This window comes from Corythoichthys intestinalis, chromosome 3, assembly GCF_030265065.1.
Source record: "Corythoichthys intestinalis isolate RoL2023-P3 chromosome 3, ASM3026506v1, whole genome shotgun sequence".
Classification (NCBI taxonomy): Eukaryota; Metazoa; Chordata; class Actinopteri; order Syngnathiformes; family Syngnathidae; genus Corythoichthys; species Corythoichthys intestinalis.
The window spans coordinates 54,347,943-54,829,731 of record NC_080397.1 but is presented as its reverse complement, the minus strand read 5'-3'; the positions used below and the strand labels follow the sequence as shown (position 1 = coordinate 54,829,731).

General features: G+C 39.7%; 12 protein-coding genes across 20 annotated transcripts; 7 read left to right on the top strand and 5 right to left on the bottom strand.

Annotated features, from left to right (window-relative positions):
• Nucleotides 1–67,317: 67,317 nt before the first annotated feature.
• On the bottom strand, nt 67,318–127,793 carry ddhd2 (DDHD domain containing 2). 4 transcript variants are annotated; one of them, XR_009062701.1, is made up of 21 exons: nt 127,466–127,791; nt 127,006–127,151; nt 115,718–115,910; nt 107,993–108,177; nt 107,820–107,909; nt 103,055–103,175; nt 102,853–102,942; nt 102,641–102,782; nt 102,321–102,529; nt 101,881–101,945; nt 101,690–101,812; nt 100,665–100,760; nt 96,685–96,840; nt 96,566–96,592; nt 89,042–89,197; nt 88,835–88,937; nt 88,577–88,738; nt 81,090–81,182; nt 75,989–76,166; nt 67,873–75,904; nt 67,318–67,680 (listed from the first exon to the last, which is right to left on the bottom strand). XR_009062701.1 is itself a non-coding variant. In XM_057831419.1 (20 exons), the coding sequence occupies exons 2-20, from the start codon at nt 127,123–127,125 to the stop codon at nt 75,823–75,825; spliced, it is 2,391 nt and encodes a 796-aa protein (XP_057687402.1). In that variant the 5' UTR covers nt 127,126–127,148; nt 127,466–127,793; the 3' UTR covers nt 68,833–75,822. The 4 variants fall into 4 exon arrangements, 3 of the variants coding, with proteins under 3 accessions (XP_057687402.1, XP_057687403.1, XP_057687404.1); XM_057831419.1 differs by lacking the exon at nt 67,318–67,680 and having other exon boundaries at nt 68,833–75,904; nt 127,006–127,148; nt 127,466–127,793; XM_057831420.1 differs by lacking the exons at nt 67,318–67,680; nt 96,566–96,592 and having other exon boundaries at nt 68,833–75,904; nt 127,466–127,788.
• Nucleotides 126,890–203,381, top strand: si:ch211-166a6.5 (clustered mitochondria protein homolog). Of its 3 annotated transcripts, none has more exons than XM_057831415.1 (29): nt 126,890–126,977; nt 133,606–133,733; nt 141,400–141,509; nt 141,612–141,783; nt 142,038–142,175; nt 145,956–146,110; nt 146,190–146,344; nt 146,438–146,554; nt 153,167–153,299; nt 153,384–153,476; nt 153,562–153,728; nt 160,601–160,780; nt 166,015–166,425; nt 166,495–166,568; nt 166,653–166,757; nt 166,837–166,937; nt 173,688–173,840; nt 175,901–175,963; nt 176,067–176,299; nt 177,222–177,306; nt 177,416–177,569; nt 182,027–182,166; nt 185,669–185,749; nt 192,584–192,709; nt 192,783–192,892; nt 192,970–193,063; nt 193,136–193,261; nt 197,908–197,981; nt 202,718–203,381. In XM_057831415.1, exons 2-29 carry the CDS (start codon nt 133,679–133,681, stop codon nt 203,256–203,258), a joined length of 4,146 nt encoding a protein of 1,381 aa, XP_057687398.1. In that variant the 5' UTR covers nt 126,890–126,977; nt 133,606–133,678; the 3' UTR covers nt 203,259–203,381. The 3 variants fall into 3 exon arrangements, with proteins under 3 accessions (XP_057687398.1, XP_057687400.1, XP_057687399.1); XM_057831417.1 differs by lacking the exon at nt 126,890–126,977 and adding an exon at nt 127,196–127,268; XM_057831416.1 differs by lacking the exon at nt 126,890–126,977 and adding an exon at nt 127,814–127,832.
• Nucleotides 203,382–215,793: 12,412 nt separating this feature from the next.
• On the bottom strand, nt 215,794–238,548 carry srrd (SRR1 domain containing). 2 transcript variants are annotated; one of them, XM_057832842.1, is made up of 7 exons: nt 238,511–238,548; nt 238,043–238,178; nt 237,911–237,951; nt 237,637–237,824; nt 226,351–226,449; nt 219,225–219,376; nt 215,794–219,143 (listed from the first exon to the last, which is right to left on the bottom strand). In XM_057832842.1, the coding sequence occupies exons 2-7, from the start codon at nt 238,174–238,176 to the stop codon at nt 218,891–218,893; spliced, it is 867 nt and encodes a 288-aa protein (XP_057688825.1). In that variant the 5' UTR covers nt 238,177–238,178; nt 238,511–238,548; the 3' UTR covers nt 215,794–218,890. The 2 variants fall into 2 exon arrangements, with proteins under 2 accessions (XP_057688825.1, XP_057688824.1); XM_057832841.1 differs by having other exon boundaries at nt 215,802–219,143; nt 238,043–238,547.
• Nucleotides 238,549–239,149: 601 nt separating this feature from the next.
• tfip11 (tuftelin interacting protein 11) lies at nt 239,150–264,421 on the top strand. Its single transcript, XM_057832884.1, has 15 exons — nt 239,150–239,249; nt 239,512–239,734; nt 246,944–247,112; nt 247,211–247,367; nt 249,691–249,818; nt 249,911–250,072; nt 250,225–250,410; nt 252,902–253,081; nt 253,171–253,305; nt 253,402–253,505; nt 253,577–253,745; nt 256,715–256,958; nt 257,040–257,182; nt 263,672–263,837; nt 263,952–264,421. Exons 2-15 carry the CDS (start codon nt 239,529–239,531, stop codon nt 264,296–264,298), a joined length of 2,496 nt encoding a protein of 831 aa, XP_057688867.1. The 5' UTR covers nt 239,150–239,249; nt 239,512–239,528; the 3' UTR covers nt 264,299–264,421.
• A 3,034-nt stretch (nt 264,422–267,455) lies between these two features.
• Nucleotides 267,456–304,570, top strand: thoc5 (THO complex 5). Its single transcript, XM_057831962.1, has 20 exons — nt 267,456–267,553; nt 267,777–267,881; nt 271,890–272,033; nt 278,880–278,993; nt 279,074–279,171; nt 284,580–284,726; nt 284,815–284,929; nt 285,027–285,159; nt 285,268–285,345; nt 285,448–285,491; nt 288,727–288,826; nt 290,825–290,933; nt 293,960–294,061; nt 294,135–294,231; nt 297,861–297,972; nt 298,065–298,168; nt 300,008–300,095; nt 300,181–300,296; nt 300,383–300,573; nt 300,655–304,570. The coding sequence occupies exons 2-20, from the start codon at nt 267,783–267,785 to the stop codon at nt 300,716–300,718; spliced, it is 2,055 nt and encodes a 684-aa protein (XP_057687945.1). The 5' UTR covers nt 267,456–267,553; nt 267,777–267,782; the 3' UTR covers nt 300,719–304,570.
• Nucleotides 301,250–322,651, bottom strand: LOC130913381 (neurofilament medium polypeptide-like). The gene is made up of 5 exons (XM_057831963.1): nt 322,022–322,651; nt 315,799–315,919; nt 309,508–309,707; nt 309,297–309,421; nt 301,250–306,584 (listed from the first exon to the last, which is right to left on the bottom strand). The coding sequence occupies exons 1-5, from the start codon at nt 322,649–322,651 to the stop codon at nt 305,621–305,623; spliced, it is 2,040 nt and encodes a 679-aa protein (XP_057687946.1). The 3' UTR covers nt 301,250–305,620.
• Nucleotides 322,652–331,641: 8,990 nt separating this feature from the next.
• LOC130913522 (uncharacterized protein K02A2.6-like) lies at nt 331,642–336,012 on the top strand. The gene has a single exon (XM_057832197.1). The coding sequence runs from the start codon at nt 331,893–331,895 to the stop codon at nt 335,868–335,870; it is 3,978 nt and encodes a 1,325-aa protein (XP_057688180.1). The 5' UTR covers nt 331,642–331,892; the 3' UTR covers nt 335,871–336,012.
• Nucleotides 336,013–344,763: 8,751 nt separating this feature from the next.
• On the top strand, nt 344,764–386,083 carry fancg (FA complementation group G). 3 transcript variants are annotated; one of them, XM_057832986.1, is made up of 14 exons: nt 344,764–344,906; nt 354,153–354,237; nt 354,326–354,451; nt 357,930–358,102; nt 358,171–358,309; nt 363,525–363,655; nt 368,083–368,229; nt 370,545–370,705; nt 372,295–372,358; nt 376,492–376,805; nt 376,872–376,912; nt 376,990–377,163; nt 377,299–377,410; nt 385,812–386,083. In XM_057832986.1, exons 1-14 carry the CDS (start codon nt 344,823–344,825, stop codon nt 385,903–385,905), a joined length of 1,845 nt encoding a protein of 614 aa, XP_057688969.1. In that variant the 5' UTR covers nt 344,764–344,822; the 3' UTR covers nt 385,906–386,083. The 3 variants fall into 3 exon arrangements, with proteins under 3 accessions (XP_057688969.1, XP_057688970.1, XP_057688971.1); XM_057832987.1 differs by lacking the exon at nt 344,764–344,906 and adding an exon at nt 348,802–348,943; XM_057832988.1 differs by lacking the exons at nt 344,764–344,906; nt 354,153–354,237 and having other exon boundaries at nt 358,034–358,102.
• On the top strand, nt 345,090–348,245 carry ect2 (epithelial cell transforming 2). The gene has a single exon (XM_057832985.1). The coding sequence runs from the start codon at nt 345,363–345,365 to the stop codon at nt 348,237–348,239; it is 2,877 nt and encodes a 958-aa protein (XP_057688968.1). The 5' UTR covers nt 345,090–345,362; the 3' UTR covers nt 348,240–348,245.
• Nucleotides 386,084–390,803: 4,720 nt separating the features above from the next.
• On the top strand, nt 390,804–418,073 carry vcp (valosin containing protein). Its single transcript, XM_057832183.1, has 17 exons — nt 390,804–390,968; nt 397,862–397,973; nt 398,053–398,225; nt 398,303–398,445; nt 400,531–400,661; nt 400,735–400,866; nt 405,475–405,577; nt 405,774–405,907; nt 406,062–406,197; nt 406,996–407,108; nt 410,089–410,253; nt 410,332–410,454; nt 410,548–410,760; nt 410,841–411,149; nt 411,226–411,381; nt 411,450–411,604; nt 417,516–418,073. The coding sequence occupies exons 1-17, from the start codon at nt 390,952–390,954 to the stop codon at nt 417,619–417,621; spliced, it is 2,421 nt and encodes an 806-aa protein (XP_057688166.1). The 5' UTR covers nt 390,804–390,951; the 3' UTR covers nt 417,622–418,073.
• Nucleotides 418,074–423,035: 4,962 nt separating this feature from the next.
• Nucleotides 423,036–437,606, bottom strand: akr1a1a (aldo-keto reductase family 1, member A1a (aldehyde reductase)). Its single transcript, XM_057830833.1, has 9 exons — nt 437,330–437,606; nt 434,283–434,370; nt 434,083–434,202; nt 433,682–433,833; nt 433,419–433,614; nt 432,295–432,344; nt 426,467–426,616; nt 424,844–425,003; nt 423,036–424,768 (listed from the first exon to the last, which is right to left on the bottom strand). Exons 2-9 carry the CDS (start codon nt 434,361–434,363, stop codon nt 424,703–424,705), a joined length of 975 nt encoding a protein of 324 aa, XP_057686816.1. The 5' UTR covers nt 434,364–434,370; nt 437,330–437,606; the 3' UTR covers nt 423,036–424,702.
• A 13,843-nt stretch (nt 437,607–451,449) lies between these two features.
• On the bottom strand, nt 451,450–480,550 carry dnajb5 (DnaJ heat shock protein family (Hsp40) member B5). The gene is made up of 5 exons (XM_057832585.1): nt 480,407–480,550; nt 480,186–480,283; nt 479,381–479,633; nt 471,461–472,122; nt 451,450–456,867 (listed from the first exon to the last, which is right to left on the bottom strand). Exons 3-5 carry the CDS (start codon nt 479,589–479,591, stop codon nt 456,634–456,636), a joined length of 1,107 nt encoding a protein of 368 aa, XP_057688568.1. The 5' UTR covers nt 479,592–479,633; nt 480,186–480,283; nt 480,407–480,550; the 3' UTR covers nt 451,450–456,633.
• Between the last annotated feature and the right edge of the window lie 1,239 nt (nt 480,551–481,789).

The window sequence follows — 481,789 nt, the reverse complement described above, 5'->3', positions numbered from 1 at the left end:
CAATGGAGCTAGGGCTTTTAATGTTTATATGGTTTAGCGATAGCACTCTCACTACATACATATATGTATATATATATATATATATATATATATATATATATATATATATATATATATATATAGGGCTGCAGCTATCGAATATTTTGGTAATCGAGTACTCGACTGAAAATTCTATCGAGTAATCGGATAAAACAAATATATTTTTAGGTGAAGAGCAATTATAAATATACAGGACTGTCTCAGATAATTAGAATATTGTGATAAAGTTCTTTACTTTCTGTAATGCAATTAAAAAAACAAAAATGTCATACATTCTGGATTCATGACACATCAACTGAACTATTTCAAGCCTTTTATTATTTTAATATTGCTGAATTTGGCTTACAGCTTAAGAAACCTCAAAAATCCTATATCAAAAAATTAGAATACTTCCTCAGACCAAGTAAAAAAATAATTTTATAACAGCAAAACTAAATCAAACATTTGAAAATGTCCATTGATGCACTCAGTACTTGGTTGGGAATCCTTTTGCACGGATTACTGCATCAATCCGGCGTGGCATGGAGGCAATCAGCCTGTGGCATTGCTGAGGTGTTATTGATGCCCAGGATGCTTTGATAGCGGCCTTCAGCTCATTTGCATTTGTAGGTCTGGTGTCTTTCATCTTCTTCTTAACTATACCCCACAAATTCTCGATGGGGTTCAGGTCAGGGGAATTAGCAGGCCAATCAAGGACAGTGATGCCATGGTCAGTGCACCAGTTACTGGTGGTTTTGGCACTGTGGGCAGGTGCCAGATCATGCTGGAAAATGTACATGAGAAAACAAGACATTTCATCATTTTCAGTCATTCAATGTCTTTATTTTTGATGTATATTGTTGAAAAAAGCCAACAATTGCATCTCAGATGTAACTAGAATAAAAAAAAAAAGACTAATTCCTTGCTTTTCGACCCGCTCTCTTAGCCGTCTCTGCCTGACATCTGCTACCCTGATATCTACAACTATGTTGTCCACACAAAATCAGCCTAGTCTCACAAAAGTTTGAAAAACTTTAAGAGCAGCACTCTAAGCAACATTACCTCGTGTGACTCTTTACTTCCAATTTTCTAAAATGGCGACAATCAATAACAAAAAAAAGTTGACTGCGATGGCCGACGCTTCAAGGATAGGTGGATATTGGACTATTTCTTCAATAAAACATGCAACAACTGTGTCTGCCTCATTTGCAAAGAGACAGTCGCTATTTTCAAAGAGTTTGATGTGACGCGATAATATTACCGAACAAGACACACTGACATGTACAACATTACAGGGAAGATACGCAGTGAGAAATTATAGCAACTAGAAGCTAGTTTAATTTCACAGCAGCAGTATTTCGCAAGAGCCCAAGTGTCGAAAGAGAACGCCACAAAGGCGAGATTGTTGAAATTATGAATTAATGAAAAAAAAATAAAGTAAATGTGACACACAGAGGGGCTTGCTAAAATTTGTTTAAATGTATTGTTCTATGTAAGTCAGCCAAGGTAGCCCCCCTCATTTTTACCACACCAAATCTGGCCCCCTTTGCAAAAGTTTTGGACACCCCTGTTTAACTGATGATCCGTAGACGACGACTTCTTTCACTTGGTACCAGCTAAATATTATTCAAAATGTAATGATGGTGGAAGAAATAAGCATCTTGAATTTGAAACTGTATGTTGTCAGCGATTAGCCTCGCAATGATCTTAATTGTGGTTGTCAGCCCAAAACCCTCTAAATATATATTAAATGCATCTTACCAGATATAACATGACCACTACATAATCCGTGGTGATCGTTTGGAGCCCAGTTTTCTCGTCGAATTGCAGCAGTCCATCTTACTCTCCTCTCCTGGTCTCTCGGAATACGGTAAAACTTCAAGTCTCTCCGTCTATCTTCTCTGTTACTGCAACCAACCGCCACACACGCCTTCACCATTATGATTATTAATGTTAACGAACAGAAAAACACGCCATAATAGGAGGAATTCACGTAGCGGTAATGCGTATACACGACAAGTAGACGGACAACATGGCGCAGAGGCGTTGTTGTGACGTCATGTGAGTAGGGTTTATACTAACTTGGATGTAAATTTGGATTACGTGATACCAAAGGTGTAGGTTTGGTCTCAACATTGTATTGGTACTGCGGTCAAGCCACCCTCCACTCGTTAAAACGAAGTCAAGCTTGCCGCCCCTCATTTGGATCATAGTTTGCATTGTGTGCATTATGGTAACGCAACGCGCTGGCTTCCTAATGGTGCAACTTGCTGGATTCATAATGGAACGCGATGGCTTCACAGCGCAAGTCCTCCGGTGGCTTCACAGCGCAAGTCCCTTTATTGAAAAAAATAAATATGAATAAATAAAAAACGGGAAGCCGTCCAAGAACAGGTCCACTTGAGAGAGGCACTCAAGCACCCCTAGACCCAAACTAAAGTATTATGATATGAAAATAATTTAGGATTTCAGAGTAATACTACTTAGAAAATTTCTAGTTATTTCTGTCTATTACCCTAATTTCAAATATTAATTTTAAAAAATCTAGTACTTTTGAGGTATACTAGACGACCCCAAGACGAGAACTAAAGTACTCTGATAAAATTCTGATGTGTCATTTCAAAATAAAAGTACTTTGACTGCGAACCTACGTAATTTTTTATCCTTGTAAAATAACGCTACAGAGGCAACGGCTGTATGAGCATCTTTTCTGTTGTTGTTGTGTGTTTTCCACCAGCGATCGGGCACTTAGAGCCAGTTGTGTGGTTGTTTGAACGATGCGCTAATGCTAGCGAACGCATGCTAACCGTTTTGTCATGTCATTGCTGTAAAAGCACCTAATTATCATTTATTTACGTCTATACGAACCTGTTTGGTATCGAGGACGAAATTGATTCAGCAAATTTTACGGACGTCCAGCATCGTCATTTGGGAGTTTAGCCCGCTGAATAGCCAGGACCGAGCCGTAGCGTCCTGGTGAGGACAGTATATTCCTATTTCGTTGTTCATGTATCATGTAACATCATACAGTACACTTATTCAGCATGTTGTTCTCTATTGTATATTTTTATATTAAATTGCCTTTCAAGATGACATGTCTGTTCTATGTGTTGGATTTTATCAGGTAAATTTCCCCCAAAAATGCGACTTATAGACAAGTTTCCGAGGCACTTCCAGTTTACTTCCTTATGTCTTCCTACCACTTCCGTTTCCACCTGTTTACCATTGAAGTCAATGGCGGTGGAGTCGAAGTTAGAAGGTCTTTATAGACCCTACTCACATGACATCACAATCACGCCTCCGCGCCATATTGTCCGTCAACTCGTCGTGTTGACGCATAACCACTACGTAAATTCCTCCTATTATGGCGTGTTTTTCTGCTCGTTAACATTAATAATCAAAATAGTGAAGGCGTGTGTGGCGGTTGGTTGCAATAACAGGGAAGATAGACGGAGAGACTTGAAGTTCTACCGTATTCCAAGAGACCCGGAGAGGAGAGCGAGATGGACTGCTGCAATTCGACGAGAAAATTGGGCTCCAAACGATTACCAGATTATGTAGTAGTCATTTTATATCTGGTAAGATGCATTTAACAACCCTCGTGGCATGCGTTTTTTTTAGTGACACAATGCATGTCAGTGTACATTATTTGGACATGAACTTAAAGTGTGATAACTCAGCCATTTATGAATATTTTTTGACTTCCAAGCATTCAAAATGTTCAGTGGCATTAGACCTATCCATACATATATAGTTTTTAATTTATTTATTTATTCCTCCCACCCATTAGGACAGTACAAGTCCTAAAAGTGACTATAAAGAAAACTAACTGAACTGTATATACATATACATAAAATTTCTAGGTGAATATTTCATATGGCCTAATTAGAGCTTTGAATTAGTCAAAAAGTGATGACAATTTTTTTTTCAATACATGCCAATTTTTTTGACAATAGCAGTTTCCCCAAAAACCTCGCACAATTCATGTCAATGTACATTATTTGGACGTGAACTTGAAGTGTAATAACTCAGCCATTTATGAATATTTTTTGACTTCCAATCATTCAAAATGTTCAGTGGCATTCAACCCATCCGTACATATATAGTTTTTAATTAATTTATTTATTTTCCCCACCCCTTAGGACAGTAGAAGTCCTAAAAGTGACTATAAAGAAAACTAACCCAACTGAATATACATATACATAGAATTTCTAGGTGAATATTTCATATGGCCTAATCAGAGCTTTGAATTAGTCAAAAAGTGGTTACAATTTTTTTTTTAATACATGCCATTTTTTTTGACAATAGCAGTTTCCCCAAAAACCTCGCACATTTCATGTCAGTGTACCTTATTTGGACGTGAACTTGAAGTGTAATAACTCAGCCATTTATGAATATTTTTTGACTTCCAAGCATTCAAAATGTTCGGTGGCATTAGATCTATCCATACATATATAGTTTTAAATTTATTTATTTATTCCGCATGGCATTTAGGACAGTACAGTTCCTAAAAGTGACTATAAAGAAAACTAACTGAACTGTATATACATATACATAAAATTTCTAGGTGAATATTTTATATGGCCTAATTAGAGCTTTGAATTAGTCAAAAAGTGGTGAATTTTTTTTTTTCAATTCATGCCAATTTTTTTGACAATAGCAGTTTCCCCAAAAACCTCGCACAGTTCATGTCAGTGTACATTATTTGGACGAGAACTTGAAGTGTAATAACTCAGCCATTTATGAATATTTTTTGACTCTCAATCATTCAAAATGTTCAGTGGCATTCGACCTATCCATACATATATAGTTTTTAATTTATTTATTCACTCCCCCCGCCCGTTAGGACAGTACAAGTCCTAAAAGTGACTATAAAGAAACCTAACTGAACTGTATATACATATACATAAAATTTCTCGGTCAATATTTCATATGGCCTAATTAAAGCCTTGAATTAGTCAAAAAGTGGTAGCAATTTTTTTTTAAATACATGCCAATTTTTTTGACAGTAGCATTTTCCCCAAAAACCTCACATAATTCATGTTAAGTGTACATTATTTGGACATGAACTTGAAGTGTGATAACTCATTCATTTATGAATATTTTTTTTTACTTTCAGTGACTCAAAATGTCCAGTGGCAACAGGTCTATCCATACATATGTAGATTTTAATTTATTTACCCCAAATTCAAAAACCTCCAAGTTCAGCGCGTCGGAGCGACATCACACGCTGCCCACACTTTCAGCCCGTACTTGGCAGGCTTGCTCGGGATGTATTGTTTGAACGAGCAGCGGCCCCGAAACAAGACCAGCTGCTCATCCACGCATATGTCCCTGCCGGGGTAAAACATAATCGGCAAACTGCTTTTCACTTGCTCCACACATCCTCGATCGGTGCGAGCTTGCTCCGATGATGACGTTGTGGCCGGTGCAACTTGTCATCAAAGCGCAGGGCTCTATTGATGAGGCCAAACTTGAAGGCGGACATCGTTGCAGCGAACATTGGACGACCCAGTTCCTTGTCCCACAGGCTCTTTGTAGACTCTTTTTTGGATTTGAACATTCCAGCTAAAATTAGAAGCCCTAAGTATGCACGCAGTTGCTGTGCGGTGATCGTATTCCAGCACATAATTGTTCTCTGCCCTTGTAAATTAGTCATTGCGACTATGTGGTCAATAATTTCGTCGGTCAGAAATAAATTGAATGCGGCGACGGGGCTTCTGATACGGGCAATGGCTATGAAGTTGGCCCGATGTTGTGTAGTGCCGGAGGCACAAAGTGGCCGCCCACTTCATGTGATCTAGACCACGTGATTTTTTTATTTTTAGATCGCGAGATGTTTTGTCCACCCACGTATTCCACATTCTCGTCACCCACTTCCACCTCCATTTCCTCTTCCTCTACATCGTCACCCGGTTCATCGTCGTCAGAATCCTCTTCTGTTTGTCCTAGTGTTGTATCGGTCGCGAACGATTCGTTCTTTTTGAACGAATTGTTTGGGTGAACGAGACCGAACTAATCACCATCTGCACTGATTTGTTCTATGAAGTTGGTGCTTGTTCACTGCGTGGGAGGGCGTTGAGCAAGCGGCAGCGTCTTCTGACATCGCACACGACCAATCAGACGCCAGCCTCATCGCGGGCAGGGGAGGGACCGGAAACAGAATCAGCGCGTATGTCACTCACTTCCACGTGTGGCCAATAAGCAGCCAGCGTGCAGGCAGGGGGGCAAGACTGAGTTTTGTCACTTCCCGTTCAGTGACTCGGTCCTCCGGCTCCTGATCTAGCTTGCTGCTAACTTGACTTTCCAGTAATGACTATGCGGTGAACGAATCAAATAATGAAAGGAAAGGACTTTGTCACATATTTGTTAACGTGGAGCCTATCAAATGCAGCTCTAAAAGACAAAAACACCACACAAATCTAGCGAGCATGGTTTAGTGTACTACTTTTCTCAACAGACTCGGGACTACCTATTACGACATACTATCAAATTTACAGTTATTTAAAACACGGGTAGCTACGAGGCAAGCAAAAGCTGAGCTGCGGTCGCCTGACGGCAATGAAGGAGGCAAAGAACTGTCACTATATGGAGGCTTCATGGCAGCGATATTTACCTCATATGTGCACAGAAAAAAAAGAATATATAGTATGATCACCATAATACTGATTTGCAATTAAACGGTATATACATGTCCATTTTTTCCAAGTGTTTTATTTTTTTTTTCGTGTCAGATGTTGGTTGGTTTGACAAATTATGTCAATCCGTCCATCATGTGCTACTCAAGCGCCCCAAAACAACGCACATGGACACGGGAGATGTCGCAATATGTCTACATTTTTCTTATCAGACTAATGAGAGTAGAAAGGCGATATCGTAAAGAGCAAACAATTTTCTCGTCAGCATTTGACGATCTGAGATGCGGGGACGACAGGGGAGCTGACCGGATTATTTTATTTATTAATACCAGTGCAAAAATTCAATACGATCACCATAATACTGATTTGCAATGAAACTATATACATGTCAATTTTTTCCGAGTGTTTTTTTTTTTTTTTTTTTTCGTGCCAGAGCGTGTCGGTTGGTTTGACAAATTATGTCAATCCGTCCATCATGCGCTACTCAAGCGCCCCAAAACAACGCACGCGGACACGGGAGATGTCGCAATATGTCTACATTTTTCTTAACAGACTAATGAGGGTAGAAAGGCGACATCGTAAAGAGCAAGCAATCATTTCTCGTCAGCATTTGACGATCTGAGATGCGGGGACGACAGGGGAGTTGACCGGATTATTTTATTTATTAATACCAGTGCAAAAATTCAATACGATCATCTTAATACTGATTTGCAATTAAACTGGCAAATATCAAAATGTAGTATTGTCTTTATTTCAGAGCAGCACATTCGACAACTAGCTATTTACACTAATATTTTTAACAATAGTGACTAAAAATAATAGTGATGAGCATAAAAACAAAAATACAACAGAGCGAGATGTAAATATGATGTGTTGGTCGTTCCATATTCAGAAATTAAACTTTCGATTTATTTTTATTTTCGTGACAGCAAGCATGCTGCGTTGGCTGGTAGCAAGCAGCATTGTAAATGTGATCAAGAACATGCTAATGAAAGTCCGTGCGCCCCCGACCCCAACCCCCCACTCCCCCCACAAAAGGAAAATGTTTAACCGTGTCCTCAATCGAAATGCAAGCACGAGCCATGACTTTGAGCCCATAGAACTAGGACAGACGACGCGGAAGTTCTCCCTCGCTTTTGCAGCAGCGGGAGGGCGACGAGGCTGTTTGTGAAAGCAGAATGATATCGCCTTTCACTCATTTCTGAAACTACGACGAGTGGTCAATGTGCAAGAGAGGGAGGGACCAAGCAATGTCACTTCCCGTTCAGTTATAGAGTCTACCCACGCACCACGTGTTCGCTGTAGGGTTCCGCCCACTTGTCCGTCATTTTGACTCTGTATTTGCATTGTTTTCAATTGATGGCGCAATTTAAAATGCATTTCATGGAAGACCCGGTGCTTTCTGATGCCTCAAACTCACTGGATCTGTTGCATAAAAGGCATTATGAGGAAAAGCTTCGTTTTATACAGTTGCCAGATCCATATTTGATGCCCAAATCGATGTTTTTCGACCCACTGTCTTCGCCCTGTCTGCCTGACATCTGCTACGCTGATATTTAAAATGATCTTGTCCACACAAAATCAGCCTATTCTCACGAAAAACTTCAAGAGCTTGGACGCTTATAAATACTTCGTTGCTGGTTGGGTGAAACAGGTCCTCGTTTGGCAGGAATCTATCTTGTGCTTGGAAAGGTGAGTTACGAAATTTTCAATTCGAATTCTTTTGTTATTGCTAACATCCACTGTCAAGTCTAATGTATTTCATGTCGTTTGTCAATGGAGTTAAGGCTTTTAATGTTTATATGGTTTAGCGATAGCACGCACTACATACATACGTGTATGTTGTCGGCGATTAGCCTAGCAATGATCTTAATTGTGGTTATTTGTCAGCCCCGTAGACGAGGCCAGTTTCCCTCACTTGGTACCAGCTAAATATTATTCAAAAAATAACGATGGTGGAAGAAAGGGAAGTCACAAACATCTTGAATTTGAAACTATGTCGTACTACGTCGTATGTTGTCGGCGATTAGCCTAGCAATGATCTTAATTGTGGTTATTTGTCAGCCCCGTAGACGAGGCCAGTTTCTTTTACTTGGTACCAGCTAAATATTATTCAAAAAATATTGATGGTGGAAGATAGGGAAGTAACAAACATCGTGAATTTGAAACTATGTCGTACTACGTCGTATGTTGTCGGCGATTAGCCTAGCAATGATCTTAATTGTGGTTGTCAGGCCAAAACCCTCTAAATATATATTAAATGCATCTTACCGGATATAAAATGACTACTACATAGTCTGTGGTGATTTTTTGGTGTCCAATTTTCACGTCGAATTGCAGCCGTCCATTTCGCTCTTCTATTTGGATCCCTCGGAATACGGTAAAATTTCAAGTCTCTCCTTCCATCTTCTCTGTTAGTGCAACCAACAGCCACACACGCCTTCACCATTTTGATTATTAATGTTAAGGAGCAGAAAAACACGCCGTAAATAGGAGAAATGTACGTAGCCGTAATAGGTTAACACCATGTTTTGACGGACAAGTGGACGGAACCCTACGCGAACACGTGGTACGTGGGTAGACTCTATACTGCGAAGCGGTCTTTGGTGATTCGTTCGGCAACGTCACTTCCCGTTCACTAACCGAACGATTCATTTGGGCGGGGAGGGAGATGAGGGGGGCGAACGATTCGTTGAACGATTCGTTTGAACGAATCTTTTTACTGAACGATCCGGAATGGATTCGTTTACTCAAGTGAACGACAGATCCCGTCACTAGTTTGTCCCACTTCTGCCGAGCAATCAGGGACAAAATCGTCATCGGAATACTCCGAGGTGTCGGAGGAAAAAAAATCCTCCGGTTCGGATATTTCCTCCATAACTAAACGCCGTGCTTCATCGGCTGAGAATTTCCTTTCCATCGTGCACAGGTCAGGGTTGGTAGGAAATGGTTGCTGGGTAGTTGGCCCTTTATATTCATTTAGCCTAAGAGGTCACGATCAGATCCAATCGGATTTTACAATTCAAACAGCCGACCAATAATAGTTGAGAGTCGAACAAGTTTTTATTTGAATTATCCGCCTTTCCGACAGTGGTCAGTCACCTACTTTTCCCACGGCGTTCATTCAGTTCGTTACCTTTGAAGCAGCGCCCGGGTGAACACGCCCACAAGTGCTTTGGCCTTGCCAAGAGGCACACAAGCAAGTTCACGACACTCGATTTTGCAACAGCAAGGTACGTGCGCGACAATTGTTTTTCATTGCAGAAGTTTCTGCAAAGCAATGCAAAACAATTGTAGCACACGTGCATGCGCGTCTACGCGCGCGTGCATGCGCATCCAGTGTACGGTGCACGTTTACAGGCAAAATTATTATTTGGGCTTTGGTGCCACCTGCTGTTGTAGTGGTCTAAGCACTCAACAAAAAATTGTACTTCACATACAATAGACTGCACGGCACTGAAGAGACAGATACCAAAATCCCGGCAAATGCATTGATATACACCAGGTTTATGATATATAAAAGATTATGAATTATAATGGATGTCTATGCGTCCAAATAATGTACATTGCATGCTTTGTGTCAAGTACGTGGGTGGCTCCCAAATGCAATAACATATAAATCACCGCACAATGCCATTTCGAAGATTCACATGTTTTCACAACCTGGGGGAAATTTGAGCTTCCAAGTGTTTACTTTTCAATGCTTTCTCTTTGATTGAAAATACAAAACACATGAAAATGTACATAATATGTACCTGCATGCCACAAGGGTATATATTTAGAGGGTTTTGGGCTGACAACCACAATTAAGATCATTGCGAGGCTAATCGCCGACAACATACAGTTTCAAATTCAAGATGCTTATTTGTCCCACCATCATTACATTTTGAATAATATTTAGCTGGTACCAAGTGAAAGAAGCTAGCCTCATCTACGGATCATCAGTCAAACAGGGGTGTCCAAACTTTTTGCAAAGGGGGCCAGATTTGGTGTGGTAAAAATGCGGGGGGCTACCGTGGCTGATTTACGTAGCACAATATTTAAACAAATTTTAGCAAGCCCTTCTATGTGTCACATTAGCTTTATTATTGTTTTTTAATTCTTAATTTCAACAGTCTTGTCTTTGTGGCGTTCTCTTTCGACACTCGGGCTCTTGCGAAATACTGCTGCTGTGAAATTAAATTAGCTTTAAGTTGCTTAAATTTCTCGCTGCGTATCTTCCCTGTAATGTCGTACATGTCAGCGTGTCTTGTTCGGTAATATCATTATCGCGTCACATCGAACTCTTTGAAAACAGCGACTGTCTCTTTCCAAATAAGTTAGACACAGTTGTTGCGTGTTTTATTGAAGAAATAGTCCAATATTCACCTATCCTTGAAGCGTCGGCCATTGCAGTCAACTTTTTTTTTAATTGATTGTCGCCATTTTAGAAAATTGGAAGAACTTTTTCTGTTAACCAATAATAAAGTCATAAAAGAACCAAACTTCATGAATGTTTTTTGTGTCAAAGAAGTATCTGTCCAATCACTCTATCAGAGAAAAATCTGTTGTAGAAATAACTGGAAACTCAAGAGAGCCATGACATTATGTTCTTCACCAGTGTATGTAAACTTTTGACCACAACTGTATCTACAAGGTTTTAAAACATGGCCCAGCCATCAAAAAAAAAAAAAAAAAAAAATTCTTCTGTTGTATAACATAACATAAGCACTAAAGGTAAAAAAGAAAAGGCAAGGTTTTACTGTTTTACTCATAGGATGAACTGTAACTTTTACTACTGTAATTCAAGTCCTGTATGGAGTTTCTCCAGTTTAATAAACTTCAATGTCCAAAATCAATAACTGTGGTTCTTTTCTGGCTTGAATTATAAGTGGACATAACTCATAACTAATGTGTGTGTGTGTGTGCCAAGAAACTGGTGGTTGCTCTGTTGTACAATTAAAATCTTTAGTGGGGCAAATTGAAACTCCGCTCACCGTTTTGGCGGTGCTCTCTGGCGGTTTGTGGTCCACATTTTCAATCCTTGGTTCTTGCTCAATAGTTGTTGTCGCTTTTGAAAGCTTAGGTTTGAAAAAAAAAAAAAAACGTGTTGCCTCTTCGGTCCTCGTGTGGTTTTTGCTAGGCAAAGCAAATGACCGTCTAAGGCAGGGGTCGCGTTAACCGGATAATTTCCGTCGTTAACCGGTTTTTTAAAATGGTGACGGAAAAAACTGAAGTCCGTCCATCATTTTGACAGGTTGCAATTCACACCCCAGACCACAGGGTGACGAGTGAGCATATTAATTAGCTATTGTCTCTCTTAATGCATGACGTCGTTGGCTATTCTGTCAGAATATTGTAGCATCACCGGGGTCTGGCGGCGGCACCGTGATTGACACATCAACGCGAGGTTCTTATTGGTGCACCCGGTGTGCCAGCGCGTCATCCAGTTGGTGGACAAGATTGCCGCCTGTGTATAGACCCCAATCACATGACGTCACAACTCCGCCCCCCTGACTGGAGCCGCCATATTGTGTGTCAACTAGTCATGTTTACACATTACCGCTACGTACATGCCTCCTATTACAGCGTGTTTTTCTGCTCGTTAACATTAATAATCAAAATGGTGAAGGCGTGTGTGGCGGTTGGTTGCAGTAACAGAGAAGATAGACGGAGAGACTTGAAGTTCTACCGTATTCTGAGAGACACGAAGATGAGAGCGAGATGGACTGCTGTAATTCGACAAGAAATCTGGGCACCAAACGATCACCACAGACTATGTAGTAGTCATTTTATATCTGGTAAGATGCATTTAATATATATTTAGAAGATTTTGGGCTGACAACCACAATTAAGATCATTGTGTGACGTTGGTGATTGGGGTCTATATAGTTGCCTCTTTTTCTTTGGGAGCGGAGTTTTTGTTTTGTCGGTGTTGTTGGCAGTAAGCAGAGTAAAAAGAGGGACTTCCGTGTCTAATTTTTCGCCGCCAAGCAAGCGTTACAATATTAATTAAAAATGAATGAAAACTAAATACTATTGAATATGTCATCATTATCATTTTAAAAATTTAAGTGACGGGTAAAAATAGATTATGACCGGATTTCTATGACCCTGTCAGTCAAAATGACAGACAACGAAAATGTCTAGCGCAACCTCTGGTCTAAGGTGCTAGTTACATTATCAGTTCGAAAAATAATTTCGTGAAGATGTGCGCCCAGTGCAGCTGAAGAAGCGATGCATACACAGCGAGTCCATTTCTCTTATCCAATAGTTTATTTTGGCGGCGTCTTGTAACTTAACTCAAATGCTCTTTATCCAAATAAAAACAAACCAAAAGACTCAAAAATGTATTCACAACGGAACAAACAAAATGAGTACACTGCTTTCGAGCACAATGCACTAAGCCACGGTCAAAAACTGTTTTGCCGTCCTAACTGCCAAACCTTGTGTCATGAAAGGTGGAAAAGCGCTATACAAGTATAACACTGTTTACCATTTCCCATTAGCTGTCATTTTAACTGTACCGGGGCTGACCCCAGGTCAGTGGAAAGAAACGTTTGGCAGCCTCTTGTGGCAAGGAGTGAAATTACAATAACAACACAAATCAGGTACAGTGATACCTCAGCTCACGAACATAATTGGTTCCCAGAAAGTGTGTGTAAGGCGAAAAGTTTGTCTTCTGAACATTTATTTCCCATAAGAAACCATTAAAATGAGAATAATCCGTTCCCAGGTCCCCATAAAACATAATTTTCTACTAAATAAGCCTTAAAACTACACAAAAATATACCTTATTTTATGTATAATAAATGTGCTATTGTAAGTAAAGAAATAAACTGTACTGTATAATAAAGTCGTTTTATTTACCTTTGTGATGGTAGTGGATGGTAGCAATGGTAGACTTAGCGTACTGGTACTGGGACGCTAAGTCACATGAACGCACACCTCGTTCGTGTTTTTCAATGATCTTCTTCTGCTTGATCGTAATTTTCTTTAATTAATGTCTTCTTGGGCTTAACACTAGCCTGTGGTGGGGTCTTTTTCGGTCCCATAATAGCAAAAGTACATTCAATGTGGTCCAAAATGTCTATCAAACACAAACCACGTCCGCACTCAACGAAATGGAGGGGACGAACTGGGACGCCGTGAGCGTGCGTCAGCTTCTCGTGGCGCTGTTTGACCGCGTGGTTTGGTTCGTCCGCCGAAAACTAGTTCGTCAGCAGAGACTATATGCTCACGATTTTAATGTTCTTGAGGCGAAAAGTTCGTGAGCTTAAGCGTTCGTGAGCTGAGGTATCACTGTATATGGCTTATACAAATTTTGACTAATTATTCTTTTTTTGTTCATTTAATTCATTTTTGTTGTTTTTATTGCTTTACAACTTTTAGATACAATTTTTACTTAAACTCAAATTCTAAAATCATATATTGGAATGTCAATTACATGCATTGACACTTTTCGGCCACCAGGGGGGCCTGGCCCCCTCGGCCCCCCTGCAAACTCCGCTTATGGTTATACTCCGGTGCGACTTGTATATGTTTTTTTTTTCTCTTCGTTGGGCATTTTATGGCTGGTGCGACTTCTACTCAGGTGCGACTTGTAATGGCCAATGGCCAAAACCCTTCAAAAGCGTTCAGCACATATTTTGAAAAATCATTCACTTCTCATTCAAGGTCGAAAGAATGCAACACTTGTTTTGGAAGTTTCGACAGGAGGATGACCTTTACCGTGGTGAGTTGAACTTTTTCTGATTCCTGCAAGTAACAAAGATTGGCGAAATAGTGTAAAGCGCTTTGAGCGGCTTAAAAGGTGGAAAAGCGCTATATAAGTATAACACCATTTACACTAGGGCTGAACGATATATCGTTTAAACATCGCCATCGCGATGTGCGCATGCGCAATAGTCCTATCGCAAGGAGGTGCGATAGTTTTTTCATTTCACTTTTTTTAATCCACTAACGTTTGTTTTGAGGAAGGAGCGGGAAGGAGAGCGCACAGCCTCTCATTCCCTCCAGCTCGCAGTCATCGGCTCCTCCCCCTCTCCTTCTACAGCGGAGTGGAGGGAGGAGGGGCCGAACAGCAGAGCGGAGGGAGGAGGGGCCGTTTTCAAAGTGAAAGCAAGCAAGCAACACGTTGAAGCAAGCTAGGGAAGACTGTAGGGCTGTCCCAAACGACTAATTTTCTCCCGATTAGTCAGCCGACTATTTTTACGATTAGTCGACTAATCTATTTAAAAAAAAAAAAAAAAAAAAATTTTTTTTTTTTTTTTTTACTAGTTTAGCAATTAAATTTTTTTGGGACGCTTATCAATTCACAAAAACATATTGGAACACTTAAATTATTTATTAAAGTACAAATAAACACGTAAATAACAATAATAAATCACAAATAAACAATGAGTTCAAATGCTGGTAGAATTAACTAGTGCAAAACAATGGAATGTAAACAGATTCAGAACACTGACTTCGCCTTTCCAACATGATTCAAAACAATTCTTAAAAAAACACTTAGCCTTAATATTATAATATAGTACTATATATAATAGTTTTATAATAATTATAATAATTATTCATTGCCAATCAGATTTTTCATAAAGGTGTCATTTTAAAGGTATTCTTAGTGTAGAATCTAAATTCTGAAGTATGCGGGATTAACTCCTGAAATCGTTATTTATATGACGAACATGAGATGCTTTTATTTTGAAATGTTCACCGGAAGTACGTTCGTTAAACCGCTAACCGGAAGTACGTTCGCTAAACCGCTAACTTCAGCTTTACACTCCGCAAAAAAAGCACTTTTTGTCATTGCATGTGTCAATAATAGATTTTTTTTGCCATTTTTTTCATTTGCAAATGCTGTTAACCAGCGATTTTTCATGTTTGAAATGTCACCTTTTAACCGCAAGTTTGCTTTCACGAGACGACTGCCAATTTTTCATAGCAGGCTAAAGTACCGGTAGGTTGCCTTTTTCCCCCCATTCACCTCAGTGTAGCAATGCTAACGTTACAGTGTTTAATATAGATGTGTTTTCTTATTTTATATGTCTGAACTTTAATTCTACAGCGTGTTGATAAGAGAAAGGAGTCTCACATGCCACCAGCACGCACGCGCGCAGCGATAAAAAGCAGCCGTGAAAATTACCGCCCTCATTTTTATTTGCCTTGCGATAAATGGACTCATTGCATATCGCGACAGGCTTAGCAACTTCAATAAAACATGTCGTTAGTTAGTTAGATGGACTTACAAACTGGGCGACGGCGCTTGAGGTGTTTATTCACGGCCGATGTGCAGCCAAGCTTGGCATTGAAGAGACAAGACAGAAAGAGTACTGTACCTTCCTTTGTTTCTTTGACATAAGTCAATGTTTTGGACACTCTGGTGCGCTTTTTTTCGCTTTGTGCCGCTTTCCCCGCTTGCATACAGAGCGCGTCCGACATTCTGAACTTTCCACGCATATATTTTTTTTTACCCTTTATTAACCGTCGACGGGATGTTGCGCTCGTCGACGGATTTACGTCATCGATGACGTCGACAATGTCGACTAGTCGGGACAGCTCTAGAAGACTGTCTCCAAAAGGAGTTTTGGAAGTATTTTGGCTATCGACAAGAATATAAGGAACAAAAAACAGCCCTGTCGACAGTGCCTCGCCGTGGTTGCCTCAACAAGAAGTAATCCGTCGAACATGTGGGACCATTTAAAACGCAGGTATCTATGTATTCCTGCTGCGAGCTTCCCATCAGAGGCTTTTTAGTACAGGTGGGAACATTGTTACGTGCCAGCGTTCTTGTCTCAAGCCTGCAATGGTGGATAAACTAGTAGTCTTGGCCAAAAACCTATGAGACCCAGTTGAGAATTGCTGAGCAAGGAAGGTGGACGATATGCAGACAAATACATAACACAGCTGCAGGAATGTCTTTTCTTCTTTTTATTCATGTGACAGCTATCAGGAAGGCAGGAAATTTGGGAGTTAAAATGGTTCTGTTATTCATCACAGTTATTTGCAGTTATTCAGTTCAATTATTTACAAGTACAATTGAGTTTCTGTTTCTTTTATATTTAAATTAATTGTAAATTGTATTTTTCAAATAACTATAGGACAGCTGCACATAAAGTTTTGATACTGAATATTTTTGTTTAAATATTTTTATTACTTTGTTGCAGTTTTACAGTTTTATATTGTTATATTTTCTGCAAACAACTCAGGGGATTAATGCACTTGCACTTTTATTTGACAGATTTAATATTTAAGTTCAAATATGTTGACAACTTTATTGTTGTTTTCCTAAGGTTTTTATTTAATGTTATAGTTTGAACAACTCTTATTTGTCATATTTAATATTTTTGTTCAAATATGTTTACAACTTTGTTGTTATTTTACAGACGTTTTTATTGTTATATTTTGTCAAAAACTTGGGGGACGAATGCACCTGCTCTTTTATTTGTCATGTAATATATTTGCTGCTGTTGAAGTGTCAAATATTGTGTTCAATAAATTATCTATTTTGAGCAGACATGGCTTCCTGGATCCCTTCATACAGCAATCTTAATCATGGTGTGTCATGCAAAGTATTTCCAAACAGCTATTCAAGTCATCTAGTGAAAATTTCTTTAAAAAAAATAAATATATATATACATATATATATATATATTTTTTTAATTTATTACTATTGCAATATAATATCGCAATATATTGCACACCTCAAAAAAATCGCAACAATAGTTTTTTCCAATATCGTTCAGGCCTAATTTACACTATGCAAAAGTAACACAAAAATATACCGCCAAAGTACTTCATATTGTGCTGAGACGACAGGAGTGATGTTCAGCTTAGCATGTAGTGATTACTATAAGCCAGACATGTCCAAAGTGCGGCCCGGGGGCCAAATGCGGCCCGTGGTCAAATTTCATCCGGCCCCCAGCCTCTGTCATATGATCAATAACGTCTGGCCCGCACACAGACTAAATAGATTGGTAAGCAGTACTGCTACCAGCATATGAAGTAGCTTACACACTAAATGCTGCTCCTCATATACCCACTAAAAGGCAGCAGCACGCTGAGCAACATTACCCCATGTGATCCTTGACTTCCAATTTTCTTAAATGGCGACAACAACAAAAAAAGTTGACTGAGACGGCTGACGCTTCAAGGATAGGTGGAAATTGGACTATTTCTTTAATAAAATACGCAACAACTGTGTCTTCCTCATTTGCAAAGAGAGAGTCGCTGTTTTTAAAAAATTCAATGTGAGGTGATATTACCAAACAAGATACGCTGACATGTACGTCAAGATTATGGGGAAGATACGCAGCGAGAAATTGAAGCAACTTTTGAAGCTAGTTTAATTTCACAGCAGCAGTATTTCACAAGAGCCAGAGAGTTGAAAGAGAACGCTAGTTGCGAGATTGTTGAAATTATTGATTTAAAAAAGAATAATAAAGCAAATGTGACACACAGAACGGCTTGCTAAAATTTGCTTAAATACATTGTTCTGCGTAAATGACGTCAGCCAATGTCGGCCCCCCACATTTTTACCACACCATATCTGGCCCCCTTTGCAAAAAGTTTGGACACCCCTGCTATAAGCTATTGGTGTACCAGGAATACACAGACATGATTAGGAACACACTTTTAATTATTCCCTGAACAAGGTACAGTGGGTCAAATAAGTATTTAGTCAACCACTAATTGTGCAAGTTCTCCCACTTGAAAATATTAGAGAGGCCTGTAATTGTCAACATGGGTAAACCTCAACCATGAGAGACGGAATGTGGAAAAAAAACAAAACAGAAAATCACATTGTTTGATTTTTAAAGAATTTATTGGCAAATCAAGGTGGAAAATAGGTATTTGGGCAATACCAAAATTTCATCTCAATACTTTGTTATGTTGCCTTTGTTGGCAATAACGGAGGCCAAACGTTTTCTGTGACTCTTCATAAGCTTTTCACACACTGTTGCTGGTATTTTGGCCCATTCCTCCGTGCAGGTCTCCTCTAGAGCAGTGATGTTTTGGGGCTGTTGTTGGCTAACACGGACTTTCAACTCCCTCCACAGATTTTCTATGGGGTTGAGATCTGGAGACTGGCTAGGCCACTCCAGGACCTTGAAATGCTTCCTACGAAGCCACTCCTTTGTTGCCCTGACTGTGTGTTTGGGATCATTGTCATGCTGAAAGACCCAGCCACGTCTCATCTTCAATGCCCTTGCTGATGGAAGGAGATTTTCACTCAAAATGTCTCGATACATGGCCCCATTCATTCTTTCCTTTACACAGATCAGTCGTCCTGGTCCCTTTGCAGAAAAACAGCCCCAAAGCATGATGTTTCCACTCCCATGCTTCACAGTGGGTATGGTGCAATTCAGTATTCTTTTTCCTCCAAACACGAGAACCTGTGTTTCTACCAAAAAGTTCTATTTTGGTTTCATCTGACCATAACACATTCTCCCAGTCCTCTTCTGGATCATCCAAATGCTCTCTAGCGAACAGCAGACGGGCCTGGACGTGTACTTTCTTCAGCAGGGGGACACGTCTGGCAGTGCAGGATTTGAGTCCCTGGCGGCGCATTGTGTTCCTGATAGTAGCCTTTGTTACTGTGGTTCCAGCTCTCTGTAGGTCATTCACTAGGTCCCCCCGTGTGGTTCTGGGATTTTTGCTCACCGTCCTTGTTATCATTTTGACGTCACGGGGTGAGGAGGGAGTTGAAAGTCTGTGTTGCCCAACAACAGCCCCAAAACTTCACTGCTCTAGAGATCTGCATGGCCAAAATACCAGCAACAGTGTGTGAAAAGTTCATGAAGAGTTACAGAAAACATTTAGCCTCCGTTATTGCCAACAAAGGGGACATAACAAAGTACTGAGATGAACTTTTGGTATTGACCAAATACTTATTTTCCACTATTATTTCCAGATAAATTCTTTAAAAATCAAACTGTGATTTTCTGTTTTTTTTTCTCCACATTCTGTCTCTCATGGGTGAGGTTTACCCATGTTGACAATTACAGGCCTAATATTTTCAAGTGGGAGAACTTGCACAATTAGTGGTTGACTAAATACTTATTTGCCCCACTGTATATACTCGCACTTATATACAGTGCCTTGCAAAAGCATTCGGCCCCCTTGAACCTTGCAACCTTTCGCCACATTTCAGGCTTCAAACATAAAGATATAAAATTTTAATTTTTTGTCAAGCATCAACAACAAGTGGGACACAATCATGAAGTGGAACAAAATTCCTTGGATAATTTAAACTTTTTTAACATAAAAAACTGAAAAGTGGGGCGTGCAATATTATTCGGCCCCCTTGCGTTAATACTTTGTAGCGCCACCTTTTGCTCCAATTACAGCTGCAAGTCGCTTGGGGTATGTTTCTATCAGTTTTGCACATCGAGAGACTGACATTCTTGCCCATTCTACCTTGCAAAACAGCTCGAGCTCAGTGAGGTTGGATGGAGAGTGTTTGTGAACAGCAGTCTTCAGCTCTTTCCACAGATTCTCGATTGGATTCAGGTCTGGACTTTGACTTGGCCATTCTAACACCAGGATACGTTTATTTTTTAACCATTCCATTGTAGATTTGGCTTTGTTTTGGATCATTATCCTGTTGGAAGATAAATCTCCGTCCCAGTCTCAGGTCTTGTGCAGATACCAACAGGTTTTCTTCCAGAATGTTCCTGTATTTGGCTGCATCCATCTTCCCATCAATTTTAACCATCTTCCCTGTCCCTGCTGAAGAAAAGCAGGCCCAAACCATGATGCTGCCACCACCATGTTTGACAGTGGGGATGGTGTGTTCAGGGTGATGAGCTGTGTTGCTTTTACGCCAAACATATCGTTTTGCATTGTGGCCAAAAAATTCCATTTTGGTTTCATCTGACCAGAGCACCTTCTTCCACATGTTTGGTGTGTCTCCCAGGTGGCTTGTGGCAAACTTTAAACAAGACTTTTTATGGATATCTTTGAGAAATGGCTTTCTTCTTGCCACTCTTCCATAAAGGCCAGATTTGTGCAGTGTACGACTGATTGTTGTCCTATGGACAGACTCTCCCACCTCAGCTGTAGATCTCTGCAGTTCATCCAGAGTGATCATGGGCCTCTTGGCTGCATCTCTGATCAGTTTTCTCCTTGTTTGAGAAGAGAGTTTGGAAGGACGGCCGGGTCTTGGTGGATTTGCAGTGGTCTGATGCTCCTTCCATTTCAATATGATGGCTTGCACAGTGCTCCTTGAGATGTTTAAAGCTGGGGAAATCTTTTTGTATCCAAATCCGGCTTTAAACTTCTCCACAACAGTATCTCGGACCTGCCTGGTGTGTTCCTTGGTTTTCATAATGCTCTCTGCACTTTAAACAGAACCCTGAGACTATTACAGAGCAGGTGCATTTATACGGAGACTTGATCACACACAGGTGGATTCTATTTATCATCATCGGTCATTTAGGACAACATTGGATCATTCAGAGATCCTCACTGAACTTCTGGAGTGAGTTTGCTGCACTGAAAGTAAAGGGGCCGAATAATATTGCACGCCCCACTTTTCAGTTTTTTATTTGTTAAAAAAGTTTAAATTATCCAATAAATGTTGTTCCACTTGACGATTGTGTCCCACTTGTTTTTGATTCTTGACAAAAAAATTAAATTTCATATCTTTATGTTTGAAGCCTGAAATGTGGCGAGAGGTTGCAAGGTTCAAGGGGGCCGAATACTTTTGCAAGGCACTGTACAGTTCTGACCTGGACGAGTGGGAAATTCGATTCCTCGAGCTGAATAAAATTACTCGGTTCAGATTTTTAACTCAAGTTACTCAAGTTGCTCGAGTATTCATTTCAGCTCTAGTAGATTGTTCTCATTAGAGATGCCTGTGTGGCAGCGTGGCAGTTTTTTTTTCAAACATGGGGTTTTGACAATTGCTGTCATATTTTCGGGATCAAAGCAGCAAATGCCGTAACTGCCATCCGCCTGAAAGATTCGTCCCGGTACGCCGTTCTGCCTTGTTCCGGCTCACTTTCTCCCCTGCATATCACAAAATCACTTGTCTTGTAACAAGTCATTATTTCATTTCCAAAACCCTCTTGAACTGCTTTTCTATAGTGTTGATCCAATTAAATGAATTGAAATCAATTTGTGGTCGGATAAACGAGCTAGATCGTGAGAAGGCTCAGAAATGTATAGTAAACCTCATGGTGAAATGAGACATAAATCAATCCTTGACTGCAAAGACCTTTTAAGCATTACTCCATGTGAATTCCCTTTTGTCAGGGTTCAAAAACCGTCATGCATCAACAACTGAAAGTCTTTCACTGATAAATGCTGAACTCCTAAATCTAGATTGTTGAGTAGTTCTTACTGCTATTCGATCTATAAGATCATTTGAAGCGTCATTATAATCTCCCCCTAGAATTAAATACGCTTTTTCATATTTTACTTAACTCATTCACTCCCAGCCATTTTCACCGGAGCAAGGCCCTTTGCTCCCGGCCGTATTACTGAATTTTGACTGATTTTGCAAGGCCCACAGAAAATTCTTATTTTGCTACATTCTCCCACTTGAAAATATTACAGAGGCCTGTAATTGTCAACATGGGTAAACCTCAACCATGAGGGACAGAATGTGGGAAAAAAACAGAAAATCACATTGCTTGACTATTAAAGAATTTATTTGAAAATCATGGTGGAAAATAAGTATTTGGTCAATACCAAAAGTTCATCTCAATACTTTGTTATGTACCCTTTGTTGGCAATAATGGAGGCCAAACGTTTTCTGTAACTCTTCACAAGCTTTTCACACACTCTTGCTGGTATTTTGGCCCATTCCTCCATGCAGATCTCCTCTAGAGCAGTGATGTTTCGTAGCTGTCGTTGAGCAACACGGACTTTCAACTCCCTCCTCACCCCGTGGCGTCAAAATGATAACAAGAACGGTGAGCAAAAATCCCAGAACCACATGGGGGGACCTAGTGAATGACCTAAAGAGAGCTGGGACCACAGTAACAAAGGCTACTATCAGCAACACAATGCGCCGCTAGGGACTCGAATCCTGCACTGCCAGGCGTGTCCCCCTGCTGAAGCCAGTACATGTCCAGGCCCGTCCGCGGTTCGCTAGACAGCATTTGGATGATCCAGAAGAGGACTGGGAGAATGTGTTAATGTCAGATGAAACCAAAATTGAACTTTTTGGTAGAAACACAGGTTCTCGTGTTTGTGAGGAGAAAGAATACTAAATTGCACCATACCCACTGTGAAGCATGGGAGTGGAAACATCATGCTTTGGGGCTGTTTTTCTGCAAAGGGACCAGGACGACTGATCTGTGGAGGAAAGATTTAAAGGGGCCATATATCGAGAGATTTTGAGTGAAAATCTCCTTCTATCAGCAAGGGCATTGAAGATGTGACGTGGCTGGGTCTTTCAGCATGACAATGATCTCAAACACACAGCCAGGGCAACAAAGGAGTGGCTTCGTAAGAAGCATTTCAAGGTCCTGGAGGGGCCTAGACCGTCTCCAGATCTCAACCCCATAGAAAATCTGTGGAGGGAGTTGAGAGTTGGTGTTGCCCAGCGACAGCCCCAAAACATCACTGCTCTAGAGGAGATCTGCACGGAGGAATGGGCCAAAATACCAGCAAGAGTGTGTGCAAAGCTTGTGAAGAGTTACAGAAAACGTTTGGCCTCCGTTAATGCCAACAAAGGGTACACAACAAAGTATTGAAATGGACTTTAGGTTTTGACCAAATACTTATTTTCCACCATGATTTGCAAATAAATTCTTTAAAAATCAAACTGTGATTTTCTGTTTTTTTTTTCCACATTCTATCTCTTATGGTTGAGGTTTACACATGTCGACAGTTACAGGCCTCTCCAAATTTTCAAGTGGGAGAACTTGCACAATTAGTGGTTGACTAAATACTTATTTACCCCACTGTATATGAACATGGAACCCACCAAAGACTCTCTTCTTTCAGCAGAAAAAAAAGGTAGTTCATATCTTTTTCCATTCTTTATAAATCAGCATTAGAAAATTGCTTAGTTTGAGCAGTTTTCCAATTTCTGATTTAAAAAAAAAAAAAAAAACTGAGAAATTGAGCTTTTTGTGAAAGCATTCATTTCAAATATAACTTTGACTTATACACAGCAATTTTTTGCTTTAGTTACATCTGAATAATGTTTTCCTTTTACAAAATAAGATAAACAACGAGACAAATAGAGCTTTTGATAGGAAAGTAACAATTTATTTACACATAACTAACTGAAAGATGCCGTTCTGGCCGCAACAGCCGGTTAAGCTTTTCCCTCATCGCCGTCCGTCTCATAAAGATGAATGTTTTTGAGTCTCTGCGGGCTCTGCTCGTGAGCAGCACGGACTCAAAGGCATCGTCCGCTGCACAAGTAGTCCCGGTCGTTCTGCTCGGTCGTCCAGCACCTGGCATTCCGGGCGTCCTACCGGTGATCTGCTCGGTTGTCTCCCGCCTGGCCATTTGTTGCCTTACCATTGAATTGGGTTGCGGGTCTTACCAAATGCGCTGCTGCCCTCCAGTGGCCAGTTTTATTGCTTTAAAATGGATTTTCAGCTTTGTGCTTTGTGCTAAATTGAATCAGAACCCAGAAATGTCTTTTTGAGGAAAAAAAAAAACGTAAAAGACGTATATATACGTCTTTGGGACACTGAAACAATTAAAAAACAGAATGTATTTATACGTTTTTGGGAGCAAATGAGTTAAGGAGTTTCCGTCTTTCAGTCAATTGTGAACACATAGTTTTGGCTTGAAATATGCGCGGCTCTATCTTGGACAATGTCTGCCTCGAACTTCTGGTTTAGGAAAAAAACCTCATGAGGTGCGGTTGAAGTTAGTAGTGCGTTGACTAAGTTAAAACTCTGAAATCAAGCCAGAGGAACCCACGGAATCTCCACATATGGATTCAGCACGACGTAGATGAGATTGGATGATCGTTGATCATTCAATCGGTGGAGTATGCTGGCGCGGCGGGGTGTAGCCTGCAGGTGCAAAGAGTGGCCCGGGCGCAAAAAGGAGGCAGGAAAAGGAAACAATCAGGTCAAGCAGTAATGGACAGTTGACACGCTAGCGTATGCTGGAACTAGGCATGTGCCGGTATGAGATTTTGACGGTACGATAACCGTGAGCAAAAATACCGCGGTTTCACGGTATCACGGTATTGCAATTATAGCTCCAAAATGTGTTATTTTGAGATGTATGGGTTTAAAAAAAAAAAAAAAAAAAAAGCTTCTTTCCATTGAACAGGATTTTTTTTTTTTTTTTAGAACATAGTTGCAAATTGGAATATGAATGTATTGTTAAAATATATAAATTATCAATAAAAAAAAAAAACAAATTTTAAATAAAATTAAAATATAACGTAGACTATACCCACAGCCACAGCTCAAGTTGCTCAAGTTTAGAGCAAGAACAAAATAATTTCTATAAAAAAAGTAAAAACTCTTTTGCATAATTTCTTTTGAGGATTGAAAAGCTCAAGTGAAGTTTCGCCATTTTCAGCCACTGTGTCAACTCTAGTCTACATGATCTCATGCCTTTGTGTTAGAAAGAACAAAGAATTCAAAAGTTAATAAGTTAGTTAAAAATGTATAAGTTAGTTAAAATGTAAATATTGTTGTGGAAAGGTTTCATCTTTAAAAAAAAAAATAATAATAATTGGGAGTGAGACCTCTTCTTGATCCAGCGAACGTGGATTTGTGCTTAGGGCAAGATCATCTTTCCTCAATTAACGATCTTTGATGATATGCCTTTTTTCCCCTTCATTCAAGAGAATCATGCTTGTTTTCTCACTCTGCGGCTGTAACACTCGACGAAGTTGCTCTCCCAGCTAAGCCTAGGCTAACATTCGTCTTTTATAAGCTTTTAGTTAGTTTGTATATCGAATTTCAAAGGAAAATATGTGTTTTGTTTTTGGCGAACTCATAGTGCTAATCTGTTTAGCTACTCACACATGGAAAAATACAATTGTACAACGTTTTAAATGTATTCATTCTGTATATTTCACTTACCACGATTTGAGAGCTCAATAAATTGAAGAAAAGAACGCCTTATATTTGGAGTATTTGTTTAGGGTTCTCTGGCTGTTTAGCCGATAATCACTTTCACACGCAGCAACAAACGGGAGGGGGTGAGCGCTGCCGCGCCAGGCCACTTCTGGCTGGATTTTTGACACATGAAAAATGGCGAATACCGTACTACGGTCTGACGGAAAATTTTAGTGGTTTTGAAACCGCGACGTTTTCACACCACGGTAAACCGTGAAACCGGTAACCGGCACATGTCTAGCTGGAACGCTGACGACCTGATACTGAATGCTGTGTGTTCGTGCCTTTTAGGCATGTACCGGTATGAGATTTTGACGGTACGATAACCGTGAGCAAAAATACCGCGGTTTCACGGTATTGCAATTATAGCTCCAAAATTTTGAGATGTATGGGGTTTTTTTTAAAAGAAAAAGGAAAATAATTTTTTTTTTCCATTGAACAAGATTTTTTTTCAAAACATATTTGCAAATTGGAACATGAATATAATGTGAAAATAAATAAATTAACAAAAAATAACAAATATTTTATATAAAATTCAAATAAATAGAACCTAGACTATACCCACAGCCACAGCTCAAGTTGCTCAATATTAGAGCAAGAACAAAATAATTGCTATAAAAAAAAAGTAAAAACACTTCTAAATAAAATTCAAAATATATACTGTATGACTTTTTTTGAGGGGGGGGGGCTCAAGTGAAGTTTTGCCATTTTCAGCCACTGTGTCAACTTTAGTCTACATGATGCCATGCCTTTGTGTTAAAATGAAAAAGAATTCATAAGTTAATAAGTTAGTTAAAAATGTATACGTTAGTTTTATAAATTAGTTAAAATGAATATTGTTGAGGAAAGGTTTCATCTAAAAAAAAAAAAAGTGAGGAGTGAGACCTCCTTTCTCAATTAGCTATCTTTGACGCGATCCTTTTTCTTCCCCCCTTCATTCAAACTTGTTTCTCACTCAGCGGCTGTGAGACATAAAACCTCGACGAAGCTGCTCTCCCAGCTTAGCCTAGGCTAACATTCGTCTTTGTAAGTTTTAGTCAGTTTGTATATTGAATTTGAAAGGAAAATGTGTGTTTTGTTGTTGGCGAACTTTTTAATGATGCTACTGCTATCCTGTTGAACCTAATCACACGTGGAAAAATACAATTGTACGTTTTAAATATATTCATTTGTAAATTTCAGCACGATTTGAGAGCTCAATAAATTGATGAGAAGTACGCCTTGTGTTTGGAGGGTTTGTTTTTGGGTTTGCTGGCTGTTTAGCAGAATAGCGTCACTGACACTCACGGCAACAAACGGGAAGGGTGAGCGCTGCCGCGCCAAGCCACTTCGGCTGCATGTTGGCACATGAAAAATAGCGAATACAGTACTAAGGAAAATTTTGGTTTAGAAACAGCGACGTTTTCACACCACGGTAAACCGTGAAACCGGTAACCGGCACATGTCTAGTGCCTTATATACTGTTCTCAGTTGTTCTTTGTGATATATTAAAGGGTACACAGTAGAGATGTCCCGATCCGATATTTGGATCGGACGCCGATATGGGCAAAAAAATGCGGATCGGTGTCGGATCGGCCGACACGGAAAAATTCCGATCCAGACTTCCGATCGTTTTTTTTTTTTAATCCGGTGCGTGTTTTCCAGCGCACCGATATACATAATCCATTCCAGTTTTTGCTTTGGTTTCCCTAAAATCCGGTCCGCATTTTACGGCACAGCTTCAACACACTACATTACCGTCTCCCAATTTACCGAGAGACTTTATCTGTAAAAATGTCAGCTGTGTGGGATCATTTCACCTTAAAGGACGACAAAGACGAGGCAGAGCGCAACATATGCCACAATAAAGTTAAGCGTGGTGGTAAAGCTGTAAGAAGTTTTAATACAACCAACCTAATCGAGCATTTAGCGACATACACATGCATTGAAAACTAGGTGCGTTAGTAAACAGCCGCTATCTTAAAGCAGGAGACTTCCCTTGTAGGCTGTTGTAGTGAACCTTCCAAGCAAACCTAATTAACTTTTTATCCAAAATACTCCTAAATCGGCAAAACCTCGACTTGAATCTATCTTCAAAACAGTTTTAAAACTTTCACATGTCAATAGTAGACAGAAGGGAAATTATAGAATAACGGGAGCAATTTTAATAATAATAATAATACATTTTATTTGTAGAGCGCTTTTACCAATGCTCAAAGACGCTTTACAGTAGGAACAAAAACAGGAAACAACGTGAACAGAGCAAAACAAAGAAAATAATTTTAAGTTAAAAGCTAGTTTAAAAAGGTGAGTTTTTAACAATTTTTTGAATGTGGGAAGGTCTGAACCAAAGGGAGGGGGCAAACAACTTAAACAGTTGATTCGCAAAATTAAATGAATTGAATGTAGTTCAAAGCTGCTGATACAGAATGGGGACTTGAGTATTTTATTTACCGTTTTAAAATGTTAACTTGATACTGAAATAGTAGTTTATTTAAACCTGAGAGGCTTTATATACAATTTTTTGTAACTAATGCACGAAACATGAAAAGCATCTAATAGCTTGGGGGGTTTGTGGGATTTTCCACTGATAGTTTACAATGTTATTTGCACGGTTTACTGACTGACTATGCCATTTGTTTGTCATTTATAATGTTTTGTGTTTGTCACTAAATAAACAGGTCAGTTTCTTGTTGCCAACCGTTGTGTTATTCAAACTCACCTAATTCATCTGGCTAGTTGTTATCAAGAGTACTAAAACCCTTTTCAATATGAGTCTGACAACTAAGTAAGGAGGCTAAATAACTAAAGATACATGATAATATCGGCTGCCGATAATTATCGGCCGATAATGGCAATTATGACGTCACACAGATAATACAGATAATAAAAAAATCAACCGATAATGCAATCCGATAATTATATACTTGATTTAGCCTCCAAATGTGCGCAACCAAGCAGTTTTCTCCACTTCTTCACTGCCGCCTGCTCAACCCCTCCCCTCTCTGAAGCCCCTGTGGGAGGAGGGGTTTAGGAGTACAGCGTCATAGAGGAGGCGGTGTTACACATCAGTGTTGAGGCGCTCTCACTAGCGTGCGTTGCTTTTCCCGTGTGTGAAATGAAATAAACGACGCTCTCGCCATCTACAAAACAGTTCCTCAAGGCCTAAAGAAAGCGTCCTCATTGAACACCACTAGCACTAACCCAGCAGCCATTTAAAACTGCATCACAATGATTTTTGGAACGAATATGCTGCTGCTAGCACGAATGCTAAAGCCAGTGTTTCCCACTAATGGACGGATGGATGGATGGTTTGGGCCCGCCACAGTCTCGTTTGCGCCCCCTCCACCCCCACCACCCTTCCGAAGAAAAAAAAAAAAGATACTCAGATGCGTCAGTCAGCCGATTACACAGCTGTAGCCCACTCCACTCTGATACTCAGATGCGTCAGTCAGCCGATTACACAGCTGTAGCCCACTCCACTCTACCACCCGCGCGAGCGAGAGCAGCATTTTAGAGTAGTGTTTTATTTATTTATGTAAGAGACGCAAGGGGAACGAGTAGGAAGAATGGGAGAACGAGCGAGATAGCGAGAGATAGGGGTCGCATGTCGTAGCAGCCCGCTGTTATTTTGTTATTGTTTTTCTTTATTATTGTTACCACAATCGAGTGGGTAAGCAAATACAGACTTCTCTCCTTCTTCCCCATATCCGGTGCATTACAATAGTTTGGATCGGACTTTTCGGCGAAAGTGAGCGGTGGACGGCCGTCTTGAACGGAAAGCAAACTTTGATTGAACTTGCGCGGAGAGGCGGGGCCCAAAATAAAGCCTTGCTCTATTTTCAGAGCGTTGGTCACAGTAAAGTATTTATTAGTTCAAGCAGAGTAAAATGATACATATTCACGGTACAAGAACGTCGTTTCCGTGTCCATCGATTGGTAAGAAAAGGCTGTACGAGTGACGTGTGGGCGCTCCCGTCGGGGGGACATTTCGCGTGGAGTGGCTATTTTTCGGCACAACACCGACGCGCCAACTTCAGACAATTATGGCTGACGAAAGTTGGATAAATGCGCCCCCCCACACAATTTCGCGAGCTCTGGGACACTCGAAAAATGACTCTCTTACCTCTCCTTGCTAAGTTAATGGTACCTCGATGTGCGTTTGTGTGGAAATTTAGTTCACGAACAACGGGGAAAAAACTATTTCACCTTCTCACCGAATCAAGAAAAACTCTTTACACGGCCATTAGAATTCCCCCTGTCCTATAAATGGGTCAGTTGACAGAAGGACTGTTATTGTTGTGGTAATGTAGTACTTATGAGGGTCAAATAAAAAGAAAAAAGGAGGGCTACGACGGCGGTCTGAAACCCGCGGCTCTTGGGCCGCATGCGGCTCTTTAGTGCTGCTTCGGAGCTTTTTTTTTTTTTTTAAATGGAAAAAGATGAGGGGGGGGGTATATTTTTTGTTTTAATAGGATTTCTAGGAGGACAAACATAATACAAACATTCTTTCAATTCATTAATATTGTAATGAAGTTAAACTTGTGGTGTCATCGTACAACAGAGTAGTCACGTGGTGCGCTATAGGATCCACTGCAGGGAAAATAAACATTTAATCATGAAGGCTAATTATGTATTTCTAGCCAACTTAGTCATTTTTATAGTAGGCTAATATAGCTAGTATTGATAATTATAAGGCTTGTACAAGGCTTTTAATTTTTTGCTGCTCCAGACATACTGTATCAGGTTTTTTTTTTGGGGGGGGGGGTCAAATATGGCTCTTTCAACAGTTTGGGTTGCCAACCCTGAGTCACTACGAGATGTAAGTCGTACTATTGCTACGAGAAAAAAAGTCGCATTATTACATAGGGTAACGTAGCTGTACTCAGCAACGCATTTTACATACATGTACCGTAGCTGAGAGCTATAACATTAGCCTAGCTAATGGAATATTTCAAATATATCGTTGTTATGGTTCTTCTTGGGGGGAAAAAAATAATGAAAAAAAAAAAAAAATTCGCCGTGGCATGACATGGTGTGGCTGTCCGACTCCGATGCAGCCCACCACCACAGTTTCAAAAAATCCTATGGTCAGAGACCCTCCCACCACAGTCTCCTAAAATCCTGTGGGAAACACTGAAAGCTATTGTTAACAAATAAACTATAAAGGAAGCTACGGGGCTTGTGACGATACAGAGACGCTGCGGTCCTCCCGGAGTCGGGGTGTTTGGGAATGCAGCCCAAAGCGAGTGGTAAACTCCCATCTATGGCGAAACACCTCACGAGATCGATAGTTGACAAGTAGCTGTCTTCCGACGGAGCCCGACGGTCCGGCAGGCCGCCGCCTCACCCTAGGCGGGTAGAGCATGAGAGCAGAGCCATTCACCGAATGCGCCGCAGCGAGCCGGCCGGGGCGGGCGGATATACGGTACGAACTTTGCTGCCGCCGCCACTTCGGTTCAAGACAGAGGCCTGGCGCGGGTGCTAATTTGGCAGCCGGGCGGACTGAAGGGCACAGGCGGGAGGAAATTCCCGAAATGACCCGATAGCCAAACCCCTGGATGAAAAAATAATGCAGTTTATACGACTACGATTCTTCGTGAAAGACATGTCGATCACATCAGTTTTACCACGGACATTTACACAGGTGATGTCAACAAACCATGTTTATCATGACGGCACAGTGGTTAGTTGATAATTGTAACATGCACCAAACGACACAAAGAAGTCATCCAGTCAGTAATGCATTCAGTACGCTTTAAATTTATGACGTCTTAATCAGATCATTCTTCTTAAATCTAGTCAAATAATTTTCCCCATCTTGTTTGAGTGTTGAAGACTAGTTGAATGCGCCAGATTATTCCACTTACTTGAACTAAATATTGCAATTTGTTTTTATTAAGCCCAAACAGCTAAAAAAAATAAGGTCATTTTTCACCTAAATCAAGAAAAAATTGCTTTCAAATAATGTTTTGAACCATACATATTCTTGAATAGAGAACATTTCTGACAAGTTTTTTTTTTTTTTTTTAGGATTATGTATAATAATTTATTGCTTAAAATAAGGCTGTTAATCTTATTTTCAGCTGGCCATTTTTCTTCAAGAAATCTGAGTGAAATATACTTGAAGTGCTGGCAGTTAATTTAACTTATTTCCAATAGGTTTACACTGAAAACAAGGGACTTTAACTAGTCTTAAGGAGCTGTGTTTTTGCTGTGTAGTAATGTTATACTTGAGGAATGGCATACTTTTAAAGCCATTTTTGTGCAACTTATGTATTTACTCTGTAAGTAATTGTTGCCAAAACTTTACCATTACACAATGTCAGACAATGTCTTTATTTAGATGTTGGAATTTACTACTACTACTTGTTCACATTTGATGTTGAAAAAAAAAGAGCAATATTATTTTTGCACAGCAATATTTTCTCTTGTGTATACTTTAAAATTTTACATAAATCTTTAATAAAATTATCGGCTTGACATTATCGGTTATCGGTTGGAACGAGGAGGAAATTATCGGTTATCGGTATCGGCTGAAAAATGCATTATCGTGCATCACTATAAATAACTTTAAACTTTAATACATGCTCAGATAGGCCGGTATCGGCCAGTATCGGATCGGAAGTGCAAAACAATATCGGTATGGGATCGGAAGTGCAAAAACCTGGATCGGGACATCCCTAGTACACAGTCTTTGTGATGCATGAGTGTGGTGCAATATGCTGTTACATTGGTTCATGACAGAACCCCCCTCTCAAGGGACGGCTCCAGAAGTCCAAGAATTGAGCCCACGAAAGGCTACTAATCCACGACCCGCCAGAGTCCACGGCCTCATCCACTGGGGCTTCGGCTCAATCTCCTCCTTGACAGTGGAGGAATCAACTCCCGATGGCACAGGGTCGGGTTCAGAGTCAGATGCAGGCACGGGCTGAGAGCAAGCCGCTCAAAGCAGATCCCGCCGGACGGACGGTTGGTCCGGATGGAGGTGGTGAAAGTCTGATATGAGGGTCCGATCAACAATCCGCCCAGCTGGGACCCACATCCTCTCCTCAGGACCATATCCTTCCCAGTCCACCAGGTATTGGAGGCCCCTGCCCCGGCGGCGTGACTTGAGCAAGCGGCGAACTGTGTAGACAGGACCCCCGTCCACCAGAGAGGTGGTGCTGTGTTCGTGCCTTATATACTGTTCTCAGTTGTTCTTTGTGACATATTAAAGGGTCTTTGTGATGAAAGATTTGTAATGCATGAGTCTAATGCAATATGCTGGTACATTGGTACATGAGAAGGGTCAGTTCGAAGTCAAATTTAATTGATTGTGAAAAATGTTACAAAGATTTGGTCAAGTAAATCACACTAGGTTTTTCTTTTTTCAGTGTACCAAGCATCCATCGTGGAAAATGCTAACGTTTCCACATGTCCAGAAAACATTGATCCTAAATTGCAGATGAAAAGTAAGTGATCTTTTTCTCTTTTGCAATAAAAAATTGACTTGGGCTTTTTTTAACAAGACAGAGTCCCCAGTATTATTCTTTTATTCAAATATATTAAAGAAAAAAAAAAGACCTCCGGACAGCTTCGAGGAAATTCTGGTCCACCATCCGCCGTCTCAGGAGAGGAAAGCAGTGGGGTGCTGCTGACCTCGACTTGGGACGTCGTGAGTCGGTGGGGAGAATACTTCGAAGACCTCCTCAATTCCACCGACACGCCTTCCTTTGAGGAAGCATAGTCTGGGGACTACGAGGTGGGCTGTCCTATCTCTGGGGTCGAAGTCATTGAGGTGTTTGGAAAGCTCCTCGGTGGCAAGTCGCCCGGGGGTGGTGGGTGGATGAGATTCACACGGAGTTCCGAAAGGCTCTGAATGTCGTGGGGATGTCATGGCTGACGCCTGTACAACATTACGTGGACATCGAGCACAGTGCCTCTAGATTGGCAGACCGGAGGGTGTGCTCTAATTATAGAGAGATCACACTCCTCAGCCTCCCTAGTAAAGTCTATTCAGGGGTGCTGGAAAGCATAGGCGGATCTACTATTCAGGCTAAGTAGGTGATCGCCTTAGGCCCCCAACAACTGCTGCTGGTTCCGGTGGCCCAAGCCCTTGCTCGTTGGGGCAAGGGCTTGGGCCACCGTAACCAGCAGCACCCCCAACTATTTGTCATGTATAATTATGTCAGCATACCAAACAAACAAATCACAAAACAAAAAAGAAAGCCATTTGAATGCCGCATTTATATTGTCTCTCCCCCACACACACGCACTACAATGGACTGTTCCACGACGACGGACTGAGTATCAGTCACTTAGCTTCATTTAGCGCCGTTTAGCTTCGCTTAGCTCTGTTTAGCATCGCTTAGCTCCGCTTAGCTGTTCATTAGCTACACTTAGCTCTCCCGCGTTTTTCACGCCACTAAGCTCGCTATTTTTACAGCTCACTTGCTACATTGCACGTCGGCTATCGTTTATTTCGAACACATGAGCGAACATGCTCTCCATGAGAGCCAAAGTGCAGTGAGGGAGAAGTTGAAAACAGGCCGCTAATGCCTATTTTAACTTTCTTCTTCTTTACACCGAACATAAAATACATGACAGCACACCCTGTGGCGAAACAATGCAGTACAGTTCCAATCAGTCATACAATAACACTCAACAGCTGGTTAACAGCATTTGCTAACGAATTTTTTTTTTAAATCTATTCGTGACACCACAAGCAATGACGAAGAATGTTTTTTTCCCAGAGTGTGAAGCTTTCGGTTAGCGGTTTAGCGAATGTACCTCCGGTGAACATTTCAAAATAAAAGCATGTCATGTTCATCATATAAATAACGATTTCTGGAGTTAATCCCACATACTTCAGAATTAATATTATGATATGGTGAGTAAATACTACAGAAAACAGATTCTACACTAAGAATAGTTTTCAAATGACACTCTTTATGACAAATATAATTGGCAATGAATAATTATTATAATTAGTATACTACTATTATACAGTTGTGGTTGATTGGCAATGAATAATTATTATAATTAGTATACTACTATTATACAGTTGTGGTCAAAAGTTTACATACACTTGTGAAGGACATAATGTCATGGCTCTCTTGAGTTTCCAGTTATTTCTACAACTCTTGATTTTTCTCTGATAGAGTGATTGGAACAGATACTTCTTTGTCACAAAAAATATTCATGAAGTTTGGTTCTTTTATGACTTTATTATGGGTTAACAGAAGAAGTGATCAAATCTGCTGTATCTAAAATATGTTGGGTCAAAAATATACATACATGGATCTGAAAAAGCAAATCATTGACTTGAACAAGTCAGGAAAGTCACTTGGAGCCATTTCAAACCAGCTGCAGGTCCCAAGAGCAACAGTGCAAACAATTGTGTGCAAGTATAAAGTGCATGGCACTGTTTTGTCACTGCCACGATCAGGAAGAAAACGCAAGCTATCACCTGCTGCTGAGAGAAAATTGGTCAGGAGGGTAAAGATTCAACCGAGAATCACCGAAAAGCAGATCTGCCAAGAATTAGAAGCTGCTGGAACACAGGTGTCAGTGTCCACAGTCAAGCGTCTTTTGCATCTCCATGGACTGAGAGGCTGCCATGCAAGAAGGAAGCCCTTGCTCCAAAAAGCGGCATCTTAAGGCTCGACTGAAGTTTGCTGCTGATCACATGGACAAAGATAAGACCTTCTGGAGGAAAGTTCTGTGGTCAGACGAAACAAAAATCGAGCTGTTTGGCCACAATGCCCAGCAATATGTTTGGAGGAGAAAAGGTGAGGCCTTTAACCCCAAGTACACTATGCCTACCGTCAAGCACGGTGGTGGTAGTATTATGCTGTGGGGCTGTTTTGCTGCCAATGGAACTGGTGCTTTACAGAGAGTAAATGGGATAATGAAGGAGGAGGATTACCTTCAAATTCTTCAAGATAACCTAACGCCATCAGCCCGAAGATTGGGTCTTGGGCACAGTTGGGTGTTCCATCAGGACAATGACCCCAAACACACATCAAAAGTGGTAATGGAATGGCTAAATCAGGCTAGAATTAAGGTTTTCGAATGGCTTTTCCAAAGTCCTGACTTAAACCCCATTGAGAACTTATGGACAATGCTGAAGAAACAAGTCCATGTCAGAAAGCCATCAAATTTAACTGAACTGCACCAATTCTGTCAAGAGGAATGGTCAAAGATTCAAACACAAGCTTGCCAGAAGCTTGTGGATGCCTACCAAAAGTGCCTAATTGAAGTGAAAATGGCCAAGGAACATGTTACCAAATATTAGCGCTGCTGTATGTATATTTTTGACCCAGCAGATTTGATCACTTTTTTCTGTTCACCCATTATAGTCATAAAAGAACCAAACTTCATGAATGTTTTTTGTGACAAAGAAGTATCTGTTCCAATCACTCTGTCAGAGAAAAGTCAGAGTAGTAGAAATAACTAGAAACTCAAGAGAGCCATGACATTGTTTTTCACAAGTGTATGTAAACTTTTGACCACAACTGTATATAGTAGCATACTACAATGATAATGCTAGAATTTTTTTTTAAGAATTGTTTTGAATAATGTTGGAAAGGCAAAGTCAGTGTTCTGAATCTGTTTACTTTCCATTCTTTTGCACTAGTAAATGCTATCAGCATTTAACCTCATTGTTTATTTGTGATTGTTTTTATTTACATGATTATTTTAGCATTTTCTATTCAAAATGCTCCTCTTACATGACTACAATATTCTTCATTCTACATACGTTATGAGGCAATGAAAAAATAGTAACACAGAGACACTAAGGAAACTAACTTTAATTAGATTACTGGTGTAGAAAAATGAAAGTTAGATTACTGGTTACTGAAGAAAGTAATCAGATTACAGTAACGCGTTACTGACAACACTGGTCCGTTGGGAAGTTGAATCTCGGATTCAGGAGGAGCAGTGGAGTTTTCGTCCCGGCCGTGGAACCGTGGACCAGTACTACACCCTCATTTTTTTTTTGTACATTATGCCTGGATGCATCTAAACGAAACAAGTTGAAAACGCACAGTAGTACTTTGGGTATCAAATTCGCCTCGTGTAGCACGTTTCGCCGATGTAGGACATTTTGGCTGGACATCGGTGCCAGACTTTAGTCCGCATTGCCGACAGTAAGTCGAATTCATTCCCAGTGAGGGTTGGACTCCGCCAAGGCTGCCCTTTGTCACTGATTCTGGTCATAATTTTTATGGACAGAATTTCTAGGCGCAGCCGAAGCGTTGAGGGGGTCCGGTTTGGTGGCCTCAGATGATGTGGTGCTGTTGGCTTCATCAAGCCGTGACTTCCAACTCTGACTGGAGCGGTTCGCAGTCGAGTGTGAAGCAGTTGGGATGAAGATCATTACCTACAGACCGGCTTATTTTTTGGGAGTCCTTGATCAATGACGGCTCACTTTAATTCGCATTTGATTTATGATCAGTACAATGTGCAAACACCGCCTAAGTTTGTGCTCTCGTTGCAGCAGTGCCGTCAGGCAGTTATGTCCAGAGAGCCATCAGTTTTCTGGAACGTCGCCTGGGGACTAGTATCGACGTGATCCTGGGAGCAGTGGTTTTGTCCGCTGGTGTGGTAATATCTAACCTGAGGTGCAAAACAGAAATGCTGCAGCGAGACTTGAGGTGAGTACATACACCAGTTTAAAGTTTATCAAAATAAAACATTTTTTAAAATGTGTGCCACATCCAATACATGGGTCAGAAAATTATTTAACGAATTTCTACAACAATAAAAAACAAGCTCTCTTCATTCTCCAGCTGTGAATTTCAATAAGTTCATCACGAGTAGACATCCAATCCATTTGAAGCGGGAGGGTGGCAGCAAATGACAGCTTAGAAATAAACTTTGCAGCATTTCGGTTCATTTCCTGTCGAATTCGGATCACTTCCTGGAGATTTTGAGTCATCTTTTAGATGTTCATCAATGTGCACTGTCTCTATTTATTTAAAAAAATGTGTATATATATATATATATATATATATATATATATATATATATATATATATTAGGGCTGTCAAACGATTAAAATTTTCAATCGAGTTAATTACATCTTAAAAATTAATTAATCGTAATTAATCGCAATTCAAACCCTCTATAAAATATGCCATATTTTTCTGTAAGTTATTGTTGGAATGGAAAGATAAGACACAAGATCAGGGGTGGGCAATTATTTTTCCCCAGGGGCCAAATGAGAAGCAGAAAATATTGTGGAGGGCCGGACCAAAAGTTTGAAATCTACTCGTTATTAATTTTATTTCTACATTGAAATAAGTAAATTGTATTGTTTACAGAAGCTGGTAAGAGTATGTGTTATTGTTAAATAATGAGAGAGTGAGGTTGTTTTACCAAAAAACAGAATTAATTCAGTGAAAACAGAGGTAAGTTTGCTACATTTTTGACTGTTTTTCAGTCACATTAACACAATGCTTTATTTTGAACTTAACTTTCTATAAAGATCATACCTGTTAAGTTGTAGAAATTGCAAATAAGGAGATTTCTGTTTGCCAACCCCGATGACGCGCGCGCACGCGACAATCGCTAAGACAAAATGCAACCATTTTTTTTTCAAGTTCATTTTGGTCACAACACTTGTGTAAAAATTAACTACACTGTCAAAGAACCTCTTTTTGGTGGCATCAGAGATAGTCTTCAACTTGCTCCATGTATTGTCTGGCATCATGTGATACTGCTATGTTGCCTGTGTCATGCCAGTTCTCCTTGTTCCTGTAATCAACATCTAGGATATCCTCAGCTTTCCTGATCACATCCATTTGCACAAATTTGGACATCAGCTTCCTCAGCAGCCTCTTCATCTCATCAACCATCACTCCAATTAGGGTTTCGTCAGACTAAATCAGCAAGATTAAAAACATTAATTAAATCATTTAGAAAATTAATCATATTTGTTTTTAAAAGTATCTTTGTCATGGCAGTTTTTTAATTGAATTGTAACCTAGAATTGAAACTTTATATTTTTTGTTTCAGCACAGTAATAATGATATAATGTAATAAAGTGTATAGTATACACTTTAGCTTTAGCATAATAGCGAATCTAAATGATTAAACTTCAAGTAAGTAACGATACGCTTTCTCACTTAAATTCATATATTGTGGGGGTAGGACCGCAGTGGTTTAATATTCCATGATGTTTGATCCACGAAAACACAGAGTAAAGCAGCGACTTCTTCCTCGTCATCGTTCTCCCATCATTAGCTCTAATGCTATTAGCATTAGGCTAGTTAGCTATCGCTGGCAGGTAAGACTTACGGCAATTACGTTGACGAACGTTGTTTTTTCCGAATACTGGAGGCCGACCAGGGTCAGCTCCATCTCTTCCTTCCAAAATAAAGACTTGAACCAGTCTAAAAGCCGGTTTATTAGTGCCAGCATCTTGGGAAGTCGGTGGTGCTTCGCCTCTTCCCTCTCTTTTGGCTTTTCCAGCTCTGAAGGGGAGGGAGGGCAGGGAAGTCGGAGACGGCCAGGCTATTCGTTGTTGGTCACTTTCCGAATCGGGCCGAATGGTATCGTTACAAAACGGTGACAAACAAAAACGTAAAAAAAAAAATAAAAAATTGACATTTTTGGAAAATCGGGAGATTTGGCTTTCTAATCGTGAGGCGTGAGCATTGGGGTCAAAATCGGGAGTCTCCCGACCAAATCGTGAAACTTAACAGGTCTGAAAGATACCACAATAATGTAACATAACTCAACATTTTTATCAAACTGCCAAACAGTGCAGAACAAACATGTTTCAGTATTTTTTTCTTCAGTGAGAGAAATCTAGCCTCTGTTGATCTTTAACAAGAGCATCAAGGTCAGGTTGAATGTTTGAGGTGGAGATGTGAAGCACATCTGACAGATGGTCATCAGTCAGAGAGGACCTGTACCTGGATTTGGTCAACTTCATTACTGAGAATGTTTGCTAACATCTATAGGTAGAACCAAAAAGAATCAACATCGTCTGAGCATGTTTCCTCATGTTTGGAAAATTCTCCTTCCTGAGAGATGAATAGAACTCCAGCAGTGAGGCTGACTTAAAGTGCTCTGCCCTGCAAGTCTATGAGCTCCAGCTGGACATCAGTGGGTGCATTATCCACATTGCATGCAAAGGGAGAGGAAATCAGGTGCATTTCATCCTCAGTGTTTTTAAAATCTTCAAATCGTCTTGAAAACTCACTGTACAGGTCAGATTGGGACAACCATCAGTAGTGACTCCAACCAGTTTCTCCCATTTCAGTTCAAGCTTGTCCATGCATGCGTTTACCTCCTTGAACAAATCACTCCCCGCGGTTGTTCCTTTCATTGATCTCACTGCTGCCAGCTCCTCCGTAATCGTGAAATCCTGTGTTCTTCCTCGTAGAAACACGAGTAACTGCGCCGTGTCGCGGACGTCACAGCTCTCGTCCAAAGCCAAGGAGAAAAAGTCAAAACCTGCTACTCCTCTTTTTAGCTGAAGTCGGAGATTCTCCGCGATGTCCTCCACCCTTCTGGTCACCGTTCGCCTGGACAGCGGGACTTTCTCGAATGCTTCTTTCTTTCTCCGGACATATTAGCGCTGCAGAGTCCACCAAGCACTCTTTCACAGACTCTCCCTCCGAAAACGGCTTACAGTTTTTAGCGACTTTATGAGATATCACAAAGCTGGTCTTGGTTGCTGCATCCCGGACTGCATATAGCTTGGTAAATTAGCCTTGTTGTTTTTCTAGCTTCACAAGCAAATCTTCAGATAACCGCGCGCTTCCAGCCTCAGTCAGATGTCCGTATTTTTCTGCATGCTTCGTCTCGTAATGCCGAGTCACGTTGAATTCCTTAAACACGGCGACCTGCTCACCACAAAGTAAACACACGGGTTTACCGCTGACGTCTGTAAATAAATATTTAGTTGTCCATATTTTTTTGAAACCACGACCTTCAGCGTTAGGGATGGGAATCGAAATCCGATTCCAATTCGGAACCGGTTCCGAGTGTTTCGAGGCCTCGACATCATAATGAAATAGCCTTAACGATCCCTTTAACGAGTCCTGAAGACGCATATTGCGTCGTGACTGTCTTGTTGTCCAAACACATCAAACTAGCATGGCACCACGAACCACCCGCTCCAAAGTTTGGCTACACTTCACCAGGAAAGAGGGTGAAAATGAAAGGTTACGATGGTTTAGCACGAGCATTGCAGCCGTAAACATAACAATGACAGCACATAGATTCAAACGATCGAAAGTGTGTCTTCACTTCACGAGGAAAAATTACAACAAAACGACTTGCAATCATTGCATGGTGGAGATAACTACATCGGGAGGGAAGGTAGAGATAACTTTATCGGGAGGGAATAGACAGCACTGTCCTCAGCGAGACACCTATACAGCTAGCTAAACTCTGAAATGACGATACAGAAGACGTTGGTATAATTTGCTGACTTTATTCAACCATCACTTGAAGAGTGAAACTAAAAATAGAAATGAAACAAATAATTTCGTCCCCAGTAACAAACAGGTTTGCATCAACGTAAATCAGCGCTGATTAGCTGTAATAACAAAACAGTTAGCATGCGTTCGCTAGCATTAGCACATTGTTCAAACCACTACACAACTGGATTTAAGTGTCCGATCGTGAGTGGAAACACACAACAACAATAACACAAAAGATGATACATACAGGCGTTGCCTCTGTAGATATTTTACAAGCATTAACAAAGAACATAGGGTCGTAGCAGTGCTTCCTTCTCTCACTAACTCTCTCACGCTTTCTCTCGCGTTCTTCTTCACGTGAGGAAGCGCAAGGCCGCCCCCACTTGAGAGTGAAAGCACCATAAAAACTAAAAGGCATGCACTTCAATATACTGGTAAATAATACTTTAACAGGGGTCCCCAAACTACGGCCCGCGGGCCGAATACGGCCCGCCCCAACATTCCGTCCGGCCCCCTGAACAATACCAGAGAGCATTTTTTTTTTTTTTTTTCTCAATAGTGTTATTTATTTTCTGGCCTTTTTCTGTGAAGAACTCAGAGAGGGTTATTTAGTTATTATCTATTTGATTAATAGTGCTATTATTATTAATTATTATTATATTATTATTTTTATTTTATTTACTTTTGTTCTGTGAAATATCCAGAAAGGGTTATTTGATTGTGGCTTTCTGAAAAACAATAATTGTTTTACATTCAGGCACTCCTCCAATCGTCACACTTTTTCTGTTACAAACTGACCCCGGCCCCTCAGAAAAGGGAAAAGTTATGCAGCCCTCACTGGAAAAAGTTTGGGGACCCCTGCAAGTTTAACACATATTGCTGACGGCAGACCAACTACCTATATGCTAATATATACCAATATTTTTTATTTCTATTAGAAAAATGTTTCAGTAAAATGTTAAACATTCTTGTGCATTTGCCACTTTTTGCCACAGTTAATATTGAGGCTTTGGGCCTCTTTTGACCTTGTTGTGAGTTTTTAAGGTTGTGACTTCTGATTAAACAAACTCAATGCCAATCTAAATGTTTGTGTCCCCCCCCCCCCCCCCAAATTAGAATCGATAAGAGAATCGATAAAGAATCGAATCGTTAAGCAATATCGATAATGGAATCGGAATCGTAAAAATCCTATCAATTCCCATCCCTATTCAGCGTCCACCTTTCTTTTTTTGGCGTGTGCAGACATTTTAGGGTTACCATTGAGTTGCTGCGAGTCACGTGCACTCAGACTTGTTTCAGTACCTGGACGTAAATGACATACGCATGCCGTAAACAGGTTTCAAAGTAAAAGCCCTGCTGTTTTAGTCCACGCATTACACATAATTTTGAAAGTAGGTTTTATTTTCTTAAGTCCAAGCAACCTTTCGCGGCCCGCGGGCCGTAAAATGCCCGGGTCTGCACAAGATGGATATATACATTCAACATACGGTACACAAGGACTGTATTTGTTCATTATAACAATAAATTAACAAGATTGCATTAACATTATTAACATTCTGTTAAAGCGATCCATGGATAGAGGGACTTGTAGTTCTTAACCCTTTAACACCGAACGTGTCGACAGCGACGCGTTTACGCATGTCGTCTTTGAAGCTTCGTCACGCTGTAATTACGTCACCCACGTGCTGCTGGTTGGTCTCGTTTGAAAGTACGGAAGTAGATGTCCACACCAGTTTTTATTTGAAGTCAATCGACCAAGAAAAACTGGAGATAATGTCATTTGAGTTTTATAGTTTTATTGCACTCATAAATATGCATTAAAACGCTGCATGGACCATGTATCTATCTCCATATTTCCATCATTTCTTGTCCTTTTTCACAACCGAAAGCAGCACAAAAGACTACATATATACCAACACCCGTTGTGATGTCAAGAAGGGCGAACCGAATGTGGACATTTTTAATAAATTTCCGAGCGAGGCGCCAACTAAGGAAAAGGAGGCATGCTGAAGCAAGCAATGGCCAGTTTGAGCGAGCGACTTTGAAACGTGCAGAATGAAACTAAAACTAAATTTAGCGCAAGCTAATGCATTATTTCATTAACTCAAGGAAGAAGATGAGCCGTATTTGTCGTTGTTTTCCTGGAATGAGTCGGCGTCTCGGCCAGTAGAAGCGACAGGCTGACAGCAGCGCGCAAACGGCGAAAGAGTAGGCTGTGTGACGTTGTGTGTGACACAGCTCCGTGACCGGTTCATGCAGAAGCTTTATTGAGTTTGCAAAAAAAAAGAAAAAAAAACTTTATTGGGTTGTATGCCAAAAAGTTTTGAATTGAACTGAACTATTTGTCAATATTTTTGAAAAAACTTTTTTTCAATGATATATATATTTTTTCTTCACTATAATCTTTTCAAATTTTATAAAGATGAGTGTTCGAGAAGCTTGGTTGCATGTACTATATACTTTAGATAAGGTGGTGGGTATAATACCTAACTTCACAAAGAGATATCCTCCAAACCCTTTTTGTGTTAGATGATTTTTTTTTTTTTTCTCACTGTTTTGCACTGTGTATAACCCGTTTTGACCTTAGTATGTGTAAAGGCCAAAAACGCCTATGACCATACTTGCTGTTAGTGTTGAATTGTCAAACATAAAACTATTCAATCTTATCAATCCCAAAATCTTTTTTCAAAATTTGTAAAGTTGACGTCCCATTGACAACCAAAAAGCTCGACCAACCGTTTTGAAGCTTGATAATATTTATTCAACTTGTTAGGGTAAACATTCAATAGAAAAAATAAGATTGAATAGTTTTATGTTTGACAATTCAACACAAACAGCAGGTATGGTCATAGGCGTTTTTGGCCTTTACACATACTATGGTCAAAACAGGCTATATAGTGTGCAAAATAGTGAGAAAAAAATGTATATATCATCTAACACAAAAAGGTTTAGGAAGATATCTCTTTGGGAAGTTAGGTGTTGTACCCATCACCTTATCAAAAGTATATACGTACATGCAATCAAGCTTCTCGCACACACATCTACATAAAAATTGAAAAGATTATAGTGAAGAAAAAATATATATAACATAGAAAAAAAGTCTTTAAAAAAATCTTGACAAGTAGTTCAATTTCTTGGATTTTTCAGGCATGCGACCCAATCTTTTTTTTTTTTTTTTTTGCGCACTCAATAAAGCTTCTTCTTGAACAGGTCACGGAGCTGCGTCACACACAACGTCACACAGCCTACTCTTTCGCCGTTTGCGCTCTACTGTCACTTCTACTCGCCGAGACGCCGATTCATCAGAGGAAAACAACAACAAATACGACTCATCTTCTTCCTTGAGTTAATGAAATAATGCATTTGCTTGTGCTAAATGTAGTTTTAGATTCATTCTGCACGTTTCAAAGTCGCTCGCTCAAACCAACCGGTGTTGTGCATTTTTCGGCACGACACCGGCCGCTGCTTGCTTCGCATGCCTCCCTTTCAATAGTTGGCGCCTCGCTCGGAAATGTATTAAAAATGATCACATTCGGTTCGTCCTTCCTGACATCACAACGACTCTTGGGATAAGTATCATTTTGTGCAGCTTTCGCTTTTGAAAAAGGACAAGAAATGATGACAATATGAAGATGGATACATGGTCCATGCAGCGTTTTAATGTATATTTATGAGTGCAATAAAACTATAAAATTCAAATGACATTATCTCCCGTTTTTCATGGCCGATTGACTTCAAATAAAAACTGGCGTGGACATCAACTTCCGCACTTTCAAGCGAGACCAACCAGCAGCATGTGGGTGATGTAATTACAGCGTGACGAAGCTTCAAAGACGATATGCGTAAACGCGTCGCTGCCGATACGTTCGGTGTTAAAGGGTTAAAGGGTTAAAAGAAAAATGTTAGTACAAGTTATAGAAATTTTATATTAAAACCCCTCTTAATGTTTTCGTTTTAATAATATTTGTAAAATTTTCAATCAAAAAATAAACTAGTAGCCCGCCCTTGTTGATGTCAATAATTACTTACACAATGCTCATGGGTGCTGAAGCCTATAAAATCAGTCGCACCCAAGCGCCAGCAGAGGGCAGCAAAACTCCATAAAACACAAGTGAGCGTTTCACTGTACTGTCATTTAAATCTGTCGGAGCGGGACATCTGCGTTAATTGCGTCAAATATTTTAACGTGATTATAAAATTAACGCCCGTTAACGCAATAATTTTGACAGCCCTAATGTATATATATGTGTATATATATATATATATATATACTCACCGGCGTTCCAACACATCCCAAAGATGCTTTATTGGATTAAGATCTGGTGACTGTGGAGGCCATTTGAGTTCAGTGAACTCATTGTCTTGTTCAAGAAACCAGTCTGAGTTGATTCCAGCTTTATGACATGGCACATTATCCTGCTGAAAGTAGCCATCAGAAGTTGGGTACATTGTGGTCATAAAGGGATGGACATGGTTAGCAACAATACTCGGGTAGGCTATGGCGCTCCAACGATGCTCAGTTGGTACCAAGAGTGCCAAGAAAATATTCCCCACACCATTACACCACCACCACCAGACTGAACCGTTGATACAAGGCAGGATGGATCCATGCTTTCATGTTGTTGACGCCAAATTCTGACCATACCATGCGAATGTCGCTGCAGAAATCGAGACTCTATCTTCTATTGTCCAATTTCGATGAGCTCGTGCAAATTGTAGCCTCAGTTTCCTGTTCTTAGCTGAAAGGAGTGGCACCCGGCGTGGTCTTCCGCTGCTGTAGCCCATCTGCCTCAAAGTTCGACGTACTGTGCGTTCAGAGATGCTCTTCTGCGTACCTTGGTTGTAACGGGTGGTTATTTGAGTCACGGTTGCCTTTCTATCAGCACGAACAAGTCTGGCCATTCTTCTCTGACCTCTGGCATCAACAAGGCATTTCCGCCCACAGAACTGCCACACACTGGATATTTTTTCTTTTTCGGACCATTCTCTGTAAACCCTAAAGATGGTTGTGTGTGAAAATCCCAGTAGATCGGTATTTTCTGAAATACTCAGACCAGCCCTTCTGGCACCAACAACCATGCCACGTTCAAAGTCACTCAAATCACCTTTCTTCCCCATACTGGTGCTCGGTTTGAACTGCAGGAGATTGTCTTAAACCATGTCTACATGCCTAAATGCACTGAGTTGCCGCCATGTGATTGGCTGATTAGAAATTAAGGTTTAACGAGCAGTTGGACAGGTGTACCTAATAAAGTGGCCGGTGAGTGTATAGACAGTGGGGAGAACAAGTATTTGATACACTGTGTATCAAATACTTGTTCTCCCCACTGTATATGTGGCAGAAAACACAGACAAGGCTGAAAAAGCAGTTTCTGATCTCGCACCCCTCTATAAAAGAAAATGCTGTATTTTAAGCCAAAAGACCTGTTGTGTCTGAAAGAACAATATGTCTATATAATGCCATAGCAGATTCATGGCGTATTAGGTCCCCCAACTATTTTTAATAAGTTTGTTTTACCTTGAAAACCCCCGTTTACAGACGTCGCGCAACCGCTTTTGTTTCAACCCAGCCATAAAAAGAAGGTAAGTAATTAGGGCCCGAGCACTAGGCGTGCGAAGACCCTATTGTTTTGCAAAGGATTATTATTAGGGCCCGAGCACTAAGCGTGCGAAGGCCCTATTGTTTTGCAAAGGATTATTATTATTATTTTTTTTTTTTAAGGGCAAATGAAAACGGCCAATTTGGAGGCCTGAACATGCACGAAGTCACCAAAATTTGCGCATACGTGCGTAAAATTGTAAATTTCGATAATTTTGCAACGTTGAAAAAAAAATGTAACAAAATGGCTCAGTGGCACCCCCTTGAAATTTTAAATTGGCCTATAACATTAGGGTCTGTCAGCGTAGAGCGATGAAATTTGGGGAGTCTATATCTTGTCCAAAACCGCTCCAAAAAAGCATAGGCACCCATATTCCAAACCCAACAGGAAATCGGTTATTTTGGATCGAATATGAATTTTTTATCGATTTACAGGGTGCACATTTGAGGCCTTTTCGCCGAAGGAGTTAATTGGATCATCTTCAAAATTGGTAAGACTGTTCAGGAGACATATGAGATCTTAAGGTTTTAAAATGGTGCGTTTTCATTCATGGGTCTGACCTGGGCGTGGTGCCAAAGTCAGCCATTTTTTCGGCAAAATGACAAATTCAGTAAATGACTAATAGGTCCTTGACGCAACGTTCAATCTTTTTCATATCGAGTATGTATGTGCGGGATCCCACCCTTAACACGAGTGCATTGAAATATTACCCATTAGGCCTAGCGCTAGTGGGAACAGGAAATGCCTTCTCCTCCAAGGAAAAAAAAATCTATTCACCTCAAACCTGCATCAGGGGAGCCATAAGACATGTTTTCAGGTGACTGATGAAAAATACTGAGGTTTGGTTGAAGCAGAAGGGTCCAACAGGAGAAGTGAACATGAGTGAAGCCATTTCGTCTCACCATAATTTTTGAACAGTCATAACTCGGAAGATCTACAACATATCTGCGCCAAACATCTCGTGCTTGTTGAGTCATACTCTGAACAGTCCTGTAGGGGTCATTTGCATCAACCCTACAGCGCCAACTAGTGGCAATAGAAAATCACTCGTTTTTCCAATACATGTCCAGTTCTTTTCAGGTTGGTCATTGTAGTTTCAAGACCTTTTTGAAATACTTATTTTTCGGCCCATGTCCACATGTCTCTGTCTGTTGCCGTGACGACCCTTTGTTCGCCATTAAAAGGCTTTTTTTTTTTCAGAGACTCAGGCAGCTTATAGAGCCACAGAATTTGGCACACTTGGTTGAATTGGCCCAGTTAGAAGATTCATTTTGGTTTTGAATAAGGGCTTGGCTGCACAGCTCAGTAGAGGCTCCTTTTTTGTAGTACTCTCTCCAATAGGGGTTCTTATCTCTAGGTGTGTGAATGTAAAGAGGCGACTTTTGAGCATGGTCGGTTCTTATGAGATGATTAGAGAGGAGGATCTGCCACCACCCTGACCTGCACACTGTCCGAGTTGAGTGACGTCCGAGTTGCGCTAGATTGCGAGGGCCCGTTCAGTCCTGCTTGCAGGCCTAGTTATATTTATAATTCAAAATGTCTCTAATTTATAGCTTAGACTCATTAATTGATGTTTAATATTTTGTTTAAAAAAAACTACTTAAAAAAAATTATTTACTCGCATATTTTAAAGTTTTAAACAAATTACGTCACAATGAAAAAATTGGCGTCTGTAAAAAAGTCACGGCTATCTACCTCATAACTATGGCTTAGTTGTATTTTTTTCGTTACTGTCGCATTTTCCCAAATATTTTAGATGATAAATAATCGATCCAAGCAAAGAAAAGTTGAAAAAAATGTTTAAGAGGGTAAATATATGAAAATGAAAATCTCGACCACTCCTTGATGTCTGCGATTTCTGCATCGCGACCCTTGTTATATTACCATGTTTCACCCATAAAATCCCGAAAAAATCCATCTGTGACCATTCACATCTGTGTCTTGACACTCGATGATACATGCTATACGGAGTTTTTGGATCGAAACAAGTTAAGTACGCGATAATAATTGGTTAAATTCGTGGCGTCTGTAATTCTGCTCTCGCGTGCTCTCACCTCCAGTTAAGGTTTTGCGGTTTAAAAAATATATGGCGGAAAACACTCTGGTAACTTGTGAAGTTCTACTCTGAATCCCCTAATTTGGCCAACTTTCAAAAATTGTCCGATATGCATGTCTGATACATCATTGGAAAGTTTAAAATCTCAATTTTCTGGGAGAAGAAAAATTTTGAGCAGGAGGGCTTCTTTTTTTTTTTTTTTTTTTTAAATGTTTTTCAAACAGCAAAACCCTATCTGGAGGTGAGAGCACGCGAGAGCAGAATTACAGACGCCACGAATTTAACGAATTATTATCGCGTACTTACCTTGTTTCGATCCAAAAACTCCATGTAGCACAGCTGTGAATGGCCACGGCTGGATTTTTTTTTTATTTTATGGGTGAAACATGCTAATATAACAAGGGTCGCGATGCAGAAATCGCAGACATCAAGGAGTGGTCGAGATGTTCTTTTTCATATTTTACCCTATTAAACTTTTTTTTTTTTCAATCTTTCTTTGTTTGGATCGATAATTTATCATCTAACATATCGGGGAAAATCCGAAAGTAACAAAAAAAATACAATTAACCGATAGTTACGAGGCTAACTAACTAACTGTTGTTTGCGCTTATGCACCGAACAGCAGCTCAGAATGCCCACCCTTTTTAGAGTCCTTGGAGGGTGTGCTAGAGCCCCCTCTGGGGACTCCCTCGTTCTCCTGGGGGACTTCAACGCTCACGTGGGCAATGACAGTGAGACCTGGAGGGGCGTGATTGGGAGGAACGGCCCCCCCCCGATCAGAACCCGAGTGGTGTTCTGTGATTGAACTTCTGTGCTCGTCGCGGTTTGTCTATAACGAACACCATGTCCAAACATAGGGGTGTCCATATGTGCACTTGGCACCAGGACACCCTAGGCCGCAGTTCGATGATCGACTTCGTAATCGTGTCATCAGACTTGCGGCCGCATGTTTTGGACACTTGGGTAAAGAGAGGGGTGGAACTGTCAACTGATCACCACCTGGTGGTGTGTTGGCTCCGATGGCGGGGAAAGATGCTGGCCAGACCTGGCAGGCCCAATCGTATTGTGAGGGTCTGCTGGGAGCGTCTGGCAGAATCCCCTGTCAGAAAAGAGTTTCAACACCCACCTCCGGCAGAACTTCTCCCTTGTTCCGGGGGAGGTGGGGGACATTGAGTCCGAGTGGGTCATGTTCCGCACCTCCATTGTTGAGGCAGCCGATCAGAGCTGTGGCCGTAAGGTGGTTGGTGCCTGTAGTGGCGGCAATCGCTGAACCCGCTGGTGGACAACAGCGGTAAGGGATGTCGTCAAGCTGAAGAAGGAGGCCTATCGGGCCTTTTTGGCCTGTGGGACTCCGGGGGCAGCTGACAGGTACCGGCTGGCCAAGCGGACTGCAGCTTCGGCAGTCGCCGAAGCAAAAACTCAGACATGGGAGGAGTTCGGCAAGGCCATGGAAAACGACTTCTAGACGGCTTCGAGGAAATTCTGGTCCACCATCCGGCGCCTGAGGAGAGGAAAGCAGTGCATCATTAACACTGTGTATAGTGAAGATGGTGTACTGCTGACCTCGACTGTGGACGTTGTGAGCCGGTGGGGAGAATACTTTGAAACCCTCCTCAATTCCACCAACACGCCTTCCTTTGAGGCAGCAGAGTCTGGGGACTCCGGGGTGGGCTCTTTGATCTCTGGGGTAGAAGTCACTGAGGCGGTTGGAAAGCTCCTCGGTGGCAAGGCCCCGGGGGTAGATGAGATCCGCCCGGAGTTCCTAAAGGCTCTGGATTTTGTGGGGGTGTCGTGATTGACACGTCTCTACAACATTGCGTGGACATCGGGGACAGTACCTCTGGATTGGCAGACCGGGGTGGTGGCTGCCCTTTTTAAGAAGGGGGACCGGAGGGTGTGTTCCAATTATAGAGGGATCACACTCCTCAGCCTACCTGTTAAAGTCTATTCAGGAGTGCTGGAGAGAAGGGTCCGTCGGAGAGTCGAATCTCGGATTCAGGAAGAGCAGTGTGGTTTTCGTCCCGGCCGTGGAACAGTGGACCAGCTCTACACCCTCTACAGTGTCCTCGAAGGTGCATGGGAGTTCGCCCAACCAGTCTACATGTGTTTTGTGGATCTGGAGAAGGCGTTCGACCGTGTGCCTCGGGGAGTCCTGTGGGGGTTGCTCCGGGAGTACGGGGTGCCGAGCCCCTTGGTAAAGGCTGTTCGGTCCCTGTACGATCGGTGTCAGAGTTCGGTCCACATTGCCGGCAGTAAGTCGAATTCGTTCCCAGTGAGGGTTGGACTCCGCCAAGGCTGCCCTTTGTCACCGATTTTGTTCATAATATTTATGGACAGACTTTTTAGGCGCAGCCGAAGCGTTGAGGGGGTCCGGTTTGGTGACCTCAGCATTGAATCTCTGCTTTTTGCAGATGATGTAGTGCTGTTGGCTTCATCAAGCCGTGACCTCCAACTCTCACTGGAGCGGTTTGCAGCTGAGTGTGAAGCGGTTGGGCTGAAGATCAGCACCTCCAAATCCGAGACCATGGTCGTCAGTCGGAAAAGGGTGGAGTGCCCTCGCCGGGTCGGGGATGAGATCCTGCCCCAAGTGGAGGAGTTCAAGTATCTCGGGGTCTTGTTCACGAGTGACGGTAGGAGGGAGCGGGAGATCGACAGGCGAATCGGTGCAGCATCTGCAGTAATGCGGACTCTGCACCGGTCCGTAGTGGTGAAGAACTGAGCCGAAAGGCAAAGCTCTCAATTTACCAGTCGATCTACGTTCCTACCCTCACCTATGGTCACGAGCTTTGGGTCGTGACCGAAAGAACAAGATCCCGGATACAAGCAGTCGAAATGAGTTTCCTCCGCAGGGTGTCCGAGCTCTCCCTTAGAAATAGGGTGAGAAGCTCGGTCATCCGGGAGGGACTCTGCGTCGAGCCGCTACTCCTCCTTGAGAGAGGAGCCAGTTGAGGTGGCTCGGGCATCTGGTTTGGATGCCTCCTGGACGCCTCCCTGGAGAGGTGTTCTGGGCACGTCCCACCGGCGGGAGGCCCCGGGGACGACCCAGGACACGCTGGAGAGACTATGTCTCTCGGCTGGCCTGGGAACGCCTTGGGATCCCGCCGGAGGAGCTGGTTGAAGTGGCTGGGGAGAGGGAAGTCTGGGCTTCCCTGTTAAAGCTGCTGCCCCCGCGACCCGACCCCGGAACAAGCGGAAGATAATGGATGGATGGATTTTTTTTTTTTTATTAAACAAAATATTGGACATTGAATAATGATTCTAAGCTAAAAATTACAGACATTTTGAATAATAAATATAATTACTTCTTTTTATGGCTGGGTTGAAACAAAAGCAGTTGCGTGACGTCTGTAAACGGGGGGTTTCTAGGGTAAAACGGTCAAATTAAAAATAGTTCGGGGGCTTAATGGGCCATGAATCTGCTATGGCAGCATACAGAAATATTGTTCTATCAAACACAAAACTTCTTTTGGCTTAAAAAGCAGCAGTTTATTTCATAGAGGGTTGCAAGAGCAGAAACTGCTTTTTCACTCGTCTGTTTTCCCCATACATATTTTTAAAAAGCCCTCCTGTTCAAAATTTGTCTTCCCCCAGAAATTTGAGATTTTAAGCTTTCCAATGATATATCACATGTGCAAATCGGACAATTTTGAAATTTGGACAAATTGGGGGTTTTAGAGCGGAACTTAAATTCACCTGAGTGTTTTCCGCCATATATATGTAAGCTACTTCCTCTGCTTCTTCCTCTGCCGTTCTTCTCACCAGAACTACTTCTGCTCTCTGGTGAGAATTACGGTGCAGGTAGCTACCCAGACATTCAGCAGGCGTGATTGCTATGCTCGCCAGATCCGGCACACTTGGTGTCAGGGTTATCAATTGATTCCATTTATCACAATGCGATTTTGTGTTTTGTCCATTTTTATGGGTTTAGGTTAAAGATTTTGCAGTGTTCATCTCAAAAACAAGAAATTATCTTGTTCAAAACAATTCTAGACTTTTGTAGGGATGAAATCTAACACTTTTCCCTCTGAAAACAGACCCGACAACGACCCGGCACCCGGCCATGTTGTTACCAACGACCCGGTGCCCCACAGAGGAGTGTAACTGGCGGTGCAGGGCCCTGGCCCAGGCTCGTGAGCCTCTTCAGACTGCGGGAGATATTAATCGGCCCCCGGGGAGGGGGAACTACTTTCCGCCTGGTGCGCGTCGTCACCTGGAGGCAGGAGATGGGGATTAGAGTAATTGACGAAAATAAAATCAATCAATAAAATCAATTTTAATCCAAATGACTGACAGCTTCGACTTTCAATATGTTGCATTTAATGCCAGTTCCTACACAAGGCATGTTGACATTCTATTTAATATGCATGTCAAGCATGTAGCAATTCATGAGTTGGTCAAACGTTCCGATTTTTTGGTGTCCGTCTGAGGACTTGTTCGTGATTGCAGCTAACGGATCGATGAACAATACACATACGATCACTCGTTTTTTTTTGTACAAATAATGTGCGTGGCAGTCCTCTTATAACTCTGTGTGCAAAGTAAGGTGTCATTATCATCTCTTGGGCAGAAAATAATACAAATAGCCAGCAATCAAACAATTTAATGCATTCATTCGTTTTCCATGTTGCTAATCTATCTGAAGCCTTTATTTACGGCGTATCATAGACTTCATTACCTACTGACATGACAGTTCATCATTCTTTGCGTTTAACAGTTTTAGCTTTGTGGCATGATGGTCATCTTGGAAAATGACAAACATATTTTCAATTGAAGGGATAAGAAAGCTGTCGAAAATTTCAATGTCAACTTGTGCATTTATTGAGGATTTAACCCCAGTGCATTTGCCTGACATGCAGCCCCGTATCATCCAGGACTGAGGGAATTTTGAGGTTTTCTTCAGGATCTTTGTAAATCTCACTGCAACGGCACCAAACAAAAGTTCCAGCATCACCACCATGCCCAATGCAGATTCTTGACTCATCACTGAAACTAACCTTCATCCAGTCATTCACAGTCCTCGATTACCTCTCCTTATTGCATGCCCATAGCAGTCTTGTTATTTTCCGTTTAAGTTTCAATGTGTGTCAAAATTAAAGCCCACAACATGCTGCCTTGACATCCTTCCTTCAAACTTTTTCAAAACTGTTTATTGCATAGCCCCAGACATACTTCAGATTATAAATACTTCTCTCCAAACAGCAGTTTCTCCATAGACTTTAAAACGGTCGTAATTAAACCTTCTAAAAAAAAAACTTATCTGGATCCCTCAACCATTAGTAATTATAGGCTCATATCAAATCTGACATTCCTGGGGAAAATTATCGAAAGGGTTGTGTTCGAACAGATTCGGGTTTTTATGATGCAAAACAATCTTTTTAACTCATTTCTGTCCAGACTCCGGCCACAACACAGCACCGAGACCGTGCTTATCCTCTGTTCTGCTACTAATGGATCTCAGCGCCGCATTCGACACGGTTGATCACAACATACTACTCAGCACTCAGCAGATTGTAACAGTGGGTAGGGCTTACTGACACTGTTCTTCAGTGGTTCATATTTTTTTTACATGATAGGGATTTCTTTGTGTCAATCGGAAACCATCATTCAGAACGAACCAAATTCACATGTGGAGTCCCTCAAGGGTCAATTCTTGGACCACTCTTATTTAACATCTATATCAGAGGTCACGGAACCGCTGACCTCGGTCCGGTTCCGGACCCCCAAGCCGTCTGGACCGGATCTCAAGCTGTCCGGACTAATACATGTTGCAACAACAAAAATCTTTTTTTTTTTCTGCGGGTTTGCAGAGTGGAGGTGAACAACTGTGACGGGGTAGTCCCATCCAGATCCCACGGGGGAAACTGCGTTCTCAATATAATGCATGAGACACGGGAAACTCTGCGTCTTCAATTCTATTCATTTGACACACACGCGCGTACATTCACACCGTACCTGTTGATTATTTGCCGGTTCCACTTGTTGGGTATCGCGGGGGTCTGGGGTGCACACTAGGCTGCTTCTGCAACATCGTGATGCCATTAATTCGCTTAACAAACATTTTAACTAGTATTCATCCTCCATTCACATGCTGGTCTGTCAAAACCGAGCGCGCATTTACTTCCTGGTTTTATGACGTCAGCGTGTGACGTCACCGTACGGGTTGAGTTTTTGGCCAACGTAAGTTATTTTTTTTTCCAAAGGTTATTTTGGTGCAGTAGTACCTAGGGATGGGAATCGAAATCCGATTCCAATTCGGAACCGGTTCCGAGTGTTTCGAGGCCTCGACATCACAATGAAATAGCCTTAACGATCTCTTAAACGATTCCTAAAGACGCGTATTGCGTCGTGACGTGTCTTGTTGTCCAGACGCATCAAACTAGCATGGCGCCAAGAACCACTCGCTCCAAAGTTTGACTACACTTCACCAGGAAAGAGTGTGAAAATGAAAGGTTACGACGGGTAAGCGCGAGCATTGCAGCCATAAACATAACAATGACAGCACGTAGGTTCAAACGCTCGAAAGTGTGTCTTCACTTCACGAGGAAAAATTACAACAAAGCGACTTGCAGTCATTGCAAGGTGGAGATTTGCTGACTTTATTCAACCATCACTTGAAGAGTGAAACTAAGAATAGAAATGAAACAAATCAATTTCGTCCCCAATAACAGGTTTGCATCAACGTAAATCAGCGATGATGAGCTGCTAATAACAGTATGGTTAGCATTCGTTCGCTAGCATTAGCACATCTTTCAAACCACTACACAACTGGATTTAAGTGTCCGATCGCGAGTGGAAACACAACAACAACAACACAAAAGATGATACATACAGGCGTTCCCTCTGTAGATATTAACATTAATAAAGAACGTTGGCTCGTAGAAGTGTTTCCCTCTCTCACTAACTTGCCCACTCACTTGGATGCGGCATTTCTTCTTTGGGTGTAAGCGCGCTCTTCTTCACGTGAGCGCGTTCTTCTTCAAGTGATGAAGCGCAAGGGCGCCCCCACTTGAGAGTGTAAGTGCCACAAAAACTAAAAGGCATGCAATTCAATGTAATGGTAAAATAATACACGTTAACCCAGGAGTCCCCAAACTGCGGCCCGCGGCCCAAATACGGCCCGCCTCCACATTTGGTCCGGCCATTTTGATTTTTTTTTTTTCTTCTCAATCGTATTATTTATTTTCTGGCCTTTTCCTTGGAAGAATTCAGAGAGGGTTATTTGGTTATTATCTATTTAATTAATAGTGTTGTTATTATTAATTATTATTATAAAGAATCCAGTAAGGGTTATTTGATTGTGGCTTTCTGAAAAACAATATTTTTTTACATTTATGCACTTCTGAAATCGTCACACTTTTTCTGCTACAAACTGACCCCGGCCCCCTCATCAGAGAAGGGAAAAGTTATGTGGCCCTCACAGGAAAAAGTTTGGGGACCCCTGCTTTAACACATATTGCCAAAGGCAGAACAAAAACCTATCTGCCAATATATAGCAATATTTTTTATTTCTATTAGATAAATGTTTCAGTAAAATGTTACACATTCTTGTGTATTTGCCACGTATTGCCACAGTTAACATTGAGGCTTTGGGCCTCTTTTGATCTCGTTGTGAGTTTGTAAGGTTGTGACTTCTGATTAAACAAACTCGATGCCAATCAAAACGTTTGTTCTTCTTTTTCCCCAAATTAGAATCGATAAGAGAATCGATAAAGAATCGAATCGTTAAGCAATATCGATAATGGAATCGGAATCGTAAAAATCCTATCAATTCCCATCCCTAGTAGTACCCAGTATTTTGTTTATTGTATTTTTCTTCAATTTACTATGAAACTAATATTGAACAAACTGGAGTTGTTGAACAGATAACTGAACTTTTTGAGTTAATTGGTTTGAGGGGAGGGGCCAGGAGAAATATAAGGACAGACCTACCTAACCTACCTGTCATTTGGAGTCACGCAGTGGTGCAGATCAGGTAACAGACCTTTTAATTTTATTTGTCATGCAATGAATGTTTTTGTAAATATGGTGAGTTTTGGTTTAACTTTTGTAAATAATCACTTTTGCACTTTGTCACAGAACACTGCTTGTCTAGTTGTTGGAAACGTCAAAAACACTAAAAAACTGTCAAACTGCTACGGTTGCCATTCATTGTGAGCAAGAGCCCCGCCACAGCAACAAACAAAAACCTTAGCCATGACGCGCGTGAGCCACCCAATGGGAGTGGAGCACTTGAAAGTTATTTTTAGAACAGCAAGGGAGTGAAGCACTTGAAAGTTATTTTTAGAACAGAATGTCTCACACTCGCTTTCCAGACTCCGCGGAGTGACAGCCAAAAACTGAGCCGAATGAAGTTGGAGGAAGAGGCGAGAAGGTACGGCAAATGGCGTGGTCAAACTACGCAAGATTGATGCAGAAAACAGTGTTTAAGGAGGAGTGGACTGTGGTATAAACTGCCATGCTTTTATTTTGACATGTAACAGGAAGTGCTGTACCGGATGTCGTGTGTGATATGTGTATGCTTGACAAATATATGTCCGGCTGGTTGCCGAGTTGCTGGTCGTGAATAAAGCCAACGTTCTATTCAAAACCGACTGTATTTAATAACCCATAATACGACATGGACCAACGCATTTTTGTTTATTTTACCTGCTGGCAGCACAAGAACGCTATGCCTCATCTGTTCAGAGACGGTAGCGCTTGTAAAAAGCAGCAATTTGAAAAGGCACTGAGACGAAGCATGCAGCTTTTTTGCAAAGTTTCCACTCTACGTTGTGCACTCTGCCATCCATTCTCAAATAATTGCGGAATTAAGGGCTCAATATGATTGCGCCTTAAGGCTCATGGTTCATGTATTCACTGCACAGCAACGTGCAAATGAATGCTCCCTCAGAATAGTGTGGATATTGGGTCACAACAAAAAGTCAGCGAAGCACCAATTGTCAAAGATTGTATGAGTACATTTGCTGAAACTTTGCTTGATGGGAAGCAAAACATGCTGAATAAGTGTACAGTATGGTAATGTTATATGATGCATGAACAACAAAATGCGAACGTGGCCGGTATGTTAACGTAACTTAGCTATTAAGAGTTATTCAGATAACTATAGTAGAGTATAACTGACTTATGGGCAGCGTGGACTCAAATTTTGACCTGTTTAAAAACATGCTGTCAAAATGAGAAGAAAGTTGAACGTTAATTCACTTGGATATTAGGGCTACGTTCATACTACAGGTCTTAATGCACAAATCCGATTTTTTTCGTGTTTTTCTGACTTGAGTGAGGCATTAACTTGGCGGTCTGAACAGACAAGTCGCATAGAACTGGACTGTCAAGTTCAAAAATAGATCCTTAGGTAGACATTTGTAAAATTACCCAAAAATAAGGAGAAAAGACAGTTTTCTTGGCCAAGGAGAGCAAGGAGGGACTAGACAGTGAAATGCTGGATTACGCTGTTTAGTCACCAAAATTTATCTAAAACTAAACTTGCTCTTTCTTTTATTAGGGGCCTGTCCTAACACAGAAAGGTTCCGCCCTAAAGGTAGGGGGAAAGCAAGCTGGAGAAACCCATGTGATTTTGATTGGCTATGTGTGAGCATGTAGGCAGAACTAACTAAATACACGTGTGTAAGCAAAGGCACTTAGGTAAAGTGGTCAGAATGACCAAGACACTTCAATTATGCAACGCTGCGGCCATGGAAGATGTCCTCGAATGGAAGATGTCCACGAAAATCTAGACGTAAGATGCTGAAGATGTCCCAGAAGGTCTAGTTACGCAATGTTGCGGCCATGAAGCAAGGCAGTTGTCACCCCGACCCTCTTTAACACCTTATAACACTTAAACATAATACTACAACCTAGTATAGCAAGCAATAATCATTTACTGGTTATATCAATAAGATAAAACATGGCAATATGTATTATGTATGTATTAGGTATATATTAGCACAAGCAAATATTAAATCAATCCTCTATAATTAACTCAACATGAACCATTTCAAATCCGATCTGGGTCACTTTCGTATGTGGTTCAAATCCGATCTGGGCCACATTTTTACAGATTGTTGCGGCGGCCTGTACTGTCCAGTCTCTCAAATCGGAGTTCATGCAGCATTAAAAGCGAGAGAGACGCTACGGTAGCGGTGCAGCTGTGCGTTATTAGCGCCTAGCTTGCCTTGAACACGGGTTTTTAGGAAGGGTCGGACTTGACAACAGTCATAAAAAATAAAAATGGGTTGAGGATAAGCCTGAGAATGATCGGTTTTCTGTCTGCTCCATATAAGCAATATTTCAACATTGCTTACACGGCCGAGAGTCGGGGCAAACTGCCCATATGTGTGTGACATGCACAGACAGTGCGTGCATGCTATCGGTCCATATACTTTGAATGTAAGCCTGAATTGGGATTATTTATGTCTGTTATTTGTGTCCTCTTTTTAAAAAGCAAAATATGATATCCCTGGAATGACGGATGACAACCCCAGTATGTGTGGTCTTTTGTTTTGATGCTTCTGCACATGCGGGTCGTCTTGCTCAGCGCGTGTCGGACTGTGAATTAGTGTGCATGTGTAGTACTTGAAAGGTCTCAATGGACAAAGGCAGTCTGAACGGGCATGCCAAAAAAACAGATATGACAAAAAAATCGGATTTGTGTATTAAGACCTGTAGTATAAACCTAGCCTAGGTGAGATAGAGGTATTCCCCAGGGTATGACGGACCCGACTTACGGGTTTTCGACTTTACGACGCCTGTGTCTTGTTTTTTGTTTATTTTTTTAAATGTTGACTTATATTTTTTGCTGCAAGCTTTTATTTTGTAGCAGGAAGCATAGAGCAGGTTGTACTTCCGCACGCGAGACCATTTACACACCCGCCCCCCCAACACACGGCAGGGACGGGGCACGCACAAATGAGGAAGCAGCCGCGTGACAGAGGTGACAGCCTGCGCGCACATTTGTTGCTTATGAAGCATCCAGAAGCGACGGCTGTATATAACCCCTTTTATACTGTTTATTGTGCATTTTAAATTGTGGTTGAATAGTTGGGGGCGAGGTTATGTGATTGTTTTTTTATGCTGTTCGGACGCTAACTGATACATGCTAATCGTTTGTTATCGCTGTATCAGCAGCTACTTGTAAAGCAAATTTGAATTGCTGTTATTGAAGATGAAACTGATTTACCGTAATTTCCCGAATATAATGCGTACCCCCCCCCAAAAATCAACTTGTAAAATCATGGTGCGCATTATAAACGGGTACATGGATGGAGACAGAAATATATATTTGATTTAAAATGTCCTGGTATTTCAAAGCATTCATGATGCCATGCACCCTAACAAGGTTCCCAGGGCCTTTGGAAGCGAAACAGCCCCACAGCATCACTGACCCACCCCCATACTTCACAGTAGGTATGAGGTGCTTGTCAGCATGCGCATCTTTCGTGGCACGCCAGACCCACTTAGTGTTTGTTGCCAAAAAGCTCAATCTTGGTCTCGCACAAAAGGCAAGGCAAATTTATTTATATAGCACAATTTAACACAAGGCAATTCAAAGTGCTTTACATCACATGAAGATGATAAAAATCACATTTAAATCAATACAACGTAAAAACCAAGACAATCAAAATCGGAAATAAAATTATACATAAAAATCGCGTTTGATCACAAAAACCCTTTATTGCCAAATATATCACATTTGATACACCAAAAATTTCATGATTTTGAGACTACTTTAGAATTTTGATATTTCTTCTTGAAAAAAAAAATGATGGACGCAATTCAACATATGCATCTCCAGGTTCCATGAGAAAAAACAAACATGATTTAGCATGGGTTATAGATATTAGAGCGCTTATTACTCATATTCATTTTGACTTTTCTTTTAAAAAAATTTGGAAAAAAAGGTTTCATTAGGACCTTATTTTTCCAGTTTTGGGATTCTCTGACTTCCCATGGGCTCACCACCTGTGGGAGGGGCCAAAGGGGTCGGGTGCGTAGGGAGTTGGGCGGCAGCCAAAAGCGGGGGCCTTGGCGGTCCGACCCCCAGCTGTTGAAGCTAACTCTTGGGACATGGAATGTCACCTCTCTGGCAGGGAAGGAGCCTGAGCTGGTGTGTGAGGCAGAGAACTTCCGACTAGATATAGTCGGACTCTCCTCCACACACAGCTTGGGTTCTGGTCAGGGGTCGCGTTAACCGGAAATTTTCCGTCGTTGACCGGTTTTTTAAAACGGTGACGGAAAAAACTGAAGTCCGTCAGTCATTTTGACAGGTTGCAATTCACACCCCAGACCACAGGGTGGCACATTAATTAGCTATTGTCTCTCTTAATGCATGACGTCGTTGGCTATTCTGTCAGAATATTGTAGCGTAACCGGGGTCTGGCGGCGGCACCGTGATTGACACATCAACGCGAGGTTCTTATTGGTGCACCCGGTGTGCCAGCTTCCTTATGTCTTCCTTCCCCTTCCGTTTCCGCTTGTTTACCATTGAAGTCAATGGCGGTGGAATCGAAGTTGGAAGGTTTTTATACAAGATCCCGGGAATGTTATTTTGATGTAGGCGGGTGGAGAACCAAGCCAAGGCCTCCATGCTTCGTACCATGTCGATTTCCAAACCATGGGTGCTCGTACTCGTCATGAGGAGATGGACAAAACTGACAGCTCCTGCAGTCATGCCCCCGCTGTTATGGAAGGTAATGTGCTCTAAAAATACGAAACCTAAAATTTGGCGCATGAAACGACTTGTTGCCTTTGCTATTGATATTACGATGATGATTGTAATTACGAAGTTTAATCATTTTTACAACAACTAGCTTCTGCTACTGCTGCTAGCCGCCTGTTGCTAATCGTGTTTGAATGCACCGCATATATCCAAGTGTTACAAGTTTTTATTCGTTTGTTTACAGCTGGGAAATGCTGTTATAAAAGAGAAGACAACTTGACTTGTACGTTGATGGACATATATCGAACATATATAGTTTGCGTACCACAATGATGATGACAGCTCGACTCCCGGGAGAGGCCGAGAGAGGCAGGAATTGTGACAGACGGTGGTTCGCCGAGATCGCCGTGATCCAACTACAAACTTGTGAACGGTAGCATTTTTAAATATATGCTATTGGAGCTGGAATTACTGAAGAGGAGAGCGAGATGGACTGCTGTAATTCGACAAGAAATCGGGGCACCAAACGATCACCACAGACTATGTAGTAGTCATTTTATATCTGGTAAGATGCATTTAATATATATTTAGAAGATTTTGGGCTGACAACCACAATTAAGATCATTGTGTGACGTTGGTGATTGGGGTCTATATGGTTGCCTCTTTTTCTTTGGGAGTGGAGTTGTTTTGTTGGTGTTGTTGGCGGTAAGCAGAGTAAAAAGAGGGAGAAGAATACAACTTCAGTGTCTAATTTTTCGCCGCCAAGCAAGCGTTACAATATTAAAAATGAATGAAAACTAAATACTATTGAATATGTCATCATTATCATTTTAAAAATTTCAGTGACTGGTAAAAATAGATTATGACCGGATTTTTATGACCCTGTCAGTCAAAATGACAGACAACGAAAATGTCTAGCGCAACCTCTGGTTCTGGTACCAATCCTCTCGAGAGGGGTTGGACTCTCTTCCACTCTGGAGTTGCCCATGGTGAGAGGCGCCGGGCAGGTGTGGGCATACTTATTGCCCCCCGGCTTGGCGCCTGTACGTTGGGGTTTACCCCGGTAGACGAGAGGGTAGCCTCCCTCCGCCTTCGGGTGGGGGGACGGCTTCTAACTGTTGTTTGCGCTTATGCACCGAACAGCAGTTCAGAATACCCACCCTTTTTGGAGTCCTTGGAGGGTGTGCTAGAGAGCGCCCCCTCTGGGGACTCCCTCGTTCTACTGGGGGACTTCAACGCTCACGTGGGCAATGACAATGAGACCTGGAGGGGCGTGATTGGGAGGAACGGCCCCCCCCCCGATCATAACCCGAGTGGTGTTCTGTTATTGGACTTCTGTGCTCGTCACGGTTTGTCTATAACGAACACCATGTTCAAACATAGGGGTGTCCATATGTGCACTTGGCACCAGGACACCCTTGGCCGCAGTTCAATGATCGACTTCGTAATCGTGTCATCGGACTTGCGGCCGCATGTTTTGGACACTCGGGTGAAGAGAGGGGCGGAGCTGTCAACTGTTCACCACCTGGTGGTGTGTTGGCTCCGATGGCGGGGGAAGATGCTGGCCAGACCTGGCAGGCCCAAACGTATTGTGAGGGTCTGCTGGGAACGTCTGGCAGAATCCCCTGTCAGAAAGAGTTTCAACACCCACCTCTGGCAGAACTTCTCCCTTGTCCCGGGGGAGGTGGGGGACATTGAGTCCGAGTGGGCCATGTTCCGCACCTCCATTGTTGAGGCGGCCGATCAGAGATGTGGCCGTAAGGTGGTTGGTGCCTGTCGTGGCGGCAATCCCCGAACCTGCTGGTGGACACCAGCGGTAAGGGATGCCGTCAAGCTGAAGAAGGAGGCCTATCGGGCCTTTTTGGCCTGTTGGACTCCGGAGGCAGCTGACAGGTACCGGCTGGCCAAGCGGACTGCGGCCTTGGCGGTCACCGAGGCAAAAACTCGGACATGGGAGGAGTTCGGTGAGGCCATGGAAAACGACTTCCGGACGGCTTCGAGGAAATGCTGGTCCACCATCCGGCGTCTGAGGAGAGGAAAGCAGTGCACTATTAACACTGTGTATAGTGAAGATGGTGTACTGCTGACCTCGACTCGGGACGTCGTGAGTCGGTGGAGAGAATATTTCGAAGCCCTCCTCAATTCCACCGACACGCCTTCCTTTGAGGAAGCAGAGTCTGGGGACTCTGAGGTGGGCTCTTCGATCTCTGGGGTTGAAGTCACTGAGGCGGTTGGTAAGCTCCTCGGTGGCTAGGCCCCGGGGGTGGATGATATCCGCCCGGAGTTCCTAAAGGCTCTGGATGTTGTAGGGCTGTCATGGCTGACACGTCTCTACAACATCGCGTGGACATCGGGGACAGTGCCTCTGGATTGGCAGACCGGGGTGGTGGTCCCCCTTTTTAAAAAGGGGGACCGGAGGGTGTGTTCCAATTATAGAGGAATCACACTCCTCAGCCTCCCCGGTAAAGTCTATTCTATTGGGATGAAGATCAGCACCTCCAAATCCGAGACCATGGTCCTCAGTCGAAAAAGGGTGGAGTGCCCTCTCCGGGTCGGGGATGAGATCCTGCCCCAAGTGGAGGAGTTCAAGTATCTTGGGGTCTTGTTCACGAGTGACGGTAGGAGGGAGCGGGAGATCGACAGGCGAATCGGTGCGGCGTCTGCAGTAATGCGGACTCTGCACCGGTCCGTAGTGGTGAAGAAGGAGCTGAGCCGAAAGGCAAAGCTCTCGATTTACTAGTCGATCTACGTTCCTGCCCTCACCTATGGTCACGAGCTTTGGGTCGTGACCGAAAGAACAAGATCCCGGATACAAGCGGCCGAAATGAGTTTCCCCCGCAGGGTGTCCGGGCTCTCCCTTAGAGATAGGGTGAGAAGCTCGGTCATCCGGGAGGGACTCGGCGTCGAGCCGCTACTCCTCCGCGTAGAGAGGAGCCAGCTGAGGTGGCTCGGGCATCTGGTTCGGATGGCTCCCCGACGCCTCCCTGGAGAGGTGTTCCGGGCATGTCCCACCGGCGGGAGGCCCCGGGGACGACCCAGGACACGCTGGAGAGACTATGTCTCTCGGCTGGCCTGGGAACGCCTTGGGATCCCACCGGAGGAGCTGGTTGAAGTGGTTGGGGAGAGGGAAGTCTGGGCTTCCCTGTTAAAGCTGCTGCCCCCGCGACCCGACCCCGGAATAAGCGGAAGATAATGGATGGATGGATGGATGGATGTTTTGGATCATTGTCCTGTTGGAAGATAAATCTCCGTCCCAGTCTCAGGTCTTGTGCAGATACCAACAGGTTTTCTTCCAGAATGTTCCTGTATTTGGCTGCATCCATCTTCCCGTCAATTTTACCCATCTTCCCAAACCATGAAGCTGCCACCACCATGTTTGACAGTGGGGATGGTGTGTTCAGGGTGATGAGCTGTGTTGCTTTTACGCCAAACATATCGTTTTGCATTGTGGCCAAAAAGTTCAATTTTGGTTTCATCTGACCAGAGCACCTTCTTCCACATGTTTGGTGTGTCTTCCAGGTGGCTTGTGGCAAACTTTAAACGAGACTTTTTATGGATATCTTTGAAAAATGGCTTTCTTCTTGCCACTCTTCCATAAAGGCCAGATTTGTGCAGTGTACGACTGATTGCTGTCCTATGGACAGACTCTCACACCTCAGCTGTAGATCTCTGCAGTTCATCCAGAGTGATCATGGGCCTCTTGGCTGCATCTCTGATCAATTTTCTCCTTGTTTGAGAAGAAAGTTTGGAAGGACAGCCGGGTCTTGGTAGATTTGCAGTGGTCTGATGCTCCTTCCATTTCAATATGATGGCTTGCACAGTGCTCCTTGAGATATTTAAAGCTTGGGAAATCTTTTTGTATCCAAATCCGGCTTTAAACTTCTCCACAACAGTTTCTCGGACCTGCCTGGTGTGTTCCTTGGTTTTCATAATGCTCTCTGCACTTTAAACAGAACCCTGAGACTATCACAGAGCAGGTGCATTTATACGGAGACTTGATTACACACAGGTGGATTCTATTTATCATCATCGGTCATTTAGGACAACATTGGATCATTCAGAGATCCTCACTGAACTTCTGGAGTGAGTTTGCTGCACTGAAAGTAAAGGGGCCGAATAATATTGCACGCCGCACTTTTCAGTTTTTTATTTGTTAAAAAAGTTTAAATTATCCAATAAATGTTGTTCCACTTCACAATTGTGTCCCACTTGTTGTTGATTCTTGACACTTGTTAATTGTTTTATGGAGTTTTGCCGCCCTCTGCTGGCGCTTAGATGCGACTGATTTTATAGGCTTCAGCAGCCATGAGCATTGTGTAAGTAATTATTGACATCAACAATGGCGGGCTACTAGTTTGTTTTTTGATTGAAAATTTTAGAAATTTCATTAAAACGAAAACGTTAAGAGGGGTTTTAATTAGGGCTGTCAAACGATTAAAATTTTTAATCGTGTTAATTACAGCTTAAAAATTAATTAATCGTAATTAATCGCAATTAATCGCAATTCAAACCATCTATAAAATATGCCATATTTTTCTGTATATTATTGTTGGAATGGAAAGATAAGACACAAGATGGATATATACATTCAACATACGGTACACAAGTACTGTATTTGTTTACAATAAATCAACAAGATGGCAATAACATTATTACCATTCTGTTAAAGTGATCCATGGATAGAAAGACTCGTAGTTCTTAAAGATGAATATTAGTATAGTATAGTTGTAGAAATTTTATATTAAAACCCCTCTTAATGTTTTCGTTTTAGTAACATTTGTAAAATTTTCAATCCAAAAATAAACTAGTAGCCCGCCATTGTTGATGTCAATAACTACTTACACAATGGTAATGGATGCTGAAGCCTATAAAAGCAGTCGCACCCGAGCGCCAGCAGAGGGCGGAAAAACTCCATAAAACACAATTAACAAGTTGGCCTTTCACTATACTGACATTTAAATCTGTCTGAGCGGGGCTAGTGCGTTAATTGCGTCAAATATTTTAACGTGATTAATTTAAAAAATTAATTACCGCCCGTTAACGCCATAATTTTGACAGCCCTAGTTTTAATATAAAATTTCTATAACTTGTTCTAACATTTATCTTTTAAGAACTACAAGTCTTTCTATCCATGGATCGCTTTAACAATGGTAATGCCATCCTGTTGATTTATTGTTATAATAAACAAATACAGTACTTATGTACCATATGTTGAATGTATATATCCATCTTGTGTCTTATCTTTCCATTCCAACTATAATTTACAGAAAAATATGGCATATTTTATAGATGGTTTGAAATGCGATTAATTGCGAATAATTACGAATAATTAATTTTTAAGCTATAATTAACTCGATTAGAAAATCTAATCATTTGACACCCCATATATATATATATATATATATCGTGTGAGGCTAAGCTCAGGTAAAAAAATTTATGTTCCTTATCCGATTGCTCGAATATTCGAACTAAATAGTTCATCATTAATCGACTACTAAAATAATCGATAGCTGCAGCCTTATTTCGAATGAACGAATGTTTCCAGTCTAAATAGATTGGGCGTCGAGCACTGTCAATGGCAGCCTTAGTTACCTGAGATGCTATTATGGTGGAAGATTTTGTTAGCAACTTGTTGGTCCCTTTTTTTTTTTTTGTTTAAAACATTGCCACCTTTTTAAAACGATATCTCAGTTCTTGGCAGGAGCATATCGATAATCCTTTGGGATACAAAGTATCACGATATATCACTATTTCGAAATATTGTCACACCCCTATTGCACTTCCACTCAGTGGGTAGCAGTGGCGCTCTCATTTTCAGAGTGTGCGCAGAATTTTTGAACCGAACAAGAACGCACAGCTAAGAGCACTGGAAATATGAAGAGCTAAGACGAGGAAATATGACAAAAAGTATATCGCTTTTGGCTTTGACTTTTAATACATTGGGGGACGAGGAAAGACCAATCTGTTTACTGTGTTTAAACATGTTTTTTTCTAAAGAGCAACATTTTATGACACCCTCCCAAATCAAAATAAAATATTACATAATTACCTTGTGCTAGCAATTTTCCTAATGTTCATCTGAATTCAATACAAAAGTTAGAACAGCTATAGAATACAAGACATTGTTTTATTCAAGCACACAAAAAAGAGGTAAGCTTAGTAGAGCCTTAACTCTGTGTGCACCATCACCACATTGAGTGCACGGCATAAGCAGTAGATGTCAAGTGCTTAACATAATATAATATACAATACATCAGGGTTCACTAAATCTGGACCTCGGTGCCACTTTTCCTGTCGTGTTTTCCATGTCTCCCTCCTCCAACACACCTGAATCAAAATAATCAATTTCATTATCAGGCTTCTGGAGAGGTTGCTGATGACATAATCATTTGATTCAGGTGTGTTAGGGGAGAGAGACGTGGAAAACATGACAGGAAAAGTGGCACCGAGGTCCGGATTTCGTGAACCCTGCAATACATAATCAGTGCTTGTTTGGAGAGTGTAGAATGTTGTTTGACACATAAATACTGTATATGGGCCATTCCAGAATTGGAGAACACTTTATAATTTTTGAAAAATATTTAGCCCCGCAAAATTTTATTTTATCTGATATTCAATTTGGTCATTTGAACAGATGCAACAAAAGAAAAATGCCATTTTAGGGGGGATTCCAGACAACAGTATTTGGTATTCATAAAAAAATAAAAATAAAAATCAACATAAGCGGAGTTTAAAGGGGGGCCAGGGGATCCAGGCCCCCCCTGGTGTCCGAAAGTATCATTGCATGTAATTGACTTTCCTATAAACATATTACCGTATTTTTCGGACTATAAGTCGCACCTGAGTATAAGTCGCACCAGCCATAAAATGCCCAACGAAGAGGAAAAAAACATATATAAGTCGCACTGGAGTATAAGTCGCATTTTGGGGGGAAATTTACTTGATAAAATCCAACACATAGAGCAGATATGTCATCTTGAAAGGCAATTTAAAATAAAAATACAATCGAGAACAACATGCTGGATAAATGAACAGTATGATAATGTTACATGATGCATGAACAACAAAATGCGAACGTGGCCGGTATGTTAATGTGACATAGCTATTAAAGTGTTATAGCATAAAGAATATGTTAACAAGTTCACTCCAAAATACCAAAATAACATGTGAAATGATATAATAATGTGTTAATAATTTCACACATAAGTCGCTCCTGAGTATAAGTCGCACCCCCAGTCAAATTATGAAAAAAACTGCGACTTATAGTCCGAAAAATACGGTATATAAAAGTTGTTGAGAAATAAAACAAACAACAAAAATGAAAGAAATGAACAAAAAAAGATTTTTATAATGGGTTAAAAATGATATTTCGAACAGATCATGTGACGAGCACCTTAGACAGTCCTTTGCTTTGCATATTATTTAAAAAAAAAAAAATTAGGGGAAGGCAATTTTATTTTTCAAATGATTTCTTTCTGTTTTTGAAAATATTCTTTTTTTGGCTGAAGCAACTTTTTTGGGGATTGAATGATTTAGACACAAATGTCACACAAAAAGGATTGCTAAAATCAATTTTTTTTTGTATTGAAAAATTAAGTGTTCAAATGCAAGTATTTGAGTCTCAAATATTTTTTCGCATTCAAAAGCTTTTTTCTATGATAGAATTTTTTTTTTTGATTGAAGTTATTTTTATTTTGAAAATATATATTTTTGTTTGAAGAAACTTATTTTTTGATTGAATAACAAAGACACAAATGTCCTAGCCAAAACGCGGCCTAAACACAAAACAACATTACTTCAATCAAAAAAGTTGCTTCAACCAAAAAAATTTGACTTGAATGAAAAAAAAGTAATTAAAAAAAAATATATATATATATATATATATATATATGATGGCTGTCAAAATTATCGCGTTAACGGGCGTTCATTAATTTATTAAATGTTAAAATATTTGACGCAATTAACGCAGATTACCCGCTCAGACAGATTTAAATGACGGTACAGTGAAACACCACTTGTTGTGTTTTATGGAGTTTTGCCGCCCTCTGCTGGCGCTTGGGTGCGACTGATTCAGCCATCCATGAGCATTGTGTAAGTAATTATTAACATCAACAATGGCGGGCTACTAGTCTATTTTTTGATTGAAAATTTTACAAATTTCATTAAAACGAAAACATTAAGAGGGGTTTTAATATAAAATTTCTATAAATTGTACTAAAATTTTTCTTTTAAGAACTACAAGTCTTTCTATCCATGGATCGCTTTAACAGAAATGTTAACTCATTCACTCCCAGCCATTTTCACCGGAGCAAGGCCCTTCGCTCCCGGCCATTTTACTGGATTTTGACTGATTTTGCACGGCCCACAAAAAATTCTGTTCTATTCCTATATAAACATGGAACCCACCAAAAGAAAGATTAGACTCTCTTCTTTCAGCAGAAAAAAAGTAAGTTCATACGTTATTTCATTCTTTAGAAATCAGCATTAGAAAATTGCTTAGTTTGAGCATTTTTCCAATTTCTGATGAAAAAACGGAGAAAATGAGCTTTTTGTAATTTTGACTTTAACACGGCTATTTTTTGCTTCAGTGTCATCCCAAACATCTGAATAATGTTTTCCTTTTACAAAATAACAACCAGCCAAATAGAGTTTTTCATAGCAAAGTAACAATTTATTCACACTTACCTAACTGAGAGATGACGTTTGGTGGCTGCGACAGCGGTTAAACTTTTCCCTCATTGCCGACTGTCTCGTAAAGATGGATTTTTTTAAAAGTCTTTTTTTGTGGTGACCACTGTCTCGTTCACCAGGGGAACTTATGTTCCTGGGGGGGAACTGGTTTGGCCGTGCGCGTTTCCGTGCAGGACCCTCGAGCGTGCGGTGGACATGAGCAGCAACCTGCGGAGGGGCTCTGCTAGCTTCCCTAATAAAGTTGTACTGTTTGAATTGAGTTGTGGGCTCTTAACAAATGCGCTACTGCCCTCCAGTGGCCAGTTTTATTGCTTTAAAATGGGTTTTGAGGGTTGTTTTTTGTTTTGGCGATAGATCGAAAGCTCTAGATGCTTCTTGTACAAAAAAACGCAAAAGACGTATAAATACGTAATCGGGACACTGAAGCATTTGGAAATAGAACGTATTTATACGGTTCCGGGAGCAAATGAGTTAATAATGTTAATGCCATCTTGTTGATTTATTGTTATAAATAAGCAAATACAGTCCTTATGTACCGTATGTTGAATGTATACATCCATCTTGTCTTGTCTTTCCATTCCAAAAATAATTTACAGAAAAATATGCCATATTTTATAAATGGTTTGAATTGCAATTAATTGCGATTATTAATTTTTAAGCTGTAATTAACTCGATTAAAAATTTTAATCGTTTGACAGCCCTAATATATATATATATATATATATATATATATATAGCTTTCAAATTCATTTTTTTGAGTTTCAAATTATTTTTGCTTTCAAACACTTTTTTTGATTGAAGTGACTTTTTTTTAAATTGAAAATATATATTTTGATGTTGTTTTTTTTTTTGATTGAAGCAGCTTTTTTTGGGATCGAATATTGAAGACACAAATCTACCTCCATATGGCTCCGCCCAGGGGATACAATTTTTGACTGGGGTAACTACATTGGCACAACACCAGCGGGAATACCATATTCAATGGATGACGATCTTGGCGAAAAATATAGCTGTCCAAAGCAGCCTGATTTAGAATTCCCCTCAAGAATGATGGGAAACAAAAAAAAAATTCAACTTATTATTATAAATATACTTGTAAGTTTTATTGCTGACACTGCATTTTGGGGTCATCAACATGTTGTGCCCCCCCCTGCCCCAAAAGTCAAACTCCGCCTATGATTTTCAAGCATTATTTTATTTGCATTTGGTCTCAGAATAAGTACATTTACTCGGAAAGTTTTAATATTTTGCATGTGAAGTTTGAAAAGTTGGATGTGAAATGTCTTCCAAACCTGTAATGACCCTATCTGAGGTGCACAAGATTGAGATCAACCTCTCACTAGGTTGAAATATGGTAGCCATCTATAGTAAGCAAGTATGAGGTGAATAAAAAGGACTACTGGATACAAAAAAAAATAGTTGCATTTGATTTTGTATCAATTTGGTTTGAATGTGTTAAGATTTCATCTATGTGAATATGAAAGTGACAGTACTGCTGTACATATGCAAATAGAGAACTCAAACAGAAAGTGTAATAATTTGAGATAATACAACATTGCTATCTGTACATGTGAGACCGAAGGAAGCTAATGGTGCAAACCCCCAATACAAAAAAAAAACAGATGGAAAAAAAAAAATTTTGGCCTTTGACATAATCCAAAGCAAATTCTGCAAACATATCTGCCAGTATACAGTATAATACAGTGATCCCTCATTTTTTGCGGATATTGGGGACCAGAACCCACAAAGATAAGTGAAAAAGCGCAAAGTAGCGCCCACACTAAAAATGTTTCAACCCAGCCATAAAAAGGTAATTATATGCAGTCGGGCAAAAAAGTATTTAGCCAACCACTAAATGTGCAAGTTCTCCCACTTGAAAATATTAGAGAGGCCTGTAATTGTCAACATGGGTAAACCTCAACCATGAGAGACAGAATGTGGGAAAAAAAAAACAGAAAATCACATTATTTGATTTTTAAATAATGTATTTGCAAATCATGGTGGAAAATAAGTATTTGGTCTATCCCAAAAGTTCATCTCAGTACTTTGTTATGTACCCTTTGTTGGCAATAACAGAGGCCAAACGCTTTCTTTAACTCTTCACAATCTTTTCACAAACTGTTGCTGGCATTTTGGCCCATTCCTCCATGCAGATCTCCTCTAGAGCAGTGATGTTTTGGGGCTGTCGTTGGGCAACACAGACTTGCATCTCCCTCCACAGATTTTCCATGGGATTGAGATCTGAGGACTGGCGAGGCCACTCCAGGACCTTGAAATGCTTCTTTCGAAGCCACTCCTTTGTTGCCCTGGCTGGGTGTTTGGGATCATTGTCATGCTGAAAGACCCAGCCACGTCTCATCTTCAATGCCCTTTCTGATGGAAGGAGATTTTCTCTCAAAATCTCTCGATACATGGCCCCATTCATTCTTTCCTTTACACAGATCAGTCTCCCCCTGATCCCTTTGCAGGAAAACAGCCCCAAAGCATGATGTTTTCATCCCCATGCTTCACAGAGGGTATGGCGTCCTTCGGATGCAATTCAGTATTCTTTCTCCTCCAAACACAAGAAACTGTGTTTCTACCAAAAAGTTCTATTTTGTTTTCATCTGACCATAACACATTCTCCCAGTCCTCTTCTGGATCATCCAAATGCTCTCTAGTGAACCGCAGACGGGCCTGGACATGTACTGGCTTCAGCAGGGGGACACATCTGGCAGTGCAGGATTTGAGTCCCTGGTGGTGCATTGTGCAACTTATAGTAGCCTTTGTTACTGTGGTCCCAGCTCTCTGTTAGTCATTCACTAGGTCCCCCCGTGTGGTTCTGGGATTTTTGCTCACCGTTCTTGTTATCATTTTGACGCCATGGGGTGAGATCTTGCATGGAGCCCCAGATCGAGGGAGATTATCAGTGGTCTTGTATGTCTTCCATTTTCTAATAATTGCTCCCACAGTTGATTTCCTTACACCAAACGTTTTACCTATTGCAGATTCAGTCTTCCCAGCCTGGTGCAGGTCTACAATTTTGTCTCTGGTGTCCTACGACAGCTCTTTGGTCTTGGCCATAGTGGAGTTTGGAGTGTGACTGACTGAGGTTGTGGACAGGTGTCTTTTATACCGATAATGAGTTCAGCAGCATTCTTCGTTCTGAAGCGGTTAATAAATGGTTTTTAAGTACTTCAAATGTAATAAACATGTTACTGTCCCACCGAATTATTTTTAAACAAGAACAAAGTAGAAAAATGCTTGCCTTTATTAAATGCTTCATTGAGTGAGTCCACTCAAGCTGCTCACTTACACAAAATGAGTTGGCACAGCAACTGTTTAACAAGTTGAAGAATGATTGACGCGTGCAGCGCTTTGAAGTTTCAGCTTCCAAGCGTCTCCGGCAAGATCAAACCTAAACGTTTGTCAATCATCGTTAACTTATTAGCAACTCCAGTGCACTGCCTGACCAAGAAAAAGCGGCAGGAGCGAGAGTGAGAGATTACGTGATCGGATTGTGACAGCTTTATAAATTACTGCATTTATTCATTTTTGAATTGGGGAAAAAAAATCTGGACTGAGGGCGCAAAGTAGCGAGGGATCACTGTATTCTAACTGCAAACTTCTAAAACGGATAGAATTAAGTGCATCACACACACTTATGAAATATGATGAATGTGAAATAAAATAAGTCAAATAAACCCTTACCTTTGACATTGAAGCAAAATTGCACATTGTAGGAGCAGCAGCTTTTAGTTTCTTTGGATGAACCTTGTACTCAATGAATACACAAAAATACTTCAGTCTACCACAACAAAATTATAAGCCAATAGGATAGAGTTCACACTAGCTCTGTTATAAATTGTGTTTAAGCAATTCGACACATCATGATATTTTTAAACTTCTGTTCATAATGACAAAAATTACACGATATATAGTTACAGTTAGAGATGCCCGGATCGGATCGGACGCCGATATGGGCAAAAAAATGCGCATCGGATCGGCCGACACGGAAAATTTCCGATCCAGACTTCCGATCCAGTTTTTTTGAAAATCCGGTCTAGGTTTTCCAGCGCACCGATATACATAATCAGCTTTGTGGGATCATTTCACCTTAAAGGACGACAAAGACCAAGAGGCAGAGTGCAACATATGCCACAATAAAGTCAAGCGTGGTGGTAAAGCTGTAAGAAGTTTTAATACAACCAACCTAATCAAGCATTTAGCGACATACAACCACAAACAACATAAGGAGTATGTTAAGAAAACCAAGGACAAAAAGAAAAGTCCTACGCAACTAACACTGGCAGAAACTTTTGCTATGCGTGACAAACTGGCACTCGACAGTCCCAAAGCCCAGGGAATAACAAGAGTCATTGCCGAAGAATTCATTCTGGATGACGAGCCATTATCTCTCGTGAGTAAAGACGCACCATCCAACACTTAGAACCACGGTACCACATGCCCAGACGTCATTATATCCTTGAGCGATTCGGCCGTGGAAGATTCGAGAACCATTCACAACCAAATTACGATTATTAAAATATGTCAAGTAAAGCGGAACTAATACACAGCGCAGTCTTCGGGACGCAATGAGAAACGGACCGCATTGCGTCCCGAGAGTAAACATCATGCTTGTCTAATAGATATCATATGTATATAGAACTAGATGCAAAATGACAGACTCGACGGGGTTAGCAACACATGCATTGAAAACTAGGTGCGTTAATGAACAGCCGCCATCTTAAAGCAGAATACTTCCCTTGTAGACTGTTATAGTGAATCTTCCAAACGAACCTAATTAACTTTTTATCTAAAATACTCCTAAATCGGCAAAGTCTTGACTTGACTCTATTTTCAAAACAGTTTTAAAACTTTCACATGTCAAAAGTAGACAGAAGGGAAATTATGGAATAACGGGAAAAATTTTAACAACTGTTGATTCGCAAAATTAAATGAATTGAATGTAGTTTAAAGCTGCTGATACAGAATGGGGACTTGAGTATTTTATTTACTGTTTTAAAATGTTTACTTGATACTGAAATAGTCGTTTCTTTAAACCTGAGAGGCTTTTTATACAATTTTTGTAACTAATGCACGAAACATTAAAAGCATCTAATAGCTTGGGGGGTTTGTGGGATTTTCCACTGACAGTTTACATTATTATTTGCACATTTTACTGACTGACTATGCCAATTCTGTTTGTTATTTATAATGTTTTGTGTTTGTCACTGAATAAACAAGTCAGTTTCTTGTTACCAACCATTGAGTGTTATTCAAACTCACCTAATTCAGCTGGCTAGTTGTTATCAAGAGTACTAAAACCCTTTTCAACATGAGTCTGACAACTAAGGAGGCTCAATAACTTTAAACTTTAATACATGCTCAGATATCGGTATCGGCCCGTATCGGTATCGGATCGGAAGTGCAAAACAATATCGGTATCGGATCGGAAGTGCAAAAACCTGGATCGGGACATCCCTAATTACAGTTGTGTGTACGATATGCTGATATGAACAAAAGTGCATGGTAAGGAAGAACAGATCAGTGCAACACTGGGCAGGATCAATCAGTCGATACCAACCCAACTGTGTGTGATGCCTGAAATATTGACTGACGTGACCAAAGATCACCTGATCACAACTGTCACAGGCAGTAAGGCATTCTGGAGGATGATTTTCCAACCTGTTAATGGTCCTTTGTGTTCCCACTCTCCTGAATTGGAGCTTATCGAGAAATTTTAATTACTGTTGATGCTGTTCCAATGTCACATCCAGTTTGTCGTAGATTTCCTTCAGCAGCAGCAGAGCAGCGTCCTCAGATTCCCTGGCAGACAAGTACAAAATACCAATCTTACAGGAATAGAAAGGATTAAAAAAATAAAAGCTTGAACAGAAGAGTCCTCCTCACCAATAGCAAAGATGAGATTGAATGGCAAACAAATATTCATTGAAGCTCTCGATGGGTTTTTCCTGAAGCACGTAGTCGATGCGTCGCCCTCCATTCAACATTCCCATTTTTATTTCCGCTTTCTCCGCCTGCTGCGGTTCCTCTGTTGATCGTGACGAGTCCACCTCTTCACTTTCGCCTGCGGGAACAAAAGCCTCATTTATTAGATGTCTACTCATGGGTAGAATCTATTTGGTAACGATGTTCAAGACAAAGGAAGTGAAATGAGTAAAGTCAGTGTAATGATAAAAGATGGTTGTTTTTGTGTCTTGTCTCTCAGGGCGGACTGGCATACCGGGGATTTCTGCGGTGGACCGGTGGTCAAATGAGCTGACCATAAAATTTGCATACCCGCCTAATCTAAGCATTAAGGTAAAAGATAGAGATGTCCCGATCAATCTCTGATAACGTCATTTTCAAAGTATCGGAATCGGCAAAAAAATATCGGCCATGCCTTTTTTTAACATATATGTATATTTTAATTAAATCGTTTTCTAATTGTATTTAACGTTACAGACATAATTTGTTACACTTATCCAGAGTCTTTAGTTTAGGCTTAAGGTACGGTTATCAAATTTAGCCCAAAATCAGCGTTAATTTTTTTTTTTTTTTAAATGTATCACGTTAAAATATTTAACGCAATTGATGCATGCGCTGCACAACCCACTCACGAATTGCCGCACTCCATCTGTAATGGCGCCGTTTTGCCTATATAGAGAGCTTAAAGGCAGCGTAAAATGAGTAGAGTGAATTTTGGCAGCCTTTGGAGCACTATTTTATTCGGCTAAAGCCTTACAATCCCTCTCTCTAAGATTAGATATATCTTGGGAAGCAATATGGGGAAGCAAGGTAGCAATTGAGCTTTTTCTTGACACCCTAAGTAAGTTATATCCCATCGCAGAGAAGATATATGAATTGGTAGCACTACGCACAGTCATGGTTCCACTTGTCATGGTTCCACTTCCCATCATGCATTTGGGCATGGCCTTCAGTATCATTTACTGAAAGCTCAACAAATACACTAGATGGCAATATTTAGTCACAATATACAAAGTCACAAGTCTTTCTATCCGTGGATCCCTCTCACAGAAAGAATGTTAATAATGTAAATGCCATCTTGAGGATTTATTGTCATAATAAACAAATACAGTAGTTATGTACTGTATGTTGAATGTATATGTTTGTCCGAGTTTTATTCATTTTTGTCTTAATGCATTGCCAAAATGTATATGATCGGGAAAAATTATCGGGAATGATTGGAATTGAATCGGGAGCAAAAAAAAAGCAATCGGATCGGGAAATATCGGGATCGGCAGATACTCAAACTAAAACGATCGGGATCGGATCGGGAGCAAAAAACCATGACCTGAACAACCCTAGTAAAAGAGAAATGAATTAAAGGTTCTTCATGTATAAAGCAGTACTTTGATCAGGTTAAAGTTCTCATTTTGTGGTACTGTAAATCCACAATTCTAAATAAGTTCTGGACAAGGATGGTGAATATTAGAAGTGGACCTCTCTGACTATTTCCAGACTCAAAACTATGCAGTTTACTGTACCAATATTAAAAAAGGACATTAATGTCATGAAAGCGGACTTTGATGTGGTTCCAGTTATCATTTTTGTGGTACTGTAAATCCACAATTCTTAATAAGTTCTGGCCAAGATTGGTGAATATTAGTAGACCTTTCTGACTACTCTCATACTCAAAACAATGCATTTTTATGATACAAATATATAGAAAAAATTTAATGAAAAGTCCTCCGTGTCGACTTTGATCTTGCTACAGGTTACAGTTCGCATTTTTGTGGTACTGTAAATCCATAAGTCTGACTAAGTTCTGGACAAGGATCATGAATATTAGAAGTGGACCTCTCTGACTACTCCCAGACTCAAAACTAAGTAGTTTTACTGTACCAGTATTTTGAAATTTTAAATTAAATGTCCTAAATGTGGACTTCGATCTGGTTCCAGTTATTGTTTTTGTGGTACTGTAAATCCACAATTCTGAATACGTTCTGGCCAAGGTTGGTGAATATCTGTAGTTGACCTCGCTGATTACTCCCATACTCAAAACAATACGTTTTTATTGTACCAATATTTAGAGAAATGAATTAAAAGTTTTATATGTAAACAGAACTTTGATCAGGTTACAGGTATCATTTTTGAGGCACTGTAAATCCACAATTCCGAATAGGTTTTGGACAAGGATGGTTAATATTAGAAGATCAACTCTCTGACTACTCCCAGACTCAAAACTATGCAGTTTTACTGTACCAATATTGAGAAAATTGGAATTAAATATCCTAAATGTGGACTTTGGTCTGGTTCCAGTTATCATTTTTGTAGTACTGCAAATCCATAGTTCTGAATAAGTTCTGGCCAAGATCGGTGCATATTAGTAGACCTCTCTGACTACCCCCATACTCAAAACTATGCATTTGTATTATACTATTACATAAAAAAATTTGAATTAAAAGTCCTACATGTCAATGTTGATCCAGCTACAGGTTACAGTTCTAATTTTTGTCGTACTGTAAATCCGCAATTTTGAATAAGTTCTGGTCAAGGTTGGTGAACACTAGTAATGGACCTCTCTGACTACACACATATTCAAAACTATGCATTTTTACGGTACCAAAATTCAGAACATTCGAATTAAAAGTCCTACATGCATACTTTGATCAGGTTACAGTTTTCATTTTTGTGGTACTGTAAATAGCTGCATAGCTTCCAACACCAACCATGAAGTGGGCCAGTCTCCCTGGACACCACCCCCAACCCCCAGTCTGCCCCTGCTGGTCTACAAAGTCCTGCCATGAAAATCTCATCTGCCCAAGTCCTTTAGAAAAAGTAACAAATGTTGGCCAATCCAACTAAAACCATCTTTTATGTACCCCGATAAAAATAAAAAAAAAAATCTGTTTATAACTAGCCATTAAAATGATAACAACACTGTGTCACTTTAACCCTTTTATGGACTTCAGATGAACCCAAAGCAATAACAGATGAGCGTTTTTAAAAGGCTAATGATTCAGAATGATACAACTGTTACTGCAATCCTTCAATCAAAATGTATTCAATGATGTCCACCTGTACCTCGAAGATAAGCACTTAGTTTTGTATTTTGCTCTATTACTGTATGGAAAACCAAAGTACATACTGAACTCCTTCAGTTTTTGGTGTACTGTTTCACCCAAAGCAATTAGAAAATTATCATTATGTCATTTTGCACTATGAGGAGAACCACAACTGTGATATGCTTGTAATTCCTCATATAATGTCACGTATGATGATGGATTTACAGTGGGGCAAATATGTATTTAGTCAACCACCAATTGTGCATGTTCTCCTACTTGAAAAGATTAGAAAGGCCTGTAAACCTCAACCATGAGAGACAGAATGTGGAGGGGAAAAAAAACAGAACATCACATTGTTTGATTTTTAAACAATTTATTTCCAAATTAGAGAGGAAAATAAGTATTTGGTCATCAACAAACAAGCTGGCTGTCAAAGAGGTCTACCTTCTTCTAACGAGGCTCCACTCCTATTAATGGCACCTGTTTTAACTCATTATCGGTATAAAAGACACCTGTCCACAACCTCATTTAGTCACACTCCAAACTCCACTATGGCCAAGACCAAAGAACTGTCCCAGGACACCAGAGACAAAATTGTAGACCTGCACCAGGCTGGGAAGACTGAATCTGCAATAGGTAAAACGCTTGGTGTGACGAAATCAACTGTGGGAGCAATTATTAAAAATTGAAAGACATACAAGAACACTGATAAACTCCCTTGATCTGTGGCTCCATGCAAGATCTCACCCCGTGGCGTCAAAATGATAACAAGAACGGTGAGCAAAAATCCCAGAACCACACAGGGGTACCTAGTGAATGACCTACAGAAAGCTGGGACCACAGGAACAAAGGCTACTATCAGTAACACAATGCGCCGCCAGGGACTCAAATCCTGCACTGCCAGACGTTATCCCCCTGCTGAAGAAAGTACACATCCAGGCCCATCTGTGGTTTGCTAGAGAGCATTTGAATGATCCAGAAGAGGACTGGGAGAATGTGTTATGGTCAGATGAAACCAAAATAGAACTTTTTGGTAGAAAAACAGGTTCTCGTATTAGGAGGAGAAAGAATACTGAATTGCATCCGAAGAACACCATACCCACTGTGAAGCATGGGGGTGGAAACATCATGCTTTGGGGCTGTTTTTCTGCAAAGGGACCAGGACGACTGATCTGTGTAAAGGAAAGAATGAATGGGGATATGTATCGAGAGATTTTGAGTGAAAATCTCATTCCATCAGCAAGGGCACTGAAGATGAGACATGGCTAGGTCTTTCAGCATGACAATGATCCCAAAAACACAGCCAGGGCAACAAAGGAGTGGCATCGTAAGAAGCATTTCAAGGTCCTGGGGTGGCCTAGCCAGTCTCCAGATCTCAACCCCATTGAAAATCTGTGGAGGGGGTTGAAAGTCCGTGTTGCTCAACGACAGCCCCAAAACATCACTGCTCTAGAGAAGATCTGCATGGAGGAATGGCCAAAATACCAGCAACAGTGTGTGAAAAGCTTGTGAAGAGTTACAGAAAACGTTTGGCCTCCGTTATTGCCAACAAAGGGTACATAACAAAGTATTGAGATGAACCTTTGGTATTGACCAAATACTTATTTTCCACCATGATTTGCAAATAAATTCTTTAAAAATCAAGCAATGTGATTTTCTTTTTTGTTTTTTTTCCACATTCTGTCTCTCATGGTCAGCATGGTTGAGGTTTACCCATGCTGACAATTACAGGCCTCTCTAATATTTTCAAGTGGGAGAACCTGCACAATTAGTGGTTGACTAAATACCTATTTGCCCCACTGTACTTTGATTTCCAAAACGTTCGGCTGACCTCCAAATGGTAGCATCACTGTAGTTGTCGTTTTATTCATGTAAAAACTATTCAAATCCAGTTTTTCAAATCTATGTTGGCTCTCCCTAAATGTGAAACTGAGTACATACTATACCCTTTTCAAGTTAGCTGTGTTGCTGCCCTAGCTTACCTTGGAAGTGATGCCTATGAAGGGCCCTGGGCCACTCCAATATTTTAGTCCAAAAGTCACCACTTTTTTCCTCCCTCTGAGCAGAGGCACAAACTGCAGCCAACGTGGCGGATCACACGAAAGTGCAAAGGGGCGTGGGAAGCAGGTGTTAGAGACAGTGTTAGAGACAAATAGGGAGGATGTTGGCAAGCAGAGAGTCAGGAGTGCAAAGACAAGGGGGTTAGACAGACATGCAAACACACACAGACTGCATATTTTACATATTTATCTACCATCGCAGAGGCCGGGGGAATTGGTGCCTTTTTTATTTATTGATTTATTTCAATTTGTAGACATAAAACTGCTTAGATATGCTTAAATTTGTTTGTCCATGTTGTTATGCATGTTTGTTAACATACAAACCTTTCACAGCAGTCATTTTTAAATAATAAAATAGAATTAATCCAGTCTGAGAAAATCATTTTCTCTGGCACAAATGACCTCTCACCAGTGACGTGCGGTCAGGGGAGGCAGGTGAGGCAGAGCCTCACCTGTCATCATGACAAAAAAATAATTATAGCATCAAATTTATATTAATATTTGTCCATTGCTCTTTATGTATGACTCATTTCAAACATTTTTTATAGTCAAAATCGCTGAATTTGCCCATTTCCTGTTCAAATAGCGAAATGAAACGAGAGGTGCGGCAGCAACGAGTAAAGCCTCACCTCTGATTGCGCAATCCATAACAAACTGGGTTGATACATGGAATTGGAGCGTACTGGTTGCCGTACATCTGCATGTCGCCATTATAATGTTTCCAGATACGTTTATTTGACCTGATTTTCCACAGTCTGGCTAATGTCTTTAACCCTTAAAGTTTAATTTTTGTTAGCGACATATTTAGTTTTGCTGAAATATGTCCCTGTTTTTATTTTGCGGTTTTACTGCGGTTTCACTAAAACCGCAGTGAAAAGGCACAGCTTGCGGCAGATAGTACTCTGCCGCACTGAAAGGGGACGTACGTGAAACTTGGCTTTCCGTCAAAAGTGGACGCGATTAACAACACCGGAGCTAAAAGGTTTGCTTCAAACTACGGGACAGAAGATAACTCGCGCTTTTCAAACGGACTGGTACACCCGAAAAGACTGGCTATGTGGCTGTCCTTCGAAAAAAATCGGCTTTGCTGCTTTCCCTGCCTTTTTTTCTCAACTTGTGCCAATGTCTGGACTAACACGAGATATTGTGACATTAAAAAACTACCACGAAGCCTCAGCAAACACGAGAGCTCGACCACTCACATTCAAAGCCTGATTGCTTTAAAAACCTTTGGAAGCTCAAGGATCGATTTGGCTTTGACGAACAGCGGAAGCTCAACGGTAGCATCCAGAATGCTAAGGTAAAGAGTTTGAAATACCTCATTAATGCAACCTGCATCCTAGCTAAACAGGAGTTAACATTTCGTGGTAACGATGAGCGTGTAAGCTCTTCTAAACGTGGCATATATGTAGAACGATTACATGGTTTTGCTAAGAAAGATGAAAGGTTAGCTAGACATTTGGACACATCCACTGTGTGTTCTGGCTTGTCAAATAGAACACAGCGATCTAATTGAAGCAATCCTCTCCATTGAGGCGGAGAGATTTTTTTAAGGTAAAGGAAAATAAGGAGGACTTTTACAAAAAGGGCGTAGGTTTGCATAGGGACGGTAGGGACATAACACTACCAACTTTTCAGGATGCTAAAATTGTCCCCACCAACGTTTAAGCAACCTTACCTTTTTTGCATGATATAATGTTCAGTTATATAGAGAATTTAGATCTTTCAATAGTTCCAAATGTTGTAAGGATAGAATTGACCCTACCATTATTGAGTAAATTATTTTCATTATGTTTATGCTAATAAAAACCAGACATTTATTCAGGAAGTTTTCAAAATGTTTCTTTAGTATTTTTTGAAAACAAAGGTTTGAATCGAACAGTGTATCATCTGAACCAATGCACATAAAAGTTATTATCAGTAGATAAGGATTTATTTTGCATTGATCATTTTGCCTATTGATTAACTAGGTTCATATACATGAGAAATGTGGCCCTTTGCCCCCTTCATCCAATCTGTTTGGTCTTATTAATGTCCCGTCCCCAGCAAAAAGTGTACCTACATGCAGGTTATGCTGTTATATCGTCCCTACGAATGTTGAGACCAAACCTATGCTCTTCCAAAGTAACGGCGGTTTTTGTGGTGAAGGACAGGTGCAAGACCACAAACAGTTTTCATTTCAATCTTATAAAAAAATTTTTTTTAAAAGAGCTTAGACTAAGAAAAATACAATAGAATATCTAAAAACTAAATTTTGGCCTTAAATAAAATATTCTTTGTTTTTCTTTTCACACTTTTTGTTTAGCAATCTGTAATAAATTGATTAAAGTATCAGAATTACAAGTTTTAAAAACTGAATATTTCGCTAAAGGTCAGAATTGAATTCTGTGGTTTTGTACACCACTCTTTACTCTCATTTATGTTGCATGAATTATCGCAAATGCATGTTATTGTCTTACTTTTACGTATCGATAATATGTACCGTGTGTGCGTGTTTTGTGAAGAATGCTGATGAGATATGAAATAACCAGTAGCCAATTGAATAAGCTACCCTTTTTGGTTTATATATTTGGAAATCTGACACTAAAGGAGTCAGTGCCTCACCAACCATGAACCTCACCGCACGTCACTGCCTCTCACATAGGGTAAACTGTGCTGGCGTATGTAAATACACTGTATAGCCATCAATTCCACTCCATACGATCTGATTGTTCCTTTATTATTTAAATTAAATGAGATATCTAATGTGACACTATACTTCAACCACTGGACAATAAAAACTGTAAAATATATAATATATTATCGCAACATCATTCAATGATGAATCCACACCATCATGGCTCCAACTGGTAGCTGGCGTCTACGTCTGCAACATCATAAAATAAGCAGAAGAACACATTTGATGTTGACAACGTCGCATAGACCCTACTCACCAACGTCACAAAATGACGTGTCGCTGTATTCGGCCGCCATATTGTCCGTCATTGTTTATCCGTATTCTCAATGGTTTCAATTTGTCATGCAATTAATATTCCAATTCATGGAAGCCCCGGTGCTTTCAGACGCTGTAAACTCATTGGATGCGTTGCATAAAAGGTCGATCCTTTCGCCAGATCCATATTTGATGCCTTAATCTATATTTTTCGGCCCGCTGTCTTCGCCAACTCTGCCTGACATCTGCTACCCTGATATCTACAACTATCTTGTCCACACAAAATCAGCCTATTCTCACGAAAGTATGAAAAACTTTAGGAGCAGCACTCTAAGCAACATTACCCCGTGTGACCCTTTACTTCCAATTTTCTAAAATGGCGACAATCAAAAAAAAAAAGGTTGACTGTGATGGCCGACGCTTCAAGGATAGGTGGATATTGGACTATTTCTTCAATAAAACACGCAACAACTGTGTCTGCCTCATTTGCAAAGAGACAGTCGCTGTTTTCAAAGAGTTCGATGTGACGCGATAATGATATTACCGAACAAGACACACTGACATGTACGACAACATTACAGGGAAGATACGCAGCGAGAAATTAAAGCAACTTGAAGCTAGTTTAATTTCACAGCTGCAGTATTTCGCAAGAGCCCAAGTGTCCAAAGAGAACGCCACAAAGACGAGATTGTTGAAATTATGAATTTAAAAAAATTATAGCGCAAATGTGACACACAGAAGGGCTTGCTAAAATTTGTTTAAATATATTGTTCTATGTAAATCAGCCAAGGTAGCCCCCCCGTATTTTTACCACAACAAATCTGGCCCCCTTTTCAAAAGGTTTGGACACACCTGTTTAACTAATGATCCGTAGACGAGGCCAGCTTTCACTTGGTACCAGCTAAATATTATTCAAAATGTAATGATGGTGGAAGAAATAAGCATATTGAATTTGAAACTGTATGTTGTTGATGATTAGAATCGCAATGATCTTAATTGTGGTTGTCAGCCCACAACCCTCTAAATATATGTTAAATGCATTTTACCAGATATAAAATGACTACTACATAATCTGTGGTAATCGTTTGGAGCCCAGTTTTCTCGTCGAATTGCAGCAGTCCATCTCGCTCTCCTCTCTAGGTCTCTCGGAATACGGTAGAACTTCAAGTCTCTCAGTCTATCTTTTCTGTTATTGCAACTAACCGCCACACACGCCTTCACCATTATGATTGATAATGTTAACGAGCAGAAAAACACGCCATAATAGGAGGAATTTACGTAGCGGTAAAGCGTCAACACGACGAGTAGACGGACAACATGGCGCGGAGGCGTGGTTGTGACGTCATGTGAGTAGGGTCTATAGGTATTCCCCAGGATACGACGGACCCGACTTAGGGGTTTTCGACTTTACGACGCCTGTGTCTTGTTGTTTTGTTTTTTTTAAATGTTGACTTTTATTTTTTGATGCTTTTATATTGGAGCAGGAAGCATAGAGCAGGTTGTACTTCCGCACGCGAGAGCCTTTACACACCCGCCCACCCAACACACGGCAGGGATGGCACACGCACACATGAGGAAGCAGCCGAGTGACAGAGGTGACAGACTGCGCGCACATTTGTTGCTTATGAAGCATCCAGAAGCGACGGCTGTATATAACCCCTTTTATACTGTTTATTGTGCATTTTAAATTGTGGTTGAATAGTTGGGGCGAGGTTATGTGATTGTTTTATATGCTGTTCGGACGCTAACTGATACATGCTAATCGTTTGTTATTGCTGTATCAGCAGCTACTTGTAAACGCAAATTTGAATTGCTGCTATTGAAGATGAAACTGATTTACCGCGATTTCCGGTGTGGGCATTCCGGCTTGGCACCTGTACGTTGGGGTTCACCCAGGTGGACGAGAGGGTATCTTCGGGTGGGGGGACGAGTTCTAACTGTTGTTTGTGCTTATGCACCGAACAGCAGCTCAGAGTACCCACCCTTTTTGGAGTTCTTGGACGGTGTGCTGGAGAGCGCCCCCTCTGGGGACTCCCAGGTTCTCCTGGGGGACTTCAACACTGACGTGGGCAATGACAGTGAGACCTGGAGGGGCGTGATTGGGAAGAACGGCCCCCCCCAATCAGAACCCGAGGGGTGTTCCGTTATTGGACTTCTGTGCTCGTCACGGTTTGTCCATAACAAACACCATGTTCAAACATAAGGGTGTCCATATGTGCACTTGGCACCAGGCCACCCTAGGCCGCAGTTCGATGATCGATTTTGTAATCGTGTCATCGGACTTGCGGCCGCATGTTTCGGACACTCTGGTAAAGAGGGGGCGGAGCTGTCAACTGTCAACTGATTACCACCTAGTGGTGCGTTGGCTCTGATGGCGGGGGAAGATGCTGGCCGGACCTGGCAGGCCCAAACGTGTTGTGAGGGTCTGCTGGGAACGTCTAGCAGAATCCCCTGTCAGAAAGAGTTTCAACACCCACCTCCGACAATACTTCTCCCTTGTTCCGGGGGAGTTGGGGGACATGGAGTCCGAGTGGGCCATGTTCCGCACCTCCATTGTTGAGGCGGCCGAACGGAGCTGTGGCCGTAAGGTGGTTGGTGCCTGTCATGGCAGCAATCCCCAAACCCACTGGTGGACACCAGCGGTAAGGGATGCCGTCAAGCTGAAGAAGGAGGCCTATCAGTACATTCCTACCCTCACCTATGGTCACGAGCTGTGGGTCGTGACCGAAAGAACAAGATCCCGGATACAAGCGGCCGAGATGATTTTCCTTCGCAGGGTGTCCGGGCTCTCCTTTAGAGATAGGGTGAGAAGCTCTGTCATCCGGGAGGGACTCGGCGTTGAGCCGCTACTCCTCCGCGTTGAGAGGAGCCAGTTGAGGTGGCTCGGGCATCTGGTTCGGATGCCTCCTGGACGCCTCCCTAGAGAGGTGTTCCGGGCATGTTCCACCGGCGGGAGGCCCCGGGGACGACCCAGGACACGCTGGAGAGACTATGTCTCTCGGCTGGCCTGGGAACGCCTTGGGATCCCGCCGGAGGAGCTGGTTGAAGTGGCTAGGGAGAGGGAAGTCTGGGCTTCCCTGTTAAAGCTGCTGCCCCCGGGTCGATGATGGATGGACGGACGGACGGACGGATGTTACTGTCGTGTTGACAGCAATGAGCTCTCACAGTTTTCCCACTTACGTTCTCACTTTCATTTTACCGTATCAATCCATGGAAGAAACATTTATTCATCATGATGAAACGAGCAAGTTATACAGCAGCCTTTAAAAGAAAAGTCACATCTGTTTTGTTTTCTCCTAGATTCTGGTAAGTTGGAGAAGTTGTCAAATCATATTATTACCATAAATATTGTCAGTTTATGGTAATGTTTTGAACTACCAATGTGCTATGCTTGTGCTGTGTTTCACCAGTCAGTAAAATGACATCTCTGTATCTGTACACGAGCTCTGTTTTCTTGTATTCTTCTATTTATTGGTGCGAAAATTAGGGTGCGCGTTATAAACGGGTACAATAATTTCCCCTAGATTTTACAAGTAAATTTGGGGTGCGCATTATACACGGGTGCGCCTTATATTCGGGAAATTACGGTAATTTCATTTTTATTTTCGTTTCATTCTGCAAGTGTTGATGTCATGAGCAGCTGAATAAAGTCGGCAAACCACACGGACATCTGTCATCGTAATTTCGGAGCATAGCTTGCTGTCTAGCTAGGACCTAGCTCCAACATCTTGGAGAGGACAGTACAATTACGTGTAATACATGTTTTGGATATATATTTTTTTTAATTCAGAAGGTGTTTTGAGGTATATAAAGGGTTCATTCCAACTTACGCGAAAATCCGGGTTTCATCGTAAGCACAGGAACGGAACACGTTCATAAACCGGGGACTACCTGTATATTTGTTTTGAATTTGATTTGATTATTATTTTATTTATTTATTTATTTTTTAGTCACCTAATTCCAAAGGGTTCGGTCAATGCATATGTGAAACTGGTGGGGTCTCGGAACCGTAAGCAAGGTTAAGAACCACTGCCTAGTATAATTGTACATCCAGCATGTGTAGTCATTTGTTTTGATGCTTCTGCGCATGCTGGTCAGTTTGCTCAGCACGTGTCGGTCTGCGGGTAAGTGCGGTTGCGTACTAGATTGACTCAATGGAAAAAGGCTTTCTGAACGGGCACGACAAAAAAAAAAAACTGATCGGAAGAAAAATCAGATTTGTGCATTAAGACCTGCGGTATGAACCTAGCATATCTTTTGAGCAAGGGCCTCAAATATGGATCAAAAAAGTTAAAATAATTTACTTAGTATCTGCTCTGAAGAACAGAAACAGTAAACAACAACTAATGGATGCATTGTAAAAGAGAAGACAAATGCAAATATTTAAGAAGATTTAACAAAATATACCAAGTCACAAATTACCTCGTAACACTAATTATCCCGGCCTCCACTACATTAAACGACTCCTAAGATCTACCTTGTGTCTCCTGAAGACTTTCCTCTGTTGTACTTTCTCCTTCAGCAACTGGGGGCAGCGCAGCAACAGGTAGTTTGGAAAATGACTGCCAAGCTGTCCGTAATGATCCAAGAACATTATTCTTAAAATCTATGCTCATGCGGGTAAAGCTGTCCTTCAGTTCTAGGAGAAAAAGATAAATTAGCTTTAGGATTTTGACAGAAAAGATCATAACACGACGGTGTTTGACACAGATCGAGAAAAACAAAGAACCCATACCCAAGTGCATCCTTTTACGGCCTTTATGGTGCGGAATTAGCATAGGTTCCAGGTCAACATCTGGAATAATCATGGGTTCAATCCGGTAAGCTACAGGATCAAACTGCACAACAAAAGACAGTGTATGAAATTTCAGCAAAAATAAGAGATTCATTAGACCATAAAAGACTGTCTATAAGAAATGTGTGAATATTTGCTGTTGCACACCGGGTGATAGATGTTATAAAAACTCTTGCAGGTCGGGAAGCTGTAGTTGAGATCGATGCGTTTAAGTCCACGGACAGTTAAGAACATTCCAATAGGCGATCCAAAAGCAAAAAAAGTCTGTGGCTGAAACGCGAGCTGTGGGTAATCGACGGATACCTGGAGAGAGAAAAGCCTTAATCATTTACAGTGGTACCTCTACTTTGGAACGTCTCTACATACAGAATTTCCATGATAAGACACGCCTCAACGGGAAAATATTGCCTCTTGTTACGAAATAAATTTGAAGACACGGAAGGGAAGAATATAGAACTTAAAGCTTCCAGAGTTTACTGAACGTGACATACTTATAGCTGAACTGGCATTGGCTCTTGCTTAGCATTCCTGGCATTCAATTGGCTAAGAGGGGCCTCGACTGTATGTGTATGTGTGTATCCTAGCATCCTCTTCATTCCTCCCTCGTGTTCTGACAGCCTTACATGAGTGCACAGGTAATCCGCGGGTTACAAACGAGTCAGAATTAACTCTAATTACCCCAGAATAACTATCCAAAAGGTGCAAAAGTATTGTATTTTGTTTAATGATGGAGGATACACTGCCCTCTGGTGGCAACTTTGGGTCTTGCTGGACTGTCGCCTTATGACTGAGGAGCAGACTCTTGTCAGACATGGATAAAGGACAGCTGCGCTCTGGTTTGACCCACATAAGGCTGTAAATTGTTTCAGCTAATATATGTTTAGGTATGTATTTGTAATTAAGTTTACAGCTACATTTTGAGGAGTTACATGTGCGCGATTTGCTATGAGAATTGTAAATACGTTAGCATTCATAGGATTTAAGCTATCGGACTTTTGTTAGGCAAATTAGGCTCATCCAATCTACTAATTTTCATATTGAGCAGACTAGATGGACGTTTGAACACTAATTGTCTTGTATTAAGTGTTTTATTGTGAAAATGCGTGTCGTTTTGAACATAAGTGTACATTTGTGTGTTACAGCTTTACAAATGGTCAAAAGTGAAGGAAGTAAAAAGCTCCAAAAAGCACATTTGCCTTGTTTGATGTCTGTCAAGGCAAACAACTTCACGTTTAGTGAGGACAGAACACGTCATATTAATAAAGTCAAAAATAAGATACTGTGGGGTACAATAAGGTATTTTTTGTTTATACGACTAAAAAAAAGTTTTCTAAAAACGACTGGAGACAAAATGCCGGATGAGACTCCAGCGTCATAAAGTCGAAATCGACTAAATCGAGTATGTTGTAACCCGGGGACTATCTGTATTAACTTTTATTCTTTACAGTATTCTTGTTTTTTTATGTTTATTGCGCAATAATCTAATTGGAACATGTATTTGTTACATGTTTTGATGCATTTTTATGCATTAGAAAAGATTTATGTCTGAATTTTGGGGGGCATGGAACGGATTAGGGCATTTACAGTGGGGCAATAAGTATTTAGTCAACCACTAATTGTGCAAGGTCTCCCACTTGAAAATATTAGAGGCCTGTAATTGTCAACATGGGTGAACCTCAACCATGAGAGACAGAATGTGGGGAAAAAAACAGAAAATCACATTGTTTGATTTTTAAAGAATTTATTTGCAAATGATGGTGGAAAATAAGTATTTGGTCGATACCAAAAGTTCATCTCAATACTTCGTTATGTACCCTTTGTTGCCAATAACGGAGGCCAAACGTTTTCTGTAACTCTTCACAAGCTTTTCACACACTGTTGCTGGTATTTTGGCCCATTCCTCCATGCAGATCTCCTTTAGAGCAGTGATGTTTTGGGGCTGTCGTTGGCAGTGTTGTTAATAACGGCGTTACAATATAACGGCGTTACTAACGGCGTTATTTTTTTCAGTAGTGGGTAATCTAATTAATTACTTTTCTCATCTTGGCAACGCCGTTACCGTTACTGAGGACGGAAAGGCATGCGTTACTATGCATTACTATATTGGTCGAAAAGTCTGAGGGAGACGGACTCACCGAGACGACAGAGCGGGGAGGAGGCAAGAAAGTTGTAACGCCGAGCAAACGCGATGCTAGGTAGCTCCAATAATACATGTTGTAGCCGATAGCCGACAAACTACGCCCGCATGTTATGGTAGATATGGTAGACATGGTAGATATCACTTGTACTGTATATAGATATAACTAGATGCAAAACGACAGCCGCCATCTTAAAGCAGTAGGCTTTTTAGGACGGCTCTGTTGTAGAGAACCTTCCTCGCGAACCTAAGTAACTTTTTATCTAAAATACTTCTAAATCGGCAAAATCTTGACTTGAATCTATCTTAAAATGATGAAACAGTTTTAAAACTTTCATATGTCGAAAGTAGAGAGAAGGGAACTAATGCAATAATGGGAGCAATTTTAACAACTTTTAACAGTTGATTCAGGGTAAAGGGTAAATTAGGGTAAAGAATTGGGCTCGGGCCAATTGTACCAAAAACCTCCACAAAAAACTTCACATAGTGTGGCCAATGTTTTTTTTTTTTTTTTTTTTTTTTTTTGGAGGGAAAAAAAAAAAGTAATTATCACCAATTACTTTGCCAAGTAACTAATTACTCTTACATTCAGGTAATTGAGTTAGTAACGCAATTACTTTTTGGGAGAAGTAATTTGTAACTATAATTAATTACTTTTTTTCAGTAAGATTAACAACACTGGTCGTTGGGTAACACAGACTTTCAACTCCCTCCACAGATTTTCTATGGAGTTGAGATCTGGAGACTGGCTAGGCCGCTCCAGAACCTTGAAATGCTTCTGACCAAAAAGCCGCTCCTTTGTTGCCCTGGCTGTGTGTTTGGGATCATTGTCATGCCGAAAGACCCAGCTATGTCTCATATTCAATGCCCTTGCTGATGGAAAGAGATTTTCACTCAAAATCTCTCGATACATGGCCCCATTCATTCTTTCCTTCACACAGATCAGTCGTCCTGATCCCTTTGCAGAAAAACAGCCCCAAAGCATGTTTCCACCCCCATGCTTCACAGTGGGTATGGTGTTCTTCGGATGCAATTCAGTATTCATTCTCCTCCAAACACGAGAACCTGTGTTTCTACCAAAAAGTTCTATTTTGGTTTCATCTGACCATAACACATTCTCCCATTCCTTTTCTGGATCATCCAAATTCTCTCTAGCGAACCGCAGACGGGCCTGGACATGTACTTTCTTCAGCAGGGGGACACGTCTGGTGGTGAAGGATTGAGTCCTTGGCGCCGCATTGTGTTACTGATAGTAGCCTTTGTTACTGTGGTCCCAGCTCTCTGTAGGTCATTCACTAGGTCCCCGCGTGCGCTTCTGGGATTTTTGCCCACCGTTCTTTAAGCCTGAACGATATATCGTTTAAACATTGCCTCACGTTCTGCACGTGCGCGATAGTCCAATCGCAAGCACGTGTGACAGTTTTTTGGTTTTTTTTTTTTAATTCAATATACGCCTTGCTTTCTACTCTGAGCACAGGCTCTCACCCTCCCTCTCCCAGCCCTTTGTTCCTCTCAGTCACTGCGCACTTGCTTATTAAAGTTAACGATGGCTTTGATCTGGCCAAAGAAGCAGACTTCACACGGGCATCTGTCAATCATCGTTTAACTTGTTAAACAGTTTCTTCAAGGAAGCCGCGCTGGAATGAATGTGTGTGTGTGTGGAGACATTGGAGACATATAAATGCCAGAAGTGATCATGAGGAGTTTGACATTTCTACATGTCACTCCAACGGTCACAGCTAAGGTAGATAAAGAGAAGCATTTAATAAAGCCAAGCATTTATCTACTACAGTACTTTATTCTTGTTCAAAAATGATTTGGTTGGACAGTTTTGTTTAAAACTGATCATAATTTTGACATATGAAGTGCTTAAAAAACATTTTATATACACTTTTTAAATCACTTTGGGGGAAAAAGTGAGAAAAAAACATGTCATATATATCTCTTTCCAATGCTAAATCTGAATAAATACATTGAGCACAAAAAACACACACCAAAAAATAAATAAATAAATAAATTGGGGGGGTGCGCTACTTCGCGGTTTTTCACTTATTGCGGCGGGTTCTGGTCCCCATTAACCGCGAAAAACGAGGGATCACTGTACACTGTGGTGATGGTGAGTCATCCAAAGTCTTTTCAAACAGCTATTCAAGTCATCAAGTGAAAATTTCTTTAAAAAAAATATTTTTTAAAATTAATATCGCAATATAATATCGCAAACCCCCAAAAAAGAGCAACAATAGTTTTTTCCAATATCGTTCAGGCCTACTGTTCTTGTTATCATTTTGACGCCACGGGATGTGATCTTGCATGGAGCCCCAGATCGAGGGAGCTTATCAGTGGTCTTGTATGTCTTCCATTTTCTAATAACTGCTCCCACAGTTGATTTCTTTACACCAAACGTTTTAACTATTGCAGATTCAGTCTTCCCAGCCTGGTGCAGGTCTACAATTTTGTCTTTGGTGTCCTTCGACAGCTCTTTGGTCTTGGCCATAGTGGAGTTTGGAGTGTGACTGACTGAGATTGTGGACAGGTGTGTTTTATACAGATAATGAGTTAAAACAGGTGCCATTAATACAAGTAACGAGTGGAGCCTCGTTAGACCTCTTTGACGGCCACAAATCTTGCTTGTTTGTAGGTGACAAAATACTTATTTTCCACTTTAATTTGGAAATAAATTGTTTAAAAATCAAACAATGTGATTTTCTGTTTTTCTTCCACATTCTGTCTCTCATGGTTGAGGTTTACCCATGTTGACAATTACAGGCCTCTCTAATCTTTTCAAGTAGGAGAACTTGCACAATTGGTGGTTGACTAAATACTTATTTGCCCCACTGTACATGGAAAACGCGTCTCTACTTACAGAATTTTCAAGTTAAACTACTTCCAAAACCAATTAATTTCGTAAGTAGCTGTACCGCTGTAGATGAAATTGCTAATAGGAAGATGGTTGACTGTTTAGCAATGCAGACACATGAAACATACACGTAACTTTAAGAAAGAATGAGAGCATGCAAGGGGAAGAGCCGCCACTCATGCAAAGTTGGATGACAACAGAAAGTGAAGGCGGTCTTATGTTTCAAAGTATGTTTTGGCCAATGAAATAAAATTGATCATAAGAAACTTGACCGCTGACCATTTTGAAACAGAGAGCTTCTTCTTGGGTACTGATTAATGCTATAATATCAATATGCAAGACTTTGTTCTTAAAGTGCCTATGACAACAAAAACCACGTTTATTTCATATTTCACGCGGTATTTTATGCTCCTGAATGAAATGGACCGCTCGAATGTGTGTGGAGGCGATCGATATGTTTATTCAATTTTTGGAATCCCACGCCATGAAAATGAGTGACTTCTGGCCAGAGTCTGGATTGAGAAAGAAGGCGAATGTGATGTCAGCGGACTAATCATCTTCACAATACAGCCATTACTGTATTATGCAGAAGGACTGCGGATCCAGCCAATTTTTATTTTTCGCGTCACGCAAGCCCAATGTGGTGCAGGCTTTTGTTGCTGCACCAGGGAAAGGCGTGTGAGCCTTTTTGGGTTTCAAAAAGATCCTGTTCACCGCAAAGAATCGGCAAAACAACTGTGGGACCGTGTCCGTCAACTGTGGATTTGACGGACACGGGAGTGAGTGAACTACACGTTTTATATTATGTCAAATACTAGGATCATGGCACGTTTTAATAAAGAGGTGGCTTGCATTTTGCTCCCTGTCTACCGAAAAGGTGGGAGTGGCCGTCTCCCTCTGCTGATGACCGGCGGCATGTCCCACACCATGGTTGAGCGCCCGTGCTCGGGCAGCCACGCGCTCTCGTCTGTGGTTCTCGATTGTGTGGAGACTTCCACCCCTCTAGGCCCTCTTCGTGTGCTCGCAGAGAGAGCCACCCGCTTCGACGTCGGCCAGTTAGTCCTCCGAGAATACGCCATTTTTGGCCTTCAACGACGAGCCGAAACTTGCTCGCCGCCGGGGGCTGGCCGATCGGTGAAGGCTATCACCCCCGCCGCCGTGTGTGACATGAGTCGGGGTAGTTTTGTGTAATTTTTCCTTTTCGATAGGTGAGGAAGAGACTTGGAAGAGCCGCTCGGTTCGGGTTAGCATGTAGCATAGCTCTCACACTCTTTCCTAGTCTCCGAGTCCTCACTGGGAAATGACAGGAGCCGACTAACTCCGGTGGCATAAAACATCATTCGGGAGGTTTAAGAAGTCGGCACATTTGTCCATTATGCAGTAATTTAGCCCTGTTGTACTGAGTAACTGCATTTTTAATATTTCATATTCCATTCAGCACAAGGCAGTTATTTGTCATGATCATACAATTAATTTAGCAATTGGGGAAAAATACTTTGATTAAAAAGAATACCCTGTAGAAATATTGGAGTATATTTTGCTGCTCTTTGTCGCATTTTCCTCGTTCTGAATCTTTCTCCTCCATTGGGCTGAATTCTAAATCAGCTGAAATCGTTACTCTGTCGACGTCATCACCCAGATGGCAGCGCCAGAGTTCTATAATGACAGGAGTAGCTAACAGCAGATCGAAAGACTCTTTTCTTGTCATCTGCGGTTTGCCAAATTGTCGTAGATATTCGAATCGTCTCAAAATATGATTTAATTCACATAATAATGCTATTTAAGATTTTTTTTATGGTGTCACAGGCACTTTAAATCACCTATTCTGAAATGATTACTTCTTTGACATTTCTAATCAATACATCCAATCAGTGGTGAGGTATTTCTAGAAGGGGCTGCTCATGTGCTCATTGCGGGCTATCTTGTGTAAACAGGGGTGAAAGTGGCAAATATATACAAATTAATTAAAACATTGTTTAAAAATCTTATTATATTTAAGGATCACATCAAGCTTGCACATTTAAGAATAATCAGAATTTTCTGTTCATTATCTCTGGGGTCACGCATTATAGCGTGTAACGTGGAAGATGTTCTAAACCTCCCCATCAGACCAAATAAAATAAGCCTCTTCAACTCCTTCTCTTAAAGATCTGATCAATTTTCCATTGCATTGCCTTTTTTATTGCATTAATTCAAAAAGCTTGTTCTTTTTTTTCTTTTTTTTTTTTTGTCCCAGAAAATATGTGCATTTGAACGAATCAGAGCTAACTATCCATGCTGATCACATGTCAGTATGTCAGCCAATTGAACGGACAACTGGAGTCCTGGGTGGTTTTCTGCGTGCATGCGCACATCAACGCCACTCGGATACGCTGAGCTGCTCAGCAGATATCCTTGAATAAATAATAACAAAATATTGGTTGAAAACAATTTCGCTACACAAGCACTTTAGTAGGCTTAGCTTAACATGAGATGTGTATGTGGCAGCCCGGCAGTTTTTTTTAATTAATACATTTTTTTATATAGAGGTTTGACAGTTGCCGTCATATTTCCGGGATCAAAGCACCGTTCTGCATTTCGCCGACTTTCACCCCTGTGTGTAGGTGAGTTTCATATTGGTGACCCCTGGACAATACTGTGTTTCAAGCCTGTCATGTGGACACCACTTGAGACAAACCTGTCCCTTGGCTATGCCTCCATTGGTCTATCCAGGTAAGCAGGCAGGAGAGAAGCAGGAGGGTGATGCATGAAGGCTGTAAGCAAATCTACTCGTTTCCATGCATGCATTCGTGGTACCTGTCCGATGCCCATGTTGAAATATTCATAATCTACAGCGCTGGTTATGGACTGTGTTCTGAGGAACTGGCCCTTTTCAACAGCAGACTCTGGACCATTGTCCTGACTATGGAGGGAACCTTGTCGCTCCAGACTCAAACGTCCTGCTTTGTAATCCTATGTGAACATCAAAACAGACATTGTTGTATTAAGTCATTTAAAACACAATGAGATAGCCTAAGTTCTGGAGACTCTGGAATTTAGTTTACAGTAAAACTGCAAAGTATTGACCAGTGTTGTTTTTAGCAGCGCTTTTAATTTCCGTCCTAATCTTAGTCTTTTGGATGATTATACTTATTAGTCTAGTCATATTTTAGTCACCTCCAAATGTCTTTGTCTTCGTCTAGTTTATGTTAACGAAAATTCAAGACTCATTTCATTTAGTTTCAGGCAACTTTTACTAAAAATGTTTTTGTCTGTAAAATCAAAAAATGTTACTCCAAAAATAAATACAGGTTTCCAACTATTTCGAATAACCATTGACAAACGAGCCCATATTGTAGCATCTACAAGGACAACGCCAACTTGGTGATGATACACACTCAGCAGGAAAACATCACATTATTTTCAACTAATTATACACACCTGGACGCCACGAAATGGAGGTAAAAAAGTTGTCAAGAGTGTTTAAGAGGATGCTCGCCGTTGGCATTTACCTAATGATAACGCGTAAAGATGTGTGAAATTTCCGAGAACGATTCACAAATATCCATATTCCGATTATTTAAATATGCTAAGTAAAGCGGAACTAAAACACAGTCAGCTCGGTCTTCGGGACGCAATGAGGAACGGACCAAGAGTAAACATCCACAACTTATGCCGCTAGATTAAAAAAAACAAAAAACAATAATACCTGCAAACAACGCCAAATTGCTTCAAACTACGCCTAAATAATGCTACGGTAGATATCACATGTATATAGAACTAGATGTAAAATCACAGACTCGGCGGCGTTAGCACATTTATAGAGAACTAGATGCGAGATGACAAACTCGCTGGCGTTAGTAAACAGCCGCCATTTTAAAGCAGTAGACTTCTCAGGAATGCTCTGTTGTCGCGAACCGTCTGAGGAAACCTGATTAACTTTTCATCTAAAATACTTCTAAATCCGCAAAATCATGACTTGAATGAAACAGTTTTTTAAAATTAATTGAATGTAGTTTAAAGCTGCTGATAAAGAATGGGGCCTTGAGTATTTTATTTACAGTTTTGAACTGTTAACTTGATACTAAAATATAACTTTATTTGAGCCTGAGAGGATTTTTGTAGAGCTGTCCCGACTAGTCGACATAGTCGACGTCATCGATGACGTAAATCCGTCGACGAGCACAACATCCCGTCGACGGTTAATGAAGGGTTAATAAAAAATACATGCGTGGAAAGTTCAGAATGTCGGATGCTCTGTATGCAAGCGGGGAAAGCGGCACAAAGCCAAAAAAAGCGCACCAGAGTGTCCGAAACATTGACTTATTTCAAAGAAACAACGGAGGGTACACTCTTCTGTCCTGTCTGTTCAATGCCAAGCTTGGCTGCTCGTCGGCCGTGAATAAACACCTCAAGCGCCGTCACCGTTTGTAATTTTTTTTTTTGTTGTACACCAGAGGGTGCTGTCGCCTTACTGAATAATAATGTTTCATTGACAATGGGCCTGTAAGTGCTATTAGTATTGTCCTTAATGCTAACTGAAAGGTTTATTTCATGTTATGGTTTATTTTATAGTATAGAAAATTATATAAGGTTAAAAGGTCAAAAATATATACAGTATATACAGTGATTGCACTCAAGGGAGAGATTGTCAATGATAAGGTAATAAATTAAGGTAAAGGCAATTCATTGATCGATAAATAAGGTTTAAAAGGAAAAAGGTGAAAAGTTTTTGCTAATTTCTAATTGTGTTGTTTTATTTGTGTGCACCATAGCTCTTACGGTGTGATTACATCAAGGATGGAATAAAAGTTGTAAACCATCAGTTTAAGAGACCACCTTTTCAATCGGGATGCTATACTAGTTAATTCTATCAGCATTTGAACTCATTGTTTATTTGTGATTTATTATTATTTATGTGTTTATTTGTACTTTAATAAATAATTTAAGTGTTCCAATATGTTTTTTGTGAATTGATAAGTGTCAACAAAAATTTCATTGCTAAATTAGTAAACAAAAAAAATTTTTTTTTTTTTTTTTAATTATTAGATTAGTCGACTAATCGTAAAAATAGTCGGCTGACTAATCGGGAGAAAATTAGTCGTTTGGGACAGCCCTAGATTTTTGTACTATTTTTGTAACTAATGCACAAAACATTAAAAGCAGCTAATAGCTGGGGGGGGGGGTTGTGCAGCAATAATCGATTTATAATCGAATCATCGCTTCTGAATTGTAATTGAATTGTGAGGTGCCCCAAGATTCCCACCTCTAATTAACGCCGAATGCTTTACTAACACTACGAGTCACATTTAGTGTGTGATGAGCACTCATCACAGACATTTAGAGACTAAAGCAACATTGCACTCTGGGCAAGATAGGAAAGTCGCAGCACGTCACATGAGTGACACAGCCAGACACTGCTACGATGCAAGCTAACGACACATAAAATATCACACATTGTGAACATGTGACGGAAACTATGGCACATTTTCATCTGGTTCTCAACTGGCATTCGTCTCATTATGTTTTAGTCTCCCAAAACACGTTTTTAGCTCGTCATTGTCATGAAAATTCATTGACGAAAACAACACTGGTATTGACTAAGCATGTGCCGGTTACTATTTTCAAGGTTTACCGTGGTATGAAAACGTCACGGTTTCAAAACCACTAAATTTATCTGTCATACCATAGTTACGGCATAAGCTATTTTTGAGGTCCCAAAAATGTAGCAAGAAATCTATGGCCTTTGTCCGTCAGTGACACTACACTTGAGCTTTTACCCCCCTCAAAAATAGACAAAGTCTTTAGTATGGGAGTACTTCGGCTACCGAAAAGAAACAGACGGCCGCGGCTTAGAGGAGGAAGGACAGCCGACGTGGAGGCAACACCTCGAACATGATTTCACATTTACGTGATCATCATCCATCACTGATGTGGGAAAATATTACGTGCACATTATAAATGTGACCTAGATGCCCTAACATTAGCTAGAAGGGATTCACACGAGATAACCCATAGTATTCCAACTCTCACGATCTCGGGTGGTGCGTTTTCTTATCAATAAACATCGTCTTTTGAGCAAAAGTGTTTGCCTGTTGCTGACTCACCGCGAACCTAGAAATTTCGGAAAACAATCACTTTACACAAAATTTAAGGTAAGTAAACGCTGTCATGAACGTTTCCCACCAGCTACGAGAGTTCACTCTAACTGGCTTAGTGTGTCTAGCAATGGTAAAATAAATACTATATCGTAAGCTTGTTAACGAGGCAGATAATGTGGCTAGTTACCATGCCAAAACGGCTAACTAGTTTCCTCGTTACCATTAGCCTACTTTTGTCATCTTCCGCCATTGTAAACATCTGCCAATTTTTAAATATGTTGTGAAAATTAAAAAAATCCTCTTCAACGGAAAACAACTTTGTTTTTGTTTTTTAAACTCATACATCTCAAAATAACACAATTTTGAGATATAATTGCAATACCGTGAAACCGCAGTATTTTTGTCTAAGGTTATCATATTGTCAAAATCTCATTCCGGCACATGCCTAGTATTGATAATGCTTCACTTTTTTTCCATTTTTGTCGTTATGGCCTTTTTCCAAAATGGATACCATTAATTTTTATTTAGACCACTACACACAACAGCCAATAATGACATTCTGATTTATTTATTTTTTAAATAAAAAAAAAAAACGACCCAAAACTGACATATTAACAATAATTAATAACGTTTGCTCTGTACCGTCTTTCAGAATACTATAAATTCACTGTATCAATCAGTGTATGTGTGTCTTACCTCTGAAAAATATTTTCTCCTGACATATTTAAGCATCTTCTTCCGGGGCCCAAGAGGAATTCCTAAATCTTTGAGATCATTTTCTTGACAAAGAGCCTAAAGAAATAAAAACGGTATGTTTTAAAAGTTTGCATAATGATTATACAGTAAGTGTAATATCAGAGGTTGGTAGAGGAGCCAAAAATTCAACTCAAATAAGAGTAGCGTTATTTCAAAATAATAATCAACTAATACTACTCCTTACTCTTTTAAAAGTAGCCATCTGAAAAATGTACTCAAGTACAGGTAAAAAGTATTTGGTGGAAAGAATACTCAAGTAATGAGTAATGAGACATTGTGAGTAACTGCTTAAGATGTTTGAATTTTTTTCATAAACAACACTATATTTTCGATATTCATTTTCTATCTGAACTGTCTTATTATACTGTAGTACAACATATTACATAACCACATTAAGCCAAAGAAACGCAACAACAAAAAAACATTGAATTCCGGCGAGAGAAAAAAATCTGTTCGTCCAAAGAGCATGAGTGCCCTCTAGTGGAGAAGCCATATTTCCTATTATGAAACTAAAAGGATCATATCTCCGATTTTCAGTGGTCAATCGGTGTCAAATAAAAGCTGGGAGAAAGATTAAAATATGCGCTTTTGAGTTAAGTTGACGGTGGCACTCTAGGTGAAGAACTTAATTGTTGGTATAATGGAGTCATGTGATTATTATTGCGACGTCTCATTAGTGACTGTTTGCATCACTCTGACAAAAAAAGAAGCAAAACCTTACATGTAGAATTAAAAGGAAAAATGGAACAACCAGTGTAGCCCAAAGTAGAGGAGTAAGAGTAGCCTTTCTTCACAAATCTACTCTAGTAGAAGTAAAACGTATGGCCTAGTAAAACTACTCTTACAAGTACATTTTTCTCAAAAAGTTACTCAAGTAAATTTAACGAAGTAAAGGGTAACACATTACTACCCACCTCTGTGTAATATACAGTATTTTGTTTGTTTTCTGTGTTTCTGTGTGTTACCAGTGATTCAAGGTCCAGGTTTTCTGCCTTTAATATGTCTGTGTATTGCTGCAGGCCCAGTCTGGCGAGAGTCTGCTCTAGAAGTGTATCAGGTTCCAGATGACAGGGGTCATCGGACAGCACCTTCAGCATAGAGCTCTTTTCAGTCCATTTATTGACAAAGTAATCACTGTGAGTAAACACAATTATACCTCTTCTCTTGCAGATTCTGGACCAGTTCTCTGGTTGGTTAGCATGTCAAATAAGATCAACGAACCTATTGAAAAAGAAGTAACTGAGTGTCACTGCTCAAGGCTGACCGTAAAGTCTCAAATTCAGGTAGTCCCCGGTTACAAGTTGGAAAACAGAAATGTTGTTTAATCTACCTGCCGGCTACCGGCAGATTGATTTTTGATTGATTGATTTTACGACGCTGTATGGGTGTGTGCTGGTCCTAATGGGAAACGCAGTCTTCCTTAAGGCAAAACACTGCCGCTTTTGTTCACCCTGGAATCACTAAAATCGACTAAAACCGAAAAGTTACAAAGTGGTGCTTTAACAAACAAAAAAATGACGAGACACAGACGTCTTGAAGTCGAAATCAGTCGGTACGTCGTAACCCAGGGACTACCCATTATGATGCGGCTGTTACCAAGGCTATGACCCACAACAGAAATCTCCCCATTGAACTTGGGGTGTCTCTGTTTAAAGAGTGTGTGTAATCTGTTGATCTCTGATGCGACTGTATCCACTATGGTCTGGCAATAGGTAGGACTATTATAGAAAAACAAGTCCAGTAGGGTGTCGTTGGTGAAATGTCTCAATCTGCTGATGCTGGGCAGCGTGATCCTATGAATATCTCTGGAAATAAGAAAAATATATATATAAATCTGAATAACAGGCTGAAAAATATTTATTTATTTACAATTATTTTTCTTTGTGTGTTCATACTCAGCACTTCAAGAAACTTACTCATCCACACCAGTGGCATCGCCATGTAAAGCGCTATGCCAATTCACAGGGAGGAATTCCACTTTCCCCACCTTTCCTTCTAGCTGAGCAGTCTTATAATGAGAAGCCAACAAGGACAACGACACACTGCGGAAGTCATTCACTGGAAAGAGAACACAAGACTAGGAATGCTGAATGCATCTCCGCACTGCTAGTGAAACTGATAGACTTACCGCACTGAATGATGGATCTGAAGCGTAGATCACATGCAGGACCGATGCCATGGACCATAAATACAAGGTGGTCCACCTTTTCTGGTTCACCTTCAAACAAATAGAATATGAACCACGCCCCCCCAAAAAACGTCAGTTAAGAGGTAATCTAATAAATTAGCTAATGGATAAATGTTACACTCTCATTTTTAAAAAATCATACAATCTGGTATGTCTATAGGGATGTTATTGATGCCACGTTTAACTGTTCTAGGACGAGTATTTTCAGATGGTGAGGAGATCCAGTCTTCCTGCAATCCTATTGGCTGATAGTGCATTATCAACTGAAAAAGGGTCAGAAGAATAAAACATTACCAAAAAATAAAAACAAAAAAAATGAAGAATTTAGCTTTGTAATGTATGTAGTAGGCATGTGCCGGTTTCAAGGTAGACCGTGGTATGAAAACGTCACGGTTTCAAAACCACTAAAATTTTCCGTCATACAGTATTAGCTAGTTTTTATGTCCCAAAAATGCAGCAAGAAATCTGTGCCTTGGAGGGGCAGCGCTAATCCCTCCTTCTCCGGTTGTTGCTCTGTCCTGTGTCTTTCGGTGACACTACACCTGAAACCCCCCCCCCCCCCCCCCCCCAAAAGGACAAAGTTGCTAGTATTGGAGTACTTCGGCTACCGAAAAGAAGCAGACGGCCACGGCTTAGAGGAGGAAGGACAGCCGACAAGATTGTGGAGGGTGGTTGCCAGGGGAAGCAACCCCTCCAACATGATTTCCCTTTTATGTGACCATCATCTATCATTCATCCATTCATTCATTTTCCGTGCCGCTTTTTCCTCACGAGGGTCGCAGAGGTGCTGGAGCCTATCCCAGCTAACTACGGGCAGTAGGCAGGGGACACCCTGAACTGGTTGCCAGCCAATCGCAGGGCACAAGGAGACATACAACCATTCACGCACACACTCATACCTACGGAAAATTTAGAGTGTTCAATCAGCCTACCATGCATGTTTTTGGGAGGAAACCGGAGTTCCCGGAGGAAACCCACGCAGGCACGGGGAGAACATGCAAACTCCACACAGGAAGGCTGAAGCCCGGGATTGAACCCTTGATCTCAGAACCGTGAGGCAGACGTGCTAACCACTCAGCCACCGTGCCGCCACCCATCATCTATCACTTTACACAAAATTTAAGATAAGGTCACACTGTCATGAATGTTTCCCACCAGCTACTAAACTTTACTGCAGCGTGTTTAGTGTCTCTAGCGATGGTAAAACTGATACTATACCGCCCGCCTAGCCCCCGCTCCACCGAAGGCACAAGAGCATAGGAGCGATACTCTGGACAAGGTAAAATTAAGTTAACGAAGCGCTAATAAATAAGATTACTGTTACTGTACCTTGCTAATGTAACGTTAGCCCTGCGGAGGGCTAGGTTTCTATTAATTATGGCTACTGTCGATGCGTGGCTAATGTGTCTTTCATACAGGCTTTATTTAATCAGTAAAAATAGGTTGGCAGGGGGAGCAACACTTCCAACATGATTTCACATTTATGTGACCATCATCCCTCATCTTACACAAAATTTAAGGTAAGTAAGTAAGTGTGTCTAACGATGGTAAAACAAATACTATAATGTAAGCTTGTTAATGAGGCAGATAACCTGGATAGTTAGCATGGCACGACGGCTAACTAGTTTCCTCTCTACCATTAGCCTACTTTTGTAAAGTCTTCCGCTATTGTAAATATCGGTTCAAAATAACATTTTCGTAATACAGCCTGTGGTGCTTTTTCTCTGTGGCGACTTTCTGTGTTGAGAGAGGGTGGGTGACTGGGTGTGTTTGTTTAGTGTTTAAATAATGATACGAGTCATACACGCGCTTCGTCTCTTACTCTCGCTCGCTTTTAATATTCAACTAATTAATATTAGTAGTGGTACGTGTTTTACATAAAATCAATTTGATCATATCTTGTTTAAGTCCAGTTCTCCAGTGCCCTCCATAATTATTGGCACCCCTGAAAAAGATGTGTTTTTTAGCTTCTAATTTTTATTTTATTTTTTTTTTTATTCAAATAATATAGGACCTTAATGGGAAAAAAAGAGGAAAATCCAACCTTCAATACAAGTGCATTCATTCAGTGGGGAAAAAATCCCACATAAAGAAAAAATTATTTGACATCAAATAATGTGTGTCATAATTATTAGCACCCCTGGTATTAATACTTTGTACAACACCCTTTTGCCAACAAAACAAGGTCTGGGGACTGAGGTGGCCATAGGAGGAGCTTGATTTTGTGTCCGGTGAACCATTTCTGTGTTGATTTGGCCATATGTTTAGGGTCATTGTCTTGCTGAAAGACCCAGTGACGACCCATCTTCAGCTTTCGGGCAGAGGGCAACAGATTTTGATTTAAAATGGTCTGGTATTTCAAAGCATTTAAATTTTTTTTTTTTTTTTTAAATGAAATTTTATTGTCATCATCATCGATATCATTGACAATCATTGCAATTACAAAATTATTTGCCCGAAGGAACCGAAGAAGACGACAAAGGCGGACGAGATAAAGCATATGCTTATCAGTTTCCCGTCCCCCATACAACTAAAGACGCACATTCAGGCATGGAACATACATCAAAACTGTAAAATAACACAGTCAACAATCTGGGTTTGGTGCTTCAGAGTGCGTCTGTACGCGTTGGAGGCTGAGCAGCGAAATCATTCAGCGCATTCATGATGCCATGCACCCGAACAAGGTTCCTAGGGCCTTTGGAAGCGAAACAGCCCCACAGCATCACTGACCTTGCCTGGTACACCAGACTCACCGCTGTTCCAGCTATTGAGTCTGGCCACCATTCACGCGGATACAATTTCCAGGGCGGAGCAAGCCACAGCAAACAGACAGCGGAGTGGACCAATCAGCGACAGGCAGACGTGACGTTAGTAAAATGACGAGGGACTTGTGCGCGGAAGTAAACATACGAAGAGAGCAGAGTTTATTCAACATGGCTAGCGCGAGACAGACTGTTGTCAATAGCCACGTTTACATGCTGACTTTTATTCATACCGATTCAAATCATTCCGAATGGAAATTTCACATCAGCTGTTTACATGTCACTTCATCTATTCCGATCTAGCGTTTACATGTGACTGCCTTTATTCCGAAAGGACGTTTGACAACTGCCGTCTGACATGCGCAGATTAATCAAAACAAAGCGTCACGTTGCAAAACATGGAGATCGATCGTCAGATCAGCTGCTGTTTTAACTTTTCGAGTGGAAAAAAAACTTCAGAGTGATACGCTGTTCATTTAAAAAGTTGTGTGGGTGCGCTGTGCGTGTGCTTGGAAGCCATGTTGCAAGTGACGTTACTTACGTCACCGAGTGATGTCACCACGTCAGTACGGAGCATGCGCAGAAAGAACGCAACCAGACACCATTCCGCTTCCCTGTTTACATGATATAATTTTACTTCTAATCGGTTTGGGAAAAGGAATATTCCACCCCTGTGAATCGGAATGAAATTCTTTTCGGTTTGGGCCTGTTCATTCCGAATTAGGTGTTTATATGGAACACATTTATTCGGTTTGAACAAATATTCCGATTGTAATTGGAATATTTGGCTCCATGTAAACGTGGCAATTGACTCGTGTCGATGTGTTTTTGGTACTTTAAAACGGATTTTACCGTGGATTGGAACATATTCTCGGCTCTCCCGTTCACAATCTGTGTTGTGGAGACGACTTTCGACGCGCAAGAGTGACGTTGCTCGTTAAGAACACGTCACGCAAATAAACGAATCTGATTTGTCGATTGATTTTGTACCTGCTCGAGAGGCCGTTAATGGGCTGGTTCCCAGACTATACTCTCAGTGTTTGAGAAATACAGGGAGAATAGTCTGGCAGAGCCAGGCAATGACCCACTCCCATACTTCACAGTGGGTATGAGGTGGTTTTCAGCATGCGCATCTTTCGTGGCACGCCAGACCCACTTAAGAGTGTTTGTTGCCAAAAAGCTCAATCTTGTATTTTTGTGTGAGACCAAGATTGAGCTTTTTGGCAACAAACACTCTAAGTGGGTCTGGCGTGCCATGAAAGATGCGTATGCTGAAAAGCACCTCATACCCACTGTGAAGTATGGGGGTGGGTCAGTGATGCTGTGGGGCTGCTTCGCTTCCAAAGGCCCTGGGAACCTTGTTAGGGTGCATGGCATCATGAATGCTTTGAAATACCAGGACACTTTAAATCAAAATCTGTTGCCCTCTGCCTGAAAGCTGAAGATGAGTCGTCACTGGGTCTTTCAGCAAGACAATGGCCCTAAACATATGGCCAAATCTACACAGAAATGGTTCACCAGACACAAAATCAAGCTCCTCCCATGGCCATCTCAGTCCCCAGACCTTGTTTTGTTGGCAAAAGGGGGTTGTACAAAGTATTAACACCAGGGGTGCTAATAATTGTGACACACATTATTTGATGTCAAATATTTTTTTCTTTATGTGGGATTTTTTCCCCACTGAATGAATGCACTTGTATTGAAGGTTGGATTTTTCTCTTTTTTTTCCATTAAGGTCCTAAATTATTTGAATTTAAAAAAATTATTAGAAGCTAAAAAACACATCTTTTTCAGGGGTGCCAATAATAATGGAGAGCACAGTATATTACCAAGGGTTCTTGTTTTAATGTTGATCAACTTTAGCTTTGACTTTAGTCTATAAGTTCTATATATTTCAATTTTATTTAAAAATACTTCAGTTTTTTTTTTTGTTATTTTAATTATCTATTTTAACATTATATTCATGTTGATGTTCCAATTTGCAAATTTGTTGTGAAAAATTAACCCATACATCTGAAAATAACACATTCAGAGCTATAATTGCAATACCGTGACACTGTGAAACTGCGGTATTTTTGCTTAAGGTTATCATACCGGCACATGCCTAGTATGTATTGATAACGACCATAAAGGTGCAGTGTTCACCTTGGGATTGTGTAAAATAACCGTCTCTCCCGTGGGAAAATCTAGTTTCCTTTTCCACTCATCCAAAGTAACTGCAATCATATAGGCATCCTGGGGAAGTGGAACAGGTTAGCTGTTCTTACTGAGGAACAAGTTATATTTCAAACAGCTTCGCTGGTGAAAGAGAACCCTACCTCCAGACTGTTGCTGAAGTCTTCGGAGTATGGCATGAACCTCATGTCTTTATCTCCTTTGTGGAACCACGTGCAGCGGCGAACTTCAATGGGCGCCTGTTCCCAGTACACGGCGTAGCACTTCCTCTCCTTGACATTTACATCATAGCGTTCACCCTCCACAGCCACCACCACCTCTCCATCGTCTGTTGATAACCCATCCAATGCTAAACTTTAGACCAGGAGTAGGAAAAGTATGGAATGCATTCCACTTAGCTCATTCTTTAATCCGGCTAATTCAATTTGTAGTTCAGTTTTTTTTAAACTTATAAAACTCATTCATAATTAGGTTGATTCTAAGTAACAACGTTTAAAAACAAAAAATAAAAAAGGAGAAAATCCATATTCATTAAACAAAATTTTATTTATAGTGAGGAGCAGAAGTACGTACTTGCGCCTTTGTGATTTTGCAAGTTCACCCACTTAGAAAATGGGTAGAGATTGTGTAGAGATCTGAAATTTCAATCGTAGATGTATTTCCACTTATAGAGACATAACCTAAAAAATACAATCCGTAACTCACATTGTATGATTTTTTTAAAAATATTTTTTTTTGTAATTTACTGGGGTTTGTAAGTATTTGTACACCTGAAAAAATCAGTGCTAATATTTAGTGCTGAAGCCTTTGTTTGCAATTGCAGAGGTCAAACAATTTCTGTAGTTCTTTACTAGGTTTTCACATATGGAAAAAGAGATTTTGGCCCATTCCTTCACACACAGATCTTCTCTAGATCTGTCAGTTTTCGGGGCTGTCTTTGAGTAACACAAAGTTTCAGCTCCATCCAAAGATCTTCTATTGGATTGAGGTCTGGAGACTGGCTAGGCCACGCCCGAACCTGGATATGCTTTTTACGCAGCCACTCCTTGGTCAACTTGGCTGTGTGCTTCGGATCATTTAATGTTGGAAAATCCAGTCACAACTCATCTTCAAGTCTCTGACTGAAAGAAAGAGGTTGTGGCTTAAAATGTGTTGATACATTTCATTCTGCTTCGTACAGTACAGTCGTCATGTCCCCTTTGCTGAAAATTAGCCCCAAATCATGAGGTTTCCATCTCCATACTTCACAGTGGGGATGGTGTTCTTGGGATTGTACTCATCCTTCTTTATCCTCAACACACGATGAGTAAAGTTTTCACTAGAGATGTCCCGATCGATCGGGTCCGATCACGTCAAAGTTCAAAGTATCGGAATCAGCAAAAAAATATCGGACATGTCTTTTTTTAAAATATATATTGTTTTAAATTAAATCGTTTTCTAATTGTATTTAACGTTACAAGCATAATATGTTACACTCATTCAGAGTCTTTAGTTTAGGCTTAAGGTAGGATTATCAAATTTATCACAATAGCGGCAAGAATTCATTTTTTAAAAAATGTATCACATTACTATATTTATCGCAATTAATACACGCGCTGCACAATCCCCACTCTCACATTGTCACGATCAATCTGTAATGGCGCCGTTTTACCCATATCAAGCGATTAAAAGCAGCGTATCACGCGGAAGGTGAATTTTGGCAGCCTTTGGAGCCTTCTTTTATTTGTCTCAAGCTTTACAATCCCTCTCCCCACAATTAGAAATATCATGGGACGAAATGTGGGGAAGCAAGGTAGCAATTGATCTTTGCATTAATCCCTTACTAGTGTTGTATCGCGTTCTTTTTGAACGAATTGTTTGGGTGAACGAGACCGAACTAATCACCATCTGCACTGATTCGTTCTATGGAGTTGGGGCTTGTGCGTTGTGTGGGAGGGCGTTGAGCAAGCGGCAGCGTCTTCTGACATCGCACATGACCAATCAGACGCCAGCCTCATCGCGGGCAGGGGAGGGAGCGGAAACAGAATCAGGGCATCTGTCACTCACTTCCACGTGTGGCCAATAAGCAGCCAGCGTGCAGGCAGGCGGGCAAGACTGAGTTTTGTCACTTCCCGTTCAGTGACTCGGTCCTCCGGTTCCTGACCTAGCTTGCTGCTAACTTGACTTTCCAGTAATGACTATGCGGTGAACGAGTCAAAAAATGAAAGGAAATGACTGTCACATACTTGTTAACGTGGAGCCTATCAAATGCTGCTCAAACAGACAAAAACACCACACAAATCTAGCGAGCATGGTTTAGTCTACTACTTTTCTCAACAGACTCGGGACTGCCTATGACGACATACTATCAAATTTACAGTAATTTAAAACACGGGTAGCTACGAGGCAAGCAAAAGCTGAGCTGCAGTCGCGTGACGGCAGTGAAAGGGGCAGAGAACTGTTACTACATGGAGGCTTCATGGCAGCGATATTAACCTAATATGTGCACAGAAAAAAAGAATATGTAGTATGATCACCATAATACTGATTTGCAATGAAATTATATACATGTCAATTTTTTCCGACTGTTTTATTTTTTTTTCGTGTCAGAGCGTGTCGGGTGTTGGTTGGTTTGACAAATTATGTCAATCCGTCCATTTTGTGCTACTCAAGCGCCCAAAAACAACGCACGCGGACACGGGAGATGTCGCAATATGTCTACATTTTTCTTAACAGACTAATGAGAGAAGAAAGGCGACATCGTAAAGAGCAAACAATTATTTCTCGTCAGCATTTGACGATCTGAGATGAGGGGACGACAGGGGAGCTGACCGGATTATTTTATTTATTAATACCATTGCAAAAATTCAATACGATCATCTTAATACTGATTTGCAATTAAACTGTCAAATATCAAATGTAGTATTGTTTTTATTTCAGAGCAGCACATTTGACAACAAGCTATTTACACTTTAGTTTTAACAATAGTCACCAAAAATAATAGTGATGAGTAGGGCTGGGCGATATGGCCTTAAGTACGTATCACGATAAATTGAGCAGATTTACCTCGATAACGATAAATGACGATAAATTCGCCCAAGCAAACTGTTATATAATTTGAAAATTTGAATCAATGCATGGAATACAAATTAACAGTTTCTCGTTAAATTTATTTACCAGCTTTCAATTTAACAATTGCACATGCAGTCTAAACACTAAGTATTAAAAAAATCTTGTAAACAATAAGAATTCTTGTGTGAACATTTATAACAGCTTGTATGACTTGAAAAATATCATCACTTGAATTTCATTAAATTCATTCCGCATTGTTATACACTAGATAGTGGCATACGTTTAGATATTTAGAATAGATACAAATACGACACATCCACCCGCCCCCCAGAAATTATACTTAATTAAAAAATAAAATGTTTCACAAACCTTTCCTTTCTTTTATTCAGCTCAATTATTTACATCTTATGATTTTGGAAATCCTTACAGTATGCAATAAATAATATTCCTGTTCCCAAGCACTGTGCTTACTGTACTGTAATTTTTACAAAAAATAAACAATACATAGTTACTCCCTGTCATCTAGGACGAGCCACTTACAAGACTAGCACTGTCGTGTATTACAAATACTGCTTTGAACACATCTTCACAGACAAAAGCAATGACACAGGCTTAAAGAGGTCAACTTTCATTGTGTAAATCACACTTAATGACGACACGATCTCCTGGTTGAAATAGACGACATCCACTTACTGGTAATTCTATTGAAGATATGTAATGCTGAGGCAATTTGTCAACTTTACTTTTAAAAAGAAACGTGCACTGTTTATCCAGTAGATGGGGCTCTTGCAGTGTGTCAAACAGTGATTCAATTTAGGGCAATTGTCTTAAAAGTGGTTCATTATTTCAGAAAGCCTCGGTTTTTCCATCCCTATCTGGAACCTGTCAAGAGTTTACTTAATGTCGGGTGAAAGTCTGGCGAAGCTAACTTAAGCCCGACTTCATCCCGTTTACTTGTAGCGTTAGCAGCTAGCGTTAGCCTACCGGGCTTCTGTTTGATTGGCTTCCTGAAAACCATGTGACTCCCAATGTAAGCACACTGTCTGCTTTCTTAAAGGGGACGAACATAGCCGAACAACACAGAGTCAAAGCGGGATGAAAAGACTATATTTTCTTCTTTTATTAAATTACCGAATTTACCGACATGGTCAAAATTACGTCGGTCATCGTGAAGAATTTCGGTAACGGTAAATTTTCGGTTTACCGCCCTGCTCTAGTGATGAGCATAAAAACAAAAATACAACAGAGCGAGAGGTAAATATGATGTGTTGGTCGTTCCATATTTAGAAATTAAACTTTCGATTTATTTTTATTTTCGTGATAGCAAGCATGCTGCGTTGGCTGGTAGCAGCAGCATTGTATATGTGATCAAGATCATGCTAAAGAAAGTCTGTGCGCCCCCGACCCCAAACCCCCACTCCCCCGACCAAAGGAAAATGTTTAACCGTGTCCTAAATCGAAATGCAGGCACGAGCCATGACTTTGAGCCCATAGAACTAGGACAGACGACGCGGAAGTTCTCCCTCGCTTTTGCAGCAGCAGGAGGGAGACAAGGCTGTCTGTGAACGCAGAATGATACCGCCTGTCACTCATTTCTGAAACTACGACGGGCGGTCAATGAGGAGCCTATGTGCAAGAGAGGGAGGGACCAAGCAATGTCACTTCCCATACAGCAGTACTTCTCAAATAGTGGGGCGCGCCCCCCTGGGGGGGCGCAGAGCGATGCCAGGGGGGGCGCATGTGACCTTGGGGAACATGCTTTTTTTTTTTTTTTTTTTTCTTTGCCGTACTGGAATAAAGTGTACTTGCACATCCACTCAGTGGGTGGCAGTGGCGCTCTCATTTTCAGAGTGCGCGCAGTATTTTTGAACTAAGGAAGAGCACTCAGAACACACAGAAAACAGATATGAAGAGCAGTGCGCCGCCGCCGTTTTCGAAAGCCGTTTTCCGACCGGACTCGCGCAGCGACCCACTGTCTTGTCCGGCCGGTTCTCACGTCGCCGCCCAAGAAGTGCCATTTTTGGCTTGGGATCGTCACGACGACCGCCCTCACCTACGGTTCTACCTCGGCCGCCGGGAATGCGCTTTTTTCGTGCCGTTTGTCTTTTAGCTTTGACTTTTAATACAGTGGGTAATGAGGAAAGACCACTGTTTACTGTGTCTAAAAATAATTATAGCGGACAGCCAGAAGCCAAAACAATTAAGACGCCACTTAAAGACATTAGACCCCAATCTCATTGATAAGCTTGATTGTTTTTCAGCGAAAACGGCCAAATATTTCCAACAATCGTCCTGTTTTGTCAGTGTAATATCAGTAAACCAATTAGCATTGTTAGCATGCTCACTGCAAGATAACTCCACACCATTGCAAAGGAGGTACAAAAATAAAAACTGTCCTTCTGTCCAAGGACACTTTTTTTCTTTTTCTTTTATTCAGTTTTGTTTTTTCGATCAAATTTTTTGGCATATTGTCCTCATGAGTGAATGTTTCTAATCAATTTTAATTTGTTATTATTTACTGATTTTATTTTTATTTTTATTTATCAAATGGTCAAAAATGTAACTTGAGTGTATTTTTTAGTTTGGATGGGACTTTTTTTTTTTTTAAATTCAGGCAAATTGATGCGCGTCGTCTTCTCTGTTACAAACAAAACAATGTTAATAAAGTTCTACTTTATTATAAGTTGATCTGTTACTTTTTTTCGTTATTAGGAAAAAAAAGGACACAATGTTAGGCAGATGCGTATTTATAATAGTAATTTTATAGACAAATGATACTATTTACAGTGGTGGCAGAGAGTTTGGGGGGGCGCGAAACATTTACGTCTTCCTTGGGGGGGCGTAACAGAAAATAATTGAGAAGCACTGCCATACAGGTATACTGCAAAGCAGCCTTTGGTGATTCGTTCGGCAACATCACTTCCCGCTTAGTAACCGAACAACTTGTTTGGGCGTGGAGGGAGATGAGGGGGGCGAAAGATTCGTCGAACAATTTGTTTGTACAAATCTATTTACTGAATGAACCAGAATGGACTCATTTACTCAAACGGACGACAGATCCCGTCACTATCCCTTACTTTAATACCCAACGCAGAGAAGATATATCAAATGGTAGCACTACGCACAGTCATGGGTGCACTTCCCATCATGCATTTGGGCAGAATTTAAATGCCTGAATTATCATTTACTGAAAGCTCATAAAAATCCACTAGATGGCAATATTTAGTCACAATATACAAAGTCACATCCGTCCTTTAAGAATTACAATTCTTTCTATCCGCGGATCCCTCTCACAGAAAGAATGTTAATAATGTAAATGCCATCTTGAGGATTTATTGTCATAATAAATAAATACAGTACTTATGTACTGTATGTTAAATGCATATATTCGTCCGAGTTTTATTCATTTTTTTCTTAATGCATTGCCAAAATGTATATGATCAGGAAAAATTATCGGGAATGATTGGAATTGAATCGAGAGCAAAAACAAGCAATCGGATCGGGAAATAATCGGGATCGGCAGATACCCAAACTAAAACAATCGGGATCGGATCGGGAGCAAAAAACATGATCGGAACAACCCTAGTTTTCACCAAAATGTTCTACTTTGGTCTCATCTGACTACATGACTTTCTTCCATGATACCTCTGCATCTTTCAGATGGTCCCTGGCAAACCTCAGACGGGCCTTCACATGTAGTGGCTTCAACAGGGGAACTTTCTGAGCAATGCATGATTTTAAACCACAGTACCGTAGTGTTCTACTGACAGTAGCCTTTGAAACTGTGCATCCAGCTCTCTTCAGGTCATTGACCAGCTCCTGCCGTGCAGTTCTAGGCTGAGCCCTCACTTTTCTCATCATGAGTGATGCCCCACATGGAGAGATTTTACATGGAGCCCCAGTCCGAGGTAGATTTTCAGTCATGTTTAGCCTTTTCCATTTTATAACAATTGCTGCAACTGTTGATTTATTCTCACCTAGCTGCTTTCCAATTGTCCCATAGCCTTTTCCAGCTTTGTGGAGCTAAACATTTTTTTCTCTGGTGTCTTTTGAAAGCTCTCTGGTCTTGCCCATGGTAGCAGTTGGATTATGGCTGACTGTGGGGAGCGCAGGTAACAATAATGAGCTCAAAAGGATGGAGGGTGGGTGGTTACTCTTGGGGTAAAGGTGGGACTTTTTTTTAAGGTAGATCGACAACTCTTTGAGTGTCATAATTGTTGCTGACTCTCAGGGGTACAAATACTTAATGAACCCCAGTAAATTACAAAAAAAATATTTTTTAAAATCACACAATGAAATTTTGGGATTTTATTTTAGATTATGTCTCTGAGTGGAAATGCATCTATGATTGAAATTTTAGACTATTTTCTAAGTGGGTGTGCAAATACTTTTCACGGTACATTTTTGTTTCTTTTTGCAATGATTAAGTATTTCTGGATCATTTTGTTACTTTTCAGCCCCTAAAAACACAAATATATATTTTTTGGAAAATTATAAACCCGATCTTTTTCACCAGATTCTGATCCTCTGAAAAATGGCCCGATTGCCCCAATTTCCGATCACGGGACCGGATCGGGGACGTCACTAAATAATGTGTAGAACTTGAAAAGTAACTTCAGTTACTTTGCTAAGTAACTGTTTACTTTACAATGAGTTTACTGAGTTACTTACTCAATTGCCTTTTGGGAAATAAATTGTAACTCTAACTATTTACTTTTTTAAAAGTAAGATTAACAATTAGTATGACGCTTTTTATTAGTTAAAATTAGTATGTTTTTTCAGGGAACAACGTCTATACTCAGTGATTGCATGTTTACCTGCATTATTGGCATTCTCTAATTTTTCTGAGTCTTCTCTGCTAAAAGGGAGCCAGAGTACATTGTCATCGCTCTGTTTGTAGAAGAACCAGTGAGGCTGCACTTTTTGGTAAGGAGGTGGGACTGGCTCCATGTCGAGCATCTCAAAGGATGAAGTCGAACCAGGAGAGGCTTCATCCACTCCCGGCAACACCTGTAGACAATCACGCAAAGGGCCAAGATGTAAGCAAAAAGTGAACAGATTCACACACACACGATATTCAAATGTTACCTCTGCTTGATCTCGAGTACCTAAAAAGTCTGTGCTCAGTAAGGGAGTTAAAAAAAAAATCGATTATTAGCTGCATCGCGATTCTACACGTGACAATTCGATTACGATTCATAAAGGTTCAAAAACGATGATTTTCCCTAACAGCTTTTATGACAGCCACTTGTAGCGGAACGAAATTCAAGACGCATCTGCCGCCCGGACACCTTTAACGGACGCACGCATAACGTGATGATGGATGCTGCCGGTCACGGAGTGAGAGATTTACTCCTTTTGAAAAGACTGGAAAATAAATTTGTGTATGAGACAGGCGGTCGCACTTCGGCATGCATGTTATTTTTTAGAGCGAGAAGGGAATAGAGATAGTTCGTTGCTCCTTGTCTTTCAGATGTCCAGCAGTAGTTTTAAGTCATGTCAGTTGAAAAATTTCCTGAGTGTGTTGCTAAGACCCGTGTGCGTCTATAAGAGGTGAGTACACTGACCCTCTTGTACTGTTAAGCCTTTATTGTTGTTGTTTATGAGATGTTAACAGTTAGCGCCGAGCGCTAAGCTAATTAGCTAAATCCTTAACGTGTACTGTATTTCATGTGCAGAACGTGTAAAACCACGATTAAGTACAACAACACTACAAACATGCGAAATAGTACACAAATATGTGAAAACAAAGTATATCGGAAGTAGTCTTATTTCTAAAGACACTTTGTTTCCAGAAAATGTGGAATTCATTCCACCTGTGTAAATTTTATTGTATTGTTGAGAAATAAGTTCTGCCTTTAAAATGGTTAATGTTTTTGCACTTTCTTGTAAAAAAAAAAAATGTTTGGCTACTTTGTTAATTAGGAATGTACGATGCATTGATAAACGTGATAATCACGATAACTAGAGATGTCCCGATCCATCGGGATGCCGATCACGTCATTTTCAAAGTATCGGATTTGGCAAAAAAATATCGGCCATGCATTTTTTTAATATATATATATTTTTTAATTAAATCGTTTTCTAATTGTATTTAACGTTACAGACATAATATGTTACACTCATCCAGAGTCTTTAGTTTAGGCTTAAGATAGGGTTATCAAATTTATCCCGATATCGGCGGTAATAAGTTTTTCAAAAAATGTATCACGTTAAAATATTTAATGCTATTAATGCATGTGTTGCACGACCCAGTCACGCATTGTCGCGCTCAATCTGTAATGGCGCTATTTTACCTACATAGAGAGATATAAGGCAGCATAAAATGAGTAGAGTGAATTTTGGCAGCCTTTGGAGCCTTTTTTTAATTGGCTAAAGCCATACAATCCCTCTCCCTACGATTAGTAATATCATGGGAAGCAATGTGGGGAAGTAAGGTAGCAATTGATCTTTTTCTTTACACCTTATTTTATTTCCCAACGCAGAGAAGATATATCAATTGGTAGCACTATGCACAGTCATGGTTCCACTTCCCATCATGCATTGGGGCATGGCTACAGTATCATTTACTGAAAGCTCAACAAATAAACAAGATGGCAATATTTAGTCACAATATACAAAGTCACAAGTCTTTCTATCCGTGGATCTCACAGAAAGAATGTTAATAATGTAAATGCCATCTTGAGGATTTATTGTCATAATAAACAAATACAGTACTTATGTACTGTATGTTGAATGTATATATTCTTCCGAGTTTTATTCATTTTTTTCTTAATGCATTGCCAAAATGTATATGATCTGGGAAAATTATCGGGAATGATTGGAATTGAATCGGGAGCAAAAAAAAAAAAAAACAATCGGATCGGGAAATATCGGGATTGGCAGATACTCAAACTAAAATGACCGGAATCAGATCGGGAGCAAAAAAACATGATCGGAACAACCCTAGTTTTAGTTAAACAGACACTGTTTTTTCATCTGTGTGATTTTGACAAAGATCACATTTGATGGGGATTTTATGCAGAAATGTGAGAAATTCCAAAAGGTTCAGATCCCTTTTCATACGTTTTTCATCGGGAAAAATTATCGGGAATGATTGGAATTGAATCGGGAGCAAAAAAAAGCAATCGGATCGGGAAATATCGGGATCGGCAGATACTCAAACTAAAACGACCGGGATCGGATCGGGAGCAAAATAACATGATCGGAACAACCCTAGCGATAACCGTGATCATCGCCAATAACGTGATCATCGTTCAATAATCGAATCATAGCATCCTTAATCGTAATCGAATCGAATCGAATCGTGGGGTGCGTAAGATGGCACAACCCTAGTGCTCACTTGGGTTTGTTCGATTAAGCTACTACTCAAGAGGGAACTTTAACTCATCTGCCCAAGTAAAAAACAACGGACAGGCAAGGACCGGGCCTCCTTTGTCCTTCTCTTCTCTTGGTCAGGCATATACTCTGTTCTACTCTCCTAATCTGGCTTTCCCTCTCTGTAAGGGTGACGCAAGTACAGCTTGTAAACAGCCCTTTTTTCTTTGAATCTTACACAATTGGAGCCCTCCACTACTTGACACACAATTACACAACTGGAAATTCAGAAACAAGTCAGGAGGGTGTTGACACTTACAGAAAAGTAATAATTTGTCATTCTAAATATGTCAATACCAAGTGCTATTCAAGGTCTTGTTGCAAAACCTTGGAAAGTAGCTTCAAATCCCTGTCACTCAACAAACGTGTGTGGAAGCCATACAGAGGAACAATATGTGACTTCCAAGTATAGTCGAACTGTTTCTTTCGCTGGGCAGTGTCTTCATTATGCCATGCTGTCGCTCAGTGAGTAAAGAATGTAGCAGCTATTTTTGTCCATTAGAACAGGAGCACAAACCAACTCTCGCACTAAGTAAGAATTACTGAGCGCTGAGATTGATGAACACTTGAGGGGTGTGAATTGTGACAATGCTGAGTCAATAGACTATTTCAGTCATGCCTGGCACAGTCTTGGAGTTTTGCAAGGTGTTAGGAGTTGTTGCAGAGAAGCACATTGTGACATACAGTACATCACGCTTTGGACTTCGTCGCGCTTTTCTCGGTCATCTGTAGCTCAGTGGGCGAGAGGGGTGTTATACCACCGGATTATAACTCTTGCGGGTGGGTTTCTTCACTAATTTACATTTCACTAATTGTTGTTTACATACTTTGAACCAGCCACAACTTTGTAATGGTAGGCAACCCATGAACAACCCAACTTGGTAATGAAACATTAATCTGCTTATTTCCAACCATCCATCCTGTATTTTGAATACCAGTTTTCTTGGTTAGATTTGTAGCAATCTGCTTATTTCCAACCATCCATCCTGTATTTTGAATACCAGTTTTCTTGGTTAGATTTGTAGCAATCTATATTGCATACTTTGGGACTAACTAGAAACGGCAATTTCTGGAGAAATTACTCTGGGTCTTTGCTGTGTCGGGATACAGATTTTAGCCCTGCCCAGGTTGGTTTGGGGACATTTCAGGGACAATATCAGGTCACTTCCTGTTGATATGGGGACATTTGGGGGGCGTGTCCTGGTCAAATAAGATCATTAGGGACATTTGGGGGGCGTGTCCTGGTCATATCAGTTCATTAAGGGACATTTGGGGGCATGTCCTAGTCATATCAGGTCATTTGGGGACATTTGGGGGGGCGTGGTTTGTCATACCAGGTCATTTGGGGGACACGTCCTATTGATATCTGGTCATTTCCTTTTGATCTGGGTAAATTTGTTTTTTTGCCATTGAAAATGAATTGGAAATTTGGACGTCAATGGCCGTCAATGGCATCGACTTACATATGCGTCAATGGAGTCTAAGTACATTTGCATCAATAGAATCGAAATACATGGCCGTCAATGGCATCAATGGAATGTAAATTCCATTGGAAATTCCATTGGAATTGAATGGGAAATTTGAACCAACGTTGCATCCCATTAAAAATGAATGGGAAGGTTTTTGGCAAATTTCCAGGGAACTGTAAATTTTTATGCCCCTCACCGTCCCGGAATTTTTGATAACCAAAAATTGTGATTTGGTCAAAAATTGTAGGACTAGATACATTTTGAAAATCTTCCGGTCTTTTCGATATTTGAACGGTGTCGATCGGTCAGACGGTTCGGGGTGCGCGGTGCACCGAAGAAATCCCATTCAAAAAAAAACAAAACAATAACACTATTTGGGTCTTTTTTCAAAGACTCAGATAATTAGCAGCCAATTACAGGGCTGAGCTTGGGCATAATAATGGAAACATCTAACATTTTGGCATCACAATCACTGAACATAATTGTTAAAGAATGGCATGAGGAACATTCTAATGAAGTTGAGCATCTCGTATGGCCGGCACAATCCCCAGACCTCAACATTATTGAGCATTTATGGTCAGTTTTAGTGATTCAAGTAAGACGTCGATTTCCACCGCCATCGTCTCTAAAAGAGTTAGAGGGTATTCTAACTGAAGCATGGCTTAAAATGCCTTTGGAAACAATTCACGAGTTGTATGAATTAGTGCTGCAACGATTAATCGATTAACTCGAGTAATTTGATTAGAAAAAAAAGCTTCGAATCAAATTTTGCTGCTTTGAGGATTCGTTTAATGATTAGAGTAACGTTGCAATGGTCTGTTTAACAGTCTTGCATTTAGTTTTATTGATTTGGGTGTATACACTGCCCTCTCGTGGCAACAGTGAATATGCTGTAACTCGTCTAAAATGGCTGAATCCAGCTGCTCGCTGTAAAGACCAGCATAAGGTTGTAAGTTTTTGTCTAAAGCTAATATGTTAGTTTATGTATTTGTTATTTAGTGTATAGGTGTGTATGTGTTTAAATGATTTGTTAAGAGCATTTACAAAAAAACGTTACCATTTTATAGCCTTTAAGATAGCTGACTTTTGCTATGTAAAATAGTCAGTTGTTCTTTTGTTGTACTTCGATTCTCATTTATTTATAGCTCAGGTTTTTAAATTTATTTTTAATTTAAATTCTGCATCGTTTGAAGAAACACCCATTTTTATTTGGTATTTGAATTTAATGTTCTTTTGAAAGTATAATCAATGCAAGCCAAAATAAATATTATTGCAGGCATAAACACTTATTTCTTTTACATATCTTAAAATTTATTCTGCAACGCATTAAATTGTTGTAATCTGATTACTCGGTTATTCGAACACACTGATCGATAGATTAATCGATTACTTAAATAATCGATAGCTGCAGCCCTAGTATTAATCAATACCTCAGAGAATTGAGGCTGTAATTGCAGCGAAAGGCGGACCTACACCATATTAGTTTTTTTTTTTTTTTTTTTTTTTAAGGTCTTTCCATTATTTTGTTCAACCCGTTTAGATATACAAACATTTACACTTATGGACAATTTAAAGTCTTCATTGAAGAGAGCATATATAGTATTTAGTAGATAAATAGGTTTGTGAGGAAGTCACTTCAACAGCAATGTTATTTTCATTTCTTAATTCAACTATTGTGCAATGATGCACCAGGAACTGTGTGAAGAGTCTCGGTTGGAGGAGCCCCAAAAGTCGGTGCAGTACAGTGCAAAACTGCGAATAGATTGGCAGAAGGAAACTGCTCCCAACTTTGTTGTAACTGAAGAAAAAGTATATTTTCATGTTAGATGTACGGTAATGCATTAAAGCTAGAGATGTCGATCGGGATGCTGATCGATCGGGTCCGATCACGTCATTTTCAAAGTATCGGAATCAGCAAAATAATATCAGACATGCCTTTATATATATATGTGTATATATACACATATATATATGTATTTTTTAATTAAATCGTTTTCTAATTACAACATTTACCGTAATTAACGCATGCGCTGCACGACCCATTCATGCATTGTCGCGTTCAATCTATAATGGCGCCGTTTTACCCATTCAGTATATAGAGCAAAAAGGCAGCGTAAAATGAGTAAAGTGAATTTTGGCAGCCTTTGGAGCCTTTTTTTAAATGGCTAAAGCCTTACAGTCCCTCTCCCAACGATTAGAATCAATCGTGGGAAGCAATGTGGAGAGGAAAGGTAGTGGTTGATCTTTTTCTTAAGACCCTATGTTATTTCCCAACGCAGAGAAGATAAATCAATTGGTACCACGACACACAGTCATGGTTGCACTTCCCATCATGCATTTGGGCAGAAGTTAAATGGCTACAGTATCATTTACTGAAAGCTCAACAAATACACTAGATGGCAATATTTAGTCACAATACACAAAGTCACATTTATCCTTTAAGAATTACAAGTCTTTCTATCCGTGGATCCCTCTCACAGGAAGAATGTTAATAATGTAAATGCCATCTTGAGGATTTATTGTCATAATAAACAAATACTGTACTTATGTACTGTATGTTGAATGTATATATTCGTCCGAGTTTTATTCATTTTTTTCTTAATGCATTACCAAAATGTATATGATCGGGAAAAATTATCGGGAATGATTGGAATTGAATCGGGAGGAACAAAAAGCAATCGGATCGGGAAATATCGGGATCAGCAGATACTCAAACTAAAACGATCGGGATCGGATCGGCAGGAAAAAAACATGATCGGAACAACCCTAATTAAAGCCAATTAATTAATCAAAGCCAGTGGCTGTTCACTCAGTTAACCTTTACTGACTACTAGAGGTCGACTGATACGGGATTTTCAAATGCCGATGCCGATGCCGACCTCAATATCTGAATTTGGTTTTTTTTTAACCAACTGCCGATATCCAAAACCGATTTTGAAAGCAGATATGCTTTTTTTTAAGCACTTATATTATGAAAGGCATTTTTTTAATCGCTTCAACAGCTTCAAATTTACAATGATGACCTGAGACTGAAAAGATTCATTCGGTCTAGTGCAGTGCTTCTCAATTATTTTCTGTTACGCCCCCCCAAGGAAGACGTAAATGTTTCGCGCCCCCCCCCCCCAACTCTCTGCCGCCACTGTAAATAGTATCATTCGTCTATATTACTATTATAAGTACGCCTCAGCCTAACATTGTGTCCTTTTTTTTCTATTAAAGAAAAAAAGTAACATAAATCAACTTATAATAAAGTATAACTTTTTTAACATTGTGTTGCTTGTAACAGAAAAGACTTAACGCGCATCAATTTGCCTGAAGTTAAAAAAAAAATAAAAAAAAGTCACATCCAAACTGTAAAAATACACTCAAGGTACATTTTTGACCATTTGATACTGAAAAATAAAATGTAATAAAATCAGTAAATAATAACAAATTCAAATTGATTAGAAACATTTACTCTTCAGGACAACATGCCAAAAAATTTGACCGAAAAACAAAACTGAATAGAAGGGGGGAAAAAAGTCTTTGGACATAAGGAAAGTTTTTATTTTCGCTGATTCACCACAGTGCTCACTGGTTTACTGATATAACACTGACAAAGCGGGACGATTGTGACAATTGGCAATATTCGGCACATTTTCGCTGAAAAACAATCAAGCGGCTTATCAATGAGATTGAGGTCGAATGTCTTTAAGTGGCGTCTTAACTGATTTGGCTTCTCCGCTATAATCATTTTTAGACTCAGTAAACAGTGGTCTTTCCTCATTTCCCACTATATTAAAAGTCAAAGGCAAACGGCCCGAAAAAAGCGCATTCTCGGCGGCCGAGGTAGAACCGTAGGTGAGGGCGGTGGTCGTGACGATCCCAAGCCGAAAACGGCACTTCTCGGCCGGACACGTGAGAACCGAAGAAGACAGTGGGTCGCTGCGTGAGTCCAGCTCTGCATGAGTCTCTTCCGTGTGCTCTTGCTTACTTCAAAAATACTGCACGCACTTTGAAAATGAGAGCGCCACTGCCACCCACGGAGTGGATGTGCAAGTACACTTTATTCTAGTACGGCAAAAAAAATAAAAAAATAAAAGCATGTTCCCCGAGGTCACTCGCGCCCCCCCTGGCATCGCTCTGCGCCCCCCTGGGGGGCGCGCCCCACCATTTGAGAAGTACTGGTCTAGTGCTACCAAACCAATGAATGCAGCACTTCTTTATATGATATACACAACACTCAACAAAAACAGTACATTATTTTCAAATAATTAAACCCACCACGACGTCACGACGAGATGTAAACGAGTGAGAGTTTAAGAGGATGCTCGTCATGCTAAATCTAATTATAATGCGAATACTACGCCAATGCTACAAGTTACATTTAGAGTGCATTGATGACTCTGAAAAACATTAAGGGCTAAAGCATCTTCTCTCTTGCAAGATAAAAAAAAAAATCTTAAAATATTTGCAAAACAGGCAAGCCTGAAGCTTCTGGTTGCAGCCTGCCTTCACGCTGCTGCAGGGTCCTTCTAAAATCCTACCGTCAGTCAGCGGCGGCCACAGTGGCCCACACAGATGCCTGATCAAAAAATTTTTTGTATCAGCTTTTTGTTGTTGTTATAGTCCATATATCGGCCTGATATATTGCCTTGCCGATTTATCGGTCGACCCCTACTGACTACTACATCTTTTTCTTGGTGACTTTCAGTGTTTCCTGAAAGCCTAAAAGTTGCCGTTTGAAATGAAGTTTTGTGTCTATGATCTATGATTTGCTTTTTTCTACACGCAGATCCCCCCAGCCCCCCACACGCGCACACACAGACACAAAGAGTGACTATCCACTGGGACTGGTAATTCGATAATTTTTATCAGGGGAAGTATTTTGTAGATATTTTGATGGATGGCGGCCTGAACTGAGTGCGGTTGCTAACAATTTAAAGTCAATTTACTGTGAAGCGTGACCATAATTCCAGTTCAAGCAGAGTTGTTTTCGTCAATGATGACGACGATGAAAATATTTTGCCAACGAACACTTTTTTTCATGACGATGAGATGAGACGATAACGACCTACAAACGTGTTTCGGGAGGGTAAAACAAAGTCCGTCAAATCTTACAATAGTTGACATTTTATGTGTAGTTAGCCTGCATCGTAGCATTGTCCATTTGTATGTCTCATGTGACGTGCTGCGTAAGCCTGTCCCAATGTGCAATAATTCCATTTATCGCGCGATAAATAAAAATGAAGGCGGTAATTTTTCCGCTGCGATTTAACGCCTCGCGTGCACGTGCGTGCGCACGTGCGGCAGACGCGCTGTTAAAAGTTCGGATTCCTCGTTACCAACTGCGCAAAATGCATCTTCGTTCCAGGTCCGGCAAAAACTAGCGCCGGAGCCAATCGTTCCCATTATATCCTATTGTTCAACGTATACCGGCCGCGTCAGTCGTCCGGGGTGACTGTAGACCATCTATGGCGCGCCGGTGTTGTTGACGTGTGGGCGCTCCCGTCAGGAGTGACATTTCACGCGGGGCGGCTATTTTTCGGCACAACGCCGGATATTTACAACGAAGTCCGCCAAAACATTGTTACCAACTTGGCTGCTACGAACAACCTCGCTTTGACAACGAACAGCTGCTTCAAACTCGTCCTGTTTATGAAAGTCGATTGACATTTGCTGGTGCTGTGTAGTAATGTGCAGACGTGACTTCAGCGGCGCTTGCTAACTTTCTTAATGCGCGCAGACACTAAATATCATGAAATGGCAAACTAGATGTGCTACGTTCCATGCCATTGGCTACGAGAGCCCAGAGTGATTATGGGACACGTAGTCCATACACTACATCGATGAATTCTAAACTGTCATGACTGAATGGAAGTTAAGAAGGCCAAATCAATCCATACCAGTGACGATAGATAATGTTGCAAATATTGTTAATTCAGTACGTGACACAGATGGATTCGGACCACAAATAGGACGTCTTGCTCATGTAGTAAACCTAGCTACTAAGAGAGCTGTAGCAATCAACAGTGTGCCCTGCCTCACTTTACAAACAGTAAAGATTGTTCTCAGCACTTTCATACAAATTTTTTTCAGATCAGTAAGAAGTCAGCACATAAATATTATGCACTAAAATGCATGTTTATATGATGGCAATTTAATTTTTGCTCGCTCACAAAAAAAAAAAAAACCCACTAAAAAAACGAAACAAAAAATATAATTGTTTTTTTTTTTTTTACAGAGCATTAAATGTATTGAATCGGATCGAAAATCGTGTCCCCCGTATCAAAAATCGTACCGAACCATGACTTAACTGTATCGTTGCATCCCTATGGAACACCATTGCAGAAGCTATGACGATAAAAGTTTTCATTTGCCTAAATGCTTAAGTTATTCAGGTGCATTTTTTTTTTAAACACATTTTATTTATTCTGTGTTTCTGTGTGGTATCAATATTGTTGTTTTTTACCTAAGAGGCATGGTCTATTGTTTTTAGTTGTGATTTCTCAAAAAGTATTTTTGAACTTAAGAGTAAATATTTATCACGTTTAAATGGGTGTACTTCATCTATTAATATATACTGTATTCTCATTGTGTTATTGTAAATTGGTTTGAAAAAAATTGGAGGCACAATAATATCGCATATCGCAATAATTTATGAGAATAATTATCGCACACTAAAGTTTGTTATCGCGACAGGCCTAGTGCTGCGTCACTCCCAGACTCACCAGTATGTCGTCTCTAGTCTCTATGCGGGCTTGCACACACGCTTGTTTTCTTATCTTGGTCAGAGAGAATAAACAATGTTGCTTTAGCTCTGTGCTTAGTGATTATCACACAATAAATGTAACTCATAGTGTTAGCATAGCGTTAACATCGAGTGTCCTCTTAAACTCTGAATTTTTTAATGTTTTTTTTTTTACATACTGTTCGTGGCATCCAGATGGGTATAATGAATTGGAAAAAAGTGTACCATTTTCCTGCCGAGTGTGTATTATCCTGCATTGCATTCCCAATATTTGTATGACTAATTTGAATAGGCTTCAAGTAAAAATGGTGGCAAATTTGCAGTAAACAAGATGATGGGGCGGTCCGCATCTGGCCCGCCACCCTTGCTGAAATCTTCAATCAGTAGGTTCAATTTGAGAGAAGGCTGTTCAGCTGTTGAACATCATCACACGTGTTGAAAACCTCATGCAAACTCCTCCCACCCTAGCGGGACCCTCCTGAAATGTAAACAGCATTCATGGTAGGTTGCATTAAAAGAAAGGTCTCACCTGGTCCACATGTGTGTTATCTCCTGTCACAGTACTGGGCCTCTTCTGCTGGTGGTCCTCGTTTTTAGCAAAAGGGGCAGTCTCAGATAAAGCCCCTTGGTCACCAGAATTGAGGGACATTAGCTCAACCTTATTCCCACCTACTGCTGTGACGGAGTTGGGCAACATAATAACAGTGTCAAACTTTAACTACACAAGTTGTTTACATTCACATGAGCTATCGCTGTATCATCGCGATGGTGGGATAAAGGACAAAATATAACGTGAGCTAATACTATAGCTTCGATCTAACAACGCATGTTACATTATTTAAAACACATTTGAATCATATTCTGTCCGCCTTCGCAGGATGTTATGTGTACATGCTAGCTCGGTTTAGGTTGCGAGAACGAGAGCTGTCTTAATCGTCTCATAGTCATATTTTTAATGATTACAACAGAAAAGCAGGAATAAAACTCACCAACAACCTCCAAAATGCTCTTCTTAGGTTTCGTAGTCGTATTTTTCTAGACCCGATAACTAGCAACATTAGCCAAGGACGGTCTGTCAAATGGTGTTACGTTCAAGTACTATCGGGAATTAAAAGACTAAATATAATTCTGAACTTGTAATCGTTTTATTATTTTCTATATTTCTTCATTGAATGATTTTGCATATAATTTTAGTCTCATATATTAGCTGTAAACAAGTCCTAGAAACATAAATTACAAAACCGTGTAAAGCGTAAAGTGATGTTTGCATTTACGAGGAGCTATCTAGGGCAGCACTACATTGCCCCCTGTCTATACGATTACGTCACGGGTTTGTTGACGTTTTCTGATTCCACGGTAAGTACAGTGTGCTGTGAGCACAGCGGTGTATTTCATCATTGCGGTGCCCATTCTTAATCAGTTTCATCTTATCTGTAGATCTGTAAAAGTAAGCATAGTATTCTTGAGGATTTTGGTCAACTTTACGATCGATATTTGTAACTTTTCTGTCGTTCCTCAGAGTTATTTAATGTTATGTTTATGGAATTCTCGTCAAATTTAGAAGAGCCTGTTGGTCTTGTTTGGCGTAGATGTGTAAATGACATTCACTCACAATATGTGAGTAACCACATCACAAGGACCAGACACACCCAATTGAGGAGAAAAAAAACCGTAGTAGTTTCATTTAAATATGACTCCACTTATTTAGTCATGCATGTCATCTAAGGTCACTGGTTTTTACATACAGAATTTTCAGGTTAAGACACGCCTCAACGGGAAAATATTGCATCTTGTTACGAAAGAAATTTCAGGATACAAAAGGAAAAAAATATAGTATGGCTGCTTGTTTTCCGAAATTTCCAGGCTCGCGGTGAATCAGTAACAGAATAACGATGTTTATGAAATTGTGGAAGTCTGCCAGAGGATTACGTACGGGTTGCTTGGCTGTGTTCCTTTGCCGCTTTGCTGGAGCGTTTGGCTCCCCGCTCATTTGTCACGGTAAGCGCTTTTCATTGTAAAGGAGTATTTTGTTGTGAACGGTAACGCAGGGATTCTGGGATTGACAAACTCAGATCTAGCGTCATCGTTGCCATTTGTTATACTTGTTTGCTTGCTCCTGTGGGACTGTAATCAATAAATCTCATTTATTCTGCATTTTCTAATCAATAAACATTGTCTATTTTGCAAAAGTGTGCCTGTTACTGATTCACCGTGAACCTGGAAATTTCGGAAAACACTGCTACTCGCAGCTACCAGAGTTTACTTAATGTAACATACTTATAGCTGCTCTGCCATTGGCTATTGCCTAGCATTCCTGGCATCTAATTGGCTAAGAGTATGTATTCTGTATGTTTTCTTGTGTATCCCAGCGTCCTCTTTATTCGCCCCTCGTGTTCTGACAGCTTTACATGTGTGTACGGGTATTCACCGTGTTCCGTTCCTACGCTGGCGACAGAACCCGAATTTCCGCGCAAGTCGGAATCAACCCTTTAAGTACCCCATAATAACTATCCAAAAAGTCCAAAAGTATTGTATTTTGTTTAATGATGGAGGATACACTGGCCTCTGGTGGCAGCAGTGACAGTCTGGTTGGACTGTCGCCTTATGACTGAGAAGTAGACTCTCTCTGGTTTGGCCCACATAAGGCTGTAAGTTGTTTCAGCTAATATATGTTTATGTATGCAATAGTAATTAAGTTTGTTTGCTACAATTTGTGGAGTTACGTGTGAGCGATTTGCTATGAAAATTGTAAATACGTTAGCATTTGTAGCATATAAATTAGCGGACTTTTGTTAGGCAAATTAGGCTAATTTAATCAACTAAATTTAGATATTAATCAGACTACATAGACGTTTGAACACCAGTTGTTTTGTGTCAAGGGTTTTATTGTTAAAACGCATGTCGCTTCAGTGTACATATGTGTGTTACAGCTCAAATTGTCAAAAATGAAGGAAGTAAAAAGCTTCAAAAAGCACAATTGTTTGATGTCTGTAAAGCTGAACAACTTCATGTTTAGTGAGGACCGAACATGTCATTTTAATAAAGTAAGTTAAAAAATAAGATACTGTGATGTACAATAAAGTCCTGTTTATGCGACTGGAAAAAAAAAAAAAACGACTGGAGACAAAATGGCGGAGGAGACAAAGTCGTGTAAGTCGAGTATGTCGTAACCCGGGACTACCTGTAGTAACTTTTATTCTTTATTCTTGTTTTTTCTTTTACATTATACACAACTCAGTGATTTTACGTTTATCGTGCAGTAGTCTAATTGTAACATGTATTTGTTACATGTTTTGATGCATTTTATGTATTAGAAAAGATTTATGTCTGAATTTTGGGTGGCTGTGAGTAATTGACGGATACCTGAGAAAAATTTCCTGTTCATTTACGGTGGTACTGCTACTTACGAACGTTTCCACATACAGAATTTTCAGGTTAAGACACGCCTCAATGGGGAAATATTGCCTCTTGTTACAAAAGAAATTTCAGGATACAAAAGGGAAAAATACAGTATGATTGCAACTTGCAGTTTACTTAATGTAACATACTTATAGCTGCTCTGCCATTGGCTATAGCTTAGCATTCCTGGCATCCAATTGGCTAAGAGGGACCTCTACTCAGGGCCATGCCTCTACTGTATGTGTATGTGTGTATCCTAGCCTCCTCTTCATTCGCCCCTCGTGTTCCGACAGCTTTACATGAGCGTATTAACTTTTTTTCTTTATTCTTCTTTTTTTACATAATGCACAACTCAGATTGCATGTTTATTGTTCAATAATCAAATTATAACATTTATTTGTTACATGTTTTGATGCATTTTTATGCATTGTAAAAGATTTATGTCTGAATTTGGAGGGGGGCTTGGAACGGATTAGGGTATTGTTTTCCGAAATTTCCGGGTTCGCGGTGAGTCAGCAACCAGCACACTTTTGCTCAATAGACGATGTTTATTGATTAGAAAATGCAGAATAAATGAGATTTATTGATTACAATCCCACAAGAGCAAGCAACAAGTATCAAACAATTGGTAACGATGACGTTAGATCTAGTTTGTCAATCCCAGAATCCCCACGTTACCGTTACAGGACAACAAAATGTTGCTTAACAATGAAAATCGCTTACCGTTGACAAATAAGCGGGGAACCAAACGCTCCGGCAAAGTGGCGAAGGAACACAGCCAAGCGACTCGTACGTAATCCTCTGGCAGACTTTCAGGGAGTTGGGGGAATCTCCCGACTCTTATAGGCACGTCTGACGCGGGGACAAGGGTGGCCACTCCCTGCCCCCACGAAAACGCACCACCCGAACCCGTGAGACCCCCCCCCCGCAAGGGTATGAGATTCCTGACCCAGTTGAGGCTCCCAGCGGTAAAAGTAGAATGTTTATTTATCTTGTGAGATTCCCTCCTAACTATGGAACTCAAGCACGTACTATGGTGCAAAACAAGTTATCTCGTGAGATTCCCTCCTAACTGTGGGACCCAAGGTGAAAAACAATAATGTGCTAATGTTAAGGCATCACATAATATTTTCCCCCATCAGGTATTTACATGAAAAACGCAACTCTACTTCCAGAATTTTCAAGTTCCGAAACTACTTCCAGAACCAATTCATTGCGTGAGTAGAGGTACCATTGTACAGTGGTATGAAAATATCTGAACCTTTTGGAATTTCTCACATTGATCACAGTGATCTGATCATTATCAAAATCCCACAGATGAAAAACTGTCTGCTTTAATTAAAACCACCCAAACAATAATAGGTTTTCATATTTTAATGAAGATAGTATGCAAACAATGACAAAAGGTGGAAAATAAGTAAGTGAACCATCACATTGAATATTTTTGTGCCCCCCCACCCCCATGGCGGCAATAACGTCAACCAGACACTTCATGTAGTTGCAGATCAGTCTGGCACATCGATCAGGACTAATCTTGGCCAATTCTTCTCTACAAAACTGCTATAGTTCAGTCAGATTCCTGGGATGACTGGCATGAATGTATGTCTTTAGGTTATGGCACAGCATCGCAATGAGGTTCAAGTCTGGGCTTGGCCACTCCAGAACGTGTATTTTGTTCTTCTGAAAACATTCTAAAGTTGATTTACTTCTGTGTTTTTTGATCATTGTCTTGTTGCAGCATCCATCCTCTTTTGAGATTTAACTGTCTGTCAGACGGCTTAAGGTTTTCCTGTAAATCATCCCAACTTTTGTATTCATTCTTCCATTAATGCAGTTATCCAGACCCTGAGGTAGCAAAACAGCCCCAAATCATGATGCTCCCTCCACCATGCTTAATGGTGGGGATGAGGTGCTGATGTTGGTGAGCTGTCCTATTTTTCCTCCACACATGACGTTGTGTGTTACTCCCAAACAATTCAACTTTGGTTTCATCAGTCCACAAAATATTTTACCAGAACCTCTGTGGAGTGTCCAAGTGCCTTTTTGCGAACATTAAACGAGCAACAATGTTTTTTTTTAGACAGCAGTGGCTTCCTCCGTGGAATCCTCCCATGAACACCATTCTTGGCCGTAGTTTTACATATAGTTGATGTGTGCACAGAGATATTGGACTGTGCCAGTGATTTCTGTAAGTCTTTAGCAGACACTTTAGGGTTATTTTTTTACATCTCTGAGTATTCTGCGCTGAACTCTTGGCGTCATCTTTGGTGGACGGCCACTCCTTGAGAGAGAAGCAACAGTGCCAAACTCTCCATTTGTAGTCAACTTCTCTGACAGTCGATTGATGAACATCCAGACTTTTAGAGATGGTTTTGTATCCTTTCCCAGCTTTGCACAAATAAACAATCCTTGATTGCATGTCTTCAGACAGCTCTTTTGACCGTGCCATAATGCACATCAGGCAATGCTTCTCATCAAGACAATTCTTCCCAGGTGTGTGTTTTATAGTGGGCAGGGCAGGTTTAAACCACTCAGCAGTGATTGGGCACATACCTGACTTAAAATGTTTGATAAAAATTGGTTTCAATTGCTCTTTAAGGGCCTTTTACATGGTGACTCTCCGAGAAAACGAAACATTTCATGTTTGAATTTATATGGTTCAGTCTCCATTCCGCATGAAAACGATGTAGTATTCATGCCACTCCCTAGGGGGCAGTGCATATTTACAAGGCGACAGCAAATGATGCACTTTGACCTCCTCAGTCCGGAAGACAACATGCCCACCCACTCCAAGCAATGGCATTTTCTTTTGTTCAAAAAGGCACACAAATGGAAACATTCAACCTATTTAAATTAAAATTTTATAAAAACAGTAAATTAAAGCCGCCATTCTGCCATATTTGCTGTTTTTAATGTTTAGCAGCACCGCTGCGCACGCGCAATGTGACGTGTACGAGTGCTGACGTTATTGGCGCGGGAGCTTTTGATATGCATGCAGAGCAACTCCCTCTCAAGCCCCCGCAATCGAATTCCCCTACTTTGGAGTTAGGATTCCAAGGTTTGCGTCTTTGTCTTCCGTTTTCGCCTACACCATACGAACGCGAGGCCACTCCGCAGCACAGTCATTGCGTCTTCGTGTCGCAGAGTCGCCATGTAAACTGCCCCTAAGTCTCCTCAGGCAGAGGGTTCACTTACTTATTTTTCCCCCATCCGTCATTGTTTGCATACTATCCTCATTAAAATATGAAAACCTATAAATGGTTTTAGTTAAAGCAGACACTGTATTTTCATCTGTGTGATTTTGACAAAGATCAGATTACATTTGATGGTGATTTTATGCAGGAATGTGAGAAATTCCAAAAGGTTCAGATACTTTTTCAGACCACTGTAAATGATTCACGGGCTGACTTTACAGAGCAAAATATATTTACTTCATTTCCACTTCCTAAAGTTTAAAGGGAGTCAAACATGCCAGGGATAGAAAAAATGAGCACAGATAGAATGCGTAGACACACCCAATCTAACAAAGTGTGGGAGACACGCAGAGTAGACTGACTGTGTGGAGCAACAGGAGGGTGGGGCTTTTTTTTTTTTTTTTTTTAACAGAACAGATAAGTTGAGTTTGCAGAACAGAAGGGGCAGGAGTCAGAGTCCTACAGTCATTTACTTTCACTCTTGCCTTACAAGTCATCCAGCTGCACATTTTCAGCTACTCTGTATTGCATTCCAGTCTGAGGCAAGACTAGCAGTTTCCAGCCAAGTGAAGCCAAAACACTAAAGGAAAAAGGAATCGATACGCAGACATGAAGGACAAAGTGAGGAAAGGAGCAGCAGGAAGAGCACAAGCCAAGACGAATGGTGAGAAAGTCAAACAGGCTTGTTTTTCTCTTGTAGTTTTCTCTCCTTCTTTTTCTTTGGTGCCTCCCTGTTGGAGAGTTAGAGGGGGTGGGTGGGACATTCAACATGCTACTGCTGCTTTGAGTATTGTCTGCTTTTTGGTTTTCATAGTGCAAATACTGACAGAGACAAAACCTGATATCCAGGAATAAGGGAGTATTCGTTCTCTTACAACTTTCTTACCTTTGCCACTCCCCTTAGACAGGACGGAGTGGTTACGGTTGAATGTGTGCTGGCCTGTCTGCAGGTGAGCGTGCCCTAAGGCCCTAACTTATGGACATAATGTTCAACAGCTAATGTCACAGCAGAACAACCTCACCACAAAATCATGCAAAGTGACCATTCATTAAATAGCCTTTAACTCTTGGACTATAAACCGCAGGATTCAAAATGAAGAGATATAACTTCCATCATAGACTTCATAACCTATTGACATGACACGGGAACGAGGCCGACTGGACGGGGCCTATTTTCAAAAACTATAAATTAGGGCTGTCAAAATTATCGCGTTAACGGGCGGTAATTAATTTTTTAAATTAATCACGTTAAAATATTTGACGCAATTAACGCACATGCCCCACTCAGATTAAAAAGACAGCAGTGTAATGTCCGCTTGTTACTTGTATTTTGTTGTTTGGCGCCCTCTGCTGGCGCTTGGGTCCAAATGATTTTATGGGTTTGGGTATTGAGCATGGTGTAATGACATCAACAATGTCGAGCTACTAGTTTATTTTTTGATTGGAAATTTTACAAATTTTAATAAAATGAAAACATTAAGAGGGGTTTTAATATAAAATTTCTATAACTCTTCCTAACATTTATCTTTTAAGAACTACAAGTTTTTCTATCCATGGATCGCTTTAAGACAGTGGTGTCCAAACTATTCCACATAGGGCCGCAGTAGGTGCTGGATTTCATTCCTACAAAACAAGATGACATCTTTTCACCAATCTGGTGTCTCACAAGTGTAATCAGTTGATGGTAGTCAGGTGCTGCTTGTTTTAGCACAAAATTAATTGGTTAAACTGTCTGTGCTCGATTGGTAGGAACAAAAACCAGGACCCACAGACGTCCCGATCTATCGGGTCCGATCACGTCATTTTTTAAGTCGGAATCGGCAAAAAAATATCGGACATGCCTTTTTTGATATATATATATATATATATATATATATATATTTTTTTTTTTTTAATTTAAATCGTTTTCTAATTGTATTTAACGTTACAGACAAAATGTCTTACATTCATCCAGAGTCTTTAGTTTTGGCTTAAAGTAGGGCTATCAAATTTATTGCGTTAACGGCGGTAATTAATTATTTTTTAATTAATCCCGTTAAAATATTTAACGCAATTGACGCATGCCCTGCACGACCTACTCACGCTTTGTCACGTTCAATCTATAATGGCGCCGTTTTACCGATATATATATAGAGCTAAAAGGCAGCGTAAAATGAGTAGAGTGAATTTTGGCAGTCTTTGGAGCCTTTTTTTAATTGGCTAAAGCCTAACAATCCCTCCCTCAACAAGTCGAAATATCGTGGGGAAGCAATGTGGGGAAGCAAGGTAGTAGTTGATCTTTTTCTTAACACCCTATGTTACTTCCCAACGCAGAGACGATATATCGCACAGTCATGGTTGCACTTCCCATCATGCATTTGGGCAGAACAGTTAAATGGCTACAGTATCATTTACTGAAAGCTCAACAAATACACTAGATGGCAATATTTAGTCACAATATACAAAGTCACATTTATCGTGTAAGAATTACAAGTCTTTCTATCCGTGGATCCCTCTCACAAAAAAAAAGTTAATAATGTAAATGCCATCTTGAGGATTAATTGTCATAATAAACAAATACAGTACTTATGTACTGTATATTGAATGTATATATTCGTCCGAGTTTTATTCATTTTTTTCTTAATGCATTGCCAAAATGTATATGATCGGGAAAAATTATCGGGAATGATTTGAATTGTATCGGGAGCAAAAAAAAAAGCAGTCGGATCGGGAAATATCGGGATCGGTAGATACACAAACTAAAACAATCGGGATCGGATCGGGAGCAAAAAAACATGATCAGAACAACCCTATTAATAATGTTAATGCCATCTTGTTGATTTATTGTTATAATAAACAAATACAGTATTTATGTACCGTATGTTGAATGTATATATCCGTCTTGTGTCTTATCTTTTCATTCCAACAATAATTTACAGAAAAATATGGCATATTTTATAGATGGTTTGAATTGCGATTAATTACGATTAATTAATTTTTAAGCTGTAATTAACTCGATTAAAAATTTTAATCGTTTGACAGCCCTACTTCAAATATTTACAAAACCAAAGCTGCTAACGACCTAAAACCAAAACAGGCACCTACCTTAGCCATTTATGAGTCTCCTTGAGCAGGGGCATAAAAAAATTCGAAGTCGTTCCCTTATAAAACGCCAATTATTATTTGTTATAAAAGTATAACACAACTTAAAATGGCTATAAAAGTCTAAAAGATTTTACACTAGATGCACAAACATCACCAAATGCAGAGCTAATCACCTATATTTTCAGGATCAATAGCAATTTTTAACATTTAAGTTTTTTTTACCAAACTAGCAACTTAATTTTTTTTTTAATTTACTGCAAGTTTTCACACTAATAAATTACTCAATTTAACATCAGAAACTTGAGGAAAACATGCAGTATCAGTTGTAAATAATATGTTGCCTAAATAGATTATTATTAATGAATTCTATATAGAATCACAATTTATTAGAGAATAGAATAGCCCTTTATTATCATTATACACTTTATACTGTTAGCAAATGAGACTAGCGGCTGCCTGGCGTAAACAGAGCTTTTCTGGCAAAAATTCTTGTGAATAAATGCTTAAATCCTCATAGATATGCATGTAAAACAGTCTCGATTCTTAGTTAAAAGCAAAGAAACCGTGCAGTTAGCGTTTATTTTAAGTGTATTGAGGAAGTACAATGCTACTCTGTTAGCGAATGAGGCCAACGGCCGCCTGACGTAAACAGAGCTTTTCTGGCGAAAATTCTTGTAAATAAATGCTTAAATCCCCGAATTCTTCATAGATACGGACGTAAAACAGTCTCGTTTGTTGGTTAAAAGCAAAGAAAACGTGCAGTTGGTGTTTGTTTTACGTATATTGACGAAGTACAATGCTATTATGTTAGCGAATGAGGTTAGCGGCCGCCTGGCGTAAAAGGAGCTTTTCTGGCGAAAATGTTTGTGAATACATGTTTAATCCCTTCATAGATATGGACGTAAAACAATCTCTATTCTTGGTTAAAAGCAAAGAAACCATGCAGTTAGCGTTAATTTCCGTATATTGACGATGTACAATGCTACTATGTTAGCGAACAAGGCTAGCGGCCGCTTGGTGTAAATAGAGCCTTTGTGGCGAAAACTCTTGTGAATAAATGCTTTAAATCCCCGAATTCTTCAAAGATATGGACGTAAAACAGTCTCGATTATTGGTTAAAAGCAAAGAAACCGTGCAGTTAGTGTTTCTTTTACAAATATTGTTGAAGTACAGTGCTACTATGTTAGCGAATGAGGCTAGCAGCCGCCTGGCGTAAAAGCTTTTCTGGCGAAAATTTTTGTGAATAATTGTTTAATCCCTTCATAGATATGGACGTAAAACAATCTAGATTCTTGGTTAAAAGCAAAGAAACCGTGCAGGTAGCGTTTATTTTACGTATATTGACGATGTACAATGCTACTATGTTAGCGAATGAGGCTAGCGGCCGCCTGGTGTAAATAGAGCTTTTGTGGCGAAAACTCTTTTGAATAAATGCTGAAATCCCCGAATTCTTCATAGATATGGAAGTAAAACAGTCTCGATTCTTGCTTAAAAGCAAAGAAACGGTACAGTTAGCGTTTCTTGAAGCGTTTGTTGAAGTACTGTGCTACTATGTTAGCGAATGAGGCTAGCGGCCGCCTGGCGTAAACAGGTTTAGTGGCGAAAATTCTTGTGAATAAATGCTTAAATCCCTAAATTTTTTATAGATATGGACGCAAAACAGTCTCGATTCTTGGTTAAGAGTAAACTATGAGGCTAGTCAATTACAAAAATTAGCCGCCTCCATGTGTAAACAAAGAAGAAAATTCCTGCGAATAAATGCTTCAATCACGCACGATACATGCATGGTACGAAAAATATAATATTTACCTTGAATCCCCGAACAAGTCACTCCTGAGACAATCCTTCCTGTTTGTATGCGGTATAGCTTTCGTAGTTAAATGTAATATCGTAAGTAAATCCGATCTTAAATCCGACATGAGCGTGTGCCTTCTTCGGCTATTGCTAAATGAAGCTCGGCCCCCTCTGATAAGGCGTCGCGCAAAGAATGAAGAAGTGACGCGTCAATAGTTATGAAGTATATGCTTCCATTTAAACTGTGAGGACTGGCTGTGAACGCTCATATTTCAATACCACTGACGGCGCTAGATGTCCAATTCATTTGGACTGGGAGGAGCGAATGAGCGAAAGTTCACTCATCCCTCGCAGTCTTGATGAATTGGACGTCTACTGCCGTCAAGGGCAGCCAATGAGTTAAATGAGTGCCCTATAAAGGGTTAAAAACATTTAGTCAGGCCACAAAAATATACTTGTCAACTATGCAGGTTGCTGCAGTAGTAAGTCACCTCCAGTCGAGAAGAGGGTGATGGCTGAGTGCCAGAAAAGAGGAGGAAACTTCCTTCAACCAATTGTGAGGGAGAAGCTGTTCTTTGGGTGCTTTCCAATGGTGGACTCCCACGCTGACAGCAAGGCTTTTATTGTAGAAAGGCCACATTCCTCCCAAATGAGTGTGCGAAGTTCTTGGAGAAGGTGTAGTAAGATGCACACGCATTCATGAATCCTTAACTGCAAGGCTAAAGCTGTGTTAGTTTATGTGTGCAGTCTCCGCATGCCACTCCTGGGTGTGGTTGTCCCCTCAACTCCTCATGACATGAAGGCTAATAGGCAAATTCAACAGGTTCAGTCACAATGTAGGTTGTGCATGCTAGGTCCTGCTCTATGTAGGGGGTATGTGTATGCGTTTGTAAAGAATGAAGACACACCCATTTTTTTTTTTTTCATTTGACCGAATTCACTTTCACCTTGCTCGCTACTTCTCAAGTCACATTTATCACTCATTCATTTGTTCATGGACTTACAGTGGGGCAAATAAGTATTTAGTCAACCACTAATTGTGCAAGTTCTCTCACTTGAAAATATTAGAGGGGCCTGTAATTGTCAACATGGGTAAACCTCAACCATGAGAGACAGAATGTGGGGGAAAAAACTCAGAAAATCACATTGTTTGATTTTTAAAGAATTTATTTGCAAATCATGGTGGAAAATGAAAATAAGTATTTGGTCAATACCAAAAGTTCATCTCAATACTTTGTTATTAGAGGTGTGCAAAATTTCCGATTCTTAGATTATTCGCGATTCGGCCGTGCAAGATTCGAGAACGATTCACAAACATCCAAATTCCGATTATTGAAATATGCCAAGTAAAGCGAAAGTACAACAACGGTTGATTCACAACATTAAATTGATTGAATGTAGTTTAAAGCTGCTGATACAGAATGGGGACTGGAGTTTTTTTATTTAATGTTATTTTTGTATATTTGTTTACTGCTATATGTTAACTTGATACTGAAATAGTAGTTTGGTTTAGCCTGAGAGTATTTTTGAACAATTTTGGAACTAATGTACAAAACTTTATTGAAAAAAAAAAAAAAAAGGAGGGGGGTGCATCAATAATCGTTTTATAATCGAATCGGAGCCTCTGAATCGTAATCGTAATCGTAATCGAATCGTTAGGTGCCCAAAGATTCCCAGCTCTATTTGTTATGTACCCTTTGTCGGCAATAATGGATGCCAAACGTTTTCTTCAACTCTTCACAAGCTTTTCACACACTGTTGCTGGTATTTTGGCCCATTCCTCCATGCAGATCTCCTCTAGAACAGTGATGTTTTGTGGCTGTTGTTGGGCAACACGGACTTTCAACTCCCTACACAGATTTTCTATGGGGTTGAGATCTGGAGACTGGTTAGGCCATTCCAGGACCTTGAAATGCTTCTTACGAAGCCACTGCTTTGTTGCCCTGGCTGTGTGTTTGGGATCATTGTCATGCTGAAAGACCTAGCCACGTCTCATCTTCAATGCCCTTGCTGATGGAAGGAGATTTTCACTCAAAATCTCTGGATACATGGCCCCATTCATTCTTTCCTTTACACAGATCAGTCGTCCTGGTCCCTTTGCAGAAAAACAGCCCCAAAGCATGATGTTTCCACCCCAAATACTTCACAGTGGGTATGGTGTTCTTCGGATGCAATTCAGTATTCTTTCTCCTCCAAACGCGAGAACCTGTGTTTCTACCAAGAAGTTCTATTTTGGTTTCATCTGACCATAACACATTCTCCCAGTCCTCTTCTGGATCATACACCTGCACCAGGCTGGGAAGACTGAATCTGCAATAGGTAAAATGCTTGGTGTAAAGAAATCAACAGTGGGAACAATTATTAGAAAATGGAAGACATACAAGACCACTGATAATCTCCCTCGATCTGGGGCTCCATGCAAAATCTCACCCCGTGGCGTCAAAATGATAACAAGAACGGTGAGCAAAAATCCCAGAACCACACGGGGGTGATCTAGTGAATGACCTACAGAGAGCTGGGACCACAGTAACAAAGGCTACTATCAGTAACACAATGTGCGACCAGAGACTCAAATCCTGCACGGCCAGACGTGTCCCCCTGCTGAAGCCATTACACGTCCAGGCCCGTCTGCGGTTCGCTAGAGAGCAGTTGGATGATCCAGAAGAGGACTGGGAGAATGTGTTATGGTCAGATGAAACCAAAATAGAACTTTTTGGTCGAAACATAGGTTCTCGTGTTTGGAGGAGAAAGAATACTGAATTGCATCCGAAGAACACCATACCCACTGTGAAGCATGGGTTTTGTGTTGGTTTTCTCCTAGTGTGACTTGTCCCTGTGATTGCCCATTGATTTCACCTGTTGTGCCTCCTAGTGTATCCTCCAACTTGCATCGTGCTCACCTGGTCCTCATTGTGTCGTTACCCCTTGTTTGTGTGTGTATATATAAGCTCCCAGTTTCTTTTTACTCCTTGTTGCGTCATTGTCTATGTCAATGTAGATGTCGAAGTCCTGTCCAAGCCCTCGTGTATTAGTCCCTCCGATAAAGTAAGTTTTGTTTGAACCTTGCCTTTTTGATCCCCAGTCCTTTTGGTTGTACTTTGTGTTTTATGTTGGTTATGATTAAAACCTTTTTTGAGTTCTCTGCCACCTGTGTTGCATTATTGATTCCCTGCATTTGGGTCCACACAACCTGCCTGCCCACGCATTTCCTGACAGGTTCTCGTGTTTGGAGGAGAAAGAATACTCAGTTGCAGCATACCCACTGTGAAGCATGGGGGTGGAAACGCTTGTGGAAATGCTTTGGGGCTTGCACAATTCGTGGTTGACTAATTACTTATTTACCCCACTGTAAATGTATCATTTTCTCCACTCAATCGTGTAAATGTTTTCAAACTTTCAGCATATAGCAGTATGAAGTCAAAAGTACATATATGGTTTCTCCTGTCAAACAGATGTTATCAGCCTGACTCATGGTAAAGATGCTCCTGCTACCAAGCTAGAAGATGACTCATCATTCCCTGTCAAGATCCAGGGAGCTGGTGTGGAGCCTTTTGAGTTTCAGGTACATAACCGGCCTGGAGCAAATGTTGGGTCTCTCAAGTGTAAAGAGAGTTGTCATTGCAATGTCTATTCCCGATTGCCATTCCTGTGTATTTTTGTGCAGATTTGTGGATTTTGGCAAGTTCAAGATGCGCTAACAACTTTGCTCTCAAGAGATGAGGTCGCCCCACGCTCCAACCTGTACTTGACCTTTGCTGGAACACCTCTCGACCCCCTTGCTGGATTGCAAACCATAAAGGGACTTAAACCTGGAGCTGTCCTGCGCCTGGTTGAAGGTACCACCTATATCTACTGGATGGGTTCTTTTTTTCGTTCAAATATTTTGACTGGTGTGAATTCGTGTATTTTGCTGTAATGAAGTGAATCTGTTAGATTGTGATTAGCCAGTTTATATCAATTATGGTTTCTTTTGACATGCTAACTGAATCGAAGGATGCTTTCAGAAATAAAGGCAGCATAAAGCTTTACTCGATTGCCAATTTCTTGAAGGATAATGTGACTTTTACTCTAACATTGTATGCCTTTCCAGAGCCTTTCACTGCCCGCTCAGCGAGGCACCACTTGGCTCGGGTCCTAGAACTTTTGAGGGCATCAGGACCCCAGGACGCATTGAGAGAAGGACGTTCACCAAGCTTACTGGACACACTTACAAATGCACATGCACCAGGTGGGTGCACATATTTTAATCATTTTTCAGTATAGAGTAGAGGTGCAATATTGAATCGATTAATCGACAGCTAATCGATTAGCAACAACTAACAACTAATTAGCGACAACTAATCGATAACAATTTTAGTAACGAATAAGTAGTTTGGGACCGTCTACACCAGAGGTTGCGCTAGACATTTTCGTTGTCTGTCATTTTGACTGACAGGGTCATAAAAATCCGGTCATAATCTATTTTTACCCGACACTTAAATTTTTAAAATGATAATGATGACATATTCAATAGTATTTAGTTTTCATTCATTTTTAATTAATGTTGTAACGCTTGCTTGGCGGCGAAAAATTAGACACGGAAGTCGTGGTATTTTTCTCCCTCTTTTTACTCTGCTTACCGCCAACAACACCAACAAAACAACAGCTCCGCCCCCAAAGAAAAAGAGGCAACTATATAGACCCCAATCACCAACGTCACACAATGATCTTAATTGTGGTTGTCAGCCCAAAATCTTCTAAATATATATTAAATGCATCTTACCAGATATAAAATGACTACTACATAGTCTGTGGTGATCGTTTGGTGCCCAGATTACTTGTCGAATTACAGCAGTCCATCTCGCTCTCATCTTCGGGTCTCTCCGTCTATCTTCTCTGTTACAGCAACCAACCGCCACACACGCCTTCACCATTTTGATTATTAATGTTAACGAGCAGAAAAACACGCCGTAATAGGAGGCATGTACGTAGCGGTAATGTGTAAACACAGCCGACACACAATATGGCGGCTCCAGTCAGGGGGGGCGGAGTTGTGACGTCATGTGATTGGGGTCTATACACAGTCGGCAATCTAGTCCACCAATTGGATGACGCGCTGGCATACCGGGTGCACCAATAAGAACCTCGCGTTGATGTGTCAATGCCGCCGCCAGACCCCGGTGACGCTACAATATTCTGACAGAATAGCCAACGACGTCATGCATTAAGAGAGACAATAGCTAATTAATATGCTCACTCGCCACCCTGTGGTCTGGGGTGTGAATTGCAACCTGTCAAAATGACGGACGGACTTCAGTTTTTTCCGTCACCGTTTTAAAAAACCGGTCAACGACGGAAAATATTCGGTTAACGCGACCCCTGGTCTACACCGTAAACCTCTCTAAGTTCTGGAAATTATAACATACATATATAGACCCCATCACATGATGTCACAACTCCGCCCCCTGACTGGAGCCGCCATATTGTCCGTCAGCTCGTCGTGTATACACATTATCGCTACGTGCATGCCTCCTATTGCGGCGTGTTTTTCTGCTCGTTAACATTAATAATCAAAATGGTGAAGGCGTGTGCGGCGGTTGGACTTGAAGTTTTACCGTATTCTGGGAGACCCGAAGAGGAGAGCGAGATGGACTGCTGCAATTCGACGAGAAAACTGGGCACCAAATGATCACCACAGACTATGTAGTAGTTATTATATACCTGGTAAGATGCATTTAATATATATTTAGAGGGTTTTGGGCTGACAACCACAATTAAGATCATTGCGAGGCTAATTGCCGACAACATACAGTTTCAAATTCAAGATGTTTATTTCTTCCGCCGTCATTATTTTTTGAATAATATTTTGCTGGTACCAAGTGAAAGAAGCTGGCCTCGTCTATGGATCATCAGTTAAACAGGGGTGTCCAAACTTTTTGCAAAGGGGGCCAGATTTGGTGTGGTAAAAATGTGGGGGGCTACCTTGGCTGATTTACGTAGAACAATATATTTAAACAAATTTTAGCAAGCCCTTCTGTGTGCCACATTTGCTTTATTATTATTTTTTTTTTAATTCATAATTTCAACAATCTCGCCTTTGTGGCGTTCTCTTTCGACACTCGGGCTCTTGCGAAATACTGCTGCTGTGAAAATAAATTAGCTTCAAGTTGCTTTAATTTCTCGCTGCGTATCTTCCCTGTAATGTTGTCGTACATGTCAGCGTGTCTTGTTTGGTAATATCGCGTCACATCGAACTCTTTGAAAACAGCGACTGTCTCTTTGCAAATGAGGCAGACACAGTTGTTGCGTATTTTATTGAAGAAATAGTCCAATATCCACCTATCCTTGAAGCGTCGGCCATCGCAGTTAACTTTTTTTTTTTTTATTATTGTCGCCATTTTAGAAAATTGGAAGGGTCACACGGGGTAATGTTGCTTAGAGTGCTGCTGTTAAAGTTTTTCAAAGTTTTGTGAGAATAGGCTGAGTTTCTGTGGACAAGATAGTTGTAGATATCAGGGTAGCAGAGACGGCGAAGACAGCGGGTCGAAAAATATCGATTTAGGCATCAAATATGGATCTGGCAAATGAATCGACCAAAGCTTTTCCACATAACGCCTTTTATGGAACACATCCAATGAGTTTATAGCATCTGAAAGCACCGGAGCTTCCATGAATTGCACTATAAATTGCACGATAAATTGAGACCATTGAGAATACGGACACACAATGACGGACAATATGAATTCTGGTCCGCATTAACCGCAAAAAACGAGGGATCACTGTACACTGTGGTGATGGTGAGTCATCCAAAGTCTTTCCAAACAGCTATTCAAGTCATCTAGTGAAAATTTCTTTAAAAAATATATATATATATTTTTTTTAATATCGCAATATAATATCGCAATATATCGCAAACCCCCCAAAAATCGCAACAATAGTTTTTTCCAATATCGTTGAGGCCTAGCCCCAACCTATTAACGGTCTTAAATGTAAGAAGGAGGATTTTAAATTTAATTCTAAACTCGACTGGAAGCCAGTGAACGTCCTGGAGCACAGGGGTGATGTGCTCTCTTCTATTAGTTCCTGTTAAAAGTCTTGCTGCTGCGTTTTGGACTAGCTGAAGACCTTTTAGAGAACTTTTAGGACAAGCAGCAAGTAGGGAGTTACAGTAATCCAATCTAGATGTAACGAACGTGTGAATTAATTTTTCTGCATCGTTTTTAGATAAAATATTTCTAAAGAGGTGAGTAAATGAAGCCAATTGCATTGTTTGTATTCTTTGTTGATGACACGTTACTACTTATCACAGAGGGCTAAGCTAGTTAGCGATTAGGCTAATCAGTGTCCTAAGCGTCCGTTTCAATTCAGTTTAAGTTTATTGTCCCCTAGGAAGGGGAAACTTATCTTACACCAGGTAACCATACAGATAACATAACAATAACTCATACAATTGCAATAAATAACAAACTACAATTTAAAAATGCTATAAACAGCTTTGCATCTAAGTGAAAGAATTGTGCAAATTTAGCAACCTAATCGCACTTGGTAAGAAGGAGTTCTTTGTCCTGTTGGACTTAAAACAAAGGACTCTAAATCTCCTGCCTGAAGGAAGGTTTGTTTGTATTGTGTTTCGAAGAAGCATACTATCGCTTGAGTTACTGTATTGTTTGATAGTAATTTGATAGTACGTTTCTTTTCTTTCTAATTTTTTTTTATAAAGAAACCACACATATAAACCCATTGATATAAAAGCTTCGCCTTTGAGTCTCAACACAAACTCCCATTCAAACTGTAAATTGTCATACAAGAGAGTGTGCATTGAACGTGGATTTTGTCTTCACTGTTACTTACAACATGGCTCAAGTTAAACTGTGAAGGTAATAGAAAAAAGTGACATTTTCCGATTAATCGTTTGAGTAATTAGTCGATTATAAATATAAACGTTAGCTGCAGCCCTAGTGTAGAGAATTCATTGCAGCGACACGCCTATAAAATAGTAATAAATAGATAATAGACATTTCTGCTTCAGAAACAAGTTTACCAAATGGAAAAAGCCTGAAACGCTCTGCAAGCAACCCAAAATCCGAAGCACTCAACAATGATGGTGCACCCCCTGAGTACCTCCTGCCTGGTTCCTCTGACAGGCCACTCATGGCCTTACTTCCACACAGCTCCCAGCCAGAAGTAAATACTATACCAATACTTTAAATGTAATTACATGATTCTATACCTCAATTAACGTTTTGAATGTTGGTGTTATCAGATCCCAACCTACCTCAGGGATTTGTCTCTTAGCTCTTGGGACCCTCCTCCAGGAAACAGAAAGTTACAAGGAGACTTTCTGTACATTACTGTGGTGACAACGGAGGGACAAAGATGTGACGTTACATCTTGTCCGAAAGGTTTCTTTGTTAACAGGTAACAGTATATACTGTATATATAAGTACACAAATTTTTATATACTTTTTTTCTCGCAAAGTTTTTAAAATCATCTCTTTTTATTCATCTCAGATCTACACAAGAGGTTTTTGATCCCCGTCCTTCCCAATCATCCCCGGTGTGCCACTGCTTCACTGACCTGCTCTGTCATATTAGCCCTGCCTTCAAACAAGCTTTCACTAAAAGCAGGTAAAACTACAACAACAGTGCGTGGCGTATGCGGCGGGGGAAATAGTTCCAATGAAACTCAAATGGAGATAAAATGGAGTACATTTGTCTATTTGAATTTTGTCCTTAAATGTAATGGTTTCTCTTGCCCAGTTTTGTCAAAGATTACTAAAAAAAGTAATTAAATTACTGAATACACCTCAAAAATGTAATGTAGTTACTTTACTGGTTACTTTATTATCAAAGTAACTGAGTTGCTGTAAAAGTAATTTATCGGTTACATTTTACCATTTTTTTCTCCATTTGCTGCCTCGACATATGAATGACAACAGAAAAATGTCATCATATTTAATTGACTTTTGTCAAGTTCAAAAATAGACCCTTAGGTAGACATTTGTAAAATTACCCAAAAATAAGGAGAGAAGACACTCAGTTTTCTTGGCCAAGGAGAGCAAGGAGGCACTAGAGAGAGAAATGCTAGATTACGCTGTATAGTCACCAAAATTGATCTAAAAAAAAAACAAAACTCCTTGCTCTTTCTTTTATTAGGGGTTTGTCCTAACACAGAAGGGTGCCGCCCTAAAGGGAGGGGGAAAGCAAGCTGGAGACACCCATGTGATTTTGGTTGGCTATGTGTGAGCATGTAGGTGGAACTAACTAAATACAAGTGTGTAAGCAAGGGCACTTAGGTAAAGTGGTCAGAATGACCCAGACACTTCAGTTATGCAACGCTGCGTCCATGGAAGATGTCCTCGAATGGAAGACTGTCCTCGAAAGTCTAGACGAAAGTCCAAACGTAAGATGCTGAAGATCTAGTTACGCAATGTTGCAGCCATGAAGCAAGGCAGTTGTCACCCCGACCCTTTTTAACACTTTGTAACACTTAAACATTATACTACAGCCTAGTATAGCAAGCAATAATCATTTACTGGTTATATCAAATAAGAAAAAATATGGCAATACAGTATGTATTAGGTATATATGAGCACAAGCAAATATTCAATCAATCAAGCAAATATTCAATCAACCCTCGATAATTAACTCAACAACTTTCAGATAATTGAATTTAAAGAGGAAGATCAAAATTTTTCCACATAAGGCTTAATCTTCGAGTTAGTGGGGGGTTTAATTAGTCGATGGAGTTGATTTCAACCACCATTGACTCTCGCTAGCTTATCCATTCAGGAGCCTTGAAACTAACAAATAACTGACAAACTGCATGGAAGTTGTTGAAATCAACTCCACCGACTAATTAAACCCCTGCTAATTCAAAGATGAAGCCTAATGTCAAAAATTCTGAACTTTGGATTTGGGTTTAGGGTTAACAGCATATCAGTGCCAATGTAAAACAATACAAATTGACTGCACAACAATCAAAAACACACAAATGAATTGCAATTAACAGTGTAATAAACACAAAGGTGGGGGCAGGCGCGAATGAGCGCGCACAACTCAGAAGTGCGGCGTACACACACACGCAGTCAATTTGGCCACAAAATGTGGCGGTGTACAGTGGGGCAAATAAGTATTTAGTCAGCCACTAATTGTGCAAGTTGAAAAGATTAGAGAGGCCTGTAATTGTCAACATGGGTAAACCTCAACCATGAGAGACAAAATGTGGTAAAAAAAAAAAAAAACAGAAAATCACATTGTTTGATATTTAAAGAATTTATTTGCAAATCATGGTGGAAAATAAGTATTTGCTCGAGACCAAAAGTTCATCTCAATACTTTGTTATGCACCCTTTGTTGGCAATAACAGAGGCCAAACGTTTTCTGTAACTCTTCACAAGCTTTTTAATCACTGTTAATCACTGTATTTTAGCCCATTCCTCCATGCAGATCTCCTCTAGAGCAGTGATGTTTGGGGCTGTCGTTGGGCAACACAGACTTTCAACTCCCGCCACAGATTTTCTATAGGGTTGAGATCTGGAGACTGGCTAGGCCACTCCAGGACCTTGAAATGCTTCTTACGAAGCCACTCTTTTGTTGCCCTGGCTGTGTGTTTGGGATCATTCGCATGCTGAAAGACCCAGCCACGTATCATCTTCAATGCCCTTGCGGACGGAAGGAGATGTTCACTCAAAATCTCTCGATACATTGCCCAATTCATTCTTTCCTTTCCACAGATCAGTCGTCCTGGTCCCTTTGCAGAAATAACAGCCCCAAAGCATGATGTTTCCACCCACATGCTTCACAGTGGGTATGGTGTTCTTCGGATGCAATTCAGTATTCTTTCTCTTCCAAACACGAGAACCTGTGTTTCTACCAAAAAGTTGTATTTTGGTTTCATCTGACCATAACATATTCTCCCAGTCCTCTTCTGGATCATCCAAATGCGAACCGCAGACGGGCCTGGATGTGTACTTTCTTCAGCAGGGGGACACGTCTGGCAATGCAGGATTTGAGTCCCTGGCGGCGCATTGTGTTACTGATAGTAGCCTTTGTTACTGTGGTCCCAGCTCTCTGTAGGTCATTCACTTGGTCCCCCCGTGTGGTTCTGGGATTTTTTCTCACCGTTCTTGTTATCATTTTGATGCCATGGGAGATCTTGCATGGAGCCCCAGATCGAGGGAGATTATCAGTGGTCTTGTATGTCTTTCATTTTCTAATAATTGCTCCCACAGTTAATTTCTTTATACCTAGCGTTTTACCTATTGCAGATTCAGTCTTCCCAGCCTGGTGCAGGTCTACAATTTTGTCTCTGGTGTCCTTCGACAGCTCTTTGGTCTTGGCCACAGTGGAGTTTGGAGTGTGACTGACTGACTTTGTGGACAGGTGTCTTTTATACCGATAATGAGTTAAAACAGGTGCCATTACTACAGGTAACGAGTGGAGCCTCGTTAGACCTCGTTAGAAGAAGTTAGACCTCTTTGACAGCCAGGAATCTTGCTTGTTTGTAGGTGACCAAATACTTAATTTCCACTCTAATTTGGAAATAAATTCTTTAAAAATGAAACAATGTGATTTTCTGTTTTTTTTCCCACATTCTGTCTCTCATGATTGAGGTTTACCCATGTTGACAATTACAGGCCTCTCGAATCCTTTCAAGTAGGAGAACTTACACAATTGGTGGTTGACTAAATACTTATTTGCCCCACTGTATCTACACTATCCACTTGGGGGGCCTGCGCTTGACAGTGACGTTCTGTTATTCTCCAGGGTCCCCCCAGGATTGATAAATCTAAATTCAAGACTTTTAAGACCTTTTTTAATGCCATTTCAACTGAAAATGTATACTTTTCTCGCACCCATTATTTAGATAATATTGAATCATATTAAAAAAATAAAGCACTGAATATCAAATTTAACCTCAATTACTAAGTGTGTTTGACAAAAGAATGCACATTTATTGAAGATACAATTAAAACACATTTAAATTTAAGGTCTTTCAGAATTTTTTTCCCCAGGATAAAATGGATTTTACACTATTTTTGTAAAGCAACTTCAGAAATTACATTTGCAATACAACAGGTTTCCCTTTTAAGAGGACCTAGTCAAGGTGGTAGGTAGGTGATTGTCAAGTTGGCCACCTTAACTGTAAAGTGCTTGCAATTGGCAGTGAAAGTTTAAAAAACTGCCACTAAATGGCAGTAGTTTACCATTAATTACCACAAAATAAAAAAGCTACACATGACCATTTCCTTTGGTAATTGTTTTTTTCTAATCACATTACAAGAAGTATACAAAACACATGTTAATCCTTTTTTAGCATTGAAGACATTTCTTTTAATCAGATAGAGAAAATCCATACTCTTATTCAATCAAGAAAAACATTTAAATATACCAGGAGGTGTTTTACTATCACATACATTATAATTTTCCTATCACCATGCCATGTTATTCAGATCAACGTTACCCCACACTCGTTGCAATAATAGACAGTGTCAACCGTGTTGTGTATCTGAGAGTGATGGTAAATCTACGACTCCGGTTTATCCATGCTAAGGCTAGTGCACCTGCCAATACCCCATTGAACATGGCTAACTCTTGAGTTAAAACTGCAAAATTCACATTCATTCGAAAGGCAAACCGTGCAGAAATACATTATTGCATCTAACACATTTTAATTGGAGAAATTGGCAACTTTGAAATCTTAAACAGGTCCACTGCCTTCGCATGACCCATAAACTGCGACCCAAAGTATCTGGATGCGACTTGGTTGCCGATCCGATACCTCACATGCTGGTCCAACTGTTTGGACTTGGTTGTCTTGTTGAGGCTTTCGTTGAACATAACTAAGGCATCTGAGCAATTCCTTGCGTTAGCCCACAGTACTGTGCGATTGCCTGCTGTTGTGATGTTGATGCTAATGATGCTAACGGCGCGCACGCACGAGGTGCAGTGCATCGTAAAGATTGTATGCGTCATCTTCGTTATGGATTAAAAACAAAAACAAAAAAAAACTTCGCCACGGATATAATTTAGGTTGCACTGATATGTTCTTGAAAATTAAAACCACGGTGAAAAAATTCCAGACTTACAACACCTAATTTAATACTTTTAATACCTTTAATAATGGAAAACTAAATTCAATGCTTTTTTAATACTTTTAATAACCCGCGGGTACCCTGTTCTCGCTATATGAATGGCCGAAGAGTCGAAATGCTCTCCCATAAAATGCGTGTTTAAAAATGCGTATGTAAAGCGATTTATGATATCACACACATAGAATATTCTTAACAAATGTTGAAGTTATATGAAAGAGCAAACGTGTGCGCACACAAATAGCTGTCCAAAGACACCAGAGACAAAATTGTTCACCTCCACAAGGCTGGAAAGGGCTATAGAGCAATTGCAAAGCAGCTTGGTGAAAAAAAGGTCCACTGTTGAAGCAATCATTAGAAAATGAAACAAGCTAAACATGATTGTCAATATCAATCGAGTGGATATCAACTCGTGGGATTTCAATGATCCTGAGAAAGGTGAGGAATCAGCCCAGAACTACACGACAGGAGTTGGTCAATAACCTGAAAAGAGCTGGGACCACCATGGTTTGAAATTATGCATGGCACAGAAAGTTCCCCTGCTTAAACCAGCACATGCTAAGGCCCGTCTTAAGTTTGCATGTGACCATTTGGATGATGTAGAAGAGTCTTGGGAGCACGTTTTGTGGTCAGATGAGAGTAAAATAGAACTTTTTTGGTCATAATTCCACTAACCATATTTGGAGGAAAAAAAATAATGAGTACTATCTCAAGAACACCATCCCTACTGTGAAGCATGGGGTTGCTAGCATCATCCTTTGGGGTGTTTTTCTGCGCATGGGACAGGACGAATGCACTGTATAAAAGAGAGGATGACTGGGGCCTTGTATTGTGAGATTTTGGGGAACAACCTTTTTCCTTCAGTCAGAGCATTGAAAATGGGTCGTGCCTGGGTCTTCCAACATGACAATGAACCAAAGCACACTGCCAGGAAAACCAAGAAGTGACTCCATAAGAAGTATCACAAGGTTCTAGCATAGCCTTCAGACCTAAACCCAATAGAAAACCTTTGGAGGGAGCTCAAACTCTGTGTTTCTCAGCGACGGCCCAGAAACCTGATTGATGGGTGGGCCAAGATCCCTCCTGCAGTGTGTGCAAACCTGGTGAAAAACTACAGCAAACATTTGATCTCTGTAATTGCAAACAAAGGCTACTGTACCAAATATAAACATTCGTTTTCTCAGGTGTTCAAATACTTATTTGCAGCTGTGTCACTCAAATAAATCGTTAAAAAAATCATACATTGTGATTTCTGGATTTTTCTTTTTAGATTCTCTCTCTCGCAGTGAACATTAACCTACGATTTCAGACCCCTCCATGATTCCTAAGTGGGAGAACTTAAAAAAAATAGCAGGGTGTTCAAATACTTATTTTCTTAACTGTATGTACTGTATGTATATAATAGGGCTGTCAAACGATTAAAATTTTTAATCGAGTTAATCACAGCTTAAAAATTAATTAATCGTAATTAATCGCAATTCAAACTATCTATAAAATATGCCATATTTTTCTGTAAATTATTGTTGGAATAGAAAGATAAGACACAAGACGGATATATACATTCAACATACTGTACATAAGTACTGTATTTGTTTATCATAACAGTAAATCAACAAGATGGCATTAACATTATTAACATTCTGTTAAAGCGATCCATGGATAGAAAGACTTGTACTTCTTAAAAGATAAATGTTAGTACAAGTTATAGAAATTTTATATTAAAACCCCTCTTAATGTTTTCGTTTTAATAAAATTTGTAAAATTTTCAAACGAAAAATAAACTAGTAGCTCGCCATTGTTGGTGTCAATAATTACACAATGTTCATGGATTGTGCTTAACCCCATAAAATCAGTCGCACTCGAGCGCCAGCAGAGGGCGAAAAAACACAAGTAACAAATGGACATGACACTGTCATTTTAATCTGTTTGAGCGGGGCATGTGCGTTAATTGCGTCAAATATTTTAACGTGATGAATCTTAAAAAATTAATTACCGCCTGTTAACGCGATAATTTTGACAGCCCTAGTATATAATATATTATCGACGCATTTTTGAAATATATTGGGTGTTCCCGACCAAGTTATTTTTCTTACAATCGAAAATAGTCTATTGTTTATACTGATATTTTTTTTCTTTTTTTCTTTCAGGCATCAGATATCTGAAGTGGACATGATGCCCACTCCTTACCAAACACTGTGTTGGCTTGGGCCCCCCTGTGCAACTCGCACTCACAAAAACACCTTCAGCAGTCTGGGGGTGGAAGATCAACCAGCAAACCAGGTGATTTCTAACATTGTCAATTCTTGAATTCGATCAACACGCGAACTGGACTGACACCGAATCCTACATTTGCCACTTCTACAGGCTCCAGATTGGAATGAGGAGCTGCAAGTAGCCAAAGATCGGCCGCAAACAACCCTGGAGGAGAGACTGCAGAGGGAACGAGCTCTCCTACAGGTAGCCTACAGTAATAACATGAAATCAGCTGCAATTATTATGTCGTTAGAATTTCCTTATTTAAGTATTAGCAATGCTTTCGCAGGTAAACAGTGCTTTTGTGAGGACTGTTTCCCAGGGGGCGGAAACTGTGATAGAAGGCTTTGCCGAGCCAGTCAATGGGAATCCGGAGGATCCAGCTTTCCTATTTGGTGGCCTTTTTATGAGTCGGGGGGCAGCAAGTAATGTGTTCGGTGGGGAGAGGGGTCGCAGGTAAGGATACTAACACAAGTGACCAAATATTACCTCTGTAAAAGCCATTGATTTAGCTTATTTTATGATTTACACCAGTGTTTTTCAACCTTTTCTGAGTCACGGCGCGTTTTTACATTGGAAAAAATCTCGCGGCACACCACAAACCAAAAATGTTCCAAAATTACCTTCTGTACAGTATACCGTAATTTCCTGACTATAAGGCGCACCTGACTATAAGCCGCCACCCACCAAATTTGACATGAAAACGGCATCTGTTCATAGATAAGCCGCACTGGACTATAAGCCGCAGTTGTCCTCATTGTATTATGGGATATTTACACCAAAAGATGTTAACTGGTAACACTTCATTTGACAATGGCATCATAAGACTGTCATGAGACCAAATGAACCACCATTAAGCTTTGAACCAATTGGGTGCAAAGCGTTATTGTTTCTAAAAGCTTCATTTGGCCATCAGTGCTCCCTTGCTTTCAACACTGTTGTCATCCAACATTCCTCCTAGCATGCATTGCAGCGCTACAGATGTAAATAACAATCATGTTCTGTGCTAATTATTTCTTCAGTTACCGTTCCAGTTGTTTCATTAATTGCTAGTTATGGTATTTGGTAACATTTTCTTGGATATTGGTGCCATAATACTGTCATATGACAGTCATAATTATTACATGACGATAATGTCATAAGCATTAATGAATGCTTATAATAAAGGTCGGTTAGTGTCATCCAGCAAATTATCTCACTTTTGAATGGCCTTAAAAGATCTGAGCTGGACATAAATGGAGTTAGTGAAATAATATGCCACATGACACATATTGACATCTGTCATAAGCATTCAGTAATGCCCATGATAGTGTCATGTCATAATTATGATGTTCTTATGACAGTCTTATGATGCCGCTGTCAAATAAAGTTTTGCCTATTAACCCAAATAAATCATCAAATAAGCCGCCCTGGACTATAAGCCACAGGATTCAAAATGAGGGGAAAAAGTAGCGGCTTATAGTCCGAAAATTAGGGTATTTAAAGGCCAAATGTGAAGTAAGGTTGGCCAACCATGTTTTTGAATAATATCAATGGCTAAACAATTATAAGCATATTTTCGTTATTTTTTTTAACGCAACCCTTCCAGATTCTTTGTTTAACCCATAGCAACGCCCTTGACAACGAAAATGCTTTTCTTCGACAATCTTCGGAAATCTTCGGAATTGACGTCGCACCGAGAACTGCGAGGGAAGTCCGCCATACACACAGTATTGTTGCATTGCTTCTCGGTAAGATGCCACGGCGGTGTGTGGCGATGTATTGTTCTCGATCTAAAGAAAAGTTGTATGAGTGGCTGAAGGATAGCAGGGTACGTAAATGGACATCTTTTGTTCGCACTAAGCGAATGAATTTCACGCCGTCATCGAGTATTGTTCTCTGCTGCAAACACTTCGAAGATCCCTGCTTCCTCAAACGGTCTGCTTATGATCAAGGATTTGCCAAAAAGTAAGTGTGATTTTTGGATAGATGACTGATGACTTTGTCAAAGCAGAGCTGCCAACTGTTGTGGAATGAACAGTAGAAGCTAGTGACGTTAGCCGAAAGCTAACTCGTGGCAATCCCCGATCATAGTTGTTGTTGCTTTCACTAGGTTAATCGTGTTTAAAATGTGCGTCATCTACGATCTTGTCCGAAAGGGTTAATCCTGTGTCAACCGGGAAAGGGGTGTGGATGTGCATATAAGCATGTCGGCGTCGCGGTAATTCACGGTCACGTTGCCGTAAGAGACACACACCGCCGGTGAGTTTGTGCACATTTATTTGTATTTTTATTATGTATTTCCACCTTCATGCTTCAAGCATTGCATTGCTTTTGGACGGTTCGGCATTTCTTTCACGGTGATCGCATGATAGCCTTCTAGTTTGTGTTTTACGAGAGCTGCTGACAGGTGACAGCTGACAACTAGCGTGTTGGTTTAGCGTAGCCATTGAGTCAATCTCGCAGCGAATCAGCGAGCGACGCAGGTCACGCAGTGAATCATGGGAAACGGGACAACACTGAAGTGCTGCTTTATAATTTGTTCGCTTGTGTGAAAAAACTACATTTCCTTACGCCATTAGACACCACTTCTACAGGCTCTATCTATTGCTCCGCACAGCCTGCCGAGAGCCCCAAGCTATGTTCGTACGGTTAGCTCCATGTGTTAATAAAGAAACAAAGTTGTCAGCACGTCGTGTGTTCGATACCTTTGTCACCAAAAAGATCATAACAAGACACTATGCACAATCCGTTTAAGAGACGCTGGGACTGGAGAGCTGTGAGTAGTAGAAGGCGAGGGAGTGAGATGAGCGAGAAGCAAAACTTTGCGGTCAAATGTGGCGGCAGTCCGCTATTATTTTGTTTTCTTATTGTTGCCACTATAAAGTGGAGAAAGCCATTAACGACTCATCTCCTTCTTTGCCCCCGTTTTTATATTATTATTTTATATGCAGGAGAGCTGCCGGATCTGCCAAAATGAACATGAAGTCTGATTATTATTATTTTTTTAAACAGTGTCATCAGATCAGGGGTCGCGTTAACCGAATATTTTCCGACGTTGACCGGTTTTTTAAAACGGTGACGGAAAAAACTGAAGTCCATCCGTCATTTTGACAGGTTGCAATTCACACCCCAGACCACAGGGTGGCGAGTGAGCATATTAATTAGCTATTGTCTCTCTTGATGCATGACGTCATTGGCCTTACTCGGAAAAATGTCAAGGCAACTGAGTGTTTGCCTGGCATGGCCATACTGTTCTCCCTGTATTTTTCAAACATTGAGAGAAAAGTCTGGGACACAGCCTCTCGAGTAGGTACAAAATCAATCGACAAATCAGATTTGTTTATTTGCGTGACGTGTTCTTCACGAGCAACGCCACTCTTGCGCGCCGAAAGTCGTCTCTACAAAAACACGGATGGCGGGAGAGCCGAGCATATGTTCCAATCCGCGGTAAATTCAGTTTTAAATGAGCTAAAACACATCGACACGAGACATTGACAACAGTCTGTCTCGCGCTAGCCATGTTGAATAAACTCCGTTCTCCTCGTTTGTTTACTTCCGCGCGCAAGTCCCTCGTCCTGCCCTCGTCGCTTTGCTAACGGCACGTCTGCCCGTCGCTGATTGGTGCACTCTGCTGTCTGTTTGCCTCTTGTTAAGCTTGTTCGGACAGAATATTAATTAAAAATGAATGAAAACTAAATACTATTGAATATGTCATTATTATCATTTTAAAAATGTAAGTGACTGGTAAAAATAGATTATGACCGGAATTTTATGACACTGTCAGTCAAAATGACAGACAACGAAAAAGTCTAGCGCAACCTCTGCATCAGATAGACAAAAAAATTATGTGCAAATGCCTGCATCTTCAAATCATGAAAATAATAACAGCCTATATCTTACCAATCTTGATTCTCGATTGGGGATTGTCTCCATTCCATGTCAGTCTAGGCACATTCTTTGCATCCTGATTAGCGTCTGGCTAATACATGTTAGGTCCAACATAAAATTCCAACCTCCTCTTCTTCCTCCAACTCTTCAAAAACTTGGATCTCCCCCCTTGCGCTCGATCTATCACTTATATTGCCATTTGAATCATTGTTTGAAGGGCTTTGTATGGCGGCCGTATGTATGGAGCGGCCATCGCTGTTCCCGGTGTGACATATCACTTCCGGGTTCGTCCCCTTTCAGGCTCGAACTTCGGAAACGCGATTATTTTGTCAAATATACAACATATAAATGATTTTTTTCATGCTTTATTTGTTGGGCAATGTTTAATTACTTTAATGGTGACCCTATTTGGCATGTTATGAAATTACTTCACATTTGGTCTTTAATTATAAAATAATTTCTCAGTATTTATACTTAGTGTGAAACTTGAGCCTGTTTAGATGAACACAGAGCCGATATCCTGGCAGGAATCTTGTTCAACAGCTCCTTGTCTCTCAGTTTTAATTTTATTTTTTAAAGGCGGTTAGGCTTGAAAAGTTCAGAATGATCGGACAGTGGGACTTTAGCAATGTCTTTAGCCGCATCATCTCGCTGAAAATGGCTTTGAAGGTAGGTAGTATTACTGTCCCTGCCACAATGTGGGACTTTTTGGATTTAGCAACAAGTTCAGCAACAAGGCTTTGAGGGCTTTCTCATTTACCTTTGTAGTTATTCGCAAAAATGTTGCATGTTTCTCTGTGTTTTCACAAAGGCGAACAAAATAGTCCATAGGTTAAAGCGACGGTTTTTTTCGTTTGGAGATGACGTTTAAGCTTGCTTGACATTGGCACCAAGGGACTGTTGGATAGCTGCTCGTGTCACGTTCAAGAACTGCTCAGATTTCTAGACATCAGCCACCTTTGCTGACCTTGACAATGTGTTGGAATAAAACACAGAGTTGACGGTCGTCACATAGGGATAAAACGGAAAGGACACTTTCGTGTAGGGCTGCACCTATCGAATATTTTAGTGATCAAGTAATCGACTGAAAATTCTATCGATTAATCGAGTAATCGGATAAAACAAATGAATTTTTAGGTGAAGAGCAATTATAAATATACATGAGAAAACAAGACATTTCATCTAATCTTCAACCATTTTCAGTCAATCAATGTCTTTATTTTCGATGTATATTGTTGAAAACAGCCAACAATTGCATCTCAGATGTAACTAGAAAAAAAAAAAAGACTAATTCACTGCTTTCACTCCAAAAACTTTCAGATCTTATTAAAAAAAAAAAAAAAAAGTATATATACCCAAAAATGCCGTTACGATTGATAACACACATCACTTAAAAGTTAGGATTTTTTCCCACGTGTTTCAATTGAATTTCTATTTGTTTCAAGCCATTTTTAAGTTCTAGCTAAGTTTTAAGTTAGTCTAAACTGTAAGTCCTGATAGGATTTTGAGTTTTTGCAGTGTTCAAAATAAATTTATGACACAGGCTGTATTGGAGCACATTAGGGACCAGTGGTGTTTTAGCCAGCAATGACTACTGAGCTAAAATTGATAGTTAGCATTATTAAGTTTTTATTTTACACCCTCATCACTCCACAATGCTATGTTATGTTAAAGCCTGTATGTAAGACACGTTAGCCACGCATCGACAGTGGTCATAATTAGTGTTGTTAATAACGGCGTTACAATATAACGGCGTTACTAACGGCGTTATTTTTTTCAGTAGTGGGTAATCTAATTAATTACTTTTCTCATCTTGGCAACGCCTTTACCGTTACTGAGGACGGAAAGGCATGCGTTACTATGCGTTACTATATTGGTCGAAAAGTCTGAGGGAGACGGACTCACCGAGACGACAGAGCAGAGCAGGAGTAGGGAGGAGGCAAGAAAGTTGTGACGCCGAGCAATCGCGATGCTAGGTAGCTCCAATAATACATGTTGTAGCCGATAGCCTACAAATTACGCCCGCATGTTATAGTAGATATGGTAGACATGGTAGATATCACATGTACTGTACATAGATATAACTAGATGCAAAATGACAGACATGGCACTAAATGAGTTAGTGGACAGCCGCCATCTTAAAGCAGTAGACTTTTTAGGACGGCTCTGTTGTAGAGAACCTTCCTAGCGAACCTAAGTAACTTTTTATCTAAAATACTTCTAAATCGGCAAAATCTTGACTTGAATCTATCTTTAAATGATGAAACAGTTTTAAAACTTTCATAAGTCGAAAGTAGAGCGAAGGGAACTAATGCAATAATGGGAGCAATTTTACCAAATTTTAACAGTTGATTCAGGGTAAAGGGTAAATTAGGGTAAAGAATTGGGCTCGGGCCTATTGTACCAAAAACCTTCACAAAAAACTTCACATAGTGTAGCCAATGTTTTTTTTTTTTTTTTGAGGAAAAAAAAAAAAAAGTAATTATCACCAATTACTTTGCCAAATAACTAATTACTCTTACATTCAGGTAATTGAGTTACTAACGCAATTACTTTTTGGGAGAAGTAATTTGTAACTATAAGTAATTACTTTTTTTCAGTAAGATTAACAACACTGGTCATAATTAATAGAAACCTAGCCCTCCGCAGGGCTAACGTTACGTGAGCTAGTAGTGACAGTAACGTTAATCTTATTTATTAGCGCTTAGCGCTCTACTGCTTTAAGATGGCGGCTGTTTACTAACTCTGCCCAGACGCGGCCGAGTCTGTCATTTTGCGTCTAGTTCAACATACATGTGATTTCTATGAGACGCATCAGACGCTACCTGCTACCAACGAAGCATCGTGCGGGCTAGTATTTAGCAACGTCGGCGTCGTTTGTAGCGGCTGTCGGCTGCAGTAAGTTTTTTTTGTTTTTTTCCTTCTTTCTCTCCGCATGTGACATCAGCGCGTTGTCCCGCATTAAAAGTAGTCTGAGCACAACGTGATGCTTAGAGCTGTCAAAATAAACGATTACTCGAGGTGAATAAAATTACTCGGATCAGTTTTTAAACTCGAGTTACTCTAGTATTCGTTTAAGCTCGACTTTCGTGTATATCGACACTTGACAGGTCTAATAAAATGATGTACAGTAGACGTGCTGGGGTCCACATTGTTGCGAACAGCAAGGTGGCTGATGGCTAGACATCGACTCCACCATCAGATAGTGAAGTGTAGCTATAAGTCGAGCTACAAATCCGAGCAGTTCTTGAACATAACACGAGCGATACCTCGCTCATCTGCACACGACCGAGAACTTTCTATCTACACTTTCCTTCCTACTGCAACTCTGCTCGACGGGGGGGGGGGGAGCAATATTGCATATTTTGTCACGGCACACCGGTTGAAAAACACTGATTTTCACTGCCTTTGTATTCAGGGTTGATTTGATTCAATATTTTAAAATTGTTTGATTGCAGGGCTGCTCAAAGATTGGAGCTTAAAGGAGTGCAGATGTACAGTGATTTACAGGGACTGCAGGGGTTGCACACTCTACCCACAGCCATTGTAGATTACAGAGGAGTGCGCCTATCAGCCCAAGGTTTGGCTCCTGGCTTGGAAGGCACAGAGCAGGAGGAGGGAACCGCCCCTGTCTCACGGTATGCTCTTCTAATCCTATTTCTTGTACAACAGCTTTAAATCAACATGAATTCTTTTGTTAGCTTCGCCCACAGTTTGTTTTCATTAGTGTCTTCAGTTCTTCAGTTAATACAACTTCTTGGCTACTGTTCTTGCATTAGCTTTGATTTTTCTGTTGGTATCAGTCCCGAATCGAATTCAAGTGTTTGGGTTTCTGCCACAAGTGCAGCCTTTTTTATTTTTACCTCTTGCTTTTGTTTTGCCAATTAATGTGCATTTAACAGGGGAAAAAATGGACCGGCACATTCAGCAAGTAAAAGGGGAAAATCTCTTACCGTAATATCCCAAATATAACGCGAACTCAGTCATGGTGCGCATTATAAACGGGTATATGGATGGAGACAGAAATATATATATATATTAGGGGTGTCAAACGATTAAAATTTTTAATCGAGGTAATTACAGCTTAAAAATTAATTAATCGTAATTAATCGCAATTCAAACCTTCTATAAAATATGCCATATTTTTCTGTAAATTATTGTTGGAATGGAAAGATAAGACACAAGATCGATATATATATTCAACATACGGTACGTAAGTACTTTATTTCTTTATTATAACAATAAATCAACAAGATGGCATTACCATTATTAACATTCTGTTAAAGCGATCCATGGATAGAAAGACTTGTAATTCTTAAAAGATAAATGTTAGTACAAGTTATAGAAATTTTATATTAAAACCCCTCTTCCTGTTATCGATTTAATAAAATTTGTAAAATTTTCATAAACTGGTAGCCCACCATTGTTGATGTCAATAATTACTTACACAATGCTCATGGGTGCTGAAGCCTATAAAATCAGTCGCACCCAAGCGCCAGCAGAGGGCGGCAAAACTCCGAAAAACACAACAAGTACACCTTTCAATCTGCTGTCATTTTAATCTGTTTGAGCGGGGCATTTGTGCGTTAATTGCGTCAAATATTTTAACGGGATTAATTTTAAAAAACTAATTACCGCTCGTTAACGCGATGATTTTGACAGCCCTAATATATATATATAAACCGATTTTTTTTTTTTTTTTTATTGACACGGCCACAATGTGTTGAAGAAACGTATGCGGCGACCCGTTGCCGACCATTACGGTACGTGACGTCACCATTTTGTTTCGGTACTTCACTCTAATCAGCCAAATGATTTCGTCTGTGTTAAATTCAGCTTTTTTCACTCTTCATAAAGCACAGAATTCAGTTTCTTGAACACATTTGAGTCAACGTTTATTGCAGCTCCGCAACTCGGACCATAACAAACGTAAGCACACAGACTTCCTGTGTCCGTCAACTATATCAGTCCCTCGGGAAACTCAAACCCAAATAACAATAGTTGCTATCGTTACTGTCGTGTTGACAGCGATGAGCTCTCACGGATTTCCGACTTACGTTCTCACTTTCATTTTACCGTATCAATCCATGGAAGAAACATTTATTCATCATGATGAAACGAGCAAGTTATACAGCAGCCTTTGAAAGAAAAGTCACATCTTTTGTTTTCTCCTAGATTCTGGTAAGTCAGAGAAGTTGTCAAATCATATTATTACCGTAAATATTGTCAGTTTATGGTCATGTTTTGAACTACCAATGTGCTATGCTTGTGCTGTGATTCACCAGTCAGTAAAATAATAAGTATTTGTGGGGCAAATAAGTATTTAGTCAACCACTAATTGTGCAAGTTCTCCCACTTGAAAATATTAGTGAGCCCTGTAATTGTCAACATGGGTAAACCTCAAACATGAGAGACAGAATGTGGAAGAAAATCACATTGTTTGATTTTTAAAGAATGAATTTGCGAACCATGGTGGAAAATAAGTATTTGGTCAATACCAAAAGTTCATCTCAATACTTCGTTATGTACCCTTTGTTGGCAATAATGGAGGCCAAACGCTTTCTGTAACTCTTCACAAGCTTTTCACACACTGTTGCTGGTATTTTGGCCCATTCCTTCGTGCAGATCTCCTCTAGAGCAGTGATGTTTTGGGGCTGTCGATGGACAACACGGACTTTCAACTCCCTCCACAGGCTTTCTATGGGGTTGAGATCTGGAGACTAGCTAGGCCACTCCAGACCCTTGAAATGCTTCTTACGAAGCCACTCCTTTGTCGCCCTAGCTGTGTGTTTGGGATCATTGTCATGCTGAAAGACCCAGCCACGTCTCATCTTCAATGCCCTTGCTGATGGTAGGAGATTTTCATTCAAAGTCTCTCGATACATGGCCCCATTCATTCTTTCCTTTACACAGATCTGTCGTCCTGGTCCCTTTGCAGAAAAACATCCCCATAGCATGATGTTTCCACCCCCATGCTTCACAGTGGGTATGGTGTTCTTCGGATGCAATTCAGTATTCTTTTTTGGTTTTATCTGACCATACCACATTCTCCCAGTCCTTTTCTGGATCATCCAAATGCTCTCTAGGGAACCGCAGACAGGCCTGGACGTGTTCTTTCTTCAGCAGGGGGAAACGTCTGGCAGTGCAGGATTTGAGTCCCTGGCGGCGCATTGTGTTACTGATAGTAGCCTTTGTTACTGTGGTCCCAGCTCTCTGTAGGTCATTCACTAGGTCCCCCAGTGTGGTTCTGGGAGTTTTGCTCACCACTCTTGTTATCATTTTGACGCCACGGGGTGAGAGCTTACATGGAGCCCCAGATCGAGGGAGATGATCAGTGGTCTTGTATGTCTTCCATTTTCTAATAATTGCTCCCACTGTTGATTTCTTTACACCAAGCGTTTTACTTATTGCAGATTCAGTCTTCCCAACCTGGTGCAGGTCTACAATTTTGTCTCGGGTGTCCTTCAACAGCTCTTTGGTCTTGGGCATAGTGGAGTTTGGAGTGTGACTGACTGAGGATGTGGACAGGTGTCTTTTATTCCGATAATGAGTTAAAACAGGTGCCATTAATACAGGTAACGAGTGGAGTCTAGTTAGACCTGGTTAGAAGAAGTTAGACCTCTTTGACAGCCAGAAATCTTGCTTGTTTGTAGGTGACTAAATACTTATTTTACACTGTAATTTGGAAATAAATTCTTTAAAAATCAAACAATGTGATTTTCAGTTTTTTTTTCCACATTCTGTCTCTCATGATTGAGGTTTACCCATGTTGACAATTACAGGCCTCTCTAATCTTTTCAAGTAAGAGAACTTGCACAATTGGCGGTTGACTAAATACTTATTTGCACTGTATGTACAGAGATATATATGTTATAAAGGTGAGTGGACACAGGCGTTCTTTGGACCGCGCCGTTTATTGGCATAAGCTTCGGCAACTCCTTCACAACAAACATAAGTATCATTTAGTGAAAGCACAACAAAAATAATATTCCTATCCCTCAAAAAAAAGTAATGTTCACAAAGAAAAGCACTTCAGTCTGTAGTAATGAGGACCTATTCTCACACAGTTAAACAACAATGCAAAGTGAACTGGCATGAACTGCCAACTTACTCAGACTTGGGTAACTCTATTCTCATTATTGTTATTTTTATTCTTGTTATTATTATATTAACTCTACTTTTGATTGAAAATTTTACAAATTTTATTAAACGAAAACATGAAGAGGGGTTTTAATATAAAATTACTATAACTTGTAACTATAACATTTATCTTTTAAGAACTACGAGTCTTTCTATCCGTGGATCACTTTAACAGAAAGAATGTTAATAATGCCATTTGTGGATTTATTGTTATAATAAACAAATACAGTACTTATGTACAGTATGTTGAATGTATATATCCATCTTGTGTTTTATCTTTCCATTCGAACAATAATTTACAGAAAAACATGGCATATTTTAGAGATGGTTTGAATTGCGATTATTTTTTAAACTGTAATTAACTCGATTAAAAATTTTAATCGTTTGACCACCCTAATTTTTACATTTAGGCACTCCTGCAATCGTCACACCTTTTCAATTACAAACTGACTCCTGCCCCTCATTAGAGAAGGGAAAAGTTATGTAGCCCTCACAGGAAAAACCTTGGGGACCCCTGCTGTAAGCCATAAGTCTGAATAGGGCTGCAACTAATGATTTTTATAATCGATTAATCGGATAAATGTCACTTTTTTCCAATTACCTTCACAATTGAAGTTGTTTAGGCATTTTGTACTATGTACTATAACTTGTAACTATAACATTTATCTTTTAAGAACTACAAGTCTTTCTATCCGTGGATCACTTTAACAGAAAGAATGTTAATAATGCCATTTGTGGATTTATTGTTATAATAAACAAATACAGTACTTATGTACCGTATGTTGTATGTATATATCCGTCTTGTGTCTTATCTATCCATTCCAACAATAATTTGCAGATAAATATGGCATATTTTAGAGATGGTTTGAATTGTGATTAATTACGATTGATTGATTGATTGATTGATTGATTGATTGATTGATTGATTGATTGATTGATTGATTGAATTTATTTCGAAAACATGCATCACATTATGGATATACAAGAATACAAAGAAAACATAAGATTCGAAAAGGAGTAGGAAGAAGTAAAAACTTCTAATTACGATTAATTAATTTTTAAGCTATGATTAACTCGATTAAAAATTTTAATCGTTTGACAGCCCTAATAATATAATATAATATAATGTAATATAATATAACACTATTAATTATACACAATTTGGTCCGGTCCCCTGAACAGTACCAGAGAACATTTGGATTTTTTTTTTTTTTTTGTCTTTCAATAGTGTTATTTATTTCCTGGCTTTTTTCTTTGAAGAACCCAGAGAGGGTTATTTGGTTCTTATCTATTGAATTAATAGTGTTATTATTGGTATTATTATTATTTAATAGATATACTATTTAATTAATAGTGTTATTATTATTAAATAGATAATAACCAAATCACCGAGATATTATTATTATTATTTAATAGATATACGATTTAATTAATAGTGTTATTATTATTAAATAGATAATAACCAAATAACCCTCTCTGGGTTCTTCACAGAAAAAAGCCAGGAAATAAATAACACTATTGAAAGAAAAAAAAATAATCAAAATGTTCTCTGGTACTGTTCAGGGGGCCTGACCAAATGTGGAGGCGGGCCATAGTTTGGGGACCTCTGGTGTAGTGTCTCAACACAAACTCTCATTCAAACTATAAATTGTCATACAAGAGGGTGTGCTTTGAAATCTTCTTGAAATTCTTCTCTTAAATTCAACTAAAAGTGAATGTATGCTTGTTTTAGGGGTTTGCTTTACGGAGTAAACGCTGGATTGCAAGAGTCTCCGAATCGCAGACGCATACTGGAACTCCTGGCTCACGCTGCAAAAGCTCTTTCTCTGCAGAGACATGTTGTTTTAGCACCCAACGGTCACCGGGTACCACTCTTCACATCAGTGGATACACAGGGTCTGCTGGGGGCAGACGGCCGATTCTACATACTGGATGTGTTCAGGACTTTACCGGCTGATGCTAATTACTGTCCAGAGCCAAGTGAAGTAGAGCAGTATAAAGAAAGCTGTAACGGATCTGACGAGACGGCTTTACGCGAAGGCTGGCCGCAGAATTATCAGAAAGATCTCGGCCTTCCAAAGAGTTTTCCTCACAGCCTGTGTAGACTGAGGCCGGAGTTGATGCAAACCTTCATCCAGCACAAGTGAGTTAAACTTGATTTCATTTGGAATGTTAGCCTGTTTTTTTCATTGCTATACCGTGCTTATTTTAGACACTCCCAGTTTACACAGCTTGTCAGGGAGAAGTTGGAAAACAACGGAGGCTTTGAAGAGTGTGCGACAGCCTGTAAGAAGTGTAACTAATTGAATAACAAATTGGTGTTTGTTATGTGCAGCTGAGATATTTTACGTACAGATTTATCTTTTGTAGGTGATTCTCGAGCCACTGAAGCAGTGCGGGCTGCTTGTCAAGAAGTGGGTTCTCTTAGTGACGTCATCTTTGAGATGCGATTTTGCCCCAATATCTTCTCTCCAGGTACCAAGAGAAACAAGAGTCTAAAAAAATGAAAACAAGCATAATATCACAGTCTGTTTTTCTTGTTTTGCATATTCAGGAGTGTCTTTCCCCATCAATGAAAGTGCATCTGTACACATCCATGAAAAGTTACTGCGTGAAGCGGCAGCTTTCATTATAACTCACCAGATACCGGCCTTTGTATGTACATGCATTATTAAAGGGAACCTCAGACTTAAAGACTTGTAGGCGCTAATAAGCCACGATTGTTCTCTTTTACCAAAATATGTTATTAGAAACATAAAATATTGCCATTGATTTAAAAATCTATCATATTTAGCCTACGGAGGGCGCCATGTTTTATGAACGCTCAGGGTGATGACGTGGTTTGTCATTGTCACTAGACGAAAACTACCGGTGTTCTGCAATTCCTTTCTACGCGGCGAGACGACCAACATATGCGCACATCGGTTAAAAGCGTCAAGTACTTAGTAATAGAGGTGTGCATCGGCACTGCCCTCACGATTCAATTTGATTACGATTCGGAGGGCCACGATTGGATTCGGTTCAGATGGTCATGATTCAATTCGGTACCATTCGGCAATGCATCGCGATGCCTTAAAGCTTGGGATGCATTAAAATTCTAAAGCAAAGCATATTTTTCGTGAATCATGAGGCAACACAAGCGGTCAGACATTAAACAACTTTTTATTGGCTCTTGTGTCACTCCTGGTTGAAGTCAAATGAAAATACTTTCAGATATACAGTTGTGGTCAAAAGTTTACATACACTGGTGAAAAACATAATGTCATGGCTCTCTTGAGTTTCCAGTTATTTCTACAACTCTGATTTTTCTCTGATAGAGTGATTGGAACAGATACTTCTTTGTCACAAAAAACATTCATGAAGTTTGGTTCTTTTATGACTTTATTATGGTTGAACAGAAAAAAGTGATCAAATCTGCTGGGTCAAAAATATACATACAGCAGCGCTAATATTTGGTAACATGTCCCTTCGCCATTTTCACTTCAATTAGGCGCTTTTGGTAGCCATCCACAAGCTTCTGGTTGAATCTTTGACTACTCCTCTTGACAGAATTGGTGCAGTTCAGTTAAATTTGATGGCTTTCTGACATGGACTTGTTTCTTCAGCATTGTCCACAAGTTCTCAATGGGTTTTAAGTCAGGACTTTGGGAAGGCCATTCGAAAACCTTAAATCTAGCCTGATTTTGCCATTCCATTACCACTTTTGAAGTGTGTTTGGGGTCATTGTCCTGTTGGAACACCCAACTGCGCCCAAGACCCAATCTTCCGGTTGATGACTTTAGGTTATCTTGAAGAATTTGAAGGTAATCCTCCTTCTTCATTATCCCATTTACTCTCTGTAAAACACCAGTTCCATTGGCAGCAAAACAGCCCCACAGCATAATACTACCACCACCGTGCTTGACGGTAGGCATGGTGTACTTGGGGTTAAAGGCCTCACCTTTTCTCCTCCAAACATATTGCTGGCCATTGTGGCCAAACAGCTCGATTTTTGATTCATCTGACCACAGAACTTTCATCCAGAAGGTCTTATCTTTGTCCATGTGATCAGCAGCAAACTTCAGTCGAGCCTTAAGGTGCCGCTTTTGGAGCAAGTGCTTCCTTCTTGCACGGCAGCCTCTCAGTCCATGGAGATGCAAAACACGCTTGACTGTGGACACTGAGACCTGTGTTCCAGCAGCTTCTAATTCTTGGCAGATCTGCTTTTTGGTGATTCTCAGTTGAATCTTCACCCTCCTGACCAATTTTCTCTCAGCAGCAGGTGATAGCTTGCGTTTTCTTCCTGATCGTGGCAGTGACAAAACGGTGCCATGCACTTTATACTTACAAACAATTGTTTGCACTGTTGCTCTTGGGACCTGCAGCTGCTTTGAAATGACTCCAAGTGACTTTCCTGACTTGTTCAAGTCAATGATTCGCTTTTTCAGATCCATGTTGAGCTCCTTTGACTTTCCCATTGTAGCGTTTGTGGGCATTTGCATCCAAAGAGCCTTATTTAAATGGCCTCAGAGAAGTCAAAATTGCTAATTTGTGTTGCTGTATGTATATTTTTGACCCAGCAGATTTGATCACTTTTTCTGTTAACCCATAATAAAGTCATAAAAGAACCAAACTTCATGAATGTTTTTTGTGACAAAGAAGTATCTGTTCCAATCACTCTATCGGAGAAAAATCAGAGTTGTAGTAATAATTGGAAACTCAAGAGAGCCATGACATTATGTTCTTCACAAGTGTTTGTAAACTTTTGACCACAAATGTATATATTTAAAAAAACAGATCACAGCATTTAATTAGTACTTTGATGAGACCAGGGCTTTCTCTATTTTTTACACACAGTAGCAGCCTTTCACACAGTGCAACATCTGAACTCCTGTGCAAAATCAGTAATAACAGTCACTGTATTTTAGTCACAACGACCCATCAATAAAAATATTCAAGTAAATATTAAAGAAAACGACAAAGAAAATATTGTAGTGCAGCAGCATCTTTTTCGCAATATCAATCCAGGGATCAATTCAGTTGCAAACAAAACATCAACTAAATTGCAATGTCGAACAAAAGTAAAATGTAGGCCTAGCCCACTATATATGTGCAATCAACTTAGAAATGCAATCAGTAACTACCACATAACAATAAAAAGTGCAGCAGCATTTTAGCAGCCATGCCAATGTTTCAACATGAGGAAATATCCGTTTTTTGCAATTGAGAGAGCAGAGAGATAGTAGAGGTTAGATCGGGCCTAAAAAATCCAGCCCGACCCGACACGGCCCGCTGGTATTGAAGCCCGACCCGGCTTGGAGTGACGCGGAAAAAAAAACAAAAACGCAGCAGCAGCAATTTATTTTCATTTCTTCAACTTGGCAGAAAAAACGTTTGAAATCTTACAAAAAATAAAACACGTAAAAGGTGAATTTTTGTTTTTATATTGACGCAGAAATGTCTAAATTAATACTTTTTTTGCCGAAAAACAGGCAGTTGGCCAAAAATTACCTGACGATTTGAATGTAAAGTTACGCTACTGTGTATGGATACAACATGGCGGACAAGCTTTTTAAGTTGAAAACTCTTGTAAATAAATGCGTTCATCCCGGAATTTTTATACATATGAACATAAAAGAGTCTAGATTCTTGGTTAAAAGCAAAAAAACTGGGCAGTTATCATTCATTTTACATAGGTAAAACTACGCTATTGTGTAATCCAACGTGGCGGCCATCACAAAACAAAGAGCTTTCGAAGTTTAAAATGGCATGCGTGATGCTCTTTTATATAATTACCTTGAATCCTCGACCAAATGGCTCTTGAGACACTCCTGCGTGCTTGTATGTAGTAAAACATTCGTCCTGTTTCCACCTGCCTTTGAACGCAGCGTGTGTTTGAGTGAACTCTCCTCTGCCTGGGTCGGCACCCAACAGGAAGGCGTGGCGCACTGTTTGTTGGAGTCGTCTTGTCAACTGATGGTGAAGTCTATGTGTAACGGGTGCACGCAAGTCCATGTGGAGCGTGGAAACCTCCCTGCCGATTCCTTCATGTAAGGACGCTAGCGGCTGTGCCGTTGGCTCGAGCTTATTGGTGCAGTGGTTACCGATCTTGCCTGCCGAGTGGAAGCGTCGTTGGCACGCGGGTTCGTGTCCTGGCCTAGTCAGAGGTGGGAGCGGAACGCGGGGCGGCGCAGACACAGGGGTTACATATGAACCACCCTTATTTGATATTACAATTTTTAAAGGGTATGAAAACGCAAAGGGGGTGTGAGACATCAATAGAACCGTTATGTGCCAAGATAACAAATATTGATAAAGTTAACAAAAAATCAATCACATTAATGAGCAATTATCGAAAATAGATCGAAAATGACAAACATTTCCGAAAGTGTTCCGGAAACAGCCGAATGGGGTGGAGACGTCATAACAAGGAAACAAAAGGTCGAGGCAGGTGCCATCGTTGTTTATCGACGACAGAGTCGCGTTCGTGTTTTATCAAAAAATCGCTGAAATGGTTCAAACCTGTCATGCTATGTGGTTTACAAATAGCCATTTGTCGCAATGTAGTACCCATGAGTTCCCGAACCCGAGAAAAAGAGCTGGACTACGCAGACAATGAGTAAAGTTCGTCAGTGCTAAGAGGGCTAATTTAGCAATTTTACAGGGAAACGGGTTGCTGACGAGCCAGAAGATGTGCCTACAACCTCAAAGAAAACAAAATTTATGCTACTTCCCAATCACTAAAGACCCACGAACTGCGAAGGAGTGAATTTGTGACCCGTATGTGAATAAATCGAGTGATTCGAGCATGTCTGTGGAACAGGAATATCAGCTTGTAGAGATCGCAAATCACGGCGACTTAAACGTACATTTGAGACAACAACTCTACCGAATTTCTGGATTAAAGTCATTTCGGAATATCCCGACATCGCTAGGAGCGCGCTGAAAACTGTGCTACAATTTCCAACATCGCTAGCTTGATGCTAGCTTCTCTCACTCTCCCATCTCGTCTCAACGAAACAAACTCAGCCCTCCCACTGATTCCGCGGGTGAGTTGTATTTTTTCCCTGCACTTAACACGACGGGGCTAAAAACAAATGCTATTTTATATTTGCTGTATTTTTCTGCCGCACATTGCTGGTGTTCTGACAAAGTTGGCATGCGCGTAACGTTAAAAAGGACCGCGAATGCAGCGATTCCTAAGTACACACTACAAACTTTCTTTAAAGAAAGGAATATTAACTTACGTTTGCCATGTTTAGCGCACACAACAACTGCACGTAGCCCTCTCACTTAACGACTTTGGCGTGTCGTTAAGCGTTAATTTACGCCATTTCCGTGTTGCACATGTATGTTTGTGATGTAAATAGTTTTTTAGCACCACTGGATAACATTGAGAGTCCAACTGAATATAAAAGAGGGACACCGGTCCGTGAAAAAAAGACCCAAATCACACCGGTCCGTGGTGCAAAAAAGGTTGGGGACCCCTGCTCTAATCCCATTCATATTTGTGTCGGTTGGCAGAGCGAAACCGATGATAGCATATTAAATGATAATTATTCTATACATTACTTTATTTTGCGGTCACGGTGTATCAGCTTCACAAAAAGAAATGCAAAACAAACCATTCGGTGATTCTGTTGTCGCCGGTGTTTCATCAGTGTGATTGCTCCCCTCAATGATCCTTTCATTAGGCTGCATTAGCTTTCGTTTGGGCTCAAATTGATAACCCAAAACACCAAAGAAAGGTTCATAACTCTCCTCGTCACCATTAGAAGAATGTTCGTTACGTCGGATTCGTCGCTGCAAATAGAAACAAAACTGTCCGCCATCATCGCCGCCATTCAGTACTAAGCACCAGTGTTGTTAATCTTACTGAAAAAAAGTAATTAATTATAGTTACAAATCACTTCTCCCAAAAAGTAATTGCGTTAGTAACTCAATTACCTGAATGTAAGAGTAATTAGTTACTTGGCAAAGTAATTGGTGATAATTCCTTTTTTTTTTTTTCCCCCTCAAAAAAACAAAAAAAACATTGGCCACACCAGCCACACTATTTTGTTTTTTGTGAAGGTTGTTGGTACAATTGGCCCGAGCCCAATTCTTTACCCTAATTTACCCTTTACCCTGAATCAACTGTTAAAAGTTGTTAAAATTGCTCCCGTTATTGCATTAGTTCCCTTCTCTCTACTTTTGACATATGAAAATTTTAAAACTGTTTCATCATTTAAAGATAGATTCAAGTCAAGATTTTGCCGATTTAGAAGTATTTTAGATAAAAAGTTACTTAGGTTCGCTAGGAAGGTTCTCTACAACAGAGCCGTCCTAAAAAGTCTACTGCTTTAAGATGGCGGCTGTCTACTAACTCATTTAGTGCCATGTCTGTCATTTTGCATCTAGTTAGATCTATGTACAGTACATGTGATATCTACCATATCTACCATAACATGCGGGCGTAGTTTGTACTAGCTATCAGCTACAACATGTATTATTGGAGCTACTTAGCATCGCGTTTGCTCGGCGTCACAACTTTCTTGCCTCCTCCCTACTCCTGCTCTGCTCTGTCGTCTTGGTGAGTCCGTCTCCCTCAGACTTTTCGACCAATATAGTAATGCATGCCTTTCCGTCCTCAGTAACGGTAACGGCGTTGCCAAGATGAGAAAAGTAATTAATTAGATTACCCACTACTGAAAAAAATTACGCCGTTTGTAACGCCGTTATATTGTAACGCCGTTATTAACAACACTGCTAAGCACTGAGCCGGCTGTTTCCTGAAAGTGACGTCACGCACACAATATGCTAGATTTCCGGCATCTCGGGGGCGGGTCCTTTTAGCTTGACAATCGACCTAATTTCTATCATTTTCTAGGTGTTGCGATGTGTGTAATTACACGAAGTGGCATGATATGAATTCAAAAGGCATGCGTTGATGGATAAATGATGGACTATTAGCATTTCCCCAGGTGTTGTCATACCCTTTAACTATTTTTTAAGGCATTTTTAGTATGTTGTGTCTGTATGCATCTAAACAAAACAAGCTAAAAGCACAAAGTAGTACTTTGGGTGTCAAATTCGCCTCTTTTAGGACGTTTCGCAGCATATTTTGGCAAAACACCGGTTTTGTCCGACTCTCGCCTCGGCTCATCCTGTCTTTCCTGTTTATTTTGCTTTTGCCGCTCGTTTTGTGACATATCAACAGTGCTGTCATACTCATTAATGTTCCTTTCGGGTTCAAATTGAAAGGGCCGAAGAGGGGTTTTAATCAAATTATTTTAACTTATAACAACGTTTATCTTTTAAGAACTACATGTCTTTCTATCCGTGGTTCCCTTTAAGTGAATATAAATTGTAAACCTTCATTGTTAAATGGGTACAGATTGCAACTAATAATGCAACTAAATTGTTTGCATTTGCGGACATTTGCAGGTGGAGCACTGTCTACAAAGCAATGAGACCCCAATGGATGGCGCTTCTCTAAAAGAGGCGCTACACGAAAGAGGCATCAACTTACGGTATCTGGGCTATGTTCTCAAAACCATCAACCAATCAAAACATAAAGAGCGCCTGAGACATATAACGGTGGGTTTAGCAAACAAAATCTACGTGAACTCACCATGAAAATACAGGTAGTCCCCGGGTTACTGATTACTACTACTACTGAGTGCTGATTGCGCCTCAAAAAAGTAATCTAGTTAGTTCACTGATTACGTTCTTTATTTTCAAAGAAACTAAGTTACTTTAAATTTTAAAAGTAATTAATCAGTTATTATTTTACCAATTTTCCAAATGTTTTTGCCGCTTCAACATAAGATTATTGCATTTAAAGGGAATTAAAGATCAGAATTTTTCACATAAGGCTTGATCTTTACGTTAGCGGAGGTTTAATTAGTCAATGGAGTTGATTTCAACCACCATTTACTCACACTAGCTTAGCCACTCCGGAGTCCTGAAACTAACAAATACTGGACAAACTGCATGAAATTTGTTGAAATTGAAGGAATTCGGCCTCCCAGCCAAGCCACCAGAACAGCGACAGCCGAACCAGAAGGCGTCCCGCCGGCGCAGCCCCAGCAAGTCGGCGGGGAAGGCCAAATCCCGCGCGTTCACTCCAGTGCTAACCCCTTCTGTTAACCCCTGACTCCATTTTGAACGGTTTAAAGAAGGCTCACCGAAAACAGGTTGACAATTTATTCGTCGACAATGGTCAAAAAACAAGGCAAAACAGACGACGGAGAGGCAATGCTGGATCCAAGGTCTGCAAAACAACGGATATATCGAAATATTCCCGAGAAGTGAACGTTGTTCGCTAAAATGTTCAGTCTTATGAAAGCTGCGGTGGAGTGGGCCGGGTGGAAGGCGTGCCTGGGTGTTGTCTTGGGATCATCCTTCTGTGGCAGGTTTGAGCGGTCAAGTTAATGTGTCATCTTTCGTGGCTGGGTCGTGGTTGTCAAGGCAACCAACACGTCTTGACGTCCAATGCGCCGCGCCATCAAGTTGTTGTCTTGTTGGGCGAGAGCGTTCTGACGTTCTGACTGAGTTGTTGACGTCCTTTCCTTCGCTTATCAGGCGAGGGCTGATAATTCGGTCAACTTTACTGTGTCAAATGGCATGTAGTAACATCTCCCTAAATGCTTTACTATAATTAATGTGTTAGACTAATGTAGACAGTTACATGGTGTCTGCGAGAATGGTAACTATCCCCTTCAAAAATCAACTCCACCGACTTAAAGCCCGCTCCCTTCAATATTAAGCTTAATGTCAAAAATTCGAAATTTCGGGTTAGGGAATAGGGGTTAGGGTGGCTGGCTGGGTGGGGGCCGTGGCCCTGAGCTGGCTTCTCTGCTCATTTGTGTGTTTGGTGGAGCTCACGTGCTGCTGGATGTGATTGGGTGCACCCGGGTGGGGGTTCCCAGTGCCGAGATTGGCAGTGGGGCGGCGTAGGGTCGGTTGCCAACGGGCTTATATTCACAAGGGATTACACGATTACTGGGTTCTAGATCACAGAGTTGATTTGTGTACACTCAACGCCTCTCAATCACATAGCTTTGAGACTTCCCCACCCCCTTCCCCTTCTTTCCCTGGTTAGGGTCTGTTGCCAACGGGCTTACATTCACAAGGGATTCACACGATTACTGGGTTCTAGATCACAGAGTTGATTTGTGTACACTCTACGCCTCTCAATCACATAGCTTTGAGACTTCCCCACCCCCCTCCCCTTCTTTCCCTGGTTAACAGACCCCCCCACAAGGTGTCAACCGGAAATACATCTAGTAGACGATAGCACTAACATATTAATAGTTAGTGTAGGCCTTCAATGTATTCCTTGTTGTTGTCTGTGTTTCTTTTCTTCTGTCCCCCCCATACCCTCTTTCTGTTCGCTGCTTCGTCATAATAAGCAGTGTCAAACAGCTGAACAGGACAGGTTTAAAAAAAAAAAGAGAGAGGGATCACTGTACATGTTTATGGATAGTCATTTTGAGATTTGGAGGGTCTTTAGGGGTACTTAAAGAGTTCATTCTGACTTACATGGAAATTCAGGTTATTTCGCCAGTGTAGGAACGAACTCATTTGTAACCCAGGGACTACCTGTACCTAGTGTTCCTAAACATATTGGTAAAAATTCCCTATGTGTTCACCAGAGAATAGTTGTGGGGGAAATTTTAATGCGTTCAACAAGGAGAGTCTTCAACAGTTTCCTCCAGGTATTTTCTTTTTTTTTTTTTTTTAATTGGTGTTTCATGTAATCACACATTTGTTTTGCATCATTAAATAAATAACTTCAGCATTCAACTTTAATCTATGCAGGGATTGGACATGCCTTGTCTAGCGACAGCGGTCAGTCACTTCCTGTGCTGCCTACTCGTCCCTCACTTCACAGCCTCCACCGTGGGAGAGGACACAAAAAAGAAATCAAGACGCCGTGGTCGAGGCCCTGGGGCCTCTGAGGGCACGACATGGAGCACGCTCACTGCGAATGAGCTGTGGAACCAGGTCTGCCAGGATGCCGTTCAAACATACAATGTCTCTGACAGCCTTGGGTAAGACCTTACTGGAGCTTTTGGTTTGTGCTATCTTGGTCTGTTTGTAATGTAAGTTCATTGTTAGTCTAATAACTAGGGTTGTCAAACGGTTAAAATTTTTAATTGAGTTAATAACAGCTTAAAAATTAATTAATTGTAATTAATCGCAATACAAACCATCTCTAAAATATGCCACATTTTTCTGTAAATTATTGTTGCAATGGAAAGATAAGACACAAGACGGACATAAACATTCAACATAGTGTACATAAGTACTGTATTTGTTTATTATAACAATAAATCCACAGGATGGCTTTAACATTATTAACATTAAAGGGATCCACGGATAGAAAGACTTGTAGTTCTTAAAAGATAAATTTGAGTACAAGTTATATTAATTTTATGTTAAGAAAAAGAATGTCTCCTGCTCCGCCCAAATGCATGATGGGCAACGACTGTCAGTGGTGGCTGCAAATCGAATACAGTATGATCTGCGTTGTGTTCAACTAGGCGTGATAAGAAAAAGATCGTCTACTGCTCCGCCTAAATGCATGATGGGAAGTTGGGCAACGACTGTCAGTAGTGTTTGCAAATGGTATACAATATGTTCTGCATTGTGTTCAATCAAGCGTGTAAAGACAAAGATCATCTCTTGCTCCACCCAAATGCATGATGGGAAGTTGGGCAACCATGACTGTTAGTAGTGGCTGCCAAAGCTTAAGCCAATAAAAGGCGCGGTCCAATGAACGCCTTTGTCCTCTCGCATTTTTCTACCTTTTTGCTCTCAATGTGCTAAAACGGCGTCATTGTAAACTGTTTGAGGCAACGCATGAACGGGTCATTCCGTGCATGCGTTAATCGCGTCAAATATTTTAACACCCGTTAACGCGATAAATTTGAAAGCCCTACTTATAACAACTCCTAATTGTCTTTTTTGCAGTCCTGGTCTGAACCAACTGGTTGACCGTCACAGGCTTCAGAAAATCTCCCTACTTAGAGAGTTTTGTCTAAAGACTGGAGTACAGGTATGTAAAAAGCATTAGCCAGAAATGCCTTGTTCATAAATTTGTGTATATTTGACACTGTATTTATCTTGATATTTGTTCATTCATGTTTTTTCTGTGTCCACGCCAGCTGAGATTGAGGGACTACTTATTTGACAGCCATAGTAAACCTCCCATTGGACCAGATGACATAATCAACATCTTCCCGATGGTCAAACACATTCAGATGCCCACTTCAGATGCTTCTAAGGCATTTCATGCGGCGCAGAACTACCTTCAGAAAGGTGCGGCAGTCAATGTGAACCCTGGTACTAAAATGTTTGTTTGAAGCAGTGTTGTCACGGATTACTTAAAAAAGTAATTTAATTACTGATTACACCTCAAAAAAGTAATCCAGTTACTTTACTGATTAGGGGTGGGAATTGATAGGATTTTTACGATTCCGATTCCATTATCGATATTGCTTAACGATTCGATTCTTTATCGATTCTCTTATCGATTCTAATTTGGGGGAAAAGAACAACAAACGGTTTGATTGGCATTGAGTTTGTTTAATCAGAACTCACAACCTTACAAACTCACAACGAGATCAAAAGAGGCCCAAAGCCTCAATGTTAACTGTGGCAATAAGTGGCAAATACACAAGAATGTGTAACATTTTACTGAAACATTTATCTAATAGAAATAAAAAATATTGGTATATATTGGGAGATAGGTTGTTGTTCTGCGTTTGGCAATATGTGTTAAAGCAGGGGTCCCCAAACTTTTTCCTGTGAGGGCCACATAACTTTTCCCTTCTCTGATGAGGGGCCGGGGTCAGTTTGTAACAAAAAAAGTGTGACGATTGCAGAAGTGCATAAATGTAAAAAATTATTGTTTTTCAGAAAGCCACAATCAAATAACCCTTTCTGGATTCTTCACGGAATTAAAGTAAATAAAATAAAAAATAATAAAATAATAAAAACACTATTAATTAAATAGATAATAACCAAATAACCCGCTCTGAATTCTTCAAGGAAAAAGGCCAGGAAATAAATAACATGATTGAGAAAAAAAAAAAAATCAAAATGGCCGGACCAAATGTGGAGGCAGGCCGTATTTGGGCACCCGAAGAAATGCCGCATCCAAGCGAGTGAGCGTGCGAAGTGAGAGAGGGAAACACTTCTACGAGCCTACGTTCTTTGTTAATGTTAATATCTACAGAGGCAACGCCTGTATGTATAATCTTTTGTGTTGTTGTTGTTGTGTTTCCACTCGCGATCGGACACTTAAATCCAGTTGTGTAGTGGTTTGAACGATGTGCTAATGCTAGCGAACGAATGCTAACCATACTGTTATTAGCAGCTAATCATCGCTGATTTACGTTGATGCAAACCTGTTTGTTATTGGGGACGAAATTGATTTGTTTCATTTCTATTTTTAGTTTCACTCTTCAAGTGATGGTTGAATAAAGTCAGCAAATTATACCAACGTCTTCTGTCTCGTCATTTCGGAGTTTAGCTAGCTGTATAGCTGTCTCGGTGAGGACAGTGCAGTCTATTCCCTCCCGATGCAGTTATCTCCACCTTGCAATGACTGCAAGTCGCTTTGTTGTAATTTTTCCTCGTGAAGTGAAGACACACTTTCGAGCGTTTGAAACTACGTGCTGTCATTGTTATGTTTATGGCTGCAATGCTCGTGCTTACCATCGTAACCTTTCATTTTCACACTCTTTCCTGGTGAAGTGTAGTCCAACTTTGGAGCGAGTGGTTCTTGGCGCCATGCTAGTTTGATGCGTCTGGACAACAAGACACGTCACGACGCAATACGCGTCTTTAGGACTCGTTAAAGGGATCGTTTAGGCTTTTTCATTGTGATGTCGAGGCCTCGAAACACTCGGAACCGGTTCCGAATTGGAATCGGATTTCGATTCCCATCCCTATTACTGATTACTTTATTATCAAAGTAACTAAGTTACTTTAAAAGTAACATCAATTACTTTTTACCAATTTTTCTCCTTTTGCTGCTTCAACATAAAAATAACACAAGTTTCATCACGTGTAATTGAGTTTTTCACATAAGGCTTAATCTTTGAGTTAGCGGGGGTTTAATTAGTCGATGGAGTTGATTTCAACCACCATTGACTCGCCCTAGCTTAGCCATTCCGGAGACCTAAAACTAACAAATAACTGACAAACTGCACGAAATTTGTTTAAATAAAGTCCAACGACTAATTAAATCCCCGCTTACTCCAAGATTAAGCCTAATGTAAAAAATTCTGAACTTCCCCTTTGAAATAAAGACCTAGCCGTTAAAATGTTGTCTATAAAAGTTGTAAAGCAATAAAACAACAAAAATTCATTAAATGAACAAAAATCCTACAACATACAGTTTTCATAATGAGTCAAAATCATTTTTCGAGCAGATCATGTGACTAGCACCTTGGAGACTTTGCTTTGCTTAGCCAAAACTACACCAGAGGAGGCAAGATGGAGATTTAGAATTTCTTTAAACCTAAGCTTTCAAACGCTACCAACAACAAACTCGAACAGTATCAAGATGTGTGTGTGTGTGTATATATATATATACATATATATAAATATATATTAGGGCTGTCAAATGATAAAAAATTTTAATCAAGTTAATTACAGCTTTAAAATGAATTAATCGTAATTAATCGCAATTAATCGCGATTCAAACCATCTATAAAATATGCCATATTTTTCTGTAAATTATATATATAGTCTGTAAAATAAATTGTTGGAATGGAAAGAATTAATCGCAATTCAAACCATCTATAAAATATGCCATATTTTTCTGTAAATTATATATATATTCTGTAAAATAAATTGTTGGAATGGAAAGATAAGACACAAGATGGATATATACATTCAACATACGGTACATAAGGACTGTAGTGGGCATTTCACTCTACTGTCATTTAAACCTGTCTATGCGGTCCTCACTCCGAAGCGTCTACTTTTTCCAAAGCTAGACAGCTAGTGAATGACGCCTTAATAATCAGACTTTTTCCTTTTTCTTCTGATTTATTAATAAAATGGCCTCAAACCATTGTCCTCTTTAGACCAGGGGTGGGCAAACTATTCCACAAAGGGCCGCAGTGGGTGCAGATTTTTGTTAATACCCATCATGAGGACAGCCTTTCACCAATCTGGTTTCTTACAAGTGCAATCAGTTGATTGCAGTCAGGTGCTTCTTGTTTCCACTGAAACCTCATTGGTTAAACTCTCTGTGCTGAATCAGTTGGAACAAAGACCAGGACCCACTGCGGCCCTCGAGGACCGGTTTGCCCACCCCTGCTTTAGACCGTCGTAAAACTACAATAAAAAGTACACAAGCATTGCATTAGCAACAACGTTAGCTTAGCACGCTATACAGGTTCACTAAACATAAACAAAAATCGTCTCATACAAGAAATATAACATTTCGCTTACTAACATAATATGTACATTCTTTACAACAACCATACTTACGGACAAATCTTGTCCAAGCATCATATAAGCACATTACAACGTAGGAGTCAGCCCGAGACGTCGTGCAGCCATATTGAACTGGCAAGAAAACAATACCCCATATCGCAAAGCGACCACAAGAGTTCGCTGTTAGACAGCACAAAAAGCCTTGCTGTAAAACTTACCAAAGGCAGAATACTGTCTGAGCGGGACATGTGCGTTAATTGTGTCAAATATTTTAACGTGATTAATTTAAAAAATTAATTACCACCCGTTAACGTGATAATTTTGACAGCTCTAATATAAATACATACATACAGTATTGGCCAAAGGTTTGGAAGCACCTCAAAGGTGGATACTTTGAAGAATGTAGAATACAAAACCTGTTTTCAGTTATTTCACTTTTTTTGCCGTTCTACATGTTCGTTCATAGTTTTGATGTCTTCAGTGAGAATTTACAATAGCAGTGAAAATATTTAAAACGTAAAAATTATGAAGTGTGTCCAAAATTTTGACTTTCGTTTCAGTCTTCAACATGCTTCTCCCCCCAGTACCACAAATGTAAAACTATGATTACAAACTAACTATAAAATGTACATAATTACACATATTATAAAGGCTAGTTGCAAACTGTAGAAGTGCTGGCTGTCTCGGTATCTGTCGGCTTTGTTTCGAGTTTTTTTTTTTTTTTTACGCGACGCGTTGTGCTGTAATTCCAAGTGCTTCCTTGTTGAATTCGAGGTCGAGTATATAGTGGTCGACAGTCTTTCTGAGCCAGCGCAGAGTTTGCAATGCACGGAGATATTTTTGTCATTTTTACTGGACGGATATGTGAAGTAATGGCTGTATCTCCAGTGAGCAAATTTAGCCGTTTGTTGTATCTCTCCGGCTCCTTTACTGTTGTTAGCATCCTGATAGGTATAGCCAGGCTATGTGGCAGACGGCGCGCATACAGCATGGTAATACACGTGACTCGTTTTTTTTCCCGATGAGAAAACGTGAGCTGTGATGTCACTCCCAAACTCAAGAGCAGTATTTTCTATTCAAATGCTCTTCGTACATGACTACAGTATTCTTCATTCTACATACAGTATGAGGCAACAACAAAATAGTAACGCACAGGCACTGAGGAAACTAAATTTAATCAGATTACATGCTTGGAAAATGAACGCGTTAGATTGCTCGTTACTGAAAGAAAGTAATCAGATTACAACGTTACCGACAACACTGGTTTGAAGTCATGTCCTTTAACTTTGAATATTATGTATTTTTTTATTCCCCAATGGCAGGTCTGATGGATCAGGCCTATGAACAACTAAAAGATGCTACATATCTGTTTGGGAGAGTATGTGATGATCTCCATCCCGAGGCATGTTATTGCCACAGCCAGCTGGCCAAGCTGGCATTTCTGCTGGGGAAAACTGCTGAGGTACAGTAGGTTGTATTCTGACTACGATGAGACCTTTCTTTTGGAATAAAAGAAGCGATTCGTTATAATAAGTATTTTTGTTTTTGTATACTGGACAGAAATATGCATGCAACACAGCGTTCTTTTTCTCCAATTTTTATAAGCAGAACTAAAATAATCAAACTTTTAATCAACTGGAAAGTCCTACTTCTCATAAATTACCATATTGGCCCGAATACAAGACGGTGTTTTTTGCATTGAAATAAGACTGAAAAAGTGGGGGTCGTCTAGACATTATACCCATTCACGACGCTAGATGGCGCCAGATATCATTGAAGCGATGTTCTGTCATGACAGATCTCAGCTACTCTCAAGTTTAACCAGTTTGCATTATTTTATTGCAATGTTTTTCCTTATTCAGATTTGTTTCAAGACAACAGTTACAGTTAGACTTCACTTTGATGGTTAATGCAGTTATTGCAATTTTGTTGTTTTATCACAATAGATTGGTTTATTTACATTTCAAAAACCAGAAGCCATTCATTTAAGAATGTGCTTGCACTTTAGTTTACATATTTAAATGTTCTAATATTAAGATTTGAATTAGGCAAAATAATATGCTTTTTCTCTCAAATATATTGTTATAATCATTTGTTTCAGATGTACTGTAATTATTTTCTGTATAAAAATTAATTTGGTGTTCAAAAATTTTTTTTTCCAAACTTCAGTCTTGAAAAAGACTCGTCTTATAATCAGGGCTGTCTTATATTCGGGCCAATACGGTACTCCGCAAACTGCCTAACTGGGTGACTGTGCCGCAGTTGGTAAATCGAGTTGTCCTGGGACTGAAGGGTCAGCGGATTAATTCTCGCCTATGATTGCCCTCTGTCAAAGTGCCCAATGGGTTGGCAGCACCTTGCATGGCAGCAGCACCATTGGTGTGTGAATGTGTGTGTGAAAGGGTAAATGTGTATAGCGCTTTGGGCATTGTAACAATGTAGATAAATGCACTACATAAGTACTCTCCAATTACCTTCAATTTTAAGTACGCTGCGCTCCTGTGTATCTACGTACCTATGCTACTGTAATTTGCGGACTATAAGTATAAGTCCAGTGCGGCTCATTTGTTTGAATTATTTGGGTTAAAAGGTAACACTTTATTTGACAGCGGCGTCATATGACTGTCATAAGATCGTCATAATTATGATATGACACTATCACGGGCATTACTGAATTCTTATGACGGATGTCATTAAGTGTCCATTTATGTCCATTTCTGATCTTTTACATCCATTCAAAAGTGAGACAATTTTCCGGATGACACTAAATGACATCTGTTATAAGCATTCATTATTGCTCATGACAGAGTCATTTCATAATTATAATCGTCTTATGACAGTTTTATGACGCCACTGTCAAATAAAATGTTACCAAATACCGTAACTAGCTATTGATGAAACAACTGGTACAGTAACTGAAGAAATAATCAGCATAGAACACGAATCTGCATCTGTAGCGATGCAATGCATGCTAAGAGGCATGTTGAATGATAACAGTGTTGCCACAGGTGGCAGCAGAGGGTGACTGTCTCTCCGAAGGGAGCAGTGATGACCATATGATGCTTCATGGTGGTTCATTTGATCTTATGACAGTCTTATGATGCCGCTGTTAAATTATGTGTTACTGTTTTTTCTCCCCATCATTTTGAATCCAGCGGTTTCTAATCTAGTGCAGCTTATTTGTGGATTTATTTGGGTTAATAGATAACAGTTTATTTGACAGCGGCAACATATGACTGTCATAAGATCGTCATAATTATGATATGACACTATCATGGGCATTACTGAATTCTTATGACAGATGTCATCCACCAAATTGTCACTAACTCCATTTATGTCCATATCTGATCTTTTACATCCATTCAAAAGTGAGATAATTTGCCGGATGACACTAAATGACATGTGTTATAAGCATTCATTAATGCTCATGACAGAGTCATATCATGATTATAATGGTCTTATGACAGTCTTATGTCGCTGCTGTCAAATAAAGTCTTACCAAATGCCATAACTAGCCATTAATTAAACATCTGGAACAGTAACCGAAGAAATAATTAGCACAGAACATGAATCTGCATCTGTAGCGACACAATGCATGCTTGGAGGCATGTTGGATAACAACAGTGTTGACTGACAGCAGAGGTTGACTGTCTCTCCCAAGGGAACAGTGATGGCCATATGATGCTTTTTGAAGCAATGAAGCTTTGCAGTCAATTGGTTCAAAGCTTAATGGTGGTTCATTTGGTCTTATGACTGTCTTATGATTCCGCTGTTAAATAAAGTGTTACTAGTTTTTTTCCCCTCATTTTCAATCCTGCGGTTTATGGTCCAGTGCAGCCTATTTGTGGATTTATTTGGGTTAATAGGTAACACTTTATTTGACAGCGGCGTCATAAGACTGTCATAAGATCATCATAACTATGATATGACACTATCATGGGCATTACTAAATTATTATGACGGATGTCATTAAGTGTCATCCACCAAATTATGCCACTAACTCCATTTATGTCCAGTTCTGATCTTTTACATCCATTCAAAAGTGGAATAATTTGCCGGATGACACTAAATGACATCTGTTATAAGCATTCATTAATGCTCATGACAGTCATGTCATAATTATAATCGTCTTATGACGCTACTGTCAAAAAAAGTGTTACCAAATACCGTAACTAGCTATTGATGAAACAACTGGAACAGTAACTGAAGAAATATTCAGCACAGAACATGAATCTGCATCTGTAGCGATGCAATGCATGCTTGGAGGCATCTTGGATGATAACAGTGTTCAGAATTTATTCCACCAGTGTAAATTTAATTGTATTATTGAGAGAAATAAGTACTCCCTTTAAATTTAGTTAATATTTCGCACTTTCTTGTAAAAAATAAATAAATAAATAAATAAAAAAGCAGCTTAAGAGCAGCTTTTTTGTTGTATGGGCATGTTTCCATCTTTCCTTTTGAATCATAAGGATATTTTGAATAAATAATGGACATAAATTTGTTTGGCTACTTTTTTAATCAGTACAGCACGATGCATCGATAATTGTGATAATCGCGATAACCGCGATCATCGTCAATATCGCGATCTTCGTTCAAAAATTGAATCGTAGCACCCTGAATCGTAATCGAATCGAATCGTGGGGTGCCTAAGATGGCACACCCCTATGATACAGTGAGGACAGCTGTGGCTTATAGTCCAATGCGGCTCATCTATTAACAAATGCCGTTTTTATTGTCAAATTTGGTGGGTGGCAGCTTATAGACAGGTGTACCTTATAGTCCAAAAATTACTCTATGTGCTTCCACAGTTTGCTGATATCCAAAGGAGCACGCATGTGATTGTAACTATTATAACCAAGCTCTCTGTATCAGAGTGCAATCATCAAATTCACTGGTACTGTGCTAGATGTAACAACATGGGAGTGGATTTTGTTGTTTAAAAATCTTTCTTTGTTCCAAAGGCCCGCAGTGTCCAACTGAGAGCAGTAGTCATCAGTGAGAGGGTCCTTGGGTTTGACCACCCCAACACTATCCACCAATATGTAAGCACATACATACTTTTTTTCCCACCCATTCTTTGTTGTCAAATCATGCAAATACTACATTGAACTAGAAACTGCAATATCTGGAAAAATTAGGATGAAGCTTTGCTATGGTAGATACACATCTTGGGGGACATTTCGGGGACATGTCCTGTTGCATGGCTGTCAATGGCATCCACTTACAGTGGTTCAAATAAGTATTTAGTCAACCACTAATTGTGCAAGTTTTCCCACTTGAAAATATTAGAGAGGTCTGTAATTGTCAACATGGGTAAACCTCAACCATGAGAGACAGTATGTGGGGAAAAAAAAAACAGAAAATGAAACCAAATATGAAGATGAAACCAAAAGACTTTTTGGTAGAAACACGGGTTCTTGTGTTTGGAAGAGAAAGAATACTGAATTGCATCCGAAGAACACCATACCCACTGTGAAGCATGGGGGTGGAAACATCGTGCAAAAATCTTGGCCTCCATGTTGTATCCATACACAGTAGCGTAACTTTACATTCAAATCGTCAGGTAATTTTTGGCCAACTGCCCGTTTTTCGGCAAAAAAGTATTAATTTAGACATTTCTGCGTCTATATAAAAACAAAAATTCACCTTTTACGTGTTTTATTTTATGTAACATTTCAATCTAAAAACAACGAGGCCCAGCTACTCAGTGTTCTGTCAAATTTTGCACCGCAATCAAAAATTGCAACTTTGCGCTTAATGTTAAAAATGGCTGCGAATGCAGCGGTTCCAAAGTAAACACTACAAACTTTCTTTAAAGAAAGGAATATTAATTTATGCTTGATCATGGACGGACATGTAGAAAAAGTTCTTCTCCGATGCATGTTAGCTGCACACATCAACTGCACGCCGCTCTCTCACTGTTAATGTTTTTGCCGTGTCGTTAAGCATTAATTTACGCAATTTTAGTGTTGCACATGTATGTTTATGATGTAACTTGTTTATTTAGCACATTTGGATAATATTCGGAGTCCAGCTGAATGTAAAACAGGGCTTATTCACCGCCACAAAAGCTTTGGGAGTAAAATATGGTGAAAAATTGTGTTGAGGCAATAGTAACATCGGAATTCAACAAAAATAAGTTGCGATTGAACATGAAAAAATGCAAATTGTTCTTTTGTTGAGTAAAATTAAGATGATTCTGCATGCTTTCCTCAAGTATCAAGTTTCTGATGTGAAAATTGAGTGACATACAGTGGGGCAAATAAGTATTTAGTCAACCACCAATTGTGGTTCACCTACTTAAAAAGATTAGAGAGGCCTGTAATTGTCAACATGGGTAAACCTCAACCATGGGAGACATAATGTGGAAAAAAAAAACAGAAAATGAAACCAAATATGAAGAAGATGAAACCAAAAGACTTTTTGGTAGAAACACAGGTTCTTGTGTTTGGAGGAGAAAGAATACTGAATTGCATCCGAAGAACACCATACCTTCTGTGAAGCATGGGGGTGGAAACATCGTGCTTTGGGGCTGTTTTTCTGCAAAGGGACCAGGACGACTGATCTGTGTAAGGGAAAGAATGAATGGGGCCAAGCAATAACGGAGGCCAAACGCTTTCTGTAACTCTTCACAGGCTTTTCACACACTGTTGCTGGGATTTTGGCCCATTCCTCCATGCAGATCTCCTTTAGAGCAGTGATTTTTTGGGGCTGTGGTTGGACAACACGGACTTTCAACTCCCTCCTCATCCCGTGGCGTCTAAATGATAACAAAAACCGTGAGCAAAAATCCCAAAACCACACGGGGGGACCTAGTGAATGACCTACAGAGAGCTGGGACCAGAGTAACAAAGGCTACTATCAGTAACACAATGCGTCGCCAGGGATTCAAATCCTGCACTGCCAGACGTGTCCCCCTGCTGAAGCCAGTACACGTCCAGGCCCGTCTGCGGTTCGCTAGAGAGCATTTGGATGATCCAGAAGAGGACTGGGAGAATGTGTTATGGTCAGATGAAACCAAAATAGAACTTTTTGGTAGAAACACAGGTTCTCTTGTAAGCCTGTCGCAATATGCAATAATTCCATTTATCGCGCGGTATATAAAAAGACGGTAATTTTCCTGCTGCGATTTATCGCCTCGCGTGCACGTGCACGTTTGTCACGTGCGTGTGTGTGTGCATGACGCACGCGCTTGCGCCAGATGTGTGGCAGACGTGCTTGACAGCGCTGTTTAAAGTTCAGCTTCCTTGCACCACTCTGTTTTATTGACTTCTGGGTATGTTCGTTTTATACATTTGTGTTTGAGTGACCGTCATTTAATGGATGGAGGCAGGGCCGAGTGCACTGTCGGCGCACAGCAATGAGCGAGCGGAATGAGGAAGAGGACGAACCAGTCTGCAAAATGTTTCTGGAGGTTGTTTCAACAAAGATGACCAACAGAATAAATCTACATGCTCAGTTGAAACACTATCATCCTCTCCAGTTTTTACTGCTTAGTAAGAAAACTGCATGACAATTAGAGATATTCGCTTGATGTGAGAAATACAGACGACACTGCGCAAAATAGAAGTCCGCGACATTGCTGAAGAAATGAGACCGTTTTACCTCTGTTAAATGATATTTGATACCTTTGGGAGCCAAATTTTTGTTACTGCTGCTTAATTAATCTATTTTTCTCTGTTGTTGTTGAAGTGCAATTACTTTATACCTATGTGCCTAAATGCTTCAGTTATTAAGTGCAATTTTATTTTTTCTTGAAAAAAAGACATTTATTATGTGTTTCTGTGCGGTATTAATATAGTTGTCTTTTACTTGAAAGAGGCATGCTCTATTGTTTTTAGATGTGATTTCTTAAAGGGTATTTTTTAATTTAAAAGTAAACTTTTATTGCGTTGAAATGGGTGTATTTGATCTATTAATAGATACTGTATTCTCACTGTGTTATTGTAAATCGGTTAAAAGGGGACAGGACTTGATAAGCATATGCTTCTCTCGTCAGCCCTTTTCTTCGTTTTTTTCGGGTTGCTCATATCACATCTTGCAACTGTCAATGATACTGATGATGATGACAATAAATAAATAAACGCTAAAAAAAAAAAAAAAAAAATGGGGGGGGGGGGGGCGCAATAATATCGCATATTGCAATAATTTATTAGAAAATGTATCGCCCACTAAAATTTGTTATCGCGACAGGCCTATTCTCTTGTTTGGAGGAAAAAGAATACTGAATTGCACCATACCCACTGTGAATCATGGGGGGGGTGGGGGGGACATCATGCTTTGGGACTGTTTTTCTGCAATGGGACCAGGACGACTGATCTGTGTAAAGGAAAGAATGTATGGGGCCATGTATCGAGAGATTTTGAGTGAAAATCTCCTTCCATCAGCAAGGGCATTGAAGATGAGACGTGGCTGGGTCTTTCAGCATGACAATGATCCCAAACACACAGCCAGGGCAACAAAGGAGTGGCTTCGTGAGAAGCATTTCAAGGTCCTGGAGTGGCCTAGCCAGTCTCCAGGTCTCAACCCCATAGACAATCTGCGGAGGGAGTTGAAAGTCCGTGTTGCCCAACGACAGCCCCAAAACATCACTACTCTAGAAGAGATCTGCATGGAGGAATGGGCCAAAATACCAGCAACAGTGTGTGAATAGCTTGTGAAGAGTTACAGAAAATGTTTGGCCTTCGTCATTGCCAACAAAGGGTACATAACAAAGTATTGAGATGAACCTTTGGTATTGACCAAATACTTATTTTCCACCATGATTTGCAAATAAATTCTTTAAAAATCAAACAATGGGATTTTCTGTTTTTTTTCCCCACATTCTGTCTCTCATGGTTGAGGTTTAACCATGTTGACAATTACAGGCCCTTTCTAATATTTTCAAGTGGGAGAACTTGCACAATTAGTGGTTGATTAAATACTTATTTGCCCCACTCTATTTGGGCACCAGTTGAATATCAATGGACTGTAACGGTAAGCTGTCAAAAATGACAACCTCCTACAGTATGTTTTCCTGCCATTGAAAATGAAGGGGAAATGAAAGTTTCTGGCAAATTCTGTATACAAATTTTATGCCCCTTACCGTCCTTAAATTTTTTATGTGTAAGTTATGCAATTTGGTCAAAAATGGTAGGAATACAGTGATCCCTCGGTACTTCGCGCTTCAAACTTCGCGCCCTCAGCCCATTGCGGATTTTTTTTCTATTTAAATAATAATAATAAGTAAATGCAGTATTTTATTTTGCTATCCCGATTCGATCACGTAGTCTCTCACTCTCGCTCCTGTCGCTTTTCTTGGTCAGTCAGTGCATTGGAGTTGCTTATGAAAGTTAACAATGATTGATAGACGTTAAGATTTGATCTTGCAAAAGACGATTGGAAGCCGAAACTTCAAAGCGCCGCATGCGTCAATCATTGTTCAACTTGTTAAACAGTTGTCGTGGCAACTCATTATGTGTAAGTGAGCAGCTTGAGCGGATTTGAGAGGACTCAGTCAATGAACCATGAATAAATACAAGCATCTTTCTACTTTACTTTTGTTTAAAAATAATTCGGGGGGACAGTAACATATTTAAAACTTATAATTATTACATTTGAAGCGCTTAAATACTATTTATTAAAATAGTAGGGCTGTCAAACGATTAAAATTTTTAATCGAGTTAATTACAGCTTAAAAATTAATTAATTAATCGCAATTAATCGCAATTCAAACCATCTATAAAATATGCCATATTTTTCTGTAAATTATTGTTGGAATGAAAGATAAGACACAAGATGGATATATACATTCAACATACATGTATAAGGACTATTTGTTTATTATAACAATAAATCAACAAGATAGCATTAACATTATTAACATTCTGTTAAAGCGATCCATGGATAGAAAGACTTGTAGTTCTTAAAGGAAAAATGTTAGTACAAGTTAGAGAAATTTTATATTAAAACCCCTCTTCATGTTTTCGTTTTAATAAAATTTGTAAAATTTTCAATCAAAAAATAAACTAGTAGGCCGCCATTGTTGATGTCAATAATTACTTACACAATGCTCCTGGGTGCTGAAGCCTATAAAATCAGTCGCACCCAAGCGCCATCAGAGGGTGGCAAAACTCCATAAAACACAACAAATGAGCGTTTCACTGTGTACTGTCATTTAAATCTCTCTGAGTGGGGCATCTGCGTTAATTGCGTCAAATATTTTAACGTGATTAATTTTAAAAAGTAATTAAGGCCTGTTAACGCGATAATTTTGACAGCCCTATAAAATAGTTAATACTACAGTAGCTACTTCTCAGTTTTTTAATCATCACGGCGGGTTCTGGTCTTTTTTTTTTTTTTTTTTTTTTAAAGCCTGTGTTTAAGTGCGAATGGAAAATTTTTGGGGGTCGTTCAAAAAACATCCTGCGTCGTGCGAAAATTCCGGACATTTTGATATTTGAATGGTGAGGGTCGGTCAAATGGTTTGGGCTGTGTGGCGCAGTGGCGCCTCCGGAAATCTTTCATAGGGGTGGCCAGATGGGGCCACTTAAAATCTTGGGGTGGCCAAAACTAAAAGCCATAATTTCAGGTTTTCATTATATTATTGCAGTAAAAAGGTCAGGGGAAAACTATCAGAAAGACTTAAGGACACGGCTACTGATATACTTTGGTGTATTGTGTAATATTTGATGTTACTAATGATTTAATGTGCATAGTCCATAACTGTCCAGTCAACATTTTGAGTTCCACAACAATTCTGTTTGTATTGTGTTATGTATATATTAGGCATAAGGTGTACATTTAACAAGGGGTGTCAAAAGATTAAAATTTTTAATCAAGTTAATCACAGCTTAAAAATTAATTAATTGTAATTAATCGAAATTCAAACCATCTCTAAAATATGCCATATTTTTCTGTAAGTTATTGTTGGAATGGAAAGATAAGACGGATATATACATTCAAAATACTGTGCATAAGTACTGTATTTGTTTATCATAACAATAAATCCACAAGATGGCATTAACGTTATTAACATTCTTTCTGTGAAAGTGATCCACGGATGGAAAGACTTGTGATTCTTAAAGGATAAATGTGAGTTTGTTTTGTATATTGTGACTAAATATTGTCATCTCGTCTATTTGTCGAGCTTTCAGTAAATGATACTGTAGCGACTTAACTGTTCTGCCCAAATGCATGATGGAAAGTGGCGCAACCATGACTGTGTGTGGTGGCTGCAAATGCTATATCTTCTCTGCGCTAGGTACACTACAGGGTGTTAAGAAAAAGATCAACTCCTGTCATTCGTCCCCACGTCGCTTCCCACAATATTTATAGTTACTGTGGGAGAGATGACAAAGCTTTTGCCAATTAAAAGCACAGCCCCAATGAATGCTTGTATCTACTCCACTCACTTGACACTGCCACTTATCTCTGTATATAAGTAAAATGGCGCCATTGTAGGCTGTTTGCGGCAATGCGTGAGTGAGTCGTACCGCGAATGTGTTAATTGCGATAAATATTTTCACGTGATTAAAAAAATTAATTACCGCCCGTTAACGCGCTAAATTTGACAGCCCTACATTTAACAAAAGAAAATAAATGCATTCATTTGGGATGAAATGCATAACTGATGCTACAACAATCTAACGATATACAGGCAAGCGGGTTGGCCAGTGGGGTGGCCAACCAATTTATAGGGGTGGCGCCACTGGTGCGGCGGTCCGAAGAAACGCCATTAAAAAAAAAACAACTAAGGAATTCTACTATCTGGGCCTTGCAAAGCACCATCTAACAACCGCTCTCACTCTTTATAGATGTAAATAATCTATTGATATGTTATTACAGTGACAAAGTTATGTCATAAGCTCAAAATGTTTTTGCTTCTGTTTATGTAGGCCCTTTTAGCTGTATATGTTTGTGCTGGAGGTGAGACCAACCTGGCCCAGAAGTGTCTGCTTAGAGCACGTCTACTTCTGCTAACCATCCATGGAGAGGACCACCCGTACATTGCCAGGCTAGATGTAGGTTAAACAAAACAATGTTATTATTAACATATAACAATTCTAAACATTCTTAACATTATATTTCTTTCAGAGTTGTCTTGGCTTGCTGTTAACTGGCGACCAAGCGGGGAAGTACCTAAAAAATGCCCTCAGACTCAATGCTTCCTTCTTTGGCCCAACAAATTTGCACACTGCCCTGACGTAAGATGTCGTTTTCACCATTCTTTAACCAACTGTTTGGCCAAACTTCTAACATTGTTTTCTTCTTTCCTGTGCAGTCAGCATTTGGTGTCCCAGTGGCTGTGCAGCAAAGGAGACTACCGAGGTGCCATGAATCACGAAAAAGAGGCCCTCGCTGCTTTTACCTCATTGGTCAGCATTATTTTCTCAGTGAACGCAATCAGAATTTGTCAGATTTAATTTTATATCATTTCTCCTCCGCAGTTTGATGAGGATCATCCTCAGACACGATGCAGTAAAGAGTTTCTGTGCACAATAACCAAGCAGGCAGTGCAGGTAGAACGCTCCCTCAGACAGGCTGGACCAAAAGCCACAGAACAAACAGTGGAGGTAAGAAGTAAGCCTGCCGCGATATGCAATAAGTCAGTATATCGCATGTTAAATGAAAATGAGGGTGGTAATTTTCCCGGCTGCGCTTTCTCGCCACGTACGTGCGTGCGTGTTGTTGTGTGTTGATTGTAGGGCTGCAGCTATCGAATATTTTAGTAATCGACTGAAAATTCTATCGATTAATCGAGTAATCGGATAAAACATATTTTCAGGTGAAGAGCAATTATAAATATACTAGGGCTGTCAAACGATTAAAATTTTTAACCGAGTTAATTACAGCTTAAAAATTAATTAATCGTAATTAATTGCAATTAATCGCAATTCAAACCATCTATAAAATATGCCATATTTTTCTGTAAATTATATATATATTCTAGGGCTGCAGCTATCGAATATTTTTGTAGTTGATTAATTGATGGACTAGTGGGTTCGAATAATCGAGTAATCGGATAAGGAACATGAAAAATTAAAATACCTGAGCTGAGCCTCAAACAGTATAAATTTTTAAAAAATAGGATCTATGTAAAACAAAAGAACAATTGGCTAACTTACATAGAAAAAGTCCATTAGCTTAAATGCTATAAAATGCTAAAGTTTTTTTTTTGTTTTTTTTTTACAATGCTCTAAACAAATGGCTCAGACACATATTCCCACAAAAAATGGCTAGTTATACCTATAAACTAAATTATGAATACATTAAAAAACATTAGCTCAAACAAAAACTTAGCTTACGTTGGTCTTATCAGGGAGCAGCTGGATTCAGCCATGTGAAAAGAGGCAGACCAGAGGGCAGTGTATCCACCCTAATAAATGAAACTAAATCCAAACACTTTCATAATAAACCATTACGACGCCACTTTAATTAAACGAATACTCGAGGCAACAAAATTTAATTCGAATATTTTTTTCTAATCGAATACTCGAGTTAATCGATTAATCGTTGCAGCACTAATATATTCTGTAAAATAAATTTTTGGAATGGAAAGATAAGACACAAGATGGATATATACATTCAACATACGGTACATAAGGACTGAAGTGGGCATTTCACTCTACTGTCATTTAAATCTGTCTATGCTATCCTCACTCCGAAGCGTCTACTTTTTCCAAAGCTAGACAGCTAGTGAACGACGCCTTAATAATCAGACTTCTTCCTTTTTCATTTGATTTATTAATAAAATGGCCTCAAACCATTGTCCTCTTTAGACCGTTGTAAAACTACAAAAAAAAGTACACAAGCATTGCATTAGCAACAACGTTAGCTTAGCACGCTATACAGGTTCACTAAACATAAACAAAAAGCGTCTCATACAAAAAATATAACATTTCGCTTACTAAAATAATATGTACATTCTTTACAACAACCATACTTACGGACAAATCTTGTCCAAGGATCATATAAGCACAACATTACAACGTAGGCGTCAGCCCGAGACGTCGTGCAGCCATATTGAACTGCCAAGAAAACAATAAACCATGTCACAAAGCGACCACAAGAGTTCGCTGTTAGACAACACAAAAAGCCTTGCTGTAAAACTTACCAAAAGGCTGAATACTGTCTGAGCGGGACATGTGCGTTAATTGCGTCAAATATTTTAACGTGATTAATTTTAAAAATTAATTACCGCCCGTTAATGCGATAATTTTGACAGCCCTAAAATATACATGAGAAAACAAGACATTTCATCTAATATTGAACCATTTTTAGTCAATCAATGTCTTTATTTTCGATGTACATTGTTGAAAACAGCCAACAATTGCATTTCAGATGTACAGTTGTGATCAAAAGTTTACATACACTTGTGAAGAACATACTGTAATGTCATGGCTCTCTTGAGTTTCCAGTTATTTCTACAACTCTGATTTTTCTCTGATAGAGTGATTGGAACAGATACATCTTTGTCACAAAAAACATTCATGAAGTTTGGTTCTTTTATGACTTTATTATGGGTGAACAGAAAAAAGTGATCAAATCTGCTAGGTCAAAAATATACATACATGGATCTGAAAAAGCGAATCATTGACTTGAACAAGTCAGGAAAGTCACTTGGAGCCATTTCAAAGCAGCTGCAGGTCCCAAGAGCAACAGTGCAAACAATTGTTTGTAAGTATAAAGTAGGGCTGCAGCTATCGAATATTTTAGTAATCGAGTAATCGACTGAAAATTCAATCGATTAATTGAGTAATCGGATAAAACAAATATATTTTTAGGTGAAGAGCAGTTATAAATATACATGAGAAAAGACATTTAATCTAATCTTGAACCATTTTCAGTCATTCAATGTCTTTATTTTCGATGTATATTGTTGAAAACAGCCAACAATTGCATCTCAGATGTAACTAGAACAAAAAAAAGACTAATTCACTGCTTAACTCAAAAAACTTAGATCTTATTAAAATTATATATATATATATATATATAAATATATATATATATCTTACCTAAAAATGCCTTTATGCTTGATAACACACATCACTTAAAAGTTATGATTTTTTCCCACGTGTTTCAATTGAATTTCTATTTGTGTCAAGCCATTTTTAAGTTCTAGTTAAGTTTTAAGTTAGTCTGAACTGTAAGTCCTGATAGGATTTTGAGTTTTTGCGGTGTTCAAAATAAATGTATGATACAGGCTGTATTACATTAGGGACCAGTGCTACTTGGTGTTTTATCCAGCTAAGACTACTGAGCTAAAATTGATAGTTAGCATTATTAAGTTTTTATTTTACACCCTCATCACTCCACAATGCTATGTTATGTTAAAGCCTGTATGTAAGACACGTTAGCCACGCATCGACAGTGGTCATAATTAATAGAAACCTAGCCCTCCGCAGGGCTAACGTTACGTGAGATAGTAGTGACAGTAACGTTAATCTTATTTATTAGCGCTTAGCGCTCTTTATTAGTGCTCTACTGCTTTAAGATGGCGGCTGTTTACTAACGCTGCCCAGACGCGGCCGAGTCTGTCATGTGCATCTAGTTCAAAATACGTGTGATCTCTATGAGACGCATCAGACGCTACCTGCTACCAACATAGCATCGTGCGGGCTAGTATTTAGCAACGTCGGCGTCGTTTGTAGCGGCTGTCGGCTGCAGTAATTCCCCCCCCCTCCTCTCCGCACGTAACATCAGCGCATTGTCCCGCATTAAAAGTAGTCCGAGCAAAACATGATGCTTAGAGCTGTCAAAATAAACGATTACTCGAGGTGAATAAAATTACTCGGATCAGTTTTTAAACTCGAGTTACTCGAGTATTCGTTTCAGCTTTAGTATAAAGTGCATGGCACTTTTTTTTCACTGCCACGATCAGGAAGAAAACGCAAGCTATCACCTGCTGCTGAGAGAAAATTGGTCAGGAGGGTGAAGATTCAACCGAGAATCACCAAAAAGCAGATCTGCCAAGAATTAGAAGCTGCTGGAACACAGGTGTCAGTGTCCACAGTCAAGCGTCTTTTGCATCTCCATGGACTGAGAGGCTGCCGTGCAAGAAGGAAGCCCTTGCTCCAAAAGCGGCACCTTAAGGCTCGACTGAAGTTTGCTGCTGATCACATGGACAAAGATAAGACCTTCTGGAGGAAAGTTCTGTGGTCAGACAAAACAAAAATCGAGCTGTTTGGCCACAATGCCCAGCAATATGTTAGGAGGAGAAAAGGTGAGGCCTTTAACCCCAAGTACACCATGCCTACCGTCAAGCACGGTGGTGGTAGTATAATGCTGTGAAGCTGTTTTGCTACCAATGGAACTGGTGCTTTACAGAGAGTAAATGGGATAATGAAGAAGGAGGATTACCTTCAAATTCTTCAAGATAACCTAACGTCATCAGCCCGAAGATTGGATCTTGGGCGCAGTTGGGTGTTCCAACAGGACAGTGACCCCAAACACACATCAAAAGTGGTAATGGAATGGCTAAATCAGGCTAGAATTAAGGTTTCCGAATGGCCTTGACTAAAACCCCATTGAGAGCTTGTGGACAATGCTGAAGAAACAAGTCCATGTTAGAAAGCCATCAAATTTAACTGAACTGCACCAATTCTGTCAAGAGGAGTGGTCAAAGATTCAACCAGAAGCTTGGCAGAAGCTTGTGGATGGCTACCAAAAGCGCCTAATTGAAGTGAAAATGGCCAAGGGACATGTTACCAAATATTAGCGCTGCTTTATGTATATTTTTGACCCAGCAAATTTGATCACTTTTTTCTGTTTACCCATAATAAAGTCATAAAAGAACCAAACTTCATGAATGTTTTTTGTGACAAAGAAGTATCTGTTCCAATCACGCTATCAGAGAAAAATCAGAGTTGTAGAAATAACTGGAAACTCAAGAGAGCCATGACATTATGTTCTTCACAAGTGTATGTAAATTTTTTACCACAACTGTAAATCCGGAATTAGAACGCAGCGTGTGTTTGAGTTTATCATAGTGAAAGATGCCAGGACGCTCTTCCTGACCCGGCCCCCTACGGGAACTCGTGGCGCAATGTCTATAGGAGCTGTCTCGTCAACTGATAGTGAAGTCTATGCTGCTATAATTTATGAGACAATATTTCGCAGGCTAAAATTTGTTATCGCGACAGGCCTAGTAAGAAACAATTCCTTTTAGCCTTAAAAATAATGTGGTTTTGTTAAACATTTTGCGCTTTCTTCTATTTAGTGCCTGTCCCCTACTAGTGAGACTGTTCTGGAACAGATGGTTCTGGTCACCGGGATCAAGAAAATTGCCATCAGGTAAGTGGTTACTCGATGAGAAGTTGGAAGAGCTGATTGTAACCTTGGTGTTGCTAGCTTACAGTCCCTGACAAAAGTTTTGTCGCTTATCCATTTTGTAAAAACAATTGCTAATAACCTGACTTTTATTTATTCAAATGGTTTCAGAAATGGCTCACATGAAAGCGAAGACCCTCCCAAATGATGTTGAATGTACAGAAATATATTTGTTTCACTGAAAAAGATTTATCATTTAATGAAGACATAAAGATCAAATTTTGGCAAGACAAAAGTTTTGTCGCCTACAGAAAGTAGTGTGAAAATTGAACAAAAAATGTACTTCAAATACAAAAATATGTTACATAACATAAGCAAATTGAGACATAAGCTGTGAGATCCAAATTTAATATTTTAGATGACTTCCATGGGCTTCGGCAAGGATTCATACAATTTATTGATGAAGTCATCAGGAACATCAAAGAAAGCAGTCTTGCATGCCTTCCAGAGTTTATCAACATTCTTGGGTTTCGTCTTCCATGCTTCCTCTTTCATCCTGTTCATGTCTGGTGACTGGGCTGGCCAGTCCTGGAGGATCTTGATCTTCTTTGCCTTGAGGAACTTTGAGGTAGAGATTGAAGTATGCGATTGAGCACCATCCTGCTGCAGATTTTGTCCCTTTTTATGGTTAGGAATGTAAGAGGCAGCTATGATTTGTTGATATTTCAGACTATTTATGTTGCCTTCCACCCTACAGATCTCTCGCACATCCCCATACTGGATGTAACCCCAGACCATGATTTTGCCACCACCAAACTTCACTGTTTTCTGAGTGAACCTCGGATCCATGCGGGCTACAGAAGGTCTCCTGCAATATTTGCGGCGACTGTGGTGTAATTCAATGGAAGATTCATCTCAAAAATCCACCTTTTGCCACTTTTCCAGCGTCCATCCTTTTGACAGGCTGTGGGCCTTAGCAAATGCCACACGCTTTTTTAATTGTCTGCACCCTGAGCGATCTGCAGGGTGGAAGGCAACATAAATAGTCTGAAATATCAACAAATCTTAGCTGCCTCTTACATTCCTAACCATAAAAAGGGACAAATTCTGCAGCAGGATGGCACTCCATCCCATACTTCAATCTATACCTCAAAGTTCCTCAAGGCAAAGAAGATCAAGATCCTCCAGGACTGGCCAGCCCAGTCACCAGACATGAACATCATTGAGCTAGTCTGGAGTAGGAGGAAAGAGGAAGCATGGAAGACGAAACCCAAGAATGTTGATGAACTCTGGGAGGCATGCAAAACTGCTTTCTTTGATGTTCCTGATGACTTCATCAATAAATTGTATGAATCCTTGCCAAAGCCCGTGGAAGTCATACAAAATATTACATTTGGATCTCACAGCACCACTACTTAATATTTTTGTATTTGAAGTACATTTTTTGTTCAATTTTCACACTACTTTCCGTAGGCAACAAAACGTTTGTCTTGCCAAAATTTGACCTTTATGTCTTCATTAAATGATCTTTTTTCAGTGAAACAAATATATTTTTGTACATTCAACATCATTTGGGAGGGTCTTAGATTTCATATGAGCCATTACTGAAACCAATTAAAAAATTAAAAGTCAGGTTATTAGTAGGGCTGTCAAAATTATCGCGTTAACAGGCGGTAATTAATTTTTTTAATTAATCACGTTAAAATATTTGACGCAATTAACACACATGCCCCGCTCAGATTAAAATGACAGCAGTTTAATGGCCGCTTGTTACCTGTTTTTTGTTGTTTGGCGCCCTCTGCTGGCGCTTGGGTCCAAATGATTTTATGGGTTTGGGGAGTGAGCATGGTGTAATGACATCAACAATGGCGAGCTACTTGTTTATTTTTTGATTGAAATTTTTACAAATTTTAATAAAACGAAAACATTAAGAGGGGTTTTAATATAAAATTTCTATAACTTGTACTAACATTTATCTTTTAAGAACTACAAGTTTTTCTATCCATGGATCAAACACAGTACTTATGTACCGTATGTTGAATGTATATACAGTTGTGGTCAAAAGTTTACATACACTTGTGAAGAACATAATGTCATGGCTCTCTTGAGTTTCCAGTTATTTCTACAACTCTGATTTTTCTCCGATAGAGTGATTGGAACAGATACTTCTTTGTCACAAAAAACATTCATGAAGTTTGGTTCTTTTATGACTTTATTATGGGTTAACAGAAAAAGTGATCAAATCTGCTGGGTCAAAAATGTACATACCGTATTTTTTCGGACTACAAGTCACTCCTGAGTATAAGTCGATCCAGCCATAAAATGCCCAACGAAGAGAAAAAAAACATATACAAGTCGCATTGGAGTATAAGTCGAATTTTTGGGGGAAATTTACTTGATAAAATCCAACACATAGAACAGACATGTCATCTTGAAAGGCAATTTAATATAAAAATACAATAGAGAACAACGTGCTAAATAAATGTACAGTGTACAGTGTATGAACAACGAAATGTGAATATACTGTCCTACGTTAGGGCTCGGTCCTGGCTATACAGCGAACTCCCAAAAGACAATGCTGGACGTCCGTATAATTTTCTGAATCAATTTGGTCATCGATGGAAAACAGGTTCGCATCAACGTAAATAAATGATAATTAGGTACTATTAGTAATAAGTAACAGGTTAGCATGCGTTCGCTATCATTAGCACATCGCTCAAACAACCACACAACTGGCTCTAAGGGTCCGATCGCGGATGGAAAACACACAACAACAACAGAAAAGATGATACACGCAGGCGTTGCCTCTGTAGAGATGATTTAAAAGCATAAACAATGAAAGTAGGTCTATTCTCTCTCACTAACTCGCCCACTCACTCACTTACTCACTCAGTGCTACGTAGCTGTCCGTCTTCTTCTGGCGTGTGAGCACTCCTCTTCACGTAAACAAGTGCGAGTGCGCCCTCACGTGGGCGTGAAAGCGCCACAAACTAAATGCATCCATTTCAAGATAAAAAAGTCACTAATACAATTGAACATACACTGCCAAAGGCAGAACGCGAACGTGGCCATAGCTATAAAGAGTTATTCAGATAACTATAGCATAAGAACATGCTAACAACTTTACAAAACCATCAGTGTCACTGCAAAACACCAAAATAACATGTGAAATTATATCATAATGTGTTAATAATTCCACACATAAGTCGCTCCTGAGTATAAGTCGCACCACCAGCCAAAATATGAAAAAAAAATGCGACTTATAGTCCGAAAAATACGGTACATGGATCTGAAAAAGCGAATCATTGGCTTGAACAAGTCAGGAAAGTCACTTGGAGCCATTTCAAAGCAGCTGCAGTTCCCAAGAGCAACAGTGCAAACAATTGTTTGTAAGTATAAAGTGCATGGCACTGTTTTGTCACTGCCACGATCAGGAAGAAAACGCAAGCTATCACCTGCTGCTGAGAGAAAATTGGTCAGGAGGGTGAAGATTTAACCGAGAGTCACCAAAAAGCAGATCTGCCAAGAATTAGAAACTGCTGGAACACAGGTGTCAGTGTCCACAGTCAAGCGTGTTTTGCATCTCCATGGACTGAGAGGCTGCCGTGCAAGAAGGAAGCCCTTGCTCCAAAAGCGGCACCTTAAGGCTCGACTGAAGTTTGCTGCTGATCACATGGACAAAGATAAGACCTTCTGGAGGAAAGTTCAAAAATCGAGCTGTTTGGCCACAATGCCCAACAATATGTTTGGAGGAGAAAAGGTGAGGCCTTTAACCCCAAGTACACCATGCCTACCGTCAAGCACGATGGTGGTAGTATTATGCTGTGGGGCTGTTTTGCTGCCAATGGAACTGGTGCTTTACAGAGAGTAAATGGGATAATGAAGAAGGAGGATTACCTTCAAATTCTTCAAGATAACCTAACGTCATCAGCCCGAAGATTGAGTCTTGGGCGCAGTTGGGTGTTCCAACAGGACAATGACCCCAAACACACATCAAAAGTGGTAATGGAATGGCTAAATCAGGCTAGAATTAAGGTTTTCGAATGGCCTTGACTAAAACCCCATTGAGAACTTGTGGACAATGCTGAAGAAACAAGTCCATGTCAGAAAGCCATCAAATTTAACTGAACTGCACCAATTCTGTCAAGAGGAGTGGTCAAAGATTCAACCAGAAGCTTGTGGATGGCTACCAAAAGCGCCTAATTGAAGTGAAAATGGCCAAGGGACATGTTACCAAATATTAGCGCTGCTGTATGTATATTTTTGACCCAGCAGATTTGATCACTTTTTTCTGTTCACCCATAATAAAGTCATAAAAGAACCAAACTTCTTGAATGTTTTTTGTGACAAAGAAGTATCTGTCCAATCACTCTATCAGAGAAAAATCAGTTGTAGAAATAACTGGAAACTCAAGAGAGCCATGACATTATGTTCTTCACAAGTGTATGTAAACTTTTGACCACAACTGTATCAGATGTCTTGTGTCTTATCTTTTCATTCCAACAATAATTTACAAAAAAATATGGCATATTTTATAGATGGTTTGAATTGCGATTAATTACGATTAATTAATTTTTAAGCTGTAATTTACTCGATTAAAAATTTTAATTGTTTGACAGCCCTAGTTATTACCAATTGTTTCTACAAAATGGATAAGCGACAAGACTTTTGTCAGGGACTGTAGAGCTAATACATGACAATTATTAATCTACTACCGCTATCTATTCAAAAATCTTTTTTTTTTTTTTTTTTCCCGATAGTGACAGGTACCAGGAGTACAAGCAGAAACATAAGGAACTAAAGGCAGCCGTGACAAAAGAGCTGATGAGCAAAGCAGCTAAGGAACTCTCTGAGGTTATAAACGGACAAGGGGAGCCAACTCAAGAAAGAGGAAGCGGCGAGGAAGTTCCGAATGGCGGAGGTCCGGCTGTGGTAGAAACCAATGAGAGTCAGCTAGAGGAAAAAAAAACAGCAGACACCTTGGGCTCAGCTAATGGTCACATGATAGAGGAGAAAACAGAAGTAGACGGAGGTGAGGCAGAAGCCAGCCCAAGAGTAGTTTTGAATACTGAAGAAAAATTGGAGGATTCTGCTGATGGTGATTCTAGTGCCGCAAATGTGGTCGAGGGTTCTGAAGAAGGGCAATGTGAACAGCTTGACGAGACCAAATCAGACGAGGTTGGCGAGAGCCCGAAGAGTAAGGGGACATGGGCAGATGTTGTTTCAAACATGACCACAGCTGGCGAAACAGGGAGCAATTGTGTGGAGAGCATCTCTGTTAATGGAACGGATCAAGCTTGAAAACCTCAAACATAAAATAGTGTAGCAGCCCACTGTAAGATAAACGGAGACATGCTGTTTCCACCTGTTCATGCTGTGTCCACCTCTACTTTTCTTTAACAATAAACTTTGTACCAAGGTGCTTTCTCCATTTTGAACTGGTGTCATTATTTTACATGCACATCATTACAAAATCAATCATTGCTGTAAACCAGGGGTCCCCAAACTATAGCCCGGCCCCCTGAACAAAACAAAAAAAAAAAAAAATTTTTTTTTTTCAATAGTGTTATTTATTTCCCGGCTTTTTTCTGTGAAGAACCCAGAGAGGGTTTTTTTGTTATTATCTATTTAATTAATAATATTATTTTTTATTTAGGGCTGTCAAAATTAACGTGTTAACGAGCGGTAATTATTTTTGTTAATTAATCCCGTTAAAATATTTGACGCAATTAACGCACAAATGCCCCGCTCAAACAGATTAAAAGGACAGCAAAGTGAAAGGTGTACTTGTTGTGTTTTTTGGAGTTTTGCCGCCCTCTGCTGGCGCTTGGGTGCGACTGATTTTATAGGCTTCAGCATCTATGAGCATTGTTTAAGTAATTAATGACATCAACAATGGCAGGCTACTAGTTTATTTTTTGATTGAAATTTTTACAAATTTTATTAAAACGAAAACATGAAGAGGGGTTTTAATATAAAATTTCTATAACTTGTACTAGTTATTATCTTTTATTTATTTTCTATAATTTTTTGATAAATATTTATATATTTTATTTATTTATATATTTATATATTTTATTTATTATTTTTATTTATCTTCTAAGACCTACAAGTCTTTCTATCCATGGATCGCTTTAACAGAATGTTAATAATGGTAATGCCATCTTGTTAATTTATTGTTATAATAAAGAAATACAGTACTTATGTACCGTATGTTGAATTTATATATCCATCTCGGTCTTTCCATTCCAACAATAATTTACAGAAAAATATGGCATATTTTATAGATGGTTTGAATTGCGATTAATTACGATTAATTAATTTTTTAGCTGTAATTAACTCGATTAAAAATTTTAATCGTTTGACACCCCTATTTTTATTATATTATATTATTATTAGGGTTGTTCCGATCATGTTTTTTTGCTCCCGATCCAATCCCGATCGTTTTAGTTTGAGTACCTGCCGATCCCGATATTTCCCGATCCGATTGCTTTTTTTTTTTTTTGCTCCCGATTCAATTCCAATCATTCCCGATAATTTTTCCCGATCATATACATTTTGGCAATGCATTAAGAAAAAAATGAATAAAACTCAGACGAATATATACATTCAACATACAGTACATAAGTACTGTACTGTATTTGTTTATTATGACAATAAATCCTCAAGATGGCATTTACATTATTAACATTCTTTCTGTGAGAGGGATCCACGGATAGAAAGACTTGTGACTTTGCATATTGTGACTAAATATTGCCATCTAGTGTATTTCTTGAGCTTTCAGTAAATGATACTGTAGCCATGCCCAAATGCATGATGGGTGGATGTAACACGCCTTTAGCAACCATGACTGTGCGTAGTGCTACCAATTGATATATCTTCGCTGCGTTGGAAAATAACATAGGGTGTTCAGAAAAAGATCAATTGCTACCTTGCTTCCCCACATTATTTCCCATGATCATTCTAATTGTAGGGAAAGGGATTGTAAGACTTTAGCCAATTAAAAAAAGGCTCCTAAGGCTGCCAAAATTCACTCTACTCATTTTACGCTGCCTTTTAGCTCCTTATATAGATAAAACGGTGCCATTACAGATTGAGCGTGACAATGCGTGAGTGGGGCGTGCAGCGCATGCATTATTTGCATTAAATATTTTAACGTGATACATTCATTCATTCATTCATTTTCCATGCCGCTCATTCCTCACGAGGGTCGCGGAGGTGCTGGAGCCTATCCCAGCTAACAACGGGCAGTAGGCAGGGGACACCCTGAACTGGTTGCCAGCCAATCGCAGGGCACAAGGAGACACACAACCATTCACGCACACACTCATACCTACGGACAATTTAGAGTGTTCAATCAGCTTACCATGCATGTTTTTGGGATGTGGGAGGAAACCGGAGTTCCCGGAGGAAACCCACGCAGGCACGGGGAGAACATGCAAACTCCACACAGGAAGGCCGAAGCCCGGGATTGAACCCTTGATCTCAGAACTGTGAGGCAGATGTGCTAACCACTCAGCCACCGTGCCGCTTAACGTGATACATTTTTTAAAAAATTAATTACCGCCGTTATCGGGATAAAGTTGATAACCCTATCTTAAGCCTAAACTAAAGACTCTGGATGAGTGTTATCGGGATAAATTTGATAACCCTATCTTTAGCTCAAAGACTCTGGATGAGTGTAACATATTATGTCTGTAACGTTAAATACAATTAGAAAAGGATTTAATTTGAAAAAATATACAGTATATTAAAAAAAGGCATGTCCGATATTTTTTTGCCGATTGATTGATTGATTGAACACGTTTATTTCGAATACTTAATACATAGGTACCGATAATCGGTGACAATAATGAAAAAAAACAAAAAACAAAATATGAGTATTCGAAAAGGAGTGAGAAGAAGTAAAAACTTATTTACTCCCACCCCTTGTCCTTAAGTCCTGACATATCAGTTCCATTCCTTACATTTAAATATATACATTCTTGTTTAACACATATACAATCTCACCATATAACCCTGCATATGACCTATACACAAATGTTGCAAAAGCCCAGAAAACATGAATAAATGACAGCAATGTCCCATATCCCAATAACCACAACACCCTAGTTATTATCCATATTTCCATCATCCTTATATTTCTTGAAAATCATATCTTTATACAGTTTCTTAAATTGTCCAATATTTATACATTGTTTTAAGTCCACATGAAATTTCTTCAGTGGTCTCACCCCACATACTGATATGCAAAAACTTTTCCTTGTCGTCCGAAATCTGGGTTCTTTGAAGTCCCTAGATCCCCGTAAATTGTAACTTGTTTCGTAGTTTGTAAACAACTGCTGAATATTCTGAGGTAATAAATTTCTTACAGCTTTGAACATTATTTGTGCTGTTTGGTATTGTACGATATCTGAAAGCTTGAGCAATTTTGACTTATGAAATAGTGTGTTTGTATGATCCTGATAACCAGCTTTGTGTATGATCCGTAATGCCCTTTTCTGCAGTACATTTACTGAATATAGCGAAGTTTTATAATTATTGCCCCACACTTCGGCACTGTATTGCAAGTAAGGAGAGACTAGTGAGCCATATAGAGTGTGGAGTGATTTGGAATCTAATACCCACTTTGCTTTATTTATTATTGCAATATTCCGCGAAATTTTGCCCTGTATGTGTTTGATATGTTGTTTCCAGTTAAGTTTTTCATCAATAATTACCCCCAAAAACCTGATTTCATGTACTCTCTCAATTTCTATTCCATCTACTATTATCTTCAACTGTGCATCGTTTTTACAGTTCCCAAATAATATTAGTTTTGTCTTCTCTAAATTTAATGATAATTTATTATTACTAAACCATATTTTTAATTTGTTCATTTCTGTTGTTATTTCCCCCTGCAATTGTAATATGTTATCCCCTGAGTGAAAAATATTTGTGTCATCAGCAAATAACACAAACTGCAGTAGCGTGGAAACCTTGCACATATCATTTATATACAAAAGAAAGAATTTGGGGCCCAATACTGACCCCTGTGGGACACCACACACAACATCCAAACATGATGAGGAATTATTACCTAATTTGACAAACTGCTGCCTCCCCCTAAAATAACTTTTTACCCATTCAAGCACTATTCCTCTAATGCCATATCGTTGGAGTTTATTAAATAATATCTCATGATTAATTGTATCAAATGCCTTCTTCAGGTCTATAAATACTCCAGCAGCATATTTCTTGTGGTCTATAGCATTTGTTATTGATTCTATTGCTTCTATTATTGCCAGAGTTGTAGACCTGCTTGACCTAAACCCATACTGATTTTCAGCAAGGATGTTGTGTTTTTCTAGGAATGAGTCTAGTCTATTGTTGAAAAGTTTTTCAAATATTTTTGAAAATTGAGGTAATAGAGATATAGGTCTATAATTTGTAAATGAATGCTTGTTCCCAGTTTTGAATATTGGTATTACCTTGGCTATCTTCATTTTATTTGGAAACTTACCAGTCTGAAACGACAAATTACATATGTATGTTAATGGTTTTGAGATGGCCTCAATCGTCTTTTTCACTAATGACATATCAATGTCATTATAGTCTGTAGAAAATTTATTCTTACATTTTAAAACAATGTCCACTAGTTCCTGCTCTGTCACAGGTTTGAGAAAAAGAGAACAAGGATTTCTTTCAGATAAATATTCTTCATAATTTCCGGTATCAGGTATATTTTCTGCTAGTTTAGGACCCACATTAACAAAAAAATGATTCATTTTTTTGGCAACTTCCTCCATGTTGTACTTTTCTACATCCTCATCAATAAAATATTTCGGCAGACTGTTGTACATATTACTATTCCCTATGATATGTTTTAGTATCTTCCATGTTCCTTTCATATTATGTTTGTTATCCTCTAATATCCGTGCATAATAATCTCTCTTAGTAGCTCTCATAATATTAGTCAACTTATTTTTATATTTCTTGTATTTCTGTTCTGACTCTGTAGTCCTCTCTCTAATGAAATCTCTATAAAGATAATTCTTCTTTTTACATGCATTTTTTAATCCCGTTGACATCCATGGGCAATTACCATAGGCATGTTTTTTATTGTGTTCCTTAATTGGGCAATGTTTGTCATATAATAGCATAAATATTTCTAGAAATGCTTGGTTAACATTGTTGCCGTTATATATGTTTTCCCAGTTTTGATCCATCAATTCATTTCTCAACGAATTTAAGGATTCCTCCGTCTTCACTCGTCTGCGTTCTGTTTTTTCCTCTTTTTTCCTTCCAAGTTTTATATTGCTTATTGTAAAGACCGGGAGATGATCACTTATATCATTTATCAATAATCCACTAATTACTTACTATCATCAATATTGTTTGTGAAAATATTGTCAATAAGCGTAGCAGATGTAGATGTAATTCTACTTGGCCTAGTGATTCTTGGGAAAAAACTCATGCTGTACATTGTTTCAATAAAGTCAGTTGTAGCTTTGTGACTATTAGAATTTAAGAGATCAATGTTCCAATCTGCACATATAAAAACCATTTTGCTACCTATATTTGAAAACATCCTTTCCATCCATTCACTGAAAGCAGCTATATTTGAGTCTGGTGTCCTGTATATACAGCTAACAATAATATTTCTAGAATTCTTACATATTTCAATAGATAAGCATTCAAGAGCATTATCCACCACAGTTGTCATTTGTTCAATAACTTTGAAGTCTAATGCTTCATCAATGTATATAGCCACTCCTCCACCACCTTTGTTTTTTCTGTTTTTATATATGAATTCATATCCCTCCATTTGAAAGTCTGTTCCTTTTTCAGTATTAATCCATGTTTCTGAAATTGCAATAATATCGAAATGTTCTGTAAAAGTATTCAAATAGTCCTTAATTTTCTTGAAATTTGCATACAAGCTTCTACTGTTGAAATGAATAATTGATAACTTTCCCATATGTTTAATGACCTTGTTATATTGTTTATCTGTATAATAGCAGCAGTTTTTGTCAATGGAAGAGAAAAAATTACTGTCCGGATCTATGTCCTGTTCTAAATCCAAATTGTGGTGGTCAATGTACTCAAAACTTTTCAGTTTCTGTTCCCCGCTGTTGCGTATTATCTGTGTTAGTTGGTTCCTATCCCCCGATCCATAATAAGTTCTAGCCAATTGTGAAGTCATGGTTGTGTTACGTTTGCTACCTCCGTATCCAGTCCAGTCTTGATCCGCTCCATCCTATGTTGACACTGCAATCCGTTGACGTTTATGAATATTTCTCCAGTTCAGTGATATTTCGTATGCAGATTACTCTTGCTTCTTCGAGGGTCCCGTTCAATTTTATATATACTTTGCAACTTGAAGTCCACGTATTTTGTATTTTCCTCTGTTTTTTAAGTTGTCGCGCTTTCCAGGCTATATCCGAGTTATGTTTGGTTAGGTGCTCATTGACGAAGACATCCGTTCCCTTCAGCTTTCTTCCTTGTTTCAATAGGGCGATTTTGTATTTTCTGTTTGTGAACCGAAGTAGTACAGCTGGCTTCTCACCATCTTTTCTCCTGGGCAGAGGGTGGCAGGCCTCGATGTTATTGTGGTCCAGTTCGATCCCTTTGGACCATAGGAATTCAGCCACCTGTTTCTCCGTGGAGCTATTATCTAGCTCAGCGGGCTCTCCCCCTGCGCTCTCGGCTGCCGCCGCCCGCGCATACGACCTCGGTTTGATTTTAAGACCAGTCACAATAACGTCATTCATTCTGGTGTGCTGTTCAAGGTCCGCGACACGGCTTTCCAGATGTTGAATACGCTTGTCTTTCTCAGCATTCTGTATTCTCAGCTGCATTACTTCCCCGACCAAATCCATAATAGTTTTCTGCTGTTGCCGAACAGCACTGAGTTCCTCCGTTATGAAGTTGACAGACTGCTTGATCTCCTCAATTTCATCCATTGACGGGACTTTTTTCGGCGGCATTTTAATGCAAAATGGGCCACGCCGAGTTATTCAGTGTCTATCGGGCAAGAAGTGGAGTTCCCACGCTGTCAAGCGCTTTAGCTGACAGGCCGTTTTGCTAGCAAGTCTCGTTACCGTGCTCCAGAGTAAGCTAGCTGCAGTCGCCGTGGTCACTTGTCCCAAATCTTGTTGCCGAGAATATGCTTCTTCGCTAACAACGTATGTGTTGTGTTTGATCAGATTGTCCTTCAGGCTGGTTTGGGTCGGACTTTTCGTTACGATCTGCTTCGTTCCAGGAAATACGTGCAGCAACTCCCGCAGCAACTCCCGCCGAACTCCCGGCTCCGATACTTTGAAAATTACGTGATCTGACCCGATCGATCGGCATCTCTAATTATTATTTTTATTTCAATTACTTTTGTTCCGTGAAGAATTCAGAAAGGGTTACTTGATTGTGGCTTTCTGAAAAACAATACATTTTTACTAGGGCTGTCAAAATTAACGGGCGGTAATTAATTAATTTTTAAAATTAATCACGTTAAAATATTTGACGCAATTAACGCACATGCCCGGCTCAAACAGATTAAAATGACAGCACAGTGCAATGTCAACTTGTTGTGTTTTTGGGAGTTTTGTCGCCCTCTGCTGGCGCTTGGGTGCGACTGATTTTATGGGCTTAAGCACCCATGAGCATTGTGTAATTATTGACATCAACAATGGCGGGCTACTTGTTTATTTTTTGATTGAAAGCTTTACAAATTTTATTAAAACAAAAACATTAAGAGGGATTTTAATATAAAATTCCTATAACTTGTACGAACATTTATCTTTTAAGAACTACAAGTGTTTCTATCCATGGATCGCTTAAACAGAATGTTAATAATGTTAATGCCATCTTGATTTATTGTTATAATAAACAAATACAGTACTTATTAGTGTTGCACCGATACCATTTTTTAGCCCCGATACCGATACCTGGCTGTGCAGTATCGGCCGATACCGATACCATACCGATACCACCCCGTTTATATATATATATATATATATATATATATATATATATATATATGTTTTTGTTTTTTTTTTCCCAAAGAGCTACATAATTGGATGTGAAATCGTTGCTATCAAGGCTTTGTCAGGCTGTTGCTTACCTTTGCAAAATAGGAAAAAGTACACTAAACCCTAGTAGACAATAGTTGAATAAACCTTTGGCTCTCAAAGGCCAAAATAGTGCTAAATTTGTGAAATTGATAAAACATGTATAATACCAGCCCAACAGTAAGAAAGTAAAAATAAATTCATAATAATAAACTCTGAATGAACTGAATAAACTTTTTAAACCTCTTAAAGTCCAAACAGTGCAACTTTCATGAAATTATTGTCACATTCTGCTGCTGGTTGGATTGTGTTTTGTTGCTGGGCGTGGGGGCGTGGCACTTGAATCCAATGCAGGCTCATCAACGCAGCATTTAAGCACGGGTGATCTCAGAGAAGGCTGCCGAGATATTTGCCTTGCTGATCGCTATTTGACATCTGGCACAATAATCTCGCTACATTTGCTTGTTATGCCCCTGCATTGGGTTTTTCTGTTAGTGTGCTGCTCTCGTTTGTAACCGCTGCCTATCGTCTTAGTTTGTCCGTCGACCTGCTGTCACGGACTCCTTTTGTTATTTCTACTATCCCACGATCGCGTGTTATTTTTTGTTTGCAATCATTAAACCTTTTTATGTATCCCCCGCTTGTTGTCTGCTTTGAGGTTCAACCTTCTTTCCGCATTTGCGGACGCTAACAGTTATAAGTAATAATAATTGACCACAGCATCCCGTCTCTCCTTTTTTTCGGGAGGTGGGAGTCCCTTATTTCCATTTCTGAAAGGTGGCAACAATACTTTGGAAACACTTCCCAAATTACTGCGGCATTTCTTTCAGTAAAAGACAATAAAAGTAAAGTAGACGAAGTGAACTGACCAGGGATTGTTGCTCCGGTCCAGCGGCCTTCTTCCTCTGGATAGCAGTCCTGCTCTTGCAGGCTCAAACTCGTTGTGTTCGTTCACGTTTCGTCTTCAAATGTTTTATCAAGTTCAAGGTATTGAAACTGGCCGATTTAACTCCACATCTCCAAACTTTCAGGCCGCAAATCTTGCATGCAGCCATTGATTTTAATCGACGGGATTTCCCGACCGCCGCCATATTTCCTGGTTTGTTTTTCGTCTATATGAAAAAGCCCCCTTTTGATTGGTCAGGAGTGGCTATTGGCCCGCTCTCATTGGTCTGGAGCAGGCCAATAGCGATAGCTGCTTGGTGTTCACGTGTCATCACACAACACAGAGACAGAGTGTAGTGAGCGCCAGGAGAAAAAGGCTGTGGTCAAATGTTATAATAATGGACCGGTAAATGGTATCGGCGCCGTCTTTGTTGGTACTCGCCGATACCGATACCACCATTTCGGGCCGGATCGGCGCCCCCTGCCGATACTAGTATCGGTATCGGTGCATCTTTAGTACTTATGTAAAGTATGTTGAATGTATATATCCATCTTGTGTTTTATCTTTCCATTCCAACAATAATTTACAGAAAAACATGGCATATTTTAGAGATGGTTTGAATTGCGATTAATTACGATTAATTTTTAAGCTGAAATTAACTCGATTAAAATTTTTAATCGTTTGACAGCCCTAATTTTTACATTTAGGCACTCCTGCAATCGTCACACATTTTCTGTTACAAACTGACTCCAGCCCCTCATTAGAGAAGGGAAAAGTTATGTGGCCCTCACAGGAAAAAGTTTGGGGACCCCTCTGTAAAGTAGGAATAGGGCTGCAACTAATGATTTTTATAATCGATTAATCGGATAAATGTCACTTTTTTCAATTACCTTCAAAATTGAAGTTGTTTAGGCATTTTGTAAGTAACAATGAAGACAAAATCCAATTTCAAAGCACACTCTTTTGTATGACAAGTTACAGTTTGAATGGGAGTTCGTGTTGAGACTAAGCTGTTATATGGATGAGTTTACGTGTGTGGTTTCTTTATAAATAGTTTATAAACTTTACTATCTAAAAATAACGAGCGCTAATATGCTTCTCCAAAACAATACAAACGGCATAATTGCTATTTATTAGCTTAGCCCTCCGTGATAAGTAGTAAGTGCTCATCAAAAAAAGAATACAAACAATGCAATTGGCCTCATAACTCACCTCTGCCAGACCCACACTGGATATAACATAAAAGACAATTTAACTCTCCACATTTCGGAATATTATTGATTCAGCAACCCAACATGAGTGTAGCAGAGAACTCTCTCTCTTGCTCTATTCACTCACATGACACAAAAGCAAGGACTCAAACGGGACCGCTCATAGTTGCCAGCAAAAATTATTAAATTTGTTGGCAACTAATATTTTAATCGATTTTAATCAATTAGTTGTAGCAGCCTCATTAAAAAGCCAGTTTAGATAGTATGATGTCCAAAAATACGCAAAAATGTGAATTGTTTTCCAAAGTTTTTTTCATGTGCTACTTTCACTTAAAAATATGAGGAAATCTGATACTATTCACAACTGAGAAGTTATATATTGCGGAAAACATTAAGGTCACTTGAAGTTGCACTCTGGGACCCCCAATTTGTCCAAATTTCAAAATTGTCCGATATGCATGTGTGATACATCATTGGAAAGCTTAAAATCTTAATTTTCTGGGGGAAGAAAAATTTTGAACTGGAGGGCATTAAAAAAAAAAAAAAAAAAATTAAACAGCAAAACCCTAACTGGAGACGAAAGCATGCGAGAGCAGAATCAAAGACGCCACGATTTTAACGAGATATTATTGCGTACTTAACCTTGTTTTGATCCAAAAACGCCATGTAGCATGTATCACAGAGTGTCAAGACACAGCTGTGAATGGCCACAGCTGGACTTTTTTGGGAGAATTTATGGGTGAAACATGGTAATATAACAAGGGACACGATACAGAAATCGCAGACAACAAGGAGTAGTCGAGATTGTCTTTTTCATATATTTACCCTTTTAAACGTCATTTTTCAATTTTTCTTTGTTTGGATCAATTATGTATCATGTAACATATCGGGGGGAAAAGCGACAGTAACAAAAAAAAAAAAATACAATTAAGCGATCGTTATGTGGTAGATATACAGTGCCTTGCAAAAGTATTCGGCCCCCTTGAACCTTTCGCTACATTTCAGGCTTCAAACACAAAGATATAAAATTTTAATTTTTTGTCAAGAATCAACAACAAGTGGGACACAATCGTGAAGTGGAACAAAATTTATTGGATTATTTCAACTTTTTTAACAAATAAAAAACTGAAAAGTGGGGCGTGCAATATTATTCGGCCCCCTTGCGTTAATACTTTGTAGCGCCACCTTTTGCTCCAATTACAGCTGCAAGTCGCTTGGGGTATGTTTCTATCAGTTTTGCACATCGAGAGACTGACATTCTTGCCCATTCTTCCTTGCAAAACAGTTCGAGCTCAGTGAGGTTGGATGGAGAGTGTTTGTGAACAGCAGTCTTCAGCTCTTTCCACAAATTCTCGATTGGATTCAGGTCTGGACTTTGACTTGGCCATTCTAACACCTGGATACGTTTATTTTTTAACCATTCCATTGTAGATTTGGCTTTATGTTTTGGATCATTGTCCTGTTGGAAGATAAATCTCCGTCCCAGTCTCAGGTCTTGTGCAGATACCAACAGGTTTTCTTCCAGAATGTTCCTGTATTTGGCTGCATCCATCTTCCCGTCAATTTTAACCATCTTCCCTGTCCCTGCTGAAGAAAAGCAGGCCCAAACCATGATGCTGCCACCACCATGTTTGACAGTGGGGATGGTGTGTTCAGGGTGATGAGCTGTGTTGCTTTTACGCCAAACATATCGTTTTGCATTGTGGCCAAAAAGTTCAAGTTTAGTTTCATCTGACCAGAGCACCTTCTTCCACATGTTTGGTGTGTCTCCCAGGTGGCTTGTGGCAAACTTTAAACGAGACTTTTTATGGATATCTTTGAGAAATGGCTTTCTTCTTGCCACTCTTCCATAAAGGCCAGATTTGTGCAGTGTACAACTGATTGTAGTCCTATGGACAGACTCTCCCACCTCAGCTGTAGATCTCTGCAGTTCGTCCAGAGTGATCATGGGCCTCTTGGCTGCATCTCTGATCAGTTTTCTCCTTGTTTGAGAAGAAAGTTTGGAAGGATGGCCGGGTCTTGGTAGATTTGCAGTGGTCTGATGCTCCTTCCATTTCAATCTGATGGCTTGCACAGTGGTCCTTGAGATGTTTAAAGTTTGGGAAATCTTTTTGTATCCAAATCCAGCTTTAAACTTCTCCACAACAGTATCTCGGACCTGCCTGGTGTGTTCCTTGGTTTTCATAATGCTCTCTCCACTTTAAACAGAACCCTGAGACTATCACAGAGCAGGTGCATTTATACGGAGACTTGATTACACACAGGTGGATTCTATTTATCATCATCGGTCATTTAGGACAACACTGGATCATTCAGAGATCCTCACTGAACTTCTGGAGTGAGTTTGCTGCACTGAAAGTAAAGGGGCCGAATAATATTGCACGCCCCACTATTCAGTTTTTTATTTGTTAAAAAAGTTGAAATTATCCAATAAATGTTGTTCCACTTCACGATTGTGTCCCACTTGTTGTTGATTCTTGACAAAAAAATTAAATTTCATATCTTTATGTTTGAAGCCTGAAATGTGGTGAAAGGTTGCAAGATTCAAGGGGGCCGAATACTTTTGCAAGGCACTGTACGTGACTTAGAGACGCCAAATTTTACATTGTGACATGATTTAAAAGTTTAAAATATGCAAGTGCAGAATTTTTTAAAGTCGTTTTTTTTTTTTTTTTTTTTAAACTAAATATTAGACATCAATTAATGATTCTAAGCTAAAAATGACAGACATTTTAAATAATATAATTACCTCCTTTTTATGGCTAGGTTGAAACAAAAGCGGTTGCGCGACGTCTGTAAACAGGGGTTTCCAGGGTAAAACGGACAAATTAAAAATAGTTCGGAGGCTTAGTGCGCCATGAATCTGCTATGGCAGCATACAGACATATTGTTCTATCAAACAAATTATTTTGGCTTAAAATACAGCAGTTTATTTTAAAGAGAGGTGCAAAAGCAGAAACTGCTTTTTCAGTCGTCTGTGTTTTCCGCCATTTATATTATAATTTCAAGAATCTGAAAAGTTTAAGGTGAAGAAGGTCCTAAATAATTAGTTACCAAAATAGTTGCCGATGAACTTGCTAATCGATTATTAACTGTTGCGCATCTTACTCTGAATCTCCAAAAAAAGCATGAATTCAATTAACTACACCTTAGTTTTTTTATGTAGTGAGATGTGTTATCGGTGTTGGTGCTTGTTTCTCAAATGCAGGGATTGTGCAATTAACCAATCTACACAAAACTAGGTGGTATGATTAAAAGATTAGCTGCTACCGATCCCTTTCCAGTTCTTCTTTAAACAGAAGCACGAGAACCCAAATTTTGCAGCAATACTTTGTGATGAAACGTTAAATTTACTGGTGGCAAGTTACACCCTCTTTTGTTTAATTCCTGTCAAACAAATAAAACGGGTATACAGAGGGACCACACCTATTTGTACAATCCCAGAAAGAAAAATTCATGCTAAGATAGGTGTAACTAAAATATCAACTGTCAATACTTTGTCCTGCACGTTGTGGAGTATTCATGTTGCATGCAGAAGTTAAATTTTTTTCTGGGAAATTCATTATTTCAATTAGAGATGTCCCGATCCGATATTTGGATCAGATCGGACGCCGATGTGGGGAAAAAAATGCGCATCGGTATCGGATCAACACGGAAAAATTCCGATCCAAACTCCCGATCAAGTTTTTTTTTTTTTAAAGTCCGGTCTGGTTTTTCCAGCGCACCGATTTAAAAAATACATTTGTTTTTGCTTTGGTTTCCCTAAAATCCGGTCCGCATTTTACGGCATACCTTCAACACACTCCATTTACATTACCGTCTCCCAATTTACCGAGAGACTTTATCGGTAAAAATGTCAGCTGTGTGGGATCATTTCACCTTAAAGGACGACAAAGACGAAGAGGTAGAGTGCAACATATGCCACAATAAAGTCAAGCGTAGTGGTAAAGCTGTAAAAGTTTTAATACAACCAACCTAATCAAGCATTTAGCGAAATACCACCACAAACAATATGAGGAGTATGTTAAGAAAACCGAAGACAAAAAGAAAGGTCCTAAACAACTAACACTGGCAGAAACTTTTGCTAAACTGGCAATCGATAGTCCCAAAGCCCAGGGAATAACAAGAGTCATTGCCGAAGAATTCATTCTGGATGACGAGCCGTTATCTCTCGTGAGTAAAGACGCACTATCCAACACTTAGCACCACGGTACAACATGGCCAGCAGTCATTACATCCTTGAGCGATTCGGCCGTGGAAGATTCGAGAACGATTCACAAACATCCAAATTCCGATTATTAAAACATGTCAAGTTAAGCGGAACTAATACATAGCGCGGTCTTCTGGACGCAATGAGAAACGGACCGCATTGCGTCCCGAGAATAAACATCATGCTTGTCATAGACACGGGTAATGCCAATGCCCAACTCACGGCTTTAGCTCAACTCATGCCGCTGGATAAAAAACACAAGAATACCTGACTGCTGCTGACAGCCGCTACAAACTACGTCAACATCGTTTTACTGTAGATAATAGATATCAGAGGTGTGCAAAATTTCCGATTCTTAGATTATTCACGATTCGGCCGTGGAAGATTCGAGAACGATTCACAAACATCCAAATTCCGATTATTGAAATATGCCAAGTAAAGCGGAAGTACAACACACTCAGCGCGCCGCGCGGTCAATGAGGAACGGAGCAAGAGTAGCTAAACATCATGCTTCTCATTACCCGGCCCCTCGGTTAATGCCAATGCTCAACTCACGGCTCTAGCTCAACTCATGCCACGAGATAAAAAAACACAACAACACACCTGACTGCTGCCGAAAAGCTGCTACAAAGTAGCATAATGTTATGGTAGATATCATATATATAGGACTAGATGCACCATTGATTCGGTAGCGTTAGCAGCTCACCTACAAAAAGCTAGATGCGGGCGTTAGTAAACAGTCGCCATCTTAAAGCAGGCTAGTAGCCTGTTGTGAACCTTCCAAATTATATTTTTATCTAAAATACTCCTAAATCGACAAAATATTGACTTAAATCTATCTTCAAAACAGTTTTAAAACTTTCACATGTCGAAGGTAGACAAAAGGGAAATTATGGAATAGCGGGAGCCATTTTAACAACTTTCACAGTTGATACGCAAAATTAAATGAATTGAATGTAGTTTAAAGCTGCTGATACAGAATGGGGACTTGAGTATTTTACTGTTTTAAAATGTTCACTTGATACTGAAATAGTCATTTATTTAAACCTGAGAGGCTTTTTATACAATTTTTGTAACTAATGCACGAAGCATTGAGAGCATCTAATAGCTTGGGGGGGTTTGTGGGATTTTCCACTGAGGTTGTTCGTGTGTTTTGCTATTTTAAGACAGTTTACAATATTATTTGCACGTTTTACTGACTGACTATGCATTTTCTGTTTGTTATTTATAATGTTTTGTGTTTGTCACTCAATAAACAGGTCAGTTTCTTGTTACCAACCGTTGTGTGTTATTCAAACTCACCTAATTCAGCTGGCAAGTTGTTATCAAGAGTATTAAAACCTTTTTCAACATGAGTCTGACAACTAAGTAAGGAGGCTAAATAACTTTAAACTTTAGCACATGCTCAGATAGGCCGGTATCGGCCAGTATCGGTATCGGATCGGAAGTGCAAAACAATATCGGTATCGGATCGGAAGTGCAAAAACCTGGATTGGGACATCTCTAATTTCAATGATGAGTAAGGAGTTGAATTGAGGACAGTCTTTCATGAGGCGCCGATGGAATATGAATTCAAAAGCTCACGTCCTGCCTCCATTCTGAGATTGTTTTTGTATTATCTCCAAATCAGTGCAGTGCTGATATTGTGGTTCAAGTGGCGCTGTCCAGGTAGACTGGTTGAGACAGTTTAGTTTGCCAGGATTAAAGCTGATGAGCACAGTGTCGCTGAAGACGTCAGTCAAACGAGATGGGCATGTTAGATGCCTCTCCTCACACACATTCACTGCCTGACTGATGTAGCTGTAGTCTCGCTTGAATTCGCTCTCAATCATTCTGTCAGAATGAAAAAAAAAAACAAATCCAATGAATAAAACAGTACCACATTATTTCCGATCCAATATATCTTGTACAAACCTCTCCTTCATGCAGCTAAAGCTGTTTCCAATTATCACCACGTGGGGCAGACAGTTTGGACTCCAGTTCTTCCACAAGAGGTTGTTGTACAAGGCTTTCCCACAATGCATGAGGTAAAAGAGCGTAGGTTTGGTAGCCAGTCGTTTCCCCTCCTACATGTCAAAGGATCATAGTTAAAATTAGCAGTGCAACGGTTTGCGGTTCAAAGTCGAACCGTACGGATCGCCCTGCACGGTTCAATATGGACCGCGCCTTTTCGGTTTTGCAATTAATTTATTCCGAACGCTTGTGGAATGAATTGGTCGAGCTCTGTGTGCCTGTGTGTGACGTGAAGCACAGCTGTGGAGAAATTCCCGCCCCGCAAGTACCGTATTGGCCCGAATATAAGACGGTGTTTTTTGCATTAAAGTAAGAATGAAAACCTGGGGGGCGTCTTATAACTGCGGCCTAAAAAAAAAAAACAAAAAAAAAAACTGCGGCCTAGACATATACCCATTCACGACGCTGGATGGCGCCAGTCATCAATGAATCGAATGCTGAACGCGACTCCGGCGGCCAAAGCGAACCCCTGACAGTTACAGTTAGACTTCACTTTGATAATTAATGCAGTTATTGCAATTTTGTTTTATCACAATATTTTTTTCTTATTTATATTTCAAAAACCAGAAGCCATTCATTTATGAATTTGATTGCACTTTAGTTTACATATTTAAATGTTAAATGTTTAAATGTTCAGATATTAAGTTTTGAATGCGAAATTAAATGCCTTTTCTCTCAAATATATTGTTATAATCATTTGTTTCAGATGTATTGTAATTATTTTCTGTATAAAAATTAATTTGGTGTTCAAAAAGTCTTTTTTCAAACTTAAAAGAGGGGGTCGTCTTATAATCGGGGTCGTCTTATATTCGGGCCAATACGGTAAATGTCCGATCGCTGTCAAGCACCTGTGTAATAGCAGCAGAGAAATGCCCTCTCTCGCTTACGAGCGAAGTGAAAGTGAAACAAGAAAGAAAACAAAACGCTATGGCGAGCGAGGAGTGGAGAGACGAATTCTGAGGAAGCACCGGCTTCTTTCAAATCTGCGGTGTGGCAACATTTCGGTTTTCCCGTGGACTACAATGCGTTGGGAGAGAAAATATTGAAAAAAAATAAAATAAAACAATTTGCAAGCATTGCTCAGCGCTTGTTCCCTAAGCTAATGGCAACAATTATAACATGACTCGGGCACCTCAGCCGGCATTACCCGCAGATATCACTCCGTTAATTTATTTGCAACGCTTGACCCGCTTTACATTGTTCCCTCGCGGACATATTTCTCCAACAACGTAATCCCCGACATTTATGAAATGGCATGCAAAGCCATCTGTTTTCCGAAATTTCCAGGTTCGGGGTGAATCAGTAACAGGCACACTTTTGCAAAATAGACAATGTTTATTGATTACAAAATGCAGAATAAATGAGATTTATTGATTATAATCCCACAAGAGCAAGCAGCAAGTATCAAAAACAAGCAAAAACAATGGTAACGTGTTAATTATAGCTTAAAAATTAATTAATCATAATTAATCGCAATTCAAACCATCTCTAAAATATGCCATATTTTTCTGTAAATTATTGTTGGAATGGAAAAATAAGACACAAGACGGATATATACATACAACATACTGTACATAAGTGCTGTATTTGTTTATTATAACAATAAATCCACAAATGGCATTATTAACATTCTTTCTGTTTAAATGATCCACTGATAGTAAGAATTGTAGTTCATAAAAGATAAATGTTATAGTTACAAGTTATAGTAATTTTTTTAATTAAAACCCCCTTCATATTTTCGTTTTAATAAAATTTGTACAATTTTCAATCAAAAGTAAAGTAGAGTTAATATAATAATAAGAAGAATAAAAATAACAATAATAACAATTGCGTGACCAAACTCTGAGTAATGCCAGTTCACTTTGCATTGTTGTTTAGATGTGTGAGAATAGGGCCTCATTACTACAGACTGAAGTGCTTTTCTTTTTGTGAACATTATTTTTTTTTGAGAGATAGCAATATTATTTTTGTTGTGCTTTCACTAAATGATACTTCTGTTTGTTGAGAAGGAGTTGCAGAAGCTTATGCGAATAAACGGCGCAGCCCAAAGAACGCCTGTGTCCACTCGCCTTTATAACAGATATATCTCTGTGCATATCTGACCCAAAATACAACAAGAGACACATAATTGCCACTAAAAGAAAGCAAACTTACCGAAATATGTGTGGAGCACAAAGCAACAGCATAAATGTCTCACAACTACTAATTCTCCCACTATTAGAAGGAATAACATTAGTTGGGAACGGCGCTGCGCTGCCCCCAAGCGGCCGGTGGCATTCTCTTCACTCTTAATGTCCATAAACGGCGTCATTGAAATCTGTTTGAGGCAATGCGAGAGCAGCTCATTCAGTGCATGCGTTAATTGCGTCAAATATTTTAACGTGATTAATTTTAAAAATTAATTAACGCCCGTTAACACGATAATTTTGACAGCCCTAATCCATATACTTTGAATATACAGTGCCTTGCAGAAGTATTCGGCCCCTTTGAATCTTGCAACCTTTCGCCACATTTCAGGCTTCAAACATAAAGATATGAAATTTAATTTTTTTGTCAAGAATCAACAAAAAGTGGGACACAATCGTGAAGTGGAACAACATTTATTGGATAATTTAAACTTTTTTTAACAAATAAAAAACTGAAAAGTGGGGCGTGCAATATTATTCGGCCCCTTTACTTTCAGTGCAGAAAACTCACTCCAGAAGTTCAGTGAGGATCTCTGAATGATCCAATGTTGTCCTAAATGACCGATGATGATAAATAGAATCCACCGGTGTGTAATCAAGTCTCCGTATAAATGCACCTGCTCTGTGATAGTCTCAGGGTTCTGTTTAAAGTGCAGAGAGCATTATGAAAACCAAGGAACACACCAGGCAGGTCCGAGATAGTGTTGTGGAGAAGTTTAAAGCCGGATTTGGATACAAAAAGATTTCCCAAGCTTTAAACATCTCAAGGAGCATTGTGCAAGCCATCATATTGAAATGGAAGGAGCATCAGACCACTGCAAATCTACCAAGACCCGGCCATCCTTCCAAACTTTCTTCTCAAACAAGGAGAAAACTGATCAGAGATGCAGCCAAGAGGCCCATGATCACTCTGGATGAACTGCAGAGATCTACAGCTGAGGTGGGAGAGTCTGTCCATAGGACAACAATCAGTCGTACACTGCACAAATCTGGCCTTTATGGAAGAGTGGCAAGAAGACAGCCATTTCTCAAAGATATCCATAAAAAGTCTCGTTTAAAGTTTGCCACAAGCCACCTGGGAGACACACCAAACATGTGGAAGATGGTGCTCTGGTCAGATGAAACCAAAATTGGAATTTTTGGCCACAATGCAAAACGATATGTATGGCGTAAAGGCAACACAGCTCATCACCCTGAACACACCATCCCCACTGTCAAACATGGTGGTGGCAGCATCCTGGTTTGGGCCTGCTTTTCTTCAGCAGGGACAGGGAAGATGGTTAAAATTGACGGGAAGATGGATGCAGCCAAATACAGGAACATTCTGGAAGAAAACCTGTTGGTACCTGCACAAGACCTGAGACTGGGACGGAGATTTATCTTCCAACAGGACAATGATCCAAAAAATAAAGCCAAATCTACAATGGAATGGTTCAAAAATAAACGTATCCAGGTGTTAGAATGGCCAAGTCAAAGTCCAGACCTGAATCCAATCGAGAATCTGTGGAAAGAGCTGAAGACTGCTGTTCACAAACACTCTCCATCCAACCTCACTGAGCTTGAGCTGTTTTGCAAGGAAGAATGGGCAAGAATGTCAGTCTCTCGATGTGCAAAACTGATAGAAACATACCTCATGCGACTTGCAGCTGTAATTGGAGCAAAAGGTGGCGCTACAAAGTATTTACGCAAGGGGGCCGAATAATATTGCACGCCCCACTTTTCAGTTTTTTATTTGTTAAAAAAGTTTAAATTATCCAATAAATTTTGTTCCACTTCACGATTGTGTCCCACTTGTTGTTGATTCTTGACAAAAAATTTAAATTTTATATCTTTATGTTTGAAGCCTGAAATGTGGTGAAAGGTTGCAAGGTTCAAGGGGGCCGAATACTTTTGCAAGGCACTGTATAAGGCAGAGTAATATGAGTAGAGTGGATTTTGGCAGCCTTTAGAGTCTTTTGTTAATTGGCTAAAGCCTTACAATCCCTTTCTCAACAATTAGAAATATCATGGGAAGCAATGTGGGGAAGCAAGGTAGTAGCTGATCTTTTTCTTAACTCCCTATGTTATTTCCCAACGCAGAGAAGATATATCAATTGGTGCCACTACGCACAGTCATGGTTGCACTTCCCATCATGCATTTGGGCAGAACAGTTAACTGGCTACAGTATCATTTACTGAAAGCTCAACAAATACACTAGATGGCAATATTTAGTCACAATATACAAAGTCACATTTATCATTTAAGAATTATAAGTCTTTCTATCCGTGGATCCCTCTCACAGAAAGAATGTTAATAATATAAATGCCATCTTGAGGATTTATTGTCATAATAAACAAATACAGTACTTATGTACTGTATGTTGAATGTATATATTCATCCGAGTTTTATTAATTTTTTTCTAAATGCATTGCCAAAATGTACATGATCGGGAAAAATTTTCGGGAATGATTGGAATTGAATCGGGAGGGAAAAAAAGCAATCGGATCGAAAATATCGGGGTCGGCAGATACTCAAACTAAAACGATCGGATCGGGAGCAAAAAACCATGATCGGAACAACCCTACTTACTATGTTTTTGTTTTTTTAGGGGGGGAATGAAAAAAAAACATCAAAGGTAACACCAGTTACTTTGCCAAGTAACTTTTTTACTACTGTGTGTGTATTTCAGTAGTTGGTCACTACACTAGCCAAAGAGCTAAGAGGCATTTTAACAGTCAAAAATGTTTACATTTTAAGTGTTTATTTCATTTTCTTAAAAGCAAAATAAAGGCAGTTTAAAAATAAATAAATAAATAAATTAAAATAAAATAAAATAAAGCAAAACGCAAACCAAAACCGTGATCTAGTGATGCACGATAATGCATTTTTCAGCCGATACCGATAACCGATAATTTCCTCCTCATTCCAACCGATAACCGATAATGTCAAGCCGATAATTTTATTAAAGATTTATGTAAAATTTTAAAGTATACACAAGAGAAAATATTGCTGTGCAAAAATGATATTGCTCTTTTTTTTTTCCAACATCAAATGTGAAGTAGTAGTAGTAGTAGTAGTAGTAAATTCCAACATCTAAATAAAGACAGATTGTCTGACATTGTGTAATGGTAAACTTTTGGCAACAATTACTTACAGAGTAAATACATAAGTTGCACAAAAATGGCTTTAAAAGTATGCCATTCCTAAAGTATAACATTACTACACAGCAAAAACATAGCTCCTTAAGACTAGTCAAAGTCCCTTGTTTTCAGTGTAAATCTATTGGAAATAAGTTAAATTAACTGCCAGCACTTCAAGTATTTTTCACTCAGATTACTTGAAGAAAAATGGCCAGCTGAAAATAAGTTTAACAGCCTTATTTTAAGCAATAAATTATACATAATCCTAAAAAAAAAAAAAAAAAAAAAACTTGTCAGAAATGTTCTTTATTCAAGAATATGTATGGTTCAAAACATTATTTGAAAGCAATTTTTTCTTGATTTAGGTGAAAAATGACCTAATTTTTTTTAGATGTTTGGGCTTAATAAGAACAAATTGCAATATTTAGTTAAGTAAGTCGAATAATCTGGCGCATTCAACTAGTCTTCAACACTCAAACAAGATGGGGAAAATTATTTGACTAGATTTAAGAATGATCTGATTAAGACGTCATAAATTTAAAGCGTACTGAATGCATTACTGACTGGATGACTTCTTTGTGTCGTTTGGTGCATGTTACAATTATCAACTAACCACTGTGCCGTCATGATAAACATGGTTTGTTGACATCACCTGTGTAAATGTCCGTGGTCCGCGGTAACTGATGTGATCGGCATGTCTTTCACGAAGAATCGTGGTCGTATAAACTGCATTATTTTTTCATCCAGGGGTTTGGCTATCGGGTCATTTCGGGAATTTCCTCCCGCCTGTGCCCTTCGGTCCGCCCGGCAGCCAAATTAGCACCCGCGCCAGGCCTCTGTCTTGAACCGGAGTGGCGGCGGCAGCTAAGTTCGTACCGGATATCCGCCCGCCCCAGGCGGCTCGCTGCGGCGCATGGCTCTGCTCTCATGGTCTACCCGCCTAGGGCGAGGCGGCGGCCTGCCGGACCGGCGGGCTCCGTCGGAAGACAGCTACTTGTCAACTATCGATCTCGTGAGGTGTTTAGCCACAGATGGGAGTTTACCACTCGCTTTGGGCTGCATTCCCAAACACCCCGACTCCGGGAGGACCGCGTCTCTGTATCGTCACAACCCCCGTAGCTTCCTTTATAGTTTATTTGTTAACAATAGCTTTAGCATTCGTGCTAGCAGCAGCATATTCGTTCCAAAAATCATTGTGATGCAGTTTTAAATGGCTGCTGGGTTAGTGCTAGTGGTGTTCAATGAGGACGCTTTCTTTAGGCCTTGAGGAACTGTTTTGTAGATGGCGAGAGCGTCGTTTATTTCATTTCACACACGGGAAAAGCAACACACGCTAGTGAGAGCGCCTCAACACTGATGTGTAACACCGCCTCCTCTATGACGCCGTACTCCTAAACCCCTCCTCCTACAGGGGCTTCAGAGAGGGGAGGGGTTGAGCAGGCGGCAGTGAAGAAGTGGAGAAAACTGCTTGGTTGCGCACATTTGGAGGCTAAATCAAGTATATAATTATCGGATTGCATTATCGGTTGATTTTTTTATTATCTGTATTATCTGTGTGACGTCATAATTGCCATTATCAGCCGATAATTATCGGTAGCCGATATTATCGTGTATCTTTACCGTGATCCCAAAACCGAGGTTCAAACCGAACAGTCGGCTAATTGAACCGTTGCACCCCTTGTTAAAATTAAAATAAATTGTGTGTTTCAAAGCATACCCACCTCATTGTCTGTGAGTACAGTTAGACCCAACTGTCGGAGTACATCTTTTTCTCCAGTGGAAAAAGCAGGGTCATAAACAAGACAGTCTTTTAATGGAATCTGGAAGACGTACAGAGAGATTAGCATTTTGGAATGTGACATTGTATCATCACACAGCTGAAAAGATCAATACAGTAGAGGAGACTGGGGCAATGTGAGACATTTTTTACATCTGCTCTCCTCCAAGCAAGCTAAAATACCAAACAGGTAAAGTTGACATATTTTCCATTAATTTTGGATGTTTCCTAGCAACGGAAATGATCAGAGTGTACTCAGAATGAATAGTAGAGCTGGGAATCTTTGGGCACCTAACGATTCGATTACGATTACGATTCAGAGGCTCCGATTCGATTATAAAACGATTATTGATGCACTCCCCCCTCCTCCTTTTTTTTTTTTTTTTAAATGTTTTGTACATTAGTTCCAAAATTGTTCAAAAATCCTCTCAGACTAAACCAAACTATTTTAGTGTCAATCATATAACAGTAAACAAATATACAAATTTAACAGTAAATAAAATACTGTAGTCCCCATTCTGTATTAGCAGCTTTAAACTACGTTCAATTAATTTAATGTTCGAATCAACCGTTAGAGTTATTAAAATTGCTCCTGTTATTCCACAATTTCCCTTCTGTCTACTTTTGTCAAAGTTTGAAAACTATTTCTGTTTACTAACGCCGCCAAGTCTGTCATTTTGCATCTCTGTTCAATAATACATGTTCTAACACCGCTGTCGTCTGTCCCTCTGCATCTAGTTGTACATATATATGATATCTAATGTAGCCGTATGTTTGAAGCAACTAGCAGCTGGCCGTTGTTTGTAGCCGCTGTCGGCCCGAGTCAGGTATGATTGTTTGTTTTTTTATCTAGCGGCATGAGTTGAACATGATATTTAGTCTCGGTCCGTTCCTCATTGCGTCCCAAAGACAGCGCTGACTTTGTTTTACTTCTGCTTTACCTGGTATAATTCAATAATGGGAATTTGGATGTTTATGAATTGTTCTCGAATCTTCCACGGCCGAATCGCGAATAATCTAAGAATCGGAAATTTCGCACGCCTCCAATGAATGGTATTGAAAATATAACTAGATATCGACCGATATGAGTTTTTCAGGACTGATACCAATTATTAGTAGTAAGAGATAACCGATTTTAGGAGCTGATATTCCATTGCAGTAACAGTGTAAAAAATGGCATTAAAAAAATTTTGAACAATGCAACCACTGAACTTCTTTGAAATGCCTAAAGCCGGGGTCCTCAATTAGCGGACGACGGTCCACAACAAGACCACGGCACATCTCTGCAGACTCAGAGCAAGTGGCACTTTTCAAAAAAAATAAAAAATAAAAAATAACACTACTAGCTAAAAGCTACTATTCTATCGCTGAATACTGTTCCATTTTTAGTCAAATATCTTCCATGTTCCCACTTCTGTTGTCATCCCTATGACAACGATGCGCTGATTGGCTGAGAGAGCGTGCTTGGATGCGCTAATTGGCTGAGAGAGCCTGCATGCTACCAGCTAGCATGAACAGACCGCAGCAGTGTGAAACACGAGTCGCACCCGGCACTTTGCAATCCCAGTAGAAGACCGAATCTTACAAAATGGTATGCTCAAAGTTGAACAAGAGAAGAAAAGTGGACAACGAAAATCGCCGTTTCATAGAGGAATGGACTGACAAATATGCGTCCATTTTACCAACTGCAAGTACCAAACCTATGTGCTTAATATGCTTCAAGACAGTTGCTCTGATAAAAAGTGAAAATATGAAATGCAATTATGTTAAAAAGCATAGCTCTTTTGAAGATAAGTTTCCTCCTAAATCAGAATTGAGAAGGCAGGAAATTAACAAGTTGAAGCAGTCATATCAAGAGTCAAGCGAGGTTATTGTTAAATCTATGACACAACAACAAATTGCAACGGAGTGCTAACTCAGAGTGTCGTGGGTGTTGGCCAAACATAAGAAGCCGTTCTCTGATGGAGAAATAATAACAGAGTGTATGACTAAAGTAGTGCTGCAACGATTAATCGATTAACTCAAGTATTCGATAAGAAAAAAAAATTTGAATTAAATTTTGTTGCTTTGAATATTCATTTAATTAAAGTGGCATTGTAATGGATTATTTGAAAGTGTTTGCATATCGTTTTATTGATTAGGGTGAATACACTGCCCTCTGGTCTGCCTCATTTCACATGGCTGAATCCAACTGCTCCCTGTTAAGACCAATGTAAGCCAAGTTTTTGTTTGAGCTAATGTTTTTAATGCATTCGTATTTTAGTTTATAGGTATATTTAGCCATTTTTTGTGGGAATATGTGTCTGAACCATTTGTTAAGAGCATTTAAAAAAAAAAAGTTAACATTTTATATAGGGCTGTCAAAATTATCGCGTTAACGGGCGTTAATTAATTTTCTTAATTAATTACGTTAAAATATTTGACGCAATCAACGCATGCAATGAATTACCTTCTGGCATATTGCCTCAAACATTACAATGAGGCCGTTTATGGACATTAAGAGTGAAGAGAATGCCACCGGCTACTTGGGGGCAGCACCGTTCCATACTCATGTTATGTCTTCTAAACGTGGGTGAATTAGTAGTTGTGAGATGTTTATGCTGTATTCACAACGCAATGCAAATTGCCATTTGTGCTCCACACATATTTCGGTAAGTTTTCTTTCTTTTAGTGGCAATTATGTGTCTCTTGTTTTATTTTGGGTAAGATATGTACAGTGGGGAGAACAAGTATTGATACACTGCCAACCCATTGGCAGTGTATCAAATACTTGTTCTCCCCACTGTATATGTTATACAGTAAAGGCGAGTGGACACAGGCGTTCTTTGGACCGCACCGTTTATTGGCAAAAGCTTCGGAAACTCCTTCAGAACAAACATAAGTATCGTTTAGTGAAAGCACAACAAAAATAATATTCCTATCTCTCAAAAAAAAATAATGTTCACAAAAAGAAAAACACTTCAGTCTATAGTAATGAGGTCCTATTCTGACACACAGTTAAACAACACTGCAAAATGAACTGGCATTCCATATAAAAATAGCTATGCAAAATACACGTAAAACTTTTCGCTCTATTTTTATTATTTTTATTCTTATTATTATATTAACTCTACTTTTGATTGAAAATTTTACAAATTTTATTGAAACGATAACATGAAGAGAGGTTTTAATATAAAATTACTATAACTTGTAACTATAACATTTATCGTTTAAGAACTACAAGTCTTTCTATCCGTGGATCACTTTAAAAGAAAGAATGTTAATAATGCCATTTCTGGATTTATTGTTACAATAAACAAATACAGTACTGATGTACAGTATGTTGTATGTATATATCCGTCGTGTGTCTTATCTTTCCATTCCAACAATAATTTACATAAAAATATGGCATATTTTAGAGATGGTTTGAATTGTGATTAATTGCGATTAATTATGATTAATTAATTTTTAAGCTGTAATTAACTCGATTAAAAATTTTAATCGTTTGACAGCCCTAATTTTATAGCATTTAAGCTAGCGGACTTTTGCTATGTAAGTTAGCCAATTGATGTTGTGTTGTACATAGATCCTCATTTATTTATGTTTTTAGACCGTTTGAGGCTCAGCTCAGGTATTTCAATTTTTCATGTTCCTTATCCGATTACTCGATTATTCGAACTAGTATATCCAGTGTTTCCCACAAATGAACGAGACTGTGGCGGCCCGCCACAGTCTCGTTTGCCCCCCGCCGAATAAAAAAAAGAATAATCAGATGCGTCAGTCAGCCGATTACACAGCTGTAGCCCACTCCACTCTACTACCCGCGAGAGCGCGCGCGGGTAGTAGAGTAGCATTTTAGAGTAGTATTTTATTTATTTATTTATTTAGGAGACGCAAGGGGAACGAGTAGGAAGAATGGGAGAACGAGCGAGATAGCGAGAGATAGCGGTCGCATGTCTTAGCAGCACGCTGTTATTTTGTTATTGTTTTTCTGTATTATTGTTACCACAATCAAGTGGGCAAGCAAATACAGACTTCTCTCCTTCTTCCCCATATCCGGGGCATTACAATAGTTTGGATCGGACTTTTCGGCGAAAGCGAGCGGTGGACGGCCGTCTTGGACGTAAAGCAAACTTTGATTGAACTTGCGCGGAGAGGCGGGGCCCAAAATAAAGCCTTGCTCTATTTTCAGAGCGTTGGTCACAGTAAAATATTTATTAGTTCAAGCAGAGTAAAATGATACATATTCACGGTACAAGAACGTCGTTTCCGTGTCCATCGATTGGTAAGAAAAGGCTGTTTGTACGAGTGACGTGTGGGCGCTCCCGTCAGGGGGTACATTTCGCGTGGAGTGGCTATTTTTCGGCACAACACCGGCGTGCCAACTTTAGACAATTACGGCTGACGAAACTTTGATAAATGCGCCCCCCCCCAATTTCGCGAGCTCTGGGACACTCGAAAAACGACTCTCATACCTCTCCTTGCTAAGTTAATGGTACCTCGATGTGCGCTTGTGTGGAAATTTAGTTCACGAACAACGGGGAAAAAACTATTCACCTTCTCACCGAATCAAGTAAAACTCTTTACACGGCTAGTGGAATTCCTCCAGTCCTGTAAATGGGTCAGTTGACAGAAGGACTGTAATTGTTGTGGTAATGTAGTACTTACGAGGGTCAAATAAAAAGGAAAAAGGAGGACTACGACGGCGGTCTGAAACCCGCGGCTCTCGGGCCGCATGCGGCTCTTTAGCGCTGCCTTTTTTTTTTTTTTTTTTAAATGGAAAAAGATGGGGGAGGGAAATATATTTTTTGTTTTAATAGGATTTCTAGGAGGACAAACATGACACAAACATTCTTTCAATTCATTAATATTGTAATGAAGTTAAACTTGTGGTGGCATCGTACAACAGAGTAGTCACGTGGTGCGCTATAGGATCCACTGCAGGGAAAATAAACATTTAATCATGAAGGCTAATTATGTATTTCTAGCCAACTTAGTCATTTTTATAGTAGGCTAATATAGCTAGTATTGATAATTATAAGGCTTGTACAAGGCTTTGAATTTTTTGCTGCTCCAGACATACTGTATCAGTTTTTTTTTTTTTTTTTTTGGGGGGGGGGGGGGGGGTCAAATATGGCTCTTTCAACAGTTTGGGTTGCCAACCCTGAGTCAGTACGAGATGTAAGTCGTACTATTGCTACGAGAAAAAAAGTCGCATTATTACATAGGGTAACGTAGCTGTAATCAGCTACGCATTTTACATACATGTACGGTAGCTGAGAGCTATAACATTAGCCTAGCTAATGAAATATTTTAAATATATGTTCTTCTTGGGGGGAAAAAATAATGAAGAAAAAAAAAAATTCGCCGTGGCACGACATGGTGAGGCTGTCCGACTCCGATGCAGCCCACCACCACAGTTTCAAAAAATCCTATGGGAAACACTGGTCAGAGACCCTCCCACCACAGTCTCTTAAAATCCTGTGGGAAACACTGATATCGATTAATTGACTACCAAAATAATCGATAGCTGCAGCCCTAGACTAAAGTGATGGCTGCAATGTTCGAAGGAAAAGAAAAGGAGGAAATGATACCATAAAGCAAACAAATCTCTCTCCGATTTATCAACCACAAGACGCACTGAAATACTGGCTGATGATGTGAGGAAACAGCTTTGTGACGGCCAAATGCCATTTCTCTCATTGAGCAGTGTTTTACAGTAGGGCTGCAGCTATCGATTATTTTAGTAGTCGATTAATCGATGAACTATTTAGTTCGAATAATCGAGTAATCGGATAAGGAACAGTGTTTCCCACTAATGGACGAGACTGTGGCGGCCCGCCACAGTCTCGTTTGGGCCCGCCACAGTCTCGTTTGCGCCCCCCCCCCCCCCCCCCGAAAAAAAAAAAAAGATACTAATCAGATGCGTCAGTCAGCCGATTACACAGCTGTAGCCCACTCCACTCTACTACCCGCGCGAGCGAGAGCAGCATTTTAGAGCAGTATTTTATTTATTTATTTATTTATTTAAGAGACGCAAGGGGAACGAGTAGGAAGAATGGGAGAACGAGCGAGATAGCGAGAGATAGCGGTCGCATGTCGTAGCAGCCCGCTGTTATTTTGTTATTGTTTCTCTTTATTATTGTTACCACAATCGAGTGGTTAAGCAAATACAGACTTCTCTCCTTCTTCCCCATATCCGGGGCATTACAATAGTTTCGATCGGACTTTTCGGCGAAAGTGAGCGGTGGACGGAAAGAAAACTTTGATTGAACTTGCGCGGAGAGGCGGGGCCCAAAATAAAGCCTTGCTCTATTTTCAGAGCGTTGGTCACAGTAAAGTATTTATTAGTTCAAGCAGAGTAAAATGATACATATTCACGGTGCAAGAACGTCGTTTCCGTGTCCATCGATTGGTAAGAAAAGGCTGTTTGTACGAGTGACGTGTGGGCGCTCCCGTCGGGGGGACATTTCGCGTGGAGTGGCTATTTTTCGGCACAACACCGACGCGCCAACTTCAGACAATTATGGCTGACGAAAGTTGGATAAATGCGCCCCCCCCCCCACACACACAATTTCGCGAGCTCTGGGACACTCGAAAAATGACTCTCTTACCTCTCCTTGCTAAGTTAATGGTACCTCGATGTGCGTTTGTGTGGAAATTTAGTTAACGAACAACGTGGAAAAAACTATTCACCTTCTCACCGAATCAAGAAAAACTCTTTACACGGCCATTAGAATTCCCCCTGTCCTGTAAATGGGTCAGTTGACAGAAGGACTGTTATTGTTGTGGTAATGTAGTACTTATGAGGGTCAAATAAAAAGAAAAAAGGAGGGCTACGACGGCGGTCTGAAACCCGCGGCTCTTGGGCCGCATGCGGCTCTTTAGTGCTGCTTCGGAGCTTTTTTTTTTTTTTTTTTTTTTAAATGGAAAAAGATGGGGGAGGGAAATATATTTTTTGTTTTAATAGGATTCCTAGGAGGACAAACATGATACAAACATTCTTTCAATTCATTAATATTGTAATGAAGTTAAACTTGTGGTGTCATCGTACAACAGAGTAGTCACATGGTGCGCTATAGGATCCACTGCAGGGAAAATAAACATTTAATCATGAAGGCTAATTATGTATTTCTAGCCAACTTAGTCATTTTTATAGTAGGCTAATATTGCTAGTATTGATAATTATAAGGCTTGTACAAGGCTTTTAATTTTTTGCTGCTCCAGACATACTGTATCAGTTTTTCTTAGTTTTTTTTTTGGGGGGGGGGGGGGGGGGGGGGGTCAAATATGGCTCTTTTCAACAGTTTGCCAACCCTGAGTCACTACGAGATGTAAGTCGTACTATTGCTACGAGAAAAAAAGTCGCATTATTACATAGGGTAACGTAGCTGTACTCAGCAACGCATTTTACATACATGTACCGTAGCTGAGAGCTATAACATTAGCCTAGCTAATGAAATATTTCAAATATATCGTTGTTATGGTTCTTCTTGGGGGGAAAAAATAATGAAAAAAAAAAAAAAAATCGCCGTGGCATGACATGGTGTGGCTGTCCGACTCCGATGCAGCCCACCACCACAGTTTCAAAAAATCCTATGGTCAGAGACCCTCCCACCACAGTCTCCTAAAATCCTGTGGGAAACACTGAGGAACATAAAAATTAAAATACCTCAGCTGAGCCTCAAATGGTATTAAAAAAAAAAAAAAAATCATAAAATGAGGATCTATGTTCCATAAAAGAGTCGGCTAACTTACATAGCAAGTCTGCTAGCTTAAATGCTATAAAATGCTAACTTTTTTTTTTTTACAATGTTCTTAACAAGTGGTTCAGACACATATTCCCACCAAAAATGGCTAAATATACCTATAAACTAAATTACGAATGCATTAAAAAAACATTAGCTCAAACGAAAACTTAGCTTATGTTGGTCTTAACAGGGGGCAGATGGATTCAACCATGTGAAATGAGGTAGACTAGAGGGCCGTGTATCCACCCACATCAATAAAACTAAATGCAAACACTTTCAAAACAAACCATTACAACACCACTTTAATTAACCGAATACTCGAAGCAGCAAAATTTAATTCGAATATTTTTTTCTCATCGAATACTCGAGTTAATCGATTAATCGTTGCAGCACTATTTTACAGTTAAAGTTACTGTCAATAATTATGTTTGCACCTTTATGACATGTTCTGTACATGTGAACATGTAGTGTACTATTTGTAGAGGTGTGCAAAATTTCCGATTCTTAGATTATTCGCGATTCGGCCGTGGAAGATTCGAGAACGATTCACAAGCATCCAAATTCCGATTATTGAAATATGCCAAGTAAAGCGGAAGTACAACACACTCAGCGCGCCGCGTGGTCTTCGGGGCGCAACGAGGAAGAACGCAGCGAGAGTAGCTAAACATCATTCTTCTCATTACCCGGCCCCTCGGGTAATGCCAATGCTCAACTCACGGCTCTTGCTCAACTCATCCCACGAGATAAAAAAACACAACAACATACGTGACTGCAGCCGAAAAGCTGCTACAAAATAGGTCATCCACATCATGTAATGGTAGATATCATTTATATAGGACTAGATGCAACATTGATCCGGTAGCGTGAGCACTGAGCAGCACATCTACAAAAAGCTAGATGTTAACGGCCGCCATCTTAAAGCAGTACACTTCCCTGCAAGGCTGTTGTAGCGAACCTTCCAAGAAAACCTAATTAACTTTTTATCTAAAATACTCCTAAATCGGTAAAATATTTACTTGAATCTATCTTTCAAATAGTTTTTAAACTTTCACATGTCGAAAGTAGACAAAAGGGAAATTATGGAATAACGGGAGCAATTTTAACAACTTTAACAGTTGATTCACAACATTAAATTAATTGAATGTAGTTTAAAGCTGCTGTTACAGAATGGGGACTGGAGTTTTTTATTTACTGTTATTTTTGTATATTTGTTTACTGCTATATTTTAACTTGATACTGAAATAGTAGTTTGGTTTAGCCTGAGAGGATTTTTGAACAATTTTGGAACTAATGTACAAAAAATTTAATTTAAAAAAAAATGTAAAAAAGGAGGAGGGGGGAGTGCATCAATAATTGTTTTATAATCGAATCGGAGCCTCTGAATCGTAATCGTAATTGAATCGTTAGGTGCCCAAAGATTCCCAGCTCTAACTATTTGCACGTTTTCTTTTTCGTCCAACAGTGTTTTAGTTACAAAATGTACTGTCAATAGTTATTGTTTGCTCCTTTATGACAGATCTTGTCAATTATTTAGTGTACATGTGTAAACATTGTACCTGCATGTTTTTTTTTTCTATTTTTTCTATTTTTATTTTAAGTCAAGAAAATATTTTTAATGTATTTTTATTTAATCAGAATGTGCATTGTATTTTTGTTTGGTCAAAAGAAAACCACCTTTACCACCTTCGACCTGCCTTGCACTTGACTGACAGTAATAAATGGACCCATGCTTGTATGAAAAAAAAATAATTGTGGAACCTTCAACATTTGTTTTTGAGTACCCCTAGCCTAAAGCATGCTTATTGAATCACAAAAATAAAAATAATAGCGCCAGAAGTGAATTGGTAGGGGCTTGAAAACATTATGGTTGATCACAAATGTGCTCTCAAGATAAAGGGGGTGTCTTACATTAATTACCCTATGTATCTAAGCCTGTCGCAATATGCAATAATTCCATTTATCGCGCGATATATAAAAATGAAGGCGGTAACTTTTCCGCTGCGATTTATCGCCTCGCGTGCACGCGTGTGTGCGCGTGCGGCAGACGTGCTGTTAAAAGTTCGTTACCAACTGCGCAAAATGCATCTTCGTTCCAGGTCTGCCAAAAACTAGCGCCGGAGCCAATTGTTCCCACTATATCCTATTGTTCAACGTATACCGGCCGCGTCAGTGCTCCGGAGTGACTGTGGACCATCTATGGCGCGCCGGTGTTGTTGACGTGTGGGCGCTCCCGTCAGGAGTGACATTTCACGCGGGGCGGCTATTTTTCGGCACAACGCTGGATATCTACAATTAAGTCCGCCAAAACATTGTTACCGACTTGGCTGCTACGAATAACCTCACTTTGACAACGAACAGCTAAATGAAATTACCGGTAAGAGCGCTGTGCTTCAAACTCGTCCTGTATATGAAAGCCCTCATATGCTGGTGTTGTGTAGTAATGAGCAGACGTGACTTCAGCGGCGCTTGCTATCTTTTTTAATGCGCGGTTGCGCGCACACACTAGATATCATGAAATGGCAAACTAGATGTGCTACTTACCATGTCATTGGCTACGTGAGCACAGAGTGATTATGGGACATGTAGTCTATATACTACGTCGATGAATTCTAAACTGTCATTTGTCACATGAGGTTAAGAAGGCCAAATCAATCCATACCAGTGACTATAGATAATGTTGCAAATATTGTTAATTCAGTACGTGACACAAATGGATTTGGACCATAAATAGGATGTCTTGCTCATGTAGTAAACCTAGCTACTAAGAGAGCTGTAGCAATCAACGGTGTGCCCTGCCTCACTTTACAAACAGTAAAGATTGTTCTCAGCACTTTTATACAATTTTTTTTCATATCAGTAAGAAGTAAGCACATAAATATTATGCACTAAAATGCATGTTTATATGATGGCAATTTAATTTTTGCTCGTTAGCAAAAAAAGACAAAAAAACAAAAAATACAATTGTTATATTATTTTTTTTACAGAGCATTAAATGTATTGAATCGGATCGAAAATCGTGTCCCTCGTATCAAAATTCGTACCGAACCATGACCTAACTGTATCATTACATCCCTATGGAACACCATTGCATAAGCTATGACGGGAAAAGTTTTCATTTTTATAAATGCTGAAGTTGTTAAGTGCAATTTTTTGTATTTTTTTTTTTTAAACACATTTTATTTATTCTGTGTTTCTGTGCGGTATCAATATTGTTGTTTTTTACTTAAGAGGTATGGTCTATTGTTTTTAGTTGTGATTTCTTAAAAAGTATATTTGAATTTAAGAGTAAATATCGCTTTTAAATGGGTGTACTTCATCTATTAATATATACTGTATTCGCACTGTGTTATTGTAAATTGGTTTAAAAAATTGGGGGGGGGGGGCGCAATAATATCGCATATCGCAATAATTTATGAGAATAATTATCGCACACTAAAATTTGTTATCGCGACAGGCCTATATGTATCACAATTCCCCAGTCACCCCTATATAATTTTTACCTTTGCTGCATCCAGGAGCAGGAGCAGTATGGCGAGCTGGTACCGAGCAGATACAGATGTAGAAAAGTTGCCCAAGCCATAACACACACACTCGAGTGGATCAATTTTGGCATCCAAACTCTCTTGCAGCTTGCCTGAGTTGACCTCTGTCTCTTTTAGATTTAATGATGCAGCCGACAGCATTTGTTCTGGAGACAATAATAATCACTTGCTTATTGCTTTCTGTTCTAACAAATACTCAGAAATAACTGGTACTTTAATCCAAGGGACCCACCTTTCCATTCTTTCCAAAAGCATTCACATCTCATTTCAGCCCTGCAAAGAATGACGAAAAGTTAGCGCAGGAGAGCAAAATCACTTCGATAAAAGTTCTTCTGTTCAGTTTTATTGAATGTGACTATCTTACACAACTTCGTTGATTCTTTTAACAGTTTTTCCAACATCCAGCGGCTCATTGCTGTGCGCTTCAGAAATCTTTGATGTCTTCAAACTTCTGGATGCAGCTTTCCTTCGACGTTGTACCTGCCACTCACCACACATGTCTGACATTTTCAATAATTTATTCGGGATATGAAGAGGCGGCGTGAAGTGGCTTTATGTTTATTAAACATTTGCCGTTAGTAAATGTGGTGTTTTTAGAATCACGCACACGGAGATGGAGGCCCATTTCAATGGTTTTATTAGGGAATCAACTCAACACAGGTCTATCACGACTCCATAACTAGCTGACACTATTTCCGCACTTCTCGCGCGCAAGTCTCACGAGACTTGTAAACTAGAACACTACAGTAAGTAAGTGGACATTAAGCGCCACTAGAAAGAACAGGATTTTTTCTTTAAAATGATATTATTAATTGCTACAAATAGCGTCCACCTTTAGTTTCTTCGAATGTGCTGTCGCAGCAACCTGATGTGAGTAGCGCATGCGTAGTACATGCACAAGCTAACCGTACATTCGTTGATTTACGACCATTTTACGACAGTTTGGGGATGTGACGTATTTCGGGTTTTTTTAAAACAATGTTTATTTGTACTCTATAATACTACTGGTACTAACTAACATTAATGGCTGTATTTTGAGTTATTTTGCGTAAACAATACACTTACGCTGCTATATAAGCTGTACACTGAATACTTTTGCACTTGTGTAAGAGTCATATCTTCAGTGTGGTCCCATAAAAAATATAATTAAATATCTACGGAAACGTAAGGGGTGGACTCAATTGTTTATAATATTAAAAAACGTGTTCATAATCTCATCCATGCAAGCAAAAATTTCAACTCACATTGGGTTGCGACAGGGACTATTTTCGAATGGCACAAGTTTTCTACTTCCGGAGTGATGTATGGAATGGGACTCATAATAAAAAGTATATGACTTATTATATATTTTTATTAAAGTCTAATTGGGAGTCCTTATTTTTAGCCTTTTGTGTCGAATAAAATAGGACGGTAATTTACGTTTTAAAAACAGCTGGCAAAAACGGAAGTGCTTTTTCTACCGGAAGTGCTCCCTTGTGCCAACGCGAGACTAGACGCTAGCAAAGGTTTAGCTTCGAAGCTTATTTACTGCTACAAGAAAGAATATGTTCATATAACCTTTGAAGAAATAGGTAACATGTTTTACGAAGTTTAAGTTGTTGTTATGTACAAATACATAAAAAAAAATTGTGTTAAATGTTTTTTTCACGTTCTAGTTAATTTTTTAATATGGATTTTCCTAATGACGTTTACTATTGCTAAACATTTCAGGTATTTCTTGATATGAGATTGTTGACTTTCATTAATGCTATAATGTAGGTTTGTGGTTATACTTTTAAAACATCCATTAGCGTTGTATTTTTAATCCCGTTTATACTTTTGATGTTCTTTTAGTCATCATTCCCTCCAGCATGTCAATGTCACATTTGTATGGACGGAGGGGGCCAGAGGAGGAAGGCGTAGATATCGAAAAATTTGAGATCACTGATTGGGATTTGGCCAATGAGTTCAACCCAGACCGCCGCAGACACAGGCAGACCAAGGAGCAAATGACTTACGGCATCTGGGCTGAAGGGGACTCTGATGAGGATGAAAGACCCAGCTTTGCAGGCAAACGGTAAGTTGTTGCTTTGTTTACATGTCAAGCCATGTTGTCAACTAGCTATGTGCCGGTATGAGATTCTGATGATATGATAACCTTATGCCAAAATATCATGGTTTCACAGTATCACGGTATTGCAATTACAGCTCTAAAATGTGTTACTTTGAGATATCGGGGTTAAAAAAAAAAAAAAGGGGGGGTAGGTTTTAGGCTTTTTTCTTTTGAGCAGGATTTTTATTTTTCAAAACATATTACCAAATTGGAACACAAGTATAATGTTTAGTTAAAATACATAAATAACTGAAATTTTCTAAATATGATTAAAATAATGCAATGCTTTAGGTGAACCTAAATTACCATCGGAACAAAAATAATTGAATTATTTTCCATAAAAAGCACGTGTGTATGACTCGTATCATGTTCCCATTATTCACACACTCTTTCTCAACACACAGTTGCTAGAGAGAGAAAAAACACGCTTTACCACTGCTACACACACTAAACATTAGAGAGAGGTGTGCGAAATTTCCTATTCTTAGATTATTTGCGATAGAGCTGAAACGAATACTCGAGTAACTTGAGTTTAAAAACTGATCCGAGTAATTTTATTCACCTCGAGTAATCGTTTATTTTGATAGCTCGAAGCATCACGTTTTGCTCGGACTACTTTTAATGCAGAGTGTGAAGAAGGAGCTGAGCCAAAAGGCAAAGCTCTCGATTTACCAGTCGATCTACGTTCCTACCCTCACCTATGGTCACGAGCTTTGGGTCGTGACCGAAAGAACAAGATCCCGGATACAAGCGGCCGAAATGAGTTTCCTCCGAAGGGTGTCCGGGCTCTCCCTTAGAGATAGGGTGAGAAGCTCGGTCATCCGGGAGGGACTCTGCGTCGAGCCGCTACTCCTCCGCGTAGAGAGGAGCCAGCTGAGGTGGCTCGGGCATCTGGTTCGGATGCCTCCCGGACGCCTCCCTGGAGAGGTGTTCCGGGCATGTCCCACCGGCGGGAGGCCCCGGGGACGACCCAGGACACGCTGGAGAGACTGTCTCTCGGCTGGCCTGCGAACGCCTTGGGATCCCGCCGGAGGAGCTGGTTGAAGTGGCTGGGGAGAGGGAAGTCTGGGCTTCCCTGTTAAAGCTGCTGCCCCCGCGACCCGACCCCAGAACAAGCGGAAGATAATGGATGGATGGATGGATACTTTTAATGCAGGACAACGCGCTGATGTCACGTGCGTAGAGGAAGAAGCAAAAAAAAAAAAAAAAAAACTTACATCAGCTGACAGCCGCTACAAACGACGTTGCAAAATACTAGCCCGCACGATGCTACGTTGATAGCAGGTAGCGTCTGATGAGTCTCATAGAGATCTCATGTATGTTGAACTAGATGCGAAATGACAGCCTAGGCCGCGTCTGGGCAGCGTTAGTAAACAGCCGCCATCTTAAAGCAGTAGAGCGCTAATAAAGAGCGCTAAGCGCTAATAAATAAGATTAACGTTACTGTCACTAGCTCACGCAACGTTAGCCCTGTGGAGGGCTAGGTTTCTATTAATTATGACCACTGTCGATGTGTGGCTAACGTGTCTTACATACAGGCTTTAACATAACATAGCGTTGTGGAGAGATGCGGGTGTAAAATAAAAACTCAATAATGCTAACTATCAATTTTAGCTCAGTAGTCATTACTGGATAAAACACCAAGTGGCACTGGTCCCTAATGTGCTCCGATACAGCCTGTATCATACATTTATTTTGAACACTGCAAAAACTCAAAATCCTATCAGGACTTACAGTTTAGACTAAATGGCTTGACACAAATAGAAATTCAATTGAAACACGTGGGAAAAAAATCCAAACTTTTAAGTGATGTGTGTTATCAAGCGTAACTGAATTTTTAGGTATATATATATATATATATATTAGGGCTGTCCCAAACGACAAATTTTCTCCCGATTAGTCAGCCAACAATTTTTACGATTAGTCGACTAATCTTACAATTTTTTTTTTAATTTGTATTTTTTTACTAATTTAGCAATGAAATTGAAGCGTCAATTCACAAAAACATTTTGGAACACTTAAATTCTTGATTAAAGTACAAATAAACGGATAAATAACAATAATAAATCACAAATAAACAATGAGTTAAAATGCTGATAGAATTAACTTGTGCAAAAGAATGGAATGTAAACAGATTCAGAACACTGACTTCACCTTTCCAAAATGATTCAAAACAATTCTTAAAAAAAAAACCTAGCATTAATATTATAGAATACTGTAATACTATATATAATAGTATTGAAGCGGTATGGTTGTTAAGAGTCTTTATTGCTCGAATTGCTGTGTCCAGCTCTGTAACTCTCCTGCACTCTGTGAACTGTCGCGCACTCTCTGGAACTCTCTAATGAGCAGGAACGCGCGCGGCTCTTTATAGTGTCTGTCACGTGACTGTGACGCAGCCGGTAACGCGCTCGGCCAAACGGACACACAAGTACGGTGGGTGAATTATGACAAACAAAGGGTCACCACAGTATCATAATAATTATTCATTGCCAATCAGAATTTTCTATAAAGGGTGTCATTTTAAAGGTATTTTTAGTGTAGAATCTGAAGTATGTGGGATTAACTCCAGAAATCGTTATTTATATGACAAACATTACATGCTTTTATTTTGAAATGTTCACCGGAAGTGCGTTCGCTAAACCGCTAATTTAAGCTTTACACTCCGCAAAAAAAGCACTTTTTGTCATTGCATGTGTTGTCAGTAATAGATTTTTTTGTCATTTTGCAAATGCTATTAACCAGCGATTTTTCATGTTTGAAGTGTCACCTTTTAACTGCAAGTTTTGGAGAAGGCTGCCTGTCTTATAGCCGGCTAAAGTAGGTCGTCTTTTTTCCCCATTCACCTCAATGTAGCAATGCTAACGTATATAGTGTTTAATATAGATGTGTTTTCTTATTTTGTATGTCTGAACTTTAATTCTACAGCGTGTTGATGAGAGAAAAGAACTGGAGTCTCAATAAAACATGTCATTAGTTAGTTAGACGGACTTAGAATCTCCTGTCGTTATCATTCACGGCCGACGTGCAGCTAAGCTTGGCATTGAAGAGACAGGACACAACAGTGTACCCTCCTTTGTTTCTTTAAAAATAAGTCAAAGTTTTGGACTCTGGTGCGCTTTTTTGGCTTTGTGCTGCTTTCCCCGCTTGCATACCAAGCGTCCGACATTCTGAACTTTCCACGCATATATTTTTTTAACCATTCATTAGCCGTCGACGGGATGTTGTGCTCGTCGACGGATTTACGTCATCGATGACGTCGACTATGTCGACTAGTCGGGACAGCTTTAATATATATATATATATATATATATATATATATTTTTTTTTTTTAAATAAGGTCTAAAGGTTTTTTGAGTTAAAGCAGTGATTTAGTCTTTTTTTTTTTATATTCTAGTTACTTCTGAGATGCAATTGTTGGCTGTTTTCAACAGTATACATCGAAAATAAAGACATTGATTGACTGAAAATGGTTCAAGATTAGATGAAATGTCTTGTTTTCTCATGTATATTTATAATTGCTCTTCACCTAAAAATATATTTGTTTTCTCCGATTACTCGATTAATCGATAGAATTTTCAGTCGATTACTCGATTACTAAAATATTCGATAGCTGCAGCCCTAATTCGCGATTTGGCTGTGGAAGATTCGAGAACGATTCACAATCATCCAAATTCTGATTATTTAATTATACCAGTTAAAGGGGAAATAAAACACAGTCAGCGCGGATTTGGGACGCAATGAGGAATGGACCGAGAGTAAATATAATGGTCAACTCATGCCGCTAGATAACAAAACAATCATACCTGACTGCAGTCGACAGCCGCTACAAACAACGCCCAGTTGCTAATTGCTACAAACATACTGTAAGAGCCATATTCCTGATTTGTATTACAATATGTAATTTTACTCCTCGACACTAGAGGCTGTCAATCGCGTCTTTCCACTGACCTGTAATCAGCCCAGGTATGCTTAAAATGACAGCTAATCATGGCACAGGTGTTGGTAGTTGGGAGGGCAAACAGTTTTTGACTGTGTCTTAGTGCAGCGTGCAGGAATGGAATATACTCATTTTTTTGTTCATTTGTGAATACAATTTTTGAGTATTTTGGTTTGTTACTTTTATTTTGACAAAGAGCTTTTGAGTTAAGTTATTAGACGCCACCAGAATAAACTATTGGAACTGAGAAATGGACTCGCTGGTGTTTGCTTCGCGTCTCCAACTGCACTGAGCGCACGTCATTACTACAATCCCCTAACTATCATCCAGTACTTGACTGGGAACAGGGATCAGTCAGTACACATACGGCCACGTAATGCGACAGTAGATATTACATATATATAGAATTAGATGCGAAATGACAGACGACAGTGGCGTTAGAACATGTATAGAGAACTAGATGCGAAATGACAGACTTGCTGGCGTTGGTAAACAGCCGCCATCTTATAGCAGTAGACTTCTCTGGATGGCTCTGTTGTTGCGGATTTAATTCCCTTTTTATCTGAAATACTCCTAAATCGGCAAAATTTTGACTTGAATCTTTCTTTAAATGAGGAAACAGTTTTAAAAGTTTGACATGTCGAAAGTAGACAGAAGGGAAATTTACGGAATAACGGGAGCAATTTTTACAACTTTAACGGTTGATTCACAACATTAAATTAATAGAATGTAGTTTAAAACTGTGGATACAGAATGGGGACTTGTGTATTTTATTTACTGTTTTTAACTGTTAACTTGATCCTGTAATTGTAGTTTGGTTTAGCCTGACATGATTTTTGAACAATTTTGGAACTAATGTACGAAACATTAAAAGTGGGAGGTGGTGCATCAATAATTGATTTATAATAAAATCGTGGCCTCTGAATTGTAATTGTAATTGAATCGTTAGGTGCCCAAAGATTCCCAACTGTGCTTAATATGCTGGGGTTAACTCTCGTAGCTGGTGTGAAACGTTCATGACAGTGTTTACTAACTTTTAATTTTGTATAAATGCAAAATCATATTGGAGGTATTGCCTCCTCGGTAGCCACCCTCCGCAAACATGTTTTACATGTCGGTTCGCCCTCCTCCTCCAAAACGCGGCCATCTGTAACCTTTCTGGAGCAGAAGTATTCCCATACCAGCGATTCCGTTTTCGATGGGGGAAAAAGTTCAGGGGTTTCACCTCCTCCAGCAATCGTGTTGCACAGCTGACTCACTGACACTGAGCAACAACCAGTGGGGGACGGTTGAGCCCTGTAGCTGGAGATGAGGGATTTCTACCTGAATTTTTAGGACATAACAAAAACAGCTAATACCGTAGGGACGGTATGATGGTAAATTTTTGCTGTTTTGAAACAATGACGTTTTCATACCACGGTATACCTTGAAACCGGTAATCGACAGATGTCTATTGTAGGCATGTGCCGGTTACTGGTTTCACGGTTTACCGTGGTGTGAAAACGTTGCGGTTTCAAAACCACTAAAATTTTCCATCAGACCGTAGTACAGTATTGGCTATTTTTAATGTGTCAAAAATGCAGCCGGAAGTGGCTTGGCGCGGCAGCGCTCACCCACTCCCGTTTGTTGCTGTGTGTGAAAGTGACGCTATCGGCTAGACAGCCAGTGAACCTAAAAACAAATACTCCAAACATAAGGCGTACTTTTCTTCAATTTATTGAGCTCTCAAATCGTGGTAAGTGGAATATACAAAATGAATACATTTAAAACGTTGTACAGTTGTATTTTTCCATGTGTGAGTAGCTTCAACAGATTAGCACCATGAAAAAGTTCGCCAAAAACAAAACACACATTTTCCTCTCAAATTCAATATTCAAACTAAAAGCTTACAAAGATGAATGTTAGCTTAGGCTTAGCTGGGAGAGCAACTTCGTCGAGTGTTACAGCCGCAGAGTGAGAAAACAAGCTTGATTCGCTTGAATGAAGGGGAAAAGGGGATAGCATCAAAGATCGCTAATTGAGAAAGATGCTCTTGCCCTAAGCACAAATCCACGTTCGCTGGATCAAGTAGAGGTCTCACTCCCAATGTTTTTTTTGTTTTTGTTTAGATGAAACCTTTCCACAACAATATTTACACTTTAACTTATACATTTTTAACTAACTTATTAACTTATGAATTCTTTGTTTTTTAACACATAGGCATGACATCATGTAGACTAGAGCTAACACAGTGGCTGAAAATGGCGAAACTTCACTTGGAGCTTTTCCACCATAAAAAAAAAGTCATGCAGTAGAATTTTTTAAAAATTCTAGTCAGAAGTGTTTTTACTTTTTTTATAGAAACTATTTTGTTCCTGCTCTAATCTTGAGCAACTTGAGCTGTGGCTGTGGGTATAGTCTTGCCTGGTACGGCCAGACTTTTCTCCCTGTACTTTTCAAACACTGAGAGAAAAGTCTGGGAACCAGCCCATTAACGGCCTCTCGAGCAGGTACAAATCAATCGACAAATCCAGATTCGTTTATTTGCGTGACGTGTTCTTAACGAGCAACGTCACTCTTGCGCGTCGGAAGTAGTCTCCACAACAACACAAATGGTGAACAGGAGAGCCGAGAATATGTTCCAATCCACGGTAAAATCAGTTTTAAATGACCAAAAACACATCGACACGAGTCATTGAGAACAGTCTGTCTCGCGCTAGCCATGTTAAATAAACTCCGCTCTCCTCGTATGTTTACTTCGGTGCGCAAGTCCCTCGTCCTGCCCTCGTCGCTTTACTAACGTCACGTCTGCCTGTCGCTGATTGGTCCACTCCGCTGTCTGTTTGCTGTGGCTTGCTCCGCCCTGGAAATTGTATCCGCTGAATGGTGGCCAGACTCAATCGCTGGAACAGCGGTGAGTCTGGTGTACCAGGCAAGGTATAGTCTATAAGTTATATTTATTTTAATTTTTTTATCGATAATTTATTTTAACAATATATTCATGTTCCAATTTGCAACTATGTTCTGAAAAAAAAATCCGCTTCAATGGGAAAAAATTTTTTTTTTTCAACCCATACATCTCAAAATAACACATTTTGGAGCTATAATTGCAATACCGTGCTACCGTGAAACCGCGGTATTTTTGCCCACGGTTATCGTACCGTCAAAATCTCATACCGGCACATCTCTCGTCTATTGTCAACCCATCCAATAGTTTAAGAATAACATTTTAAACCAAGTGTTTGTTTTTCTAGAGCCAAAGACTACACTGCTCCAGTGAATTTTGTGAGTGCAGGATTAAGAAAAACTGCAGCTGACGAGAAACAGCAAAGGGATGAAGAGGAAGGCTCCGATAATTCCGATGATGATAGTCCTGCGGCACCTCCGCCTCCTCGAGTGCCAACTACAAAAAAGCTTCAGAAAGTAAATTACAATTTAGAGCAGCAGTTTTTATTCAATGCGGCAGAGAGTATTTACCTTATTAATTGTACTGTATTTGTGGTGATAACTTTTCTTTCCAGGGTAATTTCCGTGGAAACCAGTCTCAAAGGTTTGCAGGGGGTATACAGTCGGGACAAGGAATTGGTTCCTGGGAGAAACACACCAAGGGAATCGGACAGAAACTGCTGCAGAAAATGGGCTATCAACCTGGCAGAGGCTTGGGCAAAAATGCACAAGGTCAGCAGAATTAAGTGTACTTACTCGGGATGTCCTGATCACTTATTTTTGCATGTGAATCCAAGTGACCAGATTTTGAGTATTTGCCGATAGCAAGTCCTGATCCGTTACCTTGTAGGGTTAGGGTTAGATATTCATATTGAGATGTTCGTTATGTTCGTCTCCCAAAACACGTTTTTAGCTTGTTATCGTCTTGCCGTCTTCCTGAAGAAAAGTGTTCGTTGGTGAAATATTTTCATTATTGTCATCGTTGACGAAAACAACACTGCGTTAGTGCGGCTGTGGTTTAAAAGAAGCGTTTTTTCGCCCCCAAAATCAGTTGTACAGCACAAAATAAATTTGCAAACAAATTACATTTAAATATTTATCATTGCAATTTACGTATAATATACATCTTCATCCAACAAGCTACATTCACATTGATTTTGACTTTTTCGTTGGCACTGCAAATTGTCTTTGTTCTGTAAAGTTTACTTTGGTAGTGTACTGTATAAACATACAGTGGGGCAAATAAGTATTTAGTCAACCACCAATTGTGCAAGCTCTCCTACTTGAAAAGATTAGAGAGGCCTGTAATTGTCAACATTGGCAAACCTCAGCCATGAGAGACAGAATGTGGGGGAAAAAAACCCAAGAAAATCACATTGTTTGATTTTTAAAGAATTTATTTCCAAATTAGAGTGGCTAATAAGTATTTGGTCACCTACAAACAAGCAAGATTTCTGGCTGTCAAAGAGGTCTAACTAACGAGGGTCCACTCGTTACCTGTATTAATGGCACCTGTTTTAACTCACCATCGTTGTAAAAGACACCTGTCCACAACCTCAGTCAGTCACACTCCAAACTCTACTATGGCCAAGACCAAAGAGCTGTCCAAGGACACCAGAGACAAAATTGAAGACCTGCACCTGGCTGGGAAGACTGAATCTGCAATAGGTAAAACGCTTGATGTAAAGAAATCAACTGTGGGAGAAATTATTAGAAAATGGAAGACATACAAGACCACTGATAATCTCCCTCGATCCGGGGCTCCATGCAAGATCTCACCCCGTGGCGTCAAAATGATAAGAACGGTAAGCAAAAAACCCAGAACTACACGGGGGGACCTAGTGAATGGCCTACAGAGAGCTGGGACCACAGTAACAAAGGCTACTATCAGTAACACAATGCGCCGCCAGGGACTCAAATCCTGCACTGCCAGACGTGTCCCCCTGCTGAAGAAAGTACACGTCCAGACCCGTCTGCGGTTCGCTCGAGAGCATTTGGATCATCCAGAAGAGGACTGGGAGAATGCGTTATGGTCAGATGAAACCAAAATAGAACTTTTTGGTAGAAACACAAGTTCTCGTGTTTGTAGGAGAAAGAATACTGAATTGCATCCGAAGAACACCATACCCACTGTGAAGCATGGGGGTGGAAACATCATGCTTTGGGGCTGTTTTTCTGCAAAGGGACCAGGACGACTGATCTGTGTAAAGGAAAGACTGAATGGGGCCATGTATCGAGAGATTTTGAGTGAAAATCTTCTTCCATCAGCAAGGGCATTGAAGATAAGACGTGGCTGGGTCTTTCAGCATGACAGTGATCCCAAATACACAGCAAGGCCAACAAAGGAGGGACTTCGTAAGAAGCATTTCAAGGTCCTGGAGTGGCCTAGCCAGTCTCCAGATCTCAACCCCATAGAAAATCTGTGGACGGAGTTGAAAGCCTGTGTTGCCCAACGACAGCCCCAAAACATCACTCCTCTAGAGGAGATCTGCATGGAGGAATGGGCCAAAATACCAGCAACAGTGTGTGAAAAGGTTGTGAAGAGTTACAGAAAACGTTTGACCTCTGTTATTGCCAACAAAGGGTACATAGCAAAGTATTGAGATGAACTTTTGGTATTGGCAGAATAGTTATTTTCCACCATGATTTACAAAAACATATTTTAAAAATCAAACAATGTGATTTTCTGGGTTCTTTTTCCACATTCTGTTCCTCATGGTTGAGGTTTACCCATGTTGACAATTACAGGCCTCTCTAATATCTTCAAGTGGGAGAACTTGCACAATTAGTGGTTAACTAAATACTTATTTGCCCCACTGTATATGATAAAACGTAATGCCATTTTATTGTTTCTTTTTGCAATATCCTTCTACCTCTAGCATACTGTGTTGCTTTGTAGCGCCTGAAACTTAAAATAAAAACTAATACATTTTTTTTTTAAAACCTGATCCACTGAACATGACAATATCCGATCAAGGACATCCCTAGTACGTATGTGTAGGTGTTGGGTGTTTACAATATACTGTATTTAACATTTGCCACATAAATGTTATAGGTATTATCAATCCTATCGAGGCGAAGGTTCGTAAAGGAAAGGGTGCTGTGGGTGCTTACGGCAATGAACGAACCCAACAGAGTATTCAAGATTTTCCTGTGGTTGACTCTGATGAAGAGGAGGAAAAGGTAATGTGAACATTTTATAGTCATTCAGGCCTTGACTTTTAATATTAGCAGGTGTTAAAAAAAACTACATTCTAAATCATCTGTCTCTGCAGGAGTTTCAGAAGGAACTTGGTCAGTGGCGTAAAGATCCGTCTGCCACTGGTGTGAGGAAGAAACCAAAGTACTCTTACAAAACTGTAGAGGAATTGAAGGCTAAAGGCAAAATTTCTGGGCGCAGCACTGGAGTATCTGCTGGAGAGCTGGCACAAGTCAAGGTAAAATAACTATCCCTTTTTTAAGACCTGCTCAAGTAGCGAAACAAGGGTTTGAAGCAAATGACCCCCTGGATTTTGGAAATCAACATGCTCTGCAGAAAGAAACGTTTCACCCGAGTTAAGATTAATCTGATACATCTTCTTGCGTGTAGGTCATTGATATGACTGGAAGAGAGCAAAGGGTATATTCCAGTTACAGTCAGATGTCCAACAAGCACAGCATGCCAGAAGATGGTCCACCGAGTACATCCGATCAGAAGGGATCCGGCTTTGCGCTTCCTGAACTTGAACATAATCTTCAACTTTTGATTGATCTTACGGAACAAGACATATTACAGGTACAACTGAACCAATATACCAGGGCTGGGTGATACAATGAAAAATGAAATCTCCGATTTTTTGTCGCTCACCTTTCGCTACTTTTTTAAATTGTATATAGGTACTGTATCTGTACACACAAACCAGATTACAAAAAAGTTAGGTGATATAAATTATGACTAAAGAATGAATGCGTCTAAAGCCCCTTTCACACATACAGTGGGGCAAATAAATATTTAGTCAACCACTAATCGTGCAAGTTCTCCCACTTGAAAATATTAGAGAGGCCTTTAATTGTCAACATGGGTAGACCTCAACCATGAGAGACAGAATGTGGGGGAAAAAACTCAGAAAATCACATTCTTTGATTTTTTTAAAGAATTTATTTGCAAATCATGGAGGAAAAGTGGTCAATACCAAAAGTTCATCTCAATCCTTTGTTATGTACCCTTTGTTGGCAATAACGGAGGCCAAACCTTTTCTGTAACTCTTCACAAGCTTTTCACACACTGTTGCTGGTATTTTTGCTCATTCCTCCATGCATGTCTCCTCTATAGCAGTGATGTTTTGGGGCTGTCGTTGGGCAACACGGACTTTCAACTCCCTCCTCACCCCGTGGCATCGAAATGATAACAAGAATGGTGAGCAAAAATCCCAGAACCACATAGGGGGACCTAGTGAATGACCTACAGAGAGCTGGGACAACAGTAACAAAGGCTACTATTAGTAACACAATTCGCCGCCAGGGACTCAAATCCTGCACTGCCAGACGTGTCCCCCTGCTGAGGAAAGTACACATTCAGGCCATAACACATTCTCCCAGTCCTCTTCTGCATGATCCAAATGCTCTCTAGCAAGCCATAACACATTCTCCCAGTCCTCTTCTGGATGATCCAAATGCTCTCTAGCAAACCGCAGATGGGCCTGAATGTGTACTTTCCTCAGCAGGGGGACACGTCTGGCAGTGCAGGATTTGAGTCCCTTGCGGCGCATTGTATCACTGATAGTAGCCTTTGTTACTGTGGTCCCAGCTCTCTGTAGGTCATTCACTAGGCCCCCCCGTGTGGTTCTGGGATTTTTGCTCACCGTTCTTGTTATCATTTTGACGCCACGGGTTGAGATCTTGCATGGAGCCCCAGATCGAGGGAGATTATCAGTGGTATTGCATGTCTTCCATTTTCTAATAATTGTTCCCACAGTCGATTTCTTTACAACAAGCTTTTTACCTATTGCAGATTCAGATATTACATCAGGTAAACTCCAGGTCTTCCCAGAAAAAAAAAAAAAACATATATATATATATATATATATATAGTTATTTAAATAATCAATTTCGATTTGTCGCACAGACCTACAATTTACACACCAAGCTTAGTGGCCAGTGATGAAAGTAAAACCAAATATATTTGCATGTGGCGGAAAACAGACAAGACTGAAAAAGCGGTTTCTGCTCTTGCACCCCTCTATAAAAGAAACTGCTGTATTGTAAGCCAAAACAACTGTTGTGTTTGATAGAACAATATGTCTATATGCTGCCATAGCAGATTCATGGCGCACTAAGCCTCCAAACTATTTTTAATTTGTCCGTTTTACCCTGAAAACCCTCATTTACAGACGTCGCACAACCGCTTTTGTTTCAACCTAGCCATAAAAAGAAGATAAGTAATTATATTCATTATTCAAAATGTCATTTTTAGCTTAGAATCATTAATTGATGTCTAAATTTTAGTTAAAAAAAAAAAAAAACAACTTGAAAAAATTATTCACTCGCATATTTTAAACTTTTAAATGAATTAAGTCACAATGAAAAATTTGGCATCTGTTAAAAAAGTCACGGATATCTACCTCATAATTATCGCTTAATTGTATTTTTTTTGTTACTGTCGCATTTTTCCCGATATATTTGATGATAAATAATCGATCTAAACCAAAAAAATTGAAAAATAACGTTTAAAAGGATAACTATATGAAAAAGAAAATCTCAACCACTCCTTGTTGTCTGCGATTTCTGCATCGCGACCCTTGTTATATCACCATGTTTCACCCATAAAATAAAATAAAAAAATCCGGCTGTGGCCATTCACAGCTGTGTTTTACACTCGGTGATACATGCTACATGGAGTTTTTGGATCGAAACAAGGTAAGTATGCGAGAATATCTCGTTAAAATCGTGGCGTCTTTAATTCTGCTCTCGCGTGCTCTTGCCTCCAATTAGGGTTTGGCTGTTTAAAAAAAATATATATTTTTTTTAAATGCCTTCCTGTTCAAAATTTTTGTTCCCCCAGAAAATTGAGATTTTAAGCTTTCCAATGATGTATCACACATGCATTTCGGACAGTTTTGAAAGTTGGCCAAATTGAGGGTCTCAGAGCGGAACTTCAAGTCACCTGAGTGTTTTCCGCCATGTATTTTTTTTATTCCAGTGAGCATACTGAAATATTTTATGCATGTCAGTGTTGTATGCCCTCGCATACTGACATGCTTTTTCTGTTCTCCCAACCAACATATTAGTCGGCCCGCCGTCTCCAGCATGAAAAAGATGTCGTTGTGTCGCTGAGCCATGAGTCCCATGCGCTACAGAGCAGACTGGAAGAAGAGCAAGATGCCATTAGTAGAATGGAAGCCGTGCTGGCTTTGGTGGAGCGTTTCCCGTCTGAAGAGATGGCACCAGGCGAGGGACCTACTTTGCAGGTATGTTGATTTTTTTTTTCTTTAAGAAAGCACATGGCACGTGATTCTTTAATTTAAAAAAAAAAAATTGTTTCTTGTATTCTCCATAGGAGTGCGCCCGCATATTTGAGACTTTACAGACAGACTATTATGAGGAATACAAGACGATGGGTTTGGCTGACTTGGCGGTAGCTGTTGTTCATCCATTACTCAAAGAAAAAATTTTCTCCTGGGATCCATTGAAGGCATGTTTCCTCTGCCACTCCTAATAATGTAGATTAAATTCTGTCATCTTGTTCATCCCTTCCAGATGTCTGATTTTTTTTTTTTTTTTTATCCAGGATGCTTCTTATTGCCTTGAAGAAGTGGGTAAGTGGAGAGCAATTCTCGAATCCAGAAACCTTCTCACCGGTGGGCAAGAGTCAAACATGGACCCTTACCACAGGTAAGAACTGGCACATTGAACAGCCTCGTGGATTTTTTCGGAACCAGTTTTGATTCTACAAATTCTTCCAGGCTGCTATGGGAAGTTTGGATCCCAGTGATGCGGTCCTGTGTGTCTCGCTGGCAGCCACGCATGGTCGGGCCAATGGTGGACTGTCTTGAATTGTGGTCTCCTCTTCTTCCACCTTGGATCTCTAGTCACCTCCTCGAGCAGCTTATTTTACCTCGGCTGCAGCGAGAGGCAAGACGTATTTTTGTTTATTGTGTGTAGGCATGTGCCGGTATGAGATTTTGATGGTATGATAACTTTAATTAAAAATACCACGGTATCACGGTATTGCAATTATAGCTCGAAAATGTGTTGTATTGAGATGTATGGGTTAAAAAAAACTTTTCTTTTTTTTTGTTGAAATTTTTTCTATTGAACATGATTTTTTTCCGCACAACATATTTACAAATTGGAACATCGACATGAATATAATGTTAAAATGAATCAGGGGTGGGCAAACTATTCCACAGAGGGCCGCAGTGGGTGCGGGTTTTTGTTACAACCCATTAAGACGACACATTTTCACCAATCAGCTGTTTTAGAAGTGCAATCAGTTGATTGCAGTCAGGTGCTTCTCATTTCTGCTGAAACCTCATTGGTTATACTATCTGTGCTGGGTCAGTTGGAACAAAGACCAGGACCCACTGCGGCCCTCGAGGACCGGTTTGCCCACCCCTGAAATAAATGAATAAAATTGAAATAAATAGAACTTATAACTTAACCCACAGCTACAGTTCAAGTTGTTCAACATGGTAAACTAGAACTCGACCTCAACGTTATATGATCAAATTGATTTTATGTAAAACAAGCGGCTTGGATAATGAATGAATGAACATACCACTACTACTTTTATTAATTAGTTGAATATTAATGGAGAGCGAGAGTAAGAGACGTGTGTATGACTCGTATCATTATTTACACATTATCCACACACACACACCCTCTTTCAACACAGAAAGAAACAAATGCCACTGGCTGTCTTATGAAAATGTTTTATTGAACAGGTGTTTACAGTGGCAGAAGACTTTACAAAAGTAGGCTAATCGTAGAGAGGAAACTAGTTAGCTGTTTTGGCATGCTATATAGCCACATCTACCTTGTTAATAAGCTTACGTTATAGTATTTGTTTTACCTTCGCTTAGGGCTGTGCGATATGGCCTCAAGTACGTATCACGGTAAATTGAGCAGATTTACCTCGATAACGATAAATGACGATAAATTCGGCCAAGCGGACCGTTATATAATTTGAAAATCTTAATCAATGCATGAAATACAAATTAACTGTTTCTCTTTGATTTATTTACCAGCTTTCAATTTAACAGTTGTACATGCCGTCTAAACATTAAGTATATAAAAAAAATCTTGTAAACTATAAGAACTCAAGTACTGTATTTATAACAGCCTGTATGACTCCAACAATTTATATTATAAAAATCAATATGACGACGGTGCAAACATATCACAAATTACAGCTTGAACAGTACACTTCAAACAACTTATTGTTAATGGCAGCTGTGACATAATTACTCAACACAAGTGTTCAAGGTTTCAGGTTTTTTTTTTCTTACCAGAGCTTCTTTTTTTTTTTTAATACGTGCAAACACACACATGCAACTCCCACGCAGACACACACACATTAAAGCTATATCGCTCTTGTGCCATGAAACATTTAAGATTTTATGATGGCAGTAATGAGACAGAATAACAGGATGACAGAATAAATCAAGCACATAAAGAAAAATAGCTGTGGCCATTAAACGGTCACTGTTCGATTATAATTTCTGCTGAATGCTTTACCATCACAAAAGATATCAAAGAAATCACACACACACAGAGACAAAATAACACGACATACTAATTGCTAATAAACAGACAGCGGAGTGGACCAATCAGCGACCGGCAGACTTGACGTTGTTAAAGCAACAAGTAATTAGTGTGAGCGGAGAATGGAGAAGTTTATTCAACATGGCTAGCGCGAGCCATGTTGACTGTTGTCAATAACTTGTTTCGATGTGTTTTTGGTCATTTAAAACTGGTTTTACCGCGGATTGGAACATATTCTCGGCTCTCCCGTTCGCCATCTGTGTTGTTGTAGAGACAACTTCCGGTGCGCAAGAGTGACGTTACTCGTTAAGAACACGTCATGCAAATAAACGAATCTGATTGGACAATTGATTTTGTACCTTGCTCGAGAGGCCGTTAATGGGCTGGATCCCAGACTATTTCTGACAGTGTTTGAAAAATACAGGGAGAATAGTCTGGCTGTGCCAGGCAAGGAAAGCGGGTGAAAGCCCGTCTGAAGTCCGCCAAGAGTCTATTTTATGTCGGGTGAAAGTTTGGCGAAGCTCCCTTAAGCCCGACTCCATCACGTTTGCTTGTAGCGTTAGCCGCTAGCATTAGCCTACCGGGCTTCTGTTTGTTTTGTGTTCCTGATAATCACGTGATTTCATACGTAAGATCACTGACTGCTTTCTTAAAGGGAAATAAACATAGCCGGACAACACAGTCAATGCGAGATGAAAAGACTATATTTTCTTAATTTATTAAATTACCGAATTTACCGACATGGTCAAAATTACGTCGGTCATCGTGAAGAATTTCGGTAACGGTAAATTTTCGGTGTGCCACCCGGCTCTACCTTCGCTAGACACGACACTATGGAGTGAACTCTCGTAGCTGGCGGGAAACGTTCACGACAGCGTACTTACCTTTTGTGTAAAGTGACGAATGATGGTCATGTAAATGTGAAATCATGTTGGAGGTCCTGCTGTCCTTCCCCCTTTAAGCTGCGGCCGTCTGTTTCTTTTTGTTAGCTGAAGTACTCCCATACGACCGACTTTGTCTTTTTTGAGGGGGGAAAAGCTCATTTGAAGTGTCACCGACAGACACAGGACAGAGCAACAACCAGAGGGGGAGGGGTGAGCGCTGCCGCTCCAAGCCACGGATTTCTCACTGCATATTTGGAACATAAAAAATAACTAATACCGTACTACGGTATGACGGATAATTTTAGCGGTTTTTAATCCGTGACGTTTTCATACCACGGTAAACCTTGAAACCGGTAACCGGCACATGCCTAATTGTGTAGAATGTTAGTCATTTTAAATTGCTTCTACCATAAGTGTGTATACAGCTACGAAAACCTGTTTTGTGAACACCAGGTAGATACTTGGAACCCCTTAACAGACACTGTGCCCATTCACTCATGGATCCACCCTTGGCTACCTTTGCTCCAAACACGTCTTGAGCCGCTATACGCACCCATCAGGAGCAAATTGGCTAACGCTTTGCAACGGTGGCACCCCAGTGATGCTTCAGCACGCCTCATCTTACAACCGTGGAAAGATGTTTTTAGCCCTGGTGCATGGGAGGCATTTATGGTGAAAAACATCATCCCTAAACTGGGTATTTCTTTTGCCTTTTTAATCCCGTCTTTGTTTGTGTAATTGAAATTTGATTGTATTCATCAACATCCGTCTTCCACAGCTCTGTGTCTGGAAGAGCTGGTTATCAATCCTCACCAGCAGCAGATGGAGCCCTTTCACTGGGTGATAGACTGGGAGGGCATGCTGTCCTCATCTAGTCTAGTTTCACTGCTGGACAAAAACTTCTTTCCGAAATGGCTGCAAGTAAGTAAACTTTACAATGAAATTAAAACTAACAGATCAATATAAATTATATGCATCGTCATGCAATATATTAAGGCTGCAACTAACGATCATTTTTATTGATTAATCAGCCAATTAATTGAACGATTAATCTGATAATGTTACTTTTTTCCATTATGTTCACAGTTAACTTGAGGCATGTTGTAAGGAGAGATCGAGCGGGATGCCGATCGATCAGGTCCGATCACGTCATTTTCAAAGTATCGGAATCGGCAAAAAAATATCGGCCATGCCTTTTTTAAATATATATATATATTAAGGGTGTAACGGTACATGTATTTGTATTGAACCGTTTCGGTTCGGGGTCCTCGGTTCGGTACGTTGACGTACCGAACGAGTTTCTGACAGAATGTAAAGTGCTGTCAAATTTAGCGCGTTAACGGGCGGTAATTAATTTTTTTGAATTAATCACGTTAAAATATTTGACACATTTAACGCAAGCGCGGAATGCCCGCTCATGCTTCCCATTATCCCACTGTTACATCCCACGGACGGCTGCTAAGGGCGAAACATTAAACGAGCCACGCACACAAGTTGCAAGCGGACACACATTTATTCACACAAGTCGAACTCGCAATGAACAAAATATACAAAATGCGGAAGAAGCTGGCTTCAGCGTAAGCCCAGGCCAAAACAACAAACAAAATGAAACTACACTTGAACCCCACCCGCTAAGTAAACCCTGATCGTAAAAAAGAAAAATAATACAGCCACTACCATGGCTTCTACACTAAACAAAACGGGTTGAACGAAAACGGCAGTTTACCTCTACTGCTGCGGTGCTCTTATTTACAGTGGTGAACAAAAACGATCCAATAACGAATGGACACAAAATACCTCACCGAAAAAGCAGGAGTGTAACAAAATAGCGATCAAATGCACAGGTGAATGAATGGCGATCAAAGAGCTGGCGAGGAGGTACGCGGCAAAGTTGCGAACTCTCAGAGTGTTGACTGTAAAATGACGAGCGGTCAGATGACTTTTGTTAACGCTGCCTTTATTTGGTTAACAAGACTCAGGCACAGTACAACACACACGCGGGTATGCAAGCTTAAAACAACGGCCTAATAGTACTACCGTGTTTCGGATTAGCTGCCGTAAAGCAAGTGTCGTTATTGTCGCAAATGTAAACAAAGCGCTGCATAATGGATGCATGTCAGACAGCGGTGGCCCGTCAGCGGCGGTGAGCGGACGCGGCGATCAGATGACTGACAGTCTCAAAAAAGATAACAATTAAACGGCCAGGGCCGTCGCACCACTCAGAAGTGCAGTGAGCAGTGTGGGTAACGGTTAAATGTTAACATGGAAGATGGTTGGCCCTCTGGGTGGGGAATTCAATTTAAAAAAGAACATAGATGGAACAACTCTTCACTTCAGTGTTGCAACTGTTCAATTTTGCACATCAGATATTTTAAAGAAAAAGTCTTAGCCAAAATTATTTTTTGTTTTTCAAAATATCTACATTTCAGAATATTGTATTTTCTATTTTTGAGCAGATTTCTAGCTTTGTGTAGGCTCAAGTGTGTAATAAACAACTAGCACATTTATATTTTGCATGTTGTTTTCTTACTGTACCGAAAATGAACCGAACCGTGACCTCAAAACCGAGGTACGTACCGAACCGAGATTTTTGTGTACCGTTACACCCCTAATATATATATTTATATATATATATATATTTTAATTGTTTTCTAATTTAACGTTAGACATAATTTTACATCCAGAGTCTTTAGTTTATGCTTAAGGTAGGGTTATCAAAAATATCCCAATAACGCCGGCAATTAATTTATTAAAAAATGTGTCACATTAAAATATTTAATGCAATTAATGTATGCACTGCACGACCCTCTCACTCATTGCCGCGCGCAATCTGAAATGACGCCGTTTTACCTATATAGAGAGATAAAAGGCAGCGCAAAATGAGTAGAGTGAGTTTGGCAGCCTTTGGAGCCTTGTTTTAATTGGCTAAAGCCTTGTAATTCCTCTCCCTATGATTAGAAATATCATGGGAAGCAATGTTGCAATTGAGCTTTGTCTTAACACCTTATGTTATTTCCCAACGCAGAGAAGATATATCAATTGGTAGCACTACGCACAGTCGTGGTTCCACTTCCCATCATGCATTTGGGCATGGGTACAGTATCATTTACTGAAAGCTCAACAAATACACTAGATGGCAATATTTAGTCACAATATACAAAGTCACAAGTCTTTCTATCCGTGGATCCCTCTCACAGAAAGAATGTTAATAATGTAAATGCCATCTTGAGGATTTGTCATAATAAACAAATACAGTACTTATGTACTGTGTGTTGAATGTATATATTCGTCCGAGTTTTGTTCATTTTCTTTTTAATGCAAAATGTATATGATCGGGAAAAATTATCGGGAATGATTGGAATTGAATCGGGAGCAAAAAAAAGCAATCGGATCGGGAAATAGCGGGATCGGCAGATACTCAAACTAAAACGATCGGGATCGGATCGGGAGCAAAAAAAACATGATCGGAACAACTCTAATGTAAGTAACAATGAAGACAATATCTAAATTTAAAATACCTGCAACATGAATCAATTATCAGAGAATCCCAAAATTTGAAAAATAAGGTCCTAATGCAACCTTTTTTTTAATTTGTAAAAAGAAAAGTCAAAATGAATATGTGTAATAAGCGCTGTAATATCTATACCCTTGCTAAATCCTGTTTTTTTTCTCATGGAACCGACAGATGCATGTGTTGACTTGCATCCATCATTTTTTCTTTCAAAAAGAAATGTCAAAATTCTGAATTACCTTATTGGCCCGAATATAAGACAGTGTTTTTTGTATTGAAATAAGACTGAAAAAGTGGGGGTCGTCTTATATTCGCGGTCTAGACATTATACCCATTCACGACGCTAGATGGCGGCAGATATCATTTAAGCGATGTTCTGTCATGACAGATCTCAGCTACTAAGTTTAACCAGTTTGCATTATTTTATTTCAATGTTTTTCCTTATTCAGATTTGTTTCAAGACTACAGTTACAGTTAGACTTCACTTTGATGGTTAATGCAGTTATTGCAATTTTGTTGTTTTATCACAATAGATTGGTTTATTTACATTTCAAAAACCAGAAGCCATTCATTTACGAATGTGATTGCACTTTAGTTTACATATTTAAATGTTCAGATATTAAAATTTGAATGAGGCAAAATAACATGCTTTTTCTCTCAAATATATTGGTGTAATGAAGAATCCTGTGACTTATAGACCTGTGTGGCTTATTTGTTGATTTTAATGGGTTCGTAGGTAACACTTTATTTGACAGCGACGTCATAAGACTGCAATAAGACCGTCACAATTATGACATGACACTATCATGGGCATTAATGAATGCATATGACATATGTTATTAAGTGTCATCTGGAAAATTATGTCACTAACTTCATTTATGTCCGGCTCAGATCTTTTACATCCATTCAAAAGTGAGATAATTTGCCAGATGACACAAAATGATACCTGTCATAAGCATTTATTAATACTTATGGCAGTGTTATGTCATAATTATGATGGTCTTATGATAGTCTTATGCCACACCACTGTCAAATAAAGTGTTACTAAATACCATAACTAGCAATTAATGAAAAACAACTGGAACAGTCACTGAAGAAATAATTAGCACAGAACATGAGTTTTGATTGTTATTTATATCTGTAGCACTACAATGCATGTTAGGAGGCATGTTGGATGATAACAGTGTTGACAGCAGGTGGCAGCAGAGGTTGAATGTCTCCCTCAAGGGAGAAATGATGGCCAGGTTAAGCTTCTTGGTCCAATTGGTTCAAAGCTTCATGGAGGTTCATTTGGTCTTATGAAAGTCATATGATGCCGCTGTCAAATAGAGTGTTACCGGTTAATCTTTTGGTGTAAATATCTCATAATATAGTGAGGACAGCTGCGAATTATGGTCCAGTGCTGCTTATAAATCAACAAATGCCGTTTTTGTGTCAAATTTGGTGGGCGGCGGCTTATAGTCAGAAAATTACGGTAGCTCTTAAAAGATAAGTTCGTATGAGTTATAATATTTTGATATTCAAACCACTATTAATGGTTTTGTTTTTATAAAATTTGAAAAATTAGTTTAACTAGTAGGTCGAGCGTGTAGACCGCAGGACTATTCTTTTACGTGACGTTGTAGTCATGATTTTCCTTATAAAGCTATCATAATTGCAGCTGGCTTGACTACAGAATTAGAAAATGCGGCTCAGTTCAAACAGCAAGCAAACAATTATAACATCGGGATTGCGTAAAAGGGTTTATTGAACACACATAAAAACAGGCGATCGTAAAAAGGGAGACATGAAAAGGGTCCGTGACAGTAGTTCGTGATCAATCAAAACCCAAGAGAAAACAGCCGTGCTGCCTCTCACACAGCGGTGAGAGGTAGACAAACGTAAAAATCAAGGCTATGATGCAACTAGTAACAAAAGGATGTACAAACTGTCAAATAGCAGCAAGTCAATATCTCGGCAAGCCGCCTAGGATTGGTTTAAAGACACTGCTGATGAGCTGGAATTGGATGCAGGCAGAATGTCACAAAATCATGTTAGTTGTCATACTAGCTTCGTTTCCCAGCTAGCACAGCTATTATCCCAGTCCACCCCAACCGCAGCATCACCCCCAGCGTGCATTGCGCGTGTAAAACATGGCGCCCTCCGTAGGTCGAAACATGTACTAAATATTATAGATTTTTCAATCACTGGAAATTACATATGTGTTTACAAAAACATATTTTAGCAAAAGAGAACAATTGTGGCTTATTAGAGCCTACAAGTCCGAGATCCCCTTTAATCCATTATATGAATGGGTTTAATGTGTGTGGTTTATTTATAAAAAGAAATATACTATCAACTTTACTATCTAACAATAACTCAAGCGCTATGATGCTTCTGCATAACACAATACAAACGGACGCTTAGGACACTGATTAGCACAACCGTTAATTAGCTTGGCCCTGCGTGATAAGTAGCTAATTCTCGACATTTCAAAATATGGATTCAGCAATCCAACCTGAGTGTAGCAGTGAACTCTCTCTCTCTTGCTCTAACTGCTGGCACATGCGTGCACAGCCTCACATTACACACAAACAAGGACCCAAATGGGACTGCTCATAGCTGCCGGCAAAAATCGTTTATCAAATTCGTTCAAATACTTGCAGCCTTATTAAGAAGCTAATTTAGATAGTAACATGTCTGAAAATTGGCAAAAATGTGACTTGTTTTCCAAAGTTAAAGCAGATTTTTTTCATGCGCTACTTTGACTTAAAATGAAGAAATCTGATCATATTTACAATTGAGAAGTTATATATGTTGTAATTTCAAGAATTTAGACAAGTTTAAGGCGAAGAAGGTCGATTAGTTGTTGATTAATCGTTTCACCTCTACATTATACACTCAATGGCCACTTTATTAGGTACACCTGTCCAACTGCTCGTTAACACTTAATTTCTAATCACATGGCGGCAACTCGGTGCATTTAGGAATGTAGACATGGTTTAAGACAATCTCCTGCAGTTCAAACCGGGCATCAGTATGGGGAAGAAAGGTGATTTGAGTGGCTTTGAACGTGGCATGGTTGTTGGTGCCAGAAGGGCTGGTCTGAGTTTCTGATTTCAGAAACTGCTGGTCTACTGGGATTTTCACGCACAACCATCTCTAGGGTTTACAGAGAATGGTCCAAAAAAGAAAAAATATCCAGTGAGCGGCTGTTCTGTGGGCGGAAATGCCTTGTTGATGCCAGAGGTCAGAGGAGAATGGCCAGACTGGTTCGAGCTGATAGAAAGGCAACAGTGACTCAAATAACCACCCGTTACACCCAAGGTAGGCAGAAGAGCATCTCTGAACGCACAGTACGTCGAACTTTGAGGCAGATGGGCTATATCAGCAGAAGACCACGCCGGGTGCCACTTCTTTCAGCTAAGAACAGGAAAGTGAGGCTACAATTTGCACAAGCTCATCGAAATTGGACAATAGAAGATTGGAAAAACGTTGCCTGGTCTGATGAGTCTCGATTTCTGCTGTGACATTCGGATGGTAGGGTCAGAATTTGGCGTCAACAACGTGAAAGCAGGGATCCATTCTGCCTTGTATCAACGGTTCAGGCTGGTGGTGGTGGTGTAATGGTGTGGGGAATATTTTTTGGGCACTCTTTGGGCCCCTTGGTACCAATTGAGCATCGTTGGAACACCATATTTGGTACAAATCTGTACCAACTGTGTGATGCCACCATGTCAATATGGACCAAACTCTCTGAGGAATGCTCGCAGCATCTTGTTGAATCTATGCCACGTAGAATTGAGGCTGTTCTGAAGTCAAAAGGGGGTCCAACCCGTTACTAGCATGGTGTACCTAATTAAGTGGCCAGTGAGTGTATATATATATATTCATAACCAAATTGTGTTTATTCTCCATAGGTCCTCTGTTCATGGTTGAGCAACAGTCCTAATTACGAGGAAATCACCAAATGGTACCTCGGTTGGAAGACCATGTTCAGTGATGTCTTGTTGTCGCAGACACTCATAAAAGACAAGTTCAACGAAGCGCTGGACATCATGAACCGTGCAGTATCTTCAGGAATAGGTGAGTTTCAGGAAATGCGTACTGATATGAGCATATGTCAGCATTTATTTCATTAGGTATTTGTATGAGACGTGAAGCGTTGTACTAAAACATGTCCTGTATGTGTACACACAGGTGGATATATGCAACCCGGGGCAAGAGAGAACATTGCGTATCTCACTCAGACAGAAAGAAGAAAGGACTTTCACTATGAGGCCATGCAAGAGCGCAGGGATGCTGAGAGTGTCGCTCACAGGGCTGCCACTACCAGCGTACCTACGAACTTTAAAGATCTCATCCAGACTAAGGCAGAGGAGAACAACATTGTGTTTATGCCCATAGTAGCTAAACGCCATGAGGGTAAACAGCTGTACACATTTGGGCGTATTGTCATCTACATAGACAGGGGTGTTGTATTCGTGCAAGGAGAAAAGACGTGGGTTCCCACATCTCTGCAGAGTCTAATAGATATGGCTAAGTGATTGTGAATACTGGACAGTACCGTAAATGTTTTCTCTGATGTGTAATTTCATATAAGTGCATAATAGTGTTTTTACACTTCAAAATAGCAATGTAGAAATGCAAATAAATGTTTTTTTTTGCATAAATTTAGCCGACTTGCCATTATTTTAGTACTCAACTCAAATATGGGCATTCGCCAACGCAAGTCAGTTACGAGTCTTACGACAATGATCGATCTGCACTCAGGTTACGACCCTGATGACAAACCTGTGGATGAGCTTCCCTGAGATGGTATCTGACAGTTTGTGCTGAAATTCACGTAAGAGAGCACATTTCTTCAGGATGCTGCAGTGGTCACATTTGGACACATTGAAAAATGACGAAATTTGGAGTAGTTGAGCAATGCAAGAAAATTTGCTAGATTATGATGAGAATAAAATTCGATCCTGGGATAGAATTTGGCCATGTCTTCACTTAGCAGGGTATTTGGAAAAAAATAACATTCTACGGTTTGGCCTATCAGCCACATATTTAAACGAGCGTTCTTAAAGTAACACTAGGTAACTTTTCAACCTTTATAAAATATTTTCATAACATTTGTGATATGTTGACTGACAACTAGTTGAATGACACCTCTTTTATATCTTGAGGGGATCTGTATCGCTTTCACTGGCATTAATTAACTTTGAGGGGGTGGCCACACTAACCCACACAGTTGCTAGCTGTCATATGCTATTGTTTAGCCACAACTGCATTCATTACCTTATTACTATTCATCCTTCACACAGCCGCAGGAAACGGAAATGATGTTTAATCCATCTGCATGTGACTGGGATATTGATTTTTCATTGACTGATTGATGATTTTACAACACTGTTCGGGTGTGCGCTGGTCCTCATGGGAAATGCAGTCTTCCTTAAGGCAAAACACTACCTCTTTTGTCCACTGGCGTCGCTAAAATCGACGAAAACTGAAAAGTTACCAAGTGTTGCTGTAGCTTCCAAAATGACATCGCAGGGCACGGTTTCTCAAACGGCGGGCACTTAATGGCGTTTTCCAATGTCGTGAAAACTAAAAGATGTACAAATGAAGCTTAAACACTTAAACAAAAACGTGACGAGCTAAACAGAAAATGAAGCTAACCTCGTGGCCGCCTGCCACTTTGGAGGTCCTGAGCGAGTGAACGCGAACTCGTGTGCATACAAAGCTTTACAAAACAATAGTAAAATTAATAACTTACAAACAGTGTTGGGAGTAACGCCGTTATAAATAACGCCGTTATGTAACGGCGTTATTTTTTCAGTAACGGGGTAATCTAACTAATTACTTTTTCCACCGTTACCGTTACTGACGGTCAAAAGCGGTGCGTTACTTACTCTGAATAAATTGATGAAACTACCAGCCGTGTCGAGTCGACTCTCTGCTCTGTTGATTTGTCATCCAAGACTTGGGGTGCGTTCAGGTTCGAGAATAGCGCACATACTTCTGACTTCAAGCTGTTTGTCCCTGCTCAATTAGACAATGCTTTCCAAAGTTTGGTAACGTTTCTGTGTTTGCTACACCTGATGCTAGCTTCGTTCCCATCTCCCACTGTCAGCCAGCAATAATTCTGCTTCCATCTTGAGGACGGCAGACCCTTTGAAGGCGATGTGAATTGTCGGGAAACGAGCCTACCTTAATGCAACCCCTCGAGAGATGCGATGGAAGTGATTGTGATTGGCTGAGGGTTAGAGTCATGTGTCGTGGTAAGCCAATCAGAGCCGGTGATTTCACAAGCAAACCGGAACAGCGCGTGCGGCAAACACACACGCAAAACAGATGCACAGGGTCGGGATGCCAGAGCATTCAGAAGAAAAATTGTCCTTTAAGAGGTGGAGATATAGACACTATTTCAAGTTTGTCGAAATTAAAGGAAAGAACCTGCATGTAATGGGTAATTTATGTCCCGGGGCAAAGCTTTTGTTGACATCTGTGGTAAGCAATTGAAATCTGCTGAAGCACCTAACAAGTTAACTACCTGTCTGTTCTTCTCTATTCCACTGACTCGAATACTGCTCAGAAAATTTCAAATTCTTTGACATACAACAAGTTCTTTTTAAAGTAACGGAAATAGTTACTTTCCCTGGTAACTAGTTACTTTTACTATAGAGTAATTCAGTTACTAACTCAGTTACTTTTTGGAAGAAGTAGTGAGTAATGTAACTAACTACTTTTTTAAAGTAACGTGCCCAACACTGCTTACAAAACACATTGTACATACAGTAACATAAAATACCTTGTGCAGCTAGCACTTGTTTATTTCTATGTAGCTGGCCAACTCTGCTGCTGCGAGTGGCTTAATGAAGGTCCCTTGTGTCTGGGCGAGAGCAGGTCTCGCTGTAACTCACACCACGCAAATCTCGTGAGACTAGTGGTAACCAAAAACAATTACTGTGTCCAATATTAACGAATAAATAGTTTTAACATGAATTAGACACCTTTCAGTAAATACAGTATTCTTTTAACCTTTAACAAAATTATTAAACATTATTTCAATACAAGAACTATTTATTAACCGTTACAGTTGCTTTAAAAACTCTGTCCAAAGTGAAGATGAGTGAATTCTGCGTTTGTAGCGCCATCATGTGGAAACTGATACGCAAAGACTTAAGTGCTGCTACAAACCTTGTTCCTACGTCACACATGAGACCAATGTTTACATTTGGAGTAAATTAGACAGGTGCTTTTTTTGCTTCAATTTATTCACAAACTCTCGCAGTGTTTCAATTTTTGAAGAACACATGCGAAGGATGGGAGTATCATGGACAATTATTTTTCGCCCATTGTTATTAATATACTTAAAATTTGAATGAATGCGGTTTGCTGTGGAAGCTTTTTTTCCCCCTACAAACGTGCTGGTGTACTGTAGACGTAATTATTTTTTCCAGACTTAGTTGCGTCCTCCAATTCGACTTAAAATGGATGACGAGGAGGCAGTAGGACATGTCATTCTAATTTTATGGATTCTGTTAATGTATGTATGTTGATTGTATGTGAATTGTTCACTCTATGTTTGTATTTGTTTTTGTGTAAATAAAGTTTGTTTAATATTAAAAAATAAATAAATAAATAAAATAAAATAAATTATGGATTCGAGACGGACCTTCGCGCATTGTTATGACGTAACTGGCCTTCAAACGTAGACAAGAGTCTGCACTTAGCAGAACTTGCGGCTTTGACTCCAGTGTAGCGTACCTTTCTTGATGTGAGAAATTCTCCTTTTGCACAACTCAAGGGTAGGTATGGGTTTGTACAAGACTTAACTGCGTCAAATAATTACATTTCATTTATTTGGATTGGAAAAACGCTTTATTAAAAGTCCACGAGCTGGGGGCAGACTCAAAAGCTAGTGCATGTGCTAGCTAACTAGCCATAGTAGCTATTCTGTGGCTCGGTAGTAATTTTTCAAAGAAGTATTAACTGATCGGATTTCCCAAACTAATAACCAAAAATTTCCAGGCATAAATGTCTTCAGACTCACTAAAAAAGCGAAAGGCGAAGGTTCTTCGCAACGAAGCAGGGACTGCAGAAGTGAAGCGCGGCAGAGGTGAAGCTGACCAGCAGGTAATGAAAAGTTCTGTGAAGAAGTTTTCTTGTCCTTATTATTTACCACTCCAAACATTGCTGTGTTAACAAAATATGCTTAGTACACCTCGATAAACCTGCATTCATCGGACTTTATATAAACGCAATTTAATGCATGTATATGTTAGGGTGACCATATTTTGATTTCCAAAAAAGAGGACACTCAGCCCGGTGTTGTACCGAAATCTGCGATCCGTCAGAATCTGTGACGAAGGAGGGCGATGTTGCCAAAAGCAAGGCCGACAGCAACGAAGATGAGGAATCGAAGAAGGCCACTTACGCTAACGGCGTAAACAGCCATTTGCTACGTAAATGAGGCTATTCACTCGAAGTTGCCGAGGCTTATTTTCCCTTTCACCGAATAAACGTCATGATATTTAATCATGACGCTGACATTTGGAAAATGTCTGCTTCAAAAAATCACATACAGTAGCTATATCATACAGTATATTATGAATTTTTGATGTTTCGAAAATTTCTGCTTGAATAGATTACTTTTGATATTGTGAAATAGTAAGCTGCAATAAATTGCGATTTTTCTTCTTATTCGTCCTGACGAGGTTATTGTGTAAATATCCTCTTCAATGAATTACATTTATTGTATGACTTTTGACGTTGTGAAAATGTGTGTTCTAATAAATTACATTGCTGTATTGTATTTCTGAGATTATGAAATTATCCGCACCTATAAATTACATTATGAATTTATTACTCTTCCTTACACACTCATGCATACACAATTTTCGATGTATAAGGACAATGAATGATATAAATGAAAATGCGGTAGTTAGTGTGTGATTTCTCTGTATTTTACTTATGCTATTTCCCAGCCCATCGTAGGCAATTCCTTACTTATTTGACATTCCCTTACTGTCATTTGAATGCATGTTTCCTCAAAACGACCACCAGATACTATATTTATAGTGTCACGTTTTCTCATAGGTGCAGATGTGGCTGTCTGAAATGGTGATACTCTCTACTGTGTCTGAGAACAATCAAGTCACTCTTAAAGCTCTTTGCTGATCTTTTGACACCAGCCCAACTCCCCCCTACTATATATCCTCTCAACTGCACCCCCAGAGGGTGTATATTTAATTATTACATTTTCCGATAGGTGCAAATGTGGCTGTCGGAAATAGTGATACTCCTCTACTGTGTCTAAGAACAATCAAAACACTCTTAAAGCTCTTTCCTGATCCCCTGACACTATTCCTACTCCCCCCTACCACACCTTGTCTCAATTTGACCCCCAATGTCTGTACACTTTATCATGACATTTTCTGATAGGGTCAAATGTGGCTGTCAGAAATTGTGATCCTCCCCAACTGTAGGTGGGGCTGTAACATTGACACTTGCACTTTTGCGATAGCCGATTAACCCAATTTTCAGCTCCGGGGGTCCAATTGAAAAAATATGTATTAGGGGAAGTGGGGTCTGTCATTAGATCAGCAAAGAGCGTTAAGGGTGACTTGACTGATTTTGGACACAATACAGGAGGATCACATTTTCTCATGCTGACAATTTCTGTAAGCCACATCTGCACCTATCAGAAATTGTGATCCTCCCTATTGTGTCTAAAATGAAGTCACCACTAAGGCTCTTTGCTGATTTTCTGACCCCCCAACCCCCCCCCCCCCCCCCCCCCCAATACTACATCTCCTCTCAATTGGACCCCCAGAGTTTGTACATTTTGTCATCACTAAACATCACTATCATTAGATCAGCAAAGAGCCTTAAGGGTGACTTGACTGATTTTAGACACAATGAAGGAGGATCACATTTTGTGATGCTGACAATTTCTGTAAGCCACATCTGCACCTATCAGAAATTGTGATCCTCCTGTGATGTTTAGTGATGACAAAATGTACAAACTCTGGGGGTCCAATTGAGAGGAGATGTAGTATTGGGGGGGGGGGGGGGGGGTCAGAAAATCAGCAGAGAGCCTTAGTGGTGACTTCATTTTAGACACAATAGGGAGGATCACAATTTCTGACAGCCACGTCTGCACCTACCAGAGGTTGTGACAATAAAATATAGTTTCTGGAGGTCGTTTTGAGGTATTATATATTCAGATGACGGTAAAATAATGTCAGATTAGTAAGGATTTGTCTTTGATGGGCTGGGCAACAGCATAAGGAAAATACAGCGAGATCAATCACAGACTACGGCATATACTTATATCATTATCCTTATGCATTTAAAATTGTGAGTGCATGTGTGGAAGAGTCATAAATTAAAAGAATGAAAGTAATTTATAAGAGCAGACAATTCCATAATTTCACAAATACAATACAGTACCTAATTTAGAAAAGCGCACATTTTCACAACATCAAAAGCCATACATTTTATGTAATTTATTTAATGGGATATTTACATAATGACCTCATCATGATGAAGAATAATAGCAATTATTACAGCGGACTATTTCACAATGTCAAAAATTCACATGAAATATCCAAAACTTTTAAAGCATTTTCTTAGTAACGATGTCATGATCGAATGTCACGACGTTAATACCGTGAAAGGGAAAATAAGCCTCGCAACTTGTAGCGAGCCTCGTTTACGTAGCAGTTCACGCCGTTAGCGTAAGTGTTCTTCTTCGTTTCCTCTTCGTCGTTGCTGTCGGCCTTGCTGTTGGCAACATCGCCCTCCTTCGTCACAGATTCTGACGGGTCGCAGATTTCGGTACAACACCGGCCTCAAGATACTTGAATTTTACTCGAAGTTCACTCAAAGATGCCTATGTCACTTGAATATATTTAAAGTGTGCCCCCTCACTCTGGATGGGAAAAATGCAGTTTGAAAAAATAAAATAATGACAAAAAAATAATATATATATATATATATATAGTATAGTTTAATGCAGACCCATGGAAAAGTAGTCCAGTCAATACATACATACAGTAGGCTTATAAATTACAATCACGACAATTGCCCTTGACAAATTGTTATTCCCATGCAATGGATATTCTTATTCAATGTTCTAGATTGCACACAAACAATAACCGAAATAAACTGACAAACTATTCAACCAGCATGTTTCCAAACGTAGCAGTTCAAAACTACGTTTCCCATAATGCCTAGCGTGGTTTAGCTTACTGATGGCTAGCTGAGGCAAAAATCAAACTTTGCTATAAAGGTTTACAATCATCAGCAGCGCAACGATGCGACACCAAACGGGATTTTACAGTCAAAGCTTCGACAGAAGTCAACAGTTGCCATTATATACGTATTTATCGTAAAAAAACTTAACTGGGCAGGCGTTGTGGCCAAATCGTCAGCCCAGTAGATGGCGGTAATGCCTATTGATAGGGGTAAACTGCCAACAAAAACAAGAACTACTTCTTCCCTCTCTACTAGTAGGAGCCATGTCATTGCATGCAGGCGCTGCCACCCAGCGGCCGGAGGAATTCTCTTCAAATTGGTCCCGTCAAAAATCATAAAAACCGGACATTTTTATGAATTTATAAAACCCGCCTGCCTGGACAACGAGGATACAACGTGAAAGTAGGACTTGTCCGGGCAAAAGAGGACGTTTGGTCACCCTAGTATATGTACAAGTTTTGGACAAAATAATGGAAACGCCTAGCATTTGTTCATCATAATCATTGAACAAAATTGTGAAAAAGTGGCATGAGGAAATTGCTAATGAAGTTGAGCATTTGGTATGGCCGGCACAATCCCCATACCTCAACATTATCGAGCATTTATGGTCAGTTTTAGAGATTCAATTAAGACGTCGACCCCCCCCCCCCCCCCCCCCCCCCAATTGTCTCTAAAATAGACAGTATTCTAACTCAAGAATGGCTTGGGATTCATTTGGAAACAATTCACACGTTGAATCAATACCTCGTAGAATTGAGGCTTTAATTTTAAATTTATTTTTTGTTGATTTTTTTTTTTTTAGGTGTTACCATTATTTTGTCGAACCCCTATGTAGTGTATTGCATATCTTTGTCAATAGTCATATTTTTGATACATTTCCAGGACGTACGCGTCTACAATGAGGAAGTGGAGCTGGATGGCAGGGACCACGAGGAGGACTTCATCCAGTTTAAAGAGTCATGCGAAGGACTGGCCAAGCTAATGGATGAAATACAGGAGCTCAAAGCCAATGGGGCAAAGGAGGGGGTGAGATTTACATTTAACTTATGAGTTGTTATTTGTTTGCTATGGGAATCACTTGTACCCTATTCTAGTAACTATACACATTTTAGTCCTCTACATGAATGAGTAGACACACGCATATCCTTTGTAAAAGTAATGTATTTATCAATGTCTTACTTAAAATCTTATCTGACGGTGACAGTGTTGTCACAGATTACTTAAAAAGGTAAATTACTGATTACTGATTACACTTCGAAAAAGTAATCTAGTTACTTTTCCGATTACTTTATTAGCTAAGTAAGTTACTTTAAAAGTAACTCATCAGTTACTTTTAACCAATTTTTCTCCTTTTGCTGCCTCAACATAAAAATGAAAACAAAACATGTCATCGCATGTAATTGAATTTTTCACATAAGGCTTAATCTTTGAGTTAGCAGTGGTTTAATTCGTCGATGGAGTTGATTTCAACCACCATTGACTCGCGCTAGCTTAGCCACCCCGGAGCCCTGAAACTAACAAATAACTGACAAGCTGCACGGAATTTGTTCAAATCAACTCCAACGACTAAATAAACCCCCGTTAACTCCAAGATAAAGCCTAATGTCAAAAATTCTGAACTACCCCTTTAAAATAAAGACCTAGCTGTTAAAATATTGTCTATAAAAGTTGTAAAACAATAAAACAAACAACAAAAATTACTGAAATGAACAATAATCCTACAACGTATTTCCTAATGGGTCAAAATCATTTTTCGAGCAGATCGTGTGACTAGCGCCTAAAACACTAGCTTTTGCTTTGCTAAGCCAAAACTACACCTGTGGAGGCAAGATGGGTATTTAGAATTTCTGTGAACCTAAGCTTTCAAACGCAACCAACAACAACTGAGCTTGAACAGTTTTACATATATGTATATATACAGTATTGGCCAAAAGTTTGGCGACACCTCAAAGGTGGACACTTTGAAGAATGTAGAATATAAAACCTGTTTTCAGTTATTTCACTTTTTTTTTGCCATTCCACATGTTCGTTGATAGTTTTGATGTATTCAGAGAGGATTTACAATAATAGGGAAAATATATAAAATGTTAACGTTAAGCCAGACCGTAACACAGTTGATAAATACCGTATTGGCCCGAATATAAGACCAGTTTGCATTATTTTATTGCAATGTTTTTCCTTATTCAGATTTGTTTCAAGACTACAGTTACAGTTAGACCTCACTTTGATGGTTAATGCAGTTATTTCAATTTTGTTGTTTTATCACAATAGATTGGTTTATTTTAGGGCTGTCAAACGATTAAAATTTTTAATCGAGTTTATTACAGCTTAAAAATTAATTAATTGTAATTAATCGCAATTAATTGCAATTCAAACCATATATAAAATATGCCATATTTTTCTGTGAATTATATATATATATTCTGTAAAATAAATTGTTGGAATGGAAAGATAAGACACAAGATGGATATATACATTCAACATATGGTACATAAGGACTGTAGTGGGCATTTCACTCTGCTGTCATTTAAATCTATCTATGCTGTCCTCACTCCGAAGCGTCTACTTTTTCCAAAGCTAGACAGCTAGTGAACGACGCCTTAATAATCAGATGAAAAAGGAAGAAGTCTGATTTATTAATAAAATGGCCTCAAACCATTGTCCTCTTTAGACCGTCGCAAAACTACAAAAAAAAGTACACAAGCATTGCATTAGCAACAACGTTAGCTTAGCACGCTATACAGGTTCACTAAACATAAACAAAAAGCGTCTCATACAAAAAATATTACATTTCGCTTACTAACATAATATTTACATTCTTTACAACAACCATACTTATGGACAAAACTTGTCCAAGGATCATATAAGCACTACATTACAACGTAGGCGTCAGCCCGAGACGTCGTGCAAGCATATTGAACTGGCAAGAAAACAATAAACCTTGTCGCAAAGCGACCACAAGAGTTCGCTGTTAGACAGCACAAAAAGCCTTGCTGTAAAACTTACCAAAAGGCAGAATACTATCTGAGCGGGACATGTGCGTCAAATATTTTAATGTGATTAATTAAAAAAATTAATAACCGCGCGTTAACGCAATAATTTTGACAGCCCTAGTTTATTTACATTTGAAAAACCAGAAGCCATTCATTTACGAACGTGATTGCACTTTAGCTTACATATTTAAATGTTAAGATATTAATATTTGAATGAGGCAAAATAAGATGCTTTTTCTCTCAAATATCTTGTTATAATCATTTGTTTCAGATGTACTGTAATTATTTTCTGTATAAAAATGAATTTGGTGTTCATAAAGTCTTTTTTTTTCAAACTTGAGTCTTGAAAAAGAGGGGGTCGTCTTATAATCAGGGCCGTCTTATATTCAGGCTAATATGCCGTATTGGCCCAAATAGAAGACTGTGTTCTGAAATGCATTGAAATAAGACTGAAAAAGTGGGGGTCGTCCTATATTCGGGGTCTCGACGTTATATCCATTTACGACTCTTACGATGGCGCCAAATATCATTGAAGCGATGTTCTGTCATGACAGATCTCCGCTACTCTCAAGTTTAACCAGTTTGCATTATTTTATTGCAATGTTTTTCCTTATTCAGATTTGTTTCAAGACTACAGTTACAGTTAGACTTCACTTTAATGGTTAATGCAGTTATTGCAATTTTGTTGTTTAATCATAATAGATTGGTTTATTTACATTTCAAAAACCAGAAGCCATTCATTTACGAATGTGATTGCACTTAGTTTACATATATTCAAATGTTCAGATATTAAGATTTGAATGAGGCAAAATAACATGCTTTTTCTCTCAAATATATTGTCATAATTAAAGATGGCCGATCGATAGGGACGCCGATCGATCGGGTCTGATCACGTCATTTTCAAAGTATCGGAATCGGCAAAAAAATATCGGACATGCCTTTTTTTTAATATAGATATATATTTATTAATTGTTTTCTAATTGTATTTAACGTTACAGACAAAATGTCTTACACTCATCCAGAATCTGTAGTTTTGGCTTAAAGTAAGGCCATCAAATTTGTCGCGTTAATGGCGGTAATCAATTTTATTTTAAATTAATCATGTTAAAAATATTTAACACAATTAATGCATGCGCTGCACGACTCACTCACGCATTGTCGCGTTCATTCTATAATGGCGCCGTCTTACCTAAATATTAAAGTTGCACCGATACCGATACTAGTATCGGCAGGGGGCGCCGATCCGGCCCGAATTGGTGGTATCGGTATCGACGAGTACCAACATTTAGGGCGCTGATACCATCTACTGGCATCACTTGAACGCAAATGTACTGTCCTCCCCACGTGAGCGAACTTCCCAAATCCCGTTGCATGACATCTGTATGTCTGTTTTGAAATTACAAAACGAAATTAACTCCTTCGTCTTCAATTTTAAGGATGTAAATTACAACGCATATCCGCGATGTTACGCTGCTACTAACATGGCATTCACAAACAGCATGCGTAAGCTAAAGCCTACCATTATAGCGCCGATGGGATCAGAAAGCTTAAAACCGTGGGAGACGAAGCAAACTCATGGTTTCATGCTGAACAATGAGTGGCAAATTAAGAGCGCCTTACCTCAAACTCGTCCTGTTTATGACAGTCGATTGTCATATGTGTTGTGCAGTAATGAGCAGAAGTGACTTCTGTGGCCAGAAAACACTCAATCGGCGCAGCCGCACCACGCACGCTAGATATCATCAAATAGCAACCTAGATGTCCTATGTTAGATCCCATGCTAACTCTCGCGTGGACACACCAGATATCATCAAATAGCAACCTAGATGTACTACATTAGATCCCATGCAATTAGCTGCATGAGCCCAGAGCGACGCGTAGTCCATATACTACATTGATGAATTAGAAACCGCCATGACTGAATGGAAGTAAAGGAGGCCAAATCAATCCATACCAGTGTCTATAGATAATGCTGCAAATACTGTTAATTCAGTACATGTTACAGATGGACTCGGACCACAAATAGGATGTTTTGCTTATATGGTAAATATAGCTGCTAAGAGAGCTACAGCAATCAACAGTGTGCCCCACTTTACAAACAGTAAAGATTGTTCTCAGCACTTATATACAAAATTTCTTCAGATCAGTAAGAAGTAAGCACATAAATATTATGCACTAAAATGCTTGTTTATATGATGTTATTTTTGCTTGTGAGCAAATAAAAATGATAATGATAATAATAATAACAATAATAACAGTTGTATTTTCTGTTTCAGAGAATTAAATGTTTTGAATTGTATCGAAAATCGTACCAAACCATGACTTAAATGTATCGTTGCATCCCTTATACGTACATTTATACATATACTGTATGTATATATGTATGTGTATATATATACACAGTGGGGAGAACAAGTATTTGATACACAGTCAATGGGAAAACCCATTGGTAGTGTATCAAATACTTGTTCTCCCCACTGTATATATGTTTTTTTTTTTGTTTTGTTTTTTTGCTAACAGAGTGGTATCGGAATGGTATCGGAATCGGTCAATACTGCAGAGCCAGGTATCTGTATTGGTATCGGGCCCAAAAAATGGTATCGGTGCAACACTACTAAATATACAGCTAAAAGGCAGCGTACAATGAGTAGTGAATTTTGGCAGTCTTTGGAGCCTTGTTTTAATTGGCTTAAGCCTTACAATCCCTCTCTCAACAATTAGAAATATCGTGGGAAGCAATGTGGGGAAGAAATGTAATAGTTGATCTTTTTCTTAACACCCTACGTTATTACCCAACATAGAGAAGATATATCAATTGGTGCCACTTAGACATGTGCCGGTTACCGGTTTCACGGTTTACCGTGGTGTGAAAATGTCGCGGTTTCAAAACCACTAAAATTTTCCGTCATACCTTAGTACGGTATTCGCTAGCGCTCACCCTTCCACTGTTTGTTGCCGTGAGTGTCAGTGACGCTATTCTGCTAAATAACCCAAAAACAATCCCTCCAAACACAAGGCATACTTTTCTTCAATTTATTGAGCTCTCAAATCGTGGTGAAATATACAAATGAATACATTTAAAACGTTATACAATTGTATTTTTCCACATGTGAGTAGGTTCAACAGGATAACAGTAGCACCATCAAAAAGGTTGCCAAAAACAAAACATACATTTTCCTTTCAAATTCAATATACAAACTAACTAAAACTTACAAAGACGAATGTTAGCCTAGGCTAAGCTGGGAGAGCAGCTTTGTCAACGTTTCATGTCTCACAGCCGCTGAGTGAGAAACGAGCTTGAATGAAGGGGGGGAGAAAAAAAAAAAAAAAAGGATCGCGTCAAAGATCGCTAATTGCGAAAGGAGGTCTCACTTCTCACTTTTTGTTTTAGATGAAACCTTTCCTCAACAATATTTACATTTTAACTAACTTATACATTTTAACTTATTAACGTATGAATTCTTTGTTCTTTTTAACACAAAGGCATGACATCATGTCGAAGAAAGTTGACACAGTGGCTGAAAATGGCAAAACTTCAGCTTCTCCCCCTCAAAAAAAGTCATACAGTATATATTTTAAATTTTATTTAGAAGTGTTTTTACTTTTTTGTAGCAATTATTTAGTTCTTGCTGTAATATTGAGCAACTTGAGCTGTGGCTGTGGGTATAGTCTAGGTTCTATTTATTTTAATTTTATATAAAATATTTGTTATTTTTTGTTAATTTATTTATTTTCACATTAATTTATTTTCACATTATATTCATGTTCCAATTTGCAAATATGGTCTGAAAAAAAAAAACTGTTCAATGGAAAAAAGTTTTTTTTTTTTTTTTTTTTTTTTTTCCTGTTTTTTTTTTTTAAAACCCATACATCTCAAAATTTTGGAGCTATAATTGCAATACCGTGATACCGTGGTATTTTTGCTCACGGTTATCGTACCATCAAAATCTCATACCGGCACATGCCTAGTGCCACTACGCACAGTCATGGTTGCATTTCCCATCATGCATTTGGTCAGAACAGTTAAATGGCTACAGTATCATTTACTGAAAGCTCAACAAATACACTAGATGGCAATATTTAGTCACAATATACAAAATCACATTTATCCTTTAAGAATTACAAGTCTTTCTATCCGTGGATCTCCCACAGAAAGAATGTTGATAATGTAAATGCCATCTTGAGGATTTATTGTCATAATAAACAAATACACTACTTATATGTACTGTATGTTGAATGTATATATTCGTCCGAGTTTTATTCATTTTTTTCTTAATGGATTGCCAAAATGTATATGTTCAGGAAAAATTATCGGGAATGATTGGAATTGAATCGGGAGCAAAAAAAACAGTCGGATCGGGAAATATCGGGATCGGCAGATACTCAAACTAAAACGATCGGGATCGGATCGGGAGTAAAAAAACATGATCGGAACAACCCTAGTTTGTTGTTTCAGATGTACTGTAATTTTCTGTATAAAAAGGAATTTGGTGTTCAAAAAGGCTTTTTTCAAACTTGAGTCTTGAAAAAGAAGGGTTCGTCTTATGATTAGGGCCGTCTTATATTCGGGCCAATACGGTATATGTGTTGACCAGTTGGTCCTATGTGATGTGTGGCTAAACTCTAAACGCACTAGATACAAGAACAAAAGACTGGGAACATGAAGGTTCAAAGAATCAAAGCAGCAGTAAAGTTGATAAAGACTTAATTCAGCTCACGTCATCTCAACTAAAGATGCGCCAAAGAGCCCTATTCTAACACTAGGACAGGCTACAGCACCCATACAACCCTTGTGAGGATGGGCAGTAAATAAATGAATGAATATTATTTATCAATGAACTTACGTTTCAGTTTTTAACAATGCCAATGTTTCTTTTAGAGTCCTGAAATTGAACGTAGACGTTTGCAGAGCTGCAACCACTTCATGACGTTGAAAAAACTCAACCGTCTGGCTCACATGCGGTTAAAAAGAGGCAGGGATCATACTCACGAGGTCTGTATACATTTTGATTGTCATATTATTGCTGGTGTTCTTTTTTTTTTTTAAGTCAATGTTGTTTTGTTGTCCAACAGGCAAAGCAGAAAGTGGATGTGCTGCACCTCCAGTTGCAGAATCTTTTGTATGAAGTACTGCATCTTCAGAAGGAAATCAGTAAATGCTTGGAGTTCAAGTAAGCACAAAATACCAAGGCTGAACGATATTGGAAAAAGCTCACATTGTGACTTTTTGGAGGTTTGTCCGGAGCCCCTGAAGGGACATCAACAGAAAATAAATTTAAGCTATCTGTTGCGCACAAGAAGAAATCGGGTATACATTAGCATTACCGTATTTTTCAGACTGTAAGTCGCACCTGAGTATAAGTCGCACCAGCCATAAAATGCCCAACAAAGAGGGAAAAAACATATGGCGGAAAACAGACAAGACTGAAAAAGCAGTTTCTGCTCTTGCACTCCTCTTTTAAAGAAACTGCTGTATTTTAAGCCAAAACAGCTGTTGTGTTTGACCCTAACCCTGCTATAGCAGATTCATGGTGCATGAAGCCCCCGAACAATTTTTAATTTGTCTGTTTCACCCTGAAAGCCCCCGTTAACAGACGTCGCGCAACCGCTTTTGTTTCAACCCAGCCATAAAACAAAGGTAATTAATTATATTTATTATTCAAAATGTCTGTCATTTTTAGCTTAGAATCATTAATTGATGACTACTATTTAGCTAAAAAAACAAAACGAGTTCAAAAAATTATTCGCTCGCATATTTTAAACTTTTAAACAAATTATGTCACAATTAGGGTTGTTCCGATCCTGTTGTTTTGCTCCCAACCATGACTGTGCGTAGTGCTACCAATTGATATATCTTCTCTGCGTTGGGAAATAACATAAAGTGTCAAGAAAAAGATCAATTGCTACCTTGCTTCCCCACATTGCTTCCCATGATATTTCTAATCATAGGGATAGTAACGCTTTATCCAATTTTAAAAAGGCTCCAAAGGCTGCCAAAATTCACTCTACTCATTATACGCTGCCTTTTATCTCTATATAGGTAAAACGGCGCCATTATAGATTGCGCGCGACAATGCGTGAGTGGGTCGTGCAGCGCATGCCTTAGTTGCGTTAAAATTTTTAACGTGATACATTTTTAAAAAAAATTAATTACCACCGTTACCGGGATAAGTTTGATACCCTACCTTAAGCCTAAACTAAAGACTCTGGATGAGTGTAACATATTATGTCTGTAACGTTAAATACAATTAGAAAAGGATTTAATTTAATTGATCCAAACAAAAAAAAAGTTGGGGGGAAAAAACGTTTAAAAGGGTAAATATATGAAAAAGAAAATCTCGACCACTCCTTGATGTCTGCGATTTCTGCATCGCGACCCTTGTTATATTACCATGTTTCACTAATAAAATCCCCCCCAAAATCCAGCTGTGGCCATTCACAGTTATGTCTTGACACTCAGTGATACATGCTACATGAAGTTTTTGGATCGAAACAAAGTAAGTACGCGATAATATCTCGTTAAAGTCGTGGCGTCTGTAATTCTGTTCTCGCGTGCTCTCACCTCCAGATAGGGTTTTGGTGTTTAAAAATGATATTTAAAAAAAAAAAAAGCCCTCCTGTTCAAAATTTTTCTTCCCCCAGAAAATTGAGATTTTAAACTTTCCAATGACGTATTACACATGCATATCGGACAATTTTGAAACTTGGCTAAATTGGGGGTCTCAGAGCGGAATTTCAAGTCACCTGAGTGTTTTCCGCCATATATAAGTCACACCGGAGTATAAGTAGCATTTAGGGGAGAAATTTACTTGATAAAATCCAACACATAGAACAGATACGTACTCTTAAAAGGCAATCTAATAAAAAAATACAAGAGAGAACAACATTCTGAATAAGTGTACAGTACGATGTTACATGATGCATGAACAACGAAATGCGAATATACTGTCCTCACCAGGATGCTACGGCTTGGTTCTGGCTATACAGCTAGCTAAACTCCCAAATGACGATGCCGGACATCCGTATAATTTGCGAAATCAATTTCGTCCTCGATACCAAACAGGTTCGCATCAACGTAATTAAATAATAATTAGGTGCTATTACAGCAATGACACAAACTGTTAGCATGCATTCGCTAGCATTAGCACATCGTTCAAACAACCACACAACTGGCTCTAAGTGTCTGATCGCGGTTGGAAAACACAACAACAGAAAAGATGATACACACAGGCGTTGCCTCTGTAGAAATATTTTACAAGCATAAACAATGAACGTTGGTTCTCAGCCCTCGCTCTCGCTCTCTCTGGCGTGAGCGCTCTTCTTCGCGTAAGTGAATGCGCCCACACGTGGGTGTGAAATTGCCACAAACTAAAAGCATGCATTTCAATATAAAAAATGTCAATAATACAATTGAACACACATTGCCAAAGGCAGAACGCGAACGTGGCCATAGCCATTAAGACAACTATAGCATAAAGAACATGCTAACAAGTTTGACAAAATAATAAGTATCACTCCAAAACACCAAAATAACATGTGAAATGATATCATAATGTGTTAATAATTTCACACATAAAGTCACTCCTGAGTATAAGTCGCACCCCCAGCCAAACTATGAAAAAAAAATACTGTGACTTATAGTCCGAAAAATACTGTATAGTATATAAGTCAGCGGACCATTGCAATGCAAGTTAACCAATTGTTATAACGATTAGCATTATATAGCATTTAATCTAGCTGACTTTTGCTATGCAAGTTAGCCAATTGTTGTAAACATTAGCATTATATAGCATTTAAGCTAGCGGAGTTTTGATATGCAGTTTAGTCAATTGTTGTAAACGTTGGTATTACATAACATTTAAGATAGCAGATTTTTGCTATGCAAATTAGCTTATTGTTGCATTATTGCAATTGGCTAACTTGCATAGCAAAAGTAAAAAAGCGAGCTTAAATGCTATATATTGCGAATGTTTACCAGATAGTTTCTGTTGCGCACCAGATTGCTTAAATTTATTTTATTTCTGTCGATATCCCTTTAGGGGCTCCGTAGGTTTGCGAGACAGTATATTGTAATAATCAAACTAGAATTCACCAAATGACTCATAGCTCTCTTTGGGAAGACTTTAGTTGACTCACCATGACCACATTATATTCATATAGACCCCAATCACCAACGTCACACAATGACGTGTCGCTGTATTGTGCCGCCATATTGTCCGCCATTGTTTGTCCGTATTCCCAATGGTCTCAATTTATCGTGCAATTTATGGTGCAATTCATGGAAGCCCCGGTGCTTTCAGATGCTGTAAACTCATTGTATGTGTTGCATAAAAGGCGTTATGTGGAACAGCTTCGGTCGATCTATTCGCCAGATCCATATTTGATGCCTAAATCGATATTTTTCGACCGTCTGTCTTCACCGTCTCTGCCTGACATCTGCTACCCTGATATATACAGCTATCTTGTCCACAGAGACTCAGCCTATTCTCACGAAAGTTTGAAAAACTTTAAGAGCAGCACTCTAAGCAACATTACCCCGTGTGACCCTTTACTTCCAATTTTCTAAAATGGCGACAATCAATAATAAAAAAAAAAACTTGACTGCGATGGCCGATGCTTCAAGGATAGGTGGATATTGGACTATTTCTTCAATAAAATACGCAACAACTGTGCCTGCCTCATTTGCAAAGAGACAGTCGCTGTTTTCAAAGAGTTCAATGTGACGCAATATTACCAAACAAGACACGCTAACATGTACGACAACATTACAGGGAAGATACGCAGCGAGAAATTAAAGCAACTTGAAGCTAGTTTAATTTCACAGCAGCAGTATTTCGCAAGAGCCTGAGTGTCTAAAGAGAACGCCACAAGGGCAAGATTTTTGAAATTATGAATTTTAAAAAATAATAATAAAGCAAATGTGACACACAGAAGGGCTTGCTAAAATTTACTTAAATATATTGTTTTACGTAAATCAGCCAAGGTAGCCCCCCACATTTTTACCACACCAAATCTGGCCCCCTTTGCAAAAAGTTTGGACACCCCTGTTTAATTGATGATCCGTAGACGAGGCCAGCTTCTTTCACTTGGTACCAGCTAAATATTATTCAAAAAATAATGATGGCGGAAGAAATAAACATCTTGAATTTGAAACTGTTTGTTGTTGGCGATTAGCCTCGCAATGATCTTAGTTGTGGTTGTCAGCCCAAAACCCTCTAAATATATATTAAATGCATCTTACCAGGTATAAAATGACGACTACATAGTCTGTAGTGATCGTTTGGTGCCCAGTTTTCCCGTCGAATTGCAGCAATCCATCTCGCTCTCCTCTTCGGGTCTCTCGGAATACGGTAGAACTTCAAGTCTCTCCGTCGATCTTCTCTGTTACTGCAACCAACCGCCACACACGCCTTCACCCTTTTGAATATTAATGTTAACGATCAGAAAAACACGCCGCAATAAGAGGCATGTATGTAGCGGTAATGTGTAAACACGATGAGCTGACGGACAATATGGCGGCTCCAGTCAGGGGGGCGGAGTTGTGACGTCATGTGATTGGGGTCTATAATACCGTTTAATCCAGGTGAAGGGGGTTCATCTGTAAATGGTGACGATTAGTGTATATGAAAGGGATCCAGGAGGCCATGTCTCTGCAAACTTGCTGCTTTTGGGGGGGGAATCACATGTCAAACAATATATTGTACATCCAATATATTGTACAGCCCTACTAAATACTGTACATCCTTAATTTTGAACGTATTTCAGAGTAAAGCATAAGGCAACAACAACTAATCGATAAATATCGATTAATAAATTTGTTGCCACCGAATTTGATTATTGATTTTTGCCGGCAGCTATGAGCAGTCCCGTTTGGGTCCTCTTTTGTGAGGCCGCTCACGCGCCAGTGTTTAGAGCGAGAGAGAGAGAATTCACTGTTACACTAAGGTTGAGCTGCTGAATCAATTATATTTACGATGTTTCGAGAGTTAGATTGTCTTGAGTTGTGTTTGTGTTGTTGGATCCAGTGTGCCTCCGTCAGAGGAATGATTCCCGTTGTATTGTTTGTATTTTGTTGATGAGACGTTACTACTCGGAGCGCTAAACTAGTTAGCGATTATGCAAATTAGTGGCTTAAGTGTCCGTTGGTATTGTTTTGGTGAAGCATATCAGCACTTGAGTTATTGTTAGATAGTAAAGTTGTCATTTCTTTTTATGAAGAAACCACACACATAACCCTATTCGTATAACAGCTTAGTCTCCTTTCAACACCACCAAGTACCATTTTAGACTACAGTTAGGAAGCAGTAATAAAATATTATTTTCGAAGGAAATAGTCTTCCATTTTTTCTTTGTTGCTTACAATGCACTCAAAACGAGTTGAAGTTACATTTTGAAGGTAATTGAAAAAAGTGACATTTATCCGATTAATCGATGATGAAAATAATCATTAGTTGAAGCCCTTGTAAAGCATATAGGCAAGTTAATGTTCTTTGTTTTTCTTACTAGTACTTGTTGACTTTTATATTCATATTTCCTAGTTAGAAGTGTGACCGAATTGGCTCGTTTGTTTCCCTCTCAGGTCTCAGCATGAGGAAATAGACCTCGTCAGTGTAGGAGAGTTTTACAAAGATGCACCAGAGGAGATCTCCAGGCCACAGCTCACCAAAAATGATCCGCACCAGCAAACACTGGCAAGGTTGGACTGGGAGCTTGAACAGAGGAAAAGGTAGTCCAAATTTGTTCACCTCAGTTACTGCTTACTGGCACATAAATTCGGCAAAGCTAATTGAACGTTTATTCACTGACTGACATAGGTTGGCAGAGACGTACAAACAGTCTCAGGCCACAAAGGAGAAGATCCAGAAAAGTATTGAGGTCAAAAAGGAACACCTGAGGAGCTTGCAGCCTGGCCTGAATGCCATCATGCAGGTATAAGTTGCATTGTCGACTGTGACACTTATTTCATCACCCTTGTTTTTTGTTCCTAAATTGTAATAGTGATTTTTGCTCTTTCCCCTTTGCAAAGGCCTCCATCCCAGTGCAAGAGTACCTTTCTGTGCCTGTTGAACAGACACAGAAACACACAGAGATTGCACAACACCTGCCACCACCCCTGTATGTCCTCTTTGTTCAAGCCAATGCATACGGTCAAGCTTGTGGTAAGGAAGCTTCTCAGACACTGTGGTGTCCAGCAGATCCTTTTGTATTATTTACTGTTGTCCAAGTTTTAAGCACGGTTTGATTCTGAGGTATTTTTCCCCATTCAGACAAGAACCTGAGCGTAACAATCAGCGGGGATGTGGAAGAAGCCAAGGCTATGTCTAAACCACCGGAGGATTCTCAAGGTAAGGCTACACTATTCATCTTGCACCTGATATGCATGATTAATACAAACAATCACATGCTGAACGTCTAAACTACTATTGTACAAATTGTTTGTGATGCAGATGATGACAGTGACTCGGACGCAGAGGAAGAGCAGGAAAAAACAGTGAGTCTTGGCTTAGCTGAAACGCATACACGGGTTAGTGAGGTCGGCCAATTCTTCTGTGCAACTGTCCCACAAAGCGTCCTTGAAGACCCAACTCTCTCACAAGGACAGAGTAGTGACAGAATAGGAATACTGATCACATCCTGTATCCAAATCCAAAAGGATTGTTTTTGGCCAAGAACGGCTGAGTGGCTTTAATCTAATCAATCGTATATGGATTAAATGACCATTTATAGTCTAATCAGCTATTTCTGTTTTGATTTGAGAAGGCTTTATGTCATCAGTTAACAGAGTTGGGGAAAATATCTGGCGATATATCGCGATGCTTTTTGTCACGATTCAACGCCAACGCAGCCCCCGGACATAAGCCAATAAACTAAAGATGTCCCAGTCCGATCACTGTCCGTCCTGCTGCTTTTCTTGGTCGGCAGTGCACTCCAGATTGCTTATTAAAGTTAATGATGAGTAACAGCTGTTGAGGCTTTGATGTTGCAAGAGAATCCTGGGAGCACCATACTTGAAAGATGCCGGGTCATTGAGCTTGTTTAAACATTTGCGGTAGTGTGAGTTAGAGGTGTGCAAAATTTCCGATTCTTAGATTATTCGCAATTCGGCCGTGGAAGTGGAGCTGGGACTCTTTGGGCACCTAACGATTTGATTACGATTACGATTCAGAGGCTCCGATTCGATTATAAAACGATTATTGATGCACCACCCCTCCTTCTTTTTTTTTTTTTTGTTTTTTTAAATGTTTTGTACATTAGTTCCAAAATTGTTCAAAAATACTCTCAGGCTAAACCACACTACTATTTCAGTGTCAAGTTAACATATAGCAGTAAAAAAATATACAAAAATAACATTAAATAAAAAAACTCCAGTCCCTATTCTGTATCAGCAGCTTTAAACTACATTCAATTAATTTAATGTTGTGAATCAACCGTTAAATTTGTTAAAATTGCTCCCGTTATTCCATATTTTCCCTTTTGTCTACTTTCGACATGTGAAAGTTTTAAAACTATTTTAAAGATAGATTCAAGTCAATATTTTACCGATTTAGGAGTATTTTAGATAAAAAGCTAATTAGGTTTGCTTGGAAGGTTCGCTACAACAGCCTTGCAGGGAAGTGTACTGCTTTAAGATGGCGGCCGTTTATAATGCCCGCATCTAGCTTTTTGTAGATGTGCTGCTAACACTACCAAATCTATATTGCATCTAGTCCTATATAAATGATATTACCGTAACATTATGTGGATGTACGTTGTAGCAGCTTTTCGGCAGCAGTCAGGTATGTTGTTGTGTTTTTTTATCTCGTGGCATGAGTTGAGCTAGAGCCGTGAGTTGAGCATTGGCATTACCCGAGGGGCCGGGTCATGGGAAGCATGATGTTTAGCTAGTCTCGCTCCGTTCCGTCCCGAAGACCGCGCGGCGCGCTGATTGTTGTGTACTTCCGCTTTACTTCGCATATTTCAATAATCGGAATTTGGATGTTTGTGAATCGTTCTCGAATCTTCCACGGCCGAATCGCGAATAATCTAAGAATCGGAAATTTTGCACACCTCTACGTGGAAGATTCGAGAACGATTCATAAACATCCAAATTCCGATTATTGAAATATGCGAAGTAAAGCGGAAGTACAACACGCTCAGTGCGCCGCGCGGTTTTCGGGGCGCAATGAGGAAGCGAGAGTAGCTAAACATCATGCTTCTCATTACCCGCCCCCTCGGATAGTGCCAATGCTCAACTCACGGCTCTAGCTCAACTCATGCCACGAGATAAAAAAACACAACAAGATACCTGACTGCTGCCGAAAAGCTGCTACAAAGTACATCCACATAATGTTACGGTAATATCATTTATATAGGACTAGATGCAATATACTGGACTGTCTCAGGAAATTAGAATATTGTGTATTCCAATTTTATGAGACAGTCCTGTATACTGCACTCATTGAAAGGATATAAAGTCTTTTTTTTTTTTTTTTTGTTTTTTTTTTTTTTGTTTTCCGGGGACTATTTGATATACTGTATATACTGTACATCCAGTTGACGATAGCACCAACATACAGGACTGTCTCATAAAATTAGAATACACAATATTCTAATTTCCTGAGACAGTCCAGTAGATTCGGTAGCGTGAGCAGCACATCTACAAAAAGCTAGATGCGGGCGTTAGTGAACGGCCGCCAACTTAAAGCAGTACACTTCCCTGCAAGGCTGTTGTAGCGAACCTTCCAAGCGAACCTAATTAACTTTTTATATAAAATACTCCTAAATCAGTAAAATATTGACTTGAATTTATCTTTAAAATAGTTTAAAACTTTCACATGTCGAAAGTAGACAAAATGGAAAATATGGAATAACGGGAGCAATTTTAACAACTTTAACGGTTGATTCACAACATTAAATTAATTGAATGTAGTTTAAAGCTGCTGATACAGAATGGGGACTGGAGTTTTTATTTTACTGTTATTTTTGTATATTTGTTTACTGCTATATGTTAACTTGATACTGAAATTGTCGTTTGGTTTAGCCTGAGAGTATTTTTGAACAATTTTGGAACTAATGTACAAAACATTTAACAAAAAAAAATTTTTTTTTTTTTAAAGGGAGGGGGGGTACATGAATAATCGTTTTATAATCGAATCGGAGCCTCTGAATCGTAATCGAATCGTTAGGTGCCCAAAGATTCCCAGCTCTAGTGTGAGTGGCAATTCATTGTGTTTAAGTGAGCGGATTTGAGTGGAATAAGTTTATAAAGTTTTTAAAGTAAATATTAGACATCAATTAATGATTCTAAGCTAAAAATTATAGACGTCACATTTCAAATAATAAATATAATTATCTACCTTTTTATGGTTGGGTTGAAACAAAAGCGGTTGCGTGGTGTCTGTAAACGCGGGTCTCCAGGGTAAAATGGACAAATTAAAAATAGTTCAGGGGCTTAATGCGTCATGAAACTGCTATAGCAGCTTATAGACATATTGTTCTATCAAACACAACAGTTCTTTTGGCTTAAAATACAGCAGTTTATTTTAAAGAGGGGTGCAAGAGCAAAAACTGCTGTTTTCAGCCTTGTCTGTGTTTTCTGCCATATTTTCTTGACAAAACACATGGAGCCAAATACATAGCCTCCTGCCATAGGTTTTACCTACGGGCGGAGGTAAATATGAGTACCGGGTACAAGCTATCTCAATGTGTTTTAGTATGGCAATGTAAAAGCGCTTCTGTTTTTACAGAAGAGGAGACGACCAACTGCGGGCGGCCAGCTAGATGACAAGAGGCGCGAGATGCTCAAGAAACACCCACTGTCCCTCTCTTTTGACTTGACGTGTAAAGGTAAGATTATTGAAAGGATTCCATCCCTGCAAGCATGTCCTTGCTTTTGCGTAGTGACAAAAGAGTATTGCTCACTGGGCTTAGTTATGACACCTCATGAACCTTGTGTTCCCTCTGCTGGTGACTAAAGAAACAAACGCAGAGTGAGATCTGCAATGCAGGCTTTACTTACCTGAAGGGGGAGGAGAGCGGAACAGTTGAGTTTGTGCTTCTGCAGCAGTTCAAGGTGCTGTAAGCACATTTTCTCACAAGCGCTCTTCGCCCAACTCTGCTGAGCTGTCTACTACCAGCCTCTCGTGGCATTTGACATGGTCAAAGGATATTAACGCGTCATGAAGGTCATCATAACTGCATTGTGCTCCATCGCGACCTCATCCTGTTACGCACTCTAACACACTGCTAGTTCCTACAGGGATAATTACAATATGAAGGTGACTTTGTGATAAACTAATTTAGGGCTGCAGCTATCGAATATTTTAGCAATTGAGTTATCGACTGAAAGTTCTATCGAGTAATCGGATAAAACTTTTTTTTCCCTTTAGGTAAAGAGCAGTTATAAATATACATGAGAAAACTATCTAATATTGAACCATTTTCAGTCAATCAATGTCTTTATTTTTGATGTACATTGTTGAAAACGGCCAACAATTGCATCTCAGATGTGACTAGAATAAAAAAAAGACTAATTCACTGCTTTTACTTAAAAAAACTTCAAGATCTTATAAAAAATATATATTTCTTACCTAAAAATGTCATTATGTTTGATAACACACATCACAAAAAAGCTAGGTGTTTTTCCCATGTGTTTCAATTGTATTTTCCATTTGTGTCAAGCTATTTTTAAGTTCTAGTTAATTTTTAAGTTGGTCTCTACTAAGTCCTGATAGGATTTTGAGTTTTTGCAGTGTTCAAAATAAATGTATGATACCTGCTGTACTGGAGCACATTAGGGACCAGAGCTACTTGTTTTATCCAGCAATGACTACTGCAATGACTACTGAGCTAAAATTGACAGCATTATTTTTTATTTTACACCCTTATCACTCAACTGCGCTATGTTTTCACAGATTAAAAAAAGCCTGTGTGTAAGACACATTAGCCACGCATCGACAGTGGTCATAATTAATAGAAACTTAGCCCTCCACAGGGCTAACGTTATGTGAGCGAGTAACAGTGACGTTAATCTTATTTATTAGCGCTGAGAAGTCTACTGCTTTAAGATGGCAGTTGTTTGCTAACGCCGCCCAGTCTGTCATTCTGCATCTAGTTTTACATACAGTGCCCTCCATAATTCTTGGCACCCCTGGTTAAGATGTGTTTTTTAGCTTCTAATATATATTTTTTTTAATTCAAATAATATGGGACCTTAATGGAAAAAAAGAGAAAAATCCAACCTTCAATACAAGTGCATTTATTCAGTGGGGAAAAATCCCACACATAGAAATAATTATTTGACATCAAATAATGTGTGTCACAATTATTAGCACCCCTTGTGTTAATACTTTGTACAACCCCCTTTTGCCAACAAAACAAGGCCTGGGGACTGAGATGGCCATGGGAGGAGCTTGATTTTGTGTCTGGTGAACCATTCCTGTGTAGATTTGGCCATATGTTTAGGGTCATTGTCTTGCTGACCCAGTGATGACCCATCTTCAGCTTTGAATTTAAAAAAAAAATATTAGAAGCTAAAAAACACATCTTAACCAGGGGTGCCAATAATTATGGAGGGCACTGTAGATGTGATATCTATGAGACTCATCAGACACTACCTGCTACCACCGTAGCATCATGCGGGTGTAGTTTTTAGCAACGTCAGTTTGTAGCAGCTGTCGGCTGCGTTGTCCCACATTAAAAGTAGTGCGGACAAAACGTGTTGCTTAGAGCTGGCAAAATTAACAGATTCCTTGAGGTGAATAAAATTACTCTGATCAGTTTTTAAACTCGAGTTACTCGAGTATTCGTTTCAGCTCTAAACTAATTACCTGTTTGTCTCTGCAGATGGCAGTGTCCTCAATCTCTTCTTCTACTACCTGATAAATCTCAACATCATGACAGTCAAAGCTAAGATTTCTGCATCAACAGACCTCACCACAGCCATCAGTGCAGGGTACGTGCAAGATTGTTTGTACAGTGGGGCAAATAAGTATTTAGTCAACCACTAATTGTGCAAGTTCTCCCACTTGAAAATATTAGAAAGGCCTGTAATTGTCAACATGGTTAAACCTCAACCATGAGAGACAGAATGTGGAAAAAAAAATTTTTTTTAAAGAATTTATTTGCAAATCATGGTGGAAAATAAGTATTTGGTCAATACCAAAAATTCCTCTCAATACTTTGTTATGTACCCTTTGTTGGCAATAACGGAGGCCAAACGTTTTCTGTAACTCTTCACAAGCTATTCACACACTGTGGCTGGTATTTTGGCCCATTCCTCCATGCAGATCTCCTCTAGAGCAGTGATGTTTTGGGGCTGTTTTTGGGTAAAACGGACTTTCAACTCCCTCCGCAGATTTTCTATGGGGTTGAGGCCACTCCAGGACCTTGAAATGCTTCTCATGAAGCCACTCCTTTGTTGCCCTGGCTGTGTGTTTGGGATCATTGTCATGCTGAAAGACCCAGCCATGTCTCATCTTCAATGCCCTTGCTGATGAAAGGAGATTTTCACTCAAAATCTCTCGATACATGGCCCCATTCATTCTTTCCGTTACACAGATCAGTCGTCCTGGTCCCTTTGCAGAAAAACAGTAGCCAAAGCATGATGTTTCCACTCCCATGCTTCACAGTGGGTATGTTGCAATTCAGTATTCTTTTTCCTCCAAACACGAGAACCTGTGTTTCTACCAAAAAGTTCTATTTTGGTTTCATCTGACCAGAACACATTCTCCCAGTCCTCTTCTGGATCATCCAAATGCTCCCTAGTGAACTGCAGACGGGCCTGGACGTGTAATTTCTTCAGCAGGGGGACACGTCTGGCAGTGCAGGATTTGAGTCCCTGGCGGCGCATTGTGTTACTGATAGTAGCCTTTGTTACTGTGGTCCCAGCTCTCTCTAGGTCATTCACTTGGTCCCCCAGTGTGGCTCTGGGATTTTTGTTCCCCGTTCTTGTTATCATTTTGACGCCATGGGGTGAGGAGGGAGTTGAAAGTCCGTGTTGCCCAACGACAGCCCCAAAATATCACTGCTCTAAAGGAGATCTGCATGGAGGAATGGGACAAAATACCAGCAAAAGTGTGTGAAAAGCTTGTGAAGAGTTACAGAAAACGTTGGGCCTCTGTTCTTGCCAACAAAGGGTACAAAACGAAGTATTGAGATGAACTTTTGGTATAGACCAAATACTTATTTTCCACCATGATTTGCAAATAAATTCTTTAAAGGGGATGTTTCGGCAAAGGGGGTGTGAGACATCAATAGAACCGTTATGCGCCAAGATAACAAATATTGATAAAGTTAACAAAAAAATCAATCACATTAATGAGCAATTATCGAAAATAGATCGAAAATGACGAACACTACCGAAAGTGTTCCGGAAACAGCCGAATGGGGCGGCGACGTCACGACAAGTGATTGAAAGTCGAGGCGGAGCTAGGTGCCATTGTTTTTTAACGACGAGAGAGTAGCGTTGGGGTTTGTTTGACCAAAACATCACAACAATGGTTCAAAACTGCTGTGCTATGTGGTGTACAAATAGTTGTTTATCGGAATATAGTATCCATGAGTTCCTGAACGCGAAAAAAAAAAGCTGGACTACACAGAAAATGGGTAAAGTTCGTCCGTGCAAAGAGGGCTAATTTTCTAGACACAGCCTCCGGCACGCTTTTCTGTGGTGCGCATTTTCCAACTGAAAGCTTCTCGAACTATGGACAAGAGAAATCGGGTTTTGCTAAAAGATTGCTGCTCAAAGGAGATGCGGTGCCGACCATAGATGCACAGCCACCTAAATGTCCCGAGATATCAAGAGAGAGACGATGACTGCTAAAGGAGGCTAAAGCTACGCAAAGAAGGGAGCAGCCAAGCTTGAAATGGCCAGAGTGAGTACTCTTTTATAATTAATAAAAAAAAATGTCACGCCTTTGGATACAGGACTCGACACATGTATAAATGATCGTTCGTAAAATATATAGAACAAATCCTCTGATCCCGTTCATATTTGTGTCTGTTGGCAGAGCGAAAAGCTATGATAGCGCAATAAATTATAATTATTCTATGCATTCCTTTATTTTGCAGTCACGGTGTATCAGCTTCACAAAAAGAAATGCTAAACAAATCATTGGTGTTTCCCACACGATCTGCTGCCGATGTTTCATCAGTGTCATTGCTCCCCTCAATGACCGTTTCATTACGCTGCATTGGCGTTCGTTTGGGCTCAAATTGGTCACCTATAACACCGATTAAAGCTTTGCAACTCTCCTCGTCACCATTAGATGAACATTCGTTACGTCCTTCTACGTCGGATTCGTCGCTGAAACTAGAAACGAAATTGTCTGCCATCATCGCCGCCATTCAGTATTAAAGCACTGAGCCTTTTTCTTGTTGAAGAAACAGCCCTCACTGCCAACTCTGAATTCTCTTTTATTGACAACGAGCGGTGTTTCTTCATGAGGGAACCTGGAATATGTGCAGGACGAACACAATGCATCAGCATAAACAGCTCAAAACACCCCTAATTCTCCCCACACTAGAAGGAATTATATTGATGCAGACAGGCGCTGCCCCCCTAGTGGCCGGTGGCACTCTCTTCACTTGACGTGACGTCACGCACACAATCTGCCAGATCTCGGGCGCCGGTCGTTTTAGCTTGACAATCGAGCCAAATTTCTCTCATTTTCTTGTGTGTAATTACACGAAGTGGCATGATATGAATACAAAAGGCATGCGTTTATGGATAAATGATGGAATATCAAAATTTTCCCAGGGCGCTACATCCCCTTTAAAAATCAAATGATGTGATTTTCTGAGTTTTTTTCACACTCTGTCTTTCATGGTTGAGGTTTACCCATGTTGACAATTACAGGCCTCTCTAATATTTTCCAGTGGGAGAACTTGCACAATTAAGTGGTTGACTAAATACTTATTTTCCCCACTGTACATGAAAGCCTCCATCAACCATTGCTGAAAGAAACTTTTCCTTTTCAGGGAACTTATCAAATCTGAAACCCTTCTAAGTTGTTTGTACGCCAATGATCATGGAAGAGAAACACCCAATCCAGCTAACCGTTATCAGTTTGATAAAGTTGGGTAAGAAGGCCATTGTAGTTCTCAGTAGTGGTGTAAAAATATTGAAGTTATTTTAACAAACGTTTATTTACAGGATTGTTTCTTTTGCTGACTATGTGGAGGATTTGGGTCATCCGTACAAATGGGTTCAGAATCTTGGAGGGCTACATTTTCCAAGTGATTCGTCTGAGGTGTGTGTTTCTATACGCATTTGTATGCATATTACTAGTGCTGTAGTGATTGATTATTCAGGTAGTCGATTTATCAATTAGTTAGTTCGTATAATCAAGTAATCGGATTACAAACATTTAATCTGTTCCAAAATACATTTTAGGAGGTATAAAACATGTACAATTGTTTATGCTTGCAATGAGATTTGTTTTGGCTTGCTATGATTACACTTTCAAAAGAGCATTTAACGCAAAAATAAAATCCGATTTTTTTTTTTTTCCAAACTTCAGAATTGCACTTTTATTTCACAAGTTATAAATGCATTAATAAATAAATTAAAATATTTGAGCTCAGCCTCAGACGATATAAAAAAATAAATTAGGATATAAGAACAACAAAAGAACAATTGACTAGCATAGGAAAAGTCTGCTAGCTTAATGCTATAAAATGCTAACACTTTTTTTAACAATGCGCATAACAAATCAAACAACAAAAAACAGCCAAATATACTTAAAAATAAAATAACAAATGCATAAGCAATTATAAGCTCAAACAAAAGCATACCTTATGTTGGTCTTAGCAGGGATTCAGCCATGTTAGCTGAGTTATGGCTTATTCACTGTTGCCACTAGAGGGCAGTGTATCCACCCAAATCAATAAAACTCAATGCAACACTTTCTAAACAAACCATACATACGTCACTCTAATTAACAGAATCCTCGAAGCAGCAAAATTTTTTTGAAGGTTTTTTTCCAATCGAATGACTCAAATTAATCGATTAATCGTTGCAGCACAACATATTACGTTAACAATATCAGGATTTACCCCAGAAAACTTGCACAGCCTGGTCGAGAAGCCCACTGACGACCCACCATGTTTTTGCAAATGAATACAAATGAAAAATGTTAAGTTGATTGAAATTTTGAACTTTGAGCCTTTGGGATCTTTTCAACCTATTTCTCCACATAGTGCCGGTTGGATCTGTGCAAACAATCTAATCACATAGCTGACATATAAAAAAAAATGTAACTGCTTAAACTGATAGTAGAAAAGTGAAAACAAAATACTCTCACCCATATTTTATTCAGCTGAGAAATCTCACACTAGACTGGAACTTAGAGTAGAATGGCAAAGAACTGGTGACATATCAACCAGGGAGATGTCGCCAATGCGCTTTTAACTGTAGACGTGGTTACAATCCGTTTCAAATCGTTTTTATACTTTCTTTTGTAGCACTTTTTTAGCCTGGCAGCCCGCCAAGTTTATAAAGTACTGTGGGCAACCAAGAATACAGTCACTAACAAAAGTCATGTCGCTTATTCATTTTGTAGAAACAATTGCTAATAAGCTGACTTTTAATTGTTTAATTGGTTTCAGAAATGGCTCATATGAAAGCTAAGGCCCTCCCAAATTATTTTGAATGTACAAAAATATATTTTCACTGAAAAAAGATTTATCATTTAATGAAGACATAAGGGTCAAATTTTGGCAAGACAAGTTTTGTCGCCTACAGAAAGTAGTGTGAAAATTGAACAAAAATGTACTTCAAATAAATAATTATGTTACATAACATAAGCGAATTAAGTAGTGGTGCTGTGATATCCAAATTTATTATTTTATATGACTTCCTGGGCTTGAAGGACTGCATCCATGCGGTTCGGCAAGGATTCATACAAGTCATCAGGAACATCAAGGGAACCAGTCTTGCATGCCTCCCAGAGTTCATCAACATTATTGGTTTTTGTCTTCCATGCTTCCTCTTTTATCCTACCCCAGACATGTTCAATGATGTTCATGTCTGGTGACTGGGCTGGCCAGTCCTGGAGGATCTTGATCTTCTTTGCCTTGAGGAACTTTGAGGTAGCGATTGAAGTATGCGATGGAGCACCATCCTGCTGCAGAATATGTCCCTTTTTATGGTTAGGAATGTAAGAGGCAGCTAAGATTTGTTGATATTTCAGACTATTTATGTTGCCTTCCACCCTGCAGATCTCTCGCACACCCCCATACTGAATGTAGAGGTTAGATTTTGTGCCCGAACCCGACCCGACATTCGGGTCTGGTCGGGCCCACATTTTAAGCATTCACGATCGGGTCGGGTCGGGCCGCCATGCCGGACTAATAAATTATTTTTAAAAAATAAATAAATAAATAAAAAATGGAGAGCAGGCTCTCTGTATTGCGCTTTTGCTTGTGCGTGTGCACGAACGCCGTGGCGCCGGCCGCTTTTTCTTCTTTTCCTCCCGCTGTACCGTTTGCGCACGGCCGAGGCGCCGCCCTCATTTTCATTTTCTCCCATTTCGCCATTTTTAGTCAGAGCCGGTCTAATTATTTCCCTTATTTATCAGTAATAAAGAGCAAGACATGAGGCGGGGGCCGCAAGTTGCCGACTGCAGTCATGGCTAGCCCGCAGTTTAAAGCTTTTATTTCATTTTTATTTTTTATTTTGGTATTGTTGTCGTTACAATAAAGAATGTTATTTCAAAGCATTTGTAGTTTTTTTTTTTTTTTTTTTTTTTTTTTTTGCTGCTGTTCCCTCTCCTTGTCAGAGAGGCGCGTCCATGTGAGAACAATATCCCACACACTCAGAAATATGTTTAACAAACACTCCCAGCGTTATTTCGTTGTGTGAATGCTTTGATAATTCTCAAAAAAATATGTAGATTATTTAAACATTAAGAAAACTTGCGTTTTTTTCTGCCAACTCGAAGAAATGAAAATAAATTGCTGCTGCTGCGTTTTTTCCGCGTCACTCAAAAAAAAAAAAAAAAAAAAAAAATCGGATTTTTCGGGCTCGGGCCTGCAAATCTAGTTAAGTGATCGAGCTCGGGCCGGGTCGGGCCTCAATACCAGCGGGCCGTGTCGGGTCGGGCTGGATTTTTTAGGCCCGAACTAGGCTCTAACTGAATGTAACCCCAGACCATGATTTTGCCACCACCAAACTTCACTGTTTTCTGAGTGAATCTCTGATCCATGAGGGCTCCAGTAGGTCTCCTGCAATATTTGCGGCGACTGTGGTGTAATTCAATGGAAGATTCATCTGAAAACTCCACCATTTGCCACTTTTCCAGCGTCCATCCTTTTGACAGGCTGTGGCCCTTGGCAAATGCCACACGGTTTTTTAATTGTCTGCACCCTGAGAGCATGGATGCGGTCCTTCAAGCCCATGGAAGTCATATAAAATATTAAATTTGGATCTCACAGCACCACTACTTAATTCGCTTATGTTATGCAACATATTTTTGTATTTGAAGTACATTTTTTGTTCAATTTTCACACTACTTTCTGTAGGCGACAAAACTTTTGTCTTGTAAAAATTTGACCATTATGTCTTCATTAAATGATAAATCTTTTCTCAGTGAAACATATTTTTGTAGATTCAACATCATTTGGTAGGGTCTTAGCTTTCATATGAGCCATTTCTGAAACCAATTGAATAATTAAAAGTCAGGTTATTAGCAATTGTTTCTACAAAACGGATAAGCGACAAGACTTTTGTCAGGGACTGGATCATACAGGTTGCATGTAGTACAGCAAGGAAAAGAATTTAAACTTTTATTCACCTGACCCCAGGAGATGACTGAAATTAATCTTGAACAGGGCTTGTACACTCATACTCAGGAAGCTTCATTTCTTGATTTTTGTCTAGGGTATGCTTGTGGGCAGTTCTCTAAGTGCTAGCCATATGGAGAACACCATGAAGCTCCTGAGGGGGCGGGTTCTGTCCCGCTTGGCTCTGCATAAGCAGTTTGCATCTTTAGGTAACGTAATGCTACCATCAACCATGCACATTAAGTTGGCCTAGTGAAGAGCTTTTCAATTGTGGCTGAGCTTTTTTTTCTTATTTTCACAGAGCACAATATCATCCCTGTCACCACTGAGTGTCTGCACCTCTTTCCAGCCAAGATTATTTCCCGTTTAGCTCGATGGACCACCATCACGCATGAGGAGTACACGGTATCAGCGTTGTTTTTGGGAGCCCTTATTTTCTTCTTAATCTTTTGGACGAAAATACTTATTAGTCATTTCAAAATGTGTTAGTCTTCGTTTAGTTTTAGCCGAGGGTTAATTTGAGCCGCATCATACCGGAACATGTTCCGGTACCTCTTGATTTTGGGTTCCGGGACGTATTTGGTCCGATCCGGAAACTCTTGTGTATAAATATTAATGATAATAACTAGAGGCGTGCGAAATTTCCGATTCTTTGATTATTCGCGATTCGGCCGTGGAAGATTCCAGAACGATTCACAAATATCCAAATTCCGATTATTGAATTATACCAGGTAAAGCGGAAGTAAAACACAGTCAGCGCGGTTTTTGGGACGCAATGAGGAACGGACCAAGAGTAAATATCATGTTCAACTCATGCCGCTAGATAAAAAAACAATCATACCTGACTGCGGCCGACAACCGCTACAAACAACGCCCAGTTGCTAGTTGCTACAAACATACGGCTACAGTAGATATCATATATATGTAGAACTAGATGCAAAATGACAGACGACGTCGGTGTTAGAACATGTATTATTGAACAGAGATGTGAAATGACAGACTTTCCGGCGTAAGTAAACAGCCGCCATCTTAAAGCATCTAGAAGGCTCTGTTGTATTAACTTTTTATCTAAAATACTCCTAAATCGGCAGAATCTTGTCTTGAATCTATCTTTAAATGATGAAATAGTTTTAAAACTTTGACAAAAGTAGACAGAAGGGAAATTGTGGAATAACGGGAGCAATTTTAACAACTGTAACAGTTGATTCACAACATTACATTAATTGAATGTAGTTTAAAGCTGCTGATACTGAATGGGGACTGGAATTATTTTATTTACTGTTATTTTTGTATATTTGTTTACTGTTATATGTTAACTTGATACTGAAATACTAGTTTGGTTTAGCCTGAGAGGATTTTTGAACAATTTTGGAACTAATGTACAAAACATTAAAAAAAAAAAAAAAAAAAAAATTTTTTAAAGGAGGGGGGTGCATCAATAATCGTTTTATAATCGAATCGAAGCCTCTGAATCGTAATCGTAATCGAATCGTTAGGTGCCCAAAGATTCCCAGCTCTATTCAGCAGTACTCAACAGTACATTATGTACAATTAATTAAATTCTCCTGGACACAATGAACAGTACATTATGTACAATTAATTAAATTCTCCTGGACACAATGGACTGTATGTAAATGTTTTCTAATTGTTTAAGACACAACGCAAAATGTGAATGCTATGCTAATGCTATAAGTTACATTTAGTGTGTGATAATCACTCAGCAGACTTTTAAGGGTTAAATCAACATGGCATATCTAACCAAGAAAAGAAAACTTACCAAGCAGCACCTGACATGTTTCATAAAAAGCAAGTCTGGTGCCTGAGGAGGACACCTATCACCGAGTAGGCGTGTGTGAGAGGAGGTTGGGGGCGCAGCACGTCAAATGAGTGACACAACCAAACACTACTACGATGCGTGCTAACTAAAAAAATGTCACACATTGTGAACTTATGACGTAAACTATGGTGAATTTTTGTCTCGTCAGACGAAAAATGGCATTCGTTTCGTTATGTTTTAGTCTCCCAAGACAGGTTTTTAACTCATCATGGTCGACGATATATTTTCGTTATGGTCATCGACTCATCGTTGACGAAAGCAACATGGTATTTGTTCATTACCCAAGCACAGTATACAAATTAATTTTAGAACTTTACAGGGCGCATAATTGAACAAAAGTGGCATTTATATTTTGTGCATTTTCAATAATGTCATATAGTAATGCCTATAATGCATGTCATTGCCAGGATCTGACATTTACACGTCATGTGACTGATGCTGGTCTGGCAAAAGCGACTGATATGTATTTTAGTGGGGTTATTGAAAGAGGCACAGGTAAGTAACCATTTCTGTTGACTTACAGTATTGTGCTTCATATAAATTTAACCATCTGTTTTTTTTTTTTCTATTTCTTTTTTAGCTAGTCTTCAGGCTGCAGTGGTGCTAAATCCCCGTTACCCTGAAATCTCGCCTCTCTTCTCCCTCTCGCTCAGCTGGAAGGGAGAGCGCAGTGGGCGCACTGATGACAACCTTAGGGTAAAAAGAATTTAACACAAAATGAACGTCCCGTACACAAAAAAAAAAAAAAAAAAAAAAAGCTAACCGATGTCTCTTACGTTTAGGCCATGGAAAGTGAGGTGAACGTGTTCAAAAAGGAATTACAAGGCCCACGTCCAGGCTACCAGCTCTTGACCAATCAGATTTCACGCCTATGTGTCTGTCTGGATGTCTACCTGGAGACCGAAGAACAGGATGATGGTGTGGAAGGACCACGGGAGTTTCCCCGTGAAAAGATGTGCCTGCGTACTGTCAAGTGTGTACTGAAAAGAAATAATAAAATCTCCCACTCTCTGACGTCCACTTATATCTGACTTGTTGTCTTTTTGTTTCCCAGGGGTCCAAATCGTCTAAAACCATTCAAATACAACCATCCTCTGGGTCTCTTCAGTCATCGCTAAAAGTCTTCCTGTTAAACGGTTTTACTCATCACAGCTATTTGAGGCATTTTAGACATTTTAATGAAATATTAGAATGATTTGAAAATAAAGCAATACCTTATTTTGATGAAAATGTGTTAGAACTGGTTTTAAACTCTATATATTGAAATGTTTGTCATTCTCCTTGCAACCTTACTGCTGTGCTATTTATAGAATGTGAGATCACTGATTACTCTTCACTGTGTGTTCATGGAATCCAGCTACAAAAGGTTGCACAGGACGGTTCAATCAAGTGGACTTTTGACTCATTCTAAGTGGCTTCTGTTGCGTGTGTTACTGATGCTGTGAAGGAAATGCAACTAAATAGGAAATCATGCCAAATGCTGCACTGCTCCTCATTTATACATGACCGTGGTTGACAGGACGTGAGGACGGGTGCAGCGTCTCCACCCCTTCTTCCTCTGCAATGCAGGCAAGTTTGCAGCATTTACCGCTCAGACTTTTCACTAATTTTCACCAAGGTTTTCCGGAGCGATTTCCCTTCAAACTTGAGCCACAAAATGTCGTTGTCGTTCTTTATTTTTGCTTTGTGTTGCATATTTTCAGGTAACAGGTTTACACACATTACAGTCAATATTATCAGAGCATTGCAAGAGTGACATTTCAGTTTAGGAGAAGTGCACAATAAGCATCCAGGTCGGTCTTACTAATTTCTATTATAGCAAATATAATGTGGATATTTGTATACATGAAATATATTTGGGGTCAATATGTTCAGCTTAGCATCTGTCCTTGAAGGCTAGTGCAGGTACAGTGTAAATGCACTTTATTGAAAGGCAGCTGTCACATTCACATTTGTAAAGAGCTTGATAAACCTGGCTACAGATGTATTAGCGTTAATGGTGCGTAAATAGGACAATAGAAATAAAGTTTTCTTATGCTTGAAGGGGAAGTTCAGAATTTTTTACATAAAAGCTTTATCTTCGAGTTAGCAAGTGTTTATTAGTCGTTGATTTCAACAAATTCAATGCAGTTATGTTAGTTTCAGGGCTCCGGAGTGACTAAGCTAGTGCGAGTCAATGGTGCCTGCTTAGCATACCAATAATAAACGTGTACGCATGTAGGCATGTGGCTGTTACCGGTTTCAAGGTTTACTGTGGTATAAAAACGTCACGGTTTCAAAACCACTAAAATTTTCTGTCATACCGTAGTTACCGTATTAGCTATTTTTGAGGTCCCAAAAATGTAGCGGGAAATCCGTGGCTTGGAGCGGCAGTGCTCACCTATCCCCTTCCAGTTGTTGCTCTGTCCTGTGTCAGTGACACTACATCTGAGTAGTGCTGCAACGATTAATCGATTAACTCGAGTATTCGATTAGAAAAAAAGATTAAAATTAAATTTTGCTGCTTCGAGTATTCGTTTAATTAAAGTGGCATTGTAAAGGTTTATTTTGAAAGTGTTTGAATTTAGTGGTTTGGATGGATACACTGCCCTCTAGTCTGCCTCATTTCACGTAGCTGAATCCAGCTGCTCCATGTTAAGGCAAACATAAGCCAAGTTTTTGTTTGAGCTAATGTTTTTTTCCAATGCATTCGTAATTTAATTTATAGTTTTATTTAGCAGGTTTTTTTTTGCTGGAATATGCGTCTGAACAATTGTTAAGAGCATTGTTAAAAAAGAAGTTTTATAGCATTTAAGCTAGTGGACTGTTGCTATGTAAATTTTGTTGTACATACAGTAGATCCTTATTTATTTTTTATTTTTTTTATACCATTCGAGGGTCAGCTCAGGTATTTGAAGTTTTCATGTTCCCTATCCGATTACTCAATTATTAGAAGTAACTAGTTAATCGATTAATTGACTACTAAAATAATCGATAGTTGCAGCCCTACTTACAACTTAAAACTTGATTAACTAGAACTTAAAAATAGCTTGACACAAATGGGAAAAACTTCAACTTTTAGGTGATGTGTGTTATCAGGCATAATGACATTTTTAGGTAGGAAATAAGATTTCTTTTTATAAGATCTAGAAGCTTTTTGAGTGACAGCCGTGAATTTGTTTTCTTTTTCCTTTTTCTAGTCACATCTGAGATTCAATTTTTAGCTGCTTTCAAAAATGTACATCGAAAATAAAAACATTGTCTGAAAATGGTTCAAAATAGGTGAAATTTCTTGTTTTTTCTTGTATATTTATAATTGCTCTTTACATTAAAAAAATATTTGTTCGATCGGATTACTCGATAGAATTTTCAGTCGAATACTCGATTACTGAAATATTCGATACCTGCAGCCCTACACGTCTGAGCTTTTCCTACCCCCGCAAAAATAGACAAATGTTACAAGTATGGGAGTACTTCAGCTATTGAAAAGAAACTTGAGGAAGGTCAGCTGATGTGCAGGCAACATCTCCAGCATGATTTCACATTTACCTGACCATCATCCGTCACTTTACACAATATGTAAACGCTGTCATGAACGTTTGCCACCAGCTATTAGATTTCACTCAAACTGGTTTAGTGTGCCTCGTGACGGTAAAACAAATACTATAACGTAAGCTTGTTAACGAGGTAGAAAACGTGGCTAGTTAGCATGCCGAGACGGCTAACTAGTTTCCTATCTACCATTAGCCTACTTTTGTAAAGTCTTCCGCCATTGTAAACATTTTGCAAATATGTTGTGAAAAAAATCTAAAAATCCTGTTTAATGGATTTTTTTTTTTTTTAACCCATCTCAAAATAACACATTTTAGAGCTATAATTGCAATTAGAGGCGTGCGAAATTTCCGATTCTTAGATTATTCGCGATTCGGCCGTGGAAGATTCGAGAACGATTCACAAATATCCAAATTCCGATTATTGAATTATACCAGGTTAAGCGGAAGTAAAACACAGTCACCGCGGTCTTTGGGACACAATGAGGAACGGACTGAGAGTATCATGTTCAACGCATGCCGCTAGATAAAAAAAAACAATCATACCTGACTGCGGCTGACAGCCGCTACAAACAATGCCTAGTTGCTACAAACATACGGCTACAGTAGATATATATGTAGAACTGGATGCAAAATGACAGACGACGTCGGTTTTAGAACATGTATTATTGAACAGAGATGTGAAATGACAGACTTTCCGGCGTAAGTAAACAGCCGCCATCTTAAAGCAGTAGACCTCTCTAGAAGGCTTTGTTTTAGCGAACCTGATTAACTTTTTATCTAAAATACTCCTAAATCGGCAGAATCTTGTCTTGAATGTATCTTTAAATGATGAAATAGTTTTAAAACTTTGACAAAAGTAGACAAAGGGGAAATTATGGAATAACGGGAGCAATTTTAACAACTGTAACAGTTGATTCACAACATTACATCAATTGAATGTAGTTTAAAGCTGCTGATACAGAATGGGGACGAGTTTTTTTATTTACTGTTATTTTTGTATATTTGTTTAAAGTTATATGCTAACTTGATTAGGGCTGCAGCTATCGATTATTTTAGTAGCCGAATAATCGAGTAATCGGATAAGGAACATGAAAAATTTATTACCTGAGCTGGGCCTCAAATGGTATTAAAAAAATAATAATAATAAATGATGATCTTTGTACAACAAAAGAACAATTGGCTAACTTGCATCGCAAAAGTTACCGCTAGTTTAAATGCTATAAAATGCTAACTTTTTTACAATGCTCTTAACAAATGGTTCAGACAAATATCCCCACAAAAATAGGCTAAATACCTATAAACTAAATTACGGATGCATTAAAAAAAACAGCTCAAACAAAATATAGCTTATGTTGGTCTTAACAGGGAGCACCTGGATTCAGCCATGTGAATTAAAGCAGACTATAAGGCAGTGTATCCACCCAAATCAATAAAACTAAATGCAAACACTTTCAAAATAAACCATTACAACATCACTTTAATTAAACGAATACTCGAAGCAGCAAAATTTAATTTGAATATTTTTTTCTAATTGAATACTCGAGTTAATCGATTAATCGTTGCAGCACTAAACTTGATACTGAAATAGTAAATTGGTTTAGCCTGAGAGGATTTTTGAACAATTTTGGAACTAATGTACAATACATTTAAAAAAAAAAAAAAAAGAAAAAAAAAGAAGAAGAAGGGGGCGGGGTGCATCAATAATCATTTTATAATCGAATCGGAGCCTCTGAATCGTAATCAAATCGTTAGGTGCCCAAAGATTCCCAGCTCTAATTGCAATACCGTGAAACCGCCGTATTTTTGCTTAAGGTTATCATACCGTCAAAATCTCATACTGGCACATACCTACATACATGAGAATCACCGTTGACACATGCGAGTAATAGTTGGCTATGTTTTCAGGATGGGTTTGTTAAAAATTAACATTGCATGTCAATAATTATAGTATTAACAGCAATGTTTGTAATCCAGCAGCTCTGCAGCGAACAGTCTGTCTAGGCAAGTATGGCGGAGAGTTTTCAGTTTTTTCACCGCTGTTTTTTTTGTTGTTGTTGTAAGAACGAAATCCCCAGCAGACTAAGCACGAGTGGCCGAAGCACTCCTCTCTATTGTGGTTGCATTACGCATCTAAAAAAAAAATAGTCCCGCTAAATGAAATGAATTACGGCAGTTTGGTGGGACATTGTTTTGGCCGGATGGGTATTTCGAACAATTATCTGTGTTTTGAATATATTTGACCATGTTAGATCTGGTAATGTAGTTTTTTATCGGCATGCTAATCAGGCACCATTGACTTGCGCTAGCTTAGCCACTCCGGAGCACTAAAACTAACAATTCACTGACAAATTGCACAAAATTTGTTGAAATCAACTCCACTGACTTATTAAACTAAGAGTAGGCCTAATGTCAAAAATTCTGAACTTAACATTTGAGCATCTTTCCTTCTCTCACCCATAGTTTTTTTTGTTGTTGTTGTCCTTTCCGTTACTTCTTGGCTTTCTCTTCCTTTCTGTCTTTGGACTCAGTGCCAGGAGATTTCTCCACCTTCCCTCCATCGTCAGATCCTTTACTTGCGTCCTTTTTCTCCTCTGGTTTCTTAATTTCTGGTTTCTCAGGTTCCTGCTTCTTCTCTGTTTTCTCTGGCTCTGCCTTGGCCACTTTAGGAGTGGAGGGCTTCTCCTCAACCGGGGGAGGAGACTCATCCTTAGGTTTAGAGGCCGGAGTTTTGTTCTCGGCAGGTTTCGAAGGTTTTGGAGTTTCTTCCTTCTTTGGAACCTCAACTTTTTCGGTCACTTTCTTTACATCTGGTTTGTCAACCTCTTTTTCATTCTCAGCGACATTTTTTGCTGGTTGTCCCGACTTTTCCTCCTTAACTGGTGGATCCTTCGTTTCGTCTTTAACAGGCTGAGGTTTGTCTTTTTTCTCCTCTTTAGCTTCGTCTTTGGGTGCAGGGACAGACTTGACCTTATCCTTTTCCTGAGGTTCTGGTGTCTTGGGAGGCGGAAATTTAGACTGAGGGGATTTGCTCGGAGGAGATTTGGATTTTGGTGATTTTTCAGGAGATTTGGGCATGGGAGATTTGGCTGGTGGCGATTTGGATTTAGGAGAATTTGGAACTTTCTCCGATTTGGGAGGTGATTTTGGTTGAGGGGAATTCTGAACTTTCCCTGGCGATTTGGTCATCTCTTCTTGCTCACCCGCATCCTCTCCTTTATCCTCTTTTTCTTCGACTTGAGTTTCTTCCTCCTCTTGCAACTCATCTTTAGTTTCTTCACCTTCTTCATCCTCTTCTGCCTCCTCTGTCACCTCAGTGACCTGGGTCTCATCTGTCTGCTCTTGAACAATCACTTTATCATCTTTCACTTTCAAATGCACTGAAATTCTGTTATCCAGGAAGGAAAACGGACTTCCTGACACAAGACGACTCTCTTCTCCTTCCAGTAGTTTCCTGTTTTTGGTGCCAACATGCAAACACAGATTATAATGAGAAGTGGAATGATAAACACTGCATTAAGTAGAGGTCGACCGATATGGGATTTCTAAATGTCGAAGCTGACACCGATATCTAAAAGAAATTGTAGTTGACTGCTGCTAACGTGACTACGCAACGAGTTAGACTGAGAGTGTATTGATCACTTAGTAAACACATTAAAGGCCTGAAGCATCATTGCATATGATAAAAAAAATCTTACAATACTTAGAATTCTACCGACACGCCTTCCTTTGAGAAAGCAGAGTCTGGGGACTCCGGGGTGGGCTCTCCTATCTCTGGGGTCGAAGTCACTGAGGTGGTTAGAAAGCTCCTCGGTGGCAAGGCCCCGGGAGTGGATGAGATCCGCCCAGAGTACCTAAAGGCTCCGAATGTTGTGGGGCTGTCGTGGCTGACACGCCTCTAAAACATTGCACGGACATCGGGGACAGTGCCTCTGGATTGGTAGACTGGGGTGGTGGTTCCCCTTTTTAAGAAGGGGAACCGGAGGGTGTGTTCCAATTATAGAGGGATCCAACTCCTCAGCCTCCCTGGTAAAGTCTATTCAGGGGTGCTGGAGAGGAAGATCTGTCTGGAAGTCGAGTCTAGGATTTAGGAGGAGCAGTATGGTTTTCGTCCCGGCCGTGGAACAGTGGACCAGCTCCAGACCCTCGGCAGGGTCCTAATGGGTGCATGGGAGTTCGCCCTACCGGTCTACATGTGTTTTGTGGATTTGGAGAAGGTGTTCGACCGTGTCCCACGGGGAGTTCAATGGGGGTGCTTCGGGAGTACGGGGTACCGAGCCCCTTGGTAACGGCTGTTCGGTCCCTGAACGACCGGTGTCAGAGTTTCGTCCGCATTGCCGGCAGTAAGTCGAATTCTTTCCCAGTGAGGGTTGGACTCGGCCAAGGTTACCCTTTGTCACTGATTCTGTTCATAATTTTTATGGACATAATTTCTAGATGCAGTCAAGGCGTTGGGGGCGTCCAGTTTTGTGGCCTTAGCATTGCATCTCTGCTTTTTGCAGATGATGTGGTGCTGTTGGCTTGATCAAGCCGTGACCTTCAACTCTTACTGGAAAAGTTTGCAGCCGAGTGTGAAGCGGTTGGGATGAAGATCAGCACCTCCATATCCAAGACCATGGTCGTCAGTCGGAATAGGGTGGCCTGCCCTCTCTGGGTTGGGGATGAGATCCTGCCCCAAGTGGAGGAGTTACTGTAAGTATCTTGGGGTCTTGTTCACGAGTGAGGGCAGAAGGGAGCAGGAGATAGACAGGCGGATCGGTGCAGCATCTGCAGTGATGCGGACTCTGCACCGGTCCGTAGTGGTGAAGAAGGAGCTGAGCCAAAAGGCGAACCTCTTGATTTACCAGTTGATCTACATTCCTACCCTCACCTATGGTCACGAGCTGTGGGTCGTGACCGAAAGAACAAGATCCCGGATACAAGCGGCCGAGATGAGTTTCCTTCGCAGGGTGTCCGGGCTCTCCTTTAGAGATAGAGTGAGAAGCTCGGTCATCCGGGAGGGACTCGGCGTTGAGCCGCTACTCCTCCGCGTTGAGAGGAGCCAGTTGAGGTGGCTCGGGCATCTGGTTCGGATGCCTCCTGGACGCCTCCCTGGAAAGGTGCTCCGGCCATGTCCCACTGGTGGGAGACCCAAGACATGCTAAAACGATTGTCTCTCGGCTGGCCTGGGAAAGCCTTGGGATCCTGCCAGAGGAGCTGGTTGAAGTGGCTAGGGAGAGGGAAGTCTGAGCTTCCCTGCTATAGCTGCTGCCCCTGCGACTTGGCCCCTGATTAAGCGGTAAGTAATGGATAGATAGATGGATGGATATTTACAAAACAGGCAAGCCTTAAGCTTCCTGTAGCAGCCAGCCTTCAAGCTAAACCTGGGCGATATGACAAAAATCATTATCACGATAAAAGTTTTCTAAACAGGATAATCATCGCGATAATTTTTTCTTTCAAATTTGAAGTATGACTTTTGCCCCTGAATGAAAGTTAACAAATCCAGGTGCTGCTTGTACCAATCTTTAGTGCCAGAACAAAGTTGCATACATGGTGACAAACTACTACACAGTATTTCACAAATATGAGGAATACTGCACAAAATTAAAAGTTAATAAAATGCAGAACATTGCACAAAAATCTGAGATAGATATGCAAGCTCAGAAATTAACCAAGTTAAAGTATTTTGTGCATGAAGTTTTAAGGTGTCTGACAATGTAAACTAAATAAATAGACAAAAGAAAATACTCAGTTTCAAAAATTTGACAAACAAGACAGCCATTGCTTTAAAGGTTACAAGCCAGAAAAATATGTCGGTCCATTGTATCAGACTTTAATAGTGTTCCTTCATGTACCGAATACCCTCTCAGTGCTAGCGTTCGTGTTGCATCAGAACCCTCTGGTGTTCGTAAAGTTTAATTACAGTTTAAATCTATTGACTTTTATCAAGCCTTTTTATCATTTCCGTTGACAAAAATTATATGACGCTATTTGTTATCGTTTTATCGCCCAGGGTTACTTCAAGTTGCTGCAGGGTCCTTCCGGAGTCCGACTGTCAGTCAGCGGCGGCTACAATTGCCCACACAGGTGCCTGATCAAAATCATTTTTTATCGGTTTATTTTCCGATGTTGGCAAAAAGTCCATATATCGGTCGACCTCTAATTAAGATATCAGAAAACCAACCTGTAAGCAGCTATTTCAATGTCGAGAGCCATCTTTACGTTCAGTAGATCCTGATAGTCCTTTAGCTGGCTAGTCATCTCCCATTTGGTGTTTTTCAGCTCAGACTCCAGATGATTGATGTGCTCCTGCAAGTTAAACACATAACATGACACAGAATCACGATATGAGCATCTTTTTTCTTGTGTGATTTCTGCATTTGCGCTTGTCCTGCCTGAAGGGAGTCTAGGTCATCCTGGTGTCTGTCCTCGCTCTCCAGACACTGCCTCTCCAGGGATTCCTTGGTACCTCGGAGAGTCTCCAGCTCGATGGTGCGACTCTGGAGCTGATGACGATATTCCACGATCTCCTCCTGGGTCCCCCGGATGGCATCTTGGTTGGACTTGGCCGCCTCTGTCAGACGCTCCATGCGCACTATGGACACCGATGTTGAATGTGAAACATTTGGTAAATCCTAAACTAAACACAACTACCCTGTTTTGAAGCATTCTTATTTACTGCTAGTGACTGGGGTGCCCAGGGACCTTCTTGCAAGCACGAATAAGCCTTACTGCTGCAGTCAGCAATGCATCACATAGACAAGGTCATACTGTTTGTTTTGTACCAAGTAGATCAGCAGGGAGCTTCTTTTCAACACAATCTAAGCCTTCTAAATGGATTGTGTATAATATGCTTTACACACACCCCTTTAAAAAATGTCATGTTCTTCATAATCTACAGTACATAAATAGTCTTTCAGCATGTGTTTACATTCACTTGGTGCCTATATTGCATCTTCAGTCAAGATTTTGTCAGGTTGGGAAGGTCATTTGCCTGGTGCTTCCCCACACGAACATCATGATTAGATTAAACAGCCCTTACTGTGACCTTGTTGCAGTAAAGCAGTATGGATTAAGGTTTGAATTCAAGGTTAAAAATTATATTCTAACTGCAGCACTACGAATTATTTCTTCTGGAGGTGCAACAATCGATTAATACACAGCTAATCGATTAGCAAATTAACAACTATTTCGATTAGGGTTTTTCCGATCATGTTTTTTTGCTCCCGATCCAATCCCGATCGTTTTAGTTTGAGTATCTGCCGATGCCGATATTTCCCGATCCGATTGTTTTTTTTTTTGCTCCCGATTCAATTCCAATCATTCCCGATAATTTTCCCCGATCATATACATTTTGGCAATGCATTAAGAAAAAAATGAATAAAACTCGAATATATACATTCAAAATACAGTACATAAGTACTGTATTTGTTTATTATGACAATAAATCCTCAAGATGGCATTTACATTATTAACATTCTTTCTGTGAGAGGAATCCGAGGATAGAAAGACCTGTGACTTTGTATATTGTGACTAAATATTGCCATCTAGTGTATTTGTTGAGCTTTCAGTAAATGATACTGTAGCCATGCCCAAATGCATGATGGGAAGTGGAACCATGACTGTGCGTCGTGCTACCAATTGATATATCTTCTCTGCGTTGAGAAATAACAAGGTGATTAGGAAAAGATCAATTGCTACTTTGCTTCACCACATTGCTTCCCATGATAATTCTAATCGTAGGGAGAGGGATTGTAAGGCTTTAGCCAATTAAAATAAGGCTCCAATAGCTGCCAAAATTCACTCTACTCATTTTACGTTTCCTTTTATCTCTCCATATAGGTAAAACGACGCCAGTACAGATTGAGCGCGACAATGCGTGAGTGGGTCGTGCAGCGCATGCATTAATTGCGTTAAATATTTTAACGTGATACATTTTTTAAAAAATGAATTACCGCCGTTATCGGGATAAATTTGATAACCTCATCTTAAGCCTAAACTAAAGACTCTGGATGAGTGTAACATATTATGTCTGTAACGTTAAATACAATTAGAAAATGATTTAATTTAAAAATATATATATTTAAAAAAAAGGCATGCATGGCCGATATTTTTTTGCGGATTCCGATACTATGAAAATGACGTGATTGGGACATCTCTAATTTCGATAACCAATTACTGTAATTTTCGGACTACTTTTTTCCCTCATTTTGAATCCTGCAGCCTATAGTCCAGTGCGGTTTATTTGCTGATTCATTGGGTAAGGAGGGTAACATTTTATTTGACAGCGGTGTCATAAGACGGCCTTAGGCATTACTGAATGCTTATGACCAATGTCATTAACTCATTTGCTCCCAAAAACGTATAAATACGTTCTATTTTTAATTGTTTCAGTGTCCCAAAGACATATTTATACGTCTTTTACGTTTTTTTTTTTTTTCTCACAAGAAGCATCTCTGGGTTCTGATTCAACCAAGCTCCAAAGCACAAAGCTGAAAATCCATTTTAAAGCAAAAAAACTGGCCAATAGAGGGCAGTAGCGCATTTGGTAAGACCCCCAACCCGATACAATGGAAACGAACGGCCAGGCCCCACAGCCGGGGCCCTGGCGGAAGACGACCGAATGGACGTCCAGGATGCCAGGCGGCGGACGACCGAGCAGAACAACCAAAAGGATGCCTGGGATGCCAGGCGCTGGACAACCGAGCAGAACGACCGGGACCACCAGTGCAGCAGACGATGCCGTTGAGTCCGTGCTGCTCACCGAGCAGAGCCCGCAGAGACTCAAAAAAATCCATCTTTATGGGACGGGCGACGATGAGGGAAAAGTTTACCCCGGCTGTCTCAGCCACAACAGCGTCATCTCGCAGTTAGTTACGTGTAAATAAATTGTTACTTTGCTATTAAAGCTCTATTTGTCTTGTTGTTTGTTATCTTGTAAAAGGAAAACATTCAGATGTTTGGGATGTAACTAAAGCAAAAAATATCTTTGTTAAAGTCAATGTTTGAAATGTATGCTTTTACAAAAAGCTCAATTTCTGTTTTTTCATCAGAAATTGGAAAATTAGTCAAACTAAGCTATTTTCTAATGCTGATTTGTAAAGAATGGAAAAAGATATGAACCAACTTTTTTCCTGCTGAAAGAAGAGAGCCTAATCTTTCTTTTGGTGGGTTCCATGTATATATAGCAATGGAACAGAATTTTCTGTGGGCCTTGCAAAATCAGTCAAAATCCGGTAAAACGGCCGGGAGCAAAGGGGGTTGCACCGGTGAAAATGACTGGGAGTGAATTAGTTAATTAAGTGTCATCCGACAAATTAAATTAGTCTGCGTCCGAAGTGTACAGACGCACACTCTCTTATCTTAACTGATAAGCGCTCAGGGCCAGCAAGCTCGACTCCCAGTATGGCTCCAAAGAATTTAAAACGTGGAGACTTGGATGAAATAAAATCCCCAATTCAGAAGTTGGTCTCATTGACTGGCTTGATTCAAAACCAGAATCAAGAAATCGTCAGAGAGCTCCAGTTAATTCGTTCTGAAAACGAGAAACTCAAGCAGGCGGTCGAGGAGATAGATGTTCGCATCAAGAGAATGGAAATTTTGGCTGATGATCTCAACCAGTCCCGACGCGCAAATGAGCTCATCATTTCTGGATTACAACTGTCGCCTAGCCCAGGTGATACAGTGGCGCAACTGGCAATTGCTAAACTGAAAGAGTATGGAATAAACATGGAACCGCTGTGTGCGCCAATTGTTGCCACCATGTACACCTTAGCAATGTATCCTTTTAAGAGACTTATAAGAAAAGCATTTTGAGTCGCTACTCACACCAGCTGTGATAACACATAATCACTTTTGCCACACACAAAGCCACAACAAAATGTTCCCACAGCTAACGGATGCAAAAATGTCAGGGACATGACAAAGCCATAACCTTGTACGCCCTGAAATTAATCGAGCTGCTTGACTGGACGCTGAGTTACTAAACCCAGATTGTTGATTGTGTTATTGTACAGTTTTGTGGCCTTCTGATGTATGAACCATGTCTGAATGTGCGTCTTTAGTTGTACGGGGGACGGGAAACTGATAAGCATATGCTTCCTCCCGTCTGCCTTTGTCTTCTTCTTCGGTTCCTTCGGGCAAATCATATCACATTTTGTAATTGTCAATGATTGTCAATGATACTGATGATGATGGCAATAAAATTTCATTCATTCATTCATTCATTATGTCACTAACTCCATTTATGTCCAGCTCGGATGTTTTACATCCATTCAAAAGTGAGATAATTTGCCGGATTGATGAAACAACTGGAACAGTAACTGAAGAAATTATCATTGTTATTTCCATCTGTATTGCTGCCATGCATCCTAGGAGGCATATTGGACGACAACAATGTTGACAGCAGGTGGCAGCAGAGGTTTCCTGTCTCCTCCAAGGGAGCAGTGATGGCCAAATGAAGCTTCTTGAAGCAATGAATGGTGGTTCATTTGGTCTTATGACAGTCTTATGATGCCGCTGCCAAATAAATTGTTACCGGTTATCATTTGGTGTAAATATCCCATAATACATTGAGGACAGCTGCTGCTTATAATCCAGTGCGGCTTATCTATGAGCAAATGCCGTTTTCTTGTCAAATTTGGTAAGCGGCGGCTTATACTCATGTGCGCCTTAGTCTGAAAATTAACGGTAACTAAGCTAGCAAGCAAATTCCCGTTGAAATTTATTTAAATTTCAAATTTACTACAAATACATTTGATTTTTTGTAGTTAATTTTCACGTTGGAAAATGAAATTTCATGTTTACATTCTCATTTTATGGTCGCACCTCTGCAGCACATACTATTTTCATGGCGTGAAATGTTTTTTTATTATCTGCGCAGTGCACGCTGCCTGTAGGTCTGTTAACTTAAGCATACCAAGTGTGAGTCAACCTTCCACTGAGCAAACCATTTTCTTCTCCCATTAGAGGGCTAGGAGTTGAATGAAATGAAAGAAAGCCTGTAAATTGGAGGCAACCCAGTCCAAAATCTAGTCTAAAATGACACTTGGCCTTAAGTCAGAGTATTAAAATAGGGCCCTGTGTGTCTTAAAGCGATCCTCTACCTTAAATACATGTAGGCCCTAATAAACCACAATTGTTCTCTTGTACTAAAATAGTTGTTAGAAACACATAAAATGTTAAATCACTGGCAATATTTTAAAAGATTTACTACATATTTTGACCGTTAGTTGGCGCCATGATTTGCGGGCTCGCAGTGATGACGTCATTGGTATCTTTCGTGTTCCACAATTGCTTATTGCTGCCTAAACTCGCGAAGTAAAATGCCACAATGTGCTGCTTTTGGATGCAATTTCCAGTCAAATGGAAACAAGGGGAGTGAAGTGAGTGGTCAAGGTGGAATTATTATTTTTAGTAGATAAATATGCATAAGTGGAAGGTTCTCCCCCTTTTTGGTCTCTGTATGCACTTATCCTACCCATCACGCGTTGTTGCAACTGCCGCCCGAACATGTATCCTGGATCCTCAGTCAGGTGAGGGATCCGTCTACTTTCTGGATCCGACGGTCCCTCCTGGTCTGCAATATTGGTTTCGGATCTATCTATTTTTTTTATTCGTCGGTCCCACAGTGGCTGTTCGGATCAGTCTATTTTGTGGAATCGACGGTCTGATCTCGGCTGCAACATTGCCATGGGATCGGTCTAATTCCTGGATCTACGAGTGAGTAGAAAATGCGGATTTGGATTACTATTGCTCTCTTTTTTGTTGACTATTCTTCGTGGGAGTTTTCCCCAAATCATACCAAATAATCACAGCACTATGGCACGCTACAGTGACGACAGTGACTCTGACATGGACCTTACAACAATGTTGGAGTTCGTCAGGGAACGCGTGTTTGCGTACTGGTGAGCTCCCGAGTGAAGAGTGGTCAAGGTGGAAATATTATTTTTTTTGAATAAATGTGCATAGGTGGAAGCTTCTCCACTTTTTGGTACTTTTATACACGTATCCTACCTAGCACGCGTTACAATGTACAAGACATGGATTACACAAGGTGTGCTCTTCGGCCTGTACTGCATGTAAAGCACACGACAGCTCTTGATGCTAACAATCTACATAATTATATTGGGATAAGTTTGAAAACGCAATATGCTTACCTTGAATATCTGCTAATCAAACCGGAGTTCCCAACAGCATACACTCTCGCTCTGTTGTCATTGAGACTTTTACCCAACTTTTGTCTTATCAGGTATTTGCTGCACGCATTTTTCCCTGAAAATCGTCTTGTGAACGACCGACAGTGCTGTCCTGCTCCTCACTTTTCAGATCTGGTTCAAATAGGAAGGGAAGAACCGACGACATGTTGGGAAAGCTAACAAGTGACACGCTGGAATTTCGGCAACGGGCCCGGTGATGTCACGCACTGCGACGTAACAAGAATGGCGACCTATCACTTAAAATAATTTTACAAACTTTATTAAAACAAAAACATTAAGAGGAGTTTTAATATAAAATTACTATAACTCATACTAACATTTATCTTTTAACAATTACTTGTCTTAAAAATAGAGGATCCCTTTAACCTTGAGCGAACCCCTGGGGTTCAATCAAACCAAGGTTAAGAACCACTGCTTTAGGCCCTTTAAATAATGCTTTAATACTTCTCTTCCCCATATCCACCTTACCTTTGAACCAGTCCTCAGCTTGCGTTGCATTTTTGGTAGTGTGGCAGTCGAGCTGCGCGCGGATCTCCCGCAGAGCTCCGGTCACGTCCACGTTGTGCGTGTCGCGCAGGTCAAATGTCATCTGCATATGTTAAGTCAAATCAGCATTTACAGTGGGGAGAACAAGTATTTGATACACTGCCGATTTTGCTGGTTTTCCCAATTGCAAGCCATGAAGAGGTCTGCAATTTGTATCATAAGTTCTCTTCAACTGTGAGGGACGGAATCTAATACAAAAATCCAGAAAGTCACATTGTATAATTTTTAAGTAATAAATTTGTATTTAACTGCATGAAATAAGTATAAGTACATTACCAACTAGTAAGTATTTCGACTCTTAGCTCTTTTTTAAGAACCCATCCTGTTCTCCACTCATTACTGGAAGTAACTGCACCTGTTTGAACTTGTTACCTGTATAAAAGACACCTGTTCACATGCTCAAACAAACAAACTCCAACCTCTCCACAATGGCCAAAACCAAAGAGCTGTGAAAGGACATCAGGGATAAAATAATAGACCTGGACAAGACTGAGATGGGCTACAGGAAAATAAGCAAGCAGCTTGGTGAGAAGGTAACAACTGTTGGAGCGATTATTAGAAAATGGAAGAAGTTCAAGTTGACGGTCAATCTGCCTCGTTCTGGGGCTCCAAGCAAGATCCCACCTCGTGGGGCATCACTGATCATGAGGAAGGTAAGGGATCAGCCCAGAACTACACGGCAGGACCTGGTCAATGACCTGAAGACCGCTGGAACCACAGTCTCGAAGAAAACCATCAGAAACACATTACGCCGTCATGGATTAAAATCCTACCACGCACGCAAGGTCCCGCTGCTGAAGCCAGTGCATGTCCAGACACGTCTGAAGTTTGCCACTGACCATCTGGATGATTCAGAGGAGCAATGGGAGAAGGTCATGTGGTCGGATGAGACCAAAATTGAACTTTTGGGTCCAAACTCGGCTCGTCGTGTTTGGAGAAAAAAGAAGGATGAGTACAACTCCAAGAACACCATCCCAACCGTGAAACATGGAGGGGGAAACATCATTTTTTGGGGCTGCTTCTCTGCCAAGGGTACAGGACGACTGCACCGTATTGAGGGGAGGATGGATGGGGCTATGTATCGCCAGATCTTGGCCGACAACCTCATTCCTTCAGTGAGAGCCCTGAAGATGGGTCGTGGCTGGGTCGTCCAGCATGACAACGACCCAAAGCACATAGCCAAGGCAACTAAAGAGTGGCTCCATAAGAAGCATCTTAAGGTCCTGGAGTGGCCTAGCCAGTCACCAGATCTGAACCCGATAGAAAATCTATGGAGGGAGCTGAAATGCCGTGTTGCCCGGCAGCAGCCCCGAAACCTGAAGGCTCTGGAGAAGATCTGCATGGAGGAGTGGGCCAAAATCCATGCAGCAGTGTGTGCAAACCTTGTCAAGGACTACAGGAAACGTTACATTTTTGTGATGTATCAAATACTTATTTCATGCAATTAAATGCAAATTTATTATTTAAAAATCATACAACGTGATTTTCTGTTTTTTGTTTTGTTTTAGATTCCGCCCCTCACAGTTGAAGAGAACTTATGATACAAATTACAGACCTCTACATGCTTTGCAAGTGGGAAAACCAGCAAAATCGGCAGTGTATCAAATACTTGTTCTCCCCACTGCATTTTTCTGTAAGTACAGTATATGTTACTTATATCTTTAATTTAAAAAAAAAAAAAAAAAAAAAAAAGTAACTATACATTATCTCCAATTTTCATATACATCCTATGTTCTTAAGTAGTTAAAATTTAGATTTGGCATTTAGTATGTGAGGAAATGAGGGAAAATAGGAGATGGAGGTTGCGGTTATTGCTGTTATTGAATTTTGCAAATCATTGAATAAATACAATTTGTAAGGAAATCAGTTTTGTATGTGTTATAGAAATAACTGCCAAGTTAGACATGCCCCGCTCAGATTAAAATGACAGAAGTGTGATGTCCGCTTGTTACTTGTTACTTGTTTTTTGTTATTTAGCGCCCTCTGCTGGCGCTTGGGTCCAAATGATTTTATGGGTTTGGGGAGTGAGCATGGTGTAATGACATCAACAATAGCGAGCTACTAGTTTATTTTTTGATTGAAAATTTTACAAATTTTAATAAAACGAAAACATTAAGAGGGGTTTTAACATTAAAATTTCTATAACTTTTATTAACATTTATCTTTTAAGAACTACAGGTTTTTCTATCCATGGATCGCTTTAAGAGAATGTTAATATTGTTAATGCCATCTTGTTGATTTATTGTTATAGGTTAATAAACAAATACAGTACTTATGTACCGTATGCTGAATGTATATATCCGTCTTGTGTCTTATCTTTTCATTCCAACAATAATTTACAGAAAAATATGGCATATTTTATAGATGGTTTGAATTATGATTAATTACGATTAATTAATTTTTAAGCTGTAATTAACTCGATTAGGGATTTTAATTGTTTGACAGCCCTAAAATAAATAAATAAATAAACAAAGAAACAAAATTTCTGGCTCCGTGGCGACCTTCACGGCGGGAAGTTCCGGCAAGAAATTCTAGCCACTTTCACCCCTGGTACCAGGGCCGGCCCAGCCTATACACAGACTATGCAGCTGCTTAGGGCCCCTGACCATTATGAGGCCCCCAATCTGGCAATTTTTTAATTTATATTCTATTTTGTTTACTACAGTTTGCTTTATTTGACTTTTGTGAGTTTTGATACTTGATTACAAGCTTAAAAAAATAAAATGAGTCATCACCTTATCGTGGTGGAGGGGTTTGCGTGTCTCAATGATCCTAGGAGCTATGTTGTCTGGGGCTTTAAGCCCCTGGTAGGGTCACCCATGGCAAACAGGTCCTAGGTGAGAGGCCAGACAAAGTATGGCTCAAAAAGACCCCTTATGATGAGCAAGATTATTGAACCCCAGTTTCCCTTGCCCGGACGCGGGTTATTGGGGCCCCCCTCTGGAGCCAGGCCTGGAGGTGGGGCTCGAAGGCAAGCGTCTGGTGGCCGGGCCTGTCCCCATGGGGCCCGGCCGGGCTCAGCCCGAAAAGGCAACGTGGGTTCCCCTTCCCATGGGCTCACCACCTGTGGGAGGGGCCAAAGGGGTCGGGTGCGTAGGGAGTTGGGCGGCAGCCAAAGGCGGGGGCCTTGGCGGTCCGACCCCCAGCTGCTGAAGCTAACTCTTGGGACATGGAATGTCACCTCTCTGGCAGGGAAGGAGCCTGAGCTGGTGTGTGAGGCAGAGAAGTTCCGACTAGATATAGTCGGACTCTCCTCCACACACAGCTTGGGTTCTGGTACCAATCCTCTCGAGAGGGGTTGGACTCTCTTCCACTCTGGAGTTGCCCATGGTGAGAGGCGCCGGGCAGGTGTGGGCATACTTATTGCCCCCCGGCTTGGCGCCTGTACGTTGGGGTTTACCCCGGTAGACGAGAGGGTAGCCTCCCTCCGCCTTCGGGTGGGGGGACGGGTTCTGACTGTTGTTTGTGCTTATGCACCGAACAGCAGCTCAGAATACCCACCCTTTTTGGAGTCCTTGGAGGGTGTGCTAGAGAGCGCCCCCTCTGGGGACTCCCTCGTTCTACTGGGGGACTTCAACGCTCACGTGGGCAATGACAGTGAGACCTGGAGGGGCGTGATTGGGAGGAACGGCCCCCCCGATCAGAACCCGAGTGGTGTTATGTTATTGGACTTCTGTGCTCGTCACGGTTTGTCTATAACGAACACCATGTTCAAACATAGGGGTGTCCATATGTGCACTTGGCACCAGGACACCCTAGGCCGCAGTTCGATGATCGACTTCGTAATCGTGTCATCGGACTTGCGGCCGCATGTTTTGGACACTCGGGTGAAGAGAGGGGCGGAGCTGTCAACCGATCACCACCTGGTGGTGTGTTGGCTCCGATGGCGGGGGAAGATGCTGGCCAGACCTGGCAGGCCCAAACGTATTGTGAGGGTCTGCTGGGAACGTCTGGCAGAATCCCCTGTCAGAAAGAGTTTCAACACCCACCTCCAGCAGAACTTCTCCCTTGTCCCGGGGGAGGTGGGGGACATTGAGTCCGAGTGGGCCATGTTCCGCACCTCCATTGTTGAGGCGGCCGATCAGAGCTGTGGCCGTAAGGTGGTTGGTGCCTGTCGAGGCGGCAATCCCCGAACCCGCTGGTGGACACCAGCGGTAAGGGATGCCGTCAAGCTGAAGAAGGAGGCCTATCGGGCCTTTTTGGCCTGTGGGACTCCGGAGGCAGCTGACAGGTACCGGCTGGCCAAGCGGACTGCGGGCTGTCATGGCTGACACGCCTCTACAACATCGCGTGGACATCGGGGACAGTGCCTCTGGATTGGCAGACCGGGGTGGTGGTCCCCCTTTTTAAAAAGGGGGACCGGAGGGTGTGTTCCAATTATAGAGGAATCACACTCCTCAGCCTCCCCGGTAAAGTCTATTCAGGGGTGCTGGAGAGGAGGGTCCGTCGGGAAGTCGAATCTCGGATTCAGGAGGAGCAGTGTGGTTTTCGTCCCGGCCGTGGAACAGTGGACCAGCTCTACACCCTCAGCAGGGTCCTCGAGGGTGCATGGGAGTTCGCCCAACCAGTCTACATGTGTTTTGTGGATTTGGAGAAGGCGTTCGACCGTGTGCCTAGGGGAATCCTGTGGAGGGTGCTCCGGGAGTACGGGGTACCGAGCCCCTTGGTAAGGGCTGTTCGGTCCCTGTACGACCGGTGTCAGGATCTGGTCCGCATTGCCGGCAGTAAGTCGAATTCGTTCCCAGTGAGGGTTGGACTCCGCCAAGGCTGCCCTTTGTCACCGATTTTGTTCATAACTTTTATGGACAGAATTTCTAGGCGCAGCCGAAGCGTTGAGGGGGTCCGGTTTGGTGACCTCAGCATTGAATCTCTGCTTTTTGCAGATGATTTAGTGCTGTTGGCTTCATCAAGCCGTGACCTCCAACTCTCACTGGAGCGGTTCGCAGCTGAGTGTGAAGCGGTTGGGATGAAGATCAGCACCTCCAAATCCGAGACCATGGTCCTCAGTCGGAAAAGGGTGGAGTGCCCTCTCCGGGTCGGGGATGAGATCCTGCCCCAAGTGGAGGAGTTCAAGTATCTTGGGGTCTTGTTCACGAGTGACGGTAGGAGGGAGCGGGAGATCGACAGGCGAATCGGTGCGGCGTCTGCAGTAATGCGGACGCTGCACCGGTCCGTAGTGGTGAAGAAGGAGCTGAGCCGAAAGGCAAAGCTCTCGATTTACCAGTCGATCTACGTTCCTACCCTCACCTATGGTCACGAGCTTTGGGTCGTGACCGAAAGAACAAGATCCCGGATACAAGCGGCCGAAATGAGTTTCCTCCGCAGGGTGTCCGGGCTCTCCCTTAGAGATAGGGTGAGAAGCTCGGTCATCCGGGAGGGACTCGGCGTCGAGCCGCTACTCCTCCGCGTAGAGAGGAGCCAGCTGAGGTGGCTCGGGCATCTGGTTCGGATGCCTCCCGGACGCCTCCCTGGAGAGGTGTTCCGGGCATGTCCCACCGGCGGGAGGCCCCGGGGACGACCCAGGACACGCTGGAGAGACTATGTCTCTCGGCTGGCCTGGGAACGCCTTGGGATCCCGCCGGAGGAGCTGGTTGAAGTGGCTGGGGAGAGGGAAGTCTGGGCTTCCCTGTTAAAGCTGCTGCCCCCGCGACCCGACCCCGGAACAAGCGGAAGATAATGGATGGATGGATGGATGGAAAAAAATAAAAGTTCTTCCTTAACTTCTTTCTTTCCTCTTTTAGAAAAAGGTTTGGCGCTATCTACTGTAAGTACTGACAATCATTTGAGGTGAGAAGTTTAAAGTATGCAGTGTAGTGCAACAAAATCTGATTAATATACAAAATATGGACGTATGGGTTGGATTGCATGTATGGCACTGTGACGAAATGGTGGGCCAAAAATACGGGCCCCTTTGCATTATTTTGCTTAGGGCCCCAAATGGCCTGGGTAATACTAGTATTTACTTAAATTCAGAGGAATAATGTGGTGCATTTATCTGTTTTTAACACTCAAAACAAGATGAGATTAGACTAGATTTAAGAAAACATCACCAGAAATTTAGCAAGTAGTCATTTTACTAGTGCACAGAAATATCATTCAATAGTTGAATTCATTCGTGAAACAATATGACAGTCGTTCATCTCACCTGCGCGCCCTGAATCTGCGCCAGGAGCTCGGCAACCTCCTCCTCGTGGTTCCGCTTGAGAAAGGCGGCCTCGTCGTCCAGTGCGCCGAGCTTCTTGTCCAGCTCCAGTCGGGCCAGACGGCACTCGTCCACGTACTTCTTAAGAGCCCGAGCGGCCGCGTCCAGCTCCTCCCGGCTGCGCGCCTCTTCTTCCAGTCGGGCCCGGAGCCGCTGGATGTCGTCCTCCAGGCGTCCGTACTCCACGGTCGCGCGTCCCTTCTCCCTCCCAAGTTGCTTTATGAGCCCACGCAGGTCTTTCAGCTCCCGCTCGTAGTATTCCCCCACCGTAGCGCGGCCGCTCTGGCTCTGCCGCAGGGCCGCCGCTTCTGCCTCCAGGTTGCGGTTGTGCATCTCCAGGCTGCGCACCTTGTCAATGTAGCCGGCGAATCGGTCGTTGAGCGCCTGCAGGATCTCCTTCTCGCTCCTACGGGACATGTCCCAGGTGAAGGTGTCCGCGTTGTCCCCGGAGGACGGCTGGCTGTTGGTGAAGCGGCGGCGCTGGGAGCGGAAGCCGCTGGAGGACACCGAGACCGGCCGAGTCTTGCGGAGTCCGCTCGAGCCGAAAAAGTGGCTTTCCACAGTGAAACTCATGATGGTGACTGCAGCATGACGGGGGAAGCGTCCGCTTTATATACGAGGGCAGGGAAAGCCACGAGTCAGCATCATGGCTGATTGGCTACTCAAAAAAAGGCATCTATCTGTATGTTTGATTTTATTATAAATTACATTATTCACAATGTTAACATTAACATTTTCTTTTACAATATACTTTATGATTCCATTATTTATGGATTGCGCACAAACGTTAACACTTATACAGAGTCACTCACAGCAGGGAATGCTGACATTTTTTTCCTCTCCTCATCCAAAAACAGCCGTTTCGGTCCAAAATTTATTTGGCCTGCTCGTGCGTTTGCACCATATACATGGCATGCACAATGGCAGTACAGTGATCCCTCATTTTTCGCGGTTAATGGGGACCAGAACCCGCCCCGATAAGTGAAAAACCGCGAAGAAGCGCCCGCCCTCTTTTTTGTGTGTGTGTGTTTAATGTATTTATTCACATTTAGCATTGGAAAGAGATATACAGTATATATATATATATATATATATATATATATATATATATATATATATATACGTTTTTTTTCTTCACTTTTTTCCCCCCAGAGTATTAAAAAAAATATATATATATTTTTTTAGGGCTGTCAAAATTATCGCGTTAACGGGCGGTAATTAATTTTTTAAATTAATCCTCTTAAAATATTTGACGCAATTAACGCACATGCCCCGCTCAAACAGATTAAAATGACAGCTCAGGGTCATATGCACTTGTTACTTGTGTTTTTTGGAGTTTTGTCGCCCTATGCTGGCGCTTGGGTGCGACTGATTTTATGGGTTCAGCACTAGAGAATTGTGTAATTATTGACATCAACAATGCCTGGCTACAAGTTTATTTTTTGATTGAAAATTTTACAAATTTTATTAAAACGAAAACATTAAGAGGGGTTTTAATATTTCTATAACTTAATCGAACTTTTATCTTTTAAGAACTACAAGTCTTTCTGTCCATGTATCGCTTTAACAGAATGTTAATAAAGTTAATGCCATCTTGTGGATTTATTGTTATAGTAAACAAATACAGTACTTATGTACAGTATGTAGAATGTATATATCCGTCTTGTGTCTTATCTTTCCATTCCAACAATAATTTACAGAAAAATGTGGCATATTTTATAGATGGTTTGAATTGCGATTAATTACAATTAATTAATTTTTAAGCTGTGATTAACTCGATTAAAAATTTTAATCGTTTGAGAGCCCTAATATATATATATATTATGTATATACATATATCTATATGTATATATGTATGTATATGTATATATATATATGTATATGTGTGTATATATGTATATGTGTGTATATATATGTATATGTGTGTGTATATATATATATATATATATATATATATGCAGTTTGGCCAATAAGTATTTAGTTAACCACCAATTGTTCAAGTAAACCTACTTGGAAAGATTAGAGAGGCCTGTAATTGTGGGTAAACCTCAACCATGAGAGACAGAATGTGGGACAAAAAAAAAAAAAAAAACAGAAAATCACATTGTTTTATTTTTAAAGAATTTATTTCCAAATTAGAGTGGAAAATAAGTATTTTGTCACCTACAAACAAGCAAGATTTCTGGCTGTCAAAGACGTCTAACTTCTTCTAACGAGGCCGAACGAGGTCTAACGAGGCTCCACTCGTTACCTGTATTAAAGGCACCTGTTTTAACTCATTATCGGTATAAAAGACACCTGTCAACAACCGCAGTCAGTCACACTCCAAACTCCACTATGGCCAAGACCAAAGAGCTATTGAAGGACACCAGAGACTAAATTGTAGACCTGCACCAGGCTGGGAAGACAGAATCTGCAATAGGTAAAACGTAAAGAAATCAACTGTGGGAGCAATTATTAGAAATGGAAGACATACTGATAAGCTCCCTCGATCTGGGGCTCCATGCAAGATATCACCCCGTGGCGTCAAAATGATAACAAGAACGGTGAGCAAAAATCCCAGAACCACACAGGGGGGCCTATTGAATTACCTACAGAAAGCTGGGACCACAGTAACAAAGGCTACTATCAGTAACACAATGCGCCGCCAGGCACTCAAATCCTGCTCTGCCAGACGTGTCCCCCTGCTGAAGAAAGTACATGTCCAGTCCCGTCTGTGGTTCGCTAGAGATGGATGATCCAGAAGAGGACTGGGAGAATGGTTTATGGTCTGATGAAACCAAAATAGAACTTTTTGGCTCTCTGTAGGTCATTCACTAGGTCCCTCCGTTTGGTTCTGGGATTTTTGCTCACCATTCATGTTATCATTTTGACGCCACGGGGTGAGAAGGGAGTTGAAAGTCTGTGTTGCCCAACGACAGCCCCAAAACATCAGACCAAATACTTATTTTCCACCATGATTTGCAAATAAATTCTTTAAAAATAAAACAATGTGGTTTTTTGTTTTCCACATTCTGTCTCTCATGGTTGAGGTTTACCCATGTTGACAATTACAGGCCTCTTTAATATTTTCAAGTGGGAGAACTTGCACAATTAGTGGTTGACTAAATATTTATTTGCCCCACTGTATACTTTAGTACAAAAAACACAGTACGTTGTTTTTCAACACCGCTTCGTTCATCTTTTTTTTTTTTTTTTTTTAAATCAAATTTTTAAATGTTTATTATTCTTTCGACTAAGATGTTAAATTGTCTTTCATTGATTAAAGATTCTTAGTTTGAAATGCAAAAATACACTAAAGATGAACAAAAAGAACAAAAGCTCTGCATATTGAATTGTTGAAGACATTGCCTGGCTGTGTGCCCTGCTGATGCTTAAAGTGCTGCAGTGTGAGTTTGCAGATCCACACCATGCAGTCCCACAGGGAGTTTTGCCCCACCACATACAAACGCATATAAAAATATCCCTTCTTTTTTCAAGCCTTATGCTGTCATGTGTCATCAAATCCAGTTCTAAGTCATTTGGTTTTGTTTTGAGTCCATTTTGTGAGGGAATTAATTTAGAATTATTTGCGGTGTAGCACACAGTAGTGTTTATTACTGGCGTAGGAATCAGCTTTTGAATGAGTCAGTACCACGCACAATACAACACATACTAGGGTCAATGATGTTTTTCATTTTCTTCAATGTTTTAAAGCAGGGGTCCCCAAACTTTTTCCTGTGAGGGCCACATAACACTTCCTTTCACTTTTTTTGTAACAGAAAAAGTGTGACGATTGCAGGAGTGCCTAAATGTAAAAATGTATTGTTTTTCAGAAAGCCACAATCAAATAACCCTTTCTGGATTCTTCACGGAACCAATATAAATAAAATAAAAATAATATAATATAATATAATATAATATAATTAGGGCTGTCAAACGATTAAAAATTTTAATCGAGTTAATCACAGCTTAAAAATTAATTAATCGTAATTAATCGCAATTCAAACATCTCTAAAATATGCCTTATTTTTCTGTAAATTATTGTTGGAATGGAACGATAAGACACAAGACGGATATATACATTCAACATACTGTACATAAGTACTGTATTTGTTTATTATAACAATAAATCAACAAGATGGCATTAACATTAACATTCTATTAAAGCGATCCATGGATAGAAAGACTTGTAGTTCTTAAAAGATAAATTTTAGTAAAAGTTATAGAAATTTCATATCAACTCCCAGCCATTTTCACCAGAGCAAGCCCCTTCGCTCCTGGCCGTTTTTTCTGGATTTTAACTGATTTTGCAAGGCCAACAGAAAATTATGTTCTATTGCTATATAAACTTGGAACCCACCAAAGGAAAGATTAGACTCTCTTCTTTCAGCAGAAAAAAAAGTAAGTTCGTATCTTTTTCCATTCTTTAGAAATCAGCATTAGAAAATAGCTTAGTTTGAGCAATTTTCCAATTTATGATGAAAAAATGGAGAAAATGAGCTTTTTGTAAACGCATACATTTCAAACATAACTTTGACTTTAACAAAGCTATTTTTTTGCATTAGTTACATTCCAAACATCTGAATAATGTTTTCCTTTTACAAAATACAACGAACAACCAGACAAATAGAGCTTTAGATAGCAAAGTAACAATTTATTCACACACGACTACTGAGAGATGACGGTTTGTCGCCACGTCAGCTGTGTAAACCTTTCCCTCATCGTTGTCTGTCTCACAAAGATGGATTATTTTTGCATTTCTGCGGGGTCTGCTTGGCGAGCCGCTCCACGGAGGGTTTCACTCGTTTTGCACGGTCGTCCAGCGCCTGGCGTCCCAGGCGTCCTCTCGTTGTTTTGTCTGGTCGGAGCGCCGCCTGGGCTCAGGCTGCCAGCGCTCTGACAATGCTGCCCGGCCGTTCACTGCTGTTGAATCGGGTTGCCTAGTCTTCCAAAATGCGCTACTGCACTCCAGTGGCCAGTTTTATTGCTTTAAAATTGGTTTGGAGCGTTGTTCCTTGTTTCTCGGATACAGCGAAAGCTATACATGCTTCTTATAAAAAAAAAAAAAAAAATTTTAAACGCAAAAGACGTATAAATACGTTTGCAGGACAGTTCAGCATTTAAAAATACAACGTATTTATATGTTTCTTGGAGCAAATGAGTTAATGTTTTCGTTTTAATAACATTTTTGTAACATTTTCAATCAAAAAAAATAAACTCGTAGCTCGCCATTGTTGATGTCAATAATTACACAATGCTCATGGTGCATAAAATCAGTCGCACCCAAGCACCAGCAGAGGGAGACAAAAAACACAAGTAACAAGTGTACATGACACTCTGCTGTCATTTTAATCTGTTTGAGCGGGACGTGCGTTAATTGCGTCAACAGTGTTGTCAGTAATCTGAACACTTTTTTCAGTAACGAGTAATCTATCGCGTTCATTTTTCTACACCAGTAATCTGATTAAAGTTAGTTTCCTTAGTGTCCCTGCGTTACTATTTTTTCATTGCCTCATTAGCAGCGTCAAATATTTTAACGTGATTAATGAAAAAAATTAATTACCGCCCGTTAACGCGATAACTTTGACAGCCCTAAATATAATGTAAAAATAGTCTCTCATAGAAAATCTGCGGAGGGAGTTGAAAGTCCGTGTTGCCCAACGACAGCCCCGAAACATCACTGCTTTAGAGGAGATCTGCATGGAGGAATGGGCCAAAATACCAGCAACAGAGTGTGAAAAGCTTGTGAAGATTTACAGAAAACGTTTGGCCTCCGTTATTGCCAACAAAGGGTACATAAAAAAGTATTGAGTTGAACTTTTGGTATAGACCAAATACTTATTTTCCACCATGATTTGCAAATACATTTTTTAAAAATCAAAAAATTTGATTTTCTAGTTTTTTTTTCCCACATTTTGTCTCTCATGGTTGAGGTTTACCCATGTTGACAACTACAGGCCTCTCTAATATTTTCAAGTGGGAGAACTTGCACAATTAGTGGTTGACTAAATACTTATTTGCCCCACTGTAAATGGAGTTAGTGACATAATTTGCCGGATTACACTTCATGACATCTGTCATATGCGTTCATTAATGTCCATGATAGTTTCATGTCATAATTTCGACTGTCTTATGGCAGTCTTATGACGCCGCTTTCAAACAAAGTGATATCTGTTAAACCAAATAAATCAACAGGATTCAAAATGAGGGAAAAAGTAGCATCTCATAGTCTGAAAACTATGGTACTGAAATTATACAGTTTTCTGCATTGTTTTCACCCTGTTGTCAGGTTTGGATTCCTAAATTAATGGAGAGGCACTGTTTAAGTGACTAGCTCCATCTAGTGTTAAAACTGAGAAGCTGAGCAGTTGACCCGCGGGCCTTAGTTTGCACACCACTGTTTTAAAGCGTATAAATAATTGAATCACCCAAAGTGAAAATTATATGCAAACATCAGTCTGTGACGAAGCATGTTAATTGTTTTGCAGGTGTTTCAGGAGCTTCACTGTTTATTTTGAGCTCTTTGATTTGAGGCAATGATAGGAAAGAATGGGAAAGAGAAGTATACTCAAGGGAGGACGCCGACAACAGGAGGGAGAGGATGAGGGGAATGATGCAAAGGACGAAACGGAAAAAGGGCAGACAGAGGACTGAGACGGGAGGAAATAACGGAGAAAATAAGAGTCACCTTCACAGGGACAGATTGGAAAGATGGCTGCCGTAGCAAGATCAACGATGACTCATCTGAAATTCGAATACAGCACTGGTGTTACTCGAAACTTCTGTCTTCTGTGAGCATGAATTTGAGTGAAAGTGTAAGAAAACGCAATCATGCAAGACATATTTTGAGTACATGTCCTAAATTTCATGTATGTATGGAATCCCAGAGGTTGAGCTAGACTTTTTCGTTGTCTGTCATTTTGACTGACAGGGTCATAAAAATCTGGTCATAATCTATTTTTACCCGTCACTTAAATTCTTACAGTGATAATAATGACATATTCATTAGTATTTAGTTTTCATTCATTTTTAATTCATATTCTGTCCTAACAAGCTTAACAGAGAATCCACACCGTGCCATCACACATCAAGCAGATGAATATGTAACTTTTTCTCCGCAGTGACAAAAACAGCTGACTGTGGCCCCAGTAGGTAGGCTATATATGGAACAATGAAATTAACAGTTCACCTGCTGTGGCCTGAACGCAGTCTCACACCTTCCTCCTGGTGCGCATGGACTTGAATTGCGTGCCCGCTTGTGCATAATCAAATGTCTCAAGAGGAAACTTTTTTGAAGAAACTTCGGAAACTCAGTTGACTTGACATTTTTCCGAGTAAGGCCAACGACGTCATGCATCAAGAGAGACAATAGCTAATTAATATGCTAGCTCGCCACCCTGTGGTCTGGGGTGTGAATTGCAACCTGTCAAAATGACAGATGGACTTCAGTTTTTTCCGTCACCGTTTAAAAAAAACGGTCAACGACGGAAAATATTCGGTTAACGCGACCCCTGGTATGGAATGTAAGAGGCAGCTAAGATTTGTTGATATTTCAGACTATTTATGTTGCCTTCCACCCTGCAGATCTCTTGCACACCCCCATACTGAATGTTACCCCAGACCATGATTTTGCCACCACCAAACGTCACTGTTTTCTGAGTGAATCTCGGATCCATGCGGGCTCCAGTAGGTCTCCTGCAATATTTGCTGCAACTGTGGTGTAATTCAATGGAAGAGTCATCTGAAAAATCCACCTTTTGCCACTTTTCCAGCATCCATCCTTATGACAGGCTGTGGGTCTTGGCAAATGCCACACAGTGTTTTAATTGTCTGCACCCTGAGAGATCTGCAGGGTGGAAGGCAACATACTAAATAGTCTGAAATATCAACAAATCTTAGCTGCCTCTTACATTCCCAACCATAAAAAGGGACCAATTCTACTGCAGGACAGTGCTCCATCGCATACTTCAATCTCTAACTCAAAGTTCTTCAAGGCAAAAAAGGTCAAGATCCTCCAGGACTGGCCAGCCCAGTCGCCAGACATGAACATCATTGAGCATGTCTGGGGTCGGATGAAAAAGGAAGCATGGAAGACGAAACCCAAGAATGTTGATGAACTCTGGGAGGCATGCAATTCATCAATAAATTGTATGAATCCTTGCCGAAGCCCATGGAAGTCATAAAAAATATTAAATTTGGATCTCACGGCACCACTACTTAATTCGCTTATGTTATGTAACATATTTTTGTATTTGAAGTACATTTTTTGTTCAATTTTCACACTACTTTCTGTAGGCGACAAAACTTTTGTCTTGCCAAAATTTCACCTTTATGTCTTCATTAAATGATTAATCTTTTTTCAGTTAAACAAATATATTTTTGTACATTCAACATCATTTTAGAGGCTTTTAGCTTTCATATGAGCCATTTCTGAAACCAATTGAATAATTAAAAGTCAAAGTTATTAGCAAATGTTTCTACAAAATGGATAAGCGACAAGACTTTTGTCAGGGACTGTATATATATATATACAGTATATATATATATATATACACACACACACACACACACATATATTATGGTTGTTCCGATCATGTTTTTTTTGCTCCTGATCCGATCGTTTTAGTTCCCGATAATTTTTCCCGATCATATACATTTTAGCAATGCATTAAGAAAAAAATGAATAAAACTATATACATTCAACATACAGTACATAATTACTGTATTTGTTTATTATGACAATAAATCCTCAAGATGGCATTTACATTATTAACATTCTTTCTGTGAGAGGGATCCACGGATAGAAAGACTTGTAATTCTTAAAGGATAAATGTGACTTTGTATATTGTGACTAAATATTGCCATCTGGTGTATTTGTTCAGCTTTCAGCAAATAATACTGCAGCCATTTAACTTCTGCCCAAATGCATGATGGGAAGTGCAACCATGACTGTGCGTAGGGGCACCAAGTGATATATCTTCTCTACGTTGGGTCAGAACATAGGGTGTTAAGAAAATGAAGAACTACTACCTTTCATCCCCACATTGCCTCCCACGTTATTTTTAATCGCTGAGAGAGGTATTGTAAGGCTTTAGCCACATAAAAAATGGCTCCAAAGGCTGTCAAAATTCTCTCTACTCATTATACGCTGCCTTATAGCGCTATCTATTGGTAAAACAGCGTCTTTATAGATTGAACACGACAATGCGTGAGTGGGTCGTGCAGCCGTGTGTTAATAACTTAACGTGATTAATTAAAAAACATTAATTACCGCCGTTATCGCATTAAATTTGTACACTCTAAAAAATGATTCATGAGGCTAGTTGGTATGACTTGAAAACATGAACTTTTTCAACATAAAAATGACTTTTTTTTACTATTCATTGTTTTATTAAGTTGGTAACTTCTTTTATGGAGTTAATCTAAATTAAATATTAAGAAAGACGTATTAACTTAAAAGTATATTTGTGACATATTTATGTCACACTGCTGTTGCCATAGTGTGCACTTCCTGTGGGCGTGGTATTACAGTATAAAAAGGAATCTCTGTTATGTCTCTGACATATATGATGAGAAGCGCACTGAATAAAGAAGTGTTGTTCCATTCAAGTCTCGGCCTTACATGTACTTAGATCAGGGTAGTACATAACAAAAGTGGCGACGAGGACGTCTGGACCTGCGTCAGCTTGGACGTGCTGTTTTTGGAGTTTACTGCGGGTCGCGGTGCTCCAGGGGACAGACTGCGTCGACCTCAGCTTCCACGTCGTGACTTCGTGGGGAGGACGAGCGGAGTTTTCAAAAGGAGCTTGAAGGTGCTGTATAACCAGGCGCTATGGCGGGAGTTATCGGCTCTGTTGGTCTTTTTGATGAGCTTGTGGAACAGTGGAGCTCGTACACAGAGCGGTTCGGCTATTTCGTGGAAGCTAACGAAATAGCGGAAGAGAAAGTGGTGCCCACGTTTTTGAGCGTTATTGGGCCAAAGACTTTCAATTTACTGAGAAACTTGCTTCAACCCGATAAACCTGGTAGTACAACGTACAGGGAAATCGTGGAAACTCTTAATGGACATTTTTCACCCAAGCCCCTTGTGATAGCAGAGAGATTCCGATTTCACAGGAGAAATCAGGAAGAGGGGGAATCTGTCTCTATGTTCGTAGCGGCGCTGCGGAAGCTGGCTGAACATTGTGAGTTTGGTGATGTTTTAGAAGACACATTAAGAGACCGATTGGTATGTGGACTGAGAAATGAAGCAACACAAAAGAGGTTACTTTCAGAAAGTGGACTGACATTAAAGACAGCCTTTGATGTAAGTGTGGCTATGGAAATGGCTTCAAAGGAGGCTCAACAACTGAACATTACGAGCAGAATACACCAAGTGGCAAGTACTCAAAGCAATGTTGCTGGTCCCTGTTTTAGGTGCGGTAAAACAGGGCACCTTTCCTCCACCTGCTGGTGCAAAGAAATGAACTGTCATCATTGTGGGAAGAAGGGTCATGTTGAGCGTGCCTGTCGGAAAAAAACAAGCACAGACAAAGATAAGGAAATGAATGACAAGAAGAAAACAAAGAAATATGTCAAAGCGGTAGAGAGTGCCTCTACTGCCGAAGTTGACAATGACGTGCACACCGTGCATGTAATGAGCGTGGACGGGAAGTCAGGGTGTTACTGGGTCACACCAAAGTTAGAGGGTCACCCAGTCAAAATGCAGATAGATACTGGATCACAGGCATCGATTGTGTCTTACCAAGTGTATAAACAGTGTTTGAGACACCTTCCAATAAGACCGTCAGACACTGTGTTCAAAGCGTACACTGGACACAAAGTGCACATGAAAGGAATGACTGACATTACTGTGCAATGCAAGGATCAAACTGCTAAACTTCCAGTGTATGTCACAAAAGGGAATTTTGCTTCCATCATGGGACGACTGTGGATTAATGCACTTCATGTAAATTGGCTAGAAGTTCGGCAGCTGTCGGCAGATGGTTCTTCACAACTACAAGTCATTCTGGACAAGAATGAAGAGGTTTTCCGTGAGGAACTGGGCAGCATGAAGGACATTACAGTGAAATTGCACATTAAACCAGGAAGCAAACCTGTGTTTATGAAGGCTAGGACAGTGCCGTATGCTATTCGTGACAAAGTCGAGGCTGACCTGGATGCATTGGTCAAAAGTGGTGTTTTAGAACCAGTCACCACCAACGAATGGGCGACACCAATTGTGCCGGTTCCGAAAAAGAATGGCGGAATTCGCACATGTGGCGATTTTAAAGTGACTTTGAATCCGGTGCTTTGTGTGGAGCAGTACCCACTTCCATTGATCGATGATTTGTTTGCAGGTCTGAGCGGTGGTCAAAAATTCAGCAAAATTGACCTCAACCAAGCTTATCTGCAGATGCATGTGGATGAAGAATCACGGGAGTGGCTGACAATTAACACGCACAAGGGACTTTTCAGATATTGCAGACTACCTTTTGGCGTCACATCTGCTCCTGCTCTGTTTCAACGGGCTATGGATCAAATTTTGAGTGGATTGCCAGGAGTACAATGTTACTTGGATGACATTCTCTGCACCGGTGCCAACGACGAGGAGCATCTTCGCAACCTGGATGCTGTCTTAAAAAGGCTAAGGCAGTATGGTCTTCGAGTGCGCAAGGAAAAATGTGACTTTTTGAGACCATCGGTGGAGTATCTCGGCCATGTGATAGACCACGAAGGACTACACAAGGCTCCATCGAAGACAAAGGCAATTGTGGATGCACCCGCCCCAGATAATGTGAGTCAGCTTAGATCTTTTTTAGGTCTATTAAACTATTATGGACGGTTTATTCCCAATTTGGCATCACTTCTTAAACCATTGCATGAGCTGTTGTGCAAAGATGTAAAATGGAAATGGACGACTGAGTGTAACAAAGCTTTTCGTAATGCGAAAACCGCCCTGAGTTCATCAGAGGTTCTCACTCATTTCAACCCTTCATATCCAATACAGCTGGCATGTGATGCTTCACCCTATGGGGTGGGTGCTGTCATCTCCCATGTGTTCCCGAACGGGGATGAAAGGCCAATTGCTTTCGCATCAAGAACACTTAACAAAGCAGAGTCAAACTATGCTCAATTGGAACGAGAAGCATTGAGCATTGTTTTTGGTGTGAGGAAGTTCCACCAATATTTGTATGGAAGGAAGTTTACTTTGTTAACGGATCACAGACCGCTGACAACGATTTTGGGACCTCATGCAGGAATCCCTTCACTGGCTGCTGCACGTCTTCAGAGGTGGGCTTTGTTGTTATCAGCTCACTCATATGACATCAAGTATCGTAAATCTGATTTGCATTGCAATGCTGATGGACTTTCGAGGTTGCCGCTTCCTGTCACAAAACATGAACCTACCTCAGTGGACATATTCTATTTCCGAAATGTTGAACATGCACCAATTTCAGCGTCGCAAGTGAAACGTGCAACTCGGAACGACCCCGACCTGTCAGTCGTCATGGACATGGTAATTAAAGGACAAACCAAGTGTGAGAACACCGCTCTCAAACCTTTTTTGGATAGGAGATGGGAACTTTCTGTTCAAGCGGGTTGTTTGCTGTGGGGGAGGAGAGTGATTGTGCGACAGTCATTGCGTGCTAAAATGCTTGCGCAACTGCATGCAGGTCACAGTGGTATTGTTAAAATGAAAGAAATGGCGAGAAGTTATTTTTGGTGGCCAGAATTAGATAAACAGATCGAAGAGACGGTAAAAACTTGTTCATCTTGCCAGAAGATTCGCAACAATCCACCTGCAGCCCCACTTCATCCTTGGGATTTTCCTCAGGACCCTTGGCACCGCATTCACATTGACTTTGCGGGGCCTTTTGAAAATCGATTGTTTCTGGTTGCTGTCGATGCCCATAGTAAGTGGCCAGAGGTCGCTATCATGAAATCAACCACATCGGAAAAGGCAATTGAGAAGTTAGGGGAGATGTTTAGTCGTTTCGGAGCCCCTGCACAACTCGTCTCAGACAATGGGCCCCAATTTGTGTCAAAAGAAATGGGTGAATTCCTGCAAGCCAATGGGGTTCAACACATTAAGTCGGCTCCCTATCACCCGGCAACCAACCGCTTGGCGGAGAGGTTTGTGCAGACCCTCAAACATGCTCTCAAACCATCACAAGGGCAAAGTACACTCCATCAGAGACTACACGAATTTCTCCTCAAATACCGAACATCTGTGCATGCAACTACCAAAGTATCGCCAGCGAGCCTCATGTTTTCTCGAGAGATACGAACTGGCATGGATCTTCTGAAACCACCAACCCTGAGTGAGATTGTTCAAATGGATCAACGGAAGCAAGTCAAGTACAGAGACCTGCATTCCAAGAACCGAGTTTTTGCACCTGGTGACTCTGTTATGGCCCGGAGTTACCAGAGTAAGGAAAAGTGGGCCCCTGCCACCATCATTGCTCAAACTGGGCCTGTTTCCTACACAGTTCAGACAGCTGATGGTGTTTGGCGTCGCCATGTGGATCAATTGTTGGGAACACCAGACACTACTCCAGAACTGTCTATTGATTGTGATGATGCTAGCAGTGTAATTATACCAGAAATGTCTAGCTTACCGGATGTGTCAGAAATACCAGAAATGTCTAGCTTACCGGATGTGTCAAACCCAAACAATCCTGCTGTAATTGTGTCTAATTCAACCAATGCACAAACAGAACCTGAACCGGTATCGGAACCCGTTTCCACAAGTGGAAAATCGGAAGTGACTGTTGAACGTCGTTATCCTACACGCGTCAGGCGACCGCCTGATAGACTGGATTTATAAGTAATAAGTAATGAGGGAAAAACCGGTGGTATTTTTGTTTATTTCTGGGACATGTTATGTAAGGGGGGAGGAGATGTGACATATTTATGTCACACTGCTGTTGCCATAGTGTGCACTTCCTGTGGGCGTGGTGTTACAGTATAAAAAGGAATCTCTGTTATGCCTCTGATATATATGATGAGAAGCACACTGAATAAAGAAGTGTTGTTCCATTCAAGTCTCGGCCTTACATGTACTTAGATCAGGGAAGTACATAACACAGCGCTCTTAATTTCATTCAGCTGTTTATTGTCAAAGCGAGGTTGTTCGTAGCAGCCTAGTCGGTAACAATGTTTTGGCGGACTTCGTTGTAAAAATCCGGCGTTGTGCCGAAAAACAGCCACCCGCGTGAAATGTCACTCCTGACGGGAGCGCCCACACGTCAACGACACCGGCGCGCTGTAGATTGTCCACAGTCACTCCGGAGCACTGATGCGGCCGGTATACGTTGAACAACAGGATATAATGGGAACGATATGCTCCGGCGCTACTTTTTGCCGGACTTGGAACGAAGATGCATTTTGCGCAGTTGGTAACGAGGAATCCGAACTTTTAACAGCACGTCTGCCGCACGCACGTGCACGCGAGGCAATAAATCGCAGCGGAAAAATTACCGCCTTCATTTTTATATATCACGCGATAAATGGAATTATTGCATATTGCGACAGGCTTATGGTCAGTCATTGGTACGCAAAAGCGTATGGAAGCTGTTGAGGTCCAGCGCGTTTGTCTATGTCCGGTACGCATGCGCGCATGCGGACCACTTATGTGCACCCCTGGTCGTACATATATCCTCATTTTAAAAAAATATATACCATTTGAGGCTCAGCTCAGGTTTTTTAATTTTTCATATTCCTTATCCAATTACTCGATTATTCGAAATAACTAGTCCATCGATTAATCGACTACTAAAATATTCGATAGCTGCAGCCCTATTTTGGAGTAATGAAGTCGAGGGTCACAAAGGTTAGAAAAGGAATTTTGCGATAACCTAGAATTAAGAAAGGAATGTTCAAACTTCCAGGTTATGTTTGTAACATGAAACTGAAGCGGTAATTACATCTTGGGGTAATGAGAATTTGTCTGCTTAGGTCGGGGGTCAGTAACCTGCGGCTCTAGAGCAAGTTCTTGTTGTGCAAGTTCTCCTACTTGAAAAGATTAGAGAGGCCTGTAATCGTCAACATGGGTAAACCTCAACCATGAGAGACAGAATGTGGGGGAAAAAAACAAAAAAAAAAACCCAGAAAATCACATTGTTTGATTTGTAAAGAATTTATTTCCAAATTACGAATGGAAAATAAGTATTTAGTCACCTACAAACAAGCAAGATTTCTGGCTGTCAAAGAGGTCTAACTTCTTCTAACGAGGTCTAACGAGGCTCCACTCGTTACATGTATTAATGGCACCTGTTTTACCTCATTATCAGTCAAACTCCACTATGGCCAAGACCAAAGAGTTGTCGAAGGACACCGGCAGTGTTGGGCACGTTACTTTAAAAAAGTAATTAGTTACATTACTCATTACTTCTTCCAAAAAGTAACTGAGTTAGTAACTGAATTACGCTATAGTAAAAGTAACTAGTTACCAGGGAAAGTAACTATTTCCGTTACTTTAAAAATAACTTGTTGTATGTCAAAGAATTTGATATTTTCTGAGCAGTATTCGAGTCAGTGGAATAGAGAAGAACAGACAGGTAACTTGTTAGGTGCTTCAGCAGATTTGAATTGCTTACCACAGATGTCGACAAAAGCTTTGCCCCGGGACATAAATTACACATTACATGCAGGTTCTTTCCTTTAATTTCGACAAACTTGAAATAGTGTCTATATCTCCACCGCTTAAAGGACAATTTTTCTTCTGAATGCTCTGCCATCCCGACCCTGTGCATCTGTTTTGCGTGTGTGTGTTTGCTGCACGCGCTGTTCCGGTTTGCTTGTGAAATCACCGGCTCTGATTGGCTTACCGGGACACATGACTCTAACCCTCAGCCAATCACAATCACTTCCATCGCATCTCTCGAGGGGCTGCATTCAGGTAGGCTCGTTTCCCGACAATTCACGTCACCTTCAAAGTGTTTGCCGTCCTCAAGATGGAAGCAGAATTATTGCTGGCTGACAGTGGGAGATGGGAACGAGGCTAGCATCAGGTGTAGCAAACGGAGAAACGTTACCAAACTTTGGAAAGCATTGTCTAATTGAATGAGCAGGGACAAACAGCATGGAGTTAGAAGTACGTGCGCTATTCTCGAACCTGAACGCACCCCAAGTCTTGGATGACAAATCAACAGAGCAGAGAGTCGACTCGACACGGCTGGTAGTTTTTCAATTTATTCAGAGTAAGTAACGCACCGCTTTTGACCGTCAGTAACGGTAATGGCGTTGTCACGGCGGAAAAAGTAATTAGATTACCCCGTTACTGAATAAATAACGCCGTAACGGCGTTATATATAACGGCGTTACTCCCAACACTGGACACCAGAGACAAAATCGTAGACCTGCACCAGGCTGGGAAGACTGCATCTACAATAGGTAAAACGCTTGGTGTAAAGAAATCGACTGTGGGAGCAATTATTAGAAGTTGTAAGACATACAAGACCACTGATAATCTCCCTCGATCTGGGGCTCCATGCAAGATCTCACCCCGTGGCGTCAAAATGATAACAAGAACGGTGACCAAAAATCCCAGAACCACACTGGGGGACCTAGTGAATGACCTACTGAGAGCTGGGACCACAGTAACAAAGGCTACTATCAGTAAAACAATGCGCCGCCAGGGACTCAAATCCTGCACTGCCAGACGTGTCCCCCTGCTGAAGCCAGTACACGTCCAGGCCCGTCTGCGGTTCGCGAGACAGCATTTGGATGATCCAGAGGAGGACTGGGAAAATGTGTTATGGTCCGATGAAACCAAAATTGAACTTTTTGGTAGAAACACAGGTTCTCGTGTTTGGAGGAGAAAGAATACTGAATTGCATCCGAAGAACACCATACCCACTGTGAAGCGTGGGGGTGGAAACATCATGCTTCGGAGCTGTTTTTCTGTAAAGGGTTCCCAGACGACTGATTTGTGTAAATGAAAGAATGTATGGGACCATGTATTGAGAGATTTTGAGTGAAAATCTCCTTCCATCAGCAAAGGCATTGAAGATGAGACGTGGCTGGGTCTTTCAGCATGACAATGATTCCGATCACACAGCCAGGGCAACAAAGGAGTGGCTTCGTAAGAGGCATTTCAAGGTCCTGGAGTTGCCTAGCCAGTCTCCAGATCTCATTAAGTAGTGGTACTGTGAGATCCAAATGTAATATTTTGTATGAGATCCATGCAGTTCGGCAAGGATTCATACAATTTATGAAGTCATCAGGAACATCAAATTAAGCAGTCTTGCATGCCTCCCAGAGTTCATCAACACTCTTGGGTTTCGTCTTCCATGCTTCCCCTTTCATCCTGTTCATGTCTGGTGACTGGGATGGCCAGTCCTGGGGGATCTTGATCTTCTTTGCGGTAGAGATTGAAGTATGCAATGGAGCACCATCCCGCTGCAGAATTTGTCCCTTTTTATAGTTATGACTGTAAGAGGGAGCTAAGATTTGTTGATATTTCAGACTATTTATGTTGCTGCAGGTCTCTCGCACACCCCCATACTGGATGTAACCCCAGACCATGAATTTGCCACCACCAAACTTCACTGTTTTCTGAGTGAATCTCGGATCCATGCGGGCTCCAGTAGGTCTCCTGCAATATTTGCGGCGACTGTGGTGTGATTTAATGGAAGATTCATCTGAAAAATCCAACTTTTGCCACAAAACTGAAGTTTGGTGGTTGGCTGCAGGGTGGAAGGCAACATAAATAGTCTGAAATATCAACAAATCTTAGCTGCCTCTTACAAGCTTAAAAAATTTAATCATTCAGTTGGTAAAAAATTATTTCTTTTTTGGATTAGTCGACTAATCTTAAAAATAGTCGGCTGACTAATCGGGAGAAAATTAGTCGTTTGGGACAGCCCTAGTTAATAGGTGACACTTTATTTGTCAGCGGCATCATAAGACTGTCATAAGACCGTCATAATTATGACATGACACTATCATAGGCTTACTGAATGCTTATGGCATAACGTGTAAAATTTTGTCTCTAACTCCATTTATGCCCGGCTTGGATTTTTTTTTACATCCATTCAAAAGTGAGATAACTTGCTGGATAACACCTGTTATAAGCATTCATAAATTCTCATGAGAGTGTCATATCATAATTATGATTGTCTAATGGCACCACTGTCAAATAAAGTGTTACCAAATACCATAACTAGCAATTAATGAAACAACTGGAACAGTAACTGAAGAAATAATAATCACAGAACATGAATTTTGATTGTTATTTACACCTATAGTGCTGCAATGCATGCTAGGAGGCATGTTGGACAACAACAGTGTTGACAAGCAGGAGGCAGCAGAGGCGGACTGTCTCCCCCAAGTGAGCAGGGGTGGCCAAATGAAGCTTCATGAAGCAATGAACGATGGTTCATTTGTTCTTATGACAGTTGTATGATGCAGTTGTCCCATAATAGTGAGGACAGCTTATAGTTCAGTGCGCCGTATCGATTAACTCATTTGCTACCAAAAACGTATAAATACGTTCTATTTTTCATTGTTTGTGTCCCAAAGACGTATTTATACGTCTTTTACGTTTTTTTTTTTTTTTTTCAAAAAAATACATCTCTGGGTTTTGATTCAATTTAGCTCCAAAGCACAAAGCTGAAAATCCATTTTAAAGCAATAAAACTGGCCAATGGAGGGCAGTAGCGCATTTGGTAAGCACCGCAACTCAATTCAACGCCAACGAACGGCCAAGCCGCACGGCCGGGCACTGGCGGGAGACGACCGAATGGATGCTAGGCGGCGGACGACCGAGCAGAACAACCGGTAGGACACCCGGGATGCCAGGCGCTGGTCGACCGAGCAGAACGACCGGAACAAGTAGTGCAGCAAACGATGCCTTTGAGTCCGTGCTGCTCGCAAGCAGAGGCAGCAGAAACTCAAACAAATTCATCTTTATGAGACAGACGGCGATGAGGGAGAAATTTAACCCCTTGTTGCAGCCAGAACAGCGTCATCTTTCAGTTAATTATGTGTAAATGAATTGTTACTTTGCTATCAAAATTTGAAGTGAACGATGAGAGCCAGCACCCTCCCTCGAGAGCCGACTGTCACCCCCCCCCTTCTCTATGTCGCTGTCTTTTCACGTGTCTGAAGCGAGGTTTGGCAGTGGGTCTGCTGCCGTGCTCAGAGAGGGAGACAGGAAGAGAAAGGCGAGGGGCTTGGTACTTGGTATTGCACGGAGTGCAAGCTGAGCACATGCTCCGTCGCGTCTGCAAAGCCACAGACAGACACAGGAGGAGGAAAGGACGACACACGAACGTGGTTTGTAGGCCTTCAAGATCAGCCAAAAACGCAGTGACATTTGGAGACATTTTAATTGGTTAAAGTCGGATGACAATAGGGCATAATGCCGTGTCTGCAAACTTAACCTCTTATAGCCTAATGTAACACATTTGACACACTTAGAATTTCAATATTTTGAGACTAATTTAGAAATTTGAATTTATTATTTTTTTTAAATGATGGATGCAAGTCAACACATGCACCTGCAGGTTCCGTAAGAAAAAAAATCTGGATTTAACTAAAGGACTGGACAAATAATTACTGAGAGAAGGAGCCGGATCAGCCTGTCAAAGTTGAAGTATTTAGTTTTCTTGAATGCAAATTTAAAATAAAGCAAGGAGTAGCTTATGTTTGTTCAAATAAAGCAAGGAGTAGCTTATGTTTGTTTTGTTCGCTGCTGCTGTTGCAGTTACGACTCACTGTTTTTGTTATGATGCAGCATGTTTGATTGTTGTTGGTTGAAGTTGAATTTTGTTGCTTGTTTATTGTTTGGAGCCTTTTTAATGTTCAATAAAATAAGTAAAAACCCTTTTCTTTGCTTGATAATTGTTGCTATTTGCAGTCAGTAGAGTGCAATATTTAGTTCACAAAGTCATTTATCAAAATATATGCTAAATTTGTCATAAATACATAAAAGAAAAGCTGAGGTTGAAAGAGCCGTTTGAGAGCCAAAAAGAGCCGGCTCTTTTGACTGAGCCGATCCAAATGAACCGGATCACCGAAAAAAGAGCCGAAAATCCCATCACTACTCTACATCCAATTCAACAAGGAAGCACTTGGAATTACAGGACAACGCGACAAAACTCGAAAAAGCCGAGGTAACAAGACAGCCTGCACTTCTTCAGTTTGTAACCAGCCTTTATGCACATTTTATTGTCAGTGTTTGTAACCATAGGCGGAGTTTTACTTTTGTGGGGCTGGGCGCAAAGCATGTTGATGACTGAAACAAAAGTCAAAAGTTTGGACACACCTTAACATTTTTATGTTTTATATATTTTCGCTACTATTGTAAATCCTCTCTGAATACATCAAAACTATGAACGACCACGTGGAATGGCAAAAAAAATGAAATAACTGAATACAGGTTTTATATTCTACATTCTTCAAAGTGTCCACCTTTGAGGTGTCGCCAAACTTTTGGCCAAAACTGTATATATACATATATATAAAACTGTTCAAGCTCAGTTGTTGTTGGTTGCGTTTGAAAGCTTAGGTTTACAGAAATTCTAAATACCCATCTTGCCTCCACAGGTGTAGTTTTGGCTTAGCAAAGCAAAAGCTAGTGTCTTAGGTGCTTGTCACATGATCTGCTCGAAAAATGATTTTGACCCATTATGAAATATGTTGTAGGATTCTTGTTCATTTCAATAATTTTTGTTGTTTGTTTTGTTGCTTTACAACTTTTATAGACTATTTTAACAGCTAGGTCTTTCTTTTAAAGGGGAAGTTCAGAATTTCGTGCAGTTTGTCAGTTATTTGTTAGTTTCACATGTAGCAGCACTTGCCAAAAGAATGCTCCGTCGGCTCATAGTTGACACCAAATACTGGACTAGCAAAAAGAACTTCATGGTCAGCAATAGGCCGGCCCAGCGCTTGCACTTGCTAATCGAGTTCTTTCCCGGGGACGTGGAGGCCGACTCGGACCGTTCTAAGTTATAGGAGAAAGGATGATGAACAACGGCTACATGGTCAGGAAGGTCCAGGCCAAGCAGGAGCTTGCCCAGCAGGAGAACGTGAAGATCGCCGTGGAGCTCGAGATGGGTGACCTGCCATCCGTGATGTTCGACATCCTGGTCGAGCTGGTGGAAAGCGGAGAGCTGGGCTGTCTTCAAGCAGCCATCTCTCCTCATGACCCATATTGACATCGGAATTCAATAAATAATAAGTTGTGATTGTATATAAATTTATAATTTATATGAATATTATTTATAATTGATTCCGCATGCTTTCCGCAAGTATTATGTTTCTGATGTGAAAACTGAATAATTTATTAACACTTGAAAACATGTCAAATTTGTGCTAAAAAAAGAAAAAAAAGTTGCTATTTTGGGCAAAAACTTAATGATATGTTAAATATTGCTACTGATCCTGAAAATAAAGGTGATTATCTCTGCATTTGGTGATTTTTGTGCATCTAGTGTAAAATCTGAGACTTTTATAGCAATTTTAAGTTTTGTTGTACTTATATTAAAAAATAATTGGGATTTTATTAGGGAAAAACTTTGATGTGGCTGCTCAAGGAGACTCATATATGCCTAACGTAGATGCCTGTTTTGGTTTTAGGTCAGTAGTAGCTTTGGTTTTGAAAATATTTGAATTTCAAGTTTAAAAAAAAAAAAAAAAACAGGACCCCTACGGATTGGCCCTGAGCCCTGTGTCATGTCAGTATATTATGGAGTCTATGGCCATAACATATGCAGTGAATCAAAACTCCTTTATGGGGGGCCAGGAGTGAAGTTAAATAAGTACACAAATTTATTAAATGTGTCATTAAAAGGCTTCTATTTCAATATTCATCTCAATATTTAATGATTTATTTCAATATTTCAATTTTTATATATTTCATTTTTTTAATTCCAATTTATATTCATTGATTTCAATTTTTTATTCATTTATTTCATTTTTTATTTCAATTTTTGTTGAGTTATTTTACCATTTATTTTATTTTTGCACTCTTGTTCCCCTTGTGTAACAAAATGTATATTTCAATTTTATTTATTTCAATTTTTATTTATTTCAACCTTTATTTATTCCAATAAATACTTATTTATTTCAATTTTTATCGATTTGAATATTTAATTTTTTATAGAATTATTTCATTATTTATTTATTTCAACATTTATTTATTTAATTCTTGCATTCATGTTACCTCACAACCTCGTGCAAGTATGAAAATAATAAATAATTAAATAGACTAATAAATATTGAAATAAATGTTGAAATAAATATATATTGGAATAAATGAATAAACGTTGAGATAAATAAAAATGGAAATAAAAATTGAAATAAATACATATAAATTGAAATAATTGAAATATATATTTTATTACACAACAAGGGGAACAAGAGTGCAAGACTAAAATCAATAAATGCTGAAATAAATAAATAATAAAATATTGAAATTAATAAATAAATGATGAAATTATTAAATAAATATGAAATTAAAACTAAAATAAAAATGGAAATAAATGTTGAAATAATTAAAAATTGAAATGATAAAAATGGGAAAAACTATGTACAAATTGAAATAAAAAAATCTTGAAATAGAAGCATGTTAATCAGACATTTAATAATTTATTGAATTGTGTATTTAATTTTTGCACTCTTAGTCCTCCACACTCTTGCACCATTTCATTTGCCAAGTTATTGTCCCTACAAGCCACAAGGGGGCAGAAGAGCCTTACGCTCCACCTTTAACGACACTCTTCCGGCTTTGAAAGTAACGAGGAAAAGTTTACCATTTTTACCTCAAATAGAAATGTATACTAAAAGCCAACTATCACCGTCTAAATTATCACATCGATGGATCCAAGAGAACAACGAATTAGTCAACAAATGGAAGGTAAAGTTAACTCATTCCTAATTGTGTCGTATTAGCTCAAATCCAACCCCGCATTTATGCAGTCAGTCAGAGCACAAGGCGAAATGTGCGTTGATATTTGAACCAACCAACCAATGAAAAGCTTTTCCGGGCGGAAGCGGGACTTGCTTGTCGTTCTTGTCCAATCAGCGTTCGGCACTCATGTTTTCCGTGATTTTCGAACTGAGGTTTGTCATACTTTAGCCAAGTGGTTAGCGGTCAACAAACTATGGAACCGCACATCGAATCGGATTATTAAACGACGCTTGAACGGATTTAATTGGGGATTCTCCTTTTAAAAGACGAACTGCTCCGGGGAACTGAAGTAAATTGTAGAGCTGTTAGCTAAAAAGCTAAATTAGCTCGTGAGTTATTCGTTGCCTTCTTCGAACACTTTAACACCGAGCCGTATTGACATTCTTTAAAAATACTTGTGTCATGGCTGACAACAGTTTAGTAACTTTTGGGACCCCTCGGAGTTTGCTGGTGGATTCATCCGTATATGATTCGAGGCTCGAAGAAACCATTAAGGACCATGTACTTCTCGGCATGGAATGTGATGACGGCGAAGATATGCCAAAAGTGGAGACGAGAATTGTTCTGGTGGGAGAGGCCAGCAAAAATGCCGACCTGGTCAAAGCACTTCAAGCTGTACGAGTAATGGAGGTACCTGTAGTTAAGATAAGAGAAGCTGAATCATGTCCTAAAGAGAAAATGATGATAAAGTCAATTGTCAATATGGAAATTACTACTCCTGTCATAATAACAAACGACGTGCGGGAGTTTAAGGATGAAGAGAACACAGATTATGAGACTGTGTTTGTCCTGGATGATTTTAAATCAGCAGATTATCATGACCTCTATCAACGTGATAACAGAATTATTGGTCCACCTGTTGTGCTGCACTGTGTTTTAAAGGAGGAACCAATTCCGTTTTCATCCCGCCCTCTTTACTCCACGACGATGCTGAACCTATCGCTCTGTTTCACTGGCTTCAGGAATAAGGAAGAAATCAAAAGCTTGGTGAATCTGGTTCATCACATGGGCGGCATCATCCGGAAAGACTTCAGCACAAAGGTGACACACCTCATCGCGCGCTCCACTCATGGTGAGAAATACACGCTGGCCGTGTGTATGGGGACGCCGATCCTCACTCCGTCGTGGATCCACAAAGCTTGGGAGAGAAGAAACGATCCGTCGTTCCACGCCGGGGTTGAGGATTTTCGAACGGAATTCAAAGTTCCTCCGTTTCAAGATTGCGTCCTCAGTTTTTGGGGGTTTTCAGATGACGAGAAAACCAATATGGAAGAGAGGACCCTCAAACACGGTGGCAAACATCTGGACGTCGGAAATGAAAGATGCACACACTTGGTGGTGGATGAAAATTCGGTGACGGAGCTCCCGCGTTGTTCTCCGAAAGTCTTTGTGGTTAAACAGGAGTGGTTTTGGGGGAGCATTCAAATGGATGCTCGAGCTGGAGAGTCCATGTACCACTTTGAGAAGAATGTTGTCAGCCCAGCCATGAAGAAAGCCGTGTCCCTCCTCTCCCTCACCACCCCGACTAGTAACCGCAAGCGTCGGCATTTGAAGGACACGCTTGCTCAGCTCGCAAAGGAGACGGAGATATCGCCCTACCCTCCACCACCTAAAAGGCCATCAGCAGAACATTCGCAGTCTTTGGGCTCCTTGCTGGACCTCACCATCACACCTGACACATGTAAAGCCTTCTCGGGAAGTTCGAAGCAGTCCAAAAGTGCGATCCTGCCCAAGAAATCGGCCCGCTGGCAAGTTTCCAAGGAGCTCTATCAAACTGAAAGCAACTACGTGGACATTTTGAACACCATACTGAAGATCTTCAAGCTTCCGTTGGAAAAAGAAGGTCAGGTAGGTGGTCCTATTCTGGCCCAAGAAGAAATCAAAACAATATTTGGAAGCATCCCAGACATCTATGAGGTTCACAGAAGGATGAAGAGTGACCTTGAGGACCTCTTGAGAGAGTGGTCAGAAGAAGCAAGTGTAGGAGATGTTATCCTTAAATATTCAAAAGAGCTTCTGAAGGCCTACCCGCCCTTTGTCAACTTTTTTGAAATGAGCAAGGATACCATCGTTCGCTGTGAGAAACAAAAGCCACGCTTCCATGCGTTTCTGAAGATCAACCAAGCCAAGCCAGAATGCGGACGGCAGGCGCTTGTGGAGCTGCTCATCAGACCTGTTCAGAGGCTTCCTAGCGTGGGTCTACTTCTAAATGACATAAAAAAGCACACATCGGATGACAACCCAGACAAACGGAAACTGGAGAAAGCAATTGAGTCTCTGAAAGAAATTATGACTCACATTAACGAAGACAAGAGGAAGACCGACGGTCAGAAGCAGATCTTTGATGTAGTCTATGAAGTCGACGGTTGTCCCGCCAACTTGCTCTCCTCCCACCGCAGTCTGGTTTACAAAGTGGAAACGATTGCACTCGGAGATCAACCGTGCGACCGCGGCGAGCAAGTCACACTCTTCCTCTTCAACGATTGTTTGGAGATCGCAAGGAAGCGACACAAAGTCATCAACACTTTTAAAAGTCCGCTAGGTCAAACCAGACCGCCACCTTCACTGAAGCACATCGCTCTGATGCCACTGTCCCAAATTCGTAGAGTTCTGGACCTTCAAGACACCGAAGAATGCGTGAACGCATTTGCTCTAGTCGTTCGCCCGCCGACTGAACAGGAGAACATGTTGTTCAGCTTCCAGTTGGCTGGAGAAGAAACGGTGAAAAGCGACTGGCTGAAAAAACTCTGTCGACACATCGCCAACACAACCTGTCGGACACACGCCGGCGATCTAATTCACTGTACCGATCCCGACACACTACAGGTGAGCACAAAAGATATGGGCAGCACCCTCAGCAAAGCCTCAAGAGCCATCAAGAAGACTTCCAAAAAGGTGACCAGGGCATTTTCTTTCTCAAAAATGCCAAAGCGTGTCATTCACAGGGCATTTATGTCCAACAATACACCTGAAGATAAAAGATTTCGATTGAGCTCTGCAAGCCACGGCAGCGCAACGCTACCCATGTCTCGCTCTACCTCCACGCACAGTTTGAGTGACTCTCCCAAAAGCAGTAATGCAGTGCAACGTTCTAACTCCTTGGATCCACACCCTCTAAATACCAGAGTTCCTGTTTGTAAACTCACTTCTCACAGCCCCACCCAGAATATTACTCACTCTAGCTTTGACGTGGAAACCCATGGAGACCAAAACCTCTCCCCTAACTGCTACCCCAGATACCGAGCGGCCAGGTCCCCCACCCTCGAAACTCTTTTCTAAGCTATTCCACCAAAACCAAACATTTGGGAAATTTTTTTATTTTTTTAATTTAGATTTTTGGCTTTCCAAAACTGTAAATCTTTAAAATCGTAGTAAAATTGGCAAATTAATCCATTTTTGTTTTTCTCCTTCAAATTTTCGGAGATTAAAATGAGAAAATGCCCTAAATATAGAAAGACATGTTTGGTTTCAAAAGTCCTTAGCCACCAATCTCAATGCAAATAATTGGTCCTCTCACCCTCGTTTTGCCGATTTATAGAAAATGACGTTTTAAATTATTTTTCTATTATTAACCGTTTTCTTATTGCTTATTATATGTTCACTAACAAAAACGTCCTAGGGAAGTGTGAGTTGTTGTTTCTTTTAAGTTAAAATGTATATATCATCTCGACACTACAATGAGCATCAGGTTTTGGTGGAATGGCTCACATTTTTTTGTTTAACAAATTTTCCTTCAAGCTTCCCATTTCTGCAAACATGCGACCAATGCAGTCCATCCCAAATCTGCTTTTTTGTTTCAAATTCCCAAGCCAACTTCTCATCTCTACTCAAAAACATTGACAATTTTGCAAGTTCAAAGTTCAGCGTTCAAGCCAAGGGTCCCAGCTTCTCATACACTGGAAGGAACTTTTTTGGGGGAGTCACGCAGGAATTCCAAAGTGCCATCTGGAGCCTCAGGAAGCAGTGCAGTCCAGTACCCGAAGGTAGATTCTCCAACTAAGCCCAGGTTCTACAGATTTGTGTGAAAAAAAAAACTTAAGTATACTTCTAAATAATATTACTAAAGTAAAAGTAGTCATCCAAAAATTTACTTAAGTACAAGTAAGATAAAGTATTCGTTGAAGAGAATGCTCATAACATTGAGTAACTGCTTACAATGTTTGATTTTTGTTAAAATCATGGTATATTTTTTTCCCCAGCACAACTTCATCAATATTAATATTATACTGTATTACAACTAGGCATGTGCCAGTATGATATTCTGACGGTATGATAACCTTAAGCCAAAATATCACTGTTTCCACTTATGACGGTATTCCAATTACAGCTCTAAAATGTGTTACTTTGAGATATCTGGGTTAAAAACCAAACTTTTTTTCCCGTTGAACAGGATTTTTATTTTTCAAAACATTAGCAAATTGGAACATAACTATAATGTTAACAACAAAATATTCTAAGTAAAATTAAAACAAATGCAGTCCTTTTGGTGAGGCAAAACCCACAGCCACAGCTCAACATTATTACCATAAGAACAAAAATAATGGAAACATTTTCCATAAAAAGCACATGTGTATGAGTCGTATCATGTTTACATTATACACACACTCTCTTTCTCAACACAGACAGTTGCCAGGGAGGAAAAAAAAACGTGTTTTATCACCGCTAGACACACTAAACACGCTGGAGTTAACTCTCATAGCTGGTGGAAAACGTTCATGACAGTATTTAGTAGAGGTGTGCAAAATTTCCGATTCTTAGATTATTCGCGATTCGGCCGTGGAAGATTCGAGAACGATTCACAAACATCCCAATTCTGATTATTGAAATATGCCAAGTAAAGCGAAAGTACAACACACTCAGCGCGCCGCGCGGTCAACAAGGAACGGAGCAAGAGTAGCTAAACATCATGCTTCTCATTACCCGGCTTCTCGGGTAATGCCAATGCTCAACTCACGGCTCTAGCTCAACTCATGCCACGAGATAAAAAAACACAACAACATACCTGACTGCTGCCGAAAAGCTGCTACAAAGTAGCATAATGTTATGGTAGATATCATTTATATAGGACTAGATGCACCATTGATTCGGTAGCGTGAGCAGCTCACCTACAAAAAGCTAGATGCGGGCGTTAGTAAACGGCTGCCATCTTAAAGCAGTATACCTCCCTGCAAGGCTGTTGTAGCGAACCTTCCAAGCAAACCTAACTTTTTATCTAAAATACTCCTTAATCGGTAAAATATTGACTTGAATCTATCTTTAAAATAGTTTTAAAACGTTCACATGACGAAAGTAGACAAAAGGGAAATTATGGAATGACGGGAGCAATTTTAACAACTTTATCGGTTGATTCACAACATTAAATTAATTGAATGTAGTTTAAAGCTGCTGATACAGAATGGGGACTGGAGTTTTTTTATTTACTGTTATTTTTGTATATTTGTTTACTGCTATATGTTAACTTGATACTAAAATAGTAGTTTGGTTTAGCCTGAAAGTATTTTTGAACAATTTTGGAACTAATGTACAAAACATTAAACAAAAAAAAAGAGGGTGGTGCATCAATAATCGTTTTGTAATCGAATCGGAGCCTCTGAATCGTAATCGTAATCGAATCGTTAGGTGCCCAAAGATTCCCAGCTCTAGTATTTAGTAGAGGTGGGAATCTGGGCACCTAACGATTCGATTATAAATGGATTCTTGATGACCCAATTTAGTCATTTCCCAGTAATTTCCCTTCTGTCTACTTTTGACATGTAAAAGTTTAATAACTTTTAAAGATGGATTCAAGTCAAGATTTTGCTGATTTGGGATTAAGATAAAAAGCTAATTAGGTTCGCTTGGAAGGTTCGCTACAACAGCCTTCCAAGGAAGTCTACTGCTTTATGATGGCAGCTGTTTACTAACGCCGGCAAGTCTGTCATTTCGCATCTAGTTTTCTATAGAGATGCACGATAATATCGGTCACCGATAATTATCGGCCGATAATGGCAATTATGACGTCACACAGATAATCCAGATAAAACGAAATTCAACCGATAATGCAATCCGATAATTATATACTTGATTTAGCCTCCAAATGTGCGCAATCAAGTTTTGTCCAATTCTGCTAGGTTTAAGGAGGTGTTTTTGTAGTGTAGTAATGTGATATATGTTAGGAATGGCTTACTTTTAAAAGCATTTTTGTGCAACTTGGGTGTTTACTCTCGAAGTAATTGTTGCCAAAAGCTTACCATTACACAATGTCATTGCCATTGTTTAGATGTTGGAATTTACTACTTGTTCACATTTGATGTGGAAAAAAATAGCACTAAATTACATTTTTGCACAGTAACATTTGATCTTTGTATCCTTTAAAATTTTACATACATATTTGAATAGAATTATCAGCGTGACATTATCGGTTATCGGGTGGAAGGGGCAGGAAATTATCGGTTATCGATATCGGTTGAAAAATGTATTATCGTGCATCACTACTTTTCTATACATGTGCTGCTAACGCCGCCAAGTCTGTCATTTTGCATCTAGTTCTATATACATATGATATCTATTATCTACTGTAGCATTATGTGGACGGTGTTTGTAGCGGCTGTCGGCAGCAACTAATGCCGCTAGATTAAAAAAAAAAAATACCTGACGTATTATTGTTTTTTTATCTAGCGGCATGAGTTGCGCCAGAGCCGTGAGTTGAGCATTGTCATTACCCGGGTAATGACAAGCATGATGTTTACTCTCGGTCTGTTCCTGTGACCGTGTTTTATTTCCGCTTTACTTGACGTATTTCAATAATCAGAATTTGGATGTTTGTGAATTGTTCACGAATCTTCCACGGCCGAATCACGAATAATCTAAGAATCAGAAATCTCGCACACCTCTAGTGTTTTTTTACTAACCTTTAATTTTGTATAAATGCGAAATCATATTGGAGGTATTGCCTCCTTGACAGCCACCTTCCGCAAACATGTTTTACATGTCAGTTGGCCATCCTCCTCTAAGCCGCGGCCGTCTGTAACCTTTCTGTAGCTGAAAGATTCCCATACCAGCAATTTCGTTTTCTCCAATGGGGGGAAAAAGTTGAGGAGTTTCACCTCTTGCAGCCATTGTGTAGCACAGCTGACTCACGGACACTGAGCAACAACCAGATTTCTCCCTGCATTTTTGGGACATAAAAAATTGCTAATACCGTAGGGACGGTATGACGGAAAATTTTTGCGGTTTTGAAACCGTGACGTTTTCATATATACCTTGAAACCGGTAAAAGTTAAAGTAGTCATCCAAAAATGTACTTAAGTATTAGTTACACAGAATACTCAATTAACTAGTAATATTGTGAGTAACTGCTTACAGTGTTTGATTTTTGTTAAAATCATGGTATACTTTTTTCTCAGCACAACTTCATCGATATGACTGTTATTATTATACTGTTTTAACCTATTATATGACCGTATTAGGCCGAAACGATGACTAGGGCTGCAGCTATCGATTATTTAGGTAATCGATTAAACTATCAATTACTTAGTTCGAATAATCGAGTAATTGGAATCAGAACATTTAATGCGTTGCAGAATAAATTTAAGGATATGTAAAATAATATTTATATTGGCTTGCTGTCAAGTTCAAAAATGGATCCTTAGGTAGACATTGTAAAATTACCCAAAAATAAGGAGAGAAGACACTCAGTTTTCGTTTTCTTGGCCAAGGAGAGCAAAGATAGAGAGACATATAGTGAAATTTTAGATTACACCATAATTGATCTAAAGAAAAACCCTCCTTGGTATTTTTATTTAGGGGTTTGTCCTGACACAAAATGGGTGCCGCCCTGAGGGAGGGGGAAGCAAGCTGGAGACACCCATGTGATTTTGATTGGATATGTGTGAGCATGTAGGTGGAACTAAGTGAGTACACGTATGTGAGCAAAGACTCATGTAAACAATGGTCAAAATGACCCAGACACTTCAGGTATGCAACGCTGCGGCCATGGTATAGCAAGCAATAATCATTTACTGGTTATATTTATCATTTACTGGTTATATCAATTAGAAAAATATTATTATGCAATAGTATTATGCATTTATTAGGTATGTATGAGCACAAGCAGATATTCAATCAATCAAGCAAATGTTCAATCAACCCTCGATAATTAACTCAACACTTGCTAAGATTACTCTTTCATAAGATCATTAAATGCCAATACAAAATAAAATTGTTTTCTTCAGTGTCTCTTCAAACTATGCAGAATTGCACTTTAATTTCAATCCATTTAAAAATAAATTTAAATACCTTAGCTTAGCCTCAAACGATATAAAAAATGAGCATCTAAGTACAGTCAGTCTGCACGGGCATCTAAGTACAATAGAAGAACAGTTGGCTAGCTTGCATTGCAAAAGTCCGCTAGCTTAAATGCTTTAAAATGCAAACTTTTTTTTATGTGTTTTTTTTTTTTTTTTTTTAACAGTGCTCTAGACAATTCATTCAAACACATATGCCCACAAAAAACTGCGAAATATAATTCTAAACTAAAAAACGAATATATAAACAAATATAATAGCGCAAAAAAAAAAAAAAAAAAACATACCTTTTGTTAGATTCAGCCCTGTAAAACGGGTTATGACATATTCACTATTTCCACTAGAGGGCAGTGTATTCCCCCAAATCAATGAAAATAAATAAACGAATCCTCGAAGCAGAAAAGTTTTTTCTCATGGAATTACTCGAGTTAATTGATTAATCGTTGCAGCACTAAATGGGTCTGAAATTTTATTCTTTATGGTCTTAAAAACGTCTTAAATTTGGCTTGTTGGACCCTGCAAAAATATATGTGCTACAACCTCCAAAACTGAAAGCAGCATTATGTACACATTATAATAACCATATTACTTAGGGTTATGACAAAATATCGAAATGGCGCCCAATCCATTTAGACTGCAAGGGTCAAATGAACGTTCATTCGAAACCAGAGTGTTGGCAGCCAGTCTTTCCGATGTCTGGAGCGTTTACAGGTCACTTTTTGTTTATTTTAGGGCATTTGCAGGTTACTTCCTCCTCTGTAACCCAAAATCAACAAGAAGTGACCCATAAATGCCCCAAAATCAACAGGGAGTGACTGAAAAACAACAGCAAATTACCTAAAATGCGCCCAACTTATAACTCATTGCTTCCCATTGAACATTAATCATCCATCTTTCTCTACTCTAGAATAGAAATGTTTCAAGCCAAGACCAGAACCACACCATGCTGTTTTTGTTGCCGGAGTTCCATAAACTTTTAAGAAAAATACAAGGTAAGCTTATTTCAGTGTTGTTAGTGAGAACGCCATTTTCAAGTGAGAGGAATAATCATTTTCTTCTGTCACACTGTATTCATTTTAGGTCTACCTCCAATTGAAGATCATGCTCACCTGGAAGTGTGTGTGGTGTACAATGTTTGTTTGCTCTCCATCGCTCTGTCTCACATGTCTGAGGTTGAACAGCTTCTTACACAAACTATTGAAAGAGGTCAGTGAGAATTCATTGCAAAAAAAAAAAGATGGTACAATGATGCCAGACCAGTGGTTTTAACCTGGATTCAGTCGAACGCCAGGGTTCTGTGAGTTAGTCTGTTGGATTCGGTGACGGAAAAGAAAGAAACAAAACACTATTTTTGTTCGCTGAAGTCTAGGCAGAGTGGCTTTTTAGACCAGGTTTTGTACTAGTTTGCTCGCTAATTACAGGCTTAATCCATGTCTTTTAACTAGGACTTTCAAAATTATCGCGTTAACGGGCGATAATTAATTTTTTAAATTAATCACGTTAAAATATTTGACGCATTAGCGCACATGCCCCGCTCAAACAGATTAAAATGGCAGCACAGTGCAATGTCCACTTGTTACCTGTGTTTTTTGGAGTTTTGTCGCCCTCTGCTGGAGCTTGGGTGCGACTGATTTTATGGGCTTCAGCACCCATGAGCATTGTGTAATTATTGACATCAACAATGGCGCGCTACTAGTTTATTTTTTGATTGAAAATTTTAAAAATTTTATTCAAAGTAAAACATTAAAAAGGGTTTTAATATAAAATTTCTATAACTTGTACTAACATTTATCTTTTAAGAACTACAGCTCTTTCTATCCATGGATCGCTTTAACAGAATGTTGATAATGTTAATGCCATCTTGTTGATTTGTTATAATAAACAAATACAGTACTTATTAGAGGCGTGCGAAATTTCCGATTCTTAGATTATTCGCGATTCGGCCGTGGAATATTCGAGAACGATTCACAAATATCCAAATTCCGATTATTGAATGATACCAGGTAAAGCGGAAGTAAAACACAGTCAGCGCGGTCTTTGGGACGCAATGAGGAACGGACATAGAGTAATTATCATGTTCAACTCATGCCGCTAGATAAAAAAACAATCATACCTGACTGCGGCTGACAGCCGCTACAAACATACGGCTAAAGTAGATATATAAATGTAGAACTAGATGCAAAATGACAGACGACGTCGGTGTTACAACATGTATTATTGAACAGAGATGCGAAATGACAGACTTTCCGGCGTAAGTAAACAGGCGCCATCTTAAAGCAGTAGACTTCTCTAGAAGGCTCTGTTGTAGCGAACCTAATTAACTTTTTATCTAAAATACTCCTAAATCGGCAGAATCTTGTCTTGAATCTATCTTAAAATGATGAAATAGTGTTAAAACTGTTGAGGTGGTTGCAGCTCAACGTTGCATTCGTAGGAAGAATTGACGGAGAATAAGTTGTCTTTTAGCCAAAACTCGGCGTATTTAATTTCCATTGACATGCGGATACATCCTCTCTCATTGTTGTCTTCACAGGCAATCCCACAAATCAAAGTAATCAAAGTCAAACACAAAGAAGTAATAAATGTAGCACTCAAGACAATTAAGTCCCATCCTGCTATCTTGTGGCGAAAAGATAATATGTCAATATTAACAAGCAATAGGAACATTATTTCAACATCAACTGAGGACACATTTATGAATACAAAACATTTCCTCCACCATTTCTCTCAACAGAAACTTTGACAAAAGTAGACAGAAGGGAAATTATGGAATAACGGGAGCAATTTAAACAACTGTAACAGTTGATTCACAACATAAAATGAATTGAGTGTAGTTTAAAGCTGCTGATACAGAATGGGGACTGGAGTTTTTTATTTACTGTTATTTTTGTATATTTGTTTACTGCTATATGTTAACTTGATACTGAAATAGTAGTTTGGTTTAGCCTGAGGGGAGTTTTGAACAATTTTGGAACTAATGTACAAAACATTAAAAAAAAAAAAGAAAAGGAGGGGGGTGCATCAATAATCGTTTTATAATCGAATCGGAGCCTCTGAATCGTTAGGTGCCCAAAGATTCCCAGCTCTAGTACTTATGTACCGTATGTTGAATGTATATCCATCTTGTGTCTTATCTTTCCATTCCTACAATAATTTACAGAAAAATATAGCATATTTTATAGCTGCTTTAAATTGCGATGAATTACGATTAATTAATTTTTAAGCTGTAATTAACTCGATTAAAAATTTTAATCGTTTGACAGCCCTACTTTTAACTCATTCCCTCCCAGCCATTTTACCGGTGCAACCCCCTTCGCTCCCGGCCGTTTTGCTGGATTTTGACTGATTTTGCAAGGCCCACAGAAAATTCTGTTCTATTTCAAAATATACATGGAACCCACCAAAAGAAAGATTAGATTCTCTTTGAGCAGGAAAAAAAGTTTGTTCACATCTTTTTCCATTCTTTAGAAATCAGCATTAGAAAATTGCTTAGTTTGAGCAGTTTTCCAATTTCTGATGAAAAAACAGAGAAATTGAGCTTTTTGTAAATGCATACATTTCAAACGTAAGTTTGACTTTAACACATTCATTTTTTGCTTTAGTTACGTTTTCCGTTTACAAAATAACATAGACAACAAGACAAATAGAACTTTTGATAGCAAAGTAACAATTTATTTACACATAACTAACTGAGAGATGACACTGTTGTGGCCGCGACAGACGGGGTAAACTTTTCCCTTAAGATGGATTCTCTGGTGACCACTGCCTCGTGGCGGAGTTCGCCTGGGGAAATTGTGTTACTGGGGGGGAACTGGTTTGGCCGTGCGCGTTTCCAGCCGAGTCGCGGGACATTGGAGGGTACGGGGGATGCGAGCGGCTGAGCACGAGGGCTTGGGCTTTGCTCAGCGAGCAGCACGGACTCAACGGCATCGTCCGCTGCACTGGTGGTCCCGGTCGTTCTGCTCTGTCGTCCAGCGCCTGGCATCCCGGGCATCCTCCCGGTTGATCTGCTCGGTCGTCCGCCGCCTGGCATTCTGGACGTCCATTCGGTATTCCGCCGGCGCCCCGGCCGTGCAGCCCGGCGGTTCATTCCGTTGAATTGGGTTGAGGGTCTTACCAAATGCGCTACTGCCCTCCAGTGGACAGTTTTATTGCTTTAAAATGGATTTTCAGCAGTGTGCTTTGGAGCTAAGTTGAATCAGAACCTAGAGATGTCTCTTGTGGAAAAAAAAAATGTAAAAGACGTATCAATACGTCTTTGGGACACAGAAACAATTAAAAATAGAACGTATTTATACATTTTTTGGTGCAAATGAGTTAACTGCTAGTCCTCGATCTGATGGGAGGGAGAACTGGTTTGCTCAGTGGAAGGTTGACTCTCACCTGGTATTATGGAATAGAACAGACCTATCGGCAGCATGGTCTCAAATTTTGACCTGTTTATAAAACATGCTGTCAAAATGAGAAGAATTTTAAACGGGAATGTGCTAAATTATTAGCTTGCTAGCTTAGATCTATTGCTTTTAAATTTGAAAAAAATTGCTTTATTACCTAATTCTGAAGGGTTCAGTGAATCCACGTGTTTGGGGTTTGGTACTTTTAGCAGGGTTAAGAACCACTGTGCCAGATAATGGTGATAATGATTTTTAAAATGCACTTTATAGGCAACCCAGACTCCTTATAGTTTTACAGATTACCGGAGTTGAACCAATGGCCGCCTCCCCACCAGAGTTTTGGCGTACTGTTCTAACATCAGTGGAAAACAATGCGATTACTTCCTTTCTTCAGACTCTTCTGTGTGTTCAATGGGCTATCTGGTTGGTTAACAGTGCACTTGAAACCATGGAAGCACTAAAGGTAAAATTCTTCATGAATAACTTGAAAAACGTGAGTGTGCGCCATTTTTTTTTTCATCTTCCTTACAGGAAGAGTTATCCTCTGTATCTTTGGAGATGCAACACATGACGAGTGAAGAAATGCGAATGTCTTCAAACATTCCGCTTTTGGTGATGGAACCAAGAAACCTTCTTGAATTGTTGAAAATTTGCACACTCATCACCCAAGGTTTGACATTTTTAAAATGCAAATGTAACCCAAATTCATCATATTTTTTTACTTATCATTAGTGAAGGTGTAACGTTACATGTATTTGTATTGAACCGTTTCGGTACGTGGTGCTCGGCTCGGAACGGAGGCGTACCGACCAAGTGTCTGACGTAATGTAACCTTTACTTTTTGAGGCTGTGAGTCGATCGGGTTACAGTTTCTTTGTGTAGATTATATTTACTCCCTCTTCTCTACTATAATGAGGACCAACACGGTACGACAGTATAACCCAGAAACGTCAACGCCGCGAGAACGTGGCCGCCGCGAGAACGTAGTGAAACGTGGGTGTTAAAGTCAATCAGCCAATGCACACCAGTCGCAGTGCGGCCGCGTGTTAGACGCGTCCCAGAAGCGGCTCAACACGACGCACGTGAAAAGAACGGCAGTTTATTATTTGACGCGAGACGCGACCCTCCTGTGTCAACACTACTGCCGGTGGCTAAAATCGGGCAGACCGGAAGTCACTCGTGTAAAAATACTGTGGATCCGGTCGATTTTCAAACTAATATGCAATCGTAACCCACTTTTTGAGTCCATCAGATCTCTTGAGTGGTAGATCGGGGCACAGTTGACTTGTCTTTGTTGATTTACTGCTGTCTTCTCTGCTATAATAAAAACCAGCATGGCCCCGTGTTCAATACAAAACCCTCTTACCACAGCAAAACAAGTAGGAACTAATATTCACATAGGAACTAAAATTATACAACATAAAATATACAATATAAATTAATACTACATCACATTTGTAAAATATAAACATATAATAAAATAATAGCCCATTTAAATAAAATGAAATGAGCTAAAACACATGTAATTAAATAATAACAATAACACACAGATCCTGCTTACACAATTAAATTTATTTCTGTGTGGCGCTGTAACTTGAGAAAATCCACCAATAAAGCTTTTGAAAACCGTTCATAAGAAAAAAGATTCATTGAGGCATTTCATTTGTAAAATACATGTTAAAATCATTGTCATTGGGATTGCTTTTCTCTTTGGCACAGGACTTTTTTTTTTTTTCCTTTTAGAAAGAAACCTGACCAATACGCGGGGTCTGAAAGGCAAATTGTTGTTGGATTATCTTTAAATATCCGCTACTTTTTGAGCAGAATTCTAGCTTTGTATAGGCTAATGTTCCTATTGTTGAAAGCACAAAGGTGAGTAATAAACAACTAGCACATTTATATTTTGCATTTTGTTTTCTTACTGTACGGAAAACGAACCGAACCGTGACCTCCAAACCGAGGTACGTACCGAACCGAGATTTTTGTGTACCGTTACACCCCTAATCATTCGAATTAATGAGACGAAATACAAAGAGCCTTTTTTTCCCAAATAGTCTTGGTTGATATGGTCTGAGCAAGTGTTTCTCAATTATTTTCTGCTTATGACATTACTCAGTTAACTAGTTTTTTGTTTATGTGTTTGAACAATTTTTTTCAGAGCATTTATGTAGCAATTAGGCTAGCGAACTCTTGCTATGCAAGTTAGCCAATTGTTCTTTTGCTGTACTTCGATCCTCATTTATTATTTTTTTTTATACCCTTTGAAGCGAAGCTCAGGTATTTTAATTTATTGCTCTTGTGAAATGAAAGTGCAATTCTGCATCGTTCAAAAGACACTCTGGAATTTTATTTCGCATTTAATGCTTTTTTGAAAGTGCAATCTTAGCAAGCCTTTGTTTTCTCCTAAATTTTTTTCTGCAACACATTATATGTTCCTAATTCGATTAATCGAGCTAAGTGATTGATAGATTAATCGATTACTTAAATAATCGATAGCTGCAGCCCCAGTGATAATAAATCACGTGACCAATAACATCATGAAATGTTTCTCTAGGTACTGATGATGTACCGTAACTTTCGGACTACAAGCTACTACATTTTTCCCCTCATTTTGAATCCTGCGGCTTATTTGTTGATACATTTGGGTTAATAGGAAACACTTTATTTGACAGTAGCGTCATTAGACTGTCATAAGACCGTCATAATTATGACATGACACTATCATGGGCATTACTGAATGCTTATGACAGATGCCATTAAGTGTCACCCGGAAAATTATGTCACTAACTCCATTTATATCCAGCTCGGATCTTTTACATCCATTCAAAAGTGAGATAATTTGCCACATGACACTAAATAACATCTTTTATAAACATTCTTTAATGCTGATAAGTGTCATATCATAATTATGATTTTCTTATGATAGTGTTATGTTGCCACTGTCAAGTAAAGTGTGACCAAATACCATAGCTAGCAATTAATGAAACATCTGGAACAGTACCTGGGGACATAATTAGCGCAGAACATGAATTTTTAATTGTTATTTTTTAAAAATCTGTAACGCTGCAATGCATGCTGGACGACAACAGGGTTGACAGGGCGTGGCAGCAGAGGTTGACTGTCTCCCTCAGGGGAGCAGTGATGGCCAAATGAAGCTTCTTGAAGCAATAAAGCATGGTGATTCATTTGGTCTTAGTAATGCCGCTGTTAAATAAAGTTTTACTGGTTAATAGGGGTGTAACGGTACACAAAAATCTCGGTTCGGTATGTACCTCTGTTTTGAGGTCACGGTTCGACTCATTTTCGGCACAGTAAAAAAACAAAATGCAAAACATAAATGTGCTAGTTGTTTATTACACACTTTTGTGCTTTCAACAATAGGAACATTAGCCTGTACAAAGCTAGAATTCTACTCAAATAGTAGCGGGTATTTAAAGATAATCCAACAACAATTTGCCTTTCAGACTCCGCGTATTGGTCCGCTTTCTTTCTGAAAGAAAGAAGAAAAAAGAAGTCCTGTGCTAAAGAGAAAAGCAATCCCAATGACAAAGATTTTAACATGTATTTTACAAATGATATGCCTCAATGAAACATTTTTTATCTAATGAACGGTTTTCAAAAGCTTTATTGGTGGATTTTCTCAAGTTAAAGCGCCACACAGAAATTAATAACTTTAATTGTGTAAGCAGAATGTGTGTATTATTCTTATTATTTAATTACAGGTGTTTTAGCTCATTTCTATTTATTTTATTTAAATAGGCTATTATTTATTTTTTATGTGTTTATATTTTACAAATGTGATGTAGTATTCATTTATGTTGTATGACTTTAGTTCCTATGTAAATATTAGTTCCTACTTGTTTTGTTGTGGTAGGAGGGCTTTGTATTTAACACGGGACCGTGTTGGTTATTATTATAGCAGAGAAGACCGCCGTAAATCAACAAAGACGAGTCAACTGTGCCCTGATCTACCACTGAAGAGATCTGATGGACTCAAAAAGTAGGTTACAATTGCATATTAGTTTGAAAATCGACCGGATCCACCGTATTATTACACGAGTGACTTCCGGCCCGACCCTAGCTAGTGATATTGACGCAGGAGGGCCGCCTCTCGTGTCAAATAATAAACTGCCGTTCTTTTCGCGTGCATTGCGTTGAGCCTCTTCTGGGATGCATCTAACACGCGGCCGCACTGCGACTGGTGTGCATTGGCTGATTGACTTTAACGCCCGCGTTTCACTGTGTTCTCGCGGCGGCCACGTTGTCGCGTCAGCGACGTTTCTGGACTGTCCTACCGTGTTGGTTGTCATTATAATAGAGAAGACGGAGAAAATATAATCTACGCAAAGAAACTGTAACCCGATCGACACACAGCCTCGAAAAGTAAGGGTTATGTTATGTCAGAAACTCGTTCGGTACGCGTCCGTTCTGAACCGACTACCACGTACCGAAACGGTTCAATACTATTACATGAACCGTTACACCCTTACTGGTTAATATCTTTTGGTGTAAATATCCAATAATACAGCGAGGACAGCTGCGGCTTATAGTCCAGTGCGTTTTATCTATGAACAAATGCCGTTTTCGTGTCAAATTTGGGGGGGGGGGGGGGGGGGGGGGGTTATAGTGAGGTGCGCCTTATAGTCCGAAAATTATGGTAAGTACATTTAGGTTTTTACTTTTTGAAATTTTCTCATGGCATGAATTCTGTCTTCCAGAATTTTGTACAAATTTATTGAGGTACAAAACAACAAAAACAGTATCCACAATATTACATTTTTGGTCAAAGTCCAGCATGTACCGTGATTTCTGGACTATAAGGCGCACCTGACTATAAGCTGCCAGCCACCAAATTTGACATGAAAACGGCATTTGTTCATAGATAAGCCACACTGGACTATAAGCCGCAGTTGTCCTCATTGTATTATGGGATATTTACACCAAAAGATATTAATTGGTAACACTTCATTTGACAATGGCACCATAAGACTGTCATGAGACTAAATGAAGCACCATTAAGCTTTGAACCAATTGGCTGCAAAGCCTTATTGTCACTAAAAGCGCCATTGGCCATTGTTGCTTCCTTGCGGTAGACAGTCAACCGCTGCTGCCACCTGCTCTCAACACTGTTGTCATCCAACATTCCTCCTAGCATGCATGGCGGCGCTACAGATGTAAATAACAGTCATGTTCTGTGCTAATTATTTCTTCAGTTACTGTTCCAGTTGTTTCTTTAATTGCTAGTTATAGTATTTGGTAACATTTTCTTGGATAGTGGTGCCATAATACTGTCATAAGACAGTCATAATTATTACATGACACTGTCATAAGCATTAATGAATGCTTATAATAGATGTCGGTTAGTGTCATCCAGCAAATTATCTCACTTTTGAATGGACGTAAAAGATCTGAGCTGGACATAAGTGGATTTAGTGACATGATATGCCACATGACACATATTGGCATTTGTTATAAGCATTCAGTAATGCCCATGATAGTGTCATGTCATAATTATGATGTTCTTATGACAGTCTTATGATGGCGCTGTTAAATAAAGTGTTACCTATTAACCCAAATAAATCAACAAATAAGCCGCACTGGACTATAAGCCGCAGGATTCAAAATGAGGGAAAAAAGTAGTGGCTTATTGTCTGAAAATTAGGGGTACCTAAGAAACAAACTCATCAATTCGCATCATTGTGAAAACATACATTAGGGGACTCTTTTGCAAAACTTTTTTTCCTCACCGCTTGTATTTAATTTTAAATTCAACAGTTACAGAAAAGCACTTAAAGTTGTGTGGGTTTAGTTAGTGAGTCATAATGCTAGTGTTGATCATTGTGACCTTTGTCCTTTAAGCTGCTCTTTTTCTTGGCTGCATGAAGGTGCAGAGATGCTGAAGGAAGGTCGAAGCGCAGAAGCACTAACTGTTCTGCAGCCTGCTTCTTCTCTGCCTGCTCCCAGATCTCTTGTGGCATACACGCACTTGCTGACAGGATCCTGCCTAGCACACACGGTAACCTGCTTTGTGCAAATGTACTGTACACTTATGAATCATGAGTGTGCTGAGTAGGGGTGTGCCATCTTAGGCACCCCACGATTCGATTCGATTACGATTCAGGGTGCTACGATTCAATTCCTGAACGATAATCACGGTATTGACGATGATCGCGATTATCGCGATTGTCGATGCATCGTACATTACTAATTAATACTGTAGCCAAACAAATTTATGTCCATTATTTATTTAAAATATCCTAATGAGTCAACAGGAATGATGGAAACATACAACAAAAAGCTGCCTTTAAGCTGCTTTTTTTATTTATTTATTTTTACAAGAAAGTGCAAAAACATTAACCATTTTAAAGGGAGTACTTATTTCTCTCAACAATCCAATAAAATTTACACAGGTGGAATGAATTCCACATTTTCTGGATCAAAGTGTCTTTAGAAAAAAAGACTTCTTTTAACCAATATACTTTTTTTCACAGATTTCTGTGTACTATTTTGCATGTTTGTAGTGTTACCGCTGTACTTAATCATGGTTTTACATTTTCTGCATATGAAATACACGTTAGCTAATTAGCTTAGCGCTTGCCGCTAACTATTAACATCTCAAAAACAACAACAATAAAAGGCTAAACAGTACAGGAGGGTTCGTGTACTCACCTCTTATAGATGCACATGGGTCTTAGCAACACACTCAGGACATTTTTTTAACTGTAATGCCTTAAAACTACTGCTGCACATCCAGGGGTGAAAGTGGCTAGAATTTCTTGCCGGAACTTACTGACATGAAGGTTGCCACAGAGCCAGAAATTGTATTGATTTATTTATTATTTTCTTTCATTTTTGTTTTTTTTTTTTGTGTGTGTGTGTGTGGGGGGGGGGGGGGGGGGTCAAACCTCTTAAACTACCGAAATGCAAAGAAAACTGTTTTAGCACAGTTATTTCTACAACACATACAAAAACGGATATGAATTCAAAATTGTATTTTTTCAATGATTTGCAAAATAAGTTAACAAAAACCGACTTTAGTAACCAACTGAAAATTCTATCGATTAATCGAGTAATCGGATAAAACATTTTAAGGTAAAGAGCAGTTATAAATATACATGAGAAAAAAAGACATTTAATCCAATATTGAACCATTTTCAGTCAATCAATGTCTTCATTTTCGATGTACATTGTTGAAAACAGCCAACAATTGCATCTTAGATGTGACTAGAAAAAAAAATTCACTGCTTTCACTCCAAAAACTTCTAGATCTTATTTAAAAAAACATATTTCTTACCTAAAAATGTAATTACGCTTGATAACACTCATCACTTGGAAGCAATGTGTTTCCCCCCCGTGTTTCAATTGAATTTCCATTTGTGTCAAGCTATTTTTAAGTTTTAGTTAAGTTTTAAGTTAGTCTCATCTGTAAATCCTGATAGGATTTTGAGTTTTGCAGTGTTCAAAATAAATGTATGATACCTGCTGTATTGGAGCACATTTATTCAGTAATGACTACTGAGCTAAAACTGACAGTTAGCTTTATTATGTTTTAATTTTACACCCTCATCACTCTACAGCGCTGTTTTTACAGATTAAATAAAGCCTGTATGTAAGACACGTTAGCCACGCATCGACAGTGGTCATAATCAATAGAAACCTAGCCCGCCGAAGGGCTAACGTTACGTGAGGGAGTGAAAGTAACGTTATATTTATTTGCAATGCTGCTGCTTAAAGATGGCGGCTGTTTACTAACGCTGCCCAGACGCGGCCGAGTCTGTCATGTCGCATCTAGTCTTAAGTGCATGAGATATCTATGAGACGCATCGGACACTACCTGCTACCAAACTAGCATCATGTGGGTGTAGTTTTTAGCAACGTCGGCGTAGTTTGTAGCAGCTGTCGGCTGTGGTAAGTTTTTTTTATTGCTTCTTCCTCTACGCACGGTAAGTCAGCCCGTTGTCCCGCATTAAAAGTAGTCCGGGCAATACGTGATGCTTAGAGCTGGCAAAATTAAACGATTCCTTGAGGTGAATAAAATTACTCGAGTCTGTTTTTAAGCTCGAGTTGCTCGAGTATTCGTTTCAGCTCTAATAAAGATATAAGTAACATACTGTACATTCAGAAAAATAAGTACAAATGACTTATATTATGCAGAGTGAAATGGACTACATTTTGAAGATCGCGCAAGCATTGACTTTTTTAAATCATAAGGAAATTTATAAGTAGCCTGACATAAATGAACAAATATAAGTGCACATTGACAGCTTAGATGTTCTGAACCTCCCCATCAGAGCAAATAAAACTAAATATGATAAATAAGCCTCCTCAACTCTTTCGTTGCTCTTAAAGATTTGATCCATTTTATGTGGCATTGCCCTTTTTTGTCCCATCAATTCAACAAGTTTTTTTTTGCTGTTCCAGAAAACATGCACATTTTAACCAATCAGAGCTTACCATCTCTGCTGATCACATGTCAGTATGTCAGCCAATTGAACGGATAAATGAGTCCAGCCGTTTTGCTTTGCTGCGTGTATTCGCACATTGACGTGACTCATCATCGTCAGACTCAGATAACTGCAGCAGCCTCCATGCCATCTGTGGAATAAAATCAATAATAAATATTGGTGGAAACGGATTACGCTACACAAGCACTTTATTATGCTTTTTGTTAACACTTGTGTATAGAGCTGAAACGAATACTCGAGCAACTCAAGTAACTCGAGTTTAAAAACTGATCCGAGTAATTTTATTCACCTCGAGTAATCGTTTATTTTGACAGCTCTAAGCATCACGTTTTGCTCGGACTACTTTTAATGCGGGACAATGCGCTGAAGTCACGTGCGGAGAGGAAGAAGGGGGGGAAAAAAAACAAAAAAAACTTACTGCAGTCAACAGCCGCTACAAACGATGCCGACGTTACTAAATACTAGCCCGCACGATGCTACGTTGGTTGCAGGTAGCGTCTGATGCGTCCCATAGAGATCGCATGTATGTTGAACTAGATGAGAAATGACAGACTCGGCCGCATCTGGGCAGCGTTAGTAAACAGCCGCCATCTTAAAGCAGTAGAGCGCTAAGTGCTAATAAATAAGATTAACGCTACTGTCACTACTAGCTCACGTAACGTTAGCCCTGCGGAGGGCTAGGTTTCTATTAATTATGACCACTGTCGATGCGTGGCTAACGTGTCTTACATACAGGCTTTAACATAACATAGCATTGTGGAGTGATGAGGGTGTAAAATAAAAACATAATAAAGCTAACTGTTAGTTTTAGCTCAGTAGTCATTACTGAATAAATGTGCTCCAATACAGCAGGTATCATACATTTATTTTGAACACTGCAAAAACTCAAAATCCTATCAGGACTTAGTTTAGACTAACTTAAAACTTAACTAGAACTTAAAAATGGCTTGACACAAATAGAAATTCAATTGAAACACGTGGGAAAAAATTTTAAGTGATGTGTGTTATCAAGCGTAACGGCATTTTTAGGTAAGATATATATAATTTTTTTTTTCAATAAGATCTAAAAGTTTTTTGAGTGAAAGCAGTGAATTAGTCTTTTTTTATTTTAGTTACATCTCAGATGCAATTGTTGGCTGTTTTCAACAATATACATCGAAAATAAAGACATTGATTGACTGAAAATGGTTCAAGATTAGATGAAATGTCTTGTTTTCTCATGTATATTTATAATTGCTCTTCACCTAAAAATATATTTGTTTTATCCGATTACTCGATTAATCGATAGAATTTTCAGTCGATTACTCGATTACTAAAATATTCGATAGCTGCAGCCCTACTTGTGTATGTAAATCTGATGTTGGTAGATTGTTTTCTTCTTGGAGCTGAAATGCATGTGTGGCAACTTAGCATTTTTTTTCTTTTAACATAGCGTTTTGACAGTTGCCGTCATATTGTTTTAATCAAAGCACCGTGTACCAGAACAGCATTCCAGCCCTGAATCTTATACCGGAACTGCGTTCTGACCCTGAAACTTATACCGGAACTGCGTTCTGACCCTGAAACTTATACCGGAACTCCGTTCCTGACCGTTCTGGCCCACTTTCACCCCTGTGCACATCTGAAAGACAAGGAGCAACGAACTATCTCTCTTCCCCTCTTGCTCTAAAAAATAACTTATGCAGGGTTGCGCTTCTGTACCTGCCTGTCAATTTATTTTCCAGTCTTTTACAAAAGGAGTAAATCTCTCTCTCAGTAACCGGCAGCATCCATCATAACGTGCGTGCGCCCGTTACAATGCCCGGGCGGTAGACCTGTCTTGAATTTCGGTCTGCTACGAGAGGCTGCCATAAAGTTATGAGGGAAAATAATCGTTTTAGAACCTTTATGAATCGTAATCGAATCGCGATGCATGTAATAATCGACTTTTTGGAACTCCTCTCGTGCTGAGTGTGTGAATGTTTTCTTTTATGAATAGGGCCGTCCTCAGATGGCACTGCTGTGTTTCAGGAAAGCGGTGGAGACTGATTTCCAATGCGTATGTGCTCAATATCAGAGTGTACTAATCTTCAGGAGCCTGGGCAACACGCATGCAGAGATAGAAATGCTTCGTTTGTTGCACTCGGTGGGTTAAGCACGATACAGGTAGTCCCCGAGTTATGACGTACTTGACGCAGTTTCAACTAGTCTAGTCTACAATTTTGTCCCCAGTTTTTTGTTTTGTTTTGTTTTTTGTTTTAGTTGCATAAATGGTACCTTATTGCAGTGTTTTTCAGCCGGTTTGCCGTAAAAGATCGTCAGGTGTGCCGCGAGAAATAATCCAATATCACATTTTTATTAGGGCTATCAAACGGATAAAATTTTTAATCGAGTTAATCACAGTTTATAAATTAATTAATCATAGTTAATCGCAATTCAAACCATCTATAAAATATGTCATATTTTTCTATAAATTGTTGGAATGGAAAGATAAGACACAAGACGGATATATACATTCAACATACTGTACATAAGTACTGTATTTGTTTATTATAACAATAAATCAACAAGATGGCATTAACATTATTAACATTCTGTTAAGGCGATCCATGGATAGAAAGACTTGTAGTTCTTAAATGTTAGTACAGTTATAGAAATTTTATATTAAAATCCCTCTTAATGTTTTTGTTTTAATAAAGTTTATAAAATTTTCAATCAAAAAATAAACTAGTAGCTCCCCATTGTTGATGTCAATAATAATTATGGTGCTGAAGCCTGAAACCCATAAAATCAGTCTCACCCAAGCGCCAGCAGAGGGCGGAAAAACACCAAAAAACAAGTAACAAGTTGAAATGACACTGCTGTCATTTTAATCTGTTTGAGCGGGACATTTGCGTTAAATGCGTAAAATATTTTAACGTGATTAATTTAAAGAAATTAATTAACGCCCGTTAACGCGATAATTTTGACAGCCCTAATTTTTGTTTTATTTTTTTATGTCATCGGGCGATGTTGCAGTAGGAAGGAAGGAGAAGGTAGAAAGTTACGGTCGTGTGCAGATGAGCGAGGTATTGCTCTTGTCGTGTTCAATAACTGCTCGGATTTCCATCAGCTACCTTGCTGTCCGTGAAAATGTGGACCCTAGCACGTCTACTGTACATCATTTGATTAGACTTGTCAGGAGTCAATATACACGAAAGTGTCCTTTACATTTTATCCATATGTGACGACAGTCGCCTTTGTGAAAAGACGGAGAAACAGGAAACTTTTTTGAGAAAAGCTACAAAGGTAAAAGAGAAAGCCCCCAAAGCCAGTTACCTTGTTGCTGGACTTGTTGCTAAATCCAAAGTCCCACACTGTGGCAGAGACCTTAATACTACCTGCCTGCAAAGCTATTGTCAGCGAGCTGCTCGGCCCTGATGTGGTTAAAGACATTGCTAACGTCCCCCTGTCTAATAATTCTGAGCTTTTCAAGCCTAACTGCTATAAATAAAATAGAAACGGGGACTGAGAGCTGTTGATGAAGATTCCTGCCAGGATATCAGCTTTGGGTTCATCTAAACAGGCTCAAGTTTCACACTGAGTAAGTATAAATATTGAGGAACTACGGTATTTTATAAATAAATATACTGTACAGAAAGGAACATTTTTGGTTTGTGGTGTGCCGCGAGATTTTTTTCAATGTAGAAACATGAAAAGGTTGAAAAATACTGCCTTATTGTACCTCACAGTATCGTATTTTTTACTTTATTAATATGATGTGTTTTGGCCTCACTAAATGTGAAGTTGTTCAGTTTGACAGACAGCAAACAAGGCAGTTGTTTTTTGGAGCTTTTTTTTCCCTTTACGTTTGACAATTTGTAAAGCTGTAACACACATATGTGCACTTATGTTCAAAACGACACGCATTTTAACAATAAAACACTTGACACAAAACGACTGGTGTTCAAACATCCATCTACTCTGGTCAATATTTAAATTTAGTGGATTAAATTAGTCTAATTTGCCTAACAAAAGTCCGCTAGCTTAAATGCTACGAATGCTCATGGAAAATCGCTCACACGTAACTACACAAACTGTAGCTCTAAACTTAATTCCAAATGCATACACAAACATATATTAGCTGAAACAACTTACAGCCTGATGTGGGCCAAGCCAGAGCGCAGCTATCCTTTATCCATGTCAGACTTCCAGTCCAGTCGGACCCAACGCTGCCATCAGAGGCCAGTGTGTCCTGCATCATTAAACAAAATACAATACTTTTAAACTTTTTGGATAGTTATTATGAGATATATGGATACTTAAAGGGTGAATTTCGACTAATGCGGAAATTCGGTTTACGTCGCTAGCGTCGGAACGGAACTCATTCGAAACCCGGGGACTACCTGTATACTGTACAACTGCTGTGGGTGGTGTTCCATGCTTATGAAACATGAAAATGCTGTAATTCTTCTACCACAGACGCTGATGTTACCCTCCACCAACGAACCTGTGACAATCAGCGATCAGCTCCTCCCTCTCTCTGTACTTCTCCAAAGTCAAGCCCTGCAAAGCCTGCTCTCTGTACCTGCTGCCCTCAGTGTACTTCACAGTTTGGCCCAGAAATGCGTTCTGCTTTCCAGGTGAATCTGCTTAACTGTCATTCAACACAGTTTCGGTAAATGTGTGTTGATGGGACCTTTAAAGTGCCTGTGACAGCATTAAAAATCTTTAAAAAGCAATATTATGTGAATTACAATCATATTTTGAGACGATTCAACTATATACAACAATTTGGCAAAGCGCAGATGACGAGAAATAAGACTTAATCTGCTGTTTAGACACGCCTGTCTTTACGGCGCTCTAGCGTCCCTAGCTGGATGATGACATCGGCAGGGTCATGATTTCATCTGATTTATAATTCAGCCCATTGAGTGGCAAGATTCAGAACGAGGAAAATACGACAGACAGGAGCAAAATGTAATAATTGTTTGTATCTCTCCAATATTTTTACAGGATATTCTTTTTATCTAAGTATTTTTCCCCCAAATGGAAAATAAATTGTATGGTAATGACAAATAAGTCTTGTGCTAAAAAGAATATGTAATATTAAAAATGGATTTATTCAGTACGACAGGGCTAAATTACTGCATAATCGACAAAACTGCCAACTTCTCCCTCTCCCGAACTGTATTTTATGCCACCGGAGTTAGTCCGGCTTTTGTCATTTCCTTGCTTCGGGGACTGAGGAAAGAGCTTCGTTCTGCTGCAGCCACGACGGGCTGGCAGTGCTCGTCGCCAGGAATGAACGCTGAAAATAGCCCATTTTCGGTGAACAAACTGGCCAACATCTGAGCGGGGTCTGCTCGTGGCCAAGCCGAGGAAAGCGGAAAGCGCATTCATGGCGGGCACGCAAATAGGACCAAGCGGGCTGAATCGGCCACCCAAACCGGCCGACGTCGGAGCGGGGGTCTGCTCGTGGCCAAGCCGAGGAAAGCGCATTCTCGGCGGGCATGCCTTTATCGACCGGCGGCCATGGTGTGCGACAAGCCGCCGGTTGTCGGCTGTGTGTTGTCGGTGGACAAGGGAGTATTCTCACCCACAAAATGTAAGCCACCTCCTTATTAAAACGTTTGCCATGATCATAGTATTTGACATTACATAAAACACGTAGCTTACTCACCTCACAATGATCCCACAGTTGTCGGATTTGTTTTTTCCATTATTCACGGTGAACGGGAACTTTTTGAAACCCAAAAAGCCTCACACGCCTCTCCTTGGTGCAGCAACAAAAACCTGCAGCGCATTGGGCTGGCGTGATGCGAAAAATAAACGAAATAATCCGCAAAATCAGCTGAATCCGCAGTTGTTCTGCATACTGTAGTATTGGCTGTATACTGAAAATGATTATACCGCTGACGTCACAGTCACATTCTTTGTCAATCCAAGAAGTCACTCATTTTCATGGCGCCGGATTCAAAAAAATTGAAAAAATACTGTATATCGATCACTTCCACACACATCCAAGCGGTCCATTTTATTCAGGAGCATAAAATACCGCGTGAAATGTGAACTAAAAATGCTTTTTGCTGTCGTAGGCACTTTAAAATGGGATATTTTGGAATCATTTTGATTGTATGTTTCTCTTGGCTTTACCACTTCCATTACGTTTTCATCACATTCAAATTGATATATTCTGTGATTCTGTGTGCCCATTTCTCTGATTCTTTAGGGTGTCTGAAGGTGTGGAACATTATCTGGACCTGTTGGCTGCTATTCATTATGACGATAACGGAGTAAGAGGAAACAATTTTCACTGCAACACTATAAATATGGGGTTGAGTCTTCTGTTAGAGCAGATATTATCATTGCGGCTAAGCCCTTTTATGCAGGGTTTCTGCAAAGTTTTCAAAAGTTTTACAAAGTGATAGATCAAGATTGCTAAATTTAAAGCCATTAACCTAGCTGCAGTCCCTGACAAAAGTCTTGTCGCTTATCCATTTTGTTGAAACAATTGCTAATAACCTTACTTTTAATTATTCAATTGGTTTCAGAAATGGTTCATATGAAAGCTAAGACCCTCCCAAATGATGTTGAATATACAAAAATATATTTGTTCCACTGAAAAAAGATTTATCATTTAATGAAGACATAAAGGTCAAATTTTGGCGAGATAACATTTTTGTCGCCTACAGAAAGTAGTGTGAAAATTGAACAAAAATATACTTCAAATACAAAAATAAGTTACATAACATAAGGGAATTAAGCAGTGTTGTTAATCTTACTGAAAAAAAGTAATTAATTATAGTTACAAATTACTTCTCCCAAAAAGTAATTGCGTTAGTAACTCAATTACCTGAATGTAAGAGTAATTAGTTACTTGGCAAAGTAATTGGTGATAATTACTTTTTTTTTTTTTTCCCTCAAAAAAAAAAAAAAAAAAACATTGGCCACACTATGTGAAGTTTTTTGTGAGGTTTTTGGTACAATTGGCCCGAGCCCAATTCTTTACCCTAATTTACCCTTTACCCTGAATCAACTGTTAAAAGTTGTTAAAATTGCTTCCATTATTGCATTAGTTCCCTTCTCTCTACTTTCGACATATGAAAGTTTTAAAACTGTTTCATCATTTAAAGATAGATTCAAGTCAAGATTTTGCCGATTTAGTAGGAAGGTTCTCGACAACAGAGCCGTCCTAAAAAGCCTACTGCTTTAAGATGGCGGCTGTCTACTAACGCATTTAGTGCCATGTCTGTCATTTTGCATCTAGTTATATCTATATACAGTACATGTGATATCTACCATGTCTACCATATCTACCATAACATGCGGACGTAGTTTGTCGGCTATCAGCTACAACATGAATTATTGGAGCTACCTAGCATTGCGTTTGCTCGGCGTCACAACTTTCTTGCCTCCTCCTCGCTCCTGCTCTGCTCTGTCGTCTCGGTGAGTCCGTCTCCCTCAGACTTTTCGACCAATATAGTAACGCATAGTAACGCATGCCTTTCCGTCCTCAGTAACGGTAACGGCGTTGCCAAGATGAGAAAAGTAATTAATTAGATTACCCACTACTGAAAAAAATAACGCCGTTAGTAATGCCGTTATATTGTAACGCCGTTATTAACAACACTGGAATTAAGTAGTGGTGCTGTGAGATTCAAATTAACATTTTGTATGACTTCCATGGGCTTGAAGGACTGCATCCATGCGGTTTGGCAAGGATTCATACAATTTATTGATGACGTCATCAGGAACATCAAAGAAAGCAGTCTTGCATGCCTCCCAGAGTTCATCAATATTCTTGGGTATCGTTTTCCATCCTTCCCCTTTCATCCTAGTAGTTTCCACAGTCACCGCAAATATTGCAGGAGACCTACTGGTGCCCGCATGGATCCAAGATTCACTCATAAAACAGTGAAGTTTGGTGGTGGCAAAATCATGGTCTGGGGTTATATCCAGTATGGGGGTGTGCGAGAGGTCTGCAGGGTGGAAGGCAACATAAATAGTCTGAAATATCAACAAATCATAGCTGCCTCTTACATTCCTAACCATAAAAAGGGACAAATTCTGCAGCAGGATGGTGCTCCATCGCATACTTCAATCTCTACCTCAAAGTTCCTCAAAGCAAAGAAGATCAAGATCCTCCAGGACTGGCCAGCCGACTCACCAGACATGAACATCATTGAGCATGTCTGGGGTAGGATGAAAGAGGAAGCATGGAAGACGAAACCCAAGAATGTTGATGAACTCTGGGAGGCATGCAAGACTTCATCAATAAATTGTACGAATCCTTGCCGAACCGCATGGATGCAGTCCTTCAAGCCCATGGAAGTCATACAAAATTTGGATCTCTCAGCATCCCTACTTAATTCGCTTATATTATGTAACATTTTTGTATTTTAAGTACATTTTTTGCTCAATTTTCACACTACTTTCTGTAGGCGACAAAACTTTTGTCTTGCCAAAATTTGACCTTCATGTCTTTATTAAATGATAAATCTTTTTTCAGTGAAACATTTTTGTACACTCAACATCATTTGGGAGGATCTTAGCTTTCATATGAACCATTTCTGAAACCAATTGAATAATTAAAAGTAAGGTTATTAGCAATTGTTTCAACAAAATGGATAAGCGACAAGACTTTTGTCAGGGACTGCAGCTAGGTTAATGGCTTTAAATTTAGCGATCTTGATCTATCACTTTGTAAAACTTTTAAAAACTTTGCAGAAACCCTGCATAAAAGGGCTTAGCCGCAATGATCATATCTGCTCCAACAGAAGACTCAACCCCATATTTATAGCTTTCATATGAGCCATTTCTGAAACCAATTGAATAATTAAAAGTCAGGTTATTAGCAATTGCTTCTACAAAATGGATAAGCGGCAAGACTTTTGTCAGGGACTGTATATTGACAGACGTTAGGCTGCTATAGACCCTACTCACCTACGTCACAAAATGACGTGTCGCTGTATCCGGCCGCCATATTGTCCATCATTTTTTAGCCCTATTCTCAATGGTTTCAATTAGTCGTGCAATTTATAGAGCAATTCATGGAAGCTCCGGTGTTATCTGACGCTGTAAACTCATTGGATGCGTTGCATAAAAGGCGTTATGTGGAAAAGCTTCAGTTTATCCATTCGCCAGATCCATATTTGATCCCTAAATCGATGTTTTTCGACCCGCTGTCTCCGCCGTCTCTGCCTGACATTGCTACCCTGATATTTACAACTATCTTGTCCACACAAAATCAGCCTATTCTCACGAAAGTTTGAAAAACTTTAAGAGCTTGGAGGCTTATAAATACTTTGTTGCTGGTTGGGGGAAACAGGTCCTCGTCCACGAAAATTCGGCAGGAATCTATCTTGTGCTCGGGAAGGTGAGTTACGAAATTTTCAATTCAAAATCTTTTGTTCTTGCTAACATCCACTCTCAAGTCTAATGTATTTCATGTCATTTGTCAATGGAGCTAGGGCTTTTAATGTTTATATGGTTTAGCGATAACACTCTCACTACATACATATATAATATGTAATAAATATGAAGTGCGATAGCACTACTCCAGATTGTCCCTAGTTGAATTTATTTTTTGGCTTTTGACCTCAATAGTGAAATTGTAAATTAATTGTATGACAACTGTCTTATTATCCCCTTATAATTATATATTTTCAGGTAGTTCATTCACAACGTCCGAGTGTATGTTGTCGGCGATTAGCCTACAAATGATCTTAATTGTGGTTGTCAGCCCAAAACCCTCTAAATATATATTAAATGCATCTTACCAGATATAAAATGACTACTACATAATCTGTGGTAATTGTTTGGAGCCCAGTTTTCTCGTCGAATTGCAGCAGCCCATCTCGGTCTCCTCTCCGGGTCTCTCGGAATCCGGTAGAACTTCAAGTCTCTCCGTCTATCTTCTCTGTTATTGCAACCGACCGCCACACACGCCTTCACCATTTTGATTATTAATGTTAACGAGCAGAAAAACACGCCATAATAGGAGGAATTTACGTAGCGGTAATGCATCAACAGTGACGAGTTGACGGACAATATGGCGCGGGGGCGTGGTTTTGACGTCATGTGAGTAGGGTCTATAGGTGTGCAAACACCCCAGTAATGGCGGCCAACCACTAGATTGAGACGTACACAAATCTCGGATTAGTCAGTAGAGTAGACAGGCATATTAATGTGTCAAGAGGCACAGGCCAAATCGCGGTCCTTAACAATGTCGTAGCAAATGTGCTACGGACCGGTCCCCAGCCCGATGGTTGAGGATCACTGCTATATAGCACAATTTATGTGGTGTGTTTTTTCATTCACAAAGTAAAATGAATGTAAAATATCTGGTGAACGCCTGTGAATCTATAAATGTTTTGTGCCTAGTGTGGTTCATTGTCAAACCTCCAGCTCTCTCCCTGTGTCTCAGGTATGTTCCCAGGACTCTCACCTCCCCCGTTTACCTGAACTTCACCTGGAGGCTGGCACGTCCTTGCTCATGGCCGAGCGGCCTGTTGACTGCATAACCTTGTGTGACGAAGTCATCACCACGACGGCAGAGCTGCTGCCAGAGCATGTGGTGCTGGAAGAGCCAGGGGAAGAAGTTGAGGCACAAACTAAATCCACTGAGGGCGAACAGGATCATGCGGCGATACTGTTTTGGACTAGCGCGGCGCACCTCCTTCAGGGTCACTGCTACTGTCACCTGCAGAACTGGAAGCAAGCTGTGGTTCACTACACTGAGTATGTAAGGATAGGCTTACTGCATCTCTTTATTTGATCTACCTGAGATTTTATTGTGCTTTATAGATGTATCAACCTGCTAGTGAAGGTGCAATTCAAAGAGAAAGGCAAGTATTTTCCAGCTAGAGCTTCACACAAAAATGTCTTTGGAGTGGAAACGGCTTCATGTACAGGATACTTACAGGTGGCCAACCTCAAGTCCCCACTTCAGACATGGTTAATGAGAAAAGGAAAGATCTTCAGATCCTACAGCGAATGAAGGGGCTCTCATTTGCCGGGAGGGGCATCGCTTTCGCCCAGATGGACCATCTTCGACAGTCACTGAGAGACCTTCAGCTAAGCTTGCAGGCTTATCCAGGTGTGAAAAGCTTGATTTGGTCAATAGCACATAATTATTAATTGCACAAGGAAGATTTGTACTGATTCTGGTCCCTGGGACATTTGGGATTAACACCACAACTTTACACTGTAAATTGGATCTTTCCCTGTGTAGAGTGTGTGGGTGCAGGGCTGTGGTGTGGAGAGGTGCTGTGGAGGCTCGATAGGAAACAAGAGGCGGCTGTCATTTGGGAGAAAACCTGGAACATGAGCACCGACTTAGCAAAGTAAGACCCTTTAGTGCTTTTAAAGGGAATCACGGACAGAAAGACTTATAGTTCTTAAAAGATAAATTTAAAGAGCTTACGACAGGAGAAAAAAAGTCTTAAAAAGCATTATTATGTGAATTAGAATCATATTTTGAGACTATTTGACTATATACAACAATTTAGCAAAGCGCAGATGACGAGAAATTAGTCTTTTAATCAGCCGGTTAGCCACGCCTACCGTTATAGGGCTCGAGCGTCCCCAGCAGGTGGATGACGTCAGCGGGAGACTGGGCTCATCGGTTTTACTATTCAGCCCATTGAGGGGGAATTATTCAGAGCGAGGCAAACGCGACGAAGAGAGCCGCAAAATGTCATTGTTTCAGTCTCTCTACTCCAATATTTTTACAGGATATTCTTTTTATCCAAGTATTTTCCCAAATAGCTAAATAAATGGCTTGAGAAGGACCAGTCAGCCCGTTGAGGGGGAACTATTCACAACAAGCAAAACGCGACGAAGAGAGCTGCAAAATGTCATTGTTTCTGTCTCTTTACTTCAATATTTTTACAGGATATTCTTCTTATCCAAGTATTTTCCCAAATTGCTAAATAAATGGCATGGTCAGGACAAATAACAGTCTTGTGCTCAATGGAATATGAAATATTAAAAATGCACTTATTCAGGACGACATGGCAAAATTACTCCATAATGGTCAAAACTGTCCACTTCACCTTTACTGTCGCACCTCCCGAACGGTATTTTATGACACCTAAATCGGACATATGTCATTTCCCTTCCCCGGCTTTGGAGAATGTAAACAAACCAAGAGGCGTGACAGCTAGCCGACATGCTAACCCGAACCGAGTGATATTTCAAAGTCTTCGAAGCGGAAAATCACACATAAGTAGCCCGGATTATTTGACATGACGACTGGGTTGTCGATTGTCTTCGCGGATTGGCAAACCGCCCGGCAGAGAGCAATTTACAGTTCGTTCCCTGGAGGAGGGTGGCTGCAGCTGTTGTGCAGCTAATGTGCACGAAGAGAGCTTTTTACATGCCTATCAATGATCAAATGTAAATAGTCCTTTATTTAAAGAAAGTTTGTAGTGTTTACTTTGTAATCTCTGTATTAATATTTGACATAATACAAAACAAGATGTTTACTCACTTCCTCGTAAGTCCAATGGTCCCACTGTAATAGGGCCTGTTTTGGCCAATATCCACGGTGAATGGGAACTTTTTGAAACTCCAAAAAGGCGCACTCGCCTCTCCCTCTTAAAGCAAGATTTTTTTGCAGCCGTTTGGCTGGCGTGATGCGAAAAATAAACGTATTAATCCGCAAAATCAGTTGAATCCTTAGTCCTCATACACAACAGTAGGCTATATAGCAGACATGTCCAAAGTCCGACCCGGGGGCCAAATGCGGCCCGTGGTCAAATTTCATCCGGCCCCCAGCCTTTGTCATAAAATCAATAACGTCTGGCCCGTGCAGTCTTAAGAAATTGGTCAGCAGTACTGCAACCAGCATATGAAGTAGCTTACACACGAAATGATGCTCCTCATTTACCCACTAAAAGGCAGCAGCACTTTAACCCTTTATTGCCAAATGTATCACATTTGATACAGCTAAAATTTCATGATTTTGAGACTAATTTAGAATTTTGACATTTCTTTTTGACAAAAGAAAATGATGGATGCAAGTCAACACATGCATCTGCAGGTTCCATGAGAAAAAAACATGATTTAGCATGGCTTATAGATATTAGAGCGCTTATTACACATATACATTTTCTTTTTACAAATTTGAAAAATGGGTTTCATTAGGACCTTATTTTTCAAATTTTGGGATTCTCTGATAATTGCTTCGTGTTGCAGGTATTTAAGGGCTAAGCAACATTACTCCGTGTGACCCATTACTTCCATTTTCTAAAATGGCGACAATCAAAAAAAAAAAAAAAAGTTGGCTGTGATGGCCGAAGCTTCAAGGATAGGTGGAAATTGGACTATTTTTTCACTAAAATACGGAACAAATGTGTCTTGCATCATTTGCAAAGAGACAGTCGCTGTTTTTAAAGATTTCAATGTGAGGCGGTATTACCAAACAAGACATGCTGACATGTACGACAAGATTACAAGGAAGAAATTGAAATTGAAGAAATTGAAGCAACTTGAAGCTAGTTTAATTTCACAGCAGTAGGATTTCGCAAGAGCCCGAGAGTCGAAAGAGAACGCCACAAAGACTAGTTGCGAGATTGTTGAAATTATTTATTAAAAAAATAATAAAGCAAATGTGACACACTGAATGGTTTGCTAAATTTTGCCTAAATATATTGTTCTATGTAAAGGACGTCACCCAAGGTCGGCCCCCACACATTTTTACCACGCCAAATCTGGCCCCTTTTGCAAAAGGTTTGGACACCCCTGCTGTATAGTGAAGAGGAGTCCTTCTCCCGTACACGTCACAGCACCCTCCTCCTCAATGCAAGACCGAAGCCGGAAGTCAATCATTTTCATGGCGTGGGATTCAAAAAACTAAATAAATATAGTAGAGCTGAAACGAATACTCGAGTAACTCGAGTTTAAAAACTGATCCGAGTAAATTTATTCAGCTCGAGTAATCGTTTATTTTGACAGCTCTAAGCATCACGTTTTGCTCGGACTACTTTTAATGCGGGACAACGCGCTGATGTCACGTGCGTAGAGGAAGAAGCAAAAAAAAAAAAAAAAATTTACTGCAGCCGAGGGCCGCTACAAACGACGCCGACATTGCTAAATACTAGCCCGCACGATGCTACGTTGGTAGCAGGTAGCGTCTGATGAGTCTCATAGAGATCACAAGTATGTTGAACTACATACGAAAGGACAGTCTCGGCCACGTCTGGGCAGCGTTAGTAAACAGCCGCCATCTTAAAGCAGTAGCGCGCTAAGCGCTAATAAAGAGCGCTAAGCGCTAATAAATAAGATTAACGTTACTGTCACTAGCTCAATTACCGTTAGCCATGCGGAGGGCTAAGTTTCTATTAATTATGACCACTTTCGATGCATGGCTAACGTGTCTTACATACAGGCTTTAACATAACAGCGTTGTGGAGTGATGAGGGTGTAAAATAAAAACTCAATAATGCTAACTTTCAGTTTTAGCTCAGTAGTCATTGCTGGATAAAACACCAAGTAGCACTGGTCCCTAATGTGCTCCAATACAGCCTGTATCATACATTTATTTTGAACACTGCAAAAACTCAAAATCCTTTTATCAGGACTTGCAGTTTAGACTAACTTAAAACTTAACTAGAACTTAAAAATGGCTTGACACAAATAGAAATTCAATTGAAACACGTGGGAAAAAATCCTAATTTTTAAGTGATGTGTGTTATCAAGCGTAACGGCATTTTATATATATATATATATATATTTTTTTTTTAAATAAGATCTAAAGGTTTTTTGAGTGAAAGCAGTGAATTAGTCTTTTTTCCATTCTAGTTACATCTGAGATGCAATTGTTGGCTGTTTTCAACAATATACATCGAAAATAAAGACATTGATTGACTGAAAATGGTTCAAGATTAGATGAAATGTCTTGTTTTCTCATGTATATTTATAATTGCTCTTCACCTAAAAATATGTTTTATCTGATTACTCGATTAATCGATAGAATTTTCAGTCGATTACTCGATTACTAAAACATTCGATAGCTGCAGCCCTAAAATATAGCGATCGCTTCCACCCACATCCAAGCGGTCCATATCATTCAGGAGCATAAATTACCGCGTTTATTATGAAATAAACATGCTTTTTCGTTTCACATGCACTTTAAGTAAGTTATAATAACTTGATACTCAAACCCCTCTTAATGTTTTAATTTTTATAAAATTTGGAAAATTAGTTTAACTATGGGTCGCAATCATTGTTGAAGACTCACATGCGTTGTTTGTCTGTGCAGTAAAACCTGAAAAGGAAACACAACTGAAAAGAAAGTGCGGCTGGCTTGACCACTGAATTAGAAAACATGGCTCACTTCAGACAGCAAGCAGACAACAATGACATAGGGATTGCGTAAAAGGGTTTATTGAACACACAGAAAACACGTGATCGCAAAAAGGGAGCGTCAAAAAGGGTCCGTGACAGTAGGTCGGGCTCAATAATTTTTTATTAAAAAAACCCGGAGGAAGACCGCGGCGAGAGGCAAACAAACAAACAAACAAAAAACAGGGCAATGATGCAACTAGCAACAAATATACATGCTGTCAAATGGCAGCAAGTCAATATCCCGGCAAGCCGCCTAGGATCGGTTAAAAGACACTGCTGATGAGCTGGAATTTGATGCAGGTACGACATTGGGAACTCATCCCACAGCTCTGTAACAAAGCAATCTGACCAGCAGCAGGACGTGATCATGCTAGTTGTCATACTAGCTTCTCTTGCTAGCTAGCACAGCTATTCTGCCAGTCCAGGACAACGGCGTCATCACTCCCAGTGTATATTGCGTGCACGTAAAACATGGTGCCCTCTGCTAGTCAAAACACTAAATATTATAGATTTTTAGATGAACGGCAATAATACAGTGCCTTGCAAAAGTATTCGGCCCCCTTGAACCTTGCAACCTTTTACCACATTTCAGGCTTCAAACATAAAGATATAAAATTTTAATTTTTTGTCAAGAATCAACAACAAGTGGGACACAATCGTGAAGTGGAACAAAATTTATTGGATAATTTCAACTTTTTTAACAAATAAAAAACTGAAAAGTGGGGCGTGCAATATTATTCGGCCCCCTTGCGTTAATACTTTGTAGCGCCACCTTTTGCTCCAATTACAGCTGCAAGTCGCTTGGGGTATGTTTCTATCAGTTTTGCACATCGAGAGACTGACATTCTTGCCCATTCTTCCTTGCAAAACAGCTCGAGCTCAGTGGGGTTGGATGGAGAGTGTTTGTGAACAGCAGTCTTCAGCTCTTTCCACAGCTTCTCGATTGGATTCAGGTCTGGACTTTGACTTGGCCATTCTAACACCTGGATACGTTTATTTTTGAACCATTCCATTGTAGATTTGGCTTTATTTTTTGGATCATTGTCTTGTTGGAAGATAAATCTCTGTCCCAGTCTCAGGTCTTGTGCAGATACCAACAGGTTTTCTTCCAGAATGTTCCTGTATTTGGCTGCATCCATCTTCCCGTCAATTTTAACCATCTTCCCTGTCCCCGCTGAAGAAAAGCAGGCCCAAACCATGATGCTGCCACCACCATGTTTGACATTGGGGATGGTGTGTTCAGGGTGATGAGCTATGTATCATATCGTTTTGCGTTGTGGCCAAAAAGTTCAATTTTGGTTTCATCTGACCAGAGCACCTTCTTCCACATGTTTGGTGTGTCTCCCAGGTGGCTTGTGGCAAACTTTAAACAAGACTTTTTATGGATATCTTTGAGAAATGGCTTTCTTCTTGCCACTCTTCCATAAAGGCCAGATTTGTGCAGTGTACGACTGATTGTTGTCCTATGGACAGACTCTCCCACCTCAGCTGTAGATCTCTGCAGTTCATCCAGAGTGATCATGGGCCTCTTGGCTGCATCTCTGATCAGTTTTCTCCTTGTCTGAGAAGAAAGTTTGGAAGGACGGCCAGGTCTTGGTAGATTTGCAGTGGTCTGATGCTCCTTCCATTTCAATATGATGGCTTGCACAGTGCTCCTTGAGATGTTTAAAGCTTGGGAAATCTTTTTGTATCCAAATCTGGCTTTAAACTTCTCCACAACAGTATCTCGGACCTGCCTGGTGTGTTCCTTGGTTTTCATAATGCTCTCTGCACTTTAAACAGAACCCTGAGACTATCACAGAGCAGGTGCATTTATACGGAGACTTGATTACACACATGGGATTCTATTTATCATCATCGGTCATTTAGGACAACATTGGATCATTCAGAGATCCTCACTGAACTTCTGGAGTGAGTTTGCTGCACTGAAAGTAAAGGGGCCGAATAATATTGCACGCCCCACTTTTCAGTTTTTTATTTGTTAAAAAAGTTTAAATAATCCAATAAATGTTGTTCCACTTCACGATTGTGTCCCACTTGTTGTTGATTCTTGACAAAAAAATTAAATTTCATATCTTTATGTTTGACGCCTGAAATGTGGCGAAAGGTTGCAAGATTCAAGGAGGCCGAATACTTTTGCAAGGCACTGTATGTGTTTCTAATCACATATTTTATTAAAACACAACAATTGTGGCTTATTAAAGCCTACAAGTCTTTTAGTCCAAGGTTTCCTTTAAGCCTTTTGAGACAAAGATGTGCGCATGATGTTACATAATACATATTAGTGTTATTGTTTACAAAACGAATAGTTAGTCCCCGGGTTACGATGTACCCGACTTACGTTATTTCGACTTAACGACGCCGGAGTCTAGTCTGCTATTTTGTCTCGAGTCATTCAAATTTTTTTTTTTAATGTTGACTTTTGTTTTGTGATGCATGCTTTTATTTTGGCGCAGAGCAGGTAGCATTTCCGCACACGAGTAAGAGCGCATGTACGCACAAAGAAGAACGCACGTGCACACACGAGGTAGAGCGCATTTACATCCACGAAGAAGTGGGCGAGAGACGAGTGAGAGAGAGATTGTATAGTTTATAGCTGCAAGCCTGCGCGCACATTTGTTGCTTGTGAAGCATCCACAGAATTCTATGACACCTTTTTTACTGTTTATTTTGCGTTTTCAATTGTCGAATAGTTGGCGAGTTTGTGATTGGTTTTTGATCATGTGCAGACGCTAACTGATACATGCTAATTTGTGTGGATTCTTATTGCTGTATCAGCAGCTAGTTATAAACGCAAATTTGAACTGCTGTTATTGAAGATGAAACTGATTTAATTTTGTTCGTTCTGCAAGTATTGATGTGGTGAGCAGCTGAATAAAGTCAGCAAACCACACGGACATCTTACATCGTCATTTCGGAGCTTAGCTCGCTGTCTAGCTAGGACTTAGCTCAAACGTATTAGCGAGGACAGTAGAAAGATGTACAATGTTTTTTGTAGGGCTGTCAAACGATTAAAATTTTTAATCGAGTTAATTACAGCTTAAAAATTAATTAATCGTAACTAATCACAATTCAAACCATCTCTAAAATATGCCATATTTTCTGTAAATTATTGTTGGAATGGAAAGATAAGACACAAGACTGATATATACATTCAACATACGATACATAAGTACTATATTTGTTTATTATAACAATAAATCAACAAGATGGCATTTACATTATTAACATTCTGTTAAAGCGATCCATGGATAGAAAGACTTGCAGTTCTTAAAAGATAAATGTTAGTACAAGTTATAGAAATTTTATATTAAAACCCCTCTTAATGTTTTCGTTTTAATAAAATATGTAAAATTTTCAATCAAAAAATAAACTAGTAGCTCGCCGTTGTTGATGTCAATAATTACACAATTCTCATGGTGCTGAAATCCATAAAATCAGTCGCACCCAAGCGCCAGCAGAGGGCGAAAAAACACCAAAAAACACAACAAGTGGACATTACACTGTGCTGTCATTTGAATCTGTTTGAGCAGGGCATGTGCGTTAAATGTAGTGCTGCCACGATTAATCGATTAACTCGAGTATTCGATTAGAAAAACATATTCGAATTAAATTTTGTTGCTTCGAGTATTCGTTTAATTAAAGTGGCGTTGTATTGGTTTATTTTGAAAGTGTTTGCATGTAGTTTTATTGATTTGGGTGGTAACAATGAATATGATGTAACTCATTTCTCATGGCGGAAACCAGCTGCTCCCTGTTTAGACCAACATTAGCCAAGTATTTGTTGAGCTGATGTTTTTTAATGCATTCATGATTATGTTTATAGTTATATTTAACCTTTTTTTGTGGGAATATGTGTCTGAACCATTTGTTGAGAGCATTGTTAAAAAAAAAAAAAAAAAAACTTTTGCATTTTATAGCATTTAGTCTAGCGGACTTTTTCTGTGTAAGTTTGCCAATTCTTTTGTTGTACATAGATCCTCATTCAAAAAAAAAAAAAAAAAATGTCATACGTTTTTATGCTCACCTCGGGTATTTTAATTTTTCATGTTCCTTATCTGATTACTCGATTATTCGAACTAACTAGTCCACCGATTAATCGACTAGTAAAATATTTGATAGCTGCAGCCTTAGTTAAATGCGTCAAATATTTTAACATGATTAATTTAAAAAGTAATTACATCCCATTAACGCGATAATTTTGACAGCCCTAGTTTTTGGATAGTTATTTTGAGACTTAGATGTACTTAAAGGGGTAATTGGTGGAAATTTGGGTTACGTCGCTAGCGTAGGAACGAAATTCGTGCGTAATGGGGGAACTACCAGTATGTTTTTTGCAGTATACCAAAATTTGCTTCACACTTAAGCTACCTTTTCTGTGTTTTGGTTTTGAAGGAACACTCCTCTATATTTGTGGGAACCCCAATTTGGATCCGTGCTGGACTCTGCAGAACTTCGGCTCAGAATACGTGACCTTGATCCCAACTAGCTCACCTTGAACCGGGAATAACAATGTCCTTGCAAATTTTGTCAAATGTTGAATGAAGGAAAAAGTGTTCACTTATGTGCATAAATACTAACTTACAAGGTGGATTCATGATTCTATAACTTTTTTTCTTTTAATTGTTCACTGCTTGGACATATCCCAATAAAAGCAACATGTTTTTTTCTTTGCTTTTTTTAATGGGCATGTGCACTAAACAAGGAAAGCACTTGTTTCTTGTGCCTGTTAGAATATAATTGTATAAGCTACATTTAGGTAAGAACACAATATAATCGCTGCTTTTTTTTTTTGGTGTGTCGCTAGGAGACGCGGAAATGCGAAACCTTTGTTTATTGAATGCAAACTCACTGTAGAATGAAGGAGGGCTTTCAGGAATGCCAAGTAGTTTAATTGTTGACAAGGTGACTTCACTTTTTAATTGAGGCACATTGACTATTAATGTTTCTGTTTTGTTCTGTTTTTAATGTACGTTGTTGTTGATCGTGTTGTTGGTTAACTGTAAGTGAACAGAAAAATTAAAAACCTTAAAAAAAATTAAAACTTCATGTGAATTTCTTAACGCATTATACGGCACTCATTGGCTGTCGTTGACAGTAGGGTTGTTCCGATCATGTTTTTTTGCTCTTGATTCGATCGTTTTAGTTTGAGTATCTGCCGATCCCGATTGCTTTTTTTTGCTCCCGATTCAATTCCAATCATTCCCGATAATTTTTCTTGATCATATACATTTTGGCAATGCATTAAGAAAAAAATGAATAAAACTCGGACGAATATATACATTCAACATACAGTACATAAGTACTGTATTTGTTTATTATGACAATAAATCCTCAAGATGGCATTTACATTATTGACATTCTTTCTGTGAGAGGGATCCACGGATAGAAAGACTTGTGACTTTGTATATTGTGACTAAATATTGACATCTAGTGTATTTGTTGAGCTTTCAGTAAATGATACTGTGGCCATGCCCAAATGCATGATGGGTGGATGTAACACGCCTTTAGCAACCATGACTGTGCGTAGTGCTACCAATGGATATATCTTCTCTGCGTTGGGAAATAACATAGGGTGTTAAGAAAAAGATCAATTGCTACCTTGCTTCCCCACATTGCTTCCCACGATATTTCTAATCGTAGGGAGAGGGATTGTAAGGCTTTAGCCAATTAAAAAAAGGCTCCTAAGGCTGCCAAAATTCACTCTACTCATTATACGCTGCCTTTTAGCTCTCTATATAGGTAAAACGGTGCCATTACAGATTGTGCGTGGCAATGCGTGAGTGGGTCGTGCAGCGCATGCATTAATTGCATTAAATATTTTAACGTTTTTTTTTAAATTAATTACCACCGTTATCGGGATAAATTTGATAACCCTTTCTTAAGCCTAAACTAAAGACTCTGAATGAGTCTAAGATATTATGTCTGTAACGTTAAATACAATTAGAAAACAATTTAATTAAAACATATATATATTTTAAAAAGGAATGTCTGATATTTTTTTGCCGATTCCGATACTTTGAAAATGACGTGATCGGACCCGATCGATCGGCATCCCGATCGATAGGGACATCTCTAGTTGACAGCCCTAGGCGTCTAATCCACATTGACTGGGAGACACTGAGGGAGCTGCAGCACCCCCTGGTGTTGGGGAGAAAAAGGGCTTTGGTAGATTTTTGTTACGAAAACTAGTCATATTGAAACAATAGCACATTTAACTTTGGGGATTAAATATTCTGTATCTGGCGGACAACAGACAAGTCTGAAAGAGCATTTTTGGCTCTTGCACCCCTCTTTAAAATAAACTGCTGTATTTTAGGCCAAAAGAACTGTTGTGTTTGATAGAGCAATATATTTATATGCTGCCATATCAGATTCATGGCGTATTAAGGCCCCAAACTATTTTTAATTTGTCCGTTTTACCCTGGAAACCCCCGTTTACAGATGTCGCACAACCGCTTTTGTTTCAACACAGCCATAAAAAGAATTATGTTTTTTATCTGAAATGTCTATCATTTTTGGCTTAGAATCATTAATTGATGTCTAATATTTAGTTTAAAAAAAAAAAAAGACTTCATAAAATTATTCACTCGCATATTTTAGACTTTTAAACAAATTACATGACAATGAAAAAAATGTGTTAATAGGTCACGGATATCTACCTCATAACTATTGCTTAATTGTATTTTTTTCTGTTACTGTCGCATTTTCCCTGATATTTTAAATGATAAATAATCGATCCAAACAAAGAAAAATTGAAGAAGAAAAAAAAAACGTTTAAAAGGGTAAATATATGAAAAAGAACATCTCGACCACTCCTTGATGTCTACGATTTCTGCATTGCGACCCCGGTTATATTATCGTGTTTCACCCAAAAAGTCCAGCTGTGGCCATTCACACCTGTGTCTTGATAATCGGTGAGACATGCTACATGGAGGTTTTGGATCGAAACAAGGTAAGTACGCGATAATATCTCGTTAAAATCTTGGTGTCTTTAATTATTCTCTTATGCTCTCACCTCCAGTTAGGGTTTAGGGGTTAAAAATAATAATAATAATAAATATATATATTTTTTAATGCCCTCCTGTTAAAAATGTTGCTTCCCCCAGAAAATTGAGATTTCAAGCTGCCCAATGATGTATCACACATGCATATTCGACAATTTTGAAATTTGGCCAAATTGGAGTATAAGAGAGGAACTTCAAGTCACTCGAGTGTTTTCTGCCATGTTTTTTTGTTGTTGTTGTTGAAATGATAACACCACCTGACACATTGCTTGCTACCGGGTCACATTGAATAAGGTGCTATTCAAACAGAAAATTCAACTATTGACAGAGGAGATGCCAAGATGGCACAAAAACGAATTTGCAGTTTTTTTCTTTTCTAAAGCAGCGACGTTTTCTAAAATTCAATTCGAGGTGGAAAAATGAAAATGATTGTCCTTTGTTGCCTTCAAATAGGTAAGACGTGCTTGCATTGTAGCAATATGATTGTTGCTGTTGAGCTGCCGCCGTGTAGAGCGCTGTTGGATATGCTATTTATTTGAGGGTTGTGAAAAGGGTGTGAAATCGAGGCTTATTGGCACTTTTAGTTCAAATGTGTTCGTGTGTCATTGCGCCATTGCGTTACGGGGATGTGCATTATAATCCACGAGCTCTTTTCTTTTTAAAACAAAAACTTCAACATGCTGTAGGTAAAATAGAACGCCGTCTGTGTAGTAGCCTAGAAGGAGTATGTTAACTAACCAGTATGCGTGTCTACTGCCAATGTGTGCGTCTTGTATGGAGAAAACGCGCAAGCATGACAAATTTGGAGTGAAGTGGCTGTTTCTGGATGGGGAAAACTAAAAAAAAAAAAGATCCTTAGCACCCCTTTACGTGAGTGACTTCCAGCGCCCCTGGAGAGACGATGGCAGTGAATGACTCCTGTCAACCCATTCTGTTAAAATAAATGAGACGTTGTCAAAGACGGGCAATGAGTTGAATCGTATTTTTTTTTAAAATCTAATTTAGAGATATTGAGGCCATAACCAGAGAGTATTTTTGTTTTTGTTAACATTTTTTCCATTTACAGTGACCCCTCGGTACTTCGTGCTTTAAACTTTGTGCCCTAAGTCCATCGCAGATTTTTTTTTTTCCAATTAAATAAGTATTTTATAGAGCTGTCTTGATCAGATCATGTAGTGGAGTTGCTTATTAAAGTTAATGATTGACAGACGTTAAGGTTTGACCTTGCCAGAGATGCTTGTAAGCTGAAACTTCAAAGCGTCGCATGCGTCAATCATCGTTTAACTTGTTAAACAGTTGCTGTGGCAACTCTTTGTGTGCTTGAGCTGATTTGAGTGGACTGACTCAATGAAGCATTTAATAAAACCATTTTTCTACTCGTTTAAAAACAATTTGGTGGGACAGTAACATGTTTAAAATTTATCATACTTATTACATTTAAAGTGCTTAAAAACCTTAAGGTATGTATGTATATATAAAGGTTTTTTTTTTAATTATACTTTGAGGGAAAAAAAGGGGAAAAAACATGTTTTATATGTAATTAAATCTTAATCTGAATAAATACATTAAACACACACAAAAAAATGTTTTTTTGGTGGGGGGGACGCTACTTCGCGGTTTTTCACTTATCACGGCGGGTTCCGGTCCCCATTACCCGCGAAAACCGAGGGATCACTATAATTGCATTTATTCGTAAGAAGATATATAAGTTCTAGCGTGATGTGGACATTACAATTCAGGTCATGCAGGCCAGTCAAAATGTGATAGCCACGTGTGTGGACGACAGATATTTATTTATAGGGTTCAGTTATTATTTTTTAATGACTAAAAATAGTCAATTGCCTATAAAGGGTTAATAGTGGCTTTCGTCTTTTCCCCCCTGTCTGTCAGAGAGAGGCGGGGGTTGCCAAGGGAAGGGAGTAAAAACTACCAGCAAACAACAAATGTCCCCAGGATTGTTTGGAGCAAAAGAGCTCAAAGCACGATTTCCGTGGAACTTCAAACTAATACACATTATTTACTTTTGAAAGAATTCGCCAGGAAATTGAGTCGTTCTGACGTACCATTAGAAACACGTTGCATTTGACAATCAAAGAACGCACGTCCCTTTGACGTCTTAGACATGAAAAGCTCTGCTAATGACTCTGCTAAGGAAATGAGTTAGGAATTCTTTAACGCGGTACACGCTCATTGGTCTACCGATTATTTACTAAATATCTTTAATGACCAATTAGATTAAAGTGGGCGGACCATCGGCACGGTTAATACGTTTGCAATTGGATAAAGGAATACGTTGTGAAACGTGACGTCATGTCAACTTAACTTCCATTGGTCGACGAATTTTGATGACCAGCAGCAACCAATCAGAGTTAATGGGGCAGCAAGAGCACAGTACAGCAGCATAGAAAACCACGGAACCTGCTGGACATTGGTGTGATTTTTTGCGAAGTAGGAAAACGAAAGCCGGTGAAGCAACGCAAATTTAGCTAGATTTTCCGTATTTATTGTTGTAACCCAGGTGGACAGCCATGGCATCGGGAGGGGAGTAAGTAGACAAATTAACACATATTTTCTTAAAATAACTTTTATCTTCATGTAACGCTTATGTACCTCCGAAATATACAAGTTTTTATAAACTTAGCAGGACTGCTAGCTTGTTAGCCCCAAAGCTAACGGGGTCAGTTACTTATCCAATGGCTTCATAGTTGACAGCATTTAAAAAACCTACACCGTTAGGATGTTATCACTAATTTATATTACGAATGGTCATATTGCTGATTTCCCACTGCTGTCGTAAATTGAGTATAGTTATCAGTCTTGTTGTGACAACGGCTTGACAAAGCACAGTCATTGCTGTCGGATTGCTACGCGTTTTAGCTTAGCAACATCAAGGCCGAATCCATCCACCATTTCACCGAAGTGGCCTTTACGCCGAGACAAATATTTTTTGTGGCGTTTTTTGCCCATCCAGAGTTACTCGGAAACCGAGGCGTGGTGGACATGAATATTACGCCAAATAATGTGTATAAATAATTATTGTTATGGCGTGGCTAGCGTCACATCCAGTGTAAGCGGTGTCGCAAAGCTAGCCGCTTAGCTTGGTTAGCTATCCTGCTCAATGACCAAGTTAACACTTTATTTTGTTTCGTACGGGTACAAAACGAGACGCGTTGGATGTTTTTGTGATGTTCGCCACTGTTGGGTGTTTCGGAACATACAGTCGTTTAAGTAGCGAACGAAAATGTTATGGAAGATTTTCCTTTGGATTCTTTTGCTGTGTCATCTGGGTTCGCTTGCTCGCCCGTCACTTATCCTAAAGGCTAACATTGACGTGCTAACGACATGAAACGCATTCTAAAAGCGTTTTAAGGGTGTACTAGAGACTATAACTTTCGAAACGGAATATTTCCAATGTATGGCTTTAATATTAAGTTCTTTCAGGTCATTGCTCATGAGTCGTTTCAAACTTGAACGACAGTTTAGTTTCATGAGGTGGAATAAATGACACGTTCATTTAAAGCAACACTAGGTAACTTTTCAACCTTTAGAAAATATTTTCCTAACATTTGTAATGGTATGTCGACTGACAACTACCGTAATTTTCGCACTATAAGCCGCTACCCACAAAATTTGACACAAAAACATTTGTTCTTAGATAAGCTGCACTGGACTATAAGCCGCAGCTATCCTCACTGTATTCTAGGATATTTACACCGAAAGATATCAACCAGTAACACTTTATTTGAAAGCGGTATCAGAAAACTGACGCTTTGAACCAATTAGCTTCAAAACTTAATTGTAGAGCTGAAACGAATACTAGAGTAACTCGAGTTTAAAAACTGATCCGAGTAATTTTATTCACCTCGAGTAATCGTTAATTTTGACACGTTTTGCTCGAACTACTTTTAATGCGGGACAACGCGCTGATGTCATGTGCGTAGAGGAAGAAGCAAAAAAAAAAAAAAAAACTTACTGCAGCCGACAGCCGCTACAAACAACGCCGACGTTGCTAAATACTAGCCCACACATGCTACGTTAGTTGCAGGTAGCGTCTGATGCGTCTCATAGAGATCACATGTATGTTGAACTAGATGAAAATGACAGACTAGGCCGCGTCTGAGCAGCGTTAGCAAACAGCCGACATCTTAAAGCAGTAGAGCGCTAAGCGCTACTAAAGAACGCTAAGCGCTAATATATAAGATTAACGTTACTGTCACAACTAGCTCACGTAACGTTAGCCCTGCGGAGTGCTAGGTTTCTATTAATTAAGACCACTTTCGATGTGTGGCTAACCTGTCTTACATACAGGCTTTAACATAACATAGCATTGTGGAGTGATGAGGGTGTCAAATAAAAACTCAATAATGCTAACTATCAATTTTAGCTCAGTAGTCATTGCTGGATAAAACGCCAAGTAGCACTAGTCCCTAATGTGCTCCAATACAGCCTGTATCATACATTTATTTTGAACACTGCAAAAACTCAAAATCCTATCAGGACTTACAGTTTAGACTAACTTAAAACTTAACTAGAACTTAAAAATGGCTTGACACAAATAGAAATTCAATTGAAAAACGTGGGGAAAAAATCCTAACTGTGAAGTGATGTGTGTTATCAAGCGTAGAGGCATTTTTAGGTGTGTATATATATATATATATATATATCCTTTTGAAAAATAAGATCTAAAGGTTTTTTGAGTGAAAGCAGTGAATTAGTCTTTTTTTTTTTTTTAATTCTAGTTACATCTGAGATGCAATTGTTGGCTGTTTTCAACAATATACATCAAAAATAAAGACATTGATTGACTGAAAATGATAAAATGTCTTGTTTTCTCATGTATATCTATAATTGCTCTTCACCTAAAAATATATTTGTTTTATCCGATTAATCGATAGCATTTTCAGTCGATTACTCGATTACTAAAATATTCGATAGCTGCAGCCCTACTTCATTGCTTCAAGAAGCTTCATTTGGCCATCATTTTTCTCTTGGGGGAGACAGTAAACCTCTGCTGCCAGCTGCTGTCAACACTTGTCATCCAACATGCCTCCTAGCATACATAGTAGCGCTACAGATGCAAATAACAAAACAAAATTCATGTTCTGTGCTAATTATTTCTTAAGTTACTGTTCTAGTTTCATTAATTGCTAGTTATGGAATTTATTAACACTTTATTTGAAGGTGCCGCCATCAGATTGTCGTAAGACCGTCATAATTATGTCATGACACCCCCATGAGCATTAAATAATGCGCAAATTATCCTCCTTTTGAATGGTTATAAAAGACCCGAGCTGGACATAAATGGAGTTAGTGACATAATTTGCCGGATGACACTTAATGACACTTGTCATAAGCATTCATTAATGCCCATGATAATGTCATGTCATATTCATGACGTTCACATCGCAGTCTTATGACGCCGCTGTCAAAAAAGTGTATTGAAAAAGTAATTGAGTAATCGACTGAAAATTCTGTCGATTAATCGAGTAATCGGATAAAACATTTTTTTATTATTATTTTTTTTTAGGTAAAGAGCAATTATAGATGAGAAAACAAGACATTTAATCTAATATTGAACCATTTTCAGTCAATCGATGTCTTTATTTTCGATGTACATTGTTGAAAACAGCCAACAATTGCATCTCAAATGTGACTAAAAAAAATAATAATAATGATTCACTGCTTTCACTCAAAAACTTTTAGATCTTATAAAAAATTTCTTACCTAAAAATGTCATTACGCTTGATAACACACATCACAGGATTTTGAGTTTTTGCAGTGTTCAAAATAAATGCTGTGCTGTATTGGAGCACATTAGGCACCAGTGATACTTGGTGTTTTTTCCAGCAATAACATTGACAGTTAGCATTATTAAGTTTTTATTTTACACCCTAATCGCGCTACATCACTGTTTTCACAGATTAAATAAAGCCTGTATGTAAGAGTTAGCCACGCATCGACAGTGGTCATAATGAATAGAAATTACGTGTGCAAATGACAGTAACGTTAATGTTATTTATGAGCGCTGAGAAGTGTACTGCTTTGAGATGGCGGCTGTTTTATTAACGCCGCCGAGTCAGTCATTTCGCATCTAGTTCTACGTACATGTGATATCTATGACAAGCATCAGACGCTACATGCTACCACAGTAGCAACATACGGGCATAGTTTTTAGCAACGTCGGCGCAGTTTGTATCTGCTGTTGGCTGCAGGAAGTTTTTTTTTTTTTTTTGCTTCTTCCTCTACGCACGTGACGTCAGCGCGTTGTCCCGCATGAAAAGTAGTCCGGGCAAAATGTGATGCTTAGAGCTGGCAAAATTAAACGATTCCTCGAGGTGAATAAGATTACTCGGATCAGTTTTTAAACTCGAGTTGCTCGAGTATTCGTTTCAGCTCTATCCCCAAAGGTTATGGATATGCTCCTACCAAGAATTGAGAGATTGTTTTGAAAAAGGTGTCAATGTCTAAAAAATAAATAAAAAGGAGTTGCTACCAAAATCTTCCACTATAATAGTGTCTCAGTTAACTCTAAGGTTGCATTGACGGTACTCGACACCCAATCCATTTAGACTAGAAACGTTTGTTCATTCGAAACCAGAGCATTTACAGTCATTCTGTCCGATTTTCAGGGCATTTACAAGTCACTTGCTGTTCATTTTAGGGCATTTACAGGTCATTTCTTGTTGAGTTTGAGTCACTGCCTATTCATTTGGGCGATTCCCAGGTCACTTCCTGTTAGGTAACCAAAAATAAACAGGAAGTGACCCATAAAATACCTAAAATCAACAGGAAGTAACTGAAAATCAACAGGTAAATAACCTTAAATGGCCCAAAATTACCTCATTGCCTGGCATTGGCTGCCACTGAGGCCATAGACCAGGGTTCACCAAATCTGGACCTCAATGCCATCTATCCTGTCGTGTTTTCCACTTCTCTCTCCCTTAACACACCTGAATCAAATGATCATGTCATCAGCATCCTCTCCAGAAGCCTGATAATGATCCTGATTATTTGATTCAGGTGTGTTGGAGGAGGGAGACCTGGAAAACAAGACAGGAAAAGTGGCTCCGAGGTCCGGAGTTAGTGAACCATGCCATAGATGTTAAATCCGTTTGAAGTGGGAGTGATGGCAGTTCATTCGCTGCCACCCTCCCAGTTCAAATGGATTGGACGTCTACTAGTGATAAATCCAATTCACAGCAGAAGCTTGTTTTTCTGTTTATCAGTTGTTGGTCAGAAAATCATTCTAGGATATTCTACAAATGTATCGTTAATCGTTGTATCGCCATATTGTCAGATCATCGTTATCGTGAGCTTTGTATCGCAAATCGTATCGTATCGTGAGGTACCAAGAGGTTCCTACTCCTAGTCTGTATCACTTTGACTGGCATTAATTAACTTTGAGGAGGGTGGCAGGAACCTTGCCACATAAAAAAACTACACATGTGCTGACTGCTTTACGGCATACATCTCTTCCTCCTTTCACCATTTATTATAACGAAGGAAGTCGATGCAACCGCTTTTGCGCAAAATCTGCAAAAATGGCAGAGGGAAAAAAGTTATGTCCGAGGAGGGGAAAAAAAGATGAAAGGACGCTCAAGAATGAACATTGGCCCTGCTTTCATTCACTGGCGTGACTCCACCCCTCAACCAAACCACTGATAAGTTCGGGTGGGAAGGGGGGTTACCCACACGAAGCCACACGGTTAGTTATTTTTTGTCTTTTATCACAGACTATTTTTATTTACCTGACATGTTTCGATGAGTGTCCCTCTGACACTCTGATGAAGGCGGAAGTAGTCGCCGAAACATGTCAAGTAAATAAAAACCGAGAATAATTGTCTGTGATGAAAGAAAAAATCAACTAATCTTTAAGTGTTGATATAATGAACTCAATACCACGAAGCCACATGGTTTTTTACAGTCATATGCTAATTTTTAGCCACAACTGGATTCATTACCTCATCACTATTCATCCGTCACACAGCCGCTGGAAACAGAAATGTCGTTTAATCCATCTGCAGGCGACCATTATGATTTAACAACGGTATGCGGGTGTGCATAAAATCATGATGGTCGCCTGCCTTAAGGCTAAACACTCTCACTTTTGTCCACCAGCGTCGCTAATCGACTTGGTAGAGGAGTATTTTACAACACTGTGCGGGTATGCGTTGGTCCTCATGGGAAACGCAGAGTTCCTTAAGGCAAAACATTACCGCTTTTGTCCACTGGTGTCGCTAAAAACTGAAAAGTTGCAAAGTGTTGATTTAGTTGGCCTCAAATTTGCAAACGAGAAATGGTGTACATGTTTATATATGGCGGAAAACACTCAGGTGACTTGAAGTTTCACTCTGAGACCCCCAATTTGGCCAACTTTCAAACTTGTCCTATATGCATGTGTGATACATCATTGGAAAGCTTAAAATCTCAATTTTCTGAGGGAAGAAACTTTTTTAACAGGAAGGCATTAAAAAAAGAAATAAATAGCAAAACCCTATATGGAGGTGACAGCATGAAGAGGCAGAATTAAAGACTCCATGACTTTTAACGAGATATAATCGCGTACTTACCTTGTTTTGATCCAAAAACTACATGTACTATGTATCACTGAGTGTCAAGACACAGCTGTGAATGTCCACAGCTGGATTGTTGGGGGATTTTATGGGTGAAACATGGTAATATAACGAGGGTCGCGATGCTGAAATCGCAGACATCAAGGAATGGTTAAGATTTTGTTTTTCATATATTTACCCTTTTAAACGTTTTTTTTTTTTTTTTTCAATTTTCTTTGTTTGGATCGATTATTTATCATCTAACATATCAGACAAAATGCGACAGTAACAATAAAAAAACAGTTATCGTAAGCGATAGTTATGAGGTAAATATCCTAGACTTTTTTTACAGACGCTAATTTATTCATTGTGACGTAATTTGTTGAAAAGTTGAAAATATGCCAGTGAATAATTATTAGACATCAATTGATGATTCTTAGCTAAAAATGACACATTTTGAATAAAATATATAATTACCTTTGTTTTATGGCTGGGTTGAAACAAAAGCGGTAGCGCGACATCTGTAAACAGGGGTTTCCAGGGTAAAATGGACAAATTAAAATTAGTCCGGGGGCTTAACGTCCCATTAATCTGCGATGGCAGCATATAGACATTGTTCTATCAAATACAACATTTCTTTTGGCTTAAAATACAGCAGTTTCTTTTAAAGAGAAGTGCAAGTGTAGAAACTGCTCTTTCAGTCTTGTCTGTGTTTTCCGCCATATACAGGTTACTTACAGCGAGCTCAGACCACTGTAAATGAAAATAATCATTTGAGTACACTGAAAATGTTATGCGCTTTGATGCGAATGGATAGCATTGACTTATTAGCGAAACTATCTTAGTAGTTAATACTTAATTTGGTTTAATTTTTTTTTTTTTGAAGAGCGAAGAATGATGACTTAGCCACTGCGATCCTGAAACAGAAGAACAGGCCCAATAGACTCATCGTTGACGAGTCTATCAATGAAGACAACAGTGTGGTGTCTCTCTCTCAGGTACACAAGTTGTCTAAATGAGTGAAGTTTGAATATAATCAGTCAGCGGTTTAGCAAACGTCACCAATTTTTCTACCAGACCAAGATGGATGACCTGCAGCTCTTCCGCGGTGACACAGTGCTGATGAAGGGCAAAAAGAGACGTGAGACGGTGTGCATCGTACTGTCCGATGATACGTGCTCGGACGAAAAGGTTCGAATGAACAGGGTGGTCCGCAACAACCTGAGGGTTCGACTGGGTGATGTAATCAGGTGGGCCAACCATGTTAAACTTTATAAGCTTTTTCCTGAATTTTGTTTCTTACAAAGAGTCATGTTTTCACCCTCAGCATTCAGCCTTGTCCTGAAGTAAAGTATGGAAAGAGGATCCACGTCCTTCCAATAGATGACACAGTAGTGGGAATCACTGGAAATTTGTTTGAGGTTTTTCTCAAGCCATACTTTCTAGAGGCCTACCGGCCCATCCGCAAAGGTTGGTGCAAGCAAAATCTTGACGAATCAAATTTTTCTTTTCAGTCAGTTGAAATTTTATTAACCCTTTAACACCTAAGCCTATTTTGGCCGAATTTGCATGCATTTGATGTTGCCTTTATATTTCAAAGAAACAAATCTTTACAATGGCCAAGTTGGGTCCCTTTTTTCAGGACAACTTGAACTTCATGTCCAAACTGTTGTTTTCTTCACTGACCAATTATAATCCACATTTCGGACCCAAAAAGACAGAAAAATCCCCAAATCTTTTTTCAAAATTTGTAATGTTGATGTCCTATTGACAACCAAACATGCTCGACCAACCGTTTTGAAGCCTGATAATATTTATTCAACTTGTTAGGATAAACATTCAGTAGAAAAAAATAAGGTTGAATAGTTTTATGTTTGACAATTCAACACAAACCGCAGGTATGGTCATTGGCGTTTTTGGCCTTTACACATACTATGGTCAAAACAGGTTATATACCGCGCAAAATAATGAGAAAAAAGATTATATATATCATCTAACACACAAAGGGTTTGGAGGATATCTCTTTGTGAAATTAGGTGTTGTACCCATCACCTTATCAAAATTATATACGTACATGCAATCAAGCTTCTTGAACACACATCTACATAAAATTGAAAAGATTATAGTGAAGAAAAAATATATATAACATAGGGGAAAAAAAAGTATTTTAAAAAATATTGGCAAGTAGTTCGGTTCAATTCAAAATTTTTAGGCGTGGGACCCAATAAAGTTTTTTTTTTGCGCACTCAATAAAGCTTCTTCTAGAACCGGTCACAGAGCTGCGTCACACACACAATGTCACACAGCCTACTCTTTCGCCGTTTGCGCCAACCGGTGTTGTGCCAACACCGGCCGTTGCTTGCTTCTCATGCCTACCTTTCATTAGTTGGCGCCTCGCTCGGAAATGTAGTAAAAATGATCACATTTGGTTCGTCCTTCTTGACATCACAACGACTCTTGGGATGTGTAGTCTTTCGTGCTGCTTTCGGTTTTGAAAAAGGACAAGAAATGATGGAAATATGGAGATAGATACATGGTCCATGCAGCGTTTTAATGCATATTTATGAGTGCAATAAAAATATAAAATTCAAATGACATTCTCTCCCGTTTTTCTTGGTCGATTGACTTCAAACAAAAACTGGTCTGGACATCAACTTCCGCACTTTCAAATGAGACCAACCAGCGGCACGTGGGTGACGTAATTACAGCGTGACGAAGCTTCAAAGAAGATATGCGTAAACGCGTCGCTGCCGACACGTTCGGTGTTAAAGGATTAATTAGGGGTGTGACAAAATATCGAAATGGTGATATATCGTGATACTTTGTATCCCAAAAGGTTATCGATATGCTCCTGCCAACAATCGAGATATCATTTAAAAAAGGTGTCAATATCTCAAAATAATAATAAAAAGGAACCAGCAAGTTGCTACCAAAATCTTCCACCATAATAGTGCCTCAGTTAACTCTAAGGCTGCATTGACAGTGCCTGAAGCCCAATCCATTTAGACTCTGAAAGTACGTTGATTCGAAACAAGAGCATTGTCATTCTGTCCGATTTTCAGGGCATTTACAGGTCACTTCCAGTTGAGTTTGAGTCACTGCCTATTCGTTTGGGTGATTCCCAGATCAATTCCTGTTCTGTAACTCAAAACAAACTGGAAGTGACTCATAAAATACCCCAAAATGACCCTATATGGCACAAAATTACCTCTTTGCCTGGCATTGGCTGCCACTGACGGCCATAGACGTTCAATCCGTTTGAAGTGGGAGGGGTGGCAGAGAATGAACGAATGTTCATTCGCTGCCACCCTCCCAGTTCAAATGGATTGGACGTCTACTAGTGATAAACTCATTCCAATTCACAGCAGAAGCTTGTTTTTCTGTTTATTAGTTGTTTGGTCAGGAAATCATTCTAGAATATTCTACAATATCGATAGTCGTATCGCCACATCGTCAGATCATCGTTATCGTGAGCTTTGTATCGCAAATCGTATAGTGGAGTACCAAGAGATTCCTACTCCTAATAGTAATACAACCTGATTTTTTACTTTGAAGGTGATATTTTCCTGGTTCGAGGAGGCATGCGCGCTGTGGAATTCAAAGTGGTGGAAACCGATCCTTCACCCTACTGCATCGTTGCTCCCGACACAGTCATTCACTGTGAAGGCGAGCCAATCAGGAGAGAGGTGGTTACGAATCTATTGATCTGCGCATACGTTCACACAGTTGCCACGCTCACACTTTTGATTGAATGCACAGGATGAAGAGGAGTCTTTGAACGAGGTGGGCTATGATGACATTGGTGGAGTGAGGAAGCAACTGGCCCAGATCAAAGAAATGGTGGAACTTCCTCTTAGGCACCCTGCACTTTTCAAGGCCATAGGTGTCAAGGTATGGGTATAAATAGTCATTTATTACTATGCTAATTTTTTATCGTTCAAAATTAGCTGAACGATATTGGAAAAAAACTGTCGAAGCGACATTTGTAGGTTTGCGACATATATTTCGATATTAAAGCTACAATTGTCACCAGACTAATAGGAATAGCTCTGTTTAGGAGGACTGACTCACCATGACCACATTGTAATTTTATAATACTGTTTAATCCAAGCTAAAGGGGTTCATCTGTGAATGGTGAAGATTGCTGTATATAAAAGGGATCCAGCAGGCAATGCCTCAGCACACTTTAATGAAGCCAAACAAAATAACAGGCATGAATATCACTCGCCTTTCGGCGAAATTTGCCGTTTTCAAGTCAAAAAGGGTGACCTACAAGAATTGTGTAGATCCGAGGAGAAAACTTTTAAATGGGTGGGGGGAGGGGTCGTTATTCCATCAAACTCACTAACTGACATGTTTTATTGAAGTTTCTAAGCCTGTCGCGATATGCAAGGAGGCCTATTTGTCGCAAGGTAAATAAAAATGAGGGCGCTAATTTTCTCTGCTGCGTTTTATCACCGCGTGCGTGCGTGTAGATGACATATGAGACTCCAGTTCATTTCACTGATGTTTATTGGTAATCAACACGCCGCATAATAAAAAGAAAACATGTATATTAAACACTGTAAACGTTAGCATTGCTACATCGAGACTAATGGGGGGAAAAAAGACAACTTACTTTAGCCTGCTATAAAACGTTGGCAGTCTTCTCCAAAACACAAACTTGCGGTTAAAAGGTGACACTTCAAACATTGAAAATAGCTGGTTAACAGCATTTGCCAACGAAAAAATGAAGAAAATAAATCTATTAGGGACAACGCAAGCAATGACGAAAAGCGATTTTTTTCTTTTTTTGCAGAGTGTAAAGCTAGCGGTTAGCGGATTAGTGAACTGTCTTCCGGTGGACATTTGAAAATAAAAGCACGTCACGTTCATCTAAATAATGATTTCTGGAGTTAATCCCACATACTTCAGAATTAATACTATAATATGTAAATGCTATAATACTACAGAATTCAGATTCCACACTAAGACTAGCTTTAAAATGACACCCTTTTTGAAAAAAATGATTGGCAATGAATATTATAATAGTATTATATATAGTAGTATAATAATGCTAGATATTTTCTTAAGAATTGTTTTGAATAATGTTGGAAAGGTGAAGTAAGTGTTCTCAATCTGTTTACATTCCATTCTTTTGCACTATTAAATGCTATCAACATTTGACCTCATTGTTTATGTGTGATTAATTATTGTTATTTACATGTTTATTTGTACGTTAGTAAAGAATGTAAGTGTTCCAAAATGTTTTTGAAAATTAATAAGAGTCAACAAAAATGTCATTGCTAAATTAGTAAAAAAAAAAAAAAGTTTTTGTAAGTCGATTTTTATTTTTATTAATCGTAAAAATAGCTGACTAATCGGGAGAAAATTTGTCGTTTGAGACAGCCTTACCGAAATATATTTCCTTCTCACCTTTTTAACCCTTGACCCATTTTCAATCCTGAAATACAACATGTTACAAAAAATAATGCGATGGGACTATTAGGGTGCTTTTCAAAAGAAAAACTCTAATACATACAAGTATGCATAGTTTCCATTCACTATAATGTATTTTGTTTGACCCCATTTTAATTTCTTCCATTGTAAACAATAGAGGTGCACGATAATTATCGGTCCGATAATAGGAATTATGACATCATCCCAATAAATCCCATAACATTATATATTATCGGGCCTATTAATAATATTTTTGCCACGGTGTCGGATTGGGATGTGTGCATTTGTTTCCACTCCTGTTTTGCCAGTATGCAAAGTTACTTGTTGTTACTGTTCTAGAGGCCGTATTTTTCCGTCACTGAGTTATAAACCTTAGCAAATGGTTGCATTTTACAGAGTTAGGTTTTCAAGTTCTAGATAGGCCTTTTGGTTATTGATAGGCTTGCTGTTCTGTAATTGCCAGGTCAAGAAAGTTGTTTCATGGACCGAGATGACAAAAGTCTCTTCTCCTGTTGCACCAAATGTTTTATCTGCTGACAAAGCACAATACCTGTTGGGTTTATGCTTGTTGTAGATCAGTGCTCATTGTTCAGAGAAGCACACCGTCAATGATATTGACTGATTGATTGTGATTGACTCAAATTTATTTGAAAAAATTATAATGGGCACTTTATTTGAAGTCAAAACTGTTCTTGCCTTTGTTTTGTTCATTATAGTAATGTTCATGTCATCATGAAAATTCTGGTTCGGTCAAAAGCAAATCTATGCTGAATCAACCACTAGTTTTTTTTTACCTACAGGTGTTCTAAAACTAAAGTGAATATACATTGAAAAATTATATTTATATATTATCGGTTATTGTATCGGCCTTGCACCCCTAGTAAACAATACAGGGTACCTTTAGTTGCTTGTCTCCAGTGGCGGACTTGGCAATTTTGGGGCCTAAGGCGAACATATCCAGGGGTGCTCTTGGTGGGTCAGGGGTTAAAAATGTGAGATGGGTGTGGAGGAAATATGTTCTGGTACACTAGGGCTGTCCTAAACGACAAATTTTCTCCTGATTAGGCAGCCGACTAGTTTTACGATTAATCGACTAATCTAATATTAATCTAATTTTCTTTTCTTTTTTTTTTTTTTTTTTACTAATTTAGCAATGAAATTCTTGTTGACGCGTATTAATTCACAAAACTATTTTGGAACACTTAAATTCTTTATAATAGTACAAATAATCATGTAAATAACAATAATTAATCACAAACTATGAGGTTAAATGCTGAAAGCCTTTACTAGTGCAAAAGAATGGAAAGTTAACAGATTCAGAACACTGACTTTGCCTTTCCAACATTATTCAAAACAATTCTTTAAAAAAATTCTAGCAAGATTATTACAGTAAACTACTATATAATAGTATAATAATTATTCATTGCCAATCATATTTGTCATGAACTGTCATTTGAAAGCTATTCTTAGTATAGAATCTGTATTATGTAGTATTTACTCAACATATTATAATATTAATTCTGAAGTATGTGGGATTAACTCCAGAAATCATTATTTATATGACGAACATGACTTGCTTTTGCTGTTAACTAGCTGTTGAGTGTAATTGTATGACTGATTGGAACTGCGCTACATTGTTTCGCCACAGGGTGTGCTGTCGTGTATTTTATGTTTGGTATGAAGAAGAAGAAAGTTAAGAGGCGTTAGAGGCCTGTTTTCAACTTCTCCCTCACTGCACTTTGGCTCTCATGGAGAGCACGTTCGCTCATGTGTTCGAAATAAACGATAGCTGACGTGCAAAGTAGCAAGTGAGCTGTAAAAATAGCGAGCTTAGTGGCGTGAAAACCGCGGGAGAGCTCAGTGAAGCTAACGAACAGCTAAGCGGAGCTAAGCGATGCTAAACGGCGCTAAATGAAGCTAAGCAACTGATACTCAGTCCATCGTTGGGGAACATTCCAATTGTAGTGCGTGTGTGTGTGTGGGGTGAAGGGATAATACAAATGCAGCATTCAAATGGCTTTCTTTTTTATTTTATTTTTTTGTTTGGTATGCGGACATAATTATACATGACGAATAGTTGGGGGTGCTGCTGGCTCCGGTGGCCCAAGCTGTTGCTCGTTGGGGCAAGGGCAGCTGGTTGGGGGCCTAAGCCAATCGTCTACTTCGCCTGAATAGTAGATCTGCCTATGCTTGTTTCAAAGTAGTGTTGCTGGAGTGCTCAATTTTGCTATTAATAGCACAGTAGCTCATCATGCACTACCAGTTCGTAGCGAAGTATAACCAAGTAACTGATACTCGACTACCATACTGAAAGGAATTGACGGTTAAATGCGTCATGATCTGTCTCTCTTAATTGCGAATACAATTCTGGATGTCGGTAAGCAAGGTGTTCTGCTCTGTTTGAAGTGTTTTGTCCTTGAGTCAGTCTTGAAACCAAAGACTTGAAAGCCAGCTTTGTTTTTGTTGACTTGCCTTGGCTGTTGGCTACAGTTGCCATATTATGCTAGGCACATCTGCCTTTGCGGGGAGACTGCATTTAAGGAGCTTGCGTACATGCACTTTTAAAGGCAGTCCTCTTGTCAACAGATAGGGTCCATGTTAAGAAACTGTCATTTGGTATGCATCGCCCTTTAAGGCACTGTCAGAATTGTTGCGTCTTTTTTTTGTCTTCAGTCTATATATCTTTGTTTTTAAAATTCTTGGACTGGGAGGGGGTGGGGTAAAAAACTAGATACATATTTTTTATGACAAGTAAAAACATGGTAGGATACTGGTACATCGTGCACCATTACAATGTTTTTATTTATTAAATTTTTTTTTTTTAAAGTAGACCTTTCGCACATAGTAATACTAATAGCACTATAACATTGTCGTATTCCGCAGAGAAAATCAACAGTTACTTTCAAATGACTTGGATAACAATTCAAATAGTTATTTAGAATTGAGTCACTTTCAATTAGTGAGTCAATTACTTGTCAGTATGTATGTTATGCTAATGCTGGTATATAATTAACGGGTTAGTTGTAAAATACCAATGTATTTATTGGTTGCTTCGTCTAGCCCCCACGTGGAATCCTTCTGTACGGACCCCCGGGAACTGGAAAGACTTTGATTGCCAGGGCTGTCGCCAATGAAACTGGAGCCTTCTTCTTCCTGATCAATGGTATGACAATTCAGTATTATGTATGTACTTGGTATGTCATCATAGCTGCATTGATTGACATTAGAACTGGCTGGATAAGTTTTCCCTTAGCTGTCATAAAAATGCCAGTGTAAGCCTTACTACTCCGGTTGGATTATGTACATGTAGAGGTTGTTTTAGTACATTCTTTAACGCCTTTGCCATTGACTTTTAACAGGCCCTGAGATAATGAGCAAATTGGCTGGTGAGAGCGAGAGTAACCTAAGGAAGGCCTTTGAAGAAGCAGAGAAAAATGCTCCTGCCATCATTTTCATCGATGAGCTTGACGCTATTGCCCCTAAGCGAGAAAAGGTGAACTTGAGAGAGAAATGAATATTGTAGCTCTCTATCACGCTCACTTTTAAAAACAAATAGACAAATGTTTGCTGCTGGACAGTATAGAATAGTTATACATGTGTGTTGAATATAATTCCCAGTAAGTGCTGTAAACAATGCAATTTTGTAGACTCACGGAGAGGTGGAGAGGCGCATCGTATCGCAGCTGCTGACTCTGATGGACGGCCTCAAACAGAGAGCCCATGTCATTGTCATGGCCGCCACAAACAGACCTAACAGCATCGACCCAGCTCTAAGGAGATTCGGTAAGTAACTAGAGGCGTGCAAAATTTCCGATTCATAGATTATTTGCGATTCGGCCGTGGAAGATTCGAGAACGATTCATAAACATCCAAATTCCGATTATTGAATTATACCTGGTAACGCGGAAATAAAACACAGTCAGCACAGTCTTTGGGAAGCCGCGGTCTTCGGGACGCAATGAGGAACGGACAGAGAGTAAATATCTTGTTCACAGATTGTAGAACTAAATGTGAACTAGATGCGAAATGACAGACTTGCCGCCATCTTAAAGCAGTAGACTTCTCTAGAAGGCTCTGTTGTAGCGAACCTAATTACTTTTTATCTAAAATATGCCTAACAGGGCAAAATCTTGACTTGAATCTATAAATGATGAAACAGTTTTAAAACTTATCGAAAGTAGACAGATGGGAAATTATGGAATAACAGGAACAATTTTAACAACTTTAACAGTTGATTCACAACATTAAATAAATTGAATGTAGTTTAAAGCTTTTGATACAGAATGGGGACTTGAGTATTTTATTTACTGTTTTTAACTGTTGATACTAAAATAGTTTAGTTTAGCCTGAGAGGATTTTTGAACAATTTTGGAACAAATATACAAAACATTAAAAGTGTGGTGGGGTGCATCAATAATCGATTTATAATTGAATCGGAGCCTCGTAATCGTAATCGGATCGTTAGGTGCTCAAAGATTCCCAGCTCTATAGGTAACGTGGTAAGGGTAAAACACACAAGGGCTTGAGTGGCTTTCGTGTTCCTGCCGTTAGTGAGCTCATAAAATGTTTTAATCTCCTCAGGCCGTTTTGATCGGGAAGTGGATATTGGTATTCCAGATGCCACTGGCAGACTAGAGATTCTCCAGATTCACACCAAAAACATGAAGCTGGCTGATGACGTCGACTTGGAACAGGTCTGTACCTATTCTCGTGTTGCAACATAGATTTATTATTTAATTGTTGAGTATTTTAAGTGGGGATACACCGAAAATGTTCAGCTGAGCACCTGTGGTTATTGGTCAGACGCATCAAACAAACGTAAGATGGGTTACGTTCAAGAAAATTGGGGTGACATGCCAGACATATTTTATTGTGTATACAGTATTTTACATTCCAAAGGATGGGAAAAAAAAGTGCAAAACGTGTGTCTGTGTAATATGTGCACACATATGGTGTACGGGACATAGAGTACTTACTATTCAGTGTTTTTGTTTCCATATCATTGCAAAATTTCCTCAAAATAAAGTGAGGAAACTCCGTATTTGAACACCTTGCGATCCCCCCCCCCCCCCCACCCCCCACTTGGAAAGAATGAGTGGGTTTGAAATTTTCATGGTAGTTGCTTGTCCACTGTGAGAGACAATTCCCCCCAAAATCCAGAAAACAGTTTAGGGTTTTTTTTTTTTTAACAATTTGTATGATCCTGCTGCAAATAATTATTTTAACACCTGAGAAAGTCAATGTTATTATTTGGTACAGTAGCCTTTGATTACAATTACAGAGGTCAAACGTTTCTTGTAACTTTTCACCAGGTTCGCACAGGTTGCAGCAGGGATTTTGCACCACTGCTCCACACAGATCTTCGCTAGATCAATAAGGTTTCTAGGCTGTCACTGAGAAACAGTTTGAGCTTCCTCTTAATATTTTCTATTAGCTTTAGGTCTGGAGACTGACTAGGCTTTTCCAGAACCTTGGTGTGCTTTTTACGAAGCCACTCCTTGGTAATTCTGGTTGTCTGCTTCAGGCTATTGCCATACTGTAAGACCCAGTCACGACCCATTTTCAATGCTCTGAGTGAAGGAAGTTATTCCCCAAAATCTCACCATCCATGGCCCTGGTCAGCCGCTCCTCAATGCTTAAAATTGTCTGTTCCCATGTATAGAAAAACACCCCCAAAGCATGATGCTATCACCGTCATGCTTCACAGTAGGGATGGTGTTCTTGGGATGTTACTCATCATTCTTCCTCCTCCAAACACTGAGTGGAAATAAGACCAAAAAGTTGAATCTCATATCACTTGACATGACTTTCTCCCATGACTCCTCTGGGTCATCCAAATAGTCATTGGCAAACTTAAAACGGGCCAGGACATCTGCTGGTTTAAGCAGGGAAACCTTCCGTTGGATGCATGATTTTAAACCATGATGTCTTGGTGTATTACCGACAGTAACCTTGGAAATGGTGGTCCCAGCTCCTTTCAGGTAATTGACCAGCTCCTCCTATGTAGTTCTCAGCTGATTCTTCACTATTCTTAGGATCGCTGAGACCCTCTGAGGTAGATCTTGCATGGAGCCCCAGTCAAAGGGAGATTTGCAGTCATGTCTAGCTTCTTCCATTTTCTAATAATTGCTCCAACTGTAGCTCTTATATTACCAAGCTGCTTGGCAATTGCCCCGTAACCCTTTTCAGCCTTGTAGAGGTCTACAATTATGTCTCTGGTGTCTTTGGCCAGCTCTTTGGTCTTGATCATATTAGTAATTGGATTCCTCATGATTGTATGGGGTGGACAGGTGTTTATATGCAGCTGACCGCCTCAAACAGGTAAAAAAGTCACTCCAAAAGTTTACTTCCACTCCACTTATTCTTTGGAATTTTTAAAGGCTATTAACTCATTCACTCCCAGCCATTTTCACCAGAGCAAAGCCTTTCGCTCCCGGCTGTTCTACTGGATTTTGACTGATTTTGCAAGGCCCACAGAAAAATTCTGTTCCATTGCTTTATAAACATGGAACCCACCAATAGAAAGATTAGACCCTCTTCTTTCAGCAGGAAAAAAAGTAAGTTCACATCTTTTTCCATTCTTTAGAAATCAGCATAAGAAAATAGTTTTTAGTTTTTTTTTTTTTTTTTTTTAGTGTAAGCAATTTTCCAATTTCTGATGAAAAAAGAGAAATTCAGCTTTTTGCGAAATTATACATTTCAAACATAACATTGACTTTAACACAGCTGTGTTTTGCTTTAGTTACATCCCAAACATCTGAATGTTTTCCTTTTACAAAGTATCATGAAGAACAAGACAAATAGAGCTTTTGATAGCAAAGTAACAATTTATTTACACATAACTGAGAGATGACGCTGCTGTCGCTGCAACAGCTGGGTAAACTTTTCACTCATCGCTCCCTGTCTCATGAAGAGGATTTTTTTGAAAGAGGATTTTTTTTTGTTTCTGCGGGGTTTGCTCGGCGAGCAGCACGGACGGCAACGAAATCTTCCGCTGCACTGGTGGTCCCGGTTGTTCTGCTTGGTCGTCCACCGCCTGTCATCCCGGGCGTCCTCTCGGTTGTTCTGCTCGGTTGTCTGCTGCCTGGCAACGGCCCGGCCGTTTGTTGCCGTTGAATCGGGTTGCAGGTCTTGCCAAATGTGCTACTGCCCTCCAGTGGACAGTTTTATTGCTTTAAAATGGAGTTTCAGCTTTGTGCTTTGGAGCTCAGTTGAATCAGGACCCAGAGATGTCTTTTATGGAAAAAAAACAACGTAAAAGACGTATAAATACATATAGATAGAACTGATTTATACGTTTTTTTGGAGCAAATGAGTTAACAGGTCTTTGAGGCTCACAATTCTTGCTGTTGGACAGGTGTTCAAATACTTATTTGCAGCTGTATAAAATTGTGAATAAATCATACACTGTGATTTCTGGATTTTTTTTCTTTAGATAGTCTCTCACAGTGGACAAGCACCTACCATGAATATTCCAAACCCGCCCATTTCTAAGTGGGAGAACGTGCAAAATTGCAGGGTGTTCAAATACTTATTTTCCATTTTAATTTTGACGATAACGCCCTCCCCTGCTGCTGAGAATTTCTTAGTCAACTTTAGTTGATCAGCTAAGTTTGTTGATTGTGAGCATGCAAATTTGAGGTTTTACCAAGCTGTCTTTGTGTGACATGGCAGGTAGCCAATGAGACCCACGGTCACGTAGGTGCAGATCTGGCCGCCTTGTGCTCTGAGGCAGCGCTGCAGGCCATCAGAAAGAAGATGGACTTGATTGATCTAGAAGATGAGACCATTGATGCAGAAGTGATGAATTCGCTCGCCGTCACCATGGATGACTTCAAGGTAAAAATGCATTATCAGTATTCAGATTATTTTTTAAGGGCTGATGAAATATAATGAAATATGTAAAATGATTTTCAGTGGGCTCTGAGCCAGAGCAACCCATCAGCTCTTAGAGAGACAGTGGTTGAGGTACCTAACATTACTTGGGAGGATATTGGTGGTCTGGAAGATGTCAAGCGAGAGCTGCAAGAGTTGGTACAGGTATGGAAACACGAAATATAACTCAATGTCTATCCAGTTACTATCAGCAAACGTTTCCAAATTGAATGTCGCCTTCACTTTTATTGAATTTAGTACCCAGTGGAGCATCCGGACAAGTTCCTCAAATTTGGCATGACCCCATCCAAGGGGGTGCTCTTCTACGGACCTCCTGGATGTGGTAAGACCCTGCTGGCCAAAGCCATCGCCAATGAGTGCCAGGCCAATTTCATCTCCATCAAGGGACCAGAGTTGCTCACCATGTGGTTCGGAGAGTCCGAGGCAAACGTCAGAGAGATTTTTGACAAGGTTAGTTTGTGACCCTGTCAGTTCTGTCATTATCGAGGTGAAACATGGACTATCCTGACGCATATTCGTCCTTTTTCCAGGCTCGTCAAGCAGCCCCTTGCGTTCTCTTTTTCGACGAACTGGATTCCATAGCGAAGGCTCGCGGCGGCAACGTAGGAGATGGCGGTGGCGCGGCCGACCGTGTTATTAACCAAATCCTGACCGAGATGGACGGCATGTCCAGCAAGAAGAACGTCTTCATCATCGGCGCCACAAACAGACCCGACATCATCGACCCAGCTATTCTCAGACCCGGACGTCTGGACCAGCTCATCTACATCCCCCTGCCTGACGAGAAGAGCCGAATGAGCATCCTTAAGGCCAATTTACGCAAGAGTCCCATCAGCAAGGTGAGCTTCTTTCACTGCAGTGGACCTCCCCTCATCGTGGTTCTGTCTACCAAACACTGCATCTTGATAATCCTAGGATGTGAACCTGGACTACCTGGCAAAGATGACCAACGGCTTCTCCGGAGCTGACCTCACAGAGATCTGTCAGCGAGCGTGCAAATTGGCCATCAGAGAGAGCATCGAGAACGAGATCCGCAGAGAGAGGGAGAGGCAAACTAATCCTTTAGCGATGGTCAGTCTTGGTCGCTCGGCCTCCATTATCTCAGTACATTGCCATTCCAACACGTTTGCTCTTTGTAGGAGGTGGAAGAAGATGACCCAGTGCCCGAGATCAGGAAGGACCACTTTGAGGAAGCCATGCGATTCGCTCGCCGCTCTGTCAGCGACAACGACATTCGCAAATACGAAATGTTTGCACAGACACTGCAGCAGAGTCGTGGCTTTGGCAGCTTCAGGTATGTTTGTGGTCTTTTTGTAATGCGCCATTTTAGAAGAGTGATGTCGTGGCTTTAGAGATTATGGTCTCTATAAATACACCCACATGTAATCCTCTTGTAAAATGTGAACTGATGTTTGACTGAATCAGACTTTGGGAAAAGGCTGGTCTGCGTTATCGTACTAGTGATTTCATGAGCATTAATGAATGATTATAATGGATGCCATTTAGATTCTTCCGGCAAATGATCTCACTTTTGAATGGATGTAAAATATTTAGGGCTGCAGCTATACAATATTTTAGTAATCAAGTATTTGACTTAAAATTGTATTGATTAATCAGATAAAACACATTTTAGGTAAAGCGCAATTATAAATATACTAGAGCTGAAACGAATATTCCAGTAACTTGAGTTTAAAGTCTGATCCGAGTAATTTTATTGACCTCGAGGAATCGTTTAATTTTGCCAGCTCTAAGCGTCACGTTTTGCCGGGACTACTTTTAATGCGGGACAACGCGCTGATGTCATGTGCGTAGAGGAATAAGCAATTAAAAAAAAACCTTACTGTAGCCGACAGCCGCTACAAACTACACAGACGTTGCTAAGAACTACAGGTGGTGTCCGAGGCTTCTCATAGATATCGTATGCATTTAGGACTAGATGCGAAATGACAGACTCAGCCGCGTCTGGGCAGCGTTAGTAAGCAGCTGCCATCTTTAAGCAGGACACTTCTCAGCGCTAATAAATATAACGTTACTGTCACTCGCTCACGTAACGTTAGCCCTTCGGAGGGCTAGGTTTCTATTTATTATGACCACTGTCAATGCGTGGCTAACGTGTCTTACATACAGGCTTTATTTAATCTGTAAAAACACAGCGCTGTAGAGTGATGAGGGTGTAAAATTAAAACATAATAAAGCTAACTGTCAGTTTTAGCTCGGTAGTCATTGCTGAATAAAACACCAAGTAGCACTGGTCCCTATTTATTTTGAACACTGCAAAACTCAAAATCCTATCAGGATTTACAGATAAGACTAACTGAAAACTTAACTAGAACTTAAAAATAGCTTGACACAAATGGAAATTCAATTGGAACACTTGGGGAAAAACACGTAGCTTTCAAGTGATGTCTGTTACCAAGCGTAATTATTTTTTAGTAGGGCTGTCAAGCGATTAAAATTTTTAATCGAGTTAATTACAGCTTAAAAATTAATTAATCGAAATTAATCACAATTCAAACCATCTATAAAATATGCCATATTTTTCTGTAAATTCTTGTTGGAATGGAAAGGTAAGACACAAGACGGATATATACATTCAAGATACGGTACATAAGTACTGTATTTGTTTATAATAACAATAAATCAACAAGATGGCATTAACATTATTAACGTTCTGTTAAAGCGATCCATGGAAGACTTGTAGTTCTTAAAAGATAAATGTTAGTACAAGTTATAGAAATTTTTTATATTAAAACCCCTCCTGGTGTTTTCGTTTTATTAAAATTTGTAAAATTTTCAATCAAAAAATAATCTAGTAGCTCGCCATTGTTGATGTCAATAATAACACCATGCTCACTCCCCAAACCCATAAAATCATTTGGACCCAAGCGCCAGCAGAGGGCGCCAAACACCAAAAAACAAGCGGACCTTACACTGCTGTCATTTTAATCTGTTTGAGCGGGGCATGTGCGTTAATTGCGTCAAATTTTTTATCGTGATTAATTAAAATTATTTACCGCCCGTTAATGCGATAATTTTGACAGCCCTAATTTTTAGGTAAGAAATATTTTTTTTAATATAAGATCTAGAAGTTTTTTGAGTGAAAGCAGTGAATTTTTTTTCTAGTCACATCTGAGATGCAATTGTTGGCTGTTTTCAACAATGTTCATCGAAAATAAAGACATTGATTGACTGAAAATGGTTTAGAGCGGAAACGAACACTCGAGCAACTCGAGTAACTCGAGTTTAAAAACTGATCCGAGTAATTTTATTCACCTCAAGTAATCGTTAATTTTGACAGCTCTAAGCATCACGTTTTGCTCGAACTACTTTTAATGCGGGACAACGTGCTGATGTCACGTGCGTAGAGGAAGAAGCAAAAAAAAAAAAAAAAAAAAACTTACTGCAGCCGACAGCCGCTACAAACGACGCCGACGTTGCTAAATACTATCCCGCACGATGCTTTGTTGGTAGCTGGTAGCGTCTGATGAGTCTCATAGAGATCACATGTATGTTGAACTAGATGCGCATTGACAGACTCGGCCGCGTCTGGGCAGCGTTAGTAAACAGCCGACATCTTAAAGCAGCAGAGCGCTAAGCGCTAATAAAGAGCGCTAAAGCGCTAATAAATAAGATTAACATTACTGTGACTAGCTCACGTAACGTTAGCCCTGCGGAGGGCTAGGTTTCTATTAATTATGACCACTTTCGATGCGTGGCTAACGTGTCTTACATACAGGCTTTAACATAACATAGCGTTGTGGAGTGATGAGGATGTAAAATAAAAACTCAATAATGCTAACTATCAATTTTAGCTCAGACGTCATTGCTGGATAAAACACCAAGTAGCACTGGTCCCTAATGTGCTCCAATACAGCCTGTATCATACATTTATTTTGAACACTGCAAAAACTCAAAATCCTTTCAGGACTTACAGTTTAGACGAACTTAAAACTTAACTAGAACTTAAATGGCTTGACACAAATAGAAATTCAATTCAACTTTTAAGTGATGTGTGTTATCAAGCGTAAAGGCATTTTTAGGTGTATATATATAATATATATATATTTTTTAATAAGGTCTAAAGGTTTTTTGAGTGAATTAGTCTTTTTTTAAAATTCTAGTTACATCTGAAATGCAATTGTTGGCTGTTTTCAACAATATACATCAAAAATAGACATTGATTGACTGAAAATGGTTCAAGATTAGATGAAATGTCTTGTTTTCTCATGTATATTTATAATTGCTCTTCACCTAAAAATGTATTTGTTTTATTCGATTACTCAATTAATCGATAGAATTTTCAGTCGATTACTCGATTACTAAAATATTCGATAGCTGCAGCCCTAAAATGGTTCAATATTGGATTACCGTAAATTCCCGAATGTAAGGCGCAACCGTGTATAACGCGCACCCCAAATTTACTTGTAAAATCTAGGGGAAATTATTGTACCCGTGTATAACGCGCACCCTAATTTTAGCACCAATAAATAGAAGAATACAAGAAAACAGAGCTCATGTCCAGATACAGAAATGTCATTTTACTGACTGGTGAAACTTCTTGAACTTAACAGAATCCAGGAGAAAACAAAACAGATGTGACTTTTCTTTTAAAGGCTGCTGTATAACTTGCTCGTTTCATCATGATGAATAAATGTTTCCTCCATGGATTGATACGGTAAAATGAAAGTGAGAACGTAAATCGGAAACCAGAGAGAGCTCATTGCTGTCGATATGACAGTAACAATAGGAACTATTTTTATTTGGATTTGAGTTTCCCAAGGGACAGATATATTTGACAGACACAGAAAGTCTGTGTTGTGTTACGTTTGTTACGGTCCGAGTTGTGGAGCTGCAATGAACGTTGACTCAAATGTGTTCAAGAATATAAATTCTGTGCTTTATGAAGAGTGAAAAAAGCAGAATTTAACAGACGAAATCATTCGACCAATCAGAGTGAAGTATTACCGTGTTGGCCCGTTGTATAGTTCCCGGGGGGAGGTATTTTGTTGAGGGAATAGCCGGAAAGATGGTTATATTCCGCGGGTTGCATGTGAGACAGACATTGCTACCGTATTTTGTTGCAGCCTAAATGTCAATAAAGCAACGCGGATTAGCTCTGTTGTTTCATACTCCGCCTCACTGCTTTCCTAGCTCGCCACGACCGAAACAAAATGGTGACGTCACGTACCGTAATGGTCGGCAACAGATTGCCGCATACATTTCTTCAACACAACATGGCCATATCAATAAAAAAAATCGGTCATTATATATATATATATATATATATATATATATATATATATATATATATATATATATATATATATATATATATATATATATATATATATATATATATATATATATATATATATATATTTACTCACCGCCCACTTTATTAAGTACACCTGTCCAACTGCTTGTTAACACTTAATTTCTAATCAGCCAATCACATGGCGGCAACTCAGTGCATTTAGGCATGTAGACATGGTTTAAGACTATCTCCTGCTGTTCAAACCGAGCATCAGTATGGGGAAGAAAGGTGATTTGAGTGACTTTGAACGTGGCATAGTTGTTGGTGCCAGAAAGGCTGGTCTGAGTATTTCAGAAACTGCTGATCTACTGGGATTTTCACGCACAACCATCTCTAGGGTTTACAGAGAATGGTCCGAAAAAGAAAAGATATCCAGTGAGCGGCGGTTCTGTGGGCGGAAATGCCTTGTTGATGCCAGAGGTCAGAGGAGAATGGCAAGACTGGTTTGTGCTGATAGAAAGGCAACCGTGACTCAAATAACCACCTGTTACAACCAAGGTAGGCAGAAGAGCATCTCTGAACGCACAGTGCGTCGAACTTTGAGCCAGATGGGTTACAGCAGCAGAAGACCACACCGGGTGCCACTCCTTTCAGCCAAGAACAGGAAACTGAGGCTACAATTTGCACAAGCTCATCAAAATTGGACAGTAGAAGATTGGAAAAATGTTGCCTGGTCTGATGAGTCTCGATTTCTGCTGAGACATTCGGATGGTAGGGTCAGAATTTGGCGTCAACAACATGAAAGCATGGATCCATCCTGCCTCAGGCTGGTGGTGGTGGTGTAATGTGTGGGGAATATTTTCTTGGCACTCTTTGGGCCCATTGGTACCAATTGAGCATCGTTGGAATGCCACAGCCTACCTGAGTATTGTTGCTGACCATGTCCATCCCTTTATGACCACAATGTACCCAACTTCTGATGGCTACTTTCAGCAGGATAATGCGCCATGTCATAAAGCTGGAATCATCTCAGACTGGTTTCTTGAACGTGACAATGATTTCACTGTACTCAAATGGCCTCCACAGTCACCAGATCTCAATCCAATAGAGCATCTTTGCGATGTGGTGGAACGGGAGATTCACATAATGAATGTGCAGCCGACAAATCTGCACCAACTGTGTGATGCCATCATGTCAATATGGACCAAACTCTCTTGAGGAATGCTTCCAGCACCTTGTTAAATCTATGCCACGAAGAATTGAGGCAGTTCTGAAGGCAAAAGGGGGTCCAACCCATTACTAGCATGGTGTACCTAATAAAGTGGCCGGTGAGTGTATATATTTGTCTCCATCCCTGTACCCGTTTATAATGCACACCATGATTTTACAAGTTGATTTTGGGGAAAAAAGTGCGTTATATTCGGGAAATTAAGGTAAATGGCTTTTTCTCATGTATATTTATAATTGTTCTTTACCTAAAAAAAAAAAAAAAAAAAAGTTTTATCCGATTACTCAATTAATGGATAGAATTTTCAGTCGATTACTAAAATATTCAATAGCTGCAGCCCTAGTGTGACGTGAGGACAAAATTTGTCGCAGCCAGTGACTTAAATCTTCGGTTATCAGTGTCCACATGATGGAGCCACAAACGCAGAATTCGCACTTCTACACTTTCCTCATCGTTCTTAAAAACTTTGGTTTAATTGTGCGTGTGGATGATAGGCCTATCTGTAGAAAAATATATTTTCTTCTTCTTCTCTTCTTCTTCTCAGATCAATTTTTTAAATCGAGTTACCCAAATTATTCGCGGAAATGTTTCAGCTCTATTTTATTTACAGCCTTGTATGAGGTCCTAAAGTTAGCTGCCATTTTGAATGATCACTTCCAGCTGTCCCAGTTTAAATGGCATTGGGCTGGTCTTTGCGCTAAGCGTTCCCATTGTCTTTTCCAGGTTCCCTAACAGCAACACCGTTGGCAGCGGTCCAAGCCACGGCACAAGTGGAACCGGCACCGGTCCCGTTTTCAATGAAGATAACGACGATGACCTTTACGGATAAATGTACACACTGTCCAAAGTGGTCAGCACAGGAATGACACCTGTACAAATTCTCACCAGATTCCACCTTTTTAGGACTTTGTGCTTCTTTCTTGTGTTCCGATGTTTTTTTTTTTTTGTATAAGTTCCCTCAGAGAAAGCATGTTGCCACTTGGCTTGCCCTGGCTTTGTTGTGGGCGGGGAGAAGGGGGTATTTGCAAATCAACGAGGGTGAGTGCTGGAGCTTTTCCAGTGGGGAGGGGTGGGGGGGGGGGGGGTCGGGTTTATTGAGTGGCCTCGTTTTCAGTATACTATTTAGCGATGGGATTCAATGCTAGACCTTGAAAAATGGAGAGAAAAAAAAACATGACTAAATTACTTTTTTTTTGTTTTTTAAAATAAAACAGTAGCATATAATGTATTCAATTTGTCAAGGTTATGTTGTTGAAAATAAAATCTCACAAGTGTTAAGAATGTCTCTGCCCCGGGGGTTTATATTTTAGTTAGGCGTTGAGTACAAGATGTTTTCCAAAAATAGAAGTGACACTTTTGTGCGCTCTAGGCAATTCTGCTGCTGGCCACACGGTGTCACTGTCGCAGACTTTCATTAGTGCAGTAGTTCTAAACCTTGTTAAAGGCACCAAACCCCATGAATTTCTCGTGCATTTACCGAACCCTTCGGAATTTAATGAAGCCTTTATTTTTTTCTAGGGCTGTCAAACGATTAAATTTTTAATCGAGTTTATTACAGCTTAAAAATGAATTAATCGTAATTAATCGCAATTCAAACCATCTATAAAATATGCCATATTTTTCTGTAAATTGTTGGAATGGAAAGATAAGACACAAGATGGATATATACATTCAACATACGGTACATCAGGACTATTTGTTTAATATAACAATGAATCAAGATGGCATTAACATTATTAACATTCTGTTAAAGCGATCCATGGATAGAAAGACTTGTAGTTCTTAAAATAAAAAAATGTTAGTACAAGTTAGAGAAATTTTATATTAAAACCCCTCTTAATGTTTTCGTTTTAATAAAATTTGAAAAATTTTCAATCAAAAAATAAACTACAGCCCGCCATTGTTGTCAATAATTACTTACACAATGCTCATGGATGCTGAAGCCTATAAAATCAGTCGCACCCAAGCGCCAGCAGAGGGCGGCAAAACTCCATAAAACACAACAAGTGAGCGTTTCACTGTGTACTGTTGTTTAAATCTCTCTGAGCGGGGCATCTGCGTTAATTGCGTCAAATATTTTAACGTGATTAATTTTAAAAAATTAATGCCCGTTAACGCGATAATTTTGACAGCCCTATATTTTTTTTGAAATTCAAAACCGATATAGCTAAGCTACCAAGCAAATTCTCGTTGAAACGTATTCAAATTTACTACGAATTTGGTGTTTTGCAGTCAATTTTCATGTCGGAAAATGAAATTTCATGTCTGTTCTTTTTTTAATTTCAGTATTAACAAGTCCTGTTCAGCTGCCTAGAGACGGGGAATAGGGGTTTGAAGTAGTGCTGCAATGATTAATCGATTAACTCGGAGTAATTCAATTAGGAAAAAGGCTTCAACTTTTGCTCCTCCGAGTACTCGTTTGGTGTTGTAATGGTTTGTTTTTAAAGTTTGTTGGTTTGTTTTGCCCTTTAGTGGCAACGGTGAATGACATAACTCATTTAACATTGCTGAAACCAGCAGTTTCCTGTTAGGATTAACATAAGGTAAGCTTTTTTTTAATGCATTTGTAATTTAGTTTATAGGTATATTTAGTTGTTTTCTTGTCTGTTTGAACGATTTGTTAAGAGCATTGTTTAAAAAAAAAAAAAAAACATTTAAGTTAGTAGACTTTACTATGCAAGTTAGCCAATTGTTCTTCTGATGTATTTAGATCCTCATTAAAAAAAAAAAAAAAAAAATACCGTTTGAGGCTAACCCCAGGTATTTTTTCCTTTTTAAATAAAGGTGCAATTCTGTATATTTTGAGGAACACTCAGGAATTTTATGTTGTATTTGCATTTAATGCTATTTTGAAAGTGCAATCTTAGCAAGCCTTTGTTTTAATTTCCTAAAATTTACTTTGCAACACATTTAATGTTCCTAATCCGATTATTAGAACTAGTTTATTAATTGACTGCTAAAATCATTGATAGCTGCAGCCCTAGTCTGAACAGTTTTGATGTATCACGTGGGGGTTTGACAAACTGTTATTGTGGTTGTTCATCATGTCTAGATTCTCATTTTATGGTCACATTCTTGCATCACTATTTTCCTGGTGTAACAATGTGACGCAAATGTTTCATTATCTGCGCAGTGCACTCTGCCTGTAGGTCTGTTATACTTGCTGATACTAAATGAGAGACGACCTTCTACTAAGCAAACCAGATTCTCCTCCCAGTAGATATAGGGCTAGGAGTTGAAAGAAATGAATTAAAGCCTGTAAATTGGTGGTAAGCCAGTCCAAAACCTTGTCAAAAACTACGCGGATTTTAAGGGGGGGGGGCAGCCCCGCTCTGGTTGCTGAAAAGTGTCATTGCATGTAATTCTTTCATATATATATATATATGGTGAAAAGCAAAACTGCAACAAAAATGAATGAAATGAACAAAAAAAAATATTTTTATAATGGGTGAAAATTATTTCTCGAAAAGATGTGACTGGCAACTTAGACGGTCATTTGCTTTGCATATAATTTGCAACAAAAAAAATAGGGGAAGGCAATTCAAAAAAAAATTTTTTTTTCTTTGAAGCATCTTTTGGGGGGATTGAATGATTTAGACACAAAAGTCCTACCCATAATATGGCCCAAAGACGACAAGGTTTTCTTCAATCAAAGGCAACTTTTTCAATGAAAAATTAAGTGTTGAAATGCAAATTTTTTAATCTCAAATATTTTTTTCGCATTCAAAAACGTTGAAATTTTTCTTTTTTAATTTTTTTCTTTTTGCAAATATTTCTTTGAAGCAACTAATTTTTTGATTGAATAATAAAGACAAAAATGTTCTGGCCAAAACGTGGCACAAATCAACATTACTTCAATCAAAAAAGTTGCTTCAATCAAAACAAAAACAAAAAAAAACCAAAAATAGCTTTCACATGCATTTTACTTTAGTTTGAGTTTCAAATTTTTGCATTCAAAAACATTTTTTGATTAAAGCCACTTTTTTGGGGGTTGATATATATTTTGATTGAAGCAACATTTTTTTGAGTGAATAATAAAGACGCAAATGTACTTCCATATGGCTCCGCCCAGGGGATAATTTTTGACTGGGGTAACTACACTGGCACGACACCGGCGGCGGGCATACTATATTCAATGGATGACGATCTTGGCGAAAAGTATTGCCTAATCTGCCTGATTAAGAATTCCCCTCAAGACTGATGGGAAACAAAAAACACTCATTGTCAACTTATTATAAGTATTCTTGTAAGTTAATTTTATTGCTGACAATGTTGTGCCCCCCCCCCCCCCCCGCCCCAAAAGTCAAACTCCGCCTATGTCCCCTGTGTGTCTTAACAGTTATCGAATCCTTGGGGTTCAATCGAACCCAGGTTAAGAACCACTGCATTAGTGACAAGGTGTTAATAACAGCGTTATTTTTTCAGTCGTGAGTAGTCAATGACTTATCCCATCTTTGCAACACTGTAACTGAGGATGTGAAAGGGTGCGTTACTGCAGTCCCTGACAAAAGTCTTGTCGCTTATCCATTTTGTAGAAACAATTGCCAATAACCTGACTTTTAATTCTTAATTGGTTTCAGAAATGGCTCATATGAAAGCTACGAGCCTCCCAAATGATGTTGAATGTACAAAAATATATTTGTTTCACTGACAAAAGATTGATCATTTAATGAAGACATAAAGGTCAAATTTTGGCAAGACAAAAGTTTTGTCGCCGACAGAAAGTAGTGTGAAAATTGAACAAAAAAATATACTTCAAATACAAAAATATGTTGCATAACATAAGCGAATTAAGTGGTGGTGCTATGAGATCCAAATGTAATATTTTGTATGACTTCCATGGGCTTGAAGGACTGAATCCATGCGGTTTGGCAAGGATTCATAGAATTTATTGAAGAAGTCATCAGGAATATCAAAGAAAGCAGTCTTGCATGCCTCCCAGAGTTCATCAACATTCTTGGGTTTTGTCTTCCATGCTTCCTATTTCATCCTTTTCATGTCTGGTGACTGTGCTGGCCAGTCCTGGAAGATCTTGATCTTCTTTGCCTTGAGGAACTTTGAGGTAGAGATTGAAGTATGCGATGGAGCGCCATCCAGCTGCAGAATTTGTCCCTTTTTATGGTTAGGAATAAGGTTTTTCCGATCATGTTTTTTTTTGCTCCCGATCCGATCCCGGTCGTTTTAGTTTTGAGTATCTGCCGATCCTGATATTTCCCGATCCGATTGCTTTTTTTTGCTCCTGATTCAATTCCAATCATTCCCGATAATTTTTCCTGATCATAGACATTTTGGCAATGCAGTAAGAAAAAAATGAATAAAACTCGGACGAATATATCCATTCAACATACAGTACATAAGTACTGTATTTGTTTGTTATGACAATAAATCCTGAAGACGGCATTTACATTATTAACATTTTCTGTGAGAGGGATCCATGGATAGAAAGACGTGTGACTTTGTATATTGTGACTAAATATTGCCATCTAGTGTATTTGTCGAGCTTTCAGTACATGATACTGTAGCCATGTCCAAATGCATGATGGGAAGTGGAACCATGACTGTGCGTAGTGCTACCAATTGATATATCTTCTCTGCGTTGGGAAATAACATAAGGTGTTAAGAAAAAGATCAATTGCTACCTTGCCTCCCCACATTGCTTCGCATGATATTTCTAATCGTAGGGAGAAAGATGAAGGCTTTAGCCAAATAAAAAAAGGCTCCAGAGGCTGCCAAAATTCACTCTACTCATTTTACGCTGCCTTTTATCTCTCTATATAGGTAAAACGGCGCCATTACAGATTGAGCGCGACAATGCGTGGGTGGGTTGTGCAGCGCATACATTAATTGCGTTAAATATTTTAACATGATACATTTAAAAAAAAAAAAAATTACCGCCGTTATCGGGATAAATTTGATAACCCTACCTTAAGCCTAAACTAAAGACTCTGGATGAGTGTAACATATTATGTCTGTAACGTTAAATACAATTAGGAAACGATTTAATTAAAACATATACAGTGGGGAGAACAAGTATTTGATACATGAAATTGATATCAAATAATCAAGTACTTGTTCTCCCCACTGTATATATATTAAAAAAAGGCCTGGCCGATATTTTTTTGCCGATTCTGATACTTTGAAAATGACGTGATCGGACCTGATCGATCTCTAGTTAGGAATGTAAGAGGCAGCTAAGATTTGTTGATATTTCAGACTATTTATGTTGCCTCCCACCCTGCAGACAATCAAAAAAACTTGTGGCATTTGCCAAAGCCCAAAGCCTGTCAAAAAGATGCACGCTGGAAAAGTGGCAAAAGGGGGATTTTTTTCAGATGAATCTTCCATTGAATTACACCACAAATATTGCAAATATTGCAGGAGACCTACTGGAGCCCACATGGATCCGAGATTCACTCATAAAACTGTGAAGTTTGGTGGTGCAAAATCATGGTCGGGGATTACATCCAGTATGGGGGTGTGCGAGAGATCTGCAGGGTGGAAGGCAACATAAATAGTCTGAAATATCAACAAATCTTAGCTGCCTCTTACATTCTTAACCATGAAAAGGGACAAATTCTGCAGCAGGATGGTGCTCCATCGCATACTTCAGTCTCTACTTAAAAGTTCCTCAAGGCAAAGAAGATCAACATCCTCCAGGACTATCATGGTGATAAATTTCCGAAAGGACAAAAAAAAAATGAATTGACGATTACCCCAATGATGGTGACTAGGGTTGTTCCGATCATGTTTTTTTGCTCCCGATCGTTTTAGTTTGAGTATCTGCCGATCCCGATATTTCCCGATCCAATTGCTTTTTTCTGCTCCCGATTCAATTCCAATCATTCCCGATAATTTTTCCGGATCATATACATTTTGGCAATGCATTGAGAAAAAAATGAATAAAACTCGGACGAATATATACATTCAACATACAGTACATAAGTACTGTATTTGTTTATTATGACAATAAATCATCAAGATGGCATTTACATTAACATTCTTTCTGTGAGAGGGATCCACGGATAGAAAGACTCGTAATTCTTAAAGGATAAATGTGACCTTGTATATTGTGACTAAATATTGCCATCTAGTGTATTTGTTGAGCCTTCAGTAAATGATACTGTACCCATTTAACTGTTCTGCCCAAATGCATGATGGGAAGTGCAACCATGACTGTGCGTAGTGGCACCAATTGAGATATCTTCTCTGCGTTAGGGTGTTACGAAAAAGATCAACTACTACCTTTCTTGAGAGGATTGTAAGGCTTTAGCCAATTAAAAAACTGCTCCAAAGGCTGCCAAAATTCTCTCTACTCATTGTACGCTGCCTTTTAGCTCTATATATAGGTAACTCGGCGCCAGTATAGATTGACCGTGACAATGCGTGAGTGGGTCGTACAGCGCATGCATTAATTGTTTTTTAAAAAATTAATTACCGGCGTTAACGCGATTAATTTGATAGCCCTACTTTAAGCCAAAACTAAAGACTCTGGATGAGTGTAAGACATTTTGTCTGTAACGTTAAATACAATTAGAAAACTATTTAATTAAAAAATATATATGTATTAAAAAAAGGCATGTCCGATATTTTTTTGCTGATTCCGATACTTTGAAAATGAAGTGATCCGACCCGCCGATTGATCGGGACATCTTTAATGGTGACTGATGTCCAATTCTGAATGACAAACTGCCGGCTATTCTAAGTTAAAAGGACATCTTTCGCTGTCAATGGCACGGAAAAATGGTTCAACTGTATTGCATTGGATCAAAAGATATACCCATATAAATATAGGAAACATTTTTTACATCTACTTTTGAACGATTATTAAATTCAGTGAAAGAAATTTTTTTATTATTTTAAACGTGTGAGACACACGAAAAAAAATCATGGTTAAAACCTACTTTCCTGACTCAGTAGGGGTCATTGAATGGGAAATAAGGGTGCTCTGCATCTCTCCAAAATCTCTTGCCATCCCTCTGTTGAAAAACAAATTGGTTACACTTAGTTATTTAGAACAAAGTTCTTCATTCCGAGTAAACACGTGCTATCACCTCCACTGTCGGGGCGACAAAGCGATGGCCAAGATTTAAAGCGTCAATGCGCTTTACGTCAACCTCTGACAGTTGAAAGTCAAAAATGTTGTAGTTCTGATGGATCCTGGAAGGCGTCACACTTTTGGGGATGCACACGACGCCGTTTTGAATGTGCCACCTGCAGATAATTGACTGCATTTTGTCATGCGTACACATGCCCATAGACTTCATAACCTGTTGACATGACACGGAAAACGGGGCCGATTCGTAGGGGGCCTATTTTCAAAAACTTCATGTTCAAATATTTTCAAAACCAAAGCTGCTACCGACCTAAACCCAAAACGGGCATCTACCTTGGCCATATGTGAGTCTCCATGAACAGCTGCATTAAAAAATTCAAAGTTGTTCCCTTATATCAGGGGTCCCCAAACTACGGCCCACGGGCCAGATAAGGCCCACCCCCACATTTGGTCTGGCCCCCTGAACATTTTTTTTTTCTCAATAGTTTTTTTTCCTGGCTTTTTTCTGTGAAGAACCCAGAGAGGGTTATTTGGTTATTATCTATTTAATTATGTTATTATTAGGGCTGTCAAACGATTAAAAATTTTAATCGAGTTAATTACAGCTTAAAAATCAATTAATCGTAATTAATCGCTATTCAAACCATTAATAAAATATGCCATATTTTTCTGTAAATTATTGTTGGAATGGAAAGATAAGACACAAGACGGATATATATGTTCAACATACAGTACATAAGTACTGTATTTATTATAACAATAAATCAACAAGATGGCATTACCATTATCAACATTCTCTTAAAGCGATCCATGGATAGAAAGACTTGTAGTTCTTAAAAGATAAATGTTAGTACAAGTTATAGAAATTTTATATTAAAACCCCTCTTCATGTTTTCTTTTAATAAAATTTGTAAAATTTTCTTGCCAAACTGTCAACCGTCGTTAGATGGTGGTAATTCACTATCTAACAAAGTGTAAACTGCCAACAAAAAACAAGATCTACTCCTTCTCCCGCCCCTACTAGTCTGAGCCATGTCAACGCAGGCAGGCGCTGCCTCCTAGTGGCTGGAGGGACACTCTTCAAATTGGCCCCGTGAAAAATCATAAAATCCGGACATTTTCATGAATTTATGAAACCCGGCCAGACCCTCCGGAGAGCACATAATAAGAGGACATGTCCGGGCAAAAGAGGACGTTTGGTCACCCTAAGTTAGCGTTTATTTCACTTAAATATGGCGAACTATGACGCCAATGCATCCAGTAGCGGCTGATTTCTCCTATTAATTTTTTTCACGACGTCTTAAAATGCATGCATGGTTCGAAAAATATAATAATTACCTTGAATCCTCGAACAAATCACTCCTGAGTCAATCGTTCCTGTTTTTATGCGGTACAGCTTTCGTACTTCTTTAAAAATCCAACCTTAAATCCGGCTTGGACATGGGCGTGTGCTGTCTTCGAATGACTATTACTAAATGAAGCTCAGCCCCTATGGTAGGGTGTGACGCAAGTGTCAGGTCAATACAGTTTTGAAGTCTATGGCATGCCGATGTGCTATGCTACAGTACAGAATTGGATGTTATTCAATTTAGCGAGTGGTTTAAATGTGATTGTCTCTAACCTAAGTATGATCTGGGCAGGGGTCTTGCTGTATCTTTGCGCTATTTCTCCCAGCTGAGGATCCTGCAGCAATCGGGGTTCCTCACCGGAGGCCCACGGTCGATCCCCGCTCCCTAGAGGACTGTAAGCTGTCAGGCAAACCCCTGCTGACCTGAGGCACAAAATCAGTGAGACAGCGGGAACCAAAAGTGGTATTTGCCATGTGGCAAAATGGATTTTGACATGTCATTTTTTTGGGTATATGGCAAAATGCATTTTGATTTGTGGCATTTTTTGGGGGTATATGGCAGTTTTGCAGGTCATGCACGTCCATGCACTTGACGGTTATGCATATCCAAATTTTCCATTCATTTTAATTAGCAGAAAAACGTGTGGTTGTGGTTTTTGGCCAACCACTTACCATTACAGCGCATTGACATTCCACGAACACCCAAGTCAGGCTACGCCATTTACGGCTATGCCCGTCCAAATTTTCCATTTTAAATGGCAGAAAAACGTGCGGCTGTGATTTTTAACCATACACTTTACATTAGAGCGCATGGACATTCAACTGTCACCCAAGTAAGGCGATGCCATTGACTGTTATGCACGTCCAAATTTTCCATTCATTTTAAGTGGCAGAAAAATATATTTGGCTGTCATTTTTGACCATACACTTTACATTAGAGTGCATTGACATTCAACTAGCACCTAAGTAAGGCAAAGCCATTGACGGCTATGCACGTCCAAATTTTTCATTTTAAATGGCAGAAAAACGTGTGGCTGTGATTTTTGACCATACACTTTACATTAGAGCGCATGGACATTGAACTGTCACCCAAGTAAGGGGATGCCATTTCCGGCTATGCCCGTCCAAATTTTCCATTTTAAATGGCAGAAAAACGTGTGGCTGTGATTTTTGACCATACACTTTACATTAGAGTGCATTGACATTCAACTAGCACCTAAGTAAGGCGATGCCATTGACAGCTATGCACGTCCAAATTGAGATGTACAAAGTTTTTAATTTTTCAACATACAACACAATGATATACAAACAAAAGGAGCAATAAAATTAAGACGTTCCTGTAATTGTTGACGAGGCTCCTGAAATAACCTGGTGGTCCAACCACAAGCATAGTGACTGCATACCCAAGATTGACACGGAAATTTGGACGTGCACAGCCATCAATGGCCTAGCCTGACTTAAGTGTCAGTTGAATGTCAATGCACTCTAATGTCAGTCTATGGTCAAAAATTGCTGGCACACATGTTTTTCTGCCATTTAATATGAATGGAAAATTTGGATGTGCATAGCAGTCAATGGCATAGCCTGACTTGGGTGTCAGTTGAATGTCAATGCGCTGTAAGTGGATGGCCAAAAACCCCAACCACACGTTTTTCTGCTAATTAAAATGAATGGAAAATTTGGACATGCATAGCCGTCAATGGCATGGATGTGCATGGCCTGCAAAACTGCCATATACCCCCAAAAAATGCCACAAACCAAAATGCAGTTTGCCATATACCCAAAAAATGACATGTCAAAATCCATTTTGCCACATGGCAAATACCACTTTTGGTTCTCGGCCCTATTGCAAAATCACACATGATCACCCAACTTGTCCAATGGACGAATTCCATGTGTAAAAATGAAGCCATGGGTGAGTTGTAAAAGTCTGCAGTACAAGTACCGGAGATCGCTACTCGAGGCTGGCTCCGTTCTGAGCATTTTCCCATAGAGGCCTATTCTAGACATCTTGATTTCACCAAAATAAACCAGTTTGAAGCTTGGTACAAACTTTGGATTTGGACTGCATAGTGATAACCATCTCTTCATGACAATTGTGTGAACACTAATTAAAATGGGTACTACTCCGTTATTCCTGGACAAATCAGAATGAAAATGGCCAGTGTGTACTCGAGCATGAATTATTTTTGGGAAATCCCGCGGGATGGGAGTCAAAATTTTATGAATTCTGTGATTGGGATGGGAATAATAGTCAACGGGAGCGGGCGGGAACACATACAGTGGTCTGAAAAAGTATCTGTACCTTTTGGAATTTGTCACATTTCTGCATAAAATCACCATAAAATGTGATCTGATCTTTGTCAAAATCACACAGATGAAAAAACAGTATGTTTTAACTAAAACCACCCAAACATTTATAGGTTTTCATATTTCAATGAGGATAGTATGCAAAAAATGACAAAAGGGGGAAAAATAAGTACAGTGGGCAAATAAGTATTTAGTCAACCACTAATTGTGCAAGTTCTCCCACTTGAAAATATTAGAGAGGCCTGTAATTGTCAACATGGTTAAACCTCAACCATGAGAGACAGAATGCGGGACAAAAAAAAACAACAACAGAAAATCACATACATAGAAAATAGAAATAGAAAATCTGTGGAGGGAGTTGAAAGTCCGTGTTGCCCAACGACAGCCCCAAAACATCACTGCTCTTGAGGAGATCTGCATGGAGGATTGGGCCAAAATACCAGCAACAGTGTGTGAAAAGCTTGTGAAGAGTTACAGGAAACGTTTGGCCTCTGTTATTGCCAACAAAGGGTACATAACAAAGTATTGAGATGAACTTTTGGTATAGACCAAAATACTTATTTTCCACCATGATTTGCAAATAATTTTTTTTTAAAATCAAACAATGTGATTTTCTGGGTTTTTCCCCACATTCTGTCTCTCATGGTTGAGGGTTACCCATGTTGACAATTACAGGCCTCTTTATATTTTCAAGTGGGAGAGACTAAGTACTTATTTGCCCCACTGTAACACTTTATTTGACATTGGCATCATGAGACCAAATGAACCACCATAAAGTTTTGAATCAATTGGCTGCAAAGCTTTGTTGCTTCAAGAAGCTTCATTTGGCCATCACTGTTCCCTTGGGGGAGACGGTATACCTCTGCTGTCATCCGCTGTCAACACTGTTGTTGTCCAACATGCCTCCTAGCATGCATTGCAGCGCTCCAGATATAAATATCAATCAAAATTCATGTAATGTGCTAATTATTTATTTATTTTATTTATTTATTTACAGTTACTCTTCCAGTTGTTTCATTAATTGCTAGTTATTGTGGTTGGTAACACTATTTGACAGTGGCGCCATAAGACCGTAATTAGACAATCATAACTATGACATGACACTGTCATGAGCATTAATGAATGCTTGTAACAAATGTCATGTCAAATGTCAAATCACATTTAATATTTTGTGGCCCCCCCCACCCACGCTTTCTTTAGCTGCTGATAAGTCTGGCACATCGATCAGGACTAATCTTGGCCCATTTTTCTCTACAAAAATGCTGTCAGATTCCAGTGATGGCTGGCATGAATCGCTGTCTTTAGGTCATGCCACAGCATCTCAATGGGGTTCAAGTCAGGACTTTGACTTGGCCACTCCAGAACGTGTATTTTGTTCTTCTGAAACCATTCTGAAGTTGATTTACTTCTGTGTTTTGGATCATTGTCTAGTTGCAGCATCCATCCTCTTTTCTAGCTTCAACTGTCTGATAGACGGCCTCAGGTGTTCCTGCAAAACATTGCTGATAAACTTCTGAATTCATTCTTCCATTAGTGATTGCAAGTCGTCCAGGCCCTGAGGGAGCAAAACACCCCCAAATCTTGATACTCCCTCCACCATGCTTCACGGTGGGGATGAGGTGTTGATGTTGGTGAGCTGTTCCAGTTTTCCTCCACACATGACGTTGTGTGTTACTCCCAAACAATTCAACTTTGGTTTCATCAGTCCACAAAACATTTTGTCAAAACTTCTGTGGAGTGTCAAACGGCCTTTTTGCGAACATTAAACGAACAGCAATGTTTTTTGGTTTTTTTTTAGACAGCAGTGGTTTCCTCCGTGCAGTCCTTCCACGAACACCATTCTTCGCCATCGTTTTACATGTAGTTGATGTGTGCACAGAGATATTGGACTGTGCCACTGATTTCTGTAAGTATTTAGAAGACACGCTAGGGTTCTCTTTTACCTCTCTGAGTATTCTGCACTGAACTCTTGGCGTCATCTTTGGTGGATGGCCACTCCTTGGGAGAGAAGAAAGAGTGCCGAACTCTCTCCATTTGTAGACAACTTCACTAACTGTCGATTAATGAACATCCAGACTTTTGGAGATGGTTTTGTATCCTTTCCTAGTTTTATAAACATCAACGATCCTTGATTGCAGGTCTTCAGAGTGCTCTTTTGACCAAGCCATGATGCACATCAGACAATGCTTCACATCAAGACAATTCTTACAAGGTGTGTGTTTTATAGTGGGCAGGGCAACTTTAAACCACTCATTAGTGATTGGGCACACACCTGACTTAAATTGTTTGGTAAAAATTAGTTTCAATTGCGCTTTAAGTCTCCTGAGGTAGAGGGTTCACTTACTTATTTTTCCCCCTTCTGTCATTGTTTCCATACTATCCTCATTAAAATGTGAAAACTCGGGCTGTCAAACGATTAAAATTTTTAATCGAGTTAATAACAGCTTAAAAATTAATTAATCGCAATTAATCGCAATTCAAACCATCTATAAAATATGCCATATTTTTCTGTAAATTATTGTTGGAATCGAAAGATAAGCCACAAGATGGATATATACATTCAACATACGGTACATAAGGACTGTATTTGTTTATTATAACAATAAATCAACAAGATGGCATTAACATTTATTAACATTCTGTTAAAGTGATCCATGGATAGAGGGACTTGTACTAACATTTTTTTTTAAGAACTACAAGTTATAGAAATTTTATTTTAAAACCCCTCTTAATGTTTTCGTTTTAATAAAATTTGTAAAATTTTCAATCAAAAAATAAACTAGTAGCCCGCCATTGTTGATGTCAATAATTACTTGCACAATAATGGGTGCTGAAGCCTATAAAATCAGTCGCACCCAAGCGCCAGCAGAGGGCAACAAAACTCCATAAAACACAAGTGAGCGTTTCACTGTACTGTCTGAGCGGGACGTCTGCGTTAATTGCGTCAAATATTTTAACGTGATTAATTTAAAAAATTAATTAACGCCCGTTAACGCGATAATTTTGACAGCCCTAGTGAAAACCTATAAATGTTTGTATGATTTTAGTTAAAGCAGACACTGTTTTTACATCTGTGTGATTTTGACAAAGATAGATCGCATTCGATGGGGATTTTATGCAGAAATGTGAGACATTCCAAAAGGTTCAAATACTTTTTCATACCACTGTATGTGACTCAGAATAATAAGTATTATCGTTCAAAAGACTAAGAAAAAAACGAAAATTAAAAGGGCTGCCAAAAACAGAACTGTTGACTGCTCTTTTTTTTTTTTTTAAATAAACCTGTCCTGTTCAGCTATTTGAATGGAAGTCTAAGTGTCCGGTTGATCTGAACAGTCTTAATGTTTCACATTCAGAGTATGACATACTCCCATTGTGGTCATTCAACATATCTCATCTATTATGACAAAGCAGCGAACAGGAAGGGGTTGTGGGGGAACAGAAGAAAAGAAACACAAACAAAAACAGAGTCAACAAGAAATACATTGAACTCCTACACTAACTATTAATATGCTGGTGCTATCGTCAGCTAGATGTATTTCGGGTTGACACCATGTGGGGGCCTGTTGACTAGGGAAAGAAGGGGAGGGGGGTGGGGAAGTCTATAAGCCAAGTTATTGGGAGGGGTAGAGTGTACAAAAATAAGCTCTGTGATCTAGAACCCAGTAATCGTGTGAATCCCTTGTGAGTGTTAGCCTGTTGGCAACCGACTGCTTTGTTTTCAACAGTCGATGATGAAAGGTGTCACTTTGATCGGAAAACAAAAAGGGAAATCCAACTTTAAAACTCACCGACAGTGAGCCAGCAGATCTACTTGGGCCAAATATGGATGACGTTCTACCTGCAGTGACAGTGAGACACAGGAGTTCATGTTTCAGAGTTGAGTTTCACTGCTCAAACACCTTTTTAAAAAATTAGAGATGTCCGATCACGTCATTTTCAAAGTATCAGAATCGGTAAAAAAATATCGGCCATGCCTTTTTTTAATATATATATATTTTTTAATTAAATCGTTTTCTGATTGTATTTAAGGTTACAGACAAAATGTCTTACACTCATCCAGAGTTTTTAGTTTTGGCTTAAAGTAGGGCTATCAAATTTATCCTGATAACGGCGGTAATTAATTTTTTAAAAAATGTATCACATTAAAATATTTAACGCATGCGCTGCGCGACCCACTCACGCATTGTCGCGCTCAATCTGAAATGGAGCCGTTTTCCTATATAGAGCGATAAAAGGCAGCGTATAATGAGTAGAGTGAATTTAGGCAGCCTTTGGAGCCTTTTTTTAATTGGCTAAAGCCTTACAATTCCTCTCCCTACAATTAGAAATATCATGGGAAGCAATGTAGGGAAGCAAGGTCGCAAATGATCTTTTTCTTAACACCTTATGTTCTTTCCCAACGCAGAGAAAACATATCAATTGGTAGCACTACGCACAGCCATGGTTCCACTTCCCATCATGCCTTTGCGCATGGCTACAGTATCATTTACTGAAAGCTCAACAAATACACTAGATGGCAATATTTAGTCACAATATACAAAGTCAAAAGTCTTTCTATCCGTGGATCCCTCTCACAGAAAGAATGTTAATAATGTAAATGCCATCTTGAGGATTTATTGTCATAATAAACAAATACAGTACTTATGTACTGTATGTTGAATGTATATATTCGTCCGAGTTTATTCATTTTTTTCTTAATGCATTGCCAAAATGTATATGATTGGGAAAAATTATCGGGAATGATTGGAACTGAATTGGGAGCCAAAAAAAAAAAAAAAAGCAATCGGATCGGGAAATATCGGGATCGGCAGATACTCAAACTAAAACGATCGGGAGCAAAAAAAACATGATCGGAACAACCCTATAAAAAATCATTTAAGGAATCATGCATACCAAGATAGTTGCGGCTTACCTGGTTTACCACAGGCTTGTGTCTGGCCACTCTGATAATGTCATCCATCTGCCTGGCGTTGAAGTTCGACAAACCGATGGCCTTGACCAGGCCTTGGTCTACGAGGCCTTCCATGGCGACCCAAGTGTCCGTGTAGTGCGTGTCAGAGTAACACACGCTTCCGTCTTCCCGACGAGGCATCAATTCTTTCCCCGGCCTGAAGACGTGAAGAACACCAAACGTGAGCCCCGCACAGGCAGGAAATCCGCCACGGACTCACTCACTGAAAGGCCATGGGCCAATGCATTAGATAGAGGTCCACGTAGGAGAGACCCAGGTGGGCCAAGGTGGTCCTGCATGCTTCCTCAACATCTGATGGGTCATGTTTGGTGTTCCAAAGTTTGGACGTAACAAACACTTGGTCACGACACAAAGCCTGTAGGTAAACGAACAAATGCTTGAGATCTTCAATCGTTTCAGTTTAACAATCCGGGAACAAATTAGCTGCCTCGCTTCTGTAAATCTGCCCAGGGCATCTTTGGCAATTGTAGCTTTTCTCCATCTAGTGAGAAGTGAGTAAATAATATAATGCAATCCAAAGTGCAACAGAAAACAATGCATTATTATTGAAGTCACTCACTGATATTGGGCTATGTACAAACAACATTAAACCAGACAACATCACCTTGCCCGGACCGACCCTGAGAGCCAGAGCTTCTCCCACTTCCTGTTCATTCCCATATGCCGCCGCACAATCGATGTGTCGATAACCACAGTCCAAAGCTGCCAGAACTGCCTGTTTAACCTGAAATCAGCCACAACATTAAGTATGTTTGCGTCTGTGAAGGCAGAACGTTTGATTATCAAGTACATAATTGCCTTTACCTGTCCCGGTGCACTCTTCCATGTACCCAGCCCAACCATGGGCATCTTCTGGCCTGTCGCGAGAGTCGTGAAGGTGCTCATTTTCCAACTGTGTGACACATAAATTGAGCCTGTTACTATGTCCTAATAGTTTATTTTACGGCTGTCGAACGATTAAAATTTTTAATCGAGTTAATCACATCTTAAAAATGAATTAATCGTAATTAATCGCAATTCAAACCATCTCTAAAATATGCCATATTTTTCTGTAAATTATTGTTGAAATGGAAAGATAAGACGGATATATACATTCAACATACTGTACATACAGTTGTGGTCGAAAGTTTACATACACTTGTGAAGAACATAATGTCATGGCTCTCTCGAGTTTCCAGTTATTTCTACAACTCTGATTTTTCTCTGATAGAGTGATTGGAACAGATACTTCTTTGTCACAAAAAACATTCATGAAATTTGGTTCTTTTATGACTTTATTATGGGTGAAGAGAAAAAAGTGATCAAATCTGCTGGGTCAAAAATATACATACAGCAGCGCTAATATTTGGTAACATGTCCCTTGGCCATTTTCACTTCAATTAGGCGCTTTTGGTAGCCATCCACAAGCTTCTGGTTGAATCTTTGACCACTCCTCTTGACAGAATTGGTGCATTTCAGTTAAATTTGATGGCTTTCTGACATGGACTTGTTTCTTCAGCATTGTCCACAAGTTCTCAATGGGACTTTGGGAAGGCCATTCGAAAACCTTAATTCTAGCCTGATTTAGCCATTCCATTACCACTTTTGATGTGTGTTTGGGGTCATTGTCCTGTTGGAACACCCAACTGCGCCCAAGACCCAATCTTCGGGCTGATGACGTTAGGTTATCTTGAAGAATTTGAAGGTAATCCTCCTTCTTCATTATCCCATTTACTCTCTGTAAAGCACCAGTTCCATTGGCAGCAAAACAGCCCCACAGCATAATACTACCACCACCGTGCTTGACGGTAGGCATGGCGTACTTGGGGTAAAAGGCCTCACCTTTTCTCATCCAAACATATTGCTGGGCATTGTGGCCAAACAGCTCGATTTTTGTTTCGTCTGACCACAGAACTTTCCTCCAGAAGGTCTTATCTTTGTCCATGTGATCAGCAGCAAACTTCAGTCGAGCCTTAAGGTGCCGCCTTTGGAGCAAGGGCTTCCTTCTTGCACGGCAGCCTCTCAGTCCATGGGGATGCAAAACACGCTTGACTGTGGACACTGACACCTGTGTTCCAGCAGCTTCTAATTCTTGGCAGATCTGCTTTTTGATGATTCTCAGTTGAATCTTCACCCTCCTGACCAATTTTCTCTCAGCAGCAGGTGATAGCTTGCGTTTTCTTCCTGATCGTGGCAGTGACAAAACAGTGCCATGCACTTTATACTTACAAACAATTGTTTGCACTGTTGCTCTTGGGACCTGCAGCTGCTTTGAAATGGCTCCAAGTGACTTTCCTGACTTGTTCAAGTCAATGATTCGCTTTTTCAGATCCATGTATGTATATTTTTGACCCAGCAGATTTGATCACTTTTTCTGTTAACCCATAATAAAGTCATAAAAGAACCAAACTTCTTGAATGTTTTTTGTGACATAGATGTATCCGTTCCAATCACTCTATCGGAGAAAAATCAGAGTTGTAGAAATAACTGGAAACTCAGGAGAGCCATGACATTATGTTCTTCACAAGTGTAAGTACTGTATTTGTTTATTATAACAATAAATCCACAAGACAGCATTAACATTAACATTCTTTCTGTGAAAGGGATCCACGGATAGAAAGACATGTAATTCTTAAAAGATAAATGTGAGTACAAGGTATAGTAAATTTGATAGTTTGTATATTGTGACTAAATATTGCCATCTAGTGTATTTGTTGAGCTAAACTTAATGTTTGAATAGAGTATTATTTTGCATTGCTATTTTGATTGGGAATGCCAGATCTCTTTGCATTGAGCGCTTTTCTTTTGGTGAACATTATTTTATTTTTGAGAAATAGGAATATTATTTTTGTTGTGCTTTCACTAAATGATACTGTAGCGACTTAAATGTTCTTAAATACCCAAATGCATGATGCGAATTTGAGCAACCATGAGTCACAGTTGTTGCTGCAAATGGTATATCTTCTCTGCGTTGAGTACAATACATGGTGTTAAGAAAAAGACTCAAATAATTGACAAGATTACCTGGAAGATACGCAGCGAGGAATTGAAACAACTTGAAGTTAGTTTAATTTCACAGCAGCAGTATTTCACAAGAACCCGAGAGTCGAAAGAAAACACCACAAAGGCTAGTTGCGAGATTGTTCAAATTATTAATTACAAAAATTAAGCAAATATGACACACAGAATGGCTTGCTAAAATTTGCTTAAATATATTGTTCTACGTAAAGGATGTCATCCAAGGTCGGCCCCCCACATTTTTACCACCCATTTGCAAAAAGTTCGGACACCCCTGATTTATAGGAAGCATCGCTAATGTCAGAGCAGAGGAAGCGTCTTGAATATTTTTTTGCACTAGTGAAGATGACAGCATCTTCAGTGTACATTTGAAGTTCAGCATTTAAACATGAATTTGGCAAGTCATTAATATACATAGAAAATAAGAGTAGGCCCAAATATTGACTCCTGAAGCAGGCCAATAGGGACATCTAGAAATGTTGATTTGACGTGGTTACCATTAGCATCAGATGGGGCAAAAGTTTAACAATTGACCAAGATCAACACAAGGCCACGACAATGCCGAGAACTCCATTCAGGCCAGTAAGAGCACAATGTACTGTATTATTTTTTTAGCTTTGCTTGCACCCTGAGTGAACTCTACCATCTTGCCAGAAATAGTTGATGTAGCGATAATGCATTAGTGACGGCATGTTGTCAGCGTAGTTCGTTGCAGCGGCTTTCCCATGCTTCACTAATGAATCATCTGCACTCTCCTCACCATGTGACGCACGATAAGAATTGACCGTAACACAAATCACCTGTGTAGTACATTTGGATTGTAAAAAGTTTTTTAAAAAAAGGCATAGTCTTACCTGTATCTCCTTTTGGGGGGATTAGTGAGGTAGAAGTAGCAGTGGTGCAGAAGTGTAATGACCAACGTGGTTTTTAGCCGTCCAAGGTCAAAGTCTTCACTTTCCTTCAATTGGCTTGTTTATCTGTAACCAGAGCTCATGTCCAAACTCCACAGGACTCAGTACATCACCATGCATGCTGTCAAAATGTATGCTTTAACCAACACTTAGTATTTGGAACCTTGAGAACGGTGATTCTTAACCTTGCTAAAGGTACCGAACCCCACAAGTTTCACATGTGGATTCACCGAACCCTTCGGAATTAGATAAAAAAGCAATTTTTTTTTTCAAATTCAAAACCGATATACAGTGCCCTCCATAATTATTGGCACCCCTGAAAAAGATGTGTTTTTTAACTTCTAATTAAAAAAAAAAACAAATAATATGGGACCTTAATGGAAAAAAAGAGAAAAAGCCAACCTTCAATACAAGTGCATTCATTCAGTGGGGAAAAAATCCCACATAAAGAAAAAATTATTTGACATCAAATAATGTGCATCACAATTATTAGCACCCCTGGTGTTAATACTTTGTACAATCCCCTTTTGCCAACAAAACAAGGTCTGGGGACCTAGATGGCCATGGGTGGTGCTTGATTTTGTGTCTGGTGAACCATTTCTGTGTAGATTTGGCCATATGTTTAGGGTCATTGTCTTGCTGAAAGACCCAGTGACGACTCATCTTCAGCTTTCGGGCAGAGGGCAACAGATTTTGATTTAAAATGTCCTGGTATTTCAAAGCATTCATGATGCCATGCACCCTAACAAGGTTCCCAGGGCCTTTGGAAGCTATATCTTGGTCTCACACAAAAATACCCGCGGTCCCAGCTGGGACCGTGTTTATTTTTGTGTGAGACCAAGACTGAGCTTTTTGGTAACAAACACTCTAAGTGGGTCTGGCGTGCCACGAAAGATGCGCATGCTGAAAAGCACCTCATACCCACTGTGAAGTATGGTGGTGGGTCAGTGATGCTGTGGGGCTGTTTCGCTTCCAAAGGCCCTCGGAACCTTGTTAGGGTGCATGGCATCATGAATGCTTTGAAATACCAGGACATTTTAAATCAAAATCTGTTGCCCTCTGCTCGAAAGCTGAAGATGAGTCGTCACTGGGTCTTTCAGCAAGACAATGACCCTAAACATATGGCCAAATCTACACAGAAATGGTTCACCAGACACAAAATCAAGCACCTCCCATGGCCATCTAGGTCCCCAGACCTTGTTTTGTTGGCAAAAGGGGATTGTACAAAGTATTAACACCAGGGGTGCTAATAATTGTGACGCACATTATTTGATGTCAAATATTTTTTTCTTTATGTGGGATTTTTTCCCCACTGAATGAATGCACTTGTATTGAAGGTTGGATTTTTCTCTTTTTTTTCCATAAAGGTCCCATATTATTTGAATTAAAAAAATATATATATTAGAAGCTAAAAAACACATCTTTTTCAGGGGTGCCAATAATTATGGAGGACACTGTATCTAAGATAACAAGCTACTGTAATTTTCGGACTGTAGACTGCTACTTTTTTCCTTCATTTTGGAATGCTGCGGCTTATTTATTCATTTATTTGGGTTAATAGTTTACACTTTATTTGACAGCGGCATCACAAGACCGTCATTATTATTTTACACCATATTCATGTTGACCATGTGGCAGCAACGCGATCCTCTGACGTCGGCCGGTTTGTCTGGCGGTCATTGTCCAGCTGCTTCCCCGCAAACGAGCCCTCTGCCCTCAGCAGGGGAACGACGAGCTCTAACTTGCTCGCCACCGGGCGGGTTGCTGATCGGCAAAGACAAACGACAACCCCGCCGCCGTGTGAAATGTTCCGGGCTAGTTATGCGTGTTTTTTCGCTTCGAAGACTTTGAAACATCACTCGGTTCGGGTTCGCATTTCGGCTAGCTGTCACGCCTCTTGGTTTGTTTACATTCTCCGAAGCTGGGGCAGAGAAATGACAAAAGCCAGACTAACTACGTGGCATAAAATATCGTTCGGTAGGTGTGACAGTAAAGGTGAAGTCAACAGTTTTGACCATTAAGGAGTAATTTTGCCATGTCGTACTGAATAAATGCATTTTTATGATTTCATATTCCATTTAGCACAAGACTGTTATTTGTCATGACCATACCATTTATTTAGCTATTGGGGACAAAAACCTGGATAAAAAGAATATGCTGTAAAAATATTGGGAGTAGAGACTGAAACAATGACATTTTGCGGCTCTCTTCGTCGCATTTTCCTCGTTCTGAATAATTCCCCCTCAATGGGCTGAATTGTAAATCAGATGAAACCATGATCCTGCCGACGTCATCCTGCTGTTGGGGACGCTAGAGCCCTATAATGGTAGGCATGGCTAAACGGCAGATTAAAAGACAAATTTTTCGTCATCTGCGCTTTGCCAAATTGTTGTATATAGTCGAATCGTCTCAAAGTATGATTCTAATTCACATAATAATGCTATTTAAGCCTTTTTTCTCCTGTCGTACTCACTTTAACGCCGTTATTAACAACACTGGTGATGAAAACGCACACTCAGCAAGAAAACAGTACATTATTTTTAATCAATTGTACTCACCTTGACGCCACAAACTATGTAAAAACAAAAAAAGTTTCCCGAGAGTTTAAGATGACGCTGGCCATGCTAAATGCTAAAGCTAACGAGAACGCAAATGCTATGCTGACGCTCCAAGCCGCCTAGGGAAAAGCAATTAATTAGATCACTCACTACTGAAAAAAATAACGGCGTTATTAACAACACAGAATATTACTAATAAGTATTATCGTCCAAAAGACCAAGACGAAAATTAAAAGGGGTGTGACAAAATATCGAAATGGTGATATATCGTTATACTTTGTATCCCAAAAGGGTATCGATATGCTCCTGCCAAGAATCGAGATATTGTTTAAAAAAAGGTATCAATTAAAAAAAACATCAACAACAAAAACAAAAGGCTGCCATTGACGGTGCTCGATGCCCAATCCATTTAGACTGGGAACGTTCGTTCATTCAAAACCAGAGCATTCACAGTCATTCGGTCCGATTTTCGAGGCATTTACAGGTCATTTCCTGTTGAGTTTGAGTCACTGCCTTTTCATTTGGGTGATTCCCAGGTCACTTCCTGTTCTGTAACGCAAAATAAACAGCAAGTGACCCATAAAATACCCCAAAATCAACAGGAAGTAACGGAAAATCAACAGGTAAATGACCTTAAATCGCCCAAAATTACTCATTTGCTGGCATTGGCTGCCTCTGACAGCAATAGACGTTCAATCCGTTTGAAGTGGGAGGGATGGCAGCGAATGAACGAATGTTCATTCGCTGCCATCCCTCCCATTTCAGACGAATTGGACGTCTACTAGTGATAAACTCATTCCAATTCACAGCAGAAGCTTGTTTTTCTGTTTATTAGTTTTTTGTAGAATATCCTAGAACGAATTCCTAACCAATGTATCGAAAATCGTTGTATCGCTATATCGTCAGATCATCGTTATCGTGAGCTTTGTATCGCAAATTATATCGTATCGTGAGGTACCGAGAGGTTTCCACTCCTACTGTCAAAAAATAACTCTGAGTGTTACTAAAGCTGACACGACCCGTTTTAGCATTCTATCGTTATATGCGCCCAAAGTAGGCGGCATGACTTTCAAGTAGGGCTGTCAAACAATTAAAATTTTTAATCGAGTAAATTACAGCTTAAAAATTAATTAATCGTAATTCATCGCTATTCAAACCATAAATAGAATATGCCATATTTTTTGTAAATTATTGTTGGAATGGAAAGATAAGACACAAGATGGATTTATACATTCAACATACGGTACATAAGTACTAAATTTGTTTATTATAACAATAAATCAACAAGATGGCATTAACATTATTAACATTCTCAAAGTGATACATGGATAGAAAGACCTGTAGTTCTTAAAAGATAAATATTAGTACAAGTTATAGAAATTTTATATTAAAACTAGGGCTGTCAAAATTATCGCGTTAACGCACGGTAATTAATTTTTTAAATTAATCACGTTAAAATATTTGACGCAATTAATGCACATGTCCCGCTCAGACAGTATTCTGCCTTTTGGTAAGTTTTACAGCAAGGTTTTTTGTGCTGTCTAACAGCAAACTCTTGTGGTCGCTTTGTGACATGGTTTATTGCTTTCTTGCCAGTTCAATATGGCTGCACGACATCTCGGGCTGACGCCTATGTTGTAATGTTGTGCTTATATGATCCTTGGACAAGATTTGTCTGTAAGTATGGTTGTTGTAAAGAATGTAGATATTATGTTAGTAAGCGAAATGTTACATTTTTTGTATGAGACGCTTTTTGTTTATGTTTAGTGAACCTGTATAGCGTGCTAAGCTAACGTTGTTGCTAATGCAATGCTTGTGTACTTTTTTTTGTAGTTTCACTACGGTCTAAAGAGGACAGTGGTTTGAGGCCATTTTATTAGTAAATCAGATGAAAAAGGAAGAAGTCTGATTATTAAGGCGTCGTTCACTAGCTGTCTAGCTTTGGAAAAAGTAGACGCTTCGGAGTGAGGACAGCATAGACAGATTTAAATGACAGTAGAGTGAAATGCCCACTACAGTCCTTATGTACCGTATGTTGAATGTATATATCCATCTTGTGTCTTATCTTTCATTCCAACAAATTATTTTACAGAATATTACAGAAAAATATGGCATATTTTATAGATGGTTTGAATTGCGATTAATTACGATTAATTAATTTTTAAGCTATAATTAACTCGATTAAAAATTTTAATCGTTTGACAGCCCTAATTAAAACCCTTCTTAATGTTTTCGTTTTATTAAAATTTGTAAAATTTTCAATCAAAAAATAAACTAGTAGCTCCCCATTGTTGATGTTAATAATTACGCCATGCTCACTCATGGTACTAACCCATAAAACCAGTTGGACCCAAGCGCCAGCAGAGGGCGCCAAACACCAAAAAACAAGTAACAAGCGGGCATTACACTGTACTGTTATTTTAATCTGTTTGAGCGGGGCATGTGCGTTAATTGCGTCAAATATTTTAACGTGATTAATTAAAAAAACTAATTACCGCCCGTTAACGCGATAATTTTGACAGCCCTACTTTCAAGCTGTTACTTCGGGCTACAATATTCACACATTGCTGCATACACCTATAATAATAAACCACAGAGCGCTATTTTGAAACATTTGGTTTATTTGTTGCCTTTTTAAATAATAAACATTGGCAAATGCACAGAAGTGGTGAGTCTTTCGGCATAGGCTCATGTGCGCTCTGGCTGGCGAAAACCTCACATTAGGGCAACTAAAGTCATTCAAGCCGATTTGATTGAGTCGATGTCAAGTACATTTATTAAGGTGGTACAATTTGACACATTTGACCTCGGCTGCCTGATATTTACGATAGAAATAGCCGAGTTGGAATCACAGAGCCCCTATAGGTGAAAAATGGCACAGCTTTATATACAAGGGAAATCTACTGAACTTATAAAAAGTGTAAATATCAATGTACAGATGATATGCATAACACAAACAATTTTGTAAATATTCATAAATAGTCAAAGTAACAAAAAGTTAGACACCAAGTTGGTATAATCATGGCACTGCGCACAGTAGCACCAAACATGGCCTTTAAGCAACGCAATAGAAAGCAAAACAAAACCAATTACTATAATAATATTCATTATTTAGCGATTTTCAGTGTTACTCAGACCTCTCTGGGAAGTCCGACTAGTGCCAAATTGTACTTAAGAGCAAGTCAAAAGGATTAGTGCAGCAACGATTAATCGATTAACTCGATTACATAAAAGCTTCGAATCCAATTTTGCTGCTGCGAGGATTCGTTTAATGGTTTGTTTTGAAAGTGTCTGCATTTAGTTTTATTGATTCGGGTGGATACACTGCCCTCTACTGGCAACAGTGAATATGATGTACCGTAATTTTCGGACTATAAGGCGCACCTGACTATAAGCCGCCACCGACCAAATTTGAAACGAAAGCCGCAGGTGTCCTCAATGTATTATGGGATATTTTCATCAAAAGATATTAACCGGTAATACTTTTTCTGACATTTGCATCGTAAGACTTTCATAAGACCAAATGAACTACGATGAAGCTTTGAACGGATGGACTGCAACGCTTCATTGCTTAAAGAAGCTTCATTTGGCCATCACCGCTCCACCTGTTGCCTACACTGTTGTCCCCCCACATGCCTCCAAGCATGCATCGCAGCGCTACAGATGTAAATAACAATCAAAATTCATGTTCTGTGTTAATTATTTCTTCAGTTACTGTTCCAGTTGTTTCATTAATTGCTAGTTATGGTATTTGGTAACACTTTATTTGACAGCGACTGTCCTAAAATTGTCATTATTATGACATGACACTATCATGGGCAGTACTGAATGCTTATGACAGATGTCATTATGTGTCATCCGGCAAATTATGTCACTAACTCTATTGATGTCCATCTTGGATCTTTTACATCCATTCAAAAGTGAGATAATCTGCCGGATAACTGTCGCGGGGTTCTTCCGGCTACTAAAAAAAAAAACTGATGGCGTAGTCAGGAGAATACAGGTGTTGTGAGTTTTTAATTGGTTCGAACCCCAGCAAAAACAAAGTGCACCATTAGATTATATACAAAAAAGAAAAATATAACTATTTACAGCAAAAAGTCAAAATCACAAAAAAAAAAAAAGGAAGAAAATACTATTTACAAAAAAAAATAGGAGTGGATTTCCACAGCAATATCCAAACATATAAACTCAAGAAGCAAAAGTGGGCTTAAGCTCAGACAAAACTACCTTTCTGCTCTGGCATGGAGAAACCCACCTCGCACTTCCCTCTACCTGTAGAAAATGCCTCTTTTTATACCAATAGCTCCTCCCCTCAAGCGCACCTGCTCCCAAATTACGCAGGAAGTTTTCCCACTTAAGGGTCCCAAAACCTTCACGCCTGTTTGGCTCTCCTCACTTCCTCCTTGCCGGTGAGTTATAACTGATCAGAGTGAATGGATTGTTTGATTGTAGGTGGAATGGATTTATTTAACAATGTGTAGAGCGACGAGTGTGCACCCCCGATCGCGCTACCGATTGTGAGAGAATATTAGAAAGAGAAAAGTGTCCCGATTGTCCAAATAACGGCGTGAGTAATACCAAACGAGTGCCATGTGCGTGAGCGCAGCTGCTGCCTATTGTGTATGTGCGTGCGTGCGTGCGTGCGTGCGTGTACGCCTGCGTGCGTGCGGGCGCACGCCATCAGTGACGGAACCGCTCCGTCACAATAACACTAAATGATATCTTTTATATGCATTCATTAATGCTCATGACAGTGTAATGTCATAATTATGGTGGTTTTATGGCAGTTTTATGACGCAAATGTCAAATAAAGAGTTACCCATAAACCCAAATATATAAACAAATAAGCCGCAATGGACTATAAGCCACATGATTCATATGAGGAGAAAAAGTAGCGGCTTATAGTCCAAAAATTACGGTAACTCGTCTAACATGGCTGAATTCAGCTGCTCCCTGTTAAGACTGACATAAAGTTGTAAGTTTTTGTTTGAGCTAATATGACGTTTATGCATTCATAATTCAGTTTAGAGGTATATTTAGCATTTTTTGTGGGAATATGCCTTTGAACAATTTGTTAAGAGCATTGTAAAAAAAAAAAAAAAAAAAGAAAAAGAAAAAGCATTTTAGATTTCAAGCTAGTGGACTTTTGCTGTGCAAGTTAGCCAACTGCTCTTGTTTTGTACTTCGGTCGTGATTTTTGTTGTTATGATATCTTTTGTGGAATAAACGTGCAATTCTGCATAAACTTGAAATTGGAAAAAAACAGTCATTTGATTTTGTATTCGCATTTAGTGCCCTTTTGAAAGTGCAATCTTAGCTTTGTTTTACGCCTCCGAAAATTTATGCTGCAACACATTAAATGTTGCTCCATCTAATTACCGTAATTTTCGGACGATAAAACGCTACCTTTTTCCTTCATTTGTAATCCTGCGGCATACAGTCTAGTGCGGCTTATTTGTTGATTTATTTGGATTAATAGGTAACACATGCCTCTGAGCATGCATTGCAGCGCTACAGATGTCAATAACAATCCAAATTTGTGTTCTGTGCTAATTATTTATTCAGTTACTGTTCCAGTTGTTTCATTAATTGCTAATTATGGTATTTGGCAACACTTTATTTGACAGCGGCATCATAAGACTGTCATAAAACTGTCATTATTATGACTTGACACTATCATGAGCAGTATTGAATGCTTATGACAGATGTCATTAAGTGTCATCCGGCAAATTATGTTACTAACTCCATTCATGTCCAACTCGGATCTTTTAGATCCATTCAAAAGTGAGATAATTTGCCGGATAACACGAAATGACATTTGTTATAAGCATTCATTAATGCTCATGACAGTGTCATGTCATAGTTATGATTGTCTAATGACAGTCGTATGGCGCCACTGTCAAACAGAGTGCTACCAACCACCATAACAATTAATGAAACAACTGGAACAGTAACTGTATAAATAATTAGCACATAACATCAACTTTGACTGATATTTATATCTGGAGCGCTGCAATGCATGCTAGGAGGCATGTTGGACAACAACAGTGTTGACAGCAGGTGGCAGCAGAGGTTGACTGTCTCCCCCAAGGGAACAGTGATGGCCAAATGAAGCTTCTTGAAGCAACAAAGCTTTGCAGCCAATTGATTCAACGCTTCATGGTGGTTCATTTGGTCTTATGATGCCAATGTCAAATAAAGTGTTACAGTGGAGCAAATAAGTATTTAGTCAACCACTAATAGTGCAAATTTTCTCACTTGAAAATATTAAAGAGGCCTGTAATTGTCAACATGGGTAACCCTCAACCGTGAGAGAAAGAATGTGGAAAAAAAAAACAGAAAATCACATAGTTTGATTTTTAAAGAATTTATTTGCAAATCATGGTGGAAAATAAGTATTTGGTCAATACCAAAAGTTCATCTCAATACTTTGTTATGTACCCTTTGTTGGCAATAAAGGAGACCAAACGTTTTCTGTAACTCTTCACAAGCTTTTCACACACTGTAGCTGGTATTTTGGCCCATTCCTCAATGCAGATCTCCTCTAGAGCAGTGACGTTTTGGGGCTGTTGATGGGCAACACGGACTTTCAACTCCCTCCACACATTTTCTATGGGGTTGAGATCTGGAGACTGGCTAGGCCACTCCAGGACCTGGAAATGCTTCTTACGAAGCCACTCCTTTGTTGCCCTGGCTGTGTGTTTGGGATCATTGTCATGCTGAAATACCCAGCCATGTCTCATCTTCAATGCCCTTGCTGATGGAAGGAGATTTTCACTCAAAATCTCTCGATAAATGGCCCCAATTATTCTTTCCTTTACACAGATCAGTCATCCTGGTCCCTTTGCAGAAAAACAGCCCCAAAGCATGATGTTTCCACCCCCATGCTTCACAGTGGGTATGGTGTTCTTCGGATGCAATTCAGTATTCTTTCTCCTCCAAACACAATAAACGCCTGTATTTCTACCAAAAAGTTGTATTTTGGTTTCATCTGACCATAACAAATTCTCACAGTCCTCTTCTGGATCATCCAAATGCTCTCTAGCGAACTGCAGACGGGCCTGGACGTGTACTTTCTTCAGCAGGGGGAGTTTGGAGTGTGACTGACTAAGTTTGTGGACAGATGTATTTTATACCGATAATGAGTTAAAACAGGCGCCATTAATACAGGTAACGTGTGGAGCCTCGTTAGACCTCGTTAGAAGACGTTAGACCTCTTTGACAGGCAGAAATCTTGCTTGTTTGTAGGTGACCAAATACTTATTTTCCACTCTAATTTGGAAATAAATTCTTTAAAAATCAAACAATGTTATTTTGGTTTTTTTTTCTCCACATTGTCTCTCATGGTTGAGGTTTACCCATGTTGACAATTACAGGCCTCTCGAATCTTTTCAAGTAGGAAAACTTGCACAATTGGTGGTTGACTAAATAATTATTTGCCCCACTGTACATGTTATTATCTGATTATATGAGGACAGCTGCGGAATATAGTCCAATGCTGCTTATTAATGATCAAATGCTGTTTTCGTCTCACATTTGGTGTGTGGCGACTTATAGTCAGGTGCGCTTTATAGTGTGAAAATTACAGTACTGGATTATTTGAACTAACTGATATATTAATCGATTACTTAAATAATCTATAGCTGCAGCCCTACAAAGAAGTCCTCATGAGGATTTCCACCATTGTTGCGTTTGATACAGTACAATGCTTTGACTGGTTTTAAGGTTGTCTGCTTACAGTTGCTCATTTGTTGTGCATTTCACATGGCTGTTTGTGTGTTACATTGTGTGTTTTTGTTACAACACCTGGCTAAGGCACATACATAGTGAGCCTGGCATTGTGGTTTAAACGGAAAGCACCGATTTTCTGTGCGATTTCTGAGCTTATGATGCTGTTTTAAGTACGTGATTGTCAGTCATCATTGTTACTCCAGTTCTGGTTGTTAATATTCGATGAACTCATTGGCTGCCATTAGGGCAGAGAGCCGTCCGTTATGTTTGAAATGGGAGGTCTGGCAGTGAATGATTAGGTTTCAGTGCCACTGACGGAGATAGACGTAGATCTGTTTGCCCTCAAAGGCAGCAAATGAGTTAAAAACTGCAATGAGCAATGAGCCTGCAAACGTTTTAGGCTGCTGGTATGGTTAGGAATGAAACAATTGCACCGTTGTAAACATGTTTGTGGAAACAGAAACCAGGAACCATTGACTTCACCATCAGTTGACGAGATAGCTCCGACAGACATTGCGCCACGGCTTCCTGTAGGAGGCCGGGCCAGGCAGAGCGTCGTGCGGCTTTCACTGCGCTGCGTTCTAACACCGAATTTAGGTGGAAACAGGACAGAGGTTTTAGTGCCTAAAAGCATGCAGGAGTGTCTCGAGAGGGATTTGGTCGCAGATTTAAGGTAATTATTACATAAAATAGCACCATGCATGCACTTTGAAACATGAAAAAAAACCTACATGAATGGGAAAAATAGCGTAACTTTAGCTTGAAATTAGGGCTGTCAAAATTATCGCGTTAACGGGCGTTAATTAATTTTTTAAAATTAATCACGTTATAATATTTGACGCAATTAACGCACAAATGCCCCGCTCAAACAGATTAAAATGACAGCACAGTGAAATATGTACTTGTGTTTTTCGGAGTTTTGGCTCCCTCTGCTGGCGCTTGGGTGCGACTGATTTTATCGGCTTCAGGACCCATGAGCATTGTGTAAGTAATTTTTGACATCAACAATAGCGGGCTACTAGTTTATTTTTTGATTGAAAATTTTACAAATTTTATTAAAACGAAAACATGAAGAGGGATTTTAATACAAAATTTCTATAACTTGTACTAACATTTAACTTCTAACATTTAGTCTTTCTATCCATGGATCGCTCTAACAGAATGTTAATAATGGTAATGCCATCTTGTTGATTTATTGTAATAATAAAGAAATACAGTACTTATGTACAGTATGTTGAATGTATATATCCATCTTGTGTCTTACCTTTCCATTCCATCAATAATTTACAGAAAAATATGGCATATTTTATGATGGTTTGAATTGCAATTAATTGCGATTAATTAATTTTTAAGTTTTAATTAACTCGATTAAAAATTTTAATCGTTTGACACCCCTACTTGAAATAGTTACATAAAAAGAATGATACTGTAACTGCTCGGTGCTTTGCTTTTAACAAAGAATCTACAGTCCCTGACAAAAGTCTTGTCGCCTATCCATTTTGTAGAAACAATTGCTAATAACCTGACTTTTAATTATTCAGTTGGTTTCAGAAATGGCTCATATGAAAGCTAAGACCCTCCCAAATGATGTTGAATGTACAAAAATATATTGGTTTCTGTGAAAAAAGTTGTATCATTTAATCAAGACATAAAGGTCAAATTTTGGCAAGACAAAAGTTTTGTCGCCTACAGAAAGTAATGTGAAAATTTCAGCAAAAAATGTACTTCAAATACCAAACTATGTTACATAACATAAGCGAATGAAGTAGTGGTGCTGTGAGATCCAAATTTAATATTTTGTATGCCTTCCATGGGCTTTGGCAAGAATTCATACAATTTATTGATGAAGTCATCAGGAACATCAAAGAAAGCAGTCTTGCATGCCTCCCAGAGTTGATCAACATTCTTGGGTTTCGTCTTCCATGCTTCCTCTTTCATCCTGTCCATGTCTAGTGACTGGGCTAGCCAGTCCTGGAGGATCTTGATCTTCTTTGCCTTGAGGAACTTTGAGGTAGAGATTAAAGTATGCGATGGAGCACCATCCTGCTACAGAATTTGTCCCTTTTTATGGTTAGGAATGTAAGAGGCAGCTAAGATTTGTTGATATTTCAGACTATTTATGTTGCCTTCTACCCTGCAGATCTCTCGCACACCCCCATCTGGATGTAACCCCGGACCATGATTTTGCCACCACCAAACTTCACTGTTTTCTGAGTGAATCTCGGATCCATGCGGGCTCCAGTAGGTCTCCTGCAATATTTGCGGCGACTGTGGTGTAATTCAATGGAAGATTCAACTGGAAAATCCACCTTTGCCACTTTTCCAGCGTCCATCCTTTTGCCAGGCTGTGGGCCTTGGCAAATGCCACATGGTTTTTAATTTGTCTGCACCCTGAGAGATAAATAGTCTGAAATATCAACAAACCAGAACTACCTTTTACATCTTAGGTTTTAGCTTTGATATGAGCCATTTCTGAAACCAATTGAATAATTAAAAGTCAGGTTATTAGCAATTGTTTCTACGAAATGGATAAGCGACCAGACTTTTGTCAGGGACTGTAGACCGTTTTACGTTCATATGTATGGAAATTCCGGTATTTACGCAATTATTTACAAGAATTTTTGACTTAAAAAGCTCTGGATTTTGTATCGAGACACAATAGCGTAACTTTACATTTAAATAATCAGGTAATTTTCGGCCAACTGCCCGCTTTTTGGGGAAAAAAACTAGCAATTTAGATATTCCTACGCCCATACAAAAAAAATCAGCTTTTAGGTGTTCTATTTTATGGAACATTTCAATCTAAAAACGACGAGGGCCAGATAGCTGGCAAGAGGCAATAGTGACATCGGAATTCGACCTAAATAAGTTGTGATTGTATACAGAAAAACGTAAATAGTTTCTGATGTGAAAATTGAGTGATTTATTAGCTGTTGAAAACAATTTTTTGCATGGCAAAATTGCACTAAATAAAAAAACATTTAAGTCGCTATACCAGACAAAAAAGTTATGTGTAGGGTTGTTCCGATCATGATTTTTTTGCTCCCGATCCGATCCCGATCGTTTTAGTTTGAGTATCTGCCGATCCCGATATTTCCCGATCCGATTGCTTTTTTTTTTTGCTCCCGATTCAATTCCAATCATTCCCGATAATTTTTCCCGATCATATACATTTTGGCAATGCATTAAGAAAAAAATGAATAAAACTCGGACGAATATATACATTCAACATACAGTACATAAGTCCTGTATTTGTTATTATGACAATAAATCCTTAAGATGGCATTTACATCGTTAACATTGTTTCTGTGAGAGGGATCCACTTGCCATCAAGTGTATTTGTTAAGCTTTCCGTAAATAATACTGTAGCCATTTAACTGTTCTGCCCAAATGCATGATGGGAAGTGCAACCATGACTGTGGGTAGTGGCACCAATTGATATATCTTCTCTGCGTTGGGAAATAACGTAGGGTGTTAAAAAAAAGATCAACTACTACCTTTCTTCCCCACGTTGCTTTCCCACGATATTTCTAATTGTTGAGACAGGGATTTTAAGGCTTTAGCCAACTGAAAAAAGGCTCCAAAGACTGCCAAAATTCACTCTACTCATTATACGCTGCCTTTTAGCTCATATATACAGTGGGGAGAACAAGTATTTGATACACTGCCAATGGGTTTTCCCATTGACTGTGTATCAAATACTTGTTCTCCCCACTGTAGGTAAAACGCCGCCATTATAGACTGAACATGACAATGCGTGAGTGGGTCGTGCAGTGCATGCGTTAATTGCGTTAAATATTTTAACGTGATTAATTTTTTTAAAAATTAATTACCGCCATGAATGTGATAAATTTCATATCCCTACTTTAAGCCAAAACTAAAGACTCTGGATGAGTGTAAGACATTTTGTCTGTAACGTTAAATACAATTAGAAAATGATTTAATTAAAAAAATATATACGTATATTAAAAAAAGGCATGTCCGATATTTTTTTGCCGATTCCGATACTTTGAAAATGACGTGATCGGACCCGATCCAGACTGATCGGGACATCTTTAGTTATATGATATGTTAAATTTGGCTATTTATCCTGAAAATATAAGTGATTATCTCTGCATTTGGTGATTTTTCTGCATCTAGCCCAAAATCTGAGAATTTTATAGCCATTTTAAGTTTTTTTTATACTTGTATAAAAAACAACTAATAGGGATTTTATTAGGGAACGACTTTGAATTTTTTTATGTCGCTGTTCATAGAGACTCATACATGCCTAAGGGAGGTGCCTGTTTTGGTTTTAGGTCACGAGGAGCTTTTGTTTTGAAAATATTTGAATTTTAAGTTTTTGAAAATAGGCCCCCTACGGAACGGCCCTGCGCCCCGTTTCCCGTCAACTGATAGTGAAATCTATGCATGAACACTATGATTCTATCACTTGATGGTATGATGAGTTAAAAACAAAAAAAATATATAGAACATGACCTGTGAGTTGCCCCAATAAAATATGGAGCAATAAATTCTACAAGTTTTCATATACAGTAGAAAATTAACTCAAAATATGCCAGTCACTTTGAGGCATTAAAAATAACTTTTCACAATACAGGTACTCCCCGGGTTACAACGTACCTGACTTACGTGATTTCGACTTTAGGACGCCGTAATCTCATCGGCCGTTTTGTCTCCAATTGTTTATCTAATTTTTTTTTTTTTTTAATAATGTAGACTTTTGTTTTGTTTCGCATGCTTTTATTTTGGCGCAGGAAGCATAAAGCAGGTAGTATTTTCACACGCGAGAAGAGCGCATCTACACATGAACGAATTTGCGCACACGAAAGAGAGCGTGTCATCATTTGTTTCTACGAAGAAGTCGTGCAGCCAAGTGTGTGAGAGAGAGAAGGGGAATTTACAGCTGCAAGCCTGCGCTCACATTTGTTGCTTGTGAAGTATCCACAGCGGCAACACCTGTTTATAACATCTTTTGTACTGTTCACCGTGCATTTTCACTTTTGGTCGCGTACTTGGGGTGAGTTTATGTGTTTATTTTTGATAATGTGAGGACACTAACTTCTACATGCTAATCGTTTGTATGGATTGTTATTGCTGTATCAGCAGCTAGTTATGAATGCAAATTTAAATTGCTGTTATTGAAGATGAAATAGATTTGATTTCATTTTTTATTTTAGTTTCATTCGGCAAGTGCTGACGTCATGAGCAGCTGAATAAAGTCAGCAAACCACACCGACGTCTGACATCGTCATTTCGTAGCTTAGCTCGCTGTCCAGCTAGGACTTTGCTCTAGCATCTTGGCGAGGACAGTACAATGACGTATAATACATGTTTTTGGATAGTTATTTTGAGATATAGGGGTACTTAAAGCAACACTAGGTAACTTTACAATCTTTATAAAATATTTTCATAACATTTGTGATGATACGTCAACTGGCACCTAGTTGAATGACACCTCTTTTATATCTTGAGGGATCCTTATCGCTTTCACCGGCACTAATCAACCTTGAGGAGGGTGGCAGGAATCCTGCCACACAAAAAAACTACAAATGTGGCGACTGCTTTACGGCATACATCACTTCACCCTATCTCCATTCATTATAAAGACGGAAGTTGAAGTGAACGCTGCAAAGATGGCAGAGAAATGAAGGAGATAGTACCTTTTCTCGTAGGCACCGTCTAACTGTTGCATTATTCTAACACACTTAATATAATCAATCAGGGAATAGTATTGTTTCTCGTATTTACTGTTTATTTGTATTATTCTTAACAAACCCAATATAAAATAAATAGCACTTATACCATAGTTTAAGGTAAACAAGCAGAATATAAGGCATAAAGATACATGAAGCCTTCTTATCAAGGAAGCCCAACGTGTGCGTCATGCAACTGACTCGCAATCAGTTCTCCCGGACAGTCCAGAACAAATGACGGGATGCTCTGTCCCAATACAAGGAACACCGTTGAACGGCCGATATCGAACTGATAATACGACTGACAAAACTCCAAGAGTCCCTTTGATGCTGAGGTGGCAAAATCAACAACCCTCGTTGCCCGGACAACAGTAAAATGGTGTTATACTTGTATAGCGCTTTTCTACCTCTCAAGGTACTCAAAGCGCTTTACACTACATTGCCATCTACCTGCTGGTGACACAGCACCAGGAGCAATGCGGGGTTCAGTATCTTGCTCAAGGATACTTAGGCGAGTTCATCAGGGTGGAGAATCGAACCCACAACCTCTGGGTTGGGGGACAACTACTCCAGCACTGAGCCACGCCATCCCCGAACAGTACCTCCCGAATCCTCCTGTCCAATCCACAAACAGACAATAATCCCAAACACACCCTTCATTCTGTGCACGGCCCGCCCCACGAGAGCCTTCAAGAGACTGAATGTTTAACTAAGTGTTGTAATTTTTCTCAAGAACCTTTTGTTGACGTGTGATAGGGTGACCTTGCCTCCCCGCCTGAGTGTTTCTGTTTCGCCTTGCTGTTTTGATTGCTGTCGATTTGAATAAATCGTCAACTTGTTTTCGGTGAGCCTTCTTTCAACCTTTCAAAATGGAGTCAGTATAAAGGGTTAAGACTAAGGTGAACGTGCGGGGTTTGGCCTTCTGGCCGGGTTGCCGTAATCCCGCTGGGTGGGGTGGGTTTTGTTTGCCACACGGTTGCTAACCGTCAAACGCTATATTTTAGCCACAACTCGATTCATTACCTTATTACTATTATCCTTCACACAGCTGTTGGAAACAGAATTGTCATTAAATCCAACTGCAGGCGACCGGGTGATCATGATTTTACGACACTGTGCGGGTGTGTGCTGGTCCTCATGGAAAACGCAGTTTTCCGTAAGGCAAAACACTACCGTTTTTGTTCACCAGCATCACTAAAACCGACCAAAACTGAAAAGTTACCCAGCGTTGCTTTGAAGGGTTAATTCCGACTGACGTGGAAATTCGGGTGACCTTGCCTCCCTGCCTGAAAGTTTCTGCATTGTGGAGGAGGGCGCTGTGACGTGTACGGTTGAAGGTGTCTTCTTCACTACGGCCGTACTGTTGTGTATGAGGACTAAGGATTCAGCTGATTTTGCGGATTAATACGTTTATTTTTCGCATCACGCCAGCCAAACGGCTGCAGAAAAATCTTGCTTTATGAGGGAGAGGCGTATGCGCCATTTTAGAGTTTCAAAAGGTTCCCATTCACCGTGGATATTGGCCAAAACAAGCCCTACTACTGTGGGACTTACGAGGAAGTGAGTAAACATCTTGTTTTGTATTATGTCAAATATTAATACAGCGATTACAAAGTAAACACTACAAACTTTCTTTAAATAAAGGACTACTTACATTTGATCATTGATGGGCAGGTAAAAAGCTCTCCTCATGCACATTAGCTGAACGTTAGCTGCACAACAACTGCAGCCGCCCTCCTCCGGGGAACGAGCTATAAATTGCTCTCCACCGGGTGGTTTGCCGGTCCGCGAAGACAATCGACCAACAACTCAAACAACCCAGTCGTCATGTCAAATAATCCGGGCTAGTTATGTGTGATTTTATGCTTCGAAGACTTTGAAACATCACTCGTTTCGGGTTAGCATGTCGGCTAGCTGTCACGCCTCTTGGTTTGTTTACATTCTCCGAAGCCGGGGAAGGGAAATGACATATGTCCGATTTAGGTGTCATAAAATATCGTTCGGAAAGTGCGACAGTAAAGGTGAAGTCGACAGTTTTGACCATCATGGAGTAATTTTGCCATGTCGTCCTGAATAAGTGCATTTTTATGATTTCATATTACGTTTAGCACAAGACTGTTATTTGTCATGACCTTGCCATTTATTTAGCAATTGGGGAAAATACTTGGATAAAAAGAATATCCTGTAAAACTATTGAAGGAAAGAGACAGAAACAATGACATTTTGCCGCTCTCTTTGTCGCGTTTTCCTCGTTGTGAATACTTCCCCCTCGACGGGCTGACTGGTCCTTCTCAAGCCATTTATTTAGCTATTGTGGAAAAATACTCGGATAAAAAGAATATCCTGTAAAATATTGGAGTAGAGAGACTGAAACAATAACATTTTGCGGCTCTCATCGACGCGTTTTCCTCGTTTTGAATAATCCCCCCTCAATGGGCTGAATAGTAAAACCGATGAGCCCAGTCTCCCGCTGACGTCATCCACCTGTTGGGGACGCTAGAGCCCTATAATGGTAGGCGTGGCTAACCGGCAGATTTAAAGACAAATTTCTCGTCATCTGCGCTTTGCTAAATTGTTGTATATAGTCGAATCGTCTCAAAATATGATTCTAATTCACATAATAATGCTATTTAAGACTTTTTTCCTCCTGTCGTATGCTCTTTAAGGCAAAACACTACCGCTTTTGTTCATCAGCGTCACTAAAACCGACCAAAACTGAAAAGTTACCCAGCATTTATTTCATTGAAGGGTTAATTCCGACTGAAGCGGAAATTCGGGTTACGTCGCCAGCGTAGGAACGGAACTCGTTCGGAACCCGGGGACTACCTGCGTACTATCATTTACTCATCAGAAATCTTTCAAATATGTATTATTACCTTATTGTGCTCTGATAAATAACCATTATAATGTTAATTTCAGTATGACATGATGCACCCACCTATTCTTTGAGGCACAGCGTCCATTTTAAATACTTCAAGAAGAACCTAAATGCCTTGTTTTCTTCCTGCTTAGTAAGCAAAATGTAATAAAGACCTCTAGGTATGATAAATGTCAATCAAAACTACTACAACAACAATAATAAACATGTTTCAGTACAACTCCTGTGTTGAACCTCATTTGATTGTGCAGGTGAAACTATGATAGTGTCAATTGAGTGTTCTATAGTTTCCCCATCTGTGAATCTGTAAAAATTTTGCTTTGACGTAATGGTCATAATCTGCTGAAAAAAAAGATGCAGATTCTGTTTTTGTCATTCTTCTCACGACGGAGGAAGGTGGAGTCTGATAATCTCTTTGGACTGAGGCGGGATCCTGTCGGGAAAACGCACCGAGAACTCCACGATGAGGTCGCCGCGTTGCAAGGGGTTCTTAGGGAACGGCAGGCCTTCCCCTCGAAGTCGCTTCACCGTGCCGGGTTTGATGATGTCGTGACACGGCAGCGAGATGAGTCGCTTTTCCAGCGTGGGGATGCTGACTGTGCAGCCGCACAACGCCTGCAGGGGGGAGAATACATGATGAACACTCTTGAGAAGGATTGAAATTCCACAATGGCTAAGAATAGTGATGACTGCATCTTTCCAAGAACAACAAGCAAAATTACTTCAGTTTGTGACAATAATGAGTCAAAGTACCAAGATTCAATGTGTGAAAAAAATGTGGGGCTCCATTGAGAGAATAACAACAACATGACATGTCATGGAGAACTTTTCCGTGTGTGTAACACTGCTGGAGGAGCTACGCATTACACAGGAGACTAATTTTAGCAAGCTTCTCAGCGCTAATGAAGAGAGGCAGGAATCGGCTGAGCTTCCAAATAGTTGGAGGGCTTGTCACAAGGCCTGGCACACTCGTGCGTGCGTACACGCACGCACTCAAAGCTTCACCACCTTATCACAATGCCTGAGAAAGTCGAGCATTGAGTTCAACGCAATCCAGACAGTGTAGCTTATCAGGACTTTACACATTTGTTATGGTGCACATCCTGTTATTAATATAACAACCATTTTAGTCACTGAAAATCAAAGGGGTTATATACCCTCATCGGTCACTTTATTAGGCACACCTGTCCAACTGCTCGTTAACACTTAATTTCGAATCAGCCAATCACATGGCATTTAGGCATGTAGACATGCTTTAGGACAATCTCCTGCAGTTCAAACCGAGCATCAGTATGGGGAAGAAAGGTGATTTGAGTGACTTTGAACATGGCATGGTTGTTGGTGCCAGAAGGGCTGGTCTGAGTATTTCAGAAACTGCTGATCTACTGGGATTTTCACGCGCAACCATCTCTAGGGTTTACAGAGAATGGTCCGAAAAAGCCGCTCTTCAACACAACATGGCCGTGTCAATTTAAAAAAATTGGTCATTATATATATAAATATATGTAAATATATATATATATATGTATACACACACTCACCGGCCACTTTATTAAGTACACCTGTCCAACTGCTCGTTAACACTTAATTTCTAATCAGCCAATCACATGGCGGCAACTCAGTGCATTTAGGCATGTAGACATGGTTTAAGACTATCTCCTGCTGTTCAAACCGAGCATCAGTATGGGGAAAAAAGGTGATTTGAGTGACTTTGAACGTGGCATAGTTGTTGGTGCCAGAAAGGCTGGTCTGAGTATTTCAGAAACTGCTGATCTACTGGGATTTTCACGCGCAACCATCTCTATGGTTTACAGAGAATGGTCCGAAAAAGAAAAAATATCCAGTGAGCGGCGGTTCTGTGGGCGGAAATGCCTTGTTGATGCCAGAGGTCAGAGGAGAATGGCCAGACTGGTTCGAGCTGATAGAAAGGCAACAGTGACTCAAATAACCACCTGTTACAACCAAGGTAGGCAGAAGAGCATCTCTGAACGCACAGTACATCAAACTTTGAGGCAGATGGTCTACAGCAGCAGAAGACCACGCCAGGTGCCACTCCTTTCAGCTAAGAACAGGAAACTGAGGCTACAATTTGCACAAGCTCATCGAAATTGGACAAAAGAAGATTGGAAAAACGTTGCCTGGTCTGATGAGTCTCGAGTCCTGCTGCGACATTCGGATAATAGGGTCAGAATTTGGCGTCAACAACATGAAAGCGTGGATCCATCCTGCCTTGTATCAACGGTTCAGGCTGGTGGTGGTGGTGTAATGGTGTGGTGAATATTTTCTTGGCACTCTTTGGGCCCCTTGGTACCAATTGAGCATCATTGGAACATCACAGCCTACCTGAGTATTGTTGCTGACCATGTCCATCCCTTTATGACCACAATGTACCCAACTTCTGATGGCTACTTTCAGCAGGATAATGCGTCATGTCATAAAGCTGGAATCATCTCAGACTGGTTTCTTGAACATGACAATGAGTTCACTGTACTCAAATGGCCAGTCACCAAATCTCAATCCAATAGAGATGTGGTGGAACGGGAGATTCGCATCATGGATGTGCAGCCGACAAATCTGCACCAACTGTGTGATGCCATCATGTCAATGTGGACCAAACTCTCTGAGGAATGCTTCCAGCACCTTGTTGAATCTATGCCACGAAGAATTGAGGCAGTTCTGAAGGCAAAAGGGGGTCCAGCCCGTTACTAGCATGGTGTACCTAATAAAGTGGCCGGTGAGTGTACAGTCCCTGACAAAAGTCTTGTCGCTTATCCATTTTGTAGAAACAATTGCGAATAACTAATGCTGTCAAACGATTAAAACTTTTAATCGAGTTAATTACAGCTTAAAAATGAATTAATCGTAATTAATCGCAATTCAAACCATCTATAAAATATGCCATATTTTTCTGTAAATTATTGTTGGAATGGAAAGATAAGACACCAGATGGATATATACATTCAACATACAGTACATAAGTACTGTATTTGTTTATTATGACAATAAATCAACGAGATGGCATTAACATTATTAACATTCTGTTAAAGCGATCCATGGATAGAAAAACTTGTAGTTCTTAAAAGATAAATGTTAGTACAAGTTATAGAAATTTTATATCAAAACCCCTCTTAATGTTTTCGTTTTAATAAAATTTGTAAAATTTTCAAACAAAAATTAAACTAGTAGCTCGCCATTGTTGATGTCAATAATTACACAATGCTCATGGGTGCTTAAGCCCATAAAATCAGTCGCACCCAAGCACCAACAGAGGGCGACAAAAATCCAAAAAACACAAGTAAAAAGTTGGCATTGCACTGTGCTGTCATTTTGATCTGTTTGAGCGGGGCATGTGCGTTATTTGCGTCAAATATTTTAATATGATTAATTAAAAAAATTAATTACCGCCCGTTAACGCGATAATTTTGACAGCCCTACGAATAACCTGACTTTTAATTATTCAATTAGTTTCAGAAATGGCTCATATGAAAGCTAAGACCCTCCCAAATGATGGTGACTGTACCAAAATATATTTGTTTCACAGAAAAAAGATTTATCATTTAATGAAGACATAAAGGTCAAATTTTGGCAAGACAAAAGTTTTGTCGCCTACTTAAAGTAGTGTGAAAATTGAACATAAAATGTACTTCAAATACAAAAACATGTTACATAACATAAGCGAATTAAGTAGTGGTGCTGTGAGATCCAAATTTAATATTTTGTATGACTTCCATGGACTTGAAGGACTGCATCCATGCGGTTCGGCAAGAATTCATACAATTTATTGATGAATCAGGAACATCAAAGAAAGCAGTCTTGCATGCCTCCCAGAGTTCATCAACATTCTTGGGTTTCGTCTTCCATGCTTCCTCTTTCATCCTACCCCAGGTATGCTCAATGATGGTCTTGTTTGGTGACTGGGCTGGCCAGTCCTGGAGGATCTTGATCTTCTTTGCCTTGAGGAACTTTGAGATAGAGATTGAAGTATGCGATAGTCTGAGATATCAACAATTCTTAGCTGCCTCTTACATTCCTAACCATAAAAAGGGACAAATTCTGTAGCAGGATGGTGCTCCATCGCATACTTCAATCTGCTGCAGAATTTGTCCCTTTTTATGGTTAGGAAGGTAAGAGGCAGCTAAGATTTGTTGATATTTCAGACTATTTATGAAGCCTCCCACCCTGCAGATCTCTCAGGGTGCAAACAATTAAAAAAAAACGTGTGGCATTTGTCAAGGCCCACTGCCTGTCAAAAGGATGGACGCTGGAAAAGTGGCAAAAGGTGGATTTTTCAGATAACTCTCCCATCGAATTACACCACAGTCACCGCAAATATTGCAGGAGACCTAGTGGAGCCCTCATAGATCTGCAGGGTGAAAGGCAGCGTAAATAGTCTGAAATATCAACAAATCATAGCAGCCTCTTGCATTCCTAATCATAAAAAGGGACAAATTCTGCAGCAGGATGGTGCTCCATCGCATACTTCAATCTTTACCTCAAAGATCTTCAAGGCAAAGAAGATCCAGGACTGGCCAGCCCAGTCACCAGACATGAATATCATTGAGCATGTCTGGGGTAGCATGAAAGAGGAAGCATGGAAGACCAAACCCAAGAATGTTGATGAACTCTGGGAGGCATGCAAGACTCCTTTCTTTGATGTTCCTGATGACTTCATCAATAAATTGTATGAATCCTTGCCGAAGCCCATGGAAGTCATACGAAATATTAAATTTGGATCTCACAGAACCACTACTTAATTCGCTTATGTTGTCTAACATATTTTTGTCTTTGAAGTACATTTTTTGTTCAATTTTCACACTACTTTCTGTAGGCGAAAAAACTTTTGTCTTGCCAAAATTTGATCTTTATGTCTTCATTAAATGATGAAACTTTTTTCACTGAAACCAATATATTTTTGTACATTCAACATCATTTGGGAGGGTCTTAGCTTTCATACGAGCCATTTCTGAAACAAATTGAATAATTAAAAGTCAGGTTATTAGCAACTGTTTCTACAAAATGGATAAGCGACAAGACTTTTGTCAGGGACTGTATATACTGTACAAATAAGTGTTTCCATCCATGGCAACCAGATATTGACATAATGATATGACGTAATATTAATTTTGGCAAAGCTGACACCCACTTAAGCTTCAAGTTAAGCCAGTCGCCGTCATTACACTCACACAATCTTGTGCTACTTTTAGGGGATTTTAATGTCTCGTCTGGTGGGAATTTTAGCTACAGGAGTCAGATGTGTACGACTCGTCTACCCACCAGGACATGCTGACTTTTCAAACATGACATCCCATGGCATCCACAATGCTGCAATAATATGATTCTGTAATTGTGCTGTGCTATTCTGCGCTGTAAAAAATGTTACAGCACATTAAATTTACCGTAAAATACTGGTAGCTCTGGTTGACGGAATTGTGCATTCAAAAAAACATAAGTTTACTATGTTAACAAATATCTACTGTAAAAGTAACATACCGTATTGGCCCGAATATAAGACGGTATTTTTGCATTGAAATAAGACTGAAAAAGTGGTAGTCGTCTTATATTCGCGGTCTAGACATTATAACCATTCACGACGCTACGACGCTAGATGGCGCCAGATATCATTGAAGCGATGTTCTGTCATGACAGATCTCAGCTACTCTCAAGTTTAACCAGTTTGCATTATTTTATTGCAATGTTTTTCCTTATTCAGATTTGTTTCAAGACTACAGTTACAATTAGACCTCACTTTGATGGTTAATGCAGTTATTGCAATTTTGTTGTTTTATCACAATAGATTGGTTTATTTACATTTCAAAAACCAGAAGCCATTCATTTATGAATGTGATTGCACTTTAGTTTACATATGTAAATGTTCAGATATTAAGATTTTAATGAGGAAAAATAACATGCTTTTTCTATCAAATATATTGTTATAATCATTTGTTTCAGATGTACTGTAACTATTTTCTGTATAAAAATTAATTTGGTGTTCAAAAAGTCTTTTTTCAAAGTTAAGTCATGAAAAAGAGGGGGTCGTCTTATAATCAGGGCCGTCATATATTCGGGCCAATACGGTACATTTTAACCTGGTTTTGCAGCAAATGACTGTAAAAACCATGTATGTGTAACCAGTCTGATGACTGTGATAATGTTGTCGTTAAACGTGCTAACTACTGAGCTAATTGCTCAGTCTAGCTTCAGTTGCAAGTCTTCAGGAGCTCAGTTGTCAGAACGTTTGACTGCCAAAGTGATGGTGCGAGTTGAAATTGCCATTTTTGAGTTGCCATTTAGGAGGAATGAGAGCAAGTAAGGGCACGCAGTGATGTCACCATCAAGACTGATTACAATCCAGTACTTAATATTTTTCTACCATGATGTCCAGTGTGGGGAAAAAAAACAATATAAAATAACTAGGGCTGTCAAAATTATCGCGTTAACGGACGCTAATTAATTTTTTAAATTAATCACGCTAAAATATTTGACGCAATTTACGCACATGCCCGGCTCAAACAGATTAAAATGACAGCACAGTGCAACTGTCCACTTGTTATTTGTGTTTTTTGGAGTTTTTTTGTCGCCCTCTGCTGGCGCCTGGGTGCGACTGATTTTATTGGCTTCATCACCCATGAACATTGTGTAATTATTGACATCAACAATGGCAGGCTTCAAGTTTATTTTTTGATTGAAAATTTGATAAATTTTATGAAAACGAAAACATTAAGAGGGGTTTTAATATAAAATTTCGATAACTTGGACTAACATTTATCTTTTAAGAACTACAAGTCTTTCTATCCATTAATCGCTTTAACAGAATGTTAATAATGTTAATGCCATCTTGTTGATTTATTGTTATAATAAACAAACACAGTACTTATGTACCGTATGTTGAATGTATATAACCATCTTATCTTTCCATTCCAACCATAATTTACAGAAAAATATGACATATTTTATAGATCGTTTGAATTGCGATTACTTACGATTAATTAATTTTTAAGCTGTAATTAACTCGATTAAAAATTTTAATCGTTTGACAGCCCTATAATAAACAAATACAGTACTTATGTACCGTATGTTGAATGTATATATCCATCTTATCTTTCCATTCCAACAACAATTTACAGAAAAATATGACATATTTTATAGATCGTTTGAATTGCGATTACTTACGATTAATTAATTTTAAGCTGTAATTAACTCGATTAAAAATTTTAATCGTTTGACAGCCCTAAAAATAACCATTATCAAGTACAGCTGAAACGAATACTCGGGCAACTCGAGTAACTCGAGTTTAAAAACTGATCCGAGTAATTTTATTCACCTCGAGGAATCGCTAATTTTGCCAGCTCTAAGCATCACGTTTTGCCCGGGCTACTTTTAATGCGGGACAATGCGCTGACGTCGCGAGCGTAGAGGAAGAAGCAATAAAATAAAAAAAATAAAAAACCTTACTGCAGCCGACAACCGCTACAAACTAGGCCGACGTTGCTAAAAACTACGCCCGCATGATGCTTATGTGGTAGCAGGTAGTGTCCGATGCGTCTCTTCGCATGCATCTAGATATCTGTATGCATTTAGAACTAGATGTGAAATGACAGACTCAGCCGCGTCTGGGCAGCGTTAGTAAACAGCCGCCATCTTTAAGCAGTAGACTTCCCAGTGCTAATAAATTTAACGTTACTGTCACTCGCACACGTAACGTTAGCCCTTCGGAGGGCTAGGTTTCTATTGATCATGACCACTGTCGATGCGTGGCTAACGTGACTTACATGCAGGCTTTATTTAGTCTGTAAAAACAAAGCGCTGTAAAGTGATGAGGGTGTAAAACTAAAACATAATAAAGCTAACTGTCGGTTTTAGCTCAGTAGTCATTGCTGAATAAAACACCAACTAGCACTGGTCTCTAATGTGCTCCAATACAGCAGGTATCATACATTAGGGTGACCAAACGTCCTCTTTTGCCCGGACATGTCCTCTTATTACGTGCTCTTCGGCCGGGTTTCATAAATTCATGAAAATGTCCTGTTTTTATGATTTTTCACGGGACCAATTTGAAGAGAATCCCTCCGGCCACTATGAGGCAGTGCCTGCCTGCGTTGACGTGGCTCCGACTAGTAGGGGTGGGAGAAGGAGTAGATCTTCTTGTTTGTAGTTGGCAGTTTACCCTTTGTTTCATGGGGAATTACCACCATCTAACGACGGTTGACAGTTTGGCAAGAGATCAGACTACAGTATGGAGTTTTAAGACGTGGCTCCACACACCTTTCTGTAGGTTTCTCTCCTGATGATGTCGATCACGTGTCTTCTGTTGTATATTGGGTTATATGTGTACACAGAGATGCAGTGTATTGTATTACTCTTGTTTTAATTGTTCTGCGTTCGTGTATTTGGTTGTATTATATTTCAAGTAGGAGCACCTGCCCAGTTAAGAGTTTTTTACGATAAATACGTATATTATGGCAACTGTTGACTTCTGTCGGAGATTTGTACTGGCGTTATCTGTAAAATCCCGTTTGGCATCGCATCGTTGCGTTGCCGATGATTGTAAATTTTTATAGCAAAGTTTGATTTTGCCTCGCCCGGTACTTGCTAACAGGGTAGCTATCAGTGCGCTCAGCCGCGCTAGGCATTATGGGCAATGTAGTTTTGAACTGTTGCGTTTGGAAACATGCTGGTTGAATAGCTTGTCACTTTATTTCGTTTATTATTTGCGTACAATCTAGAACACTGAATGAGAATAAAAATTGAGTGGGAATAACAATTTATCAACGACGATTGTCGTGATAGTAATTTATAAAAATGTTGAATTGGCACATAGCCTACTGTGTGTGCGTATTGACTGGACTACATTTCCATGGGTCTGCATTATATAGATATTTTTTTAATCATTATTAGTTTTTTTTTTTTTTTTTTTTTTAAAGGTTTGATTATTTTTTTAGGAAGAATAAAGCCTGTTTAGTTATCAGTTGAGTAAAAAAATATTTCCATATAGTGTATAGTATATACTATATGGCAATAGGCCTATTTTTTTTGTTTTTGTTTTTTAATAAAACTGAATTTTTATATATCCAGATGGAGGAGGCACACTTTAGATATGTTAAAGTTATATAGGCATCTTTGAGTGGACTTCAAGTAAAAATCTCGAGGCCGGGCCGAGTGTCCTCTTTTTTGGAAATCAAAATATGGTCACCCTATCATACATTTATTTTGAACACTGCAAAAACTCATAATCCTATCAGCACTTACAGTTTAGACTAACTTAAAACTTAACTAGAACTTGAAAATAGCTTAACACAAATGGAAATTAAATTGAAATACGAGGGGAAAAACAGATAGCTTTCAAGTGATGTGTGTTATCAAGCCTAATTACATTTTTAGGTAAGAAATATGTTGTTTTTTTTATAAGATCTAGAAGTTTTTTGAGTGAAAGCAGTGAATTTTTTTTCTAGTCACATCTGAGATGCAATTGTTGGCTGTTTTCAACAATGTACATCGAAAATAAAGACATTGATTGACTGAAAATGGTTCGATATTAGATTAAATGTCTTTTTTTCTCATGTATATTTATAATTGCCCTTTACCAAAAAAAAAAGTTTTATCCGATTACTCGATTAATCGATAGAATTTTCAGTCGATTACTCGATTACTAAAATATTCGATAGCTGCAGCCCTATTATCAAGACACTATACTGTTTTCATCTAGTTCGAGGCGAGGAATAAGAGCTCTTTGCTCTTTGAATACCGGATCATTTGACCCACTTCCCTCATATTCCCCAGCTACTGCACCCCCTCTTCCCATCTTCTCAACCCACATCAAATCCCTTCTTGAGCTGCATGTGCGGCTGATGGATGAGCTGAACACTTTGCCTGTGAAAATGCGGTCTCATCATTACCCAAACACACACTTAGGCATGCGTTTCCACCCCTCCAAGTACGTTAGGTGACTCAAAACCCTTCCTTGAAAGAGAAATTGTAGAATATTATCTTCACTATGACATTTTAAAAACATTTTCCACTAAATAGCAGAAAGTGGCAGCGCTATTAAAAAGGCATTACAACTTGTGTAATTCACCAAACTGAGAAGTCGTGCTGCACTCTGCGACCTCGTGGGCGCAGTTCATCAAATATGCTGCTAGTCACAGTAATAGCAGTCAAGCGTAAACCACAGTCTGTCGTTCACTACTAATGTGTTTGCAAATACGCACACGCAGAAGCTGCCTGCATGCGTGTTTACATCGGCCATGTGCGCTTTCCTGTGGTTCTAACTGCTTGACAGCAGACTCAACAGGAGGAAAGGGTTACTGTCACACAAGGATGCTGCATTCACCACAGTGCTGTCACAGAGGATCTCCTCAAGGCTGATTCAACAAACAGGCGCAATACTCAAATACTTTTGATGACTAACCACTCAGACACGCTTATTCTACTCAGGTTGTGATCAAAGTCAGACCATGTTATTCCTCTTAATTTTTTGTGCCGCGGAAAAAATCGTCTTCAGTATTTTACAACGGATTCACACCATTTCATCTACAAAATGTTTAGAAAATTAACATGATGTGGGGTCATGTTTTTATTCCAACGAAAGTGCCCCTGAACCCCATTTATTACCAATTAGACATTCAACCTAACACGTTGACATTTTCATCGTCAGTGATTTAACACACAAAAGAAATTCTCCTTTCACTCGTAATGACTTTCACCTTGAACTCATCCCATAAAAACCGTCAATGGTGAAAAAAACACCCTATTATTTTGGACCAAAAGCCCAACAGGAAGTGAGGCCAACATGAAGTGACCCTAAACATTTCAGGCTTCAAACATAAAGATATGAAATTTAATTTTTTTGTCAAGAATCAACAACAAGTGGGACACAATCGTGAAGTGGAACAACATTTATTGGATAATTCAAACTTTTTTAACAAATAAAAAACTGAAAAGTGGGGCGTGCAATATTATTCGGCCCCTTTACTTTCAGTGCAGCAAACTCACTCCAGAAGTTCAGTGAGGATCTCTGAATGATCCAATGTTGTCCTAAATGACCGATGATGATAAATAGAATCCACCTGTGTGTAATCAAGTCTCCGTATAAATGCACCTGCTCTGTGATAGTCTCAGGGTTCTGTTTAAAGTGCAGAGAGCATTATGAAAACCAAGGAACACACCAGGCAGGTCCGAGATACTGTTGTGGAGAAGTTTAAAGCCGGATTTGGATACAAAAAGATTTCCCAAGCTTTAAACATCTCAAGGAGCACTGTGCAAGCCATCATATTGAAATGGAAGGAGCATCAGACCACTGCAAATCTACCAAGAACCGGCCGTCCTTCCAAACTTTCTTCTCAAACAAGGAGAAAACTGATCAGAGATGCAGCCAAGAGGTCCATGATCACTCTGGATGAACTGCAGAGATCTACAGCTGAGGTGGGAGAGTCTGTCCATAGGACAACAATCAGTTGTACACTGCACAAATCTGGCCTTTAAGGAAGAGTGGCAAGAAGAAAGCCATTTCTCAAAGATATCCATAAAAAGACTCGTTTAAAGTTTGCCACAAGCCACCTGGGAGACACACCAAACATGTGGAAGAAGGTGCTCTGGTCAGATGAAACCAAAATTGAACTTTTTGGCCACAATGCAAAACGATATGTTTGGCGTAAAAGCAACACAGCTCGTCACCCTGAACACACCATCCCCACTGTCAAACATGGTGGTGGCAGCATCATGGTTTGAGCCTTATTTTTTTCATCAGGGACAGGGAAGATGGTTAAAATTGACGGGAAGATGGATGCAGCCAAATACAGGAACATTCTGGAAGAAAACCTGTTGGTATCTGCACAAGACCTCAGACTGGGACGGAGATTTATCTTCCAACAGGACAATGATCCAAAACATAAAGCCAAATCTACAATGGAATGGTTCAAAAATAAACGTATCCAGGTGCTAGAATGGCCAAGTCAAATTCCAGACCTGAATCCAATCGAGAATCTGTGGAAAGAGCTGAAGACTGCTGTTCACAAACACTCTCCATCCAACCTCACTGAGCTCGAGCTGTTTTGCAAGGAAGAATAGGCAAGAATGTCAGTCTCTCGATGTGCAAAACTGATAGAAACATACACCAAGCGACTTGCAGCTGTAATTGGAGCAAAAGGTGGTGCTACAAAGTATTAACGCAAGGGGGCCGAATAATATTGCACGCCCCACTTTTCAGTTTTTTATTTGTTAAAAAAGTTGAAATTATCCAATAAATTTTGTTCCACTGCACGATTGTGTCCCACTTGTTGTTGACTCTTGACAAAAAATTAAAATTTTATATCTTTATGTTTGAAGCCTGAAATGTGGCGAAAGGTTGCAAGGTTCAAGGGGGCCGAATACTTTTGCAAGGCACTGTACATATTGCCATATTTTTTTCTTATTGATATAACCAGTAAATGATTATTGCTTGCTATACTAGGTTGTAGTATAATGTTTAAGTGTTACAAAGAGTAAAGAGGGTCGGGATGACAACTGCCTTGCTTCATGGCCATCATTGCGTAACTAGACCTTCCGGGACATCTTCAGCACCTGGCGTCTGGACTTTCGTCTAGACCTTCGAGGACAATTTTCCATTCGAGGACATCTTCCTTGGCCGTAGCGTTGCATAACTGAAGTGTCTGGGTCATTCTGACCATTTTTTACCTGTGCCTTTGCTTACACACGTGTATTTAGTTAGTTCCACCTACATGCTCACACATAGCCAACCAAAATCACATGGGTGTCTCCAGCTTGCTTTCCCCCTCCCTTCAGGGCGGCAGCCTTCTGTGTTAGGGCAAACCCCTAATAAAAAGAGCAAAGAGGTTTTTTTTTTCCTTAGATCAATTTTGGTGACTATACAGCGTAATCTAGCATTCCTCTGTCTAGTCCCTCTTTGCTCTCCTTGGCCAAGAAAACTGAGTGTCTTCTCTCCTTATTCTTGGGTAATTTTACAAATGTCTACCTAAGGGTCTATTTTTGAACTTGACAAGTGGCGTTGTAATGGTTTGTTTTTAAAGTGTTTGCATTTGGTTTTATTGATTTGGGTGGATACACTGCCCTCTAGTGGCAACAGTGAATATGACCTGACTTATTGAACATGGCTGAATACAGTTGCTTCTTGTTAAGACCAACATAAGGTAAGTTTTCGTTTGAGCTAATGTTATTTATGCATTTGAAATTTGGTTTATAGTTATATTTAGCTGTTTTTGGAGGGAATATGTGTTTGAACGATTTGTAAAGAGCATTGTAAAAAAAAAAATGTTAGCATTTTATAGCATTTAAGCTAGTTGACTTTTGCTATGCAAGTTAGTCAACTCTTTAGTTGTACTTAGATCCTCATTTATTTATTTTAGGGCTGTCAAAATTATCGCGTTAACGGGCGGTAACTAATTTTTAAAAACTAATCACGTTAAAATATTTGACGCAATTAACGCACATGCTCCGCTCAAACAGATTAAAATGACAGCACAGGCTCATGTGCACTTGTTACTTGTGTTTTTTGGAGTTTTGTCGCCCTCTGCTGGCGCTTGGGTGCGTCGATTTTATGGGTTCAGCACCATGAGAATTGTGTAATTATTGACATCAACAATGGCGAGCTACTAGTTTATTTTTTGACTGAAAATTTATAAATATTATTAAAACGAAAACATTAAGAGGGGTTTTAATTATGGCTGTCAAAATTATCGCGTTAACGGGCGGTAATTAATTTTTTAAATTAATCACGTTAAAATATTTGATGCAATTAACGCACATGCCCCGCTCAAACAGATTAAAATGACAGCACAGTAAAATGTCATCTTGTTAATTGTGTTTTTTGGAGTTTTGTCGCCCTTTGCTGGCGCTTGGGTGCGACTGATTTTATAGGCTTCAGCACCCATGAGCATTGTGTAAGTAATTATTGACATCAACAATGGCGGGCTACTAGTTTATTTTTTGATTTAAAATTTTACAAATTTTATTAAAACGAAAACATTAAGAGGGGTTGTAATATAACATTTCTATAACTTGTACTAACATTTATCTTTTAAGAACTACAAGTCTTTCTATCCATGGATTGCTTTAACAGAATGTTAATAATGTTAATGCCATCTTGTTGATTTATTGTTATAATAAACAAATACAGTGCTTATGTACCGTATGTTGAATGTATATATCCATCTTGTGTCTTATCTTTCCATTCCAGCAATAATTTACAGAAAAATATGGCATATTTTATAGATGTTTTGAATTGCAATTAATTGCGATTAAGTAATTTTTAAGGTGTAATTAACTCGATTAAAAATTTTAATCGTTTGACACCCCTAGTTTTAATATACAATTTCTATAACTTGTACTAACAGTTATCTTTTAAGAACTACAAGTCTTTCCATCCATGGATCGTTTTAACACAATTTTAATGTTAATGCCATCTTGTTGATTTATTGTTATAATAAACAAATACAGTACATATGTAGAGTATGTTGAATGTATATATCTGACTTCTATCTTTCCATTCAAACAATAATTTACAAAAAAATATGGCATATTTTATAGATGGTTTGAATTGCGATTAATTACGATTATTTTTTAAGCTGTGATTAACTCGTTTAAAAATTGTAATCATTTGACAGCCCTAATTTATTTATTTATTTTAATACCGTTTGAGGCTAAGATCAGGTATTTAAATGTATTTTTATATGAAAGTGCAATTATGAATATGTTGTTGAATCACTCAGGAATTTATTTTGTATTCGCATTTCGCTCTTTTGAAAGTGCAATCTTGGCAAGCCTTTGTTTTACATCTCCTAAAATTGATTCTTCATTAAATGTTCCTAATCCGATTATTCGATTATTCAAACTAGTTGATAGATTAATAGACTACTAAAATAATCGATAGCTGCAGCCCTACCCAGAATAATTATGAAGTGACACAAAATCAACAGGAAGTAAACCATAACAGCCCTAAAATACTAGTGACCTGAAATCAACAGTGACCTGAAATCCAACAGTTTCTGGACTGCCAAGTAAGTACGTATTGCCATGCAATTCCTAGAGAAATTGCAGTTTCTCGTTTAAAAATACACCCACTACCCACAACATTTAGTACAGTCTAATGATTCCAAAACAGATGCAGGGTCTTCAAAGTAGGATACTGACTTGGACAAAAAAAAACCCCAAAAAACAGTAAAGTAATAAATCATGGGATGTGATGAAACGAACTCACCTCTTTGAGACTGATCTTGCAGTTGTAAATGATGTTTGAACCGTCTCTCTTAAAGTGGGCATGGCCCTTGTCTTTAAGCACAAAGGCAATATCGGCAGGAATGTTCTCAGGTGTCTGGTCGCCCTCCTTGGGGAAGGTGATCTTGGTGCCCTCCTTCCAGCCCTTCTTAATCACAATGTTTAGAATCTTGTCCTCAGTCCTCAAGCTTCTCCCGTCCGGGTTCAACCTACGGCGTGTGATCTTCATGCGCTTGGTGCAGCCGTGGAAGATCTCCTCTAGGGAGACCTTCAGCTCATGAACCACCGGGGGGTCCTGCTGCTTTCGGGCGCCTCCCGGGCAATCCGAGGGTCCGCCCCTCCTCCTTCGGCCTTCTCCCGGGAAGCCGTTTTTCACCCCGCCCGCGAAGCTGAACTGCCTCCCGAAGTGAGCGAAGTGGTCGTCCTCATCCAAGTCGGTCTCTTGCTCACCGTCGTTACTGTGCTCGTTATGGAAGGAGAAGCCGTTGGTGCGGCCGTGGCTTCGGTTGGCACCGAAAAACATATCGAAGGGGTTAGAGCCGCCGAAGAAGGAGGCAAAGGTGGCGTGGGGGTCTCCGTGGAAGGTGTAGTGGTGAGTTGAGGTACCGGGAGCGCCTGATGAGCTGACGCCTCCTGTCTTGAAACCTGTGAAAAAGACACATGATCAAGTGTTATCAAGGTATTGGATTGATTAGTAAAAACCTGGCCCTTCTTTATGTGCAGAACACTGATTATAGGTCCATAGTTTGAGGTCCATAAGCAAACTGACATTTCTTGTACTGAAGACTTACCTCTAGAATACAGTATTCTGTCTTTTACAGTGCAATTTGTCAGGGCCCCTAACTCCTCCTTTTTGTGTGTGTGTGTGTGGGGGGGGTGCCTTGATTGCAGGATTTGACAGATAGGTGAGCCTGGGACCAGGTGCAGGTGATCATCATCAACAGCCTACTTAAAGCGGTCCTTGGCCTCACATCATCGCCAGATCAACAACTCAGCTCAACGAGTTTGTGACGCCAGCTTCGGTCAGTTAGGAATCCTGGAAATCTGCTATTTAGCTAATTTTGCTTTTGTTCCCTAGATCCTGTACAACTTGCCTGCCTGAACACCTGCTTGCCCACCTGCTCACCCACCACAAAGGCTCATCTGACTATTTCGACACCTTCGGCCAAAACTGTCAAAAACTGTTGTCACTGCCAGTTTGCCTGTCATCTCTACGCTTGGGTCCCCCTCTACCCCAGAAATGTAACACAATCGACGGTGATAGAAGTCCAATCCAATCCAGCCAATCATTTATAATAAAAATATTAAAACAATGACTCTTAGGTGCTATAGAATTCATCGAAAATACTGGAATGAGAAATTTGAGACACCTTAAGGTTTTATTGTTTGGTTCTTTTTTTAAAATTACTTTAATAGGATTTTAATATTGGTAGCCCGCAGTCACATATAATAGTGCAAACTGTATCTCGGGGTTGACCAATACATGGACTTTTTTCAACATTGACCGATTGACAAAAAAGAAATAAGCCGATAAAAAAAGGATTTTGATCAGGTTGTGGACAACTGTGGCCGCCACTGACTGACGGTTGGACCCCGGAAGGACCCTACAGCAGCTTAACAGCAGCTTCAGGGTTGCCTGTTTTGTAAATATTGTATAATTTATTTTTTAATCTTGTATGAGAGAATATCCAATGTTGGTTTAGCAAATGAAGGAGTTTACTGAGTGGTCCGTATACTCTGATTGTAACTTTTAGCGTTAGCATTCTCTAATTAGCATTGCGAGCATCCTCTTAAACTCTTGTTGACATCTTGTGAGAAAGATGAATAGTAATGAAGTTATGAATCCAGTTGTGGCTAGAGATGTCCCAATCGATCGGGTCCGATCACGTCATTTTCAAAGTATCGGAATCGGGAAAAAAATATCGGCCATGCCTTTTTTTTAACATATTTATATTTTAATTAAATCGTTTTCTTATTGTATTTAACGTTACAGACATAATAAATTACACTCATCCAGAGTCTTTAGTTTAAATATCCCATTAGCGGCGGCAATTAATTAAAAAATGTGTCACATTAAAATATTCAATGCTATTAAAATCTCCGCAGCACGATCCTCTCACTCATTGTCGCACTCAATCTGTAATGACACCGTTTTACCTTTATAGAGAGATAAAAGGCAGCGCAACATGAGTAGAGAGAACTTTGGCAGCCTTTGAAGCCTTTCTTCAATTGGCTAATACCTTGCACTCCCTCTCCCGATGATTAGAAATATCATGGGAAGCAATGTGGGGAATCAAGGTGGCAACAGATCTTTGTCTTTACACATTGTTATTTCCCAAAGCAGAGAAGATATATCCATTGATAGCACAACGCACAGTCATGGTTTTACTTCCCATCATGGTTCCACTCCCATCATGCATTGGGGCATGCCTGCAGTATCATTTACTGAAAGCTCAACAAATACAATAGATGGCAATATTTAGTTACAATACACAAAGTCACAAGTCTTTCTATCCGTGGATCCCTCTCACAGAAAGAATGGTCATAATGTAAATGCCATCTTGAGGATTTATTGTAATAATAAACAAATACAGTAGTTATGTACTGTATGTTGAATGTATATATTCGTCTGAGTTTTATTCATTTTTTTCTTAATGCATTGCCAAAATGTATAGGATCGGGAAAAATTATCGGGAATGATTTGAATAGAATCGGGTGCAAAAAAAAGCAATCGGATCGGGAAATATCGGGATCGGCAGATACTCAAACTAAAATGATCGGGATTGGATTGGGAGCAAAAAAACATGATCGGAACAAACCTAGTTGTGGCCTAACTATAGCATATGACGATTTTGACAATAGGAACACGTTCAAGATGATCAATGAATCATAGATCATTGTAATTTGATTTTTTTTTTTTTTTTACATTAAAACAAGCACATACGTTAAGTGTTGTAGTAGTACCCTTCTGCACATAACACCAAACATCCATGTCAAGATAAATATGCTTTTGAGAACATGATCATTCACTTCCAGTTAAAATGGATTGGTCAATGCCGTCAATGGCAGCCAATGGGTTCATCTTGAATATATTGTATTCTGAAAAACGAATCATATACAGACACAAGTTACACACTTCCACTATCTAGCTTAACATACAACACCCACAAATGCAAACCCCAGAAGTCACTGCTATTCATATCTCATGTATCTTAACCATGTGTCTGTGAGCTTAGCGAGTGACACCCTCAAAAGTCCTGCACTCATGTACAGTATAAGATGCCAAGTTGGTTCAAGAGCTATTTCAACAACAACTACACTGGACTTAAGCCAAAACATCACGGTTTCACAGTATCCCGGAATTGCAATTGTAGCTCGAAAATGTGTTACCTTGAAATATCTGGCTTTTAAAAAAACAAAACTTTTTTTCCATTGAACATTTTTATTTTTCAAAACATATTAGCAAATTGGAACATACGTAGAATTTTAAGTTAAAATAATAACAAAAAACTAGGCCTGCAAGCAGGACTGAACGGGCCCTCGCAGTTTGGCGCAACTCGGACGCCATGCAAACTCGGACGGCATGCAGGTCGGGGTGGTGGCAGACAGCCCCCCTCTACATCTCCCAAGTAATGACAGTTCAAAATATGTGGAGAGAGAAAATGATGACAGTCATAATCACTTTCCTTTTGGACCCTTCTGCTTTACCCAAACCTCAATAATTTTCATCAGCCATCTCAACACGTCTTAAGGCTTCCCTTATGCAGTTTTGAGGTTGATTGATTTTTTTTTCCCTTCGAGGAGGAGTGTGTCCCGTAAAAAAGGGCATTTCCTGTTCCCACTAGGAGGCGCCAGGCACAATTGGTAATATTTCAATCCAGTCCTGTTCAGGCTGGGATACGTTGTATGAGGGAGTTATCAGTCATTATCCGAATTTGGCGTTTAGCCGAAAAAATGGACGACTTTGGCACCTCGCCTAGGTCAGGCCCGAGAATGAAAACACACCATTTTGATAAATTAAGATTTCATATGTCTCATGAACAGTCTCGCCAATTTTGAGGTTGATCAAACTAATTCCCTCCGTGCCAAGGTCTCAAATGTGCACACTGTAAATCGATAAAAATTTCACATTCAATCCAAAATACCAGATTTCCTGTAGGATTTGGAATGTGTGTGCAAGAGACTTTTTGGAGCAGTTTTGCAAAAGGTTTTGACTCTCCGAATTTCATCACTCTATGTTAAAAAAACCTAAATGGAGAGGCCTTTTTGAAAAATTCAAGGGGGCGCCAGTGAGCCATTTTGTTACATTTTTTCGTAACATTGCAAGATTATCGAACGTTATCCAAAGCCGCATGTATGTGCAAATTTTGGTGAGTTTTTATGCATATTCAAGCCTCCAAATGTAAACTCTTACTGTGAACCCATGAAAATTTCACATTCGATCGAAAATACCCGATTTCCTGTTGGATTTGGAATATGGGTGCAAGAGACTTTTTGGAGCAGTTAGGCATAAAGTATCTACTCCCCAAATTTCCTCGCTCTATGTTGAAAAAACCCAATAGGAAAGGCCTTTTTTAAAACTTCTTTCTGTCGCCACTAGTTGGCACTGTAGAGTTGATGCAAATGACCCCTACAAGACCCTTCAGGGTATGACTCTCAACAAGCACGGGAAGTTTGGCGCAAATATGTTGTATAGCTGCCGAGTTATGACTGTTCAAAGTTTTTTGCGAGACAAATTGTTGACTGTCATTTTCACTTTCCTGTTTGGACCCCTCCGCTTCAACGAAACCTCAATATTTTTCATCAGGCACCTGAACACAGGTCTTAAGGCTCCCCTGATGCAGTTTGAGGTCAACAGATTTTTTTCCCTTGGAGGAGGAACTTGTCTCGTTAAAAAAGGCATTTCCTGTTCTCACTAGGGGGCGCTAGGCCTAATGGGTAATATTTCAATGCACTCGTGTCAAGGGTGGGATACCGCACATACATGGCAGATATGAAAAAGATTGAACGTTGTGTCAAGGAATTATTAGTCATTTACTGAATTTGTCATTTTGCCGAAAAAATGGCCGACTTTGGCACCACGCCCAGGTCAGACTCGTGTATGAAAACGCACCATTTTAGAAACTTAAGCTCTCATATGTCTCATGAACAGTCTCACCAATTTTGAAGATGATCATACTAACTCCCTCGGCGAAAAGGTCTCAAATGTGCACCGTGTAAATCGATAAAAAATTCATATTCAATCCAAAATAACCGATTTCCTGTTGGGTTTGGAATATGGGTGCCAATGCTTTTTTGGAGCGGTTTTGGACAAGGTATAGACTCCCCAAATTTCATTGCTCTACGCTGACGCACCCTAATGTTATAAGCCAATTTTAAAATTTCAAGGGGGCGCCACTGAGCCATTTTGTTATATTTTTTTGCAACGTTGCAAAATTATCGAAATTTACAATTTTCCGCACGTATGTGCAAATTTTGGTGACTTTTCGTGCATGTTCAGGCCTCCAAATTGGCTGTTTTCATTTGCCCTGAAAAAAAAAAAAAAAAAAATCCTTTGCAAAACAATAGGGCCTTCGCACGCCTAGTGCTCAGGCCCTAATAAACTGAAATATTCTAAATAAAATTAAAATAAATGCAGTCCTTTAGGTGAGCCTAAGTCCACTGCCACAGGTCAACATTATTACCATCAGAACAAAAATAATTGAATCATTTTCCATAAAAAGCAAGTGTGTATGACTCGCATCATGTTTACATTATATACACCCCCCCCACACACACACACACACACACTGTTTCTCAACACAGACAGTTGCCAGAGAGAAAAACAATCACGTTTTACCACTGCTAGACACACTAAACACGCTGGAGTTAACTCTTGTAGCTGGTGGCTAACGTTCATGACAGCGTTTACTAACCTTTAATTTTGCATAAATGCAAAATCATATTGGAGGTATTGCCTCCTCGGCAGCCACCCTCCGCAAACATGTTTTACATGTCGGTTGGCTCTCCTTCTCTAAGCCGCGGCCGCCTGTAACCTTTTTCTAGGCGAAGTATTCCCATTACAGCAATTTCGTTTTCTCCGATGGCGGAAAAAGTTCAGGAGTTTCATCTCCTCCAGCCATGGTGTAGCACAGCTGACTCACTGACACTGAGCAACAACCCGTGGGGGAGGGTTGAGCCTTGCAATTGCAAGTGAGGCATTTCTCCCCGCATTTTTGGGACATAAAAAAATAACAATACCGTAGGGACGGTATGACCGAAAATTTTTGCTGTTTTGAAACCATAAAGTTTTCATACCACGATATACATTGAAACCGGTAATCGGCACATGTCTAGTGTAGGCGTCCATAAGTTATTAGGTATTTTTTTATGTCCCAAAAATGCAGTGAGAAATCCCTCGCCTACAGCTGCAAGGCTCAACCCTCCCCCACCGGTTGTTGCTCAGTGTCAGTAAGTCAGCTGTGCTACACGATGGCTGGAGGAGGTGAAACTCCTGAACTTTTCCCCACATCGAAGAAAACGAAATCGCTGGTATGGGAATACTTTGGCTACAGAAAAGTTCAAGATGGCCGCGGCTTACAGGAGGAGGATCAACCGACATGTAAAACATGTTTGTAGAGGGTGGCTGCTGAGGAAGCAATACCTCCAGCATGATTTCACATTTATACAAAATTAAAGTTTAGTAAACAATATCATAAACGTTTCCCACCATTTTCCCACCAGCGTGTTTAGTGTGTCTAGCCACAGGTCTAGCGATGGTAAAACAAGTGGTGTTTTTTTTCTCTCTGACAACTGTCTGTGGTGAGAAAGCGAGTGTGTGTATAAATTAACAGCTGTGGCTGTGGGTTTCGCTCACCTAAAGAACTGCATTTATTTTAATGTTATTTAGAATACTTCAGTTATTTTTTGTTGTATTTTTAATTTATTTTAACTTAACATAATACTTATGTTTCAATTTGCTAATATTTTTGGAAAAAAAAAATCTTTTTTTTTTCTTTTTTAAAAACCTTTTAACATTACACTTATGTTTCAATTTGCTAATGTTTTTGAAAAATAAAAATCTTTTTTTTTTTTTTTTTTTTTTTAAACCTGTCCTGTTCAGCTGTTTGACACGGAGAATGGAAGTCTAAGTGCCCAGTGTTTCACATTGGAGTATGAAATACTCCCATTGTGATCATTCAACATACCTCGTTTATTATGACAAAGCAGCGAACAGGAAGGGGTTATGGGGGAACAGAAGAAAAGGAACACAAGAGAAGAAAGAAAAGAAACACAAACAACAACAAGAAATACATTGAACGTCTACACTAACTACTAATATGTTGATGCTAGATGTATTTCTGGTTGACACCATGTGGGGGGCCTGTTGACCAGGGAAAGAGGGGGACAGGGGTGGGGGAGTCTATAAACTAAGTGATTGAAAGGGGTAGAGTGTACACAAATCAGATCTGTGGTCTAGAACCCAGTGTGAATCCCTTCTGGGTGTGAGCCCGTTGGCGACCGACCCTACACCGCCCCATCGCCAATCTCGGCACAGGGACCCCCCACCCTAGTGCGCCCTATAACATCCAGCTGCATGTGGGCGACAGCCACACAGACGAGCGGAGACGCCACGCGGGCGCCAACCCAGGGCCACGGCCCCCACCCAGCCAACCCGGGGAGGGAGGGCGAGTATGGGGGGTGTCATTGCAGTCCATTCCTTCTCCCGCAGCCCAGCAAAATAAAAATAAAAATCCTGTCCAATTGATTTTTTTTAAAAACCCAGATATCTCAAAGTTACACATTTTAGAGCTATAATTGCAATAACGTGATACCATGAAACTGAGATATTTTTGCCTAAGGTTATGACACTCATACTGGCTCATGTCTACTCTACACTGGACAGAGCTCTTGTAACTCTTACCTTCCTCCCCTAGCTGGTCATAGACGAGCCTCTTCTTTGGGTCGCCGAGCACCTCGTACGCCTCGGCGATCTCCTTGAACTTTTCCTCGGCGTTGGCCTCCGTGTTCTTGTCAGGGTGGAAGCGCAAGGCCATACGACGATAGGCCTTCTTGATCTCCTCTTCGTTGGAGCCCTTGGGGATGCCCAGTGTTTTGTAGTAGTCTTTCCCCATGGTCGCACACACTTATGAGCCCCTCTTCCACTCACGCTGTGGCTGAATAATAGATTTGAAATTTATTCAGCTTTATAATACATTGCAAGGTGAGATGAGGACAACCACACAGTGAATGTTGAGCCACAGGGAGTGCATTCAAGGACTCCGAGTCTACAGAGTGGACAAAGAGAAGACTATAGTGTTGCCACGGCAACCTTGCGGATGCTGATGTAGTCAAGCCAGGTATAGTGACCAGGAATCCCCATCACCTGCTTTGTCAAAGGGCTTCTCCCAACTAACTCAGCATCCACAGCACATGAACAATTGTAATCATTAGTAACAAATCTACACAATGTATGAATGAATGGCAGCTATTGCATCCTGCATGACTTCCACTGCAGTGGGCACAAGGACCAAAATGTCCGATTTAGTAAAAAAGTATCACACACAGAAACAATATTATCCAATCATTATAATATTATATTAATTATTTTTTTCGAGTGGGAAACCCCTGATGATGCTAGCGCTAATAACGCGCGTTGATGCGTTCACAAACACACTGCATAGCACGGAAAAGCGAAATAAATAGAAGAATACGTAAAGAACTCGTACCGAAAAGAGACGAGGTAACGGCTGTTCACATCACCATGGTTCGGGCGTCTTCCTGTGCTCAAGCCCGGCTTTCTGTTCCTCTTCTCCGGTGTGCTGTACTTGAACCGCCGGTTCCGTTTCCAGTGACGTCAAGATAGAAAATAACGTGTGAGCCGACCGGAGTGGAAGACCTCGACACACAAACCCACGTCAGCGGTAATTTGTTTTAAAATAACTCTTACCGAGTGTTTAATTTGGAGTCAACCCCCACAGCTGTCCAGAGCCAACCAACCCCCCCTCAAATGAAACACCCCCAAGAGTGGATAAAGCGGCTTAAATACAGTATTGTACAATCAATTTCACTGAGTCATTTCCTTATCTTGTCTGTGAGTCCAAATTCTGCTTCTGACTTTGTGTGGTGGAGATGTGCTTTTAACTATCATGCTTGAGGAGGAAGCCCACCCCTAAACAGGTTGTGCCCACCTACAATGTGCCTGTCCTGGAGGGAGTCTCTCAACACCACTAGGGGCGCTGGAAGTCACTCACAGCAGGGGGTGCTGAGGATCTTACTTTGTTTTTTCCCATCCAAAAACAGTCGTTTCAGTCCAATTTTGTCATGCTGGCGCTTTTTCCCCATACAAGGCGTGCACAATGGCAGTACACACGCATACTGGACAGTTTACGTACTACTACTAGGCTACTACAAAGTGTTCTATTTCACCCACAGTGTGTGTTAGAGTTTTTGTATTGGAAACAAAAGCGCCAGTGTATTACAATGTAAAACCCGCAGTGACACACAAATCTGGGCACCGAGATAGCAGACCAACATAAAATAAACGTTGATTTTCCATCAAAATCATCAGTAGGGTTGACATAGAAATTTTCGACATCAAGTGACGTTGAAACAACGTTGTTCTATGGTATGTCAGGCGATGGTTGGGTTAACATTGTTTTATAGTTGATGAACTAATGTTGACAAATACCCATAAGCGGATTGTAAGGGGGGGCCTGGCCCCCCTGGTGGCCGAAAAGTATCATTGCATGTAATTAAGTTTCCTATATATATATATATATATATATATATATATATATATATATATATATATATACTGTATATAAAATTTGTAAAGCAATAAAACCGCAACAAAAATGAATGAAATTAACAAAAAAACATTTTTATAATAGGTCGAAATTATTTTTCGAGCACCTTAGACAGTCATTTGCTTTGCATATAATATATATATATATATATATATATATATATATATATATATATATATATATATATATATATATATATATATATATATATATATATATATATATATATATATATATATTATTACATATTATTAGCAAATTTGTATTTATTGTGTATGTTAATATAATTTATATGTTCAAATATTTCAATTTAAATGAGCTAATAAAATCCAGACATGTATTCTGGAAGTTTTCAAAATGTTTCTTTAGTAATTTTTGAAAACACATGTTTGAATCGAACGGTGTATCACCTGAGCCAATACACATGAAAGTTACTATAAATTAGGGCTGTCAAACATTTAAAATTTTTAATCGAGTTAATCACAGCTTGAAAATTAAGTAATTAATCTCAATTCAAACCATCT

Coding starts and splice junctions, on each gene's coding strand:
- ddhd2 (XM_057831419.1), bottom strand. CDS start 127,125: ATGTCCCTCAATTCTGGTGACCAAGGGGCTTTATCTGAGACTGCCCCT. Junction 102,783..102,852: donor CAGATCCATCATTCAGTGCG/GTAAGTCTATCA, acceptor TTCTCTTTCCAG/TGAATGACTTCCGCAGTGTG. Junction 89,198..96,565: donor GAGGCATAGCCAAGGGACAG/GTTTGTCTCAAG, acceptor TTCTCTCTCCAG/GTATCCGTCGATTACCCACA.
- si:ch211-166a6.5 (XM_057831415.1), top strand. CDS start 133,679: ATGAAGGACAAAGTGAGGAAAGGAGCAGCAGGAAGAGCACAAGCCAAG. Junction 146,111..146,189: donor CACACAGCTCCCAGCCAGAA/GTAAATACTATA, acceptor TGGTGTTATCAG/ATCCCAACCTACCTCAGGGA. Junction 166,758..166,836: donor CCCCAATATCTTCTCTCCAG/GTACCAAGAGAA, acceptor TTGCATATTCAG/GAGTGTCTTTCCCCATCAAT.
- srrd (XM_057832841.1), bottom strand. CDS start 238,185: ATGTCAGACATGTGTGGTGAGTGGCAGGTACAACGTCGAAGGAAAGCT. Junction 226,450..237,636: donor TGCTCCTGGATGCAGCAAAG/GTAAAAATTATA, acceptor TACGTCTTCCAG/ATTCCATTAAAAGACTGTCT. Junction 219,377..226,350: donor CTGTACTCACAGACAATGAG/GTGGGTATGCTT, acceptor TTTGACATGTAG/GAGGGGAAACGACTGGCTAC.
- tfip11 (XM_057832884.1), top strand. CDS start 239,529: ATGTCAATGTCACATTTGTATGGACGGAGGGGGCCAGAGGAGGAAGGC. Junction 253,306..253,401: donor TCTCCTGGGATCCATTGAAG/GCATGTTTCCTC, acceptor TTTTTTATCCAG/GATGCTTCTTATTGCCTTGA. Junction 256,959..257,039: donor AAACATCATCCCTAAACTGG/GTATTTCTTTTG, acceptor CGTCTTCCACAG/CTCTGTGTCTGGAAGAGCTG.
- thoc5 (XM_057831962.1), top strand. CDS start 267,783: ATGTCTTCAGACTCACTAAAAAAGCGAAAGGCGAAGGTTCTTCGCAAC. Junction 267,882..271,889: donor GAGGTGAAGCTGACCAGCAG/GTAATGAAAAGT, acceptor ATACATTTCCAG/GACGTACGCGTCTACAATGA. Junction 272,034..278,879: donor CCAATGGGGCAAAGGAGGGG/GTGAGATTTACA, acceptor TGTTTCTTTTAG/AGTCCTGAAATTGAACGTAG.
- LOC130913381 (XM_057831963.1), bottom strand. CDS start 322,651: ATGAGTTTCACTGTGGAAAGCCACTTTTTCGGCTCGAGCGGACTCCGC. Junction 309,708..315,798: donor AGCTGAGGACTGGTTCAAAG/GTAAGGTGGATA, acceptor CGGTGTCCATAG/TGCGCATGGAGCGTCTGACA. Junction 309,422..309,507: donor ATGACCTAGACTCCCTTCAG/GCAGGACAAGCG, acceptor TTTAACTTGCAG/GAGCACATCAATCATCTGGA.
- LOC130913522 (XM_057832197.1), top strand. CDS start 331,893: ATGGCGGGAGTTATCGGCTCTGTTGGTCTTTTTGATGAGCTTGTGGAA.
- fancg (XM_057832986.1), top strand. CDS start 344,823: ATGTATACTAAAAGCCAACTATCACCGTCTAAATTATCACATCGATGG. Junction 368,230..370,544: donor TGCTTCGTTTGTTGCACTCG/GTGGGTTAAGCA, acceptor CTTCTACCACAG/ACGCTGATGTTACCCTCCAC. Junction 376,913..376,989: donor GGTGCAATTCAAAGAGAAAG/GCAAGTATTTTC, acceptor GGATACTTACAG/GTGGCCAACCTCAAGTCCCC.
- ect2 (XM_057832985.1), top strand. CDS start 345,363: ATGGCTGACAACAGTTTAGTAACTTTTGGGACCCCTCGGAGTTTGCTG.
- vcp (XM_057832183.1), top strand. Junction 406,198..406,995: donor CCCAGCTCTAAGGAGATTCG/GTAAGTAACTAG, acceptor TAATCTCCTCAG/GCCGTTTTGATCGGGAAGTG. Junction 410,761..410,840: donor TCAGAGAGATTTTTGACAAG/GTTAGTTTGTGA, acceptor TCCTTTTTCCAG/GCTCGTCAAGCAGCCCCTTG.
- akr1a1a (XM_057830833.1), bottom strand. CDS start 434,363: ATGAGCACCTTCACGACTCTCGCGACAGGCCAGAAGATGCCCATGGTT. Junction 433,615..433,681: donor CATTGGCCCATGGCCTTTCA/GTGAGTGAGTCC, acceptor TCACGTCTTCAG/GCCGGGGAAAGAATTGATGC. Junction 425,004..426,466: donor CCTGCCCAGATCATACTTAG/GTTAGAGACAAT, acceptor AATTATCTGCAG/GTGGCACATTCAAAACGGCG.
- dnajb5 (XM_057832585.1), bottom strand. CDS start 479,591: ATGGGGAAAGACTACTACAAAACACTGGGCATCCCCAAGGGCTCCAAC. Junction 472,123..479,380: donor TGACCAGCTAGGGGAGGAAG/GTAAGAGTTACA, acceptor TCTTTTTCACAG/GTTTCAAGACAGGAGGCGTC. Junction 456,868..471,460: donor GCAAGATCAGTCTCAAAGAG/GTGAGTTCGTTT, acceptor TCCCCCCTGCAG/GCGTTGTGCGGCTGCACAGT.